Source organism: Tursiops truncatus, chromosome 2 (assembly GCF_011762595.2).
Source record: "Tursiops truncatus isolate mTurTru1 chromosome 2, mTurTru1.mat.Y, whole genome shotgun sequence".
Taxonomy (NCBI): Eukaryota; Metazoa; Chordata; class Mammalia; order Artiodactyla; family Delphinidae; genus Tursiops; species Tursiops truncatus.
In genome coordinates, this window is record NC_047035.1 from 62,398,100 (window position 1) to 62,957,984 (window position 559,885).

General features: G+C 38.0%; 2 protein-coding genes, 2 long non-coding RNA genes and 1 pseudogene across 11 annotated transcripts; 2 read left to right on the top strand and 3 right to left on the bottom strand.

The window, feature by feature from the left end:
• Positions 1-67,132: 67,132 nt before the first annotated feature.
• MBIP (MAP3K12 binding inhibitory protein 1) lies at positions 67,133-102,409 on the top strand. Of its 5 annotated transcripts, none has more exons than XM_019924013.3 (9): positions 67,136-67,308; positions 70,950-71,069; positions 72,800-73,024; positions 73,113-73,209; positions 75,677-75,742; positions 75,983-76,135; positions 79,703-79,800; positions 85,733-85,771; positions 101,882-102,409. In XM_019924013.3, the coding sequence occupies exons 1-9, from the start codon at positions 67,180-67,182 to the stop codon at positions 101,984-101,986; spliced, it is 1,032 nt and encodes a 343-aa protein (XP_019779572.1). In that variant the 5' UTR covers positions 67,136-67,179; the 3' UTR covers positions 101,987-102,409. The 5 variants fall into 5 exon arrangements, with proteins under 5 accessions (XP_073656647.1, XP_073656646.1, XP_019779572.1 ...); XM_019924014.3 differs by having other exon boundaries at positions 72,926-73,024; positions 101,879-102,409; XM_004318581.3 differs by having other exon boundaries at positions 67,137-67,308; positions 101,879-102,409.
• On the bottom strand, positions 67,728-368,189 carry LOC141277981 (uncharacterized). Its single transcript, XR_012329998.1, has 9 exons — positions 367,932-368,189; positions 238,842-238,936; positions 155,161-155,300; positions 138,849-138,954; positions 106,511-106,670; positions 104,670-104,833; positions 101,279-101,522; positions 82,335-82,440; positions 67,728-67,815 (listed from the first exon to the last, which is right to left on the bottom strand). It is a non-coding gene; the product is annotated as an uncharacterized lncRNA (long non-coding RNA).
• Positions 313,530-314,460, bottom strand: LOC117311201 (large ribosomal subunit protein uL15m pseudogene; annotated as a pseudogene).
• Positions 368,190-369,673: 1,484 nt separating the features above from the next.
• LOC141277840 (uncharacterized) lies at positions 369,674-380,491 on the top strand. The gene is made up of 3 exons (XR_012329698.1): positions 369,674-369,917; positions 370,792-370,971; positions 380,406-380,491. It is a non-coding gene; the product is annotated as an uncharacterized lncRNA (long non-coding RNA).
• Positions 380,492-501,978: 121,487 nt separating this feature from the next.
• On the bottom strand, positions 501,979-544,117 carry BRMS1L (BRMS1 like transcriptional repressor). 4 transcript variants are annotated; one of them, XM_073800547.1, is made up of 11 exons: positions 543,609-544,117; positions 537,356-537,446; positions 533,432-533,559; positions 531,566-531,645; positions 524,621-524,680; positions 512,339-512,435; positions 511,200-511,283; positions 510,229-510,293; positions 509,122-509,161; positions 506,897-507,044; positions 501,979-505,514 (listed from the first exon to the last, which is right to left on the bottom strand). In XM_073800547.1, exons 1-11 carry the CDS (start codon positions 543,748-543,750, stop codon positions 505,397-505,399), a joined length of 1,053 nt encoding a protein of 350 aa, XP_073656648.1. In that variant the 5' UTR covers positions 543,751-544,117; the 3' UTR covers positions 501,979-505,396. The 4 variants fall into 4 exon arrangements, with proteins under 4 accessions (XP_073656648.1, XP_073656649.1, XP_073656650.1 ...); XM_073800548.1 differs by having other exon boundaries at positions 506,897-507,023; positions 543,609-544,114; XM_073800549.1 differs by lacking the exon at positions 524,621-524,680 and having other exon boundaries at positions 543,609-544,114.
• Between the last annotated feature and the right edge of the window lie 15,768 nt (positions 544,118-559,885).

The following is a 559,885-nucleotide window of genomic DNA, read 5'->3' on the forward strand; positions in this document are numbered from 1 at the left end:
TTGCTTTACAATGGTGTGTTAGTTTCTGCTGTATAACAAAGTGAATCAGCTGTATGTATACATATATCCCCATATCTCCTCCCTCTTGCATCTCCCTCCCACCCTCCCTGTCCCACCCCTCTAGGCGGTCACAAAGCACCGAGCTGATCTCCCTGTGCTATGCAGCTGCTTCCCACTAGCTATCTATTTTACATTTGGTAGTGTATATATGTCCATGCCACTCTCTCACTTTGTCCCAGCTTACCCTTCCCCCTCCCCGTGTCCTCAAGTCCATTCTCTTATGTCTGCGTCTTTATTCCTGTCCAGCCCCTAGGTTCATCAGAACCTTTTTTTTTTTAGAGTCCATATATATGTGTTAGCATACGGTATTTGTTTTTCTCTTTCTGACTTACTTCACTCTGTATGACAGACTCTAGGTCCATCCACTTGAGGGGTATATTTTAATGGGTGCAGGTATGATATCGGGTCTTCTCTCCCTGACAGTGGCAAAAATGTCTGACCCATCCTCTATCTGCTTGCATTCTAAAGAGTTCAACTTCTTGCAAGGAGGACTGCTGGGAAAAGAAATTAACAAGGAAATGTTTCAGTTCAGTGAAAACAGGCATGAGTGAATGGTAGGCAAAGATTATATGGGAGCAAGGTATAGGAAAATACATAAAGCATGTCCTGACAGCCTCAAATAGCACTTTTCATCTATTCCAGAGTCTTTGGTCAATGACACTTCTTTATAGGAGATGGAGTTCTTTGGCTCAGGGCTTTTGTCCTCGTGAAAGGCATGGCTTTGCTCTCTAGGTTGCAAAGAAAGTGTTTTAAACTGGGATTTTTGTCATTAGTTTCCCAGGAAACCATTTTGGTTCTGATGCTAATTTGCGTACCTGACTGTTTTAATTGAAAATGGGGCCTAGGGGAGGGGGAGCAGAGGGAAAGACTGCTTTGGGTTACTGCCCGCTAAGAGGGTGCCAGGCTGAGGGTGCCAAGTCGACTTGGCTTCACCCTGTACTCGGTGCCAGCTGGCGCCAGGCTGCTCAACTGAGGTCACCAGAGTACGGGGCCAGGAGAAAGAGACTCGTTTTCTTTTCTTATTTCTGACCCAAGAGAGTAGAGGTTGGGCCCAGCAAACACTCACTGCTGTCTGAGTTAGAGGAAGCCAGCAGACAGGCCTAAGCAAGACAAACAGCTCATGTCTTGGAAGTGTTCTAAGTTTCCTGCTTAAGGCATTTTTAAAACATCTCCTCCCTCAGATGGAATGATGTCCCTGGAGGGTGTGGGTATCTGGAACTTACCTTTACCAAAGCATCTACAAATGAGCTGTATTTACTCTTCTGTGGCTTTTTCTTTTGGTGACCGGAGCCTCCATGATGATGGCATGGAAGGCGTGGCTTTGCATGCCAAAGAATGCAGCATTCTCACTTCAGACCTGTAACGTTCCCTAGAGAGGTAGCAGCACATCTGTGCATTTCAGCTCCAAACGCCTGGTAGCGAAGGTTTGTTAGCTGCCGACAGTCTTGAAGCCTCCTTGCTGGATGGGCACAGCTCACAGGCAGGACCCTCACAGACAGACCTGGCCTCACAGCTCTGTGCAGAGCACAGGGAGACCAAGGGTAACAAGGTCTTGGTGAAAGCCATTCCAGGGCCATGTAACCATGAAGGATGAACCCTGGACTAGACTGTAGCTTTCTTTATGTGCAAAGGTTCCCATGTAGACCTGGATAAGCATCCTGTCTAGTCTAGAACCGTGCTACGCGATATGGTAACCGCTGGCCACATGTGCTATGGAATGCTTGAAATGTGGCTAGACTGGTTTGAGACGTGTAAGTGTAAAATACACACTGACGTTTCAAAGACACAGTATGAGAAAAAAGTGTAAACTATCTCAATAGTTTTTTATATGGGTTACATGTTAACATGGTAATTTTAAATAGATTGAGTTAAATGAATTAATTTCACTTGCTTCTTTTAAATCTTTTTTTTTACTATGGTTACTAGAAAATTAAAAATTATATACATGCCCACACGTATATTTCGATTGGACAGCACTTGTCTGGAGTGAGTATCATCCTACTCTGTGAGCAGCTAACGTGCTGAAATAGATAAGACCGAGACTCTGCTCTCAGACACTCCCAGTCTAGGGGAGAGGCAGGTATTTATAGAGTTATAGCCTGGGGTGAGTGCTGGAAGAGGAGAGTATGCACAGTGCTGTGGGAACCCCAAGGAAAGAAAGACACCCAGGTGGAGAGCATCATCAGGGAAGGCTTCACGGAGGAGGGAGTGGGATACACAGGGCTTTTAGCAATCAGAGGAAAAGAAGGCAATGATGTGAAGAGGCACAGATGGGGGGCATGCCTGCCCTGTTTCAACACAACACATAAGATTCAGTTGTGTGTAGCTGTAACAAAAAATGGGTGAGTGGAGGAGAGGAAGCTGTGAAGACAGGCCAAGCCGTCAGGTTCTGATAGGTCTCTCCTGCCCTGAGGAGTCTACACTTAGACTGTGGCTCAGGAATTCTCTCATCGTGATGCGCTGAAGAATTACTTCTGGAGTTTTGAAAATGTCACACACACAGAGACTTTGATTCTGCTGGGTTAGGCCTTGGAATCAGCATTTAAAAATCAGCACCCCCTGATGACTAATGCAGACCCCACTCTGGAAAATGCTACTGCAGGTAAGTGGGGAGGTGTTTGTTAAGCGGTGATGTGATCATGCCTTCATTTAAGGAAGATACTCAGAGAACACAAGGCAGGTGGACAGGGAAAGTTCTCCTAAGCCTGTAGAGTATTGGCTGTTCAACTATTAAGGTGAGAAGTGAGGAGGGTCTGAAGTAGAGTGGTGGAAATTCAAATGGGAAGCGGAGATGATTGCCAGAGATATTTAGAGAGTCAAACTATCAGGCCTTGCTGACTGACTTGGTCCTTCCATGTGCCCTTGTTTCTTGCACCAGTATCACATCTGAGCACTGGTTTTGTTATTTGCTTATTATCCCTCACTTTAGAACACAAAAGTCTTCTTAGTGAGAACTTCCAAAAAGGAGTTGATAGAGGGTTCAGTTTCTGAGAGGCTTCAGTTTCCTATTATAAAGGCATTTTTAGGGGATCTAAAGCATACCTACCTCTAACACCTTTTCTAAGTTCCCTCTTGTACTCCTGACCACAGCTGCATAAAATGAACAGAACTAAGTGGAGGTGTCCCAGCCTTCCCAGAGCTTCCTGGCTGCCTTGACGCCTCACCAAGGGAAGAAAAGACCAGGCTGGCTTACATTTTTTTTTAAATTGGAGTATAGTTGATTTACAATGTTGTGCTAGTTTCAGGTGTACAGCAAAATGAATCAGTTATACATACGGTAAGTCCCCTACATATGAACCTTCAAGTTGCGAACTTTTAAAGATGCAAGTGTGCGTTCACATGTCCAATCAAGTAAGTTAGTTCACGTATCTGGTGTACATTGTCACATGCGTGCATCCTCTACAAGTGGTTGTGCTTTTGTGCACTTTACAGTACTGTACAGAGTACAGTAGTACAGTATCTTTATTTCAAGCCCAGGATATGCAGAAGCAAGTGTAAAAGCAGCGGTGACGTAGCTGGTACTGCTAAGAAGCGGCAGGAATTGGAGGCCCAGAGAAAGGATGAAGAGAGACAAGGGGAAGAAGAAGTAACTAAAGAACTGAAGAGATTCACGATGCAGGAAATGGCAAGGGGATTTTCTTTATTTGAGAAGGCACTGTGAGTTTTTGAGGCACAGGACCCGAGTGTAGAACTGTACAGGAAGGTTGCAGCAGCCTTTCAGAATGCAATCCAGTGCTACTGTGTCATCTATGATAAGAAAAAAAGAGCTACAACCCAGACATCCCTGGATCATTTTTTCAAGAGGGTAGATAGAATTGAATCCAGCAAGGAACCAGAACCTGTGCCATCACCATCAGGCGTGAGTGAGATTGCAGCTTGCCCTCCATCTCCTATTGCTGACTGTCCTTCAGCTCTACCATCTCCCACCTCCTCTCCCTCCTCCGGTCAGTAACTCTTCTTGCCTGTTCACTCGATGCCAGCCCCTGTATGCCAGCTGCTGTACTGTACTACTGTACTTTTCAAGGTACTGTACTGTAAGGTTAAAAATGTTTATTTTTTGTGTTTGTTTTTATGTATTATTTATGTGAAAAGTATTATAAACCTATTATAGTACAGTACTGTGTAGCCGATTGTGTTAGTTGGGTACCTAGGCTAATTTTGTTGGACTTAAGAACAAATTGGACTTACGAATGTGCTCTCAGAACGGAACTCGTTCTTATGTAGGGGACTTACTGTATACATATATCCATTCTTTTTTAGATTCTTTTCCCATACAGGTTATTACAGAATATTGAGTAGAGTTCCTTGTGCTATACAGTAGGTTCTTATTAGTTATCTATTTTATACATAGTAGTGTGTATATGTTAATACCAGTCTCCTAATTTATCCCTCACACCCCCTCGCCTTTGGTAACCATGAGTTTGTTTTCTACATCTGTGACTTGATTTCTATTTTGTAAATAACTTCGTTTGTACTATTTTTTTTTAGATTCCTCATATAAGTGATATCATATGATATTTGTCTTTCTGACTTGCTTCACTTAGTATGGTAATCTTTAGGTCCATCCATGTTGCTGCAGATAACATTATTTTGTTCTTTTTTATGGCTGAGTAATAGTCCATTGTATATATGTACCACATCTTCTTTATCCATTCCTCTGTTGATGGACATTTAGGTTGCTTCCATGTTTTGGCTATTGTAAATAGTGCTGCAATGAACATTGAGTGCATGCATCTTTTTGAATTATGGTTTTCTCTGGATATATGCCCAGGAGTGGGATTGCTGTGTCACATGGTTGTTCTATTTTTAGTTTTTTAAGGAACGTCCATACTGTTCTCTATAATGGTTGTACCAATTTACATTCCCATCAACAGAGTAGGAGGGTTCCTTTTTCTCCACACCCTCTCCAGCATTTATTATTTGTAGATTTTTTGATGATGGCCATTCTGACTGGTGTGAGCGGATACCTCATTGTAGTTTTGATTTGCATTTCTCTAATGATTAGTGATGTTGAGCATCTTTTCATGTGCCTATTGGCTATCTGTATGTCTTCTTTGGAGAAATGTCTATTTAGATCTTTCACCAATTTTTTAATTGGGTTGGTTTTTTTTTTTTTGATATTGAGCTGCATGAGCTATTTGTATATTTTGGAGATTAATCCCTGTTGGTCACTTTGTTTGCAAATGTTTTCTCCCATTCTGTGGGTTGTCTTTTTATCTTGTTTATGGTTTCCTTTGCTGTGCCAAAGCTTTTAAGTTTAATTAGGTCCCATTTTTTGGTTTGTTTTTATTTTCATTACTCTAAGAGGTAGATCAAAAAAGATATTGTTGAGATTGGTTCAAGACGGTGGAGTAGAAGGACGTGCTCTCACTCCCTCTTGCGAGAACACCAGAATCACAACTAACTGCTGAACATTCATCGACAGGAAGACACTGGAACTCACCAAAAAAGATACCCCATATCCAAAGACAAAGGAGAAGCCACAATGAGATGGTAGGATGGGCACAATCACAATAAAATCAAATCCTGTAACTGCTGAATGGGTGACTCACAAACTGTAGAACACTTATACCACAGAAGTCCACCCACTGGAGTGAAGTTTCTGAGCCCCATGTTAGGCTTCCCAACCCGGGGGTCTGGCAAAGAGAGGAGGAATTCCTAGAGAATCAGACTTTGGAGGCTAGCGGGACTTGATTGCAGGACTTCGACAGGACTCGGGAAAACAGAGACTCCACTCCTGGTGGGCACACACAAAGTAGTGAGCACACTGGGACCTAGGGGAAGGAGCAGTGACCCCATAGGAGACTGAACCTGGCCTACCTGCTAGTGTCGGAGGGTCTCCTGCAGAGGCGGGGGTGGCTCTGTCTCACCGTGAAGACAGGGACACTGGCAGCAGAAGTTCTGGGAAGTACTCCTTGGCCTGAGCCCTCCCAGAGTCCACCATTAGCCCCACAAAAGAGCCCAGGTAGGCTCCAGTGTTGGGTCACCTCAGGCCAAACAACCAACAGAGAGGGAACCCAGTCCCACCCATCAGCAGACAAGTAGATTAAAGTTCTACTGAGCCCTGCCCACCAGAGCAACATCCAGCTCTACCCACCACCAGTCCCTCCCATCAGGAAACTTGCACAAGCCTCTTATATAGCCTCATCCACCAGAGGGCAGACAGCAGAAGCAAGAAGAAATACAGCCCTGCAGCATGTGGAACAAAAACCACATTCACAGAAAGACAAGATGAAAAGGCAGAGGGCTATGTACCAGATGAAGGAACGAGATAAAACCCCTGAAAAACAACTAAATGAAGTGGATATAGGCAACCTTCCAGAAAAAGAATTCAGAATAATGATAGTGAAGATGATCCAGGACCTTGGAAAAGAATGGAGGCAAAGGTCAAGAAGATGCAAGAAATGTTTAACAAAGATCTAGAAGAATTAAAGAACTGAACAATAAGGAATTAAAGAGATGAACAATACAATAACTGAAATGAAAACTGCACTAGAAGGAATCAGTAGCAGAATAACTGAGGCAGAAGAACGGATAAGTGACCTGGAAGACAGAATGGTGAAATTCACAGCTGCGGAACAAATAAAGAAAAAAGAATGAAAAGAAATGAAGACAGCCTAAGAGACCTCTGGGACAACATTAAACGCAACAACATTCACATTATAGGGGTCCTAGAAGGAGAAGAGAGAGAGAAAGGACCTGAGAAAATATTGAAGAGATTATAGTTGAAAACTTCCCTAACATGAGAATGGAAATAGCCACCCAAGTCCAGGAAGCGAAGAGAGTCCCATACGGGATAAACCCAGGGAGAAATATGCTGAGACACATAGTAATCAAATTGGCAAAAATTAAAGACAAAGAAAAATTATTGAAAGCAGTAAGGGAAAAATGACAAATAACATACAAGGGAACTCCCATAAGGTTAACAGCTGATTTTTTCAGCAGAAACTCTACAAGCCAGAAGGGAGTGGCATGATATACTTAAAGTGATGAAAGGGAAGAACCTACAACCAAGATTACTCTATCCAGCAAGGATGTCATTCAGATTCGATGGAGAAATCAATAGCTCTACAGCCAAGCAAAACCTAAGAGAATTCAGCACCACCAAACCAGCTCTACAACAAATGCTAAAGGAACTTCTCTAAGTGGGAAACACAAGAGAAGAAAAAGACCTACAAAACCAAACCCAAAACAATTAATTGTAATAGGAACATACATATCGATAATTCCCTTAAACGTGAATGGATTGAATGCTCCAACCAAAAGACACAGGCTTGCTGAATGGATACAAAAACAAGACTCATATATATGCTGTCTACAAGAGACCCACGTAAGACCTAGGGGGATTGAAAAAGATATTCCATGCAAATGGAAATCAAAAGAAAGCTGGAGTAGCAATACTCATATCAGATAAAATAGACTTTAAAATAAAGAATGTTACAAGAGACAAGGAAGGACACTACATAATGATCAAGGGATCAATCCAAAAAGAAGATATAACAATTATAAATATATATGCACCCAACATAGGAGCACGTCAATACATAAGGCAACTGCTAACAGCTATAAAAGAGGAAATTGACAGTAACACAATAATAGTGGGGGACTTTAACACCTCACTTACACCAAAGGACAGATCATCCAAACAGAAAATTAATAAGGAAACACAAGCTTTAAATGACGCAATAGACCAGATAGACTTAATTGATATTTATAGGACATTCCATCCAAAAAGAGCAGATTACACTTTCTTCTCAAGTGCGCACGGAGCATTCTCCAGGATAGATCACATCTTGGGTCACAAATCAAGCCTCAGTAAATTTAAGAAAATTGAAATCATATCAAGCAACTTTTCTGACCACAATGCTATGAGATTAGAAATGAATTACAAGGAAAAAGTGTAAAAAACAGAAACACATGGAGGGTAAACAATACGTTACTAAATAACCAAGAGATCACTGAAGAAATCAAAGAGGAAAGCAAAAAATACCTAGAGACAAATGACAAGGAAAACACGAAGATCCAGAACCTATGGGATGCAGCCAAAGCAGTTCTAAGAGGGAAGTTTATAGCTATACAAGCCTATCTCAAGAAACAAGAAAAATCTCAAATAATCAATCTAACCTTACACCTAAAGGAACTAGAGAAAGAAGAACAAACAAAACCCAAAGTTAACAGAAGGAGAGAAATCATAAAGATCAGAGCATAAATAAATGAAATAGAAACAAAGAAAACAATAGCAAAGATCAATAAAACTAAAAGCTGGTTCTTTGAGAAGATAAACAAATTGATAAACCATTAGCCAGACTCACCAAGGAAAAGAGGGAGAGGAGTCAAATCAATAAAATTAGAAATGAAAAAGGAGAAGTTACAACAGACACTGCAGAAATACAAAGCATCCTAAGAGACTACTACAAGCTACTCTATGCCAGTAAAATGGACAACCTGGAAGAAATGGACAAATTTGTAGAGAGGTATAACCTTCCAAGACTGAACCAGGAAGAAATAGAAAATATGAACAGACCAATCACAAGTAATGAAATTGAAACTGTGATTAAAAACCTTCCAACAAACAAAAGTCAAGGACCAGATGGCTTCACAGGTGAATTCTATCAAACATTTAGAGAAGAGCTAACACCCATCCTTCTCAAATGCTTCCAGAAAATTGCAGAGGAGGGAACACTCCCAAACTCATTCTATGAGGCCACCATCACCCTGATACCAAAACCAGACAAAGATACTACAAAAAACGAATATTATAGACCAATATCATTGATGAATATAGATGCAAAAATCCTCACCAAAATGCTAGCAAACAGAATCCAACAACACATTAAGAGGATCATACAGCATGATCAAGTGGGATTTATCCCAGGGATGCAAGGATTCTTCAGTATACGTGAATCAATCAATTTGATACACCATATTAACAAATTGAAGAAGAAAAACCATATGATCATCTCAATAGATGCAGGAAAAGCTTTTGACAAAATTCAACACCCATTTATGATAAAAACTCTACAGAAAGTGGGCATAAAGGGAAACTACCTCAACATAATGAAGGCCATATACGACAAACCCGCAGCAAATATCATTCTCAATTGTGAAAACCTGAAAGCATTTCCTCTAAGATCAGGAACAAGACAAGGTTGTCCACTCTCACCACTATTACTCTACATAGTACTGGAAGTTTAGCCACAGCAATCAGAGAAGAAAAACAAATAAAAGGGATACAAATTGGAAAAGAAGAAATAAAACCGTCACTGTTTGCAGATGACATGATACTATATGTAGAGAATCCTAAAGATGCCACCAGAAAACTATTAGAGCTAATCAATGAATTAGGTAAAGTTGCAGGATACACAATTAATGCACAGAAATCTCTTGCGTTCCTATACACTAATGATGAAAAATCTGAAAGAGAAATTAAGGAAACACTCCCACTTACCATTGCAACAAAAAGAATAAAATACCTAGGAATAAACCTACCTAGGGAGAAAAAAGATCTGTATGTAGAAAACTATAAGACACTGATGAAAGAAATTAAAGATGATACAAAGAGACAGAGAGATATACCATGTTCTTGGATTGGAAGAATCAATATTGTGAAAATGACTATACTACCCAAAGCAATCTACAGATTCAGTGCAATCCCTATCAAATTATCAATGACATTTTTTACAGACCTAGAACAAAAAATCTTAAAATTTGTATGGAGAAAAAAAAGACTCTGAATAGCCAAAGCAGTCTTGAGGGAAGAAAACGGAGCTGGAGGAATCAGACTCCCTGACTTCAGACTATACTTCAAAACTACAGTAATCAAGACAATATGGTACTGGCACAAAAACAAAAGTATAGATCAATGGAACAAGATAGAAAGCGCAGAGATAAACCCACGCACCTATGGTCAACTAATCTATAACAAAGGAGGCAAGGATATACAATGGAGAAAAGACAGTCTCTTCAATAAGTGGTGCTTGGAAAACTGGACAGCTACATGTAGAAGAAAAAAATTAGAACATTCCCTAACACCATACAGGAAAATAAACTCAAAATGGATTAGAGACCTAAATGTAAGACTGGACACTATAAAACTCTTAGAGGAAAACATAGGAAGAACACTCTGACATAAATCACAGCAAGGTCTTTTTTTTTTTTTTGCGGTATGCGGGCCTCTCACTGTTGTGGCCTCTCCCGTTGCGGAGCACAGGCTCCGGATACACAGGCTCTGCGGCCATGGCTCACGGGCCCAGTTGCTCCGTGGCATGTGGGATCTTCCCGGACCAGGGCACGAACCTGTGTCCCCTGCATCGGCAGGCGGACTCTCAACCACTGCGCCACCAGGGAAGCCCAGCAAGGTCTTTTTTGATCCACCTCCTAGAGTAATGGAAATAAAAACAAAAATAAACAAATGGGACCTAATGAAACTTAAAAGCTTTTGCACAGCAAAGGAAACCATAAACAAGCTGAAAAGACAACCTTTAGAATGGGAGAAAATATTTGCAAACAAATCAACGGACAAAGAATTAATGTCCAAAATATATAAACAGCTCAATATTAAAAAAAAGAAACAACCCAATCCAAAAATGGGAAGACCTAAATAGGCTTTTCTCCAAAGAAGACATACAGATGGCCAAGAAGCACATGAAAAGCTGTTCAGCATCACTAATTATTAGAGAAATGCAAATCAAAATACAATGAGGTATCACCTCACACCAGTCAGAATGGGCATCATTAGAAAATCTGCAGACAGCAAATGCTGGAGAGGGTGTGGAGAAAAGGGAACCCTCTTGCATTGTTGGTGGGAATGTAAATTGATAGAGCCACTATGGAGAACAGTATGGAGGTTCCTTAAGAAACTAAAAATAGAATTGCCATATGACCCAGCCAACCCACCACTGGGCATATACCCAGAGAAAACCATAATTCAAAAAGACACATGCACTCCAGTGTTCATTGCAGCACTATTTACAATAGCCAGGTCATGGAAGCAACCTAAATGCCCATCGACAGACGAATGGATAAAGAAGATGTGGATAAAGAAGATATATGCAGTGGAATATTACTCAGCTATAAAAAGGAACGAAATTGGGTCATTTGTAGAGACTTGGATGGATCTAGAGACTGTCATACAGAGTGAAGTAAGTCAGAAAGAGAAAAACAAATATCGTATATTAACGCATATATGTGGAACCTAGAAAAATGGTACAGATGAACCAGTTTGCAGGGCAGAAATTGAGACACAGATGTAGAGAACAAATGTATGGACACCAAGGGGGGAAAGCGGTGGGGTGGTGGGGGTGGTCGTGTGATGAATTGGGAGATTGAGATTGACATGTATACACTGATGTGTATAAAATTGATGACTAATAAGAACCTGCCACATAAAAAAATAAAGAAAAAAAAGTAACATGACTGCTTAAAAAAAAAGATATTGCTGTGATTTATGTCAGAGTGTTTTCCCTATGTTTTTCTCTAAGAGTTTTATAGTATCTGGCCTTACACTTAGGTCTTTAATCCATTTTGAGTTTATTTTTGTGTATGGTGTTAGGGAGTGTTCTAATTTCATTCTTTTACATGTAGCTGTCCAGTTTTCCCAGCACCACTTATTGAAGATACTTTTATTCTCCACTGTGTATTCTCACCTCCTTTGTCATAGATTAGGTGACCATAGGTGTGTGGGTTTATCTCTGGGCTTTCAATCCTGTTCCATTGATCTACATTTTGTTTCTGTACCAGTACCCTATCATTTTGATTACTGTAGCTTTGTAGTATAATCTGAAGTCAGGGAGCTTGATTCCTCCAGCTCTGGTTTTCTTTCTCAAGATTACTTTGGCTATTCAGGGTCTTTTGTGTTTGCATACGAATTGTAACTTTTTGTTCTAATGTTGTGAAAAATGCCACTGGTAATTTAATGGGGATTGCACTGAATCTATAGACTGCTTTGGGTAGTATAGGGCTTATATTTTTAATAGAAGAGGGAATAAAGTTATTTGCTCACCCTGCACACATAACAGCTTTTATTTATTTATTTAGTGGAAATTTATATGACTGCATAACCTAGTCATAGAAGGATACAAACTTATTAAGTACTGACACATGATATAAACAGTAAATGGAAATGTTAGCAAGATAATAAAGACCTGAGTTTCAAATGGACTTCAACCAAGAATACTTTAATCATGCCCACATATATTTTATTTACTTTGTTTTCTTGAAAGTTCACTTTCTATTTGCTATTTCCTTGGGAGGGATGTCTTTGATCTCAATTTCTAAGTTTGTTTTTTCCAGGCAGTGGACTCTGAGACTAAGGAGGGGAACTGAAGTTTTGAAACTTACCAGTTATTTGGGGACTTGCTCTGTATGTTGCTGCCATGGTTACATCTAATACCATGATAAATGCACGCAGGTTCTCTCCCCACTAGTCCCAGAGCCCTTTCTCTGGCCAGGCACCCAGTGTACTTACAAAAGAATATTCTTGCAACTTGGCCCTTTTTCTTCATCTTGGGCTGCTGCCATTGTTGCCTGTACCTCTTGGGGTTCCTTTGCCCTCAGACAGGGCTGTGGTTGCACAGTGGATTTTCTCCAACCTTCCCAAGTGTGTTCCTTAAAAGTTTGTTCCCACTAGCATTCAAGTTGGAGTACATGTCCTTTCATATTTGGGGGTTTATATCTGGTAGGCATTTGAGAAAGACAGAGATAATTCCTTTCCCAATGCAATGCTCAGTATACTTCTTCCCCCAGATGAGTGGCACTCTGCCAGCCACCTTCTAGGTCAATAATGAATTTATTCATATCCCAATGGCAATTGATCAAATTTAACATGCATTTTAATTAAAACCCCTAATAAACTAGAAAGAGAAGAAAATGTTGATCAAATGATGCAGCGTATTTATCAGAAAGGGACTACAAACATCAAACTTAACGATAGAAAACGTGAGAGGCCTTCCTTTTAAAGTCAGGAAGGTGGCGCTCTTCCGGAGAGTCCAGGCAACACACAAGAAAAAAATTTAAAAAGATGCATAAAGTTTGCAAAGGGAAGGATGATATTTTTATTTAGTCTAAAAGAATCATCTAAAAGTAATTAAACTAATAAATTCAGTAAGAGGAGAAAACAATAAAAGCATAAAAATCAATCATTTTCTGGTAAAACATCAAAAATGTCAAAATGTCCAAAAATACGTGGGGGGCTATTGTACATGAGAGAAAAACTCACACACAATAGCCCCCATACACGTGCAAAAATGGACTTCAGAATCTGTACTGAAGAAACAACTACAGAACTTTACTAAAGTATATAAAATAAAAATTGAATAATTGGAGAGAAATACCAGGTTCCTAGAAGGAAAAACTTCATATTGTGAATATATCAACACTCTCTGAAATAGTCTGTAAATGTAACATAATTTTAATAAACATCCAAATCATTGTTTTTGGAGATTAGGGGATTTATTAGTTAATGTTAAGTTTCATCTGTAAGAGTAAATGGGTGATAACAGTCAGGAAATTCTGAGGAAGAAAAATACATTGAAAAGAAAAATAACTTCAAAATTTCAGAATAGCAGGGTATTGGTATCCAAATAGATACATGGATCTTCAGAACTGAATGAGAAGTCCAAAAACAGACCCATGTGTATATTGGAAATTACAGTATCATGAGAGGCATTTCATACTATCAAGGAAACAATATTTAATTAAAAATATTACACAATGAATTGTAGTTTTTGATAAAAATGAAATTAGTGTCCTACCTCACATCACACCCAAAACAAATTCCAAAAGGATTAAAAATTTAAGTATTAAAGTATTGAAACCTTACATTATTTGAAATATATATTTTCCTCTTACATTTATTGATTGATTGATTTAGCTTGGGGCATGTAGTGGATGCCAGGATGCAGGCACTGTTCCTCCGGCTTCCGGGGCTGTTGACTGCTAATGGCTCACAGCTGCATTCCTTGTGTGAAATGCCCTCAGCTCAGTGGCTCTCAGCTGGGGGCAGTTATACTCCCAGGAGCCACTGGCAATATCTGGAGGCATTTTGATTAGCTGGTGGTGAGGAGGGGAGTGCTACTGGCATTTAGTAAGTGGAGGCCAGAGATCTTGCTAACCATCCTATAATGCACAGGACAGCTCTTCGCCCCAACAAGAAATTATCTGGTCCAAAATGACAATAGTGCCACTATGGAGAAATCCTGACCTAGCCAAGGGAAGCTGTCTTGCCTAATGTTATACCCCCTGCCCAGTGCCAGTCCACATCCAGTGCAGTGCTACAAAACCCTGGCCCCTTTGCCTCACTTTGGGATGACTGTGGACTGAAGTCTCTGTGGCACCTGCATTGCAGTTCAATTTTTCTTCTGCCCAATCCTGCTTCCCTCACTTTCTTACAGGTGTTGTTTCAATAAATTCCCCAATAAACATCCTGCAAGCAAATCTCTATCTCAGGGTTTATTTCTTAGGAACCTAAGACAGTTGGTACCAGGAATGGTCCAGGAAACTGTCCAATAGGATTTTGAGGCTGGTTTATGCAGTGTCCAGCTGGTAATTAGGACCCCATGACTGGTGCTAAGTGAAGGACTGATAAGCCTGGCATGCTATATCAGTGCAATTGTTCGAACTTTTACCGGAAGTGAACTGGAGAAGGTGCCAGTAGAAGGGAATGTACTGACAGGTACAAACTCTCAGGTTGTTTGCGAGGAACAGGAAAAGTACTCCTTTAAGGACTGTGGAATCTGTTGACTATTGCTGGCTGTTATCAATATTTTTGAGAAAGACAATGAAAGGTAGAGGGATAATTAATCACCAGTTAAGGGCGAAATGTGAACGTCGGAGGGCCTCCTTGGCTGTTCCTACAGCTGCAGGGCAGACAGTGCTGAGGGTTAAAAAAAAAAAAGCTATTGCTGTGATTTATGTCAGAGTGTTTCCCCTATGTCTTTCTCTAAGAGTTTTATAGTATCTGGCCTTACACTTAGGTCTTTAATCCATTTTGAGTTTACTTTTGTGTATGGTGTTAGGGAGTGTTCTGATTTCATTCTTTTACATGTAGCTGTCCAGTTTTCCCAGCACCACTTATTGAAGAGACTGTTTTTCTCCACTGTATATTCTTGCCTCCTTTGTCATAGATTAGGTGACCATAGGTGTGTGGGTTTATCTCTGGGCTTTCAATCCTGTTCCTTTTACAGTTAATTTTAAGTGTAAAAGATGAAGGCTGACTTCTCAACCCCAGCAAGTCTCCTACACCAAGATCAGGGCCCTGATTGAGAAGGAGAGGGATCCTGGGACTTGAGATGGGGACACCTGGGTCACTGCACTCAAGAACTTTCAAAACACAAATCTGAACCCTTTAGACCTGCATAAGAGAGCCACTCCTCCCTGCTAAAGGCTAGTGTCCCTTCCCACCCCCCAAAGATGACTCAGAGGTCTCTGCTCAGTAGATCACACAGGTCCTGCTCAGGATCTATGCTCACCTTCCCTCCTGGCCATCAGACCAATCACTAGGATCAAGTCACGAACATAACCCAGCTGGGGAAGTAAGTGCTGGGCCTATAAGGGAGGAAAGGAATTAGATGCAGAAGGATCTTTGGGACCTAGCCAAAATGTATTGACAGAAGCCAGTATGGTATTATGAGACTGGAGCCTAAAGATTCTGGATAAAATGGGGGTGGAATGTAAAGTTGGATAAAGAAGAGTTTCTCAGTAGAAGAACACTTGCCTGGGGCACAGATTATTTTCTTCCTGGCAAGGACCCCAGGAGACAGTGTTAGTGGGCTCTAGGAAGCTTGGAAAAAGCAAGAGCCCACATTTAAATGAGAAGTCCAGGACAGGTGGAAACAAAACACACAGAGAAATGGGCATTCCAGAACAGATATGCTCTGTAAGACTGGAAATAAGCACTGATGGATAGGGTCTGGAGGACACTCTATTTACCAAAATGATAAGGAATGTGCTGGTGGGGAGGCCATTAGCATTACTGAGAAGCTCAGGGATGACCGTCCTCTGTAGGCCACAGCTCACAGTAGAAAATTTCTTACAAAACCGGTCATAGTAGAATGCAGCTGATAGTATCCTGCCAACGTAGAGGCAAGATATTGGCACTTAACTGTCAGAAGCAAGATGAACACAGTTCTTGTAATGAGCAGGCAGATTGGAGTGGCAGCCAGCATGGTCTGACATTCAGAGAGTGATAGAGGTGGTTCATAGAACGTGGTGGTCCCAGGGGCTGGCTGGCTGGACAGCTGACAAAGATACTTCTTAATTTATACACTCAAAAGAAATCAAGGATAAATAATCAAGATGGTAAGAGCAGCCACCCCAATAAAAAAAACAAAAGACAGTGATTCTCTGCCTATTTTCTGGACCTGAGCCGGTTCTCAGATCCTGAATCCATTCACTGAATTCGAGGTGATGACCCTGTATCATCATGGCTAGTGTATAGAGTAATGATCCCCCTAGGCCTTCCCCAGTGGGACCTGTGGCCATTTATGAAGGTAAATGTAGTGTGGATAATGCAGGACACCCAGACATTTTGATGACAGTTGGACACGGGGTTTCAATTGATACCAATACCTGGCGACCTGAAGTGTTTGAATAACCCTCTTATTAGTGGGGAATGTGTAAAAACCAGACGAAGAATGGGGTCCTGAGCAGGAACTGAGATCTAACCAGTGGTCATTTTGCTAGTCACTGAATGTTTATTTGTAATGAACATCTCTGGGAGTTGGAAGAACCTTCTTTTTGGTTCATTCTTCTGTGGAATAAGATATATCATAGTTGGAAAGGCCAAGTGGAAGCCTCTGAACCTGCTTCCTCCCTTACCAAGCTATTAATCAACAGCATTATCACATCCTGGGGTGAATGGCAGAGATTAATGTCACCCTTAGAGATGTAAAGGATGCAGGGGCAGTGGCCCTCATCATTTCTCCATTTAATTCCCAAGTCTGGCTCAATACAAAAAGTAGGTGAATTCTAGAGTATGACTATGACAAACTCAATCAAATAGTAGTATCAACTGCAGCTGCTACGTCTGGTGTAGTATCCTTGCTAGGGGAAATTAGCACAGCCTTGTACATGGTATGAAGCCAGTGATCTGGCGAGTGGGATCAAAGTGGTGCGCATTTTTGTGGGACAGATAATGGCATACATTTACCTTCTTGGCCAAGACTTATGCTAACTCTCCCACCCTCTGTCATAATATAATCCGAAGGTACGTAGAAAATGAGGATATTCCACAGAACATCATGTGGATTCACTGTATTGATGGCATCATATTAACCAGGCAATTTGAGAAAAAATTAGCAAATTGTTGGAGGATTAGTTAAGACAAACGCAAATTTGACAGGCATATCCCTCCAAAACTTATTTCGATCTGTAATCAAGCCCATAATTAAGTTTCCTTACAGACATGGTCTTGTGCTGTTATACTACTTGTGGGTTATGCTAAAGGCGTCAAGCAAGTGTGAATGTAGTTACGGTGAAATCCGAAGGGGAAAAGTGCAGTCAATGAAAATACCTGCCTTCCTATTGGCTCAGACCAGACCTGCCTCTAGGCTAGAGTCTGGACAGGCATCTCATACTGGCCCTGCCAAACGCCAGTGGCTGGCCCTACCGCTGCCCTCACCGAATCTGCAAATAAGCAACAGGTGATCTCCACAGGGTTCCAATAGGCTATCAGGTCACACACAGTACTTTGCTTGGAAAAACTCACTTATGTATCTCATCACCGATCAAATTCAAGTACTTCATATTTACAGTTTAAAAGCTTGAAATGGGTTAAGTTATCATAGCCCAGCTTCATGACACTGATGCATGTGCTTGTAGCGAGTGGCTATGAGCTTGGTGCTCTTTGATTTAAGTGCAGGAAGCTTTTATTTTTGAATTTCTACTTACTCATGGCAATACATGAAACAATCAGTTTTAATATCTTTAGGGTTAAGTGCACTCATGTCATTTAGAATTAAATGATTTTTATTAAGCACTTTTAAAAACTATCTACATGCCATACAACTCCACTGATTAAGGATCATGGTGACTGGTAAAACAGCAGCCCCCATGAATTAGGGAAGCATTAGTGAAAAGCATTCTCTGAGTACATCACAGAATGCATTCAGTACTAAGTAACTCAAATGTCACAAGAGAGTCCCAATGAAAATTTCTCTCTACAAAGCAAATACAAAGCAAAGATAACCCTGTGGGCTATATTGGATTCTAATAGTGACATATCCCTGGTGTGTGGTCTTTCTGCTTCTCCTGGCCTATATCATCCCCCACTCCACTCTAACCTCAGTCCCGCCCTCCTCATCTTCTAAGGTTAGCAGGTTATTTCTCTTTGAGGCTGCTGGGAAATGGGGCTGGGAATGGGGCAGTAGTCAGCCTACCCAGGCCCTGTTCCCCTGTAAAAGCTTTGCAGTAGAGCTGCTCACCAGCAGAGGGCAGCATAAATCTGTTGCCTTGCACATGCTCAGAGAGGCTTTGGGTTTCCCCCACCTCTAAAGACAGACTGGGGCTTCTGGGTGTGGCTCTCCCCACCTACCCAGGCAGGTATCACTGTGACAACACATGATTCTGTGTGCTGTGGAAACTGATCATATCTCCAGTTCGTACTACTTGATCAAAACGAGTGACAGTCTCTCTTGTTTCAGCTGGACATGGTTATAGACATCAGGCGGAGACCCCTGAGCTTACTCTAGGATTCTCTGGGGAGTCACAGTTTCATTTTTGGCTCAGAGGTGGGTTTTTTTGTTTACTTTTTATCTTTGGTGTGTGTCTGTTTGACTTTCCCTCAAAGGAAAAAAAAAAGCAAAAAAAAAAAAGGCAAACCAAAATTAAATTCTTGAAAGAGATATTATTCAACTTGTGGCTGTGTGAACTGGCAAACCTTTCTCTCTACCTCCATCAGAAAGATATCTAGAGTCAAAAGGATCTTATTGGCTTTTATTGGAACTAGCATCCATACTTCCAACTAGTTCAAGTGGTTGCTTTCGTACAGCTGTCAGGCCTCAGTTGTAAGAATATGTTTCTCAGCATAATGATAGCCGGGGTTGACTGTAGTGGTGGTCCTTGAAGATCAAAGCCAAAACCTGGCTGATAGGAGAAATATTATTTCCTTTATGGAGAATTAGCCTAAGAAAGTGAGTGATTGTTATTACAAGCTGCACCTGACTCCATCGATGACACATCTCGCACCAGTGGGGAGACTACACTGACATTCCGTTTTCTTCAGGGAACAAAAATACTCCTCTAAATGCTACGGACTGAGTGGTGAACTTCAACTCACACCTGGGTCACGCCTGAGGCCTTGCTTGATGAGTTTCAAGTGCCGTAAGGAGCCAGAGGAAGAAGCTTCTTCCTGAAAGGTAAGGGAGGATTGGCCCCAGAGGGAGCAGTGGGGATCACGCAGCTGAAAGACTTGAAGAGAGGTTGGAGATGGGGTTGTGGCGGGGTGACCAGAGCGGGGAGAGAGAACTCAGGCGGGGAGCGCACCTCTGGCAGGGGCGGCCGCTGGGAAGGGTGGGAGGCACTACCCTTTGGCACTCTTAATTCTGGAAGCCAGTGTCCCTTGGTGGTGACAAGGGAAGCTCTAAATTAAGCTTTTATTTCTTCCTGCGGCACCATTTGGAGAACTGCCTGATTCTTCAGTTAAGAACTTAATTTTTCTGTATTGTGGTCTGGAGGGCTTGGTTTCGTGGAGGCTGGTAGGCTTGGGGCAGCAGGAAGACTATTTACTTGAGAGTTCAGGGCTAAGGGCAGAGAGGAACACTGTCTCCAGTCTGTGGATTGTTTTCGATTACCAAAAGCATAGAGACCAATGACCCAAGACGGTCACAAACATGAGCGGTGCCAAGACTAATCTTTCTAAATTCTCTGCTTCTCCCTGCTTATAACTTCTTTTGGGTCGCTCAAAGTTAAAAGAAGATTTTGTTTCCGACTTTCCTTCCAACTGAACTCTTTCTTCCCCGAGGATTTGTCTTTCTCGGATAGGTACCCCTCCTCTGTACTTTCACACCCTGGGCCATAGCATCTATCAAGAGTGGAAATTTCCCTTCTAGACTGTGAGCTTCATGAGGGCAGAGATATTGTCAGTTTTTTCCTGGTTCTAACCCTAAAGCATATCACAGCGCCTGCACAAAATAGGTGATCAAGAACTAGATGTTGGATAAATGCATGAGTAGATTTACTTGTCTTATCACATTTAATCCTTACAGTTTCTATGGTTACCTTCCATTTAACAGATGTGAAAACCGAGGCTTAAGCAGTTACATAAATTTCTCAAGATTATACAGCTATTATATAATTCAGGAGGAGGCAGTATTTGAATTGGGCCTTGAAGGGTAAGTAGAATTTCAACAAGTGCACAAGGGAACTTCAAAGAGGAGGTAAGCACATGAATTTAAGGATGGAAATAGCAAAGCATGGGGCATATTTGGGGGTTATTGTCGACTTTGGTATTGTAAAAAGGTACGTGCCATGGTGTAGTGGAAGGCCTGAAATGGAGGCTGGAGTAACAGTGAACAATAATAAGAGTAGATAACATTTATTGAGCATTCAGTACATGCCAACACAGTTCTAAACACTTAAATGTGAAAAATACATCTATAAATAGCTAGTACATGCCCATGGTAACAAAGTTTAAAGAAACAGAAGGGTATACAGTGAAGAGTAGGACTCTTTCCCCTGCCTGTATTTTCCTCTACCTCGTTTCCCTCTCCTGAAGCAACCATTGCTACTGGTTTTTTGTATATCCTTCTAGAGAGTCCTATTCTATGTATATGGAAGTATATATATATATATATATATATATATATATATATGTTATATATACTTATTTTACACCAATGGTCATGTACTAATATACTGTTCTACTCCTGGATTTTTTTTCCATTTTCAATGTGTTAGAGACCAACTCATATTCTGGAGCTGCCTCATTCTTTTAAACTGCTTCTTAGTGTTCCATCATATGGATGTGCTATAATCTATTTAACCAGTTCCTTCCCAATAGACATTTAGGGTGTTGTAAATCTTTTGCCATTACAGTCACCTATATTTAATATCCTTACATGTTTGCTTTCAACTCATGTGTGAATGTATCTGTAAGCCAATTTCTAGAAGTAGAATTGATGGATTAAATGGAATGTGCATTTTAACTTTTCACAGATTTTGTAAAATTGCTCTCCAAAGAAGTTATTCTACTTTATATTTTTACCCACAATGTATTATCAAACTTTCTGACCTTTGCCAATTTGATAGGTCAAAAATGGATTTTCACTGTTGTTTTAATTTATAATTCTCCTATTATGAGTGAAATGAGCATTACTTGATATATTTTAAATATAATCCAATTTTATTTCATAAAATATAAATAAAATGTATAACATTTAAATTAGTTAAAATTTAAAGTTTAAATATAGTTTAAAATAAATAATATAAAATATTTTATAAAGATAAAATAATATATTTTATATATTATTATTATATATAGTTTTCCTTTTTTCTATAATTGTGCTTATTTTCTGTTCTGGTTCTATTTCTATGTTGGTTTTTCTTGACTTTTTAAATCAATTTGTTTGACCTCTTTATATATTAGGGGAATTAGCCCATTAGTATTATATGTCTTACAAACATTTTTCCCTTAATTCATCATCATTTTTCTGATATGGTATTTTTATGTTTTTATTTTTTTAATGTTTTATCTCAGAAAATTTCAAACATATACAAAAATAGAATAGATTAGCAAATTTTTATGGGTCAAATACCCAGCATTATCAATATATAGACAAACAATTCATTTACTGTCACCCCTCCCTGCCTTACTTCTATCCCTGTGCCCTGCTGGATTATTATTTTTAAATTTATTTATTTATTTATTTTTGGCTGTGTTGGGTCTTCGTTTCTGTGCGAGGGCTTTCTCTAGTTGCGGCGAGCGGGGGCCACTCTTCATCGCGGTGCGCGGGCCTCGCTGTCGCGGCCTCTCTTGTTGCGGAGCACAGGCTCCAGACGCGCAGGCTCAGTAATTGTGGCTCATGGGCCCAGTTGCTCCACGGCATGTGGGATCTTCCCAGACCAGGGCTCGAACCCGTGTCCCCTGCATTGGCAGGCGGATTCTCAACCCCTGCGCCACCAGGGAAGCCCCTTGATGGATTATTTTTAAATAAATATGTCATTTTATGTTATTTTTGGTTTTAATAATTTAGTCCTGCAGTGACTTTAATGTTTGCATAGGCAAATTTATCAGTCTTTCATTTTATGGTTTCTGTTGTGTAGATCACCAGAAACTCCCTGAGAATATATATAATCACAGCAAACTTTTGAGGTGAGTAATATTTTAAAGATGAGCAAAATTGAGCCACAGAGAAGTTCGGGTACTTTATCTAAGGGGATACAGCTTGTAAAGGGTAGGACTTGGGACCAAACCCTGGCAACCTAATCCAGGGCCCCCTCTCCTGACCACTACACCATACCCCTGCCCAGCGGAACTACACTGTGTAACGGCCATGCTGATCAAGGCTGAGGCCTCACGTCGGCACTCAGGTTCATTCATGGCTGCTAAACAGTGCAGTCGTGCACAACTCCTCTGCTCCACAGTGACTGCACGTGAGCCTTCCAACGCCGTGCACTTTGGAGGGGGAGGGGGAGGGGGTTCTGTCACAGATGGCCTGAGAATCTCATGAAAGTTCCTGGACCCTGGTCATAGGAAGCATGCATATTCACACACATGGACACACACACACACGCACACGTACACGGGATCCAGGGACTTGCTTATCTTCATTCTGTCATCTCTGTATTAGTCAAGGAAACAGGCTCTCAGTTATCATGAATCTGGATTGGATATTTATCAGGGATTTTTACCATTCAGTTCCCTAGAGAACAGTACAGTTGGATTATATTTGTATTTGTAGGCAGGTGAGGATGACCCATTTAATCAATACATCTGAAGGCTAAGAGGTAAGTTACATTATTCAGGCTCAGTAACAAAGCTTATGTTAATTTAACCTGACGTGGAGCGTGTTAGGTTAATATGATTTGGACTACATGTATCATTTTTAGAAATTGATGTTTTTGTTGCTGGTTTCTCCCGACATTTTTGAACTATAATATGGAATGCAGTACTTCTTCAACAAAGAAGGTAATTCTCACTAGTGAAGGTAATTAATGGTTATTTGATCATATTACAGCCTAGACATGATGTTTTTGCTACACAATAGGTTTCCTAATTGGTGATCCAAGGATGACCATGTTCATTTTCTGCCGATAGAGATTTCCTACTGTGCATGGCATTATCTCTTAATACTGTGATAGCAGCAAATGATGGTCATAGCCAGTAAGAAAATTAATTTACAGTGCTTCGACAATCATTATAAAAGACCTAATAATGCTAATTTAGGTGTAGTCATTTAATTAGTTAATTAAATAGGACCTTGCTGCCAATCTCCTACAGTGGAGCATACTGTGTGGTAGGTGTTTGCTAAAGCTGAACAATGCCAAGGGAAGGTAGATGAGTACACGCTGACCCCCCACTAATGCATGTGATGTTTATAGTTACGAAAGCACAAGCAGAAGCAATTGCTTTCCTCAAAATCGGAAACAAACAACCAACTTTCTTTTAAAATTGTTATTTTCCTCCTATTTTATGAGGGAAAAACTTTGCCGGCTTGTTAGCTAGTTTTACAAACTCCCCCAAAAATGTCATTAAATTTTGATTTGATTTCTGAAGTTCAAAACACTCTCCCAAGTTTATTACCCCTTGGTTTTTCTTAAAGAAAATAATAAAATCACTGCCATCTGGTTGAAAACTCCCAATATCTCCATCTATTAAACGACTCTTAGTTGCAGCACTTGTATCTAACTTATAAAACTTGTATACACACGTAGGCCATAAACAAAAATGGGGTTTCTAATTTTAATTAGCTCATCAAGCCGGTGGTCCCGCATAGCTGGGAATTCAGCAGAGGTCCCAGTTACTTCTCTCCTTTCAGCTTTTGTTATTTCACACTAATAGGTTTTTGTATTTTTAGTCTGTCTGCATGTGAGAAGTACCCTGTCCCTTCAGTGAGTTTAGCTGCTTTTCCTTGGGCTTTGCCAGATGTCCTAATTCTTTTTTTTTTTTTTTTGACCTGTGGCGGGGTGCAGAGGGCAAGCATCGGGACATCCAGAACATCACGTATTTCTCATTTGAATGCAACGTAATTCCTCAGAAAGATCTATCTTTACCAATAAGGTGAAATACTCCTTTTCTGTCAGCCTGAAATAAGTAATTTTAAATGTTTTTGTATTATAAAGTAGGAAATGGTTTCTTTCCTTAAAAAAAAAAAGTGGTATTGAACATGATTACAATAAAAACTATCTGACTGGATGGAAGTTCACATCGTCTTCGAGTTTACAAAACAACAATAGATTTTCTTTCTGTTAATTCAGATATTCATAGGTTGTCTGGTCTGGCCTTCTGCCACAGTACACCTATAATTCCTATTTTAAAATATTAATTAACTTTTAAACATAAGTCCTTTAGCTCTGGATACAGTACTGTCTATGTGAAGGAAATAACATGACTGAGGTGAAGAATGGTGTTTCTTGGAATAGGTATTGTTTGCCAAGCTGTATCCAAGAGCCCTACAGAAAGTAGAAAAAGACATTTTAGAAGAGTGAGCAGACATTTTCACAAGGTCACTTCATTCAGACTGGAAAGTGGCCAGCACAATGTCATTATTTACAACAGGATCTGGGAACACTTGAGGAAATTACAGACCATTTAGTTTTGATTCCATTGTAGGGGACAAAGTCTTAGGAAGTATTTTAGGAGATTAAATGGGGAACACTGAGAAAAGCACAGCTTGATTAAGGATAGCCAATAGAGTCTCTGGAATGAAAAAGTCATGCTTCAATAATTTCTTGACTTCTTTAAGGAAGTAAATGCCAAGAAAAGCAAATGAATGCCTCAAAATTGTGTTCTAAATTTCCAGGAGACGTTTGTTACAGTTTTGCTTGACAAATTAGCACACACAAAGTTCTTAAAATTGGAGAAATGCAGAGACAAAGATTGTGCATTAAATTGTTTTTAAAGTGAAAAGGAATCAGGCAAATATACTTTAGGATCAAGAGAATTTTACTGAGACAAAGACAATATCATAGTCTAAGTCAACTCCAACTCCATGTCTCCAACATCAGATCATATTTTTTGTGCATTTAATATGCAGCTGTGTGGCATTTTTCCATAAGACAATGTGAAAAAATGAAAATTCCTGACTTCCAGGAATATACAGTCTAATAGAGACAACATTGATTTAGACGAATAGACAGAAAACTAGGCAAACATATAACAAAAGTTTATTGACGTTGACTCTCACATTACCAGTAATGAGGAAAATGTGTTGGTTTAAAGTTCAGGACACGTGTCTTTTTGGGCAGGGGAGGCAAAGCTACCATGAAAAGATGTTAGTGGAGGGGCAAACCCTATAACCATAAAAGGAACAAGCAGATCGAGACATTTTCTGGGTGTGGAGGTCACCCAGGTCTCCCAGTCTAAGTGGAAGGTAGGCGGGAGATGTCCCTAGGAGGGTAATTTACAGCAACACATAAATAGGCAGTTCACTGAAAATGATTAAGGAATGGATGAGAAATAAGCAAATGATATTAGGGTATAAGATAGTACATCTCTAAGTCCTTTCCAATTCTAAAATACCATGGTCTCCTAGGAGAGACACTGCAGGTTTAGTAAGGATGGAACTTGACAGAGTATCTTCTAATTAGACAGGAAAGATTTCCTGGATAAAGTGACCTAGGGATGTACAACATCCTCTAGAAAGCAAGATTGCCTATAATAAGAATGGAATATTATTAAACCATGAAAAGAAGGAAATCCTGCTATTTGCAACAACATGAGTGAACCTCGAGGACATTGTGCTAAGTGAAATAAATCACGTAGAGAAAGACAATACTGTACAATCTCATTTATATGTGAAAACTAAAAAACAAAATTCATAGGAAAAGTAATAAGATTTGTGGTTACAATAGGCAGGGAATGAGGGGGAGGGGAAATTGCATGAATATGGTCAAAAGGTATCTTCCAGTTATAAGATAGATAAGTACTAGAGATTTCATGTACAACATGATGAAATATAATTAGCACTGCTGTATGAAATATTTGAAAATTGTTGAGAGTAGATCCTAACAGTTCTCATCATAAGGAAAAAAATTAAAAAAAAATTTGTGTGTGTCTATATGAGATGATGGGTGTAAACTAAAGTTATTTTGGTAATTATTTCACAATATACTTAAGTCATTATGCTGTACACCATAAACTTGTACAGTGTTGTATGTCAGTCATATGTCAATAAAACTGGAAAAATGAAAAAAAAAGATTGCCTATAATAAAAGGGGAGAAAGGTTTACTACATAGCTGACATTTATTGGGTACTTACTATGTCCCAGATACTATGCTAAGCCTTTAACATACATTATCATTTATTTTAATCATCTCTAATAATAGGTAGATACTATAATTATCCCCATTTTACAGTTGAGGAAACCAAATCAGAGAGGAAGAGTATCTTCCTTAAGAGTCACATAGCCAGTAAGTGAAAGCTACTAGAGCCAGTTATTTTCAGTCACTACATGAAAGTGTCCCAATTTGCTTGATCACAAGATTAAATCTGAGGTATTTGGTTAAAAAACAGATATTCCAGGCTCCTCCTCTGAAGCTTCTAGGAAGTAGATTGGAGGATGGAGCCTGAGAATGCAATTTTTTACAAGCACTCTTAAGTCAGTCTTCTGATCAGCCTTGTTTGAGAAACAGTGCCCTAACACCACAATGCCTTTTAGGAAACCAGTTTTACTGTATCCCAAAGCCTAGAAAATTCTGGCAGCTGGAAGGCCGTATGATGGAAGGTACAGAAGATCTACCCTTAAAGAGGGCTGGGAGCCTAGAGCCCGAACAGCAACATCAGTCCATGAGGCTGCAGCTGCACTATTGTCTGCAAGACACACTCCCCCTCCTGGCTCCATCCCACATAAATAAACTCTCCTTGGCTTAAAACAGATCTTCTTGATAAACCATGGTCCAGAGAATCAGACCCAAGCATTAAAAAAAAATTCTTACACAAAATATAAGCAACAAAAAAAATAGAATCATGTGGAATTACCTAGGAAGGGATCCTTTCTGACCAAAAGGGGGGAAAAAGGGAATATGAAATAGATCAGAGAAGATCTTAAAATATCTAATTTTAGGGAGACTGGAATTGGTTAATACTTTGAAGCTCAGTTATTTCTCATCTTTATTGTCTTTGTTAACTGAATACTTAAATAAATGCACGGGTCTTTTTTGGAATGAACAGTGAATACATTATAATATACAATCTATCTTCTTGGTATAAGGACTCTAAAAATATTACACATTTAATTAAATGCACCAGAACTTCAAAGAGCTGCTAGGTATCAACATGCTCTTGAAGGGATCCATGGGGAAGCTACCAATTACACATTCAAATAAACATACCCATAGCAGACAAGGCCTGATTAGTGTTCATACTTCAATCAATTCAACAAACATTTATTGAGCATCCTACTATGTGTCAGACACTAGGACTATGCTCTACGGGGAATACAGAGATGAAGACAATAGCCTCTATCTTAAAGAAACTTATGATCCAAAAAATGAGATCAAACATGTACACAAATGAATCTAATACAAACTCTAAATATCATGAAAGACTCTAAACAAGTGTTTTGGAGTTCAGATTGCTTCTCAGCTCTGAAAAGTCCTCAGGGAGAGATGACATTCAAGCTAAGACTGGAAGGATGGACAGGATTCATAAAAATTCTCATTTTGTGCCTTTATGTTCTCATCTGTGAAACAGGGATAATAATACTTCTCACAGGCAACTCTGCAGTAATGGTTACAGGGTCAATCTAACTTCATGGATAGTTCAGAAGTAGTAGTTACTTCTCAAGGAATGTGTACACGTGCCACTATCTATTATTAACTCACTGTTTATGTTTCTGGGTCACCTTTCAAAGCACTTCAGAATGATAAAGCATCAGCCTTATAGTGGAAAGGTGACCTTTTGCAAACCCCACAAAAGTGTACCATAGGGATAAATGTACTGCATAGCTGTGTACAAATCTCTGGTTATTTGTATATTGGTTGCTATGTGTTGAGGTGATTCAGGTAGGTAAGCTCTTTCCTACGAGTAAAAGGTAAAGGACACCTAACCCTCTTGTTCCACAAAGTGCCTCTCACATCTGTCTTGACTTTTCTGGTTCCACTGCTCTGCTTTGATTCAGGCCCTTACCACTTCACTACTGGAGTGCCGCACTTTTCTTCCCAATGATGTCTTGGTATCTAAGCCTGCTCACTGTTGTTCTTTTACACAAACCACCACCAAATTAATTTCCCTAACATGGTGCTCTGTTCACATCACTTTTCTCAGAAGTCCTTCAGTGGCTCTCTCCAGAGAGAATCCAGACCCTAGGGCCTGCCACCCTAGGGACTCTTCACAACCTGAACCCAACACGTTAGTCTAGCCTTAAATCCCACGACACTCCCACATCTGTGGCTTTGCTTATATACCTCTCACTGACTAAAACACTCAGCCCCCCATCTCATATACCAAGATAGTAACCACCCCTCAATGCCCGCCCAGTTCAACTCTAGCCCTCCACCAACATTCTATACATACTGTTTGGTATCGTGCATATCTGAGTACATGGCTGTATTCATCAGGATATGTAACATTAGCTGCTTATAATATAATACAGTAACACAATATTGTTTCCTGTGCAGAGCTTTGCTTATTTTAGACACTTAGTAACTCGTTTAATTATACAAGTATCTAGTAATAACAATACTAATATTTAACATTTATTAACTACTGTGATTCAGGTGCTGCTTTAATTCTTTACATTGCGTCACCTCATTTTATCTTCTCAAGAACCCTCTGGAGTAGGTATTGTTATTATCCCCATTAAGAGATGAGTAATCTGAGGCGCAAAGAGTCATTTGCACAAACTTACACAACTAGTAAGTTGGACTCAGGTAGTTTTACTCCTATTACTCTTAATGAATATACTATGCCAGCTTCAGTGTTTTCTTTTTTTTTAAGTCTTTTACAATCTATAAAGCACTTTTACTTACATGACGTTCATCTTGTCTTTAAATAAATTAATGAGGTTGGAATTATTATCCTCTCTTGCCAGATGTGGAAACTGAGGCTTCGTGGCAGGTCCAAAGTTATCTAGTGAGTCACAGACTGAGGATTTGAGCACTAGAGGTCATTCCTCCTTAGTACTGTAAGGGGTCATAGCCGTGTGTCCACACAATAAAAACAGAGGCAAGTAGGTGCCAATAAGTGGAAATGTAGCCAGGGAGCTTTTCAAGATCAGTGTGTGAAATTAGTGAATTCTCGGTGCCAACTGGCCATCTGGTAACGTGACCCAAGTAACAAAATAGGGGAGTCGCACCCACTGAGCTCTAATCTTGCCCTTCTAATCTCCCCTGCCATATGCAAACTCATACTGGTTTGGGGGAGGAGTATTTGATCCTTAGTTTCTGGGAAATGCCTTTGTTTTAGTTTGGGTTCCCCCCAGATAAGACAAGAATTTTGGTGCAGGTAGTTTACTTGGGAGATGATTCTAGGAAAGAGTAAAGGCATGGTGAGAGTGGGACTGAGGAGAAGATGGTAGTAAAAGGTGTGTTATCAAGATGGTTGCTGGGCAAAGGTAGATCCATTACACCTGGATACTTGAGAAATATACAGAATGCTTTCCAGAATTTTCCATCCCGAAGACAGAAGGCTAGAGCATTTATCCACTCTCCTTGCCCCCATTGGTTGAGAGTGCCCTGGAGGAATTAGCTCCCCCCACTTCTGGACTGCCTTTGCAGATCAGTCCAGGAACCTCCTGTATTTTTGGAGAAGACAATGGGGCAGAAAGATGAAACACAGTGCATGCTGAAATGAGAAATATGAGTCTGAACTTGCATCTATTGTCCGCCATAGCCATGGTTATAACCAGAGGTAGGCTGAGGGTATGCAACACAGGGCACCAGAGGCTTCTCTTCTACCTATTGAAATTTACCTGAAGAATTTTTAAATCCCCACAGACCACCTGAAGATTTAATTCTTTGAGTCATAACTCTTTGGCACTATCCTAAAATATCTTAACTAATCTAAATATATATCCTAATCATAATATACTTTCAACAGTATAGATTCTAATCATTTAAAAACTTCCCATTTAAGAATTGTGACCAATATAGTCTATACCAAGATAGCTCAGTCCTAAAGTTATCACTTTAGATATATCAAGTTTATTCGACTTTGTGACAAATACCCATGGACACTATTAAAAGATGATGGTTAAAAAGTATACATTTGTAATGTAGGAAGCAAAAATAAGTTTATGAAGACACTTTGAAAAGATTTCAATTAACACTAGTAGGTTGTTTTTTTTCCCCCACAAATATATTATTAGTTGAGTTGTAGTAATATAGTAAGTAATAAAGAGGATAGGTTTTAGAATCAGACAAACCCATTAACTGAGAGTTTGAATTTGAGCCGGTGCGTCAGTCAGCTATTGCTGCAATAGTGTTATGTAACAAATAGCCCCCAAATTTCAATGGTTTACACATATATTTCTTGTTCACAAAGTCTTTGGACAGATTATGATTCTACTGGGCTCAACCAGGATTGGCTTGGTTTGGCTTCAGACTTCAAGTTAGGTTCAGGTCTACTTTAGTTTCTCCTTATTTTCCTTGTAATAGTAGCAGGTTCTTTTCATGGTGAATAGCAGAAGCACAAGAAAGAAACCAACTCACACAAAGCACATGTAATCCTTGGTTCACTTCTGCCCACATATCCTTGGTCAAAGTAAGTTGCATCAACTAATCTTCATGTGAATGGGGTGAGGAAATATACCCTGCCTACTTTTGTGGGAGGTCTTGAAAAGTCACATGGCAGAGGGAGGCAGTGAAGAATTAAGAATGATAATCCAATCTACCTGTTATATAAAGTAGGGATAGTGATATTTACTGATATTTAATGTCATAAGGATTAAATTAGAGAATTTGTGTGAAGTGAATATTACCCTTGTGGTACCTAGTAATTGATCACCAAATATTAATTCCCTCTATTTTATCCCCTTCCCTAACCATTGGGAGAAAGGTAGAAGGACACAATCCTTCCTTTCTTTAATTAAGGAGAAAAAATGGTCAATCTTGTTAGGCAAAGTGAAGAAAAAACACCTTCATTAACTAATTTTTTTCACACTTCAGTACTTTAATGTTTATTTCCTACCATGTTTCCTCCTACTTAACTGCAAAATAGCCATCAAAATCAGGAAAATAACATTGATATACCACTACTGTCTAATTCTCAGTTGCCTTTAAAGTTTTCCCAATTGTCTGAAGAGTCCAGGTCAGAATCATGCAATGCTTTTAGTTGTCTATTACCTTAGTCCCCCTTAATCTGGAACAGTTTCTCAGTCTTTAATTGACTTTCATAACTATATTAGTTTTCTACACTGTGTAGCAATTGCCACAAACTTAGCAGCTTGAAACTCTACACATTTAAAATTTCAAAGTTATGTGGATCCCGTCCAGTTTAACTGAGTTCTATGCTTAAGGGTCTCACCAGGCTGGATTCTATGTGTCAGCCAGTGCTATGGTCCGATCAGAGAAATATCTGCTTCCAAGCTCCCTCAGGTTGTTAGCAGAATTCGTTTCCTTGCTGCTTCAGGATTGAGGCTTTAGTTTCTTTCTGGAAGCCACTCTTAGCTCCTAGAGGCTGTCCACAGTTCCAGCCATGTGAGCTTCTCCAACATGGCCACTTGCTTCACAGCAACTTACTTCAGGGACAATAAGAGGAAATGTCTCCAGCACCTCTGCTAATAAGATGGAATCTTATATACATCATATGTAATTGTGGAGTGACATCCATTACCTTTGCCATATCCTATTGGTTAAAAGCAAGTCATAGCCCTTTCAAACTGAAAGGGAGGAGATTACACAAAAGTGTGAACACCAAAGGAGGGGGATCATGGAGGGGGGGTCACCTTAGGTTGTGTCCATGACAATGACCTTGACACTTTTGAAAATTACTTTATGGAATATTCCTCAGGTTGGGTTTTTATAAAATATTCCTCAGTTTGGATTTGTCCTATGTTCCCTTATGATTCAATCATGATCAGGTAAGGAATCTTCTTCCAGAATAATAGAGATGTTGAACTCTTCACATTGCTTGGTGTCTCATGATTTCTGTTTGCCCTATTATTGATATTCACATTGATCACTTGAATTAAGTAATATCTGCCAGGGCTTCTTCACTGTAAAGTTACTCTTTTCCGTTGTGGAATTAATAAGTGTTTTGTAGAGAGATGCTTTAAAACTATGTAAATATCCCATTCCTCATCTCACTTTCAATCAATCAACTTATTTAATAACTAAATTTAATAATTTAGTTATTTAGTCACTATGGACTCATGGTTTACTATTTAATTCAATATGTTATAAATAATTACTAAAATTATTTGTTCTGGTACTCAAATTGCCCCAGATTTATCCAGTGGAAGTTCCTTCAAGTTGGCTTGTGTGTTCTTTTAATATGTCTCCATCATTCTTTGAGCACTTTCTTCCTTTCTGACACAATAAGATATCAAGACTCATGTACTTTCTTTGGCACAAATGCTGAAATCAGCCATTACTCCAAGGAGTCCTTTACCAATGCTCTCTGTGTGGATTCAGATAACTGTCTGGGGTCACTTGCTCTCAACCTGAAGAACTGCCTTTAGTATTTCTTGTAAGGTGGGTCTGCTGGCAGCAAATTCTCTCAGTTTTTATTTGAGAAAGTCTTTATTTTACCTTCATTTTTGAAAGGTAGCATTGCTAGATATAGGCATCTTGGTTAATATATATATATTTTTTTAATCTTTTAGTACTTTACCTATTTATCTCACTTGCTTCTGGCCTCCTTTCTTTCTGCTGAGAAGTTAGCAATAATGTTATTGATGTTCCCTTATAACTGACTCGTCTCTTTTATCTTGCTGCTTTCAAGATTTTCTCCTTGTCTTTGACTTTAAGCATTTTTACTGTACTGTATCTGTGGGTCTCTTTGAGTTTATCCTACTTGGAGTTTGTTGAGCTTCCTGGATGTGTAGGTTATTGTTTTCCAATAAATTTGGGAAGTTTTCGGTCATTATTTTTTGAATTTTTTTCTTCTCTTTTCTCTCCTCTCGTTCTGATAATCCCATTACTTGTATGTTGGCACATCTAATGGTGTCCCACATCTTGGAGGTTCTATTCATTTCTCTTCATGCATTTTTCTCTCTGTTCTTCAGCTTCCATAATCTCTATCAGTCTATCCTCAAGGTCACTAATTCTTACTTCTGCCAATTCAATTCTTTACAGCCCCTTTAGTGAATATTTTATTTCATTTATTTTAGTTTTCAACTTCAGAATTTCCATTTGGTTCTTGTTTTATAATTTCGCTTATTGCTATTTCATATTTGATACCATATTGGTATCAAATATGAAATATTTGGTATCAAATATGAAATAGCAATAAGCACTGTCATCATACCTTCCTTTACTTCTTTAGTCATTCTTTCCTTTAGTTCTGTGAACGTATATGTAATGGCTACTTTGAAATATTTTTCTATTAAGTCTGATATCTGGTCACTTTTACACATGGTTTATGGCTCCTGCTTCTTTTTCCTGGTGTATGAGTTATATTTTCCTGTATCTCTGCCTGCCTCACAATTTTTTGTTGGAAACTGTAAATTTTAGATAACATATTGCAGCAACTCTGGGTACTGTTCATCCCCCCTTCCCCCACCCAGTGGGCTTGTTATTTGCTTATTTCTTTGTTTATTGGTAGGCTGATTATTTTAGTGAAATCTGTTTTTATCCCACGGTGTTAAGCTGCTGATGTTGCTTCTCAAGGAAGTACAACTTTGGGGATGCTCACAGCCCCTCTTTCTCTGAGTACACCCAGCTGTTATACTTCACTAATTGCTGGCTGATTACTCTATTGTTTTCAACAATGCCCTGGGGAATTAATTCCTGTACAAATGAATACAATCAAATTGTGGCTCCTTTGAAGGAGTAGTTTCTGATGTCAGTGTTTGATATTTGTTCTGACTCCAGGAGGGCTCCTTCCAGCTGTTTTATTCTCCTTTCTCCCCTGCACACTAGCCAGCCTCAGTCTTGGCTGTATCTTCATTAGATTCATAAATCAGATCTCCTCGCAATTGCCTTCCATTACCCCTCTACTATTCCTAAGAGCACCCTTAGGCTTAACTTTTCCACTTTCTGTGGCAAATGAATTCTGTTCCTTTGGGAAGAGATTAGGAGCTATCTGGTTCATGGCCTGCCTCTCCCCCTCCACCCCCTGAGGCAAACTCTCTGAGCCAGGGCTCTGGACCTGGGCATAGGGACAATGAGGTCCTCTTAACTTGCTTCTTCTGGTATGGAACCATCACCTCAGGAACTGGGGGAAGAGTTATGAGGACCCTAGTATTTCCAGCGTGCCACTCTGAAGGTAGAGTCTGTGTTCCACAGCTGCGGTTTGGGCAGAAGGGATCCCTCACCTCTTGACTGCACAGACTCAGGACTTAGCCTCAGCAACAGGCAGTTAGGGGCAGAGTGAAAAATGCTGAAGTCCTGCTAGTCCCAGGAAGAAAGTCCTCCATCTGGGAGCTGGGGGGAGAGGAAGCCCTGTCCTCTGGGCTGGAGTGGAGTCTTTGCCTCACTGATTTGGGAGGAGAGAGGAAGGGTGTGGTCTCCTTCAAATACTGCAGACTTGTCTTTCTTATCTAATTTTTTTTAACCTAGATTTTCTTGAATAGATGATTTCTTCATTTGCCATTTGCCCTTAAGACCATTTCCAGAGGCTTTGAATGGTCTATTTTTGTTTGTTTCTTTGTTGTTTGTAATTTTGACCAGTTTTAAATAATAATTTTGACCAGTGTTGACCATTTTACTGGGGAGCAAGTCAACAGAGCTTCTCATGTTGTCACGCCAGAAATTAATCTCACAAAATTTTAAACTAAAATTTTAACTTCTTAACTGCTTAGCTGCATTGTTTTTGTATAAGCATGACCCATAGCCCATATACATTTCTGAGTTTCTACATATCAGAGTTCTTTTACATTATCCATAATTGCAACTTTTCCCAGGACCTTTGTACTATCTGTTCCCTCTGCCTAGAAAGAACTCCCTTTCCCCAGATATTTGCATGGTTTACTCCCTCTCCTCATTCAGATGATTGCTCAAGAATCATCTTTTTAGCAAGGCTTTCTTTCACACCCTATTTAACACTGACTTTTCCACCCCCAAACTTATCCACCTTTTGCATTATTTTTTTGATCAGCGACTTTAAAAAAAAATCTTCGTTCACTGCTGAATCCTCAGCACCTTAAGTGTCCTGCACTAAAAAATTTTGTTAAAATAATATTCTTGGCACCTTACCTGTGTTAAATCATCTAATGTAGATCTATGATCAAAAATAGTAATAATAATTAATAACTAGTAACAATGCTTCCTACTCTCTAGACATGGAAACTAGGTAGAGAAGTTGAATGCAATCAGGATAGTAGAGGCTGAATTTGAACCCAAGCCACTTGACTGTTAGATTAAATTTCCATTCTTCTCACTGCCAAATACTGGTTTCCTTTCCAGAGCACTAACTCAACTAATTCCAGTTAACATGTTAAAAAGACATTTGTTGACACTAGTTAGGATTATTAAGATTCTGTAATACTCACGTTTTAATAATGAAATCTTAAAAATCAAATGCCTTCAGGCTTTTAAAAAAGTAATATTTCTAACAAGAGGTAGAGGGAATTATTTCTCAAAGAAATTTGGTGCTTCTCAAATAAGGAGTGGCCTCTTTGCCTTGCTTATGGGCAACATGCACTGAATTAAATGAGGTATAATAGCTGTGAAATGTACAGTTAGTGCACACTCTTAATTTCTAGGAAGTATGTTAATGCAGCTGGGTGTTACATCAACCAGTCTCAATGCAAATTATCAAAAAAACGTATACTGAAAAGCATCCCTTTAAAGCCAACTTGGAATAGAAACTTCATGATATGTATTAGAACCAACATTCTCATACTCGGTGAAATAGGGAAATAGCACTCACTAGTATTACTGTCCTACCTAACAGAAATAAAAATTATAAGATTATACCATGAACTAAATAATAAATGTTATCATTGGGTATATATTGGTGGTGAAATTCTGGGTGATTTTTAAGATTTTCTGTATTTTCTATATATTTAAAATAAATGCATCCTTTTTGGAATCAGAAGAAAAGTGGTTAAATGTTAGAAAACACTAGAGAAGCTTGTGTTCATAAGGAGAAGCTTTAATTGCTAAACATGTAAATAAAGCTGTTTATCTACATGTTATGGATGTTTCTGCATATGTAAACACTTTAACTTATACATTCATTTTATACCAGCACAATTAAGATCTGCTGCAGCTGAAACTTACTATATAAAGAATATGACTGGATGACTCGACCTTACTTTCTTATGTAAAGACTTCTTGTTATAAAGTTTTAGTCTTTACTACTAGAAGAGGTGGCAGAGTAGAGATTAAGAGCTTGGGCTCAGGCTGTACAGCTCAGGTTCAAACCCCAGCTCTATCACTTAGTAGCTGTGAGACAGTGGACAAGCTACTCATAGCCTCTGTGATTCAGCCTCCTTATCCATAAAACCGAGGCAATAATAACTTCTGTTTCATAGGGTTATGGTGTGGATTAAATGTGTCAACACCTTAGAACACTTCCCAGTTATGTAAGTATTTGCTATCATGATTATTACCAAGTTGGAAGCTTCTTCAAGGTAGGGGAGCTATAGTACTTATGACTACCTTGTGCACATAGAAAAACATCAATAAATGATTATAGAATGAATAACAGGATGAATTAATCTGAGAACTAAAATTTAAATGAGGACTATATAGTGACTAAAACAAAAACTAGAAGGTTTTGTGGACTGTCAAGTGTAAACTTTTTGTCAATATTTCTCTTCAGTTCCTTACTAAGAGTTCTGGGGAGAGGAATCCACTTCTAATTTTTCATTGTAAACTCTAGAGATTTTACTGAGGGTACACAAGTAAGAAACAAATTTAGAATGTGTATTAGCGAGGACTCTGTATCAAAGTGTTATGGACTTAGGTTAAGCTGCTTGCCGCTGGAAAGCCAATACTCAAGAGAGAAGTGTTGGTAGGAAAGGAAAGGTTGTTTTATTCAGGAGGCCGGGAACCTGGGGAGAAGGCAGACTCATGTCCAAAAGCCAACTCCCCACTGCCGGCCAGCAGACCAGAGCTTTTAGGGACATATAGGCAGATGGAGGGGACCACATGTAGAATGGCACAGTCAGCTCTGACAGTCATCTTGAAATTGGTCATGCAGTGGTCTGATCAGTGTCATCTTGATTTTTTTTAGTACAATTAATCTTCATTTCCAGGCTTGGTGTGTTCCTATGTCTTTGAGGACAGTTCTTGGAATTGTGTAAGATGGAGCAGCGTAGGTCATAGCTACAATCTGGTCATCATGTAGTTAAAGTCTTCCACCTTGTGAGGGTTTCAGTATCTGCAAAACTGCTCAACAGATATGCCTCAGAATACCCTTGAGGAGGAACTAAAGGTCCTTGATTTTGTTTAATGGCTAAACTATTATTGTTTTGTCTTGTTTGACTGCTTTTCTTTGCTGCTGCATTTTCTCACTTCTCTGATTAAATTTATTCTTTAGCTAAAATTTTTCTACAGACAGGAGGCAGGCAGAGGACATGGGGAGGGTGTTTCTGCCCTGGGAAGGCCCCATAGGGTCCTGCTCTGTTACAAAAGTAATAGAACCCCAATTCTAATTAGTTCATGTAAAAGAAAAAAAAGGAGACGTTAAGTGCTTATATAAATATACCACAAGAGGAGAGGCACTAAAGCTGGCCTTCAGAATACCTAGAATCAGGTGAGTCAGTCTGTCTGCCCAGCTGTTTCTCATATGCATTCTCTCTCCTGATCTTACCCCTTACTCTTTGCCCTTGTTCTCTTTCTCTCTTCCATGTTGGCTTTGTTCTCTCCCATTGCAGGCAGTTTCTGTGTAGGATAGGGGGCATGGCTGCCAGCAGCCTAAGGTCACATCTTCAGATCTTCACAGAGATGAGAGAAATCTTATCCAATATCTCCCATTATAAAACATACAAGGGATGGCTTTCTGGGGTCCTGCTTGGGTATTTTTCCCTGAATCAATCATGATGTCTGGGAAGGAGGATTACATAATACAGGTAATGGTCTCCCTCTCTGGAGTCTGTTATTGTTATTTGCTTGTTTATTTGGACTGGCTGGATTATTTTAGTAAACTTTATATTCCCTGACAGTGTGAAGCCTCTGATGCTACTCCTTAGGGAGCGTATCTCAGGGTATGCCCACAGTTACTCTTTCCATGACTACACCCAGCTATTAAAATCCACTAATGTCTGGGAGTGGAAGAGAACTGGTCCCCCCAAAGCAGGTGGACAGGTAGCCCAGACAGACTGCTGTAGCAATGCCAAATATTAGGCAACTATACCAATTGTGTCTACCATGTGAAAACACTTAAGGGACTTAAGAGACTATTAAATTATGGAATGCACCACTAAGGTAGGACATAGACACTTAACAAAATATTCCAAAGCAGGAATACTCTCAGCTCTCAGTGAGGATTAGATGAAGGATTAATATGATCATCTAACTTCTCTCACTTCTTTAGGTTCAATGATTACAGTTACAGTACTCTACTTGGAAAACAGTTAAAGCCTAACAGTGTTTCCAAGATCACTAACTGTCCCTAATTTTCTATTAAAGTAAAATTTACATTATTTTGCTATCAATGCAAAACATACAATTTAGTGCCTTTAGTCTTTCTCTGGTTCTTCTGAGTTTTCTTGGATTAGCCTGGGGGAGAATGAAGGCTTGGAATAATCATTATGTGAAGCATGGTAAACATTGATGTACCAAAAGATTTCTAAGCCACTGTGAAGGCCAATTAAAATTGGATGGCTTAAATTGGAAGCAGTGCAAGAGTAATGGCCTTTTAACTCCTTATTTAAATTCATGCTACTATAGCCACACTACCAATTAATGTATATATACATAATATTTCAGTGTGCACCAAAACTCTCTTTCTATGTATATATAATGTTTAAATATATAGCAGAACTCTTTCCACATAAAAGTGTAAGTAATGGCCCCAGTACCTTGGCTATTCACACTGTGCTGCCAGGCGCTGCGTATTTATGGTTCATTGTATAGATCCTGTTTATACTGAAAATCTCATGGCTTACAGAAGCTACCCATGGCTACTTGTTTCTTAATCGGATAATAGCTGATCAATTTCCTAGTTAGATGGAAATATCTTGTTTTATTCACAATTTAGTGTTTTAAACTAAGCTCTTGCTTTTTTTTTTACTTTAAATTCTCTCAATTAAAATGTCATACCTAGATGGAAAGCAATAAAGAATTTCCTATGAAATATATTTTTCGTTTTTATGACAAGTGTCTTAAAATCTATATCTTTAATTAAAACTGCACTTGATCCAGCATTTCCACTACCAGGAGTAAGCAAATTATCATGGATTTAGAAAAAAAATCTGGCTATAAGAGTGTTCATTAGAGCATGGTTTATACTAGCAAAAAATTGGAAATAAGCTAAAGGTACAAAAATAGAAAATTTAAAAATAAAGTATGGCATATCCATGTACTAGACTATTATATAATCAGTAAAAATTACGTTTTGGAAAAATATATTATAATACAAAAAGATATTCTAAATATATCATAAGGTTTGCTTTAAAAGATATCTACCAAATAGTATAATCCCGTAATTTAAAATGGACATATACATTTTACATGTATATAAATGAAGAATGAAGAATAAACTTTATACACACCAAAATATTAATAATGTTGTCTAGGAGGCAGTAGAATTGTGGATTCTTTTCTTTTTTGTATCTTATATGTGTTTCCTAAATTTTCTGTAATAAAAAAACACTACATTTATTGTAAGAAAAAAAGAAATTAATTGAGACTTTATTGAGTACTATAAGAAAACAATTGTCATTAACAGATTACTTGTGTTCCTTTTAGTGATTTCTGTGTGACTTTTCACACTACTTCACAATTTTGTCCTGGACTGTATCAAAATCCATGGACATATCTGATCTAAACAGAAATTAGCAGAAATCTTCAAAAGAGCCTGGAGAGATGTTGTTTTTGTGAGTAGATGGTCAGCACTCTGGGGACAGACTCTGTGTCCTCTTTCCCATTGTAGATTTCAATGCTGGGCTTAACAGTGCTTTGCTCACACCAGTGCTCAATTTTTGATTGAATCAATGTTGAATGAATGTTAAACTCCCTGAAGTCCTGCCTAATTTCCGACAGCACCCTACAGGGTTTGCTATGAGATGTACATAAACCGTAACATGCCAAAATGAGAACCCAGAGCTGATTTGGGGGATTATAATTAAGGACACTGCCTTTGCTTTGTTAGCTCTGAATTAGATTTAAAGTAAACACTGTTGATTCCGGAGTGGAATGCGTGTAAAGAGTTCACATTTGTCATATTCCACTTGGTATTTCATAATAAGATTTTAATAGGTCCTCCATTTTGATCTCATTTGCTCTGATCCAATATGACAACAAAAGGTTGGATGAACTCTAAATCTCCTAGAAGAATGGAAAAGTGCAGGACAATTGTCATGATTTTAAAGTGACATCCCTTTGGCCTATCCTATTGTCCAATTATATTTCAAAGGTGGACATATTTTCTAAATTAAAATTATTTTTTATCTGTTGGATATGTACAGGAGTCCTTATCCTCAGGCATGCTCTTGCCCTCTCTATCAGTTCAGTAATTTGAATCACCCACATGAATTCAAGGAAAGTACTGTGAACATAACAAGTCCTTATCCAAGCCCAGTGTATTTTGTTCACCTAGTTTACTGCCTTACCATCTGCCCTTCACTTCTGGAGGACTTGCAATAAAGCAGGAGCCAAAGTAAATGCAGATACCCCACTGCTATCTATTTAACTTTCATTAAGTGAGTTGGTGCGGTGCTCTGGCGCTTTCTCAAAACCAGCCCATCATCTGAGAGTATTTACATAAGACTCTTTGCATTATATTCCGACCTCTGCAACATAAGTATTAACTACTGACATCTGCCAAGTCTGACTGGTAAGTGCTTTACAATATCAATTCATCCCAAGCAAAGAGCATTTCTGAGTGCTGCAGTGCTCTTATTAATGCCAAGAAGTATCAAGGCTCATATGACACCTAGCAGAAATTAGTACCCACATTCAAAGAAAAGTCTTTGTTCTTTCCCAGAGTATTATGTGGACTTTATTGAGATGACTGCATCTGACACCTGCTGTAATATAAAATGCAGCTATAATTAGCCAACTGATGCTCACTGCAGTTTAGGTCGAATCCCTTCTGTGGGAATTATGCTTTAAAATATTCAGAACTCCAAGTGGCTCTCATTACATTTAATTTTAACTTAGAATTAGGTGGTCTAGAAAAAAAAATTTAGGATTGTAATAGCCCCCTGCTGAATGCCACACAGCAACGTGAAAACCCATAGGGTTTTCTCCCCCTCTAAAAAAAAAAAAAAAAAGAAAAAGAAAAAAACGAGAACAGCAGACTACACTAGAGCCTTCAATTGAAGTCTGGCTTTGCTTAATTGTACTTTTTGCACTCATCAGTCTCTCCTCTTCAGAGCAAGCGACAAAAATTGCCTGAATAGCCAAAGAAAAGTTTCCCACAGTCACTGGCCACAGAAAAACACTATTGTCCTTCCTCACAGTTTGATGGACAACATTTCTATAAATGGGTAGCCAGGCTGTCAATGGTACCCTGGCTGAAAAGGCAAAAGAAGAGAACAGATTCTGCCAATATCTGACAAAGCATGTTAACACAGAATCAGGCATTCACTAGTCAGGCAGCTGCCCCTGGGACCTTCATCACACAGGTGCCTTTAAGCCATTTCCTATTCATAGATAAAGGAAACAAGCAGGAGATACCTGGGAAAGGAGCAGTCTATTATGGCTTGCCAAATGTCCATCTTCTGGGCTGTGTAATAAAAGTAGAAAGAAGAAAAAGGAAACTGTAGTTTCAACGGAAAAATATAAAACAGCAGAACATTTACAAAACCTGTCATTTAAGCTGTGGTGTTTGTTCCCTTTCCTTTCCTCTTGATTCGTTTTTGGGGGGAGAAGTAGATTTTTTTGTTTGTGTGGCATAGCAGCATACAAACAAGGTCTTTTTGCATCAGTGGCTTATCATATATATTTGTGCGAAAACCCCTTCACACTTTAACATTGAAATACTTACCTGGTACAACCGAGTCACAAAGAATTTACTTTGTCACTGTAAGCAGATTTTTTCTGCACACACACACACACACACACACACACACACACACATTCCATTTTAAGATTTGTGATCAATAATGTGAAAATTGTTATTGGGTGATGATTCTCCAGTAAAGCAGAAACTCTAGACCATCTCCTGAGAAACCACTAAGATAAATACTTCAGGAGAATGATTACCATTGTTCATTTCTTCATAATTGGTAGACTAAGAACATTAATTTCACACTCTGCTGATCTACCCAGTCAGAGGAAGTATCAGACCTCAGTGTTCCAGTAGCCCCATTAGCATATATATAGGACATTTAAAAATTAAGTTAAAATTTAGTAAGACATTTTCAAATTAAAATTTTATGATTACTACATTAAAGTTGTTAACTATGAATTTCTATTTTATTTTCTCATTTCATTTTACTTATTTTCATACTCTCAGGTCTCCTATACTCAAAGTATGGAGCAGATATGAGGAAAGAACCAGGAACACAATTTGGCAAAGTAATTAAATCCTCAGGGACCTAAGATTGACTAAATATGGTCCTTGGGATACAGTTTGAAGATTGACACACTCATAGCCATAACTTTTCAGCCAAAAGGCCAGGTACTATAAAACTACTGGGAAACAACAGGATCTATAAAGAAAATGCCTTGAGTTAAAGTACTAATTTTTCAACTAACTTCTTGAGTGCTACTTCATTTTGTATAGCTTCCTCATCTGTAAAATAGAGTGCATTGCTCACCCCAGTTTAGGGAAGTAGTCATTGTTGAAAGTTTCTGCCCTTAAGGTAGGAAGAGAGAACATCTGCTAAGTGGAATAAAACCAACCAAGGATAATGAACACTTTAGAAATATAACACTGCATTCTCTGAATTAAAATTTATTTTCTTCTTTATTTCTTCTTTTTATTTCTAGAATAAAAATAAAATTATGAGGTTGACTTTAGTTAATAGTTAATGTATTGATTTATTAATTTTATAATCCTTACAATGTAAAGACAGGAAACTTTCCCTAAATTTAATTCAGTTCAGTATTTAGTAATTGCTTATATGTAATCATTGCCATTATTGCTATCATGCCTATAATGTGCTAGGGGCATTATATATGTTTTATTATTTAATTGTTTAATTTTCATAACAACTCTTGCTACAATAATTTTCACCATTTTACAGGTGAGGAAACTGAGGCTGCAAATACAATAGTTTACCTTCTGTACTTCTCTAAAAGTTGTAGAGCTGGAATTTGAACACAGATCTGTCTCTTTCTAAAGACCATGCTTTTCCTATGAAACCCTGATTCATGTTTTTAACTAATAGAACACAATACATTTTTATTTATTCATGATTTGAAAACACAATATTCTCTTTTATTCGGTAGTATATATACATATTTTAATTTTATTATATATGTATGTATGTGTTTAATCATTGTAATGTAAGTTAAATCCACCTCTTGTCTCCAGGTAGAAACACCAAAATTTTTTGGATAGTTGAATTAGAGTTTTATTTATTGTATTACTTAGGGAAAGAGTTTCCATCAGTGACCAAATTTATACTTGAAAAATTTAACCAAAGACTATTTTTACCGCATAGGCACAGTCTATCTCCCCAACCAGATGGAAATTCGTTAAGGTCTAAGAGGAACTCTGTCGATTATCAGCTTTCTCAAGATTTCTTTGTGACAAAACATAACCTCTTAGGAATTTCTTCTTTAGCTGTATCCTAAAAATTCCAACAACATAAAGCACTCTTTTATTCTTTGGTTGAAGCCACAGTTTCTCACTGCTGCCCATCAGGTCAAATATAAATGTTTTAGCTTGGTGTTCAAGTTCATAGAAAACTGCTCCTAACTGCTTCTTCAACCCCTAATCTCACCCTTCACTCCAGCTGAGCAAATCTCACCTCTCCTTCTTCCTTGCTCATTCCCATATCTGGCCTCTTAGTTGCTCTGTTTCTTACTAGACATACCCTCTTTCCTTCTTTCTGTCAATCTAAACCTAACATTGTATGTCCATCTAATGTTAGACATTCTCCAAAGAAATTTTCTTAACTCACTGCACTCAACACTGATTTTTAAGTTAATTTCATCTGCCTCTATTAATTTATTATGTGGACTATCACCATTCACTTGAATGATATGATAGTTTTTCTCGGTAGCTGTGCACTAAATATTTTTGGCTTTTCTCCTACTGGGCACATGAGAGGATTACCCATGACCCCATTTGAGGTTATATGATTTGCTTTAGTCAACATATGATTTGCTTTAGTCAACAAATTTAGTGATCAGAAGTGACAAATATCACTTCTAAGGAGAAGCTTTAATAGTTTTTGCTATTTGCCATTTTACTTTTTCTTTTCTGCAGTAATTGTGGAGGAATGGAGGTGGAGCCCTTTGCTCAGCCAAGGTCCCTAAATGAGGATAATATACAGCAGAGTCCCCAGCCAGCTCATGCTGTACATGTAACAAGAGACATAAACACACTTGTTTTAACCAACTAAGTTTTATTACTGCAGCATAGCCTATCCTATGCTGCCTGGTATAATAGCTTACTAAGGTCAAGATGGGGCTCAGAATGTCAAGTTATAAGAAGAAGACTGAAAGAACAGAATGAGTGGCTAAATTAAAGCAACTTCAAATAGGAACCAGAAGTATGTAAGATTAGTTATTTCATTTCTTAAACTGATGGGTGAAGAATCAAGCTCAATAGATCCTTCAAACATCTTGTTGTTGAGTTGTTTACAGTTTCTTTCCTTTCTCCTCTTTGGTATCCATTTCACCTTCAAACTCTGCACATTGTTTTGAAATTTTGTAGCGATCACAGACTCCACTAAAATTTTAATCACCTCAAAGTTTAGTGGTAGATTTCTATAATGTTTATGTATGTAATATTTCTGATTGAATATTAAAAGATCATTTGTGTCCTTGTAGGCCCAGCTGCAAAATGATATGCATATTTTGGCATTATTTTGCTGTTGGTCCTGTCCAGGGAGTCAAAATAAGAAATCACAGATCTGGCTTTACTAATCTACTTAAGAGTTGCTTTCACCTAGTTATGGCATAAATACACATTTTAAAATATTTATTGTTTTCTTATATTTGTTTCAAAAAGGAATATAAAGTTTCAAATATGAAATATGAGAACCTACTAAGTCTGCTTATTTTGTTTTCACTTTTATTCTTTTTTATATACCAGTATGCTGACAGATACATTCCCCTATGAATACATTCTTCACCACACATAAGGACTGTATAGTTATGAATAATGAAATGATTAAAAAGTATAATGAAAGAAGAGCACAACTGTTTTTTATTTCTCACTCTCGAGGACTCACTGCAATATTTCCTGCTCCATATTAAGTTTGAGAGCCTCTGAGAAGTATTCTTAGAATTCCGATCTTTTGGAAAGAATAATGATTCAATTAGAGTTTTTTTTTAATCATGATGATTACTTTATGATAATGATCTTATATGGCTAAGATGTTGCACTTAGATGCAGCATTTCATTTTAGCAAGTTCCAAGAACCATCCATGACTTTATTATATACCTGACTTTTACAAATTCTTTATCTAAAAACTTCATTTTCAGTTGAAATGGGGATGCTATTTGATAAAGTACAGTGATAACCAGTACCAGCTGAAAAACATGCAAAATGAAAAATATCAGAACCATTTAAAAGCAAACCAGAAATCCCCATTTGTAGTCTAAGTAATCTGCCTTGGAATTGGCTTAGAAACCAGTCTTTCAGAGGTGCCTTGCAATTCCCTTGATGTTTCATTGGAGAAATCGAGACTTTAGTAACACATATGATATTAAGGCATTACTTTCCTCCCATAGTAGAGGAAGGGATCTAAGGCTATATCACCATCACCATTTCTAACAATATCCTGCTAGCTAAATATTGAAGCTAGCCAAATTGCTGATCATTTCATTCACTTGAGTAGCAAGACATGAATAGAAACAGCATTTGAAATGAATTGTTTATTAAAATGATTATAGAAAAAGTTTCTTTTGTAAAAAGATAACTTTAACCATTTTTTTTCTTTTGCCATCTCCCTTTTAAGGTAGTCTATTTATCAATGCTCATTCAACCAATATTTATTGAACCCAGACTGTGTTAGGGAAATGAAACCCATGGCATTGCACAGAAATGGGGGGCAGGTTAGGATATATGTCATAGGATCAGCACAGACAATGCTGGCTTGCTCAAAGAAGCTACCAGTTACAGGGGCCAGAGAAGGTTTGATGGGAGAGGTGAGTCTTAAGCTGAGTCTTGAAAAGTAGGTGAGATTTCAGTTGGTATAGATAAAAGTAGTAAAACAGACAAAATGAATGCAAGAGAGCAATATGGGTGGCAAGGAAATGAGTATACTGTTGTAATTTCAGACCACTTCATTAAGTATGAAAATAGGATGTTTGTAGTCAGCAGAGTCAGAATTTAGTTTTTGTTAATGATGGTGATGAAGGTTTCGGCAGGGAGAGGTGTGTTTAGGTATAGTGAAGTTGTCTTCCTCTGAGAGAGTCGAATCAAGTTCACAGAGGAAGCAGAAAGCAATGGTGTGAGGAATTTAGACTTGGAAATAAAAAACACCTCTTCCTTTGAGATAGGAATCATCCTTCTTTACTAAGAAAGAATATCTAAGGTCATAATATCTATTCCGTACTTTCCCCCTCTTCTTGAATGGTATTTTCTTTAGGAAATACCTTCTAAAGTATCTTAGCCTTTAGACCTATCTTTTCATCAGTGCATACATTCATTTCAACATTTATTGAGCACCTACTGTGTGCCAGGAACTGTGCTGGGCATGGTGCATACAAAGATCCGCCAGCTACATCATTTTTGGCATACCATTGCCCAAGCACTGTGCCTGGCACATGGTTGATACTCAATAAAATTTTCCTGCTTTAAGGTAGAAATAAGGAAAAATGAGAAGGCACAACCAGTTATCTGTGAATTTCTCTGTAAAGTAGGATGGTTATTATCTGGTGATAATGGAAAGGGTAAGTAGTGAATTAGATGTGTGAGCAGAGAGATCTGAAGCACCTGCTATAAGGGAAGTGTGCTGGGGAATAAATGGGAGATCAATATAAAGACTGTCAAGCAGCAATGAGAACCCAGTTGGAGTAGGACAGATTGATTTTGCAGTGGGCCAGGGGTACACGTAGTGGTATGACTTTCTCCAAGAATACTATTTTAACAAAATTCTCTATAGTACAGGAAAAGGATCAGGGAAACACATAGAGGTAGGGTGGTGACTGAAGGTGAGGATTGGTGTGGCAGAGAGATAGAGGTTTAATGAACGCAAAGTAGAGTTTCTCATTTCGCTAAAGGCAAGCCCTCTGTCCCCCAAACAACTTCATTTGGTGTTATGTGATATTTCCCTTATGTTCTTAACCCATAAAAATTAATTACTTTATTCTAAACTGACTATTCTAAAATTGCATTCCAACATGACTTCTGAAATAGTTACACCATCAATAAACCTGTTTTAGAATTGTTTTATTTGTATCAGAATGTCCACAGAAGTGTCCTCTTATGATAGACTCCTATCTTAAAGTTTCATAAAACTTTACAAATGTTGAATGCAAGATGTTATAAAATTAATGTTAAATAAATATTTACTTTTCCATTGTGAGATTTTGGAAATCCCATACTATAAATCCTGTAAAATCTTTTTTTGAATAAATAGGAGACCCTTTCAGAGGACATTAAATCTGCACAAATTAAAGAACAGCCTCTACTGATTTAGCTACTATCATGTTCATTTATGCTGCTTGTCGTCTAGTCAAATTTACATATCCCATGTGTCTGCATATTTGAAACGACTATAAGAAAATATGACAAAATGGCATTAGCTTATTCAAAAATGATATGATTGAATACATCACTGTTCTAAACTCCATGGCAGAATTAGTATCTTGTATTTTAAACCAATTTTCTGACACCTGGATTTTCCTCAGTTTAGATGGGTTCCTAGTCTTAGATGGAAAGAAGCTGACTGACTCTGGTTGTTCTCAATTCCTCTCCTTAGAAAGCCAGGTAGGTGGTCAATATAAACTGTTAAGCAGTGGTCAAGAACATAACATTCAAGAGGATAAGAACTCAAGAACTCTTCGAGTATATGGAGTATCCTTCCATTGGGAACCCTCAAATTCTCAGGATAGGACTGGATTCATACCAGGCACTCAAATATTGTGTGACTAGGCTCCATGCAACCCAAGGATGGGTCTGTATCTGGCTTGTTCACAGCTGCATCTCCATTACCTACCAAAGTATCTGACATATAATTGGTGTTGAGAAGGAAGGAAGCCAGGAGATCCAGAAATAGTTACCTTCAATGTTAAGTAATAACATTCTCTTAGGCAGTATCTTAATGGATCAGGCACTGAACAAAACATCTGCACTTTAACAACTGTCTTAATAATAGCACATGTTATTAAACACCAAAGAACTTCTGGAACTACTCACATTAAAAAAATTTAGAAAATTGCATTCAAATTATAGGTAATCTACATATGAAATCACTTGCGGTTAATGTGTTGCTTAATAGGCATATATTTCTTCGTGTAAATTTTGGTATTTTCTTTGCCCATGATTTAACTAACTCATATTTCAGAGAAAGCTGTTGTAAAATTATATTTTAAATCTTAATAGTTTTAGCTTTTCTTTTTAGGGGGATAATGCTGCTGCCTGAGTGTAAGAACAGGAGGTAAAACCAGGTTAAAGGGTTTTGTTTATTATCATCACTGTAATAGTTTAAAGCAATAACTAAACAGGTAATACCATTTTTATTATCCTCAGGGAGATTTTCCAAGTGTTTTGGAACCCAATTTGTATTGATAAAAATAAATTAGATGAAATTGACTGAAAAGAGAGCTCTCCATATGAGAGTTCAAAAGATGAATTATATTACCCTTCAGTTATTGATAATAACAATAATTTACCTTACTACTTTAGTATTTAGTTTACAACATACTTTCACATACTTTCACTCTATTTCAACTGATTTGAGCGACTTAAGTCATGCAGCTAGTACTAGCCCATTGATTTTTTTCTATTTCCTTGATTATTCAAGCAATTCATAGTCATTGTAGAGAATTTAAATACAGGAAAATATATAGAAAAAGATCACTCTAAACAAATCACAGTCAATATTTTGGTGAATTTCCTTTCAGTCTTTTTTTCTATGTACTATTCCAGTATTTAAGCTAACACTCTATATAGTTTATTACACCATCTTTTTCTTTTGACATTATAACAGGCATTTTCCCATTTTGTTTGAGTCTTTAAATATCATTTGAATAACTGCATAAGATAATTCTAATTTTTAAACATGTATAAATAGAAATATATTTTGGATATCTTTATGCTCAAAACATTTTTTGTGTTTCAGAATACTTTCTTAGGGTAGATTACAAGATTATATTTACCAAATACTAGAAGCAGCCATAGGATCAGAAGGGATTTGATTTTCTGTAGTTAATCTTATTGCCTTTGAGAACAATTCTATTTATTTTTATAATCCTTAAAAACCTGTAGAAATTTTTCTTTGCATCTCTCTTAAGTGTTAGAGACAGAAACCCTCAAATCACTCTTCTCATTATGTTCTCTGGCGAAGAAAGAAAACATCTAGTTGTTATCTTAGTAGAATAAGATATTTAAAGAATATTGTTAATTTTAATGATCATTCTCTTTAAAAAGATAAAGATGTTAATAATGAGAGCAGCCAACTTTACTGAGAACTCACAATGTGCATGGCACCATGTTCTAGCATTTTACATGCATTAACTCAATAAAGATAATTGCATGATTGAGAAAGAAGGTGAAGAGTAATTCACCTCAACACCTAGGCATGGTGAGCCAATTTATCAACACAGGAAGTAGGTTTAGATTTCCCTTAAATAAATGTAGAATATAAGAAAAACTGCTACTAGTCAACCAGTAGATATAACAATAGACACTTCCTCATCTTGAGGAATGTTGTAGAATCTCTCAGAGGCCATTAAAAATGGGAGAGGAAAACAATTGGGAGAAGGAATGAGTGACATGTGTACTTTTCATTTCTTTATAAAGTAATAGATGGCTGAAAAATAGAAGGGTTAGGTTGGGAATACCAGTGAGAATCAAAGGAATATAGTCAAATAACTTGAGAAAAGTGTTTGAAAGAACATAGTAACCCGATTGTATGTGCTAGCCACTGATCTGAGAAAATTTTTAAATTACCTAATTTTATGCTCGCAACTCTATAAAGTGGGTGAAATTATCCCCACACAATCTAAGGGAGAAACTGACCAGCAAATGCTTGACAGAGTATAGAAGTCTGGGTTAGAAATATTAAATAAATACATTTAATATTTTCAAGAGAAAAAGGAGAAAATCAACAAAAACAAAAATAGGTGATGAGACACACGCATTAACCTAGTAGTTAAGAAAAGTAACCAATTAGACATCTTAGAAATAAAGACTATATTTGAAATTTAAAAACCTCAGCTGATGGGCTAAATAGCAGACAAAATACAGATGAAAAGCAAATTAATGAACAGGAAGATGGAACTGAGGAAAACTCCCAGAACCAAGCTATTAAAAGACATAAAATATAAAAGAAATTTTAAGAGACAGTTGGGATACATATTTTCAGGAGGAAAAAATAGAGAGAATGGTGGATGGGCAATATCTTAAGAGAAAGTGACTAACAATTTGGCAGAAAAAAAATTTTAAAGACCCATGTCTTCAGATTTTAAAAGCTTATCAAATGCTAATCAACATTAATTTTTTAAAACTCATGTCTAAACCCATGATGAAACTTGTGAAAAGTAAAATAAATCATTAAGCTTCTATAAAGAAGACACAAAACACTGTAAGGAATGAGAAAATATTGTCATTAGATTTCTCATCAGTAACAATAGTTCTAGAAAAAAAGTCAGAAAAATACTTTCAAAGTACTGCGGGAAAAAAACCAAAAAACAACCTTAGAACCTGACAAGGTTCTAAGAAAAAAGCTAACAAGTCAAACTATCAGTGAAGAGTGATGACAAACATTTTCAGATACATAAGAACATAGAAACTTTAATACCCACAGATCCTTGCTTTAAGATATTTGGAGAAGTGGATTTGCAATTGTAGTTCTTGAAGCAAACTTGCTTCAAAGTCAGGGAATGAACTTTTCAGAATAGTAGAAAATTAGAGGTAGAGTCATTGTCTGGGACATCTGTGCTTTGCCCAACACCCTCTTCCTGCCCTTGTGAAAATGTAGCCTGGCTGGTACTATTGGCTTAGCAGGAATTTAGCTTTCTCAGTTCCGGAGAATGTTACTTTGGAGAGTGTCACAACTACTGCATGACCCCTAAGAGAACCAAAAGGTCAATAAAAGCAGTGATAGATCTCTACTTCTGACCAAGATGGAGTAACAGGATTCAGATCTATCCTGCCAAGTAAACAACTAGAAAAAATAAAATAAAAAACAGATAAAATAAGCAAATGCTTTCAGACGTTGGACAATAGGAATCATAAGACTGTGATCCCTGAAAGGAAGCAAACAAGTTGAGCCCTACAATTGTGCCAGTTTACTAGCAGCTCAGGGAGGTGGAATGCGAATAAAGTCTGTTTGTCTCACTGTGTTGAAGAGACAGTGATCAGAGTTTGGGGAGGAAAGGCAGCTGAGTTTGTGGGACAGAGAACCAGAGAAAAGGGAGCTCTGCAGAGAAGGAGAGTTCTGGAGATCTGCAGATCTTTGGCTGAGTATTGATCCAGGTACATGTGAAAGAAAACTAAAGTAACAGGCAGTTTCTAAAGTAACAGGCAGTACAATTACCAGTGCTCACACAGGAATGTAAATAGTTTGTGTTCTCACCAACACGAGTGGAAAGCTCTTGCAGTATAAGGGGCATTGATTAGAATACTCAGGATGGGTATCACCTTAGTTGTGGGGCTAAATTAGCCCTGGCCTACGGCTGCTCTGGACATGCCAAGACAGAGCTTAAAGACAAGCCTCAAAAACATAAAACTTATTATATGTAACTTAACTGCATATCAAAATAAAACCCTAATTAATGAACGCTTCAAAATCCAGAAACCAGCAATGTAAAATTTAGTGTCTGGCAATCAAAAAATCAGGAAAATATGACCCATAAACATAACAAAAATCATTCAGTAGGAACAGACCCAGAAATGAGAGATGATGTAACTAACAGACAAAGATATTAAGATAATGTCAACCTTTAAAACAAAAAGGTAAGTGGTTTAGCTAGCAAAATCAACTTTATTTGGGAGTAACAGAGGAATTGCTATTTGGGACATGCAAACCATGCCAGTTCATAGGCAAGTCCAGAGAACAAAAAAAGGGGCGCTCTTTTATATAGGAAAGGAGGAAGATGGGAGGGGCTGTTTGAGTTAAAGTTCATTGGAGGAGAATGAGAGTTCAGGGTCGTGGCAGCTTCTTATTGGTTGAGTTGCAGGGGATTTTATTGGCTGGCTGTTGCTGGGCAACGAGAATATCTTCCTTTCTGCTAGGGTATGTAAAGTAAGCTTCCTGTTGAGGTATGCTGCAATGAGTGGTATGTGAGAGCTCCCCTTCAGGACTTCCTGACTCAATTTTGAATGAGGTTTCCCTTTATTCATTTTCACATTTCACCCTTTTGATCAAGATCTTTCCTCTAAAGCATCACTGATCAAGAGTCAGTTTTCCCATATTTAGTGGTTTTATCCCTTTGATGCCAGGAAGAACCTTTCCTGGTTGTCATGTCCCACACTGGAGGGAAAGTATACAGATTGGACACCATTGAAGCCACACTTGAGTAACAAGGAAGGGTAGGAGAGAGAACTGTCAGGCATTTCTCATCTAAAGCCTGTATCTTATCAAGGTCGTAAGTGTTGGAGATCGTCTTGAGGCATTGAGCTAGCATCACTTTATCAGTACATTGTTTCTACAAGGGTTTGACAGGCAATAGGTACAAAACTTAAAAATAATTATGCAAAGCAAAATTTAAAGTTATATGACAAATCCAGATTGTATGATGGTTCTAAACCAGGACTCTAGACTTGAAGGTAGCCAATTGAAAAAATCAAAGGACCATGGAGAGTCGGGTTATATTTGTGTTAACCAGTGCACTGTTCCCTGATCTTACATAATTGAGTTTCTGCCTCTCCAGGGGCATCTATACATGTGCAACGAATGTGTCCTTGTTCACAAAGCAGGTAATCCAGAGCTGTGTGACTGTCCAAAAATACTTTCACCAACAAGTCAAGTAATTTTTGTTGGGTCACTACTGCCTTGGCTGGGGAATTGGATAGCCCTCCTAATGGTAGGGAAAGATTTCTGATAATGTATTCACTGGCACATACTCCAACCCAAGGGAGAAATGCTCTCCCTATGGAGGCAAACCTGAAGTCATGTATGCCTCCTAGAAGTTTCCATTTAAGGCAGCCACAGAAGCTTAATGGGGCGGGCCAATGGGAGACTTCTGGTTTGTTATGTATGTTAACAGGAACAATCAAATGTCCCAATAAGCATTGACTTCCAATTCGCCAGCTATCTAAACATTCATATCCCCATGGGAAATGCTGTTCACTGAAGACAAAAATGAAAGCAGGTGGAGTGCAGAGAACTCTAGCTGAGATCTAGTTATTGATAGATCCATTAGCTGGAATTTCCTGGTTGACCTTTTTAAGCCAAAGATCAGAGGAATTGTGATGACATTCTGTAACGTGTCATTCCATCCTAAAAGGGTCCTTTCTGAAAGCCTTGCAAATAGGAGTTAGCCTGTTTGTATTTCCCTTGGATGCAGGGGACATATCATGTTTAGATAAGGAAAAGAATGTGGGGGAGTGATGGTCATATAATTAATGAGGATGGAGTTGAACTAGTACGGTTTTGACTGGGGAAAGATTGTGACAAGGTATGGTCATAACAGTCTAACCCAATAGCTAACATTCATAGGCTCACAGCAGTGGCATTTGGGACTAAAGAAAAATTGGCTACAGGTAAGACCAAGCAGTCTATGACATAGTGAACAGATTGGAGTTTCTGGTGACAGGTCTAACATTCAGAAAGTTTTCCCCCTTTTGCAGTAGATTGGGAAATGCGGATAAGAGCATTGCCTTTCCAAGAAAGATCGGGAGAAAATAAGCTAAGAAGCAACAGTGAGAAAAAGGTATACAGGTCTGGTTCAGTCATCTTGGAAAAGCCATCTCCTTCAGCTGTTGTCTGCTTTAATTTCTGGAAATCTTTATTTTCAGGTCAGCAGTTGGTGTACAGGCTCAGTCAGGGTTTGGTGCTTTCTTTAGATGTGACACATGAATCCAAGAGTCTACTCCTAGGAGTGTGGCAGCACAAGGATTGGTTAACAGTACCTGATAGGGGTCTTTTCAATGGGGTTGAAGAGAGCCTTTCTGGAGATATCTTTTCCAATAGATGAAATCTCTAGGCTGCAAAGTTTGGTGTTTGAGGTCTTCATCTTTTGGGAGCATGTTGTGAAAGGATTGTAATACTAAAGCATGGTTATTTTCACTGGATGTAATTAGACCTTTGCAATATTGAAGTATATCTCTTTTTATTATTTGTGGACCAAAAGAGACAGGAGCTAGACACATGGGGCACCCAGCAATTATCTCAAAGGGTGGTAGTTTATGAGTTACAAAGGGGGTGGATTTGAGATTTAGAAGGACCAACAGCAATGCCTTTGGCCAAGGTATTTGGAGGGTTTCCACAAATTTTGCCAGTTGGGTTTTGATGACATCATTAGTTCTTTCAACTAGTCCTAAAGATTAATTTCAGGATGATGATAAGCACAGTGAAAATGCTATAAGACTGGCCAAACAGTGCAGACTTTTAAATTTTTTTTAACATCTTTATTGGAGTATAACTACTTTACAATGTTGTGTTAGTTTCTGCTGTATAACAAAGTGAATCAGCTCTATGTATACATATATCCCCATATCTCCTCCCTCTTGTGTTTCCCTCCCACCCTCCCTATCCCACCCCTCTAGGTGGTCACAAAGCACCGAGCTGATCTCCCTGTGCTATGCGGCTGCTTCCCACTAGCTATCTGTTTTACGTTTGGTAGTGCATATATGTCAATGCCACTCTCTCACTTCGTCCCGGCTTACCCTTCGACTAGTAAAATGGGTTCCCCAGTCACTGTGGAGCTCAAGAGGGGTTCCCCAGGTAGGGATAACCTTTCATAATAGTATTTTAGCCACTGAAGTGGCAGCAGCTTATCTACATGGAAAGGTTTAGACCAAGTGGAAAAACAAAACAAACCATGGCTAAAACAAATATTTATATCCCTGAGACAAAGAAGCTGAGTAAAATCCATTTGCCAAACTTCAAATGGTCCATTTGGCAATTTAAAGTGTCCAGGAACAGTGGGGACTGGTTTCCCTGGATTATATTTTGGGCAGATAGGGCTAGCAAAGTAGGCACTTCTTTCAGCCTTATTAATGTTTCCCCACCAGTACTGATTCATAAACGTTATCACTTTGTCCACAGAATGGTTTAATGCATGTGCAGTGGTCGGTAATGGGAATTTTAGAGTCTCTGGAAGGACTGGATTAGTATTTGCTTCAAACCAGGGTTCTCTTTTATATAGATTTCCAATATTGCTTTTCCTTTCCTGGGGCTGATTTTTGGGCATATCTAGTCAAATTTTCTAGATTGTCTAGAAACATCCCTTTGGACCATAACAGAATTTGGTTGTTGGTTCCTTTGAGAGCAGTATTCTTGGTGGAAATACTAAGGTGAGGTGGTTTCTTTTCGCTTCTGGGGAGTCAAGTTTGGAATACCCAGAGATCTTAATAATAGTAGGAGTATGGCATCTAATAAATTTTGGACATAAGTGCATTTTTTCATTTTATCTCCATTAGAGATAAGGAAACGTCTTTGTTTCCATAACATTCTGAAGTCATGTCTACTCCAGAGGCATACTGACTACTGGTATAAATGTGGCTTTGCCCTGGGCTAGAGTACAAGCTCAAGTAAGAGCATATAATTCAGCCTGTTGGGCCAAGGTAGCCAAAGGTAAAGATACTGCCTCCATGACTTCAAAAGGAGTTGCACTGCATATCCAGGACAAAGTTTACCATTTTCATGCTTTAAATAAGAAGCATTGGTAAACCATGAGAACTCAGCATTGGTTAGCCAAGTTTCCTGTAAATCATTGTGAGTGGTCAAAAAGTGATCTTCCAGAGTCTAACAGTCATGAGGAATATCATTTTTATAGGAGGGAAGAAGGATGGCAGAGCTAAGGTTATTACAGTGAGAAAGAGCTATATAAGGAGCAGTTAGCAAGAGGTGAGACAACTGGCTGAAAGGTGTTGAGTGTGCTGAGAATTCAGGAGGGCTTCTACTGCATGGTGTACAAAGATGGTTAGAGGGGATCCCATGGCTATTTCTCCAGCGGCCTTAACTAAAAGGACAGTGGCAGGAATGGCTCTGAAGTGAGGGGGGTATCCTTGAACCAATGCTAAACCGTAGTACTTAACAGTGTACTTAACAGCAGTACTTAACTGCTGACTGTAGTACTCTATGGGGCAATAGTGATCCCCATGTTTTTGGGTAAGTACTCCAAGAGTGCTTCCATCCTCATATATGAAGAGGAAAAAGGGAAGTTGATAATTAAGGTGACCAAGGGCAGGGGAATTTATCAAGCTTTCCTTTCTGGTATTAAAGGCTAGGTCATCCTGATCTTTTCAAGCAATAGGGTCAGGTTTGGTGTTCTTTAGTAATGCATATAAAGACTGGGCCATGAGAGAAAAGTTCAGAATTCGGTTCTGCCAGTAGCCAGCCAATCTGAGAAAACTTGTAGTTGGGGTTTGATTTGGGGTTTGGGGAAGTTCAGGATCCCATGAAGCCTATCTGGATCTAGGTTCAGCCCTTGTTCTGAGAGCAGGACCCAAAAAACAAACTTGGGTCTGAAAAAACTGCAGTTTCTCCTTAGAAATTTTATGTTCCTTTGAGGCTAAAAGTTTTAACAGGTGAATGCTGTCTTCCTATAAGGAGACATGGAAAGCAGGGTAGAGAAGCAAATTGTCTACACATTGTAATAAAGTAAGAATCTCCAGGAAATTTTATATCATCTAAATCAGCATTTAAGGTTTGTGAGAAATAAGAAGGACTTTTGGTAAAACCCTGGGCATTACCGTCCAGGTGTATTGTTGTCATTCCCAAATACAGGCAAAGAGATACTGACTTTCTTTATCCACTGGGATGCTAAAGAAGGCACTACGTAAATGAATCACAGTGAAAAATTAGCTTTCAGTGGGGATGGAGTCTAGTAATGTATAGCGATTGAGAACAACAAGGTGATGAGGGGTAACAATATTGTGTATGGCTCAGAAGTCTTGGACAGATCTCCATCCCCAACCATTGGGTTCCTTGACAGGTAAAATAGGGGTGTTGCCAGGACTAGTGCGGGGGAAAATGAGGCCCAGGACCTTCTAGTATTCTGTTATTAACTTAATGGCCTGGAGGGCCTCCATATTTATAGGGTATTTATTAATTCTGGAGAAAGGCTTTGAGGAATCTCTTTGGGTCTTAATAGAAGGTGCACTGTGGATTGTGCCAGTGTCACTTGAGGATGTTGCCCTTAAGGAAGGTGGTAGCTGATCAGTAGAGACAAATAACTAGTTTCTTTAGAATTAGCTCTAGTGCCATAAGAGATGGAATAAATAAAAGATGTTGAAGCATCATTTGTTTTGCCTAGTTGTCCATTTTGCTTACTGCTATCAAATTCTAGAATTATTTCCCCGTTTTTGGAGAAAGAAATTCCAGCATGATATTTTTCTAAGAAATCTTGGCCCAGTAAATGCGTAGGAGAAGGAGAACTAAGGAGAAAATAGTGGGTGTCTCTTAGAGGGCCTAAGTAAAAGGAGATAGGTTTAGAAACAGGAACCTGTTGACAGATATTTGAGACAATTTTGATAACCAAAGTAGGAGCTGTTTAATAACAGTGGGGTTGAGAACCAAGAGTGTAGCTCCAGGGTCAATAAGAGCACAGAGAGATACATTCCCAATCTGGAGAGTGGTTTCTCCAAGTTGACTAAGGGGAAGGCTTGGGAAAACCTCTGTAGTTCCTCAGAGTCCTGTCACTGGGGGTTAGGAGGGCATTGGAAAGACTGACTAGAGGACAGAAGACACCTGGGGCACTTAACCTTGTAATAGGCTTTCTTCTAATGTCCTGGCTTTTTGCAATAATGGCAGAGACCAAGAGGGTTTTAATTTTGTTTAGGGGCCTCCATTTGCTAGAGTTGAAAATTTAGGATTTTCGTGGTCTTACTTTAGTTGAATCATCCAGGATGTGGGTGAGCTGGTTGGCTAAATTAACTAAATCTGGAGAGGGTGTAGTTTCCCATTCTGTCCTGATCCTTTTAACTAGAAGAGAAAGATCCTGGTTCAGCTCATTAATTAACATAGAATTAAAGGCTACCCAAGTGGATTCAACATTCAAAGGAAGACCAGAATTTTTCAAAGACAATTTGGAGTTGGCCATAATAATCATGCACAGCTCATTGGGCTTCTGGGGACAAGCCTGAATTTTGTTTCTATCAGCGGGGTTTGAGAAAGCCCTAGCAATTGCCAAATGGAGTTACCTGGCAATTCCCTGATCCTGATCATATAATAAAGCAATGGTGATTTTTCTCCAGATTGTAATTTTAAAGACTTCTTGAGATCATCCCAATTAGCAGTTTTCATTCAGTGTTGGGCCTGGCCTTCACTGACAAGCATACGAACTAGCTGATATAAGTCAGAGAAACCAAGTTGATATGTATGAATGACTATATTAAATTCCTTAGCAAATCTGTGGGGAACCTTAGATACTTTAGGAAAAATTTTGACTGTGGCTCATAGTTTTAGTTCAGGGAACATAAGAAATTAGGGGTTTAGCATTTGGATTCTTAGAGAGTCTGATTTCAAAGGGACAGGTTTTAATAGATTCAGGGGAGGAGGAAGTGGGGAGATCTTTGAAGAAAAATGGAAGTTCAATGAGACATTTAGAATGAGGAAGCAGAGGGTATAGAGGAGGTGAGGATGGCAGAGAATGGAAAGAGGAAGATGGCACCAGAGACAAAGAGGGTGGGGGAGAGGGAAAAGAAGCCTCAGAAGCTTTCTTGTTTTCTTTCAATAGTTTGCTTTCATTGGTTAATTTAGAAATGGTATTTTGTAAAGAGGAGATTCTATTTTTGAATGCATTTGGAAGCCTCCAGTTTCCGATTAAAATAGGGATCCCATTCGGTCTGTTTAATTCAATTTAATTTAATTTATTTAGCATCTTTATTGGAGTATAATTGCTTTACAATGGTGTGTTAGTTTCTACTTTATAACAACGTGAATCAGTTATACATATATATATGTTCCCATATCTCTTCCCTCTTACGTCTCCCTCCCTCCCACCCTCCCTATCCCACCCCTCTAGGTGGTCACAAAGCACCGAGCTGATCTCCCTGTGCTATGCGGCTGCTTCCCACTAGCTATCTATTTTACGTTTGGTAGTGTATATATGTCCATGCCACTCTCTCACTTTGTCACAGCTTACCCTTCCCCCTCCCTGTATCCTCAAGTCCATTCTCTAGTAGGTCTGTGTCTTTATTCCCATCTGTTTAATTTTAGAGCTGCAGTCTTCTAATTTAGTTCTGAGAAAAACAAGTTTTGGGATGTTGAAAGTTCCCCATAATGGCCACTGGAGTTGTAAATTACTTTTGGTTAAGTTGGCCCATTTAGCTAAAAATGTACATGAAGAGGGACTATAGTTTTTGAACATAAAACTAGCTGGGATCCCAGAAGGAGGATCCTCCTGGGAGAATTTAGAGAATTGGGATCCCATTTAAATTTAGAGAATTTAGAGAATTTAGAGAATTTAGAACCTGAGGTTCAGAAAACAAATGTGGACTCACCAAAAGGATGATGCCTTAACAAAAACAAAAACAGGTACTGAATTAAAGTTGGAGCACTTAAACAAAAGGAGGTAGCTCAAATATTAGAGGAAACTTACTTACTGAACCAAAAGGAAAAAAAAAAGACTCAATGAAATGAAGAGTGCAAAGGGCTCAAGTGGGTAATCCACATGATTCTGGATAGTTTCTATTGCTATGTTGTTAGTTCCTTAGGGATTCATTGCCTACAGATCCCACTTCTGACACCAAGTAACATCAACCTTTTAAACAAAAAAGGTAAGTGGTTTATCCAGCAAAATCGAGTTTGTTAGTGAAAAACGGAGGAATTGCAATTTGGAACATGAAAACCATGGTGAACCATACGCAAGTATAGAGAACAAAGGAGAGGAGCATTCTTTATAGAGGAAGAGGAATTTGGAAGGGGCTGTTTTGAACAAAAGCTCATTGGAGGGAAGTGAGAGTTTGGGGTTGTGGCAGCCTCTCATTGGCTGCGTTGCTGCTGGGAAAGGAGAAAATCTTCCTTCTTTCTGCTAGGGTATGTCAAGTAAGCTGTGACAAGTGGTGTGTGAGAATTTCCCCTTCACGACTTCCCAACTCCCTTTGAATAAGGTTTTCCTTTATTCATTTTCATAATACCAAATACAAATATTCTCTTTGTGCTCCAGAAAATATGAGGAAACAGGACCATGATGAGGAGATATATGGAAGATATAATGAAGTGTCAAATGGAACTTCTAAAGTAGAGGAGTACAATATAAGAAATGAAAAATGCACTGGATGGGATTTAGAACAGATTAAACAGTTTAGAAGATAATACCAATGAACTTGAAGACATAGCAATAGAAACTATCCAAAAGAAAGCACCATGAGAAGAAGACTAGAAAGAAATGAATAGCCATCTGGGATATCAAGTGGCCTACCATATGTACAATTGGAGTCCCAAGAGGAAACTTCACTTCATTGAAGTGAAGTTTCACTGAAACTTCACTTCAGCCTACACTTCATTGCAGCGTGTAGGCTTCTCAGTGCGGTGGCTTCTCTTGTTGCGGAGCACGGCACTCGGACTTCAGTAGTTGTGGCACATGGGCTCAGTAGTTGTGGCTTACAGGCTCTAGAGTGCAGGCTTAGTAGTTGTGGCACACAAGCTTAGTTGCTCCACGGCATGTGGGATCTTCCCAGACCAGGGCTCGATCCTGTGTCCTCTGCATTGGCAGGCAGATTCTTAACCACTGTACCACCAGGGAAGTCCTCTTATAGTTTTCTTTAGATAGATTTTGTACATCTATTAGGAAACCTAAATCTTAAATATTAGGAGCTACTGACTTGTGAAAATGAATTAGAAATGTAGACTAACTACCTCTGAAATTAAAATACAAATCAAAGGGGAAGAGTGGGGTTGATACTGTAAAGCTTGATTTACATGATTTTCCAAAGAAAAATATTTTTAATATAAGGTGAGCATTTATAAAAATAAATGAAGTGATTAACAACTATAATAAAATGGGAGAAGAAATGTAAAACATGCCTTTGTACCCTTGAATGAGCCATTTTCCTTGTAGTTGGTCTATTTTCTACTAAAATTAGCAATTTAGGTACTGTTTTTCTACTTTTTCTACCAATTACTGAGAACGGTGTTGAAGTCTCCAAACATAATTGTGGTTTTGTTTCTTTTTCCTTTAAGTTCTATCAGTTTTTGCCTCAAATATTTTCAAGATCTGCTTTTGGTGCACAAACAATGCTGTTAAGTCTTTTTGGTGAACTGTCCCTTTTAACATTACATACTGCTCCTGTGATATTCAGTGTCTGATATTAAAATAGTCATTCTGGCTTTATTTTTATTGGTACTTGCATAGTATATATTTTTTCCATCTTTTAACTTTTAAGCTTTATATTTAAAGTGGGTTTCCTTTAGTCAGCACATAGATATTAATTTTTAATCAATCTTTAAATCTGTGTTTAGATCATTCGCATTTAATTTAATTATTGATATGGTTGGATTAAAATCTATTACCTTGTTATTTTCTCTTTGCCCCATCTCTTTTTTGTTTCTTATTTTCCTGACTTTGAATTAAATATTTTTATGATTCCTTCATATCTCCATTATTAGCTTATTATTTATACTTAAAAAAATATTTTAGTAGTTACCCTAGAGCTTATAATTTACATCTTTAACTTATCACAGTCTACCTTCAAATATTACACTGCTTCATGTGCATGTAAAAACCTTACAACTGAATACTTACAATTCCTCCCTCACAATTTTTGTGCTATTTTTGTCACACATTCCTTTATATGTGCTATAAACCCACAATAATTTGCCACTATTTCTATTTTAGACAGTTAATTATCTTTAGAACAAATAAAAATAAGAAAAAATGTCTCATATATCACTTTATTTTAATCATTTTGTAAGATCTTCATTTTGTTGTGTAGATACCAATTTCTTTCTGATGTCAGTCCTTTTGCCTGAAAAACTTCCTTTAAGATTTCTTATAGTGCAGGTCTGCTGGTAATGAATAATCTTCGTTTTGTTTACCTTTAAAAAAATCTTTATTTCTCCTTCATATTTGAAATGGAGATATAGAACCTAATTTCCCACCTCTTGGGTGTGGGCCAGACATAGTAACTTGCTACTAACAAGTAGAATCAGATGGAAATGACAACGTGTGACTTGAGAGACTAGTCCTAAAAGGCCCTGTGTCTTCTCTCTCACTGCTTTTCTCCACAGTGGGTGACAAAACTACCATGCAAAGTCACTCCTGAATTTCTCACCCACAGAAACTTGGTGATAATAAATATTTGTTGCTTTAAGCCACTAAATTTCAGGGTAATTTGTTACACAGCAGTATATAATATTGGAGTTCTCTGGGTTTCCTGGATCTGTGGTTTGATGCTTTCACTATATTTGGAAATTTCTCAGTCATCATCTTTTGAAATGTTTCTTCTGCCCCAATCTTTCTCTATTCTCCTTTAGAGGTTCCAATTATATGTATATTAGACTACATTATATTGTTCTACAGTGGTTGGATGCTTTATTTTCAGTTTTAAAAACTTGCAAAATCAGCCTCATCATGCCCCCCCGCTTAAGTCACCAATCCAATCTGAGCAGCAGCCCCTTCTCTAAGGGACTCCATGTTCCTCTAAGCTCCTGAATTTTAATAATTCCAAACTCTTCCCTTTGTTCCCGCAGCCCTAGAGGGGTTAGCTGCTTCCTGAATTTGCTAACACTGTGATAGATTATTGTTTTCTTGTTATCTCTTCAGTTAATTAACAACTTATCATAAGTAATAATTTATTTTAAATTTTTCTCTGTTCAAGTAACAGGTATGTTTTCTAAACCTTGAATGAATCACAAATCAGTATGGGAAGTCCCAATAAACCAATCCTCAAAGCTGGGATTTTGAAACTGGTTTATTGTGTCCTTGGACTTGATTGTAGTACTGAGCTCCTTGCTAATAGAAAGTGGAATGTTGTGATCCGTTGCACGACATGGCAACACAATTAGTCAGTTTTACTCCAACTTCTTTGATTGTGGAAACTTCTGTTGGAAGAAGCATCTTACAGAACTGGTATTCAGCAGAGCAAACTTTGGGAAATGCTGGCTTCACCATACTTCTCTATCCAATGATCCTCCCTAAACACATCACTGCATGTTCAAGTTCCTGCTCCTGTTTTATCTTAATTAGGAATTTGTACTCATCATTTGAGCCTCAAAATCAATGTTTTACATCAAGTGTTTAGAGCTTTTCCTGACACTGAATCCAAACACCTCCCCAAAGGAACTAATAGGTTGTATTGCTTTATACATATCTCTAATATGATCATTGTCACATTATATCATAGATGTTTGTTTACATATATGCCTCACCCATGAGAACTGGAGCTTTTTGAGAAATATCCTTGCCTGATTCATCTTTGTACCTTCAACATGGTCAGAGTGTCTGGCATATAGTAGGTACAATTAATTTGTATGGATATCATTCGTGAGAAGGTTATGGAGACTAGCTGTATTTATTCATTAAGAAAAATTTGAGCACTTTGAATTTGCTGTTCCAGAGGAGAATAAACGGACATGCTTCATTGTTTGAAATGAATTGTTTGTAGCATTCTTACTACATGTTACAATTTCCCCTCAAGTGTAGGAACTTCTTTTTTATTTTCCATTTTACAAATCTGTTCGACTTAGGCAAATAAATTCAGCTCCACAAGCATATACTGAGCAATTACTCTGTGCCAGAAACTATGCTAAGCCTTAAGTATACAAACATGATACATATAAATTCTCATAGCTCAGTGGGGAGACAGATTCGTAGTCAAGTAAATTTCAGTATCAATATGATAAGTACAATAATGGAAGCATATATGAGTTGTAGGAGTTGTTTAGCGGAGAAGATAAGGTCTTTATGACAAGGAGTATGAGGAAAAACTTCCCAGAGATTTCTGAACTGGAGTTTTTGAAGGAGGAATAGGAGTTTTCCAATCGGATAGGAGGCAGGGGCACAAATAAAAACATGGAGGCAAAAAAATAGTAAAGCTTTCAAGAAGTAAAAGCAGTTTTGAGAGCATTAAGCACCAGATGGTTTGTGGCAGAAAATGAGGCTGGAAATTTAGGCAAAGGCCAGATCATGAGAAGAGCCTTAGATGCCATTCTAAGGAACTTGGGCTTATCCATCAGGTGATGGGGAGCCAGAGAAGGCAAATTAAACTTTTCCTTTTCTACATTAGAAAAAAGGTGTATTATACCATCTATTGAGCACGTATATCTCAGGCACTTTGCTGGGCACTGGTTTATTTAATAGGGCTGTACCTTTAAAGCTCTTCATAAAGGACATTTTTGTTGATAAGGTAGATAGCCTAGATTTCATTTATCCTCCCAAGTGATTCTTAGGATGAATTTTCAGGACAGTTTTTCTAATTCTGTTGCTAATGCCAAGACCAACAGTTTGAATTATTTCCACCAGGCAGAAGATTTTTCAGCAACCCACTTTATAAACTGTAATTAGTTTTCTATAAAGGGTAAATTATTTCCTTTACTCTCTAAATTTCAGAGCTTTCATCATATTTTTCTTACACATTATTTTCTATATGTTTCTATATAAAGTTAGCCCAAGGAAATCCACATCTTTTCAGTCTACAAACTCTTCTATTTAAATAAGTTCCAAAATGAAGGTAATAGGCATCAGGAAGGAGTAAGAAAAGTCCCTGGAAAGAAGAAATAATGCACAAAAGAGTTAAATTGCAAGTATTAGCTAAGTAAGCAATACTATAAGTGGAAGTCTGCATATTGAAACAGAATCTCATAGAGAATTTATATAGAGATCAAATGGCCATCAATTAATTCTATATTAGATGTTCAAGGGAACAAGTAAAACTTGAAATTTCAAAATCAGTGATGGCAAAGGAAAGAATGAGCAGTACCTTATTAAAGATGGTATTCTTATAATATACAAAGCAAGTTCCCAAATGTGTCTCATACCACTGGCCTGAATATTTGGAAAAAAAAACAAAAACAAACCTCACACCTAGGTGAAAACAAATAATCTGAAACTAGTTGCTAATATGTTACAAAACAAAAACTTTTAGTTACCCCATTAGAATTATTCTCTAACAAGAGAACCAGAGGCAAAGAAAATTGCTAACATTGCAAAGAATCATGAATTTAGGTTAAATATGGGGAGGAGTGGCTTGAAGGAGAAGGTTGCTCAATTTGGTATTAGATATTGTGAAATCTTTCTATGGACATCTCTAGACATAGGCTGGATTATAAACTGTATATCCTGCTGTGAACAAGGGAGCAGACAAGATTACTCAAGATCCTGTCGCCTGGTGATCTTTGGAAATGAAAGCCTAATTAACAGGCTCCCTAGAGGCAGGTCAAAGGCGTTCTTTTATCCCTACTGCCCTTAATCCCAGTTCCTTGATGCCTTATTCCTCCCCCTTTCATTCAGCGTACTCTAAAACTGAATACACATTGTGCAAGTTTCCACCTCTGCTTCTTTTACTGTAAGAGCATTAGACGACTGGAATTAAGAATTTTAAATCCCTCATCTCTAAACTGATGATATTTATTTTTTTCAAGTGTTTTGGAATAAAGTTTAACACTAAAAACTTTCTAAACTTTTCAATTGCACAACAAAATTTTTAATGTTAGACTCTGTAATACTACAAAGTCTTTCAAATATCTTTTACCAAAGTTATCTGATAAGTAATACTTTGTCAAATTTCAATTCGGATTGATCTCTAATTTCAAAGATTGTGTTGCATGCGATTGCTTACTTAGTTAAATTCCTGTTAGAATCATATTGACAGTGTTTCCCTTCTTTGAAACAGTTTTAGGATGAGCGTCTCTACCGTAGTACGCAGGGAATAGCAACTGATTTACGAGTTTTTAAACTTGACAGAATTATTCTGCAGATTTAAAGTAATTAATATCATTCCCTTGATGGTAAATGAGGCATAAAAGTTTTTTCTTGTTTTATATCCTCTTCCTCGCATGAAAAATTAGTTATGATAACTAATTTATGTTAAATTAGCGATGTTAACTAACTAATGAGGGTTCAAGAAGCTAACCCTCATTAGATAACGACTCCAATCATTATCTGAAATACTGTAGCTAGCCTCACGCAGGTTCGCAGTCATCCGCTCAGGGTCCTCTGCGGAACCTTGTAGCTGCACCTGATTGGTGCACGTGCTTGTCAGTCACATAGAGGGGGCGGGTGCTCAAAGCCCCGCTCTAAAAGAGACGCAGTGCTTTTACATCATCGCGCAGCGACCAAAGCAGGGGAGGGTGGGGTGGGTTGTGAGGGCTTTTCGGTGCTGGCGGGGGCGGCCTACGAAAGTGTCATGGCTACTGCCGCTGAGCTTAGTCGCCCGACTATCGGTGACAGGAGCCTAGAGCGGAGCTGCAGCCCCAACCTCTCCCAAGAGGTGGTCTGCGAAGTCTTTCGCTCCTTGCATACCCTGGCTGGACAAGTGAGTGGTGGTCTGTGGGAGAAGGGGTCTGGGAACCGTCTAGCCCCTCCCCCCTTTTTTCCTCGAGCGGAGGCAGGGGGCAGCGGAGGCCTGCGGGGTGTGGGACCCGGCGCGAGTAGCCGAGGCCGGGGGAGGAGCTCGGGCCCAGCCGTCTGTGGTCTGAGTGAGGATGGCCGCGCGGGTTAGTTCACGGCCGGTTGCAGGCTAGATTTCCTTGCAACTCTTCTCCCCAAGAGTGAGTGAGGCTAGTGTAAGTGAAAACCCGGCTCGGAGATGAACAGGCTTGGAGAGAATGGATGCGGAGAAGCTTCTCTGAGGGTTTGGGAGGCGTCTGGCGCTCAGGCTCCTTTTACTTCCAGTTCATTCATTATAGAAATTGATAGGTTAGTACGGCCTGCGATTTCTGGAAAAGCTGTCTCTCCGCCTTTTTTGGGTGATTTCCTCTTATGAGTCACTTGCTTTTGTTTCTTTCTTTTTTCCTTCTGGCCGTTGCTTGCATCTCTTCCCCTTTAAAACGGGGAGGAAGAGAAAAGGAATTAATCTAAACTACTCATAGCGTAAAGTTGGCTGAGTTATCCATGGTCGATACTGCTTGTATCACAACTGTTGTTTAGTAATTTAGCTATTAACTAGTTTAACTGGCTGATAAATAGCTTTTGTAGAAATGTCATAATAAAATCGGGTTTAAATAAAGGTACTCCTTACACTCAAGTCACTATTTCGTTTCATGATGTAAAGTGCAAAGCAAATTTTAAATGAGAAACAACTTGAAAATATGTTTGTCTGCTTTTAAAAAACAGATGTTTTTAATCTTAAGGCGGAATTAGGCATTTATGTTGAAGATAATGGTAACTTCCTTTATGAAAATAGAGCGTTTGATTTGTGAAAATTATTTTTAAAAGCCTTGGGTGAATGGAGAATCAGTCTCTTAAAACGTTATTTAAATATTTTTTAAAATCCTAATATTTGTTCTAACTTAAAAAGAGCATTACTCTAAGTTAAACATTCAGTTTGGTTTAATAGAACGATTATTAATAGAGTCGGCTAAAAGTTTTAAACTCACTTGTTTGTCAAGGACTTAAACTTTTTTTTTTAAGACTTGGGGACACATTATTTCAGTCTCAAGACTCAAGACCTGTAAATGGTTTAAAAGTTTGAGAACTTTCTATGGCGTGGACATTGGAACTTTAAGGTTTTTTTTTTTAATACCCTAATATCAGGATGAAAAAAGTTTATACTCACCTATAGTTTACGCAAGTTTTTTTCCCCCCACTGATGAGATACTTTTTAAAAATAACTAAGAAATAAAACATTTCTTTTGAAATAGTTTGTATACTGAATTTTTAAAACTCATTAAAAAATTTTAAACATTCAGATATTCTGTAGGTAAAAGTAGAGATGTGATTAAAATTTACTTATGTCACCTGTCAAAAATGTTTAGAGTGAATATTTGGTGAGTTTTCATGACAGAGTGAAAGGACCATTTATACAAGTGTCAGAAAATAAGATCATCTCATCAATTAAATGCTAGCCAACTTGGTAATACTCTCTGTATTTCGAGATGTATTGTTTAAAGAATTAAAGCCCGAGTACTATACTTATAAAATTGCCCTTGGTGGAAATCACTATTTCCTTTCAAAACCAGTTTAAGGAATTTTTTAAAATGTATGTTGTAAAATGCCTACTTTATTCTGTATAGTATCGTGTTATTAGCTCTCCTCAATAGGAAACAAAGTTGAATGTTTAAAAAGTATTTTTTATCTCAGATTTCCAATTTTCTAATTTTAACTTTATTGCTTACCTCTGGTTGGTCCATTTTACCAAGCTGAAGAAATATTTATTGTTAGCTTGGATTTTCATATTAATTTAATAAAGTTTTTACTGAAATACATATTTTAAATAGGCCATATTAATGGCAGACTAATACATTTTTGACTGAATGGTTTACAAGTTCTACAGTGTAAAAATGCATAGAATTCATATTACTAACAGGGAATTTGTTGAATAATAGTTGGATGTATTGGGATAGTTTTAAAGTTAATTTGTGACATTATTATGTGATTTTCTTAAAAGACCAAATATCTTTAACTGCACTTGAAAGCTTACATAATTTTGCTGAATTGAAATGAGAATATGATCCAAACATTAAATTTAATTTCTATAAGTTATTATTTTCTCTAGAAAATTTGATGCTTTGCTTTGGTTGAGGATTTGCCTGCATTATCCCCAAACTGTATTCATAAATTTGTTATAGTAAACTATAGATCCCTTGAGAACTGTAAAAGTATAGTAATAGTTTACTTCCATGCATAAGTTGTTGTCTAAGGAAATCTTTATAGGCATTAAATAATGTAAATTAAGATTAATGTGGTTATCTTAATATAAAACCTTAGTTAAAATAATGTAAACTAATTTTTGCCAGTGCAGCCTACACAAAACTTATTTCTTTACACTTGTCTAATATGGACTTTCAATATTTCTGGTCAAAGGGTGGTAAACTTCTGTCATGTAGCATTCATTCATATAGTGCCTTTTTTGGGAACTTTGGATCTTTTCGGTTCTATGTACATTGGTTTATATTTTTGTTTTATTACAATTACAATTTATAAGATCTGTATTTGAACTAATGTAACAGTTGTCTTTATTTTGTAGAAAACATGACTAATTTTAAATAAATGATTTTTGAAAAAATAATAGTTAACTTGATTCTGCGATGTAGTATATCCTTATAAACACATGTCCCTAGAAAAGTTTACGGTGATTCACTTTTATTCACTCAAAAAGACTAGAGATGGAGGCTTTCCCTCTAAAATCTTCACTCATTTTGATATTAATTTTATATTCAGGTTCTTGGTAGTTTTCTATATATACTATTATTGTAATAGGTCACGGATAGCCAATTTATAAGAAATTTTCATACAATGAGCCCTCATACTTTACTAGAAAATACTGTTTAGCAGTAAGTCTGGCCTTTCCATCCAGTCTCTGGCCATTTATTTCACTACTGTGGAAAACTATTTGTTTTTCAATTTCAGATTTCCGCAGCTAAATAATAGTTTAATTTTTATTTGAAGTAGATAAACACATTGCCATGTATCACTAGACTTTATAATATGTATGAATATAAATGTATGAATTGATTTTTAAATTATTTTTAAAATTCGTTAAAATTGAAAACAATAAAAATGTGATTCAGAAGACATCAGAGGAATGATATGTTTGTTATGTATTTATGTGCATATTTAACAAAAAGAAATGTATATATCAGAACTTTCATAAAGGTACCTGCCCCCTCTGTTTAATGCTCTGAGCTAGAAGCAGTAGGATTCTGAGTAGGACAAGACTATTTTCACCCCTATCCAAAGTTTTTTAGATAATGATTATCGAAAAAGATGGTCCCGTTACACAGACCCAAGAATAGAATTAGAGTGAGGTGTCATTCTATTTTTTTATGAAAATTTCACGTTTTTTGGCTTTTTAAAGTGGTAACTAGGTGTAGAGCATTTTTATGTATGATTGAAAACTTGAGAACTTTGAGCTAAATGGTGTGTTATTCTATAGAAATCTTATTTTTGGACAATCCCATGTGTACAGCTTAATCTTGTAATTTTTTGTGATGTTGCTGGTTTGCCCCTTTGAAGCTTAACATCAGAGATGATGTGGTGAAAATTACAATCGATTGGAACAAGCTCCAGAGCCTCTCGGCATTCCAGCCTGCTTTGCTCTTTAGTGCACTTGAACAACACGTTTTATATTTACAGGTAAATTTCGTGTTAAAAATGTTAACTCGATATTGAGACTAGAAATTAATTGTAGTTAAATTGTAAGCTGTAGTATTTGTTAGCTCTATCTTAACACTGTATTAATAGTGGTATTAATAAAAGGTTACTTTGGCCAGATTGGATCCAAATCTGTTAATTTACATAGTGATCAGGACAATTACAGGAATATAGCCCAATAGGCTGATGTGGATGTGAAGATTGAAAATGCAGTTCTATTCAATTCTAGACTTGCACTGAAAATTCAATACAGTTGCATCTATGGTAGGTTATAATTAAGCAATAAGACACGGCAGGTGTGTGTCATGCTATGATAATGATTCCATGCCTTGGGTGAGTTTGGAGGCTCATGGAGTGCTTTCAGTGGTTCAAGAAGTGGCATTATCCCAGCATGACACATCCTGGAGTGTCTATTGCAATTAAACAGTTTCAGCATAGTTTTTAAAAAGAAAGTAATTTCTGTGACATTAATGTCTCATATTAGTAAGTAGCCAGTCACTATTTTATCGTCTTTTTCTTGAGTTTGAAATAATTCATCCTTTATATTAAGTCAACACTGAATTAATTTATAATAGTATTGTTATATTTTTTTAGTATTTCAGTTCAATAACTGAACAGTATTATGACCTTGCTAGTTTCCAATTGAACATCTTTGCAGTTACAATTGATGCAAGTTTGCAGTTTATCTCTAATCAAAGTATAAAATATGAAGTGTCGAAAAGTTTACTTCTATTAAGATGTTACAAGGATTCAGAAGAGTATTTGGTATAGCAAATAATGGAAGCAAAATTGTAGGTATGAAATAATTGGAACACTGACAAGTGTTGGTGTGTTTTGATTAATGGAGTAGACATTTAATTTTCAGTCCTCTATTCAGTGACTTTATGGGAAATTTTAACTCTGTTTCATGTTAAAAGTAATAGTTAACCCTAGTTTTAAAGGGCGGAAGCAATGAGCTATAGGACTCAATTGAGGCCTAATTGTGGATGGGTCTGGGCGGGGGGAATGGGTAGTATAATTTACATTATACAACAGGGTTTTTTCCCCCTCTAGTATGGTGATAGGCATCTACCTCTTTTCAGCTATGGCTCTTGTTCGTTTTCTTTTTAAAAATTTAATTTCATGACCCAAGAAGATATCTTGCCATGTCAGGAGAAGCTTGAGTGTTCACTCAGCATAACACCTATATATTTCATGTCTATGCTCTCTCATTTACTTCGGCCAACTGCAGTTTCAAGTGGAGAATCTCCAGTGATATAGTGATAATACAGGGCTTTGCTTAGTGAGAGCACTGGCTCTCGTGTTAAGGAGGAAAAATACTAAGCCTTAGTATTCTGAGGAGGCATTTGAATGACATGTTAATTAAGTGGCATTGGTGCCAGAGGCTGAGGCTTTGATTTGGCACAAAATAAAAGATGAGTGACAGAATGATTCCCTCAAAGAAAATTTTAAATTTCCTCAGGTTTTCTTTTTCTTCTTTCCTTTCCTTTTTTTTTTTAAAACAGATTTATAGCAAATGATATTGGTCACAATAGCAGAGGACAGCACAAACACTTACATGTGCTCAGATCTATGTATGATGTGCCAACCTTTTAAATTTAGTTAATTGATATTGAATATTGCCTCTACTTAGCAGGAATTTATATAAATATGGTAAATATGTGATTAATTTTGATCAGTTTGAACCTCAGCAGATGGAATTGTGTTCTCAGCCTTTTTTAGCAAAACTTCAGCCTCTGATTAAAGAGGAGAATACAACTGTTGTTGAAGAAATAGGAAAAACAGAAACAGGGAACAAGAATGAAGTAAATGCCAAATTTCCCATTGGCGACCTACAGGAGGAAGAAAAGCACAAAGATTGTGATTTGGGAGATGTGAAAAAGACACAGATCCATTTTGATCCAGAAGTAGTTCAAATAAAGGCTGGAAAAGCAGAAGTAAGAAGTTGGGTTTTGGGGGGTGGGTGGAGTATTTTTTTTAATCTTACTGTGTTTGAATTAAGACACACATGCTTATTGTTTGTAGATTGACAGACGAATATCTGCATTTATTGAAAGAAAGCAAGCTGAAATCAATGAAAACAACGTCAGGGAATTTTGCAATGTTATTGATTGTAATCAAGGTAACTACCTAGAAGAAGTTAATTTTTGTAGGATTTTAATGATCTGTCATTTGTTTTTTAAAATGAATAACATTAAGAACACAGTTTTTAATTATTTCACAGGTTTATTTGGAAACTAAGACAGCAGTATTTCCTTCTGTTTAATAATACAAAATGGTTTTCATCTTGGTTATCCAAAAATCAAATAAATGCTAACGTGAAAAGGCAAATGTTTACCACAGGTGTAAAGATTGTTTTAAAGTTCCTTCAGGAAATGAAGATAAAGTGTGGGTGGTAGGGTGTCTCAGTCTCATTAGTAAGAAGGTCTAAGCTATATAAATTTCAAGTCTCTAAAGGTATTTATGAAATTATGATACTAATACATGAAGTGAACTTAGTAAAGTTAATACTCCTCAAGAGGGAGCAGTTTTCTCACTACTCCTTAGCTGTTTGAAATGTTTTATGTCATGATAAAACCAATTTGTCAACAAGACTATGGTGTCTTATGCTTTTTTCCTTTCTCTCATAGTGCATACATTTGCTGTTTTTCATCAGATTCTCCTTTCCTCTCCACATGATTTTATAGTATATTTACAGATCTGCAGGTATGCTGCAGAATACAAAATTGCAAAGCACTAGCATAGATCATAGTCAGGCATCATAGTAATAATCAGAACAAGTAGTTCTTAGAAAAAATTATGGAGAAGAGTTCCTAATTGGAATGAACATTTTTCTTGTTGCCTCTAATATCTTGTGGCTAATTATTATGAACACAATTTTCAGATGAACCTAGAATTGACTCGTATCACATTGGTACACTGATTCTCTTAATAATGAAATAATACAGGCTCAAGGTGGGTCCTAAATGCAGCCTTTTCTACTATTAACATTATACATACGTATCTCTAGATTTGGTATATTTTACTGTTAGCTTTTCAGGACAGGTTCAGCAGTGGCAAAATCTCAGGTACTACAATCCAACTGCAAGCTACCCATGAGAAAGCGTTTGTTGAAGGAGCAAGCACATGTATCACTAATGTTATTCCTCTGTTCTCCCTGCTAACTCTATTATTATAAACCACCAGGGGATAGAAATTGACAAGAATTGAAATGCTCAGCAGGATTCCTTAGCCCATTCAATCCCTTGCTGGCTCCAAACAGTGTTGGGAAGAATTGCTGTGGAGAGTGACTAGCACTTATACATTCACTATCTTCACACCATGCTGAATTTTTCTCTAATGGGTCAGTTAATCTATATATTTGGAATATAGTTCTGGAATGGATGATAGCTTCTTTTTTTAACCCTTAGCCCCATGAAATGGTAGAAAGAGAATGGAGAGGTGATGGCCATTTAAACATATTTTCAGGTGTTTCAAAAAGAAAAGAAAAAGAAAATGACTCTAGTATCTATATATAAAAGATAGGTGGGTTTGGAATTTTATTCACAGTTTGATGTGTCAGCAGAACTATCTTAAGGAAACAGAGTGAAAAAAATCAGATGTATTGTAATGTGTTAGTGAGTTCCTTTTAATACCTCTCAATTGACCAAAATATAAACAATGGGTTTTTTAAAAAATCAAATTCCCTAGGGAAAAAAAGAATTTTCCTTCATTATCTTTTACCATCCATTTTTATTACAAAATAATTAAGGGGAGTCTTTTAGGAAATTTACTGCAATGCATGGTTTTACTTAATGTCATTTTAAAGATTATTTTATAATATTTGAATTGTTTATATATTATGTTAATATCATTCCAACTTTCTCCCTTGGTTTATGATTTATTTGTTGATATATAACTTGAAAGAAACTATACTTTTCAGCTTAGAAAAAATTTGGAACAAAATTTCACATGGTATTATTTTTAAAATTGCGTTTTTTGAAAGGGGCAGTCTGGAACGAGATAGATAGCTTTTGTGATAAGGGATTTTTTTTAGATGAGCACTGGAAATCTAGGAAAAGTATAAAAGTATGTGTTGTAGGTTTCAAGGTCTTTTTTGTGTGGCGTTCTGAAATAAAAATGTGTTAAAGGCATAATACTTTATATTACATGTTCACTAATATGATCAGTAATATGAAAAATGCTGTATTTTTTAAAAAGATATTTTAGTAAAAATACTGAGTTTTGTTTATTTCTATGTCTCTTTAGCTTAGAAATTTTAACTCTCTATAATATATAAATCATTTTCTCCCAAGGCCCAGATGGTTTTTAGGGATATTGGTATTCATTAAAAATTAAATTATGCCACCAAATGTTGAGGACTTTTCTATATATAAATCTGGAAATAGGTAACATTAGATATAAGTTTTAGAGAGTAAAGATAACTAAATTTTATCCTGTGCATGATAGTAATTTAATTACTGTTATTTAAAATGATATTCTCTGATTATGAGTAATATGTTAATATGTATTACTGAAGGGTTATCAAAATATCATACATTTGAAGTTAAGAATATATTTAAACTTATACTCATCTGAATTCTCCTTAGAAAATAGTTGTGCGAGAACCGATGCCGTTTTTACTCCTTACCCTGGGTTTAAAAGTCATGTAAAAGGTAAGTATCCATTATATAATATCTTCATCACTGTCAGAAACTTATTCTAGATTATAAGCAAAATGGAATAGAAATCACTTTCCTATCTAAATTTTATTTATTTTAAAACAAATCAAAAACTCTTGCCTTTCTTTGTACTTGGGTTTGTGGTTATGAAAAGAACATCAAATACTGTTAAGGAGAGAGACTTTCTGATTTTTGAAATGTAAATTTAATAGGCTCAAAAGTTTCTTAATTTAGTTTCTAGAGTTGTGAATACATATGGACCACAGACTAGACCTGAAGGAATTCAAGGGTCAGGTCATAAACCTAACAGCATGCTCCGCGATTGTGGTAATCAGGCTGTAGAAGAACGACTACAAAACATTGAGGCTCACTTGCGATTGCAGACAGGTAAGCAGAGTGCTGGGCAGTGTCCTGTAATGTATCTTTGCAAGTGTTTAAAGAAATTCCGATTCACTTAGTCGCCAGGTTTTCATTGAGCAGCTGTCATGTACGAAAAACATTGTTCTGATTGGTACAAAAATGAAGAAAGCCTAGTCCCTGCTTTCAAGGAATTTACAGTTCATGTGTTTATGCCCTTCTTCCTCCTCTTACACTTCTCAACAATATCCTGACTCTCTCAGTTTATTAAAGTCATAGCTGAAAACTAATGTAGTTTTTTTCCTGCCATTAACTTCATAACCATGACCATCTCTCACTCATATCCCCCACTGTGCTGGTAAAAAGTATTAATAAGTGTAACCCTAGCTCTTTAAGATCTTCCAGTGAGGATAAGCATATAAATAAATAAGTGCCATTGGGGACTAACATTTATTAAGTGACTGACTAAATCCTAAGTGCCAGTCACTCTGAAAGTATTATACATATATCAACTCACTATTTAACAGCACCCTTGTGAGATGTTGGTGCTGTAATCATTGTCAGATAAAGGAACTGAAGTTTTCAGAGCAGCATGCCCAAGGTGGTAAGTGGCAACTAGAAATCAAACTTAGATCTTAACTGGCTGCAAAGCCTCAGTCTCCCTCCCGATTTAGTCACCAGATCCTGTTGATTTTATCTTCTAAATATCTGCAAAAAGCACAGAGGCATAAAATATGGTTCAGGGAATTTCTGAGTCCAGTCTATCTGGTGTATTTGTGGATGAAGGGAGAAGATGATAAGAGAATGAGTAAATCTTTGAGGATAGTAAGAGATTAGCATTAAAATTAACTCCCTTTCTCAGAACTAGATGCATTTACAGTACAAACTGTATAACAGGATTGACTGGTTTATTAAATCTAATAGTGTCAAGTAGTTAATTTTGAAAAGTATCTGTTGAATGCCTACTATACACCAAGCACTGTTTTAGACAGGAGGGACACTGAGATGTCGTCACAGTTTCTGGCGTCAAGGACTTCATAATCTGTTTGGGAGAAAGATTAATAGCAAAGGGGGATGTTAAAGGGGCTGTGAAGGAAGGGTATGGTGGGGCACAAGGAGCCTCCATGTGAAGAGATTCAGGCAGTGCTTTGTTGACCCAGGGAAGCTTGAAATGGTTCTTGAAAGGTAGGGAGGTGAGGCAGAGGATGTTCTAGGTAAAGGGAGCAGCAAGAGCAAAGTCAGGTGAGTAAGTTATTCATTTTACTTTATTCGAAAGCAAGAACAACCAAGATCCTAAACTTTAAAAATTCTCAAAAAAATCCCCCCATATTTCTAGAGTTTTTATATTTAACAAGTTGATACTTTTGATATGAAAATTTATCCATATTCTTTAATTGCGTAACGATTGTTTAATCATGTATTTGTTCATTCAGTAAATATTGAGCACCTGTTCAGTCTATGCACTGATGCTTCCTAGGTTTGTGTAGTGTACAACCTGCACAGCCATACCCAATGAACAAAACATAAAGTTCTGCCCTCTAAGAGCTTACATTAGAGTGGAGAAACAGGCCATAAATAAGCAAAATACACAGAATGTTGGGGTAGTAATGGTTTGGAGAAAAATAAGGGAAAAAAGATAGGGAGGGAGTGCTAGGTAGGGGGAAGTGGTAGTACTGGTATTTTTTAAAGTGTGGTCAGAGAAGGCCTTACCGATATGGTAACTTTTGAGCCAAGACCTGAAGTTGGCAAGTGCAAGCCTTGTGAATACAGAGGTAGAGAGAATCACAAGTGCTAAAGTTGTAAGAGTACTTGGCCTAGTTGAATAACAGAAAAAGGGCTGAAATGGTATGAATGTGGGGAGAATGTCCAAATTGTATAGGATCTTGTAGACTATTGTAAAGGCTTTGGTTTTTAATCTGAGTGAAATGTGAAGGTGTTGGAAGGTTTTGAGCAGAGAACTAACACTATATGAATTGCATTTTAGAAGGGTTGCTGGCAGCTGTGTTGCGAACAGACTTTATGTGTGCAAGGCAGAAACAAGAAGACCAGTTTGGAGGTTGTGATAATCCAGGGAGAGGTGATGGTGGTCTAGACCAGAATGTTTACATTGGAGGTGCTAAGAAATGGAAGGATTTGGGATATAATCATAATCTTGAAATTTGAGTAACCTTAATTTTACCATACCCCTGCCTAGAAAGTTTGTTAGTTAAGAATTATGGTATTTTAAAGGAACCTCCGTACTGTTCTCCATAGTGGCTGTATCAATTTACATTCCCACCAACAGTGCAAGAGGGTTCCCTTTTCTCCACACCCTCTCCAGCATTTATTGTTTGTAGATTTTTTGATGATGGCCATTCTGACTGGTGTGAGGTGATACCTCATTGCAGTTTTGATTTGCATTTCTCTAAAGATTAGTGATGTTGAGCATCCTTTCTACCATATGACCCAGCAATCCCACTACTGGGCATAAACCCTGAGAAAACCATAATTCAAAAAGAGTCATGTACCACAATGTTCATGGCAGCACTATTTACAATAGCCAGGACATGGAAGCAACCTAAGTGTTCATCGACAGATGAATGGATAAAGAAAATGTGGCACATATATACAATGGAATATTAGCCATAAAAAGAAATGAAATTGAGTTATTTGTAGTGAGGTAGATGGACCTAGAGTCTGTCATACAGAGTGAAGTAAGTCAGAAAGAGAAATACAAATACTGTATGCTAACACATATATACGGAATCTAAAAAAAAAAATGGTTCTGATGAACCTAGGGGCAGGACAGGAATAAAGACGCAGACATAGAGAATGGACTTGAGGACACGGAGAGGGGGAAGGGTAAGCTGGGACGAAGTGAGAGAGTGGCATGGACTTATATACACTACCAAATGTGAAATGGATAGCTAGTGGGAAGCAGCCACAGAGCGCAGGGAGATGAGCTCGGTGCTTTGTGTCCACCTGGAGGGGTGGGATAGGGAGGGTGGGAGGGAGACGCAAGAGGGAGGAGATATGGGGATATATGTATACGTATAGGTGATTCATTTTGTTATACAGCAGAAACTAACACAACATTTTAAAGCAGTTATACTCCAATAAAGATGTTAAAAAAAATTATGGTAAAGCTCCTTTTAAATGGTCTTCTGGGTTAAAGGAGAAAATATGGCATGTAAGGAGAAGTATAAATTGAAGAAAATGATATGACATATTACAGCCACTGAATTGAATTGTCAGTTGTCACTATGCATTTTCCTCCTCCTAAACAACTGTCAGAGTCTGTCAGAGATACAAGTTGTTCTATACAGGAACTATTCAATGTCTTGTAAAATGAATTTAACATAAAACAAAATGCCTAGCAACATAGGAAGCATAAATGGGGCTTGGGGAGAAGTGTAGTATAATAATATATCCCATAGAGTATATTATGAAAATGTTTGCTAAAGATTTCATTCTGTCTTACTCTTGTTAACTTATTTTCTTAAGTTTAAATAATTCCCATTCTTTTGCATAAGTGTCTTTGAATGGTATTTTAAGAATAAAAATTGTAAGAAGAAAGAATTATCCATAGTATCTCAGAATTTTTTTAAATGTATTTAGGTGGTCCGGTGCCAAGAGACATTTATCAGAGAATTAAAAAACTTGAGGACAGAATCCTTGAATTGGAAGGCATTTCTCCTGAATATTTTCAATCTGTAGTAAGTATAAGTGTCTGTAAGAAATAAATGTTATTTTAGGATTCATTATCACATAATTCACTCATCTATCTGCTGTGTGCAAAACACTGTTTTAATAGTTCAGTGATGAATGAACGTAGTTCTGAGTAAAGAGTTACCTCGTTCTTTAAAGATTGTGATTTTGAATATTGTATTATAGACTCAATTTTTTTTAAAGGGTTACTTTTATGGTACATTACCCAAATTCTCAAACTTAAGCCATTTTTGTGGCATAATAAATCAGCCTGAATAGTGGTGAGTCCTGTCACTCTGAACTTTCTATCTTGTAAAACAAAGACTCCCTCTGAAACCTTGTTCTCTGTTGTCCCTTCTGTCTCTCTAATCTCTCACTCTCTACAGACTCCTTCCCTCAGCTCATACACGTTTACATTTCTCCCCCATACGAAACAAACACACACCTCAATCTGCCACCCTACCTTTTTCTTTACCCTAACCACTAGACTTTCTGAAAGACTAGTCTATATTTGTTTAATTTCTCAATTCTAGCATTTATTTATTCATTCATTCTTATCCCTTTTACCAAGGACAGTAGAAAACAATTTGTGCTGATAAGCATCTTCTTTGTCATATCAGCATGTTTCAGACCAGCCATTCTGAGCTCCTTGTGTTAATTTCCTCAGTCTTCTGGGGTGATTGTACATAACAACTGCCTTTTCTGGGGCTTAGTGTTTGTTTGTTTGTTTTAAAGCAATGCCATATTAGAAAGAACTAAAGTAAAAGTGAACAAAATTTTTAAATTTACTAAATTTTTAATAAAATTTACTGAAACTCCTGTTTCTGAAATATTATGTAAGATAGCTCAGTTAGCATGGATCATTATAAGTCACTGGTGAAAGTGCGCTTAGAATTATTTTAGGAATAACAGCAATCTTTCCAGTTTCAAATTGGTATTAGAGTAAGGTACAAAGGTAGGAATATTTCCAGATGAAGAAGGCAAGTTGAATAACCAAAGTGAGTAGTGAATCTTAAAGCTCAATAATTTAGAGACGTTTAGTGATTTACTTCCCTCAAATATAAAATGATGTCTATTAAAGTACTGAGGGGTGAAGCAAGGATTAAATGAGATAATACCAGTCAAGCACCTAGGCTGCTGTCTAGCACATGATAAAACCTCAGTAAATATTGGCATTTATTTAATTTTAGAAACCATCTATGAAGTAGCTGTATAAACATGGATAAGTCATACAATTACAATATATCTTTAATTTTAGAAGACTTGTTGGTTGTTTTACATAATTACAAAGGTCTTTCCACTTTTAGAATTATTCATAGTATCTTCCTAGAAAACTTCATAGAGATTGTATGCCTTTTCCTACAACAACATACCATAAGTTTTTCCCATTCAAGGTGCCTTCATTAAGAAATCCCTAGGCAGGTTATTTTTTCTCGTTCAATTTCATACCTTGTTAATATAATTCTTGTTAACAGTAGAACTGACCTTATAAGAGAGTATCGTAGTATTAGATGCCTCAAGTGAGATCTTGCCCCATCATTTATCTTTTCTCTCTGATTCTGATTTTAAAAGCTTAACATACACCTATTACTAAATTTAGTTAACAAAAGAACAAGCCCTTTAAATCATAATCTTATTTTGGGGGATCCTTTTTACACAGGATAGAATGTTTAGAATGTTTGATTAAGGAGGTAGAAGTAGATTGTAGAGGACCTTAAATGCTGTGCCCAGAAGTTTAAAGTTTAAATGCTATTGAAATCATTTGAGCAGGGAAGGGACTTGTGCAAGTGATACCTAAAGATTTATCTATTACTGTTCTGGGAAATATATGAAAAGGGAGAGACTGAAAATAAGGAGACAGTATTATACTAGTTTAGATGTGAACTGAGATCCTGAAACAAGGACATGAGAGTGAGAATAGAAAGGATTAGTGCCATAGACAGTAGGAAAGAAAGGTTGGCAAATATTGATAATTGATTGAATATGGAAAGAGACATGGAGCAAGAATGAGTCCAGTTTCTGGTTGGAAAAATGATACCATCATTGGTAGAAATAAAATCTGGAGAGAGAGATTTTTGGGTGAAATGTGAACTTAGAGTCATAGCAGGCTATGCAGATAGAAATATCGGGTAAGCTTTTCAAAATGTAGGACTTACACTTGAGATAGTTGGGAGAGACAGTGTAGAGGTGAGAACATAGAATTGGTAAGAACACTGAGACTTTCAGAGGCCTAAGGTCTGAAACTAACTTCAGGGGCAGGAAGTGTGATAAATGTAAACAGGATTGGCATGGATGTGTTGGGTTGTCGTATCTGTAACAAAACTAGTGCTTTAAAAGAATAGTTCCAAATATATTAAACAATCTATATTTGATTAGAAGGATCACTTCTGGATTAGTATCGGAAATGACATACACAAATTAATACTAAGCAACAAGCACAAAACACTGACAATGGTTTAAACATTCAGATTGACTCTGTCCTTAAGGCCTATGAATATGTATGGTACATATTCAGACCCAAAGGCAAAGATTTCATACCCACCCTTCCATAACAGATGAATGTGCCATCTCTAGGAGCTGCGCTTCTCGCTCAGAATGGAGCCAGCTCTAGGATTGTCCTTGCGCGTGAGAGGAGATGAACACACACCCTGCAGACGACATAGCACATTATTCACCGCTCTTACCTTTCTCTTGCTGGGAGTACATGCATGGCAATTGCATAGTTTTACGTATCTATTCCTCAGAAGTCTACGGAAAAGACTAGATATGTAGCTTCTAAAGTTAGAAAGTAAGGGAAGATTGAGCCTATTAAATTTCCTAAGGATTGAACTTTTGTTAGAAATTGAATTTATGAAAGTTTTTAACTGAAATGTGTCTAATCCAGGTTCACATGTAGATGAATTCTAAACACAGTTGGATAGAGATTATCTTGGGTAACCTTGAAGCACAGCATATGAAAAGAGAAACATTAACAGAGAAAAGATATAAATTGTATTTTGTTCCTAAAAAAAACCTAGATTATGTAAAGTTCTTTTCATTTATGAAACAGACATAAAATTCAAAAAAAAGTTAATGTATGTAAAGCACGAATTACAACAAAGTTAGTATTTGTTGCACGTTTTAAGATCTTTACCCATCACATTCAACATGGAAAAATTTGAATGTGGTAATGTTTTAAAAATTTTAAGGGCATTGCTTAACATACCATTTAAAAGATACAATTTTATGAGTATTTCCAGAGAATTACTTACTGATTTTAAATTATGATCCTTGAAAACAGTAAGTGTAATGTTCTTCACAGGTATATTTCCACAGCACTTTGTTCATTTTATAGCACTTATGACTTATATGTTTACACATCTATTTTTCACACTATGTTTTCAGCCTCTGAAGGGCAGGAACTGTGTCTTGTTCATCTTTGAACACAGAGTGTAGTAGGCATGGAATAAATGTGCGAATGAATGGATAGGACCTGGCTGATAGTTAATTACTGGACTTTTAAAGTATGTTAACTTTGTTCGAAAGCACTGACTAGGTGGAATCTTAACTCTAGTCTGTAATGGTTAAGTCCCGGTTCTAAAGGGAAGCGTGGGAAGAAGGAGCCCTGAAGGCCACGTGAGCTTCATGCATGCAGGCCGTTTACACGTGAAGGTCATGGTGGGCCTGTAGCGTGAGGTGAACAAGTGGGTCTGGCTGGAAAATTAAATTGCAAACACATTTTGGAGGGCCTTGAAGGTCACATTAACCTGTTTGTAATTCCAATGTCATTGGGGCACAGTTAAGTCTTTGTGAAAGAAACCTAGAATGGGTTTCTGTCTGGTGACATTGTGAAGTTGTGAGTTGGAGAGAGTTCGGAGTCAAAGAAAGTAGTTTAGGAAACATGTCATTGTCCATACCAGGGAGAAATGAAGGTCTAATCAGGGCAGTGGGACTAGAAGGGAAGAAACATTTAAGGCACTCCATCTGTAACCCTTAGCAATTGGTTACCCTTTAAAACTGATTAGAAGTAAGGAAGGGGGTTGGTCATGAAAAAGGCCTCCTTACCACTGAGTTTTCTTAGAGCATGGGTTTTCTGAACCTCATGTATGTGTTTAATCACCTTCTCTTTGGGACACAGGCATTATAAATGTAGCTATAAATTACCTGCTAACTTAAAATAGTGGGAGAGTAGAGACAATTTTTAATTATCTCTGTCCAGCTGTTTAGTGTGTTGTGCTCTCAAATATTTTCTCTCAGGTACCAAGACTTGTTAAAATTTCTGCCTTTTACATTGAGATTTCCTTGTACCCAAACAGAATAAATGTTAAAGCTGGTCCAGTGTATCCACAACAGATATGTTTCTAAGTGTTCAGCGTGTTGAAATATTCTGCTCAGACCTAAAATAAGCCCCCAAAGGCAGCACTGTACTGTTTTTAAGTCATTGAACCACTGATGTCCTTGTTGTGATACTTTTCACTTTGGTTTCATGATATATTAATAATCTGATTGCTCAATGACATGGAAACTGTCCATATTTTACAGATTAAGCTGTTAGGAAAACAAGGGGAAGTATATTTTCATCAGGGTGTAAAAAACCACCTTGTGGGAAGGTAGGCGACTGAGTAGTGACCAAATTAATCATTAAGCCCTTACCTGCCCATAGGCCCCACCACAGGTATCCAGCTCAGTTTGGCACAGGAAGGAGCATGTTTATATAGGCACTTTCTTCCCCATATTTAATAATTCCAACACTTAACTGATTTCCCACTTATTATAAACTACTGATAAGAGGCATACCTCAGTATTCTTTGAAAATAGCTTTTGACACAAAGGAAAATCAGGATTTTTACTTTCTCTTGTAAATCACAGTGGTCACAAATGTTCAAGAGAAAATTTTGCCACCTATGTTGACAGTTTCTTTGTCAGATGTACTAATACACTAATTTGCCATTCAAGAGCTTGTGGTTCTGTGAAACTAAGAACAAAGTCTAGAAATAATTCATTAGGTCAGGGTTTAAAAAACACACAGCAGTGTGTTGGTGAGAATGTTATCAGCTTCAAGTAATAGAAGTTTATACTCAAACTGGTTCTAACAGTATGGAAATAATCTTATAAAATGTGAAGTTCAGCAGAATGCAGTCTTCAGGGTAAATTGATTTACTGGGCTAAATCATGATTGTCAAAGAACTGAGCTCTTTCCCCTCTCAGCTCTGTTTGGTGTTGGCTCTTTCCCCAGGCAGATGGCAAGATAGCTACAGTGCTTTCTGGTGTCCTAACCAGATAACAGCAGTGTCCAGAAGAACTGCCTCCTTTGAGGGCTTTCTCTTAGAAGTGAGGAAGTTTCTTCCAGAAGTTCTCCCCCTAATCCCCAGCTGACTCTCCTTAATTATTGGCCAGAATTGGGCCCATGCCCATTTTGGTCACTGACAAGACCAGTGGGGTGGAATCAGTATTCCTCTGAGTCACATAGAGGAACAGTAGACAGCTGCTCACTTAGACAACCACAGTGTCCCTAATAGTCAATCAAGGGTGTGTGTGTATGTGTGTGTTTTCACCCCTTTGCCTGGTATTCTAAATTCTGTTTCCCTCTGTCTATTGCTGCTTCACTTGTTCAATATCCTGGGATAGAAATGTTAAAGAAAGGAAACTAAGTAGGAAATCCACAGAGCACCTCTTTCCACAATCACTCAGCCTCATTAGAAGCTGGGAATTAATGGGTAAGTGTGTGTAGTCAGGGACAAGCATGTTGCTGTGATGTTACTATTGTATACTTTTAATACCATCTCTGGAGGGTAACTTCCAAAGTAGAAAAAGGCAGATATTAGTTACAGATAGTGCTAGGTGACTTTGTGGGCTTTATTTCTGCCAGGGTTCTCCTTATTTTGTTCACTATTCTATAATGGAAAATTGTTTAGATTTTCTAAGCATTGATTACTTATTATTTTTTTACTTTTAATCTAGCACTTTTCTGGAAAAAGAAGAAAAGTTCAACCACCTCAAGTAAGTTACTACATTTTTATTTTGTTTCTGAAATAGTTTGATTGGTTTTATACCTTTCTTATTAATAAAAGTTTCTACTGTGGTTGTGGACTTGTTTGTGGATTTAAGGACTGAAAAAAAAAAGAGCAACATAAATTAATGTGTTGAATTAGAGAAATAATTTTAAGCGTGTGGAATGACTCAGATGGGCCAAATAAGTATTAAAATCTATCCAGATGTTAATTGTAGAAGAAAATATCAGTTACAAAATGCTGAAAAATAATAAATGCTCAAGTAATTTAAATCTCATCCCTTCCCTTCTGCCCCATTTTTTGATTGGGATGTTTGTTTTTTGCTGTTGAGTTGTGAGAGCTGTTTTTGTATTTTGAATATTAATCCCTTATCAGTCATATCATTTGCAAATATTTTCTCCCATTCAGTAGGTCTTTTCATTTAGTTGATGGTTTCCTTTTCTGTGCAAAAGCTTTTAAGTTTAATAGAGCCTTATTTGTTTATTTTTGCTTTTATTTCCTTTGTTTTAGGAGACAGATCCAAAAAATTATTGCTGTGATTTATATCAGAATGTTCCACCTATGTTTTCCTCTAAAAGTTGTATGGTTTCCAGTCTTACATTTAGGTCTTTAATACATTTGGAGTTTATTTTTGTATATGGTGTTAGAGAATGTCCTAATTTCATTCTTTTACATGTATCTGTCCAATTTTCCCAGCACTACTTATCAAAGAGGCTGTCTTTTCTCCATTGTATAATCTTGCCTCCTTTGTTGTAGATTAATTGACCATAGGTGTGTGGGTTTATTTCTGGGCTTTCTATTCTGTTCCACTGATCTATGTGTCTGTTTTTTGCGCCAGTACTATACTGTTTTGATTACTGTAGCTTTGTAGTACAGTCTGAAGTCATAGAGCCTGATTTCTCCAGCTTTGTTGTTTGGCTGTTCAGTCTTTTGTGGTTTCATACAAATTTTAAGATTATTCATTTTAGTTCTGTGAAAAATGCCATTGGTATTTTGATAGGGATTGCATTGAATCTGTAGATTGCCTTGTAATATGGTCTTTTAGCAATATTAATTCTTTCAATCCATGAACACAGTATATCTTTCCATCTATGTTGTTTTCAGTTCCTTTCATCAGTGTCTTATAGTTTTCTTAAGTACAAGTCTTTTACCTCCTTAGGTAGGTTTATTCCTAGGTATTTTCTTCTTTTTGATGGAATTGTTTCCTTAATTTCTTTCTAATAATTCATTGTTAATATGTAGAATTCAACAGATTTATATATATTAGTTTTGTATCCTGCAACTTTACCAAATTCATTGATTAGCTCTACTAGTTTTTTGGTGGCACCCATAGGATTTTCTGTGTATAGTGTCATGTCATCTGCAAACAGTGACAATTTTACTTCTTCCTTTCCACTTTGGATTCCTTTTCTTTCTTTCTTTTTTCTTTTTTCTTTTTTTTTTGCTGTGACTAGGAGTTACAATACTATGTTGAATAAAAGTGGTGAGAGTGGACATCCTTTTATCTTAGAGGAAATGCTTTCAGCTTTTCACCATTGAGTATGATGTTAGTTGCAGGCTTGTCATATATGACCTTCATTATGTTGAGGTATGTTCCCTTTATGCCCACTTTCTGGAGAGTTTTTATCATAAATGTTGAATTTTGTCAAAAGGTTTTTCTGCATCTATTGAGATGTTCATATGGTTTTTATTCAGTTTGTTAATGTGTATCACATTGATTTGCAGATATTGACAAATGCTTGCATCTCTAGGATAAATCCCACTTGATCATGGTATATGATCCTTTTAATATATTGTTGAATTTGGTTTGCCAGTATTTTGTTCAGGATTTTTGTATCTGTGTTCATCAGTGATATTAGCCTGTAATTTTCTTTTTTTGTAGTATCTTTGTCTGGTTTTGGTATCAGGGTGATGATGGCCTTGTAGAATGAGTTTGGAAGCTCTGCAGTTATTTGGAGTAGTTTAAGAAGGATAGGTGTTAATTCTCTAAATGTTTAGTAAAATTCACCTCTGAGGCCATCTTGTCCTGGATTTTTGTTGTTGGGGATTTTTAAAATTACTGATTCAATTTCATTACTGGTAATTGGTCTGTTGATATTGGTACTATTTCTTCTGGGTTCAGTATTGGGAAATTGTACATTTCTAGGAATTTGTCCATTTTGGCATATAGTTTTTCATAGTAGTCTCTTATGATTCTTTGTATTTCTGTGGCGTTGGCTGTAACTTCTCCTTTTCCATTTCTGATTTTATTGATTGGGCCCTCTTTTCTCTTGATGAGTCTAGCTAAAGGTTTACCTATTTTATTGATTTTTTTGGTTTGTTTCTATTTTATTTATTTCTACTCTGATCTTTATGATTTATTTCCTTCTACTAACTTTGAGTTTTGTTTGTTCTTTTTCTAGTTGCTATAGATGTAAGGTTTAGGTTGTTTATTTGAGGTTTTTGTTTCCTGAGATAACCTTGTATTGCTGTAGATTTCCCTCTTAGAACTGATTTTGCTGTATTCCACAGATTTTGGAATGTTGTATTTTCGTTATCATTTGTCGGCAGGTATTTTTTTTTATTTCCTCTTTGATTTCTTCAGTGATCCATTGGTTATTTAGTAGCATATTGTTTTTTTAGTAGGCTCCATGTGTTTGTGTCTTTTGCAGGTGATTTTTTTGTTTGGTTGTTGATTTCTAGTCTCATAGTGTTGTGGTTGGAAAAGATACTTGATATGATTTCAATTTTCTTAAATTTACCAAGGCTTGTTTTGTAGCTTAGCTGTGATCTATCCTGGAGTCTGTTCATGTGCACTTAAAAAGAATGTGTGTTCTGCTGCTTTCAGAAGGAATGTTCTCTGTATATGAATAAGTTCTTCTGGTCCAATGTGTCATTTAAGGCCAGTGATTCCTTATTGATTTTCTATCTGGGTGATCTGTCTGTTGATATAAGTGGGGTGTTAAAGTCCCCTACTATTATCGTGTTACTGTCAATTTCTCCTTTTATGTCTGTTAATATTTGCTTTATGTATTTAGGTGCTCCTATGCTGGGGTGCATATGTATTTACAATTGTTAAATCTTTTTCTTGGATCGATCCCTTGATCATTATGTAATGTCCTTCTTTGTCTCTTGGAACAGTCTTTATTTTAAAGTCTATTTTGTATGATATAAATATTGCTACTCCAGCTTTCTTTTGATTTCCATGTGCATGGACTACCTTTTCCCATCCTTTCAATTTCAGTCTGTGTGAGTCTTTAGATATGAAGTGAGTCTCTTGTAGGCAGCATATATAGAGGTCTTGCTTTTTATCCATTTAGCCATTGTCATTTGATTGTGGCATTTAGTCCATTTATATTTAAAGTAATTATTGATATGTACTTGTTGACATTTTGTTAATTGTTTTGGGGTTGTTTTTTGTAGGTAATTTTTGTTTGCTTTTTTTTTTCTTGTGACTTGATGACTGTCTTTAGTGTTATATTTGGATTTGTCTTTCTTCTCTGTGTATATATCTATTACAGATTTTTGGTTTGTGGTTACCATGAGGTTTTTATATAGCAGACTATATATATATATATATATATACACACACACACACACACACACACACACATATATATACATGATTGTTTTAAGTTGTTGATCTCTTATTTCAAATGCATTTTAACAACCCTGCCTTTGTCCTCTCTTTCCCTCATGATTACTGTTTTTGATGTCATATTGTTACATCTGATTTTTTTGTGTATCCCTTAATTGTTTATTGTGGATGTTAGATGATTTTACTACTTTTGTCTTTTAACCTTCTTACTGTCTTTGTGCATGGATGATTTACTACCTTTACTGTATGTTTCCCTTTATTGATGAGCCTTTTCCTTTTGTAATTTTCACATTTCTATTTGTGGCCTTTTGTTTTTGCTTCTAGACACTCCTTTAACATTTCTTGTAAAGCTTATTTGGTGCTGCTGAACTCTTAGCTTTTGCTTGTCTGTAAAGCTTTTGATCTCTCCATCAAATCTGAACAAGAGCGTTGCTGCATAGAGTATTCTTGGTTGTAGGTTTTTCCCTTTTATCTCTTTAAATATATCATGCAACTCCTTTCTGATCTACAGACTTTCTGCTGAAAAATCACTTGAAAGCCATAAGGGAATTCCCTTTTATGTAACTTGTTGCTTTTTCCTTGCTACTTTTAACTTTAATTTTTGCCATTTTAATTACAGTATGTTTTGGTGTGTTCCTCTTTGGGTTAATCCTGAGTGGCATTCTCTGTGCTTCCTAGACTTGGATGTCTGTTTCCTTTCCCAGATTAGGGAAGTTTTCAGCTATTATGTCTTCAAATATGTTCTCGGCCCTTTTCTCTCTTTTCTTCTAGGACCCCTATAATGCAAACATTAGTGTGCTCAGTGTTGTCCCAGAGGTCTCCTGAGCTGTCCTCATTTCTTTTCATTCATTTTTCTTTTGTTTGTTCAGCATCAATGATTTCCACTACTCTGTATTCCAGCTCACTTGATCCATTCCTCTCTTTCATTTAGTCTACTGTTGATTCCTTCTAGTGTATTTTTCATTTCAGATATTGTATTCTTCATCTCTGTTTGGTTGTTCTTTATGTTTTCTAACTCTTTGTTAATAACTTCTAACTTCTCTCTCTGTGCATCCATTCTTCTCCTGAGCTCTTTGGTCATATTTACAATCACTACCTGAACTCTTTCTCAGGTAGATTTCCTGTCTCCACTTCACTTAGTTCTTCTCGTGTTTTATCTTGTTCTTTTGTCTGGAACATGTTCCTTTGTTGTCTCATTTTGCCTGAGTTGCTGTTTTTACTTTTATGTATCTGGTGGTTGGTTATGTTTCCCAACAATGGAGAATTGGCCTTTTGTTACCTGAGCTATGTGCTCTAGGGGTTCCCCCTATGAGGGCTGCATGGGTCCTTCTGTTGCGGCTGGCTATGTGGGTGGACTAGTAGGCTTGGTTGGCCCCTAGTCTGGTTGGCTGCCAGGCCCTGCCTTGTGTGGAGGCTGCCAACCACAGGTTGGTGGGACTGGGTCACACGGTGGCTGACTGCAGAACCCCAGGTAACCCTGGAGCTAATTTTGCCCCACTGGTGGCTGGAGTCAAGTTCCAGGACACTCCAGGGCTGTTGCCTGCACATGGTGGGTGAATCCAGGTCCTGCAGCTAGTGCTGACCTACTGGCAGGCAGAGCCAGGTCCTGGAGTCTTAATTCTATGGCCAAGGTGACCCAGAGCTAGTGTTGCATCACTGGTGGGTGGGGCCAGTTCCTGACACAGTTGAGTGTGGCATCCAGGACATCCTGAAGCTTGTGTTGGCCTGCTACTGGGCAGGGCCAAGCTGGTCCCAGTTTAAAGTGTGGCCTACTGGTAGGCAGTCTGGGTATGCAGGCTGTGGAGCTGTGGTTTTCTTGTGGTTGGTGTCTGTCCCTTGGTGGGTGAGACTGGTTCAGAGGTTAAAGCGGGCTTCCAGGGCAGGGCCGGGGCCCAGGGGTTTCTGGGACTGGTGCCTGCCCACTTGTGGGTGGAGCTGGGTCCTGGATCCTCTGGTTGCCAGGGCTGTGTCCAGAGGTAGCCATTGGCTGAGGAGGTCTTAAGGCAGCCTGTCTGCTGGTGAGTGGGGCTGTGTCCCGGCCCATTTAGTTGCTTTGGCCTGAGGCATCCCAGCACTGGTGCCTACAGGCTGCTGAGCTAGAACGGGGCTGGGTCCTGCGGCTAATAATCTAGAGGGAGGATTCCACAATACCACTTGCTAGCACCAGTGTTGTCCACATGTTAGAACAGGCTTCTAAAAATGGCTGGCCCACCAGCCAGTGGCTGTGTAACCAGGGTGAGCTACAACTAATTTCTGTCTCTCTGGATGACTCTGCAAGATCAGAAGGTTGGTCTGACCCAGGCTCCTGTCAAATTTCTGATTCTGCTCTGGATCCTAGAGTGTGTGAAATTTTGTGTGTGCCCTTTAAGAGTGAAGTCTTTATTTCCCCAACCCTGTGGGATTCCCAAAAGCCATCCCTGCTGGGCTTCAAAGCCAAATGCTCTGGGCTGGTCTTCTCTCTGCAGTATATGTTGGTTGTCTTATAATTTGTTGATGATTTCCTTTGCTATGCAAAAGCTTTTAAGTTTGATTAGGTCTTGTTTATTTTTACTATTACTTCTTTTGCTTTGAGAGACTGATCTAAGAAATTGCTGTGATTTATGGCTGAAAAATGTTTTGCCTGTGTTTTTCTTCCAGGAGTTTTATTGGTGTCATGTCCTATATTTACGGCTTTAAACTATTTTCGGTTTACTTTTCTATATGGTGTGGGGGAGTGACTTGATATACATAGAGCTGTGCAGCTTTCCCGCACCACATGCTGAAGAGACTGTCTTTTTTCTTTTTCTTTTTTTTTAACATCTTTATTGGAGTATAAGTGCTTTACAATGGTGTGTTAGTTTCTGCTTTATAACAAAGTGAATCAGCTATACACATACATATATCCCCATATCTCCTCCCTCTTGCGTCTCCCTCCCACCCTCCCTATCCCACCTCTCTGGTCACAAAGCACTGAGCTGATCTCCCTATGCTATGTGACTGCTTCCCACTAGCTATCTATTTTACATTTGGTAGTGTATATAAGTCCATGCCACTCTCTAACTTCGTATCAGCTTAACCTTCCGCACCGTGTGTCCTCTAGTTCATTCTCTACATCTGCATCTTTATTCCTGTCCTGCCCCTAGGATCTTCATCATGATTTTTTTTTCCTTTAGATTCCGTATATATGTGTTAGCATACGGTATTTGTTTTTGTCTGACTTACTTCACTTTGTATGACAGACTAGGTCCATCCACCTCACTACAAATAACTCAATTTCATTTCTTTTTATGGCTGAGTAATATTCCATTGTATATATGTGCCACATCTTTATCCATTCATCTGTCGATGAACACTTAGGTTGCTTCCATGTCCTGGCTATTGTAAATAGAGCTCCCATAAACATTGTGGTACATGACCCCTTTTGAATTATGGTTTTCTCAGGGTATATGCCCAGTAGGGGGATTGCTGGGTAGTTCTATTTTTAGTTTTCTAAGGAACCTCCATACTGTTCTCCATAGTAGCTGTATCAGTTTACCTTCCCACCAACAGTGCAAGAGTGTTCACTTTTCTCCACACCCTCTCCAGCATTTATTGTTTGTAGATTTTTTGATGCTGGCCATTCTGACTGGTGTGAGGTGATACCTTATTGTTGTTTTCATTTGCATTTCCTTAATGATTAATGATGTTGAGCATTCTTTCATGTGTTTGTTGACTATCTGTATATCTTCTTTGGAGAAATGTCTGTTTAGGTCTTCTGCCCATTTTTGGATTGGGTTGTTTGTTCTTTTGATATTGAGCTGCATGAGCTGCTTGTAAATTTTGGGGATTAATCCTTTGTCAGTTGCTTCATTTGCAAATATTTTCTCCCATTCTGAGAGTTGTCTTTTCCTCTTGTTTATGGTTTCCTCTCCTGTGCAAAAGCTTTAAGTTTCATTAGGTGCCATTTGTTTATTTTTGTTTTTATTTCCATTTCTCTAGGAGGTGGGTCAAAAAGGATCTTGCTGTGATTTATGTCATAGAGTGTTCTGCCTATGTTTTCCTCTAAGAGTTTTATAGTGTCTGACCTTAGATTTAGGTCTTTAATCCATTTTGAGCTTATTTTTGTGTATGGTGTTAGGGAGTGATCTAATCTCATACTTTTACATGTACCTGTCCAGTTTTCCCAGCACCACTTATTGAAGAGGCTGTCCTTTCTCCACTGTACATTCCTGCCTCCTTTATCAAAGATAAGGTGACCATATGTGCGGGGGTTTATCTCTGGGCTTTCTATCCTGTTCCATTGATCTATCTTTCTGTTTTTGTGCCAGTACCATACTCTCTTGATTACTGTAGCTTTGTAGTATAGTCTGAAGTCAGGGAGCCTGATTCCTCCAGCTCCATTTTTCGTTCTCAAGATTGCTATGGCTATTCAGGGTCTTCTGTGTTTCCATACAAATTGTGAAATTTTTTGTTCTAGTTCTGTGAAAAATGCCAGTGGTAGTTTGGTAGGGATTGCATTGAATCTGTAGATTGCTTTGGGTAGTAGAGTCATTTTCACAATGTTGATTCTTCCAATCCAAGAACATGGTATATCTCTCCATATCTCTCCATCTATTTGTATCATCTTTAATTTCTTTCATCAGTGTCTTATAATTTTCTGCATACAGGTCTTTTGTCTCCTTCGGTAGGTTTATTCCTAGATATTTTATTCTTTTTGTTGCAGTGGTAAATGGGAGTGTTTCTTGATTTCACTTTCAGATTTTTCATCATTAGTGTATAGGAATGCAAGAGATTTCTGTGCATTAATATTGTATCCTGCAACTTTACCAAATTCATTGATTAGCTCTAGTAGTTTTCTGGTAGCATCTTTAGGACTCTCTATGTATAGTATCATGTCATCTGCAAATAGTGACAGCTTTACTTCTTCTTTTTCGATTTGGATTCCTTTTATTTCCTTTTCTTCTCTGATTGCTGTGGCTAAAACTTCCAAAACTATATTGAATAAGAGTGGTGAGAGTGGGCAACCTTGTCTTGTTCGTGATCTTAGTGGAAATGTTTTCAGTTTTTCACCATTGAGGATGATGTTGGCTGTGGGTTTGTCATATATGGCCTTTATTATGTTGAGGAAAGTTCCCTCTATGCCTACTTTCTGCAGGGTTTTTCTCATAAATGGGTGTTGAATTTTGTCAAAAGCTTTCTCTGCATCTATTGAGATGATCATATGGTTTTTATCCTTCAATTTGTTAATATGGTTTATCACATTGATTGATTTGCGTACATTGAAGAATCCTTGCATTCCTGGAATAAACCCCACTTGATCATGGTGTATGATCCTTTTAATGTGCTGTTGGATTCTGTTTGCTAGTATTTTGTTGAGGATTTTTGCATCTATGTTCATCAGTGATATTGGCCTGTAGTTTTCTTTCTTTGTGACATTCTTATCTGGTTTTGGTATCAAGGTGATGGTGGCCTTGTAGAATGAATTTGGGAGTGTTCCTCCCTCTGCTATATTTTGGAAGAGTTTGAGAAGGATAGGTGTTCACTCTTCTCTAAATGTTTGATAGAATTCGCCTGTGAATCCATCTGGTCCTGGGCTTTTGTTTGTTGGTAGATTTTTAATCACAGTTTCAACTTCAGTGGTTGTGATTGGTCTGTTCATATATTCTATTTCTTCCTGATTGAGCCTTGGCAGGTTGTGAACTTCTAAGAATTTGTCCATTTCTTCCAGGTTGTCCATTTTATTGGCATATAGTTGCTTGTAGTAATCTCTGATGATCTTTTGTATTTCTGCAGTGTCATTTGTTACTTCTCCTTTTTCATTTCTAATTCTATTGATTTGAGTCTTCTCCCTTTTTTTCTTGATGAGCCTGGCTAATGGTTTATCAATTTTGTTTATATTCTCAAAGAACCAGCTTTTAGTTTTATTGATCTTTGCTATCATTTCCTTCATTTCTTTTTCATTTATTTGTGATCTGATCTCAATGATTTCTTTCCTTCTGCTAATTTGGGGGTTTTTTGTTCTTCTTTCTCTAGTTGCTCTAGGTGTAAGGTTAGGTTGTTTGAGTTGTTTCTTGTTTCTTGAGGTAGGATTGTATTGCTATAAACTTCCCTCTTAGAACTGCTTTTGCTGCATCCCATAGGTTTTGGGTTGTCGTGTTTTCATTGTCATTTGTTTCTGGGTGTTTTTTGATTTTGTCTTTGATTTCTTCAGTGATTTCTTGGTTATTTAGTAGTGTATTGTTTAGCCTCCATGTGTTTGTATTTTTTACAGAATTCTTTCTGTAATTTATATCTATTCTTATAGCATGGTGGTCAGGTATGATACTTGATATGATTTCAAATTTCTTAAATTTACCAAGGCTTGATTTGTGACCCAAGATATGATCTATCCTGGAGAATGTTCCATGAGCACTTGAGAAGAAAGTGTATTCTGTTGTTTTTGGGTGGAATGTCCTAGAAATATCAATTAAGTCCATCTTGTTTAATGTATCATTTAAAGCTTGTGTTTCCTTATTTATTTTCATTTTGGATGATCTGTCCATTGGTAAAAATTGGGTGTTAAAGTTCCCTACTATTATTTTGTTACCATCGATTTCCCCTTTTTGGCTGTTAGCATTTGTCTTATGTATTGAGGTGCTCCTATGTTGGGTGCATAAATATGTACAATTTTTATATTTTCTTCTTGGATCGATCCCTTGATCATTATGTAGTGTCCTTCTTTGTCTCTTGTAATAGTCTTTATTTTAAAGTCTATTTTGTCTGATATGAGAATTGCTACTCCAGCTCTGTTTGTTTTCCATTTGCATGGAATATCTTTTTCCATCCCCTCACTTTCAGTCTGTATGTGTCCCTAGGTCTGAAGTGGGTCTCTTGTAGACAGCATATGTACGGGTCTTGTTTTTTTATCCATTTACCCAGTGTATGTCTTTTGGCTGGAGTATTTAATCCATTTACATTTAAGGTTATTATCAATATGTATGTTCCTATGACCATTTTCTTAATTGCTTTGAGTTTATTATTGTAGGTCTTTTCCTTCTCTTTTGTTTCCTGCCTAGAGAAGTTCCTTTAGCATTTGTTGTAGAGATGGGTTGGTGGTGCTGAATTCTCTTAACTTTTGCTTGTCTGTAAAGCCTTCGATTTCCCCTTCAAATCTGAATGAGATCCTTGCTGGGTAGAGTAATCTTGGTTGTAGGTTTTTCCCTTTCATCACTTTAAATATGTCCTGCCACACCCTTTTGGCTTGCAGAGTTTCTCCTGAAAGATCAGTTGTTAACCTTATGGGGATCCCCTTGTATGTTATTTGTTGTTTTTTTCATTGCTGCTTTTAATATTTTTCCTTTGTAGTTAATTTTTGATAGTTTGATTAATATGTGTCTTGGCATCTTTCTCCTTGGATTTATCCTGTATGAGACTCTGCGCTTCCTGGACTTGACTGGCTATTTCCTTTCCCATATTAGGGAAGTTTTCAACTATAATCTCTTCAAATATTTTCTCAGTGTCTTTCTTTTTCTCTTTTTCTTCTGGGACCCCTATAATTCGAGTGTTGGTGTGTTTAATGTTGTCCCAGAGGTCTCTGAGACTGTCCTCAATTCTTTTCATTCTTTTTTCTTTATTCTGCTCTGCACTAGTTATTTCCACTCTTTTATCTTCCAGGTCACTTACCTGTTTTGCCTCAGTTAACCTGCTATTGATTCCTTCTAGAGAATTTTAAATTTCATTTATTCTGCTGTTCATCATTGTTTGCTCTTTAGTTCTTCTAGTTCCTTGTTAAACGTTTCTTGTATTTTCTCCATTCTATTTCCAAGATTTTGAATCATCTTTGCTATCATTATGCTGAATTCTTTTTCAGGTAGATTTCCTCATCGTTTGTTTGGTTTGGTGGGTTTTTACCTTGCTCCTTCATCTGCTCTGCGTTTCTCTGTCTTCTCATTTTGCTCAATTTACTGTGTTTGGGGTCTCCTTTTCACAGGCTGCAGGTTTGTAGTTTCCGTTGTTTTTGGTCTCTGCCCCCCTTCAGTAAGTTTGGTTCAGTGGGTTGTGTAAGCTTCCTGGTGGAGGGGACTGGTGCCTGTGTTCTGTTGGATGAGGCTGGATCTTGTCTTTCTGATGGGCAGAAGTACATCTGGTGATGTGTTTTGGGGTGTCTGTGAACTTATTATGATTTTAGGCAGCCTCTCTGCTAATGGGTGGTGTTTTCCTGTCTTGCTAGTTGTTTGGCATGGGTTGTCCAGCACTGGAGCTTGCTAGTCGTTGAGTGGAGCTGGGTCTTAGTGTTGAGATGGAGATCTCTGGGAGAGCTCTCGCTGATTTATATTATGTGGGACCAGGGTGTCTCTGATGGACCAATGTCTTGAACTCGGCTCTCCCACCTTAGAGGCACAGGCCTGACACCTGCTCAGAGCACCAAGACTGTGTCAGCCTCATGGCTGCTAGTTTTGGAGGGTCTCCTGCATGGGTGGGGGGCAGTTGTTGCTCACCACAGGGACACGGACACTGGCAGCAGAAGTACTGGGAAGTAGTCCTTGGCTTTAGCCTTCCTGGAGTCTGTCATTTTCCCCACCAAAAAAAACCTGTCTTTTTTCCATTGTGTATTCTTACCTCCCTGGTCTGTAGATCAATTGACCATAGGTGCATTGGTTTATTTCTGAGTTCTCTGTTCTGTTCCATTGATCTATTTGTCTGTTTTTTTGCCAATACAGAGCTGTGTTGGTTATTGTAGCTTTTTAGTATAGTTTGAAGTCTGGAAGTATTATACCTCCAGCTTTGTTCTTTTCCTTCAGGAGAGCTTTGGCAATTCTGGATCTTTTGTGTTTCCATGTAACTTTTAGGTTTATGTGTTAGGTCTGTGAAAAGTGTCATAGGTATTTTGATGGAGATTGCATTAAGTCTGTAGATTGCTTGGGAAGTATGGCCATTTTATCAGCATATAGGTCTTTCACCTCCTTGGTTAAGTTATTCCTAGGTTTTTTTTGTTTTGGTTTTTTGTTTTCGACATGGTTTTATATGGGCCTTTAAAAATTTTTTTCTGATATTTCATTATTAGTGTAAAGACATGCAATAGATTTCTTTATATTAATCTCATATCCTGCTACCTTACTGAATTCATTATCAGTTCTAATAGTTTTTGTGTGGAGACTTCAGGGTTCTCTACGTAGAGTACCATGTCATCTGCAAATAGTGACAGTTCTAATTTTCACTTCCAATCTGGATACCTTTTATTTCTTTTTCTTGTCTGATTGCTGTGGTAGGACTTCTAATAGTATGTTAAACGGAGGTGGTAAGAGTAGGCATCAGTGGCTCGTTCCTGAATTTAGCTGGAAGGCTTTGAGATTTTCACCCTTGAATATTCTGTTGGCTGTGGGTTTGTCATAAATGCCGTTTGTTATGGTGAGATATTTTCACTTTGTGAGTTTTTATCATGAATAGATGTTGAATTTTTTCAAATGCTTTTTCTGCATCTATTGAGATGATCATGTGTTGTCTTTCCTTTTGTTAATGTGGTGTATCACATTGATTTGCATATGTTGAACCATCCTTGTGACTGTGGTATGAACCCCACTTGATCATGGTGCATGATCCTTTGAAGGTATTGTTGGATTCGGTTTGCTAATATTTTGTTGAGGCTTTTGCATCTATATTTGTTAGAAATATTGGCCAGTAATTTTCTTATTTTATAGTGTCTTTTTCTGGTTTTGGCATCAGGGTGATGGTGGCCTCATAGAATGAATTTGGGAGCGTTCCCTCCTCTTTGAGAAGGATAGGTATGAGTTCTTCTTTCTATGTTTGGTAGAATTCCCCAGTGAATCCGTTTGGTCCTGGACTTCTGTTTGCAGGGAGTTTTGTGTTTTTTTTTTTTAATTCGAGATTCTATTTCACTTTTAGTGATTGGTCTGTTCAAATTATCTGTTTCCTCTTGACTCAGTTTTGGCAGCTGTGTTTCTAGAACCTTGTCCGTTTCTTCTAGTTTGTCCAATTTGTTGGCATATAACTGTTCGTAGTATTTGGTATCAGTTGTTATATCTCTTCATTTTGTATTTTGTTTGGGTCCTCTTTTTCTTGGGGAACCTGGCTTGAGGTTTGTCAATTTTGTTTGTCTTTTAAAAAAACCACCTCTTGGTTTTATTGATATTTTGTATTTTTGTTTGACCTCTTTTATTTATTTCCTCTCATCTTGATTATTTCCTGTCTTCTGTTGACTTTGGGTTTTGTTTGTTCTTTTCCTAATTATTTTAGCTGGTAGGTTAGGTTGTTTAGGATTTTTCTTTCTTGAGGAAGGCCTATATCCCTATGAACTTCCCTCTTAGAACTGCTTTTGTTGCATCCCATAGGTCTTGTAAAGTTGTGTTTTTCATTTCTGTTTGTTTGTCTTGGTATTTTTTGATTTCTTCTTTGATTTCATCATTCATCCACTGGTTTTTTAGTGCATGTTTTTTATTCTCCTTTTCCTGTTTTTGTCTCTGTGGTTGATTTCTAGTTTCATACCATTTTCAGTAAAAAAGATACTTGAAATAATTTCTGTCCTCTTAAATTTGTTGTGGCTTGTTTTGTGGCCTTATGGTCTATCCTAGAGAACATTCCATGCGTGCTTGAAAAGAATGTGTATTCTGGGTTTGTTGGATGTAGCATCCTGTAGAAATCAATTAAGTCCAACTGGTATATTGTGTCATTTAGTACCTCTGTTGCCTTACTGATTTCCGGTCTGGATGAGCTGTCCTTTGATGTCAGTGGGCTGTTAAAGTCTCCTAGCATTATAGTCAACTTCTCCTTTTATGTCTGTTAGTATTTGTTTTATATATTTTACTTAACTTTCTTCTAAATTCATAGAGGCAGAAAGTTATCTACTGTGGTCTTCTTGAAGGATTGTTTCCTTGAAGGATTGTTTCTACGTGGGGACATTTCTGTGTAAACTGTATCCAGTGTCTTTGGTGCAAGGGATGGTTTTAGTATGGACGACAGCCATGTCTTTCCTCTGGGTGTGCTGGCCATTATCCCCTTAATAGGGGATGTGGTTGGTGTTGGAGTATCTAAAGCCTGTGCAGGGTGTGAGGCAGGGCTTTCTCTCTGCTGTTGCTGTCACTGCCCTGTCAAGGGTGGGGTCTATTTCACAGTTGTTGTAGAAGCCGAGAGGGTTGGGTTAGATCAGGCTTCTTTGCCCTTGAGTGTGTGCCCTGCCCCAAGGAGGTGATTGCTGAAGCAAGTGAGGCCCAGTGCAGTCAGAGAGAACCTATGCACTGCCTGTGTAGGTGTTTGTGGTTCTGCTTAGAAGCAGCCCAAGGCTACGTGTTTTCCTCTACTGTATTCGTCCCGGATCTAGTGCAAAGGTATGGCATGGAGGAGTGTTGTGACTGCAGGAATTGAGGTGGCTGCACTGCTGCCTGAGATCTGGGCTGCCTCTGTGGCAGTCTTCTCTTAGAATCTAGCACTAAGCTGCAGTGTGGACTGGACATTCCAGGGCACTCTCGCTAGGAGATGAACCACTGTGTTCCTGAGTGCTCTGACAATGGCTGCCCCTGCCCCACCCGGATCATACTCTAGGCACCCTGTTCTGTCTCTGCATCACTAGACCAAGTCTTTTTCCCAGTGTTCAGTTGGCCCAGACCTCTCAGTCTGTGGTGTGGAGTGAACAGGGCCGGGGGTGTACACCCCTTCAGATTGGGAAGTGTAATGAGGCAGCATCCACCAGTGCAAGGCTCTCTCCACCCTGATTATTGGGAAGCCAGCACACGTACTCCTCCTGGGTAGAGTCTAGGTTTCTCCAGTCCTTCTCTCTGTCCCAGTGGATTTCCCAGCAGGCAAGGGCACTTCTCACCCCTGTGCAGGACCCCAGGACCGGAATTCAGGATTGTGGCCTAACCTGCTTGCTCCCCAATGCCAGGGTCCACCCATGCAAACCTTCTCTTCCTTACATATTCCTCCCAGGGGCACAGGTCCTGACCTGATGTGTTTTATTTTCTGTCGTACCTGGTTTTGTAGAGATCTTCCTTGCAGCTTTGGTTGTACAGTTCTTCTGCCAGGTTCCAGTTAGTTTTCCATGAGAACTGTTCCACATGTAGATGTATGTTTGATGTGTTTGTGTGGGGAGGTGAGCTCCACATCCTCCTCCTCTGCCATCTTGATCCCCCTCTCCTTATTTTTTGATTGTGAAATTTTGAGTATATTTGAGAGTATCCATTTTTTCCAGGAGAGGTAGTTGATTGCAGTTAATCTATCAAAAGAGAATTTCTAGTTATTTTAAGCAGTTAAACTAGTCCTAAATACTTTTTTTTTTAACTATTGATTATGAGAATAGTCAGTCAGTTGAAAAAATGTTTTTACAATCCTTTCAAAAAGTATAAAAGTTCCAGGAGAGCTTAGTCATTAGAAAAGCAAAAGTAAGAAATATTTAAGCCTTGTTATTTTATGCCTTTAAATTTATAGTATAGTCAACATTAATATATAGTTCAGTTTTTAAATTCTCATGAGAAAAAGGTATTTACCATGCTTTTGGATTTTTATATATTTATAGTACATTTAGAACTTCATCTGCATTAAGATACTTCAGCAATTTGTTATTGTTTACAGCAGAACTATTCACTGGCTGAACTTGATGAGAAAATTAGTGCCCTCAAGCAAGCTCTGCTCAGAAAATCAAGAGAAGCAGAATCTATGGTGACGCATCACCTTCCATGAAAAACTCCTCTGTTGTCATTTTACTTTTTTAGATATGTGTGTATAACTTACTTACATAGCCATTTAATTAATTGCAGTGTATTAATGTAGACGTCCCTCTGAAAGCAAGGTTTATTTTCATGTGAGTCCACTTTGCAGCAAGCAATCTTCAAATATTCCAGTGTACTTTAAAATAGTTAATGCATTGAAAATAGCAATGTTGGAATTTATTCCCTTCTGTTTTAAAGGAGGTATTTTGGAAATTGAAAAACTTAATTTGAAAGTACATCTTCATGTGTATGTGTGTGTTTACCACAGAAAGGAAGATTTATTTTGAATAGTGTTATTTAAGAAGACTTTATATTTGTAACATTGATACTAACCAGTTTTAGTTTAAACCAGTACTTTGTACATAATAGGCATTCAATAAAAATTTGAAGTGAGTTTTAAATGAATGCATATATTCTTTTCCAAGTGTCAATTTAATCTAAATAGTAGACCATACCTTTTATCCCTTTAGACTGTGTGACCTTAATCTATTTCCTTAGCTGTAAAATGTAGGATAATATATCCTACATTTGTTATGAACAGTAGTTGAAATCATACATGTACAGCTTTTGAAACTGGCCTAAAAGAAGTGCTTAGTAAATGTTAGCTATTATTACTATTGACTAAAACCAAGTGTGTCTTTGGAAAGTAGTTAAGATGTTACAACTTATATAGTTCCTCTCCCTTGAGAGCCTCACCTTTTTGGAGTGCCCCAGTTTTATATTAGGCAGCACATATATTTCCATAGTTGCAAACTAAACATTTAAAAGATGCAGCTACTACTCACACACTTATGATCAATTAATCTATGACATAGGAGGCAAGAATATACAACAGAGAAAACACAGTCTCTTCAACAAGTGGTGCTGGGAAAACTGGACAGCTACATGGAAAAGAATGAAATTAGAACATTCCCTCACACAATATACAAAAGTAAACTCAAAATGGTTAAAAGGCCTAAATATAAGACATGAAACCATAAAAAGAGCTGAGAACATAGGTGAAACAGTCTTTGACATAAATTGTAGCAATATTTTCTTGGATCAGTCTCCCAATACAGAAGAAATAAAAGCGAAAATAAACACATGGGACCTAATTAAACTTGTAAGTTTTGCGTAGCAAAGAAAGCCATCAACAAAAAGACAACATACAGAATGGGAGAAGATACTTGCAAACGATGCGACTGACAAGGGGTTAATATTCAGACTATTTAAACAGCTCATAGAACTCTATCAAAAAAACCCAATCCAATCAAAAAATGGGCAGAAGACTTGAATAGACATTTTTCTGAAGGCAGAGATGGGTAACAGGCACATGAAAAGATACTCAACATCATTTCTCAGCTAACTACCAGAGAAATGCAAATCAAAACTACAATGAGGTATCACTTTACACCAGTCAGAATGGCCAGCATCAAAAAATCTACAAACAATAAATGATGGAGAGGGTGTGGAGAAAAGGGAACCCTCATACACTGTTGGTTGGGATGTGAATTGGTGCAGCACTGGGGAGGTTCCTTAAAAAACTAAAAATAGAACTGCCATATGATCCAGTAATTCCTCTCCTGGGTATATATCCAGAGGAAACAAAAACACTAATTTAAAAAGATTCATGCATCCTAATGTTTATAGCAGCACTATTTACAATAGCCAAGAAATGGAACCAACCTAAGTGCCCATCAACAGATGATTGGCTTAAGAAGATGTGGTAGATACACACAGTGGAATATTACCTGGCCATAAAAATGAAATAACTGCCATTTGGAACAACACGGTGGACCTAGAGAATATCATGCTTAGTGAAGTCCAACAGAGAAAGACAAATACTTATGACATCACTTACATGTGGAATCTAAAAAATTACAAATGAATGTAATATGCAAAACACAAACAGACAGACCTAGAAAACAAACCTGCCGTCATCAAAGGTGAGGGGGAAGTGAGGAGGGACAAATTAGGGGTATGGCATTAACAGAAACTATGTGTAAAATAGATAAGCAACAAGGATTTACTGTATAGCACAGGGAATTATACCCATTATCTTGTAATAATCTATATTGGAATATAATCTGCAAAAATAATCACTTCTGTACACCTGGAACACAATATTATAAATCCACTATACTGCAGTAAAAAAGTTTTTTTTAAAGCAGGTATAATCAAGGAGCAGATGTTTAGCTCAATAATTGGTTGCAAGAATCAGAAATCTACCTAAAATAGCTTGTAAAGCAGAATTGTTAAAAAGCATCAGAAATCTGGAATTTAATTGCAGGAAGTATAGCTTGACAGTGTGGCATCCAGAAGGTTACCAGTGGTTTGGTTCATCTCTTTCTCTGTGTCTATAGCTGCCTCTGGCTCTCTGCTTCTGTCTCTGTCCCCTACCCTCCTTTTTTTCTGCTCTCCCTCTCCCTCTGTGTCTCTTTCCCTCTGTCTTCCTCATTCTTTTTCTCTTACACATAAGCATCTATGCATCTGCTTTATTCTCTCTCTGTGAACTGGTTTCTCTGAAGGCCTCTTCATTTCTGCTTCCTCACATGGGTGACATGTTAGCCCTGTCTCCATCACCTTGGCTTGTTCATGCCTTTGAACTTCCATGGTGCACACTCTGAGCCCAGCTCTATAGAGCCTCGCAACTCCATTGACCCTTGCCTGCTTACCTGTCTTTGTATCTTAGTTCAGGTCCTTCAGAAACTGAATCTCAATGTCATCAGGGGTCTCAGTCAGTTGTGGCCAGGATGATGGGGCAGGACCTCTTCATAGGAATATGCACCGTACACACAGTCTTGTACCATGTTTGTGGAATCCTTGAAAATGGGGTCACCTGGTAAAAAAAAAAAAATGGGACTTTAAAATCATTCCCAAGAACTGCATGTGGACAAGTTGTTTCCACTAATGTCTTACCACTATATTTCTTCTCGGCAGAACAAACTTATCCTTCAAGATAATCTTGCCTAATGTCATCCAGTATTATAGGTACAGCAACAAATGTCTGCCCTTCAGTCTCTATCCAGTGCTTGTAACCACCATCCTGACAGAATGACCTCTGGGTTTATTGGCACATGGTACTACGATCACATCAGCAATACAGTAGGAAAAACCTCAGCAAAAATTATCGATTAGAAAAGGAGGATGACTTAGATAGAGGTGGGGAAGAAACCTAGAAAACAGGATCACATACTGGTCACTAGTCTGCCCCTAAATAAATACCACAAATCTGTTTCTTGGCTGTTAGCAGTAGAATATGTTCCTAAGTCATGTCTGACAGTCCTAGGATCTGGCCATTAGAAGGATTTCCTTTTTCTGTTATCCTTCAGACTTACTCTTCTGAAGGACATTAGAGAGTCCTCCTGTCTACAGTAAGTAATGTCTGGTGCCAGCATCCTTTTCTGCTTGAGTCGGAGCCTCCAGAAGAGGCCGTTGGCGTGAGTTGGTGTAGTTGCTTGTTTAAGACCCGTTCTTCTGGTGATAACTACCCAGTATTTCAGTGGGCTTTCAATCGTTGTCTTTCTTGAGTGCATCACTGACTAAAAGGTGATGCCAAGAATTTCTGGGGTGGACCGGGGAGCGAGTAAGCTTGCTCTCTTAATCACCAGGCCACCTAATGACCATTCCTTCAGGACTTTTTGTTATTCAGCTCTTCTTAGACCCCATTATTCTTAATGGCTCTGTTCTCAAGAGAATAAAGGAGGAAAAGTGACTTGAAAGAGGATTGGATTGTAGGACAGGAAGCACTTCTTCCCTAGTCTGCCCTTAAAAATCCCTCCCCTCCACAGGTTACATTCCAATCTAGGGACGTGTTTTACTAGGGTTTGGAAATTGGGGGCTGGGGGTTCATCCTGTGGAAAAGGGCTGAGCTTCCCCAACTAGTCTAGCTATCCTCCTTTCAACTGCTAGGCTCCTGAGCCCTGAGCTTTTCTAAATTCATGAATAATATCCGGATCTTACCTTCAACAATCTCAGCAGAAAAGAATTCCCTTTATGAAACACAGATATGTAATTTCCTGCTTTTTCCTATTTACTTTTAGCCCGACAACCTGGTACAGAAAACTCGTTGCCACTGACTTTTTAAATTATGTCCAAAGGGAATTAACACATTCCTCCATTTCAACATTTGATTACTTAAATCTGAAGCTGTGGCTTTAGTGACATGTGGCTTGGGCCCAAGAGATTTGGGGCAGTTGTTTAGGTATTTTGCCACCTCTTACCTCTATGCCACCCGTTTTCTATGGAATTGGGAATTCTCTCTCTCACCCCTGCCTTCACCCCATCCCTCTGCCTGGACTCCACAGCTAGTTCTACACAGAGCCTATTACAATCCTATTCCTGGCACTGATTTCCGTTTTAGGGATTTCTTGTTTCCAAGAAACAGAAAACCAATTCTGACTTAAGTAAAGGGGTGTTGTAATAAAGAACGTGAATAATTCAAATTGCAGGAAGTTCAGCCAGGATTGGTTACCCTCTTGCCCGCACTGGGGCATGTTGTCTGGATTCTGCATACCTGCTTCACTCTGTTTGTAGCTTGGCTTCTCTGAAAGATGTCTTCTTTCCTGCCTCTTTGCAGTTTGATTTTGCTCAAGACTTTGGGCTCCATGGTGCTGTTAGCTTAGACGTAGCCCTTTGGTTCCGGTGTCCCGTGTTTGTTTCATATGATTCGAAACCTGGAAAAAGAGGAACTCATATTCTCAACTTGGGTCAGCTGTCCACACTTGGGCCAGTTATCTTTGGCTTGAGTGTTAGGATCTAGAAGAACAAAAATAGCCACACTTGCCCAGCCCTATGGGGAAAGAAAGCATGGGCTGGGAACTCTGCCCCTGTGATCTCTGCCGCTTTATAAAGTTTTTAGTTCTTTAAGAAGTACCTTTTTGCCTGTTACTTTAACTGAAAACGTTTTATGATTGTTAACCCTAGAGACACCATCTGGGTCCACTGGACAAAATTTTAGTTTTTGTTTTGAGCAACTAACTATAAGGATTGATTTCATGACTTACTTTTTCTTAATATTCTCCCAGGGATAAAGAGAAAATCTACTTTTTTTTTTTTTTTTTTTTTTTGGTGGTACGTGGGCCTCTCACTGTTGGGGCCTCTCCCGTTGCAGAGCACAGGCTCCGGATGCACAGGCTCAGTGGCCATGGCTCACGGGCCTAGCCGCTCCGCGGCATGTGGGATCTTCCCAGACCGGGGCATGAACCCATGTCCCCTGCATCGGCAGGCAGACTCTCAACCACTGCGCCACCAGGGAAGCCCGAGAAAATCTACTTTTTAAAAATATAATAAAATTCATTATATCTTTCAATCCCTATGCATGTCCATTGGACCCTTTTATAACTCTAAGATACATTATGGAATCTCAGTGACTTAATTTTATTCAATTTTTCCTACATCTTTTGAGATATTTCATTAGCTCAGGAATTATTTAATCATTACTAATTAATTATACCCATGTAATTATTTTACAATAAATGATCACTATTACTTCATCCTTAGTTTTCATATCGCATTGCCCCCAGTATTAACATCATCTTTTGAGAAGGTATAAAATTCTGGAAAGACACCAGCTTTTGAGTCTTTCTTTTTTTTTAAAAGGCTTTCAATGAGTAGTACAGTTGAGAATTTAGAATTTTTCATTTTGACCATAATGGCAAGTAGGAGAACATTAACAGAGGAATTTTCACAATTATTAAGAGAATCAGAAGGTGAATGCAAAGAGAGGACAGTCTAGATCCTAATGATGTGATGAAACTGATCATGTAGGGAAAACCTCAGACCATGAGTCTTCAGGTGCATATTCTAAATGAGTTTTCTCAAACTCAAGAATGGATGAGTGAACCATACATTTCTAAGGACAACAAGCAAATATGGTGTTCTCATCCACTTACTCAACAGGAAGCGCTTCATCATGCAATATTTTACGACAAGGACCTGGACCATCTAATTTTGCTAAGTAGATAGTTTGGCAGTATTCTTTCACCTTTTATGATGTTTAGGCACCAAAATTTACTTGACATAGTTCCTAAGTGAAATATGCTGAAGACAGGTATGTACACAAATGTGATTGAAAGTAAATAAATGATGTAGAAATGAAAAAATTACTGGACTTATTCTAATTTGTACTTTTAAATCAAAAATGTTTTCCAATCATTGCCATCCTTCAAAAAATTATGTCAAAGTTTTTTAAAGTATTGCATTTTGGTAATGCACATGCAAGAAGAACCAGAGTAATGATAACCCAGAACCTAAGAGAAACGTATTTGAAATCTGGAGTCACAATTAACAAGATGGATATATTCCAGGTTCATGCATGGCAGGTAATGAGCCGTTAGTTACCTTCAACTGACATTACTCATTTCAAGTATATATAACTTCAAAGCCAAAAAAAAAAAATGAAATAAAAATTGTGTTTACTGTGTTAAAATTCTTTTTAAAGTTTTAAATTAGGCTATCCCTTTATACTTCTGTAAATTATTCATAATATGACTTAAAATATATAGTTTTAAATTTTAAGATTAATGGACACAGATGGTAATGGTATTTTTCCTGGTATATTGAGAATTAAGATATATTTTTAAAATATGAAGAGCTTTATAAAATTCATATGCCAATATTAATTTTATAATAGTAGCAAAGTAAAAAAATTATCATGTATTTAGACAAGATAAAATCACTTTCCAAGATTTTTTTTTAATGGTTTCAAGAAATTTAAAGACATGAGGTCACTTCCCCATGCAGTTTCTCTAGGAAACTTTAGTCAAGAGGAATGAATAAAATTGTGAGAAAATCCTTGGGTTGCAAAATATTCACATGCTTATGCTTTTTAAAAAAGTAAACATTTAAGTTGCTTTCTCTACGTAAAAAGTTGGTACACTTTCAAAAACAACCCATCGTTGTAGGACAAAATGCTTCAAATGTTCTTTACTCATTTTTTATAACTTGTAGTCTTGGTAAGCACAGAACTGTCTGAGAAATTTATTTTATTATAAGTACTATTTTCTTGTCTAAATGGCCTTCCTGGGATGACCTTAATCTACACTGCTATAAATCACTAGGAAATAGAAAAATTTTCCAAGTTATTAAAATTAAAAGTTTGAATATTAATATAAGTTTAGACTATCATACAGGAGTTAAGTTAATAATAGATCTTTGCCATTCCAGAACTGTGAAATTAGCCCCCTTTTAAAAAAGTATGAACTATTTCAAACATACAGAAAAGTACAGACAATAATATATCAAACAATCATTTCCCATCATCCCGCATTAACAGGTGTTAACATTTGCCATTCTTACTTCAAGTTTTTACTTTTAAAGAAATAGGCCAAGTGGAGATACAGTGAAAATCAATCAATCTCCCTCTCTCAGAGGGAACCACAATCCTGAAGTTGGTATGCATCATTTTCATGCACTTTTTTTAGTACTGTTTTGTTTTTAACATGTTATTTTAATTATATCCTACTTAAAGCTTGCTACTTTTCACTGAACATTGTTTTTGAGTTTTAACCATATTGACTTATGTATATCTACTTTACCTATTTTAACTGTTACTTAGTATTTCAAATATATGAATAAACTAGAGTTTCTATGTTCATTTCCCAACGAGGGACATCTAAGTTATTTCCACTCTTTTTACTTCTTGGCTGGTACCCTGAAGTACAGGTGGTAGCCTCTGGAGTGGGTAGATTTCCAAAACACATAGCTTCCAACCTTGGAAAACAAGCTACCCTAGAGATTTTCTGGAATGTAATTTTAAAACAGGGATGCAAATTAACCAGTCATTTAATACAGATAGAACCAGATATTTCAAACGTTAGATAGGAAAGCTTAACCAAGCATAAAATGTATGCTCAATTTTTAACTGTGAAAATTCTGTTTCTTTCCTGTATCATCTCAGTTGATTTAAATATTTAAGGCTTAATAGCATGGGAAGTATGCTTTAAAATTCACTGTTGCTAAAGAACTTCAGCCTTCACGTGGCAGCCTATTAAATAGCTGCTATTCACCACCCTTTATTCCCCCTTGTTCTTGGAACTGTGATCTCATTTTTCTGTCTCAATAGATAGACAAGCATAGATGACCTCTCATGCCAGTTAACAAATGTGGAGGAAAAAATGTGACTGATGCTTGAAAAGTCATGGCCTCTGACCTTTATTTGCCTTTATAAACAAAATTGGGGAAAAAAAAGAATGGAATTGAAAAGGCATTCTGTTAACCTTAGTCTGCTGCCTAAGGCTATCATCCTAATGTAACACTATGGTAAAAAAGGCATTATGGAAAATTCATTTATTCACTCAACTTATATTAAATAACAAGCACAATAAAGGGGCTGGGTATACAATGATACGCAAAACAGATGCAATTGCTGCCCTCAGAAGCCTGAAGCAGTATATGTCCTTATCCACAGCATTGACAACAGCCCTAGTTACTTCTTTTCAAGAAAACTAGGGGGATCTGGAAATGCCAGGAAGCATAACTAACATGACCAAGAGAATGTATGAATGAAAATAACCAGAAAAGCTCACCATTAGGATTTGTTTATCTGTAATATTATGCTGCTTTTGTATGCAAATTACAGAAAACTCTTACTCAACTGGCTTAAACAATGAGAAGTTTGTTATTACACATAAAGAGAAGTCCAAGATAGGTTAATCCACTAGTTTCATTAAAGACCCAGGTTCTTCCCATCTTTCTGCTCTGTCACCTATAAGCCTTCACGGTGGCAAGATGGCTGCCACACTTCCAGGCATCACATCCAGATAAAACAATGTAAGTAGGACAGCAGAAGAAGCTGTCTTGTGATACTTCTTCTCAAGTGTCTCTTTTTTTATGAGACTTCCTCTTTTTACATCTCATTGGCCAGAACTGCATCCCATGTGCCTTCCCAAACCAATGACTGTCCAGAGGAATTACATTTCCATGACTGGCTTAGACTAATTTAGTTCAGTTTAAATTATTGAACACCTACATGCCAAATGTCCTCTACTTTTAACTGAAAAAATAAGTAAATGAACAAACCAAATAGAGGACAGGTATTGTGTAAAGCTCAGGGATATACAGACAGTGATGTAAATGGGAAATTAAAATCCCTGTGTTAAATAAATTGATCAACTAATTTGCTTTTAATGTTTCCATGTGACTATGTTTTGCAACATGGGAAGAAGGTCAATGTTGGGAGATGCCTATTTCCCCATTAAGTCTTTCTCATAATTTCTTGGTCTCAGAAAAATAATTACAAACCTGAAACTTCAAGTGGGAAATAATAGAAATTAGGCATCGCTCAATATTTAAACTCTTGTTCATTTCATCAATGAAACACCATTACTGAACGAACATTTTCGTCCCTCAAGAAATAAAAATATGTCTCTGACTCTGTTTTATATTGTGCCAACAAGTCAAATTTTATGTTTTATGTCAGTGACGGAGTAGAAGGAATTCTTCTTGTATTAAATAATACTGCTGACAATAGGGAAGTAATCCCTTTGGTTTATGTTTTCAAGTTACCTTCTCATACAGTAATCTGAATTGTACCACGTTCTTACTCTAGGAAGGGGTAACCTGCTGCATTGATTCCTCATTTTTTTAGATGTGAGAACTGGGATGTGTTGAAAGGTAAAAGCTTTGCCCAAGGGCCTCATGGCTAAGTAGTTACAGAATCAGGATTAAAACCTAATTACTTCTCCTAACCCAAAGCTTTTGGATCAGTTTAGCAAAGTTTCATGTAACTTAAAATTATTTGACCCTCTAAAACCTTTTAAAAGAGTAAAAAAATAATTCAGAATCTCTCTTCTGAATAAATTCAAATATAATGTCTTCTTTTAGACCTTATCCTTTCCAGTGTAGCCCCAGCTTTTAGGTCCCTGAAATCTAGGAACTTCAGATATATTAGATTCAAAATATTTCTGTTTCAAATGTTGCTATCACCTTTCCCTTATTAGAAACTGCGACATATTCCACATGAACCCAGAACGTGGCAAGCCTTGGCCTAGACACTTGTATGAATTTAAATCCTATTTACATCTTGATTCAGAAACAGCCAAAAGTCAAATTTAAAAAAAGAACCAGATTACCTAGAATGGGATCCTCAAGGACAAATTTGAGAAGCATCTCACTAAAAGGATCATTGTATAGGAAGAATGACTCTTCCCACTTTCCTGGACTTCAGGAGGGTTAAAAGTGAAGATATTTTAAATCTGTCACACTTCTTTTTTTCAAAAGTGAAGGATAGGTGACAGGAAACTAAACACAGCAACGGGTTCAAAGACAGATATTTTCTAAGTAAAACTAGAAGGAAGGAGCAACAATTTCCTTAAGAGGATGGTGAGAAATCGTTTCTCCTTGGGAATGCTGATTTACGTGGAGATTACAAAAAGCACAAAACTGACATCTCCTGCTCAGACCAGACTCCTCTCCCCATGGCGCACTCGGATCACCCCTGAGCCGTCCTGAGTCCCAGCAAACTCAGCACTTCCGAAACTGGACTCCTGATCTTTTCCTCTGACCCCTTCCCGTCACATCTTTCCCATCTCAGAGATGGCCACTCCCGTCTTTCTAGGCCCTCAGATCAAAACCCACCTTTAACCCTTACCTTTCTTTTATCCCCCGCATTTAATCTGTCAGAAAATTCTGTTGTCTCTTCAAAATATATTCAAGATACAACCATTTCTGTTCACTTCTCCGCTACCACCCCAGTCTGAGCCACCATCACGCCAGTCCCCTGGGTAACTGCGAAATCCCCTGTGCGTCTCCCTCCCTCTGCCCTGGCTCCTTCGTCTCTGTTTTCAACCCAGCAGCCAGAGTGATCCCTTAAAGTCGGGAGTCAGTTCACATCAATTCTTTGCTGAGAGCGCTACAATGGATCCTTAGTTCACCCAAGAGAGAAAACAAAATGCTTCCAGAAGTCTACAGGGCCCTGCAGAACCCGCCTGCCCCCATCCTTCTGTGACGGTGTCCTCTCCACTCCTCGGCCTCAGACACACTGGCTGCCTTGATGCCCCAGTGTGCTCACCATATGCCCACCTCTTGGCCGGGAATGCCTTCTTCAGATTGTCCCACATGCCCTGCACCTCCTTTGCTCAAACATCACTCTCGATGACATCGACGTGCCAAAAAAAACACCGGGCACCATTTAAATTTTCATTTCAGATAAGCAATAAACGGCCACCTACATCCCACAAATACTGCATGGAACACATGGACACTAAAAAAAAATTACCCAGTGTTTATCTGAAATTCACATTTAACTGGGTGCCCTTTTGTTTTGTTTTCTTCTAAATCTGGCAACCCTACAGTGGATTCTGTCCCCACCCAAGTACATCCTGCCTTCCCTCTACCCTCACATTCCAGATTCCTCTCACCTGCCCTATTTTTGTTCCTTTCCTCCCAACAGTTTCTTCTAACAAGCTACATAATTACTTAAATATCACATTTATTGTCTGCTCCCTCTTCTGGAAAGTCATCTCCATGTGAGCTGTTCCAGCGTAAAAGCAAATTTAATTTGTGATCGAAGAATTTCATTTTTCACCATATTTGTTTTCCACCGTGTTGAAGGGTTGAAAGCTTTTTTTTATGAAAACACTTGGAAAAACACGGGCACTGCTATCTCTCCCTCCTTGCTATTTGCACAATTTAATACATATGCACGTATGTTAATATAATTGATTTCCACTTAAAGCTAACCGGCTGCTGTAAACTGGAGAAAAGAGGTTTGTCTTCCAAAAAATACACCAGACACACAGCTGACAAGATAGAAAATTCCCATGGGGGAAAATTACCTTAAAAAAGAAATCCAAACACTGTGATTGAATTTCCCAATTATGCCTTTCTTTGATAGCCACCAATTACAGATATATATTTTAAATTAATAAATGAACTTTTTTTCTGCAGCTAGGCGGCCATCTGTTGAATTCTATAGCTTAATAAAAGCTATAAAATATGTGACCACCTTGTTCTTTGTTGATTCCTTCATGTACTTATTCATTCAACTTACAGCTGTTGTTCGGCTGCTGTATGCAGAGCACTGTGTCAGGCGGGGGGATGGGGGGGTGGGAGAAAGACCCTTGAGAGGGAAGAAGGACCCAAGTCCAAAGGGCCCAGTAAATCAGCTTAAGGAGCCGATGGAAGGAGCAGGGGAATGGCCCTGTCAGACTTGCTCCTTAGAAAAATTACTCTGGCTTCTAGCTAGAACATGGGGAATAGATTACTATTGTTCCCTACATTACACTTAAGAAGTTATTATTATAAACAGGGTCTTAACCTTAACCCTCTGGGCCTTCAAGTAAAAATTTCAGAAAAGGGCCCCTTTGAAGAAACCACAGTAGATCTATTTTAAATATCTTACTACGGTCTATCTAAACGTAGTTTTTAAAGTTATTATATAAATAGGAAACATCTGCAATTGTATTCGATTCTGTGAATTCTGACTAATGGAGAAGAGTTTAAAATGGAGAAAAAGGAAGAAAGACCTGACACGAACTAACAATTGGATTTACTCAAGCCAGACAGAGGATGAAGACCTCATGCATTATCTCGTTTAACCCTTACAGTCGGCTGAGAGGTTCTTGTATCATTATCCTCCTTTGCAGATAATGGATCTGAGATTCAGAAAGGTGAGTACGGCCCTCTGCAAGGGGCAGGGTTGGCTAACCGGCCCTCACCCTCTCTAAGCCCATGTTTTTTCTCTACAAAAAGCTGCAAATACATTTATGGTGCAGCTAAGTTAGGCAGCAGATGGATTGGGGAAAGGCTGAGGTAACCTTGATTAACAACAGAATAAAAGGGGGAAAATGGTCAGCTAAAGCAAAGGCAAACATTTAATTGGAAAAATAAAATATGAGGAATTATCCTTTTGATAAGAGAAAGAAAGGCAAATTTTCTTCTCAAATGAAGAGATATGGAATAATGGAGAGTATCAACTTTGAATTCTGGGGAATATGACAAGTACAATCATAAGTATAGTTTCTATTGAATTACAAAATTCAAGAGACGGTCTTCTTGCTGAGGTACTAATATTAAAGATAAAATGCTACAGAGAAGAAATCCACTTATTAAATCATTTAACACAACCCCTCTCATATAGACTGTTTGTCATTGGCCAAAGAGGTTTGATCAGCACCATATCCTCTGAAAGCCAGCTGCTTTAGTGTATTTGGCTACCTGGCAAGGTAACATGCCTTGCTACAAGGAACGGTGGGTCTCCCGTCTCCAAAAGGAGCGTTCATCCAGGCTTGTGACAAAAATTCTAGAATACAGACTCTCTTTGGAGGGAGATCCCGTCACTCTGAAAAAATCACTTCATGCGTTTTCAAAGACACAGGCTAATCCAGGGCCAGGGGGCCACCAATGGTTACAGACATATTGAGATTCCAGGAGCACAGGAAATGTCTCCTTCGTGAAACCAGCCTCCCTACTACCTTGTGGAGGTCTTGGTTAACCTGCATGGTTGCGTCACGACCCACTCACCTCATGAACTGGCCAGTCAGCTACCAAAACTCCAAGGAGTGGAACACAGATTTGGTGAACTTCGACGGGGTGGGTGCGAGGAGAAAATGCTGGCCCAGGGTAACCTGCCTCAAAGAGAAGGCCAGCTCTCCAGGAAGCAGGTGAGTCCATTTAGGTAAAGAGGACAGGGCTGCATATCCAACAGACCATGGACTCTTGTGACCACAGTCACTGCTCAGTGTTTCTTGAAGAATTGTTGAGGTGTTATGAAAAGTAGGGATTAGGAGTCAGGCCCCAAACTAATGCCTATTGAACAAGTTTTCCACTGGCTATATCTGAACAGGCTAAAAACTGCTCAGTTGAACAAAGTGATTATTTATATATTTATATATCCTTTGTATACATTGATATAGTATATATATATATATATATATATATACACACACACACACATATATGTACACCCTTTCCACGGGGCATAGTGTGAGCCATGTGTGAGCTTTTCTAAATATGGGTGGATGTTTTTGTGCCTTTCTACTTATTAGTAAAGCAGCAAAGAAAAAAGATGAAAAAAGGAGTGGGCGGGGAGAGAGGCAAGGCCAAATTTAGTAATTCTCTTCACCCCTATCTGGCCTCTTGCAGACAGCATCACTTAGGCAGGCAGGCCAACCATAAATCAGTACACCTGTGTCCTGGAGGTGGCCTTTATCGAGGAGTTTGTTTTTGTTGAGACAAAGTCTAACTGGCGTTCTCTCCCTGGAAATGGAAGTGGGGGAGTCTTTGAAAATTCCGATGCAGTAAAGCAGCCACAAGTACACTGGATGAGGACAGGAGGGAAGAGAAACATTCCAACTGTCAGAGTGTTTTGCGGATAATTAAAGCGAGGACCGTGACTCGCAGCAGGGGGATTTGAACGTACCTGGCACGGGGCTTGACTAGAGCTCTCTCAATGTCTTTTCCTGTGCAGTTATGCTATTAGCTTTCAGAATATCCTACGTGGGGAGAAACACTTTTCTTCGAGCTATTCCAGTTTTCAATTATTAAAGAGCTTTGAGTTTAAAAGTTCACCCCCAAACCCATCACGTTCCCATCTCAGGCGACCCCCTTGTCTAATGGGTAGTAAGGAAATCACTCTTTCAGACACTACAGTCCACATTACTTAAACATCCACCTGCCCTATTTTACACAGGGAATAGGCTATGCAATAAACCTATCTGATCTTTTCTTTATTGTCTGCCTCAGGAATGTGTGCAGGGTTTTCTTCTTTGCTATAGGAACAGATTTCTTCTTTGCACTGTAGAAAGTGATTCACCTCTAGGAGGCTAATTTCTTATAGTTGAGTGCAGGATCTTAATAAATAAACCAAAAAGTGAAGTGCTATTCTGAACAGCCCTCACACCAGCAGGAAGAATCAGTGAATGAGGAACCATAGAAGACTGTTCACTACATACCCATTTACTCCAAAATGTTATTTGGATCAGCATTGGATTTTTTTTTTTTTTAAGTAAAGTATAAGTGATTCTTCTTTCTGTATTAATTAAGAATGTACACTACTCCTCAAGTGTTTTAACTCCTCCAGTGCCAAGCTTAAGTCCTCTGGATTAATCCTGATGCAGGAAGAGCTTTGAAAACAGCAATGGTAAGCAACAACCCAGAGTGATTAAGAAATCAAGATGTGTGTAGGTGCTGGTAAAAAAAAAAAAAATACGCCAAAAGATAGCAAATGGAAATTAGAAAGATAGCCCAGACATACTGTCAGAACAAGCTAAAAATTTACGGCTTCAATATGTTAGATTTGTATCACATCACGCTTCAGAAGACGCTGTGGGAAGGAGGGAGGTATGAAGGACATGAAAGATGCAGAGCTTTTAGCAGAGGGCCTAGCACAGAGTACGTCCTCAAAAAAAAAAAAAGTTGCCTGAAATAAATAAAAAACATTGACAAAAGATAGGGATGGAAAGAAAATATTTTTCCTGCAGTCATTTTAAGTAGTTTTGCAGCACAGAAAGGAGATTCAAGGTATCTTTTGTCCAGGCTGGTAACATCTGATGAGGTTCTTAGGTATACGTATTAGTCAGCGTTCTCCAGAGAAACAGAGCCAATAGGACAGACAGAGAGATAGGCAGGCAAAGAGGCAGGCAGATAGTTATGAGAGATTGGCTCACATGATTATGTAGACCGAAGTCCAGTGATCTGCCATCTGCAAGTTAGAGGCCTAGGACATGTGGTGGTATAGCTTCAGTTCAAACCCAAAGGACTGAAAACCAGGAGTCTCATGTCCAAGGGCAGGAGAAGATGAATGTTCCAGTTCAACAGAGCACAAATTTGCCCTTCCTACAGCTTTTTGTTCTATTCAGGTCCTCATCAGATCAAATGATGCCCACGTGCAATGGTGAAGGCAACCTTCTTTACTCAGTCCACTGATTCAAATGGTAATCTCCTCCAGAAACATCCTTACAGACACACCCAGAAATAACGTTTTACCAGATACCTTTAGCCCCGTCAAGTTGACACACAAAATTAACCGTCATATTATAACTCTCCACTTACACAGCCCATTTCATTGTAATCAAGCCATCAAATCATTCCTACGGCAAGGTAATGCTCCCTTTCTGTAACACAAGCCTGTTTATTCATGCACAGGCTTTTCTCATTTTGGAGAATTCATGGCCAATGGCTTTCTCCAAAGCCATTCTGAGAGGGTGCCACTGGGATTTTCAACCCCGATCCTGTAAATTGGAGGCTTCCCTGACAGGGGAGGGGACAACCCACATGCAGTGATGTTGAAGTATCTTATAGGAAACAGAACCAGAACCCAAAACCCATCTCTCAGGGATTACCAGTAATGATCTCCCCGACAGCCTCATGGCTGGAAAAGTAATCTCAATGAGTCTTCCTTTTATGGGAGAAGGACAGTCTCAGAAAAACTAGATGTTTCAGATATTGCCTTAACTTTATCCCAACATGCATGTTTTCTTCATTGATAGGTTTTTCATGGCAGTGATGCCTAGTTTAAGACTCTCTTGACAAACACCCATTAGAAAGCTTAAACACTGTTTCCTTTGGCCTCTCTCAAGGTAAGTCCCTGCCCACAGGTTCAGTACTGATTCCTTTAAACTAAACACATACTTACTTTGCTCCTAGGATAGTCAACGTTCACTTTTACCTAAGCATAACTGAGCAATTGGATTTTTTAGTTCGAGTTCGAGAGTGAAAAACAAATACATGCTAATTTTATGGAATAATCTCTCTAGAAAGGAGCAAACCATATCAAAACAATCCCCTTTGTAGACCTCCAATTAAACTATGCCTGTGCGGGACAAAATACTCATCACAACTGAGAGTAGAAAAGTATTGTTTCAAACCTATTATGTACAAATCATCTAATTTTTCAAGGTCAATGAGTGTAATTTACCCATCTTTGGTTACTAAAGGGGTTATATATGATGAACAAAACTGAAGAGTTCGTCCATTTCATTTCTGTTGTTGATTCACCCACATTTGTTTGGCTTTTATGTCCATGTAATTGATTTATATAATTCTGTCCAAAGCACATAGGCAACTGCTCATGACCACTTGGGAACCATTGAGATTATTATTGTACTGATGTTTATTCAAGGCCAAATGCAGAGAACATAAAAGGTGTGATGTTCAACTAAGCATAACAATATCATGAAAAATCTACTTGGTCTCAGCAGTAAAATAGAGTCTCCCTACCAATCAGTTTCATAAGTGCAAGTGAATTGCTTCTGTCCATGAGGCTGGACTAGCTACCCAAATTAATAACGGCACAGTGTTCTAGTTTCACAATATACTGCACACTCTCCAAGAGCACAATAAAAGGACAGTCATCTTCAATGCTACTTGATGATAAATTTCACACTGAAGACTTCTCACACTTTGAGTCAGAGGATAAAATATTATAATCGTCTGTTAAAAATAAATAAACAGATATACGTTTGATAACCCAGAGTGCCATAGTCCACTCAAATAGTTCATGGACAGCACTGATTCTAATTTTTTTCAATGAATAGATTTTTTTTCCACTTTAGTAATATACTATGTTGAACCTCACACCTTTATTGTCTTGCTTTGAATTATAATTAGTATCACTGAAATACCACAATGTCTATTCAGAACCTTTCAGTTTTCTTTTCTAGAACTTTACTATGCAAATATGTGTATATATATAGTTTTTTCTGTATTTAGATTTGACATTTGGATAAACCTAAACAAGTTTAAGGGCCAGAGTTTAGTAGGTAAATAACAAAACACTTTTTTTCTTTATGCCACCAGAAGCTAATTAAAGCTGTTTCCCTAAAATCCAGATCAGTTTAAAATGCTTTGGAAGGACTGGAAGGGCGTTTTAGTTTTTCTCCTAAGTGCTAATGATCAACTCAGTCTACAGTGCAGACCAGAGAGGTCAAGACACTTCAGATGTGTGCACAAGAAGGCCAAGCTTGGGAAATCTGGATACCTGAGTGACCGGGAGAAAAAGCAAATGATCTCTAACCCGGGGTAAAGATCAATGTGGATGAGATCTATTAGAGATTCACCAATACCATTTTCTTTCTCTGGACATAAAGGAACACTACACTTCTCAGACACCTTTGCAGTTAGATAGGGATCATGCAACCGATTCTGGCCAACAGAACGTGGGTGGGAGTGATATAAGCCAAAGACATGATGTAAGCCATTTTCTGGCCTGGCCCTAACCCACCTGGTCTCTTCTTGCCAGATCTTCTCTGAGGTCAGTCCACATTTACATGGAAAAACTTAGGTCTACCTTAAAAATCAGATAGAATTTTAGGCTGAAATTCTCTAAACCAGAAAGGCTTGGAATGCTTGAAGAATGAGAGCTGTTTAGGCCAGTCTCACAAAAGCTATGGGCATCACAATAAACTCCATTTTTAAAAGACTCTAAAACTGAAAGTCCCACTTATAACACACACAGTACTGAGTGCCAAGAATTAAGATACAATAATGCAAAGAGGTTTTAAAAAACTCTACCAGATGTAATGAAAGATGATGGTGCAGACAAGGCAGAGGTCCAAATGCTTCAGTTTCACCCTTCTGAACATCAGTGTTCTTTGAATAGTATGGTTGACGCAGAAGGTAAGGGTGACCTGGCTGAACCTGGAACAGCCCACAGTATTCCCTAGGTTGTATTTTTTAAATAAAACCCTAAAATGTAAGATGTTTTTATTGCTTCTTTCTATGACACTATCCAGACAAAACAATTTCAGTTATTTTAACCTCCCTATTTATTCATTGCAAATGAATGGTAATTTATTACATATACATTAACTTATTCGTATCATAAGATCTATACGTTCTTCTCACAAGCACCTATCACTAGCCTCTTTCTCTAAGTAGAGGATTATTTAGCTTTATGGAAATGTAAATAATGCCATGTTTTATATATATTAATATTTAAAGCCTCAATTTAAAAGGCTACAGATTTTACAATGAAGGGTAAGATATTCAACAGCTTACTCTAAAGTGTACTTTACGTCTTGCATTTAAGTATAGAAGTTATCTTCTTTACTTGAACATTTATAAACTCAAATCCTTTGAAATGTTTTCCTTCTTGTATTTAACGTAACCCGTTCTTTTGCTTAGAAAGATATATTGCCACATTTATCAATTTTCTGAGAAGTTTCTCAAACAACTTTACCTTATAAAATGCTACTATCACAGTGTAACAATAATGCTACAATGAAATTATATATTTTTGTAACCCTTCTCCCTTAAGTGAATAATTAATAGTTAAAGAATAGTTTCTTCCTACAGAAAGCTTTTGAATGGCATGGTCGGTCCATAATTCTACCCGATAACCTCAGAGAGTGAATAAGCCTGTCACTAGGGCATATAATCCTCCAGGCGAAGAAGAAGAAAATGTGTTAGGACATAATTAAATACTTTTGGGGAAAATAGAGGAAAAGAAACTTCATCTTTTGTCAAACACACTTTTGTTAACCCAGACTTTGCCAGATTTGCAGCATGTCAAAACTGGTCCTTTCCTTAGCCATTTAAGTACCAAGAATGCCCACTCATTGTTCACGACTAGTTTCCGCTTGCATGTGACAAAACAGCTAGTTGGAGAGTCAGCCTCGGTCAGTGTCTATTTAGGGCAAAATGTCAAAAAAGAATGTCCTGCATTTGGGACTCAACAATAATGAACATGGCTAAATCTGAAAATTAACAAAAGAAAGTGAACAGCTTTTTAAATTCTGAAGAACATTAGATTCTGGTGTCCTTTTTGTTCTGATTGTTGTGGCTTAACACTCTGAAAAGACCACCTGTTGGGCTGCCATTTTGTGACAGTATTAAATGCAGCGATTGCATAAAAGAACACTTTCCAAAATAACCCGGCATTATTATTCACTTATTTTATAGTAAATCTGCATTCAAAGCCTGCATTAAAATATGAGGCTTTTCCCCTAAGTGAAATTTAAAGCTATAAGTTTGACATAAATGCATACTCAACCGTAAATGCTTGATTTTATGGTCAAATGCATTATCCTTAAAAATGAGTACAAGGAAACCTTTGATATGGCAATCAGAGAGTACGTTGAATGAAGTGAAACACTCAAAAGTGGTGGATGACAGACAGGGAATCCCCAAGGAAATGACACAAAACTGATAGCATATAATTATTAGACTGACACAGAGAGGCATAATGTAGTTGGAGAAAATTACTGTTGCCTATTAAAAGAATATGATATCCCGAGCAATACTGAAAGCATATTTTACTAGAACAATACCTCTGAATTCATGAATAAAAGAAAAACCATGTATGTATACGTATAGCTGATTCACTTTGCTGTACAGCAGAAACTAACACAACATTGTAAAGCAACTATACCCCAATAAAAATTAATAATAGATAAATAAAAGACAAAAGAAAAGCCATGCCCCAAGCTCACTGGCTTTGCAATTCACTTCTACTAAAAAATCCCTTCTAGAACACAGTGGAAATAAAAATATTACTAAGTCCAACTGATGAAAATGAAAGTTTATGATGCAAGTGACAACTAAGAAAATACAGAAAGAGAATACGAAAGTGAAAAGAGAACCTCTTCCTAAGACAGAAAGACCATTTCCTGTCAAACTTTCTAATAACCTTTTTGAAATACACATTTTGCCATTGAACATGACTGCTTGTACTGAAAGACATCTGTGTCACGTGAACAAATATTTTGGACGCATGACTCTATTTTCAGTTTTGTGGCTACTTTAGAATAGTGTGGTGAGGAGCAATTCTGTGTTCCATGAGTTTTAATGGTACAGGAGCCTGTTAGAGTTAATGGATTTTCTGAATTTGGAAAGCATAGTATTTACAAAATTTTTTTAAAATACTACTTTAAAAAGTTTCTAAGATTTCCTAAATATTTCACATTTCAGGTTATTTCTGATTATAGTCTTTTCCTTGAGATGATTTATTTCATTTGTTTTAAATTTGCTCTACTTAATGACCTAGAGTAAGTTCCATGGAATGCACGAGTGTATTGTCACAAAAATAACACGTCTTTATCATTGAGGTACAGCCAAAAAGTCTTTCCCTAAGTTTTTCAAAGTTTCTATTTGCTCAAGGCTTGACTTCTATAAAATGTTTTAAAAAGTGAAAATTTATTTCTATGTTGTATTAAAAAAGAACTTTTCCTTCTAAAGGAAGAAAAGTAAAAGTACTTTCCGTAAGCCTTACTTCCAAAGTAGAAAAGACCACGAAAAAAGAAATTCCAAGTTGATTAAGTTTGTAAAAATTTCATTGTTGATTTATGCAAAATATATTGTCATATTAATCAATTTTCCAATAAGTTCCTTAACTTACAGAGACTCTTGTGAGGTGTAAATTCAGAATATTTAATCAAAGTGTGAGTTTAAAAAAATCCCTCTCTGAGTATATTTAAAGGAAGACTTATGTCTAATAAATAAGCACATTTGGATTTTATACCTTTCTGACTTTATATTAGATGATGGTATTTAAAGAAAAGCCTACATCTTCCACACTCACAAGCAAACATAATCCCTGTTTTCCGAAAATATTATTTTTTCCCGTATGTTTCAGAGTATTTTATTGGGGAATATAACATCAAAAAATAAACATGTGGAAGAATATAGCAAAATGCAAATATTCATGAATAGGGACGGTACTGTAATGAGATAACTCTCATTCATAAATTTGGGATTTTCGTGGTGAAAAATTATGAATGCACCCAAATGTCATGGGCGTTCATGTGTCTGGAAGAGCTCAAGATACTGAAATAATATGGCAATTTAAAATTTTAGTTGATCTCTTATAAGTTTAGCTTCCTAAAGATCCGTTTTCCTGACATGAATGTCATTCAGTGGAATACTCACCACCCTTCCATAAGAAAAATGATATGAAAAACTGACAGAAGACATCATGTCATGTCTAAGACATGTCAAAATCTAGTGTCAGAGACCCTTGGAAGTCAGTGACTTAGCAAATTAATGCAATATAAAGCTGTTTGTGGAGCTGTTCTACATCCAGACTAAAATATACTTTATTCTCCTAAGGAGAAAAGCATCTTATAAATACCTCAAAAAGTAGGTAAAATTATATAACATATAATAAATTAATATGAGTTCCTTGTCTGCTAAGACTGAGTTCATGGACCTAGTTAGACAGAATCATGGCTGGAAACTAGAGCTTATGTAGACAAATAGGTTAGGCTTGGGAAAAAAAAAAGAGAAGTGTATCATTATGAGAGTCACAATATACCTGGAATGTCAAGGGTTAATAAGAAGTAAAGGGAAAGTGAAGGGACAGGAGAGATGAGGAAATAAGAGAAACGGAGCAGATGAAAGAAAGGATTCAATGGAAGGTATTGTTGGGCACAGCTAGGTGTCAGAAACAAAACTAGAAAAATGGGAACCACTTCGGAAGGAAGATAAAAAATAAATAATGAATGTATACCACATAGTAAAAAGAGAAAGAAAATAAGAAATAATACAAAGGCTTTCAGGCATTCCACAGAGCATATCTGTGGAAAAAAAAAATAAAGCAAGCAAGCAAGAAAAGAAACAGTGAAATTGAAATTTTCTCCAAAGGTATCTCATCTAGAAGCCTTCATTGTGCCTTCCTTTTCACATCAAGAATTTAATTTTGCATTCCCTTTGTCTGTCTTGAGCCACATTTCTAGTTTATTCCATGGATTTCTTTTCTTTTCTTTTTTTTTAAAGTTCTCCTTATTGGCTAAAAGAGGGGAATAAAAATCAGATCCCTGCCTAGCCTCTTTGTCCCAAGTTTAGGAAAGATGGGAATGTGTTATTCATCGATGTTTGGGTATCTGCTCATTTTCTCTCCTGTACCATAACAGCTACTGTTTCCATTTTCTTTAAGAGGGTCTCCTTACAATGCTAATGCTAACAGACTCTACACTATGAATTTACCATTAATCAATAAAGCTCCTTCTGTATGTTCATGGAATGGAATATAATAAGTTGAACTCTTCAACTCCAGGATTGTGGTTCTCAGCTGAGGATACATTTTATTTCTGGCCCTCTGGGGTCTGTCTAGGCTTCTGCAGGAGGTTGGGACCTCCATCAGGAGAGGTGGCTTATTTGGACTACCCTAAACTTCTCCCTGAATAAATACAAACTCTATATTTGACTGGAAGGAACTAAGTCCTTTTCTGACGCTTTCTGCTGGTTTCGTTCCAGGGCCACACAAGCTTACCAAACTTCTGTCTGTATTTGCAGCGTGGGGTTAATTCCGACCTGAGCTAATCAGTTATCCAGAAGGATACCTGGCCAGTCACTTCCCTAAACTACAGCACACGGGAGCAAGGACTAGTACCTGGGCAACTGCATCAAGTTACCAACTGTTTCTCTAACCCTAGTCACATTCCCTGGGCAAGAAACTTCAGTCTCTCTGTCTATAAATTCCAGGGTATCAGTTAGTTCTCACTTAACAGGCGTGTCACAATTATACAGACCCATTCTCTTCCACTGACCAACAGTACGCGACATTTGTTGAGGCCCCATGGAATGACGACGCTCCCCTTCAGCTGCGGATGCCCAACCCTACATATTCGCCTCCCGCTTTTGTCCATCCCCGACAAGGAACTTCAGTCAGCAGTCCTTATCCCCAGCTTCTCTCTGGTGCCCATGGCAACCCCATCTATTAATGCTGAAATGTGACTGCAGGGTTTTTTTTTTCTGGAACCTTTTTGAAATGAACTGTTGATGCTGCAGTTTTTGCACATCTTTCAACTTGTGCAGAATTCACAGCCGGAACTTACCAGCCTGAGTCCAGTCAGGTTCACTAAGACATACTATCTAAAACCTGCCATTTAACAAAAGCCTTCTGCATTTCAGAATTCATTTTCCTCCTTTCACCATTTTCTCTTAATTGCTATAGCAGAGAACTACTTTTGAGAGGAAACTCTCTTGCAAACCCTTACTTTAAATTTAAGTCAACACACACATACATAGTAAGCGTGTGTGTGTGTACATGTGATACATGAAGGAATATGCATTTAAAAGCTCATACATATTCTGCATCTAGAAAGTTCTACGTAACTTCAACTTACTAGTTCTCTAAGCTATCATACTAACCGGATTGATATTAGTTAAGGACAGAGCCCTAAAAGCCTCTTTTGCAGCAATATATTTTAAAAATTGCTTATAATTTGCTTATTTGCAAATTCTTTAAAATCGGTTTTTGAAAAGAAATGACACAAACATCAGTTTCTACGTAGAAGTTTGCTAGCGTCCAGGTAACGCGTGATACCATTTCCTGGTTTAACTTTCTCTTTCACAGAGTATTCTCCTGATTTAGGGTACTCTCACTTCCACCGGGAACTGTGCATTTACTCAGTTTACCCATTTTTGCTTCTCTGATACAATTATCATTATTCTTTTAGCTTTTTAAAAATCCCGCTTTAAAATCGTATTCATTTAATGTGTCTGCCTTTAAGAGATTAGAACTCCTATTACTCCTTCATGTGTATATCACCTGTTAAGGAAACATCTTTTATAAACTGCAATAGAATGCCAAGTTAATGGGATGAGCCAGAACTCCATCCTGGAATCACCCACCTCTGAAATTCAGCCACTGTACCGCAGGCCTCTCACTGTTGCGGCCTCTCCCATTGCGGAGCACAGGCTCCGGACGCGCAGGCTCAGCGGCCATGGCTCACGGGCCCAGCCGCTCCGCGGCACGTGGGATCTTCCCGGACCCGGGGCACAAACCCGTGTCCCCTGCATCGGCAGGCGGACTCTCAACCACTGCGCCACCAGGGAAGCCCTCAGCCACTTCTTGGATAAAAAGCAACAGCTGTGAGAGAGCATAGCCTTGCTAACATTGCACACCTGGTTAAGTCAGGCAAGAACTGGAAAGAGTTTCTACCTGAATTTGCAGGGGTGAGGGGGAGAATTTTAAAAGCTGAAGTGTAATGACCCCTCATGGGAATTTGAGTCCCAACTCAGGGTTAAATCTTGCCTCATAATAAAAGATGGATAAGGTCATTATAATCAAAAAGAGGGTCTGCTGAGCACCAGGCTAGGGCATGTCTTTGGGCTGGAGAGAAGGGCTTCCTCCTATAGCATTACTGAGGGTCCCAAGCACAGGATAATTTCATTCTCATCTGTGCAGACCCAAGCTGAACCTACAGGAATATAGGCAAGACCCCGTGGGCTGCAGCAGTTGTGGGGAAGCGGTCAGTTACCCTATAGGGAGAAAAGCTTTCTGGCTGCTTTCAGGAAGGACTGGCACAGGCAGGAAGAGTGAACCCTGACAGGTTTGCGAAGCAAGGGCCAGGTAGTTACAGTAAGAGATGGTCTTCTCCCCTGAACTGCTCTATTAATTATCCATGTGGGCAGGAATTGTTTCTCTTGAGCAGTTACTGATACAGATATTCAAACAGTTAATGAAACTCCATCTGTATAGGGGCTTCCAAGTGGGAGTGCAGGCTGAATTCATTAGTTTCAGACGTGAGGCTTTTTTTTTTTTGTAAAGCCAGGAGAAAACCCACAGTCCAAACAAACAGCGTTTGTAAAGTTCTGAAAAGACACTGCTACTGGAAATGAGGAGGGAGAAAAAGGAATAAATGCTTTCCAGCAAAGCCTACTTTCTTTAAAATGAAAAACAATGGTAAAGGTTTCCATATGTAATTAAAACCTCATTCTGAAGTTACCATTGCCACTGGCTCCCAAAGGACTCAATTAACAGGAAACTGCAAAGAATATGGTATTTCTTTGAGATGCTTTAAGAAATACTACCAGGAAGACAATAGGTTGGATAGTAGCTTTTACCTCCAAATGATAAGCAATTATGGTTCCTTCCAGGGTAGAAGAAAAGGGAGTAACGCTAAGAAAAGTAGGTTTGTAACGTGAAATTAGATTTTCAAGGGTGCATATTTATCACCAGACCTACACTGAAATTCAGGCTGAAAATGATACGTTCGTACAAAGTCCAAACTTAAGAAAATTCTTTAAAAATAAACCACAATCCCTCCCGTCCCCCGCCGTTCAGAATATTTCACCTGAGAAAGGAAAAGCGCTCACTCCACGCACACTTGACTGAGGTCTCCTTACCCAGACAGAGGCTTCCTTACAACTGAAGATGGTACCCAGTTCTGGTGACCATCTCGCCCCCGGAAGGCGGTTTCCAGGTGTCCCGGATACTATCAGGTTTAATTTCAAAGTACTGAATGAGGCTTCCATATGTGTGTAGCGATGGTAAAAAGAAGAGACAACTTGTGTCACTCTGCATGTTAGTGAAGTTGACAACCAAGCCAGGCAGCCATCTGTGACTTGCTTAAGCCCTGCTTCAGGTGGCTGCCTCTTTGAGTTGCTAAAAATTGGATCTTAGAAATTCAGTATCTGAAACAAGCCGCTGCATAGCCAGGGTACGGACAGACTGGAGGCTCGCCTACCCTGCCGAAACTGGACCACCATCCACACCTGGGAAGAGGCAACAGCAGCATTGCTGTTAGAGCTAATGAGCAAAAGCCGGGACACCTGGGATGAAAAAAATTAAATTATAAATAAATAAATACCAGCAAACTACCTGTTCGTCTCTACCTGGGAGGACCTTAGGAAGGCTAAACAGCGCCTTCATTTCTGGGCTTTCCCTTTGAAAAGGGAAGCAGACACTGGGAATCATTCCTTCTTTTCTTACAGGCTTTTTTTTTTTTTTTTCTTGGTCCTTAATGGAGATCTTGAACTGCAGAGCCGCCGTGTCAGAACTCAGATGGTTAACATTCACTTCTTGCTGTTTTATTGCATATTACTGTGAGCGCCTGAGCAGCGGGAGCAGATTCGGGCAATTACAATCAAGTCAGGGCGCACGCCGCGGCGGAGCAACACGAGCATGATGAGGATACTGATGAGGCACTTATCGAAAACCCCACATCATCCACGCGCATCAGCCACAACATGTCACCCCAAATGAGGCATCAGCTGCCTTCAAAAGGCTCATTGCACAGTGTTTACCGCTTCCCTCGGACCCACTTTTGATTTTACGGTCAGAGCTGGGTTCAAACAGCAGCTGTCTGGCAAAGGCAGGTCTGCGGCTTCTAGCAGCTTCCCCGAGAGTCCTGGGGCTTTGTCTGGGGAGATTTGGGGAGCAGGTCCTGGAAGGGGACGTGGGAAGGCAGAGAAGTTTCCAGGTCCGTTTCTCTCGAAGAGGAATCCCTTTCCCAGAAGGGGCCCTTGATTAATTTCAAGCACTAGCACACAGTGCTGGCATAATGGGGGTGGGGGGAGGGAAGCCAAAGAAGGAGACTTTTACAGATCTCCTTAAAATAGTAACAGGGTGGGTGGGACCTCTCACGCAGACAGAAGTCCTAGAAAGGTCAATCAATCCATTTGGGAAAGACAGGTCCACCCAGGAGAACCGTTCAGGTGGTGACAATTTTTAATTTGTTCATTATCAACTCATTCTTGGGTGGTTTTGGGGGGAGGGGGCGTTTATTAGTAATTTATAGGGAAGACTTTATTTCAAAAACACTGTTTTCTGCTATGGAGGAAGTAGGTATATTCCTAGTAACACTCCTTAAACTATTCTTGGTCACTTTGGGTTAATGCAACTTGCAGCTAAATACTTGGGGGAATGTATTTGTTTACACTGGAAAAAAAAGAATATGAAAAAATCATTGCCATCTATTTTTCAATCTATGTCATTCCTGGTAGGGAGAGACATCAGGCTGATACATTTTTGTACATTTTTTAAACGGTTGCATGAGTCAATGTTGTTTATTTTGAAGCTAAATGCTCTTGACTTTGCAAATACTCCTCCTCCGGTAAAACATTTTCCAGTTAGAGCTAGATCAGTTGAACCAATACCAATAAAAGCCACCCAGACTTTCCATGTTTTACTCTTTCGGAGACTTTTCAGCACAACCGCACCTCCACACCCACTAGTGTGTGCCATCTCAGTCACCCAAAGCAGTGGGAAGAAACGGCAGCACATGGCTTCCAGCCTGGTATGGGGCAGGCATGGAACAAACGCGGGCTTCCTTTCCCCCAGACCAATGATCTGTCCTGGAGACAGCACCACGTGGAGAACAAGGTTCAGCAAGGTGCTGCAGGGACATTAGGTAGGTTCAGAAGGCAGTGTGGACATGGGGCAGGCCACCAGGCAGAGCCACCAGACAGAGCCACAGACTGACGAAGGTCCAGGGTCCTAGGACCCAAAAGCAACCCTAATGTACCTGACACTGGTCTAAAATATCCTTCTGTACTGGGTCCTGGGTGTCAGGAACTCTTCCTTTTCAGTTTAATCACAACCATTGCTACTTTCTTTTCACTGTTTTCGTCCGTGATTCTAAAGCAGTTGGCATTAGGTTTTGAAGGGGATTTTAACATCTTTATAAAGAGTGGGGAACCAAACTAAATACTGAGTTTGAAGAACTCTGATAATTATGAAAAATTAATCTACTTTTCCTGGTAAGCCATTTTACCCACTCTTCAAAGTTAACATAAACCAGAGTTCCCAGAAAGTTCAGGAAAGGGGCTCCTTAACCTCCACTCTGTCTCAGAGGTTGTGCTGGTTTTCTTTCCTTCTGGGTCCCTTTGTCTTCTAAACCTTCTGAAACTCCTTTTATGCCCCTCATCCAGTGATATTCCAATTTGGCCCTTTCTACCCGAGCTCTTTGCTAGTTTCTGGGGGTCGTAAGTTTAAGCCCACAGGTTTGGGTTCCAAACTTGTATTCAAGGGAAAACCCCATTAGACACCGTCAAGGTTGGTGACCACCAAGCTCGGAGCAGCGCTCAGCTTTGTTAGGGCCAGGGGAGCCAAGGTAAAAGAAGGCAAATGTGAGCCTCATTTCCCTTTATCGTCTCAGCCCCTCGGCCTCCAGCGGGAAAGAGGAGGCTTGATGTCCCAAGAACCTGTGTTTATTAGATGATGCTAAATGAGTACTAAAGGGAATACAAGCTCTAAATGCATAAAAGAAAACGGGTGGTTTCCATGGGATAATGGAGAATTTTGGAAGGTTAGATTTAAAATTAACTCAAGAATCTTAGGTTCATCTTAGTCCTTCCAGATTTCGCCTAGGACTGATTTTCACCCTGTCCTGTCTTACCAAACTTCCAGTTAGCCTTTCTTTTTAGAGTTCTTCTAGCAGGTGACGCATATCGATGATGTAGTGAGAAAATGAGTATCTAGAGGTCAGCAGTAGATTATGGAGAGGATTCATTAAGCCATCAGATGCATTTGTATGGACTTTAGCAACCTTCTCACCATCAACAATGCCTGCCTTGGTCTTTGGTTCTAGGGGTTGCAAACACTTAACAATTCTTCAGTAAATTTTAATATCATTGGTTGTATATATGTGTATGTTTTAAATTTTTATGTGTTGATACCTTTCTATGTCTAGAGGGGTAGGGGGAGGCAGGAGAAGGACTGCAAATTAAAATGCAGCATGATACATTCTAGGCTGTTATCCAAACCAAATGAAAAGGAATTACTCATGTAGCGAATTCAGAGGGACTCACTGGTCAGATGGCTATTGAGTCTCCTAGTTTTTGACCTCTGGTTTAGTAATCTAGAGAAAAACAGTCCTGCAGGATCCTTGCTGGGAGCTCCATAGAAGATCCAGGCAAGAAAGACGCGGTTTGCATGTGTGTATATGCATGCAGAGTGCACGTCTGGAATGTGTGTGTGTGTGTGTGTTATCTCTTTGTGGGGTCATCATCTAACGCTCTTTGTGATGCACATTCTAAATTAGGCAAAAGAGATGCATCTTTCAAATGCAGATCATGTTTGCATTAGAAGAGCAGTGAGAACACTTGTCAGTTTCAGAACATTTATGTGCTAGAAGTACTGTTAGCAGAAGAGCAGTTTAGATAAATTCAAGACTTTTTTTGCTGATCACAAACATTAAGCTTCACACCTGAAGCCCTCAACCCCCCGCTGTGCTCTAATCCTAGCACCATTCACCCTTAGAGACGCAGAGTGCTGTGCCTGGGCTCTCAAACCTTTGATTGCCCTTACTTCGAATGCCACCACCTGCAAAAATGCCTTTTGATTCCCTTTGAGCCTCTTGAGAAGGAAGTAAAAATGATAATTCATGACAAACATTAATTAATTGTTTACAAGATGATCTTTTCTTTTTCCAACTTCTGTTCAGCAGACATGTTGAACTGCAAGATTCCACTCCTGACGCCAGAATTTGTCAAGAGGCCTGCATTGTTGTTTCTCACTGAGGCATAGGACCGACTGCGGGCCATTGTTTCTCCAGCTCAAGAGGGCCTGCCTGGTTCTTGTTGGAAGAATGGGGGTGACATGCGTGAGTTCCCAAGTATAAAAGAACTCCCGGTTCTAGAAAGGAACAGGAGTTTAGCCACTAATGCAGAGTAAATAAACATTTTTCACCACCTCTTGCTCCATGTGATTTTTTTTTAAAGGTCAAGAGATGCCATTACAGTATTTTAAAAGCTTCAAATTATGTTTAAAGAACGTATCACTAAACTCACAGAAAACTTATCAGAATTTGGGAACCCACTGTGATTGTTTGGTCCTTGAGTTTTATCATTACTGGAAGGCGGATTGTAAAAGGAATGCAGATGCCCCATTGTTTCTAATATCCTGCAATTTGCACAAAGTGAATGTGGCTCAAGTTCTTCCCCATTTCCCTCAAAATATGGAAAATCTGGAGACCATTCAATTTCAAATTTTCCTGTGGTCCACATTGCAGGTCACACATTCTAGACAGATAAGAATAAGCCTTTGGGGACCTTTCATGATGAACATGTTCAAAATGCAAAGAATGGATCATGTTCCTCTGAAACCTCCAATTGTGTGTGTGAAAGAGAGAGAGAGAGAGTAAAAGGCAGGGGGAGATTCAAATGAAAGAATAAAAAGCTTACTTCAAGGAAGTATAGAGTAACAGCAGAAAGACTTCCTCAGCATCTGAGGTTTTCAGATTTCAAATTAGGAGCCCTTAGATCACGGCTGCTAGGCTAAAAATCAATTCTATATTTTCTGAGTTAATGCGAAGGATTGCACTTAACAGACACGGAGACTAATAAAGTATGCAGAAGGAGTAAAAGTCGCGCACACACACGCACAGATTCAGGCCTTAGTCTTGGCCATGATCCAGCACAATGATGTTTCAACCAGATTTGAAAAAAAATCAATAACATCTGTGGTATAATGGTTAATTAAAGCAGCTCTTCAGCGGAGCTCAGGAGGAGAGGCTCGGCCTGAAATTCAGACAGCTGAAGCCTGATTATCAGGAAAGAATGCTTTTTTAGCTCTGAGTGGGTAGGCCAAAAGCTGCAATGTGCCGAAATGGGGAGAGAAATTGCTTTTATTTTAACTTTCTTTAAGTAATCAATACATGCTTTTCACCTGTATTAGGACACCGCTCGGCTTCAAAGCCTGTTACTCCACTTCAGCATAAATTCTAGCTACTGTCTTTTGAACCTTAGGTTTAAAAAGGAGCCCCATCCCCTGTAAAGCAAAAGCAAAAGAAGCAAAAGAAAAGAATATGCAGGTGTGGTTATATGTCCTTGAGAGCAGCTAAAGCTCAGGCTCTAGGATGGTTCGAAGTGTTTAATCCATAAGCTATGAGCAAAGCTGACCTGACCTTGGGGTATACAGAGGTCATAGCCAAAGTACTAAGGTGGTACAGCAGAACGACTAAAAATCCTCAAGGCAATTGTGAAGGGCAGGGTCAAATTTCCCCCTTCTTTTTGTCTTCTTATTGTTTTGAGTTCTGTGCTAGGGATGTTTACCTTTTGAAGGACAAAGGTCAAAGAATCAACAATGATGCCTCCTGGCCATAGATGGCAAGGTCAGCAGGTGACTTCTCTAAAGAAAAAACATTAGTAACACCCCACCTACTATTTTCTTGGCCCCCTTGCTTTGCCTTCTATTTCGGATATTGTTCCTGGACAGCAGAATCTGCGTCTTCACATCACTGGCAAATTTTGAGAAGCACTTGGTGAAACCATATGGCTCTCTCTAGATGACGGAAATCCTCACACGAATACCAGTGAATAATACAATTTGTCAATCGGTCATTTATTTTTTCATTCAAGTTTTTATCAGTGCCAAGCATGTACCCACTACTGTGCAGGGTGTCAAGGTTCCGAAGACAAATAAGAGATGGTTCTTGACCTACAAAGCTCATTGCCTGTCTGAGGGATGTGTGCTTGTGAACAAATAATTGCAAACTCATTGGAAAAAGAGCTCGAATAGAAGGGTCAACAAGAGCTAAGAATTTTGAAACTCTCTGCTGTCAACTGAGCTCAGGAAGGGGCAGAGTGAGGGTTTGGGAGCTTCAGCGGGGAGTGACACTGGAGCAGAATCTTGGAGGATAAGGAAGAATTTCCAGGCAGACAAGGGAAAATGAAAGGCAGGGAAGGCATTCAGAATTATGGATACTTCTGTGAACTGTCAGGATTAGTTTGGAAGAACATATATAGAAGAAGTGATACAAATGTCTTATAAAATCTTCATAATTAATCTTTATATTTTACATTGGCTCTCCCCATGTTAAGAACTATCAGGACCAGAGATTCCAACACCATCCTTTAAAGCTATCACAACCTATTAGTTCTTTTTTTCTTTCATCTGACCATACTCCCTCAGGGGAGGTTGGGAAATTCATTGGTATCTTCTCTTCTCTAAATGCACTTAACCCCTTTGGCTTTTCCTCAGGGCTCCAGTTTTTCATCCTATGACTTTTCCTTTTAACCCTTCTCTGAGTCCTTTCCAGACTCCCTTTCTCCACAATTTCAAAATGTGAACTAGCTTTAAAGGCATCAAGGAGCTGCCCTGCCCATCAGTACACTGTATAGTAAAGTATGCTTGAGAAGAACTAGTAATAATGTCTACCACTTTTCATCTTTAAAATGTTGGTCTCTGGGGGCTTCCCTGGTGGCGCAGTGGTTGAGGGTCCGCCTGCCAATGCTGGGGACGTGGGTTCGTGCCCCGGTCCGGGAGGATCCCGAGTGCCGCGGAGCGGCTGGGCCCGTGGGCCATGGCTGCTGAGCCTGCGCGTCCGGAGCCTGTGCTCCGCAGCGGGAGAGCCCGCAGTGGCGAGAGGCCCGCATACCGCAAAAACAAAAACAAACAAAAAAATGTTGGTCGCTGGGTAAAATCTTGCTCCTCCATTTACCGTGTGATCTTGGGCAAGACACATGAATTCTTTGGGTTTCAGTTTCCCCATCTGAAACGTGGGTATAGGTCAATAACTATCTCATAAAATTGTTGTGTAGATTTAATGAACTAATAATCGTAAAGTGACTAGAATAGTGCCTGGCACAGAAGAATTGATAGATTAGTGATCGTTAAATAAATCAGTTCCCAGCACTTTAGCACATGGTTCTCTGACCAAGCTTATTTTTATCATAATTTTGCTTGTCCATTTTATTGTCTCAAATGCTCCTTACCAGGTATGCAATTCAAACCTTCTCTACTTTGATATGGATCAAATCTCCACTATCACTCTGAATTTGATTTTGGTCTTTTAATATATTATCAACTCATCTTTAGAGCCAGTTATTTACTCCTAATTTTTATTCTATTCTCCGTGTTTTAAAATAATTTTCAAATTATGTTGCCAGCTTTTCTTGCCAGCAAAGGAGTGATATTTGCCTTCACATTTCTCTGGATAACTTCTATGATTTTATTATCTGAGGACTGACTCTACCTTCTTGTATTTGTCTTTCTGATTTGGCTGTTATGCTATTCCTTGGTAAACTGGTATAATTTCCAACTTTTACAGCCATTTATTTAGCACCACATCTTTGTTTTTGGAATAAGGCAAGTGTAAGTAATTAAATACAATTTAAAGTGCATATGTCTCGAGCACCTATCAATTTAGACACCAGACTCTCTGTTGTGAATACAGAAATATGACGAGTGTTGGTTAGGATTTATTTCAGCTGCTAATAACAGAAACTTGACTATGTGTCTCAGCACTCCAATGTATTCTCCTGTGTAAAATACGGTGGGATTTAGGCAGCCCAGACAATGGGAACTCCAAAAAATCATCAGGGACCCAGAATCTTTCTTCCTCTATTTTGGTCTTCACCCTCAAGGTCATCTCATGGTCCAAGATAGTTGCTGAAACATTCGCTACTACATCTGTATCCCAGGCAGCAGGATGAAAAACGGAAGCAAAGACTCCTTCCGCTTAAGAAGTCTTCCCAGAACCCCCACTTAACAATCCTCGCATCTTTTGCCAGAGTCTAGTCACATAGCTAACCGCATGGAGGCTGGGAGACGTAGACTTTATTCTGGTGTCACTCGTTCAGCCAAAAATTCATGTTCAAGTAACCAGATGAGGCCCAAGACGAAGTCACGCGTGCTAAGACCCACGTCAGCAAACCAAAACTTAACTAAGTTTCTTTGCTCAGCTCTCCCAGAAAAGGAGGGCTCAGGTCAACAAATCAGTGCTCACCTCTCAGCACAAGTCACCAGGCTCAGCTCCAAGACTTCCCTTTGCTCCGTGTAAGGCGCCAACCTTGCAATAACCAGTCGTCTCTGCCTCCTATGACTTCCCTGTTCCTGTTCCCTTCTGCCTATAAAAGCCTTTCATTTTGTACAGCTCCTCCAAGCTCCTTTCCATGTGCTAGAGTGCACACTGCCCAATTCATGAATCACTGAATAAAGCCATTAAGACCCTTAGAATTTACTCAGTTGAATCTTGTTCTTTAGCAGTCAGGATTCTGATGCTAAGAAAGAAGGGGAGAATGAATTTTAGTGTTCAACGAGCAGCCTCTGTCACAAAATGGTCTCTGGCAATGAGGAGCTCAAAGTTCAGTGGCACTGATAAACACACAAATAAATTATTGTGAGACAGTGAAATGAGTGCTAATCCATTTTATGTGAAGTTATTTGTATCTTTTAATTTCCATTCACTGATAAGGGTTCACTCTAATAGAAAGTGTTCCTTACTTCTTCCCACCATCAGCTTTCTGCCAGCCCCTGCCTTCCTCCAGGCTGAGCCAGGCACAGTGAAATGTGGTTTGATCTGATTTCCCAAAGGACAGTCTCCATGGATTTGGGGGGCAGCTAAAGGGTAGGGAGCAGGCCTGGGTTATTTTTACAGAGAGTGATTGACTGGGGAGGCGCTCAACAGGTGCTGGTAGAATGATCTCTTGTACTTAAAAAAGTGATTTTCTAGCTCCTCCTGGCTTCTTTGCTACTGAAGAAAAATGTCCACCTCAGACCATTTCTACCAATGCAGAATGATTTTCCCAAAGTTCTCATCTCATGCCGTTGACCCAATAGCTTTGGGTCCTTTAACCTCTCTGGCCTGAATTCTCCTAATATTCCTATCTTGAAGTTTTGAGCATGGAGAAAAATAAGAATGCTATTACAAAAAGATTAATTTTATGTTTTTCTAAAGACTTCATAAATCATGAATTGATTCTAGGATTTCTTTTTCATTTGGCAAGGAAAAGTGATATAAATATGTGTAATGCAGATATTTTTAATACAAAAAATACACACACACACACACCAATGAAGATCAAATGAACCAAGAGATATGAAAAATGCCTTGAAAATGATATTAAGTAGTATTATATAAACATAAACATGAAGGGTTATATTAAGTTTGTTATATTAATAACATTTTCACTAGGATTTCCAAAGAGAATGAAGGTGATAACTTCTGTTCTTGTAGTTAGGGAGGAAACATATATGAAACCACTGGGGAATTTTCAATGCAGAATACAACGAATTTATATTGTGCAGAGAGGATGCTCATAAATGCTCAGGATGCATTTTAGTTGAAAATTCAAGCAATACCTATGATGGAGTACAATTCATTCATTCAATAATGGTTATTTGTAGGAAATAATGGGAAAACAGTAACAAGGAATATGAAGCTAGAATGAATTAAATAGTGTGACAAAAGTGTTACTGACACAGCACAAAATCTTGCTGCTTGAATATTCAAAGCCTGCAGATCAATTAAACTCTATCACTAAATTCAGTTCACTTCTAAGTGAAACTCATTTAACTTTTATTTTCTGGATTCATTTCATTTAGGAGAATACTAAAATAGACTCACAACCACTCAGCTAGCAACATCATCAGCTAAGTGCTACCTATTACAGAGAATTGCAACCTTTTATCAGGGTTTCTTTTTTTTGTTTTGTTTTTTTTGGCAGTACGCGGGCCTCTCACTGCTGTGGCCTCTCCCGTCGCAGAGCACGGGCTCTGGACAGGCAGGCCCAGCGGCCATGGCTCACGGGCCCAGCCGCTCCGCGGCACGTGGGATCCTCCCTGACCGGGGCACGAACCCGCGTCCCCTGCATCGGCAGACAGACTCCCAACCACTGTGCCACCAGGGAAGCCCCATCAGGGTTTTTTAATTTCATTGGTTTTGAGTTTTTTCTTTGTTTGGTTGGTTTTTGTTTTTGTCTTTGAGATTTAACCATCGTGCACTAAATATAGCATCAGAAGAACTAATATTGATGCCCAGCACTTTTCACCTTACAAAGTCTTTTATGCACGTTAAATTAATTCAATTAACATTTAGCAAGGCAGGTTCTATATAAAATAATTTCCATTTTACAGATAGGAGAACAAGATACAATTACTTAACTCAAAGCAATATTCACTCAAAAGAAAGGTGAGGGTTCAGGTGGTTATAGTCACAATGAGATGAAAGAAACTCTTCAATTCCCAAAATGTATTCTGGATGATGTGCCTCTTATTTCTGAAATGCTCTTTTACCATTAGACTACATAGAGAATCAAACTGAATAAAAAGGAATTTGTCTTACCTGGACTAAGGTGCTGCTGGGCTGTGTCTAACTCAACATTAGTTATCCTTGAGCATCATAAATATGTTCTCACTTAGGACCAACTGTCTTTTTTATCATTTCGTCTCTAGCTCTCTTTACATATCATCATATGTAAAATTTTCAGAATAGTTTCATACTTACTTTTTAACCATACATACTTACCTCCCATGCTTATATGAAATAAAGGATGTGAGTGTTTGAAAACTCAAGAGACTCCATTTCAATTGTCTTCTGCATAGTACACTCTGATGTATTCACTCCCAACCTCCTGAAAGACAGAGAAAGAAAAACTCACACTTGACTGAAAAACTAACAACTCATTGCCAGCATCTTGGAGAAATTTTTTACTAACTAGAAGACTGAGAAAGTTGTAATAATAATTAAAAAAATCAGCATATGATATTTCTCAAAAAGAGAACAGCCCCTTCCTACCGATGGCCAACATTTCTGACTGGCTTGTATGACAGCTATATTTCCAAGTTCCTTCTCCCTTGCCCCAGAAAGACTTGTTTTCCAGACACACCAATGCAGACTCCTCCTCCTGCCTCATGCCTTGAATGGGTAGGTGAGAGAGCTGCCATCTTAAGACCATGTGGGGACATGCATGTGGATAAAATGCCAACACTCAAAAAGGATGGCAGAGCAGAAAGTCAGAAAGTTGTTAACAGTTGAACTGCCAGGACAATCCTGAAACTGCCTACCTCTGAACATGATGGGTAAATGCATGTTGTTATAGTCTATTCACCTGTTAGATTTTCTGTTACTTGCAGCTGAAATCATTCCTAACTCAAGTACCAAACACAAAATGGTGAGGAAGTACATGGTCTCATCATGGCTCTCTCCTCTCTGGCTTGGGACAAAGACATAACTGGGCAGCTTTCCACTACTGTCTAGGTGCTGCATTTTAAAATAAATCATGTTTATTCTCTGATGACAAAAGTAATTAGTGTGTATTGTAGAAAATACATAAAGTCAAGAAATACACAAAGGAAAGATGAAATCATCTAAAATCTCACCACTTAGAGATAAATAATATTTTAATTTTTATAAATAATATTATTTTAAAAATAATATTTATAATTTTTAAAATATATAATTATTTTAATATTTTAGTATATATATTTATTTTTTAATTGTTAAAAATTAGAAGTATATATTTCTAGCTTGCCTCTATGAACTTACAGGTTTGTAAACCATACACAAATATGTACACAGGTTATTTTACAAAATGGAATCACTAGAATATAATCTATGCAATTGTATTTTTTCTTTTAATATATGTTGAATGTATTTCCATGCTAACAAACATCTGTCTGCATGGATATATATTTGGCTGTATAGAGTTTCATTGTATGCTGATACCAAAATTTATTTTATCATTTGAAATTTCAGATATTAAAAAATAGCTTTTAACATTTGATTATATATGTATGTTATAAATATACATTTGCTTATATATGTATTCCTTGGGACAAAAACATAAATATATGTTCCTTTCTATGCATAAGTACACATATATCCTTTTAAATTTTTTAACAAATTTGGGATAATGATGTACAGGTAGGTTTGATATCTTTCTCTACTTTTCTATATATAATTAATTATTCCTATTTAGTTAAATATTTACCTATTACATTATTTTAATGGCTATATGATATTTTACTATCTAGGGATATTAGCATTTATTTAATCAGCATCCTACTATTAGTCATGTGGACTATTTCCAAATTTTGTTATGAAACAATCATCAACTCAAAACAATATTATTTGTCCAAGATTATTTTCTTAAGGTACATTCCTGAAAGTAGAATTACTGGGGTCAAAAAAGACCATTTACATTTTTAAGCTTTTAATGTATATTTTGAAATGGTCTTCCAAAACCACTGGAATAATTTGTACTCCTGCTAACAGCATAAGAGAGTATTCATTTCCCCGAAACTAGAATGCATTCGGAAGAAGACAAAATATTGTCCCGCATTGAGCCCATATTTCCTCAACTATTTACATTTAGAAAGTTCCTTTGCAAAAAACCAATAAGAAAGAAACAAAGTGAGGGTTTTGAAAAGGATGAGCAGTGGTACACAGGGTCCTGGTAAGGGCACTCCCTACCTATAAGCAGTTAGGCTACAGCAGAGCTGGGGAAGTGGGTGTATCAGAACTTGCTGCAGAGTGTAGATTTCCGCAGGTTTCACAGGTTTGAAGCGTCAGCAAATCGGGCTACAGGGTGGTGGAAGATGCCATGTAAGTGTATCATGGCCAAAATAGGGCCACTACTTTGAATGATATCCAACACACTCTTCCCAGCCTGTGCATCCTCAAATTTAAAAAAAGACAGGATATTCTACAGAGATGAAAAAATAAGAGCAACCTCAGATTTCTGCTCTTCAAAGTAAATGCCAAAATTATACATAGTGAGAGGGGACAAGGTTATGGTCCAATTAGGTTATACTCAGTGAGAACCAAGTAGTTGTTCATATGTGAAACTGATAGCGATTATGATGTGGTATAATGCAGTGTTGCTCTAGTAGTAAACATCCCAAATTCTATGAGCATGCATTATACTTTATAATATATGCCTAGAATCATCTTTATCAATGAGAACTTCCTATATGAACTCTATCATGATTCCTACCAAACAAACAGATTTTTTAAAAAACCAATAAAATTATAAAATTCTAATTTAAAAAAGTCTGTTGAGGAACCAAGCTAGACATGATACCTGAAAGCAAGAGACATTACTGTAGTTCACCAGTGCTGGGGGCCACTGGAGGAACTGGAGCTGGTTCTTTGGAGGTTCAGTCTAATTCTCTTTATAAATCAAAGCTTCATGGGAGGAGTTTAGGCTGAGCCCCAAGACGCTGGATCCATGCTTCTGAGCTCTCGCCTGGTTGGCAGGGGTCCCTTTCCACCAGAAGGTTGTATATAGCTCCTAGCCAAGGCTGATTTACCCAGTCAGCACAGTAGGCAGCACAGTAGGGCCTTGGGCTCACCGTACTTTAGGGACCCGCAAAAATACTAATTTCTTTTAAAATTAGAAAAAAAAAAAACCCCAATTGGTTCATATTTATACCCATGGAGTCATAACATTTTTAATTTTTACTTTTTATAATGGAGAAAGCTACTCACAAAAGTGCAAGTGTATAAAGCCCACGACAGTCATCGTAAAGCTAGAGAAATAAGCCCTGGTCAGTCAGGCAAAAGCTGCAGCTCCCCAGGCTCAGCCTAGCTCCCAACCTCAGCAATCCTCCTCTTCCCTGAGTTGACAGCTGCAGGGTCAGTCCCACTCCTATTTCAAATACCAATTCCTCTTTCAGCCACAGGAAGTGCTGGGCCCTGAGTAGAGGACCCTAATAGGGAAGAACCTAAGGATACTGAAAACTCAGACCTCAACTGCCCTGTGAAGTACTTTAATGTTCCAAGTGAAAGCCAAGTCCTTCAACAGGTAGTGGCACTGCTATATAACACTGGTATTGAGGGCAAGTATTAGGTCTTGGGATTCTTCAGAACTTCATATAGTATAGACTTGATAAATATTAGATGGCTGGCAGTCTGGCTCACTGGCTGGATATATGGATGGATGGATGGATTGATGGGTGGATGGATGGATGGATGGATGGATGGTTGGATGGGAGTGATAAGGATTAGAAGCCATCTTCAGAGGCCTGAACTCTTAAAGACTTAAGACAGGGGTTAGCAAACATTTCCTGAATCACATAGTAAATATTTTAGGCTTTGTATTCTCTATGGTCTCTGTTGCAACCATGTAACTCTGCTGCTATAGCATGAAAGCAACCATAGACAATATGTAAATGAATGGTGTGACTCTTCCACTGAACGCTGAAAGTTGAATTTCATATAATTTTCACTTGTCACGAAATATTACTCTTTTGATTTTTTTCAACTATTTAAAGATAGAAGGACCATTCTTAGCTAACAGGCCACACAAAAAGAGGCAGTGGGCCAAAACTGGCCCACAGGCTGTAGCTTGTGGACCTCTGACCTGACCAATAGAACATGGCTGACCATGAAAGACTTGCTCCAAATGAAAAGGCCATAGTTGCTACTGAGGAACCAGTCATTGGAGCTGCCCTGTCCATCACTCTAACAGGGCTTGGGAATGTCATCCAAACCTGCCTAGGCCACTGAATTAAGCTTTACGCTCTCTTCATTACCAAGGTTAAAACTTTTATCCATCATTCTACAGAGGTTCCTGGCCTTTACACAAAGCTTCTGGCCTTTATCATTCTAAGAACCCTGAACCAAGCAGACCAAATTGATGTGATGTTCTATCATTTCAAACTCAACATGTTTAAAAATGATACCCATTACCTTTCCTTCAAAGTGAGCTCCCCATATTTTCTAAGAAACCCAGGTTCAAAGCCTTAGACATCTTTGAATCTTCCTTTTTCACCCCCCAGATCTGTTTTTGCCTCCAATCTACAAATTTGACCACCCCCTACCCCAGGACTAGGACAGGATCTGGAGGAAAAAGAACAGTCATGGGTTCTAGGTCCAAATCTTCAATGAACTGGCCAGTGAACTCTGAGCTCTCCCTGACTTCAAGCTCACTTTAAAGATGCTTTAGGAATGCAGAGAAGGGAGGGCTGCATCCTTGTGAACTAGGAGTGTTCAGGAAGCATGAACACTTGCATGGACCTTGAAGAAATGGTAAACATCTAAGTTGGTAGCTGCTGAATGGCATTCATCTATGGCAGCGGTCTCTAACTTTTTTGGCACCAGGGACTGGTTTTGTGGAAGACAGTTTTTTCATGGACTGGGGGTGGGGAGATAGGGGAAGGTTCAGGCAGTAATGGGAGCGATGGGGAGCGGCTGTAAACACAGATGAAGCTTCGCTTGCTTGCCTGCCACTCACCTCCTGCTGCGTGGCCGGATTCCTAACAGGCCTGGAGGCCTGAGAGTTGGGAACCCCTGATCTACGGGATGGTCAGCCTTCTAATTATCTGGTTTATTGCTCTTACTCATCTTCCTTTGTCAATACCTAGTCTTCCTACATTGGATCTTGACATTACCTATGACATTATCTATGTATCTATGTATTCTAAGAAAGGCACTTTAAAAATGAAGTCTTTCACCACCACTTATTCACTAAATACTAGACTTTAAGAATATCTCCTTTTCATTGAAAAGGAACATTCAGTTCTCTGGATATTGTAGCCTGTCTGAAATGAAGGAGAACAGACTGACAGCAAAAAGAGGTAATTTAGCCAGAATTCCTGTGCTCTGTACTTGAACTATAAGCAGGGTCTTCATAAGGACCTTGTGCACTTTTAAACTTTAATAACTCAGGTTGTGCGTGTTAGAGAAACAATCTGTAAACGGTACTCAAAAGTAAATGTATTAAAGTTTAGGACAACTATATTATGCAATTGCACGCAATATGTACTCATTTCAGATCCTGTGATAAATGAAATATAGTAGAATTGAAGTTCATGACAGCTCTAAGAAGAAAATGGAATTTGCCTTTAAATTCCATTTACAGTTTACTATCATGTCTACCTCATATGCTTTTGAAGTTAAAAGTTTAATAACGGCACAGAGACTTTATAAAGAGCCTACACTTGAATTCAGCGATAAGTATAGTTAGAGAGAACATCACACCATCTCTTAGCAAAGATAATATCCCTGCTTACTTTGGTGGCTTTTAAAACAGCTTCAGAAATAGAAAGTATGGTGAGTCTCTGCAGTTAGTACAACTCAGTAAACAAGAATAAAACAGAATCTCTGAAACCGGGGTCTAGTTCCAAGCTTTGCCAACAGCTCGGCCGAGTGATTCAGGAAAATTAGTTCTCTCTCCTGTCCTTCAAGGTTTTTCATCCTACGCTAAAAATAGGGTTACATGGGCCACCAATTCATGGTCACATGGCTTTTATAAGCCTGTGTGTGTGCGTGTGTGTGTGTACACAAGGAAAGGAGGTACCCTTTATATTTTCCCAGTTAAAATACTATTCCAATGTATCCCAGTAGAGGTCAAAACACTGTGAAAAAGCACAAAACAGATGGAGTGTTACTATTTTCTACTTGTTCCCCAAACTGGGGGTTGCAAAATCAAAGCCCGCAAGTCCACCCAAAAAATCTGGGCGTGTGTATTTGAGAGGGTGAACAGGAATGAGGTTTCTCTTGAAGTTCTTGCTGAATACATAGTGCCAAGAGCTGGGACAGAGTTACACAATTTGCAGATTGCTTTGGCTGGTCTCCATGTGCTTTGCAAAGTGATTCATTTCCTGTATTTGGTCAAGATAGAGAAAAATTGGGCACACACAAATTTGATGTGGTTTTTGATTGGGATATTTTATCGGATAAGTAGGTAAGATTTCATGATAGGGATGGAGAGCATTTTACCTCTTAAAGCCAGGGCTGGCTGGAGCAAACGGTGTAATCTAAGGGTGCCCATATTCCCAGCCTCCCCTTGGGGAAATGTTTTTTCTTCCTCGTTGCTTCCTAGCCTTCCCAGAGGGGCATCGAGGGTTGTTCTGCTCAATCACAACCTTCTTCATAAGGGAATCTGATAAACATCTTCACACTGAGTTGAAAGTTGCTATTAACTCCCCTAGGGGTACTGCATTTTAACAGAAGCCAAGTTCAAGAAATAAACCTCTAATTGAATGATTTCAGGCAACCCTGGAGTTGGAGAGGTATTTAGGGCAAGTGAATGCAAAGAGGCAGGCTGGCTTCCGCGGGCCCTGAGATTCTGGAATGGGCACCCTCCTCCCCGTCACCTCTGCCCTCAGCCGTCAGGCTTTCCCTCACGTCGGCCAAGGATTGCATGCAGAGTTTTCAAGATAATCTGGAAATGCAGATTTGGGGGTGACCTGATGGGCTTCAATATTTGGAAAAATGGGATGACATTGCTACTCTGGAGTTTTTTCTTGTCAGTATTTGGTGAAGGCTGAGGCAACCTGAAAAGTTGGAAAAGCACTTAATACTTAAATCACTGTTGACACCAGAACAGGCAGTGGGCTTGGCCTCTTAATTCCAAGGCTGAAACACAAGGGACCGTTGGCTCAGTAAAGACAGGATTTACGTCACTTAATAGAACTTAGTCAAACACAGAAGTATTCTAAAAAATTTTTTTAAATTTTATTTATTTTATTTATTTTTGGCTGCATTGGGTCTTCATTGCTGTGCGTGGGCCCTCTCTAGTTGCGGCGAGCGGGGCCACTCCTCGCTGTGGTGCGCAGGCCTCTCACCGTGGTCGCCTCTCCTGCTGCGGAGCACAGGGTCTAGGTGCACGGGCTTCAGTAGCTGTGGCACGCGGGCTTCAGTAGCTGTGGCATGTGGGTTCAGCAGCTCCGCAGCATGTGGGATCTTCCTGGACCAGGGCTCGAACCCGCATCCCCTGCATTGGCAGGCAGACTGTTAACCACTGCACCACCAGGGAAGCCCAGAAGTATTCTATATTGGACTATTTTGTTTGCTTATGAAAAACATACATTAGTTTATTCATTCAAAAATTGCTGATAGAGCATTTAGCCTACATCGTGCACTGTTCTTGGCTTTGGGCAGGACTGATCGTCAGCTGGAACCCACTGGTACAGCGTCCTGACAATCATGGGCTCTGACTGGCAGGGACTTGCTGTGCCATCCCAGCGGTGACACAGTTTGAAAATCATCCTTCATGTTCAACATACAGAGGTAAATGAAACAAACACGGTCCTTTCCTCATGGAAAATACAGGCTTGGTAGCAACAAGAAAGAGCTCTCAGATGCTTTCTTTTTCTCATTTCAATTCATTTTTCTCATTTCAACTTGGAAGGTATGAATTGGAAAAAGTCATGTCTGCTAGTCCTGGCTCTAAAAGATTTTGTCGAAGGTTCTCCAAGATTTGGTGTAGAATATCTTTTCAAAGTAGAGATTTTAGACTCCTGAAATACGTTGCTGCCTCCATCCCATTCTGGTTCTTCATTGGGAAAATGTTTCCAAAAATGTTATATAGGTTATTATATTGTTATTCAATTTGTGGTAATGGATTTGCACACTCACTCTGAACTCTCTTGCTTGGTCTATCTTCGATGTAATTGCCCCTCTTCATGAACAGGACAGGTAGCCAGAGTGTCTCAGACAAAAAAGTCCCAGTTTAAACACAGTGTCAATCAAAAGTGCAACAGCCAAAGCTCTTCTTCCAGTCCTCCACTGTCATTTGGGAGAAAGAGAACACCTAATGTATCACCTTGGACGCATGTGGTCTTGCCCTCACAGGGAAAAGCTTTCAGAATGCTCAGGGCAGCATTTACGGCATTCAGAAAAAAAATTTTTTTAATAAATTTATTTATTTTTGACTGCGTTGGGTCTTCATTGCTGCGCGCAGGCTTTCTCTAGTTGCGGCGAGTGGGGGCTGCTCTTCGTTGCAGTGCATGGGCTTCTCATCACGGTGGCGCCTCTTGTTGCAGAGCATGGGCTCTAGGCATGTGGGCTTCAGTAGTTGTGGTGCGCAGGCTCAGTAGTTGTGCCTCGCGGGCTGTAGAGCACAGGCTCAGTAGTTGTGGTGCATGGGCTTAGCTGCTCCATGGCATGTGGGATCTTCCCAGACCAGGGCTTAAAACTGTGTCCCCTGCATTGGCAGGCAGATTCTTAACCACTGTGCCACCAGGGAAGTTCCAGAAAATTTTTAAGTTTTAAATAAATTCAAGGTGCTAATTAGTAATTTTTTGGTTTATTTTTCATTTATGCTGGTAAACCTAAAGGCTTTTACAGGTTTGAGTGGGAAGGCGTTTGAGTAATGCTCAGAAAATGGAGATCTCATCTAGGCTCCCCCAACAACACTGGTGTCACACATTCTAATTCTTCTACCTAATGTCTCTGAACTTCAGTTTCTTTGTCTACAAAACAATAAAGACAGAAAAACAGAGACCATAGTAATAATGTGCATCACTGAAGATAAACTCCTAATCGACAGGAAAAGCCTCTCCACACCAACATGCCCAGCTGCTCTCATGAAGCCACGAAGGAGAGACTCACCCAGACAGGGGTGAGGGCAGCGCACCTCGGTTCAGCTTTTCCTCTTTTTCTGGATTCCTCCCGGGGCATTTAGCGGACATCATCACTCCTTCCACATAGTATGCAAAGGGATTAAGGAAGAAACCACATTGTGATTATGCTACTTAACTGGAAAAATATACTTGAACTAATTTGGTGTATCGCTTTAAGGAAATGTTTAGAAATACCAGGATCTCTTAGTTCTTAAACCAAATGCAGCACATCCACAAAAGAGGGAAGAAAGCAGAGTTCGTGCCCAGGTGCCCCTGAGCCATCTGGCTGCCTTCAGCTTTGGAAAGCCCATCTCCCCCCAACATGTCTCAGGGTATCATGGACTTGGATGAAATAACATATGCTGAAGTAGGCTGCTCACTCTCACTTTGCAAATACGAAGTATTCTTATGACTCCACCATACCTATAGCACAGCTAAGATCACAAAACAACTCTGATTTGGTGCCTAGAATGACTTTCCTGTTTTATATATATATATATATATATATATAAATTTTTTTTTTTTTTTTTTTTTTTTTTTTTGCTGTACACGGGCCTCTCACTGTTGTGGCCTCTCCCGTTGCGGAGCACAGGCTCAGTGGCCATGGCTCACGGGCCCAGCCGCTCTGCAGCATGTGGGCTCTTCCCGGACCGGGGCACAAACCTGTGTCCCCTGCATCGGCAGGCGGACTCTCAACCACTGCGCCACCAGGGAAGCCCTCCTGTTATATACTGAACCAGATGTATGTGTGCTGGTACAGGAAGTCTTGAATTAGCACTTTTATTTTCATGGAGTAGTACTGAGTTTGCAATAGATTAGGAAAACTCAAGAAATCTTTTCATTTCTCTAGTACTTTCAGTTTCACATATATGTCTCAGAATTTGAGGATGCCCTATAATCCCTCATACCTTGTTTACATGCTTTCTAAAATCTTTTTAGTTGTGGTCTTCCAGCCTGGATAGTGGTCCTTGGAAGATGGGAAATCATACCGTCTGAGAGGTCCATTCTATCTAAATGTAGTTCTGACTGTCAGAAAGCGTTCCTCTGTGCTCTAAGTTAAAACCTGCCTCCTTGAAACTATTTTTAAGAATGTTAGGTGGGGCTTCCCTGGTGGCGTAGTGGTTAAGAATCCGCCTGCCAATGCAGGGGACATGGGTTTGAGCCCTGGTCCGTGAAGATCCCACATGCCACAGAGCAGCTAAGCCCGTGCGCCACAACTACTGAGCCTGCGAGCCACAATTACTGAAGCCCGCGTGCCTAGAGCCCGTGCTCTGCAACAAGAGAAGCCACCACAATGAGAAGCCCTCACGCAGCAAAAGCACCAACGCAGCCAAATATAAATAAATAAAATTTATAAAAAAATAAAAAGGTTAGGTGATAAAATGTATTTTTTCTGATAATAGTCATTCACACTTCTTAAAAGTTTAGAAAATGTAAAGCAAATATAAAAAAGGAAATAAAAACTACTCATTATCCCAACGCTCCAAGATAACCACTATTCTTTTCTCTGTCTTAGTGCTCTCTTTCACACCCTCTCTGAATGACATCATCTCACATATGCAACGTTCAATCCTGCTTTTCAAAAAATGTGACAAGGTATCTTACGTAATTTCTTTGAAAACATGATTTTTTTCCCTTGTTACTACAAAAATTTTCACTGGAAATTTGAAAATTGAAAGAATTTTATGGTGGACAGCCATATACCCAGCACTAAGATCCCACCATTAACACTTTACTATGTTTGCTTTATCACATATTTAGTCACCTACTCACCCCTCTAACCATCCATTAATCCATTTTATCTTTTTGATGCATTTCAAACATTGCAGGTATCAATACACTTCCTTCAAAATACTTCAACATTCATATTTTAAACTAAAGTTCAATATTAGTTAATACTTTATTTCAAGGTAAAATTTACATACAATGACATACACAAACCTTAAGTGCACGTGCATTGAGTTTTGACAAAAGCAACACCTGTGTAACCCAAGCCCTTATCAAGGTATAGAACATCATCCATGCCCCAGAAAGTTCTTTGATGTTCCTTTCAATCACCCCCTCCCCTCACCCCCTCCGCGACCCTGTTTTGCTGAGTCTTATTGCCTTGTCTTGAACTTCATATCGTTGGAATCATACAGTATGTGCTCTTCTGTGTAAGGTTCATTTCTTTCAGCATAATGCTTTTGAAATTTACCCATTTTGCTACAAGTGTACACACACAAATAGACAATCAGTTGTTTGTACCTTTTTACTGTTAGTCACTGTTCCATTGTACAAATATACCCACTTATCCATTTTCCTATTGAGGGGCACCTGGGCTGAGACCCGTTTTTGACCACTATGAATAAATCTGCTATAAACATTCTTATACAACTCATTTTGCAAAAAGTTTTTATTTCTCAGGAGTAAATACCTAAGAGTGGAAGTTCTCCATCTAAGGTGGGGATATATTTAGTTTTTAAGAAACGGCCAAACTTTGTCCCAGCTGGTTGTACCATTTTATGTTTCTAGTAGCGACGTGTGAGAGTTCCAATTGTTCTACATCCTGTCAGCATTTAAGGTGTTTCCTCATGCTTTTAATTTTAATTGCTCTGATCACTTATGATAATGAGCATTTTTTCATATGCTTATTGGCTGTTCATATTTTTCTTTTTGTGAAGTGTCTTCTGAAATCTTTTACCCATTTTTAATTGAGTTATCTTTTTATTGTTGAGTTTAGTAGGAGTTCTTTGTATATCCTGGCTAGCAGTCTTTTGTCAGACATATGTTTTGTGAATATTTTTTCCTGGTGTCTGACTTCATTTTCTTAATGGAGTTGAAAACACAACTGTTTAATAGTTGCAAAAAATTCAATTCTATGAATTTGCATAATTCATTTCACCATTTCTCTACTGTTGTATAAATTTTTTTTCCATTTTGTTTTTAAATAATATTATGATAAACATTTTTGTACATCCTTATAGATTTCAAACATAAACTCTTTGTCACATTTGTTAAAAGTCTTTTCCCGTCATGTGCCAACTGTATTTCCATAATTTTAGAGTTTTGAACTCTAAAAATGCTGTGAGCAGAGGCTTTCCATTTAGACAAGTCTAAACCCAATAAATTGGCTAGCAACTTGAGCAAAATAACTTCTCTGAACCTGGATTTCCTCATCTTCATGGGATTGTTGTAAAGGTAAAATGAGTTATAGAATTATAGTGCTTGACATAATGTCTAGAATACAGTATGTGCTTAATAAATGTTAGATATCTTTATGATGATTTCTACTGTTGCTTTTGTAGTTTTTAGCATTTTGTTTTGTTTGTTTTACCAATTCCAAGATCAATGAAATATTCACTTATATCTTCTTCTAGTTTTTGGTTTCTTAAAAAATTTTAATTCATCAACCCACTTCATACAATCTTCAAAAATTATTGTTTTTGTCTTCTCCATTTCCATAGTCACAGATCATTTTATGAATCATTTAATTGATTTGATACTGATTGACTAGAACTATCTGAACAATGGCATATTAGTCAAGCACTGCTGTGTAACAAATTACCCCAGAACTTAGCAACTTAAAGCAACAAACATTTATTATCTCAGTTTCTGAGGGTCAGGAATCCAGGAGCAGATAGTTGGGTAGTTGTGACCCCGGGTGTCTCATGAGCTTGCAGTTGGGATGTCAGCTAGGGCTGCAAGTCATCCGAAGGCTTGACTGGACTGTAGAATCTGCTTCTAAGATGAGTCTCAAAGAATTTATGGACATATTTAAGACCATTAAAAGTGGTGGATAGTGTTAATAGTAAGCATTCTTTCTGACTCCTATCTTTTATAAATACTTCTAGAATTTTTGTCATGTCCTGTAGTTTGACAGAGATATTCTCTATCATGTTAAACACAAAATCTTCCATTCCTATATTTCTAATATTTTCCTTTTGTGAATGGATGATTTTATCAGGTTCTTTTTTGACACAATCATGCTGTTTTCTTCTTTAACCTGTGCATGTGACAAGTAGCACTGATCAGTTTCCTAATGTGACACCATTCATGTATTTTCAAAATAAACAGCACTGGATTAAACAATCCTTAAACATACTGCTGGCTTTGATTTGCTGGCATTTCAGTCACGAATTTTGATTTGACATTGATATGTGAATCCATACGGAGGGTCATCTATTTTGTTTTACATACATATCTTTTAAGCAGCATGTAATTAAAATTTGATATTTGTCATATTGTCAGTACAATATATGCTTTAGTTATTAATATTTTCTGTGGCTTTAGGCCAGGATTTATATTAAAAATCATTTTTTTGAAATATTTTTCTTTCCTAAAATATTTTCTGTATTTTGTTCATTTCAAAAAAAAAATCACATTTTCATTGATCATTTAAACTTAACTGTTTAAATGGTCCACATGTTTACCTCTTGTCATTTCATAGCACAATTTCTCCTATTTTTAAGCTATTTTTGATTCACATTTTGTTAGTTGTAGTTCATTTTCAAGCAAACTTTTCAAAAAGGATGATTCATGTCTAGACATTGCTTGGCAGCACGGTGAGGAGCCTCTGGGTCAGTGAGCTCTGAAGGGCCATAACAGCTTGGGGCCCATAACGCAAGGCTTTATCTTATCAATGGGTAACAACTGTCAAGTGAGGCTTTGTAGGGTATGTAGGAAGGTTCTAAATGGTTTAACTTTTGCTAGTTTGGGCAATTTTTAAAATAACTGGAGAGCATTATGCTAAATGAAATAAGTCAGACAGAGAAAGACAGATACTGTATGTTATCACTTATATAGAGAATCTAAAAAATACAAAAAACTAGTGAATATAACAAAAAAGAAGCAGAGTCACAGATATAGAGAACAGACTAGTGGTTGCCAATGGGGAAAGGGAAGGAGGGAGGGGAAATATAGGAGTGGGGAGTTAAAAGGTACAAACTACTACATATAAAATAAGCTACAAGGAGGTATTGTACAGCACGGAGAGTATGGCCAATATTTTGTAATAAGAAAAATGGTGTGTAACCTTTAAAAGTTATGAATTGCTGTACTGTACACCTGTAACTTGTATAATATTACTGTACATCCACTATACTTCAATTAAAAAATAAAAATAAAAGAAAATAAAATAACTGGATGTGTAAAAATCTGAGCTTGGTGCCAGCAAGCTTTTGAGCTAACAGGTCAAAATTTTGAAATAAACAACCTAGGGGCCAATATACAGAGACCATCTTCAGCTCATTTATGTAACATCTTTTAGTGATTTTTCTGAACTAATTTTGTAAAGTCTGTATTCTTCACCACGTGTGGCCACTGAAGTCTCTGCTCAGTTGCTTAGTGGTCGAGCTAATGACTGGACAGAGATTCCCTTAAGGGTCTGGAAAAAACAAATCTTCAGCTTTTGCTTTATTTATTTGCTTTATTTCTTTTGCTTTATTTCTTCTGGGTTGTTATTGTTGTTCATTATTGTGTTTTTGCTTCTACTTTCCCACTCTTGTCTCCTTTGGTGATTATGTTTCATCCCTCCAACCTCTATATACCACAGGGTGGGAGGGCTCAGTCCTTGGACTATTTCTCTATCCACACTCACTGTGTTAGTGATATCGACTTTTATGGCTTCACATATCACCTCCATGCTGACAACTTCCCAACTTACATCTCCAGCCTAGATTCCTCCCCTCCATTTGACATTTGTATATCCAACTGCTGACTTGACATGTCCACCTGGGTAACTAATAAGCAACTCGCACCAAACTCTCTCCCTTCTCCCCTCCTCTCACCCAGGCTTCCCCATTTCAGTGAATGTCAACTCTATTCTTCCAGTTACTCAGACCAAAAATTTGACATCATCCTCGGCTCCTCTCTTCCTCTTGTATCATAGTCAATATGTGAACTATCAGTTGACCCTGACCTTCAGGATTTATTCAGAATCCTGTCAGTTTTCACTACCTCCATTGATATTTCCCTGGTCCAGGCTACCACTATCTTTCATCTTGACTATTTCATCAACCTCCTACCTAATCTCCCTGGCTCTGCCCATGCTTTCTCCCTCCAAAATCTATTCTCAATAAAACAGCCAGAGCAACCCTTTAAAAATCATATCAAGGCACTCCTCTGTCCCAAACCTCTCAATGGTTTTCCATCCTTCTCAGTAAAGGCCAAAATTCTTTGAATGATCTGCAAGGTCTACATAGTCTAGTATTCCATTACACTGCTAACCTCATTTCCCAAATCCCCCTTTTCACACTCTGCTCCAGCCACACCTACCTCCTGGATGATCCTGGGACATCCCAGGCAGACCTGAACTTGCTGTTTCCTCCGCCTGGAAATGGTGCCCTGGATACCATCATGGCTACTTCCAATCTTAGCTTAATATTAACTTATCAGTGAGGCTTTCCCTGGCCATCTTTTGAGAAAGTGACCTTCTCCTTCCCTTTCCAGGTGCTCTTCATCCTTCGTCTCCTCTTTATTTTCCTTTGTTGTTCTTATCACCATCTAAAATACTACAGATTTTTGTGTTTATTTTCAGTCTCCTCAATCCAAAATTTAAGCTCCAAGAGAGCAAGGATCTCTATTTTGTTTACTGCTCTAGCTTTACTGTCTAGAAGAGTCCCATGTAAATATTACAGGTACTTAATAAATAACTGTTCTAAAACTGGCTTTCAAAGCACATATCTGTAAGAGAGTTGGATTTTAGAAAATAAAACCACCTCCTACCTCACCCTAACCCATGTCAGTCAGCCCCCTTTCTCTTCAGCTTGCCAGGCAACATAACTTATTTAATGTGTGCAGGTTAGTCTTTGATTTCAGCAAAAAGCAGGTGCCCAGCCTTTGTACTGCCTGGTCCCTGTTATGAGGATGTATTTAGATAGCTTGAAGATATACTATTTTGCTTGTATTTATATACATCTATACATATAATCATTTTTTAAGTTCACTGGCACTAATTTCCTACTTTTCAAATAACACCTTAAAATTTTTAAAAAGGCAAACTAATAAACATTTATTTTAGAAAATTTTGGAAATCAAAGAAAATATAAGAAAAAAATCACTCAATCTCGCTATGCAAGTACAACCATTGTTAGCATTTTATATTTCCTTATAGTCGTTTATCTACCCAAAGCATTTTTTTTCACGTAATCATACCTATAACTAATGTCTACATTTTTCACTTGAATATATCACAGGTGAAGGTTACATTTTCCAAGTACTGTGAAGTAACTACAACAATTTTGAGGGACTTAAACACTAGATTGGCAAACATGCAGCTAACCATTCTTTTGGAGGAAATCTGGATTGAGCAAAGTGTTTTCCCAGAAGCTGTCTCTCTAGGACAGCTGCTTAAGCCAAAGACGCTAATAATTACATTGAAATCCATACTGGATGGTCTTGTAAAAGGGTATCTGGTTTGCCATTAAATATTATAATTGCATTAACGTCATGTTTCCGGGAGTTGGAGCACTAAGGCTGACGGCTTCCCACTCTTTACCCATACCTACCTGTAACTGTGACTTTGCAGGGACGGGGGCCTGCCTCTTGAAGGTGAGTTAAGAGGGGACTCTCCAGCTGTCATGAGTGGAATTACAGGTTGTCTTCAAGGGGCCGGATGTTGTTAAAGTGAATCTGTCTGTCGTTTCTCCTGAAAGTTTGCGATCAGTTTAGTTAGTCCTGAGAATATTAATAGTCTCTTTCTTGATTCTAACTGAGTGACTAGTACCTAAGCAAAATAGCCATTAAGAGCTATGGAAATGTAATTGCTCCACCAACTGGTCAGCTATAATATTTTATGACAGCAATAGAAAGGAAAATAATGTTGTTTACCTATGGGAGAATTTATTAAAAAGTAACTACACCTAAAAATAGGATCTGGTTTTTAAAAGTAAGTTATTCTTTGAAACCCATAATTGTAAAATCAATTGCTTTTTTTCTTCATGCTGATGAATTATTTTATAAAACTTATTTTCCTTCGCAAGTTATATTCCAAATTCCAATGTTTATTAAATCCACATTCTTGCTCCTTGTGTGAGCTAGCGACTGAGGGACACTTCCCAAGATTATTTAATATTAAAAGGGAATGGTTCTGAAGAACCTAGGGGCAGGACAGGAATAAAGACCGCAGACGTAGAGAATGGACTTGAGGACATGGGGAGGGGTAAGGGTAAGCTGGGACGAAGTGAGAGATAGGCATAGACATATATACACTAACAAATGTAAAATAGATAGCTAGTGGGAAGCAGCCACATAGCACAGGGAGATCAGCTCAGTGCTTTGTGACCACCTAGAGGGGTGGGATAGGGAGGGTGCGAGGGAGACACAAGAGGGAGGAGATATGGGGATATATGTATATGTATAGCTGATTCACTTTGTTATAAAGCAGAAACTAACACACCATTGTAGAGCAATTATACTCCAATAAAGATGTTAAAAAAATAAAATTAAAAAAACATAAAAGGGAAGCCTTAATTAACCCCAAAGTATACCGAATTAATTAATTAATTAATCTAAAAATCAAAGCAAACTCCACCTAACAGTTTAGATACATGTGTAGTCTTTATAGACACTGCTCATGGCAAATGTTCTTCATTTACAATTTAAAAGAAGGCATATTTCTGATAATTGTCTTTTTATCTCTCTATTAATGTTTTTCTCAGCCCTTTAAGTCACTAAGCCTCTCGTGTGGGAAGGAAATAATCCGTAAGGTGTTTGTTTCCTGGAGCTCATCCCAAGACCTTGACCCGCTGTCAGCACTGTGACAATCCCCCATAAGGGGTGAGCTGCTCAAAGATGACTGCACTGGGATGCAGGAACCTGGGAGACTGGTTTCTCCTTTGCCATTGGCCTCCTGTGTGGATTTGGGAGCCTATGGAACTCTTCTAGGCCTGAGTTTCCTTATCCATAACTTGGGGCCCTACTACAAATCACCCTACTTCCTATACAAAACAGTCTATGACGTCGTCTTGTCCATGAGTTGCAATTACACTTATGAATGAAAAAGCATTCAATTCCACATGAAATGTGGATGCTTTAGAGCTATGTAATGAGCACTGATTATTAAAGAATTTATGTCAAATATCGTAGTAATGTGAGGAATGGTTATATTTATGTGTGAACGGTGGAATGCATAGTGCACGTGCGCACGTGCACACACACCCCCATTTACACAGGCCATCCTTCCCCCAACTCACTTCCCGCAATGCTGACAATGAATTACAGTATACTATTTTTTTTTTCCTGCAAATTTTTGGTTACAAGAGAGTGTGGCCGAAGGTGGTGGTGGTGTTTCAGGGTATCTAGGACACTATGATATTTGTCTGGAAAATAGAAGGCGATAAAATATCACTTAAATATGAGGCACTAAGTAAATTGCTATGTCTAGGAGTCAGATGGGAACAGTCACTAAAGAAGAATAAACCTGGATAAACCAAAAGTTAGAATAAAGGTAACTGTCCAAACACAAAGCGATTAGACCTTGAAGAATGTTATTTCGTAACAGTGGAGTGTCTTAGATAGCAGAGGAGAATTCAGGAAGGCCCAAGGCCCCAGTTTCTTCCTATCCTTTTGTTGCCCAACTTATTCCCCACAGAACATGAGTTTCACCTCTCCCCACCCACGCTCTCCCTCACGCCCTCTTGTAGTTTCAATGTACTGGCCCGGACTCATCCTACACCTCATTTTGCTCTCAAGTTTCCCTGCACAATGCACTCTTGGCACTCTTTCAGGCTTCAGCTGAACACATATAAATCAGGCTGCTTCCATTTTCCACATTTATCTCTCACCACCTGAGGACCCTCGCCTGCCTGCTCCTTGGCAGCCGCTGGCTCGGGGTGAATACCAGGGCCACGGCGTGAATGATTGCTTCGCTTTCTTGCTCAGTTCTGGGACATTTCTAATGTTCCCACAGGGCTCAGCTTGCCTTCTCTCAGTGTTCTGCCACAGGGTAAAATGTTAAGCAGACATATTTCAGGAACTGCCTTTGTAGAAACCAGCACTGAGGAAGGCATGAAGCCCACTGCAAACTGCCTCAGAAGCCCGCTTCTCAGGGGCCAGTGCGGTCTAGGTGTAGTTGCCCTGCTTCTCTCTGAGCCCACGCTGGCCAGTGGGAAGGTGTGCTTATGCTTTTTATGCTTCTAGGTGTGTCTGTATATTCTTATCTGAGCTTCGCCCTTCAAAGTAGTCACTCCAGAAGATTATACATGTATTCTCATGATGCTAAGCATATTTTTGAAATTCCTCTTTGGTAATTTTGGAGAACAGATTTATATCAAGAAAACCATGATCAGTTTACAGCTGTACCCCTTTTCAAAGCTAGTCTTACTCAACTGAGCTGGCCTCTGCATGAATTTCTTATTTCATAAAAAAATTCTAATTTCTCTGAAGATATTCAAAAGGAAGTGCTACAGGCTTTGAATACAATTCCAAGAAAGGGGTTCCAAAAGTTTGCCGACATTTACAGTACCTAGGTCTCCAGGGATATCGCTTAAAATCATTTGGCTGGGTTAAGTCTGGGATATTTATTTTAAGAAAATAAAGCAAACCGCAATATTTGGTTTCCTGGTAGAGGGTCTCTTTTCTCCAAGGAGTGTCACACATCTTGGAAAAACCTCCCAGTTTTTTCATTGTCTCAGAATTCCTTACACTGAAATTTGATCACCAAGTAAAATGGAAGTTTATTTCTAATCAGGTTGGTTCATTTTTTAATTTGTTCAGGAACTTGACCTTTGAACTTTTGCAACTTGAACTGAACATTCGTCTCGCGTTTACTCTGCCAGGTATTATGAGAGACACAGAAATGAAAGTGGCCATTCTCCTTCCTTCTTTTTGATGCTGGGTGAACTGCTATTCATCCTTTAGGACTCAGTTCAAATGTCACTTCCTTTCAATTTTTTCATACTACACAGGAGAAAATTACAGAAATATCTTAAAAGGATAAAATTAATATATGATTAATGTCACAGTGATTATAGGAAAATAATTAGTACTGTGGATGATTAAATGTTGCTTCCCCCCGACCCCACCTCAAAACCAGTGTTCTCTATCAATGCATGTACAGTGGAAGAAAGGCATTATTTCCATAAAGAACTATTTTATCCAGAGGCTACAGGGCCAGGTGATGTTTCTTAAATATAACATTTAAAATGTTTCTTAAATAAAACAGTAATGGGGGCTTCCCTGGTGGCGCAGTGGTTGAGAGTCCGCCTGCCGATGCAGGGGACACGGGTTGGTGCCCCGGTCCGGGAAGATCCCACGTGCCGTGGAGCGGCTGGGCCCGTGTGCCATGGCCGCTGAGCCTGCGCGTCCGGAGCCTGTGCTTCGCAACGGGAGAGGCCACAACAGTGAGAGGCCCGCGTACCGCAAAAAAAAAAAAAAAAAAAACCAAAAAAAACCCCCAAAAAAACCAAACAAAGAAACCCAGTAATGAGCTGTATAATAACGTTGGTTTTGTTCATTAGCCAGAATAAGTGGGATATTCCAAAATGACAGCAGTTGGCTGATAGTGTAAATTTATCTCAACAATAATTTTTCCAACATTTGATTACTAAAATTTTCAAACATAAAACAAAGTTTTAACATTTTTACAATGAACACCCATTTACCCACCATCTGGATTTTACCATTAACATATTTCTATACTTTCCTTATCATGTATCAATTTATTACCCATTCTTCAAACCATTTTACTTTTTTGAAGCATTTCAAAGTAAATTGCAGGCATTAGTACACTTGCCTCTAAATACTTCAGCATGCATATCATTAACTGAAGTTCAATATTTATGTTTTTTTCTTTTGAATTAAAATTTATACATGATCAAATGCATAGATCTTAAATGTACATGCACTGAATTTTGACAAATGCAGACACGTGCATAACCCAAACCCCTGTCAACATATAAAATACTGACCCTTCCTGCAGAAAGTTCCCTCATGTTCCTTCCTCCTTAACCTCTGCCTGCATCCCTAAAGATTAGTTTTCAACATGAAGTTTAAAAAGAAATTCAATGTAATTTTAATAGCAATATATGCCTCTCCTCTTAATAATAAGGTTCCTAAAATATTTACATCAAACATGATGGGTCTTGCTTGGAATTTATTCAAGTAAGAGACTTTAAAGTTTCACTTGGTATTTTTGGTGGTGTTTGTCAAGGAAGAACAAGATTAGCTTAGTGGTTTCTGTCATTTTCTTTGCAAGATTATCTACCAAGTAAAATATACTGTCCCCATACTGCATCATGTCTATTGACTTTATTTGTAAAAATGATTGAGGGAATTCCCTGGTGGTCCAGTAGTTAGGACTTCGTGCTTTCAATGCTGAGGGCCTGGGTTTGACCCCTGGTCCAGGATCTAAGATCCCACAAGCCGCATAGCACAGCCAAAAAAAAAAAAGATTGACCCTGGATCTTTGTGGTGTAGCTGTTTGGGGGCCTCCCATAGTTACCTCCCCGTTGCTTGGGGGCCACGAGGGGAAAGTGAAGCTATCATAACCCTTTTCCCGTTCTTCCTTGGGATGGCCCATGCACCTCTGTCAGCACCAGGATTTTTGCCTTCTTCCCTCATTCTTGGAAAGGAAGGAGAGGACAACACAAGGAGAATTGCCTCTCGGTTGGGTTATATGAAAGGTTCTAGGAAAGGGAAGGGCTAACGTCAAGAAAGCTTCTCTAGCTGAAATGGAATGAGGGAAGGAGAGGTGAGTGTGTGCCTTGGTGTGATTTGGGGCAGGTGAAACAAAGGTGAGGAAGGTGAAGGTGGCCACAGCAAAGGAGCAGAAAAGAAAAGGGAAAGAAAAAGATGAACGCTGAGAAAACATTTGGTGAGAATTCCTAGTTGTCTCTTTACAAAGTTATCTTTCGGTAGATGATGTTCAGCCCTGAGGGCTGCTAACTGCTGGGCTCTGACTCCTAAGATGCCTCCCAGGGATCTCTGTGTTCGTCCCCTTTGTGCAGGACAAACCCACTGAAGCCGGGAACTCTGGTTCCTCCTGCTACCCTCAGGGAGATGTGGTGACCTGACTGACTGAGACACAGAGCAGGACAGATAAACAAAGGAGTTGAAGCTTCCTAGCAGTGCTTGGAGCTCTAATACTGGAATGGTTTGCCTTTATGGTTGCAGGAAAAGTTGCTTAGAATGAGCAAAAATATAGAATTCTCTTATACCCCCATTTTCTATATCTTAGCTGTAACACGTATACCAGTTCTAATGCAGAAAAGCAATTTCTAACTGAGCTTTGAATTGCCTTTGTAACCATTCTGTATAGACGACACCATGGATACAGACACTCATAGAAAATGTCAACATCTGAATATACAATGGTATAACTCTTCAAGGAACTTATTCTTTATTTATAAATTGCTTAGGCTCATTCATGTGCCAATTCTAATTTCTACTTTTTCAAAGATGAGAGAGACTCAGGAACAGAGATGTTACTCGAAGTCATGAAACTCCCAAGCCAGACAAATTCAGAAACCCACTCTCTTGGATTTCCACTACTTACTCAACCTCTGCCTATTGAAAACACAATAGATCTGCCCCTGCCTGAGGCACAACCATTGAAAATGAACCCTTTCCTTTGATATTTGCCAAAATGATCCATGATAGGAAATGTTACACAGAGCTCAGCAAGGCTCGCCTCAGCTCACCATCTCCAACCCAGGCCCCGCTGCAAAAAAACCATGCCTTCCCAGCAAGCCTTCTCCTATCTCCTTTCCTGCTCTCTATTTCAGACTTCCCAACAAGTCATCGGAAGGAACTCACACCTCCCCACACCCAAGTCCAAAGCCCTAGAAGGCTCCTGAGCAGTGCAGGGCTTATGAAAGCAACCAAGCTTCTACTGAAAGCAGCAGGGTGGGCTCACTGCCTGGAATGGATGAAGAGCTCAATGAGAATATGAGGAATGAATGAATGAATAAATGAGATCCACTGGGCACGTAAAAAAGAAACACAGACAATCTCTGCTATCAAAGGGCTTATGGTCTGTTTGGGGAGATAGAAAACACTAACTGAATGGCTGAAGAATACTTACACAGAATAACTTTCTTTCCAACACGTATAAACTAATTTAGTACCAACTTGGTCCAGTAAGGCCAGTGAGCAATACCAGAGTTAGATGAAGTCGATCATGAAAGATGGTCTAGGGGAAGGGGATTTTGAGTTGGGTTTGAAGGTGGAGAGTTATAATAATTGGGAGCAGAAAGAGAGGAATAAAAGAAAGCAGGAGTAAAATGTTCAAAGGCTTAGGAAGAACATATTTGCTTACCGGAGCAAAAATTTCATTAAGGAATAATGAAAAGTGAGGGTGACAAGATGAGTGACAGAAAGAATAATGATGTATGTCTTGAAAAATCTTGAATATGCCTCTGACAGCTCATAAGTTGGGGAGAATCTTGTGGAAACATTGTCTGAGGAAAGAAAAAGTTGCTATTGTGTTGGTTATCAGTAAGGAGGCAAGCTTAGGGGTGGAAAACCAGGTGGCAGCCTCTGGGATAAGGTGAGTGGCAGGGGCGAGGTCCAGAGCAAAGAAATGGAGCTGGGAATGGAAAGGAGGTTCCGCTTCTAGTCGCTGAAGACAGATAGGGGTTTATTTAAACCAGACCTGAAAAATACCTTTGACCTCCGGTTTCTATCACTTTAAAACTTGAAGCTTCCAGGAGAATAGACACAGTGATGTGGAGTTTTTCTCTCTACTTACCAGACCTTTCTCAACCCATCAAGAAAAGGACTTGCATAGACTTGTGTCTGATTTTAACCAATCCACTTTCATCTTGCATGAGAAGTTTCCTTTTGGAGTCAACCTATACACATTCTTTTTGGAATCTTTTCTTTTTCTGTTTTTTCTTTCTGTTCCTTGATCAAGATTTTCAAACTGGCATTTAATAAACTCAGATAATTTTAGATTTTAACATACTGAAACTTACTGAAATAACCATTTAGAACAAGACCGTATGAGTAGTTACTTAAACCAAACCAGTGTGATCAGAAAGGTTTGAAGTTATCTTTGATTATGGGCTTGTAATAATGTTTGATTCTGGCAGTGTTACTTAGTAGTTTGGGGTCAACCAACTTGGACTTGAATCCTGGCTGTACCACCTACTGGCCATGTGACCCTACTCACCTCTCTAAGCCTCAGTTTCTTTGTCAGTAAAATGGAGAATAATAATGCTCACCTAATGGGGCGGTAGTTCTTCAAGTGTGGTCCCCAGACCAGCAGCAGTATATCTACACCTGGGAACTTGTTAGAAATTCAGATTCTCAGGCCACACACCAAATTTACTGAATCAGAACCTCTGCAGGCAGGGTCCAGCAATCTGTATTTTAATAGCCCTCCAGGTGATTCTGCTGCTAGTGAAAATTTGAGAACAACTATGATAGGGTAGTCATTACATACGTATAGCGGTTATAATAAGTAAACACAGTAACACACCTAAAGTGTTTGGTGCAGGTTTGGCATAGATTCAGTGCTCCGTCATTGCCAGAGATGATCACAGAGGTGGTGGGGTAACTACCTTCACGATGCAGGTGAAGAAGGTCCTTTGACGCTGGGCCACCAGTGGGAACACTGTTCTTGGAAAAGGGAACACTTATCCAGGCACCTCACAGGAAACCAAGCAAATGCTTGATTGTTTTCTAAAATTACTCAAACATGAATCTGGCCACAACTTCTGTATGAGACACAGTCATATCAACTTCTGTCTGTTGATGGTTTAGCATGTTCTCTGAACACAAGCTAATTCGAAATTCCAGAAAACAAAATTAAAATAAATCAGTTACACTGACTTTCACTGGTGATTCCAGGTCACCACTCTATCCTTGACCTCCTCTAACATCTATTGTCAATTTAGGTTGCTTATTATTGTTAGGACTTTGAGAAACCTTGATTTGCCTGTTTCCATGGTGGTGGATAAAAGCTTAGCTTCCCTCTTTTTTTTTTTCAATAAAACTTCCTTTAGTCCATTGTGGACAGCATTCCTGCAGGAAGGGTCGAAGGCAACCCTGGTTTCTGCATGAGGGATCAAGGCAACAAAGTATAGACAGCTTCTGTGGCTTCTCGGTCCACTTATTCAGAAAACAGTTTCGAGCTTCTACAATGTTCCAGGCCTGGTGCTGTGGCGAACAAAACAGCCCCTCATGAGACTGACAAGTGGGGGAGAGAGATATTAATCAAATAGTCATATAACTAGGTTAAAATTAGAACTGTGATCAATTCTGTGAAGAAGAGATGTATGGTATTATGAGAGCCTGCAGTTGGGATTAGTCCCAATTCTTGGGATGGGGAAGGTTTTCCTGAGGAAGTGAGTTAGAGTTGAGATCTAGGATAGTCAGGATTCAAAGATGGATACATGACCTTGGCTCCCTGGTGTTGTACTTTCATAAACTCCTCCCCTTCAGTGTGGGCAGAACCTATGACTCGCTTATAACCAATAGAATATGGCAAAGGTGATGGGAAGTTAGTCCTGTGATTAAGTTGTAGCATATATTAGAGAGGTAGCAGTGAAAATAAAGAGAAACATGAAACTGAGAAACATTCAGAAGGCAAAACTGATAGGACTATGTGAAGCTTTAGAGAGGAGGGTATGGAAGAGGGAAGTAGCAAAAATAACTCTTTGGTTTTTATGTTGGTCATTCTTGAGCATGGGTAACATTGAAAGATGGTCAGATCTGAAATTTGGGGTCAAAGATCATGATTTTTGTTTGGGTATGTTGAGTCTGAGACGTAAAAAAGATATCAATTGGTTGTATGTAGTAGTTCAGAGCTCAGAGAAAAGATCTGGGCAGAAGAGATATATTAGGGATCTCCTTAGTAACTAAAGCATTAGTGGATATGAACTTTCTTGCCCAGGGAGAGAGAGAAAGGAAGAAGAAAAGGGGCCTCTACTCAAACCTGGAGGGACTCCTCCAGTTAATAAACTGATGGAGAGACCTGGTAAATAAACCAAGAAGACTACTTATCCATTCTCCCTACTTGATTAACCTGGAAGCACTTGTACTCTTCGTCTTTCACTTTTGTTGTAACCCGCCCAGTTCTAATAGTGTCCAGGGCACATAGCAGGCACTGGTCAAATATTTCCTGAATTGGATTATTACCTTGCTGTTCAAGAAAGGGTGGAATGAATATATGAACCCGGTTCCTCCAAACACATAAACAAATGAGCAGAGTACAGGATACTGTTTCATTTCTTAGAAGGTAAACATACAGCTACGTGACTAAAATAGTTCAAAAGCCATTTCAGTAGTTTCTGTTGCTGAAATATGTTTAATCAAATGTTTAATCTCTTGGAGATTTGAGAACCGATAACAAAACGGGAGTTTTTGGCAGTACATCGCAATCAGGAGTTAATTATTGTCCATGGCTTTGGTGCTCCTAGCCTCAGGTTTTTCAAAAGGTGAACTCCCAGTGGAAAAGATGTCAGGGACTATTTGTTTACTTATTCAAAAAATGCATAAAGAACTTACTGCATTCCTAATCAGTTCTTTACCAAAAACTACCAGCTGCGTACTGGATTTTGGGTTAAAACATACTGCTGCCTCATCAGATGCCAACTGAATGATATAATCCTAACAAACCAACTAAATCCAGACGCCTCAGAAAGCAACCCTAGGTAACACACGCTCCCAAATCATTATGCCACCCTTTAGAGCACTTGTGGTCATGAACCTCCAAGAATGTGCTTACATTAGTTTCCTAGGGCTGCTGTAATCAATTACCACACACTGTGTGGCTTAATACAACAGAAATGTATTTACTCAACAATTGTGGAGTCCAGAAGTCTGAAATCAAGGACTGGGCTTGATGAGTATGGGCAGGACTGAGCTTCCTCTGAAGGATCTAGGGGAGAATCCCTCCCTGCCTCTTCCAGCTTCTAGTGGCCCCAGGTGTTCCTTGGCTTGTGGCAGCAAAATTCTGATCTCTGTCTCTGTCTTCACATGGCATTCTCCTCTGTGTCTTCTTTTCTGTCTTTTATAAGGTCACTTGTCACTGGGTTTAGGGCCCGCCTGGATAATCCAGGATGATCTCATCTGGAGATCCCATCTGTGAAGACCTTTATTCCAAGTAAGGTCACATTCTGAGGTTCTGCGGGGGAGGGTTTACCATTCAACTCACTATACCACTAAAACTTCCTAAGAGCCCATGAAGTAAGCAAGCTCAGTTATTCCCATATTGAAGGAAAAATACCAGGCTTTCCAGAATGTAGTTTAAAATTATCTAGAGTAATAATCCAGCAATCCCACTCCTGGGCACATATCCGGACAAAACTATAACTTGAAAAGATACATGCACCCCTATGTTCATAGAAGTACTGTTTGCAATAGCCAAGACAAGACATGGAAACAACCTAAATGTCCAACAACAGATGAATGGATAAAGAAGATGTGGTATAAATATACAATAGAATACTATTCAGCCCTTAAAAAAGAAGGAAATAATGCCATTTGCAGCAACATGGATGGACCTAGAGATTATCATACTAAGTAAAGAAAGTCAGAGAGAGACAAATACCATATGATATCACTTATATGTGGAATCTAAAATATGACACAAATGAACTTATCTACGAAACAGAAACAGACTCATAGATATAGAGAACAGACTTGAGGCTGCCAAGGGGGAGGGACGTGGGGGAAGAATGGATTGGGAGTTTGGGATTAGCAGATGCAAACTATTATATATAGAATGGATAAACAACAAGGTCCTACTGTATAGCACAGGGAACTATATTCAATATCCTGTAATAAACCACAATGGAAAAGAAAAAAATTATCTAAAGTAACAGGGAGCTTGGCTCTGGACTTTCTGAAAGACCTACCTGAAAATATAATTTTCTGATGTCAGGTAAGGAGCTATCATAGGAAGTCCCTTCAAGAGTGGGATCTGGTGCCTCCCAAGGGGCCTTCTGATCAAAGATATCTTCAGGGACTTGGAAGACCACCGTTACATTAGCATCACTCCTTAAGCGTCTCCTTAGACACAGGCACAGACTAACTAAGCCTGCAAAAATACATGCTTGTGAAAGATACTTTAGTTGGCTAATGCGGAGCCTAATTTAATTGATTAATTTATCTCCCCAAATCAGTTAACTTACTACCAAATAATAAACTATACATTTGGGACAATCTAGTTCATGCTATCACTAATAATTTTTTTTTTTTTTTTTTTTTGCAGTACGTGGGCCTCTCACTGCTGCAGCCTCTCCCGTTGCGGAGCACAGGCTCCGCACGCGCAGGCTCAGCAGCCATGGCTCACGGGCCCAGCCGCTCCACGGTATGTGGGATCTTCCCAGACGGGGGCACGAACCCGTGTCCCCTGCATCAGCAGGCGGACTCTCAACCACTGTGCCACCAGGGAAGCCCACTAATAATTTTTTAATGAGATGTAAAATCTAGTCAAGACTAGCTCCATTTATAAATTTCTCATGTCTTTGAGACCCACTCACTTCTTCCTACAGTACTGTCTCCTCAACGATTAGTTTTTGCCAGAGAAAGAGCTTTGTGGTGGCCTGAAGGGGTAAGCCTATGATCCCCATTACGAGCATAGGCTCATAGGGTGAGCCTATGCCTGTGATCCCTGAGAAGCCAAATTACCTACTGGCCTGCCATTGAACCTGCACTTGGGGCACACCTGTCATCCTGTGTAGACCAACTGACAGCATGATGACTTAGCAGGCAGCTTTCAAAATAACCTGTGGGGTCAGAGGGAGAAGAATTGGCCTGAACTTGTTCTTCAGTGACTCATAACCTTTACGGTAACATCACAGCCCAGTTTGGAAGCAACAAAGTTCAGGTCTACGAAACACACCTCCATGCCCCATCTAATTGTGAAGAAGAGATAAGAGTATGCAGATCATTGCTGAAAACACCAGTTATGGGACAGTTAGTTGCCGCAGAGGACAGGAGAAAGAATAAAACTTTCAAGCCATTATGAATGACATTGCTTGCAAACTAAGTATAATTAGGTGTCTTGGCTCCTGTGGATTGCACATATCAGTAAGCATTTACACCAGGGTTGGGGGGTGAGGGAAATAAGTCACCGCTCTGAGTGATGGTACAGAAGGTTAGATTACAGGAGAGCAGAGTGTGGGACCTTAAACGTGGGTTAAGAGCATAATCTTTTTGATCCCAGTCCAATGGGACTAGTCATGCCATCTGCCTACATGGAAGGCTGAATGCAATAATGGCTTCAATGAGCTGAGAGCTCCATGAAAGACTGACATAATTTGAACTGCAAAGGCATATTAACTGTGATCTGCTCAGTGCCTGGAGAGTGTAGGGCAGGGACGATGCTGCACTCCACCATCGTGTTGAACTTCCGGGGACTCCTGCTCTCATCATGTCACTCTTTGGTCAAGGAGTACCAAGCTCTTCCATTAATTCCTGTTAATGTTATTAATCCACAAAATTCTAAAAGCACAAAGAAAAAAATATCACCTCCAAATCCCAGCACCCAGAGAAAACCATTGATCCACATTACATTTTGGCAGATGTTTTTCTGCTCCTTTGAAAAGCAGAAATGTATCCATTTCAAAGCAACACACAAATAAATGGAAATTTGGGGTCACTTTTCATTCTTTCATTCATTCCACGATGCTTAATGAGCACTTACTGTATGCTAACCATAAAAGACACTAAGACGACAAAGATGAGTAAAACCGTGTCATTTCCTTGATGTATTCCCCAGTCTAAAGAGAAAGATGGGGGCTTCCCTGGTGGTGCAGTGGTTAAGAATCCACCTGCCAATGCAGGGGACACGGGTTTGAGCCCTGGTCCGGGAAGATCCCCCATGCCACAGAGCAACTAAGCCCATGCGCCACAACTACTGAGCCTGCGCTCTAGAGCCCGTGAGCCACAACCACTGAAGCCCGCATGCCTAGAGCCCATGCTCTGCAACAAGAGAAGCCACCGCGATGAGAAGCCCACGCGCCACAACGAAGAGCAGCCCCCGCTCGCCGCAACTAGAGAAAGCCCTCATGCAGCAACGAAGATCCAATGCAGCCCAAAATAAATAAATAAAATAAATTTTAAAAAAATAAAGAGAAAGACGGACACAGACAGAGGGTGATGGACTCCTATGTGAGTCTCAGGAATCAGAGATGCTAAAACTCAAGTCTTCAGAGTCCTTTTCTAGGGGCCTCTTTTCCTGATAACATTCTATAAGGTCATACATGTGCTCCTGAGCACAGGACATTACTCCATCTCTGTTCCTGCACACCCCTAGCGTGAACAGCTAAATTATGACAAATGTTACCTTAAGTCAGAGCAAAAACCCTGATGAGCCATGGGGCAAAGCCAGCCAGGGAAGGAGGGGAAGAGACTTTAATTTTAGGTGAAAGCAAACAGCCCCAGAGGTCCTTCAGGGTAAAAGAAAGCCTTAGAGAAGATGATAATCAAATTTTACACCTACTGAGCATTTACTATGTGCTGGGTGCAGTGCTAAAGGCTTTTGACACAAAATCTCATTTAAGCTTCAGAAGGTAAGGATGGGGTTGTTATTAGAATTCTTGCTTAGATGAAATTGTTGAGGTTAGAGAGGTTGAATAATTTTCCCAAGATCATCCAGCTAAGATGTGGCAAACTTTGCCTTGAGTCCCAAATCAGTGCTCTTAACCTCAGGAAACTCACAAATGTGAAGCTGGAAGCCAGTCGAGAGAAGCAGCCCCAGTGTGGAGGAAACAGCAGGAGCTTCAGAATTACACAAACGACTTCACATTCAGATTCTACTCCTTCCTTGGGGTGATCCCCTAGCCTCTTTGCGGATTAGTTTTCCCATTTCTGTGCAGAGAGCCATATCTTATTTATCACGGGACCTCAATATCTAGCACTATGTTAGCTGCCCTGTAGCATATGTCCTCCAAAACTGTGTTGAATGAATGCCAGATTAACACAGGAACTCAGGCAGGACAAGAATACTTATTTTCATTGGGCTGCAGTGAGGAGTGCCTAATGCGAATGAAGGAACTCACCTGGCGCCTGCTCAGGGTAAATACCCTATAAGTGTCGGCCTCGTTATCCTACAATGAAGGCTTGGCTTGGGGGAGGGTGAACGGAACCAGTGGGCTGCTTCTCCCCTTAATCTGAAACCTCAGTGAATTCCTCCCCTTAAGACATATTCCCGAATGTGTGAGCCACTGAGAGAAGTAAAAGAGAGGGAACTAGACAGGAACAAACTCCGTTTGGGAGCCTGGCATAAATTATCATACTGTGATGAATTTCCTAGACTATAAAGACTCTTGCTTTGATGCACGTGCATGGTGTCACTAGTTCCCTAAAGCATTTTCAGAGCTTTAGGGAAAATGACCTAGAGAAAGACCTTTCTGATTCTTGCTTCATCCATAGGAAAGGAAAAAAAATACATGCTAGAGAAATCCTCAGTGGAAACCGCATTTTCACCAAGCATAATAGAAACATTTTAAAGATAAATTTCTCCTGATTGCTGTGGTCTTTTATCTGGCAACTCAGAGAAGGGTGTTAACACTGATAAACAGATTTCTTTGCAGTTCAGTAAAATATCAGAGACAGTATAGAAAGAACGAGCACACTTATGTTGTCTAAAATAAGATCTGGCTTTTGTAAAGTGTGGTCTACTCAACATATCGCTGTTTATCTCCTACAAGGCTGATTTAGTTGTTTTCTCACCTGTTCACAATCATCTCATAGAAAACCCTCATTTTTCATTCGAATTTGGCCTGAAATCTGGCAGCAGCTCAACTGGACTTCAGGGCGGAGGCCCTCCCTGGCCTATGAGCCCCTTCTGATATCCAGTCACCGGCTGCTTTACCTTTAAAACAAGGTCATTGGTATAAACAACTACCACGGTAGCCAAATTCAAGTCCTCCTCTACATGGTGGTTTCCAAGTAAGCTGCTGTTAAGTCACTTTCAGAGGACCTGAATCTCTTCTTTATGCCCAGGAGAGTTTGTTCCTTTCTCCTTCCTCTTTCCTCATCCCTGCCTGATCACATAGAGGAAAAGAATGGCCCTCCTCTACTCCTCACTCAGAATGCGCATCAGACAAAGTCAGAAGGCCAAATCCTCCTCCCTCCTCTACTCCTCACTCAGAATGCGCATCAGACAAAGTCAGAAGGCCAAATCCTCCTCCGGGGGGCTGTCCCCAACTCTGCTGAAAGCCCACTTCTTGTGGCAATTCATTGGCTGTTTCCACACGCCACTCCCCAGGACAAATTCCACCTGGAGGACTTAGGGACAAAAAGGTTATTTCTCTTAAAGAACCAAAACAATGTTTACGATTAGCCAAGGAGGGCTGTGTACTTCATAGGGTTTCTCTCTCTTTGGCTGCTGGAAAGCTCAGAGCTGGAAACTGTATTTGGTTTTGGCCAGGTTTTCTTGATATAACTTTTTCTTCAACTACCACTTCATGTTTGTTTGTTGTCTTCTAGCTTCTATTAATGAGCCTCTGTTTTATTAGAACTCCATTTATTAGAACTCGAATTTCTTTTCGAGAAGCAGATGAACTATGAATAAACGAACATTTTAAAAGTGGCTGTCATCATTCTAATCATGCTGGTCCTCTCACCTGAGCAACAGGAAAAGTAACCCAGGAAAAATAATTTAGAATCATCTTCCCAATGAGCGATTTCTACCTAGAAATTTTGGCCTCACCAAGACCAAAATAAAGAGGATAACTCATTCATTGATACAGAAAAGTTCTCATCATTAATACCCATTTATTTATAGGCTCAAAACAAATTCATTATGCTGCCTCCTCTCCTTCCCTGCCCCCGCCACTTAAAAAAATAGTGGAGAGTAAAAAGCAGCCCATTTTAGATGGGTAAACCGAGTCACAGAAGTGAAAATAATCAGACTAAGAAAATATACTAAGTTATAGGACAGGTAACAACCGGAGATGCTATAGTCTATGAAATCTGTGGAGACAAAACTAGCTCAAAGTCTGCAGCCTGGAGCCTTACAACCACACCCAACACAAATAATTTAAACTGGGCGACTTACAAAGTTAGGTTTCATTCCTCCTCTATAGGGATTTCTCTATAAAAATGACAAGATTTCAAATCTTTTACATTTTTTCGGAGAGGAGGATATCTGTTCTTGTTTATGATTTAATAAAATAATCCTAATTAGAACTTTTCTGCTTAGGGGAGGGGAAGAAAATTTGCTTTTGATAAATCAAAACCAGATAATGTGATTCACTGAAAATATCCACCAAATTAATTAAGTTCAACACATAAAGAAGTACAAACAGTGTGAAAAAGTTTAATCAGAGAAATCAAGGCAGAGGTCAGCATATGCAAAATCGATTTACAACCCAATGACTGCATCTGCAATCCATAAGTGTTGCCAGTGTAAATGCCATTTAAAAGAAATACACATATACATTATACTAACCTCCTCAGGGATGGGGGGAATTCTGAAGTAGGTAAACTGAGGCAGTTTTGGAGGCAGTAGATGAGTAGGATACACTCCTCTACTCCTGTTATCTGACCTACAGAACCATCCTGCCCCTTTCAGCTTAACTTCCACCAGATATTAGAACTGACACAGCTAAAATCATGGTGCTTGAACTCACAGACAGGGAGAAGAGACTTGTGGTTGCGAACGTGTGGGGGAGGGATGGACTGGGAGTTTGGGATTAGCAGGTGCAAACTATTATATATAGAATGGATAAACAATAAGGGTCTACCGTATAGCACAGGGAACTATGTTCAATGTCCTGTGATAAACCATAACGGAAAAGAACATGAAAAAGAATGTATGTATAACTGAATCACTTTGCAGTACAGCAGAAATTAACACAACATTGTAAATCAATGATACTTCAATAAAACAATTTTTAAAAGTCATGGTGCTTGATTTCGTCAATAGGAATCAATATAGCCCAGAACCACGTTAGGGGAGGTGAACCATGTATGTTCCTGACGTAGAGCGGGGTTTAAGGCAGTGTCACCACCAACCCAGCAGCATTCTCCCTTTATTTGTGCCTACATATTTGAAAAAAGGGGTGGCGGGGGACATAGCCCAGTTTACTTTTTTAAAACTAAATAACATTGCCTTGTGGCTCTCATATTGTATCCATTACACATTTCACTTCAAAACCTCATCTGCCCTAAACCCTCTTCAATGCGCTTTAAGTAGCACAGCCAAAGGAAAGGAATTTTCTATTTAACTAGAGCACTGACATTCTGTTACACAATTCGATCTTGTCTATTTACCTGCTCTCAGAAACACAAGACACTAAACACAAAATGCTGAATGTGTTGAGTCTGCAGTGCCATAGGTGTCTGAATTCATCTGTAGCTTCCCTCTTGCTCATCAGTGTAATTGTTGCCATGTTATTCCATTTTTTGATTAGTCTAGTCCCTCAAGCTCAATGCTTTTTTCTGGCCCAATGTTCTTCTGCTGGTTGTCATGGTGACTGAATTGTTAGCGAGGAGAAAGGCTCTGTTGTCTGTCATTGTTCTGTTGTGGTTTAGGTAACACAGGAGGCAACACAAGTGAAGTGGATGGACCTTTTTTGCTCTGCATCATTTCATAGTATTGAAAAATCTCACATAAAAAAGGAGCAAATAGGCCCAACCAAAGAAATAACCAAGCTCCTTCTAAAGGAAAGTGCACATCATTATAAAGAGGCAAAATGGCACTAATGATGAACTGAGTAATCTGTGAAAAATGCTGCTGAATATTACATTTATTACTAGAACAATCACTGCAACTTAAACATCACATACAATACTTACCATTTTGCAATTTAGAGTAAATATAGTTTTTAACTATACAATTGTAGCATCAACTCTTTGATTCATTCTCAAGCCTCTGCTACTTTAACCTTATGTTCTGTTTAACCCAAAGATAGCATGTTGGAAGTTAGGACTGAAGCCAAATGAAGAGTTGGGCAAATTTTCTTTTGGTGGTAAGATAACATTAGGGTCAATTTCTACTTTGGGAATGTGGAAATAATTTTTTAAAGATTAGAGCTGACTACAAAGGAGAACTTTTAATTCAAATGGTAAAAAATGTTTTTGAAATTAACCAAAATGAATATAAACCTTCCTCAATTTAATTTTTAATTTTCCAGATTTTTCAACCAGTAAATGGAGAAATATAGCATAGATATATGATAAGTGAAAGGATATATCATAGACAATGACCAAATTAATAATAGTTCCTATAAAAAAACTGCTCTTAATCTTCTTTCATCATTGCGTTGGTAGACATATATCTGCCCTAATCAGCAATTATTTTCATTAGTACTGGTATAATTTTTTTCACTGTGAACTTTTTCATTTGTTTTATTTGATTTTGAAATGATCTAATTTAATTTTTATTTAACTATTTCATTTCATTTTTTTTTTTTTTTTTTTTTTTTTTTTTTTTGCAGTACGCGGGCCTCTCACTGTTGTGGCCTCTCCCGTTGCGGAGCACAGGCTCCGGACGCGCAGGCTCAGCGGCCATGGCTCAGGAGCCCAGCCGCTCCGCGGTATGTGGGATCTTCCCGGACAAGGGCACGAACCCGCGCCCTCTGCATCGGCAGGTGGATTCTCAACCACTGCACCACCAGGGAAGCCCTCATTTCATTTTTAATGATACAAAGTTTTAAGTAGGTAATATTTTGTAAAATATAACTTAAAAAAGATTAAAAGGTTTAGTATGACCAATCTCCCTCCCACCCCTGAAATCTATCTAGTTCTCTTTTAATCCTCCACAGCTGTTGTTGTTAGATTCTTTTGTAGTTTTCCAGAATTTCTTTATGCAAATATTAGAAAATACTGACGGAGATTCTTATTTTACCTCTTGCATACACAAATGGTAGCTTGTTATTCACACTGTTCTGCACTTTTCACTTAACACTATATCTGATTGTCTTTCTGTATCAGAACATAAGACATCTTCCCCCTTCTTCTTTTTACAATAGCATAGTATTCCATTGTATGGGTGTTCTATAATTTATTTAATCAGTCTCTATTGATGGACATTTACAGTATTCTCAATATTTTGCTTTTATAATAAATAACCTTGTGTATTTGTCATTTTATGTATGCAAATTTATGTGAAAGATAGAATCCCAGAAGTGAAATTTCTAGGTTAAAAAGTATAGTTCCATTTGTAACTTTGATGAATATTGTCAAATTGCCTCTGTAGGAGTTGTTCCAATGTACACTCCCATCAACACTGTACAAACGTACCTGTTTACTCATACCTTCCCAACAAAAGGTAATGTTAAACTTTTGAAATTCTGCCAATCTGATAGGCAAAAAATAGTGCCACTCTACAGTTTTAATTTAAATATCTGTTATTAGTGAGGTCAAATATCTTTTCATATGTTTCAGAACCAATTGTATTTATTTTCCTGTTAATCCTCTCTTGAGATACTTAGCCCATATTTATATCAGGGTATTGATATTTTTCTTATGGATTTCTAGGAGCTCTTTATATTTTTTTTTTTTTTTTTTTTTTTTTTTTTTTGGAGCTCTTTATATTTTTGTGAAATTTACGCTCTATTGTGTTATGAGTTACAAACATTTTCCCCAACTTGTTGTCTTTTGACTCTGCATATGGTGTTTCTTCCATTCAGAAGTTCTGGTTTATATGTGGTCATACAAATCTTTTATGGCTTCTGCTGGTCTTTTCTCTCCCATCCCCAAGTCAAGGCTGTAAAGAAACCCTCCCATGCATTTTTGTAGTACTTGTCTGGTCTCTTTCCTTTTTTCTTTTCTTTTCTTTTCTTTTTTTTTTTAATCTTCACCCTAACTTTATCCTTGATCATAGTATGAGGGACAGATCCAACTTTAGATATTTTCAGATGGCTATCCAGTTATCAACAATAAATCTCCGACCACCAACACACACTGATTTGAGATGTTTCCTTTACCAGATGTTTAAGTATATTGGGTTTTTGGTTCATTTCTGGACTTCGTTTTCTGTTACCTTGGTCTATGTGTCTGTTCATACACAGAGCCCTAGCACATTTAACATAACAAATATACAGTCAACAATATACTACAAGAACTGTACTTAGTCTGTAAATGCTCTTAATTATATCTGTATTTTTACACTGCAAAATGTATCTCTGTATTTAGAAACTGCTCAAACTCACTATCTAAACATAAATTCCTTCCTTGACTGCCCCAGGAACTAAATCCATTACTATGTTATACCAAACTTTGATTGTCACTCAAGTTCTGGGAAAATACAGCTGAAACATCATCGGTTTTTCAACAAAAACTAAAATTCAAGAATAGATGCGTGGTAAACACACTACTGTATATAGAATGGATAACCAACAAGGACCTACTGTAGAGCACAGGGAAGTCTACTCACTATTTATAATAACCTATAAGGGAAAAGAATCTGGAAAAAAATATGTGTGTGTATAACTGAATCACTTGGCTGTACACCTGAAACTAACACAACATTGTAAATCAACTATATTTCAATAATAATAATTAAAAAAAGAATAGATGTGGCAGAGGGCTGTTTTCCCTTTGTGAATATGCCTTTAAAGCACATTCTGTAGTGTGTGGGGTGTTCATAAATCTCGGCGCACTTTCATTCAGCACCTCATGGTGGTTTACAGCCACAGAAATCTGCAAAACATGCCGCTCTTGCTTTCTAAGGGTGCTCCACGACGACTTTAAAGCCTAGCCATTAAAGAGCGTTTGAAAGGGTACTTACTATTTAGTACGCTGTAAACATATATTTTGATTTTCTTTCATACTGTTTAATGATATAACATTCAGCAAGGATCTGTGGAAACCAGCTAGCAATCACAACAGACACACTCCAAGGAGGAGTACCAGCCCTTCCCAGACTGTGCTTCTCTGCCCGCCACAGCACGAGGGCTGCAGCCGATTTCATCATCGTGCCAAATATTCACAAGCTTGTCGTCTGTTATTGGTTTAATGTAGTGCATTCACACAGCAGACTGAAGTTGATTTTCAGTAAAGGTCTATAAATAATGCTCTTTGGCTGTGATCTTGAGGCTTTCGAGATCATTTTTCCCGCTTCCACCGCTCCTTCTTACAGAGCATTTCACCACTGGGGAGAAGATTAATGTCTTCCCAACAAAAGATGACTTTTGGAGAAGGATCTACCCAATAATCAGAAGTGGCAAGTGAAAGAGGGAAGGTGGTGACCTCTCTCAGTGACATGAACAAGAAGAAACTGGAGGGGCCTTTTCCTTTGCTTAGAAGGTGCCCAAACCACTCATGGCAGGAAGCGTTTGGCTACTGGTCACTTCTCCGAGGCCCACTATAAAAGGTGAGCAAATCTCAAAGTGCTCCCCGTCTCCTCCCCAGTTAGTTCAGATGGCGACTGACCTTCAAAGATATCCATTGTGGGGGTGTTTTCCTGGTGATGATGCTGTGAAAATCCTCTTCTTTTTGAAGGGCTTTCTTTCTATTCTCTCCCCACGGCAGTTTTTGAAAATTTGTTAAAACGCGCACACGCACATCAACCTCTCAGGCTATCCAGGAGCTCTCTAGGTGAGTGGGAACAAACGGCAGCCTATCCAAGACATGCACCCAGGACAACCACACCATTTTGATCACTTCAGGGTCTCACTGCACTGTTAGGATTTTTTTTTTTTTTTTTTTTTTAAGTACAGAACGAGAGAGTAGGCTGAGACCAAGTTATTTGTTTGTTTGTTTAAGCAAAAAGTTTTCGGTCCAACTGTTTTCCAAATTGGCAAGAGAGATTTCCTACTGAACCAGTAGCTGCAGAGAAATAGATGAAAAAAGCTAGAGTGTCTAGACCTTCAGGGCATCTGTGCATTGGTTACAGGCCTGAAGTGAATAGCGGATACTGGAAACCAACAGGAGAAGAAATTGGTGGAAAAGATAATCTCAAGGGTTTAAGAGAACCCTGGATGATTCAGGACTGTTAGACAGTCTGGTATTAGTCACAGCACCCAAGTCATGGAAAGACTCACCGTAACAACAGAAACCTCCCGCAGATAGACGCACATCTCATTGACCCCACGTGGTGAAAGAAATCAGGTACACCTCAGTTTTGGGTAAGCGCTTGCCCCATTTCAAGCATCTTAACTTCCCAATGATATCCTTTTTCTGGGGACTCTTATTTTAAAACGCTCTTTAAATTAGGTATAAATACAGAAGAAAACAAAAGCTACATTATACTTTAGTATAATTTCTGGCAGAGAAAAAATAAACAGCTGTTTCTATTGTATCTTTTCTGCCTCATCACAAGAGAGTCATGCCGAGAGTTATGCTGGGGCCAGGATTTAATGGCCATGCCAGGAATTGGAAGCAGCACCTGTGGACCAGAATTTAAATCCCACGGATGGTTTCTCTAGATGCTTTCATAGAGCATGAATGAGGATGTAATTTAAAAATAAGCCCTGCATTCTATTTAAAAAGATAAGAAGGAGCTGGATGTGTGTAAATGTTTGGATTAAATATGACCAAAGACTGAACTGTATTTAAATGGCTTGGCACTTTGAAAATGATGGAATCAGGCTTCATAATGGTACAAAATGGAACTAAATTTGCAATATAGGTGCATACTGGAAAAAAAGGGCAGACAAGTGGTGCTGAGAATCTAAGTGAGACGGCACCAAAGAATGAAGCATATTGAGTTTAATGATTGACCTTATCAGAGGCTTTCTGCTCTGACAGTGAAGATGTGAATTATCCTATTATTATTAGCAGACAGATCATCTTATTAATGCATCCTAGCCTTTCACAGTTTTATTTAACTTTAAATTAAATTGAATGATTTCAGTAACATTCTCCCATCCCTTAAAGGAAACAGAAGCTGATGCCCCCAAATATTTTCTGTGTAGCTTTATATATTTTTTCTTTCCAGAGACACACTTCCAGCGCCACACTCTAATGCTTTGGCTTTCATTTGGATATAGCTGAGGTGTCTGGAAGTTTCTCTGCAAATTCCTTCAAATCCGGAGAAGCTAAAGGAGACTTTAGGAGGCTGTGCTCCTCTTAATGACTCCACATGAACAGCATCTTTGGAATTCTGATGCTGACATCGTCAGCCACTTGATAGGCCCCGCTACAAGGAGCAGCAGATGAACCATCACCAAATGTTTTCTGAATTCATCCCTAGTACAACGGTCCCCTTAAACCAGAATTAGGCAGTGAAGTAATATTTGTTTAGAAACACTTACCAGGCACCTGCTTAATACTATAAATGCTATCCTGTCAGAGCCTTCACACACAAAGGAAATATTTCACTGGAAGGTCAATATCTGCAACCACTGAGAGGAACAGAGCTATTTCAAACTCACCGACAAAGGCTTCTGTCTCAGCCCCCATTCCACTCTTTTTTTTTTTTTCTTTTTGGTTTTGTTTCCTTTCAGCATATTTCAGGAACTAATCAGCTTTATAAAAGGTACCACTGTTAATCTACTGTTTGTCTTGGTCTTCATTGCAGCTCCTTAAAAGATAGAGTGCAAACAAAGCGAGAATTAAGGTCATTCCATTTAAATCCTTCAGAGAGGAAGACAAGGGCTAAGTTATTGCTGAGGACTGCAGAGAGGAGGGCTGGAGGAATCCAGGACAAAAAAAAAAAAACCCTCATTGTTTATTATTTGCCAGTCTCAGAGCAGCCCCCATTCCCATATTTGTGAAGGGATTACCCTTCCATCTTTAGAGATTAATGGGAAGCCCAGACAAGTCCCCAGCCCACAGTTACTGTGCTCCAAAGCACATTCTCCGGGAAGGTGGACCTCAAAGTGCACTCACTCGGGGCGGGGGGTGGGGGCATGAGTGAGACACGGCTCACACCCTAGAGCCTGATGTGATTCTTTCTCCACTTGCTAGAGATGCGTAAGCAAACATAACTGTCAAGGGGATTCCACGCTCATACAGACGCAAGCCCGCACCTTAGAAGGTGGTAGCTACGGACATGAAAATCTTAGCGTGTGTCAGATTTAAAACACAGAGGGAAACAAAAAATAAAAATCGTAATCTGTGCAAAAGCATCACAGAGGCGTGTGATACTGGCCCCTTTCTTTCTTCTACAATCCCAATTGCAACACTACTTACTACCCATGTTTTGAGACAAATCAGTTGAAGTGTACTTGAATTTCTTTATTTGTTGTTGCTGTAGCTGTTCATTAAGCGTAACTAAAATACATGAGTCTCAACATTTTTTAATGTGGCAATGGGTTGATCTGTAAAAGTGGATGGTGCACCATAAAGTGTTGCTTTAAAGTAAGATCAGGAAGCAGAAATTGACATCTGTGGCCAACAGAGATGCAGTCTTGATTCCCAGTCTCTAGTAAGGTTTCACATTAGTACTAATAATAATCATTATTAGTACTAATCATTAGTACTACTAATAATAGTACTAATGATTGTTAATGTTCATCAAGCATTTACAATGTGTCATGCAGTGTGCTAAGCACTTATATGATCTCACTTAATCCTAACATCAACATCACGAGGTTATTATCCCCATTTTACGGATGAGAAAAACCAAAGCTCATTGCAATTGAGTCACTCATAACTTCACTTAAGCCCAAGGTCACACAGGTAATCAGTAGCAAAGCCAGCCTTTAGGCTTATGTTGTCTGACTCCGGATCTTCTCTTCTTGTTGCTATCTTACTGCCCCGCTTCAAAGCAGCATTTCTTAGCTTGAGTTTAGAGAATACTCAGTGATTGTTCACGATACAAGGCCATTTTTTCAGATGAACAAATTCTCCTCAGAGAGAATAAGAGTGTCACCTTTAGTCAAGTATGAGATGAGAAGAGGCTGTCTTCATTTTGGCTTCAAACTTTGTCCTCAGCTCCCAGAAGAATTTAGCTACTCACACAATACGATGACAACTTTGGTGATGCTTTGTTGAAAGTCATATGAACAGATCTTCTGAAAGGAGTAATGATCCTTCCTTAAGGGATATCTTACCTCCCCCAGTTACCACACACACACACACACACACACACAGTGTCAGGCAGGACGAGATCTGTTTACAAAACCCTTGGCATATGGTGAGTCTGCCTGGTTTTCTGCAGTGTTTGATTATGACTGGCCTAGTTAATTCATTTCATTGTATGTTCACCCCTCTTTGGAAACTGAACAGGATTAAACTGCATTTTTAAAGCCTTAGCAAATCACCATGTGATTTAAATTAGAATAAAGATAAACATTCAGATCGCTTTTTTGAGGAAATTCTGACAGCATTCCCGGCCCAACAAGATTTTGTCCAAAGACTCTTACATTTTCTCTTGGTCATTGGGATGCCCAGTTCCAAGTATACTGAACACTCGGTAATAAATGTAGAAACCATAATCAAAAACTAACCAGAGTGAAATCCATATGTGAAAGTGTTATTTCCTCAAGCATAATCCTAAAACCCCATTTAGCAAATAATTCAACTTATTCTTCCTCCAAACTCTATCTCACAAGCTAGGCCAATGTGGACCGAGTCATATTCATGTATTTAATAACTTCCTTTCCTCTGAGGAAAGTGCTAGAAATATATTTTTAAGTCAGTAATAGTAAACGAATAGGTCCTGGAACTAAGGGATATTTGCAATATTTGCAACTAAGCTAAGGGATATTTGCAATTATTTTTAAGTCTGTTGTACCGAGCTATTCAATCATTTCTAGCCTGACTATTTTCTCAGTCTCATCTGCAACATAGGTTATAATACTACTGTCCCTTCCAAATAAAATAAATGAATAAAATAAGTAGAGAGAATTAAGAAGGTGTTCTCATTTGTGGAATCTTTGGCAATACTATATTTGAAAAGCTTTGAATCATAGATGCCATTTAACTTTACTAATTTCAGGGCATGCTGTTTTGTTTAGAACCTTTGGATGCTTGTTTCATGTGGCACAAGTTTTTAGCATTTTAATATGATGAGCATCAAGTTTTTGAGGATGAGAAACCAGAGCCCACCATTGAAACAAGCATGTTTCATCCCTTTTTATTTTCAAATATAACTCTACACATTCTGCCATGAGTTTATGGTGATGACAACTTGATCCAACATTCCACAGTCAACAAGGAAGTTAGTCCTCATTTTGCAGTGAAATTTATCAATCTAGTGATTAGATGAGCTTCCAGGGCTTTCTTGCTGGACAGGCAGTCACCTCTGGAAGTAAGCTGAACATAAAATAAAATATATTGCCATGATAATATAATAGCTTCCTTTAACGGACAATTTCATTGCTGAAGAAAACAAAAAAATTCTTCTACCCCCATCCGAAGAAAAGGAAAAGAAAGAACAACAAAATATAGTAAATTGAACTTCTTTCGATGATTCCCGGGCATCAATGTTATTTAAACATCACGTTTAGGAAATTTTGTATTGTCAGAAAATGCCTACTTAAAAAAAATTTTTTTTAAAGAAATTGTCCCCAAGGGGGAACAAACACACAGAATGCAGACAAACACCAATTTGGGGTGGGGGAAAACACTGAGAAATATTGAATTGGTGCTTTAAAGTATCAACATTTATTTCTTCGAAATAAAGCTTAAAAATGCATCATTATACATCAAGCTGACAGTCGTTTGGGGGTTGTTTTTGTTTCTTTGTGTGTTTTTTTTTTAAGAAAATTGGCTAAAAGCTGAATTTTAGAGGTGCGTGAGATCTAGATATAGAATACTGAAGATGAAGTTAGATTATTTTTTTTAATTGAAGTGCATTTACAATGCTGTGTTAGTTTCAGGTGTACAGCAAAGCAATTCAGTTATACATACATGTATATCTATTTTTTCAGATTCTCTTCCCTTATAGGTTATTACAAAATATTAAGTATAGTTCCCTGTGCTATACAGTAGGTCCTTGTTCATTATCTATTTTATATATAGTAGAGTGTATATGTTAATCCCAAATGAAACTGTTTTATTACTGAAAGATTTACAAAGTACAGAATGGTTACTTAACAATTAATCACCACACAGCTGTATTTTGTTTGCTTTGTGAAGGAGAGCCAATTGGCCACATGTAAATGATTTCCTAAGTATCTCTCCAGAGAAGTGTGGATCAAGATGGCAGACCAAACACATGCATCTACTCCTGGCTGCAACCCCTGAAATATCTAAAAAACAGATATTTTAACAGAATACATTCATTAGCATACTAAAATATAAAAGAAATTTTTGTCAGCAGACAAGATATTCTGAAGAATCCTAGAAAATAGAAAAGCAAAGGAGATGGATGGTATCGACTAAGAACAGGATCTGAGGGAAGAACCACAGCCCAAACCAGGAGTAGGAGAGAAGTACAAATTCAGAGAAGTCTCACTCTTAAGAGGAGGCCCTGGAGGGGACTTGAGGGTTCACTAAAGAACTGCCCTTGGAACAGCAGAGGTTGGCAGGTGTCCCTTTTCTCCTTGTTTATGCAGAGCTGTTGGCAGGAGCTGCTTTTAACCCCTGGCTAAACCCTCCGAACCTCTCTCTTAAGAAATATCCTGACTGTGGGCTTCCTGTGTGGGTGCAAGGCCCTGAAAATGGAGGAAGGTGGAATGTAAGCAACTCCAGACCTTTAGAACAGGCGGGGAAGGGGAAGGTGTAATGGGGAGGTAAATGCATCGCTTGCCTCAGCATCAGGACTTGGCCCTCCTCATTTTGGCCATGGGGAGTGGTTGAAGGGGCCGCCCATAGCCTGCTGCTCCAAGCCTGTGCACCTCAAACAAAGCTTGCCAGTCTTGGTCAGCCCCCCAGGCAGGGGAAACAGGTGGATACTTCTTCAGAGGAGACCTGTATTAGCTGCCTATATTAATGAACCTAGTCTTTCCATCATTATTTATGTTAAATAAACAACTGAGATTTACCAGATACTGAAGAAAAACTAATAGCATTTAACAACAGAAACAATGATGAAGAGATTCCCTGAGGATTAAAGATAATTAAAGGAATGAAAGAAAACAGAAAAAATCATTCTGATGAAAATCTTCAAAAAGACTTAAAAGGCGATTGCATCCATAAGACGAAAATCGGATACTACCCAGTACAATAAGAGCAAAAAGAAAAATATTTTTAACACAACGTTGTAAATCAACTATACTCCAATAAAAAAAATTTTTTTAATACAAAAAAAAAAAGAAAAGTATTTTTAAAAATGAGGTACAGCTCCTGAAAGGAAGAGACAGACTGTCAGTAGACATACAATCTTCTACCTGGACAATGTAAGGGAGTCAATTGAAATGTTCTTAAAATTAACAATAATGTTTAGTATAGCAGCTGATATAAGATCAACAAACACAAATCAATAGCTATAGAACAAGCCAGGTGTGGAGACACTGTTGTTTGGCCAACCTAACCCTCATTCTTACCCCCCTTGGCCCCTATAGCCTCCCTTGCCACCTGGAGGTGGTGGAGTGACACACCTGGCCAGTGAGAGCTGAGTCATGTCTCTAGAGGAGCTTATGCATTCCTGACACAGACTTCACAACTTTCCCTTCTCCTTCTTGTCAGAATGCTGACATGGGGCTAGCACTGCAGTGGGCATCTTTTGAAGATAAGGGCACAAGATGCAAAAGAGACAGATCCCCTGCTATCATCAAGCTGCTAAACCAACACTGGCAACCTTTTGGAGGGAGGCAATCAGCTATATCTCTCTATACCAAAAACAGACATGCGTTTTGACCCAGCTAAACCATAAATTCTCTATCACTCATCTTACCGTCACAGTCAGTGTCCTTGGAGGAACAGTCCATAGTCACTTTCTCATTTCCCATCCACTCTGTCTTTCAGTAGTGTGGCTTATTACCTTCACCCACCCCCAGTTCCACTGCAACTCTTCTGGCGGGAGTCATAAATACCTAATTGTCATCTACAATGAAATCTTTTAAATACTTGTCCTCTTTGTCCTCGAAATATTTGATGATGTGGACCATTTTTTCCTTATATTATTTATTCCTTTGGCTTCTAAGACTCTTCACTTTCACTTCTCATTCTACCTCTCAATCTCCTTTGCTCACTCCTCTTTCTTTGACTGATCCTTCAAAGTTGGTGTTCCCCAAGGATTATCACTTGGCCTCCTCTTCCTTATGCTACATGATCTCCTTGGGTGAGCTCAACTTATGGGTTTAATTTCTATTTACAGATCTGAGACTCTAAAATAATCAGTATCTTTAGTCTAAACCCCTTACTAAACTCTAGCTCCTTATTTATACCCACCTTCTAATATCTCCACCAGGATATTCCACAAGTATTCCAATACTCTCAAAAACATACTCCTCTCTCTGCTGTATATTATTTGTCTCCATCAAAGCTCTACTGTCCATCCAGTCACCATAGCTAGAATCCTGGGAGTCATGTGAGACTCTCTGCTGTCCCTTACTCTCATATTCAATCTGTCAAACAAGTTCTATAAATGCATAGTTATACCTCTCCCATCCACTTGCTTCTCTCTATCTTCATGCTACTGCATTAGTTTATTCCCTCGTTATCTATTCAAGAAGTTCTTAACATGGAATTCACGGACTCACATGAATCCATGGATGGATTTCAAGAGATCTGTGAGCCACTGATGTTATATGTAAAGTGTAGGTGTGTGTATACATATATGATTCTAAAAAGGGGTCTCAGGCCCCGGAATGTTAAGAACAATGAGCTCAGTCTAGTTGCTGTTATAATCTCCTAGTTATTCTTCCTGCTCCTAGTCTCACCCTTCTGGCCTATCCTCCATCCTGCTTCCATAATGTCTTTCCAGTGTATAAATCCAATCATGGCCCTGCTATACAAGTGTTATAATATCTTACCATTTTAAGATAAAACACAAACTCATTTGCAAGACCTTTCATGATCTGGTTCCTGCTGACTTCTGCAGCCTTTTGTATACCAATGTTCTTTCCTCCTTACATCCCAACTCCAACTCATGATAAAATTTTAAGACTTAAGTTGTCCCTAATGTCCTGTTGTTCTGTTTCTTCACCTTTGCTCATACTGCTTTCTTTGCCTGGATGGTCTTCTTCACAAAGCCTTTCCTGTGTTCCCTTTGCCTCCAAGCCCATTAGACCATCCAGCCCAGGTAGAAATGACCACTTCTTCCTCAACACCCATAGTCCATTATACAGAACTTTATCATAATCCCTATATTCCTTCATGCTACTTATTTGAGTTTACAGGTCAACTCATGTTCTGAACTGTGTATTCTCTGAGGGCAGGGACAGCATCTTGTTTTGGTCCCTTCCAGCAAATGGCACAGTGCCTGGCCCCTCAGGCTATTCCATAACTGTTAATTGAATGACTTAAAGGGAATACCAGTCTGGATGTTTTATCACCATTGACTCCCTTTCATGTATAAAAAAAACAAATGGAAAGAGGGATGGAAAGAGAAAGAACATCTTAGATGAAATCAGTAGAATGTGACTGGAAAAATTTGCTAGGTATAAACAGAATCTTATAATATCAAAACCTCCTTGCAAAGGCCAAGGATTCTAAAATAATGTGAAACAAAGGAGATGATAGAGAAATTTTCAACTTTTGCTGGGAGCTCAACATAACTTTCTCTTGCCTTCATTCAAATATCAATTTTATAAGATTTATTTCTCATATCCTTTGAGTAATGTTAAAATATATATGAGCTTGAGGCCCATACTAGAAAGTAGAATCAAGACACCAGTGTTTTGAGTTTACAAATCAACTAATTGAAGATTAGAGAACAGAAAATAGGAATAAAACAAGCAGCTTCTGTATTTAAGGTATAAAAATAAATCTGATTCTAAGATTTTGACATATTGCAGGCAAGATCCCAACTTCATCAAAATTCCTTTACATATAAATCTTGAAAAATAACGTGGACTCCTCAAGAATATGTATCATGTTGCATTTGTGTATGGTGAAATGTTGAAGGCAGGAAGGAAAAATGGAGAGATGAAAGAAAATATGCCATATATGTACCTGAAGGGGGGAGTGGAGAATTTCTAAAAACTACACTAAGTTCTTAAAAAGGAAGTTTCCTACTTGCTTCAGTGAAATAACAATCTAACATAAAGAAGGCATTATCATTGCATCATGCAAATATTGACTGACTTAGCTAATCAGGGCTGTATATCCACAGCCTCTTTTTTCCCTGGAGTCTGCAGCGACAGCTTTGTGTACTCTGTAGTCTCTTGTGCCTGAGCCAACAACTGATAGAGTAGTAGATCAAAGCCCTGATACACAGATGCCAAGCAATTTGGTATTAAACAAGCGATAAGAGTACAAAAGAAGTCTCAATGTACTTTCACCACAATTTGAACAGCAAATAGTTAATTAGGTTGATAACAGATGTCAACCTTTCATGTGATGTCATGGTTCTACAAGGTATAAACTTCTCCTGCCCCGAGACGGAAAGCTAAATTATTTTATTTTTTAAAAGAAGCAAAGATGAATTCCATTTCCTATTTATGATTTTTCTCACCTGAAACATTTGGTTAAACAAAGTTTTCATTGTTTATTTCAGGCTTTTTTATAAAGGGAGAGAATATAATTTTTATCTGCATGATTTAAGTGAGGTGTTTAAAAGGTATTATGATGAGCCAGTAAAGTTTGCATTCAATGCAAATAATCAAGGCCTGAATTCATCAAGGATTACGGAGATGATGCTATTTCCAGATTTTTTTGAGGTTTCTTAGGTGTGTGATTTATAAATTATCTTACCCACTCACTCTAAATAAAACAAAAAATGGTGTCATGAAATGTAAAACACATATCTTCATGATATTTTTATCTAAATGAAAACTACCAACTATCTAGTTATCTTAAATTAAAAATCAAATATTTAAACTAAATAAAACATCAGGAAAATTGAATACATTAAATTTTTTTTTCTATGTAAGCATCATATAAACAGGTCAAAGGTATGAAATGCTCTAAAGTATATTTCTTTAGCTAAGAAATATATAAAGGTTATGAGAGAGATCATATATGTTCCCAAGTCGCCAGTATCAAGTGTGAGGTAAATAGTAAAAGCCTCCCCAATGCCAAATGGATTACTAAACTCTTGGAGCAAAGTTTAAAAATTACATTATTTGTGGTGCCCAAACAAAACAAAACAAACAAACAAAAAACATCAAAACCTTCACAGTTAGATCATGTTAGAGAAGAATAAAATAAACATGAGAGAGATCATAGAATTGCTGGAACTTTACCAAGTAAGTGAAGTGTCACTAACTTTAGTTGGAACAACCACATAGTAAATCTCTGGAATACTACTTCCTTTTTCCAGATTTTATAATGAAATCAATGTATATTAACAGTGCCATCTACTGCTTGGCAGTAACAATACAGTGCCCCAAAGTGACCCAATGAATCCAAGGTAGTTATTTTAATTTTCATCAGGGACATCATCATTGGAACTGGTCCGTGGTGCTATTCTGAGTGCACTATGTAATATGTTATATAGTCATTGACTAACCACTTTCTTTCTTTCTTTCCTTCTTTTAAAGCCAGATGTGCTTCCAAATAGTGATTAATGGGAACAACAGTGTAGTGAAAAAATATTACAGTAAAGGTCAGGAGAGCTCAGTTCTTGTTCTTCTTCTTGTTCTACCATTGTATGACTTCAGTTTCTGGTTAGCCTTCACAATCCTGCCTGGCATAATGTTAGCGAGGTGATCTTGAGGACTCCTTTCCTTCAGGAAAATAAATACATCATGTGGGCTCCTGCATGAAGGCATCTGAATCATCTTCAAAACACTTTCCAAATACTTTTCAAACTTACTGAGATTTCTTTACTTGAGAATATAAATAGTTATTTTAAGGCTCTCTAACATGCAAATAAAATTATTTTGATGAAAACTAAAATATATAGGCAACCAACTTATTTAATCTAGAGAATTCCAGTATCTGGATAATTTAGTAAATATTTCTATTTGTTTATAGTCTTGTAGATAGATCCCAAAACCAATGAGAATGGAAAAACTACTCCACTCCATTAAATTTACATCTTAAAAATTTTTTGAACTTCATGGCATCATGTACCTCCTGATGTGATGCACTGAGAAGAACACAATATTACTGAATGTAGTATTCCTCCCAAAGAGACATAGCCTGAATCTAATCAGGAGGAAACATCAGAAAAAATAGATTAAAAGACTTTGTACAAAAAAAATTGTCCTGTAATTTTTGAAAATGTCAAAGCCATAAAAGGCAAAGAAAGGACTGTTCTAGATTCAAAGAGACTAAAGGACATGACAACTAAGTGCAATGTGTGATCCTGGATTGGGTCCTGGAGGAGGGGAAAAATTGACATAGAAAATATTATTGGACAATCGGCAAAATTTAAATATGGGCTATTTATTAGATCACAGTATTGAATAAAAGCTAACTCTCTTGAATTTGATAACTCTAGTGTGGTTATGTAAGAAAACATCATTGTACTTGGAAACTATTTCTGAAGGAAATTCTCAACGAATGCAAATGTTTCAAAACAATTTTACATATATATATATACACACATATATATGTATATATATAGATAGATAGATGTATGAATGGTGAAGCAAATGAGGCAAAATGTTAACAATTGGAGAATCTGAGTGAAGGGTAAACAGGAGTCATCTGGTACTATTCTTGCAACTTTTCTGTAAGTTTTAAATTATTTCAAAATAAAAAAAGTAAAAAAAGAAATAATGACAGATACATTTTAAAACATAAATTTTAAAGTCTGAAGAGACTGAAGAAAACCATTTAACCCAAGCATTTTACTTTATCTATTAGGGAATTGTAGCCTAAAGTGCTGAGGAGAACTTAAGATCCCAGAAGCAATGAAAGAACTCCTATCTCCTGACTCCCCATCCAGTATCCTTTTAGCAAACCACACTGACTCTAAAAAGATAGCACATCACAGGTGCAAAAGTTCCATTTCAACAATGTAAGACATTACTGCCCAAACCTCCCAAGTTCCTCATAGTACAAACAATTCATCCTCAGATACGCTGTGCCAGCAGCTTGCTGGGCATGAGGAGATGGTAATGAAAAAAACTGGTGCTTTCCTTAGGGAGCTCAGACGGTGGGGGAGGTCACTGTGCAGACACAACCCAAACTGTGGCCTTTGATCTTATTTTAAGCCTGAAATTACATGTAAAGGGGTCAACTCTTGGGTTAAAAAAACAATTATAGGTATTTTCTGTAGATAGTGCGTTCTGTTGGTTTTTATGTCTTTTGTTACATGATAAAAGATGATAGAGTCAAAAGTACAAATGCTGGGGCTCTTAGAATCCAACATTAACACTCCTCTCCAGACTACAGGTTTTCTTACACTGTACAATCAAAGCTCGTTAGAAGATAAGATGAATGAGTGTATTTTCTACATTAAAGTGCCAGCAGTTACAGAGAAAGAAAAGAGAGAAGGGAGAAAGAAAGAGTGGAAAGAAAACACATCAGGAAATAAGGGAGAAGTCTGAGAGTTTTTTTAAGTAATCCACATGCTTTAATTTTTAAAAAAGTTAAAGATTGAAAAGTGAACTGTAAATAAATTGGTAAAATCCTTTTTAATGTGTGAATCGGTCATTCTTTTTGTCTATACCATAATAGCATATGTATTTATGTTACCTATCGCAGCCTCTCGTGACGTCTCAGTTGTTACTTTCATATTAGTTTATCCATTTGGAGGGCAATAAGTAACTGTTAAAGGAAAATGACTGTTTTCATAATGCTCAAATGTCTGATTAATGTAGTCGGAATTCCATCAATCAACCAAAGTTTCATCTATATTTGTTTCAGCAGCACTAATGTTCAAAGCCAACTAGTTCAATTCCAAACAATCTGAACGATAACACCCCAGCCAAGTGACTTTTTTCCTCCTGAATTGGCTAAAACTTTAATCAATGTATAAATCAAAAAATGGAAAAGCAGTAGACTGGCTCATACCCATGTTTCCACCTGCTGGGGGTCAGCTTATAATCTAGAAGTGTGTGCTATGTTATGGCCCTGCCTGTTGGTGCCCCACAGGGCTCTAACACCACAACTCCATTTCACATTCTTTGAGGACTTTCCATCTGTATTTAAACCTGAATAATAACAGAGACGACAGTGCTAGGTAGAATTCCTGGAAGCATCAAGTTACCACTTCGTGAGTATCTACTGAAAGCTGAGTAGAAATGGGAGAGGCAGGATAACGTACGGTCAAGAGAGTGGACAGTGGATCAGACCACTTTGTGCTGAGTCCTGGCTCTGCTATCAACTCATCTCTCCATGTCTCAGTTTCCTCATCTGGAAAGTGGGGTAATAAGGTGACCTAAATCGTGAGTCTGGGGCAGAAGCTGCTCAATAACTGTCAGCTATTACTATGCAAAGTTTACTAACAATTAAAATTTTCTTTTTCACATGTTTTACAAGACTCACGCACCCAATGCTTCTTAAAGTAAGATCAATGGACCTTTTGCATCGAGCACTTGCGTTCGTTAAAATGCAGATTCCTGGGCATTAACCCAAGGCTGAATAAGAATCTTGGGTCAGGGGCAAGGAGATATAGGGCCCTGGACACTGCATTTAACATTTCACTCAGGAGTTGGAGAACCAGAATGTTATTCACTTATACATGTTTCACTTATTTTGCTCATTTATAATTTGAATTCACTGCCTCACAAACCATAATGCATAATGATATGAAGACAAAATGTAAATAAACCATCCTTGCCAAAGAATATCTGTAGTGAACCCAAACCTAAAACATGGTGCTCTGGGGCTGGCCAATATTTAGATGATAGACTGCTTAAAAAAAAATCAGATGAATCTGTTTCTGTGGAGCTCTGCACCAGGCTATAATAACAGTTGGTGTTTACTGCCCCAAATGAAATTCTTCCTCAAAGTAGTTGTGTGCTGCCTGCAAAGCAGCAAAGCTACTCTAAGGAATGTGACACTGCCAGTCCCCACCGGAAAGTAACAGAACTACGTGAACTACGGAAACCCAGAAGCCTGGTCTCTGGCTCCTTGGGGGCACATTTCATGTATCTTGCAAATAGGATCCATTCGTTCATTCACTGAATAAGTGTTTCTCGAGCATCACCTATATGTGAGGTACTGGTCTTACAGATGGTGGATTCCTAAATTTTTTGGTCCAGTCCTTCTGTCACCACGTTTGTAAATGCAACTTCAGTTCTATATGAGAAGTTTGGGGGCGTAGGGAGGCGGTGAGTAGAACAGTAGATAGAATATTATAAAAGAAAGCATTTGCAGAACTGAAATCCAGATTTGTTGTAATAACATGTACTCTCTGATGGGTTCTCGTCCTTTCTCCTTAACTGTGAAAGAAAGAGAACAGAGATACCTGGTGCTACATGGAGGGTACACACCTGCAACTTCAGAGAGGATATAGTAGGATTCTGCTGTTAGCATCCTCGGCCAGGAATGAGGACAGAACTCCAACGGGGATGTGTATCATGTCTGTCCTTCCCACATTTTGACCAGATTCTCCTGCTGGATTTCCTTCATTCAAACAAGGACTCATGAGACCATTCTTGTTAGTCAGAAACAATAGTCTATCCAGCCCCAAATTCTGACTCTGACAGTGGCACCAAGGGATGTTTGGAGGGACACCTGGAATTGACCTGGTATAGACCCCAAGTACTCTAAGTTCTTGTTAAGGGCAAGTTTAACTTGTTTTTAGAGAATAGTTTGCTCAGTCTACAAGAAACAAACAATATCAGGCTTTGACTGCTTGCTTGCGATTTTCCCTAGGTAAACTCATTTGTCTAAGCTTAGAGTGCATTGTCTTTGTTCCTTCAAAAACACGAAACTGTGGTGCTTTCATCGAAAGGATGATTTAGATTCCATTTACCACAAACATTAAGTACTTTTCCTATCTACTTTTTTCAGCTGTATTTTTAGCTGTCACTGCAAATCACCAGTGTTGCCCAAAACACTGACGTGCCTGCCCATAAAAACAGAAACCACAGTCCAGATAACTTAAGGTTCATGAATTTCAGAAAACACATTGGAGAGGTGACATTTCCCTCCTGTCTCAACTTCTGAACTCTTCTGACAAATTTGCTCTGGAATTCATAGGAAAATTCTAGAAGGGTATGCTGCACTAACTCTTGTTGGAAATAAGAGGGTTAAAGATTAGGTAAGAAAAGCCAGTCTCCGTATTTTGTGACCACATAATTCTGTCGGGGGGTATTTATAATCCAGACCATGAGCTCTGAATTAAGCTCATGGTTTTTTACCCCTTCCAAATTCATAGATTAGTCTTTATCTGACATCCACTTCATGCTTTCTTCTGTAAAAACTGGCAGCCAGTTCTTACTCTCATCACCATGTGGTGTGTCGCAGAATCACTGCTCGACACATGGCAGCTCCAGCTGTATTTGTTCCTCTTGTCTCATTATTCTTTAAGGGATAGATTTCACCTTCATTTCACCACCTCAGTTTGCTCATTTCTTTATTAACAACACTAAGGCATTTCGTCAAATCATGATTCATAGTAGACTATCTTGTTTTACAAAAAGAGTATAGGAGAACAGTAGGATTTTAGAGATAAGCCAATAAAATTATAGAATTGAATTTCCACATTTTAAAAGTGTTATTCTCTTTGTATTAACAAAATGAGATCTTCTAAAATTTATATTTGAAAAATAAAAGAAGTTGACAATTTAATTAACCTATTAAAGATATGATTAAATCCTTCACCAACAAACTGGTGGGATCTTCACATAGAAGGGGTCTTCCTTCACCTGTCTAGGAAGACATGACCTACAGTCTGTCTCTTATCGTTATTAGCTGATCATTAGCTGATCATTGCCAGTGCTCATGCAAGTCACCATCTTCCCCAGTATTCAACGGTCAAATCACATACCCATTTGCTTGGAGCCCAACTCAAACCTTTCTTTTCCATGAAACCTCCCTTGATTATCCCAAGCAACATGCCTTCTCCCTCCTTTGTAGTCAGATTTATTGGCACCTATTAGCAAAGTGTTCCCAGACTTGGTAAAGGCCTGCAGGAGACCAACATCAAAGAATCTGTGAGGAATCATTCCAGGAAGAAAGATGGCAGCAGAGAGGTCCCCACTCTCAGCAAAACTGCCTCAAAATATGCCATCATTTTAAATCCTAGGAGTCAAGCCTCCACTACGGAGAACAGAGGACTGTGGTACTGGGCGTATTCACATGGCACACATTTCTGAACCCACGATAACCAGGGTTTAGCTATGGATCTACGTAGCTGACTTGGTTTCTTTTCCTCTCTTCTAGCCTGTCAAAGATAGCTCTTTTTCTGGTCTACTTGGAAATCTTACTTTCTCCTTTATCATATCCCTCCCCTATTTCACGTCCAAGGAGGAAACAAAGAAAGGGCTCCAGCACCTATTCCTCCTCTCCTGATCCACAAAGAGTTCAAGGGTATTTTGTCATGTCCTGGCAGAGCACTGACTGACAGAAGGAACCTGGTCCTTCATACCTTCATGCATTTTTCTGTTGGGGACGGGATACAATAGGGGCATGCCCCACGGACTGTGAAAACAATGGGGGAAAAAATGTGAAAATGTCACCCATATGTACCCCAAGGAGCTGTAAGATCTCTGCTTTAACCTATTTCTATTCTTATTCCAAAACACTTGATGTTTGTTGAAGATGTTTTTCAGTTATACCTCAAAGGAAATGCAACAGTCAACCGCCCTGAACCAGTTCCAGCCTAACTGCAAGAGCAGTGCCTGGCAGAGGAAACCTAGAAGTGTCCAAAAGTTGCCTTTGCTTCATTACCATGCTAAGATCTCCACCCAAAGTGGGGACTTGCACCTTGCTAGGCACAATTAGTACCGTGTGCAAAGGAGCCTGAGGGACTGCGCATGCCCCAGCTGTTCTTGGAAATCTCCATACCTTTCCCCAGTTTCTGATGATGCACCTGCCTCTTACCCCTTAAGAGTCCCCCACTTTCCTCCCTTTGGGGAAAAGGTGTCTTTAGAGCACAAGCTCTCCCTTCTCCATTCCTTGATCAACGAATAAACTTTCTCCTCTGCTTTGCTGAACGTGGTCTTATTCAATTGACCTTAACAGCACCAGGCAAGGGAAGGACCCAGTTGGAGTCCACTGGATGCGAGAGTGTCAGTAACAAAAAGAGTGATAGAAACTGAGGTTTCCTAGCCTGGGGTATGGAAGATCAAAGAGTAATTGAAACATAAATTTTAAAAATTAAAAAGGTACATGTAGATCATTATTCTCCACCAATATTAAAGCTAGGTCAAAATGAAATAAGTTGAAACAGTGGAATAAGAAATTAAAGAAGTAATTTTCATAACTGGAATAGAAATAAATTACCCAAGAAGGTAGAACAACCTTCATTGTTGGTGCTCAACAGGCTGAGTTTTCATCTGCTGGAAACAGTTTAAATAGAGCAATGTGCATGACAAAATTTTGAGATTAAAATCTATGATTCTCTGATGACAGACTAATCAGAACTTTAATATCTAGTTCAACATATCATGCTCACAACATTAATTCTAAAGCTGAGATTAGGAATAAAAGCATAATTACTTCCCTGCCAAATGAAGTCAGTCTGTATATCACAGTTATGGCTTTGACATAAATGGGAGTGTCAACTGATTCTATCTTTATTAAGTTGAACACTAGTACCTTCTATTACCTGCTACCTAGTACCTCTATTTTTATTCTTTATACAGGATAGAAAGCAAAGGAGAATGCTTTTAAATATATTGATGCGAAGTCCTTTTGGACATCAACCAAATACCATTTTCAAATAAAAATGAAATTTATTGTAACATGGTCTTAATAAGCACATTTTATGAAACATAAGGAGTAAATCAGTATAGGAAAGAAATGATGGTTGCCATAAAACTAGTGTACAAAAAGTTCCAACTAATGGCTTCTGAATAAGCTTGCCCAACAAGTATATCTGACACTTTAAAAATGTACATCATTATGAGTTAGCAACTAGTTTATCTTAAAGTCCCTGACATTTATTATTTTTATTTCCTTCTGGCTACATAAGTAATAAGGCTTATTGTTAAACTTGGAGAATAGAAGAAAGTATAACAAATAAAATAAAAATCACCCATATTCCTATTACCCAGAGGTAACTACTGTTAGCATTTTGGAGTCAATTTCCTCCCAGTCTTTGAGATCATGTTTCATCAGCAGGTGTTTTTTTCCTTTTAATATCTCATTCCTCTATTTCTCCCATGGTATAAACATCCATATCATTACACTTCCTTTCAGAACATTATTTTTAATATCTGCAAGATGTTTTATCAGAGGCATGCACTGCAAGATATTTAACCTTTCATTATTACTGGAGATTTTAGTCAGTCCTAATCTTAAGAGTCAGGAGACAGAAGCCTCTGTTAGGCAAAAAGGCACTTGATACAGGGAATTAGGAGCCTGTAAAACTGCATAGATTTGAAAGAGTGGACTCTAGCCTGGATCCCAGGAATGATTCCTAGAACCACCAATGCATGTGGGAAAGCAGGAGACCCCCTGCTGGGACTGCTGACTTCACACTGCCCTGGCTGTGATCCAGGAAGCAGGACTATTGCCACCACTGCCACAGCCTCTCTTGATACTCCCCAAATGAGTGATGGACACTGGGTTCTTCTTCAGGAAAACCTGGTGTTTCCACCACCATGTTTGCCAAAAACAAAACCAAAAAACCAAAAAACCAAGCAACAACAACAAAACCCTGGGTCAACAGGAAAATGAACTCTGCTTCACTTTCACTCTCTATATATCATGTGAGTGTGTCTACCTGATTTGCATGTGGATCCTATATGTAAGGAATGCTAGGCTGTGTTGATTTTAGCTTTCCAGGCCCTGCAGAGCAGAGAGGCCAACAAAAATAAGCTTGGAAGGACGCTGAGCCTTAATCCACCACATCAACCACAACTTTTGTCAATAAGGTGGTGAGGAACATCTTTGACATCAACTTATGTCTGAATCACAGTTTGCCTCCTTAGGGTAGATTCCTGGAAATGAAATTACTAAGCCAAAGAACAGAAACTTTTTAGACTCTTGATAATATATATTGTCAAATGGATTTCCAGAAAAGTCCTATCACTATACAAGATGTGAAAGTGCCTGTCCCACCATACCATTTTTTTTTTAAGTGAAAGCGAGTTTATTTAAAGAGATACACATTCCATAGACAGAACGTGGACCATTTCAGAAGATGACAGCGGCCCCTGTCTCTCTGTACCTTTACCAATATTGACTGTTGAGTCTCTTTTTAAAATCTTCAAGATCACCATCAGTGGTGGAAATCTCCTTATGACAATCTGGTCATCCCTGTGTTAATAAGAAAAACTGAGAATATCCCTAGACTGACCAAGAGATTTATAAGATTATATCCATCCCTAAAGATCCATTACAAATGAGGTCCTCCATAGTAATGGGCTATTCATATTGTTTGTCTTCAGGAGAGGTACATCACAGAGAGCCTGTGCAGGGCCTCTGGAGTAGGAGGACCCCAGTGTGGGATGGCAGCAGATGCTCTGCAGGAACGGTAACTTCTGAGGTAAAAGGCAAGGGTAGATATTTGAAGCTGTTTTCCCTGCTAGAAACAAATGGCAGTGCCCAGGTGTCAACTGGGGCTTATTCTTTATCCATCCACCTGTAATTTCCATGAGCACTTCTAAGTCACACCTATTAGGCAAACAATCGAAATAAAAAGTCTCTTTCTAACCAAATACTTCATAGCAAACCCCTCTTGTTGTCCCAGTTCTATTCAGACTGTCACCCTGAAGCCCTTCCTATATACAAATTCTGTAGCTGGGCTCTTGGAACCCATGTTACCACTTCTACCCCTTTCACAGTAAGAGTGAAAAAGGAGATGTGAAAAAGATTCCTTAAAGAACCCACATCTCCAGCCCTGGGTGGGTTCCAATAGCAACAAATATACGCAGTGCAGAGAACTAACACCATTAACCTGAAAAACGATAATTATCATTTCTAGGTAGGGTGGGTTCATTTCATTTCATGAAAGCCCCTCAGGTGTGCTTGATCACTCTCTCTCTCTCACCTTTCTCTTGGTGTCCAGACCCTATTCTCCTCTTGCTAATCATTGGCTAATCCCCTCTCTTATATATCTACCTCTGGATCAATCAGAGGCCACTCCTTCCCAAAGGAAGGTCTACCACTGCTTCTGAGCTGAGAGCTTGTGGGGAGTCTGTTCAGGTAGAACAGTGGTTCTCAAAGTGTGGCCCTGGACCAGCAGCTGTGGCATCTGGGAACTTGTTAAAAAAGCAAATTCTCTGCCCCACAGCAGATCCACTGAATCAGAAGCTAGTTGTGGCCCAGCTCTCTGTGTTTTAACAAGCCGTCCAAGTAATTCTTATGCACACCAAAGTTTGAGAACTACTGGGCTAGAAGATATTGGGGTGGGTGGCACTGTACAGGTGCACCTGGTACAGTATCTCAGGGAGAAATAATTTAGCTTGGACTATATGATCAGGGAAATGGGCCCACGGAAAGTCATCTTAAAGAGAAGAATAACATGCAGCAAATTATATAGCTCTGTGGACTTCGGGTTCAGCACATTCTTCTCACCACAAAAGTAAAAAAGATTTTGACATTCAAGAGCCAATGCCAGTAGCAGTGCAAAAAGGGGAACAGAGTTCAGAATAAAATGTTAATGTGGGGCTTCCCTGATGGCGCAGTGGTTGAGAGTCCGCCTGCCGATGCAGGGGACGCGGGTTCATGCCCCGGTCCGGGAGGATCCCACATGTGGCGGAGCGGCTGGCCCGTGAGCCATGGCCGCTGAGCCTGCGCGTCCAGAGCCTGTGCTTCGCAAAGGGAGAGGCCACAACAGTGAGAGGCCCGCGTATCGCAAAAAAAAAAAAAAAAAAAAAAGTTAATGTGGAGTTCCATTTTTTTAATTTGTAAAAGGAGATGGTACTGGGATTTTTAAGGGACAATAGAAGCTGTCTTTAATGCTTTAACTACTGTCTGGTGTGGTAGAAAGAGGCCCAGATTGGGAACAGAGGACTGAGGTTCAAGTCTCAGCATTTTTGGTTGGTTATTTTATGACCTTGGGCAAGTCAGAACCTCAGTTTCTTCATTTATAAAATGAGTAGTAATTACGTCTTCTCCATGGTCACATCCAGTTCTAGAAATACTCTATCATCCTATGATACTCTTTGAAATGGACCTAAAACTACCCCGATGGTTTCCTCTACCCTTGAGATTTTGTGGTTTTAAATAGTGGATGGAGCGCATCATGTGGACATCAGGGCATGGACTGTGTGAAGCCATGTGTGAAGCCATGACTTTTGTGTGAAGCCATGACTCTCAGAGAGGAACATCTTTAGGAGACAAGACAAGGTGGTATTAGGAAAGGAAAGACCGGGGATAACCTGGGTTATTATATTAGGCAAGTCTGGGCAGGGCCCAAAGAAGAGACAAAAAGGAAATTGCAGACAGAAGGAATCCCAGTCTAGGCTTTACATCTAGAGCTTCAACTCACTAGTGACTAAGCCTGGGTGAAGATGCCCTCAAGCAAAGATCAAGGCACCAACAGAAGGTGGAAAGAGCAACAGAGCTAAGGGAAAAAACACAAAAAATCAAGCATTAACTATTTCAGTCCTAGCAAAGCAAATGGCTTCCTGCTGAGGAACCCTGAACAAGTCACATGTTCCCTGAGCCCATGTTTCTTCCTGTCAAAAAATGGGAAGTCAAGGTCAAAAGGAGATGACAGAGCTGAAGTTTCTAGCATGGTTCTTGGCACAAAGTATCCCCTTTCCCTGCTTCCCAACCAACCCTATAAAAAAAGTGACCTGTCCACAGCCATAGGCAGAACCAGGACCCAATGCCAGCCTCAGGACTCAGAGAACTCCTCTCCAACAGCACCAGCCTACACCCATCTTATCTTCCTTCCCATTATCCACTTGACTCAAAACATCAACCGTATCTGATCCCTGTTTTTGTACAGAAACAAAATGCACACAGATAAATTCAACCTTCTTAGTACCATATAAAACAGAAATGCATACATTGGCTTTTCCCAGTACCAACATGGCTCCTTAAGGAAAAATTCATATGCCTAATTTTCACCATTGTCCATTGTAGGAAGAAATAAATTTTATTAGTGTTTATTGTTTACATCAAGGTTTGAGATGACTTTTTAAAGGCTGAATTTTCTCTGAGGAGTTTGCCTGGGTTAGCAATTCTAAAAAGTTGTTATGCATTTATTTTAATCTCTTGCCTGAGAGAATAATTTCTGCAGAGATAAAAGTGTAAGTGAAAAGCAGCTATTGTGTATGCACAGTAGCATATTTTTAAACCCTGTCCTATTTAGAAAGAGAGGATAACAACAAAACGTGCCCTAACAATCAAGGTCCATACTTTAAATTACTGTGAGTTACACTGTTAAATCAGCGCATGCTGGGTGAAAAGTTTTCTCCTCATGTGTGTACAATTTTACAGGTTCCCCAACTACAGAGCAAAATGCACAAGTACTGTGAGGCTTCTTAAGTCTATAATTCTTTAATAGCTTTTGCTTTTAATGTTTCCCTCCCCATTTGTTCACTAAATGGTTCATTTTACATTGAAAGTCAAATATGATTGAACAAGAAAGCACTGACTCTATTCTTTCTTAAAGGGTTAATGACCAATAGGCAGCAAGTTGAAATTAAAGTAGGTGAGATGGAAGAGAAGGAGGTGCTGGGCTGTACCTTAAAAATGGCTTCCATTTTGGTGAATATTAATTGACTTGTGACTGGTAAACTCTGAACCAAAATCAATATTAATATTTAATGTTGGAAAACAGACCCTCGCAAGGGAGGCGTAATGTCTTTCTAGTCTCTATCTTAAGGGGGTCAAGGGGACCTGGGTAGAGGTTCAATATTGAGCAACAAAGATGATTTAAGCATAGAATAAAAGGAAGAACCCCAAAAGGCTGTATAATGAAGATGGAGATCAAATGTTCCTGTTTCTACCTAGGAAAGGAAATTGCATGGCCCAAAGCTAACATGATACTTCCTAAACTTGGTTGGAAAACTGGCTAAATTAAATCTGAAGCAAGAAAAGGAAAGAATAGTCAAGGTAGCAAAAATTATGGAGGTGAGGTAGAAAAAAGAGAGCTAGAGGTTCCTACTGGAAAAAGAGGTGCTGTCAAGGGTTTCAAACAGGAGAGATGTTCATCTTTAAACTGCACACACTTCCCCACCTGCTGAAAGGAATTTTCATAATAATGACAAACATTTCCACAGATGCCTGTAAATACAGCATATCTGTAAAATGATGTCTTGACAAATCAAACACCTAAAGGGGTTTCTCTTCTCAGAGAGCTAGGGAGAATTCTTCTTGGTGTATCTTCTTGGAATGTCTAGGTATAATGAATCCAGAGCCGCAGGTGTCTGAGAGTTGAGGAAGCTTCAAGAAGTAGGCTGAGTGCCTTTGCAAAGGCAGCTGTGATGTCTTGCATCCTTCAGTGGCCTGCTTCCCCACCAGGCCAGACAAATCCTTAAGGAGACAGACTCATGTTCATTTTTGGAGGAAGGGGAAGAAATCCCTCGAGGCAGAAATGGGGAGTTTGAGCTTTGTGTTCAATTAAGATACTTATCTGTAAACTCTGAGAACTAAAATGAGATTGCTTTTGCTTTACTCTCCTTACTCTCTAGTCAGAGTTTATTTAAAGAAAAAGAAAATTAACTAGATAATTCAAGAGAAGCAATCTGCCTGTCGACATTCTTCAAATGCAGACCAGTGCTATTGTTTTCTTATGTCCAGTTAAATCTAAGAATCCCATCTGTAAATGGGGAATTTGGGATTGACATATATACACTACTATATTTAAAATAGATAACCAACAAGGATCTACTGTATAGCACAGGGAACTTTGCTCAATATTCTATAATAACCTAAATGGGAAAAGAATTAGAAAAAGAATAGGTATATGTATATATATAACTGAATCACTATGCTGTACACCTGAAACTAACACAACATTGAAAATCAACTATACTCCAATATAAAATAAAAATTGAAAAAAAAAGAAGCCCCATCTGTGTGTTCAACATGGTACATGTTTTGCAACCCAAGATGTATTGTGGGAATGAATGAATCTACCAAGCAGGCCTTGGGAACTGGAACATAGTAGACAAAGTTATGAGCCTGGGGCCATCCTTAGTTCTATTCTTATCTTTGGTCTTGTCTTTATACTTATCCTTGCATGAAAGGCTCTATCCCTGGCTTTTGCCCCCTCTTGTCTGGGCAGGGAAAAAACTCCAGAGAGTGGCCTACATGCAGAGACGGGGCCAAAACCAAAGCTGAGCTCCAGGGGCAGTGCGACCAAAGAAGAGGAAGGGAATTCTCTTGGTGCAGCTGCAGGAGCAGTGGATTAAATCCCCGCAATTGGCTTGGTAAACACTGCATCTGTGGAATATCTGAATAGATAAGGAATGTTCCCACAATGAGGCTATGGATATTGGGGGCAACTGCGGACTTTGGACTTTTTAGGGTCAGTTTTCATTTTTGTGTTTGTTTATTGCTTTGGTCGCTCTCTTCTTTTTTGTTTTCTCTCTTTTTTATTTTCCTTTTTGTGAGTGTGTGTGTGTGTTTCTTTGTGTGTTTTTGTCTGTTTAGTTTTGCTTTTACCATTTGTCTTCAGGTTTTGTTTATCTGTTTGTTTTTTCTTTTTCTTTTTTCTTCCTTTTCCTCCATGCTGTGAGCCTTCTGGGGTCTTGGTGCTCTGGCCAGGCGTCGGGCCTGAGCCTCTGAGGTGGGAGAGCGGAGTCCAGGATGTTGGACCACCAGAGAACTCCTAACTGCATGGAATATGAATCGGTGAGAGTTCTCCCAAAAGTCCCCATTTCAACACTAAGACCTGGACCCACCAAACAGCCAGAAAGCTGCAGTGCTGGATGCCTCACACCAAACAACTAGCAACATAGGAACACAACCCCACCCATTAGCAGACAGGCTGCCTAAAGTCATACTGAGCTCCCAGACACCCCAAAACACACCACCAGACACAGGCACCAGTCCCCCCCACCAGGACGCCTGCACAAGCCACTGGACCAACCTCACCCACTGGGGGCAGACACGAGAAGTAAGAGGAACTACAACCCTGAAGCCCACAGAAAGGAGACAACAAACACAGTAAGTTAAACAAAATGAAAAGACAGAGAAATATGCAGCAGATGAAGGAGCAAAGTAAAAACCCACCAGACCAAACAAATGAAGAGGAAATAGGCAGTCTACCCGAAAAAGAATTCAGAGTAATGACAGAAAAGATGATCCAAAATCTCGGAAATAGAATGGAGAAAATACAAGAAACGTTTAACAATGACTTAGAAGTACTAAAGAGCAAACAAACAGAGATAAACAACACAATAACTGAAATTAAAAATACACTAGAAGAAATCAATAGCAGAATAACTGAGGCAGAAGAATGGATAAGTGAGCTGGGAGATAGGATGCTGGAAATAACTGCCACAGAGCAGAATAAAGAAAAAGAATGAAAAGAACCGATATAGTCTCAGAGACCACTGGGACAGCATTAAATACATAAACATTCCACTTATAGGGGTATCAGCAGATGAAGAGAAAGAGAAAGGGTCTGAGAAAGTATTTGAAGAGATTCCTTTCCCTAACGTGGGAAAGGAAAGAGTCAATCAAGTCCAGGAAGTGCAGGGTGTCCCATACAAGATAAACCCAAGAAGAAACACGCCAAGACACATATTAATCAAACTACCAAAAATTAAAAACAAAGAAAAAATATTAAAAAGAGCAAGGGAAAAGCAACAAATAGTATACAAGGGAATCCCCATAAGGTTATCAGTGGATTTTTCAGCAGAAACTCTGCAGGCCAGAAGGGAGTGGCAGGATATATTTAAAGTGATGAAAGGGAAAAACCTACAACCAAGATTACTCTACCCAGCAAGGATCTCATTCAGATTCGATGGAGAAATCAAAAGTTTTACAGACAAGCAAAAGCTAAGAGGATTCAGCATCACCAAACCAGCTCTAAAACAATTGCTAAAGGAACTTCTCTAGTGGGAAATACAAGAGAAGAAAAAGACCTACAAAAACAAACCCAAAACAATTAAGAAAATGGTTAACAGGAACATACATATGGTTAATTACCTTGAATGTGAATGGATTAAATGCTGCAACCAAAAGACACAGACTGGCTGAATGGCTACAAAAACAAGACCCATATATATGTTGTCTACAAGAGACCCACTTCAGGCCTAGGGACACATACAGACTGAAAGTGAGGAGATGGAAAAAGATACTCCATGCAAATGGAAATTAAAAGAAAGCTGGAGTAACAATACTCATATCCGATAAAAGAGACTTTAACATAAAGAATGTTACAAGAGACAAGGAAGGACACTAATTAATGATCAAGGGATCAATCAAAGAAGAAGATATAACAATTATAAATATATGTGCACCCAACATAGGAGCACCTCAATACATAAGGCAAATATTAACAGCTATAAAAGGGGCAATTGACAGTAACACAAAAATAGTAGGGGACATTAACACCTCACTTATGCCAATGGACAGATCATCTAGACAGAAAATCAATAAAGAAACACAAGTTTTAAATGACACAACAGACCAGATAGATTTAATTGATATTTATAGGACATTCCATCTGAAAACAGCAAATTACACTTTCTTCTCAAGTGCACATGGAACATTCTCCAGGATAGATCACATCTTGGGTCACAAATCAAGCCTTGGTAAATTTAAGAAAATTGAAATTGTATCAAGCATCTTTTCTGACAACAATGCTAGGAGATTAGAAATCAATTACAGGAAAAAAACTGTAAAAAACACAAACATATGGAGGCTAAACAATACGCTACTAAATAACAAAGAGATCACTGAAGAAATCAAAGAGAAAATTTAAAAATACCTAGAGACAAATGACAAAGAAAACACGACAACCCAAAACCTATGGGATGCAGCAAAAGCAGTTCTAACAGGGAAGTTTATAGCTATACAAGCCTACCTCAAGAAACAAGAAAAATCTCAAATAAACAATCTAACCTTATATCTAAAGGAACTAGAGAAAGAAGAAGAACAACAAAAAAAGCCCACAGTTAGTAAAAGGAAAATAATCACAAAGATCAGAGCAGAAATAAATGAAACAGAAACAAAGAAAACAATAGCAAAGATCAATAAAACTAAAAGCTGGTTCTTTGAGAAGATAAACAAAATTAATAAACGTTTAGCCAGACCCATCAAGAAAAAGAGGAGGCGGACTCAAATCAATAAAATTAGAATTAAAAAAGGAGAATTCCAATGGACACTGCAGAAATACAAAGCATCACAAGAGACTACTACAAGCAACACTCTGCCAATAAAATGGACAAATTCTTAGAAAGGTATAACCTTCCAAGATTGAACCAGGAAGAAATAGAAAATATGAACAGACCAATCACAAGTAATGAAATTGAAATTGTGATTAAAAATCTTCCAACAAACAAAAGTCCAGGACCAAATGGCTTCACAGGTGACTTCTATCAAACATTCAGAGAAGAGCTAACACCCATCATTCTCAAATTCTTCCAAAAAATTGCAGAGGAAAGAACACTCCCAAACTCATTCTACGAGGCCACCATCACCCTGATACCAAAACCAGACAAAGATATAACAACAACAAAAAAAAGAAAATTACAGACCAATATCACTGATGAATATAGATGCAAAAATCCTCAACAAAATACTAGCAAACAGAATCCAACAACACATTAAAAGGATCATACACCATGATCAAGTGGGATTTATCCAAGGGATGCAAGGATTCTTCAATATATACAAATCAATCAATGTGATACACCATATTAGCAAACTGAGGAATAAAAACCATATGATCATCTCAAAAGGTGCAGAAAAAGCTTTTGACAAAATTCAACATCCAATTATGATAAAAACTCTCCAGAAAATGGGCATAGAGGGAACCTTCCTCATCATAATAAAGGCCATATATGACAAACCCACAGCAAACATCATTCTCAATGGTGAAAAACTGAAAGCATTTCCTCTAAGATCAGGAACAAGACAAGGATGTCCACTCTCACCACTATTATTCAACATAGTTTTGGAAGTCCTAGCCATGGCAATCAGAGAAGAAAAAGAAATAAAAGGAATAAAAATTGGAAAAGAAGTAAAACTATCACTGCAGATGACATGATACTATACATAGAAAATCCTAAAGATGCCACGGGAAAACTACTGGAGCTAATCAATGAACCTGGTAATTTGGTTGCAGGATACAAAATTAGTGCACAGAAATTTCTTGCATTCCTATATACTACTAACAATGAAAGATCAGAAAGAGAAATTAAGGAAACAATCCCATTCACCATTGCAACAAAAAGAATAAAATACCTAGGAATAAACCTACCTAAGGAGGTAAAAGACGTGTACTCGGAAAAATATAAGACACTGATGAAAGTAATCAAAGATGACACAAAGAGATGGAGAGATATACCATGTTCTTGGATTGGAAGAATCAACATTGTGAAAATGACTCTATTACCCAAAGCAATCTACAGATTCAATGCAATCCCTATTAAACTACCACTGGCATTTTTCACAGAAATAGAAGAAAACATTTCACAATGTATATGGAAACACAAAAGACCCCAAATAGCCAATGCAATCTTGAGAACGAAAAACAGAGCTGGAGGAATCAGGCTCCCTGACTTCAGACTATACTACAAAGCTACAGTAATCAAGACAATATGGTACTGGTACAAAATCAGAAATACAGATCAGTGGAACAGGATAGATAGCCCAAAGATAAACCCATTCACCTATGGTCAACTAATCTGTGACAAAGGAGGCAAGAATATAGAGTGGAGAAAAACAGTATCTTCAATAAGTGGTGCTGGGAAAACTGGAAAGCTACATGTAAAAGAATGAAATTAGAACACTCCCTAACACCGTACACAAAAATAAACTCAAAAAGGATTACAGACCTAAATGTAAGACCAGACACTATAAAACTTAGAGGAAAACATAGGAAGAACACTCTTTGACATAAATCACAGCAAGATCTTTTTGACCCACCTCCTAGAGTAATGGAAATAAAAACAAAAATAAACAAATGGGACCTAATGAAACTTAAAAGCTTTTAACCAGCAAAGGAAACTATAAACAAGATGAAAAGACATCACTTGCAAACGAATGAACGGACAAAGGATTAATCTCCAAAATATACAAACAGCTCATGAAGGTCAATATCAAAAACACAAACAACCTAATCAAAAAATGGGCAGAAGACCTAAATAGACATTTCTCCAAAGAAGACATACAGATGGCCAAGAGGCACATGAAAAGCTGCTCGACATCACTAATTATTAGAGAAAAGTGAATCAAAACCACAATGAGTTATCACCACACAGCTTAGAATGGGCATCATCAAAAAATCTACAAACAATAAATGTTGGAGAGGGTGTGGAGAAAGGGGAACCCTCTTGCACTGTTGGTGGGAATGTAAATTGATACAGCCACTATGGAGAACAGTATGGAGGTTCCTTAGAAAACTAAAAATAGAATTACCATATGACCCAGCAATCCCACTACTGGGCATATACCCAGAGAAAACCATAATTCAAAAAGACAGATGCATCCCAATGTTCATTGCAGCACTATTTACAATAGCCAGGACATGGAAGCAACCTAAATGTCCATCGACAGACGAATCGATAAAGGAGTCAGAAAGAGAAAAACAAATATTGTATATTAACACATATATGTGATATTTAGAAAAATGATACAGATGAACTTGTTTACAAGGCAGAAATAGAGACACGGGTGTAGAGAACAAACATATGGACACCAAGGGGGAAAAGGGGTGGGGTGGTATGAATTGGGAGATTAGGATTGACATATATACACTAATATGCATAAAATAGAGAACTAATGAGAACCTGCTGTGTAACACAGGGAACTCCAATTTGCTGTACAGTAGAAACTAACACAACATTGTGAAACAACTATACCCCAATTGAAAAAAAAAAAGGCTCTATTCCTTAATTTCTTCACTGGAAAAAAAAAAATATATATGGTGTAATTTTCTTCCCTGCCTAACTACAGAGATGTTGCAAGATTATTAGAGCTATTATTCATGAAAGCCTTTCAGCTCTTGATAAAAAGGCACTAGATAAATTCAACATTACAGTTATTATTTTCATTATTCACATCTACCCTTTGGCCAAGGCCTATGTATAACACATTATTATTGTCTCTAGGTTAATAGGAGTTTTGTCCTTTTTTTCCCCACTCGCTCTTAGCACTCAATGCAGTAATGATAAAATGCTTATGTATTTTCAACATTTTTCCTTCCAAATGCCATTAGGCTATTTCAGGTGTATATTTCGTTCACTAGATCACATACAACAGTATTAGTATAACATAGAACTGGCAATTACATTAATCCACTAATGAAAATAAAACTATACTGCTTATTTTTTCCATCTCTGATCAAGAAGGTAATTTTTGAGAATAATATCCTGATTATAGATACCCGAAAATATGAATTTTTTCTCTTTTTGAGCAGTTTCTCAAATAATCTTTCTTTTGGAATTTGGTTCAGATCATCCAGATTTTCTTACTCTACATGAAACAATGTATTCATCACTGAATCATCAATTTTTTAAGATTAAAACTTTAGTAAATAGAATAAATGTTTTATTAAGCATGAAAAGTGCCCAAACACTTCCATTGGAAGAAATTATACCAGTTCTAGTTGCCATAGAGAAGTGAATGCACACTGATATCAGATATCAAACATCTGTTTGGCAGCTCCCAGAGGGCCAGCTCCTCAGAAATGGTCAATGAAGCACATTCACCAGAATCTCCAGGGAGCTTGTTAAGACGCAGATACCTCAGCACTACCCTAGACCTACTGAATTTGAAACTGTGGCGGGGCTTGGCTTGACAGATTTAACAAATAAAAATACAAGTACAAAATATACAAGTAAAAGTGCCCTAGTTGGAGCCCATGAGTCCATAGTTTAATAAGCATTCCAGATGTGTCTTAAGCACACCAAAGTTTGAAAGCCACTGACCTAGGAAATGCAGATTAGAATTCACAGTGAAATATCACTACACACCCTCCAAAATAGCTAAAATTGAAAAGGATTGACAACACTAAATGCTGCTGAGGATGTAGAGCAACTGGAATTCTTACACACTAGTTGTGAGAGTATAAATGGTGCAAGCACTTTGTTAAAAAGGTCTGACAGTGTCTTATAAAACTAAACATATACCTAGTCTATCACTCAGCAATTCCACTCAAGCACTCAGCCAAGAAAAATGCAAGTATTATGACCACATGAAGACTTGTACAAGAAAGTTTACAGCAACTTTACTCATACTAGCCAAAACTGCAAACAGCCCAGGTATTTGTCAATAGCAGAATGGGGACCAACAAACTGTCAAATACTTATTCAATGGCAATATAACTTGGCAATAAAAGGGGATGAGGTACTGATACATGCGACAACAGGATGAACCTCAAAAACATGCTCAGAGAAAGAAGACTTATATACAAGTGTACACACTGTATGATTTCATTTATTTGATGTTCCAGAACAAGCAGAACTGTTCTATGGTGAAAAAATTAAAACAATGCTTTCCTCTGGTAGAGAGGAGGTAGGGTTTGACTGGCAATGGGTATGAGAGAAATTTCTGGGGTGATGGTAATGTTCTGTATCTTGCTAAGCATTTGAGTTACTGAGATGAATGCAGTTGTCAAAGTTTGTTGAACAGTATACTTAAGAGTTGTGCATTTCATTCTTTGTAAATTTTACCTGAAAGGAAAAAACATAACGCAATATTCAATTCTAGTTTATGATGTATATGCTGAAGTATTTAAAAAGTATATTGATGTCTGAAGCTTACTTTGAAATGCATCCAAAAATTTTTAGGTGAATAGAAGGTTGGGCACACACACACAAACACACACACACGATAAAACAAACATAGTAAAATGTTAATGGTAGGACCTAGATGGCAGGTGTAAGAGAGTTTACTATAAAATTCTTTTAACTTTTCTACGTTTGATATTTTTCAAAATTAAATATTGGAGAAAAAAGTCACTGACCTAGAGGAACCACAGTTTTCTGACTGGGGACACCAGTTTTGAAGAGGTTTCTTCTATCTCCATCTTTAGGTACTTCTCACCAATACTGCTGAGGAGAAAGGAGTCATTCTGATCACCCTCAGCACCTCAAGGTGACAACACAGATCAGGGATGCTCAGACTCACCCTCTATGGGAAGAACTTGTCCTTGTTGTCACAGTTCTCCCTTCACCCTCTCCTGAACATTGATTTTGATTCTCCTTTTCCTTGTTGCCGTGGACTTCTGCACATCATTTTGTTTTCTACCAAGGAATGCTTTTTTTTCACTTGTCTAAGTCATGGTGTTCTTCAAACACTTGAATCTTCACCTTTAGCATGGTAACCAGCTTTTGTTTAGCACACATCTGAATGGTGCTTGCTTCAGAAGACACAAGGAATAGCTCACACTGCTTCTGCTCCCAAGGCTCTTAACTCTGGGTTCTCAGATAGCATCACACTCTTGGAGGTAGCTCCATGGCTGTCTCAGGGAATGGCTTTGGTGAACCATCGCTTGTACTGGTCACACTCTGACGAACACAGGAAATGAGAGTTTGCTTTTTAAGTTCTGTTCGTGATTTGCCTTACCTGGTTTCTCTCTTTCAGATCAGGCATAATTAGCGAGCAATTGCCAGCAAGATACTAACATGTATCAGACAGTCTGCTATCTTCTACTCTGTAAGAGCCACACTATGGTGATCCACTAAGCAAAGAGGTTTACTGAATTCCTAAAAGAATCACTTCTTCCTGAATGGAGACCCAGCTAGGTCTGTTGCTTACTTGAGATTCTGATCTATCATTCTGGGCTAAAAGATTATTCTAGTGGGTGGGAGCTAGAAGAGTGTAACTGTACAACAAGGACAGCTGAAGGTCAAGTTCATGCTTTTATATCTTTGGAAGATGCATCCCTGGTTTAAGACAGATTAGCACACAGGGAAGAGTAGTCTTATTTGAAAGGTTTCTCATTTTCTGCTTACATCTGCAACATTTACACTTTAGCTTTCCACCAAATTACAAAAGTATTACATACTCAGTGCAGAATATTTGGAAAACACAGAAAAGCATAGAACAAAAATAACAAAGTTTACCTATCATTCAACCAGTGGAGATAAGCACTACTGTCCTTTTGACATATGTCATTTTTTGTTTGTTTTGTTTCAACTACTGCTATCTAAAACCCATTTCTACATATAAGAATTATTAACTATTTGCATTTATTTTATATATTTATATATTATATTATTATATTACTGTTATGTTATCTTATCTTATGTTATGTTATGCTATGCTGTGCTGTGTTATATTCCTATTCCAGGAAGGATTCAAGGCAATATAAGTCTCTAACTACATTCATAATTTTTATTGAATATTATTTCTCAGTGATTATAAAATAATAAGAAGCTCTATAAAATATTCATATAATTAAAAGTATACTTAGCAGGAAAACATGTCTCCTACAGTCCCACTCTACAGCAATATCATCATTAGCAGACTGACATATCTTTTTAACTATCTCTTTCTGCTTATAAAACTATACAATTAATTTCCATAAAAAATGAGATTATGCTATACATGTTGTTCTACAATTAGCTTATTAGTAGACATTTAGATTATTTTTAATTGCTGGCTATTACATTTAATGCTGCAATGGCTATATTTCAACACAATTAAATTGCATGTATATCAGTCTGAGAAGGATAGCCATATAACAATCAACCTCAACATCTCAGCTTTTTTTTTTTTAAACATCTTTGAGTATAATTGCTTTACAATGGTGTGTTAGTTTCTGCTGTATAACAAAGTGATTCAGTTATACATATACATATGTTCCCATATCTCTTCCCTCTTGCGTCTCCCTCCCTCACACCCTCCCTATCCCACCCCTCTAGGTGGTCACAAAGCACTGAGCTGATCTCCCTGTGCTAGAGGCTGCTTCCCACTAGCTATCTATTTTACGTTTGGTAGTGTATATATATATATGTCCATGCCACTCTCTTACTTTGTCACAGCTTACCCTTCCCACTCCCCATATCCTCAAGTCGATTGTCTAGTAGGTCTGTGTCTTTATTCCTGTCTTGCCGCTAGGTTCTTCATGACCATTTCTTTTTTTTTCTTAGATTCCATATATATGTGTTAGCATACGGTATTTGTTTTTCTCTTTCTGACTTACTTCACTCTGTATGACAGACTCTAGGTCCAACCACCTCACTACAAATTACTCAATTTCGTTTCTTTTTGTGGCTGAGTAATATTCCATTGTATGTATGTGCCACATCTTCTTTATCCATGCATCTGTTGATGGACATTTAGGTTGTTTCCATGTCCTGCCTATTGTAAATAGAGCGGCAAAGAACATTTTGGTACATGTCTCTTTTTGAATTATGGTTTTCTCAGGGTATATGCCCAGCAGTGGGATTGCTGGGTTGTGTGGTAGTTCTATTTTTAGTTTTTTAAGGAACCTCCATACTGTTCTCCATAGTGGCTGTATCAATTTACATTCCCAACAATAGTGCAAGAGGGTTCCCTTTTCTCCACACCCTCTCCAGCATTTATTGCTTGTAGATTTTTTTTTTTTTTTGCAGTACGCGGGCCTCTCACTGTTGTGGCCTCCCGCTGTGGAGCACAGGGTCCGGATGCACAGGCCCAGTGGCCATGGTTCACGGGCCAGCTGGTCCGTGGCATGTGGGATCTTTCCAGACTGGGGCACGATCCCGTGTCCCCTCCATCGGTAGGCGGACTCTCAACCACTGCGCCACCAGGGAAGCCCGCTTGTAGATATTTTGATGATGGTCATTCTGACCAGTGTGAGATGATATCTCATTCTAGTTTTGATTTGCATTTCTCTAATGGTTAACGATGTTGAGCATTCTTTCATGTGTTTGTTGGCAATCTGTATATCTTCTTTGGAGAACTGTCTATTTAAGTCTTCTGCCCATTTTTGGATTGGGTTGTTTGTTTTTTTGGTATTGAGCTGCATGAGCTGCATGTAAATTTTGGAGATTAATCCTTTGTCAGTTGCTTCGTTTACAAATATTTTCTCCCATTCTGAGGGTTGTCTTTTCGTCTTGTGTATGGCTTCCTTTGCTGTGCCAAAGCTTTTAAGTTTCATTAGGTCCTATTAGTTTATTTTTGTTTTTATTTCCATTTCTCTAGGTGGGTCAGAAAGGATCTTGCTGTGATTTATGTCATAGAGTGTCCTTCCTATTTTTTCTTCTAAGAGTGTGATAGTGTCTGGCCTTACATTTAGGTCTTTAATCCATTTTGAGTTTATTTTTGTGTATGGTGTTAAGGAGTGTTCTAATTTCATACTTTTACATGTAGCTGTCCAGTTTTCCCAGCACCACTTATTGAAGAGGCTGTCTTTTCTCCACTGTATATTCTTGCCTCCTTTATCAAAAATAGGGTGACCATATGTGTGTGGGTTTATCTCTGGGCTTTCTATCCTGTTCCATTGATCTACCTTTCTGTTTTTGTGCCAGTACCATACTGTCTTGATTACTTTAGCTTTGTAGTATAGTCTGAAGTCAGGGAGCCTGATTCCTCCAGCTCCATTTTTCTTTCTCAAGATTGCTTTGGCTATTCGGGGTCTTTTGTGTTTCCATATACATTGTGAAATTTTTTCTTCTAGTTCTGTGAAAAATGCCAGTGGTAGTTTAATAGGGATTGCATTGAATCTGTAGATTGCTTTGGGTAGTAGAGTCATTTTCACGATGTTGATTCTTCCAATCCAAGAACATGGTATATCTCTCCATCTATTTGTATCATGTTTAATTTCTTTCATCAGTGTCTTATAATTTTCTGCATACAGGTCTTTTGTCTCCTTAGGTAGGTTTATTCCTAGGTATTTTATTCTTTTTGTTGCAATGGTGATGGGAGTGTTTCCTTAATTTCTCTTCCAGATTTTTCATCATTAGTGTATAGGAATGCAAGAGCTTTCTGTGCATCAATTTTGTATCCTGCTACTTTACCAAATTCATTGATTAGCTCTAGTAGTTTTCCAGTAGCATCTTTAGGATTCTCTATGTACAGTATCATGTCATCTGCAAACAATGACAGCTTTACTTCTTCTTTTCTGATTTGGATTCATTTTATTTCTTTTTCATCTCTGATTGCTGTGGCTAAAACTTCCAAAACTATGTTGAATAGTAGTGGTGAGAGTGGGCAACCTTGTGTTGTTCCTGATCTTAGTGGAAATGGTTTCAGTTTTTCACAATTGAGGACGATGTTGGTTGTGGGTTTGTCATATATGACCTTTATTATGTTGAGGAAAGTTCCCTCTATGCCTACTTTCTGGAGGGTTTTTATCATAAATGGGTGGTGAATTTTGTCAAAAGCTTTCTCTGCATCTATTGAGATGATCATATGGTTTTTATCCTTCAATTTGTTAATATGGTGTATCACATTGATTGATTTGCATATGTTGAAGAATCCTTGCATTCCTGGGATAAACCCCACTTGATCATGGTGTATGATCCTTTTAATGTGCTCGTGGATTCTGTTTGCTAGTATTTTGTTGAGGAGTTTTGCATCTCTATTCATCAGTGATATTGCCCTGTAGTTTTCTTTCTTTGTGACATCTTTGTCTGGTTTTGGTATCAGGGTGATGGTGGCCTCGTAGAATGAGTTTGGGGGTGTTCCTCCCTCTGCTATATTTTGGAAGAGTTTGAGAAAGATAGGTGTTAGCTCTTCTCTAAATATTTGATAGAATTCACCTGTGAAGCCATCTGGTCCTGGGTTTTTGTTTCTTGGAAAATTTTTAATCACAGTTTCAATTTCAGTGCTTGTGATTTATCTGTTCATATTTTCTATTTCTTCCTGGTTCAGTCTCGGAATGTTGTGCATTTCTAAGAATTTGTCCATTTCTTTCAGGTTGTCCATTTTATTGGCATCTAGTTTCTTGTAGTAATCTCTGATGATCCTTTGTATTTCTGTAGTGTCAGTTGTTACTTCTCCTTTTTCATTTCTAATTCTATTGGTTTGAGTCTTCTCCCTTTTTTTCTTGATGAGTCTGGCTAATGGTTTATCAATTTTGTTTATCTTCTCAAAGAACCAGCTTTTAGTTTTATTGATCTTTGCTTTCATTACCTTCATTTCTTTTTCATTTGTTTCTGCTCTGATCTTTATGATTTCTTTCCTTCTGCTAACTCTGGGGTTTTTTTTTTGTTCATCTTTCTCTAATTGCTTTAGGTGTAAGGTTAGGTTGTTTATTTGAGATGTTTCTTGTCTCTTCAGGTAGGATTGTATTGCTCTAAACTTCCCTCTTAGAACTGCTTTTGCTGCATCCCATAGGCTTTGGGTTGTCGTGTTTTCATAGTCATTTGTTCCTAGGTATTTTTTGATTTCCTTTTTGATTTCTTCAGTGATCTCTTGGTTATTAAGTAGTGTATTTTTTAGCCTCCATGTGTTTGTATTTTTTACAGATTTTTTCCTGTAATTGATACCTAGTCTCATAGCATTGTGGTCGGAAAAGATACTTGATATATTTCAATTTTCTTAAATTTACCAAGGCTTGATTTGTGACCCAAGATATGATCTATCCTGGAGAATGTTCCATGAGCACTTGACAAGAATGTGTATTCTGTTGTTTCTGGATGGAATGTCCTATAAATATCAATTAAGTCCATCTTGTTTAATATATCATTTAAAGCTTGTGTTTCCTTATTTATTTTCATTTTGGATGATCTGTCCATTGGTGAAAGTGGGGTGTTAACGTCCCCTACTATGATTGCATTACTGTCAATTTCCCCTTTTATGGCTGTTAGTATTTGCCTTATGTATTGAGGTGCTCCTATGTTGGGTGCATAAATATTTACAATTGTTATATCTTCTTCTTGGATTGATCCCTTGATCATTATGTATCAGGTTTTTTAAGTCAAAATAATGTATTGCTTGTTCACATCACAGCCTAATACAGGTTGGTGAACAATGGTGGTGATGGGCTCTGTTCCACAAAGGCATTCAGGAACTCAAGCTCCTTCATCTTATGACTCCAGTCTTCTGTTGATCCTTGCCCTTCTCTGAATTCTGCCCATGGTTGGGGAAATCAAGAGACCATTGAGAAGGCTCACACATCCCCTCCCAATCACTTCAGCCTGGAGGTGACCTACATCACTTCCATTCATATTCCATTGGAATAACTAGCCACATGGCTCTATCTATATGCAAGTCCAGGCACATAACAGGAAGGAAAGAAGAGCACAGGCACTGGTCAGCACTAATAGCTCTCATGGCACATTTATTAAACTTTCACCATAGGATAAATTCATAAACATGGAATTGCTGAGTCAAAGGTTAAGAACACTGTAATTTTTATGTCAAACTATTACCCATGAAAATCGAACCAATTTATACTCTACCAATAGTGGTGTTAAGAGTGTCTCATGCTACATATTTTGTCAACACAAAGCATTTTCATTATTTTAAGTATTTTTCAATTTGAAAAATGAAAAGTACTATCTTGGAGTTTCATTTTGCATTTATTTTTTTATCAGTGAGGGCATATATCTTTTCATAGGGTTTAAGTCATTTACATTTCTTTTGCTAAATGCCTGTTCCTGTCCTTTGGCATTTTTTTGGGGGGGGTTGTTCATCTTATTTGTTGCTGTATAGTAGCTGTTTATGAATTATGTCAATTTTTGTCATATATCTTGCAAATATTTCCACAACAGTTATTAGTTATGTTGACTTTATTGGATCACTCAGCATATTGAATTAATATTATACATGAAGTTTAATGTATGAGTTTTTCTATTTATGGTTTCTGACTTCACTGTCATATTTAGAAAGGCCTTCCCAAACAAAAGGTTACAAAAATACTCACTAGTGTTTTCTTCTAGTATTTTTATGGCTTTATTTTCTACACTTGAACCTTAGTCAGTGGTCAATGTGCAAAACTTGGAAAACAAAAACAAAGGACAATGGAACAAAGAAAAATCACTGGCAATGCACCACCAAAGATAATCACTGTAAACATCTGGTGTATGTCTCTTTGCCTATTTTTTTTTTTTTACCACTATGCAACACCATCTAGCTGAAAAAACAATATTCAAATACCAGGTTACATTGTGATATGTTATAGAAAAGGCAACTAGACTAAATATGCGTTATGAGTGGACTTTTGGAAAAGTTTGAGCTTTGCTTGGCTTTTTTTAAATCTAAAAAAATATTTATCACATTGTAGAAATACACAGAAAAGTAACTCAGCTGACAATATATATGAAAGTGAAGCTGTAAGTAGAAAGTTTTGTTATCAGTGATGTGAGAAATGGGAGAAAGTCAACTCAAAACAAGAACCATGCATATGACTTTACTGTTATTGAACAGCATATCTTCACTAAGACAAAAGTTTTTCTACTCTGATTCCAAAAGGCTTTTTACAAATCTTTTACTGTTACATTCTATTTTATATCTACTTTTAAACCAGGCAGTGTATACAAAACACATTGTTATTAAGGCAATGTTGAAATTTATTAGGAGACTATACCTAAAAGTACATACATACATTCTTTTTATATTTCTAACAGTTATATGTTTTGTGTAAGCATCACTGCAAATTTTCATAAGTTTCTGAAGGTAATTTATTTAATAGAATATTGCAGTGGGATATATTTCCCTTTCCCAACATTCCCAGGATCCCTAAAGTACAGAGCACTATTCACAGTTATTTAAATCGATGTAATAAACTGAATTTAGTATTTTTAGTAAATAACATTGAAGATGTAGATGACCTGCAGCCAAACCTCAGCCTGCAAAACCTACTCCCCTGCCCCCCCAGGGCCATCATTTTCCTGAGTGGAGTCCTAAGGTGACACTGGGAGTGTGCTTACCTCTGAGAGCAGCCTTTCAGCTCCCTAGGCCTCAACTGCATTCCTGGATATGAAAAGTCACCAGAAATTCCTTCTTATCCTCCCTATCCTCAGATGAAGCTTCATCTTTGCTTTGTAGACACTGATTCCACAGTGACAACTTTGAGATCACTTTATCTTCTGGGCTGAGAAGCTGCACGCTGGTAGACAACTGTTGCTGCCTGTCTAACCCATCGTCTTCCACGCATTACTGAGGTCACTGAAGGAAAGAAAGAAATCACAAACTCTCTTCTATGACTTTTCTTGCCTCAGTTAGAATCGCCTTCCTTGACAACTGGGCCATCCATCCTTATCTATCACTTTATTAAATCTCCCATCAAATCACTTTATTCAAAATATTATGCAAATTTATTTTCAGAGAAATGATCACTATCACTTAAAAAATTCTTTTAAGCTGATAGCTATTTTCATTGGTTGCCCTAGGAGAGCAACAGAATTCTTCTGGAAGAGAAAACTGCTGTTTTGTTTGGGAAAGCATCTAATGGGCTTTCTTAAGGACTCCAGGAGAATCTGGATGGAGAGGGTGAACCTAAGGGAGAGCCAAATTTCTACGCATCACAAAGTTTCAGGAATTTTGGAGTGGGTTCCTCCCACCACTGCAGGGCCAAGGAGTGTCAGACCATTAAAGAGGGATTGAAAATAAAAAGCTTTCTTAGAGTCTAGAGAGCAGGTCTCAGAAATGCAGAGTGAGAGGGCTGCCGATAAGGATTCCTCCAGGTAGAGATTTCAGGTAACTTTTGCAGTAGTGCTGCCCTGGTGTTCAACTTTAAATGACTCCCTGTCTTGTGCTAGAATTCCTCTGTATTATGCTTACAAAACAATAAAATGTAATGAAACCCTGCTATTCACAAAAGCATCATCATGAAGAAGAGAGTGGTGAGTCCAAATTTTGAGGCAAAGCAACTAGAATGGCCTGGAGCAGCATGTACAAGCCATGGCCGAGGGAGAGAAGAAATCAAGAAAAGTCAGAAGCAAGAGTTTGGAGGAAGGAAACTAGGAAAAACTAAGTCTCAACTCGAGAATCTGCAGAGGAATCAGAGAATGTGTTGGACTTCCCACAATATATAGAATGGTTATTAAATAAAAGGGTAGCCTCAGAAGGATAGAGAAATTAAGGAATTTGGGCTACATGGAAATTCATAATATGGAACATTATATTTTCTCACTGCTTAAAAACAATAGGCTTGAACATTTACTGGCAATGACCCATGCCAGAGAAATGGACACAGAAAGTGAGGAAGGGGCTTATCCTTGTAGCCTGTCCCATTATACTATGACAGTGAGCGCAGGAAGCCTTACATATATAATGTAAACGAAAAATATTGCCTGCCATATCAGTACACAAAGGATGTTGCAGCCATCAAGCCATCACATTACAGCCACCCCAATGGTGAGCGCTGAGGGAACTCAGGATAGAAACAGGATGCCCCCCATCTAGCAGTCAACTGCTACAGCTATCCCCCACAGTGCACCCTGAGGAGACTCAGGATGAGAAAGCACAGGATACTGGCTCCATATAGCTGAGGTGCATACCAAAGGAATGATTTTGGTGAGCCCAGACTCTTGCATCTGCCCATACATAGAAAATAACTAAATTCCTTAACTTGAGATATCTGGTTTTCTTTAATTAACAGTAATCTTTTGATGTTCCAACTACCTGGTCTTTGTTGCAAAAACTTCTATATATCCTGGCTCTCCCTTGGCCTCTTCGCAACAGTCTTTCAGAGTTATCTGAGCTGCTGTGTGTCCCAGGCTTAAGTCCTCAGTTTTGTCCGCAGAATGAAACATAACTCTCAACTTTTAGGTTGTGCATTTTTTTTCCAGTCAACAATAATGATGAGAAAATGCTCAACAGAAAGTAATTATGTAACATTCAGAACTTACGTAATGCCCAGTCTTTATTGAGTTGGTCCACTTTAACAGTATCATTTGCTCCTTTATTTCTTTGCAAGATATTTGTAGGCATAGCCACCCCACATCCCATTTCTGCATTAGTCTAGAACAGCCATGCAGGCAGTTCCAGGCCCAGTTTCAGAAATTTCTCAGGTGAAATCTATAATGTACATCCATCTTCAAGCATGAAGGAATAGTTTATTCAACAGAAATATCAGAGGTCAGGGCTCCAATACAAACGCCCTCTTCAGGCTTCTCAGTACCCAAGATATTTTAAATTTTGAGCACTGAAGCATAAAATACTTGGGGGGCAGGATGATTTGTAGTGACGACCGAGGAACAAAACAAGGGGATTGTATTTTTTCCAGATAAAAACAGGAATCATAACTAAAGAAGGAATGGGGAAAGAGAAAAAAAAATGATCTGGGACCTGAGGTTATTAATTTTCCTCCTACTTTACTCTGTCTATGAGAGAAGATTATTCTGGAAAAGTCAGCTGGAGGCACCAGGTCAAAGACTGAGCAGAGCAGGTGTCAGGCTTAAGGCTTTGCACTGAGGGAACACTCAACCAGGTTGGTAAGCATTCTCTTTTAATCTGCTGGGTCTCTTTTAGATAATGGCGTTTCATCTTGTGTGGTAGCCTACTTTGCATCCTTTTTTTTTTTTAACATCTTTATTGGAGTATAATTGCTTTACAATGGTATGTTAGTTTCTGCTTTATAACGAAGTGAATCAGCTATACGCATACATATATCCCCATATCTCCTCCCTCTTGTGTCTCCCTCCCACCTACTTTGCATCCTTGATGTTTCATCCAAAGGTATAATTATATTGCATCAGTATACCATTTTGGTCCATTGAGACCTTAACACTGTTCTCTAGAAATGTCACTCACATGACATTATGCGTATAAGTATGTATTTATATCATTTTCCTAATTGAAAGACTTCTTCCCACATCCTTGATACTACCAAACTGCCATTTGCTACCCAGATTTTTCTTCTATCATTGGTTTTTTTCTTTCTAGATGAATTCAATGTAATTATGAGAGTAAAGCTCCTTCTGAAATTAGGAAAGTCCTCCAAAGTTATCATCCCAGTTGCCAAATTTAAAACCTGTTTAATTCTGTAACAAAACCACAACAATATTGCTTGATCTCAGAAAGTATCTTTCAGAGGATATAATCAAGACAAATTAGAAATATAAATTTACTCCTAGGTTTCCTTAGTTTTAATGAGGTTTCTCCAGTGATTCCAAACAAAAACATGTTAAATATAGTTGTAGGCCCAAGATCATAGAATCAATTGGTAGATAAGCCATAACTCTAAGGAGTGAGTTCTTCCACTTTCTTTCTATTCTATCCAGGAAACAATTTAATAATTCATAAAAGACCATGTTTGTGCTAGGTACTCTGCTAGGCATGGTCTATGTGATTTTCAGTTTGAAATGATTTAATAGGAATCTTTACTTGAGTTTTTACAAATGGGGTGGAGATTATGTAATGACATCTCATAGCAAATGTCATGGTGCCTGTGTTTCTGCCCAATGTGGGAATGTGATTTTTTAGGTAGGATAGAAATTAAGAGATGACTCTTGAACTTCTATTTCCAACCTTCTTGGGATGACTGATACTGGACTAGCCCGCCAAGATTCTAAAACTGGACAAAATACATGAGGCAGCTGAATTCAGGCATTGGCTAACAAGCAATATTAAGTCTGTGATCTGTGAGAGAAGGGAAACATATGAGGTGAGCTGCACAATGCACTCAGCCTTCTACCTGGAGACAACTTCCTGACCACCTGGAGTCTGTCCTGTTGAGCTAAGGAAGCAGATATCAGTGTTCAGATTAGTAGACACAGTTAGAAACTGTGGAGGAGAGAGCAGTGCAGAGAAGGGACCCCAGAAACCTATGTAGGGATCTCCTGAAAATCCATGCCTGAGAGCTGGACTGTACACGTGCAGAATGAGGCAACCTGAGCCTTTAGATATAAGCTGCAGTGGAGTTTAAAGTAGAACCAAGATACTAGAAGTTGAACAGTGCTTGGGGAAGAGCAATGGCAGGGGATGTCAGAGCCCTGGTCCTGCCAGAGAGGAGAGATTTATTAACACCTCATCAAAACTCCTGACATCCAGATGACACACCACAAAGTCCACATCTTGGGAATAAGGGATATGCCCTAGAGAGATACCTACTCTAGTCTCACTCTAATAAAGCGTAAAAACAAACCTCAAAAGTATTTGTATGGAAGGTACAGTTTAGAGAGTGAGTACTTGGAAAACACCTTGGGCTTTCCACAGATCTACACCAACAATACAAAACACTAAGATTACTCAAATTAAAGTGATCAGCCAGTAAATGAACTGCCCGCTTAAATAAGAATCAAGGCTCTTCAGAGGAAGGTTACAGAATCTAGAATCTCCACAATGTGTTATCCACAATGTCTAACAATTAGTCAAAAATCACCAGAATACAAATAATTAAAGGATTGTTATGTTAAAAGAATCAAAGAATACAAATAATTAAAGGAATGTTATGTTAAAAAAAATCAAAGAAAAATTTATTTTCAATTGAGTGATCAAATAGGAAGTCTCAGCAGGGAAATGGAGACTATAAATACAATCAAATGAAAATTCTAGAACTGAAAAGTACAGCAACTGCAATAAAAACTGACGGGCTTAACAGCTGGTCACAGTCAGCAGAAAAAAAGTCAGTGAAATTAGACACAAATCAACAGAAATTATCTAATCTGAAGACTAGAGAGAAAAAACATCAAAGAAAAACAAACATTTAAAAAATGAGGTATCACTACACCTATTAGAATGGCCAAAATCCGGAACACTGACAACACCAAACACTGGCAAGGATGTGAAGCCACAGGAGCTCTCATTCATTGCTGGTAGGTATGCAGAATGGTACAGCCACTTTAGACAACAGTTTGGTAGTTTCTTACAACATGAAACCTCTTGTTACCATATGATCCAGCAATCATACCCAAAGTTGTTGAAAATTTATCTTCACAAAGTACCCTGCACATGGATGTTTATAGCATCTTTATTCATAATTGCCAAAACTTGGAAGCAACCAAGTTGTCCTTTATTACGTGAATGGATAAATAAACTGTGATACATCCAGACAATGGAATACTATTCAGCAACCTAAAAAATTAGGTATCAAGCCATGAAAAGACATGGAGGAAACTTAAATGCATATTACTAAATGAAAGAAACCAATCAGAAAAGACTCCATACTGTATGATTCCAACTACATGATGTTCTGGAAAAGGCAAAACTATGGAGGCAGTAAAAAGGTCAGTTGTTGCCAGGGGTTAGGATGGATAAGGAATAAATAGGCAGAACACAGAGGATTTTTTTAGGCAGTGAAACTACTCTGTATGATACTATAGTGGTGGATACCTGTCATTATACCTTTGTCCAAACCCATCAAACGTATAACACCAAGAGTGAGCCATAATGTAAACTATGGACTTTGGATGGTTATGATGTACCAGTGGAGGTTCATCAGTTGCAACAAATGTACCCTTTGGTGGCAGATATTGATAATTGGAAGACAGTGCATGGGAGCAGAGAGAATATGGGAAATCTTTGTACCGTCTGCTCAATTTTGAATGAACCTAAAATTGCTCTTAAAATAGTCTGTTGAAAAAATAAAATATAACTAGAAAGAGCCTCAGCGACCCATGAGACAACATAAAGCAGCCTAGAGAGAAAGTAATTGAGTCCCAGAAAAAGAGAATAATACAGGGACAAAAAATTGAAAATATAATGGCCCCAAACTTCCCACATTTGAAGAAAAACATTCACTTACAGATACAAGAACTTCAATGAATCCATACAGGATAAATATAAAGAAAATCACTCCAAGGCACATCACATCCAAACCACTGAAAACCAAAGATAAAGAGAAAATCTTGAAAGCAGCCAGAAAGAAAAAAAGTCACTTTCTATACAGGGGAACAAAAGTAGAAATGATCACTGCCTTCTTACCAGAAATAATAGAAGCCAGAGACAATGAAATGACTTCTTTAAAGTGCTGAAAGGAAAAAAAAAATTGTCAACCCAGAGTTTTATATGCAGCAAAAATAACCTTCACAAACAACAATGAAATAAAAACACTTATTGCAGATTGAAAGCTGAGAGGATTTGTTTAAAGCCTGCCTCTACTACCTAAAGGATGGCTTTCAGCCCAAAGAGAAACTTGGAATTATAAGAGAAAAATGAAGAACAACAGAAAGAGTAAATAAGAGAAGATGGGCATCTGAAATATGAAGAGATGGACACATTTCCTCAGGACCATGCTAAAGAAAGAGGTAATTATGTAATTGAAGTTCCCACAGATTTTAAATTTCATGTTACCTCTACCTAAGAGTTAACTGTCTTAATATCTGGCCCTTATAATCAGGATGATGCCAAAAGGTAGCTGGAATTTTTTTCTTTTTATAAAGCATTCTTTTCCATTCCAATGTTGTCTGCAAATTTACCATTTAAGTTAATTTCATTTAACATTGAATATGAAGAATTCAGAGTCCAGTTTCAGAGTTTCCATATATTTTCCTTTGGAACAGGGTCTCTAATTCAGATTTAAATTGTTGACTGCTTCCACAAATACTTAGTAAAAGAGTCTCACTCTTGTAATGCATGTACAGTTTTGCATTATCCATCTCAGTATAGTTTTGAAAATTCTTCTATAAGCTTGAAATAGTCATGAGATATTTTAACTTATAAAAAGAAATGTAGAGGGGAGACCTTCAAGATGGCGGAGGAGTAAGACGTGGAGATCACTTTCCTCTGTACAAATACATCAGAAATACATCTACATGTGGAACAACTCCTACAGAACACCTACTGAAAGTTGGCAGAAGACCTCAAACTTCCCAAAAGGCAAGAAACTCCCCATGTACCTGGGTAGGGCAAAAGAAAAAAGAAAAAACGAGACAAGAGAATAGGGACAGGACCTACACTTTTGGGAAGGAGCTGTGAAGGAGGAAAGGTTTCCACACACTAGGAAGCCCCTTCACTGGCAGAGACAGGAGGTGGTGGTGGGGAAGCTTTGGATCCATGGAGGAGAGAGCAGCAACAGGGGTGCAGAGGGCAAAGCTGAGAGATTCCCGCACAGCGGATCAGTGCCGACCAGCACTCACCAGCCTGAGAGGCTTGTCTGCTCACCCTCCAGGACGGGTGGAGGCTGGGAGCTGAGGGTAAGGCTTCGGAGGTCAGATCCCAGGGAGAGGACTGGGGTTGGCTGCGTGAACACAGCCTGAATGGGGCTAGTGCACCACAGCTAGGTGGGAGGGAGTCCGGGAAAAAGTCTGAACCTGTCTAAGAGGCAAGAGACCATTGTTTCTAGGTGCACAAGGAGAAGGGACTCAGAGCACCGCTTAAAAGAGGTCCAGAGATGGCCGCGAGCTGCAGCTACCAGCGCAGACCCCAGAGGTGGGCATGAGACACTAAGGCTGCTACTGCAGCCACCAAGAAGCCTGTGCACAAACACAGGTCACTATCCACACCTCCCCTCCCAGGAGCCTCTGCAGCCCACCACTGTCAGGGTCCCGTGATCCACGGACAACTTCCCCGGGAGAATACACGAAGCACCTCAGTCTGTTGCAACGTCATGCTGCCCTCTGCTGCCGCAGGCTCGCTCTGCACTCCATACCCCTCCCTCCCCTGGCCTGAGTGAGCCAGAGCCCCCTATCAGCTTCTCCTTTAACCCCGTCCTGTCTGAGTGGAAACAAACGCCCTCAGGTGACATACAAGCAGAGGCGGGGCCAATCCAAAGGTGAACCCCGGGAACTGTGAGAACAAAGAGGAAGGGAAATCTCTCCCAGCAGCCTCAGGAGCAGCAGATTAAATCTCCACAATCAATTTGATGTACCCTTCATCTGTGGAATACCTGAATAGATGACGAATCACCCCAAAATTGAGGTGGTGGACTTTGGCAGCAACTGTAGACTTGGGGTTTGCATTCTGCTTCTAACTTTTTTCTGGTTTTATGTTTATTGTAGTTTATTATTTAGAGTTTATTATCATTGGTAGATTTGTTTATTGATTTCGTTGCTCTCTTCCTTTTTTTCTTTTATATATAGATATATACATTTTTTCCTTTTTCTGAGTATGTATGTGTATGCTTCTTTGTGTGATTTTTGTCTGCATAGCTTTGCTTTTACCATTTGTCCTAGGGTTCTGCTGGTGGGATTTTTTTTTTTTAGTATAGTTTTTATCGCTTGTTATCATTGGTGGATTTGTTTTCTGTTCTGGTTGCTCTCCTCTTTCTTTTTTTAAATTACTTTTTAATTTTTTATTTTTAATAATTTTCTTTATTTTTTACTTTAATAACCTATTTTATTGTATTTTTCCTTTCTTTCATCTTTCTTCCTTTCTTCCTTCCTTCCTTCCTTTCTTTCTTTCTTTCTTTCTTTTCTTTCTCTCTCTCTCTCTCTCTCTCTCTCTCCCCCCTCCCTCCCTCCCTCCCTCCCTCTCTCTTTCTTTCTTTCCTTCTTTCCTCCTTTTTTTCTGAGTCGTGTGGCTGACAGGGTCTTTGTGCTCCGGCCCAGTGTCAGGCCTGTGCCTCTGAGGTGGGAGAGGAGAGTTCAGGACATTGGTCCACCAGAGACATCCCGGTCCCACATAATATCAATCAGCAAGAGCTCTCCCAGAGACCTCCATTTCAATGCCAAGACCCAGCTCCACCCAATGGCCAGCAAGCTCCAGTGCTGGACGCCCCATGCTAACCCCACCCATTAGCAGAGAGGCTTCCTAAAATCATACTAAGTTCACAGACACCTCAAAAGACACAACCAGACATGGACCTGCCCACCAGAAAAACAAGATACAGCCTCATCCACTAGAACAAAGGCACCAGCCCCCTCCACCAGGAAGCATACACAACCCACTGAACCAACCTGACCGACTGGGGGCAGACACCAAAAACAATGGGAACTACGAACCTGCAGCCTGCAAAAAGGAGACCCCAAACAGAGCAAGTTAAGCAAAACGAGAAGACAGAGAAATATGCAGCAGATGAAGGAGCAAGGTAAAAACCCACCAGACCAAACAAATGAAGAGGAAATAGGCAGTCTACCTGAAAAAGAATTCAGAGTAATGATGGTAAATGTGACCCAAAATCTTGGAAATAGAATGGAGAAAATATAAGAAATGTTTAACAAGGAAATAGAAGAACTAAAGAGAAAACAAACAATGATGAACAACATAATAAATAAATTAAAAATTCTCTAGAAGGAATCAATAGCAGAATAACTGAGGCAGAAGAACGGATGAGTGACCTGCAAGATAAAATAGTGGAAATAACTACTACAGAGCAGAATAAAGATAGAAGAATGAAAAGAATTGAGGACAGTCCCAGAGGCCTCTGGGACAACATTAAACACACCAACATTCGAATTATAGGGGCCCCAGAAGAAGAAGAGAAAAATAAAGGGACTGAGAAAATATTTGAAAGATTATAGTTGAAAACTTCACTAAATTGGGAAAGGAAATAGTCAATCAAGTCCAGGAAGCACAGAGAGTCCCATACAAGATAAATCCAAGGAGAAACACGCCAAGACACATATTAATCAAACTATCAAAAATTAAATACAAAGAAAAAACATTAAAAGCAGCAAGGAAAAAACAACAAATAACATACAAGGAAGTAAGGTTAACAGCTGATCTTTCAGCAGAAACTCTGCAAGCCAAAAGGGAGTGGCAGGACATATTTAAAGGGATGAAAGGGAAAAACATACAACAAAGATTACCCAGAAAGGATCGCATTTAGATTCCACAGAGAAATCAAAAGTTTTACAGACAAACAAAAGCTAAGATAATTCAGTACCACCAAACCAGCTTTACAACAAATGCTAAAGGAACTTCTCTAAGCATGAAACACAAGAGAAGAAAAAGACCCAGAAAAACAAACACAAAACAATTATGAAAATGGTAACAGGAACATACATATCAATAATCACCTTGAATGTGAATGGATTAAATGCTCCAACCAAAAGACACAGACTGGCTGAATGGATACAAAAACAAGACCCGTATATACGCTGTCTACAGGAAGCCCACTTCAGACATAGGAACACATACAGACTGAAAGTGAGGGGATGGAAAATGATATTCCAGGCAAATGGAAATCAAAAGAAAGCTGTAGGAGCAATTCCCATATCAGACAAAGTAGACTTTAAAATAAAGATTATTACAAAAGACAAAGAAGGAAACTACATAATGTACAAGGGATGAATCTAAGAAGAAGATATAACAATTGTAAATACTTATGCATCCAACATAGAAGCACCTCAATACATAAGACAAATTCTAACAGCCATAAAAGGGGAAATCAACAGTAACACAATCACAGTAGGGGACTTTAACACCCCACTTTCACCAATGGACAGATCATCCAATATGAAAATAAATAAGGAAACACAAGCTTTAAATGATACATTTAAAAAGATGGACTTAACTGATATTTATAGGACATTCCATCCAAAAACAACAGGATACACTTTCTTCTCAAGTGCTCATGGAACATTTTGCAGAACAGATCATATCTTGGGTCACAAAAAAAGCCTTGGTAAATTTTAGAAAATTGAAATCATATCAAGTATCTTTTCTGACCACAACACTATGTGAGTAGATATCAATTACAGGAAAAATCTGTAAAAAATACAAACACATGGAGGCTAAACAATACACTACTAAATAACCAAGAGATCACTGAAGAAATCAAAGAGGAAATCAAAATATACCTAGAAACAAATGACAATGAAAACACAACAACCCAAAACCTATGGGATGCAGCAAAAGCAGTTCTAAGAGGGAAATTTATAGCAATACAATCCTACCTCAAAAAACAAGAAACATCTCAAATAAACAACATAACCTTAAACCTAAAGCAATTAGAGAAAGAAGAACAAAAAAACCCCAAAGGTAGCAGAAGGAAAGAAATCATAAAGATCAGATCAGAAATAAATGAAAAGAAATGAAGGAAACAATAGCAAAGATCAATAAAACTAAAAGCTGGCTCTTTGAGAAGATAAAAAAAATTGATTAACCACTAGCCAGACTCATCATGAAATAAAGGGATAAGACTCAAATCAATAGAATTAGAAATGAAAAAGGAGAAGTAACAACTGACACTACAGAAATACAAAGGATCATGAGAGATTACTATAGGCAACTACATGACAATAAAATGGACAACCTGGAAAAAATTGACAAATTCTTAGAAAAGCACAACCTTCCGAGACTGAACCAAGAAGAAATAGGAAATATAAACTGACCAATCACCAGCACTGAAATTAAGACTGTGATTAAAAATCTTCCAACCAACAAAAGCCCAGGACCAGATGGCTTCACAGGCGAATTCTATCAAACATTTAGAGAACAGCTAACATCTATCCTTCTCAAACTCTTCCAAAATATAGCAGAGGGAGGAACATTCACACACTCATTCTACGAGGCCACCATAACCCTGATACCAAAACCAGACAAGGATGTCACAAAGAAAGAAAACTGCAGGCCAATGAACATAGATGCCAAAATCTTCAACAAAATACTAGCAAACAGAATCCAACAACCCATTAAAAGGATCATACACCATAATCAAGTGGGATTTATCTCAGGGATGCAAGGATTCTTCAATATATGCAAATCAATCAATGTGATATACATATTAGTAAAATGACGAATAAAAACCATATTATCATCTCAATCGATGCAGAAAAAGCTTTTAGCACAATTCTATACCCATTTATGATAAAAACTCTCCAAACGTGGGCATAGAGGGAACCGACCTCAACATAATAAAGGCCATATATGACAAAACCACAGCAAACATCATTCTCAATGGTGAACAACTGAAAGCATTTCCTTTAAGATCAGGAACAAGACAAGGTTGTCCACTCTCATCATTATTATTCAACATAGTTTTCGAAGTTTTAGGCACAGCAATCAGAGAAGAAAAAGAAATAAAAGGAATCCAAATCAGAATAGAAGAAGTAAAACTGTCACTGTTTGCAGATGAAATGATACTATATATAGAAAATCCTAAAGATGCTACCAGAAAACTACTAGAGTTAATCAATGAATTTGGTAAAGTAGCAGGATACAAAATTAACGCACAGAAATCTTTTGCATTCCTATACACTAATGATGAAAAATCTGGAAGAGAAATTAAGGAAACACTGTCATCTACCAATGCAACAAAAAGAATAAAATACCTAGGAATAAACCTACCTAAGGAGACAAAAGACCTGTATGCAGAAAACTGTAAGACACTGATGAAAGAAATTAAAGATGATACAAATAGGTGGAGAGATATACCATGTTCTTGGATTGGAGGAATCAATATTGTGAAAATGACTATATTACCCAAAGCAATCTACAGATTCAATGTAATCGCTATCAAATTACCACTGGCATTTTTTGCAGAACTAGAACAAAAAATATTAAAATTTGTATGGAGGCACAAAAGACCCTGAACAGTCAAAGCAGTCTTGAGAAAGAAAAACGGAGCTGGAGGAATCAGGCTCCCAGACTTCAGACTATACTACAAAGCTACAGTAATCAAGACAGTATGGCACTGGCACAACAACAGAATACAGATCAATGGAACAGGATAGAAACCCCAGACATAAACCCATGCACATTTGATCAACTTATTTTTGATAAAGGAGGCAAGAATATACAATGGAGAAAAGACAGCCTCTTCAATAAGTGGTGCTGGGAAAACTGGACAGCTACATGTAAAAGAATGAAATTAGAACACTCCTAACACCATACACAAAAATAAGCTCAAAATGGATTAAAGACCTAAATGTAAGGCCAGCCACTATAAAATTCTTAGAGGAAAACATAGGCAGAACACTCTATGACATAAATCACAGCAAGATCCTTTTTGACCCACCTCCTAGAGAAATGGAAATAAATACAAAAATAAACAAATGGCACCTAATGAAACTTAAATGCTTTTGCACAGCAAAGGAAACCATAAACAAGATGAAAATACAACCCACAGAACAGGAGAAAATATTTGCAAATGAAGCAACTGACAAATGATTAATCACTAAAATTTACAAATAGCTCATGTGGCTCAATATCAAAAAAAAAAAAAACCCAATCCAATAATGGGCAGAAGACCTAAACAGACATTCCTCCAAAGAAGATATACAGACTGCCAACAAACACATGAAAGGATGCTCAACATCATTAATCGTTAGAGAAATGCAAATCAAAACTCCAGTGAGGTATCCCCTCACACCATTCAGAATAGTCATCATCAAAAATCTACAAACAATAAGTGCTGGAGAGGGTGTGGAGAAAACAGAATCCTCCCGCACTGTTGGTGGGAATGTAAATTGACACAGCCACTATGGAGAACAGTATGGAGGTTCCTTAAAAAACTAAAAGTAGAACTACCATATGACCCAGAAATCCCACTACTGGGCATATACCCTGAGAAAACCATAATTCAAAGAGTCATGTACCACAATGTTCATTGCAGCTCTATTTACAATAGCCAGGACATGGAAGCAACCTAAGTGACCATCGACAGATGAATGGATGAAGAAGATGTGGCACATTTATACAGTGCAATATCACTCAGCCATAAAAAGAAATGAAATTGAGTTATTTGTAGTGAGGTGGATGGACCTAGAGTCTGTCATACAGAGTGAAGTAAGACAGAAAGAGAAAAACGAATACTGTATGCTAACACAAATATACGGAATCTAAAAAAAAAATGGTTCTGAAGAACCTAAGGGCAGGACAGGAATAAAGACACAGATGTAAAGAATGGACTTGAGGACACGGGGAGGGGGAAGGGTAAGCTGGGACAAAGTGAGACAGTGGTGTGGACATATATACACTACCAAACGTAAAATAGATAGCTAGTGGGAAGCAGTCACATAGCACAGGGAGATCAGCGTGAGGCTTTGTGACTACCTAGAGGGGTGGCATAGGGAAGGTGGGAGGGAGACGCAAGAGGGAGGAGATATGGGGATATATGTATATGTATAGCTGATTCACCTTGTTATACAGCAGAAACTAACACAACAATGTAAAGCAATTATACTCCAATAAAGATGTTTAAAAAAATGTAGGAACTAGTATAGAAACAGATTTTTCTCCAATGTATACTCAGAGTTGAGTTACCCCCTTTAAATACCTAATTTCACCTTAAATAGAAAACAAAATTCATCAAAGAATTTTGTTTTCTTTTTAAACAAAATTTTAATAGAATCAGTAGAATCTAATAAATTCAATAGAATCTAATAAAAAATCCCATTATAAGAGTTTAATATTTTTATTTCATTTTTTATAGCCCCTACAATTTCTTTTGTTTTCTTTATTCATCCTAGGAATTTCAGAATAATTTTTCTGTTCCGGCAAAAAGATTGGCAGAAGCCTAAGAACTACTTTATTAAGGATATAATCAGACTTAAACAAAAAAACTCAAAACACATCTTATGCTTTTTTTATATTAATGAGAGCTGATTATTTTATGACAAGCATAGAGGTATTTTGTAGCTAAGACAAATCAAAACCAAATGTCATAGATTCAGATATCTAGGAGGCTGCCTGAGATGGGAGAATGTAAGAATTGACAGGAATCTTAAGTTACTTGGTTAGTGTGATATTGAGGGCCCGGGAGGAGACTGCATAAGACCAAACAGATTGAGACATAAAAAAAATGAGCACCAGAAATGAATGGGGTACAGATGTCATAAATAAGGAAATCAAAACATATACTCTATGAGACACTATAAATGCAGTACTTACAATGCAGTACTTAAAATGTAGTTGGAAGTCTATCAGGAGGTCATTTGAAAACAAGGAACATTAAGCAAATGTTCAGAAATGGGGGAGGAGTGAGAAACCTCTTCAGATATTACCATAATTTTCTATAAATTTCTAGTGGTCCTGGTAGTTACAGACTTATTTACATATTTTTATGCTCTGGAAATTAAATGATACCATTTTTTAAATTTTCCTGTTAATTTAAGAAAAGAACTAATCAAAGATCATTAGAAATTTTTTGAGCTAGACACTGATACAAATTTTTAAAATTCTAATTACTAAAGATCAAAATCAAAATCCTCTATATTTTTGATTGGCAGAGTAGATGAGCACAATAAACAGCTTATACATTTTCATGGGTTTGTATCTTAACTAAAAAATATTTTAAAAAATGTCTAACCACCTATACTTTTAAATATATTTACACGTCCAATTCAACCCTGGAAACCCACTAAAACAAATTCAGATTGCAATCCAGTTACACTGCAAGCCAGGCACAAAAGCCTTCTAATGATCTTTGATTAGTTCTTTATTAAATTCATCAAGGGAGCAAAGAAAATTTAATAATCTTCACCAGTTGTCATCTTTCTGATTAGAGTTTTGATTAGAACTTTCAGCTTTTATTTTTCTCCTTGCTAGCCTTTGCCAGAGCTTTGCTATTGCTTCTAGTTAGCGAGGAAGAACGAGGCAGAGGGAACACGATGAATACCCCACACTTGTTCATATTACCTCGGTATGCATGTCAGGAGTTTACTGAGAGAGGAAGTCAGGAGTTCTCTGACCCTGCCCTCTCCACTACCTAGCCAGCCTCTTCATGTGACAAAACTTTTCTTTTTCTTTTCTTTTTTTTTTTGAGGTCAAGGGCTACATTGTATTCCTCTTTATACCCCCTTGGTACCTAGTACAGTGCCATGAACAGAACAAGAGCTTGTTAAAATATTTACTGAATCGAATAGCTTCTGAAATGGAAATCCATGTTAGTGTTTCTCTTCCTAAAATGTTGTTACTATTTTATTTCATGAGAAAGTGACCTCACAGAGCTTCTAAAATATGATCAAGTTTTCTCTACTAATATATGTTTTTTTCAGTGAAATCACAGCAAAGTAGCACGTTTTTAATGCTGGCTATTAAAATATCACTTGGTGATAGTTAACAGTCCTTGAACAGTGAACTTTCTGCTTTTACCAGCTTCTTGTCCAAGAATGCATTTTTCTTGCCTTTGAAAGTTAGTTCCCCTGGGAGGGGGAACTGATTTTTCCAGCCTGTTAAATTTACAAATAAAAATCACATTGGGGGTTGGTTGTGATACTATATATTTCATGTGTGAAAGCAATGGGATTACAGGAGCTGTCATCCATAGGTATTTGAGAAATGCCCATTAGATTGCTCAGAATAAAGGACTCTGAGAGGTCACTCAGTCTGGGATAAGAGGATTGAGATGAATAATAATGATGTTTACATTTTTATTCCTCATACAGCATGTGAGAGAATAATGACATTCAGATTTCTATATAGCACATTTCTTCCTAGTATTCACAAATATTGTCTCAATTATTTTTCTATCATTGCTGAAAAGTAGGAAATGTGTAGCTATTACCACCTCCGTTTTGTATTATATCACATCATGCTATTTTAGTATTCACTACCTGAAAAGAAAGGCAGCTAGGTAGTGAGTTTATAATCATACTCAATCACCTTTAGACCTCAGCAGTGGAGAGAGATGATAGGAATGAAGGTAAAGAGAAATAATAAAAATGCAAACATACAAAATTCCTAGCCTACAAAAAGTCTGTGTTCCAAAAGTTCATTTATTAGGATATTGTGTGAAACACAAAAATGTATATTTCCATAGAAGCAATATTATTATTGATGGTTAGGTTCCTAGTCTAGCCCATCACAGCCTATTTATTTAGGTAGTTGAAAACACAAGTGCTACAGAAATTATAGTACCAGAAAACTCTTCATTTGGAAATAAATGGTATTTTAACTGCATAGAAGGGTAAATAAACTGTTATAGAATAACCTATTAGCCAAATCTCTCTTTACAGCCCCAACTCCGTACTTTGGACACTGCTAACACTTAACGATGCTGTAGCAACTACTCCAAGATCTAGGAAACTCACAATCACAAACCTACAAATTCACAAGCACAGGACCCCTCAGAAGGAACTGACTGACAACCCATCAAATAGGCAATTTCCCCCTTTCTTTATTTCCTAAAGGCAAAATAGACATTGGGCAGCTTGGGAAAAGGCATCTTGGTATCAAAAATTCTTCAATCCAGGATCCCAGGGGAAGCTCTCTTCCACCTCATTTTAAACATGGGACAGGTTTCTGATTCCAATGGCCTCTTGCCAGTTGATTAAACTCAAAATTATTATAAAAATATACTGGGTGCTTATAACCTGACAGGCAACACTGTACTGAGCGGAATACTAAAAATATTAATTTTGAGACCTATCAGCTTATCATTTAAATGCAAAACATGTGAAATATATATATATATTACAGTACATAATATAGTAGGATTAGGGTGTATTTAAAGGGTATCAAAACTGATGTCTAGTTTCATCAACTCCAATGAACAAATGAAAATCTAATTAAAAGGAATTGGTTCAATCATTTGTGAGAATAATTGGAATTCTTGTTCAGAACACTGAACTGAGGCCATTCTTTGCTTGTTGCTGCTGAGAATTTGGTTTGAACTCAAAGCATCCGTCATTCAATATGTATTAAGAACCTTCTATTTGCAAACAACAATAGAAAAGATAACACATTTCCAAAATGAATAAGCATAAATAACACCCTCCCCAGCATCAGAAAATCTCTAGCATTTTGAAGATACAAACATAAAGCTAAGCATCTCAAAAGACACTTCCTATTCCCCAGCACACACATCATCATTTCCAGGAACAGTCAACATTCTAGACATTATGGTCCTAAATTTTGCACAATTCTCTTACAGCACTTAATGCATAATACCATAAATATTTATTATAAATCTAGTTCATCTACTTGCCTATGAGCTCTCAAAGGACAAGGACTGCGTTTTACTTATAGTTGTATCTTCAGTGCCTGGCATAGTGCCTGGACCATAGTAGGAGGTCAATTAAGTGGAGAAGAAGTGGCAACGCTTTTCCAAACTCTCTAAGTTTCCTGACATGGGTGTAGAGCTCCACCAGCTGTAATGCTCCTGGACACTGTTCCTCTCTCATCTGGCTCTTCTAGTTTATTTATTTTGTACAGTAACTGGAAGGACAAAGAGGTGCTGGTGCTATTTATTGCTCCCCCAAATACAAGCAGATCTGTAGGTAGAAAGATGACTAGAACAAATAGACCAATTAACCTGCCCCACATTCCTACTTCAGTTTAAATTGCTCATTGGATATATAATCACCAACTAGGGAAAGAGAGCAAACACTTCTAAACTTCAAAAAGCTATTCCGGTCAAAGCAAATGCCAGAAATAGACAAAAGAATTTGGGAGATTCTGATTGTATCTAAATCCATTTGCTCCACCGTTTCTCACAAAAGAATTTGTGTATTTACATACACACACACACACACACACACGCACAGCAGTTCTTATTATAGACCTAAGACACCATTAATAATGGTAATACATATTCAAAAATGTTTTTTAAAGTATGCCATTTGTGCAATCAGCATAAATAGACCTTTGGGTGCTTTTCTAAATTTATATTACAAGCATATATTTGGGACACATTACCCACAGATTTAAAAATTCAAAACAAAAAAAATTTAAAACACTGTGTTTGGCCCCCAGCTGAGTTTTAAAATGCTGCATCCCAAATTCAACATGTAAAATTGGAGGATATCTGACTAAATCAAACCACAGGTTCAGTCCCTCTACTACTCATCCAGGTATGGGATTTGGGACAGACCTCTTATTTCTCTGTGCCTCTGTCTATTAATGTGTAAAACAAGGGGTCAACTATAACAGATGATCTCTCAGGTCCCTGTTTTACCTCTAAAGTTTTATAATTCTAATATGGTTATGGTAATTGTACTTTTTTCTTACTGCTATCCTAAACAATTCTTAAAACCTTCCTCCTTCTTTTTTAAAAAAAATCTCTGGGTTTCTGCTAACATTTCATTCCGGTGGACAGTGCTGTTGTTATTCTATTTACAAAGTTTGGGGAGGGTTCTAACTCTAGCGTATGATGAGGATAATAGCAAAGAATTTCTGCAGCCACGTAAAAGGTAGAAAAAATTAATATAGTGAAATATCAGAATGAATAGCTTATTAAACTACCAATAATAGGTTTCAACGGAAGGAAAGTTAGGGCATGATGGTTTATTAAAGAAGAGGGGGCATCATGTTGTATGGGTAAAAATATTAGAAAAGGGACCAACAGGGGATTAGTCCCACTTTCCAGAACATAAACAACATAGATGAAACTGGCCTGACCAAAAGTGGTCTATTACACCAAAGCCGTACAGAGAAAATATCCTGATGGAAAACAAGCCTTTCAGAAGTAATAGTTCGGAGCATCGTGCCACAATATTACTGGCATGACCTTTACCTTCATGCTCCCAGCCTCAATGAAACTTCAAACTTATACAATTCACATGCCTGGGAATGTGCGGGCCATCAGCAGGGCAGGAGGGGGTGTCTGTTTGTGAGAAAGCATGACATGTTTTAAGGTACTTTATGAAATGGCTAGGCAGAAGCTTGGCATGTAAATACTAAGGTTAGTGTATTCTTTGTTGTAGCTCTACAGAACGTTAAGCACTACATTTTTTAAATCTTAACATTTTAGAGTGCTTAAAATGAGTACTCTTCCCATTTAATTGGGGCCTTTTTTTCCCTCTGATGGGCAGACTATGAGGTTTCCTAAGTGCTTTCCCTAAGTCTCAGAATCAAAGAGGTTTGATTGGTTCTTTCCTTCACCAGCTTATTTTATTGTGTCAGATGATGACTTGGCTTTTCATGTAACCCTGAGAGAGAGGGATTTGTTTACACTCCCCTGGGCTGTGGGAGGGGACTTAGGTCTCTGAGGAAGAAGGCAGCTTTGGCTAACACTGAGAAGCCAGGATTTGGTGTTGAAGTTGCATAATGAGACCACATTCTACCCAGGACTGAACACAACTGGCGAAGTAACCAACTCCGAGCATTTGATGCAAGAGTTAAAATTGCTTCAGTGTTCTTTGTGAATGAAAAGGAATTCATCTCCCTGTGGTTCCAGAGGCCCAGTTATAATATGCCATTTATAATGGCATAATTAATCAGGCCATCTAGAGACGTTATGCATCAACATCTTTTTACCAGAGTGCAAAGCAGGCAAGAGAACTAACAAAACAGAAGGATATGGGTCAGCTAGTTTTTCATTCTTGGAAATGTATTAGAAAATTATTAAGATTTCAATATAAAATATATCGGTGAAATAGTAATAGGATTAATCATCCTGAAAAGAGGAGGAAAAGTATTGAAATAACTGCACTCAGCACTGCTGAGTTCCGAACGGTCTCTTTTACTGAGGCACTTGCTCTGACATACGTGAGGTTAACCCTCTCAGCCACAGAGCTAATCAGCCCTGAAAGTCATTCCACGAGAGGGTCTGAATTGTCTGTCCTAACCCTATTTGTCAGTCATTATAAAGTTCAGACGGGGGTGTTCCCCCATGACAACTCTATCAGGAGAATTGCCATTTTAACCTTCCGGAGCAGACAACAAGGTTGACATTTTTGTCTAGGTTAACTCTTCCACTCTTCAGTAAAGGGGCAGAAACTTAGAAAACCACCAGAAAACTGGCAGTCCGTCCACGATTGCCTCACAATATTCACTATTAAAACAAGATGAATATTAAATAGTCTCTCTGCCTAACACATGAATATGACTATTAAACCAAAGATAAAAGTACATTCCCTAGTAACCACAGAGAGATTTGGGGAATGACTGCAATGATCAAGGAAATATCTCATGGATGTATTAAGTGCAAAAAGCTGGATACAGCACAATACACATATGATGAGTCTATTGACATAAAAACTATGAAAAGGTATATATTTCCATCTGGAAGAACAGGCATCAAACACTCAGGCTTGGGAAGGGTACTTCTGCTTTGTCGGGAATATTTAAACTTTTAACAACAATTAATGTAGTTACTGGCATTGAAACAAAAACAACTTCTAACATATAGCACTGAAAATTCAGACACAGTTGAGACTTAATAACTCATACATATTTTGCTGTGCTTTGGCAGGACTATGTTTAGTCATTATATTCTCTGTAGCATATTTTACTGAAAAGGCATCAAGGACTTGTGCCATCTTAAGTCAAAGGAAATTTGTGATCATGCAGTGACTACAATACTCTAGTATCCCATCAAGCATTAAATCATGCAGACAATAGACAGTGGCTGGATGAATGCATAGATGGGATGGATAAATAGAATGGATGGACAAAGCAATAACACTAAGACCTTTTGAACCTACCGTTCATCTTGGCTGACTGACAGAGAAACAAACATTTTGGGATAGCTGTTCTTTTGAGCAATTTTGATTTTGTTGTAGGTTTAGAATAGCAAGTTTTTAGAGGGCCTCTGACCGCCTTTGAAAGAGAATTTCTCATCCTGTTCACTGGGAACTTTTCAATATTTGATATGCTCCGTGAGTCATAAAACCACTAAGCAAATTTTTAAGAGTTTTCAAAAGCAGAAAGTCCTACAAAATTGTATTTGCCTCACCAAATGTGAAACTTCCTCCCATGGGTTTTCCTACTGCCACAATTCAAGAGTTTCATTATCTTCCTGCAGCAGCTATTGAAAGACTCCATCAGTTCCTACAAAAAAACCAAAGGAGGAAATAAATAGATCAGGGAACACTTGTCTAAATGTTTCATTAACCCCCTCAGCTCAAACCACGGTTGAGTTAATGGAAAGGTAATCAGTAAAATACCTAAAATGTTTTACTGATAACTTTTATTTAAATAATGGTGGTAACATTCTTTCTGACCCATCCTTAAATTTGAATGCTTTCTTTTGAGATTAGAAGCAAGGAATTTATTTATTTGTTTGTTTATTTGCTTTAAATTTTATTGCGGTAAGAACACTTAACATGAGACCTACCCTCTTACACAGACTTTTAAGTGTAAATTACAGTGTTGTAAACTATGAGCGCATGTTACACAGAACTCTAGAATTTATTCATCTTGCATGACGAACTTTATACCTATTGATTAGCAGTTTCCCATTTTCCCCTCTCCCAAGTTTCTAGAAACCACCATTCTACTCTGCTTCTATGAGTTTGACTATTTTAGATACCTCATAAAAGGGGAATCATGCAGTATTTGTCCTTCTGTGCCTGCCTTATTTCACTTAACATCATGTCCTCTAGGTTCATCCAAGTTGTCACATATTACAGGATTTCTTTTTTTTTTTTTTAACTCTCAATCTGTTGCCCTTACACTGGAGGTAAGTGAATGAGGGCAATGGTCAAAATGTAAGTAATCACACACACACACACACACACACACACACACACAGCCTTTAAGTCACCAGAGAGGTCCTAGAGCTAGAAAGACGGCAGGACTTGGGACGAAGGTGTAGCCTGGTGCTAATACTGGGGAGGGACAGCCAGGCACGACGTGGCGGGGCAGAGGCATGGACAGAAAAAAGGCCCACGCTCTGACTACCTCCTCTGAGTGCCACACCTTGTCGCTTTTTCACTGCTTCCTCTAATGCCCTTTCATCACAGTCTTAATAAAGTCTTGCGAACTGTCCCATCTACTTCTCACTCCCTCTTTCAGCCACGCTGCTTTTGACTTGGTATCCTAGAGACCATTCCCTCCCTGGCTGTGTGATCGTGGAGCAGTCAGTGAACAATTTTGGCTCCTTGGCTGTAAAATAAACATATTAGCCTGGATAGACCAAGGTTACTTCTAGCTCTAACATTCGATATTTTCATGCTTTTGTAGAAGAATTATTAAACAGCAAGACTTATCACTGTTTAGTGTCCTATTTCTTATCTTCCTGATGATCTCCCTGATAACTACTGGCAGACCTCAGACTGTCCCCACAAATCCTGTCTCAACACCTCAGAAGCTCTGGAGCGTCTAAGGATGATTGACTCCAATCAGAAAAACATGCCACTGGCTTATGGTCACAAAGATGAAAGCATAACATATGTGAGCATGCTATAACACACTGATGTTACTGATCAATGTTTATATTAGTTACATCACCATTAAAACAATAATAGCAGTAAAGGGTTGGTAAACATTATGTAGTCTCAGAATTGTGTGAATTCAACTAAGACAGCTTTAATTATAGATCTTTAAGGGTTGTGATTCAATGACAAGAGTGAGCTGCCTGGGACTGGCTTCCACATTTTGGTCAAAGGAAGATATGATGTTACTTGAAGAAATAACTTGTCCTGTGCCACTAACTTCATCAACATTAAATACCAACATGATGGGAATATCATCCTTCCAGTTATTTATGTTGTGAAAATACTGTCTGATGTCTCTGGCAGCAAAGCAGAACTACTGAGCAATTTAGTTAAAGGGGTGGGGACAGGGAGTACAGTGGGGAAATAAATTGTAGTCACCAGTGTCTTTTTTGGTACGCGGGCCTCTCACTGTTGTGGCCTCTCCCGTTGCGGAGCGCAGGCTCCGGACGCGCAGGCTCAGCGGCCATGGCTCACGGGCCCAGCCGCTCCGCGGCATGTGGGATCTTCCCGGACCGGGGCACGAACCCATCCCGGACCGGGGCACGAACCCGTGTCCCCTGCATCGGCAGGCAGACTCTCAACCACTGTGGCACCAGGGAAGCCCACCAGTGTTTTTTAATTATCTGTCTCGATCTGAAAACTGAGAACCAATAAATCTACAAATGTCTAAGTATGGATAGTTGTTGTATAAAAATACTTCTAATTTGAAACCTTTTACTGGAAAATGTTCTAATTTAACATGATGAAAAGAATGACTGTTTTTTAAAGTGCACTTGAACAGGCAAATTCTCTTTATAAGAAAATAACACACGAATGAAAGCCTAGTTCAGGATGGCGACTTGAAAATTGTTTGAAATCTTTTCTACCAATGAACATTGAAATTCATCCATAACTACTTACATTCCTCTTTTCAAACAAATGCTTTAACCTTAGTGCCTCTTTTTGTTAGTCCCTTCCTTTACATCTTCGCAAATAAAATCTCTACTTCCATGACAGACATTTAGTAAAAACACAATTCATCTCGCCTGTCTCATTCTATCTATACGGTCTCTGAGTCTTAAGCGTACAGGTGGAAATTGTCCATAGTAAATTGCTCCTGTCTATAGTTTCCCGAATATTTCAGTGTTCAATTAACCATAGTTTAAATTAATCAGAATATCCAGGAAATGAGCACTGGTGAGACTGAATGAGGCAGAAAATTTGATTGTGTTATACATGAAATTCAGCTCTTCAGTGAAATTCTCCAATTGTGGTAATTTCACTGTCCTGATTACAATTGTTTCATCTATGTGGTGCATATATATTTTAATCTTCTCCTGACACTGCCTATTGTTGTAAATGAATTTGTCTTCCCAGCTATTCACAAACACATTTGCATTATTGAGGCCATGTCTGACTATAAGGTTTGGTTCCATGATTTAAACAATACTTAATCTTAGCTCCTGGGATTGTTTTTGCATTAGACAGAAATTGATTGGAAATTCACTGACAAACAATAAAGATATTTTCCGTTAATGAGCTTGACAAAGGATTCATATCCTTATTTAAAAAACAAAACAAAACATTTTTTGACCTTGAATACATTGCTAAAACTCTTTTATATCATTAAACAGTCACAATAGAATGTTAACCTTTATAGTTTTTAGTCAAAATCCTCTCAAGGTATGGACAGAATTCCTCTAAAATCAGGGCCCAAATATATTTTCAGCCCATGTGACCTTGAACTCTGGAAGTTAGTCCACTTCTGTTATATTCTGTGTCCAGATTTTCCTTCCTATCTTCCCTCCCTTCCTTCTTTCCTTTTCTCCTTCCCTCCCCCTCTCCCCCATTTCCTTCCTTCCTCGTTTCTTTCTTAATTACTTAATTTCTTTGTTTATTCTTCCTTTCTTTCTTTACTGGGTATCAAAATTGCTTCTTCCACCAACCACCGTTGAGGCTGGATTCCATAGGAAAAAAGGGAAAAAGAAGTTGAAAACTGCAAGCTGAGTAGGAGAGCAGGAAAGATGTGGGGTTAGTGACATATTCTTTAGTATCCCCTTTAACTTCTCCCCACTTATGCTTATTTTTAATTTGTATTTCTCTCAATTTGTACAACAAATTGTGGACATGCACTCTTGCTCTACGTTTTAACCTTGTTTCATTTTAAAATTCTTAAACAACTATTTATGTAAAGGCTGTCAAAATTTTCTTCAAAAAGAAAAAGCCTGCCATCATTTCTACTTTATTGAAATTTTGGAAAGCTTAAAAACATTTCTCTTAGAGAATTGACATGGTCTTGAATCAACACCTAGATGGTCCCAGTACCAGTCCAAACTCCATTACTGATTAACTCACAACATAAAAACTTAACTCACAACATAAAAACTTAAAAAACTCAACTCACAACATAAAAACTTTATTAGCATTTTTGCCTAAAGCAGGGACAGTGATAACATCCTAAAAAAAAAGTACAAGGTGATCTGTTATGGATTGACTATCTAGGAATACAAAATGCTTTCATCAATTTGGTCATACATTCAAACTTAACAACCAAGCTCTAACTGATACAGCCATCATCCTGGTCATGCAAGTCTAGGGATTATTTTGTGAAATTGTGTGGGACACTGAGAAAGAGAGGAAGAGATTTTCAATCAAGCAAATCTAGCAATAAGATTTAGCAGACTCAACTGTGCAATGGGTTGATATTTGTACTTCTATTATTAATACATTCTTTATTCCTGTGTCATCTAAAGACAATGGTATATTCAGATTGCCTCTTATGCTGCAAATGATTGTGATTTAAAGACTAATAATGTGTGTGTTAAAGAGCCACTCGAACTCCTTGGGAATTGGGGTAGCAACCAGCTACTTATACATCTAAAGGAGTTCATATATCATCATCTTACTAAATAAAGAGAAGTTTATTTCTCTTGATAAAGAGAAGTTTTTACTGTGTAATCTCAGAATTGTTGTTAAGGCCTCTTTCTTCTATCTCAATATCTTTTTTCTTGATTCACATTGGGTGTACAGATAGATAAGGAGGGAAAATACTTCTTGGTCATATAATCACCTCTTAGTTCCAACTGTACAATTCTTTTGTTTTTGAACTCCAGACTCTTTAATGATGATGCACTTATAGCTATCAGCCAATTAATCTTCATCTTCTATAGTTCTATAGTTCTTGCAAGAATGTGTGCCTTTTTTCTGAGGGGTAATTTATGCCATGAAAATTAACCTTAACGGGGATAAAGCACCAGTAGAGAGCTCATTAAGGCACTTGATTCTCATTTATATGATATAAAAAAAAACTTGTTTGTAAATACATAGGGCCAGGAAGTGAAGGAAGGTGTTACAGGTAAAATTATTTCATTTGCTGACTCACTTTATTCAGTTAGATTGAGTAAACTATCAAATGATAAACGATTGGACATTTTAAGTAACAACTTGAACCGTTTACAAGGTATCTCTATCTGGATGTGCCAAAGCGAACCCAATCCCAACATGTTTCAAACTGAACCTCCTTACAGTTCGAACTGCTGCTGTTCCTCTTGAACTCTTGTTCACCACCCTACCTCAGTTCAAGCCCACTTCACCTGTCACTTGGCTATTGCTAACGCCTCCTGACCCTCCAGTCTTACCACTCCCCAACCCATCCTGCACACAGTTTCTACAGCAATCTTTATTTTGAGTAATATTTAATAATATTTTCTGATCACAAAAGGAATTTGGTTCATTGAAGTAAATTTGTCAAATGCACCACCACCAACAAAAAAGCCCACAAAAATGAAAATCCTACCGTGCATCAATACTTATTGTTAACATTTTGGTATGTATCTTTCCAGTGTGTCTGTGCTTGTGCGTATACTTTTGGAGAACACTTTACACATTATTATATAACCTGTTTTTTAAGTAAATTTCATATTGAAGTATGACACACATACAAATCATAAGTTAACATCTTGGTAAATTTTTACAAAGTGAATACATTTGTTTAACTACTACCCAGATCAAGGAATAGGTTATTCACTCACTAGAAACAATTCTTTTGTCCTCTCCTTCTCATTACCTCTGGTAATCACTATTCTAACATTATTATTTGTGCACACATTTCAGTTTAAATACATGGAATTATCCAGTGTGTTTTCTTTCTTTCCTATCTTCTTTCACTTAATATTATAGCAGTAGTTTGTTCATTTTCATAAGAGTATTCCATGTACAAATATAACAAAATGTATTTATCCATTATACTTTTATTGGAATATAGGTCTTTCTGTTATCAGCTATTACAAATAATCCTGCTATGAACATTCTTTTTTTTTTTTTTTTTTGAACATTCTTGTCTGTATCTTTGGTGCGCATGTAGATGCATTTATGTTGGGGGTATAGCTAGAAGTGGATTTACTGGGTCAAAGATTGCATATGTTAGCTTTAGTAGAGTTTGCAAAACAATGTTCCAAGGTGGTTGTACAAATAAACTCCTAATAGTAGCATATGAGAGTTTCCATTGCTCAACATCACTGTCAACACTGCAGGCTTTAGTTTTTATTTCTAAATTCGCAATTCTGATGGGTACACAGAGTTAGCTTATTGTGTTTTTAATATGTGATTCCCAAATGACTAGTGTTTTCACAGGCTAAATTGCTATCTGGATGTCCTCTTTGGGATATGACTGGTCAAGACTTTAGGATGTTTTTTTAAACTGAATTGTCTTTTTCCTTGTGATTTGTAAGAGTTCTTCTCACATTCTGAATACAAGTCTTTGATGTAGGATTTCTTTAAGCATACTGGATATTAATCCTTATTTGTACTGCAATATCTTTTCCTAATCTGTGGTTGTATTTCCACTATCTTAATGATGCATATTTATGGAAAGAAGTTTTTAATTTTAATGAAGTCCAATTTATCCATCTTTTTCTTTCTAGTTAGTGCTTTTTTTTCAAACTGTTTAAGAATATTTGTCAACCACAAGTTATTAGATATATTTGCATGTGACTATTATAGAAGTTCTATTATTTTACGTTTCATATTTAGGTCTAAAATCCATGTAGAATATGTATGGTTTTTGACTCCAACATGTTAGCTTTGAAGTCACTACTTCCTCACCAGAAGAAGAAATCTGAACAAACTGAAAATCAATAACTCTTCTTAGATCCATCAGAAAATTGTGGTCCCACAGCAAACCACTACATCGAATACTGAAGTCAGGCAAACATAGGGAATCACCCCTTGCCAGGAGCAGAAGCTACTCTCTGGATCCAGCACCCACAGGAACACTTAAAGTATAATTTATGAATTGCTGGAGACTCAGTGTGAACTAACTTTGAAAGTTAAAAATGCCAGGGGGGCGCTTCCCTGGTGGTGCAGTGGTTGAGGGTCCACCTGCCGGTGCAGGGGACACGGGTTCGTGCCCCGGTCCAGGGGGATCCCACGTGCCGCGGAGAGGCTGGGCCCGTGAGCCATGGCCGCTGAGCCTGCGCATCCGGAGCCTGTGCTCCGCAACGGGAGAGGCCGCAGCAGTAAGAGGCCCACGTACAGCAAAAAAAAAAAAAAAAAGAAGCCAGGGGTAGGACTTCCCTGGTGGCTCAGTGGGTAAGACTCCGAGCTCCCAATGCAGGGGGCCTGGGTTCGATCCCTGGTCAGGGAACTAGATCTCACATGCATGCCACAACTAAGGAACGTGTGAGCTACAACTAAGGAGCACACATGCCGCAACTAAGGAGCAGGTGAGCTGCAACTAAGGAGCACACCTGCCGCAACTAAGACCCAGCGCAACCAAATAAATAAATTAATTAAATAAATGAAAAAAATATGCTAGGGGGCCCAGATTTAGAGAGACCCTACACTTTCATGAATTTCACCTCCAAGAGACCGATCAGGTTGTTATGGTGAGGATCTGAGAAAAATCTCCTCCTGCTTCTAGCAAGGAGAGCAGGAAAAGTAATCATTTTGAAATATACACAGGGAAAAATTACCCCTTTTACAATATGCCTACGGCATTCTATTCTTCTTTCTATTCTTTGTAACGAAGGCCATCTCTCAAGGGAAACTACTTTATAAAAGCCTTATCTGACCTGGGGGAAGGACAATTAACCAATGCCAGCCTCTGATAGTCTTTCAGTCACAAAAGGGGAGGGGGAGAAAAGCTTAAGAAATTCTTCTGAAAGTTACAGCCCAGGGACTCTCACCCATTAAAAAAAATCAAAAAGATATCTAATCATAAGATAATAGAACACTTTCCCTTCCCAATATATTACCACCTATCAATGGAGCTCCAGGATGATAACAGGATTACAACTGAGAGAGCTGCAAAATACAGACAATTTAAGAAGTTTCTAGGAAAACCCAAATACATCAGAGGTGCAAAAACAAAGATACTAGAAGAACTTGAAGCTTCTGATACCTACAGCTACAGCAAACAGTAAACACAGCCTAACTTCTAGCCAGATAAACAAAATCTCACACTTAAAAGGCCTATTTATATCAGTTCCTATTTCCCAATACATTTTGTCTGTATTTGTCTGAAGAGACAAAGCAAGTTTCACAACCAGACTCAGATAGGACATGATTTTAGAATTATCAGGCCAGGAATTTAAAATAACTATGATTAGTATGCTAAGAGCTCTCACAGGAAAAGTGGACAACAAGCAAAAACTTATAGGTAATGTAAGCCAAGAGATGGAAACTCTAAGAAAAAAACAAAAGGAAATGCTAGAACCCCGAAATGCTGTAAAATACTTCATCCAATAACAAAAAACATTCTTCTTAAGCTCAAGTGGAACATTCACCAAGATAGACCACATTCTGGGCCATCAAATACATCTGTACAAATTTAAAAAAATAGAAATCATAGAAAGTAAGCTCTCAGCCACAACTGAATTAAAATAGAAATCAGTAATACAAAGATACCTGAAAAAAAATCCATATATTTGGAGATTAGACAACACACTTCTAAATAACATACTGGCCAAAGAACTCTCAAGAATATTTTAAAAATATTTTTAACTAAACAAAAATGAAAATACATTTATTAAAAGGTGCAGGGTGCAGTGAAAGCAGTGTTTAAAGAGAAATTTATAGCATTGAATGCATATAATAGAAAAGAAGAAAGTTCTAAAATCAGTCATTTCCACCTTAAGAAACTATAGAAAGAAGAGCCACATAACCCTAAAACAAGCAGAAGAAAATAACCAATAAAAATTAGTGCAAAAATCAATGAAACTGAAACTACAGAAATAACAAAGAAAACCAACAAAACTCAAAGTAGCTTCTTTGAAAAAAATCAATAAAATTGATAAAACTTTAGCCAAGACAACCAAGAGAAAAAAGAGGACACCAATTACTAATATCAGAAATTAAAGAAAAGACATCACTACTCATCCCATGGCCATCAAAAGGATAATAAGTGACTACTGTGAACAACTCTTTGCCTATACATTTAATAATTTAGATTAAATGGACTAATGCTTTGAAAAATACAATCTACCAAAACTCACCCAAGGAGAAATAGATCATCTGAATAGTCTCATGCCTATTTTAAAAATTGAGTCAACAACTGATAACCTTCCAAAACAGAAAGTACCTGGCCAAAATGGCTTCACTGGTGAATTCTTCCAAACATTTAAGGAAGAAATCGTAATGACTCACTCCTATCTCTTCTCAGAAATAGGAAGCAGAGGGAACACTTCCTAAGTCATTCTACTAGGCCATCATTACCCAAATACCAAAACCAGACAAAGGCATTACAAGACAGGAAAATTACAGGAGCAAAACCAATCCAATGGAGAAAGGATACTGTTTTCAACAAATGGTGCTGGAACACCTGGATATCCAGATGCAAAAAAATAATAGTAATAATAAAAACACAGCCCTACACCTTTCACAAAAATGAACTAAAATTGGATCATAGACCTAACTGTAAAATGCAAAACTATAAAACTTCTAGAAGATAACAAAGGAGAAAATCTAAGTGGCCTTGAGTTTGACAATGAGTTTTTAGATACAACTCCAAAAGCATAATTCATGAAGGAAATAATTGATAAGTTGAACTTCATTAAAATCAGAATTTTCTGCTCTGTGAATTTTCTGCCTGTGACACTGTTAAGAGAATGAAAAGATAAGCCACAAACTAGAAAAAAAAATATTTTCCAAGCACTTATTTGATAAAGGACTTGTATGTAGAATGTACTAAACTCTTAAAATTCAACAATAAGAAACAACTCAATGAAAGAATGGACAAAAGATATGAACAGACATCTTACCAAAGAAGATATATAGATGGCAAGTAAGCATTTGAAAAGATGTTCAATGTCATATATCACTAAGGAATTGCAAATTAAAACAACAGTGAGATATCATTACACACCTGTTGAATGGCCAAAATCCAAAACACTGACACCACCAAATGCTGAATGTGGAAAAATAGGAGCTCTCATTCATTACTGGTGGGAATGCAAAATGGTACAGCCATTTTGGAAGACATTTTGGCAGTTTTTTTACAAAGCAAAAGATAGACTTATCATACAAATACCAATGTGTTCCTAAGTATTTACCCTAAGGAGTTGAAAACTTATCTCCACACAAATGTTTATAGCAGCTTTATTCATAATTGCCCAAAACTGGAAGCAACCAAGGTGTCTCTCAATTGATAAATGGATAAACCAAACTATGGCACATCCATGCAGTGGACTGTTATTCAGCACTGAAAAGAAATGAATTATCAAGCCATAAAAAGGCAAGGAAGAACCTTAAAGGCATATAGCTAAATAAAAGTAGCCAGTCTTAAAAAGTTACACACTCATTTCAACTATACGACATTCTGGACAAGGCAAAACTATACAGACAATAAAAAGATCAGTGGTTGCCATGGATTCGTGGAGGGGAATGGGAGACATGAATAGGTGAAGCAAAGGGGAACTTCACGGCAGTGAAACTATTGTGTATGATATTGTAATGGTGGACAGGTGACATTATGCATTTGTTGAAACCATAGAACTGTACAGCACAAAGAGAACCCTAATGTAAACTATGGACTTTGGCTAATAATAATGTATCAGTTACGATTTATCAATTGTAACAAATTACCATACTAATACAAGATGCTAAAACTAGGGGAAACTGAGCAAGGAAGAGGGAGTGTGAAGTACTCTATACAATCTGTTCAGTTTTTCTGTAAACTTAAAGCTGCTCTAAAATATAAAGTCTATTAATTTTTTAATCCACATAGAATTGATTTGTATGTATGCTCCCAACTAGGGACCATGATTCCACATATACATGTTGAATATATATTTATATAAAGATTCTATACACACATGGCATGTATATATATGTGTATATTCTGTATATATTCATGTTACTCAGTACTACAGTAAGGGACATTTATAATGAAACAAGTGACAAGTGTCATATATATGTAACTCTGTACTCTTTATTCTGTTCCATCAGTCTATTTTATTTACTCTTTCCTTTTCTGTAATGTTTTTGGACATACTGGTTTTAAAGTAATGCTGAACACATAAAATAATTAGGAAGGATTCTCTCCCATTCTGTTCTCTGGAAGATTTGTATAAAAGTTTTTTTTTTTTCATAAATGTTTGGAACAATTAAGCATCTGGGCCTGTAGTTCTTTGTTGAAAAGCTTTTAATTATGAATTAAATTTCTCTAAAAGTATTTCTTAAAAGACTTTAAGAGTGTTTCTTAAGATGCTTTCAGATTTTGTTTCTTCTTATGTCAATTTCAGTGTTTTATAGAAATTTATCCATTCAAATCTGTTTTTCATAATTATTGGCACAAAGTTAATAACATTTTCCTATTTATGTCATTTTAATAGCTTTATTGAGACAACTTCCATTTGATGAAATGCACACTACTTAAGACTACATTTCAGTGAATTGTGACAAATGTATAGACTAACATTAACCACCACTACAATCAAGATATGGAACATTTTTATTATCCCAAATAATTTATTCATTTCCTTTCATAGTCAACCACTCTCAACCCTCATCCTCACCTCTATGTCACAAATAACCACTGATCTGCTTTCTGTTATTTTAGATTAATTTTGTCTGTATTAGAATTTTCTGGAAATGCAATCATGCAGTATATTCCATTTTATGTTTGGCTTTGTTCTTCCAGCATGTTTACTGAGCTCATCCATGTTGTTTCATGTATCAGTAGTTTGGTTTTTTTAATTGCTCAGTAGTGTTATATTACTTGGGTATTCCCCATGTAATTTGCTTTGGGTTATTTCCAGTTTTTAGCTATTATGCTATTATAATAAAGCTTCTATGATCATTCGCATACAAAGTTTTGTGTGAACATATATTCATTCCTTTTGGGTAAATATCTATAAGTGGGTTTTCTGGGTTGTACAGTAAGTGAATGTTTAACTTTATACTGAACTGTCAAACTATTTTTCAAAGTGATTGTACAATTTTACATTCCGAGGTGCAATGTATGAGAGTTTCATATTCTCACCATAGCTTGGTTGTGCCAATCTTTTCAATTTTAGCCAGTCTAGTGGGTGTGTAGTGTTAGCTCACTGTGGCTTTAATTTGCATATCTTTAATGGCTAACGATTTCTATCATCTTTCCGTGTGTCTATTGGTCATTCACATATCTTCTTTTGTAGACTGTCTAAAGTTTTGCCTAATTTTTAATTGGGTTGTTTGTCCCTTATTGATTTACATAGTTCTTATATATTTGGGGTATAAGACTGTTGTCAGTTATATGAACAGTAAATAATTTGACAGTCTGTGGCTTGCCCTTAACAGTGCCTTTGAAGAGTAAAAATTTTAAAAATTCTATGAAATCCAATTTATCAATTGTTTTATTTTACCCATTTTGTACTCTACCTAAGAAACCTTTGGCTACCCTAAGGACATGAAGATATTCTCCTGTTTTCTTCTAGAAGCTTTATAGTTTCAGATCTGATGTTTGGGTTCATTTTGAGTTAATTTCGTATATGGAGTGAGTCAAGGGTCAAGATTTGTTTTTTCTCCATGTGGATATTCAATTGGCCCAGCACCATTTATTGGAAAAACCGTCCTTTCCCAAATTGAATTATCTTGCCACCTTTGTCAAATAGCAATGGACCATATATATATATATATATATATGTAGGTCTATTCCTAAACGCTCTACTCTGTCCCATTACTCTTTATTCTATCTTAATACAAATTCCATGCTGTCTTGACTACTGTAGCTTTATAGAAAGTCTCAAAATCAGATATCCTAACTCCTCCACTTTTGTTCTTAATTTTCAAAATTGTTTGGCTGTTCTAGACAACTTTGCATGTTCATATACACTGTAGAATCAATCTGTCAATTTCCACAGAAGAGACTGCTGAAATTTTCATTGGAATTGCATTGGAAATATAAATCAATTTGAGAAGGACTGACATCTTAAAAATACTGATTTCTTTCAGTCCAAGAAAATAGTGTATCTATTTATTTAGGTCTTCTTTAATTTCTCTCAGTAGTGACTCTTCTGTGTACAAGTTTTTCACATATTTTTATTAAATTTATTCCCAAGTTTTTCATATTGTTTGTTGCTCTTGTAAATGATATTTATAAAAATTTCATTTTCCACTTTGGGGTGTGTGTGTGCACATGCATGTATTATATATGTATGTATTATGTATGTGTATATATTTATATACACATATGCAATTTTGTACATTGACTTGTTTTTCTGTACAGTCTTTAGTTCTAATAGCTTTTTTGTAATTCCTTACAATTTGATATGTACGTAATAATATCTATTGAGAATTCTTGTCTCTATGTTCATGAGGGTTACTGGTCTGTAGTTTTCTTTCCTTATAAGGTCTTTGCCTCATTTTGGTATTAGGACAGTGATGGCCTCATAAAATGATTTGGGAAGTGTTCCCTCCTCTCCTATTTTCTAGAAGACATTGTGTAGAACTGGTATTATTTTTTCCATAAATATTTGGTAGAATTTTCCAAAGGGCTATCTGAGCTGGTCAGAACTTGAACATCTCCCAGTCCTGTGTGAGCAATGGGAATTGTTCAGTTTACAGCACCCCGGTATTTTTTTGCCCTGCCCTGTGGAGTTTTACCTTATTCACGCATAGTTCAGCATTCAGAAACACACTCAAGAACCAGGCACCTGGTAACGTCTTCTTTGTGTAGTTCCCTTCTCCCTGATAACACTCTGCCCCATGGATTCCAGCTGCCTTAGAATTCCCAAACTTTAACCTCAGTCTCCTGGGTGGGATGTCCATGCTCCTTTCAGGTTGCCCCTCTCTATGCCACAGACTGGAAAGCTCCTCCAGTCAGAAGATGGGGGTGATCATGGGGCTCACCTTGTTTGATTTTCTTCACTCAAGGATCAGAGTCCTGTGCTATGTGTAGTTCAATGTCTAAACACAGCGGCTTCATAAATTGTATCCAAGTTGCTAATGGCAGGAGGACCAGTCCATCATCATTTATTCCCTGTGGGTAAATTCCTGTTATGCTTTTAATGTCTTTAGAATTTGTAGATAGCTCTTTTTTAGTCCTCATTTTGGTAATTCATGCCTTTTTTCTTTTGTTCATTATAATTTTTGCTAAGGGTTTATCAATTTTATTAGTCTTTTCAAAGAACTAACTTCTGGTTTTATTGATTTTCTCTGAAATCTGTTCCATTACTTACTGCTCTAGTCTTTATTTCCTTTCTTCTCTTTCCTAGGTTTAATTTGCTGCTTCTTTTCTAACTTCTTGAGATGGGTACATAGGTCATGGAATTTTAGCTTTTCTTCTTTTCTAATATATAAAAGCAAGACTATAATATTCCCTTGAAACGTTATCTAAGCTTCTTTGGATAAGTTTTAAAATGTAATGTTTTCAATATCATTCAGTTAAAATATTTTCTAACTTCTATTGTGGTTTATTCTTTGACCCATGGAATTTTCTACTTTATATTTCTGATTTCTTAATTACATCCACTATGGTCAGAGAACATGCTTTGTACTATTTTAATCCTTAAAATGTGTTGAGATTTGTTTTATGGCCAAGCACATGCTCAGTTTTGCTAAGTGTTCTATGTCATTTGGGAAGATATAGTCTACAGCTGCTGAGAGCAGGGTTCTACAGATGCCAATTAAGTCAAGTTTGCTGTGTCAAAATTTTCTTCCTTTTTTTTTTGTTGGTCACTTTTCCTATCAGTGTGTTAAAAATATTCTTTCATAATTGTGGATTTTCCTATTATTCTTTTTAGTTCTGTCAATGTGCGCTTTATGTATTTTGAGGTTGTACTATTAAATTTATACAGGTTTAGAAATACTGTTGGCCCTTGAAACTTGAACTGTGTGGGTCCACTTATATGTGGAATTTTTCAGTAATTACGTACCACAGTACAACACGATCCGTGGCTGGTTGAATCCGTGGATGCAGAACCAGATTTTCAACTGCACAAGGGCCAGGCGCTCCTAATCCCCACATTGTTCAAGTGTCAACTGTAGTATATATTTCTGTCTGATTAACACTTTCCTCAATGTGGAATTCCTCTTCTTTGCCTTTCATCACCCGGCAGGTGAGCTGGTGGCTGACCTCAGTTACATGACTGTTGGTTGTCAGGCTGCTGGCCAGATACTGGCTGATTCCTGGCTGGGGCATTTGGGTCTCCTCAACAGGGCCTCTCATCCTTCAGCACATGGCAAACTAAGAGCTTCCATACAGCAAAGCTCAAGCACTTTTCAAGCCACTGCTTAGTCATGTTTGCCAGTGTCCAATTGACCAAATAAAGTCATGTGGGCAACCCAGTTTCAAGATAGAGTAGATGTCACCTTCTGTTGGAGGAACTGCAAGGCCATATTGCAATGGGGCATATAACCAGAAATGGAAAGAATCTGTGGGCATTTTTGTAATCTACTACAACTTCTAACCCCAAACAACAGGATGAACCTGCATACACTCTCTGACTCCGCTTCTTCTTCCCTTCTCTCTCTCTCCATCCCTCCCTCTCTCTGTCAAACAGCAAATGTATTAGCCTTCTAATTTAATAAGAGGTAGAAGAGATAGGTTACTGAATTGCTATTGAATATATCTTGTTTTTTAAATATTACTATATACAAATCAGGAAATTGGCCTTTTTTTCTAGTATTTTATTTTTTATTTTTTAACATCTTTATTGGAATATAACTGTTCTACAATGGTGTGTTAGTTTCTGCTTTATAACAAAGTGAATCAGTTATACATATACATACGTCCCCATATCTCTTCCTTCTTACATCTCCCTCCCTCCCTCCCTCTATATCCCACCCCTCTAGGTGGTCACAAAGCACTGAGCTGATCTCCCGTGCTATGCAGCTGCTTCCCACTAGCTATCTATTCTATGTTTGGTAGTGTATATGTCCATGCCACTCTCTCACTTTGTCCCAGCTTACCCTTCCCCCTCCTCGTATCTCAAGTCCATTCTCTAGTAACTCTGCATCTGTATTCTCGCCTTGCCCCTAGGTCCTTGTGACCATTTTTTTTCTTTTTTTTTTTAGATTCCATATATATGTGTTAGCATACGGTATTTGCTTTTCTCTTTCTGACTTACTTCTCCCTGTATGAGAGTCTCTAGGTCCATCCACCTCACTACAAATAACTCAGTTTCGTTGCTTTTTATGGCTGAGTAATATTCCATTGTATATATGTGCCACATCTTCTTTATCCATTCATCTGTTGATGGACACCTCGGTTGCTTCCATGTCCTGGCTATTGTAAATAGAGCTGCAATGAACATTTTGGTACATGACTCTTTCTGAATTATGGTTTCCTCAGGGTATATGCCCAGTAGTGGGATTGCTGGGTCGCATGGTAGTTCTATTTTTAGTTTTTTTAAGGAAACTCCATACTGTTCTCCATAGTGGCTGTGTCAATTTACATTCACCAACAGTGCAGGAGGGTTCCCTTTTCTCCACACCCTGTCCAGCATTTACTGTTTGTAGATTTTTTTATGATGGCCATTCTGACTGGTGTGAGGTAATACCTCATTGTAGTTTTGATTTGCATTTCTCTAATGATTGGTGATGTTCAGCATTATTTCATGTGTTTGTTGGCAATCTGTATATCTTCTTTAGAGAAATGTCTATTTAGGTCTTCTGCCCATTTTTAGATTGGGTTGTTTTTTTGATATTGAGCTGCATGAGTTACTTGTATGTTTTGGAGGTTAATCCTTTGTCAGTTGCTTCATTTGCAACTATTTTCTCCCATTCTGAGGGTTGTCTTTTCGTCTTGTTTATGGTTCCCTTTGCTGTGCAAAAGCTTTTAAGTTTCATTAGGTCCCATTTGTTTATTCTTGTTTTTATTTCCATTTCTCTAGGAGGTGGGTCCAAAAGGATCTTGCTGTGATGTATGTCATAGAGTGTTCTGCCTGTGTTTTCTTCTACGACTTTGATGGTATCTGGCCTTACATTTAGGTCTTTATTCCATTTTGAGTTTATTTTTGTGTATGGTGTTAGGGAGTGTTCTTGCATTCCTATACACTAATGATGAAAAATCTGAAAGTGAAATTAAGAAAACACTCCCATTTACCATTGCAACAAAAAGAATAAAATACCTAGGAATAAACCTACCTAAGGAGACAAAAGACCTGTATGCAGAAAATTATAAGACACTGATGAAAGAAATTAAAGATGATACAAATAGATGGAAAGATATACCATGTTTTTGGATTGGAAGAATCAATATTGTGAAAATGACTCTACTACCCAAAGCAATCTACAGATTCAATGCAATCCCTATCAAACTACCACTGGCATTTTTCGCAGAACTAGAACAAAAATTTTCACAATTTGTATGGAAACACAAAAGACCCCGAATAGCCAAAGTAATCTTGAGAAAGAAAAACGGAGCTGGAGGAATCAGGCTCCTGGACTTCAGACTTTACTACAAAGCTACAGTATTCAAGACAGTATGGTACTGGCACAAAAACAGAAATATAGATCAATGGAACAGGATAGAAAGCCCAGACATAAACCCACGCACATATGGTCACCTTATCTTTGATAAAGGAGGCAAGAGTATACAGTGGAGAAAAGACAGCCTCCTCAATAAGTGGTGCTGGGAAAACTGGACAGCTACATGTAAAAGAATGAAATTAGGAAATTGCCCTTTTAAAAAGATGCTCTGTGTTCAGATATAACCTATTTCAAGAAGTCACATTTGTCAAAAGCCAGCATACTTCCCACTTTATATTTTGTACTTTTTTTTTTTTAAAAAAGAAGGAAATAAACTAGCAGATGTATTCAATAGTGGCAAAAGTAAGTGGCTATTTTGGGTCATATCTGCCTTTATAACATAATGAAATTTGTAATTAATACATGTTAATGCAGAAAAAAATATTTTCAAACATTATAATATAAAATTACCATTTTACAGGAGATAAAAATCATCCACTTACTAACTGAAACATTACTATGGCATTCTATATGTCATGTTATCTCCCTATGGACTGGGTCAGGGCAGATGAGCCCTGGAAGTAAAATGGTCACACATAGATTAAAAACCAAAACACTTTCTAAGGGTTAAAAATTAGTGATTCTTAAAAATAATTCTGGGAAGGAGACCTTCAAGATGGCAGAGGAATAAGATGTGGAGATCACCTTCCTCCCCACAAATATATCAGAAATACATCTACATGTGGAACAACTCCTACAGAACACCTACTGAACGCTGGCAGAAGCGTTCAGACTTCCCAAAAGGCAAGAAACTCCCCACATACCTGGGTAGGGCAAAAGAAAAAAGATACAAAAGAATAGGGACTGGACCTGCACCTCTCGGAGGGAGCTGTAAAGGAGGACAAGTTTCCACCCACTAGGAAGCCCCTTCACTGGCAGAGACAGGGTGTGGCAGGGGGGAAGCTTTGGAGCCACAGAGGAGAGTGCAGCAACAGGGGTGTGGAGGGCAAAGCAGAGAGATTCCCGTGCAGAGGATCAGTGCAGACCAGTACTCACCAGCCCGAGAGGCTTGTCTGCTCAAGTGCCGAGACAGGTGGGAGCTGGGAGTTAAGGCTTGGGCTTTGGAGGTCAGACCCCAGGGAGAGGACTGGGGTTGGCTGCATGAACACAGCCTGAAGGGCGGTAGTGCGTCACTGCTACCTGGGAGGGAGTCCAGGAAAAAGTATGGGACTGCCTAAGAGGCAAGAGACCATTGTTTTAGGTTGCGCGAGGAGAGGGAATTCAGAGCACCACCTAAACGAGCTCCAGAGACGGGCAGGAGCTGCGGCTATCAGCGCGGACCCCAGAGACGGGCATGAGACTCTGAGGCTGCTGCTAAAGCCACCAAGAAGCCTGTGCGCAACCACAGGTCACTGTCCACACCTCCCCTCCCAGGAGTCTGTGTAGCTCGCCACTGCCAGGGTCCCATGATGTAGGGACAACTTCCCCAGAAGAACATACGGTGCACCTCAGGCTGGTGGAACGTCACGCCAGCCTCTGCCACCGCAGGTTCGCCCCACATTCCGTACCCCTGCCTCCCCACCGGCCTGAGTGAGCCAGAGCGCTCGAATCAGCTGCTCCTTTAACCCCGTTGTGTCTGGGTGGGAACAGACACCCTCAGGCGACCTACACACAGAGGCAGGGCCAAATCTAAAGCTGAACCCCAGGAGCTGTGCGAACAAAGAAGAGAAAGGGAAATCTCTCCCAGCAGCCTCGCGAGCAGTGGATTAAATCTCCAAAATCAACTTGAGGTACCCTGCATCCCTGCAATACCTGAATAGACAATGAATTATCACAATATTGAGGCATTGGGAGCAACTGCAAAACTGGGGTTTGCTTTCTGCATCTAATTTGTTTCTGGTTTTATGTTTATCTTAGTTTAGGATTTAGAGTTTACTACCATTGGTAGATTTGTTTATTGATTTGGTTGCTCTCTTCCTTTATTATTTTTATATATATATTTTTTTTTCTTTTTTTCTTTTATGAGTGTGTATGTGAATGCTTCTTTGTGTGATTTTGTCTGTATAGCTTTGCTTTTACAATTTGTCCTAGGGTTCTCTCTGTCCCTTTTTTTTAGTATAGTTTTTAGCACTTGTTATCATTGGTGGATTTTTTTTTTTTGGTTTGGTTGCTTGCCTCTTTCTTATTACATTTTAATTTTTTTATTTTTAATAATTCTTTGTTTATTTTAATAACTGTATTTTATTTTACTGTATTTCTTTTTTTTCTCCGTTTTCTTCTGAGACATGTAGCTGACAGGATCATGGTGCTCCGTCTGGGTGTCAGGGCTGTGCCTCTGAGGTGGGAGAGACGAGTTCAGGACACGGGTCCACCAGAGACCTACAGGCACCACGTAATATCAAATGGTGAAAGCTCTCCAAGAGATCTCCATCTCAATGCTCAGACCCAGCTCCACACAACAGCCAATAAGCTGCAGTGCTAAACACCCTTTGCCAAACAACTAGCAAGACAGGAACACAACCCCACCCATTAGCAGAGAGGCTGCCTAAAATCATAATAAGATCACAGACACCCCAAAACACACCACTGAATGCAGTCCTGCCCACCAGAAAGACAAGATCCAGCCTCATCCACCAGAACACAGGCACCAGGTCGCTCCACCAGGAAGCCTACATAACCCAATGAACCAACCTTAGCCACTGGGGGTAGACACCGAAAACAATGGGAACTACAAACCTGCAGGCTGCAAAAAGGAGACTCCAAACACAGTAAGTTAAGCAAAATGAGAAGACAGAAAAATACACAGCACATGAAGGGACAAGGTAAAAACCCACCAGACCAAACAAATGAAGAGGAAATAGGCAGTCTACCTGAAAAAGAATTCAAAGTAATGATAGTGAAGATGATCCAAAATCTTAGAAACAGAATGGAGAAATGCAAGAAACATTTAGCAAGGAACTAGAAGAACTAAAGAGCAAACAAACAATGATGAACAACACAATAAATGAAATTAAAAATTCTCTAGAAGAAATCAATAGCAGAATAACTGAGGCAGAAGAACGGATAAGTGACCTGGAAGATAAAATAGTGGCAATAACTACGGCAGAACAGAATATAGAAAAAAGAATGAGAAGAATTAAGGACAGCCTCAGAGGCCTCTGGGACAACATTAAACACACCAATATTCGAATTACAGGGGTGCCAGAAGAAAAAGAGAAAAAGAAAGGGACTGAGAAAATATTTGAAGAGATTATAGTTGAAAACTTCCCTAATATGGGAAAGGAAGTAGTTAATCAAGCCCAGAAAATGCAGAGAGTCCCATACAGGATAAATCCAAGAAGAAACACAACCAGAGACATATTAATCAAACTATCAAAAATTAAATACAAAGAAAAAATATTAAAAGCAACAAGGGAAAAACAACAAATTAAAAAAAAGGGAATCCCCATAAGGTTAATAACTGATCTTTCAGCAGAAACTCTGCAAGCCAAAAAAGGTGTGGCAGGACATATTTAAAGTGATGAAAGGGAAGAACCTACAACCAAGATTACTCTACCCAGCAAGGATCTCATTCAGATTCGAAGGAGAAACCGAGCTTTACAGACAAGCAAAAGTTAAGAGAATTCAGCACCACCAAACCACCTCTACAACAAATGCTAAAGGAAATTCTCTAGGCAGGAAACACAAGAGAAGGAAAAGACTTACAATAACAAACCCAAAACAATTAAGAAAATTGTAATAGGAACATATATATCGATAACTACCTTAAATGCAAATAGATTAAATGCTCCAACCAAAAGACATAGACTAGCTAAATAGATACAAAAGCAAAACCCATATATATGCTGTCTACAAGAGACCCACTTCAGACCTAGAGACACATACAGACTGAAAGTGTGCAAATGGATAAAGATATTCCATGCAAATGGAAATCAAAAGAAAGCTGGAGTAGCAATTCTCATATCAGACAAAATAGACTTTAAAATAAAGACTATTATAAGAGACAGACAAGGACACTACATAATGATCAAGGGATCAATCCAAGAAGAAGACATAACGATTGTAAATATTTATGCACCCAACATAGGAGCACCTCAATACATAAGGCAAATGCTAACAGCCATAAAGGGGAAATTGACAGTAACACAATCATAGTAGGGGATTTTAACACCCCACTTTCACCAATGGACAGATCATCCAAAATGAAAATAAATAAGGAAACAGAAGTTTTAAAAGATACAATAAACAAGATGGACTTAATTGATATTTATAGGACATTCCACCCAAAAACAACAGAATACACTTTCTTCTCAAGTGCTCATGGAACATTCTCCAGGATAGATCATATCTTGGGTCACAAATCAAGCCTTGGTAAATTTAAGAAATTTGAAATCATATCAAGTATCATACCTGACCACCATGCTATAAGACTAGATATAAATTACAGAAAAAATTCTGTAAAAAATACAAACACATGGAGGCTAAACAATACACTACTAAATAACCAAGAGATCAATAAGGAAATCAAAAAATACCTAGAAACAAATGACAATGAAAACACGACAACCCAAAACGTATGGGATGCAGCAAAAGCAGTTCTAGGAGGGAAGTTTAGAGCAATACAATCCTACTTCAGGAAACAAGAAACATCTCAAATACACAACTTAACCCTACACCTAAAGCAATTAGAGAAAGAAGAACAAAAATACCCCAAAGTTAGCAGAAGGAAAGAAATCATAAAAATCAGATGAGAAATAAATGAAAAAGAAATGAAGGAAACAATAGCAAAGATCAATAAAACTAAAAGCTGGTTCTTTGAGAAGATAAACAAAATTGATAAACCATTAGCCAGACTCATCAAGAAAAAAAGGGAGAAGACTCAAATCAATAGAATTAGAAATGAAAAGGAGAAGTAACAACTGACATTGCAGAAATACAAAGGATCATGAGAGATTACTACAAGCAACTGTATGCCAATAAAATGGACAACCTGGAGAAATGGACAAATTCTTAGAAAAGCACAACCTTCTGAGACTGAACCAGGAAGAAATAGAAAATATGAACAGACCAATCGCAAGCACTGAAATTGAGACTGTGATTAAAAATCTTCCAACCAACAAAAGCCCAGGACCAGATGGCTTCACAGGTGAATTCTATCAAACACTGAGAGAACAGCTACACCTATCCTTCTCAAATTCTTCCAAAATATAGCAGAGGGAGGAACACTCACATTCTACGAGGCCACCATCACGCTGATACCAAAACAAGACAAAGATGTCACAAAGAAAACTACAGGCCAATATCACTGATGAACATAGATGCAAAAATTCTCAACAAAATACTAGCAAACAGAATGCAACAGCACATTAAAAGAATCACACAATATGATCAAGTGGGGTTTATCCCAGGAATTCAAGGATTCTTCAATATACGTAAATCAATCAATGTGATATACCATATTAACAAACTGAAGGAGAAAAACCATATGATCATCTCAATAGATGCAGAAAAAGCTTTTGACAAAATTCAACACCCATTTATGATAAAAATTCTCCAGAAAGTAGGCATAGATGGAGCTTATCTCAAAATAATAAAGGCCTTATGTGGCAAACCCACAGCCAACATTGTTCTTTTTTTTTTAAATTTATTTTTCTTATTAGTTATCCATTTTATACACATCCGTGTATACATGTCAATCCCAATCTCCCAATTCATCGCACCACAACCCCCACCCCTTGCCGTTTTCCCCCCTTCATGTCCATATGTTTTTTTCTCTACTTCAGTGTCTCAATTTCTGCTCTGCAAACCGGTTCATCTGTACCATTTTCTACGTTCCACACATATGCATTAATATACAATATTTGTTTTTCTCTTTCTGACTTACTTCACTCTGTATGACAGTCTCTAGATCCATCCATGTCTTTACAAATGACTCAATTTCATTCATTTTTATGGCTGAGTAATAATCCATTGTATATATGTACCACATCTTCTTTATCCATTCGGCTGTCAGTGGGCATTTACATTGCTTCCATGACCTGGCTATTGTAAATACTGCTGCAATGAATGTTGGGATGCATGTGTCTTTTTGAATTATGGTTTGCTCAGGGTATATGCCCAGTAGTGGGATTGCTGGGTCACATGGTAATTCTATTTTTAGTTCTTTAAGGAACCTCCATACTGTTCTCCATAGTGGCTGTATAAATTTACATTCCCACCAACAGTGCAAGAGGCTTCCCTTTTCTCCACACCCTCTCCAGCATATGCTGTTTGTAGATTTTCTGATGATGCCCATTCTAACTGGTGTGAGGTGACACCTCATTGTAGTTTTGATTTGCATTTCTCTAATAGTGATGTTGAGCAGCTTTTCATGTGCTTCTTGGCCATCTGTATGTCTTCTTTGGAGAAATGTCTATTTAGGTCTTCTGCCCATTTTTTGATTGGTATTTACTTTTCTTAATATTGAGCTGCATGAACTGTTTATATATTTTGAAGATTAATCCTTTGTCCGATGATTCATTTGCAAATATTTTCTCCCATTCTGAGGGTTGTCTTTTCGTCTTGTTTACGGTTTCCTTTGCTGTGCAAAAGCTTTTAAGTTTCATTAGGTCCCATTAGTTTAGTTTTGTTTTTATTTCCATTACTCTAGGAGGTGGATCAAAAAAGATCTTGCTGTGATTTATGTCAAAGAGTGTTCTTCCTACGTTTTCCTCTAAGAGTTTTATAGTGTCTGGTCTTACGTTTAGGTCTCTAATCCGTTTTGAGTTTATTTTTGTGTATGGTGTTAGGGAGTGTTCTAATTTCATTCTTTTACATGTAGCTGTCCAGTTTTCCAAGCACCACTTATTGAAGAGACTGTCTTTTCTCCATTGTGTATCTTTCCCTCCTTTGTCATAGATTAGTTGACCACAGGTGTGTGGGTTTCTCTCTGGGGTTTCTATCCTGTTCCATTGATCTATATTTCTGTTTTTGTGCCAGTATCATATTGTCTTGATTACTGTAGCTTTGTAGTACAGTCTGAAGCCAGGCAGTCTGATTCCTCCAGCTCTGTTTTCTTCCCTCAAGATTGCTTTGGCTATTCGGGGTCCTTTGTGTTTCCATATAAATTTTAAGATTTTTTGTTCTAGGTCTGTAAAAAATGCCATTGGTAATTTGATAGGGATTGCATTGAATCTGTAGATTGCTTTGGGTAGTATAGTCATTTTCACAATATTTATTCTTCCAATTCAAGAACATGGTATGTCTTTCCATCTGTTGGTAACATTTTTAATTTCTTTCAAGCGTCTTATAGTTTTCTGTATACAGGTCTTTTGTCTACCTAGGTAGGTTTATTCCTAGGTATTTTATTCTTTTTGTTGCAATGGTAAATGGGAGTGCTTCCTTAATTTCTCTGTCAGATTTTTCATCATTAATGTATAGGAATGCAACAGATTTCTGTGCATTAATTTTGTATCCTACAACTTTACCAAATGCATTGATTAGCTCTAGTAGTTTATGGTGGCATCTTTAGGATTCTCTATGTATAGTATCATGTCATCTGCAAACAGTGACAGTTTTACTTCTTCTTTTCCAATTTGTATTCCTTTTATTTCTTTTCCTTCTGATTGCCGTGGCTAGGACTTCCAAAACTATGTTGAATAATAGTGGTGAGAGTGGACATCCTTGTCTTGTTCCTGATCTTAGATGAAATGCTTTCAGTTTTTCATCATTGAGAATGATGTTTGCTGTGGGTTTCGTATATGGCCTTTATTATGTTGAGGTAGATTCCCTCTATGCCCACTTTCTGGAGTGTTTTTATCATAAATGGGTGTTGAATTTTGTCAAAAGCTTTTTCTGCATCTATTGAGATGATCATATGGTTTTTATTCTTCAATTTGTTAATATGGTGTACCACATTGATTGATTTGCATACATTGAAGAATCCTTGCATCTCTGGGATAAATCCCACTAGATCATGGTATATGATCCTTTTAATGTGCTGTTGGATTCTGTTTGCTAGTATTTTGTTGAGGATTTTTGCATCCATGTTCATCAGTGATATTGGCCCGTAGTTTTCTTTCTTAGTGACATCTTTGTCTTGTTTTGGTATCAGGGTTATAGTGGCCTCATAGAATGAACTTGGGAGTTTTCCTTCCTCTGCAATTTTTTGGAAGAGTTTGAGAAGGATGGGTTTTAGCTCTTCTCTAAATGTTTGATAGAATTCACCTGTGAAGCCATCTGGTCCTGGACTTTTGTTTGTTGGAAGGTTTTTAATCAGAGTCTCAATTTCAGTGCTTGCGATTGGTCTGTTCATATTTTCTATTTCTTCCTGGTTCAGTCTTGGAAGGTTATACCTCTCTAAGAATTTGTCCATTTATTCCAGGTTGTCCGTTTTTTTGGCATAGAGTTGCTTGTAGCAGTCTCTTAGGATACTTTGCGTTTCCATGGTGTCTGTTGTAACTTCTCCTTTTTCATTTCTAATTCTAATGCTTTGGGTCCTCTCCCTCTTTTTCTTGATGAGTCTGGCTCATGGTTTAACAGTTCTGTTTATCTTCTCAAAGAACCAGCTTTCAGTTTTATTGAACTTTGCTATTGTTTTCTTTGTTTCTATTTCATTTATTTCTGCTCTGCTCTTTGTGATTTCTTTCCTTCTGCTAACTTTGGGTGTTGTTTGTTCTTCTTTCTCTAGTTCCCTTAGGTGTAACGTTGATTGTTTATTTGAGATTTTTCTTGTTTCTTGAGGTAGGCTTGTATAGCTATAAACTTCCCTCTTAGAACTGCTTTTGCTGCATCCCATAGGTTTTCCATCATCGTGTTTCCATTGTCATTTGTCTCCAGGTATTTTTTGATTTCCTCTTTTATTTCTTCAGCGATCTCTTGGTTCTTTAGTAACGTTTGTTTACCCTCAATGTGTTTGTGTTTTTTCCCCTGTATTTCATTTCTAATCTCATAGCGTTGTGGTCAGAAAAGATGCTTGATATGATTTCACTGTTCCTAAATTTACTGAGGCTTTATTTGTGACCCAAGATGTGATCAATCCTGGAGAATGTTCTGTGTGCACATGAGAAGAAAGTTTAATCTGCTGTTTTCGGATGGAATGTCCTATAAATATCAATTAAATCTATCTGGCCTATTGTGTCATTTAAAGCTTGTGTTTCCTTATTAATTTTCTGTTTGGATCATCTGTCGATTGGTGTAAGTGAGGTGTTAAAAGTCCCCCACTATTATTGTGTTACTGTCAATTTCCTCTTTTAGAGCTGTTAGCAGTTGCCTTATGTATTGAGGTGCTTCTATGTTGGGTGCATATATATTTATAATTGTTATATCTTCTTCTTTGATTGATCCCTTGATCATTATGTACTGTCCTTCCTTGTCTCTTGTAACATTCTTTATGGTAAAGTCTATTTTATCTGATTTGAGTATTGCTACTCCAGCTTTCTTTTCATTTCCATTTGCATGGAATATCTTTTTCCATCTCCTCACTTTCAGTCTGTATGTGTCCCTTGGTCTGAAGTGGGTCTCTTGTAGACAGCATAAATATGGGTCTTGTTTTTGTATCCATTCAGCATGCCTGTGTTTTTTTTTTCTTTTTGGAGCATTTAATCGATTCACGTTTAAGGTAATTATTAATATGTATGTTCTTATGACCATTTCTTAATTGTTTTGGGTTTGTTTTTGTAGGTCCTTTTCTTCTCTTGTGTTTCCTACTTAGAGAAGTTTCTTTAGCATTTGTTGTAAAGCTGGTTTGGTGGTGCTGAATTCTTTTAGCTTTTGCATGGCTGCAAAGCTTTTGATTTCTCTATCGAATCTGAATGAGATTCTTGCCAGGTAAAGTAATCTTGGTTGTAGGTTCTTCCCTTTCATCACTTTAAGTATATCATGCCACTCCCTTCTGGCTTGTAGAGTTTCTGCTGAGAAATCAGCTGTTAACTTTATGGGAGTTCCCTTGTATGTTATTTGTCATTTTTCCCTTGCTGCTTTTAATAATTTTTGTGTCTTTAATTTTTGCCAATTTAATTACTATGTGTCTCGGGGTGTTTCTCCTTGGGTTTATCCTGTATGGGACTCTCTGCACTTCCTGGACTTGGGTGGCTGTTTCCTTTCCCATGTTAGGGAAGTTTTCGACTATAATCTCTTCAAATATTTTCTCAGGTCCTTTCTCTCTCTCTTCTCCTTCTGGGACCCCTATAATGCGAATGTTGTTGCGTTTAATGTTGTTCCAGAGGTCTCTTAGGCTGTTCTCATTTCTTTTCATTCTGTTTTCTTTATTCTGTTCCGCAGCTGTGAATTCCACCGTTCTGTCTTCCAGGTCACTTATCCATTCTTCTGCCTCAGTTATTCTTCTATTGATTCCTTCTAGTGTAGTTTTCATTTCAGTTATTGTATTGTTCATCTCTGTTTGTTCTTTTATTCTTCTGATCTTTGTTAAACATTTATTGCATCTTCTCGATCTTTGCCTCCATTCTTTTTCTGAGGTCCTGGATCATCTTCACTATCATTATTCTGAATTCTTTTTCTGGAAGGTTGCCTATCTCCATTTCATTTAGTTGTTTTTCAGGGTTTTATCTTGTTCCTTCATCTGGTACATAGCCCTCTGCCTCTTCATCTTGTCTATCTTTCTGTAAATGTGGTTTTTGTTCCACAGGCTGCGGGATTGTAGTTCTTCTTGCTTCTGCTGTCTGCCTCCTGGTGGATGAGGCTATATAAGAGGCTTGTGGAAGTTTCCTGATAGGAGGAAATTGTGGTGGGTAGAGCTGGCTGTTGCTGTGTTGGGCAGAGCTCAGTAAAACTTTAATCCGCTTGTCAACTGATGGGTGGGGCTGGGTTCCCTCCCTGGTGGTTGTTTGGCCTGCGCAACCCAACACTGGAGCCTACCCAGGCTCTTTGGTGGGGCTAATGGCAGAGTCTGGGAGGGCTCACGCCAAGCTGTACGTCCCAGAACTTCTGCTGCCAGTGTCCTTCTCCCTTGGTGAGCCACAGCTGCCCCCCACCTCTGCAGGAGACCCTCCAACTCTAGCAGGTTGGGCCGGTTCGGTCTCCTATGGGGTCACTGATCCTTCCCCTGGGTCCCGATGTGCACACTACTTTGTGTGTGCCCTCCAAGGGTAGAGTCTCTGTTTCCCCCAGTCCTGCCAAAGTACTGCAATCAAATCCTGCTAGCCTTCAAAGTCTGATTCTCTAGGAATTCCTCCTACCATTGCCAGAGCCCCAGGTTGGGAAGCCTAATGTGTTGCTCAGAACCTTCACTCCAGTGGGTGGACGTCTGTGGTATAAGTGTTCTCCAGTTTGTGAGTCACCCACCCAGCAGTCATGGGATTTGATTTTATTGTGATAGTGCCCTGCCTACCATCTCACTGCAGCTTCTCCTTTGTATTTGAATGTGGTGTATCTTTTTTGGTGAGTTCCAGTGTCTTCCTGTTGATGATTATTCAGCAGTTAGTTGTGATTCCGGTGTTCTCAAAAGAGGGAGTGAGAGCACGTCCTTCTACTCTGCCATCTTGAACCAATCTTCCAACTTCATTCTTAATGGTGAAAAATTGAAACCATTTCCTCTAAGATCAGGAACAAGACAAGGTTGTCCACTCTTACCATTATGATTCAACATAGTTTTGGAAGTTTTAGCCACAGCAATCAGAGAAGAAAAAGAAATAAAAGGAATCCAAATTGGAAAAGAAGTAAAGCTGTCATTGTTTGCAGATGATATGATGCTATACACAGAGAATCCTAAAGATGTTACCAGAAAACTACTAGAGCTAATAAATGCATTTTGTAAAGTAGCAAGACACAAAATTGATGCACAGAAATCTCTTGCATTCCTATACACTAATGATGAAAAATCTGAAAGAGATATTAAGGAAACACTCCCATTTACCACCACAACAAAAAGAAAAAAGTACCTAGGAATAAACCTACCTAAGGAGACAAAAGACCTGTACGCAGAAAACTATGACACTGATGAAAGAAATTAAAGATGATACAAACAGATGGAGAGATATACCATGTTCTTGGATTGCAGGAATCAACACTGTGAAAATACTATACTACCCAAAGCAATCTACAGGTTCAATACAATCCCTATTAAACTACCAGTGGCATTTGTCACAGAGCTAGAACAAAAAATTTCACAATTTGTATGGAAACACAAAAGACCCTGAATACTCAAAGCAATCTTGAGAAAGAAAAATGGAGCTGGAGGAATCAGGCTCCCAGACTTCAGTCTATACAGTCAAGCTACAGTAATCAAAACAGTATGGTACTGGCACAAAAACAGAAATATAGATCAATGGAACAGGATAGAAAGCCCAGAGATAAACCCATGCACCTATCGTCACCTTATTTTTGATAAAGGATGCAAGAATATACAATGGAGAAAAGATAGCCTATTCAATAAGTGGTGCTGGGTAAACTGGACAGCTACTTGTAAAAGAATGAAATTAGAACACTCCCTTACACTATACACAAAAATAAGCTCAAAATGGGTTAAAGACCGAAATGTAGGGCCCGACACTATAAAACTCTTAGAGGAAAACATAGGCAGAGGACTCCATGATGTAAATCACAGCAAGATCCTTTCTGACCCACCTCCTAGAGAAATGGAAATAAAAATAAACAAATGGGACCTAATGATACTTAAAAGCTTTTGCACAGCAAAGGAAACCATAAACAAGACCAAAAGACAACCCTCAGAATGGGAGAAAATATTTGCAAATGAAGCAACTGACAAAGGATTAATCTCCAAAATTTACAAGCAGCTCAATATCAAAAAACCAAACAACCCAATCCAAAAATGGGCAGAAGACCTTAACAGACATTTCTCCAAAGAAGATATATAGATTGCCAAAAAACACATGAAAGGAGGTTCAACATCACCAATCATTAGAGAAATGCAAATCAAAACTACAATGAGGTATTCTCTCACACCAATCAGAATGGCCATCATCAAAAAATGTACAAACAATAAATGCAGGAGAGGGTGTGGAGAAAAGGGAACCCTCCTGCACTGTTGGTGGGAATGTAAATTGATACAGCCACTATGGAGAACAGTATGGAGGTCCTTATAAAAATAAAACTAGAACTACCATACGACCCAGCAATCCCACTTCCGGGCATATACCCTGAGAAAACCATAACTTAAAAAGAGCCATGTACCACAATGTTCATTGCAGCTCTATTTACAATAGCCAGGACATGGAAGCAACCTAAGTGTCCAAAGACAGATGAATGGATAAAGAAGATGTGGCACATATATACAATGGAATATTACTCAGCCATAAAATGAAACGAAATTGAGTTATCTGTAATGAGGTGGATGGAACTAGAGTGTGTCATATGGAGTGAAATAAGTCAGAAAGAGAAAAACAAATACCATATACTAACACATATATATGGAATCTAAAAAAAAAAAAGGTTCTGAAGAACCTAAGGGCAGGGCAGGAATAAAGATGTAGACATAGAGAATGGACTTGAGGACACGGGGAGCGGGAAGGGTAAGCTGGGACAAAGTGAGAGAGTGGCATGGACATATATACACTACCAAATGTAAAATAGATAGCTAGTGGGAAGCAGCCGCATAGCACAGGGAGATCAGCTCGGTGCTTTGTGACCACCTATAGAGGTAGGATAGGGAGGGTGGGAGGGAGACGCAAGAGGGGCCAGATATGGTGATATATGTATATGGATAGCTGATTAATTTTGTTATAATAAAGCAGAAACTAACACACCATTGTAAAGCCATTATACTGCAATGAAGATGTTCAAAAAAAAAGAAATGAAACAAAATATTTAAGAAAGTAATCATCTCTGAGTAGGTAAAATATAGGTCATTTTTATTTTCTTTATTATATTTTTCTGTATTTTCCAATTTTCTATGTTTTTCATGTATTGCTATTATATATTATAACCAGAAGTTACCTATGCTATCTTTAAAAAGATTTGGAAATTACTAAAAATATTTTTAATTTTTAATATTTTTAATATTAAATTTTAATTAAATTAAAAATTAATTTTAATTAATCTTTAATATTTAATTAAAATATTAAAATATTTTTAATAGTAGAGCAATAAAGATGATAATCAAAGGTAAAAAATAATAATAATAATTTTGGGAGATTTAAAATATAAGCCCTTTCCCCAACTATCTTGTCAAATACTTAAAAGACATTTGGAAAGAAAGCATCAGTTTTAGGTAATATTTCATAATAAAGTAGAACTGGACATGGAGTTCCTTGTGGTTAAGCAGACACCATAGTGCAACTGTCATGTACAGTCCCTTAAGCAGAGCCCAACTGTCCCTTCTCCATTAAAAAAAAATTCTGTTTCTAATTTTTCATCTATTAGATCTCTAAATCTCAGTTTTTCTAATGGTTCTTCTGCCATTAACCACTTCTCTATTCGCCATGCCAAATATCCTTTTAATATATTTCTGTACAAACACTTCAAAATTCTGCTTAACCAAGCATTTTGTAAAATTTTCTTTAAGGACTTTACATTCTCCCAAGTTATTCCACAGGAAACTACCCTTGTCCAAGGGCTGCAGCTGGAATTTCTTGATCTCAAATCCATGGCCATTGGCGTGATGGCTGCAAAGACCTCCTATTCTCTCTTGGACCTAATCCAGTTTGGCTTTTGTCCCCATAATTCTACTAAAACTATTCTAGTCAGGGTCAAGAATCCAATGGAGAATCCTAAATACTCACATTGCTAGACAGATCTGAAGCGTTTGACATAGTGAATTCATTTTATTTTATTTTATTGGATTATAGTTGATTTACAATGTTGGGTTAGCTTTGGGTGTACAGCAAAGTGATTCAGTTATACATATACACATATATTCATCCTTTTTCAGATACTTTTCTCATATGGGTTGTCACAGAATATTGAGTAGGGTTCCCTGTGCTATATAGTAGAATTCATCTCTTGAAATACTTCTTTTTACCTGGCCTCTGTGACAAGATTCACTCTTAGTATTTCTAATTCAGTGGCTGATTTTCCTGATCTCACTTTTACCGTGTTTCCTCATTATCCCAGGCGCTAGATGTCAGAGTGATCCAGGGTTCATACTAAAGCCTTTTTTGCATCTTCACTTACTCCCTAGGAGGTCTCATCCCAACTCAGGACTTTAATGCCATCTCTACAGAGATGACTCCCAAATTCATTTCTTCGGTGCTAATTTGTACCCTGAACTCCAGGTTCATATGGCCAATTAACTACTCAACATCTCCACCTGGACGCTTAACAAATAGACATCTAAAATGTAATATATTGAGACACAAGTATTAATTCCTATACCTCCCCACCACACCTGCTCCTTCTGCAACCTTCACCGTAAGATTACACATCAACCTTACAGTTGCTCCATGTCAGAAACCTTGGATTCATCTTTGCATCTTCACTTTTTTTCACATCCTGTACCCACTCTAACAGCAAATCCCCAAGGCTCCAATTTTATGCTACATCCAAAATCCAACCACCTCTCATTATGTTTGCTGCTACCACTCAGATCCAAGCCATAATCAGCCTTCAACTGTATTATCGTGATAGCCTCCTAACAAGTGTCCCTGCTTCCATCATCACCTGTTCCTCTCTCCAGTGCACCCACAGTCTGTTCTTTACCCAGCAGTGTAATCACATCACTCTACTCAAAGCTTTCCAGTGATTTTTCATCTTGTTTAGAGTACAATCCGAAGTTCTTACATCAGTTACAAGACTCTCCATCATACAGACCCTGATATCACTATGATCTCATATTCTGTTGCTCTCCCTCATGCTTGTTTTGCTTCAGCCACACTGGCCTCCTTCATATACCTAAAACCTGGCAAGCATGCACCTTTTTCTGGGTCTTTGTGCTTGTTGTCTCCTCCACCTGCAGTGCTCACACCCCAGATATCCACACAGCTTAAACCCTCATCCTGTCATTTTTCTGCTCAAATGTCATCTTCTTTATGAAGCCATTCTTTTCTACATATATATATATAGAATAGCATCATCTATTATTTTTCAATTCTTGTTATTCTTCTTTATTTTTCTCTACAATACCTATGAAGGAAAAGGAAACACTGTATATGCTAGTTTCCTGTCTTCCTCTTCCAGAATGAAGTCTCCTCAAGAGCAAAATCTTTGGGTTGTTTAATGTCATATTCCCAGAACAAGAAGAAAGCCTGCGACGTAGTAAGTGCTCATTAAATATTTATTGTCTAATGAAAATCTTGTATGCATCCTTTAAAGACCTCTTTCCCAGAGTCTTCCCTGACATACTCCAGAATAACAAAGAACTTTCTTCTCACTCTGGACTCCCATAGAATTTTATTTTCATCTCTTCTAGAAAACCTATATGATCTCTTTCCACTATTTGATGATATCCTATTTGTATTTGATTCCTTGGCACCTAGCATAATATCATTTAACAAATATGTGATGAATAAATGAATGAATGACTTGACAAAAGTATGTATTAAGAATATAATTATTGGATAAACAGGGACTTCCCTGGTGGTCCAGTGGTAAAGAATCTGCTTTCCAATGCAGGGGACGAGGGTTCGATCCCTGGTTGGGGAACTAAGATCCCACATGCTGCAGGACAAATAAGGTCATCAAAGTTATTAAAATATTATTGACAGTTTTCTATGCTGTATATTACATCCCCATGACTTATTTATTTTATAACCGGAAGTTTGTACCTCTCAATCTCCCTCACCCATTTCATTAATCTCCCCACCCTCTACCCCTCTGGCATCCACCACTTTTTTCTCTGAATTTATGAGTCTGTTTCTGTTTTGTTATGTTTATTTATTTGTTTTGTTTTTTAGATTCCACATATAAGTGAAATCATACAGTACTTATCTTTCTCTGTCATTTCATTTAGCATAATACCCTCTAGGTCCATCTATGTTGCTGCAAATGGTAAGATTTAATTCTTTTTTATGGTTGAGTAATAGTCCATTGTACGTAGCACATCTTCTTTATCCATTCATCGATCAATGGACTCTTAGACTGCTTCCATACCTTGGCTATTGTAAATAATGCTGCAATGAACATAAGGGTACATATATCTCTTTGAATTAGTATTTTTTTCTTTGGAAAAGTAGCCAGAAGTAGAATTACTGGATTGTATGGTAGTTCTATTTTTAATTTTTTGAGGAACTTCCATATTGTCTTCCATAGTGGCTTACATTCCCACCAACAGTTCACAAAGGTTGCCTTTTCTCCACATCCTCACCAACACTTTTATTTGGTGTCTTTTTTTTTTTTTTTTTTTTTTTTGCGTTACGCGGGCCTCTCACTGTTGTGGCCTCTCCCGTTGCAGAGCACAGGCTCCGGACGCGCAGGCTCAGCAGCCATGGGTCACGGGCCCAGCCGCTCCGCGGCATGTGGGATCCTCCCGGACCGGGGCACGAACCCGTGTCCCCTGCATCGGCAGGCGGACTCTCAACCACTGCGCCACCAGGGAAGCCCTTATTTGGTGTCTTTTGATGATAGTCATTCTAACAGGGGTGAGATGATATCTCATTGTGATTTTGATTTGCATTTCCCTGATAATGATGTTGAACATATTTTCATGTAGCTATTGGCCACCTGTATATCTCTTTGGGAAAGTGTTTATTCATGTCCTCTGCCTATTTTTAAACAGGCTGTTTGGTTTTTATGTTGTTGAGTTGTATGAGTTATTTGTATATTTTGGATATTAACCCCTTATTAGAGATATTGTTTGCAAATATCTTCTCCCAGTAACAGTATTTCTTAAGACATTCTTAGAAGGCCTCCTAATAAAAGAGATTTCAAATACAACAAATATTCAAGCTCATGTACTCTCAACTTAACTATTAGCACTACTTTCATCACTAAAAATTATTATTAAAGCCTATGACACATCATGAGCAGCAGACAGAAAATTCTGAGGTCAGTGCCTCTGGGGATCACAGTTTAGAAGCAAACATCACAGCTGTCAAACATTTATCCACAAGTGAGACACTTCTCCAGTGGGAACTGATCACCCCACTTCTTTAAGCAAAGAGAGCTTGCAGAATTGTGGCATATTAGAGCACGAAGCCCAAGAGACAAACTGACTTGCCTAAGGTCACTCAACAAACAGCCAAACCAGAACTTGAATTCATACTTGAACCTAACTTCTGATTCCTTAAAATACATGCTTTCTACTATCAAGGTCTCTCTAAGGAAAATTACCCATTCTGTCCCCCAAACACACACACAAATGTAAATTCTATCCAAATCAAGGTGTGTTTCCTTTTTTCCCCATCCATGATGGTAATAACAAGAAGTAAAAGCTCTTTCATTATAAACTTCCATTTTTTCCTTCTTGACAGGTTTTCATATTTTTCTCTAAAAGTATTTAAAAGTACAACTCAAGTTGTTCTTAGTTGTCTAAAATGGCTTATACTGCCATTAGCTTCTATAGCACCATCATTAGAAAAATGGGCTGTACTTCTTCTTAACCTTCCACATGCAGCCAAAATTGGGTTGCTTGAAAGGGCAAGATGTCAAAAGCAGACAAAACCTTTGTACTGTAATGAGCATAATGATGAATAATGGTACTTATGTGCAATAAACGATGCCCTGCCCATAAACAGCCTTTCCACCCAGATAGTCTATTTAATTCAGTAATATATTCCAGGTAATTTGTGGAACTAGATGAGAAATTACCTTAACCAAGAAGACTAACTGTGGAATTTACTAAAATATACCACGTCAAAAATAATTGATGGAAGCAGAGTTTGCAGAAGTAAAATTATGGCATTAAAAATTCCCATTACATGAATTCACCTTCCAAGTGGCCTGACTCATAGCAGCTGTAGAGAAGAGAGTGCTGTGCCATGGATGATGTTGGCAATAGAAGACATGCTAATAATATCCATGTACCAAAGTATTCAGTGCTTTTATGTTTAAGAAGAGAGATGATAATCCATATAGTCTTCATCACATCCCACCCAGACCACTTCAAAACCCAACTGATCTCCCCACTATATCCCATAGAACAAACAGAGTAATCTTTGAAAAGTGTGCATCAAATCACATCCTTCCCCAATCAAAGTACTTTATGGTTTCCCACCAAAATTGGAATCATCCAAAATCCTTAAAATGCCCTGTAAGACTCTAACAAGACCTGCCTCCAGCCTCTCTCTCTGACGTTGTCTCCTACTATTCTTCTCCCTTGCTACTTCATGCTAGTTATACTTGCTGTATTGATAGTCCTTGAATACTCTAAGCTATTCCTGCCACAGAGCTTTTGTTCTTCCCTTGGAACTCATTTTTGCATAGATTGCTTCCTTACCACATTCAAGTATCTGCATATATATCACCTCCAACTTCTATTTCCAGCAATGTAGAACGCTGATATCTTGGGAAAAAAAAAACAAAAACTTCCCAGTTTAGCTAAAAATCCTAGATAATGTATTTTATTTTCTATTTTATAGACAGTATATTTAATATTTACATTAAATAGATAATATACATCTAATTTTAAATATTACCTTTATAATATTTTAAGAAAATATATTATCTAGCTAAAATGCTACAGAACATACAGTCAGCCCTCGGTATTTGCAGGGGATTAGTTCCAGGACCTGCCACGGATAACAAAATCTGCAGATTGTCAAGTCCCATAGTCTGCATGCTGTAGCCCTGGTTCCTCCATATTCCTGGTTCTGCATCTGAGGACTCAACAAACCTCGGAAGTTGTAGTAATGTAGTATGGATTGGAAAAAATCCATGTAAAAGTGGACCCACACAGTTCAAACCCATGTTGTTCAAAGGATCAACTTGAATTTAAAGTATTTTTAATCATAGTTTAATAGAGTTTTTTAAATTCCAGAAACCAAAAATTTAAGGCAAAAACATTCATCTCAAAAGGTTAAGAGAACACTGAAAACAGTGTCTAACTTGAGGGCCACTGCTGGTCCCTGATGGTCAAGATCTGCGCTGTCTTCTACAGTTGCCACTTGCCACATGTGTCTATTTAAATTTAAATTTTTAGATATTAAATAAAATTTAAAATTCAATCCTTCAGTTGCACAAGTCACATCCAAGTGTTCAGTAACCATAGTGGCAGTGGATACCATGTTGGACAGTATAGACACAGAACATCATGTAAGACAAAGTAAATTTGTCCAGAGTGATTTCAGCTATAGTCTAGCCTCAGCCCGATCCCCAGGGGAGTTCTGTAGTATGAAGACACTATGAGGTTGTTTCACCTTGAGACAAAAGGCTTAGATTGTTTTTATTTAAGACACAGACTGTATATATTAATTCTTTACACCAAGTATCTTTTCCATGAACACATTTTTAATTGGTGTTTTAGAGCCATGTTAACATAAATAATTTAGACATTCTTTATAAGCTTTATTATTTTCATTGTTCATTTTAATTTCTTCTATATCATAGTTTTAATGTTTGATTATATTTATGCCCAATAGAAAATTATAGGAAATATACCAGATATCAATATACTCTCTATTGCGATTAAATCTCTATTAACATTTCACTACATCCTTCAGATTATTTTCAAAGAAACAAAATGTTACAAAGACAGCTACAGAGCCATCTTCGATACCTTCCTCATCCCTATCTACCTTTTCTGAAATAACTGCTATTATACTCATACATGTTTTGCTCTTCCTTTGAGTAAACTTCCTCAATATTTGATCCTATATCTATACTCAACATTTTTTTTACCTACAACATTATGTTTATGAGACTTATCTGTGTTGATACATTCAAGTCTAGTTCATTCATTTTCATTCTTATGCTTTTCATGGGACCAACAAACCCCAATGTATTTTTTCATTCCCTTATTGTCTGCCAGGATTTCTTAGCCTTGCAACAAATAACAAACAATTCAGAAATGAACATCTTTGTATATGCTTACTTAAGCAAAACTTCTCCCTGATAAGCAAGGCCCAGAATTAAAATTGTTGAGCTATGGAGAGCACTCACTGTCAACTTTACGTGCTAATTCCAAACAGCTTTCCAAAGTCGTTGTGCCCATTTTCCCTCCCTTCAGCCAAGTATGAGAGTTCTTATTTCTCCACATTATCACTCAGTTGACATTATCATATTAATAAATTTGTTAATATAAAATGTTATGTCTGTTTTAACGTACATTTCTTAGTTACTAAAGAAGTTGGACATCTTTACATATCTTTATTAGACATCCATCTTTCTTCCTCTGTGAATTTACTATTATATCTTGTGACAATATTTCTCTTTCTGTATTATTGATTTCTAAAAATAATATGTTCTGGACATTAATTTTTTATTGGTAATATGAGCTGCAACTACCTTTTCTCAGTCTATAAACTTGTATTTTCATTTTTGTCATCTTTTATCCTACAGAAGTTTTGTGTCTTAATGTAGCAAAATGTATCAATATTTTTCTTCTTGCTTTGTGCTTTGTGTGTTTAAGAATTATCTTCAAAGGCATGAGGGATAGATTAGGAGACTGGGGCTGACATATACACACTACTATATATAAAATAGATAACTAATAAGAACCTACTGTATAGCACAGGGAACTCTACTCAGTACTCTGTAATGGCCTGTATGGGAAAAGAATCTTAAAAAAGAGTGGATATATGTATATGTATATTTGAATCACTTTGCTGTACAGCTGAAACTAGTGCAACACTGTAAATCAACTATACTCCAATAAAAATTTTAAAAAAAGAATTATCTTCTACTAATGACATAAAGATATACTCTTTTTTGGTTAAAAGTTTTAGTTTCACTTTTGATATTTAGATCGTTAACCTATCCAGAATATATTTTTTTGTGAATGATGTAATGTAGAGATCTAATTTTATTTTGTACTATATAAATAGCCAACATCCTCAGAATCATTTGTTAAATATCAATAATTCATCTTTTCCCTACTGATTTTATTATCACCACTTTCATATATAAAACACCCTAATATATATTGGTCTTATTTCAATTTCATTATTCTTTATCAGTCTAGCTGTCTATCTGGGCAAGTACCTCACAGCTTTAAATAGTGCAGCTTTATATTACTGCCGAGCATCTGGTAAAATGATTTATCACTTTTTTTTTCTTTTTTCTAGTCATCTAGGCTAAGGGCTTAGGTTTTTGTATCATGCCCCTTATATCAATCATTGGCTGCAGATTGCCCCCAGGATGGGAAGGCTAGCTTCCCAGACATTTCTGGCCAACTTGGCTCCTGAGCCCAAAGGCAACTCTCTGGAGAAGTGTGCAGTTATAAGCCATTAGCAGCAAACACTCACAGCAAAAGATGAGTGCACTGGCCTAGCAGAAGGCATCTGGGTGGGACACTAACAGTTTCCAGTACAGGGACCCATAAGGAAACAGATGGCACACTCAAATTAGGATACTTTAAAGACAGTGTATTTGCAAAGGGGCTATTTTTAAAGGTGTGCTTGGTGTTAGGTAAACTACAAGGGATGCAGCTGTTACTATTTCTAGAGCTGGGGGAATGAAGGAATAGAGTGGTTAATGGAACAAAGAAAGAAGGTCAAGTAGAAAAGCTGCCTTGAGAGAGCAATGTCCTTCATCAGCCTGAGGTGACTACTGATGGGGGCCGGGGGTCAGGGAAATAAATACCCCAATTTCACTCTCCTTCCTCCCTCTCATCTCCCGCTGGGATCCCCATTTGCTAAGCCCACAGGGAAGCCAGAGTAAGTTTCTAATACTGTGCGTACAGGACAGGCCCTAGAGAAGCGCTCAAATTGGAAGGACAGAGAAGGAATCTGGTAGAGCAAATGGACAATGCCCTGCACAAAAGCAAATCAAAGATGTTTCAAACAAAAATGAGTCACCCTCTCTGAGCCTTTCCAACCCTGCTATCTAAAATAATGCGCCTCCGACCTCTGTCCTTCGTCACTCCTCTAGCCACTAACTCTGCTATTTGTCTCCAAACTGCTGTATTTACATGAAATTACATTAAAACTTCCACAAAATGATGAAGAAAAGTAAACACATGAATAGAAAGATGGGCGAAGTACAAAACTAAGCAATTCACCAAAGAAAAGTATAAATGTTTAACTACACTAGTAATCAAAGAAATGAAATGTATTATAAAATACATATATAATTTTCACCTATCAAACTGACAAATACTTAATATGGTAATTTCCAGTGTTAGGGTTTGAGGAAAACACACTAAGGTGGGAATTGAAAATTGGTGTAACATTTCTGAAGAGTAATTTGAAAACATATACCCATAATTTTAAACACGCCATTTCCCTAAGAGATTAGGGAAATATTCTAGGAGATAATTCAATATGTTCTCAAAGATGAGAGTTATTCACAGTAGCTAAAAACTGCCAACAATCTATATGTCCAATAACAGGAAATAGCTTATTAATTTCCCAAACTGTGTTCCTTAGAGCACTAGTCTCATGAGATTCTGCTTAAAAAGAAGTCCACAGCCAACTAAATGTGAGAATTCCCTTGGGATGAAAGGGAAAATTTACAAGCTGGGCTAACATGACATGATCTGTGGTCAGGACAAAAGCAAGGCAACTACTTGGATTTATACGTGGGCTAAAAATTACAAATTTAGCCTCATTAGCTCTGTTCCAACCATCAGAACTCACAGAAGCAGGTTGCCTGTGAAAAGTTTAGCACCAGCTCACCATGAACTTGCATGTTTCCTGACAAGTGAGGGGGCGGCCACCTTTCCTGTTATCCCACTAATTCCGTTTCTGGAGGGCGGCTCTCCCAACTCACCCTGGACCTGGCATGGGGCAGCCACCTGGGGGAACAGTGCGGGCTTGGCTCTCTGAGGCCAACTGAGGCACTAGGAACTGCTGTATTCTTTGGGCCTGGGAGCGATGCTGGCTTAGAAGCATTCAGTCATAATCCCACCAATGCTTGCTTCGTTTCACTGGCTACTCAGCCAAGCACATACACATAGCTCATATTGCACTTTGCTCTACTGCACTTTGAAAATACTGGGGGTTTTTTTACCAGTTGAAGGTTTGTGGCAACCCCACATTGACCAACTCTACAGGCGTCATTTTTCCAATCGCCTTTTATCTCTGTGTCATATTTTGGTAATTCTTACAATATTTCAAACTTTTTCATTACTATTACATTTGTTACTGTGATCTGTGATGTTACTGTTGTAATCTTTGTTTTGTATTTTAAAATTAAAGTATGTATTTTTTAAGACATAATGCTATTGCACACTTAATAGACTACAGTAAATATGACTTTTATATGCACTGGGAAACCAAAAAAACTCATGTGACTCACTTTATTACAATATTCACTTTATTGCAGTGGTCTGGAACCAAACCTGCAATATCTCTGAGGTCTGCCTGTACACCAAAAGGTTGACTGGTGAGTTCTGATGGTTGGAAAACAGGACTCATTTATCCGATTTAACTAATTGGTTAACTAATTTAACCAACTTAACTAATTGGTTATCATTTTAACTGAAATTCATTTTTATGTTATATATGATTCATTGTTTATTAGTCATTGTGCAACAGATTACTCAATACTTAGGGGCTTTAAACTATGAGAAGTTATTATCTCAGTTTCTGTGAATCAGGAACCTGGGCACAGCTTAGTTGGATGCCTCTGGCTCCAGGTCTCTCCTGAGGTTGTGAGCAAGCTGTCAGCTAGGTCTGTATCCTCATCTGATGGCTTGACAGAGAAAGGATCTGCTGCCAACTTTACTCATGTCACTGAAGGATTCAGTGCCTCACTGGCTCTTAGCTGAAGCCCTCCTTCTGTTCCCATCCATGGGGCAGCTCCAACAGTGTGGCCAGCTCCTCTCAGAGGAAGCCAGAGAGAGTGCAAGAGAGAACTAGGAAGGAAGCCACAATGCTTTTGTAACCTGATCTCAGAAGTGACAGCTCATCATTTGCCCTATTCTATTTGTTAAAGGCGAGGCACTAGGTCCAGCTCACACTGGAGAGGAGGGATTCCATGCAGGCAGGAACACCAGGTGAGGCTCACTGGGGGCCATTTAGCTGCTGCCCACCACAGTCTCTAGTATGAAAGCCCTTGAAAGTCTTAAGTGACTGAGGCTTGCTAAGTAACTTCCCTAATCATAATGGAGGTCTGTCTGACAGAAGGGGTCAAGAAGGGGGCCACAAAGATATAAAATAGATGGGTAGACATGGGGAGGGGGAAGGGTAAGCTGGGACAAAGTGAAAGAGTGGCATGGACTTATATATACTGCCAAATGTAAAGTAGATAGCTAGTGGGAAGCTGCTGCATAGCACAGGGAGATCAGCTCGGTGCTTTGTGACCACCTAGAGGGGTGGGATAGGGAGGGTGGGCGGGAGACGCAAGAGGGAAGAGATATGGGGATATATGTATATGTATAACTGATCCACTTTGTTATAAAGCAGAAACTAACACACCATTGTAAAGCAATTATACGCCAATAAAGATGTTAAAAAAGAAAAGCTATAAACCAATCACAATATATTAGCCTTATTTGAACCAAAGAAATAAACTTTTTAAAAAGTTATGATACAATTGGAAATTTAAAAAAAATAGATGGGTAAATATCTAACATCAGTTTTTTTCCAATTTAATTTGGTGAAGAGTCTCACTAACTTGGGTAGGTTCTTGGGTCCCTGGGGAAGGAAAAGGGGAGTGGTGGGTACTGACAAGAGAGGGAAAGGGTGGAGGAAAGGACAGAAATGTCTCAGAAACCAAGAAAAGGGATAACCAGGACCACTTCATAATTTTGCAAAGGGGTAATTCAGCTTTATCACTGCAGTGTCACTTCAACCCTTGTCTGCTGAGGGCTCATTTGTGGTGTGAATTATCTAGGCGCCTTGTGTCTCATCTGCTTCTTCCTGCTTTTATGTACATTTTTGCCATTTCTTGCTCCTTTGTACCTTTGGAAAATTCAAAAGGGAAAAATGAAGTAGTAAAATTCAAACCAATCCAGTATTTAAGTACACTGTAGAGTGAAAAAAAAACATTCTCCACCATGTTTCCAATGCTGATGTACTTACACAGACAATTGGATAAGTGAACTGGGAAACTAAATGATTGTGTAATTCAGCACAATCAAGTTGATGAATTAAAAAAATTTCTTCTGACCTTAAAACCTTCCAGGGCTTCCCTGGTGGCGCAGTGGTTGAGAGTCCGCCTGCCGATGCAGGGGACACGGGTTTGTGCCCCGGTCCGGGAGGATCCCACATGCTGCGGAGCGGCTTGGCCTGTGAGCCATGGCCACTGAGCCTGCGCGTCCGGAGCCTGTGCTCCACAACGGGAGAGGCCACAACAGCGAGAGCCCCGTGTACTGCCAAAAAAAAAAAAAAAAAAAAAACCTTCCAATGTGGGACCCCAGTCAATAAATTTGTCAATAAATTGGTACCCCTCTTTCTCAACATCTGTAGGAATACAGTTTTCCTCCTGAATTGACACAAAAAAAATCCCATCCTGCTGCCTACAATTTACTCAGTGAGACATGCAAAGAGCATGATCTATTTTTGGCTTCCCTAGCAAAGCTGCTTTAGGGTATAATCTTTTTCTCTGCCCTGCCTGGGATGAGGTAGGTGACATAGGAGGTCTTTCTTATTTCTAATTTTACAATGTCTTTCAGCAAACAGCAGGTAAACAATTTTAATACAAGGCCATTTTCATTATATGTCTAGTAGAGAATATGTCCCTGAATTAAAATAAACAGTAATAATACAAAAAACCTTGCTCATACAATAATAGCAACCTTCCAAAATTACAGTGATTGTGATGCCCAGCAGTATAATACGAAATGTGGTTTTTATCTCAGAAGACACAGAATTTATTATTTTCCACCTACCTGGCATTTTAGAACAATTGTAACCAGGTTTCTGAAAGAACAATTCAGTACAGTAGCTCTCAAACACGAAAAATATTTTTTCAGTCATTTCATTGAAATGACCCATCTAAAATAGTGCTTCAACAAAATGCTGTCCACCCTGCCCTGGTAATTATGTCATGTCTGGTGTGTACTAATTTACACAGTTTATTGTTTTCCTACATAATTAAGGCTATTAAGCTGAATTCAGAGGCTGTGGTACACCTACAGTTCTTAATTAATTAAACAAACATGCAGAGAAGTTACTGCCAAAGTCAGAACCTTGCCTTCACTCTCCTGGTGGGCAAGATGCTGAAGAAATGGGCGAGAAGGGCTGTCACCTGGAGTTGTCCTTCAGTCACAGTTTTCTATTCATGGGGAAACACTGCAAAGTCATCTCCCAGAAAGTGGACACTTTAATTCAGTGTCCCATAATCTCTCACCATTGAATCACCAAACATGACACAGTATACATAGTTTTTTAAGCATATAATGGGATTGATTACCACTTCTCCATAGTTTCATCAAGGTGAAGAATTTTCCAAGATACTCACTCCAGGCTACCTTTGGATACCATCTTTTCATGGGTCATAAGCTAGGTAAGTCAGGGGAAGGTGTTTTCTCCAGACTTTTTATTCTCTTCACAGCCCCCCACACCCCATATTCATCCAACATAGTAGACCTAAGTATTCTGTGTGTCAGCCATGTGCACTCACTAACACATGTGAGAAAATACCCATTGGCCTGGGTTGCAAGGTCCTTAAAGAATTATAACATTTCTGGGACTTCCCTGGTTGTCCAGTGGGTAAGACTCCACGCCTCCAGTGCAAAGGCTGGGGTTCGATCCCTGGTCAGGGAACTATATCCCGCATGCATGCCACAACTAAGAAGCCCTCATGCTGCAACTAAGAAGCCCACATGCTGCAACTAAGAAGCCCGCATGCCGCAACTAAGAAGCCCGCATGCCCAACTAAAGATTCTTCATGCCGCAACGAAGATCCCGCGTGCTGCAACTAAGACCTGGAGTAGCCAAAAAATAAATTAAAAAAAAAAGAATTATAACATTTCTCCTTTCTTTCACAAGACACCAGTGCTGTGCTTTGCACCTAGCACACCAGTCCAGGGCACTTCCCCAAAGGCACTGAAGGAAAGTAGGATACCAGAAGGTCTGCTCTTACATAGCTTTACTTCATAGTTATAATGTAGTCTTTTCAAACACGTCCTCAAAACCTAAAAAATCTTTAGACATATCTATTAAAAGTTCTCTGTGGGCTTTTTAAAATTTTTCTATAAATGTAAATTTCTATTACAAAATAAAGATGTATTTGGTATTTCCCAATGACTTGATTTTGGGCAAATTTTACTTCTCTCTTTCACTACTCCTAGTGAATATTCCATTATTACTCCTGTACTAATTATTACTGGAGTAATAATCAAATCTGATTATTCAATTATCACTGCTGTACTAATCCTGTAACAATTAATATAGGAGTAATAATCGAATTAGACTGGTAAAACCTATGTTCCAAAACCCAGATTATATGTTAGGAGAAGAGGGGAGCCCACTGAATGGAGAAATGCTATAAACCAGACAAATGCCAGTATATGGTACTATTCTGTGTATGTTCCTGCAACATAATTAGGAGATCAAGTATAAGAAAATTCAGAACTCTTTAATGCATTTAAAATCACTGTCATGAAGCAATGGATGGCAAATTTGCATGTGAAAGGACTGTGAACAGCATGTAGGAAGAATTGTGAAATTACTATAGTATTTATTATTATAACTTGGTGGCATGCTAGTCTCATTTTACAATGAACTATAAGAATAGATTAAATTAGTGCCATTTTCTTTCCTTGTTAACATCTTTGTCACAAGAGCAAGCTGTCAAAATTTTAGTATCTAACATAGTCCACGGATTGTATGATAGTTGGCCATTTCTAAACTCTGGGCTTTGATTGGTTGCTCGCACCCCTGTCTTTGCAGACACGTGGGTTGAACACAGGGAAATAATATCTTTTAAGAAACTAATCAGATTGCAGACACCCTGAGAAAGGTAGGAAAGACAGTATAATGTTACAATTATGAAAAAGCATTTGATCATAAAACATTACCTCCTAGGAAAATTCTTTCGACCACTGCTGAAAAATACTGTTTGACACATGATTGTATTATAGAATAGGGACTACTCAGAGATGCATAATCTTATTAGCATCTCTCTGAGTTTTTTCATTATCATAAGGTAGGTAATGTACAATGAACATTTCCCTGGGGGGATCAGGAGAACCATGGTCTAGTCAACCTCGACACAAATGATCAGAATTTGATGATTTGTTACTTTCTTCTCGTGTCTTTTTCTTAGTCACTAGTTTCCTGGGCATCAGTTTTTACATCTAACATGGATGCTGAATCAGTCAGAGTTCTCCAGAGAAATAGAACCAATAGAATATAAAAGGAGATTTATTATGAAGTGCTCACACAATTATGGAGGCTGAGAAGTGTCATGATCTGCCTTCTGCAAGCTGGAGACTCAGGAAAGGCAGTGGTGGAATTCAGTCCAAGTCCAAAGACCTGAGAAACAGGGACACTGATGATATAAATCTCAGTTGAAGGGCAAGAGAAGATGACATGAGCCCCCCACCACCACCAATTAGTCCACTAATTCAAATGTTACTCTCATCCAGAAACACCTTCACAGACACACCCAGACATAATGTTTAACCAGATATGTAGGCATCTCCTGATCCAGTCAAGTTGACACAAAATTAACTATCCTAGATGTCCTTTTCCACTGTGACTTTCCTCTCCCACAATTCCCCATAATGATGATGATCGAAAGTTTTGGTTTGCCCGGGACTGTCCAACTTTGTCCCTGTTGTCTCAGTTTAATTGTTAGCAGAAGCTTCTTTCACTCTCAAAATCATCCCAGTTTGAAAAACACATTATATGATCACTCTACCCATAATGCTTTCTCACAGCCTCTCTGAGACTTTCACTATTTATATTATATTGTACTAACATATGAATATGTTTTTGCTCTCCTACTACACTATAAATTGAGGACAGAATCTCGCCTCACTTGTCTTTTTGACTATAACAGGGCTTTGAACAGGATAGGTACTCGAAAAATATTTTCTAAATTAATGAAAACAGTGCCCAAATCACATCAGTGCCCAAACTACACTCATTAACACTTGTGAAAAAATCTGTACTAGAACTATAATGTCTAGGAGAAGATAGTCATTTTATACTGACAAGATCAAACCCCACTTTGAGCATCTTGTATCATCTTGTATAGGTGATAGGGCTGCTATGCAGAATTTTCAATATGTACCTGTTTGAGGGCACCCAGCCAAGGGATGGGTGTAGCTGGAATTCAGCCTTAGTCCATCTGTCATTTGATGTGGTATTTGGGCTAGTGGAGACCTCCCCCCAACCAACCTGGTTTCCAGAGGCCAATCCAGGTTTTATACAGCCTGAAGCTTATACAAATGGGGGAGAAGCTCTTTCCAAAAAAAATACATAAAATTATGAACACAAAATTAGGTATGAAATTGAATGTTTCTTTGGAATATGAAATGACATCAAATTTAGAGAAGTTACCAAAGTATCACCTAATCCATAGGAATAACATAATATTTGTATTACTTAACTGTTTGACATACAACTATAATATTCTTTCTCCTATTTTTTGGCTGCTGAATACTTAAATAGTTCTTTGGTGTGTGGACATCCGATTTTCCCAGAACAATTTGTTGAAGAGACTCTTCTTCCCCCTTTGAATGGCCTCAGTGCCGTTGTTGAAAATCAATTGACCATATACATGAGGGTTTACTTCTGGGGCTCTCAATTCCATTCCATCGGTCTATATGTCTATCTTTATGCCAGTACCACACTGTTTGGGTCACTGTAGCTTTGTAGTAAGTTTTGAAATCAGGAAGTATGAGTCTTTCAACTTTGTTCTTCTTCTTCACAATTGTTTTGGCTATTAAGGTCCTTTGAAATTCCATGCGTTTCACTTCAAATTTCAAATCACGACTATAGCAGCTAGAATAATTTAACTATACACAGAAGTGATTGCAAACCACATATGGATCCCACTGAATCCAAATAATATGCATTCCAAATCGATTTTCAAGAACTGGTCAATACCACTATGACCCCACCTTACCTGAGGGGAAGTACGATGGGTGGGAAGTTGAAGTGGAAAGGGACAGACAATGGCAGTTAAAATATCTTCTTTCAGCAAATTTTACAAAGATATATGTCCATATGAACACATTTCTAGGGCTCCCTATGAGTGAGGTACACTGAAATTTAGCTTCACTATAAATTTGCCTCTTCCTGTTCTCATGCTTTTACAGTACCAGGAAATATGATTTAAAGCAGAAAGAACTCGAATAGAGAAGATTTTATGGGAACATAAGAACAACCCTCAAATACTTAAATGACATTATATAGAATCTGAATTAGTTGTGACCACCTAGAGGGGTGGGTTAGGGAGGGTGGGGGGAGGGAGACGCAAGAGGAAAGAGATATGGGGACATATATATATATGTATAACTGATTCTCTTTGTTATAAAGCAGAAACTAACATACCATTTTAAAGCAATTATACTCCAATAAAGATGTTTTTAAAAAAAAGAATTTGAATTAGGATTTAACTACTCTGAATGGGGCTACTATGAAGATACTGAATATATTTGTTTCCATCTGTGAGCATGATTGATTTCATAATCTATACCTTAGGGTATATTTGGGATTTACTTCTTACCTTCTAGCAGCTCTATGAAAGTAAGAAATAAATCCAGTCATTCATCTGACTATATCAACTACACAGTCTTGGACAGCTAGATGTGTAGATAAAGCTCTTGGCTCCTCAGTTAAGAACATTATCAGTGAGGAAGTTCCCTTTTGCATCTGTTTATGTGTCCATCTGCCCCCCATTATTCATAAGCTTCTTAAGAACAGGAGTTTTTCATCTTTATATCCCCAGCACTTAGCTCAGCACCAAGCCTATACTGGCTGTATACAGTAGGTGCAAACATATGCATTTAAAATATATATATATATTTATTTATTTATGTGGCTGCTTTGGGTCTTAGTTGCAGCACGCAGGCTCTTCATTGAGGCTCACGGGCTCAGTAGTTGCAACACAGGTTTAGTTGCTCCGTGTCACATGGGATCTTAGTTCCCTGACCGGGGATTGAACCTGTGTCCCCTGCATTGGAAGGCGGATTCTTAACCACTGGACCACCAGGGAAGTCCCACAAATATATGCATTTTTGAATCAGTCAAGGAATCAATAAATGTTTAGATTATTAATCCATAACTTTAATTTTGTGCTTACTGTACACAAAGCATTATATCAGAAAATGTATCTCTAGTCCCTCAGGAATCATATTTCATTTTAAGACAATAAGAGTTGTGAGAATGACAATGACAGTTAATTTAAAGGAATTGAATGGCTCTAAGCCAAATTAATAGACAATTAGAAGTTGCTTGCGCACCAGTTTCTGACCAATGTCACATTTGCTCAAGTGTGCCTGAAGCCTGCAGAGTGCAGATGCTCCAGGGCTCTTTCAGTTAAAGAAGAATCATTCCTTCAGTAATAACTTGTGTGCCTACTGCATGACAGCACCATGCTGTTCCCTTAGGAATACAGTAAGACTGACACATCCCTTCCAAGTGGAGTTACTGTCTAGCTGAACTAGATACACACAGTCACAATCACAAGGTGACAGTGAGATTCAGCTGCACCACTGAGCAGTTAATGTTCTTTCCCTGTTATGTTGCTTGGGTCCATGTCTCTTGCAATCTGCGGGTGGCAGCAGCTGCCCAGGTGATGTAATTCGAGATCCCATCCAGGAATGAGCTCCAGATAACAGCTAGCACCACCAGCCTGTTCAGCAGCACTTAGGTGCTGACCTGGGACTTCAAAGCAGAGAGAAATTGAGACTTGTACAAAAATATTTTTAGCTAAATTGTTATGGACTGAATGTTTGTGTCTCCCCAAAATTCATATGTTGAAACACTAATTCCAATATAATGGTATTTGGAGGTGGGGACTTTGGGAGATAATTAGGTCATTAGGGTGGAGCCCTCATGAATGGGATTAGTGCCCTTATAAGAAGCAGCCATAGAACTAGATAGCTCTCTTTCTCCCCTGTGAGGACACGGTGAGAAGGTAGCCATCTGTAATCAGGAAAAGGGCCCTCACCAGAACCTGACCAATGCTGGCAATCTGATCTCAGACTTCCCACCTCCAGAAGTGTGAGAAATAAATTTATGTTGTTGATAAGCCTCCTGGGTAATGGTATTTTTATTCTAGCAGCCCAAACTGCCTAAGGCAATTGTTCTTAAATTTTAATTTTCCTTTTTTGTGTGTGCCAACCTTTGACCTTCAAATATTAACCATGCTTAGTCAGTAGACATGCTCTTTATGAATGAGGGCAATAAAACATTAAAAACCAAAGCTCAACTGGCTAAAGCAACACCAATCTAAGTTTTAGATACACTAAGAGTGGGACTAAGAAAGATAAATGATAGGGGAATAAAGCAACATAGAAATGGGTGTTTATTATTTGGGTTAGACAGAAAAGAGACAGTAATGCTTTACTCCCTACAATCAGTTTGATACACTCAGTAAAATAGAAATTTATGTGCTTTAGTTGTATAAACTTCAATATTTTAAAGAGAAAAGTTTAACTGTAGCATCAAAAAATAGATGCATGAAACAAGAAGAGGAAGTTGTTACTAGAGTCTAGAATAAAATGTGCCCTAGGTGACAGACAGTATGGCCGAGGGGATGCTTGCAGGCCTGGGTGAAACATGGCCTTGGTTGGCATCCCAGCTCTGCCCCTTTCTAACTCTTTAAGTTTGAACGTGTAATTTAACCTCTCTGTGCCTCAGTTTCCTCAACTGGAGAAAGGAGGATAATAATATTTGTACTCTATTTTATCATATATAATTTCCTGTTTCTACTTTAATTATCTAATTTGGTGCCCTGAAGAGTGACTTAGTCAATTCATTTGATCCACCTGGCACAGTACCTGATACTTCAGAAACACTCAGTAAACTCTCAGAAGAAAATCTTTCAGATTGTGCTGACATTTTCACCTAGTTCTATATACTCAAAATTTCATTTTCTAAAATGAGTTTTAAAAGCCCACTATTATTACCATAAATATTGAGTGCCTATTACTACATCATAAAACCGGTAAGAGTATCCAAGTATACTGTATGGCAACATTAAGCATTTAATCCAAACAGGCAATCCTGGACCCTCTAGCAATTTTTCCCCTATAGTAATTTGTTATTAGGTTCTTCGGGAGGTGGCATTTGTGAGACCCCACACAACCAAACCATTCATCAGAATTAACCACGGAAGTAAGATAAAAGCCCACTGCCAGCCCTGGGGCAGGAGCAGCCTGTTACAATCAGAAAGCATTAAAACCGTGGACACAGCAATTTCTTGTAAAGGCTGTAAGGGAGGGGTGAGGCCATAGCAAACATGTTTTAAAGATCATAGACAATATGCTCTTCAAATGAACCTAACTTAATGCCTCTTGCAAGGTCAGATCAAGGGTGAAGAAATGAGAATTGGCCAAACACTAGAGCAATTTCCAGCTAAGTAAAAAGCCAGATATTCTTTTCTTCGCTGACAACAAAAAATACACTGAGAGACAAGAAGGGGTTGAGCATTGATGCCAAAAATGTATTTTCCATTCTTTGAGGCTTCTAAGTCTCTTCTTTTATCCATTTTCTATTTTTCCTCGTATTGCCACTCTCTGTTTTTTGTCAATGACCTTTCTTCAATCCAACTCAGCCTCCATCTAATGGCCTGAAGAGGACTTCTTCACATGATGGAAAGCTTTAGATTTAAGATCTCCCTCCTTCATTAGAGGGAAAAGTGAACAGCCTCTATGTGCTGGGTGTTAATGAATGTGAAGAAAGATTTTTTTGTATGTGTTTTACACATTATGTTCTTGACTCCTAGAGGTGCTACAATAAATTGCTGCGCTTCATTTACAAGGAGTCTTAACAGAAGCAAAATGAGAATCTGGCGACAAATTGCTTCTCAGTCACCCTGGGTCAGGCAGTTGGGACTAATGAGGGGCTCTAATTTTAAACTCCTCCTCAACCAAGCCATTCCTGCATTAATGTCCGCTGTTGTAAATTGTAAAGTCAAATGAAGGAGCACCGTTGAAAATTAACCAGTATTTTTATCCTTTGCGTATCCAATAGAGCATATTTTGGCTTCTGTAGCTGGTGGTTATCGAAGGTAGCTCAGCTTACACCAAGGGTGCCAGCCTCCACCGTGGATTCCCCCCTCCTCGACACAACACCACTCTCCTAATTCCTTCTCCTCTTACGCCCATGCCTTCCTTCCACCTTCACAAAGAAAAACCCACCAGCAGAACTAAGTAGTACAGGTTTTTAATAAGGTTATCATGCGGCCTGTAGGAGAAGTGTTTGAAGCCAGCCTCTTTGTGGGTCCATTTAGCAAAATACTGTATACAGGCGTTAAAAATTAGAGAATTATACTATCCATTTAGTCCTGCTGCATGCTTAATGATCTGTAATTGTGTATATGGAGGAAGAGCCAGTAAATCACTGACCCTGTGAGGGCTGGAAGCACTTTGTCACTGGAAGCCTAAAGCAGGATTTGAACAAATAATGAGAAACCCATGCAGCACCTGCCTCTCCAAAATACTTTTCTAAACCCACATTCTGTCAGTTTATAAAAGCAAACAGCAGGCAAAAAGATACACAGGAGAAAGGGAGATATTTTATTAAAGTATGCAGGATTTTGACCCTACATGGATGTCCAGGCAATGACTCAAAATTCATGGTTTGTTTTTTTGGGTTTTGGGTCATGTGTTTTAAGTGAGTATTAATGAAATGAAGTTCCTCTTGTGTGTAATGTGTCTGTCCGGGTGCATTCTTCCATGCAATGACTACATAAAATACAAATTAACCACACTACCCTAGTCTAATCATTGTAATCAGTTATGTTTTCATGTGTACATTACTGATATATAAGGCTGTTGTAGTTCTTGTGTGTGGTTTAATTGCTTGTTTTTGCATATCTTGTGTGATTGATGATGTTCTAGAAATCTTTTCCCCTAAAGGAGACTTTGTAAATTACTTTGTTTAGATGCTAATGATTGTATTTCATTAGTGGCCCTCTCATCCAGAATCATCTTTAAATGAATGAATATGCCATAATTAAAAATCTGAATTATGAATTACTTTGAAAGGAGACAACATTGTCCCGATTTCCCACTGCGACACAGTGTTATTTCAATTATGTAAATATGTTTAATCATTCCCCTTTTGTTTTTCTAATTATTTAATATTAATGTTGCTTTACCCCTTTATTGCTACAAGAAGGGATATGGCATCTTAAATGAGAGTACTTAGACAAGTGATACACAGATGACTAGATTAAAGCAGACATTTATCAAAATGCATAACCCATTTCAAAAACAAACATGCTATTAACGTTCATACTAATATAGCAACACTGGCTATAATTGCACTTCATGAATGTTTTGTCTGTACAAATCTAATGTATTCACAATGAACAATTTCCAATTATTGTTTTTTTTTCCTTATAGAAAGTCCAAAACCCCTTGTGAAAGTTTCAATTATCTTGAGGTGTACATCTGAAACAACCATAAGACCACCATTTTTCCTACAGTAGGAAATTTGTAGCTGCTCAAGTACTACTAGACTTGATGTATCCAACTTTCACCTACCCACCTTTGAACCTTCAAAAAAATGTGGGCAAAAAAGAATGAGTTTTGAAGCACCCCTTCCCCACCTTTTTTTAACTCTCTCCCTGAAGTAGGAGAAATATTAGGAAATGTACTCTTCCTCTCAACAGCTTTCACACAAGCCTTCAAGAAGCCACACTTAGGAGAGAAGCGTGAACCCAGCAGAGGAGCGCTCCAGAGGGGTCATCACGTATGACAGTCAACGTTATACATTCACACTTCAGACATCTTATTCAAACCAACTGCAGAAGCCTGATTTGTTCTTTACAAAACATTGCAAAACTAACTTCAGTTTAGACATTTCTATTTTAGTTCAGCTAGATTACACAGGAGCATGTTCCTCTACCATTTAGTAATTTAGATACTGTCAATATTATTGCTGACTCTCGAGGTATAAGAGCCTTAATTATGTTGATTTAATAGTTTGTGCTTAAATATTGTTATTTGTAAACTAAAAGTGGGAAATGCTACAACTTCCCCACTTTTCTTTCTTATTTCAATGTTACAATAAAATATGCCATTGTTGACTGACTGTGAAGTTTTATTAATTATATTTGTAATAGGAAGATTATAATTAAAATGTTTGGTCTTTCTCTACATTTTAAAATAGCAAGCAATCTTCACAGACCTCCTTTCCCAACCATTATTTTTTTCTAATCTAAACCCTTAACTTTAGCAACCATGAGACAAGGATTAGGAAAAAAACATATATATGTATATATGTATATACATATATATATTATATCTGGGTATAACTTGCACACAAACATACCAATTACTTTGCTTTATCATGGGCTACACCTAAAAACACTCAATGACAGCATTGTGTTTAGTATTATACACAGGCAAAAATAAAATGATATTTATTTGCAAGTTATAAAGCAAATTGTGTAAATTATTTTCCACATAATTTAACACACTTTATTTCTCATAGTTTTTTCTCTCATCAAGAAACAAATTATACTCAGGGAACTACTGATTTTCCCCTAACTAAGGGAAACTTTCTATTAAGACAATGTTTCATAATTAACAGGATAAAGTCACAGGTGATCAAGACCAAAGGAAGAAAATCCCAAAGTTTTGTGTAAATGACAAAAATGAAGAGTCTTTAACAGCAACACAATGATTTTAATGACCTTTTGAGTAACAATCCCTGTGGAATTTTTCAGATGGAAATTATTTTCTAATATTTTTAATTAGAAACTAATTTTAATTACATTTTCTACACATATAACTGGAAATCCTGAAGTCTCATAACACCAATATAGATAAAGTCCAAAGAATCCCTTAATTACTAATGTTTGACACCTAAAGATACATTTTGCTTCTGATCAGCTCAACGTTTTGTGAACTTGGAATCCACAGGAGGGAAATTCATGAGAAGGGAATGGGAGATGGGAATTCACAGGAATCTGTAGTTCAGGTTTTAATAATGATTCTACTTGATTTTTAAAGAACAGATTATTAGGATTTGGTCCAAATGCATTATCAAGAAGAAAGATGTAAGTGTTGGGAAATCCACATCTATATCACCACCTAAATTATTTGGATATTTCCTTTCAGGTAAAAATGAAGAGTGAAAAGGGACCTGAAAAACATATTCTCTGAGAGACCAGGGCTGCTGCTGCCCAAGACAGAAGATGATTGGACAGGCCATGGAATTGTGTGACGGTGGCATATCAGGGAAATCAGCCAAAGCAGACAAACTATGTCCCCTAATGCTTTCCACTGTTTGAAGAAGCTGTAGATACGCAAATGGCCATTCCACTCAAATCCTCCTCAGACCTAAGTATCCTAGTGGCTTGATATCAGTTGCTAGATGTAGTAAGGCAGTTGAAAACAGAAGTACACTTGCATTTATACAAGCCTGGCATTTCAGAGGGTTGATACTTGCTTATGTACTCTTACCAAACATGCTCTGAATACAAAACAGAGCCATAGAAAGGGTCCTAACCTCAGATCTCTAGAAAATTCCTCCCTTAGGAGTGCTAAACCCATGGAAAATGACTTAGGAAGATCCAAGTTCAGGCACCCAAAATATCCATCCCATTCCTACTCAAAAAGGTCAGCGTGGGGCAGTTACACCATGATTAATCATTACAGTTATGGGAAAGCAAGGTGGAAGGGAATCATTTTTCTCCCCTGAGTTCATTCATCAACAAATATTATTGAGTGCCTACAGTGAGCACTCAATAATATTTGTTGAGTGAATGAAGGAAACTCAAAGGAGAAAATTGCTCCACTCCACTTTGTATTCCCCACAACACTGTATGAAAGTTCTAGTTGCTCTGCATCCTGACTAGCACTTAGTATTGTCAGTATTTTTTTTTTATTTTAGTCATTCTAATAGATATATAGTGGTAACTTGTCATGGTTTTAATTTGTATTTCCCGAAATGGCTAATGATGTCAAACATCTTTTCATGTGCTTATTAGTTTTCATTATATCCTCTTGGTGAAGTGTCTTTTGTGCATTTTTATTTGAATTATTTGTTTTCTTATTGCTGTGTTTTGAATTCATTATATACTCTAGATACAAGTCCATTGTCAGATCTGTAATTTGCAAACATTCTCTCTCAATTTGTAGCACGTCTTTCCATTCTCATAAATGTCCTAATACAAGAAAACATTTTTAAAAATAAATTTATTTATTTATTTATTTTTGGCTGCATTGGGTCTTTGTTGCTGTGTACGGGCTTTCTCTAGTTGCAGCGAGCTGGGGCTACAATTCATTGCAGTGTGTGGGCTTCTCATTGTGGTGGTTTCTCTTGTTGTGGAGCATGGACTCTAGGCACGCGGGCTTCAGTAGTTGTGGCACACAGGCTTAGTTGCTCCACAGCATGTGGGATCTTCCCAGACCAGGGCTTGAACCCATGTCCCCTGCATTGGCAGGCAGATTCTTAACCACTGTGCCACCAGGGAAGCCCCAATGCAAGAAAACTTTCAAAAAATTAAATCCAATTTATCCATTTTTTCTTTTGTGGTTTGTGCTTCTGGTATGATGTCTACAGATTCATTACCAAACCCAAGGCCAACATAGATTTTTTTTCTTCTGTTGTCTCCTAAAATGTTTAGTTAGATTTTTTACATTTATATCTACCATCCATTCTGAGTTCGTTTTTGTATAAAGTATGAAGTTTACATCAAGAAGTTTTGTTTTCTTTTTCAATCTGACTGTGCAGTTGTTCCAACATCATTTGTTGAAAAGACTATCTCTTCTGCATTAAATTGCTTTTTCACCTTTGTCAAAAACCAATTAGCCATATTTGTGTGGGTGTATTTCTGGATTCACTATTCTGTTCAATTGATCTATATATCTACTGCTTTGCCAATAACACACTACCTTGAATACTGTAGATTTATAATAAGTTTTTAAATTGGGTAGTGTGATTCTTCAAACTTTATTCTTCATTTTCAAAATTGTTTTAGCTATTCAGGTGTCTTTACCTTTCCATATAAATTTTAGAATCAGTTTCTCTATATCTACCAGAAACTTTGCTGGGATTTTATTAGTACTACATTAAATCTACAGACTCATTTAGGAACAATTGATATCTTTACCATGGAGTTTTCTAATTAACAGGTAGGTCTTTCTATTTATTTAGGTTTTCTTTTATTTCTTTCATAGGGGTTTTGTAATTTTCAGTATACAAGTCCTGCACATGTTTTGTTAGATTCATACCAATATATCTCATTTTTTAAAATATTTTAAATTGTATTGATTTTAAAATCTTGGTTTACAGTTGTATATTGCTAGAATTTAGAAATAAGACTGATTTTGTGTGTGTGTGTGTGTGTGGTACACGGGCCTCTCACTGTTGTGGCCTCTCCTGTTGCGGAGCACAGGCTCCAGACGCGCAGGTCAGCAGCCATGGCTCATGGGCCTAGCCACTCCGCAGCATGTGGGATCTTCCCGGACCGGGGCACGAACCCGTGTCCCCTGCATCAGCAGGCGGACTCTCAACCACTGCGCCACCAGGGAAGCCCAAGACTGGTTTTTATGTATTGAGCTTATATCCTGTAACCTTGGTAAATGCATTTATTATTCTAAAAGTTTTTCACAGATTTTTCTGCATAGGCAATCATGTCTGGGAATAGGAACAATTTCTTTCTTCCTTGCCAATCCATATGCCTGTTATTTCTTTTTCTTGTCTTATTGCACTGGCTAAGACTTTCAGTATAATGTTAAATAGAAGTGAGGGGAGCATAAGTCCTTGCCTTTTCCCCCATCTTAGGTATAAAGCATTTGGTTTTCCACTATTAAGTATAATATTATTGGTAGAGTCTCTTGTAGATAACTTTTATCAGGTTAAGGAAGTTTCTTTTATTCTAGTTTGCTGAGGGTTATTATCATAAATAAATGTTATATTTTCCCAAATGTTTTACTTCCTCAATTGATATGATTTTGTGGATTTTCTTCTTGAGATTGTTAATAAGGTGAATTACATTGATTGATTTCCAAATATTGAACCAAACTTGCATTCTCAGGATTAATACCACTTGGCTCTGGAGTATGCTTCTTTTTGCATATTGCTGAATTCAACTTGCTAATTTTTTCTTAAGGATTTTTTGCAGGTATGCTCATGAGAGATATTGATCTGTAGGTTTTTTTAGTAATGTCTTTGTCTGATTTTGCTATTAGTATACTGTTGACCTAATAAAATAAGTTTGAAAGTATTCCATTTTCCTCTATTTTTCTGAAAGAGATTGTGAGAATTAGTGCAAATTCTTTTTTAAATGGTTCATAGAATTTGCCAGCTGCCAGTGAAACCAACTGGACTTGGAGATTTCTTTTTCAGAAGATTTAAACTACAAATTCAATTTCTTTAATATTTATGGAACTATAGAGGTTATCTATTTAGCTGGGGTAAGTTTGGGGAATTTGCTATTTTCAAGAATTGTTCCATTTCTTCTAATTTGTTGAATTTATGTGAGTATATTTGTTTGTTGTATTCCTTTATTTTCCTTTTAATGTTTGCAGGGTCCGTAGTGATGTCCCTTCTTTTATTCCTGATATTAGTAATTTGAGCCTTTTCTCTTTTTTGTTTGGCAGTCTTGCTAGCGTTTTGTGGATTCTACTGATCTTTTCAAAGAATCAGCTTTCAGTTTCCTTGATTTTCTCTATTATTTGTTGTTTTCAATTTTATTTTTTATCTGCTCTTGTCTTTATAATTTCCTTCCTTCTGATTTGAGTTTAATTTGCTCTTTCTCTAGTGTCTTAAGTTAGAAGCTTAAGTTCTTGATTTGAGACCTTTCTCTTTTTTTAATATGTATATACACATTTAATGTTATAATTTTCCCTCTAAGCACTGCTTTAGCTTCATCCCATAGTTTGTATTTTTACTTTTACTTGCCTCAAAATATTTCTTAATTTCCTCTGAGACTCCCTCTTTGACCTATTAATTATTTAGAAATTAGATTATTAAATTCCAAGTATTTAACAATTTTCCTAATTAGCTTTGTTATTAATTTCTAGTTTGATTCTATCATAGCCTCAGAACTTAATTTGTTTCATTTCAGTTCTTTTCAATTTGTTTTATGATCTAGGATATAGCCTATCTTGTTGAATGTTCCAGATGCACTTGAAAAGAATCTGTATTCTGCTGCTGTTGAGTGGCATGTTCTATAAATGTCAGTTAGAGCCAGTTGGGTGATAGCATTCCTCATTTCTTCCATACCCTTACTCATTTTCCATGTATTCATTATAACTATGACTGAAAGAGGAGTGTTAAATCTCCAAATATAATTGTGAATTTGTCTCTTTCTCCTTCCATTTCTGTCAGTTTTTGCTTCATGTATCATAGAATTCCACTATTAGTTACATATACACTTAGTATTTGTATGTATTCTTGGTAAATTGATCATTTTAACATATATAATATCCCTCTTTATCACTGGAAATTTCTTTTGCTCACTTTGATATTAATATAGCCATTCCAACTTTCTTTTTATAAGTGCTTTCATGGTGCATCTTTTCCCATCTTTTTACTTTTACCTTACCTGTATCATTATTAAATTAGAATTACCTAGGTGGACTAGGGAATAAAAGAATGAAGAAAAGAGGAAAAGATCAGAAAACAGGAATTATGGCATATCTATATTCTCACTGAGCATTAGAACTTTTCTTTTCCAGGCCTCAAGCCAAGACTTCTCCTGGAACTCCCTCTGTCTGAGCTATAGTGCTCAATTCTAGGTTTCCAGGCCTGAAACACTGAATTGAGGTCAGGGTATACCAGAGGGGGAAAATGTGGTAAATTCACCACCAATTGGATTGTACTTCAAATTCTATGTTGTTCCAGTTCACCTGCTGCTATATACTTTTCAGAATCTTTCATGCATTCTGCCCAGGTTTTAAAATTCTATTCAGTGGGAGAGAAAGGATGAAATAAGTTTACTCATCTCACTCATAACCATAACTACATCTTTGATCTTTTTGTAAAATGTCATACCTGAAAGTGGTCTATATAACTTCCGCCCTCATATCATTGGCCAGGACTCAGTTTATGTTCCCCAACCATTTGAAGAATGCCTCCCTTCTGCTGAGAAAAATGGAGACAGAGAAATGTAGACTTTGTTTGTCTCCAGAAAGAAAAAACAGTATGGTGAATGGGTAGAAATTTTCTGTACCTTTTTGTCACTGAAATATTTCATCCTTTTTTCCACACTTAAAACACCCCACCCAAGGAAGAAAATCAAAGTCCCAGCCCGTTGCTGAATCCAGCTCAACATTCAGGATCTCCAGGTGGTATTCAATCTTCCCCTTGGGCTGGTAACCTATGACTAAAAAGACAAGTTCTTTGCTTCCAGCACACCTAATATTCAAAAGGGGAGCAAAGACATGATACAAAAATGTTACCACTTTAAAATTGGAAATAAGAGGAGATACATAGCATTCTCTGGTCCATAGCAATTCTTAAAACCCTACAGGTAAAAAACTGTGAAACCATTCCCCACGCCCCTATGCCCTACATCCTGCAAGAAGGGGAGATTCCTTGATTAGGGCCTGATTTTAAACTCTGGGAGGAGATCCCTTATCCATTTTTCTTCACCTCTTGCCTAACTGCAACTTTGGTCAAGTATATTCTGCAACTTCAGCAGATGGGTATGAACCCACCAGCATACCAATGCTAGAAAGTGAATAGTACATTCTTAATTGGTACCAACTAATCTGAAATAAGACTTTCAAAGGGGAAGGAAACCTTTATTCTGATAAAGCATTTATCTCAACAACTTGGAAGAAGAGGAACAGTGGAGTTGGAAGAAGGTATACTGAATAAAACAAAACCCTAAAATGAGCCCAGGTCCTTTCATTTTAAGTGTGTGTGTGTGTGTGTGTGTGTGTGTGTGTGTGTGTGAGAGAGAGAGAGAGAGAGAGAGAGAGAGAGTGTGTGTGTGTATGTGTGTCTTCAAAAGAAGAAATACATTCGGTCTTAAAAACCTTTCCACACAATTTTGAGCTTATAGTTTTACATCAGCATTGAAAGGATTTGTTGAAAAAAACTTTTTTTTTTTTTGTCCGTGCTGCCCAGTATGTGGGATCTTAATTCCCCAACCAGGGATGAACCTGTGCCTCCTGCAGGGGAAGCATGGAGTCTTAACCACTGGACTGCCAGGGAAGTCCTGAAACAAACATTTAAGTGTTCATCTTGAAATCCAGGACATAAACATTTCTGCTTGAAAATGATTTTACAGTATAAAGTTCTCCAATGCTTTGGCTCAGTTTCATGAAGAGTATTCATATCTTTTATTCTTTTCTAAATATATGAAACTATTCCAAGTATGAGCATAAAAGAAAACTCATGGATTATCCATTTATTTTCATTTATTGCTCCTCATTTATCTTAATAGGTACTTGGAATAAATGTTTTGTATTTTGTGAATCATTTTTCTTGTATTTCACGTCTTTGGTACTGTTTATTATGTGCCACATCATATTAGGACTAAACACTAGTGACTGATTTGGTTTCACAAAATCCATCCCAAATGCAAAAGCAAAGCAATGTGTAGTGCTTATGGAAATGGTACTTTTTATATTATTTTCTTTTACTTTCTCCATGAAAAAACTAATGATTTAAATTCTTCATTTTTTTCCCATATGAGTACAATTTTGACTTTACATGCTACAATCAGGCTAAGTCACACATACTCAAGATAAAAAGAGAAACTAGAAGAAGCAGGATCTGTGAATTTTGGAATCCCCTATACACCAACCAATTGCTTTGCTGTTCAGAAGGGAATGTTGATTTGTCTGCTCATAGTCCCTTAGCTCGGGAGCTGGGGAATAGTGAGGAAGGGCATTGATAAAGAGGGGAAAAGAGAAAAGCCAATGACATTTTTGCAAGTGGTTGAAGTTTTCCTGGATATATTTTAAAAACTCATGAACAAGTTGCTTATTAATATTCATCAGCTGACCATTATTATCATTATCTGAATCAACTCATTAATGTAGTCAACAGTCAAAATTGAGTTGTTTGTATTAATGGAAAAGAAAACTAAATTCAAATATCTATATAATTATGTAGAAAAAATATTATGGTCTGAGAAAAGTATTCCTATAATCAAGGTTTAGTCCCATGCTGGAAATACTATGATTTTATCCTCTATCGATATAGAAAAAAGTCACATCTTGAATAGAAGATAATATCTTATACTTGCACAGCACTTAATACATTTTCTAGTATTTTCACATATCCTCAAAATAATCTTGTGAGGTCATAAAGAAGACTCTTGTGGCACACATTTTAGAATATGGAAATCTAAGGCTCAGAGAAGCTGAGCGTTATGCCCAGTCACAGGGGGTCCAAAGTTGTTTCTGAGTTCTACTCGGTGCTCTTTCCCCACACCTTGCTAACTGTCAACATTACTCTTCTACCATAATTGTCAGGCTTTATTTCTGAAAAATCCTATGATAAGTGTGGAAATAAATTTATTTCCTCTTAATAAATTCTATGTTTCTATTTGAATTCTCTCTTTTATATAGATTTGGATTTGTTTTCAAAATCAAATATGCTCAAAAATATCATTTATGCTTCAAGTTTATTTAAAAATCAACGTGTAGACTATTTTCAGCAACTGAAACTCTGTCTCATTCTCCAGCCCATTTACTTGATATAAGTGTGGTGTTGGACCAGCCACCTAACTCCTTTAAGCCTTGGTTTTCTCACCTGCAAACTGGTAATACTAATGCCTCTCACAGAACTGCCATGGGGTTTACACATGACACATAATTTGACACTCAGCTCAGTGCGTGGTAGCAAGTGGTACAACCAGGATTTGACCCAAGTTTTTCTTGCTCTAAACCACATGCTGAACCTCCACACTACAGCAGGTTTGTGGGGACATATTGAGGAATAAGAATAGAAGAGTAAATTGGAGTCAGATTGGGGAGAATATAGCATATTAAGATAAAATATTTGGGCTATAAACCATAGGCAGTAGGAGCCATTGGAGATTTTTAAGCAGAAAAAAAGTTAAAATCAGAGGTCTAGGAAAATTATTTTGGAGACATGCATGGATAGGATGGATTGAAGTGATAGTGTATGAAATTTGATTCATTGGAAAGACACTTTTTCACTTTTCTTAATGACTGATAATACAATCAAATGAATACAAATTTTTCATAGCATGACAATATTCTCCTAATTTCGTAAGAAGTCAAATTAATTCATAACCTCCCTTAATTATCAATTCTTACCTTTAGTAATTGGTCTCTGACTACTCCCTATACCAAAAGAAAGCTAAGAAGAGAATGAACAAACAACAACTGAAGTGATATCTCACAAAAGGAAAATCAAACACAATTTTGGAGCTAGCCTTGATTTAAAAAACCAATTTCCATGAGGAATGTAAAAATACAATATAAAACTGGAACACTGACACCTACATATAACTTCTGTTTTAATAACATTTAAAAACAGGTTTATAATAGCATTGGAAGATTTAGCTCTCTCTAATCTAGAAGTTTTCACCACTTAAGTGTGAAGGCCATTTTTTAATATTTAGAATGTTTACAATTATTATAGTGAAGGTAAGTTTAGTATCTGCTGATTAAAGAAAATAAATTATTATAAAAAGTTACTATGAATTTGTTAATGCTTTTAAATAAATTATATCATTTACAACAGCATCAACATATATCTTTTAAATAGCAGTGTATGTATGTAAAGGCATGTCATTTAATCAATCTACATACAATGCCCAATATTTTTATAAATTCAAGGACACTTTATAAATTCAGAGTCACCCAAGAGATTGAAAATCTCCAAATTATCTTATAAAATAATATTATCTTTAAAAATATCGAGTACCCATCGTTGCAAACTGTGAAAAGAATAAAAAAGCAAAATTCTCTTTTCAATACAATGAAACTGCTAATACTAGTAAGTAATATGCTTTTCATAGTTCTTTCCAAATAGCAATATTCTTCACTTACTCTTCTGCTCTCATCCCATCTTCTATCAATATTTGTTCTAGGGACTAATTTAAAATCTGAGGGTCATTCATTTTATTTGTTCTCTTAACATTTTCTGTGAGCTTACTATGTGCCCAGCAGAAATAATGAGCTAACCAGTCCTAGTCCTTGCCTCACAGAGATAACATTCCAAAAAAGATAGACAATATTCCAAGTATAATACAAATAAACATTTCTGATAGTGCCACGAGGGAAAAGCACAAAGTGCTAGGAGCATAGAGGGCAGGGGAACTTGACAGAATTTCAGATTGGGAGTTGGTCAGAGAAGAATTCCCCTAGTAAGTGACTTTTGAGCTAAAATTTGAAGGATGAGTAGATGGTACTAGTAAAAATAAAATAAAATACTAGTGTGGGGAAAAGCATTATACCACTGAAAAGTTAAAAGGAGATCAGTATATCTGGTTTCAGTAGTAGGGTGGGTCCACAGACCAGAACCAGATAATATAGGACTCTGTAAGGCACATCAAGGTATTTGGTCTTTACCTTAAAAGCAATGGGAACCCCTTCTGGTTCTTTTGTTTACCAGCTATGGGATCAAGACAATTCATTTACCCTCTCTGTGCCTTACTTTACTCTTATATTAAATAAAAATAATAATAGTAACTATCTTGTATGGGTATAGTGATGATTAAATGAGATGGTATGGGTCTAGCCTTTGGCACAGTGCCAGACACATGGTAAACACCATTTAATGTTAGCTATTTTATAACAGTGTTATGCTTTTTCTCACTCTTTTGCTTTTGAACTAGTTTGTATAGCTTTTTCCAAGTATACCAATGAGATCTTTTTCTTCCATTCCACTGTCACCCTATTGGATAGTCAGGGACCCATCTTCATGTTATTTGGTTTACGAAAGTTCAAGAACCTCATGTATATGGGAATGGAGGAAGGAAGAGAGAGGAATGAACTTGAGCTCTACAGGAACCAAGCGAAGTCTTCAAACAGAGACGAGTGTCAAGCCCAGTCAATAGGGGACTTACTGCCTACCGTGTAAAGAAAACCTTCATCCTATGCCAGTAGCACCAACAATAAACATCGCTCTTGGTGATGGGAAGGTGAAGTTCTCCTACAGGTAGAGGCTGGACTGACTCTGGACACAGACTTCTGCTCTTCCCATGCTATCTTCATGCCTAGTCCCCCATCTCTCAAGCACACCAATGTTTCTCTCTCACTTTATGTCCTCTCTCATCCCTCATCCCTTCCCCAGACTAGAAAGTCTTTCACTAGTGTCAGGAGGCATATTAGTCAGAATGATTAATGCTGGTCAATGGAAAAACAAGTGCAAAAATCTCAGTGGCTTAACACAACAAGGCTTATTTCTCATTCACAGTGCAGTTCAATGTGGGACATGTGGACCTCTTGGCCAACTACTCTTCAAGTTTGAGGATCCAGGCTGCTTCCATCTTGTGGCTACACAATTTGGAGCATGTGACTTCCAAGGCCACCAAAGAATAGGAAAAGAAGACTAGCAGTTGATGCAGGATGTTTTTAAAGATCAAGTCTAAAATAGTGTACATCATATTGACCAATATTCTATTTTACAAAACTTAGTCATATGGTCCCAAATCTACCTACAAAGGAGGCTAGAACATGTAACCTTTCTGGATGGTGAAAAAAGACAGTATAAAGAACATGAAACATTGTCTTTGCCAGTGGGTGAGGGTGTCTTACACTTTCTCAGGATGTTTTGTATGTGCCATGAGTGCCCTCATGTCCAGCAAAGCAGACTGGTAGAATCACGAAACACTCAAACCTATGCTTACTCTTACCATTCCTGGCTAATGAAAAATGTTTTCTCATCATTTTAAGAGAGGGGAAATGAAGATTCAGGGAGCAACGTGGGGTCAGCAACAGACACGTCTGAGGAACCTCAAGTCCTAAGAAGAAAATGAACTCAAGGCTTCCCCACGAATGGCTGTTATCATGTTTAGAGACCTTATTATATTCAAATCTTGATATTAACTGGATATTTGAATTTACTTCATCAACCATTTATGGTGCACCAACTCTAAAACCCCTATCATCAACCACAGTTTTACAAAGACAAAACATACATAGACCCTGCTCTCAAAGAATTTATGGTCTAATGGAAGGAACAACATTTAAACAACTAAATGTAAGAAATTTTGATTATTTTATCATTATTTAACTTAGATATTTATTTATGAGTTGTAATCAGCCAGAAGTTTGGGAAGTAGCTCTCATGTCCTAGGCCCCAAATTACTGTATAGTCTTCAGGGAATTTGGTTAACAGCTGAATGATAAGGAAATATTTTATTTAATTCATGTAATTAAATGAATTACATTTAAAATAAAAAAATTTTTAAAGCCATTTCTAACTGATACCTAAGATGGAAAGTTTAATTCCATATGACTAGGAGACGCAGAAGAAGCCCTAGAGAACCCATTAGACAACCACAAGAGGGGTCTGAGGGCCCAGAGATGAGCACCAGTTGAGAATTAATCTGTGGAGCTCAGCTTTTCTTCCCTTAAGAAAAGGGAGGTTGATCATTGTCAACTCATTGCTAAAATGGCAACTTTTATTATAACTTAAATCCTGCTAAATAAAGTTAACTTTGAGTTCTACTAACCAGTAGAATCATACAACTGGAACCAAAGAAACTAAAATGCAAATGTGTACGGCTGCTTTTGCTCTTCAAAGTGTCTGTGTTCCAGAAGCATCAGCAGCACCTGGGAGCTTGTTAGAAATATATAATCTTGGGCCCTGCCCAAGACTTACTGAATTAGAATTGCATTTTAACAAGCCCCCAGCTGATTTGTATGCACAGTAAACTTAGAGAAACACTGATATAAAAAAATTCGTCCCTACATAAGTTTGGAATAATACTTCCAAGCATCTACAGAGATTTATAATCTCCAAACATGTATACTTTGCTTCAATCTAGCATTTTGCTTTTGGTGTTTCCCATCTATTATGAAACAGATGAAAATTCCCTACACAAATAAGCAATATGCTTCAATTAAAATTGTCTGAATTTTAGCATTTCTAAAAACAGATGGCAAAATATTTCAATCCATGCAAATGGGTTCAAACAAAAACAAGAAGAAAAACATGAATGAAAATGGGGGAGAGCACTTCTTGGTAGACACAAGGTTTATGACCTCAAATATTGTGTATATGTCAGTGAGTGTAATTTTTTTCTTTTTGATGGTTTTCTTTCATTACTAAGGACACAGAATTTCCCACAAAGGCACAAATTAATAAATCTTAAGTATTCTAAATTTCATAGGAATTTGTGAGTGATGGCTGAAACAGACAAAAGTTGATTTTCAAAAATTAACGTCTTAAAGCAGCTCTCCTTATTGCAGCCAAGTACTCAGACAGGAGGATGAAAAGGAGAATGGAAGAGAAATTTTTCCAAGATTTCTATTCCTGGGAGAGGAGAATGAAAGGAGTAGGGAATGGCCAGAAGTGTTGGAAGCCACTGACCATCAATTTCCAATCCTTTTCATCATAACTCAAAACAGCATATTATTGTATAAACTGGATATTTATATATCCAATATATAGCAGATATTTCTATGGAGGCTTTTTACAACTTGCTTCTACCACCACATTACCAACTGAGCTACTCTTGCTAATGTGATGCATTTTTTTTAATTAGAGCAATTTGTTTTGTAGGATGAGCGATACCTTTCTGAAGATCCCATTCCTGCTGTTTCTGAGCCTCTTCGCCTTGAGAACCCTTCTGCACCAGTGAGTCTAAAGCTAGTCTTGCTTTGAACAGAAGCAGAGTGCTGCATTTCAATACTAAGACTACTTCAAAATCATGTTTTCATTTCCCAGAAAGAGTATTTTAAAATGCACTACACTTCAGTGGCTGCATCCTGCCTGAGCCCAGCACCATGGAGCCCTGAACAAGCTCTGGAAAGGACTCACTTTCCTCCTTTTGCTGAAAGATAAAGGTGGGTCAAGGGGTGAGCCCCAGGGCTCTCTTGGAGTCATATCCAATATGTCATGCCTGGTTCTTTACCATGTCCATGCTCTGGTTCAGCGGTAACTGCAGGAAAAGGCTAACCCCCATCCCAATATTCACAGCCAATGAGAGCAGAGCCAGGGGACAGCTGATCTGAGAACGCTCTCTGCACAACTTCTGAAAGAAACCCCAAAATTTTACCCCCTTGCCTCACCCCTTACACCTCTGCCCCAAGGGGAAAACCTTAAAATTTCTACCTCAGAGATTTGGCTCCACAAGGAATTAAGCAAACACTTCTAAATAATAACAGAAGAGTGAAATGTAACACTTCCATTCTGAAGAGTCTATAGTGCTTTCATATCTGCTTTTTCAATTACCCATAGAGATGTTTTAATTTAACATTTGGTGGCAGGAAATCTTGAAAGAAGAAAATGGTAAGTAGACAGATCTACATTTTAAAATTGAAGAAGTGGTGACTTCAGATTCCCCAGGCTGTTATGCTTGTTCTGTAGCATTTTATTTTAGATTCGTGCTTCTCTATTACTTTAGGAAGAGAGAAATTTACAAAGTACACAGTAGGCAAGGATTAATCAATTTTCACAAAAGGATTTTTCACGGGTTTCTTTAGTACATATTAACCTTGTTTTAGTTTACAAAATTATTGGGTATAAAGTGGACAAAGAGTATGATCACCCGTCACTAGCAACACCTAAACTAAATCAAATTTAACAAAGATTATCGAGAGGTATCTTTTACTTTCAGGTATTAGGCTAATAAATAACTATTAAGCAGCTATCACGCCAGTGTTAAACGCAAGATAAACCAAATCTAGTAAGATAGACGTTCTGCCTTAAGCTCCCACAGGGCCACACAGAAGTCCAGCACTGCAGCCCACTAGGTGTGGGTTCTCAGGGCAGAGCTTCTGTTCACAACTTCACCGGTATTGTATCTGCTCCAGGTGGTTTTGAGGGAGCAGCCAGACACAAGGACTCCCTTTCCTGCACCCTCTTCTTCAGCCCTCAGGCCTCCCCATCAAAACTGCAAGTAACCAGCTGGGACGCTAGGAAAATGCCCAGAAGTCCTCTGGGAGAGGAAATTAATCATTGTAGTACCAGTTCTCTTCACCTCTGACCCCAGTTGTCTACCATCTGTTCACTTTATTAGGAAGTTGAAAAAGGAGAAAAGATAATAAAACTCCCAGATGTATTCACTGGCATCTATTGTAAGAAATCTGAGTGTGGGTGTTAGAACTAAGCATGTAACTGGAAAGTTAGAAAGTTAAATTCTCAGTTTGGGGTTGTTTTCCTTTCATCTGTTCATGACAGCACACCCTGTCCTAACATGTACAATTGAGAACCCACTTTGAAGACCACAAGGCACTGAAAAAAAACATTCTTAAAGTGGGGAAATCTACAGTGTTCAAAGTGGTAAAACCAGACACCCAAAATAACTATTCGTTTTACCAAATAAATAAATAACCATTTTAAGCTTTAAAATGAGTGAGATGTAATATTTGTTGAACATTTATTATGTGCCAGACATTGGGTTAAGTACTTTACGTACCCTTTAGTTTTCACAAGAACCCTCTGAGGTAGGTACTATTATTATCTCTGTTTTACAAATGAAAAAACTCAAGAATGGAAAGGTTAACCAACTCACCCAAGTACACAGGTAGAGATTGATTTGTGGAGCTAGAATTTTTTTTAGCTCAACCACTAAGCCATACTGCCATATCATGAAAGAATATTTCTATGAAACATCAGAAAATGTGAGATTTGAAATCACCCACAGAAAAGATTGTGAAGGCTACTCTCATATAATATCTGAGCAAATGAGAAAAGCAGACAACCATCCCTAACACTTACTGAGCATTTGCCATATTCTAGGCACTATGGCAAGCACTTCATGTGCATTTTCTCATTTAATTCTCACAATCCTATTAAGAAGGTTGCTATTATTATTCCAACACCCATTTAACCAGTGAAGAAATGGAGGTATGAAAGAAGATCACACTGTGAACCAAGACCACAGGATAGATTTGAACTCAACTCTGAATCCAGAGCCAGAGGTTTCACTTTGGAATTAATATTTTAAACAAGATCATGCATGAGTAGGGTGGGGTTGAGCTTGAGGATATCTCAAACACTTAGGAGTTTACAATGTAAAGTACTTATCTTTTCTTGTTTTAAAACTACTGATACTTCTGTGGTGATTGTACAGGTTTTTCATGAGAAGATTAATAAACTAAGAACTTTAAAAAAAAAGAAATACTGACACAAGCAATATAACCCATCCATTTCTCTTTCACTTAACATTCTAATCACCAGATTATTGCCTTTGGAGAAGGCTCCTGTATCTAATAAATATTTGAAGATACATCTTTAAAACAAGGAAGTTACCTAACCCAAAGCACTAACTCTAACAAGAATTCACCATCTATTTGCAGTCCTGACTTGCGTGTCTGGTTATGCCATAGATTCAGGGGCACTGGAGCATATCAGAGGCATTTATGAGCTTAAGGTGCTCCAGGAACTTAAGATACAAAGCAAGGCAGTCTAAGAATGTCACATTTTTGTTAGGCAATGTCCTTTCCTTATGTGAGTTTAAGACAACACAATCCTTACTTTTAAAATAATAATATATAAATATGAGAAAATTCTAACGGAAGCATCAAAATATTGAGTGGGTAGAACAGACTCTTATTTCCCTTGAGTGGCTAGAACAGTCTCTCATGTGAGTATCTAAACACGTATTTAGATCATTCAAATGCCATACACGCCAAAACACTCCAACTTAACACTTCCTTTGAAGTCACGACAATCAGTTTTTTATTAGTGTCATTATTTAGCATTTCTATAGCACTTCACTTTTGACAGGTGCTTTATAATTATTTCTACTCTTGGTTAACTCCTACTCATTCATTAGCATGCAGTTACTTTCCCAATAAAATATATACATTCGTTGACAAAACTGAATCTAACCAAAACCAAGAGGTTCTTATATCAGAATTTCAGACAAACATGTATCCACAGGACAAATGAGGCAGATAGACAGATGATAGATTGATAGATGGATGATAGGTAGATAGGTAGGTAGGTAGATAGATAGATAGATAGATAGATACAGTGACATATAAGAAAATGATTCCAAGGATCAGTAACATTCTTGTATTCTTGTCTTGGTTCAACTGCAGCTTGGGATTATCAGTCATGTCCCTATGTTGCCAATGACAGCAATGAATAAAAGACCAGTGGTCACATATGAACTAAAATTGTTGAAAGAGTAAGTGAATATGGCAGAGACTGCTAATTATTAGCCAGTGTCCAGTCTCTCTTTCTTTACGTAATAGAATCTCCAGCCACTCATCTAGACATTTCCCAGCCTCCCTTACAGCTAGAAGTAGCAACATAACTAAGTTCAGGCCAATGAGATGTGAGAAGAATATGTGCAGCTTCTGAGTCATCTCCTTAATCATAAAGCTGCTTGCCATGGACCACAAGGAGGCTGGTTAACATCTGTCACCGTACATAATCACAAACTTTTTTTCTTGTCATGAGAACTTTTTAGATCAAATCTCTTAGCAACTATCAAATATGCAAAGCAGTATTATTAACTATAGTCACCATGCTGTACATTGCATCCCCATGACTTACTTATTTTGTAACTGGAAGTTTGTACCTTTTGACTGCCTTCACTCATTTCTCCCACTCCCCACACACTGCCTCTGCTAACTACCAATCTGTTCTCTGTATCTATTAGCTCAGTTTTTTCTTTTGATTCCACACATAAGTAAGATCATGTGGTACTTGTCCTTTTCTGTCTGACTTAATTCACTTAGCTTAATATCCTCAAAGTTCACCCACATAGTTGCAAATGGTAAGATTTCATTCCTTTTTAATGGCTGAATAATATTCTACTGTATATATATTCCATATTTTCTTTATCCATTCATTCATCAGTGGACACTTAGGTTGTTTCCATATCTTGGCTACTGTAAGCAATGCTGCAATGAACCTGGGGGTTTCACAAATCGTTTCAAGTTAGTGTTTTCATTCCTTCAGGTAAATACTCAAAAGTGGAAATTCTGGATCGTATGGTAGTTCTATTGTTAATTTTTTGAGGAAACTCTATGCTGTTTTCCATAGTGCTGCACCAATTTACATTCCCACCAATGGTGTAAAAGGGATCCCTTTTCTCCAAATTCTTGCCAACACTTCTTATCTCTTGTCTTGTTGATAATAGCTATTCTAACAGGTATGAGGCAATATCTTACTGTGGTTTTGACTTGTATTTCCCTGATGATTAGTGATGTTGAGATCTTTTCATGTACCTGTTGGCCATCTGTATGTCTTCTTTGGGAAAATGTCTATTCAGATATTCTGCCCATTTTTTAATTGAGTTGTTTGGGGTTTTTGTTATTGAGTTGTGTGAGTTCTTTATATGTTTTGGATATTAACCCCTTATCAGATATATGATTTGAAAATATTTTCTCCCATTCAGTAGGTTGTCTTTTCACTTTGTTGACAGTTTCCTTTACTGTGGCAAAACTTTTTAGTTTGGTATAGTCCCACTTGTTTATTTTTGCTTTTGTTGCCTTTGCTTTTGGAGTCAGATTCAAAAAACTCATCACCAAGATGAATATCAAGGAGCTTACCACCTATGTTTTCTTCTAGGAGACTTATGGTTTCATTTCCTACATCAATTCTTTAATCTATTTTGAGTTAATTTTTGTGTATGGTGTAAAGATAGGGGTCCAGTTTCATTCTTTTGCATGTGGCTGTCCAGTTTTCCCAATACCATTTATTGAAGAGACTGTCCTTTCCCATTTGTACATTCTTGGCTCCTTTGCTGTAAATTAGTTGACCACATATATACATAGGTTTATTTGGAAGCTCTCTGTTCTGTCCCTTTGATTTATGTGTCTGTCTTTACACCAATACCATACTGTTTTTATTACCATAGCTTCGTAATATAGTTCAATATTAACAATATAGGCAATGATGCCTCCAGCTTTATTCTTATTTTTCAAGATTGTTTTGGCTATTTGGGGCCTTTGGTGGCTCCATACAAACTTTAGGATTCTCTTTCCTATCTCTGTGACAAAGCCATGGGCATGGGTATTTTGATAGGGATCACACTGAATCTGTAGATTGCTTTGGGTAGTATGGACATTTTAGCAAAATTAACTTTTCCAATCCATGAACACAATATCTTTCCACTTGTTTATGTGTTCTTCAATTTTTAAATTAACATCTTATAATTTTCAGTATATATTTAAACTACCACAAATTCTAAATAAGTTTCAAACAATTTCAAATAAGTTAACAATTCTTACTGAAGCTGAGAAACTCAAATAGCATACAACTGATTCATCAATACAAAAGATTTCTTATTGTGCTAATGGTGGATCTGAGACTGTAAGTTCTCAGAAGGCAGGAATATGCCCTATTCATTTTTTCTTTTAATTTCATAAAATAAACAAGCAGGAATCATTTTATTTCTCCTGTTGAAGAATTATCATGAATTATTCAAGATTTAATTGCATCAGGATAAATTAAGCTTTCACTGTGGTTTCAATACAACAGATCTTTGCAAAGCTAAATGAGCTTACTGACTGCTGAACCTTTTAAATTAACTGAGTTTAATTTTCACATGACCAATTGTTTTTATGGCTTATATGATCATTGACCATTTTTTCAAAAGCATTTAAAATGACTGAAAAACAAAGGTTTCCAAAGTCTATGAAATAAGTAAAATCTTATCAATTAGAATTAGAACATTTACCTTCCTCAAGGAAAAAAAATGTTACTGGCTTGAACATTTTTATCTACTCTGAGTTGAGAAAATGAATTCCCTTGGAATTTTGGTCTCAATTTTACTAGCAAATATTGAACTACTTAGAAGCTACTCACCAGTCTTAAACCTTCAACTCACATCCCACATCTTAATCATCCCAAGCTGAAGGTTTACTGTCTTGACGCTGGGTAGCAGCGCTTCCTCGCGGCTACCAAGTAAGAAGCTCACCAGCTCATTAGCAGCCCTCTGACCTTGACCAGGCAGCTGACAAAGCAATCTCATCCCACCTGTGCGTTCATTCTGATTTGCAACAATAAGACAAGACCTGGATGGAAGGATGATGGAAAACTCAACTGGAAATTGTCTAAGAGTTACACTCTTCCTTGGGCAGAGAACCAGGGAGCTTAGATCTCTGAGACAGAAGCACACAGATCCACCAGATCCTCTACACAGTCCTTGCTTACTGTGTTTTTAATTTAGATAAAAAAGAGAGATATGATTACACAGAAAACATCAACATCTGCAGAATTACAAATTAAGCAAATGCCATGGGAAACACGTGTGTTTCAGTCCCTTTCTGGAGCTCTTTTACCATCTGTTATCTTGGAAGGAACTCAGGAGCTGTAGTACTTGAGGAGATTCTCATCCGTAGGTTTGAGGATTTCCTTATCTGCCATATTCACTACCCACCTGGGAGCAAGACCAAAGAAAATCTGCCTTGGATCTTTTTGAGTACTGAGCATTTTGAAGAGTTCATCTTTCCTGATATCAAGTAAAATATAACCGTACTTCTTGGCGAGCTCCAGTCTTGCTTCAGGAAATTCAGCAGGATCCGCCAAGTAACCACGATTCCTTGCATCAGTGTAGTAGGGTACCAGTGCCTTGGAGGTGAGCATTCGCTTGGGAATGGGCTGTCCACGGAGAAAGAATGCAATAGGTTTTCACAGAATTTCCAGGCTTCGTGGGTCGTAGAAGGCCGTCGTGACGACACCCCCATTCTTCTCGATTGCAACGATGGCCAGCTCTGAAGCCAGCTGTACTTCAATGTTAACTTTTACCTTAAAGGGGTCATCACCCTCCTCTACCAGCTGGACACCATAATCCCTTTTAGATGGCTGGAAGGTCACACCTCTCCCACTGACAAGTTGGGTTAAGTCAATAGGTTGTGTAGGATAAACTCGACCCAAATCAAAAAGATACTGCAGCCTGTTGAGAGTCAAAGGCTGATACTGGCATCTGAAGCTATGTCCTTCATTAAACCCATATTTTGAGATTCGAAGGTAAAATGGAGTGTGGCCTTTCTCAAAGCCCAGCCAGGGCCGGGTTCTTCTCTGTCGTTCTCCCTTGTGGCCCCTGCCACATTTTCTACCTCTTCTCTGACCTCTTGGTCATCTTTCCGGTTTCCTGGAGCCTGGGTTTGGCCTCAGGTTAGCCGGGCTCACACGGGGCAGGGCCCACAGCAGGTCCAGGGCCTGGGGCCCCCTCGCCCCGCACTGGGCCAGCCATGACCCACGCGCCCAACAAGCCTCAAGGGCGCTGGGCCACCAGAGCCTGCCTTATTCATTTTTTATCCTCTTCCTTCTTTGTACCGTAACTCTAATATGTAGATAAGCACCAATATCTTGGAACCGTCTAAGGATTAAAAACAAATGCCTCCTACAGAATTTATTGCTATTATCTTTATCCCAATGACCCTCATGTTCTGCCATTTGCTGGTTCTGAGAAATGCAACCATATTTTTAATTATTAGACTTATTGTAGAGCCTGTGAAAATTTAGACCTGCAGACATTAACTTTTTTGGATGTAGAATTTATTCAGCATCTCGTCTATGCCTGTTTCTGTGTAATACAACATTACCCATTTAAAGTAGACATAATCATCTCCACTTAAAAGGCGAAGAAACTGGGGCTTCCCTGGTGGCGCAGTGGTTGAGAGTCCACCTGCCGATGCTGGGGACACGGGTTCGTGCCCCGGTCCGGGAAGATCCCACATGCTGCGGAGCGGCTGGGCCCATGAGCCATGGCCGCTGAGCCTGCGCGTCTGGAGCCTGTGCTCTGCAACGGGAGAGGCCACAACAGTGAGAGGCCCGCGCAAAAAAAAAGACGAAGAAACTAAGACATAGATTAAGTAATCTGTCCAAGATCACATGGCTGGTAAATAATAGAGCTTAGATTAGAATACAGTCTTCCTGACCCACCGGACAGTCTTCTTTCTGAGAGCTCTACTCAACTGCCTCATCAATTTCTGATACACTTTTACATTTCAAACTTTGGACCCCCCCAAAAGGTGGGGGCATAATAATGGCCAGGTATTGATGGATAGGAAAATTAAAAGGTAATCCTACCCAGAATATAAAGATCAGGAAGGACCACGGGTAAACACATCAGAGCAATTCTTCCCTGAATAAAAACTGGGAAACTTTCCAAGAAGACATCACTATTAACATAATCATTTTTATTCACTTTTGAAAGTTATCATCTAATTCAACATAATTCTTCACCATATGTCTAATTGGAATCTGTCTGGATTCAAAGATGCTGATGAGAGTGAACATATCAAGGTCAGGAATTGTCTAGCTATACAAGACTCTAGGTGGTTGAATTGTACATCTTTTTCCCATAAAACTTTACGCTTACTTAATGAGATATCCCATATGCTCAGTCATAGATGTTTTGATCAGAGAGGTCCAAGAATAGGAAAAAGCAGTGTTTTCAATTTCCACTTTGATGTTGTTTTGTTTGTTCATTACTATTTGTAATTTAGTTGGCTCTAATTAAAGCTAAAGAGAGAAGATGAAATGAGTTATCTATGCAATTCTTAGCCCTCATAAAGGGAACATAAGAGTATCTAGGAATCTTGGGTGGCAAGTAAATATAAACTTGGTTTCACATCTCTGAAATTAAACTTCCCACTTTCCAGACAGATAAGTCTGGTATGAGACCATAGGCAAGTCTTTTTTTTTTTTTTGGTATGAGGGCCTCTCACTGTTGTGGCCTCTCCCATTGCGGAGCACAGTCTCCGGACGCGCAGGCTCAACGGCCATGGCTCACGGGCCTAGCCACTCCGCGGTATGTGGGATCTTCCCAGACCAGGGCACGAACCCGTGTCCCCTGCATCGGCAGGCGGACTCTCAACCACTGTGCCACCAGGGAAGCCCCATAGGCAAGTCTTTTTAAGAGGAGATTACAGTTGGAGATGGAGATATTAAAATTCATGATTCTAAAAAAGTGTTGTGACATAGTTTATGGCAATGTCTCTCACCCATTCCCAAAGAAAAGCATGATTCCAGGCAAGAGGTGACCCCATCCTCTTTACCCACTGATACACTGCAGGCAACTTTGTCTTCACAAAAGAGGGCTTTCAGAGTTTTAAATAAACAGGTAAGAGTTCCAAATAGTGAGTTAAGAAATGCTATATTACTGGCTTCCCTCCAACTGTGTACTAAATATGGGTGGGGCTAGGTAAATGCAGGGAACCAGCTAGATTGCATAGAAAGACCTATGTAGGAGGTACTTTGTTTGATGGACCCAGTGAGCACAGATAGTCCCCTCCCACTCGGCATGTCTAAAGCATACTCTTGATTCTTGGTGCTTCTGATGAAGTTTCCGCTTCAATGGAACAATGGCTTTCTATCAAAGAGTGTCATAACATCCGATCAAAGAGTGTCATAACACAGAACTTTTCTGATTGGTGTGGAGAGCTCTGCAAGAGCATATTAGTTGTAAGCCATAGCATCACCTCTCTTTAGGGAGAGAGAACAAAATTTAAACACACAGGGAGACAGAGAGATAATGAATTGCCTTCTTGGCAACCCACCACTCTACAGCCAATGGGATCGCTGTGACAAGTTATGAAATTCGAGCCAAAATATTTAACTCAGCCACTTATTCAAGTGGTAGACCCAATTTTAGGCACCCCACAGTTAGGGCACCAATAGAGAAAAGTCTTCTCTTCGTTTTCTGCAGTAGCACGTTTAACTTTTAGCATATCTATGGGTGTTCTGTTTCCTCTAATAAGGATATATCTGTCTGTAAAGTATACACATGTATTTCTACCAATGTAGCAATAACTGATGAATACAGGAAACTATAATAATCTGGATAGTTCCAGAAAAATATAGGAACTAGACTAAGAATAAGAGAAGATTACTACTGGAAGTCTTTCAGAATAATCTGATAGAAACAGCCTATCAATAGGGTATAAGAGGGTGAATTAGCCAATATGCGCCCAAAGAAATGCTGATTAGACCAAATTAATCCGTAGCTCCCAGAAGCTGAGATCTCTGGGTCACCCTAATGGAGCCTAATGATGTAAACTGTACAAGCAAGGCAGGAAATTCTGTGGCTCAAGAGTCAAGGGTCAGGTTAGAGAACAGAGTGAGCTCTAGGGAATGAGCTGGAAGTGGGAAAGGGGAGGAGAGGAGTTCGAAGATGAGCCTCTGAATTGACTACTCTGGGTCCCCACGTGCTCACTGAGTCAAGGCCTGACAGAACCTGGTTACAGGCTTTTGTGAGAGGTGAGGGCTCCTTAGTGGGAATATACTAACACATAAACAAAATGCACCCATTTTAAATATGCAATTTGATGAGCTTAGACAAATGTATATACCCATGTAATCATCACCCCAGACAAGATATAGAATATCTCCATTATCCCAAAAAGTTTCCTCAAAGAAGTTTCCTTTATACTCTCACCCTAAGCCGCAGGCAAGCACTGATCTCATTTCTGTCACGGTGAATTATTGTCTGTTCTTGAATTTCATATAAGTGGGGTCTTACATTATATATGCTCTTTTTGTCTGGCTTATTTGGTTAAGCCAATGTCTTTTGTATTCAACCATGCTATTTGTAGTGGTAGTTCATTCCTCTGTACTGCCAAGTAGCATTTCACTGAATGAATAACACCACAATTTCTTTATCCACTCACCTGTTGATGGATAGTTGAGTTGTCTCCAAGTTTTGGCTATTATGAATAAAGCTGCTATGAACATTCATGTACAAGTCTTTGTGTGGACGTATGCTTCCATTTCTCTTGGGTAAATATCTAAGTGCACATTCCTGAATCATATAGCAAAGTGAATGTTTAACTTTACAAGAAATTTCCAAAGAGCCTGTACCATTTTGTAGTCCCGTCAGCAACATACGAGAGTTCCAGTTACTTCACATCTTTACCAGTGCTCAATATTGTCAATCTTTAATCTTAGCCATTCTAGTCTGTGTGCAGGGATACCTCGCTATGACTTTAATTTGTATTTCCCTGAATAATGTTAAACATTTTTTATGTGTTTATTGGCCATTCATATATCTTCTCTTATGAAATGTCTGTTCACATCTTTTGCTCAGTTTTAAGTTGTGATGATTCCTGCTACGTTGACTTCAACTTTTGACTAAGGATGACAGCACATCTGGTCAATTTGATTTAGAGCGAGTAATTTGAAGCTCCCTAATGGCACTGCTAGGCTCAAAATTATTAGCCGGGGTTCAAGTGAAAGGGTCAACAACACATGGAATGCGTAAATCAGATCATATCACTCTCCTGTTTAAAATCTGCAAATGGCTTCCCTTGGCCATTCTATTCCAATTAGAGTAAAATCCAAACTCTTTACTTTGGCCCCCAAAGCCTCACGTGACATGACCTCTGTGTCCCTCTCCAACCTCACCTCTTGCCGCTTTTCCCTCACTCACTGTGCTCCTGACACTTCACTCTTCTTTCTGTCCCTCAAACACGCCATATTTGTTCTTGCCTCTGTCCCCTCTCCTTGGAATCATGTTCCCATAGAGCTCAGTGTGCTGCCTTCTTCTAATCACTCAAGTCTTAATATTAATGTCAAGACTTCCTTGCCTAATCCTGATAAACAGCACCCCTCAGTCCTTCTCTATCTAGCACTTGTCACTATCTGAAATTACTTTATATTTTATGCGTGTTTATTGCCTGTTTCACACCCACTGGAATTCATACTTTAAGAGTACAGAACTTTTCTTGGTCACTGATGCATCTCCGTGACCTATAAACAATGCCAGGAGCATAGCACCAGCTCATTAACTGTTTTTTGGAAGGGAGACAGGGGTTGAGAAGAGAGGAAAAGAAAGCAGGTTTTCAGAAAAGCAGAAGATAAGGCCCCTCACATCCAGACTCTTACTCTATATGCAAAGTGCTTAGCTCAGGGCTTGGCACAAAGGCTATTTCTCTTCCCCCTCAGCTGTTTGTCCCTTCAAAAGTCCTCAGCCTCTAGAATCAGAGTGGCCTTTGCCAGAGCCACGGAGGGCCATTGTTGGAGAATACACCATATGGATTCAATCTGAAGGCATCACCACCTTCCAGGCCCCCTAGTCACAACCAAGGGTGGTTTGATTTGTGACATGAGGTTGGTAAGAGAAACGGGGTAGCTTTGGGGGGTAGCTTTTGACCAGAGAGGGAAGAGGGACATTTCAGATATTCCTTTATAAACAACCAGTCTCTTTTAGGATAGCCTCAAGTTTCTGGAGCGTTCTCTCTTCCTCACCGTGGCTCAAAGCTTTCAGCTTTCGCTGTGTTTTTATCCTTTTCTCTGAGCCTCTTCAGTGGCAAAAAGCTTCAGCTTGCTTTCTCTGTCATATTCCCATCTGCCACTTTTAAACCTCATTTGTATTCCTTCTAGTTTGTAATCTGATCACTTTTATCCTTTATAACATATTTTAAACTCAGTTTTTTAATTCAAATTGGAAATTCAGTATAAGAAGTGGTTTTCTTTTTCTCTTCTCCTTCTAGTTTTCAAATATTTTGCTTCTGGTCACTTAAAAAATTATGACAGATGGATGGATGAGTGGGTGGATGGATATACAGAAAGATAGATAGATAGATAAATAGACAGGTATAATATTATCCATATTATATTTGTGTCCTTGTGGTTTGGGAGCATCTTTCAAGGGGCCCATGGCTGGTGACCACACAGAACTATTCCAATACTTGCTATGCGTTCTATATCCAATGCAAGTCTATGAAGCACCTGTTCTCTGCCCACATACCAACGAATAAACAAAGTCTCCCCCTCTTCTAATTAGTATACTCTCTATAGAGCCATAGACTTTCTCCTTATATTTAGTAACAAATCAAAAGAAAAAATTTTTAAAAACTACCCCCAAGGTCTGAGCCAATTATATATATATAACACTTCCTAATTTAAATGAACCCCTTTTCCTTTCAGACTCCCTCTACAGCATTCTTTTGTGCATTCAATCATTCATTTCATAAGCAGTTAGCAAAAATCTATCATGTGCCAGACACTGGATATAGGAAAGAGCTGAGGAGGTGGCTGATATGTACAGGAAACACTTAAAAGAATGCAGTTCCCACCTTTAAAGTCCTGTATTCTTAATGTAATACTAAAAAATTACACATCAAATGTTGTATTTATCAGGGTTCTCCAGAGAAACAGAATCAATAAAATGTGTATATATAGAGAGAGAGATTTATTTTAAGGAACTGGCTCATGGAATTGTGGAGGCTGCAAAGTCCGAGATTCTACAGGGTGAGCCAGCAGGCGGGAGACCCAGGAAGGAGTTGCAACTTGAGTCCAAAGACTGTCTGCTGGCAGAATTCCCTTTCCTCCTGGACAGGTCAGCCTTTTTAAAATTAAAGCCTTCAACAGATTGGATGAGGCTCACCACATTATGGAGGGTAATCTGCTTAATCAAAGCCTACTGATTTAAATGTTAATCTTATCTAAAAAATATCTTCACAGAACCATCTAGAATACTGTTTGACCAAATATCTGGTACTGTGGCCTAGCCAAGTGAACACATAAGATCAACCATTGCATATGTGAAACAATCAGAGAACAGTATAAGACAATCTATATTAAATACGATAAACTGAAGGGTCAAACCATAGGTGATAAGAGTGCTAACGTTTACTGAGCACTATTAGATGCCAGATCCTCGGAAGAAATTAGTTAATACTCACATTAAACCTTTGGTAGATTATATATAATATCTGCTTTTACAGGTGAAGAAGATGAAGCCCAGAGAGTTTGAATAACTTGTCCAAGATCACTTAGCGAGGATTCTAACCCAGATAAGTGTGGCAACAAAGTCCTTGGAAAGCTAGGCAATATAGTATTCCAGGTGCACAAGGAGGGTAGTGGGGGAAAGCTTGGCTTGGTAACATTAAAATTTCTTCCCCTAGAATGTAAATTGGTGCAGCCACTATGGAAAACAGTATGGAGGTTCCTTAAAAAACTACAAATAGAGCTACCATATGATCCAGAAATCCCATTCCTGGGCATATACCCGGAGAAAACTCTAATTCAAAAAGATACATGCATCCCCTATGTTCATAGCAGCACTATTTACAATAGCCAAGACACGGAAACCACCCAAGTGTGCATCAACAGATGACTGGCTTAAGATGTGGTCTATATATAAAATGGAATATTACTCAGCCATAAAAAATAATGAAACATTGCCATTTGCAGCAACATGGATAGACCTAGAGATTATCATACTAAGTAAGGTAAATCAGAGACAGACAAATACTATATGTTATCACTTATACGTAGAACCTAAAATATAATACAAATGAATCTATATACAAAACAGAAACAGACTCAGATGTAGAAAACAAACTTCTGGTTACCAAAGAAGAAAGAGAAGTGGGGAGGGATAAATTAGGAGTATGGGATTAACAGATATGAACTACTGTACATAAAATAGATACACAACAAGGATTTACTGTATAGCACAGGGAATTATATTCAATATCTTGTAATAAGCTACTATGGAAAATAATCTAAATATATATATATACATATACAGATATGTGTATATATGTATAACTGAATCACTTTGTGGTACACCTGAAACTAACACAATATTGTAAATCAACTATACTTCAATTGTTTTAAAAAAAATTTCTTCCCCTAGAGTGAGGAAACATCCTTTTTCTAACTCATGATGTTATAATCTAATTTTTCACTAACTGATTCTTTATGTGTGTATATCTTCCTTAGGAACAGAATTCCATGAATAAGCATGTAACCACATGTGCATGATAAATAAAAGTAAGATTTATTTACTATTCTAGAATGTTTCATTATATGTTTTAACCAATAGTCATGGACAGAGGTGTTTAAATTCCTTTTTTGAGGTGGGGAGAGGGAGGGAGACTAACCAAAAACATATCTTCTTAAATAGGACATCTTGATAGCTTTCAATTTTTTGAAATTATAATAATCTTATAATGAACATTCTCATGTGTATAGCTCATCATGTCGTTATGGTAAACATCTAGAAGTAGAAACATTTTATCAAAGTAGTATCTCAGTGTGATATTAATTTCCCTTTACCTGAGGTTAATTGAGTTAATACCTTTTCATATGTTTATTGGACATTTAGACATTCTTTTTATAAAGTGCCTGTTCAAGTCTTTTTGGCCCATTTTTCTATTTGGGTTAACAGTATTTTTAAATTAATTTGGATGAGTTCTTTACATATTTGGACGAGTTCTTTATATATTGCAAGTATATACTCCCACTCTCTGGCTTTCTTTTCACTCTCTTAATGTTAATTTTTGCTGAACAAAAGTCCTTAATTTTAACTTAAGCATTTTTATCCATCTTTTCATTTAGAGTTAGTGCTTTTTGTGTCCTGCTTAAAAATCCTTGCTTCCTCATGAAGATATTCTTCTTTGTTTTCTTCTAGAAGTTTTATTTTTTATGTCCTGTAGAAGGTTTTACACAACTACAACTACGATCAATCTGGAACTGACATTTGTGAATGATGTGAGGTATTTATTGTAAAATAAAACACAGATGCAGAAAAATCACACAAAAAATGTATAGCTTAGTCAATTATTGAGTTAAAGACCACCGAGGTCATGAAATAGAACTTTACCTACCACACCTGGAGCCCCTCCATGTCCCCCTTCCAGGTCTAAAACCTCTCTCAGATCCTGACTATTGCGTGCTTCTTATCTCTCTCTTTCTGTTTTTCATTTCTTTTTTATTAAAAAAATTTTTCCTTCATCTCACCTATTTCTCTTCAAGCATTGTCTGTTAGACTTATTTATCGTGTGTTCCTTCTAGCTTAGTGTTGTGTGAAATTATTTTTTCTTTTATTTCTAATTATTTCTTTTTTAACTACTTTATTGAGGTATGACTGACATAGAAAAATGCTGTATATATTTAATTTGTACAACTTGATGAGTTTAGAGGTAAGTATATATTCATGAAACAACTGTCACATTCTATGACATCAACATATCCAGCACCACCTAAAGTTTCCTCTTGTTCTTTATCACCATCATTATTATTATTTTGTGATAAGAACACTTAAGATCTACCCTCCCAACAAATTTTTAAGTATACAATACAGTATTATTAATTATAGGCAGTTTGCTTTACAGTAAATTTCTTGTGTCACTAAAACTTTGTACCCTTTGACTAATACCACCCCATTTCCCCCTCCCTCCAGCCCCTGGCACCACCAGTCTACTCTCTGCTTCTTTAAGTTTAGCTATTTTGTATTCCTCATATCAGTGGTATCGTGTTATTTGCCCTTCTGTGTCTGGCTTATTTCACTTACCCTAATGTCCTCCAGGTTCATCCATGTTGTCACAAATGGCAAGGTTTCCTTCTTTTTTAAGGCTAAATAATATTTTATTTAATTAAATATCACAGTTGCTTTATTCATTTGTCAATGGACATTTAGGTTGCTTCCATGTCTTGACTACTGTGAATAGTGCTGCAAAGAATATGAGAGTGCAGATATCTCTTTGAGATTCTGATTTCAGTTCCTTTGATGTATACCCAGATGTGGGATTGCTGGATCATATGGTAGTTCTAATTCTTTCTGAGTCTTGTCACCTCATTTCTATGTTTTTCTAATTCTGATTTGTGAAGTTGTTTTCTTTCTTCATGTCTTATAATTTCCATGTCTTTTAGCTCGCACTGAAATAGGAGTTTACAGATTTCATCTATTCTGTTCACATGTCTTTCTGACCTGGTTTAATTGTCTGTAAGGATGATTTTTTTTTCTTATCATTTTGCATGGGATTTTACCTCAATCATTTCTGTGGCTTATTGCTCATGTGAAGTTAGTTTTCCTAAACTTTGTTTTATTTTGTTTGTTTTAATTAATTTTTATTGGAGTATAGTTGCTTTACAGTGTTGTGTTAGTTTCTACTGTATAGCAAAGTGAATCCGCTATACGTATACATATATCCCCTTTTTTTTGGATTTCCTTCCCATTTAGGTCACCACAGAGCACTGAGTAGAGTTCCCTGAGCTATACAGTAGGTTCCCATTAGTTATCTATTTTATACATAGTACCAATCTCCCTGTTCATCCCACCCCCCACTTTCCCCCTTGGTATCCATACATTTGTTCTCCTATGTCTGTGTCTCTATTTATGCTTTGCAAATAAGATCATCTATACCATTTTTTCTAGATTCCACATATGTTCGTTAATATACAATATTTGTTTTTCTCTTTCTGACTTACTTCACTCTGTATGACAGTGTCTAGGTCCATCCACTTTTGTGTGGAGGCATAATTCAGGGCAGCTTTTCTAACTTCATAGAGCTCCCTCTTCTGTTGCTTTCTTGTAGTATTCAAAAACACAGCAGCTTACTTTCTGAGATTTCCAGTCTGTCCCCATCTCCCACTTCTATCTTGACCTTCTGTTTCCTTCATCTGTTATGTTATCTCTGTCCTGCTCATCTGGGTCGCAGTCGAGGAAGAGAATCCTGGATGATCAGTTTTGAGAATTCACAAAGGCTAGATTTTCCATCCTCTGCAGACCTTACCATTGTCCCCTTGGCCTGACCCATTATTAGAGTGAGCAAAACCCCTCCCAGATGGGATATGTCATTTTCATGGATTGCAACTTGGCCCATCAGGCTTTCCAGTAAATACCTATAAATGACTTTGAAGATCTCCTCTTCTCAAGTCAGTCAAACAATGCTTTGCTTCCCACTGCATTCCCCCCTGAAGATGCAGGTCCTATGCAGATACTATGACAGTTGGTATTTTTCCTACTTGCTTGTATTTTGAAATTCATAGGGATATGTTATATCTCAGGTTGAGATTGCCAGAAGCATCTGCTGAGATGGAGTTCAGAGGGCAAAATGTTTATTAGGAAACAACACAGATAAAAGGAATGAGAGGAAGTGGGACTGGGCAGAAGGAGATGAACAACTGCAAGGCAAGTCTGACAATGCTGCCAACAACCCAGCAGGGGGTGTCTGGAGCAAATACTGCCTGTCAGAATTGTCCCACGCTGCGTCAAAAGGGCCAAAAGTTTAAACCTCATCTCATCTGGTCACTGGATGTGGGCTACCCTGAAAATGTGTGATTACAGGCAAAGCAACTCTCTGCAGCTGAGGCAGATTCTGAAGTAGCTGAGAGCTCCCCATAGCTGGGCAGGAAGTCTTTCCTTGGACAGCATATCTCTGTGTCCCATACACTGTCACTTAGTTTTGTTGAAAATATTTTCTACTGCAATTTTATTTGGAATTGCACTGACTCTACAGATGAATTTAGGAGAATTTACAACTTTAAAATATTGGGGGCTTCCCTGGTGGCGCAGTGGTTGAGAGTCCGCCTGCCGATGCAGGGGACGCGGGTTTGTGCCCCGGTCCGGGAGGATCCCGCATGCCACGGAGCGGCTGGGCCCGTGAGCCGTGGCCACTGGGCCTGCACGTCCGGAGCCTGTGCTCCACAGCGGGAGAGGCCGCAGCAGTGAGAGGTCCGCGTACCGAAAAAAAAAAAAAAAAAAAATCGGGTTGTCTAATTCATGGAAATGATATATTTCTTTACTTGTTTAGTCTTACAGTTTTTATAAAGTCTTATAATTTTCTATATAAAAGTCTTGCATATCTTTTGTTAGGTTTTTCTCATAGTTATTTAATGGTTTTGGTGATATGATATAATTTTTAAATTTCATTTTCTAATTGCTGCCATATATATATATGTATATATAAGATTTTGTATATTGATCTTATACCTAGTGACCTTCCTAAATTCACTCATCAGTGTTTCTTCAGATTCATTTGGATTTTCTAGACACATAGTCATGTTACATGCAAATAATAATTTATCTGTTTGTTTCCTATCTTTACACATTGTATTTCTTTTATTTGCATTTTTCTCTGTCTAGGATTTCCAGGAAATGTTGAATAAAAGTGATGACAGAGGCATCTGTCTCTTTCCTGGTATCAAAGGGAAAGCTTTCAATACTTCACCATTAAATATCATTTTACTGTATGTTTTTTGAAGATACATATTTTCAGATTAAAGTTTTCCTCTATTCCTAAGTTTTTAAAATAATAATTGTAAGTATTAAATTTTATCAACTATGTGTTCTTCAACTTATGAGAAAATCATTTTATTTTTCTCCATCATACTATTGAGTTACATTGATTAATATTTTTAATATTGAAGCAACCTTATATTTGTAGCATAAAAGTTGATTGTGACATAGTATCTTTTTTATAAATTGCTAGATTCCATTTGCAACTATTTTGTTTAGAGCTTTTCCATCTGTGTTCACAGAAAGACTGGGTTTTCTTTCTTACAATGTCTTTATGTTTGCATATCAAGGTCATGTTAACCACATAAAATATGCTGAGAAAAGTTACTTTTCATTTTTTCTATTCTCTGGAAGAATATAAGAAGGATGTTATTTCTTAGAAAGCCCAGAGATAAACCCATGCACCTATGGTCACCTAATCTATGACAGAGGAGGCAAGAATATACAATGGAGAAAAGACAGCCTCTTCAATAAGTGGTGCTGAGAAAACTGGAGAGCTACATGTAAAAGAATGAAATTAGAACACTCCCTAATGCCATACACAAAAATAAACTCAAAATGGATTAAAGACCTAAATGTAAGGCCAGACACTATAAAACTCTTAGAGGAAAACATAGGCAGAATACTCTTTGACATAAATCGCAGCAAGATATTTTTTGACCCACCTCCTAGAGTAATGAGGATAAAAACAAAAATAAACAAATACGACCTAATGGAACTTAAAAGCTTTTGCACAGCAAAGGAAACCATAAACAAGATGAAAAGACAACCCTCAGAATGGGAGAAAATATTTGCAAATGAAGCAACTGACAAAGGATTAATCTCCAAAATATACAAGCAGCTCATGCAGCTCAATATCAACAAAACAAACAACCCAATCCAAAAATGGACAGAAGACCTAGACAGACATTTCTCCAAAGAAGATATACAGATTGCCAACAAACACATGAAAGGATGCTCAACATCACTAATCATTAGAGAAATGCAAATCAAAACTACAATGAGGTATCCCCTCACACCAGTCAGAATGGTCATCATCAAAAAATCTACAAACAATAAACGCTGGAGAGGGTGTGGAGAAAAGGGAACCCTCCTGCACTGTTGGTGGGAATATAAATTGATACAGCCACGATGGAGAACAGTATGGAGGTTCCTTAAAAAACTAAAATTAGAGCTACCATATGACCCAGCAATCCTACTACTGGGCATATACCTAGAAAAAAAACATAATTCAAAAATACACATGTACTCCAATGTTCATTGCAGCACTATTTACAATAGCCAGGACATGGAAGCTACCTAAATGCCCATCAACAGAGGAATGGATAAAGAAGATGTGGGGAATATTACTCAGCCATAAAAAGGAATGAAATTAGGTCATCTGTGGAGATATGGATGGACCTAGAGTCTGTCATACAGAGTGAAGTAAGTCAGAAAGAGAAAAACAAATATCATATATTAATGCATATATGTGGAATCTAGAAAACATGGTATAGATGATCTTATTGGCAAAGCAGAAATAGAGACAACAGATGTAGAGAACAAACGTAGGGACACCAAGCGGGGGGGCGTGAGATGAACTAGGAGATGTGGATTGACATATATACACTACTGATACTATGTATAAAATAGATTACCTACTGTATAGCTCAGGGAACTCTATTCAGTGCTCTGTGGTGACCTAAATGGGAAGGAAATCAAAAAAAGAGGGGTTATATGTATACGTATAGCTGATTCACTTTGTTGTACAGTAGAAACTAATACAACACTGTAAAGCAACTATACTCCAATAAATTTTTTTGTTTTAAAAAAAGAGAAATAAATAAATAGATAGATAACCAACAAGGACCTACTGTATAGCACAGGGAATGCTGCTCAATATTCTAACCTAAATGGGAAAAGAATTTGAAAAAGAATAGATACATGTATATGTATAACAGAATCACTTTGCTATACACCTGAAACTAACACAACATTGTTAATCAACTGTACTCCAATATTAAATAAAAATTTAGAAAAGAAAAGATTAGGGGAAGTTGAGCAATCTAGGCTTGCCAATATCTACATGGGAAGATGTTTCCTTTAATAACTGTAAAACTACTCAGATTCTCCATTTCTTGCTTTATCATTTTTGGTAAATTGATAAATTGTTGTTATTTTTCAGAATTTGGTGTCCATTTTATCTACATTTTCAAAATTATTCACATTAAGTTCTTTATAATACCCTCCTACTTTTTTTTTATAAATTTTGTAGGATGTGTAGTGCTGTCCTCTTTTTCATTCTGGATATTAGTAATTTTGTGCTTTCACTCTTCTATTTCCTTATCAGTCTTCCTAGAAGTTTATCAATTTGACTTATTTTCTCTAAGAACCAAATTTGGCATTTTTATTCTCTCTATTGTTTGTTTTTTACGTCTTTAATTTATGTTTTATCATCATAGTTTCCTTCCTTCTGCTTTCTTTGGCCTCAATTTTCAATAGTATTTCAGTTTCTTAAAATAGATACTGGTCATTGCTTTTTCAGCAGTATAAGCTTTTTTAAGGCTATTAATGTTCCTTTTTACATGGTTTTAGCTATATCCTACAATAAGTTGTGCTATGTCACATTTTCATTATCTTTCAGTTCAAAATATTTTCTAGTTTCCATTGTACTGTCTTCTTTGACCCTTGCATAATTAAGTACTTTATTTCCAAAAATTTCCACCTTTTCTTGTTATCTTTCTGTTCTTGTCTAGCTTAATTGCATTGAGGCCTGAGAACATAATCTGTACAAGTCTGCCTTTTAAAATTTGTTGAGAAATGTTTTATGGCTCGGCATCTGTTAAATTTTGGTAATGTTCCATGTTGCTTGAAAAAGAAAGCATACTCTGTTGATTGCAGTATTCTGTATCTGTTGATGGCACCAATTTTACTAGTTCCATTAATCATATCATTAAGATCTTCACTTATAGTTATTTTTGTGTGTGTGTGTCTTTTAGTTCTATCAATTACTGATTGATGTGTTTTGGAGTCTCCCACCATGATCACAGAGTTCTACATTTCTAATCTTAGTAATACCAAATTTTGTTTTGTATATTTTAAGCCTAGCTTATTAGATGCACACAAATTTATAATTGTGTTATCTTTAAGATTCTTAGCCTCTTCTATCATTTTGAAATGTCTTTTTCCATTTCTAGAAATGTTTCTTGTCTTCAAGTTTACTCTGATTGACAGCAGTATAGCTTTCTTTTGTTTAGGGTTTGTATAGTATATCTTTGTCTATTCTTTTAACTTTCAGTTTTTCTTTGTCTTCATATTCAAGGTGTGTCTCTTCTAAACTTTATATAGTTGGGTATAGTTATTTTTAAATATGGTTTGGTAACTTTTGTCTTTTGCCTGGAGAATTTATTCCATTAACATTGAATATACTTTCAGTTTAATTTGGGTTCGTATTTATCAACTGTTATTTTTCCTGTTTTACTTACCACTTTTTTTTGTTTGTTTTTGGCCATGGCCACGCAGCATGCAGGATCTTATTTCCCCAACCAGGGATTGAATCTGCACCCCCTGCCGTGGGAGCACAGAGTTTTAACCACTGGACCGCCAAGGAAGTCCCTCTTTACCATTTCTTCAACCTGTTTCATGTTACTATTTCTCTCCTTGTCTTTAATCAATAAAGTATATTTTTGTTCCATTTCCCCTCCGTTAACTTGTTAATTATGTATTATTTTACTAATCTTTTAGTTGTCACCCTCATTTACAGAATGCATTCTTGGTTTCTTAGAATATATGTTAATTATTTTATCAATTCCCAGACAATGTTAGGTCCTTAGAATAGTTTAACTCCATTTACTTCACCATCACCTTTTAAATTATTTTTATTTTCATGCCTTTTAGTTATACATATATTTTAAAATCTATAAGCCATTATTATTATTATTCTGTATAGCATATATTCCATTATATTTTCCCACCTATTCACCTCTTCTGTGGCTCTTCAATTATTCCTGTGTTTTTGTGTTTCCATCTGAGATCATTTTGCTTTTGCCTAAGTACCTATCTTTGGTATTTTGTTTAGTGCAAGTCTGTTTATTGAATAATCTTCTCATTTTTTGCCTGGAAATATTTTCATTTCACCTTCTGTTTAAAGGATATTTTTACTGGATATAGAATTCTATGTTGGCAGATATTTTCTTTCAGATCTGGAAATTCTGAATGTTACCTAATAGCATTAGCTAATTTAATCACAAGTGAGCTTATTGAAGTGGGTTTTTATGTCTGCAACTATGAACCTTGACGACTACAGGGTTGCAAATCACTAGTCAGGTGTCCTGTTGAATAATAATGATGAATTTTAATTATACCTTTATCATACTCTGATTTCTTATTCATACTTAACATTGCTTCTAGATTATGTATCATATTTTACTGACTACTCCATCTATTCTCAGTACAGGAACAAGCTCCTTATTTTTTCTCTCTCTTACGTTAAATATCTCATAATGCATGTCCCTCTCACTTCACTACTTTTCTTTTTCCAAATTTTACTGATATATTCCCTTCCATTTATTCTTCTGGGTAATCTTAAGAATTGTTTTATAAAGTTCCCACATAAGTGTCATTAGGGTTTTGATTTGAAAACAACATATTTATAAATTAATTTATATTATATTTACAATATTGTCTTTACTCCAGCAATATTATGGCTTCTCAGTTATGGAAGTTTCATGTCTCTGAGAAGATGTGAGTGAGACTGTATATCCTATACATTGCAACTTACTTTTGTTCATAGGCATACAAGCTTTTGTTGATATTTTAAATGAAATACTTTTCCATAGTATCTGTTAACTGGCTTTATACAGAAAAATCCATGCAGAGTTCTCTAATTAGTTATAATCACTTTTCCTTAATCCTTTTGGCTTTCAAGCTGGACAATCATATAACCAGAAAATAGGGATAATTTTGTCTTTTACTTCCCAAAACTTATGCCAATTTTCACACTAAATTAGTTATAACTTAAAAGAAAATATTAAATGAGTTATGAAATATGGCATATTCATAAAATGTAATGAACTACTGATCCATACTATGACATGGATGAACCTGAAAACATGCTAAGTGTAAGACGTCTGTCATAAAAGACCAAATATTATACCATTACATTTATATGGAAGTCCACAATAGGGAAATTTATATAGAGAGAAAACACATTAATAGTTGCTTAGGGTTGGAGGTGGGGAAGGAATGTGGGGATACAGGGGTAATAGCTAAAGGGTACAGGATTTCTTCTTGAGGTGAGTCTCAAATTAACCGTGGTGTCGGTTGCACATATATGTGAATATACTGAAAACCACTGAATTGTACACTTTAAAAGGATGAATTGTATGGCATGTGTATTAGATCTCAAAAAAAGCTTTAAAAAAAAAAGAGTTTGACAACTTGCTTCTTTGTCTTGTCCTGACTTTAAAAGAAAAAATTCCAAGCTGGTATTTCAGTCCTATATAATTTTGCTTACAGTTTTATATAGCAAATCATTTTGCTCCAAGGTCTCATTCCCAACCTTCTGTGCTTTGATATATAGTGAAGAAGCTGGAATTCAAAAACTGCATTTCCTAGACACTCTTGCCAGCTGACTTCTGGGAGATTCTGCCAATGGAAGGCACTAGTGGAAGACTGGAGGACAGAAGAAACAACACTCTTCCTCCTTCTGGTTTCTGATGACATTTCTGGCAGTAGAAGCAGCAGCGAGGACGATGTCAGCTTGCAGCAGCGGCAATGGCTCAAAGCAGCAGCGGTGGTGGTAAGTGCAGGCTCCTGGGTCCTGCAAAGCAGCTGCCTCCAAACACCTTGAGCCCTTGTGGCTTAGTGCCCTTGACTGCCGGGAAGCGTTGTCCCTCAAGCCCCAAGGGTACTGTCGTTTACTGCAATTACTGGTTTTAGTAACCTCACCTTCCTCCAGTCCTTCCATTACGTCTGTAATCAATTCCCATATTAAACTTCTGTTTTACATATACAGAGTGGTTTCTATTTCCTTGAGTGAGCCCTAACTGATAGACAGAGTAAGGAATTTTTCTATTCAAATGCGAACAGTTCTCATCAGAATGGATGTTGAATTATGTCAAGTGCTCTTTTTGAATCGGTTAAGAGGACTGTATTGCTTTTCTCTATTGATATTAATGAAATTAATTATATTAAAAGATTTCCTAATATGGAATCATTTTCATACCTTAGGTTTAGGTTCCCCCAAAAGCAGAGCCCAATATAGGTACCTAGGTACAGGGTGTCTACTTGAGAGGTGATCCGAGGAAACTGGAGGGAGCGGGGAGAGCGAGACAGAGAAGGAGGAAAAGAAAATAAAAGGTGCATTGATGAGCTGATGACTACTGAGGGCAACTGGGGCTTAATTTCTTTGGGGGACCCTCAGAGGAATTGGGTATGATGCACCTTGGAATGCCTCCTCATTGTCTTTTTTTTTTTTTTTTTTTTTGCGGTACGAGGGCCTCTCACTGTTGTGGCCTCTCCCGTTGCGGAGCACAGGCTCCGGACGCGCAGGCTCAGTGGCCATGGCTCACGGGCCCAGCCGCTCCGCGGCATTTGGGATCTTCCCGGACTGGAGCACGAACCCGTGTCCCCTGCATTGGCAGGCGGACTCCCAACCACTGAGCCACCAGGGAAGCCCCTCATTGACTTTCAATCCCAATGATAGAAGGTTGTCTCTGGGGACATAAATTCCTCTGCACCTCTGGGCCACATCTCTGGCTGTACCTCTGCATGTAGACTGAGCAAGCACCCAAGGCTTGGAGAAGTCCCGACACAGATGAGCTGAGAGACCAGCTGTGGTGGAAGGCAGAGGCGGACCAAGGGATGTGAGTGGAGCACCAAGGCATCTGCAACACCTGTGTTACAGAATAAACCTTAGTCCAGCTCATTTATTTTTTTTTAATCTGATACTTTTGTATTCAAGTTAGTTTTATATGTGGTTTACTTTGATCATTAGAGTTATTATAAAATGAATTGCGAAGCTTTGAAATATCTAAAATAGTGTCTCTTTCATGAAAGTTTTCAAGAACTGCTTGTAAAACTATCTGGATCCACTGCTTTTCCAGAGCAAAGTCTCAGGTGGCCATTTTTTTGCATTTCAAGATGTGCCTTTCTTTGCTTCATTTAAACCAGCTATGAAAATAAGATGTGATGGGTCTACTTATGGGAACCAGCATAATTGGCCAAGTGACCGGAGCTCTACTTTTACAATTCATGTAAAAAAGAACTCACAAAGCAAAAATTTCTGTTCCATTTAGATATAGATATAGATGTCGATCATTGACATAGATATGGATTTTTAACTGTGTTCATTTCTGTCAAGAAAAATAATATTGAGAAAGTACCCAGAGATCTTGCCCACCAAAAAGGCCACAAAGAATTGCTGAATTTCTCAGTTTATAATATTCACTAAAAACAACTGAATTCTTCACACTCAGCACTTGTATTATAGTACATCAAGGCATGTAGAATATTCTTTATATAATAAAAAAAAGAAATATACCTGAGGAAAGAGGCAGCAATGCAAAGGTGGAGGGGTCCCTGGGGCACTAGCAAAAGATGTTTACATTTGGAGAAAGTTCATTTTTTTCTTGTCATAAAAAACAAATTACTTTTAGATTTTGCCTGAGATGTTTTGACTTTCCCTTCAGGGCAAAACCATTTTTCCTCGAATAATTTACCTAATAGACATGAAGAACTGCTATTAAGCCTTTTCTCCTCCAGTTACAGCAGAGAGAAAATTATTTTACATCAGCTGCTGACAACCAGTATCCCTCTCAGGGGCACATAATGAGAGAACTGTCAGGCAGAATGAGTGTCCAGTACAGAAATATTTAATTACTGCTCTCATCATGCCTCTAGGTAACTCTTCACAGAACTAAGGATATATAGAGAACACCCTCTGATCAGTCCAGGGAATTGCTTAAAAAGTTGCTGCTGAGAGAATTTCAGTTTTCATGTTTTTGAAATCCAAGTTACCTATAAAATTCTATGGACCTATTTTTAATATGCTTAAAATTTTTTTGTAATTCAGAAATATTACATAACTTTTTTATTGTGGTAAAACATACACAACACAAAATTTATCATTTTAAGTGACATTACATTTACAATATTGCACAACCACCAACCCACTTCCAGAACTTTTTATCATCCCAAACAGAATGTACCCCTTAGACAACATCCCCCCATTTTTCCCTCCCCCAAGCCTCTATTCTACTTTCTGTCTCTGTGAATTTGCCTATTCCAGGTCCCTGTATAAGTGGAATCGTACAACATTTGTCCTTTTCTGACTGGCTTATTTCAACTGGCATAATGTTTTCAAGTTTCATCCATGTCATAGCATGCATCAGAACTTCAATCTTTTTTTTTAATTGAAGTATAGTTGATTTACAACGTTGTGTTAGTTTCAGGTGCACAGCTAAGTGATTCAGTTATACATATATATAAATCTATATTCTTTTTCAGATTCTTTTCCATTATAGGTTGTTACAAGATATTGAATATAGTTCCCTGTGCTATACAGTAGGTCCTTGTCCTTCATCTATTTTATATATAGTAGTGTGTATCTGCTAATCTCACACTCCCAGTTTACCCCTCCCACCCCCCGCTATCCGCTTTGGTAACCGTAAGTTTGTTTTCTATGTCTGTGAGTCATTTCTGTTTTATAAATAAGTTCATTTGTATCACCTTTTTAGATACCACATATAAATGAAATCATATGATATTTGTCTTTGTCTGTCTGTCTTCCTTCACTTAGTATAACATGTTTAAAATTTTAAAGGAGTCAAATGCCATAGGATCGAGACTTAGTATCTTATATTTTAGATCTTATATTTATATTAAGAAAAATACAGCAGAAAGCAACAGTGAATTCATTTCCACATCACTTTGTGGGAATTACTTGGTAATGAAAACATCACCTCCATATATTGGAAAACAGTAGTGCAATATGTGTGAGGTACTTATTCAGTATATTCACAAGGCTGGATGCTTGTTCAGGATTCACAGACCCCTGGTAATATTTCCATGGTCCCCAACGTGGGAACCACCCATACTCTGGACAAGAACAAAGCCAGGCTGCTCTGTCTTAAATCAAGGCCTTTTTACTTTCTTGGAGAATCTTAGTCTCCACTCATAAGTTTGCTTATTGTTCACTGTAAAAACCATGTATAGCACCTCATTCCGAGGAAGAGCTTCTTCCCTCTGCTGTGCTCTACAAAATGCTGTCTACAAAAAACTGGGGCTCAGGGGTGGGAACTGAGAAAGAGGAGGTGGAGGTATAGAGTAGAAATGCCAAAAAGGTGTTAAACTAAAACCCAGATCTTCGGACGTCTAATGCAATGCTCTTGCCTTTCAAATAAATAAACAAAGAAAGCATTAAAGAAGTGACTAGCCTTGAATAAGTTAGAAGTCTCCACAATTTTCCCATCACCATCACTAATGGACAAGAATTTCTTCTATTCCTGGTGAAATAAACAGTACATCTAAAGAAAAGAGTCCACCATGGTTGTAACTCCTGAAAACTGACTCTCCTTGGGCTTCTTTTGGTAGATTTTTATCATGTTTAATAAAACCAAATTATAATATCACTCTTGACTTCATCTAACATTCTAAAAATCCAAAAGATTAACAATATTACAAAACTGGAAACCTTTAATCAATGACCCATTAGTTTTATAGGAGAAAATTCTGAAGATTATTCTAGAAAACCTAAAGATGATCACTTGGCATGGCAGTGAATACACCCTGCATAAAAATATTGAGGGAAATAGATGTTTTTAATTTACAAACAGTAAAAGAACATTGTATTTATAAACATTATTAAAAATCTCTTTTGAAAAACTATATGCCTAGAGAATTCAGTACTAATACAAAAATACTGCAGATCCTGTACCTACTACAAAGGGCATCCAGGAGACCATGGCTGGTGTTCAACTAACGCTCCCTGGAATGTCACCATGACTGGTATTTGTTTTCACTGGTCAGTGTCCATGCCATACAAGTACTTTAACATTACTCCTGCGAGTCCCTCCAAAATAACCTCCACTCTCTGCCTCAGGCTCCATTCCCTAACCCTCCTAGTCAACACTAGGTGCAATCACGAAAGTCTTAGTGGCCCAAAGGAAAGATGCAGTCATGGTGGATTCAGGGCACTGTCACAGGTCCAGGTAGAGACGCTTGATACAGGGACCCAGCCTGCAGGTTATGACCGACACCTGCTTTCTGGGCCTTCAGCGCGTTAGCAGGGTGATCTCATGATCTGGCCCGCTGTTAGGTCATCTTCCCGCAACAACGCGTCACCTTTTCTCAGCACAGATCTCTGGCTCATTCTCCCGTGAACTGACAGCAGCCTCTGATGAGGCCAGTCCTTCTAAGATCTTCAGTAAGAGTTGCAGCCACCCTCCTGCCACAGTAAAGAATTCTCCTTTATATCAAGTCTAAATCGCTCCTGTATTGTGCAGAGCCCTTTTAATTGCAAATAACAGAAATTACTCAAATTGGCTTAAGCAAAAAAGGGAATTCATTGGCTGTGTGACTGAGATGTTCCAGGATAGGGCATCCAGGACTCAAGGCATGTCATCTGCCCTCTCTCCTGTTCTCTCTCCCCTCTGCTTTTCTCTTCCTCTCAGAATCTCTCAATTAATGGGCCTCATGGCCTCCACCTGAGGCCAGGCTTCTCTGAGGCATGTGAGTTGGGGACAGGAGAACAAAATTCCAGGTAGGAACTTTATCTGGCCCAGTCTGGACCTCATGAGTGCAGAGTGGAGGGAGCGTGATGTGCCAGCTGCCCTGGTTGGCAGCCCCCCTCCCAGACCACACGGGGAGGGCAGGAGTAGTGCCGCTCAGCTCTGGGCAGTCCCGCAGCATCAACAGCTCGTTAGAAACTGAGGCTCTCAAGCCCCACTCCAGACCTACCAAATCAGAATCTGGATTTTTATCAAGATCCTCAGGTGATTCACATGCACATAAATATTGGAGAGGCTTTTCTCCTAGGAAGGGTGCCGTGGGGGAATGACTTCATTACAGTAGCGGGAGAACAACGAGACATTCACTCAAACACAAGTGAGATGGACTGCAACTTCTCTGTTTAGTCTTCAGGAAAAACGAAGGACTAGTCTTTGCTCTAAATATCACAAACTTTAATACTCATTTAAAAAAACATTTGTAGGGCTTCCCTCGTGGCGCAGTGGTTTAGAGTCCGCCTGCCGATGCAGGGGACACAGGTTCGTACCCCTGTCCGGGAAGATCCCACATGCCGCGGAGCAGCTAAGCCCGTGAGCCATGGCCGCTGAGCATGCGCGTCCGGAGCCTGTGCTCCGCAACGGGAGAGGCCACAACAGTGAGAGGCCCTCGTACAGCAAAAAAAAAAAAAAAAAAAATTTGTAGAATTCCCTGAAGTTTCCTGTTCTTTATAGTTCTTATTCTCCTTTATCAAGGCTAATAGATAATTTAACTATTTTTACTCTTGCTTGTATTTTAGAAGTTACTTGCTATATCAGGATTTTTGTTAGGTGAGAGGAAGTCAACTTTATAAGTGTTTCTGTCGCTGACTCTGGTTAAACTGTTCTACTCCCACCTACATATCTGCTTCCTCCCACTAGAGGTAGCCTAGTGGTTATCAGCGTGGACCAGAAGCCAGGAGCTGGTTTGAACTCTAACTCTGCCACTTAATAGCTGTGTCACTTAAACTCTCTTAGCCTTGGTTTCCTCATCTGTAAAATGGGGCTCAGCACAGTTGTGGTGAGGATTACATGAACCAATGCTTGCACCCGGCATACAGTAGCACTCTGTATACTTTTGTAACAAATAAATGTTGTTTATTTATTACACATCCCTAGTGCTGCTTGGTGGCTAATGTATAAAGTGAGCACTTGGAAAATATTTATCACTTGAGCGATTAAACTGCCAGACAAACTTCCTCATTTCATTCACATCTTCCTTCCCATTTCTGCTGAACCATTCCTTCTAAGCATGAGGCTGGGGAAGGAACTCTTCTAAACTAACAATAGCCCCACAAGCTGGTATCACCAAGGCTGACATGATATAACCAAAGGTCCCATAAAGTTCCCGTAACTTAAAAATCCATCCATGATCTATTAGCTAGAAAATATTTGTGGTCAAAAGTAGTTACCACCAAAAACTAGTTTGTTGTCCTTATCACTTTAATTCAGAGCCTAGAAAGTACAGATTTGTTCCTGTAGGAAGGTTACCCACTCTGCTTCCCTTATGAGGTTGTTGGAAGGATTAAATGATTAATATATGAGAACTGCTCAGATAATCGCTGGCTTAAAGTAAGTAATCAATAAATGCCAGGTATTATCACCACAAGAGTCTTCCACATATAAGATGAGGAGGTAAGGAGTTACAATGACTGTGGCAGGCAGCAAAACCCCAAGGTGCAGAAGGGCTCAATGCCTCCTCCCACATCCCTAGCCAATACAACCAGTCCACCACACACCCACCCCCACACACACACTCCTCTCCACAACCAAGAGAAGCGGGTGTTAAAGGAAGGAGAACAATTTTAAAAGATCACCAAGGTGTATGGTCTGAATTATTTGGACTAGCTCTGCTGCGATCTTAGCTAACTTATGCTCTGCCCTAATTTCTCTACCAGAAAAAAAGAAGAAAAAATAAAAAGCCAATGTATTAAAGGCTTTTTGATGCTCACGTGAAAGATGCTGTAGACTGGAAAGTGTTCTACAGATTAACAACCTTCCTAACCATTTTAAATATTAGCAAATGTGCCAGCTCACACAGTGCCATGGTTTTAGTAACCTGGGAACTACCCCAATTTGTTCAAACAGTAGCTATTACTTTTGGATGCTAATCAGTACCATTTACCTTGGGAGCCTGGAAAATGTGTGGATTGTGCAACTGCGCCATCTGCTGGCCCTAGAGACTCCAACTTGGCCGAGGGGCAAGGATGTTTGTCCAGCGCAGCTGGTCCATGAGCCAACTAGAGAATCAAAGAGACCAAAGCTGTTTCCACCACCACGTAACCTGGTGTTAAATTATCACAGTGAACACATTGCTTTTTGAAAGGAAAATGATTTAAGTGTGTGTGTATGATATAAAAATAGTTAAATTATTCTTTGTGCTTACATTATCACCTAGGGAGAAAAAGATCATTTATTGCATCTCAGAAATGAAATGGCCCTAAGAAATCATCTATTCCAAAGGTCTCATTTTACACATGAGAAAAATGAGGTTTCAGAAGCCACACAACTTTCCCAAGGTACTCAGCCAGTAGCAGCAGGACATGACCCCAAGGCTCCTGCCTGGACACTTAGTCCTGCTACCCTGCGGAAAGCGAAGGAGGGCCAAAACAAAGAAAACTTCCCAACCAGTTTCCTGAGACTCCTGCATACATCTTACTGACATGGGGACTTTAAGCATCCTTTGCAAAGAACCATAACTTCTCATCTTATAGCCACTTTTCACTTTTTATAAAAAAAACTTTCACCTCTGGTCGTAGCCAAAAGCAAAAGCCCTTTTAATGGTTTTATTAAACTTATCAAAAACAGAAAAAAATAACACTTTTTCTTATGATTATTTTCACTTCTTGAAAAGGCAAAGAAGTTTAATGACAACATCTGTCATGCCATTCAACAGCAAGATGCCACTCCCTCACTGGGCAGACACCAGAACGGAAGCAAGGACATTCAGGACAGAAACCCTAAACTCTTACTGATCTGGCCAGAGGGAGATCTCTTTTAGCTTATATAGGCCAACTATTTTTAAAAAATCAGCCTTAGTTCAACACTACTTATTTGCCTGGGTCACCTGCCACCCGACCAGGAGCACACACCCAATTTGGGCACAGGTACGGGGAAACGCTAGTGCCATCCGATAGAGGGCAGTAGTGCACAGATACTCGTAACCACCCTGCTCTGTTCTCCCTATTCAGGGAGAAAAGGGGGCACGTGTATATATTCTTGCAGCTCTGAGATTTTTCTTCTGAGAGTGGAGCCAATCATTTATCAGATGCCAAAATTAATCTTAAAAGCCAATGATCTGACAAGGACAACTACTGATCATTAAATTTTCTTATTTCCCCCAGCTCATGACTCCAGTTCCATATTCTGCCCCAAGCCACCCAAATCAAAGTTCTTTTACAACAAGACACAGACGAGACTTGGATCCATATGTACACAAGGCTGACGATTTTCTCGCCACCGAGCAAAACAAAAAACACTAAACACAATCCAAAAAATCCCCAAGGGGAATAGCTTCAAGAATCTTGAAAATCATACCCATTTTTGTTTGTAATGTGTGAAATTATTACAAGTATGTTCACGAAGAGGACTATTGATGGATGACTCACAATTTAGCTAAATCCAATGAACCACACACTCTGCCTATCCCAGTAGGTGACTCATGCATTTTTTATTTCAAGTATCAAGTGTTCGCCAAAAACAGTATTTTAAAAGAGTAATGAGAATTGTTCTGAAAAAGCTCATGAATAGGGTAGGACTACCCACCGACAGCCTCATTTGTGCTCCGACCACTTACATGGGATTTGGTGGGTCTGCTCTCCTACGGCAACGCTGGCAGGCAGAGAGCACGTTTCTTACTCACTGGGCAGGGTTATCTGCCCACTGCCCATGTCTCAGCAAAGACTGGATATCTGCGGGTTCCTTAATAATGTACTTATGTGTTTGGGGGTACACGCAGGTTTTGCTAAAATATATTGAAAATACATACATTCAATTCCTATTTGTCTTCTATTGAGCTTTCCTTTCTTTTTCCTACATTTTTAGTTTTTAAAACCTAATTATCAGAAAAAATGGAGGGATGACAGGTCACCCAGAGGAAATAATGAAAATAACTGCTGGTAAAGAACGGTTAAGGGTCAGAGACTTTATTCTGACTATGAATCTTTCCCTGTGCACACGTTACTAGGCTATTCCCAAAGCCCTCAGTAAGATTCACTTTCTCAGCCTGCCTCTCTGATCAACCAAAGGAAAAGTTTATAGCCTCCACTGACCTTTCGATTGTCCCTCCCAAAAAATACACTGAATCTGCTCATCATTTAAGAATATGCTTGTAAAGCTCAGAAAGGCATTATTGCATATTAGTTTGGGTGTTTTAATAGATTTTTAAAGCTTTGAGGTATTTCAAGGGAAAAGATTTTAACCCTTACAAAGTTCCCAATACTGCTACTATTTATTCCTAAAGGTTATCATGCTTTTAAATCACTAACAATGACTGTTTTTTAAGGTCATGTGTTGGCACTTCACTTCACTCATGATTTTGCTCATCATTTCAGGCAAATAGTAAGGATGTCCTTTCCAAGTCCCTAGAGACCTTTCTCCCCACACATTCTGTGGACATCCCTTCTTCCTTTAACCAGGTTTTCAAAAACGAAGTGCAGCAGGAACTTATTAGGCTGACCAAATGCTTTGCATTTTATGGGCACTCCTTTATGGGGTTTTGATCTGTTGTTGCTTAGCAACATCTACACAGATATAATTTCCATCTAGTGGTGAAATCAATATTTTTGGCCTCTGTTAATATCAAGATATGCTGATCTCTCAATATGCTACACAGCAAAGGATACTTGGGCTCTATTTTAACCTTAGAAGGAGAAAGAAAAAAAAAGAGCCTCTCTGAGAAGCTCTTTCCTTCTTACATGTATCTCCTCTGTTCTGTATTATCAATTGCATAACAAACCAATCCAAAACTTAGTAGCCAAAAACAACTCTCTTAGAGTTCCGTGGTTTGACTAGGTTCAACCTGATGGCTGTGGCTTTTGATCTGTCATGCAATTTCAGTCAGATGACAGCAAGGGGCTGGAGTCTTCTGAAAGCCAGCCTGGGCTGGACATCCACAATGGCGTCTTTTCTCATGTGCCTGGTGCTTGGGCTGGGAGGGCTGGAGAGCTGGAGGCTGACCCAACCTCTCTTTCCACACAGCTAGCTTGGCTTCACAGCACTGGCTTGTAGCAATAGGATGGGTGAGAGAGAAAGTGGGAGTGAGCCATTCATGGGAAGGAATGTTTTATCACTGACAGTTTTTCAGAATTGCCCGTGCATGGTAATAATAAAAAGCAGACTGACGTTTCGTTGGTTTTAATATTGTTTCTAAATTCTCTACAGACGATGCGCCCTCTTTTTTCTACACTCTAGGTGGACCACTCCCACTGTCTCAGTACACCCACTGTTTTCCAACATGGCTGTCTCTGGACAGTTGGAGTTCTTGTCTGGCTTCCTTTAGAGATGGCATTCCAGGAGGACAGGTGAAAACTCTGAGCCTTCTTATGACCTAGACTCGGAGCGTCCCATCCACTCCATTCTATGGGCCAAAAGCAAGTCTCACAGCCATTCTAGAGGCCTGGGGAGAAGACTGAATAAGTGTGAGTACTGGAAAGCAGACTTCACGGGGGCCATCTTTGGAGACAAGCCACCACATTCTCCATTACCGTTTGTAGTTCAGAACCACGCGATTATTTAACCAAAAACTGGAGGTGACTGGATTTCAACTAAGGAACCTACAACAACTTGAAAAGAACTTGGCTAAAAGGGATTTTAAATCCAAGATTGTACTGATCTTTGGGATCCTCTGATGGATTTTCTTTAATTATTTCTTGCTGAAATAACAGAACTTTGAGTACATGGTGCCAACCTGTTGCCACAACTTCTGAGTCAAATTTATTTCACCTTAATCTTGAGCCAAAATTCTTCCAAACAAAGGGTTGTAGTGATAGCTCAACTCCATTTATCATTTATGTTCATCTGAACAATTGGGAACCTTCCAGAACCATATCACTCCATTATGACCCAAAATTGCTCACAGAGGTTCCAGGCCAGCTGTGAATAGAATCTTCAGGTTTCCCAAACTCATAAATTATGACCAATGTAAAGGTCAAGACCCTAGAGGCTTAGGTATTTCTGAAAAATAGCAATAGTGAACCCGTTTTCTTCTCCAGGCACTGTTTTCTGTGCTTCACATATGTTAACTCATCTAAAGCTCTTATCAACCCTACAAGGTAGGAGCCATTATTATTCTCATTTACAGATGAGGAAACTCATCTCTCATTTACAGATGAGGCCCAAAGAGGTTAAGGAATTTGTCTCAGATCCCACAGGTAACAATCAGAAGAACCAATGCAGTCTGATTCTAGAACCCAAGCTCTTAATAGCCATGCTGTGACGCTCCATAAATCACAGAGTAGGTATCACTGGGCAAGAAGGGACATGTCTATGATTATACACCAAATCCTTAGGAAAAGTTTCTGCAGCCAGTCTTAAAGCAGCCATTGAGGGGTACTAACAACATGACTTGCTCCCCACTTACAAACAGGTCAATATTTACTGAAGGAGACAAGATGAATAGCCTAGTAGTAAGTGATGTTACCAGACGGTACTCTGTATAAGTCCCGAAATATGTGCTGATTTAGATTGTGAGTGCTGGAGGAATCCAGGTGGGGTCAGAGAAGACATCATGACACTGGACAGAGCACTTTCTCATTCAGCAAAATCTCAAAACTTGTATGTTCTTTTCACACATGCATTGCCATCTGTGACTTTCAGTCCCTCTATAACTACATGATTAATATGGAGGGAGCCTGGCTCTATAAAACCAGATGCCTGGCTTTATAGAGCAGCCTGATTTCGGTACACCTCCCTCACAAAGATGCTATCAGTCTGCACTGTTAGGATACATGAAACAATAATAAAGATGAACAGTTTTTGAGGTAACATTGGTTTATAACATTACATAATTTCATGGGTACAATATTACATTTTGACTTCTGTATACACTACAGTGTGCTCACCACTGAAAGTTTTTTTTTCCATCTGTCACCCTACCGTTGACCCCCTTTATCCATTTTGCCCTCCCCCACCCCCTTCCAAGGGAGTGACTTACTGTCTCAAAGTACAGTTATCTCAAAGAGGGAAAGCTGAGCCCTCACCTGATTCCTTCACTAAAAAAGAAGCCTGGCTTGGCTCAGGGAATAAATCACCCTCATGGCTGTCAGATTCAAAGCTCCAAATCTGGTTCTGACCTTGTGCTGGTCAGTTAATTTGCAGAAAGAACAGAAAATAAAGGCAAAGAACTTACAGGTGAGTAACAACACTGAAAATGCATTAAATCTATTATTCTGTGGCACAAAAACACTAAGCAGACACTGCATTTGGGTGAAAGCAATCCTTCAAGAGCACTGACCTACTCAAATGTAGCTCCTTTAAGAATATTCTGAGTGTGTTTTAAATTAGGATCCATTCATATTTTTACCAATGAGTCACAAACTGAAAAACAACATTGAGGGGGGAAAAAAAGGTAAGATATGTAACAAGGAACAACGCTGCTTTGCTGCCTCTGTGGGGAGAATAAAGTATGGGCATCATTATGAAATTAAGTTGATTTATTCCTATCATATCTAATAGGACTACTTGAAGAAAAATCATAAAGTGTCAGCAAATAATGATTCCTACTTCAATGGTAAATAAATACCTGTCACAATGATATTAAATTGTTCAAGACTAGACTCTAAAAGCATAATAAATTACTGCAGATCTTAAACTTTGAGCCCAGATCATATTGCAATGAAATGCCTTCTTTTAGGAGATTTAAAAGAATCTGTTATATTAATTGAGACTTCCTTAAAAATAGATTCAGCAAATGCTTCTTATTGTTTTCTAAGCCCCTCATTAGCATGGACATTTAACAGTCAAATTCAAAATTCATCAACATAACAGCTATCATAAGACCACATCTTTTTATATCTTTTATGATCTTTATGAAAATCTTCAGTTATTGAAAAGTATACTTTTTCATTAGGAAATGAACTTAACAAAAGTATCAAATTTTTTAAGCACTAAACGTATCTCACAAAGAAGAAATCAAGATAAAGCCGATGCAAAAAACAGATAAAAGATTAGGCAGATCACTTAACCTATTAAAACAATTATGTAATTACATCATTATAAGAAACATAATTATGTTCTTGATGCTATTAATTGCATCAGTGCCACTTAATTAACACTAGATGTTATAAGGAAAACAATCCATTTATCTTTAAAGTTTATAGAAGAGCAAAAATCTTTTTATTTCAAATTCCCAACAAACACCAAACATTCTAAGTCACAGAGTTCCAATGGTCTCAATGATCTAGTTTTAGTTAAAAGTAAAAATTCCATTTAAATCCAACCACAGGAAAGAAAACGGGGGCGGGGGGATTGCCAACTTTGGCTCTAGGTTTATTACTATGCTTTGATTATCTAGAAATTTTTAGTTTAGCTGTCATAATTCTAGGAAAGATTTTCATCACCATGTCACAGAAAACTTAAATTATGTTCTGGTGCAAGCTTAGAACTGTCTTATTGTTCTTTCCATACTTTTGAAAACTGCATTCAAGACTTGTCTTGATGATCTGCTGCCCGGGATCCAGCATTCTATACTTTCCAGAGGACCATGGGTCTGGATAAATATATTATGGTCTTCTAGCTGGCACTCTGGAGTCACCATGTCTGGCTTCTGCTCGTGGATTCACTGAGTGACTCCCTCTATGACTCTGGAAGTCTTTTAAAAGCTTAACATGATAGGGAGTGTGGGAGGGAGCCACAAGAGGGAGGAGATATGGGGATATATGTATATGTAGAGCTGATTCACTTTGTTATAAAGCAGAAACTAACACACCATTGTAAAGCAATTATACTCCAATAAAGATGTTAAAAAAAAAACTTAATGTGATTCTTTCATCTATAAAGTAAAAATAAATTCATCTATCTTCTTGCCCAGAATTATGTAAGGCTCTGGGAAAATACAGAAATCATAGCTTCTTACCTCATTTATGATTCTTTGTAGAAGGAAGTAAGGTTCTCTGGAAAAATTAAGGTTGAGTTTTGCATAATTTTTAAAATACCAATAATAATGGCCTCAGCAATCTTTTTTCAGTTACATTTAAAACACTATAAGAATTTATATAGGCCTAAATTGGAAATGACCCAAACGTCCATCAACAGGAAAGTAGATAAACAAATTGTAGCATATACCTACAATGAAATAGTACTCAAACATGAAAGAATGAACTACTGATACACAAAACAACATGGACAAATCTCAAAAACATTATGCTAATTAAAAGAAGCCAGACCCAAAAGAATACATACTATGTAATTCAAATTATATGAAGGCCAAATACAGGTAAAACCAATCTATAGAGACAGAAATGAGATAGTGGTTGCAAAGCGGGTAGAATGACTGACTAGAAAAGAGCACAGGGGAAGGGGGTTATAAATGTTCTATACCTTGTTTGGATGTATACAGTTATCAAAATTCATCAGTGTGAGCACTGAAAATCTGTGTTTTATTATATGTTACTTACATGTCAACAAAATAATCCTATATGAGTTATAATTTGCTGAGAACTTTTCCCCAGACCATAAAGAATTGATTTGGAGCTAATAACAGTATTTACCTCTAAGGAAAAGAAATGAGAACCAGAATTAGAGTTATTGGTCAAAGAGGACTCTAGCTTTATCTGTAATATTTTTCATCAGTTTAGCACCTTGTTCTTTTCACTTAATATATATGGGAGATCAATTCGTGTCAGTATATAGCGCTGCCTCATTGCTTTTAAAGATTATGTAGTGTGTCAGTCAGTGTTCGATCAAGGAAGCAAAACCATTTAGAGTTATGGTATTAGAGATGTATTAGAGGAATCAGACCTTATACAAGTGTGGGAGGAGCTGGGGAAGTAAAGATCTGAAAGAGGGAGTTCACAGCGCAGAGGGGTCACCAACCAGTCAATCTAAGAAGCTAGGCAGGTCTCACTGCCAAAGCAGGACCACAAAGGGAACTGGGGGAAAAGGACATGGTGAGCTGTTCCCTCTGAGGGTCTGCAGCAAAGCACCAGTCAGGAGGAAAAGCTGAACACGGAGCAAAGAATGAGGGCTGGTTGGAAGCCACCAGCGCTGCTGAGTCTGTCTGTCACCACATCTTGCCCCCAGGACCTTAAGAGACTAATGGTGCTGTTCACTACCACCTCCAAGTCTCCTACCAACGCCTCTTGTGGCCAATTCTAACTCAGAATCTTAAGGAAAGGGGATTCTGGGAAATACAGATCTAGCTTTACTCGGTTAACCCAGTACAAACTACTATATGGCATTTTTTTGGTATGACTTGACCATCCTTTAATCAGTCACCTACTGCTGAACACTTGGATGGTTACAGATCTTTGTTATTATAAACAACGCTGCATGAACATCCTGGTCAATCCCCGTGCACACATGCAGGAGTGCATCTGTAGGATACATTCCTAGGCAAGGATTGGTCCAGATTGATCCAAATGTCCATTCCTGGTCATATGGCCATGGAGTTAGGGCTCCAGAATGAGACTTAGCCTGGCAAGGGACTCGACATTAGTCAGAGAGTAGGTACCATGGTGCCACCAAGACTGCATCATCCAAGTGAAGGAAAACAATCCCCAAAAGGAAGGTAGACACTTTTGTACACCAGGGTTTCTCAGCCTCAGCACTACTGACATTTGGAGCTGGGTAATTCTTTGTTGTCACACAAGGAAGTATTCTGGAGGTTGAAATTCCCCCCACCCCAGTCACCAGCACCACTGAGAAATGCTGGGAAAACAACAAGTTTCCACCATAAAATATTTTTGCTGTGCAAAATAGAGCTTGCTGGGCATGAAAAGGAAAGATAAATTTAGAAGTAGAACTAAATCGCTCTGCATTATAAGGGAAGAACAATCTGGTGTTTGGGGGTGACAGCCTGGATAATAAGGGGGCAAGGATTTCAGAGAGAGAAGAAAATCATCAAGCAAAAGCATCTGAAAGAAAGTATGTAGTTCACCAGACCGGACGGTAGTATCGGGAGTTGGAGTGCGCCCAAAGAGGGGTTACTTTGAAATTTTTCACATTTCAATTTTCCCTCAGGCTTTGAGAACAATCACTGTAAGCCTTGTGTTAACTTTTTTTCTAATTCATAATTCTCTCTTTTACCCTCAAGTTTTCAGAAAAAGTTCTCTACACATAACTGTCTTATTTATGTTAGTGGTACTTTGGGGAAAAGGAGAAAGAGGGCGGTGACCAGAGATGAAGACAGAGGAAAGCAAATGCATAGACAGGATGCTGCAAAGGAGTAGGATTCAGAAAACCATGTTCCCGGAGCATGAACACCTCCTGCTGCAAAGGAGTAGGATTCAGAAAACCATGTCCTGGAGCATGAACACCTCCGGGAAGTCACAGAAAGGTTGAGGAGGGGCACACTGGACTTCCCACTTCATGTGGAATGGAATCTTGAGCCATTTTAAGTAGGTATTAAAGAAAAGGTTGACTGCAGGAGATGAATGACCTTGGAAACACATTGCATATATTTGTATTATATGCATAAATAGCTATCCAGAAGGGTATAGAAAGGCCTGATATATAATTATGAGCATGGACTCTGGAGTCAGACTGTGTTTGAATCTGGACTCTGCCACTTATAACTATGTATCTTTTTCCAAGTTACTAATGCCTCGGAGACTCCTTTCCCTCCTCTGTAAATAGGGAAATAATACCTATCTCATAGGGTTGTCATGAGGATTAAATGAGGAACAATTAAAAGTGCTTAGGTAGGTGCTTGTCCTATACTAATTGCTACACAAGGGCTTGCTAAGCAAAATGAATAAATATATATCAAATTGTTAATAGTTATTATTTCCAGGGAATAGAATTATGCTGAATTTAAATTGTTTATGTTAATATCCATTTCTGAATTGTTTAAATTTTCTACAATGAGAATGTTACTTGTAAAATCATGAGAAAATAGTTTTAAAATTTCCATTTAGGAAAAACTGCAACGTATCTCTGAGAATCTTCACAGTAAGCATCAGGAACACATTCTTTTCTACAACAAATGGTAACAATCTATTTATTGTCAAGATTTCTGTTAAAATATAATTTCTATGTTTTAAAAAACTTCAAATTGGGACATGGGTCCAGCTCAAGATTCAACTTATCTATCCTCAGAAGGTAAGTGAGGCTAATAAACACATTTGTTTGGATTCTGCTTCTATTTCTAGAGTCTATTACCTTCATGGGACTCATTAGTGTCTGCCTGTAAGAGATAATATGCTTGCATCATACAAATCTTGCATGGGACTTAAGATCTTAAGCAGGGACTCAGATTTATTCATTACTGGTGAATAATTAAAATTGCTATAGATACATAATATTCTTCCTAAAAATACATTATGTAGTTGACAAAAAGAATTACAGATAGGACAGTGCCCTGTTCTTTTCATCTGGACACAATAGCAATATGTGTATTAGATGTAAACTGCTCACATTTGAGGATATTTACAAATCATCATATAGCTCCAACTACACCTCTGACTTTTTTATACAGATTAAACTTGGTTCAAACATCTAATCCACAGATATTTGTTACACTTTTGCCCTGTGTAAGGACTGTATGTAGAGCTTCCCAGGATTTAAAGACACACATGCTATTGTTCCTGCCTGCTGGGAGGTTTGCAGTCTACTTGTGAGGACCACACAGGTTCCTCGGCTGGTAGGAGCAGAGTGGAGGGAGGAGGAGGAAGATTTGTACTAGGAGACTCTCAAATCCTCTTCTGCACCTATTGCAAATACCACCTGTCAGCCTATCTTTTCCTTTTCCTTTTGCAATTCAAGTGAATCAATTACAGAAGAAAAATAGCCCCACCATCTAGCCAAGTGTGGGACCCAGGAAACACTCAGGCAATTTTATTTTCTAAGATGTAGAGAATCCAAGGTCCCTGCAACTTATGTGATGATGACTACAGAACATCTAGCACAGAATTCCCTACCTTGAATTTAAAACCAAAAGTGGGCACAAAGAGTATTAAATAAAGCAAGGATAAGATGAACATCATATTAGGAGCCCTCACCCAGACATTTACCTCCATCTTCTGGCAAATGCATTCCCTCCCTTATTTTGGAAATTACTGCTCTCCTCCCAGCTCTAACCATGTGGTTATGATGGGAGCTGACCTGTTCTTACATCATCCCACCCTCCTTGTCACAGCTGATTGGACCAAGGCTGAGCAACCACCTGAAACAGCCAGTCACAGTTCTTCCCCAGTATTTTTTGAAATGGATCTGGGAAAAAGAGTCAGTTTTGTCTCCCTGATGGAAGAAGTTGTAAAATGGGAACCTCCTAAGCAAGGTGTCAACAGCTCCATTAACTGCCAAGTGGAGAAAGCTGGTATGTAGTGGGAGAAAATAAAACCAGCCCCAAGAGGGACTTCCCTGGTGGCACAGTGGTTAAGACTCCATGCTCGCAATGCAGGGGGCCTGGGTTCGATCCCTGGTCAGGGAACTAGATCCCACATGCACGCCACAATTAAGAGTTCGCATGCTACAACTAAGGAGCCCAGGTGCCGCAACTAAAGAGCCCACCTGTCACAACTAAGGAGCCTGCCTGCCGCAACTAAGGAGCCCACGTGCCGCAACCATGGAGCCAGTGAGCCGCAACTAAGAAGCCCACCTGCCACAACTAAGGAGCTGGCAAACTGCACCTAAGGAGCCAATAAGCCGCAACTAAGGAGTCTGCCTGCCACAACTAAGACCCAGCACAACCAAATAAATAAATAAATAAATAACCAGTACCAAGAGAAGTAGAAACCGAAGTAGAAACCAAAAGAGATAGATGAAGTCCTGGAAAGTTGGGAGTTTCTTTTTCAAGGATTCCTGGCCTCCCTGCATTCCTCCCTGCCCTCCTTGTGATGTGGTCGTCCTACTCTTTTTTCAGTTATGTCAGCTACCCTGAGATCTTTCCATTAAATACTGCTTTTTTGTAAACTAGTTAAATATGGATCTCAGACACCTGTCTAAAGCCCACTGACTCAAATAAGTTTTTCCCAACCCAAATAAATTATGGAGTAATCCTTAAATATGGATTGGTACAGCCAGCCTATTTCTTTACAGAACTAATTCAGCATTATATTGATATTCTATTAGATCAACTGCTGTAATGGATTTCTCTAATAGGCAGACATTTCATACCAAATTTGTGTGATAGATTTTAATCATTGGGCTATTAGATTATTTTGATTGAAAGACCTTTGTATCTGATATTTCCCCTTCTTTCTTCTTTTTCATCAGCTTTGCCTTATACTAGGCGACAAGCAGTAAACCTCAGGAATCCTTTGGTCAACCTCATTTTCCCAGTGTAAATTATTCTGTATGTAAATTACTCTTAGATTTCATGGGGTCATAGGACTGGAAGGAATCTTATTATTTTTATAGACCTTTTGTTGGAAGCCATCTTAAGTCTGATAAAAATCTCGAATACTCAAATACGTATATATGCAATTAACACAACCTCTTTAGAACACTTCTAGATTACCACTGTCAATTCAAAAAAGCAATATAATACTATTTTCAATATCAATATTCTCAGATTCAGATTGGGAACTCTAAAGTCTCCTCTATCTCAATTCTTTTTTTTTTTAATTTTTGAAATTTATTTATTATTTATTTTTGGCTGCATTGGGTCTTCGTTGCTGTGCAGGGGCTTTCTCTAGTTGTGGTGCGTGGGCTTCTCATTGTGGTGGCTTCTCTTACTATGTAGCACAGGCTCTAGGCACTCTGGCTTCAGTAGTTGTGGCACGCGGGTTCTAGAGCACAGGCTCAGTAGTTGTGGCGCACGGGGTTAGTTGCTCTGTGGCATGTGTGATCTTCCCAGACCAGGACTTGAACCTGTGTTCCTGGCATTGGCAGGTGGATTCTTAACCACTGTGCCACCAGAGAAGTTGCTCAATTCCTTAGGAGACCAACATGCCTTATTATAAAAATGAATGATAACAATATTAAAACAAAATGGTAAAACAAATAAAAGAAACAATGCAACCTCAATTTCTTTGTGAAATAAGTGATTACAGTATTGCTGATTACTTGCAGAGGCAAAATGCTACCAGTGGCAGTTGTGGTACATTAACTGGGTTTCATTGGCATACTTTCAAGAATTTAGAATGACTCATGGAATGAGTGTTAATGGAATGAAAAACCTCCATTCCATCTACTGTGCACACGGCAAGATTATCTAATTGTTTTTCCCTAAAGCAACACAACAAGGTATTTAAGCACCCCATAATTTTCTTTCATCCTCAAAGAAGCAGGAGTCTCTTTTTAAAATATGCAATTTTTCTTTATTTTTATTTATTTATTGATTTTTTGACTTTATTTTTTTAATATAGCAGGTTCTTATTAGTTATCCATTTTATACATATTAGTATATACATGTCAATCCCAATCTCCCAATTCATCCCACCACAACCACCCCCGCCACTTTCCCCCCTTGGTGCCATATGTTTGTTCTCTGCATCTGTGTCTCAATTTCTGCCCTGCAAACTGGTTCATCTGTACCATTTTTCTAGGTTCCACGTATATGCATTAATATATGATATTTGTTTTTCTCTTTCTGACTTACTCCACTCTGTACGACAGTCTCTAGATCCATCCATGTCTCTACAAATGACCCAATTTCATTCCTTTTTATGGCTGAGTAATATTGCATTGTATATATGTACCACATCTTCTTTATCGATTCATCTGTCGTTGGGCATTTAGGTTGCTTCCATGCCCTGGCTGTTGTAAATAGTGCTGCAATGAATATTGGGGTGCATGTGTTTTTCTGAATTATGGATTTCTCTGGGTATATGCCCAGTAGTGGGACTTCTGGGTCGTATGGTAATTCTATTTTTAGTTTTTTAAGGAACCTCCATACTGTTCTCCATAGTGGCTGTATCAATTTACATCCCCACCAACAGTGCAAGAGGGTTCCCTTTTCTCCACACCCTCTCCAGCATTTATTGTTTGTAGATTTTCTGATGATGCCCATTCTAACTGGTGTGAGGTGACACCTCATTGTAGTTTTGATTTGCATTTCTCTAATAATTAGTAATGTTGGGCAGCTTTCCATATGCTTCTTGGTCATCTGTATGTCTTCTTTGGAGAAATGTCTATTTAGGTCTTCTGCCCATTTTTGGATAGGGTTGTTTGTTTTTTAATATTGACCATCATGAGCTGTTTATATATTTTGGAGATTAATCCTTTGTCCATTGATTCGTTTTGCAAATATTTTCTCCCATTCTGAGGGTTGTCTTTTCATCTTGTTTGTAGTTTCCTTTGTTGTGCAAAAACTTTTAAGTTTCATTAGGTCCCATTTGTTTATTTTTGTTTTTATTTCCTTTACCCTAGGAGGTGGATCAAAAAAGATCTTGCTGTGATTTATGTCAGAGTGCTCTTCCTATGTTTTCCTCTAAGAGTTTTATAGTGTCAGGTCTTACATTTAGGTCTCTAATCCATTTTGAGTTTATTTTTGTGTATGGTGTTAGGCAGTGTTCTAATTTCATTCTTTTACATGTAGCTGTCCAGTTTTCCCAGCACCACTTATTGAAGAGACTTTTCTCCATTGTATACCCTTGCCCCCTTTGTCATAGATTAGTTGAGCATAGGTGTGTGGGTTTATCTCTGGGCTTTCAATCCTGTTCCATTGATCTATATTTCTGTTTTTGTGCCAGTACCATATTGTTTTGATTACTATAGGTTTGTAGTATAGTCTGAAGTCTGGAAGCCTGATTCCTCCAGCTCCGTTTTTTTCCCCTCAAGACTGCTTTGGCTGTTCGGGGTCTTTTTTGTCACCATACAAATTTTAAGATTTTTTGTTCTACTTCTGTAAAAAATGCCATTGGTAATTTGATAGGGATTGCACTGAATCTGTAGATTGGTTTGGGTAGTATAGTCATTTTCACAATATTGATTCTTCCAATCCAAGAACTTGGTATATCTCTCCATCTCTTTGTATTATCTTTAATTTCTTTCATCAGTGAAAGACCTGCATACAGGTCTTTTGTCTCCCTAGCTAGGTTTATTCCTAGGTATTTTATTCTTTTTGTTGCAGTAGTAATGGGAGTGTTTCCTTAATTTCTCTTTCACATTTTTCATCATTAGTGTACAGGAATGCAAGAGACTTCTGTGCATTAATTTTGTACCCTGCAACTTTACCAAATGCATTGATTAGCTCTAGTAGCTTTCTGGTGGCATCTTTAGGATTCTCTATGTATTGTATCATGTCATCTGCAAACAGTGACAGTTTTACTTCTTCTTTTCCAATTTGTATTCCTTTTATTTCTTTTCCTTCTGATTGCCATGGCTAGGACTTCCAAAACTATGTTGAATAATAGTGGTGAGAGTAGACATCCTTGTCTTGTTCCTGATCTTAGAGGAAATGCTTTCAGTTTTTCACCATTGAGAATGATGTTTGCTGTGGGTTTGTCATATATGGCCTTTATTATGTTGAGATAGGTTTCCTCTATGCCCACTTTCTGGAGAGTTTTTATCATAAATGGGTGTTGAATTTTGTCAAAAGCTCTTTCTGCATCTATTGAGATGATCATATGGTTTTCCTTCTTCAGTTTGTTAATGTGGTGTATCACATTGATTTGCGTATATTGAAGAATCCTTGCATCCCTGGGATAAATCCCACTGGGTCATGGTGTATGATCCCTTTAATGTGTTGTTGGATTCTGTTTGCTAGTATTTTGTTGAGGAGTTTTGCATCTATATTCATCAGTGATATTGGTCTGTAATTTTCTTATTTTGTAGTATCTTCGTCTGGTTTTGATATCAGGGTGACGGTGGCCTCGTAGAATGAGTTTGGGAGTGCTCCTTCCTCTGCAATTTTTTTGGAAGAATTTGAGAAGGATGGGTGTTAGCTATTCTCTAAATGTTTGATAGAATTCACCTGTAAAGCCATCTTGTCCTGGGCTTTTGTTTGTTGGAAGATTTTTAATCACAGTTTCAATTTCATTACTTTTGATTGGTCTGTTCATATTTTCTATTTCTTCCTGGTTCAGTCTTGGAAGGTTATACCTCTCTAACAATTTATCCGTTTCTTCCAGTTGTCCATTTTATCAGCATAGAGTTGCTTGTAGTAGTCTCTTAGGATGCTTTGCATTTCTGTGATATCTGTTGTAACTTGTCCTTTTTCATTTCTAATTTTAATGATTTGAGTCCTCTCCCTCTCTTTTTTTTTTTTTTTTTTTTTTTTTTGCGGTACACGGGCCTCTCACTGTTGTGGCCTCTCCCGTTGCGGAGCACAGGCTCCGGACGCGCAGGCTCAGTGGCCACGGCTCACGGGCCTAGCCGCTCCGCGGCATGTGGGATCTTCCCGGACCGGGGCATGAACCCGCATCCCCTGCATTGGCAGGCGGACTCTCAACCACTGCGCCACCAGGGAAGCCCTCTCTCCCTCTCTTTCTTGATGAGTCTGGCTAATGGTTTATCAATTTTGTTTATCTTCTCAAAGAACCAGCTTTTAGTTTTACTGATCTTTGCTATTGTTTTGTTTCTATTTCATTTATTTCTGCTTTGATCTTTATGATTTCTTTCCCTCTACTAACTTTGGGTTTTGTTTGTTCTTCTTTCTCTAGTTCTTTTAGGTGTAAGATTAGACTGTTTATTTGAGATGTTTCTTGTTTCTCAAGGTAGGATTGTATTGCTATAAACTTCCCTCTTAGAACTGCTTATGCTGCATCCCATAGGTTTTGGATTGTCGTGTTTTCATTGTCACTTGTTTCCAGGTATTTTTTTATTTCCTCTTTGATTTCTTCAGTGATCTCTTGGTTATTTAGTAACGTATTGTTTAGCCTCCATGTGTTTGAGTTTTTTACGTTTTTTCCCCCTGTAATTGATTTCTAATCTCATAGCGTTGTGGTCAGAAAAGATGCTTGATATGATTTCAGTTTTCTTAAATTTACTGAGGCTTGATTTGTGACCCAAGATGTGATCAATCCTGGAGAATGTTCCACATGCACTTGAGAAGAAAGTGTAATCTGCTGGTTTTGGATGGAATGTCTGATAAATATCAATTAAATCTCTCTGGTTTATTGTGTCATCTAAAGCTTGTGTTTCCTTATTAATTTTCTGTTTGGATGATCTGTCCATTGGTTTAAGTGAGGTGTTAAAGTCCCCCGCTATCCTTGTTTTACTGTCTATTTCCTCTTTTATAGCTGTTAGCAGTTGCCTTATGTATTGAGGTGCTCCTATGTTGGGTGCATATATATTTATAATTTTTATATTTCTTCTTGGATTGATTCCTTGATCATTATGCAGGGCACACATAGGAACTGGTGAGCCCAATCACTCAGCTTCCTCCCCGCACTTGCCACAGGTCAGGCTCTGGCATCCTCCTCCGGCTGGTCCTCAAGCCTCAGCTCTCACCAGAGGGACATCCCCCTTCACAGGTCCTCATTCCAACCTTTTCCTGCAGCCCAGTTAATCAACCAACCACTTCATGAAGCCTTTCCCAATGACTCAAGTCCTCTTCAATCTCTTCCTGCTTAATTCAGGTTGGTTCCTGCATTCTGCATAGCACATCTTAAATAGTTTCTTAAGTTTAAATAGTTTTCTGCACTACACATACTGGCAAATGATATAATGATGATATGGATGCAATCTTTTTCTCTATTTCCCTTTTCAGAAATGGTATCTAAGTAACCTTTCCCAAATATATTGCTTTTATTTTATTGTATTGGACTATCACACAATACCACACACAAAAATAATTCTAAACCTTTAGTAGTAGAAAAAACCAAGCTCTTTCCCAATGCATGGACCCGCTCTAAAACAACCCTGAGACACAGTCATTCAGTTTTTATCTGCATACTTTCTGGGTTAAGAAGCTCTCTAGTGCTTTTAACACAGCACTTCTTAAATTCCGAATAACTTCAGTCGTTAGAAAATTCTCTGCTGAAATCTGCTTCTTTCTCACTTCTACCTCGTGTCCTTAGTTCTGCACTTTGAGGTTCTTTAGAACAGTTCAAATCCATCTTCCATAGGGAAGTGCTGCAAGTTATCGGAACGAATTTGCCAAAAGTAATTTTGCAACACAAGTCAGGCCTAGTAGTTAGAAGCGAAGACAACCTTTTCATTTCAAGCCTATATCCTGCATTTCCTGCCACTATACGTCTTAATTCATGCTATCAATAAACTTGCTAAACACCTACTATGTGCCAGGCTCCGTGGAGGACATGCATTTCTGGGAGTTTATAGGACAGAAGGCATATGACAAGATCACACACATCCTGATACACTGCAGGATGGAAACAATTTCACAATGGAAGCTTGAGGCCATTTTATCCCACTTACATTTCATCCAGGTCTTCCTAAACTGCCAAAGTATAAACCCCCTCTGTCAAGTCACTGCCCCTCTCCCACACTCCTATCCTGATTTAGTTCTATATTTCTTCCTGAGAAAATCATCTTCTCATGGCTGCACTCCTGGATAATCCCTTCCCCAGTGCCTTCATTCCAACTTCAAAGTAAATAAACTCCCCTAAACCCTCAACCTTTTCCCAGAATGCTGTCTCTGCCTGTATGCTAGAATTTCCACTGAAGATGCTACCTCCCCTACTAAAGTGAAGGCTGCTCATTTTCCCAATGTCAACACACCACAAAGCCACGGAAGGAAGGCTTGCCATCTTGATGCTCCCGATGGCCTTTCAGATTCCTCGCTTCTGCATTTGTTCACTTATTCATTCAATAAATAATGAGCACCTCCAATGTTTCAGACACACACTAAGGCCCTTCACTCCGTATATAAACACCTTAAAAGGTTAATAAAATCTAGTTACAGGAATAACTAGAGAATCATGCGACAGTCCCTCTGCTATTAAGACAATTTGTTCTTTCTGGACAACTTTTACAATGAGGCAAAAACTGCTGAGTTGAAGACAGATTTTTCAGTTGTATTTCTGAGTTTCATTTGCCTTCCTAGGGGAGTGAGGCTTTTTCTGTCTCATTGTCATATCACAATTTGAAGAGAAACATTCTACTTTCACGAATTCAAGAAAATGAAAGGTAAACAAAGAAAATTAGTAATGCTAAAGGCTTGTAGAGTTCTATCATGATTTAGAAGTAGATACCTGAAAGCAAATACTATTTTGAACATGTATAAATTTCTGCTTTCTCTTTAATAATCTTAGTCCCAGTGAAGCTGGTGTTTACACATTTTCCCTCATTTCTTTGGACTGTATGAACCTAAGGACTAAATGGACAGGATGGAAATATGCACAATTATTATTGTGGCTTTCTGTGGATTCTGCAAAGAAGCAAGAGTCACCTGTCTGTTGAGAACCCCACAGGTTGACACCCAGGCCATGTCAATCGCTCTCTCTCACCAATATTTTGCCACTTGAAGGAATCTTCTAACCTAACCTCACTGACCAACCTACACTAAAAAGTCTCCACTACAGCTAAGCAATTTGTTTATCACATTTGATTTCATATTTGTTTGCCTTTTCACACCCAAGTAAAGCTGTCTGAGCAAAAAGGCACAAAATCAACACATGTCGAGTGAGGCCCTGCATACTGTTTTCATCAGAATATATAGCGTTTCAGGAGCAGAGTACAAAATCTGTTAGTGGAGAAACTAACAACTAACTAATATCCAGGAAGTCCCCTTTGGACTCGCCTAAGATAGGGGTACATAAACAAGCACTTCATAAACTCTTATTAATGACAATATACTAAAAAATATTATAGCATTTAACAGTTGTTTGTTGCATATACAATACATAGTTTTAAAACAGGAAGTACAAAATACAAGGGTTCTGATATTTTACCCAGGTTGAAAACTGACTTTCAAATAGCTGCAGCATGCTCGTTGGTATCATCTAGATGAATCTGAATTTCCAAGTAGCAATGTTTCACATTTCTGAATATATGAATAAATGAGTTGTTCTATGGTATTCGCTACACACACACACACACACACACACACACACACACACACACACTTTCAGGTTTGAGTCAAGTATGTTCACCCACTCTGCCTTTCACTGGTGCCTTCTCTTCACACACCCATAACTATCCGGCACAGGGTGAAATCATGATTTAGCAAAGGGGCAAGTAGAAGGTGAAATGGAGTGCTATCTCCCCTAATTGCTATTTAAGTGAGACAATAAAAAAGATGAAACAAATTAAATTAGCTAAGAAGAGCATCCCAACGAACTAACCAAGATAATCAACTTGGAAAATTAGCTATTAAACCTCACACATGCTCATTTTCATAATTTTGTGTGTTTGCTTATGAAACACAACCCACCCCCACTGAAACTGCTGGGATGAAGGTCCTCTTCATTTCTCTGAGATAAGTCATTTGCCCTTGGCCTTGATGAAGTTCGAAGTGAGATTTTTTTTTAATGCCCTAGTTCATCAGTTCGCGTTTCAGTACTAGAGGGTTTTGATTGGAATTGGAAAAGTATGTAAAAGAGAAGTTTACTAGTCACCTTTCTGAATTCCTCCACCTGATTTTATTCTCACTTCCAAAAGTGTGCTCCAGAATGTGGGTTTTGGCTTTTATTATTATTACCTTTATGTATAATCATCATCATCAAGTACCTGATCTTTACTGATTTTTGGACTACCTTCCATAGATTTTTATGAGATTTAATAATTCCTACTTTTTAAAAATCTTTTCTATCTCATCATCGCATGTCTCTCATTGTTAGCCCCTCTTACACATAGGTCTTCATACTTATAAACAGCTAATTCTTTATTGCTCAGATAGTCATTGAAAAGACCACAATCATTAATATAATCTGCAGGCAATAAATATCCATGCTTAATTTTACCCAGTAATGCTAATTTTATAGTCCATGGAGCTGTTACTAGAACACAAAGTAAGTAGCCAAATGAGTTTATGTGAGTCTCCTTTTGCACTCCCTTTATACACACTGCTTTGCTAAATCATAATTGCTACCCAGGGCAAGACAGGTACTGGAGCACACAATTTACATGGAAAAAATTTTTAAAGGAAGAGAAATAATGAATTTGGACGATTCACAATCAAGAAATGTGAGAGCCACTGTCCTGAAGATTAGCTATTCAGATAAGAATGTTTTAATTGAAAATTATGATGGATAATTTTATGTGTCAACTTGACTGGGCTAAGGGATGCCCAGATAGCTGGTAAAACATAATTTCTGGAAGCATCTGTGAGGATGTTTCTGGAAGAGATTAGCATTTGAATCGTTTGAGTAAAGAAGATTGCCCACACCACTGCAGGTGGACATCATCCAATCCATTGAGGGCCTGAATAGAACAAAAAGACAAAGGAAGCATGAATTTGCTCTCTGCTTGAGTTGCAACAGCCATTTTCTCCTGCCCGCCAACATCGACACTCCTGCTTCTCAGGCATTCGAACTTGGACCACGACTGTACACCCTCAGCCCCCAGTGCTCAGGCCTTCAGACTCAGACTGGAACTTAAACCGTTGGCTCCCCTGGTTCTCAGGCCTTTGGGTTTGGACTGGAACTACACCACCAGATTTCCTGTGCCTCCAGATTATAGAGGGCAGATCATGGGAACTCTCAGCCTCCATAATAATGTAAGCCAATTCCTCATAATAAATCTCTTTCTATTTATCTATACACAAACATATCCTCTTGGTTCTCAGGAGAACCCTGACTAATACAAAGATTAAGAACACATCTTTTCTTAGTGGATTATTAGTATGGCCTCCCCATCTTTTTCTTGAATTATCTTCATGGAGCTATTTGTTTTACCAAATATTTGAATCTACCCCCAAAGAAAACAGCTTCTAGAATCCTTCTTCTCTATAGGTGCATAAGCTGCATTCTGAACTTAGAGCAAGAGTGAATGATCTCAGAACTCTCAGACCAGAATCCTGGAGATCCCGACTGTGTTATGGGGTGGCTTAACAGTAGCGGTTCCACTGGCCCTGGGTTGCAGAAAGAAACCCAAACTTATGCCTGGCACTGAGAAAGCCAATGTTCAAACTAAGCGCTACAGTCTTGTTTATACTTTATCATTTCTGAAAAGAAAAAAAAAAAAGGAAGACCAAATGAAGAGGGAAACTCAAAATCAAAACGAGTAGGTAATGCTTCAGTCCAAGTGCCTGATATTAGTATTAATTTTAACTAAATAGAAAATGCCTAATAGCATGCAATTATATTAAAATATATTTTCACTAGAAATACAAAGAGGTCTTACCTTTTGAGGTAGAGGTAGATACACAATTGTGCATTAATATTAACTTGGTAGATACACAATTGTTCATTAATATTAACTTCTTTACACAGGTTGAATTTATCAGAAATAGAATGATATGTGTCCCCGGTTTGCAAATGTATGCAAACATTTAAAATGACAAACACATTTACTAAACTGTCATATCACCAGATGCATTTTTGCCTCATTAGGAGGCAACACATTAGATTCTCAATAAGACAAATTAGAGTTTTTGATGTTTTATCTTAGATACATTCAAATTGTTTTGTTGTCTGTTAAGTTTCATTCCCCAAATATTTACTGAGTACCTACTATTTCCTGGGATATTGTATTTATTCTGGGGATACCATATAACAGATGAATTAGACATAGCCCCTGCTCCAAAAGCACTCACAGGCAATGAGTTTGGTGACAGACCAGAAAAATATTACTATGCATCTTGAGAAGTAAGTATTTATCTTGTAAAAGATAAAGTAGAATACTGCACTTTAAAACAATCCATTTTGCTCCTCTGAGTTGTTAACTCTTAATTGTTTGTTAAATCTTATAGTTGCCTTCAAGTATTAAAAAGAAAATTAATAAATGATAAGCATATATAGAATCCCAACTATGCTGCAAGTATTTTACATTTAAAAATAATGCACCCTTCTCATAATCATAAACCGTAAGAGCTGAAAGAAAATTTATATTTTTAAAAAGTAAGAATTAAACTAACCTGTTAGAGGAAGAGAGGTCAAAGCTAAGTCTGAGTAACATTAATCTAGGTCACATGTTAAATAAATAGGCTTCCATGGTCTATTCTTTTTTTTTTTTTTTTTGTCTTTTTTTTTGTTTGTTTGTTTTGCGATACGCGGGCCTCTCACTGTTGTGGCCTCTCCCGTTGCAGAGCACAGGCTCCGGACGCGTAGGCTCAGCGGCCGTGTCTCACGGGCCCAGCCGCTCCACGGCATGTGGGATCTTCCCGGATCGGGGCACGAACCCGTGTCCCCTGCATCGGCAGGCGGACTCTCAACCACTGCGCCACCAGGGAAGCCCCATGGTCTATTCTTGATGCCTACGGTACATTAAAGATGGCTGCAAATTCTTTGCCACTTTTTCTATCAAGGGGTAGACCCCTCCTCCTTGAATTTGGGCAGTCACTATTTTTGACCAATAGAATAGAGCAGAAATGATGCTGTGCTAGTTTTCCAGGCCCAGACCAAAAGGAATTGGCAGTCTCTTAGAACACTCACTCCTGCAGTACAGCCACTGTCCTGGAAGGAAACCAAGGAAACCCCACGTGAAGAAGAACCAAGAACCCTGACCAAAAGCCCCAGTCACGCTCCCAGCTGACACAAATACCAAGTTGCCAGCCACCTAAGTGAGCCATGTTGAAAGTGAATCCCCTGGCCTCACTCTGGCTACCTCAGCTGCCACCACGTGGAGCAAATGTGAGCTTCCCAGAGGAGCCCTTCCTGAATTCCTGATCCACTAGATTGTGAGTCAAGTAAAATTGGGTTTTGGTAGGGGTTCATGGCTACATACTAACACACTATCAGAACAGAATTTAATCACCATTAATACCATCACCTCCCTGTGTGACATGATTAGGAGTACAGGTTCTAGATCAAACTCCTGGATCCAGCTGTGTGACCTCAGACAATTTAAGCTCTCTGTGCCTCAGATTCTACAAAATTAGGTTAATTTTAATCTATATCAGAGGAGTTTTGAAAGAATGAAATGAAATAATTCACATAAAGCACTTAGAGCCTAGCGCATAGCTAACATTATTGAGAATTCACTATTAGTATTGTGGGAAAATCTTCTGAATTAGAAACTACTGACTTTTAAATAGACTTTGAGAACACATCTATTCACAGCTTGGGATTTGTCTATATATTAGATTCTTCAGCTTTACTCTGCTGAGCTTCCCATATAAAATCATGAGCATTTCAATGACTGTCTCCCTCAGGGTTAATTTGGTGTTATCCCAAGCTCTTATATTTCATGTACTGTGAAAATATTGTTTCAAGAAATGGTCTGCTCATCAAAACCGTATATCTCAATTGTGGTAAGTTTATAATGACTTGCCATGTTAGCAAGATAAATCCAAGGTTAATTTAATGTGAGTATTTGAGATTTATTTTATTTCTCCTGGCTCTGTCAATTTAAACCTCTCCTGCACTTATTTTTTTTTTTCTGTTCAGTTAGAAACATTATTCCAGCCAGCAGATCCACAGGATAAATTTGCAAATACCAGTTTCCAAACTTTTGAATTGTTTAAACTGAGTAAGAGTTGCATCCCCATAAGCATTTTTAAATTGTTTACCCTGCTCTTAAACATTACTGAATTCTGCTACTACAAATTAGCCAGATAACCTACAGTTATCTTAGGGTCTAAAATTAATTTTGAGCAATTCTACTAGCCATATCCTGTAAGAGAGCTTGTGAGGAGAAAAATCAAGAAAAGCCTAAAAAAAACAAACAAACACAAGTTTGCAAATTGAGGTGTGAATAATAAACCGGTCCCATTAAATTAATGTTGTAATCCAAAAACAATTAGTCTTCCTGTGAGATGTGTATATAGGAGCATATTCTCAGTAGATTGTTGTCAGAAATTCAGAATAGTATCATATATCAATTCATAATAATCTCCGGACATATCATGAATAGCATTACTTAAAATATCTTAATTTGTGCATCAGGTTCTTCTAAATGGGAAAATTCCCTGAATATTTGTGCAAAATGGAGGCAAAGAACACTATAAATTGAAATGCAGTAAAAGGAGTTTATTTCCAAGCCACAGCTTGGAATCATGTCTCTTTAGAATGTTGTTGGCAAAGAATGCATTCTTGATTAGGCTTTGTTGATAGGCAGAATGTGGAGCACATTTTCAGTTTCCTAAGTCTCGGTGACTCTAGAAATCCAATTCTGAACTACATAAAATAGCTCATCACAGTTCCCCCTCCCCCCACTCAAAAAAGCAATACTCAACAAGGATAGAACTGACAGCATACAAGAGAGTTAATGATTTCTAGAGTGGTCTCTGGATATATACACAAAAACTACTTTTTTAAATAGATGTTTTTAAAACATCAGGAAGGAGAAAAAAGTTATAAGGTCTAAATGAGGAGTCAGCCAATGCCAATGACAAAAAAGAAAGAGGAAGAAGATGGAAGGAAGAGGGAAGGATGGAGAGACCAGCATATTTGGGGAGGGGAGCTCGGAGATATTCATGAGGGAATTATATCATGTGTAATCAGAACTGCTTCCAGAGCGGCTGTGCCAGAAGTTGTTGCCCCCCAAATCGGCAGATACTTACAGAACTAAGAATGAGAATGCCTGAAGTCAGTTCCCTAATTCCACCACTGGCCAACTGTATGATCTTAGAAATATCTTCTGCCTTTGTTTTGCCAGCTATATAATAACAGTAATTACCACATGCCGTTTACTAGTCCTATTGAAATCCATGAACTAAAATTCCTTGAAAGCCGTATGTAACTTGTTACATAAATGATGTAGCTTCACGGTTCTAGTTTTTGTCATCCTTGTTCCAAGAGCCCATCCCAGGTGTGAACCTTCATGAGCACTGAGGCCATGTCCTTTTTTAAACCTGATTCCTTAGCAGCTTGTTAGTTTCTGCTTCTTACATGGTAGGCAGGGTCAGAACCTTCACAGAACCAGAGAATATCCCTGGTGTCCTTATTTGTACTGTTATCATTGACCTTTACCTACAGGTCTCCCTCTTGGCAGCTCCCTCCTCTATGGCTCCATATCTCATGGGGCTATAACATTTCTGTCATCAGATTACCTCCAAATACCCAGTCCCCTGGCAAACATTAAGTCAAATAACACCATCACCAAAAGGTATTAAAACGTGAGGCTGCACGTTTTCCATTTCCCCTAGAGTCTCACTCTTGGTGATTTACATGACTGCTTCAGAATATCAAAATGCATTTTTAAATGTCACCATTTGCAGGGATTATTTGTATATTGCTCTCAATTAACTTCAACTTCAAAATCTGGTTGGTCAGAATCTTTTCTTTCTTTCTTTTTTTTTTTTTTTTGCATCATATCTCGTGGTCTCACTCAGCACTGGTTTAATTAGGTTCCCAGCTTGCTTTCACCTAGATCAAAAGCAGGAAGAAGGGACTTGAGGAGGATTATCATAATAAACAAAATATGCCTGCTCGTCCTTTGATTCTCCATTCTGTGTGTTTTTTCAGTTTGTACTGTAGAAATAATGAAGGCACAACATGCCTATGCTACATATGATTATGCAGCAAGGGTACTGCAGACACTTAAATATTAAAACAACAACTGTGCTATTTTAAAACTGAACCTAGTTTCAAGCTCAACATTTTGTCACAAGAGAATACAGAACAAATAAATCATACTCTGTGTTTAACAGTCTACACTCTTTCAGAAACCATACTATCAAGAGAGAAATGTCATCCAAACCATTTACTTGTAAAATTGTACTTATACTAATTTTTTAAATTGACAGAAAAATCATGAGATAGAATCATCTATAATAAGAAGCAAAGAGAAATGTGAGAGATCATTCAGGGAAAGTGATTTCATGGAAAAACAAAATCTAGGTGAAACACTAGCTAGGAAACCTCATGCACATCATTCAATCTTTGATACTCATTTGATAATTTTTCAAACAATGCAGAAGTATACAGTAAAAAAGTAAAAGTTTATCTTATTCCCTCACAACCCTTCAACTAACTCCCACTATGCTCTCATGGTAGCCACTGCTCAGAAATAAGATGTAAAGGTTTAAAAGCATTCTAATGCCATACACACTGCTATGTATATGTAACATTTATAAATGTAATCATACGAATAATATCTAAATGGATGTACACGCATTAATTTATTGATTTTTCTTTTGATATCCAGGTTGTTGAATATCCCAACAGATACATCTTCGGACATATGTTTAAATATTTTTGGAGTATATATTCCTAGGAGTATCACTGCTAGCTCAAAGGATATGTACATTTTTATTTTGGTATCTTCAGCCAAATTTGCCTTCCAAAAACTGACTAAGGCAATTAAACTCTCACTATGTATGAAAGCAAACACTTCCCTACATTCATCCACACTGGACACTATGTTACTTTTTGTGTTTCCCAGTACAATTATGAATTTATTCTCTGTTCTGTAATTTTAGTGGCATCTTGGAAAAGAGCAGAGGTAAAGTATGTGCTCAGTTCTCTACCTTTTACTAAAGACATCACTAAATATCTAAAACTGGGAACAAAATACATAAACCTTTTTTCTGAGCAAAATTTTTAAACACACACACATGGTTATCTCTAAAATATCCATATAGGGGTGGAGTGACAATCTAGAATTCTTTAAAAGTACAGAAGGGTCATTAGATTGCAAATATCAGAAAGCCACAGTGGCGTCTGAAATTTTGTATAGTTCAAACCATAAGCTCTAGGGAAATTGAGACTTTTTAAGATTAGAGATAGTTTGGTATTTAAGAACACCTCAAAAAACTGCCATGCGAGATTCTGGAAATTAAATATAATAGTTACATTTATCACTAGGTCTGGTTACAAACAAAAATCCTATTATTATAACAATTCAACATAGTGCTTTATGGCACTAACCGTGAACAATTTGTCCAGCCTTTGTTTGAATGGACAACAGAATAAGAAAGGCACACAACCAACCTCTGTAGTAGCTAATTAGAAAGCAAAAAGAATTAAAACAAGAGTAAATGTGCACATTCTGATCAATATAACAGAATGAAGAGATCAAAACTATACCAACTATACAGCTTAAACATGAGTATATCATAAAATAACATTATTAAATAGAGAGTAGGAAGGATTATCTAACAAATAGTTTAGGGATGATTAAATCAAGAATAAGTTAAAAACATGGATCTGCACTATACATCATTTAAGAAAATTAACTCCAGATAAATTAGAGAGATTAACATAGAAAATCAAATCCTTGAAAAATTAGCAGAATAGAATGATTGTCAGACCAATGGAGAAATGTTAACTTTCTTATCCTTGAAGTATAGAAGTCACAAAGGTAAAACTGACATTCAAATATGAAAAATTGTTTTATTTTGTTTAATAAAAAAGGAAATAATATAAGCGACAATAGCATTGCTATTTTCAAGAAAAATATCAAGGCCAAGGATATAAACAGACAATTGATAGAAAGAGGGTAAATACATATAAAGAAGCAAAGCTCACTCTTGCTGGTATTCATAACAAACTTGAGGCACTGACGCTGTTTAGATTGGCAACATGTTTTAAAAAGTGGCCAAAACGGTTGTTTAGACCTTTTGGAAAGCAGTATGATCCCACAAATAAAGAGCCAGTAAATTGTTTATACATTTTAATAAGAAATAAGAAATTTATTCTAGGAAATAAAACTATTTACTATGCCTGATACTTTACATATATTATCTTGTTTAATTCAACAAAAGAAAAAAAACCCATAAGCACAAATATACTCACTGCAGCACTTTCTACAAAAGCAAAAGCGTTTTAAATGCCAACCGCAGGAGAAAACATTAAGAAAAGAATGCTCTTCTGACATAGTATGCATCTGTTTAAAAACAACAACAGCAACCATTTTGAAGCCTGAGTAGATGTGATAAGAAATAAGATAAAAATTACTCACCTGAGACAACTAGACATCACGGTGATCGTTTTAAGATGTATAGAAATGTCAAATCACTATATTGTGTACCAGGAACTAGCACAGTGTTGTAGATCAGATTTGTGGCTAGCGGGGCGGGTAATTAGATGAAGGGGGTCAAAAGGTACAAACTTCCAGTTATAAGATAAATAAATACTAGGGATGCAATGTACCATGTGAAAGAGATAACGAACACTGCTGTAGATTATAAATGAAAGCTGTCAAGAGAGTAAATTCTAAGAGTTCTCATCGCAAGGGAAAACTTTTTTTAGAAAGAGGAGCAAACACCAGGCTTTAGCAGGATTTGTTGGTCTCTAAGGACATGCACCCTGTTTGAGAGAGACGTAAATCAACTTGAAATTCCTTTCTGGACTCTGCCCTTTTGAAAAAAGAGACCTAGGTTTGGCTCCATTTCTTTATTATCATTATTCAGTGATACAGAAAATGCTTATAATATAACCACGCATCACTTACTGGAAGGAATAGGAAATGACCAGCAGGAGCTGCTAGTGAGGAGAGTTACACAGGTGTGGGGGCTCCTGGTGCATGCCAGACAGGTGTGACCCCTGATTTTGAGGTCATAGATCACACCCCCATAGCAACCACCAAAGTTTAGGAACCAAGAAAATAGCCAATGCTTTTCAAGCTAGGAGGGCTAGTGACAAGTAGTGGCACATACTTGGTGGTCAACAATGGACACAATAAAAGCAAGGAGGTTTCCAAAGCTTGGGCACCCACTGAGGCCTTCCTTTTTCAAGGCCCAATCCACTACTCTAATCTAGAGGCAGACCATTAATGATGAAGAATGCAAATGTTAAATTTTAATTATAAAAAAAGCCAAAAAGAGGAGGTGAGATGAACATACCCCCAAATTAAAGGTTTGATTAAAGTGTGTAATTTAGCACTTCTTAAATTTTCATAAATATAATGGTTATTTTTTTAATTATTTAAAAAATCTTTTATACAATAAAAAAATAAATAAAAGTGCTGGCAGTGACCACACATTTCAATGAGTGAACACTCAATGACTTTGATTACATATTAATGAAATACAATAGAAAAATGGCATGGGGCAAGATACTTCCTTCACCAAAGGAACATAATATCTAAAAGTTAATCTTTCTATGTAATGGTTTTCCCACAGAGACATGGAATGTTCAGATATAGATTTTTCGCCTCCTATGGAACTAGTTGTTCTTATAATTTAATACTGTATTTTCAAACTACCTGGGCCGTTTGACACTGCACAGATGAAATGCAAAGATCTGTCTAATCCATCAACAAATTTTCATTGACCATCTCAGATGTACAGGTTTTGAACTAAGCTCTACAATAATTTTTGCATTAATTAAAATTACTGTAGCTAGAAGGGTTTTTACATTTTCAGATACTATACCATGACTGCAATTCAGTTGCAGATAATGTTTGCATTGCGGGGGTGTGAGAACAACACTCTACGGGGAGAGCCCCAGTATCCTTTGTCGAGTGAAATGAGTCTCTGTTAGTGGAGTTGTATCATAGTTGTAATTTAATACTATTTTTATTATCTTAAACCCCCTTACCTTCAACTTCTAAAATACAAATGGTACTTTTTCTTATTATATAATTAGAAAACATCCGATCGATTATTTGTGAATTACCTTGCCATTTTAAGTGATGAAATAATCAGTGGAGGTCATTAAATGACGTCATAATGTGCTAGAGCCTTTATCATACTGCAGAGTGTTACAACGTATACATCAAGTCTTATTTGAACATTAGCCCAGTGTATAATTACCTGTTAATGCTCTCAACACCAAGTGCCTTGTGGGGTCTTTTCCTCAACTAAACTCGTCAAAAACAGACTGTAAAACATCCCAAATCAAGGAAGTTTAAAAGCACTTATCTCAATGGGCAAAGAATTGTGTATGTATATATATGAGTTTTTACATAATTTTCCACCTAGCATTTTGGATCAAATAAAATAAGGTATGTTGTTTTATATATTATTGCAAAGCATAGTGTAATAATCTTCTTACACTGTATGCTATACTTTAGGTGATAATTAAGATTCTTGAAAATTAGCTAAAAATCAGTACCTAAGAATCAGATACACCTAATACATTTCATTGAGACGAAACATTTCCTGGACCAGAAATAGAAGACACTTAGAACCTGACTTTAGGCTAATCAATGGTATAACATCCTTAAAGAGAGAATTTGTTGGTTAGAGGAAGATCGGTTGGGATGGAATTTAGGGAAATGAATGTTTATCCACACATTTGTCCAAGGAAAAGTACGGCCTCACTTAGGGACCTGATCAGTGCTAGGAGAGGAATGTCCTTATTATGGCCATAGTTTCTTCAGGCTCTCATAAGCTAATATCCTGATGCCTTAAACATATGGAGTTTATAACTCCCCTTGACCTGATTCCAAGCTCATCAGGTCACCTTCTGACTCTAAACCTTTTGAGGTAGTTCTACAGGGATAGTACCCCATCCCTTATATTGCTTAGTGCAGATTAATAAAATATTCTATCTATACAACTGCCAAGAGTTTGGTTAACATGACTCTGTCCCTGAGAAACTAAACCACTCTTAGTGAACTGACTAAATCCTATAAATAGATCAAACCCTTACACACATGCACACATGCATAACATTCAGTTTTTTTGTAGGACTGATTTAAAATTTTATTTAAAGTCTACCATGATAGATAGGTCTTCAGCAACTTTTTAAGAACCCAGTTTGCCCCCTGTGGAGACAGGTTCAAGGCAAGTCTCATTTTCTTTACATATGTTTTATACCCAATTACTTATTTTGTTGAAGGTTTAGACACTAATTGTCTTCTATGACCTTTAAAGAAAATTTTGAAAACAGGAAATTTATCCTTGCTTCAAAGAAGGTTTTGAAGAGCACAGAGCCACTTCTTCAGGATGGAGACAGCAAGAAGTTACAAAGAAGAAAGCAGCGTGAAAAAATGCAAGAGAGAATCTTCAGTCTCCTAAGGCAGGTCTTTCAGAAAGGCTTGAAGAAAATATTAGGTATAACCATATAAGCACAAACACTTATTTCAAAGTACAATAATAATTATTTCAAAAGCTCATTTCTATACTTCTACTATTAAAATAATAAAGAACTGTCAATGGTCAGAATAGCAATAATGTTCCAAAGCAGGTTTCACAAAAGCCAGTATGAGGCCAGATATTTGAGTCCAAGACACACTAACCCACTACTGTACACTGACATACACTGCAAAGGTAGTGGGGCAGGACTGCATATTTCAGAAAACATGGAGAGACCACTTACATAAGAAACAATGCTTAGCGAATCAAATGTACTATCTGTACAGTAAGATTGGCAGGGTTTTTAGGAAGTACTTTAAACCTAAAGAATTTTTGGAAAACTCTAAAAAGAGAGTGGTGGAGGTAAGGCATTGCTGGGTGGGAGGGGAGGGAGAGAGGGAGAGAGAGAAACAGAGAGAGAGAAAGTAAAAAGAATAAAGGTTTAAAATAAGTTAAAATTAGAAGATATTTTAAAATATCAAGAATACAAAACAAGAAACTCAGAAATGTAGAAGATAAGGATAAGACTGTGCTAATATATTAAAAAGTTACAGATTTTAAAATGTAAAAGCATAAATCATTAAAGGTGGAACTAAAGCAAAGGTAGCTATAAAGAAGAATGTTAAAAGAAAAACATGATGCTTTAAAAATTTAAAAGAACAGGGAAAATTAAAATGGATCAAACATATCCAAACAATATTCTAAAAAACAGGGGTTTTTTTAAAAAGTATTTTGAGGCCAATATCTTTAACTTTTTTATTTAGAGCTCTTCAACCACACAAAAGAGTACAGAGAACAGCAGGGTTAGTGCTTGCAAACCTCACCTGGTCCTACAACTAACAACCTATATGCAATCTCATTTCTGCTCTCCCACCTCCCCTTCCTTTCCTCACTCTTCCTCCTCCCTCCAGATCCTTCCCCGGCTCCATATCACACCATTTTTTCCTGGGTGTTGCACTCATCTAACGATATTTCTGGCCAGTTCACTCACTTTAAATTATTAAAGCACTCTTACTCTGGTGCTCAAGACTCCTGTTCATGATAAAACTTTGTTCTCATTTCCATGTGAAGACCTTCCTCCTACCTCACACCGTTCCCCACCCCTTTCTGTCCCTTCCTCTCTAGTGTGTGCTAGACTTGGCTCCCAAAGCCTGGCGTGGGGAAGAATTGTGCTCCACGCTCTTATAGCCTGTAGTTTCAGATGTTTCTCTGGCTGAGTCTTGCAAGGAGAGGAAGAGGAAAATGACCCCCTCTCCTGTGTGTGGTGATTGTCACTGCTTCTGTCTAACCCTCACTGGATCACAGCTCTCTCTCTGTGGGTGGATTCCAATGCCAGCTGTCTCGTGGGGTGTGCTGGTGGCTCTTTAGGGGTCTTGATGTGGGAGATGTGTCTCAAGTCTGACTTTGAAATCCTCTGCAGTCCATCCATGGCCTTTTGTCCCCAGGGCCCCCTTGCTCAGCTAACAGCACCCTTGAGTGGTCGGGAACCAGCAAGACAGCTTATGCCCAGCCACCTTCCGCCGTGCCCAGGTGATCCAAGGGACACTCTCAAATCCTTGTGGCACTGCGTGGTGGAAATGCAGGATGCCCCCAGCCCAATCCACGGCCCTCCTCTCAGCTGTACCATTCTTCCTCCCTCTCAGTTATCCCTAGTGGCTTGGCAACAATCAAACAAAACAGATCACCACTCCCCAGCTTAGTGAGGCGGGGAGCCATTCCAGAACTGCCAGTTCTATTGGGATGGAGGATAACTGGACCAAGCCATGAACATCACCGCTGGGGATAGGGGAGCAAAGGGGAAAGGAGTGTCATTACTCCTCAAGCTGTGCCTTCCCTCAGAAGGCACGTCCTCCTTCCCCCTAGTTCTCCTGGCAGGGGGTTGGCTGTGCTTTTCTCTTTATTTTCTTCTTTATGATTTTATACATGTCCAAAACAATTTTAAAGAAGCTGTTATGATTGGATTTTTTAAATTAAATCTACCCATCCTTCTAGACTAATTGAAATATAACCCCTTTCATAACGCCTCCTTGATCACTCATGTAATCACATGGAAACCTCTCATTCTTCTGATTGCTTATTGTTCTTTTCTTTCATTCTTAAGCTATTTAGCACAGACTATCCTATACTATGGCTATTTTTTACATGTTTTATATCACTTATTATAAATGAAGCATTTTTCAGATAGAGTATGCCTCCCCTACAATGTGCCCTCCTGAGCACAGTGACACGCACAAATAAATCCCTCAATAAATATTAATAATTAAGAGTATTTTCAGTTTATAGAAAGGAATACTAAATAATTGTCAAGTTTTATTATATTACTAAATCTCTAACATTTATTTCTAACAGCATGTAAGTATGGAGTCAGACTCTAGCTGAATTTTCTCAAAAGCCAAATTTGACTGTATAAACTCGAATAGAACAGGTTTTCTTTTTATACTCAAAAGAAAATTTGTGTCTTATTAAATAACTGATAAAACTAGAGAAAAAAACACTAAAAAAAAAAGTCTAAACCAACACAGAAAGCAGGACTTCTTAAAATGGGAGTCAAATAATTATTGGTGTAATTGTTTATTGTATATTTTCCCACTAGACTGTAGGTCCCCCACAAGTGCAGAGATCATTTGCAGCTATATAACCAGCAACTAGCCCACTGACTGGTACATAGAGGTTGTTCTGTAAAAATCTGTGAATGAATGAAAGGAAACAACATTAAAACTAGAATTCCCATTGATGACAAAGATATAGAGATATACGTTCAAGGGGAAAACATTGTATATCAATAACTTTATAAAAAAAAATAATAGAGAACCTACGTTCTGTTGCTGAGAAGTCAAACCTCTTCCTTATGATCCAACATGGATCTCTTGACATGATCCCAGGTTTCATTTCCTGTTACTAGAGTACAGAGGTTGAATCCAAGTCTTGCTAAACTTGGAGTTATGTAAGGCTCTTAGAACTAAAAGAGGCTACTCCATCAGTTCTCTTACCAGTTCATTCTTTCAAAACAGTTTTGTGATTCTAGTTATCTGCACTGAACTGTCATTCGAGCATCACAGGAAATGAACTTGGAGCTTGAGATAACCCTACCAGTGGAGTGCCCCAGAAGCCCTTGCATTCCTACAGGCCACAAAAGGAAAGGGTCCCTCTCCTTTCAAGTTCAATTTACACCTATTAATCAACAAAGGGGAAAGCAGTTCATCCTAACATATCTTTGCATAGGCTTACAGATCACTGCTTACCACTTTTATAACAATAACAGAGTCATTCTACATCAGTTGTGTAGTTTAGCCAGGCCTTTTCAAGTAATAATAGCAAGGGGAATTCCTCATCATTTTCAAAGTAAAACTGTGAGTCAATTTTCACATATACAAACTAATGGAAGCACAAAAAACTAGACTTAGTCTCGTATGTACTGGCCTAGGCAACAAGGCCAAGAAAGGCATAAAAATGCACAGGCATCACAAAGTCACCAACCAAGTGCCATATCATTCTAAGATATGTCTAAGTTTAGAGTTACAGTTAGCACACCCCTAGGGCCAATCTAAATAACTATGTACTATATTTGGATTCCTTACTGGAATATTTTTTCCCTTTTCCCAGAATATCAGGCAAAACACAAGCTCCTTAGTTGGAGCCAGACATGGTCCCACCAGGTCAAATTTGGGGAAAAGTGTATGGGAAAGCTTGCTTATTGATGGCTTGACGAGACTGAGAAAATAGAAAACGTCACTTTCCAGTAGTGTATATTTAGCCACCCTCACCACCAGTAAAATCATTTCTTTTCTTTTTTCCAAGACCTAAAGGGATCAAGCAATATCCAAATAATTAGTACCATTTAAAGATGCTGGAAGCTTCAGCACGGCAGCAGGCAGCTCGTGAGTCAGACTAAGACACTGGGACACTGAGAAGCCAATTTGAGAGCAGTCAGCTCTGCCTTTTCCTCTGCAAATGCTGTCACACCCTGCTCCCAATTCACTAAAGTTCATCCCCAAGGTCAAAAGAGCTCAAAGAAAATCTAGGTCAGTGCTTTTTGTGATTTAGGAAATCCAGTTTACAGTCTGTAAAGAAAAAGACCTTCTCTCTGGAACACAACCTGGGCAAATCAGGAGACATAACTCTGTCAAATAGCTGAAATGTTAGCACTAATTTGGGAAAATATAATTGGATTTGCTCTGAAGCTACTCTGTTAGGTATCAAAAAAGGGTAGCCTTTGGCTCTCGTACAAGATTTAATACACTGTGCACTAACCGAGTAACTAACTTATGAGGCTATCTGGGAAAATTCCTGAGAGAAGGAGTCAAAAGTAACTCAATGCTCCGCCCACACTATGAAGGTACCATGCCTGGCTGGGTGGTTAACTGACTTGTCCCAGCATGCTCTGAAAGAGCTATTTTCTCTATCCATAGGCTAGATATCCAATTTTATGGGACTCTTAAAACAAACTGGAATCAAATTCCAGAAAGTATGCTGCAGAGAACAGCCTTAAATGACAACCCAGGAAATAACATAAGACGTTCATTTTCAGTGGCCATAGTTCAGACGTTGCCACCTCATCTCTTAGATGTGTAAGGTCCTCAGAAGGTAAGAGAAATGAAAGATCATGATCCAGACACACTCTCAGTAACCTGGGTAGAAAAAGGAAGGAAATGATGGGACATGATACAAATCTGTCTTAACCAAAATAGTGAGGACTCAAAAGGACCTAACAGAGAACAATAATAAAAGCTTAAAGAATCACAGGCAAAGAAAGACAAGTGTATTAATCTGCTCTTTACCTTGACACCATGAAGTCCAAAGTTGATATAAATGTCTCGTTGCTCCCATTCTAACCTTGGCACTGTGTTGAAAATAATGAAAGAAAACAGAAGTTGGCATGATTTTTTAGCAGCTTTATCGTCATCACTACATGACTAAGCCACTTAAGAGAAATGGGTGACCCAAGGAAAGGAGAGTAAGAAACTGTTTATCAGTAAAATGTTCATTCTATATAAATTCTGGATTATATTCCAACACAGAGAATCCTAATATATGGGCTAAAAGTCACACAACAAACTTGATCAAACTCTGCCTGACAAAAGAATGTCTATATTCTGCTAAGAGAATCAAAACCTTTATTCCTGAAGATTTCTCTAAGCGAGATTGGAAGAATCAGAGAATTTGCCACGAACAGATTTAGATTTTTAAAGAACTAGGGCTCCTCGTTACAGAATAGTCTTGAGGAACGGATTCACAGGATTTCCTTGATATCTGAAAGCAGAATGTTCCTTTGAAATCTTTCATAAGCCAAAATGGTGTGAAGTGAAGGAACAATTACCTTAGGGCACATCTTACTAACGGATGCACAAACTAAATCGAAATAAAGCACAGATGCTCACAGACACAGTTCAAATCGATAGTGGCTTGATGCTGAGATGCTGAGTGTAGTTCCCCAGGAAGGGGCTTGGCGGTGCCCCTCTCACTGCCAGGGTGTGCACTGCCTCTGTAACAACTCACTGCAAAACAAACGCTGAACGCTATTTTCTATTTTTGCCCCTTTTGGTATAAGTGAAAATCCTCTGCGGATCTCTTTCAGTTAGCCAAAACAGGTACTAATGTAAGTCTTTTGTAAAAGCAAAGTGGCATAAGGTGAACTTTCAAAAGAATGGGGATACCTGCAGTGGCAAGAGTAAAAGCAGGGAGACCAGTGGAGAGACTATTGGAATCATCCAGGAGAAAAATGGCGGCGGCTCAGACAGGGGTGCCAGAAGATGATCACAAGTGGTCAGTTTGGGGGTTTACTTTGAAGGTATTGATAGAACTGCCAGCAGGATTTGCCAATGGATTACATACAGGGTACAAAGGAAGAGGAGAATCAAGAATGATCCCAAGGCTTTTTGTCATGTGAAACCCAGTAAAGGGTTTTGCCATTTAGCGCAATGGTGAACAATGGGTGGAAAGCAGGATTAAGAGGAAAAAGTATGAAGCTTCGTTTGGATGTTAAATTTGACATGCTTATTGACATCTAGACAGAGATGTCATTAAAAAATATCTACATGAGTCTGGATGTCAGGGGAAAGGCAGGGGCTAGAGATATAAATGTAGGTCATCTGCATATAGATGATATTTAAAGTCATGAGACTGGATGAGATCACCTGAAGAGCACGTTTAGACAGACAGAGAAGAGGCCAACTCAAACATTTGGAATCAGGAAGATGAGGAGGATACAGCAAAGAGGACTGGGAAGGCATAGCCAGTGAGACAGGGGAAAAAAGAAACAACAAAACCGAAACACTGTGAAGCACCAGAAGCCCAGTAAAGACCATATTTCAGGAAAAGGGGAACATTATCTGTGTCAAATGATGCTCTAGGACCCAGAATGGTGAAAATTAAGAACTGATTGCTGGATTTGGCAACATAGAGGTCACTGGTAACCTTGACAATGAAAAAAAAATTTGTGATGAAATATACATGACATAAAATATATTAGAGTATAATATTGCTTGAACCGTCCAAACTGACCCATGATTAATGTTACTCTAAACAACTTCTCCAGAAGGAGATTAAAAGAAAAAAACGGCACTGCTACTGGTAAGACCCAGATAAGAGATAAGAGTTTTACTTTCCCTATCACAAATAAATGTCTTCTTCATAACAAAATCAAGGTTTTTAGCATAATATATTATGTAATAATAATATTACAATAACATTATAATATGTAATGATAATATTATAAACATTAATACGAAAGAAAATCAGCCAGTGTACCTCCTCATGACCATTTGAAAATTAAAGCTTTAAATTGGAAGTATTACCAATAAAATTCTTCCTATGTGTCCGTTCATTCACTGGCTCTCCTCCTCACAAAATCCAGCCTTTGCATAGCCCTGTGTAAATCAAGCTCTGTAATTCCCTTCCAAATAAAAGCACCTAAATATAAGGTTCTTATATTAAAAACAATATAACTTAACTGAAATATAATAAATTTGACTAAAATTTTAGAAAAACAGGCCCACATAGGATTCCTTTAAAAATTATCTGGGACTTTCTTAGCCCACATACACATTAAAAAATACTTTTAACTATTGTACTATGGAATCTTCTATAAAATAGTTCAAGTACTCCACATGTAAGTTATTATCTTATGCACTTGCCCCAAATTTCTCTTTTATATTAATTTCATAACTCAAAATTATAACGAAGATATTATAATCACAGACAGGTTAGAAACCCATTGCAATGTAAGATTTAAAACAAACCTCCATTATGAGCTCACTAGCATTTAGAGAATCACTGGTAAATTTGTCTAACTAATACAAACAGAAAAAAATCAATACAACTATATAAAGATTTTGTATACCGGCAAGGTGTTTAAGTAAACCTGAACAAATAAAATAGTTTGATATGTTAGGGTGATAGGACTCTGAGTGGGTTTTTTTTTCTAATTTTAGTGATTTTTTTTCCAGTGTATTACTTTATCATGTAATAACATTTATAAGTAAATAAATGTGGGGTAGTGGGTGATGAGAGTGCATGGTGGTCTTAAGGCTATTAACAGGTAGCAATGTCTTTCTTCTTCTTCCATTAAGTGGTAGAATTCTACTTCTCTGCTGCTTGAAGCTAGATTGGCCTGCTTTAGCCAATGGTGTTAGTGGAAGATTTAAGAGCTAATATGTGCTTCCTCGTGTTCTCTTTTTTCCCTGCCTTCACAATGGGCAATGCTACATATAGAGGCTACTCCATCAACATAGGTTATAGCATTAGACAATGACAGCAATGATGCAACACAACTCCCAACTCATTATTGATGAATATGTGAATGAGAACTAAACCTTTGTTATTTTAAGCTACTGAGATGTAGGGCTTATTTGTTACTGCAGCATAACCTAGCCTATTCTGACTGATGCAGCAGAAAATAAATAATTCAATATAAAGGAATTTTGAATAAAGAGAGTTTGTGTGACTTTCAAAATTACATAAATCATCAAGGTTAAAATTGGAGCCCAGTTACCAACCCACAGTCCTTCAAACTGAAACCTGAGTGATTTGCTTTACCTGAAAAAATCATACATTTTTCCAAATAGGAAACATGATTTCAAGTTTAAAAATCTCACTTTACTGTTGTGAAATAAAAGAATGCTATATGCATGAATAAGTCTTTTAAATTGCAGCAATAATAAAATTGTCACTTTTGAGTAAAAAATAATGCCACTATTAGTAACTTTCTTTCCACCAAGTAATTTTCCTAACTTTATGCTTAAAAATAAAGTTGCTTATACATTCGGGCATAAGTTTTGCTTTATTATATTATTATTAATTAGATATAATTTTACTAAGGCTATTTTTAAATGAAGATATAATTTTACTAAGGCTTCATATTTTTAAGTGAAAACACTTTCTGGCCAAAAGATTACTTTGATCTTCAAAATGCAAGCCAAAATCTGTATTAAAAAGACAATATATAATTAGATAAAGTGAGAATAAAAAGGCACAGGTTTGTGCTTCTCAAATACTTAAACTCTGCCCCAAGAGAAATGTCATCAAATCCATATAAGTCAGAGTTGCACTGTGAAATACTAGTATTTAAAATAATTTTGGACTAAGCATGAGTCTACAGAACCCATTTTAATTCAAGAACAAGTAAATGCATTGTTAAAAGCCTAAAATTCCTCATCCGCCACATATTTATAGTCCAGACGAAGGAATATGTTTTATTTTGAGATTTCCTTAGTGATCTTCATAGAGTATTTTCTCAAACTACCTATTAAATCACTGAAAAGTACAGCACGATTTATCACAAGTTGTGCCAGATCAGACAGTAGCAGGGAGAAAAATTAAGGGGGAAAGAAACAGACTAAGATGTTTCAGGTGCTGCAATGTTATTCATATTTAGGTCAAGAACAACCAAGTCCAAATCACTGTAAGGAAACAAAAACAGTGAATCCTAATAGAAATTTAAAGTTCAAAAACATTAGCGCTGGTCAGATGTGTTATCTCCTGCACTGGATCACAGTTTAATCTCTAGATTCTCTACAGCTTATATAAATGGAGTATTTAAGTTAGTTTTACTTTCCTCTGTTCTGATGAGGTTCTGCGCCCTAGGGTGTGAATATATTTATCGATCACAAAAGGTTTTTAAAGACAGCAGAATCAGATTCAAACCTAGTGGGCCCATCACACGCAAGGTACTAGATCTCATCTTAAATATCCCTCCACCATGCCCCACTTAAACACACAGCTTTACTTACAGTATATCTGAAAATACTTTCCAACTCAGTGCTGGTGAACACTGAGAATGAAAAATTGGCTATATATACATGCACAGCTGTATATATGCCCTTTATACTGAGCATAATTTGGAAGAAAAACCATCCTAGACAGATGTCTGCTCCATGGTTTATAAGAATATGTGATAACATCCGCACTTTTTACAGCTAAACCCTTGAAATCTGGGAGACAGACAAAGGAACCCAAACGTGAAGAGCATTCATTAAAAGATGTAAATAGCCAAGATCCGTGCTGTTTTGTTTCAATCTTCTTTATACTGTTGAAAACAGGAAAGCCTCCTGTCACGCAGGCTCCGGGATTCTCAGGGCCCAGTAAAGGTTAGTGACATTTTCAATTCATGTTTGTTTTCATTCTTCTAATCATGAACCCTGTGCTGGCCTGAGAAACCAGCTGAGCGTAATCCATAACCTTTTACAAGTGAAACATTAACTCACAGCCCGTTCTGATGTCTTTTTAATGAAATACAAAAGTAAAAGCAAAAACACCCACAATATACATGATAACACAGTAGCCAAATGAGAAAGTTGGTTGAAACTTTCACAGAACAAAGTTCTACCTAGTTTAATGGTCAAATATCATTCACTAACACTAACTCCAGCCTAAATTAAGGATGAATAGCAGTACAACAGCCAGAGTAACATCCAAATAGATAATCAAGAAGTTACTAAACTTTTTCAATTTTCCCATTAATTACCAATGCAATATCTGTAATAGGCACGTACCACAGAAAATACATTTTTTCTCAATCCTTTATTTGCATAGTTAAATGGATGAGTTTCTAAACTGATCAGAAATATATTGCTGCATCATCTTTTTAAATTCCCATACCCACTGCCTTATAAGGTGCTCAGCAATATGGACTATTAGGTTCAAAGATAAATTGCAACCCAGAATAAAGGTCCTAATCATTTCAGTGATGTCAATAATTTACCAGCTTGAAGTTGCATCTCCAAAACCATCTCCTGAGAGATAATGGGCATAATGTCTCCTGGAGAGTACATTATTAACCAAGTATCTAAGAATCTGGCTTTGCCATCTCAGTTGTAACTCTCTGAATCAGGGAATTAAATGGAATGAATGTCAAATCTTTAAGGACACCAGGGAAGCAACTAATAAGCAGAATCCAATTGAATTACACAATGGGAAGGCACTAGACCTGAAGAGGCAAGTCCAATATGTGGAGAATATAAGATCAACGTTTACACCAAAAAGTGCTAATTTCTATCCCAGATCAAGAAAAGACAGTATATGAAGCAAGTATGTGGAACAAGACATGATTTCTTCATCAGAGATTACTACCTTGGCCAAAGTATGCCAGGCCAAGAGGAGTCTTCTGAAAGTATAAGATCAAGAAACATGTTGGGAATTCCCTGGCGGTTCAATGGTTAGGGCTCCGCGCTTCCACTGCAAAGGGCACGGGTTCCATCCCCGGTCGGGGAACTAAGATGCCACAAGCCACGCGGTGCGGCCAGAAAAAACCGAAACATGCAGACTGTGAAGATTTATATTCTTCATCCCTACATCTTCAACACGCACAGACACAGCATCAATGGTTGAAAATACTCCAGTGAATATAACACAACCCAAAGTTTGAAGAAATCAGAAGAAGGGCAGAAATGGAATAGGGATCTTTGTCTCTATTAACACTGATTTCATTAGCTCTAATTGCCTCATTATTATAAACATTATTATATTCATATTTGTTTTATCTCAAACTAATTTAATTGATAGAATTCTGTGTCCTTGCTATTATATGATACAATTAGCTCTCATTAGTTCACATTTCACTCATCTTCTGACTGATTGCACTACATACTAATGCTCACTAATATCAATATGTAATGTAATCAGTCAGGAATAAAATGTGGCTACAGTGTCTCTAAAACGATCACACTTATCATTCTGATTGTCTTCAAGGTACCAATACCCTTTCTATAATTTCTGTCTTAATAATGTCAAATTTGGTGTTAATAATAAAAATTTTACTATACTTATTGACACACTGATTAACCATTTAAGTAATCCAAGAGAGCAGCTTATTAATAAATTTAAGAAGACAAACTGTCATTTGCTCATGTAGCCTTTAAATCACAGAAAATGAAACATCTATTATTTCTTTGGTCTTCTTCTGAATCATAAGGCTTTCCTTTCCTCTTACTAATCTTTCTGTTGTTGCTGTTTTTATGATCCTTCTGTCACCATGTGGAGAGCTTCAGGAAAGCAAGAGCCTGCAGCTGATGCTTTCCATGGGAGGTGAAGAGGTCCCTCGAATTGTGCTACTATTCATTTGCCCTTTGAGCATCTACAGCAGGGAGTCATGACAGAAGCAAAGCGCAGAGATTTGTCTATCTGATTATTCAGAAATGCTGAAGACTAAAAGGGAAGAAGAGGGCAAAAGGCTTTTTGTAATGAATTTTATAAAATCCATTGGCTTTCAGCGGAGCCCATTTGGAAATGCCCTGCTAGTTTACTCGGATAAAATACACAGAGAACCTACGTTCTCCTTCTGGACCATTTTAACGCTATTGCTTAGAATGCAAATTTGTACATACATTTATAAATAAAACACTTGCTGTCCTTTTTTTCCTCCACCAAGATTTATACCCTATGTTTTCCCACTAAACTACGAATCATTCTGAGAGAAATAATGGCACAACAAACTCAACTGTATCACTCCTCTGAGCAGAGCTCCTCAACAATACATGTATTTAACAGTCTTTTCAACTGGTCTTGAGCAAGATCATAAGTTTAAAAAAAATAAAAATAAATTTTAAAAACCACTGAATGTCAGAAAATTTAAAGCAGCAAATGGCTTAATTGGTTTGATTTTTGAAAAGTTCAAAACGAAAATCACTTTAAGTAAATAAAAAAAGAGGACGAATCTACATTACTTTTGCCAAGCTAAATCCTACCTCAAATAATGGCAAGAAGATATTTAAATACCAGAGTTGCTATAATAATCCCTGTTTGAATCGTGGTTTCCCTGAACTGAGTTAAGCCTTTAGACAGAAACTAATTGCTACAAACACTAATTTTCAAGTCCCTTTTGTTTCCCTTTGCAGGCACCTCTGGACGCAGAAGGTACCCAATTAGCAGAATTCATGGTCCTGATTGTGTATTGTGGGGCTAGTGTGTGAGCTGTATAAACACTGTTGATTACCATTCCTCTGTAATGGCTGATTTTTTGATTGCTTAATAAGGCCATCTATTCTGCATCAGGGCCTGGCAAAGCAGTTGGTAAAATCAGTTAGGTCACTTCTTTTCTGGTCCGAGGTGCAGGAGGAGTCTGTGATGGTAGCAGTTGACTAAAAACATAATTACAGGCTATTTAATTGCATCTGTTTCCCCACTTAACATTGTTTGTTCAAGTTAGACATAGTTAAGTAAATGAAAATGACAATAACGGCAAAAACACGAAAAAATTACTATTACATGGTTAAAACTCTAGGGTTTGGTATAATTACAGAAAACATAGCTTGCAATGATTTTTTTTAAGGTACTAATTTTTATTAGCTTCTATACACACATTTTGCTTATTTGATTGTTGCTAGTTTTTTAGGATCTTTTTTTAAGATTCCATGTTATGTAAATAACTATTTGTCTGGCTGGACTGATTTCATGTGAAGGGTCCTACAGGGATGATATTGTCTATTATGATGATTTTTATGTGCTCATCCAGTGTTATAATTAGGAGTCAAGTAACTCCTATCCTGTTTTGTGATTAATAACTAATCCCATAAACACACCTTCCACTACATAGCATTGTCTAATGGATGAGTCCAAGTGAGCGTCATACCCAAGGGCACCGCCATTCACTCTGAGCTGCCCCTTTCCTCCCTCTGAGTACCATACCTGTAATTTATCAATAATGCAAAACTGCTCTACAATCAAAGGGATGAAATTGAAAGGCACCCAGACAGCAGGAGCTGCCAACAGCCATCGAGCCCATGTTCCAATGCCACTAAGCAAGCCATTGAATCCAGCAAGGATGGTGAATCAGTATCGGGTCAGATGAAAAGAGAGGCAGCTGCTCTTTCAGAAAGGTACACTGTGCTCAGTACTATATATAGCATGTTTGTAAAATGACTTACAACCACATAAGGCAGTTACTTTATTAAGCAGTCCACAGGGTATGTTTTAGAATCACTGTCTTTTGTTAGCTGACACAACAGAGAAAGCTGCCCTGTGTAGCCACCCAACAAGATGGCTACAATCCAATGCTTAACAGAGGATTTATAATAGGGCCACCCTCAGTTCCCAGGTTGTCTGAAAAGGATCCAACAGAATGGCTCTGTGCAGGGCCCTTAGGAAAGGAGGGTCATCTCCCTCAAAGTGCAATTGTCTTTTTAAAGATCTTCCTCAGGACAAGGAGACCGCAGTTTCAATATGGATTTTAAATGAAGCAAGTGTGATAACACATTATGAATATGAGTTCTTGACATATACCACCTACCTGACAAGCCTAAATATATCCAATATGGCAGAATATACAACTTAAACTGATTTTAGGATTTTCCATAATTTTAACATTTCTAATAATCTTTTAATGTTTTTAATTGTATAAAAGTATCCTGAGGATAACTGGCACAGAGCACAATTACTATAAATACAATTAATAAAATCTTTCACTGATTCACCAGTTTATATAGAGTTACAGTGCCATCCTATGGGGTAGCATGCTCAGCTACTAGCCATTATGTGTTTCATGTTAAAATGTTTATTGAAGGCTTGCGGTATATCTGGTACTGTGCTGGGCAGGTATTGAGGTTACAAAGACAGAACATTGAAGAAGGCGCCATCCCTGACTTCAGAGAACTTACAGTCCAGTGATGGAGACAGATAATTAAATAACTAAGTAATCACTGCAATCTGTGATAAGGTCTTTGAAGGAAACATATAATGCCCTGCATTGGGATGACCAGGGAATTTGATTCAGAGAAGGCTGTAAGGAAACCCCTTTCTAGCTGAGACTTCAGAGAAAAGAAGGAGCCGGCCATGTGAAGACCAGAGCCTTGTGGATGGTGGCGAAACAGAGAATTCCAGGCAGACCAATGGCATGTGCACAGGTCCCGAAGTGGGAAAGATGTCTCAGGTCTGAGGGATCAGAAGAAGTTCTTTTACGGTTGGTAAGGGGAGAGGATCACGAGATGAGAAAGGAGAGGTGGGAAGAAGACCAAGCAGGTCCAGATAAGTCAAGGTTAGATGTCCGGCAAAAAGCAGTAGGAGAGCGTGATGGTCTGATTAAGATATTAGATTTTTAAAAGGTAATTATCCTGGGAGAGAATAGTCAGAAGGGGCAAGATTAGAGATGGTGGGAACAGGTGGGAAGTTGTGGTCATTCAGGCAGAGGGGGACAAAGTTGGGTGCAGAGTGTGGCTATGGAGAGAACTAGGGTGTGGATTGTGGGGATGGGAAGAAGTCGGCACATCTGAGAAATATTTTGGAGATAAAATGAAAGGACGTGTGTGCATTTTGTCTTTCCAACTAGATTAGAACCTCTTAGGGAACAGAAACCATCTTTAGACTTTCTATGTACCCCCATCTGTACATTATAGGCTCTTCAAAAGTATTTTTGAAGCAATTGATTTGAAGTGTCAGACATGCAGTTGGAACCGGGACTCTTGCCTTCTGATTTCCACCTCCCTAGCCTTTCCATTACTGCAACCAGCTGGTCTGTCCTGAAGAGAACTTAATGTTGTTATAACAGGAGTGTGCTAGGGCCTGAGGCATCTCAGCCACAAGTCCAATGGGAAGAAACAGACAGGGTCTTGGTGGGACAGAGCCTCAGTAAGGTGGTCAGCAATCCATCACTTCCCGTCCAGGGTCACACACAGACCAGCACCAACAGCTGGAGAGCACCCCCTCATATTAGGCAGGTCACTGTCAAGGGAGAGGTGCAGAGTCAGCCAGACTCCACACCAGGAGGATCAATGCCTAGTCCTGAGGACAACGCCATCAAGTTTCTGATTTACTTCCTTCTCTCGTCATAAGTAATCAGAAGCTGCGGTGACCCTAAGTAGCCAATGTGTAAAGAAGCATAAAGGGAAGGCAGAGAATTCACTCAACAAATAGTTATTAAACACTTTTTATGGCCAGGCACTAGTCTAAGTGCAGGGGTAGGGCAACGAACAAAAATTTCTGCTTTCAAGGAGCTTATATTCCAGTAAGGGATACCGAAGAAAAACAAAATAACATATTAGATTAGAAAAAAGTGTATGCTATGAAAAAATAACTAGGAAATGGTGGATGGTTCAGTATGGCTGGAACATAGGATTTAAGGTAGAAAAATAGAGGAGATAAGACTTAAGCAAAAGAGTGATGGAAGGCAAATTTGCCAAGAAGAGAGCTAGTGAGCTGTGAAAATACAGCAGAACTAAAGGTCACGGTGACAGCAATGAAGAGACTTGGTTGGGATTGAAGAGCAACAGAAGAACAGACTACTACAATTCTAGGGGCTTTGGAGCCTTAGAGATTGTCTATACTAATCCTTTGATTTTACAATGGGACGAGATGTAGTGACTAGCTCTCAGTGGCTTAGGACTCTGCCATCTCTTCTCTCTCCTCATTGTTGTGATTCTAGCATCCCCATGCCATCCTGCCTCCCCATGATATATGGTGGCTCTAGAGAGAGACTTCAGATTGAAGGCCTTAGCAGCAGTACAAATCTGAGGGACAGGTAAGACTCAGGTGTGACTAACTTTGTGAGTGGCTAAAGTATCCAGAGAGTAATGACTTCTCAGTAGCTAATCATCAGCTATGTGCAGATGTGCTAAGTGCTTTACATACATTATCTAATTTAACCCTCTCAACAACCCTGTAATGTGGCCCCACAAAACAGACGTAAAGACCCAAGTTTACACAGCTGGAAAGGATTTAAACCTGTGTGCCTCTAACTCCAAAGACCATGTCCTTTCTATTTTGCCACACAATGTCCTAGGGAAGCCTCAGCGTGAGTAAACAAAAAAGTGAGGGGAAGTTAGGGGGCAGGTTGGGAGTAGGGAGATGGAGAGACAAGTGCCACTGTCCACAGTCAAGAACCCTCATTGTGGACAAGAGGGTTGGGGGCAGTGCTTCCATATGATGTGCTGAACTCAGAGGGCTGGCAGAGTCAATAATGCATATGTTAAAGTTCCCAAGGATGATGTCATTGGATGGTAGCCTAAATTCCTATGCAGAGTCTGTGTGTGCGTATGGCTTGTATCTATGTGTATGCACATACATATTTACACACACATGCAAGTGAGGCAGAAGAGAGACATGTAGACTGACCAAGATTAACACTGCTGGAGCTGAAATGAGATCTGTGAGCTAGGTACTCAAGTTCTCCATGAGTGAGGATATAAAAGTGAATGTGAGGGGTTTATCATGCTTTGATTTTGAAAATTACTCAAGAAATTCCAGAGGGGTATGTGCAAAAACTCCAATTAAATAATACATGTTCTGGAAGAGGAAAGGAAGAATAAAGCCCATTTGCTACTGAAGACACCAGCAAAAGTGTGTGTTTTTAATATTCCCAACCCAACAGGTAGGAAAGCTGATTCTATTCTCTGATATTAGAAGCCATTAACCAAAGTCTAAACATGGCAGACCCCACAAGCACAGAGGCAGCTCTGGACACTGTCCCAGAGAGTCTCAAATCTTCTTGATTCTCTCTTTCTGGAGAATAATGGAGAATGATGATTTCCTCAGTGGCTGTCAAACTGTGGTTCCCAGACCGGAAGCAGCAGTATCTCCTATAATTTGTCAATACTCCAGAATCGCGGGGCCCAGCCCAGACCTACCTTATCTGACTCTAGGAGTGGACCTAACAAGACCTCCAGCTGAACCTGGTTTAGGCTGAAGCTTAAGAACCACTGACTATAATCATTTCACACTATATGTAAATCAAACCATTGTGCCGGACACCTTAAACTTATACAGTGATGTATGTCAATTATTTCTCAATAAAACTGGAAAAGAAAAAAAGCAAACACCAGCTAAGCCCAAAACTTCCCTCCAGATCAGGAGACGATCTGGAAGCAGGAAAGAAGCAGAGAGCCAGAAATCAGAAGTTACGTAGAGAAACAAGGGACCCCTGTGTAAGAGCCTTGTTTTCAACAAGTTCTACTAAGATGGTCTTTGGTGAAAACGTCAAATTAAGTTTTCTTAAATCACCAGACAACAGCTCCAAAGAATGCACAAGGTTACAGACATTATGAGTAGTGTTTAATTTTCTTGGACTCAGTTTTCAGGCAAAAAGAAAGTCAAAATCTTTAACCATATGATGATCACAAAATCTTGTATTTTGTTCCGCAGGAGAGGCTTCCAGTCACCTTCAGCTACAAGGAGCACCAGCAGCCTGGGAGAACATGTTGGCAAGTGGAGGGAGACGTGTGTACTAGATGGTGACGTGAGGACAAGAGACATGGATATAAGGGTCAGCGGATGCAACTGAATCACCACCATACAGCAGCAATCCTTTCAATTACTATACTATTACTACACAATTACTATACAATTACTATACACAATTACTATACACAACTATACAATTACTATACACAATTACTATACAATTACTACACAACTACAACAGCAATGGTCCTCAGTTACTCCAGAGGGCAACCGTGGGTTTGATTCAATCATGGTAAAATAATTAATGTTTATAATGATGACAACCACTTCCTCAAGAAAAAGCTAAGCTGTGTTCAGCATGTTCCTTAAAATGACCAGTTCCATTAAACACTTTTAAGTGATGCTTAAGGGATGAACTTTAGTTACCCAGAAAACTAACATATAAGACATTTAAATGTGTTTGTCAACAATGCCAGATAAATGAAGTCTTTCGTCATTTCTTTTTAATCCTAGAGAAAGAAGAGACGATGGAAAGAATGCTGGGAAGGAATCTGAGGCCCAGCAACTAGTTGTGACACCAACAGACTGTGACAAGGGGCAAGCTCCTAAGCACTTGGACTGTAATTTATCTGGGCAGTTTGTTTATTTCTTGAAGGAGGGGGAATAGGTAAGCTCTAATGTCATTTATAGCTTTAAAAATCCTAATTTATTATATGAGCTTACACTTTAGTCTCACCATCAGACCAGAAATGTCTTCCCTTAAAACCATCTCACTTAAGAATCTACAGACTCCCTCAGGAACCTGTCCCTGTCGTACTCTCTATCATCAGAAGTTAGAGGATTTAACAATTCACCTTAAGTGGTTACATTTCTGAACTTCAAGATTCTCGGAAAAGGAATGTCATATTACATTGTATTTTTTTCCAAGAAATTGTTTAATCTGTATAAGTTCTTTGACTCAGTCATTAGCAATCTTTGTGCCAAGATAGCTCCTAATCAAATTCTGGCAGAATATAAGTACCATTGAGAAGAAAGCATACAGATCTTTCTTCTGAGAAGTACGTATTTTTCTTTCTGGTTGAGCAATGTTATGCAACAAATGCTTCCAACTGGCTTTCTATCAAGAAAAATCATTAAAGATGAAATGCTCTGAGGGACATGATCATAGGAGCCTGAGATGCTTGTAAGTAATTACATTCATGCTGATAATTAGAAGAAATAGTCTGTGTAGTGGATATAGTACAATCACCTTTCACCAGTGGTCTTGGATTTGATTTCTCCAAGGAATGCCAAGAAAAGGCTTTATTTAGCAGCAGTTTATGCATCACTCAATCCACTTATTTTGTAATGTAAAAAGGAGAGCCTGAAAAGAGAGAATGGGCACCTTGACATTTTAACTGCTTTGTTTTTAATGAAAATTTTCTTCTTTGAAGTGAATATAAAGCAGGTATGGGCAACAAGCCAGAAAGGGCTTATTTATCACCTAACAGCCTCACATGCCCTAAAATGCCTCCACCTAGCCTCTAAAATGTCCTTATTAGATTCCTCCACTAGCGGGTATAACCACACTTATACAAGTTAAAGCATTTCTTAACAACCAAAACAGTGGCACATACACAGACGCAGGAAAGGGTTACTCACCCCCAACTTTGGTGCCAGGTCCCAAGGCTCAGAATAAAATTAGCCTCCAAAACCATCGTGAAGTAAATGGATATACATGGAGAGAGCAATTTATCAGAATTGCTGTTTCTCCCCCAACAGCACATTGACTGTGCTGAACTTGGAATAAAATTGACAGTAATTCTCTTTTTTATTTTACAGTGAATCTGTTGCCTGTAATCACTGTGGACGAAAATTTGTTCTAATTTCACTTCTTAATCAAATGGACGTTCAAAGAGCAGAGAGGGCACTAAACCAAAGAGACACTTCTAGGTCCTTAGCTTGTCTAAAATAGTCAACACCATGCCTCTCCCCCACTCCTTCAACCTCGAGTTTGGATTCCCATCGGCTTTCTTTCCTAGCTCTCATTTGCTCTATTCCCCTTCACTGGCTCCCCCTGCTGCCCTTACCCTTTCCTCTGAGCTCCTCCAGGGTTTTCTCCCCAGCCCTTTCCTTGTGCTAAGACTCTCTCCCCAGGAGCAGGCAGCATCTTTTAGTGACATCAAATAAACCTGGGAGCAAATCTCAGCTTTGCCATCCTCCTGTGGTGTGACCATGGGCTTCAGTTTCCACTCAACTCTTCCCTCACTGGGTCCGCCGTGAGGATGAAATGAGAGCAGCTGTCTACACACTGGACAGAAAGCCTGACTCATAAGGGGATACTCAGAGAAATGATGTTCCTCCTCTATCTCTTCTTCTCCAGGCAATTGCTTTCATTCCCGCAGCTATAAAACACTCCACAGAAAATTCTCTAGTATATGAGTGATCCCTATATGCAGTGATGACTAAATCTCTGCGGTCAGCTCATATCTGTTTCCACCAGCTTGCTGACATTGGGTCCACAGGAACCTAAAGCTTGTCATTATCACCTCACCTACTCTACTTTTGTGAATTGAATTGTGTTCCCCTGAAAATTCATATGTTGAAGTCCAAACCCCCGGTACATTGAATTTGACATTATTCACAGATGTTATGCCAGAAATAGGGTCATTGCAAATGTAATTAGTTAAGGTGAGGTCATACTGCAGTAGCACAGGCCCCTAGTCCAATATCACCGGTGCCCTTATAAAAAGGGGAAATTTGGACACAGATATGCACACAGGAACAATGCCATGTGAAGACTGGAGTAATGATGTCATAAGCCAAGGAACTTCCAAAAGCTAGAAGAGAGGCCTGGAACAGACCTAGAGGCTTCAGAAGGAACCAACGCTGTGAAACCTTGATCCTGGACTTCTGGCCTCTAGCACTGTAAGACATAATTTGGTTAAGCCACCCACTTTGTTGTATTCTATCAGCACTAGGAAACTAATACACCCACCCCAAGACCCCCGACCCCAGCACAGTCCTGCTCCCAAGTTCCCCATTTCAGTGATAAACCATGAAGTCATCTTCCCAGCCACCTGGGTTTGGGTCACCTTTGATTCGTCCTTTCCCCTTCAGCATCTCATCCGTCTTGCACCAAATCCTTTCAACTCTACCTAGGAAATAACTTTCTCATCCCTTCCCCCCTTCCTACTGACACGGCCTCATCCTCTTTCATCAGCCAACAACATAATTGATTTTCTGACCTTACTGTACTTCATCCTCTTTAATGCCGCTTCCACGTTGCCACCAGACTCACTTTTCGAAATCACAGATCACAGACCATCAATGGCCCTTGCAATTTGACCTCAATCTATCTTTTGCTTCTACCTTACAATGTTCTCTTTCTAACCTCGCCTCCACCCCTTATTCCCCACTAAAATATCACATCACATCTCCAGACACTCTGGGCAACTCGACCATCCCTGACACCTCTGTGCCTATGTGGCTTGGCTGGTGCTTTTTGATCTGCTTGGAATGCCCTGCGTCTTCATCCTTCAAAAGTCAAAATATTACCCAATCTATTAAGGATAGGGACAAGGTAAAAAGAAAAGGCTGGGTATTAGTGAGAATCAATCAATGAGTAACAGTTAGAAGGAAAAGATTTTTTCATTTCGATTGTAAGTGTCATTGAGTGTCTTTCAAACACCTAAATCTCTAGGTCTGGGAGATTGTTCTTGTATGTAACACTTTATAAACTAGCCAACTATGATAGTATGTCTTAGTTCACACTTGGATGACACCATCAGGTTTGAAACACTGAGTATAAAATACCTCTGCTCGTCCAATGCCAAAACCAGGTAGAAAAATTCTATCATGGCTAGAATTTAACAAATGCCTGGAATGAAATATGCCTTCAAGTTAGCAACCTATTTGCCTAATTACATTACAGCAAAAGTTACATTCTTTTGCAAGAATACTTCACTAACATGAAAAATATAAAATCCCTCTTGAAAATTTTCCATATTCCATACCGTAGGAGGCATTCCATTTTTAGATTTCATCCTCAGGTCTATGATTTTCCCAAAACTCTGCCAGCAATAAGGTTTTTAGCATCTCCTTCTCCAGGAATGTTGTAAGAAGTTTTGCCAAAGCATCTCACTCCTACCATCAGCCCCTTCATCCCTCTCTTGAACTTAATAAAAAGTACAAAAGTTGCTAAATCTAAAATCTAGACTATTATACCAGCCTAAGTCCCCATATATGCTGTAGAATGCAGCTGGACTTCTTCCGAACACTCTGACCAACTCCATGGCATGGATTTAAGTTATGTTGTTATTTCTGGGGCCCTTGGGAAAAAAATCTAACACATATATACCTCACATGAACACATAAAAAGGATTTGTCATTCACATTCCACAAGCAGTTCAGCTGAATCCCAGATTCAACCCTAAACCCTCCAAGTTGAAATCCTATCACTTTCCCATGGCAGGAAATGAAACCATCGATATTGTCTTACCCTTCGCTCACCCCCTTCCTGGATACGTGCACTGTGTGTGGCCTGTGCCCCATCCTCTACTGCATCCTCCCAGTTCCCTTCATGATTCAACACCAGTAATTCCCTTCTGCCACTCTGGCAAGGGGCAGGGGGGCACAGTGGGGGTGGGGACACAGAAGAAAAACTATTTTCAGAAGTAATTTTACAAAGTGCCACAGTCAAAGTGGTGAAATGTAACTATTTATAATAATTATGATAATAAAGAGCATTATTACACCGTTGACCTTTGAGGTTGTAAGAGAAGCTTTCAGCCTACTACATGAACTAATGAACAATGACTTTTAAAACCACATGCTCTTCTCACACTCCCATCCCTGGACCCCATGCCAACTGCTCGTTTTCCACTTATTTCTTCAAGTTCAAGTGGAGGGAACAATGTGAGCTTAAATTTGGTGCAAAATAAAGCAGACATTCTATTAATTGCAAAATTAAAAGCTCTTCATTGAAGAAGGGTCCACCATTTTCATGCTCACTGCCCCCCTCACTCACTGTAATGCAGAGCCTGCTTATGTGACTGTACATGTTCTCTTTCTCTTTTTTCATTTCTAATCATATAGTCATGAAGTTAGGAGGAATACATTTTCATTCAATGAATTTTAGTCATTTCATTTTTTAACTCAACTCGGGTGTTTTTACTTTTTACAAACTATGCTTCCACTGGTAATTTTTTTTTTTTTTTTTTTTGCAGTACGCGGGCCTCTCACTGTTGTGGCCTCTCCCGTTGCGGAGCACAGGCTCCGGACGCGCAGGCTCAGCGGCCATGGCTCACGGTCCGAGCCGCTCCGTGGCATGTGGGATCTTCCTGGACCAGGGCACGAACCCGTGTCCCCTGCATGCGCAGGCGGACTCTCAACCACTGCGCCACCAGGGAAGCCCTGTTGTTACTTTTTAATTTTAATAATTTTTTACATTTTTTTAATTTTAATTATTTTATTTTATTACTTATTTTCTTTCCTTTTTTCTCCCTTTTCTTCTGAGCTGTGTGGCTGACAGGGTTTTGGTGCTCCGGCCTGGTGTCAGGCCTAAGCCTCGGAGGTGGGAGAGCCGAGTTCAGGACTTTGGACCACCAGAGACTGCCTGGCCCCATGCAATATCAATCGGCGAGAGCTCTCCCAGAGATCTCCATCTCAATGATAATACCCAGCTCCACCCAACGGCCAGCAACATCCAGTGATGGACACCCCATGCCAAACAAGTAGCAAGACAGGAACACAATCCCACCCATTAGCAGAGAGGCTGCCTAAAATCATAATAAGGCCACAGACACCCCAAAACACACTACCAGATGTGGTCCTGCTCACCAGAAAGACAAGATCCAGCCTCATGCACCAGAACACAGGCACCAGGCCCCACCACCAGGAAGCCTACACAACCCAATGAACCAACATTAGCCACTGGGGGCAGACACCAAAAACAACAGGAACTACAAACCTGTAGCCTGCGAAAAGGAGACCCCAAACACAGTAAGTGAAACAAAATGAGAAGATAGAGAAATATGCAGCAGATGAAGGAGCAAGGTAAAAACCCACCAGAACTAACAAATGAAGAGGAAATAGGCAATCTACCTGAAAAAGAATTCAGAGTAATGAGTGTAAAGATAATCCAAAGTCTTGGAAAAGAATGAGAAAATACAAGAAATGTTTAACAAGGATCCAGAAGAATGAAAGAGTAAATGAACAATGTTGAACAACACAATAAATGAAATTAAAAATTCCCTAGAAGGAATCAATAGCAGAATAACTGAGGCAGAAGAACAGATAAGTGACCTGGAAGATAAGATAGTGGAAATAACTACTGCAGAGCAGAATAAAGAAAAAAGAATGAAAAGAATCAAGGACAGTCTCAGAGACCACTGGGACAACATTAAACTCACCAACATTTGAACTATAGGGGTCCAAGAAGAAGAAGAGAAAAAGAAAGGGTCTGAGAAAATGTTTGAAGAGATTATAGTTGAAAACTTCCCTAACGTAGGAAAGGAAATAGTCAAGGAAGCACATAGAGTCCCATAAAGGATAAATCCAAGGAGAAACATGCCAAGATACATATTAATCAAACTGTCAAAAATTAAATACAAAGAAAAAAAATATTAAAAGCAGCAAGGGAAAAGCAAAAAATAACATACAAGGGAATCCCAATAAGGTTAACAGCTGATCTCTCAGCAGAAACTCTGCAAGCCAGAAGGGAGTGGCAGGACATATTTAAAGTGATGAAAGGGAAAAACCTACAATCAAGATTACTCTACCCAGCAAGGATCTCATTCAGATTCAACAGAGAAATTAAAACCTTTACAGACAAGCAAAAGCTAAGAGAATTCATCACCGCCGAACCAGTTTTACAACAAATGCTAAAGGAACTTCTCTAGGCAGGAAACACAAGAGAAGGAAAAGACCTACAATAACAAACCCAAAACAATTAAGAAAATGGTAATAGGAACATACATATCGATAACTACCTTAAATGTAAATGGATTAAATGCTCCCACCAAAAGACACAGACTGGCTGAATGAACACAAAAAAGAGACCCATATACATGCTGTCTACAAGAGACCCACTTCAGACCGAGGGGCACATACAGACAAAGTGAGGGGATGGAAAACATATTCCACGCAAATGGAAATCAAAAGAAAGCTGGAGTAGCAATTCTCGTATCAGACAAAATAGACTTCAAAATAAAGACGACTACAAGAGACAAAGAAGGACACTACATAATGATCAAGGGATTAATCCAAGAAGAAGATATAATAATTGTAAATATGTATGCACCCAACATAGGAGCACCACAATACATAAGGCAAATGCTACCAGCCATAAAAGGGGAAATTGACAGTAACACAATAATACTAGGGGACTGTGACACCCCACTTTCACCAAGGCACAGATCATCCATAAAGAAAATAAGAAAACACAAGCTTCAAAGGACACATTAAACAAGATGGACTTAATTGATATATATAGGACATTCCATCCAAAAACTACAGGATACACTATCTACTCAGGTGCTCATGGAACATTCTCCAGGATAGATCACACCTTGGGTCACAAATCAAGCTTTGGTAAATTTAAGAAAATTGAAATCATATCAAGTACCTTTTCTGACCACAACGTTACAAGACTAGATATCAATTACAGGAAAGAAAACTGTAAAAAATACAAACACATGGAGGCTAAACCATACGCTACTAAATAACGAAAGAGATCACTGAAGAAATCAAAGAGGAAATCAAAAACTACCTAGAAACAACTGACAAATGAAAACAAGATGGCCCAAAACCTATGGAATGCAGCAAAAGCAGTTCTAAAAGGGAAGTGATTGTATATAGCAATACAATCCTACTTCAAGATACAAGAAAAATCTCAAATAAATAACCTGAACTTACACTTAAAGAAATTAGAGAAACAAGAACAAAAGAAACCTAAAGTTAGCAGAAGGAAAGAAATCATAAACATCAGATCAGAAAGAAATGAAAAAGAAATGAAGGAAACAATAGCAAAGATCAATAAAACTAAAAGCTGGTTCTTTGAGAAGATAAACAAAATTGATAAAACACTAGCCAGACTCATCAAGAAAAAAAGGGAGAAGACTAAAATAAATAGAATTAGAAATGAAAATGGAGAGTAACAACTGACACTGCAGAAATACAAAGAATCATGAGGGTTTACTACAAGCAACTATATGCCAATAAAATGGACAACTTGGAAGAAATGGACAAATTCTTAGAAAAGTACAACCTTCCAAGACTGAATCAGGAAGAAATAAAAAATATGAACAAACACTGAAACTGAAACTGTGATTAAAATCTTCCAACAAACAAAAGCCCATGACGAGATGGCTTCACAGGCAAATTCTATCAAACATTTAGAGAAGAGCTAACACCTATCCTTCTCAAACTCTTCCAAAATACAGCAGAGGGAGGAAAACTCCCAAACTCATTTTATGAGGCCACCGTCACCCTGATACCAAAACCAGACAAAGATGTCACATAAAAAGACAACTACAGGCCAATATCACTGATGAACATAGATGCAAAAATCCTCAACAAAATATTAGCAAACAGAATCCAACAGCACATTAAAAGGATCATACAGGAGATTGGGAAGATGGCAGAAGAGTAAGACGCGGAGATCACCTACCTCCCCACAGATACAGCAGAAATACATCTACACGTGGAACAACTCCTACAGAACACCTACTGAATGCAGGCAGAAGACCTCAGACCTCCCAAAAGGCAAGAAAGTCCCCACGTACCTGGGTAGGGCAAAAGAAAAAAGAATAAACAGAGACAAAAGGATACGGATGGGACCTGCACCAGTGGGAGGGAGTTGTGAAGGAGGAAAGGTTTCCACACACTAGGAAGCCCCTTCGCGGGCAGAGACTGTGGGTGGTGGAGGGGGAAAGCTTCGGAGCCGCGGAGGAGAGCGCAGCAACAGGGGTGCGGAGGGCAAAGCGGAGACATTCCCTCACAGAGGATTGGTGCCAACCAGCACTCATCAGCCCGAGAGGCTTGTCTGCTCACCCGCCGGGGCGGGCAGGGCTGGGAGCTGAGGCTCGGGCTTCGGTCGGAGCTCAGGGAGAGGACTGGGGTTGTCAGCGTGAACACAGCCTGCAGGGAGTTAGTGCACCACAGCTAGCCAAGAGGGAGTCCCGGGAAAAGTCTGGACGGCTGCTGCTGCTGCCACCAAGAAGCCTGTGTGGGAGCACAGGTCACTATCCACACCCCCCTTCCGGGGAGCCTGTGCAGCCCGCCACTGCCAGGGTCCCAAGATCCAGGGACAACTTCCCCGGGAGAACGCACAGCATGCCTCAGGCTGGCGCAACGTCACATCAGCCTCTGCCGCCGCAGGCTCGCCCCACACTCCGTACCCCTCCCTCCCCACAGCCTGAGTGAGCCAGAGTCGCCGAAGCAGCTGCTCCTTTAACCTCGTCCTGTCTGAGCGAAGAACAGACGCCCTCCGGCGACCTACATGCAGAGGCGGGGCCAAATCCAAAGCTGAACCCCTGTGAGCTGTGAGAACAAAGAAGAGAAAGGGAAATCTCTCCCAGCAGCCTCAGAAGCAGCGGATTAAAGCTCCACAATCAACTCGATGTACCCTGCATCTGTGGAATACATGAATAGACAACGAATCATCCCAAATTGAGGAGGTGGACTTTGACAGCAAGATTTATGATTTTTTCCCCTTTTCCTCTTTTGGTGAGTATGTATGTGTATGCTTCTGTGTGAGATTTTGTCTGTATAGCTTTGCTTCCACCATCTGTCCTAGGGTTCTATCCATCCGTGTTTTGTTTTTTTTCTTCAAAAAATTTTTTTTCTTAATTATTTTTTAGTTTAGTAACTTTATTTTATTTTATCACCTTTCTTTCTTTCTTCCTTTCTTCCTTTCCTTTTTTTCCCCTTTTATTCAGAGCCATGTGGATGAAAGGCTCTTGTTGCTGTAGCCAGGAGTCAGTGCTGTGCCTCTGAGGTGGGAGAGCCAACCTCAGGACACTGGTCAACAAGAGACCTCCCAGCTCCACATAATATCAAACAGCGAAAATCTCCCAGATATCTCCATCTCAACGCCAGCACCCAGCTTCACTCCGACAAGCAAGCTACAGTGCTGGACACCCTATGCTAAACAACTAACAGGACAGGAACACATCCCCACCAATTAGCAGAGAGGCTGCCTAAAATCATAATAAGTTCACAGACACCCCAAAACACACCACCAGACATGGACCTGCCCACCAGAAAGACAAGATCCAGCCTCATCCAACAGAACACAGGCACTACTCCCCTCCACCAGGAATCCTACAGAACAGAAACTACGAACCTGCAGCCTGCAAAAAGGAGACCCCAAACACAGTAAGATAAGCAAAATGAGAAGACAGAAAAACACACAGCAGATGAAGGAGAAAGATAAAAACCCACCAGAACTAACAAATGAAGAGGAAATAGGCAGTCTACCTGAAAAAGAATTCAGAATAATGACAGTAAAGATGATCCCAAATCTTGGAAACACAATAGACAAAATGCAAGAAACATTTAACAAGGACCTAGAAGAACTACAGATGAAACAAGCAACAATGAACAACACAATAAATGAAATTAAAAATACTCTAGATGGGATCAATAGCAGAATAACTGAGGCAGAAGAACAGATAAGTGACCTGGAAGATAAAATAGTGGAAAAAACTACTGCAGAGCAGAATGAAGAAAAAAGAATGAAAAGAACTGAGGACAGTCTCAGAGACCTCTGCGACATTAAACATACCAACATTTGAATTATAGGGGTTCCAGAAGAAGAAGAGAAAAAGAAAGGGACTGAGAAGATATTTGAAGAGATGATACTTGAAAACTTCCCTAATATGGGAAAGGAAATAGTTAATCAAGTCCAGGAAGCACAGAGAGTCCCATACAGAGTAAATCCAAGCAGAAATATGCCAAGAAACATATTAATCAAACTGTCAAAAATTAAATACAAAGAAAACATATTAAAAGCAGCAAGGGAAAAACAACAAATAACACACAAGGGAATTCCCATAAGGTTAACAGTTGATCTTTCAGCAGAAACTCTGCAAGACAGAAGAGACTGGCAGGACATATTTAAAGTGATGAAGGAGAAAAACCTGCAAGCAAGATTACTCTACCCAGCAAGGATCTCATTCAGATTTGATGAAGAAATTAAAACTTTACAGAGAAGCAAATGCTGAGAGAGTTCAGCACCACCAAACCAGCTTTACAACAAATGCTAAAGGAACTTCTCTAGCCAAGAAACATAAGAGAAGGAAAAGACCTACAATAACGAACCCAAAACAATTAAGAAAATGGGAATACGAAGATACATATCGATAATTACCTTAAATGTAAATGGACTAAATGCTCCCACCAAAAGACACAGATTGGCTGAATGGATACAAAAACGAGACCCATATATATGCTGTCTACAAGAGACCCATTTCAGACCTAGAGACACATACAGACTGAAAGTAAGGGGATGGCAAAAGATATTCCATGCAAATGGAAACCAAAAGAAAGCTGGAGTAGCAATTCTCATATCAGACAAAATAGATTTTAAAATAAAGACTATTAGAAGAGACAAAGAAGGACACTACATAATGATCAAGGGATTGATCCAAGAAGAAGATATAACAATGGTAAATACTTATGCACCCAACATAGGAGCACCTCAATACATAAGGCAAATACTAACAGCCATAAAAGAGGAAATCGACAGTAACACACTCATAGTAGGGGACATTAACACCCCACTTTCACCAATGGACAGATCACCCAAAATGAAAATAAATAAGGAAACACAAGCTTTAAATAATACATTTAACAAGATGGACTTAATTGATATTTATAGGACACTCCATCCAAAAACCACAGAATACACATTTTTCTCAAGTGCTCATGGAACATTCTCCAGGATAGATCATATCTTGGGTCACAAATCAAGCCTTGGTAAATTTAAGAAAACTGAAATTGTATCAAGTATCTTTTCCGACCACAATGCTATGAGACTAGATATCAATTACAGGAAAAGATCTGTAAAAAATACAAACACATAGAGGCTAAACAATACACTACTTAATAACGAAGTGATCACTGAAGAAATCAAAGAGGAAATAAAAAAATACCTAGAAAAAAATGACAATGGAGACACAACGACCCAAAACCTACGGGATGCAGCAAAAGCAGTTCTAAGAGGGAAGTTTATAGCAATAAAATCCTACCTTAAGAAACAGGAAACATCTCGAATAAACAACCTAAACTTGCACCTAAAACAATTAGAGAAAGAGGAACAAAAAAATCCCAAAGTTAGTAGAAGGAAAGAAATCATAAAAATCAGATCAGAAATAAATGAAAAAGAAATGAAGGAAACAATAGCAAAGATCAATAAAACTAAAAGCTGGTTCTTTGAGAAGATAAACAAAATTGATAAACCATTAGCCAGACTCATCAAGAAAAAAAGGGAGAAGACTCAAATCAATAGAATTAGAAATGAAAATGGAGAGTAACAACTGACACTGCAGAAATACAAAGAATCATGAGGGTTTACTACAAGCAACTATTTGCCAATAAAATGGACAACCTGGAAGAAATGGACAAATTCTTAGAAATGCACAACCTGCCAAGACTGCATCAGAAGAAATAGAAAATATGAACAGACCAATCACAAGCACTGAAATTGAAACTATGATTAAAAATCTTCCAACAAACAAAAGCCTAGGACCAGATGGCTTCACAGGTGACTTCTATCAAACTTTTAGAGAAGAGCTAACACCTATCTTTCTCAAACTCTTCCAAAATATAGCAGAGGGAGGAACACTCCCAAACTCATTCCACGATGCCACCATCACCTTGATACCAAAACCAGACAAGGATGTCACAAAGAAAGAAAACTACAGGCCAATATCACTGATGAACATAGATGCAAAGATTCTCAACAAAATACTAGCAAAGAGAATCCAACAGCACATTAAAAGGATCATACACCATGATCAAGTGGGGTTTATTCCAGGAATGCAAGGATTCTTCAATGTACGCAAATCAATCAACGTGATACACCATATTAACAAATTGAAGGATAAAAACCATATGATCATCTCAATAGATGCAGAGAAATCTTTCGACAAAATTCATCACCCATTTATGATAAAAACCCTGCCGGAAGTAGGCATATAGGGAACTTTCCTCAACATAATAAAGGCCAAATATGACATACCCACAGCAAACATCGTCCTCAATGGTGAAAACTGAAAGCATTTCCACTAAGATCAGGAACAAGACAAGGTGGCCCACTCTCACCACTATTATTCAACATACTTTTAGAAGTTTTAACCACAGCAATCAGAGAAGAAAAAGAAATGAATCAAAATTGGAAAAGAAGAAGTAAAGCTCTCACTGTTTGCAGATGACATGATACTATACATAGAGAATCCTAAAGATGCTACCAGAAAACTACTAGAGCTAATCAATGAATTTGGTAAAGTAGCAGGATACAAAATTAATGCACAGAAATCTCTGGCATTCCTATACACTAAGGATGAAAAATCTGAAAGTGAAATCAAGAAAATACTCCCATTTACCACTGCAACAAAAAGAATAAAATACCTAGGAATAAACCTACCTAGGTAGACAAAAGACCTGTATACAGAAAATTATAAGACACTGATGAAAGAAATTAAAGATGATACAAATAGATGGAGAGATATACCATGTTCTTGGATTGGTAGAATCAACATTGTGAAAATGACTCTACTACCCAAAGCAATCTACAGATTCAACGTAATCCCTATTAAACTACCACTGGCATTTTTCACAGAACTAGAACAAAAAACTTCACAATTTGTATGGAAACACCAAAGACCCCGGGTAGCCAAAGCAATCTTAAGAATGAAAAATGGAGCTGGAGGAATCAGGTTCCCTGACTTCAGAATATACTCCAAAGCTACAGTAATCAAGACAGTATGGTACTGGCACAAAAACAGAAAAATAGATCAAAGAAACAGTATAGAAAGCCCAGAGATAAACCCACGCACATATGGTCACCTTATCTTTGATAAAGGAGGCAGGAATGTACAGTGGAGAAAGGACAGCCTCTTCAATAAGTGGTGCTGGGAAACTTGACAGGTACATGTAAAAGTATGAGATTAGATCACTCCATAACACCATACACAAAAATAAGCTCAAAATGGATTAAAGACCTAAATTTAAGGCTAGAAACTACCAAACTCTTAGAGGAAAACATAGGCAGAACACTCTCTGACATAAATCAAAGCAAGATCCTTTTTGACCCATCTCCTAGAGAAATGGAAATAAAAACAAAAATAAACAATTGGAACTAATAAAACTTCAAAGCTTTTGCACAGCAAAGGGAACCATAAGCAAGACCAAAAGACAACCCTAAGAATGGGAGAAAAAATTTGCAAATGAAGCAACTAACAAAGGATTAATCTCCAAAATTTATAATCAGCTCATGCAGCTCTATAACAAAAAAACAAACAACCCAATCCAAAAATGGGCAGAAGACCTAAATAGACATTTCTCCAAAGAAGATATACAGATTGCCAACAAACACATGAAAAAATGCTCAACATCATTAATCATTAGAGAAATGCAAATCAAAACTACAATGAGATATCACCTCACACCAGTCAGAATGGCCATCATCAAAAAATCTATGAACAATAAATGCTGGAGAGGGTGTGGAGAAAAGGGAACACTCTTGCACTGCTGGTGGGAATGTGAATTGGTGGTACAGCCACTATGGAGATCAGTATGGAGATTCCTTAAAAAACTACAAATAGAACTACCGTATGACCTAGCAATCCCACTACTGGGCATATACCCTGAGAAAACCATAATTCAAAAAGAGTCATGTACCAAAATGTTCATTGCAGCTCTATTTACAATAGCCCGGTGATGGAAACAACCTAAGTGTCCATCATTGGATGAATGGATAAAGAAGATGTGGCACATATATACAATGGAATATTACTCAGCCATAGAAAGAAACGAAATTGAGCTATTTGTAATAAGGTGGATGGACCTAGAGTCTGTCATACAGAGTGAAATAAGTCAGAAAGAGAAAGAAAAATACCATATGCTAACATATATATATGGAATTTAAGAAAACAAAATGTCATGAAGAACCTAGGGGTATGACAGGAATAAAGACACAGACCTACTAGAGAATGGACTTGAGGATATGGGGAGGGGGAAGGGTAAGCTGTGACAAAGTGAGAGAGTGGCATGGACATATATACACTACCAAATGTAAAACAGGTATCTAGTGGGAAGCAGCCGCATAGCACAGGGAGATCAACTCGGAGCTTTGTGACCACCTAGAGGGGTGGGATAGGGAGGGTGGGAGGGAGGGAGATGCAAGAGGGAAGAGATATGGGAACAGATGTATATGTATAACTGATTCACTTTGTTATAAAGCAGAAAATAACACACCATTGTAAACCAATTATACTCCAATAAAGATGTAAAAAAAAAAAAAAGATTGTGGTTGACAATCCACCATTTCTGCCACAATAAAACATTACTTACTCGCAAAAAAAAAAAAAAAAATAGGATCATACACCATGATCAAGTGGGGTTTATCCCAGGAGTGCAAGGATTCTTCAGTATATGCAAATCAATGTGATACACCATAATAAAAAAACTGAAGGATAAAAACCATATGATCATCTCAATGGATGCAGGAAAAACTTGCAACAAAATTTGACAAAAGCTTTCAACAAAATTCAACACCCATTTATGATAAAAAACACTCCAGTAAGTAGGCATAGAGGGGACTTACCTCAACATAATAAAGGCCATATATGACAACAGCCAACATCATTCTTAATGGTGAAATACTGAAACCATTTTCTCTAAGATCAGGAAAAAGATAAGGACGCCCACTCTCACCACTATTATTCAACATAGTTTTGGAAGTTTTAGCCACAGCAATCAGAGAAGGAAGAGAAATTAAAGGAATCCAAATTGGAAAAGAAGGAAAGCTGTCACTGTTTGCAGCTGACATGAAACTATACGTAGAGAATCCTAAAGATGTTACCAGAAAACTACCAGAGCTAATCAATGCATTTGGTAAAGTAGCAGGATACAAAATTAATGCACAGAAACTCTTGCATTCCTATACATTAATGATGAAACATCTGAAAAAGAAATTAAGGAAACATTTCCATTTACCATAGCAACAAAAAGAATAAAATACCTAGGAATAAACCTACTTAAGGAGACAGAAGACCTGTATGCAGAAAACTATAAGACACTGATGAGAGAAATTAAAGATGATACAAACAGATGGAGAGATATACCATGTGCTTGGATTGGAAGCATCAACATTGTGAAAATGACTATACTACCTAAAGCAATCTACAGATTCCATGCAATCCTTATCAAACAACCAATGGCATTTGTCCCAGAACTAGAACAAAAAAATTCACAATTTGTATGGAAATACAAAAGACCCCAAATAGCCAAAGCAATCTTGAGAAAGAAAACTGGAGCTGGAGGAATCAGGCTCCCTGACTTCAGACTATACTACAAAGCTACAGTAATCAAGACAGTATGGTACTGCCACAAAAACAGAAATGTAGATCAATGGAACACGATAGAAAGCCCAGAGATAAGCCCATGCACATATGGCCACCTTATTTTTCATAAAGTAGGCAAGAATATACAATGGAGAAAAGACAGCCTCTTCAATAAGTGGTGCTGGGAAAACTGGACAGCTACATGTAAAAGAATGAAATTAGAACACTCCCTAACACCATACACAAAAAATAAGCTCCGAATGGATTAAAGACCTAAATGTAAGGCCAGACACTATCAAACTCTTAGAGGAAAACATAGGCAGAACTCTCTATGACATAAATCAAAGCAAGATCCTTTTTGACCCACCTCCTAGAGAAATGGAAATAAAAACAAAAATAAACAAATGGCACCTAATGAAACTTAAAAGCTTTTGCACAGCAAAGGAAAACATAAACAAGACCAAAAGACAACCCTCAGAATGGGAGAAAATATTTGCAAATGAAGCAACTGACAAAGGATTAATCTCCAAAATTTACAAGCAGCTCATGCAGCTCAATGTCAAAAAAAAAAAAAAAAAAAAAAAAAAAACCCAAACCACAAATGGGCAGACGAGCTAAATAGACATTTCTCCTAAGAAGATATACAGACTGCCAACAAACACATGATAGGATGCTCAGCATCACTAATCATTAGAGAGAAATATAAATCAAAACTACAGTGAGGTATCACTCATACCAGTCAGAATGGCCATCATCAAAAATCTACAAACAATAAATGCTGAAGAGGGTGTGGAGAAAAGGAACCCTCCTGCACTCTTGGTAGGAATGTAAATTGATACAGCCACTATGGAGAACAGTATGGAGGTTCCTTAAAAAACTAAAATTAGAACTACCATATGACCCAGCAATCCCACTACTGGGCATATACCCTGAGAAAACCATAATTCAAAAAGAGTCATGTACCACAATGTTCACTGCAGCACTATTTACAGTAGTCAGGTCATGGAAGCAACCTAAGTGTCCATCGACAGATGAATGGATAAAGAAGATGTGGCACATATATATACAATGGAATATTAGTCAGCCATAAAAAGAAAGAAAATTGAGTTATTTGCAGTGAGGTGGATGGACCTAGAGTCTGTCATACAGAGTGAAGTAAGTCAGAAATAGAAAAACAAATACCATATGCTAACACGTATATATGGAATCTAAAAAAAAAAAAATGGTGCTGATGAACCTAGGGGCAGGACAGGAATAAAGACGCAAATGTAGAGAATGGAGTAAACGTCGTGGGGAGGGGCAATGCTAAGCTGGGACGAAGTGAGAGAGTGGCATGGACATATGTACACTACCAAATGTAAAATCGATAGCTAGTGTGAAGCAGCTGCATCACACAGGGAGATCTGCTCAGTGTTTTGTGACCACCTAGAGGAGTGGGATAGGGAGGGTGGGAGGGAGACACAAGAGGGAGGGGATATGGGTATATATGTATACATATAGCTGATTCACTTTATTATACAGCAGAAACTAACACAACACTGTAAATCAATTATACTCCCATAAAGATGTTAAAAAAAAAAGACAACTATGCTATTGTGCTAGTAACACTCAGAAATGGTTTATTCCTTTTCAATCTTTCATTCAAATTTACTTTTTCCTGTATAGTGGGACATAGTTCTTTATTTCCCTCTGCCCTAGACGTCAGGCACCTAAATTGCAAGAATTATTTCTAAGAAGGCATTTAACAGGACTGTAGTTTGCTTTCATACCCTGCTCTACATCAAAGCACCAATCTTTAAGGGCCGACTATATTTCTCTTATACAAGTTTATGAATTGTTCTACATTTTGTTATATCTTCAGTTTTAAATGCAACAATTTCCTTATATAAATAAACACTGGGTCGTCTGTGAAAGATGTTGAAACATTCAGTGCTTGAGTATTCACTGTGAACTGTGAGACTGTGTATGCTTTGACTTACTAAGATATCACTTTCCCATAGGAAATGGAGTTGGCTTTCTTTCCATAAAATAAATGAAATGGACCCATATGAGCACAGTGTCATAATATTATATCTGAAAAGGAGATAAATGGAAAAGGATAAAAACTTTTAAACCAAGAGTTAAAAATGAGACCATTGAAAAATAATGTGGTATATATTATTATCTCCATTTTGCATGAGGACACTGAAGCTCAGAGACAGGACCAGCTAGATAATTTCCAGGGCCCTGTGCAAGATGAAAATGCAGGGCCCCTTGTTCAAAAATCATTAATAATTTCAAGGCTGCACCAGTAGCAGAGCACTAAACCAAGTGCAAGACCCATGTAACTGCCAGGCTGCACATTCATGAAGACATTCCGATTCAGAGAAGTTCAATAACGTATATAAGATCAAGAGCTAACAAGCAGCTAGAATTTGAACCCTGGAAGTTTAACTTCAGAATTCAGAACTCTCATTCTTAGACACAACAATAATCACCATTTATTGTTTTCTGTGTGCTGAGCATAAAGATCATCTCAGAGAATCTATACAACAGTCTAGACAGTCATTCTTAGCCCCATTTTACAGGAAACTGAAACTTAGAAAGATTGAGTCGTTTAAACACTGAAGTGGACAGTTGCTATTTTTTGGCTACCCAGCATCCATTACTCCTTTGTAAATACACATCAATACCTTTTTGAAGAATTACCTTTTCCTGTTCTTCAACATATCCCCAGGGCCCAGAGCAGTAGATGATAGATGATGAGTGTTTGCTGATTGAGATGTGTGCACTGTTTTCCCATAAGAGCAGTCAAAGGTCCTAGAGCTTTACACAGTCAGATCCATCCTCCCACCATCAGCACAGCAAGATGGCATGGGCAGCACATGCCCTAAGCTGGAATTCTCCTGGAACACTACTCATCAGTAGGGTGCCCAAAACACAAAAATAGTAGACCCTGATCATTCCAGTGGTCCTGGCCTGACAAGAAGTATAGTGAAGCATGCTCTTTGTGCAGGTTCTTTCATGATGCTAAGCCTCATTCTCTAGCCTTCTCATTACACACATGACATACACATGAGCTACTCACTACATGTATCTAAGCCAGGGGTCCCCAAGACCACCTTCAGTTTTGAAGATTTGCTAGAAGAACTCAGAAAATCTGTTATACTCATGGTTATGGTTTATTACAGCAAAAGGATACAGATTAAAATCAGCAAGGGAAAAAGACACCTGGGGTGAAGTCTAGGGTGAAGCAGGAGCAAGCTCCTAGTTCTTTTTTCCCAGGGGAGTTGCATGGACAGTGCTTAATTCTCCCCACAGTACACATGACAGTACCAACCAGGGAAGGTCACCAAGGGAAGCCTCAGTGTCTGGGGTTTTTATTGGGTTGGCTGAAAAGTTCGTTTGGTTTTTTCCATACAATGGCTCTAGTAGTGCTTAGTTGTCTTTAACTTCATTCAAAACAATTTTGTTAGATTGCATGTGACAGCTGTCATATCAGCGTGCATTTAAGAAAAAGTTATCAAAATTGGTGAATTTTTGTGTAGTCATTTTAATATTGAAGATGGAAGAAAAAAGCAACATTTTTGGCATATTACGCTTTATTATTTCAAGAAAGGTAAAAACACAACTGAAATGCAAAAAAAAAAAGATTTGTGCAGTGTATGGAGAAGGTGCTGTGACTGATCGAACATGTCAAAAGTGGTTTCTGAAGTTTCGTGCTGGAGATTTCTGACTAGACAATGCTCCATGGTCAGGTAGACCAGTTGAAGTTGATAGCCATCAAATAGAGACATTAATAGAGAACAGTCAACGTTTTAGCATGCGAGAGATAGCCAACACACTCAAAATATCCAAATCAAGCGTGGAAAATCATTTGCACCAGCTTGGTTATATTCATCGCTTTGATGTTTGGGTTCCATATAAGTTAAGTGAAAGAAACCTTCTTGACCGTATTTCCACATGCGATTGATTCTCTACTTAAACACAACAAAAACATTCCATTTTTAAAACAAATTGTGATGGGCGATGAAAAGTGGATACTGTACAATAACGTGGAATGGAAGTGATCATGGGGCAAGCGAAATGAACCACCAACAACCACACAAAAGGCCAGTCTTCATCCAAAGAAGGTGATGTTGTATCTATGGTGGGATTGGAGAGCAGTCCTCTATTATGAGCTCCTTCCGGAAAACCAAACGATTAATTCCAACAAGTACTGCTCCCAATTAGACCAACTGAAAGCAGCCCTCAACGAAAAGCGTCTGGAATTAGTCAACAGAAAATGCATAATCTTCCATCAGGATAACGCAAGACCGCATGTTTCTTTGATGACCAGGCAAAATCTGTTATAGCTTGGCTGGGAAGTTCTGATTCATCTGCTGTATTCACCAGACGTTGCACCTTCAGATTTCCATTTATTTCGGTCTTCACAAAATTCTCTTAATGGGAAAAAATTTCAATTCCCTGGAATACTGTAAAAGGCACCTGAACAGTTTTTTGCTCAAAAAGATAAAAAGTTTTGGGAAGATGGAATTATGTAGTTGCCTGAAAAATGGCAGAAGGTAGTGGAACAAAATGGCACATACGTTATTCAATAAAGCTCTTAGTGAAAATGAAAATTGTGTCTTTTATTTTTACTTAAAAATTGAAGGAACTTTTTGGCCCATCCTTGTGATACAAGGGTCAGTCACATAGGCATGTAGCACCTGTGTGAATGACAATAGCTACTCAGTCTCCAGGCCCCCAGAGGGTCAAACTAATACAATGCAGCCCAGGTCTTCAGGCAAACAAAAATGGTATTCACTATAAGTCACATTGTTGGCATTAATAACTATCTGGTTAAACTGATACAGTATGACCCAAGGCCTCAGAAATACAAAAATACTCTTTTCAGGCAGGATATTCCAAGGACTCAAGAGTTTATCTCCCAGGAGATCTGTCTTCTGAAGACCCATCTTTCTTGAAATGGGCAAGGCTTGAGCAGCCTCGGCCTACTGAGCTAACCTTTTACTGTACAACATCCAATAAATCTCTTTGCTTCAATTAACTGGACTTGATTTCTGTTGTTTGCGCTCAAAGAACCTATGCAATCACTCAGCTACCAACTGTAGAACCAAAATGTGCATTCAGGTCTGCCTGACTGTAAAATCTATGCCACTAAGAATCGGCTTTTACAGCGCACCACTTAGGATAGGAATGTGTTAACTAGAACTCAATTGTCTATAAAAGTTAGGGCATCACTCGGCAGTCCCTCTTCTTAGAATTCATCCTAAAGAAATAGTGAGTGAATACACAAAGATGGACTTACAAATACATTCATTACAGCATTATTTTTCATGGCGCAAAATGAGAAACAATCTACCACATCCAACTAATAGACGATTGGTTAAATCACAAGTTGGTAAACCTTTTCTGTAAAGGCCTGTTTAGTAAATACTTTCAGATTTGCAGGCAATACAGTCTCTGTTACAGCCACTCAACTCTGCCTTTGTAGTAGTAAAGGAGCCACAGATAGTACACAAACAAATGAGGATGGCTATGTTCCAGTACAACATGAACAGGTGGGAGAGGGGTCAGGATTTGGCCTGCAGGCCATAGTTTGTCAACCCCTGGGTTAAATTATAATAAATATGATTATGCACAACAGAATATTATTTGGTTATTTTTTTTAATTAAGAAGATCTGTATGTGCAGATATGAAAAGACGCCTGTGACATACAACTAAGTGAATAAAACATGTGGAATTATACCATTCATACAACTTAGGGGGAAAAAAAGATTTGTGTATACACAGGAAAAAATGTTGAAATGATATGCATGAGACTATCTATAGTTATTATCTCTGGAAGGCTGGAATTAGGTGGGACTTTCACTTACTACAGCATACATTTCTGTATTGTTTGAATTTTTTTTTTACTATAAACATGTATGATATTTGAAATCAGATAGAAAAATCCTTTTCAGAAACAGGAGTTTAAGGATCCAGCCAGAACACCTACTTAGTCCCATTCTAAATTATTCAGGCTTCTAATAAGTAAGAAACCCTGAATACAGGACGACTTCTGTATTCAGTAGGTTAGGAGAAGATTTCCCAGCATAGGCACTAAGATGTTGTGACTCCATAAAGTTCCTTCCAAGCCAAGGTTCTAGAGAACTCTTTTAGAATCTTAAGGTCAATGTTCTTTTCCCTTGCCCATCACAGTAAACAGCCCACCAGCAGTCTTCTCTCAAAAGGAATAGATTTTTTTAATTAAAAAAAGATGATTTTTTTAACTTTTTATTTTATATTGGAGTATAGCCAATTAACAATGTTGTGATAGTTTCAGGTGCACAGCAAAGCGACTCAGCCATACATATACATGTATCCATTGTCCACCAGACTCCCCTCCCATCCAGGCTGCCACGTAACATTGAGCAGAGTTCCCTGTGCTATACAGTTGGCCCTTGTCAAAAGGAATAGATTTTTAAACACCCCAAAATATACAAGCCCTGGGGGAAAGGTCTTAGATTGTGAGTTTGGAGCAATAATCCTCATTTACAGCTCTGCCACACTACAAATGCTTAGAAGTCCAGTTAAGTATCCATATTCCATTTCTAAAATATTTCCCAAATGCTCAAAACCAACCTGTCAGAATTAACAGAGCAATGGCACTAAGGCACTCAGAAGAAACTAAAAATATAATACCTTCTTGAATTGAGTTTATATGCTGCATAAACAATTCATATACCACAGACACAGAATAGCCAATGGTAAGTTTCTTAGGCTATACAAAAACAGATACAAACACATACAATCTTTTTAATTTCTCTTTTACTACTTTTTTTTTTTTTTTTGATGACTGCTAACTTCACTGATAGCTTACAGAGAAGACCAAAAACCAAGAACTGGACTCTTTTTCCCAGACCTCTGAGGTGTCAGTTTGCACCAGTAGCTGTCTGCCATAAGGAAAGCCCAACTGGCCTCTCTCCAGCCACTGCTCACTGGACGCCGGGTTTTCTCTCTCAACCAGTGTCATGTAATTTCAGAGTAATAACCCATGTTCTAGAATTACCAGCATTAGATATTCTATCTGGAAATGGTCTTAAAAGTGCTGTGTTAATGACTGTTTCTAACTTTTTTAAGGTATCAAAAAGATGACAGTTTAGTATCTCCATGTTATTAACATAAGAAGAATCATTTGTAGATAGCTCGCTCAGATCCAATCAAAGGAAGCCTTCTTTTCTGTTCATTGGATAATTAATGACATTTTTTAAACTAGCACTGATCCAAGTACCTTTTATGCTCATTGGCAGATTGATTATCCATGAAAAAGTTCTCTGTCATCTTTATTATCCTATTTGGATGAGAAGGAAGGCCTTGGGGAAGGGACAAAAGGATTAGCTTTGTTTACTCCCCACTCTACCCTTTCACATTCAGCCTCCTTTGTGAGTTGGCTGTGATCTGAGTCTTAAAGGAGAAGGGATGAATCTTGATAAGAATCTTTAATAGAATTAAAATCTATTTCAGGCATCAAAAATAGAATTTTGATTATGTCCTTGCATCCATAGTTTCTGAGGGGGAAGGGGGAGATAAACTCTTTGCCCACTTACCTGCATTTAACTGCCAAGCTTCTTTTCTGTCTCTCTTTCTCCCCGCCCCCGCCCCCATCGCTCTCATATTTCTATGACTAAAAAACAAAACCACGGGCTGGTTACTGCAACAGTATCATTTATTTGTGTTCTTCAAGCAGCCTGCAACACAGCCAGAAGATAAAGGACACCTCATTTATTCAAGCTCTGAATGATCATATTTAATTCCCTGTGACAGCTGTCTTCCCCACATTAGCATTGCAAATAAGTTCGGTTTTGTAATGGCGTTCTATTGAACATGATTCAATTATGTGGGGTCTGTATCGAGGCAGGATACAGTCTTAGTATCTATAGCAATATTTCTGCAAGCTGCTGCTCTTTACACTGCTCACATTTAAGCTGGCTGTTTACCATAATGCTTTCCTTGAACTATACTGAACTCCCTACACTTTCAAATAAAATAAAGAGGAATGAATGTAATTTGAAAAAGCAGTTACTGGGTGTATAGATATTACATACCTCCTCCCCTTTCCATATGTAATCAACCTGGAAGCACTCTGAAAAAATTGCCAATTGTCCCGTTTTAAAACCCAGATAATAAAATCATTATGGTCAATTAAACGATTAGATGATGCTAGACACACTGGGGTTCAAAGCCTAGTTTTGCATATCACTAACACACGGTTAGACATTAAGCAATCAGTCTGAGTTAGAGCCATTTTCGTGTAGTGGAGGTGAGACACCTACACATGGAAGAAAAGCAGCTTCATGGACTAAAGGAAGATTCCAAGGTGACCTGATCTTAGCAAGAGGTGAAATGCAGCCCTCTCTTCTCAAAAATGTGCGTACAGTTCACTAACTGGCTCCCGCCTCCAGAAGTTTATCTGCAGATGTAGCCACCACCTGGGTTTCCATGGGGTTCCCCAGCCTTGGCAGCTGTGCAAAACCAGCACGTAATGTGGAGACAGAAGAAAGAGGCAGCTGAGGAGGGGAGAGGGGCTGCCTGCCCGGACTCCACAAGGTGGCATTCAAGACCCTTTTCCACAGTGACTCTGAAGCCACCTGGCCAGACTGCTCAACGTGACTCATGGTCGCCCAAGGGACAAAAGCCCTCTGGGTCGCTTTTTACATCCTGATGTTAGAAGGAGCACCTGGTGGAGCAAGGTGGCTTTCCTCCCGGCAAGGAGGTGTGGGAACTGGCCGGAGGGCTGGGAAGTGGATACTTGGCAGTCCCGGCTGGATCCCTTCTCTCCTTTGCACTGTCTGCCTGCAAGGAGGGTGTGTGCTAGTCTGTTGCCCCCTCCATGGGGGAGCTTAGTCGGGCAGACCTGCTGGGGGAGGCCCGACTTTTGGGAGGTTACATTCAATACAGGAACAAGTCAATAAGCAAACTTGACTCCACCTAAGTCATGTGCCCCAACACAGCTTTTCTCATTAAAAAAGTTGGCATCCTGATGTCTCAGTTGGTTGAGAGCTTGGGGAAAAGGAGAGGGTTACCTACTGGGCCCAACACCTTACACCTGACAGGTAAATTCTTCCCCTGCTCTTTGACACTAACTTAACTTGGATCAGTGCTTCACAGACTTTAAAGTGCATGCCAGTGCCCTGGAGATCTTGTTAAATTGCACATTCTGATTCAGTAGGACTGGGATGGGGCCTCAGAGTCTAGAGTTCTAGCAAGTGCCCGGGTGATGCCAATGTTGCTGGTCCATAGTCCACACTTTTGAGCAGCAAGGATGTAAAATGTGGTCTCCAGAACAGAGAACTCAGGGCAGTAAGAAGGGCAAGGAAGGTGGTCTACACACTCTTTCTTCCCTTCTTGAGGCGGGATCTTCCAATTTTAGTGTGGATTAGAATCATCTGAAAACTTTTTAAAGTTCTACTTTAACCTTTTTTTTTTTTCAATTTAAACTTTTTAAAACTCAGATTACTGGGAGTTAACTCCCAGAAATGTTTGATCAGTAGGTCTGGAATGGAACCCAGGAATCTGCATTTTTAAGACGTATTTGAACATTTACTGTGTATTTTAACAGGTTCTTCTCATACAGATGGTCCTGGAACCACACTTTGGCACTGACTAAGGGGTCACACTGAGGACTCTGGTCTAGAACGACTCAACAATAATGCCACCTTGCTTTTGTTTGGCCGATGATATGTTGCAAAAACGACATTCATATCAACTGATTTGAATTTCATAATAACAGGTGCCCCTCTATTTTACAGACGAAGAAACAGATAAAACAAGTTTGAAACATGTCTAAGGTCACCTGGCTGCTGAGTAGGGTTGACCTGCTCAACACAGGGACCCGCCTACAAGTTATGTGTCCCAGGAACCCCCTCAGTCCTGGGCAAACCAGGACTGTTGGTCACCCTCTTATCTAGTCACAGAACTGAAAGAAAAACCTGGGTTCCTCAGTTCAGTGTGGTAAATCTACAAATGTAAAATGCAACAGTAAGTAACAGACAATGAATACCTGATTTAGGTAAAAGTGAGATTTATTGGAAGGACTTTGGGTAGCTCACAAAGTCACAGCAAAGACTAGAAGACCAAGATGAGAAAATGAGCAGGAAAAAGGAAAACCAGGCAGCCAGAACCACTGCTAAACAAACTTGTACCACTGAACTCACCAGTGACACACTACCAAGCATTCAATGCCCTACCACCCTTGGCACTGCTGTCCCTGCTGCCCCTGTGAAGTGATGGTTGCTGTCACTATTCCTGCTGCTGAAAAAGACTCCCCAATTTTCCTGCTTCTCTGTTATTCTCTACCAATTTGAAGTCCATGGTAGATGCATCTGATTGGCCATTTCTCAGTCACAAGTCTATATCATAGCTGCGTGGAAAGCTGGGAAATTAAGTATCAATCATTTTCAACTTTTAGAACCTCCAGTAACATAGGGAAGGGATTCAGATACTAGAAGCAAAACACACACACACACACACACACACACACACACAGAAACAAACCTAGGGACTTCCCTGGTGGTCCAGTGGTTAAGACTCTGAGTTTCCACTGCAGGGGGTATGGGTTCCATCCCTGGTTGCGGAACTAAGATCCCACATGCCCTGTGGCATGGCCAAAAAAACTTAGATGTTCCAGTATCTAGAATTTTCAAATTTTATTTAAAAGTATATCCTAAAAATAAGATGTCAGTATTGCCCTATAGCTATAGAAACTAGAAAGCAAGAGATATTAATAACTTTAACCTTATGGTACAGTAAAGTTGTTTTCATAATAACATAAAAAAGAAATACAGAAGCACCGGCCAGGTCCAGCCTCGGACTAGGTCTGACTGAAACTGGGCTGGGCCCGTGTGAGGCCTCGGGTGAATAAAATTTTATTTTAAGGCTGCACAGCAGGTAACCTGACCAAGGATGATCTTGAGTTATGGTGGCCACAGGGGAGAGCTTTTAACCAAGAAAAGTTCATCCATTTAGGAGGGGCCCTCGAGGAAAGGGGCCTCAGCTGGGCACTCTCTATAACGGGTAGAGGGAAAATTATTTTCCTCGCCTACAGTTTCCGGTGACCAAGTGAGACTCTCTGGGACACCCTGCTCACTCTGGAGCCTGTAGACAGTATCCCAGGAAAACTGGTGAAGCCGACAAAGGGGAGGAAACATTTATCCTGCTCCAGATGAAATATCAGCAAGCTCTGTGAATTTACAGCCCAATACAAGATAAACAGCCGTGTGGATGACAGGCTATTGGTGCTCCAGCCAGGCATCAGGGATGTACCTCTGAGGTGGGACAGCCAAGTTCAGGACATCGGTCCAGCAGACACCTCCCAGCTCCATGTAATATCAAACAGCGAAAATCTCCCAGAGATCTCCATCTCAACGCCAAGACCCAGCTCCACTCAACAACCAGCAAGCTCCAGTGCTGGACACCCCATGCCAAACAACTAGCAAGACAGGAACACAACCCCACCCATTAGCAGAGAGGCTGCCTAAAATCATAATAAGGTCACAGACACCCCCAAAACACACCACAAGACGTGGACCTGCCCATCAAAAAGACAAGATCCAGCCTCAACCACCAGAACACAGGCACTAGTCCCCTCCACCAGGAAGCCTACATAACCCACTGAAACAACCTTAGCCACTGGGGGCAGACACCAAAACAATGGGAATTACGAACCTGCAGCCTGCAAAAAGGAGACCCCAAACACAGTAAGTTAAGCAAAACGAGAAGACAAAGAAACACACAGCAGACGAAGGAGCAAGGTAAAAACCCAGCAGACCTAACAAATGAAGAGGAAACGGGCAGTTTACCTGAAAAAGAAATCAGAATAATGAGAGTAAAGATGATCCAAAATCTTGGAAATGGAATGGAGAAAATACAAGAAACTTTTAACAAGGATTGAGAAGAACTAAAGAGCAAACAAACAATGATGAACAACACAATAAATGAAAATAAAAATTCTCTAGAAGTGATCAATAGCAGAATAACTGAGGCAGAAGAACGGATAAGTGACCTGGAAGATAAAATAGTGGAAATAACTACTGCAGAGCAGAATACAGAAAAAAGAATGAAAAGAATTAAGGACAGTCTCAGAAACCTCTGGGACAATATTAAACACACCAACATTCGAATTATAGGGGTCCCAGAAAAAGAAGAGAAAAAGAAAGGGACTGAGAAAATATTTGAAGAGATTATAGTTAAAAACTTCCCTAATATGGGTAAGGAAATAGTTAATCAACTCCAGGAAGCGCATAGAGTCCCATACAGGATAAATCCAAGGAGAAACACGCCAAGACACATATTAATCAAACTATCAAAAATTAAATACAAAGAAAAAAATATTAAAAGCAGCAACAGAAAAACAACAAATAATATACAAGGGAATTCCAATAAGGTTGACAGCTGATCTTTCAGCAGAAACTCTGCAAGCCAGAAGGGAGTGGCAGGACATATTTAAAGTGATGAAAGGGAAAAACCTACAACCAAGATTACCCTATCCAGCAAGGATCTCATTCAGATTTCACGGAGAAATTAAAACCTTTACAGACAAGCAAAAGCTAAGGGAATTCAGCACCACCAAACTAGCTTTATAACAAATGCTAAAGGAACTTACCTAGGCAGGAAACACAAGAGGAGGAAAAGATCTACAATAACAAACCCAAAAACAATTAAGAAAATAGTAATAGGAACATACATATCGATAATTACCTTAAATGTAAATGGATTAAATGCTCCAACCAAAAGACATGAACTGGATGAATGGATACAAAAACAAGACCTGTATATATGTTGTCTACAAGAGACCCATTTCAGACCTAGGGACACATACAGGCTGAAAGTGAAGGGATGTAAAAAGATACTCCGTACAAATGGAAATCAAAACAAAGCCGCAGTAGCAATTCTCATATCAGACAAAATAGACTTTAAGAAAAAGACTATTACAAGAGACAAAGAAGGACACTACATAATGTTCAAGGGATCAATCCAAAAAGAAGATATAACAATTGTAAATATTTATGCACCCAACATAGGAGCACATCAATACATAAGGCAAATACTAACAGCCATAAAAGGGGAAATCAACAGTAACACAATCATAGTAGGGGACTTTAACACCCCACTTTCACCAATGGACAGATCAACCAAAATGAAAATAAATAAGGAAACACAGCTTTAAATGATACATTAAACAAGATAGACTTAATTGATATTTATAGGACATTCCATCCAAAAACAACAGAATACACTTTCTTCTCCAGTGCTCATGGAACTTTCTCCAGGATAGATCATATCTTGGGTCACAAGTCAAGCCGTGGTAAATTTAAGAAAACTGAAATCATATCAAGTACCTTTTCTGACCACAATGCTATGAGACCAGATATCAATTACAGGAAAAAAATTTGTAAAAAATACAAACACATGGAGGCTAAACAATACACTACTTACTAACCAAGAGATCACTGAAAAAATCAAAGAGGAAACCAAAAAATACCTAGAAACAAATGAAAATGAAAACACAATGACCTAAAACCTATGCGATGTAGCAAAAGCAGTGTTAAGAGGGAGTTTATAGCAATACAATCCTACCTTAAGAAACAAGAAACACCTCAAATAAACAACCTAACCTTACACCAAAAGCAATTAGAGAAAGAAGAACAAAAAACCCCCAAAGTTAGCAGAAGGAAAGAAATCATAAAGATCAGATCAGAAATAATGAAAAAGAAATGAAGGAAACGATAGCAAAGATCATAAAACTAAAAGTTGGTTCTTTGAGAAGATAAACAAACTTGATAAACCATTAGCCAGACTCATCAAGAAAAAAAGGGAGAAGACTCAAATCAATAGAATTAGAAATGAAAAAAGGGAAGTAACAACTAACAATGCAGAAATACAAAGGAACATGAAAGATTACTACAAGCAACTATATGCCAATAAAAGGGACAACCTGGGAGAAATGGACAAACTCTTAGAAATGCACAACCTTACAAGACTGAACCAGGAAGAAATAGAAAGTATGAACAGACCAATCACAAGCACTGAAATTGAGACTGTGATTAAAAATCTTCCAACCAACAAAAGCCCAGGACCAGATGACTTCACAGGGGAATTCTATCAAACATTTAGAGAAGAGCTAACAGCTATCCTTCTCAAACTCTCCAAAACACTCCCAAACTCATTCTACAAGGCCACCATCACCCTGATACCAAAACCAGACAAAGATGTCACACACACACAAAAAGCTACAGACCAATATCACTGAGGAACATAGATGCAAAAATCCTGAACAAAATACTAGCAAATAAAATCCAACACCACATTAAAAGGATCATACACCATGATCAAGTGGGGTTTATCCCAGGAATGCAAGGATTCTTCAATATATGCAAATCAATCAATGTGATATACTATATTAACAAATTGAAGGATAAAAACCATATGATCATCTCAATAGATGCAGAGAAAGCTACTGAAAAAATTCAACACCCATTTATGATAAAAACCCTCCAGAAAGTAGGCATAGAGGGAACTTACCTCAACATAATAAAGGCCATATATGACAAACCCACAGCCAACCTCATCCTCCATGGTGAAAAACTGAAACCATTTCCACTAAGATCAGGAAAAAGACAAGGTTGCCTACTCTCACCACTATTATTCAACATAGTTTTGGAAGTTTTAGCCACAGCAATCAGAGACGAAAAAGAAATAAAATGAACCCAAATCAGAAAAGAAGAATAAAGCTGTCACTGCTTGCAGATGACATGATACTATACATAGAGAATCCTAAAGATGCTACCAGAAAACTACTAGAGCTAATCAATGAATTTGGTAAAGTAGCAGGATACAAAATTAATGCACAGAAACTCTTGCATTCCTATACACTAATGATGAAAAATCTGAAAGTGAAATTAAGAAAACACTCCCATTTATCATTGCAACAGAAAGAATAAAATACCTAGGAATAAACCTACCTAAGGAGACAAAAGACCTATATGCAGAATATTATGACACTGATGAAAGAAATTAAAGATGATACAAACAGATGGAAAGATATACCATGTTCTTGGATTGGAAGAACAAACATTGTGAAAATGACTCTACTACCCAAAGCAATCTACAGATTCAATGCAATCCCTGTCAAATGACCACTGGCATTTTTCACAGAACTAGAACAAAAAAATTTCACAATTTGTATGGAAACACAAAAGACCCCGAATAGCCAAAACAATCTTGAGAAAGAAAAATGGAGCGGGAGCAATCAGGCTCCCGGACTTCAGACTATATATTACAAAGCTACAGTAATCAAGACAGTATGGTACTGCCACAAAAACAGAAATATAGATCAATGGAACAGGATAGAAAGCCCCAAGAAAAGCCCACGCACATATGGTCACCTTATCTTTGATAAAGGAGGCAAGACTATGCAATGGAGAAAAGACAGTCTCTTCAATAAGTGGTGCTGGGAAAACTGGACAGCTACATGTAAAAGAATGAAATTAGAACACTGCCTAACACCATACACACACAAAAAAACTCAAAATGGATCAAATACCTAAATGTAAGGCCAGACACTATCAAACTCTTATAGGAAAACATAGGAAGAACACTCTATGACATAGATCACAGTAAGATCCTTTTTGACCCAACTTCTAGAGAAATGGAAATAAAAACAAAAATAAACAAATGGCACCTAATGAAACTTAAAAGTTTTTGCACAGCAAAGGAAACCATAAACAAGACGAAAAGAAAACCCTCAGAATGGGAGAAAATATTTGCTAATGAAGCAACTGACAAAGGATTAATCTCCAAAATTTACAAGCAGCTCATGCAGCTCAATACCAAAGAAACAAACAACCCAATCCAAAAATGGGCAGGAGACCTAAATAGACATTTCTCCAAAGAAGATATACAGATTGCCAACAAACACATGAAAGGATGCTCAACATAACTAATCATTAGAGAAATGCAAATCAAAACTACAATGAGGTATCACCTCACACCAGTCAGAATGGCCATCATCAAAAAATCTATGAACAGTAAATGCTGGAGAGGGTCTGGAGAAAAGGAACCCCCTTGCACTGTTGGTGGGAATGTAAATTGATACAGCCACTATGGAGAACAGTATGGAGATGCCTTATAAAACTAAAAACAGAACTACCATACAACCCAGTAATCCCATTACTGGGCATATACCCTGAGAAAACCATAATTCAATTCAAAAAGAGTCATGTACCACAATGTTCATTGCAGCTCTATTTACAATACCCAGGACATGGAAGCAACCTAAGTGTCCATCGATAGATGAATGGATAAAGAAGATGTGGCACCTATATACAATGGAATATTACTCAGCCATAAAAAGAAATGAAATTGAGTTATTTGTAGTGAGGTGGGTGGACCTAGAGCCTGTCATACAGAATGAAGTAAGTCAGAAAGAGAAAAACAAATACCATATGCTAACACATATATATGGAATGTAAAAAAAAAACCATCATGAAGAATCTAGGGGCAAGATGGGAATAAAGACTCAGACCTACTAGAGAATGGACTTGAGGACACGGGGAGGAGGAAGGGTAAGCTGGGACAAAGTGAGAGAGTGGCATGGACATATATACACTACCAAACGTAAAATAGATAACTAGTGGGAAGCAGCCGCATAGCACAGGGAGATCAGCTTGGTGCTTTGTGACCACCTAGAGGGGTGGGATGGGGAGGGTGGAAGGGAAGGAGACGCAAGAGGGAAGAGATATGGGGATAGATGTATATGTATAACTGATTCACTTTGTTATAAAGCAGAAACTAACACACCATTGTAAAGCAATTATACTCCAACAAAAACGTTAAAAAAAAAAAAGAAATACGCATAGAAGAATACAATCAATTATATACAGAAGTATATATTGGAACTTCTCTTAGATAATCACCTATTATTTTTAAGTCTGTGAATTAGACACTACTGAAAGAATTCTAAGAATACTTTGCCCAAACTGTCATTTATACTCTCCAAACTATAGCCATAAGGTTGCCTTTTCATTCCTGCAAGCTAGGGAGGTTCATTAGGTGAGCAAGAATGCTCGTATCTTAAAAAAAAAAAAAGTCATTTTAACACAAAAAGTATTACCAAGACTAAAGCATCATAAAAAAAAAAGTGAGTGAGAATATGAGCCCCTTCTGTTTAACCACAGAGCATGTGCAAATAAGAAAATCATACAGAGTCACTGAAGTTTTACAGATCTGCTGCCTGTGGCTCACTCTACGATATACTATAGTATACTATATACTATATATCTGTAGCTCTAGTCACTCAGGGTGGAATTTCTCATTCTAAAACACCAGATTTGTCATAATAGAAGTAATAGCTTCCTCTGATGCCTCATGCGCTTGAAAGATCCTTTAAAAATGCCTCCCTATTCTATCCTGATTCCTCACTAGCCCCTTTATTGATTTTCTGCAGCTGTTTTTCTTAGGCATACGAAGTAAATTATTCTAGTTGGTTCTTCCAGACATCTGCCAATAAGATGTCTACTCTAACTTGTTCAATTTCATAGAGCTGTACCACAATCCTTAGGAAACTCTTTGACCTTTCCTTTTCTTCTTCTCTTTATCCTTATGACTTCAGTTGTGCTCTCAGGATTCTAATCACAATCCCTTTCGTGGACTCTAAAGACACCTCTGGTCTCAATTCGCCCTGTACTTTCATCTCAGAGTTCCCCACTTCCCAGGATGACATCACCCCAGTGCCTGAAGTGATACACAAACTAGTCTCCCCTTCCTTGAAAGGAAAATGTGAACTGTTCCAGAATCAACCCAAAGCATTCCTGCCATGTCCTTTACCAGGGGTGCGATACCCACACCTCTTTGACAGACAAGTTCTCCAGTCTGACCAAAGTCATCTTCCTGCACCCCTACTCCCCGTCCTGTCCCATTGCATTAAGCCGTTGGCCAATTTAGACACCACAGATAAACGCAGCCATTACTTGAGTGTCACTTATGAAATGCACATCCCCTCTGTCCATTACACTGGCAAAGAGAAAACACAAGAGCACAATGGGGCTTTGTTGAGTAAAAATGTGGAAGTCACCACAGAGAAGGTTCTAAAATCCAGTGTGTGGGGGTAACCACTCACCTCTGTAAATCCACAGGCATTTCGATGTTACGCCACCCCATCCCACCCCAGTCTGCCCTTCCGTCAGCTCACTGCGGCAAACCTCGCATCTCTACCTCATCTCCCGTTCCTCTCACTTCCTTACACTCACCTAAGATGCCTGAACTCAACTGCGTGCTCTCCGGCTCGGCATTACCCCTGACTCCAGCCTCTTCTGCCTTCAAAGTGCCCATGCCTATGCCCATGTCCGTGCTTCTTCTCCAAACTCATCTCCAGCCTTTGCACTTCCTTCACTTCATATCGTCCTCCGGGTCCTCTGCTCTCCCTTTCACATCCCTCTTGCCGCAATGGGAGGTGAGCTGTAGAGCTGAACTCCCTCCTCCACACAATGACACACAGAAGCTGTCTTAGCAACGGGGCCTGGCGTTAACACAGTCTCACTTCAGATACTTCCACTGAGGCCAAAGGAGCCCCTAACAGGAGTCACTGTACCATGCCGGGGAGTCTCTGGGGACACCCAAACCACTTCAGAATACTCCAAACCAGTCTTCCAGGCACTTTGCAGGAGGCTGGCTCCACTGCAGCAAAGTGCCCTCACTGAAAGATGTGTTTTCCATTGGTAACTAGTGTAGTTAATGAGAGCGCTGGCCACACAGGCACTAAGGAAATTAGCCAGAATTTAATTCTGCCAATAAATTGCCTTGGGCTGGATGTCTCACCACAGGCTTCCCTGAGGCCTGCTTTAATAGATTTATTTCATTTATTTATTTATTTATTTTTGGCTGCGTTGGGTCTTCGTTGCTGCACGTGGGCTTTCTCTAGTTGCGGAGAGCGGGGGCTACTCTTCGTTGCGGTGCGCGGGCTTCTCATTGCGGTGGCCTCTCTTGCTGCGGAGCACGGACTCTAGGCGCGCAGGCTTCAGTAGCTGTGGCACGTGGGCTTCAGAGTTGTGGCTCGCAGGCTCTAGAGTGCAGGTTCAGTAGCTGTGGCGCACGGGCTTAGTTGCTCCGCGGCATGTGGGATCTTCCCAGACCAGGGCTCGAACCCATGTCCCCTGCATTGGCAGGCAGATTCTTAACCGCTGCACCACCAGGGAAGCCCCCTGAGGCCTACTCTAAATTGTAGGTGTGTTTTAAGTCTTCAGAAATCAGACAGTGTTGGCTCCTAGGCTGCAATAAAATGTCTTTGCTATAATAATCTGTTATTTATGAATCTGTGCAGCCCTTGGCACCTCTTCTGTAATAATTTAACACACCCCAAAACATGCATGTTTGTGATGGGTATAAGATGAGACAAAGATACACAGTGACAATATGTGCTGTATGGTCGTTCTTCCCTGGGCATTTTCCATTTTTCTTTCCTAAACCACCATCTCATTAGAATACCTGTTAATGAAGTGGATGTGATTTGTTTGACTTCAAATCAAGTACATTTTCCACAGGTTCACAAATTGCTGTTTGTATTCATCACTTCGAAATTCCCTTTATTTTTAATAATTGTTTTCTGAATAAGTGAACTTTTATCCAAACCTCAAATCCAGAATGCTGACAATAAAACAATTGAGACTAAATAAATGTACAGAATATACATTTTATTTTTAGAGAAGCAATAGTGTTCAGTTATTTCAGGCTTCCAATTTTGCAGTATTATGCCCACCCTGGAAATACCGTGACACCTCTCAGCACTTCAACTTCATCAGGAGGCTTCAGCCCTCACCCTCACCTGAGAAGCATCATGTTCCTTAAGAGTCTACTCTCATCTGCCCACACACGAGAAGTAACTCCATTTAGGAAAACAGTAAATGCAAAAACAGAGTCAATGAAAAATGAAATTAAAACTCAGAATTCCTTCCAATTATTGACATACATACAAATATCTCTGTATTTGTGTATGCCTATACTACTTTTTTTTATAGGTTTGGGAGTCATACTATACATATTATAACTCGCTTTTTCCATTTAACAACATCTATGAACCTTTTTCATGCATGCTTCTTTTTGGATATGTCTGCCTATAACTAGCAAATTAAGTTTTCATAAGCAAAATAAACACACTATTTAGCCAGAAATGCAGGGAAAGCCTAAAGCAGTGGATTATCCCATTAACTAAGTTTTAATTCACTTTTTTCTATTTTTATAAACAATGAGATAATCAAGTTTGTCTTTTCTGTTAAAAAGAAACAGCTTTCAGAACAAGATAATTCCCCCAAAATGACCCAGTTATTTTGTTCCTGGAATTTTAAAAAAGGCTAAAAATTTATATAAAATTATTTACTGCACTCATGCCAAAAAATATTATATGACTAGATGCCTAGTAATTTGTGCTTTGTCTTATTTTATACTGGTATAAACCTTTTCTGATGCGAAACTTGTGAAAACATTAACCAATGCTTCTAAAATCATCCCATCCCTATTTACAACATGATATTTCAACATAAAAAGTTATTCAGAAATGGTTATATCCAGCAGGTACAAAGCAGAGCCCTTTTAACCTGTAGACTTAGAATCAGAAGTTACAGAGAGATTGAGAATTACGTGTCCTTGTTCACTTTCTTTTTTTTTTTAATTGGACAAACAATTCAGCAGTGGCAGAGAGAGCCCAAATCCATTCAAACATAGATGAAAAAGTCCATTGTCTTTATAAAAGAAATCCTTTTCTTAAAACCACTGCCAAAGAGAAGCCACCAGCTGGCCTGATGGTTTGGCCAGCAAAGCCAGCTAACATGGAGATGATTACAAAATGGCAACATCCCCCAGGCCCAAGCATCCCCGACCAGATTCTGCAGAGTAGGTGTTGGGCAACTTGAGTCCCCCGGGGCAAGTCTTCATCTCTCCAGGCCATCTGGCACATAATACACAGAACTGTTGGCCGCCAACTCTGGTTGTAGCACCTTCCAAACAATTTTCCCACATATGAATTCTGAACAGGGGCTCAAATGAGTGAGACTGAAGCAGCCGCTCTATTATAAATACATTGCCTCATTCTCTCCAAGCAACCAGGTGAGCACCTGGGCAGCTTCTGCCAATGGACAAAGAAACAACGATGAAATTTTAGTGCCTCAAATGTTACGTGATAGTTCAGGATAAGCTGTCACTGTCCAGGTTCTACTCTGAGGAAATTCTCTACCAAACTGTACCTAACAGAGACACTTCATCAGAAGCATAATTTCCTACTGGACCAGAGTGGTTCTCCAATTGAACCACTTTGTGCCCAGGAACAAAGCAGGGGGCTTACAGCAGGAGAGATTTTCAAACTAGACACAGCCTTCCCCCATGTGTTCACCATCTTCCCTCACCTGATTCGTACAAGATCTCCTTAACTTCTGCAAGAAATGCCCCCTTCTCTCTCTGCACGAGACCTCATCTCCTGCTCTGCAGAGAAGGGACGAGCTTCCTCAAGCCTAGTCACACACACACATCACAGACTGACTCATCCACACACATCTGTCCCTCCTTCCCTCCTGTCTCAGAGAAGTAACCATCCCTCTCCCATCAAGCCCTGCTTTTATTCTGGCCCCCCGCCTCCTTCAGGGCCCCATCAATCATCTCCTTTAACCTCAGTCTCTTCTCTTTCACTAGTTCCTTCCTCACTGCCCACAGGCTTGATTCCCAAACTATAACTTCTAGCTACCAGTTGGTTCCCTTCCCTTTACTGCCAAGTTTCTTGAAAGAGGACCCCACAGTAGCCCTCTATCCTTAACCCTGCCCACAACCCGTGTGATTAAAATCTCTTTATTCCAAACATCCAAGTTGAATCCTATCTCCTGTGAAGGGCCTGATGATACACTTTCTTTTTTATTTTTTTTAACATCTTTATGGGAGTATAATTGCTTTACAATGTTGTTAGTTTCTGCTGTATAACAAAGTGAATCAGCTATATGTATACATATATCCCCATATCCCCTCCCTCTTGCATCTCCCTCCCACCCTCCCTATCCCACCCCTCTAGGTGGTCACAAAGCACCCAGCTGATCTCCCTGTGCTATGCGGCTGCTTCCCACTAGCTATTTTACATCTGGTAGTGTATATACATCAATGCCACTCTCTCACTTCGTCCCAGCCTACCCTTCCCTCTCCCCGTGTCATCTTTATTCCTGTCCTGCCCCTAGGTTCATGAGAACCTTTTTTTTTTTTTTAGACTCCTTATATATGCATTAGCATACGGTATTTGTTTTTCTCTTTCTGACTTACTTCACTCTGTATGACAGACTCTAGGTCCATCTACCTCACTACAAATAACTCCATTTCATTTCTTTTTATGGCTGAGTAATATTCCATTGTATATATGTGCCACACCTGATGATACACTTTCTAAATCTCAGTTTCCTCAACATTAAAATCAGTATAAAAACACTGCATTACTTAGGATGAAGGCTAAGCCACTGCAACAAAGAGACCTCAGATTATGGTGGGTTACCATAGATGCTTATTCTTTATCACATAACAGTCCCGAGATGAGAGGACCAGTTATCAGGGCAGCCACGGTCCATGTGATCACTCAGAGAACCAGGATATTTCTATGTTGTTGGTTTACCAGATTTTAATGTGTGTGTGAACCTGCTGGGGCCCTTGTCAAAAATGTAGATTCTGGTTTCCAGTCTGGGTTATGGCCTGCGAGTCTGCATTTCCAACAAGCTCCCAGATGATGCCAGGCTGACAGACTGTGGACCACGTCCTGAATAGGAAGACTCCAGCGTGTCATCCATGCCTGCTTGATCAAAGCTGGGTCACAGGTGCTGCCGTATTCTAGCTCTCAGGAAGGGAAAGAGGATGTGTAGGAGCGCGTGCCCAGTGTCTTAAGACCCAGACTCGGAAGTGGCCCCCACCTGCTCACATTCCACTGGCAAGTACTTGTCATAGGGCCACATCAGGAGGCTAACAAGTGTGCGGAATCTAGGCATTATTTTTATTGATTATGGTATTTTCTAAGGGGGACAGAGAGCAGATATATTTGAGTTTGAAGTTCTCCCTAAAACCAAGACAATTATTGGAATGTGGGTGGACATTCCATCTACACTGGAGTTAAAGTGCATGGGATGGTGATGTTTCATTTCAACAGGAGCTGAAAGCAGTTGGTTGAGAAGTAGTAGAGTGAGGCTGCTGGTTTGAATCACTGTAGTGATGTCCCTGGGAAGGCAAGTATGTCCCTAACAGAAATATAGGGTGACACTCTAGGGTACTCCAGGTTCAGAAGTAGCCTTGTCCTTGCTGGGTCTATTTTGGCTCTGGTGGAGGTCCATACACTCCTGTATAATTTGGGGTATTGTTCAAGATGCAGGGCTCCTACAACACCCGGTTCCATGTTGCCTGAGCTGAGGACAATGAGACTGTGCCATATATGTAAGTTTTATCTGTACTAAGGCACAGGATCTGGAGCAAGACCTTCTGAATTTAAATCCCAGTTTTACCATCTACTGTGTGACCTTGGGCAAATTACTCAATCTCTCTGTGCCTCATTTTCTTCATCCGTAAGATGAGGATAAATGTAGCACTTACCTCACGGGGTATTTTGACAATTAAGTGAGGTGATGCATTTAAAGGGCTTATACAGTCCCTGATAGGTCTTTCTTTAAATATTATTTTATATATATCTAAATAACAACTTTATTTCCTTAAAATGCTGACATCACCAGACCCAGCCCAAAGTTCATGTCTCACCATTCTGGTTCCTTTTTCTTCTCTCAACCCTGCTTCATTAAGTGAATCGTTCCTGTTGATTTTCACTAGAAGAACAAGGGAGCTCAGGGTCTATAGATGATGATCCTGGCAACCTCACACACACTAGTATGATGGACGTGGGAGAAACAGATCTCTCACATATTTGGGAGACCCATATTTGGGTTAAAATATCAAGGCAATCTTGAAGAAAGAAAAAAAGAAAGGAATTACCGAATAATCCAAATAAACATATAAAGCAAAGTTTGAGAGGACTTATTCCTAGCTAAAGAGAATAATAAGAATATAAAACAGGCCCATGGTTTGGGGGAGATGAAAGTATAGGGCTGATTGTCTATCAAAGTTCTTTTCATAGCATCTTCTGACAAAACCATCTATCTATCCCTCTGTAGCTACTTTCTTAAGCCACTGCCATTCCCATAAGCACAACATCACCCCAAACTGTTGCCCATGTCAATCGAACCAACTGGAAGTGGCACAAATTCATAGAGTCAGAAAATACCTTGGTAGATGCCAGGGGCCGGGGTGGGTTGGGGGTGGGGAGGGGAAATGGGGAGTTGGTGTTTCATGGGGACAGAGTTTCAGTTTAGGAAGGTGAAAACTTTGGGAGATGGATGATGGTGAGAGTTGCACAACAGTGTGAATGTACTTAGTGCCACTGAACTGTACAGTTAAATATGATTAAAATACTATGTTTTATATTACGTGACTTTTACCACAATGAAAAAAAAAACATTAAAAAAAAAGTCCATTTGGCAGAGTTAGAGCAGATGTCCTGTCATTGAGGAACTTTCTCCATTAGGAATGGGAGCCCTGAAAGAGGATTTGGATTCAATCGTTCCATCCAATCACTTCACTTTACAGATTCATTCCTTAATCTAGACAAATACTTCCAGGTTGCTATGCACTGGATAGGTGAGGAATTAAGTGCAGAGAATCTAAAGTCACACCGTTAGCTTCTAACCCTGAACCAGAGGCTGTCTTCTGAGCCCCGCCAAGGCATCCTCCATCACACCCTGCTGCTGCTTGGGCCCCCTGGCTCTGAGAACATGAGCTAATATCTGCCACAGCTTTTATCTTCAAGCAAACAAATTCCTTATTGAAAGGGCACGACAAGCACATTTACAAAGAAGGTCTTCTTCCCCAGAGCCAGGGAGGCAGGTAAGAGGCTGACAGGAGCAGCCCTGTGTGCCAGGTCCCATTCTAAGTGCTTTATCTAGACTGTTCCATTTAATCCTCACACCTGCCCTCTTCGATGGGTCCTCTTGTTATCCCCGTGTCACAGATGAGGCAACAAAAGCACAGAGAAGTCAAAGAAAAGCAAAAAAGGACGTGTCCAGGATCTCACAGCTAGTGAGTGGTAAGTCCATGCCTTAGACTGCTCTTTCCAACCCAAAGCCTGAGCTGCAGAACTGTTTTCCACAGCTTACTGCCCAGTGATGCCATAAAGAAACAACTGATTGTGCTGGGGTTTCTGAGATCATAATTTCTAAGAGTATACAAGAGCTTTGGCATATAGAGTCATGAAGGATTATTAAACACTCTGTAATTATGATACTGTCAGATAGAGGTCATTTATCCTTATGCCTTGTGGACCCCCTAGGCTCTGTCCACTAAATCACTTTTTGGGGGTTTTGTAAAATAGGAAACAAAAGTGACAATATTTTCAATCAAACAGGGTCCATGTGTCACACTGTGCCTACATCTCTATGTAAATGTTCAGAGGTTTCTGCTGATACACACAGCCACCTTCTATGCCAGTTTCTCTCTAAAGTGGAGAAACCATGCCTGAAGCATATCAGGCATGGCAAAATAGTGAACCCTACCTCAAGAGGATTTCCTGTGTGTCTGTAATGTCCCGCTAATGAAGTCTTAGAAGCATTTAAGGCCATCACCGCTGTGCACACCTGCAGCATAGCCTTAAAGAAAAGCATCCATGTCCACGAATCATGCAGAAACAAGAGGGAGCAAATGGATTTGAATTGTTAGGGTCCATAATCATACAAAATACAGTTTCCTCTCTATGAAAAAGATTAGCTGTTCAGACATGCAGCTTACAGAAGCCAACTTTAGCGAAATACTTTTTTTCCTTACAGTGTATCAAATAACTTAACACACGTATCATTTTGCTGCTTATGACTTTCCATCAGAGAGCCCCAGAAGCTAAGGGGGCAAATTTCTTGGCAGTGTGCTAGAAGAGAGAAGATTTTATTTTTCCAGTAATAAGAAAGGAAACATAACACGTTCATGACACTGCAGAGCTACATTTTTGCCTTCCCATATCTAGATCTACCCTCAAACAAATCTCATTACCGGATAAAATCAAAGAAATTAAAACAAGTCACCTCTATGACATTTCACCACCTGTGATGATTCTATTCCCATCAAAGACGCATAAAGTGCTTTTAAGATACAGGTCCACACAGGCCTTAGTGTGGTAAACCTAAGGTATAGGCCCCGCTTAATACCTATCTAATTAATTAAAAAGCCTACTCTGCAAAACGATCCTGCGACTTGGCATGGCCAATAAGATGTGATTTAAGGAAAATATTAAGAACCACAGAGCCTGTCATTTGGTTTAATCTACAACAATTTTGCAAAGCAAAAATAATAATAATAGTAATTGAAAAGTACTTTTATTCAGGGAACAAAAACTGTGCTGTTTAACAGAGTCTGAGGCTTGACCACTGCCAGGAATCACCAAGTACCCAGGATGTCCAAGCTTCACAGCCTCTCTAAAAAGAGTTCATTTAAACTCCACCTCCCAGCCTCTCCCTTAATCCTACGGGGGTCTAATACTTCTGAGTCAACCCTCCTACCACCGCAATGGAAAGGTTGTGCAGCAAAACGCCTAGCTTGCAGGGGGAAAATATATATATTCAAAAACTACAATTGATACAAGAAGCCAGATCACAAAAGAATAAAGTGCTGATGGTCAAGTAAGAGTTAGAAGCTCATTGAACATAAAAATAGATTGGAGAATTTCCAGGGATTCTTCAGAACTAGAGTGAGGTATCCAAACCACCTTCCTCTACTCAAGCACACTACTGCCCCAGGCATTGGGAAGTTTCGCACTGACTGTGAGAACATTCTACCACCCCCGCATCCCACTTTCTAGTTGGTCAGACTGACCGTTTGCTCCACGAGGACAGAGCCTGTATCTGCCTGGTTCACTCAACCTTCTGGCACCTTGCTTGGCACATGGTTTGTACTCACAAATGTTTGCTGAATCCATGAAGTAACTACTTCAGGCATTGGCTATAGCTTTGCTTTCCAGAGTTATGTGGAAAACTTGACCTCAAAATACAGATACTTCTAGCCCTAATTTCCATTTCCCAAATGCACTGAGTTTTCCTAATTAATTTCCAAATTAATACAAACCCAACTCACAAGATGAGTAGATATTACAGGATTCTGCCCTTGTTTCTATTTCCCTTTCAGTTGGCTTTCCTGGAGCCTGGGTTTGTGAGGACGCTACGAATGTGTTTGATGCATGGAGGCTCTTCCCCAGTTCAGTGAAATGGGAGAGGCTTCTGTCTCCCTCACCGCCAGGGGAAGTAGACTACTACCTGTGGTTTTAAATTCTAAATAGTATATTCATATGTGACTATGAGTTTACTTCAGAAGGCATATTACAATGTGACAGAATAAAAACTATCTGGAACGTACATCTAGAAGGGGCTAAATTATAGTACATTTACTAACATTCATATATTTAACAAGTTTTCACTGTAGCATTTTGTAATCATCTGCTTTCAAATCTAATTATTTTTCTTCTCATCAAACACATTAAGTCCTTTCTAAACTAAAATTCTCAACAAGTGAATTCCCTGCTTATACTACTCTATATGCTAGTCCAGTGACCTTGTGTACTAGGCCTTGCTCTGGCACCTGCTTGCCTCCCGAGCCGCATGACTCACCACTCCTCCACTAATTCTGTACCCCATGCAGTTCTGAAAAAGTGCCCGGCTCACCCTCTCTCTCCTCTGAGAGTTCATGTGTGCTGGCCTCTGCCGCGACCTTTCTCTACCTCCTTACTCCCTCTGCCTTGTTAAGTCTTACTCACCTTTTAGATCTTAGTTGAGGTATCACTTCCTCAAGAAAGCCTTTTCTGAGCACCACCAGCACCCACAAGATGAAGCTAAGGAGCCTCCTCTATGCCTCTTATAATACCTAGATCCCACCTCTGTGCTGTCATGTTCTCCAAAGCAACTTCTTATTATCTATATCTATTCCTAGATAGTAGCTGCTCGATAAGTATTATTGAATGAATGCATGCCAGAAGTGAATGCATCCAGGCTAAAAGATGTGAGACAGATTACAGAGTGGTCTTTTCCCTCTAAGTTTATACTTTTTATCTCGATCATATGAATGAATAAGAAAAGGCCACCTTACGTCATGGCCTCTCCTACACAGCAAGTAGTTCCTATGAAACTAAGGCCCAAATTATGGCTTCCATTTGAAGATCCTTTCTAGTCCCTTAGGCAACTTTAAATAATAAAGATAGGAAGATTCTAGAAGGATTTTCTTTAACCTCACACTAACAGTCATGAGCCACTGTTGCCATTGCTTATGTGAGAACTACAATATTTTATCATATATAGACCCGTCGCATGATTATATAAAACTATATAAAGGGAGTCCTTAATTTTCACGTTGTTTTAAATGTATAGTTTCTGTGGGGTTTTTTAAAAATCTCTGCACATGACAATCAATAAATATTTAATGATGACAGTGATGATCACGATGATAATGGTGATGGAAATAAATAATATAAAAGGATGACATATCACCATGAGCTTCGAGTTGTCCTCCAAAGGCTCTAAATGTGTTTTATGCGAGGCTCGTTCTCATAGCTGGACAACATCATGAAAGCAACTCCCAGTTTTAAAAAGAAAACCAATTCTGAAAGATGCTGTTGACATTTGTGACCCCATGGAAATTATTTCAATCTGTGGGCAATTTGCTTTCAGTCTTTGTGTACAGCACAGAAAATTCAGTCGGCTCGCTATCACACACCGCCCATCTCGGCATTCGGTCTCTTTTCTTAGCTCATCAAGACACAAAATAATCTAAACAAAATGACTACATTGACATTTTCCTCAAATACCGTAATAATTGCTAAATTGGACTCACCAGAGACAAAAGGAAATTTTATTTTCTGTTGATCACATGCATCTTTTTATACATGAGAACCCACGATACTATCATTCCCCACCACGCTGCTTCTGCCAACAACTGTGACTGACTGGGATGCACATAAAGCCCCCAGCCTCACATGCAGCGCGACAAGAGTCAAATTAGGTGGGCTGGGAGCAAAACAAAGAGCTCCAGAAAAGGAATTATCTCAAACTCAGCATTTTGACATACCAGCGTGCATGCTGCCTCATTAAGTGATGTGTAAAGGTCAGAGGTTAATCAACTTCAATTTGGCAAGCATACTGAGTAGTTTTTAGTCATCACCTTATATTTCCAAATGAGAAGAGGCAAGAAACACTCCAAGTTAGTGGAGTGTTTTCTAATGACAACTTTTAACTCGTCAGAGACAGCATTTCTCATTTAATTTGGGGTTTTTTCCCCCTCAAAACCACTAAAAGGGAGCCCTCATACACTCCTGGTGGGAATGTAAACTGGTGCAGCCACTGTGGAAAACAGTATGGATGTTTCTCAAAAAACTGAAAACAGAACTACCACATGACCCAGCAATTCCACTCCTGGGTATATATTCAAAAGAACCCCCAAAAACACTAATTTGAAAAGATACATGCATCCCAATGTTCATAGCAGCATTATTTACAATTGCCAAGATATGGGAGCAACCTAAGTGTCCATCAACAAATGAATGGATAAAGAAGATGTGGTGTATATATAAAATGGAATACTACTCAGCCATAAGAAGAATGAAATTTTGCCATTTGCAACAACATGGATGGACTTGGAGAGTATTATGCTAAGTGAAATAAGGCAGACAGAGAAAGACAAATACTGTGATAGCATTTATATGTGGAATCTAAAAATATAACAAACTAGTGAATATAACAAAAAAGAAAGACTCACAGATATTGAGAACAAACTAGTGGTTACCAGTGGGGAGAGGGAAGGGGGAGGGGCAATATAGGGGTAGAGGATTAAGAGGTATAAACCATTATGTATAAAATAAGCTACAGGGACCAGTGGTGAAGAATCTGCCTTACAATGCAGGGGATGCAGGTTCAATCCCTGGTCAGGGAACTAGGATCCCACATGCCACAGAGAAACTAAGCCCGCACGCCACAACTACTGAGTTCGCTCACCTCAACTAGAAAGCCCGCGCCACAACTACAGAGCCCACACACCCTGGAGCCTGGGCGCCACAACTAGAGAGAAGTCTGCGCGCCACAATGATAGATCCTGCGTGCCTCAGTGAAGCTCCTGTGTGCTGCAACTAAGACCCAACGCAGCCAAAAACAGATAAAATAAATATTTAAATAAATCTTAAAAAAAAAATTACCACTCTGGTAAGGGAGACTGTGTATGTGTGTGGGGTCTGTCAGTGAGTATATGGGAAAATCTCTGTACTTTCTACTCAATTTTCCTGTGAACCTAAAACTGCTTGAAAAAATAAAGTATATTAAAAAAAAATAAAAATAAACTACAAGGATATATAGTAAACACATGAATACAGCCAATATTTTATAACTATAAATGGAGTATAACCTTTACAAATAAAATAAATAAAAATTTTAATAAATGCAAAATACTCAAAGATATACAAGACATAAATGGTTGCCCTTTTTTGACAGTTTTACTGAGGTATAATTAACATTAAAACAACTGCATATGGTTAAAGTGTACAATTTGGTAAGCCTTAACATATGTATGCACAAGTAAAACCATCACCCACAATCAAGGTAACAAACATAGCCATCATCCCTTTTAGGGGATCGCTCTTGTTTCCTCCTGCCCCATTATAATCTCTCCTTCCTACTCCTGCCACACCTTATTCTCAGGCAACCATTAGCATTACAGATTAGCTTACATATTCTAGAATTTTATATGAATGAAATCATACAGTACGTACTTTTTTTAGTCTGGCTTCTTTAATTCAGCCTAATGATTTTCAGTTTTATTCGTGTTGCTCATGTAATAGCCCAGAAATAAACCCACACACCTACAGTCAATTAATCTTCAACAAAGGAAGTAAGGATATACAGTGGAAGAAAGACAGTCTCTTCAGCAAGTGACGCTGGGAAAGTTGGACAGCTGCATGTAAATCAATGAAGTTAGAACACACTTTCACGCCATGCACAAAAACTAAACTCAAAATGGCTTAAAGACTTAAATATAAGACATTACACCATAAAACTCCTAGAAGAGAACATAGGCAAAACATTCTCTGACATAAATCTCACCAATGTTTTCTTAGGTCAGTCTCCCAAGGCAATAGAAATAAGAGCAAAAATAAACAAATGGGACCTAATTAAACTTACAAGCTTTTGTACAGCAAAGTAAATCATAAACCAAATGAAAAGACAACTTACAGAATGGGAGAGAATATTTGCAAATGATACAACTGACAAGGGCTTTACTTCCAAAATATACATACAGCTCATACAGCTCAACAACAAAAAAAACAAACAACCCATTGAAAAATGGGCAGAAGACCTAAATAGACATTTCTCCAAAGAAGACATACAGGTGGCCAACAGGCACATGAAAAGATGCTCAACATCACTAATTATGAGAGAAATGCAAATCAAAACTACAATGAGGTATCACCTCATACTGGTCGGAATGACCATTATTAAAAAATCTACAAATAACAAATACTGGAGAGGGTGTGGAGAAAAGGGAACCCTCCTACACTGTTGTTGGAAATGTGGATGGAAAACAGTATGGAGGTTCCTCAAGAAAACTAAAAATGGTTGCCACATGTTGCTCATGTAACAATAGTTAACTTCTGTTTACTGCTAAGTAGTATTCCGTTGTTTGCCTGTGCAACAGTTCATCCATTCACCTGTCAGCAGACGTCTGGACTGTTTGCCAGTGCTTATGATTATTGCAAACAAAGCTGCTATGAACATTTGTGTACACTTTTTTATATGGACATATGCTTTCACTTTAAGTAAATACATCAGAGTGGAAAGACTGTGACATAGGGTAAGCGTATGTTTGACTGCTTTCCCAAAATGTTTATATAATTTTACATTCCCACCAGCAACGTATGAGTGTTCCACTTGCTCCATATCCTCACCAACACTTAGTGTGGTCAACCCTTTTAATGTATTGCATTCCAATAAATATGTGGGAGTATTCATTGTAGTTTTTATTTGCATTTCCCTAAAAACTAAAGATGGTAAGGATTTTTTCATATGCTTCTTTGTCATAATATATCTTCTTCGATGAAGTGTGTTTAAATACTTTACCCACTTTTAAAAACTGAGTTATTTGTTTTTTTATTGTTGAGTTTTGAGAGCTCTTAGTATATTCTGAATACAAGTCCGTCATCAGACATGTGGTTTGCAAATATTTTCTCCCAGTCTGTGGCTTGTCTTTTCATGCTGTGTCTCTTGAAGAGCAGAAGTTCTTAATTTTGATGAAGACCAACTTACCAATTTTTATTTTTGGTGTTGTATCTAAGAAATCTTTGTTTAACCCAAGGTCATACCCGTTTTCTTCTATACATTTTACAGATTAGGTTTTATATTTAGGTCTATGATCCATTTTGAATTCATATTTGTTTATGGTACAAGTATAGATAGAAGGGTTTTTGGGGTTTTGTTTGTTTGTATACAAGTATCCAACTGTTCCAGTGCTGTTGGTTGAAAAGGATATCCTTCCTCTACTGCATTACCTTTGTACCTTTATAAAAAAAAAAAAAATCTATCTGATCTTTCCATTCGGGTTTTCTGTAAACCTAAAACTACTTAAAAAAACAAAGTCTATGGGACTTCCCTGGCAGTCCAGTGGTTAAGACTCCACACTTCCACTGCAGGGGGCATGGGTTCGATCCCTGGTCAGGGAACTAGGATCCTGCATGCTGTGTGGAGTGACCAAAAAAAAAAAAACAACCAAACAAACAAACAAAAACCCCCACAAAAAAAACCCCACAAAAAAAACCCCACAAAGTCTATTAATTATTTTAAAGTAAAAGTAAGTCAACTGATAATATATGTGTGGGAGATTATCTTTTAATTCCCATTTGTTTCTCCATGGGCTACTAAAACAAAGCACCCAACAGTGTATCATAGCATCATAGCAAATACCTGACCCTGCAGAAAGTTTTAGTGGTCATTATAGTCCAAACTCTCAAAGATTATGCAGAAGGTCAAAGAAGAAAATGGACTTGTAATATAAAATTTAGAAAGGGAAAGAGGACACTTCCAATTAAACATGGAGGGTGGAATATACGCATTTATCTCTGCTTCATTCTCAACACTATTAAACAAAATAAGAGGAATAAAAAGACATGAAGCCCCAAGGATAAAGAACACAGGAGAGAAGACAATAGCAAATGAGAGATAAAAACAAAATTTTGGAATCTGAAAAACAGAAGGATGGATGACCATTAACTCAAAGGACCAGGGAAAGCAACTAAGTGCCTAGGGTAAGGAAAGCCAACAAGAAGTCAGTCCATTCTACAGAAGACCCAAGAATTGGATATACCCATTAACTCTGAAGGCAGGCTACAGGGTGAAGCTGAAACAGGAAAAACAGTTTCTCTGCATGTGGATCTCTCTCCATCTGGTCTCTCTACAAGGGCTGATTTGGGCTTCCTCGCAGCTGGGTTGTTGAGTTCCAAGAGCAAGTATCCCAAAAGAGAAAGAGGCAAACGGAAGCTGTATCTTTTATATGATCTAGCCTCAGAAGTAACACAGCATCAGTTCTACCATACCCTATTGTTTGGAATAGTTAAAAGTTCCTGCCCAGATTAAAGTAGGGGGTGGGGAGAGGACAACATAGACCCCACATCTCAACAAGCAGAATTTCAGTTATGCTGTAAGAACACATGAGATCGGATAGAGTGATTTGTGAAGCCATCTTTGGAAAATAAAATCTGCCACAGCCACTGACTACTTTAACTGCTTTATTTTACAGATTAGGAAACAGAGGTCCAGAAAAGTCTGTATGATCCAAATCAAATAATCACTAGCAGAGCAAGACTAGAAACTGGGTATCTGAACTCCTCGTCTATGTTCTTTTCCACTAAGTCACATTGCCTCTCAATTTTTATAAAATTCACACTGGTGAGATTATAGACTTATTGAATAGAGAGTACTTAGTATAGGTAAAGTCTGATCTGACTCCTAGATAAGGTTTTCTTGAGTCAGTAAATTCAGGCCATAAAGAAACTGCTCTTAGCCAGTGGAGCAATAAAAATTAGGGAATTTTTAATAATTCCCAGAGCAAAAAATGTTAATGAAGTTAATGGAGAAACATTTTACAAATTAATCTTCCTCATTGCTGAGTTTCAATGACATTATGAATTCTATAAATATTTTTTCCAAAATAGTTTCATCCTTTCTTCAGAGAAATGGAGTAATACAAATAATTCTAGTGTGATTTAAAACTTTAACCACAGGAATCAGGCATAGTTCTTTGACCATACTAAATTCTAACAGTATTACTCATTTTGATAAGTTTTACTCTGCTAATGTAGACATTATCAGTAATGAATCAATTAGAGTTCAGCTACTATAATGAATCAAAGTGTCATTTTAAAACAGATATAAGTCATCAGCAACAGAAAAGAACAACTGATAAAAGAGATTAGGAATTTCTGGTAGAGTAGCTTGATAAGACCAACCCTCATGCTAGGAATAACTAGAAAATCTCAATAAGCTACCCCAAAAAATGTCATTTTCTAAGGCACTGGACAGCAATCAAGACTTCGAGAACTTAAGGGCTAATCCTTGAGAGAAGGGAGATGCATTGGACTGACCACGACTCCTCCTATCACCTTTTCTTTCAAGGCATTTACCAATTCCCAAAAGGCTCAGGGTTAAGCAGTCAAGAAGAAAACAGTGGCTCAGAGATTTTTGTCAATCTTACAGGGATAGAAAGATAAAAATTGACATTTAGGACAGCCAGGAATTAGAAGAACCAGGATCCAGGAGAAAAGGGAATCACAGAGAAGTGAGCTGAAAATTCTCCACCACTTTCCCCTTGAGTGATTTGTTAATTCCTGAATCACAAATGAGCTAAGCTGTTGGCTGTCTTTTGGTACCAGAGAGATAAAAATTGAAATCCAAGGCCCATGAAGGAAGAGATGATCTGACAAATAACTCAGGCTTTCAGTTCAGACTCCCCAAAGTCTACGTCTTTGCAGTAAAGCAAAACAGACATAGACCAGCCACCACAGAGGCTTAAATTCAGCCTTGAATCAGCCTCCTCCCTGATTGGATCAAGATGACTACTCTACCATTAAAAAAACTAACTCCTATCTGGAATAGGATAACATTATCCAGAGCCTTTACAGTTTTTATTATACAGTGTCTACATTCATTTTTTTAAACTATTTAGCATGCCAGGATATAGAAAAAAATGACCAAAAGCAAAGTGGGAAAAAAAAAAAATACAGAAAATAAATAGACCAAAAGGCAATCCAGATACTGGAGCTATCAGACATAGATTTTAAAATAATTTGAATTAAAAATTTCAGCAATATATATGACAAGATGGAGACTTTCATCATGGTAATGGAATCTGTAAAATACAATAGCTGAAAATAAGAACTCAGTAAACAGAGTTAAAGGCATATTAGGTACAGAAGAAGAAGAAATTAGGAAACTGAAAGATAGGTTAATAGAAAACATCAAGACTAGAACACGGAGGGGAAAAAAGAAAAGTACAAAAAGAGCACAACAGATATGTAGGATGTGGTAAAATTGCAAACATCTCTATAACTGAAGTTTCAGAGAAGAGGTAAGAAACAATGATTCAGAAACCGGATGAGAATTTTCAAAAACTGACAAAAGATCTCAAGTCATAGATTAGAGAAACTCTCTAAATACAAGCAGGATAAATATCAAGAAAATCACACTTACATGCATCAGGCAAAGCTGTTTAAAGCTAAAGTCAAAGAGAACATCTTAAAAGTAGCCAGAGAAGGGCTTCCCTGGTGGCGCAGTGGTTGGGAGTCCGCCTGCCGATGCAGGGGACATGGGTTCGTGCCCCGGTCCGGGAAGATCCCACATGCCACGGAGCGGCTGGGCCCGTGAGCCATGGCCGCTGAGCCTGCGCGTCCGGAGCCTGTGCTCCGCAACGGGAGAGGCCACAGCAGTGAGAGGCCCGCGTACCGAAAAAAAAAAAAAAAAAAAGTAGCCAGAGAAGACAGACACATTTCCTTTAAAGAAAAAATAATAAGACTAGTCAAGAGAAAAAAAAAAAAGAAACCAAAGAAAATGGAATGATACCATTAAAGTGCAGAAAGAAAATAACTTCCAATTTGGCATTACACACCAAACAAAAGTATCTTTCAAATTAGAAATTATAACAAAGATATTTTCAGGCAAATAAAAACTGAAAACCTATTGCCAAAAAACCCACACTAAAAATAAAATATTCAAATGAGTTCTTCAGGCAAAAGTACAAAGATTCCAGATGTAAGCACAGAAATATAGGACAGAATGAAGAGCAAGAGAAGGTAAATATGTGGTTAAATTCAAATGATTATTGACTTTATAAAATTATAATGTAGGTTTAAAATTATATGTAGAGATAAAATAAATGATAACAATAGCATAAAAGGCAATGGGGTTAAATAGGATAAAGTATTCTACAGACCTTGTATTGACTGGGGAGAGTAAGAGTACTAATTTTTAATAGATCTATTTAGTCAAGGATATCTGTTGTAATCTCAAGAATAACCACTAAAAGAATAGCATTAAGAGGGAGAAACTAATGATAATAAGGGGGGAAATAAAATAATTTAAAATATTTTATTCATGAAAGTCAAAAAAGGAGAAAAAAAGGAAGAACATGAAACAAATACAAAATAAATAAACAGCGTATATATAACCCAAATATCAGTAATTACATTAAATATGTGAATATACAATAATGCATTGTTATGGTCTCAATGTTTGTATCCCTCCAAATTTTATATTTTGAAACCCTAACGTCCAGCGTGATGGTATTGGAAGGTGGGGCCTGTAGGAGGTGCTTAGGCCACAAGGGTGGAGCTCTCATGAATGGAATTATTAGTGTCCTATAAAAAAGGTTCCAGAGAGATCCCTAGCCCCTTTCACAACATGAGGTCAAAGGGAGAAGGTGCCAGCTATGAACCAGGAAGAAGGCCCACACCAAAAGGTGACCATGCTGACGCCCTGATCTTGGGATTCCAGCTTCCAGAGCAGTGAGAAATAAATTTCTGTTGTCTATAAGCTACTCTTATAGTAGTCTTATACAATATACCCTTACACAGTCTGTGGTGTTTTGTTACAGCAGCCAAACAGACTAAGACATGCATTTACCCAGTCCAAACTTCCTTGAGAAAGGAATGTATAAATTTCTTTTTACATATTTCCTCAAGGAAGTTTCAGATGTTACAAATTTTTGCCATTACAACAATGCAACAATGTTATGAGAGGTTTTTTTTAAAATAAATTTATTTATTTTTGGCTGCTTTGGTTCTTCATTTCTCTGTGGGGCTTTCTCTAGTTGCGGCAAGTGGGGGCTACTCTTTGTGAGGGGCGCGGGCTTCTCATTGCAGTGGCTTCTCATGTTGCAGAGCACGGGCTCTAGGCGGGTGGGCTTCAGTAGTTGTGGCACGTGGGCTCACAGTTGTGGCTTGCAGGCTCTAGAGCGTAGGCTCAGTAGTTGTGGCGCACGGGCTTAGTTGCTGCACGACATGTGGGATCTTCCCGGACCAGGGCTCGAACCCATGTCCCCTGCATTGGCAGGCAGATTCTTAACCACTGCTCCACCAGGGAACCGCTAAAGGCTGTACATCTTCCACTTTATCAGGTCTTACCAAATTACTTCCATCATATGACAGGCCCTCTTTCACCACATTCTTGCCAATTCTTAGTACTACCAGCATTTTGTAAAATTTTTGTAAAAATTTGCCAGTCTGATGTGCATGAACAGTACCTTATTGTTTTAATTGCATTTACTTTATCATTGGTGAAGCTGAAATGTCTTTCGTATATTAACTATTAGGGTTTCTTCTATGATTTGGCTTTTTGTATCATTTGCCCTTTTTTGTGAAGTTGTTTTTATTTTTCATATTGACTTGTCCCTTAATTTATTCCATATACTAGTTATAAGCTTGGGATACTAGGTACATAGTGATGTTCTTCATCCAGACAGGAAATAAATTCAGGCACATTTTTCAGTAACAGTGAGTTCAGTGTCAGATAATGTATTGCAGATATTTACTCAAAATGGCTAACTTTTAACTTTATAATGCCTTTTGCATACAAATTTTAATATGGTTAATATATTCATTTTCCTACCTGATGTGCTTTTAATGTAAGAAATTCTTTCTTAGCCTATAGATTAAAGATATTCTCATGTTTTAAAGTTTTATTTTCTCTCTAGATCTTTAATTCTCTTTAGGAATTTAATTCTGCATGTGATGTGAAATAAAAATCCAATTCTTTTCCCATACAGATAGCCAATTGTCTCAGTATCATTTATAAAAAAAATCTGTACTTTCCTTATTGATTTATCCTACCATCTCTGTTACACACAATATCACACATGTATTGATGTATGTGGTCTAACTGCCTGTCCTGTGCCAATATCACACTGCTTCAATTGCTATTACTTCCCATTAAATCTTATTATCCAACAGAGTATACCTCCCCCAATTTATTCTTTGAATTATTTTAGCTCTTCTTGGCACTTTATAATTCCATATGAATTTTGGTTTCAACTTGTCAAATTTCAAGATTTAAAAAAACTTGGAATTTTTATGAGAATAAATTGACTTTATGGATTAATTTGGAGAGAAATGACATCAATATTGAGTCTTCTCATTCATAATCTTGTTCATATCGCCATTTATTTAATTCTATTTTATAGCTTTAGTAAAGTTTCACGATTAAGGTCTTACACATCTTTTGCCAAATATGTTCTCAGTACCTTGAAGTTTTTGTTGCTCTTACAAATGACATCGCTTCTTATATTTTCTAATTTTTTTGTATATTGAACATGCATCCAATAACATTGATGAAATCTCTTATTTGTTCTAATAATTTATCTGCAAATCCTCTTTCATTTTTAAGAGCGTGCTTAACAAAGGACAAAGGAACTTCCAAATCAAGTACCTGAATCCATTATTTTCTAAGCCAAGGAACTGAATACAAAATTTTAAAATGGAGAGAGAAAGAAATATATTTTCTTTCCATATCTTTTTAATAAATACAGATTGCCTCATGATTTTACCCTTCTACGAGGTCTGGTATAAAATAAGGAGACTAATTTTCAGCAGTGGCTTTGGAAGATGGGTCACTCTTTAGTCACTCTTTGTGCTATGATAGTGAAAAAATGATCCTGAAGACAGAGGCAGGAGCCAGGTCATGAGTGACTTGTGTGCCAAGCTGAGGAGTGTGTATTTTATCCCAAAAGCAATTAATTTAAATCGGATTTGCATTTTTGCATTTGAATTTTAGAAAAGAGCTCAAGCTCATGGACTGAGCATGTATTCTAAAGGCAGGGACACCAGTTGAGATATATTGCAGTAACTCCCTATACTATAAGCTTCATGAGAGCAGGAACTGTTGGGTTTGCTCACCACTGAATCCTCAGAGCCTAGCACGTGCTTGACACGTGACATATGCTCAATAAATACTGGTCGAATTAATTAATCAATCAATCCTATGAGAAATAATTAGCACAGAACCAAAAACAGAGGTTGTGGAGATGCAGAGGAGAAGACAAAATCTATAAATATCTAAGAGAGGGGCAATTGTATATTGGCAGTGACAGACAGGGAAAAATCTAGAATGGCTCCCAGATTACCAGCTTGGGTGACTAGATAGAGGTACCCTAAAACTAGAGAGGTAATAAAGAAATACAGACACGTTATCAGGAATATACACTGAGTTCAATTACAGACATATTGACTTTGAAGTACTTCCAGACAGATTAGTCCAAAAAGCAGGTGGATCTCTGTATCTACAGCTGCTCGAGGGGAACCCAGAACTAGGATGTTGCTAAGGTTGTACGTGTCAGTGAGTCATACTGGGCAAGTGTAAACTAGTTCAAGTCTCTCTCCCCTGTGACGTGCTGCATCCATCTTAAGCTACCCTAAGAGCTCAGTAAAGTACTTACAAGGATTCGAGCAGATCTGAAGTTGCCTCTTGAAGAAAATTTGGCCTCACCTTCAGGGACCTCTGTGACCCACCTCCATTTGCAAGTGAGGTGACCTTTTATTTAGGTAAAAACACAATTGAGCATTATCTTCATCTTTCATAAAATAATGTCACCCCCACCATCTGCTCCTCTACAATCCAAAGCATATCACTGTGTCTTCGACAGTATATGCACACTTAACTTCTCATCACAGAAGTTCACCTGGAATAGTCAAAGGCCCTTAGGTTGATAGGCTGACAGCCTGAGATTTGTTCTCTGTCCACTCCTCAGCTTAGGAATGTAGAATGCTTTTTTACAGGCTATTCTAGTATTAATGGAGAGCACCACATTAGCTTAGTTCCTTCACCGAGTACCACTTCAGTGTTATTCTCAGCCTGCAGCAAAGCTCAACGTAAGAAATACACATGAATAAAGGCCCAGTGCATTTGCTTTTCTGGAGATATTGTCCTCTGTATTGTATAATGTCCCTTATATGAATTTTTTCATGATAACATTTTTCTTGTTTTTATTTCTATTTGTATTTTTATTATAAATATAATATGCGCTTATTGTTTAAAAAAATCTTTTTTCAAGCAATATAAAGGCTCCCATATCCTTCTTTTTCTGCCCACACAATTCCAGCTCAAGTAGTCAAGATTCTTTCCATTGCAAGCAACAGACCTGTAGTTTGAAGGAAGTTAAATGCAGGAGAGGAACTGAAGGCCACTAGGGTAGGGCAAGGAATCAAAACAACCACTGCTGAAACCAGGGTGGTACCAAGGGCCCCAGGGAATGAACCTGGTGTGTGAACTTCTAGTCTCTGCTTCTGCATGGATGTTAGAGTTATTCTCTTAGTTTTCTCGAGTGGTGGAGGACAGAGCTTCGGGTGACTGGAGGAACATAGCCTTGCATCACAGTCATCCAACAGGAAAAGGGATTTTTTTTTCTCCCTTAGAAAAATCCCAGGGACATGCTCTGATTAGCTTGGTTTGGGTCAAGAGAGTACTGCGGTTGGTAGCACCCAGAAACTCATGACTGAAATAGAAGAGGAGCAGTTCCCTTAAGGAAGAGGGACACTGTTATCAAAATAAGGGGAAAGTGTGCTAGGCAGCAAAAGTGTCTGACAACTTTATATTACCATCAATAGTTTCCTGCGTAGCTTCCAGACATTTTCTCTATATTTACAAGCATATAAAAATATTCTTTTTATGTTTTATACAAATAGAACATACTATGAAAAGTTCCTTTTAGGAGTTTAACAAGGAAAAAAATGTTCTTTTACTAAGTATACTTAGCTGGTACACTTTCTTTTGATCAGATAATGAGAATTTTCTAATCCACTATTTTTCTCTTGGCTGTAAGGAAGCTCAGAGCTAAATTTAATGTTCAGTTACCGTAACTATACTAAATCTCACGGCTAGAGTATTTACTTCCTTCTTCTTTTTGTGCTTTTAGATTTCTAATTCCCAGTTTGTTTAGCTTTATTGTATAAATGTCTTTTATTGTAAACCACCTAAAATTCTTCTTGAAAGAAGACAGGATTTTTACAAGCTCTTCTAACACCTAGTATTTTTCAACTTTATTATTTTCCATGATGAAAGTAATGAGTGCTTAATATACAAACTTTAGAAAATAAGTGGGAAAGTTAAGGAGAAAAAAAAATCATCTGTGTTCTCACCACCCATTATTAACATTTTAGCACACTGCTTAGCTTTAATACCAGGAGAAACAACCAAGTCATATAACCAGGTCAATCGAATAGACTCCTTGCTAATCAAAAAAAAAAAAAAATTCCTGGAGCTTTTGAATTATGGGGAGAAACAAGGAGAAGAAAACACTGAACAAGAAAAAAGATCTCTGAAATTTTGACAATGGTTATCCAGAATTTACTCTCATTAGTACTGATATAGAGTCTATTAATCCATCCTTCCCAAATGCAGTCTATCCATACCTAAATTAAGATAGAGTTGAAAAACAAAATGCTACCCTTTTGTTAAGCTTCTACAATTGTATCTATTCATAAAATCCGTGGGAAAATTATTTCAACTAAAACAAAAAGTCTTATTTTCTAGGTTTCATAGCCAAAATAGTGTTTTTTAAAGACACAGTTAATAACTGTATTAGAAACTTTCATATCCCCAATTGTGTAAAGTTGCCAAGGTGACAGTATCAAAAAACCAGTCCTAGAAAAACTTTGAGAATCATGTGCATACCTGTTCCCCCTTAAACTTTGACTCTGAAAGAAAATTAAGTAATCATACCGAATGTTTTAAAACCTGTATCTGTCAGCTTGGGCTTCCATAACAAAATGCCATAGACTAAGTAGCTTACACTTATTTTGTCACAGTTCTAGAGGTGGGAAGTCTGATATCAGGGTGCCAACATAGTTAGTTCCTGGTGAGGCCTCTCTTCCTGACTCTTAGAGGGCTGCTTTCTCACTGTGTGATCACACGGCCTTTCCTCAGTGCGTGTACAGAGAGATAGAAAGCTCTTGTCTCTCCTTCTCTTCTTACAAGGACACTAATCCTATTGGATCAAGGTCCTACCATTATGACCTCATTTAACCTTAACCACTTCCATAAAGGTCTTGTCTCCAAATAGAGTCACATTCAGGGTTAGGGCTTCAAGATATGAATTTGGGGGTTGGGGGGACAGAATTTAGTCCATAGCTATCCCTTTGCTCTGATAGTCATATCTCTGGCAACAGTTTAATTTAGCTCTTAACATATTGAAAATAAGCACTTACAGAGGGGTGAGTTCTTTACCTCTTTTCAGAATAACAGTTCACCCACCAATAACTTTACACAATAAAAAATACGTTTCTTAAAAACTAAGTAAGATATAAAGATAGATGTGAAAAGATATACACATATACATATGTATATTGTGTGTGAGTGTGAGTGTGTGTGTGTGTGTGTGTGTGTGTGTGGAGAGAGAGAGAGATTCAAAGTTCATTCATTTCTGCGTCATCTGAAACCTTTAGCCATCACCCTAAGATTTGGGTCCTAAAATACCCAGTATCATAAAACATAGCTAGGTTGGTAGGTAGATAGGCAGCTATGGTGAAGCCACTAGGAGCTGGAACTCAATGACCAAAGTGGGTACACATGAAAATAATTGGATACAGAATAGACAATGCAAGCTGAAATTACAGCACTTTGTTTTGCCATATATTTTATGTAAAGTGTGCTTATATTTAAATATAGAACCAGAAGACTATGTTGGGTCAAATTTAAAATAGTCCCATTTTGTGTGTCTGAGTAACATGCTTGTCTTTGAATTCTTTCATCCAAATTAAAAAAACTAAACAACAAAAAAACCCCATAAATCAAATATTTTGGTCCCTCCCTGGTCTTCCTACCGTGGGCTGACTCTATTCAGAAAGTGTGTATTTTTCCCCATGACATCTGAAGTACAATATAGAAATTCATCCCTCTAGTGAACTGAGCCTTTTCCCAAGAGTTTTATTTTGCATTTAACAAAATAACAGCAAATTTCAGGTATTAGAAGGATCGAAACAGCCTCTTCTATTCTGTTGTCCTTAGAGCACCATCTTTTATTCATAGCTTCTCTTGTGGTGCTGGGAGGCAGATTTTGTTGCTATAGCAACGCCCTGCACATCCTTGGGGATAGCTTACAGTTTTACTTTTTTTTTTAACAACAAAGAGCCATTGATACTACATGTTGCCAAAGGTTACAAAAGTTGAATTCTAAAATGAAAATATTTCTTCTATAGAAGTGGTACACCATATGCGTCCCACAAATTCAAAGAGATATGTAAGGATATGACCTTTGTGTGAACACTGATGAATCTAGTATAATACTGTTTGGCTTCAATGGATTATTCACAGCAGAAGTAGTTGAAGTGTATGCCTTGTTTTCTAAGACCACTGTCGGGGATAAGGGGTTTATTCCCAGTATCTGTAAAGATCCAGGAGGAGGAAACAAAATCAAAGGTACCATTGCTTACATTTTGTTTGTTATTTTGTAATCACCTTCCCTTCCCCACCCCCACCAAAATGAACTGCTATATCAAAATCCAATTACACTTTGACAGTAAATAGATCCTCAAAGAGTGGTTGTGACTGAATCCTTGTTCCTCAGAATAGATATTAAATATATGAGAATCTCAAGAGCTCTGAAATCTGTATTGCTAGCTTCGTTTTAACTGGATTCTCTTCATCTGTGAAAAAATTATATTCCTTAGCTAGCTGTTTTGTAAAACCAGGAAAAATATTTCTTTTTCAAGTATTCTTTTCAGCATAAGTTATCTCATTCCGCAAGTCTGAAGGGATGCACTGAGAACCACAAATGAGAAGTTAAAGGCTCCATGGAACACTTCCTGGGAAAACAGCCATAAGAGTTTATAGAAGGTCTGGAGGTGGGAATCTGGATTTTTCTCAATAACAGGAGAGAGAGCTACAGACTGAAAATGTAGATAAAATACATATATAAATACACATATAAGGACTGACCCCAATCTCCCCCACTCCCTACAACCTGGGCAAATTCTCCTCCTAGCAAACCAAGCAAACCCCATAATCAAGGCCATTTATTCATTCGTTTATCAATATTTACTAGGTACATGTTACATTCCAAGCCACTCAAAAGCTTTTCAAATGCTTACTAAATGCCTGATTGTACTCTTGAAGAGTTAATCTCTAATTCAATAAAGTCTTCATTGGTACAGTTTTTATAGCTATAACATGGACAAATCTATTAAAAATAACAGATTCTCAAGGTAATCATAGCTAGCAATAACAAGCTCAAAGACAGTGTTTCTAAATACCATCTCCCACCAAAAGGAACCAGGTTTCCTTGGAGAAATGACTGATTCCAGAAACGGTTGGGATAGGGAAAACACAAGGTAGACTAGAACATCTTGTTCAAGAAAGGAAGGAAGTGCTTAAACACTGATAGAGTCATATCGAAAGAATACTGGAGCTGGTTTGAAGGAGCTCCCACTGCCACATCTTGGACAATTTGACCATCAACATGAATAGTGACAGAATAGGTCATAATACATTCAATGAAAAATAAATCCATGAGTCCATAGTAAAACTCAGAAGAAGGAGAAAAGGTGGCAGGGGTGGAGAAGAAAGAAGAGGAAAGAAAGTGGGGGAAAGAAGAGGAAAGCTCAACTTTACAGAAGAACACCAGCTGTTATGAATTGAATTGTGTCCCACCTAAAGTCCATATGTTGAAGCCCTAATCCCAATGTGACTGAATTTGGAGATGGGACCTAGAGGGAGGTAATTAAGGTTAAATAAGGTCATAAGGGTAGAGCTTAAATCCTATAAGACTAGGGTCCTTATAAGAAGAGGAAAAGATACCAAAGGGTTCTCTCCCTCTCCAGCCACAGAGAAGAGTCCAGGGAGGACACCATGAGAAGGCAGCTGCCTACAAGCCAGGAAGAGAGGATTCACCAGAAACAAACCCTGACAACAATTTGGTCTTGGGCTTCTAGCATCCAGAACTATGCAAAAATACATTTCTGTTGTTTAAGCCACCCAGTCTGTGGTGTTTTGTTGTGGCAGCCTGAGGCAACTAACACACCAACTAATAAATGTCAAGAAAATGACAGAATTCAAAAATCACTATTTTCAACCCACAATGTAAAAATCATCAATGGATGCTAAAACCAATGGGTAAAAAACTATTGGTTTTAAAATATCACCCCACAGGTTAACTTTACAATGGGAAATTTAGGCATGACATCGTCACCTTAACCAGGTGATCAAACTTAACATCACCAATAGTGGGACAACCTGATATGCACCTCTTGATGGATCCAATAAGAAATATACTATCCGCTAGTATATTAGAAATATATAAGAAATAAATATATAAGATAAGTATATAAGAAATAAATAAGTATATAAGAAATAAGTATATAAGAAATAAAATATCCGCTATCCAGTATCCTTGCTAAGAATATTTAACCTGAATCTAATCATGAGAAAACAATCAAATAAAAGCCAGAAAGGGAAACACTGGCAAGGCAATTACCTACATCTTCAAAATAAAGTCAATGTCATGAAAAGAAGAGACCCCTTCTAGAGTAAAAGCCTCTAAATATTACCACCAAACAAAATTCATAAACCTTGATTGGATCTTGGGTCAACAAAACAGCTAAATAGACCTATTGGGTGTAATTGAGGAATGACAAAATGGAATTAGTGTTAATTTTCTTAGATGTGACTAGTATAGTTGTTATATAGGAGATTGTCCTTATTCTTTAACAATTCTTACTGAGGTATTCATGGGAGAACTATAGTGATGTCTGCATTTCAAATGGTTCAGTGACAACCACGATACATATATACGTACGTAAATAGCAAAATAAAGGATGTATATTAGTAAAATGTTAACAGTTGATTAATGTAGATAAAGGGTATACAGCATTCAGTGTACTATTCTTTCAACTTTTCTGTGGTTTGGAATTTTTCAAAATATGCAGTTTAAAAAATAAGAAATGTAAACGTATAAAATGTTAAACATTTTATGGCACGCAGCTCACCCTAACTGCTACTGACCATGTACCTACCAAGACCAAACAGCACAACTTAACGATTAGAGAGCATGGACACTGGTTCCCAAAGACCTATGTTCAAAGCCTATTTCTCAGAACTTCCACAAGTAACAGTATCACCAAGCTTTAGCTTTCTGCGGTAAAATAAGATTACTATCTAACTGATAAGCAGTCAAGAAGATTAAGTGAGGCAGATAAACTCTCTGGCACACAGGAGGCAGCGACTATTATCACTTGGCAGGATGAAGATAGGAATTGGAGCTTTTTTTTTTTTTTTTTTTTTGCGGTACGCGGACCTCTCACTGTTGTGGCCTCTCCCGTTGCGGAGCACAGGCTCCGGACGCGCAGGCTCAGCGGCCATGGCTCACGGGCCCAGCCGCTCCGCGGCACGTGGGATCCTCCCAGACCGGGGCACGAACCCGCATCCCCTGCATCGGCAGGCGGACTCTCAACCACTGCGCTACCAGGGAAGCCCATGGAGGTTCTTTAGTCACCATTACATGCTTCCCGCTCTCTGGTAAGCTCTCTCCACTGAAACTATGACATCACTTACTAACAATGAGTGACTGCATTACATTATTAGTAACCATTTTTGTGGCAAGAATGTTTTGAACCAAATTAAAAGGCAAGGACCATGTCTTAACTCTAATTTCTGTATCTCCCAAAGAACCTTGTACAATGTTATACGTGGTAATATTTCAACCATGTGCTGTGATAGACCAGTCCTTCTCAAACCCTGGTCGCATATTGGAATCACCCAGGGAGCTTTTTAAAAAGTCTGATGCCTGGACTCCACCCCAGAATATTTTTATTTAGCTGTTCTGGGGTAGGACCCTAGCCTGCAGATTTTTTTAAATTCCCAAGGTGATTGTCAAAAGTGTCTGGTTTGTGTTTCTCCTTAGAAAAGTGGCACCAGCTGTTGCTGCCACACTTCTACCCTCTTTGGAGTAAGCTGGAGTGTAAGGTGTAGGTGGGTTTGCATTTTGACATGTCAGCCTTCTATGGGCAGTGGTTGTCCTCCTATCTCTTGAGAGAGGGTAGAAGCCAATTTCAGACAATTCGTAAGACTTTCATGTAGGCTGTATAGGGGAGGAAAAGCATCTTTCCCTTCTACCCTTCTAAGTTCTTGACTGCACTCCCGCAACCAAAGACAGATTAACAAGAGAAAAGCATACAAATTTATTTAATATACTTTTCACATGTCGTGGGAACCTTCATAAGGAAGACCCTGAGAAATGGTTAAACATGAGAACTTTTACATTAGGTTTCCTGAAGAGTAGAAAGTCATGAGAAAATATGAGAGGACAAAGGACGTGAAGTAAGTGGAGTAAACAGGGAAACTTAGCAATGCCTGTTCATTCAGAATCTTCTCTGTGTCCCTGTGTCTGCAGAGATAAGGATGCTCCTTTCCTCCGGGTATAGCGAGGGCATCTCTCACATGAGGGTTTTATATCTGCTTCAGGGGAAGGTCAGAAAGTCCTTCTTGCACATACTGTCTATCAAATTCCTTCAGCTTAAAATATTCAACATGCCAAAAACCATATTTGGGGGTAATGTGTCCTGACCCCCATCTGTTGTTAACATGAAATGTGGCATATTTGTGCTTCACTTTATCAAAATTTATAATTACACTTAATGCTGCTCTTTTTCAGTTGACGAAAACTGTAAAGGTGACTCTTCCTAAACCAGAAGTTTGGGTGAGGTTTCACAGCAGAATATTTATCCAAACAGCAGAAATGTAACCGTTACAATACATTATTTGATAGCTTGGACTTTCACAATTCAGAAAATATTTTCATTTGTTTCCTAGAGAAACTGAATCAGAAAGCAGACCACTTGAATGATAAAAGAAATGGAGAGGTGTGGGACCAGAAATCAGAATCAGCAAGTATCAGAATATGAGAATAAGAGCATGTTAGCACATTCATCTAGCCAGCTGCCCATGTTGAAGAACAAATTCACATAAAAATGTACCCAGGCATTGGTTAGAATGATGAGTACGCCGCTTCCCACAATCCTCCAGCCACGATGGCCCCTGTGGCTATGGGTCTTAGCTACAACCCTGATAATCTGACTCATCCAAGCACCATTTCCCTGCCCTTGGCTGTGCTCTTACAGACCTTAAACTGCTGCGAAAACACCTTGTGTCATTAATAAAGTATAAAAGGAAAGGACGCTCACAGTGCATAATAAGATACAATTACTAATGATGCTCTTGTTTCTTCAAAGGAACCAGCTCTAGACCACTTCCAAAAACTATCCAGTGCCCCACTGAATAGCCAGGTAACCATGGGCAAGTCACTTACCCTCTCAAAGCTCAAGTTTCCTTGTCTGTCAAACAGGGATAATAAAGTGCTTACTTTATAGGATTGTTATGAGGATTCAATGCATTGAAGAATGTATGTCAAATGCTTAACACTGTTCTTCATAGATAGCATCACTGGTTAAATGGAAATTATTATATTATTAATATTGTAATAAATCCAAACCCCGCAGTGTCTTGTGCGAAAAAATAAAGATATGGAAACCGAGATTAACCCCTATTCCCATTAATTTATATACAAGAAAGCTTTGATATTTCCACAGACAGTAATCAACTGATTTATGCTTTGACAGTATCTTCAAACAAAATTTAGATATTTAAAATCATTGTCCTTTAAAATAGAACCCAAAGACTTAATTACTTGTCAAAAAGATAGCTTCAAATTTTACAAACAAATTCCCATCTCTTTTAACCCTAAGACATGCCCTCCAAAAATAATAATAAAGGTGATGTGATAGTGGGACCATTTCCAGGACATTTCTAACTAACAGAAAGGCATTTGAGACTTTAAATTTTTAACTGAAAAGGATGATGCAAATGAGAGAAAAAACATGTTAGGAAAGACAACATGGACAAACAATGCACTAAAGAGTGGGAAACTGGACGAGAAAAAGCAATATGACAGGCTTGATTGGAGCAGAAGGAGAGAAAATTTAGTGATTACCTAGCATACGGGAAGAAAAAGCTTTTCCTCCATCCTTTCAGATTCTGAACATGGGGCCCTGTGAATTAAACAGAAAAAAATACAGGTAACAGGAGAAAAGGCATACAAACTTTATTGATGTTAATATTTTACATGCATGGGGGCTTCACAGAAAAGTGAAAACTGAAAGGAGTATCCTCAGGGGAGGGGTCCTTATCCATCATTTTAACAAAGAATGATAAATTGTGGAGGAGTGACTAGACACAGAAAAGGGGGTTGGGGCTGCTAAGAGTGGTAAGTTGTGGAAGGTGGCTGTTTAATAAGGTTTATTGTGAAGACCCATCTCAGTGCTGTTTCCCAGGTCTTCCTGGCACAGGAGAGAGAACACCTCTTCAAATGGAAATTTATGTCACCTTTACAAAGGGAAATGTATGCCCTGTTTTTAGGCAGAAAGGGACATGGCACAGAACTTTTTCTGTGACTTTCTCAATTGCCTCAAAATACTCTTTATGCCAAAGATGATTTATGCATATTTATGCATAAATATGCATATTTGGGGGTGGCGTATTCTGGACCCCTCTCTAGAAAGCAACTGAGGACTCAAATTGAAGAGTTTCCAGAGGCAAGTTGTTCTGAATAACACAGATAGATAACACTATTTTACCACACATTTTGAAGTAGCCTAAAGGAGAAACAGTAGAAGTAGACTAGACAGGATATACTTAAAAAGGAAGTTAAAGACTTCTTAAGAGGAAGGTGGAAAGAAAGGGAATTGATTTTAGAAATGCTAAAAAAAAAAAAAAAAAAGGCAAAACTAGACTGTTTCAAAAGTTTTCTTTGGGGGGAGTCAGGTTTTTATATTGTTCTTGTTATCTTTTTCTAGAGCTTTAAAAAGTTTGGGAAACATGTAATGGAATATCATAACCAACATAGATAGACAGACGGCATGTAAATGAATTTTACCTTTAGTAAACTCAACAGGAGGTAAAACATCTCCTAAATTTAAGGATTCTAGTCCTTAACAAAGAAAGATTTATTACTGTCCTAAGGAAACAATTCCCATAATGAGATAAAGTGCTGCTTTTAAGTCCAGGTACTACATGGGTCTTTGGCAAACTACTAAACCTCTGTAGGTCTCAATCATACTATGGATACAATAGACTAAATGGACCCCGAAGTCCCCTCCCTCATAAAATTCTGTTTCAGTATAAATGGATATGACTCTTCTCAAGATATGACTCCTTTTCCTTCAGTCACACTTTTTAATATTGAATACTTTCCTCATAAAAATAGTTGCGTTACTTATGATAGGATTAAACAAAACAAAAACAATTTCTTCTCAGTTCCTTTTATGGAACAAGATTACAGGTATTTTTGGGTTCCCCAAATCTCATAAAACCAAAATTCTGAATATTTTAAAATATATTGTTGGACTTCCCTGGTGGCGCAGTGGTTGAGAGTCCGCCTGCCAACGCAGGGGACACGGGTTCGTGCCCCGGTCCGGGAAGATGCCACATGCCGCGGAGCGGCTGGGCCCGTGAGCCATGGCCGCTGAGCCTACGCGTCCGGAGCTTGTGCTCCGCAACGGGAGAGGCCACAGCAGTGAGAGGCCCACGTACCACAAAATATATATATATATATATATATATATATTGCTATCTCAAAAAGTTGTAAAATTTTTAATCAAGTTTTACTAAATAAAGTTGGTTTGGAATTAAGTGTTCATATAGTTATTAAAATGCCATTTTGAAAAATCACAGAACACTTTTCAAACTTCATGTTCATCTGAGTATTAGCTCTCTATAGACATTTACATAGATCACATATCTAAGAGTAAGGGACCAATGTCTCTCCCACAGAAACTTATTACAGAGAGAAGCTACAGTGCAGGGTTAATCAGAATTAAGCATGTTATTATAATTAACAATGTTGATAGATCCAAAATGATTCTTTAACCTTTTTCAGTTATTCTTTTCCTTTATCTTTTTGCAAAGTTTTGAAAACCTGTATTTTTTTATCCTATATCTTAGAGTAAAAAGGTCTTGAAATTATACTCATGTATTAAAATTATAATCCTAAACATGCACAAGTTCTGGTTCCCAAAGCACATTTTCTGGTCCCTTCAGAGCCTGAAAATAACTCTGAGCACCAGCGACATGGGCAATGCTGCCCAAGATCACCTTTCATTTTTAAGCATACTTTTTCCAGTTCAATTTTGCGACCCTTTCTTTTCATTCTAGTTATTGGAGGCCTTTTCTAAGTACTGCCAAATAGGAAATTACCACAAAGACAAGTAGAAGGAAAAAATATTTTTAAAATAACTTCACACACCGCCTGTAATTTTGGTAAATGCCTTCCTCTCAGAGTGTGCGGGCATTTCTGAGATTTCTGTCAACTCAGTCGTGCGGGCCCCCCACAGGGATCCGTGTTCCCTTTTCAGCTCAGTAATCAAACAGCTGTGACTGGTCCATGTCTGCCTTTGTCCACTTCTGACCTACATGTTCCTGTGAGGGACATCTTTGTCTCACTTTTCTTTGGTCACCGAGTTCATGTACCTCAATAGGCTAAGTCTCACAGTCCATTAACGAGAATTCTCAGCTCAGCCCTAGGCCACCCAGAATCCCTGGTTGTATGTTGTCGCTGAATGGCTTCACTGGTGGCCCATTCAAATGTGCTAATGTCAGAAAAAAGGGTTGAATGGGGCACCAATGTACACCATTGCCGAGGCAAAGTGACTGGGCTTCCAATAAAGCCTCCCCCGGGGTGATGTTAAGCAGAGTTATCAATGGTGCTGAGGCTGAGCCAGGACTAATGCTCCAATCATGCCGTCGACAGGTGGCACAGATGCAGCCACTTCAATATGAAATCACAGTGCAAAGTTCACTGGCAATTCAATCCTCTCTCCAGCTTCCAACCTCCAGATAAAAGTGTAGTTAGGCCTCCTTCCCTTTCTGGTTCTGGGGCAAGCTCACAGAAGACATTCTGGGTGGGAGAGGAAATGGGTACTGTTTGTTTCCAATTGTTCTGAGGTTTACACCTTCGTTTGAGAAGCTTTCTTAAAGGCCTTTTATTTTCTCATAGATGTACAGAAGCAGATAAAGCATTGCTCAGGGATCACCCCCAAAGCACTAAAAGGGCATTTCAGCTCAGCAAAGGAATATTTTGATTATGCAAAATAGATGCTACATTATGGTCCCATGGTGCTAATTCTCAGAACATCCTGAATTACAACTAAATTTTGAAGGTACGATGACCAAACCAATTCTGCAGCTCTTCCTCCCCTAATCAGGGCAAATGAAAGAGGGGAAAAAAAGTTGGAGTAGCTCTCAATTTTTCCTTGTAACTAGATATGTCTGAGAAGAAACATAAAGAGAACCAACAAGTCAGGATTTTTTTTTTTTTTTTTTTTTTTTTTTGCGGTATGCGGGCCTCTCACCGCTGTGGCCTCTCCCGTTGCGGAGCACTGGCTCTGGACGCGCAGGCTCAGCGGCCATGGCTCACGGGCCCAGCCGCTCCGCGGCATGTGGGATCCTCCCGGACCGGGGCACGAACCCGTGTGCCCTGCATCGGCAGGCGGACTCTCAACCACTGCGTCACCAGGGAAGCCCCCACAATTTTTTTAAATTCACTTGTAAACTCCCGGATTTCTGAATTATTCACAAATATACAGGATCCCCACCCATTAACCAGAAGAATAGTCCAAAATTATAGTCCCCCTATCACTCAAACTTGACACCAAGATGAACCATTACCACTGTAACGGAGCCCAATAGAGTTATCAGAAACTGATAGCTATAGAAATTCTTGAGCTTGTCTTACAGAACAGCAGATAAGGGAACAGCCTGTTAAAACCTCTTTGCTTATAAACTACCTTCATGGATTAAGCTCGCTTTAGTTAGGTTGCTTTTCTTTCTTTCTTTCTCTTTAATTGCATACCTTCTTACCTTCACACAGCTCAGCTGGTGTACAGAAACTTGGAGTCAGCTCTCATCCAGTGCAGGCCGGCTGGGACAGGTTAGAACCACCGACCCTGAAACTGGGCCTGTGCAGGCGTCCCCCGACTGGCCTGGTGACGTCAGAGGACCAGAAAACTCCACCCTCCAATCACGCTCAGCGCCTCCATTTTGACTACGCACAAACACGTAACCGGATGCACCTGTGCAGAACACCAATTACCTCACCTTTTCCCACCCCTAAGACCACCCTACTCATCCATGAATATTCCAGCCCCGCCCCTCGCTTCCAGCAGGCAGATCTCAGACTTGTTTTCCAGTCTCCTCGCTTGGCTGCCTTGTCAATAAACTCCTTCTCAGCTGTAAACCTCAGCATTTCAGCTTTTAGTTTGGTGCCCGTGGGCCAGATGGACCTAATAATGGTAACACCACTGCCTCCCAGATTCCTAATCCTTAAATACTTATGACAGTCTGCTGAGCCAGGTCATGATCAAGTCAACCTCAATCCTCCAGGAAGGCCCAACATTCTGCTTGGCCCCTCACTAGGAGTCAAACATCTATAAAAACTACTTCAGTTCTTCAGCTCCCTCAAAACCATTTTTCCACTCCTAAAAAATGAATAGGATATCTCACCATCACATCTTTTCCCTAATTTCTTATAATGGACATGGATTATTTTTATACTTGGAAAAAGTTATTTTTTGAATAGTAAAGTTACTTAATCCTCAGTCTTCTCTTCCTCAGAAGTGGAATTTTGTCCTCAATTCCCTAAGAAAACAAAATATTTGCATGACATGTTGGTAAGAGAAGCAGCTGGCTGAGTTTTAGGAATGAAGTACAAATTAGTCCACTAAGAAAAAATTTTCTGCCTTCTCTCTTCAAAATTTCCCTCCTCCTTAATCACATTTAACCCAAAGCTATTTAAGGTGTAAACTTAAATATTTTTAAAAATCTATGGCTTCTTGTCAGAACGGATGTCCATAGAGCCCACACTCCTTCAATTGGGATAGCCTTTGAGAGTACCTATTTAGATCTTGGTCCAGGACCACAACCACGTGATGCCGTAGCTTTCCCATTTTGGTTCCTCTGGTATATTGCCAGATAGAGGATGTAATGGTCCCTTTACAAAATAACGAATGTAAGTGAAAATTGGGTTGGGTTCATACCTGGCCAGCTGGCTGGCATTATTTCTCTTATCTTTATTCCTAATGTAGATCAGCTTAAGAAGTCAGAACCTTTACAGCATTTTTAAAAAGACGCCTCTGGATTTTACTTTCTTCACTGCCTCTAAAGAGACTCCACAGAATGCCTGGGAAGAATGGGCCAATCCCCAGCTGTCCCTTTGCTTACAATTCCTTCCCTCCTCCCCGTTGTCCCCTCCTCTGCTTCCCCTCCCCCAACTGCCCAAACTTTGCTTTTGAAGGCATCCTTGACTTCAGAGAAGTTAGACCATGTCTCGGATGTCTTTTCTTTCTCTAAGGCAGGCTAATAGAGATAATGGGCCCTGTGGGAGAGAGGAAGCCAAAGAGAGAGATTCCTTTGGACACTTAAGGGAATTACTGACAAGGCTCACCAGACTCGGGTTAACAAATGGAAAGCAGCTGAGGTCGTTCCACTAGACCCTTTATGCTCTCAAGGAAAGGCTGCGGGGTGGGGGAGGGGGGTGGGGAGAGGGGCAAGTTGTTGTTTTGGGGGAGAGCAATTTTTTAAATTATCCTTAGGCCATTTATTGAAGACTCTAAATAAATGTTTCACATAATTGAGACTATTAATTAAGGCTACACCCAGGAACAGCGGTTAGCGTTTTGCTCACCGGACAGAAATGGAACAGTGAATGACTTCTGGTTAAGTGAGGAAAAGTCAATATCACTCATTTCATAAGTTAGAAAACCAAGTATTTAAATGCTGCTGCAGGACAAGTCAGAAAAGATTTAGCATAAATCCTTTCTTTTTTCCCACGAGTCTACATTTTTCACTGGAGATAGACAAAGGACGTAGTTACTCTCCCAATCTCCCTAACTTCAGTAAAGAGCTCTTTACAACATTCTTTTGATGTTAAAGCCTGGCCTTTTCTTGCATGTACTAGATATCATATGCAGGGACTTTAACATGGGAATGTATCTACCAACCCACCTCCTCAGAGCAAAATCTGCTTCCATTATTAACCTTTAGGCTGGAGCTCAGTGACGATTGTTCTTATTGGACCTTAACTCCAAAAATTCACTCAAATCTGCCCCCTCCTTTCCAAAGAATGACTGAATTGAGGTTGCAATACAGAAACATTCCAAATAGGCATTAGACTTCACATTGGCTCTAATTCTTGCTCTATGGCTACAAGGTAGCCAGATGTTGTTGATACTGGTGAAGGCTGCATGCATTACCATCCTTCACATAAACAGCCCAATTCAGAAGGCAGAGGGATTAGATATTCATCCTAAAGTACAAAAATAGCCTAGATCAGATTTAAGGTGTTAATACAGATACATAATGAACATTCTTCTGTGTGTTTTGTTATTGTTACTGTTGTTACGAGCAAGTGGTCTTTATATGGGAAAAAATTGTATTTCTTTTTTTACCTTTTTTTCCTTGTGACCCTAGGGCAGAATTAGCTTGGCCTTGTGTTGACTCTACTCCTAAGAGACAAATCCCTTCATTGAAAGAAAATCTTCCTCCAAGAATCCCACGCTCAGCTGCTAAATTAAGAGAACTAGCCTAGAAAGATGCAAAGTAGGTATTTTAGTTCAATACAGCAAATTCCAAATATGCATGTGGGTGGGTCTACATCACAGACCAGCAACATTCCATAGAAGATCTATTCCTCTATAAAATAAACGTTTTCCTTCCCGCTGACCAAGTTTCCAAACAAACATCCAGCTTTGTCTTCTGCTCCTACTAATGCCATTTATGTTGTAAAATCACTTTTTTGCAAGATACAAAGAGTGTGATTTCTAAAAACAAGTGTCAGATAAAGCAATTTATTGTATGTAGATTTTAATTGTCTCTTTAAAAAAAGAAGAGTCAATTATGCCAACATCCCTAGCAAAACTACCACCTAGTGACATGTTGTATATTTGTCTACACTTCCAGAGCTGGCCATAAGCTGCAGATGCCATCTTTCTGGACTGCCTTTGAAGTTCTAACATTTCTGTACTTCAAAGCGGTACCAAGACAATATTAGGAATGACGAGAGTGGGTCCTATTCCCCAATTCAGAAAATGTTAGACATATTTTATAAGCCTAAATGACTTTCTATTTCATTGTCAAAATCTTCCTTCACCAAAGGATTAAAACTAGCTAGAAGACAGTAGATTGTACTAATTATGTAGTCTATGAAAGACTTTGTACATAAAATAATTAGCAAGGAAGTCTCTATCCCAACTGGTTAGTGAACACCTTTATTACCGATGTGGCAAAATAAATGTGAGGGTCTTTAACAAAATTATTTCAAATCTTCAGTCACCTCCCTTTCTTGTAGCATTCTTAAAAGACTTTACCATCATCTAATGAGCCTTCTGTTCCCTTTAATTCCATTGGCAAGAGTTGCAAGCTCCTGGGTTAGTTCTGTGTAATAAATCAACATTTCTAAATAAGATTTATATACTTATAAAATCAATATTTGTGACTTCACTGCTCACTACAATTTTCTATATAAAAAGGCCAAATAAAGTTTTTAATCTGTTAACGGCTTAAAAAATAAGCGGAGACTGGCATCCAAACCTAAAAGAAAGGCAGCAACAGGTCTCATGAAAATCGTGCAGAGAGCCCATCAGACATTAAGTAAATACTTTGCTTCTGTTTTCCAGTCCCTTTTTGTTTGGTTACCACGGCAACCTGTTTTGTGGGGGTCACTTGGAATGTATAAGAATTTGCTGCAATTAGATGCTTGCATCCTATTGGCCAGTATGAGTAGTAGTAAAACTAAAAAGAAATAAAAGAGAGGGAAAGGCCCTCCGTGATGAATGTGGACAAAGCCAACATGCACTTTGGGAACCAAAGAAAATATTTGTAAGCCTAATTATCTTTCAGAGCTATTTTCAAAATTGCTCTTAATAAAAATGTCCATATCCTCTAGCCTGTGATTTCTCACCTTGTTGACCTTCTAAACTACTCTTTAGCTATAACACGCGTATTGCACTTGCTTTTACTTTTGTTATTCTCTAATTGTTTTATGAATATGCCGTATGCCTTTATGAGATTACAAAAGTCCTTCATGGTAGGGACCACATCTTAAACTTTTAAGGCAGTGTAGTACAATGGAGAAACCATGGAAGTGGAATTAGATGTGATGGGTTGTGGTCTAGGTTCTGAAACCAATATATTGTACAACATTTAGCCATGTCCCTTTAACTTCACTGAGTCTTGGTTTCTTTTATTTCTTTTAAAATTTATTTTATTGAAGTATAGTTGATTTCCAGTGTTGTGTTACTTTCTACTGTACAGCACAGTGATTCAGTTATACATATATATGCATTCTTTTTCACATTCTTTTCCATTATGGTTTATCACAGGATATTGACTATAGTTCCCTGTGCTATACAGTAGGACCTTGTTGTTTATCCATCCTATATATAATAGTTTACATCTGCTAATCCCTCAGTCTCTATATTATAAGATTCATGCCATTTAAGGGTGTTACAGATTATTTTTTACTGTCTACAGTGTTATGCCTATGATATACTATTTATTTCCTGAATTAAGTTTAACTGACAATATTTTATTTTAAAATTCTGTCCCAGGCAGCCCTAAATATATAGATAACTGCCTCTTCTCCAGTACTCAAGAGGCACTATCTCTTTGTTATGGACTGTTAGACTGTAAATTTTAAATCCATGTTTGGATGGAGTGAAGGTGCCCTACTTCTAAGATGAAAAGAGGAAGGAGATTAGATGTCTCATTATCTTCACAAAGAAAAATAACAGCATCAGTACATGCTCAGAACCTTGCTTAGCCTGACTCAAGAGAGGCAAAGCTGCATTACTGTTGTAGCACCTAGATCCAGGCATTCTGAATAACAGAGAAATTGTTTACTTAAAATAGTCTCGCTGTTCGTTTTTTTTTGAAGCGGTATCTACTAAAGTTTAGACCTACCACTAGACATATCAAATGATTTCAAATCTCAGCTTGATTGTTTACAATCCAAAGGTTATCTAAATTCTCCTCCACTCACTATGATCACTCCAGATGCTTTAAGCCCTTGTTGAGCCTGCTCAAGGAGGCTATCCATTCAGGCTTTATTTCAACACCTCCAATAGCAAGAAACTCACCGTGTCCCAAAGCCATTCATCCCATGTTCAAGCAGCTCTAATTGTTAGATAATTCTTCCTTATGTTAAAACCAAATCCCTCTTCCCTGTTATTCTATACATTCGTCCCAGGCTAGAATTGTTCTCATGACATTGTTTGAAATTCTTTTCCTCTGAGTACATATCAGTTTTCCAAGGTCTTCTTGCAGAGACACCCAGAGCTACACACAATCCTCTAGGCTGACTGACGAATACAGTGTATATAATAGGACCATCACCTTCAGAGGTTAAATCAATAAGCATGATTATGTGCCTGTTTGGGGCTATGCGCTCGAGATACAAACATAAATTAGACGTCTGCGATTTCAGAGAGACAATGATCTATAGGAAAAGCCAAGAATGTTAGCAAATATATTCACCAGAAGGGATGAGGGCTAAGGTTGAGAATACAGTAGTGTTCCAAAAAAGTATGTTTTCAGTGTTCCCTGGGGAGTGGGAAAGGGCCAGGAAAAGTTTCATAGAAGAGATGTTACCAGGGAATCCAAAGAGAAAGAGCATTCTGGGAAGAAGCAATAGTATAAGGAAAAGCTCTGACGTAAGACTCAACATGATAAAGTCAGGGAACTCCAAAAAGTTCATTATAATTGAAATGCTGGGTATGAAGTATGACAAGGCAAGAGCTCAGGTTGGAGTAGTAGGCAAGGGTCAAATGGTAGAGGGCTGTGTATGCCATGCTAAGGCATCTGAACACTGTCCTCTGGTCTAGTGATCTCCAAACTGGGGTGCAGATACCAAAAAGATGCACCAGATGATCCTCTGGGATAAAATATGAGAACTTCCATTTTATTTGATTTTTACCTCAAGAACTAGTCAAATATTAAGCTTTACTAATATTTCATTCGTATTGACACTGGCACCCTCAGTAGGTTTAAACGTCAAACTGTCACCTATCACATACAGTGACGTGTAAGCAAAGCATCTTGAAGGAAAGATGGGAATCCCACAATGTGGCGACCTGGACAGTTGGCCATCACCATTTTTTATTTAAAATGCTGCATATATTAGCTACTTTAAAGTAAATAACCCTCATAAAATAGAAAGGTGACTTTTAAAAGATCTCATCAGGGCTTACCTGGTGGCGCAGTGGTTGAGAGTCCACCTGTCGATGCAGGGGACAGGGGTTCGTGCCCCGGTCCGGGAGGATCCCACATGCCACGGAGCGACTGGGCCCATGAGCCATGGCCGCTGGGCCTGCGCGTCCAGAGCCTGTGCTCCGCAACGGGAGAGGCCACAACAGTGAGAGGCCCGCGTACTGCAAAAAACAAAACAAAACAAAACAAAACAAAAAAACACTATGTTAAGGAAATACTGAGTATAAATACAAACTTGACTAAAAGAAAAGAAAAGATATCCTAAGATAAAGGGAAAAGGTTAGCACCATAGTAAAATTCATTACCTGCATCATTAAAGGCAAATTTGGGTGCAAAAATGGTGACTTCAGGTGAACATTTTGCTGATGGCATTAATTTTACAAAAACAAAGCCTTTAAAATGTAGTCCATATCTTTATAATATTTTTAAATCACCTTTTAATGAGGTGAAAAAATATCATGCAAATCTGCGGTATTGCAGAAATTTGTTATCTCACAGCAAAGAACTTAAAAAGAACTTTCACATATAAAATGAGTAGCATGATTTTATCTTACAAATAGACAAATGTCCAAAATTTGCTTACCTTTTCTATAATGAGAATAGCTTGTCATTAGCATACTACCTAGAAGATTTTTTTAAGTAAATAAACACCAATCAAAATCCCAGCAAGTTATTTCATGGATATTGACAAACTAATTCTAAAGTTTTTATGGAGAGGCAAAAGACACAGAATAGCCAACACAATATTGAAGGAGAAGAACAGAGTTGAAGGACTGATGATACTCGCCTTCAAGACTTGCTATAAAACTACAGTAATCAAGACAGTGTGGTACTGGCAAAAGAATAAACAAATAGATCAGTGAACAATAGAGAACCCAGAAATAGACCCACATATATATAGGCAACTGATCTTTGACAAAGGAGCAAAGGCAACACAATGGAGTAAAGACAATCTTTTAAACCAATTGTGCTGTAACAATTGGACATCTGAACGCAAAAAGAGTAACCTAGACACAGACCTATACCTTTCACAAAAAGTAACTCAAAATAGATCATAGACCTAAATGTAAAACACAAAACTATAAAACTCCTAGAAGATAACAGGAGAAAACCTAGATGACCTTGGGTATGGTGATGCCTTTTCAGATACAACACCAGAGACATGATCCATGAAAGAAATAACTGATAAGCTGGACTTCTTTAAAATCTGAAACTTCTGCTCTGCAAAAAAACAACATCAAGAGAATTAGAAAACAAGCCACAGACTGGGAGAAAATACTTACCAAAGACACAATCTGATAAAGGACCGTTATCCAAAATATACAAAGAACTTTTAAAACTCACCAAGAAGAAAACAAACAACTCGATTGAAAAATGGGCAGGGCTTCCCTGGTGGCGCAGTGGTTGAGAGTCTGCCTGCCGATGCAGGGGACATAGGTTCGTGCCCTGGTCCAGGAAGATCCCACATGCCACGGAGCGGCTGGGCCCATGAGCCATAGCCGCTGGGCTTGCGCGTCCGGAGCCTGTGCTCTGCAACGGGAGAGGCCACAACAGTGAGAGGCCCGCCTACCGCAAAAAAAAAAAAAAAAAAAAAAGAGAGAGAGAGAAAAATGGGCAAAAGATCTGAACACACACCTCACCAAAGAAGATATATAGATGGAAAATGAGCATAAGAAAAGATGTTCCCCATCATATATCATCACAAAATGCAAATTAAAACAACAATAAGATAACACTATACACCTATTAGAATGGCCAAAATTTGAAACACTGACAACACCAAATGCTGGCGAGAATGTGGGGGTAATAGGAATTCTCATTCATTGCTGGTGGGAAGGCAAAATGGTACACCCACTTTGGAAGACAGTTTAGTGGTTTCCTATAAAACTAAACATCCTCTTACCATACAACCCAGCAATCGTACTCCTTGGTATTTACCCAAAGGAGTTGAAAACTTATGTCCACACAAAAATCTGCACAGGGATATTTACATCAGCTTTATTCATAATTGCCAAAACTTGGAAAAACCAAGATGTCATTCAGTAGGTGAATATCCATTCACCAATACACGGTGGTACATCCAGACAATGGAATTATTATTCATTGCTAAAAAGAAATGAGCTATCAAGCCATGAAAAGATATGGAGGAAACTTAAATGCATATTACAAAGTGAAAGAAGCCAAACTGAAAAAGCTACATACTGTATGATTCCAACTACATGACATTCTGGAAAAGATAAAACTGTGGAGACAATAAAAGGATCAGTGTTTGCCCGGGGTGGAGGATGGGCAGAACAAAGAGGATTTTTAGAGCAGTGAAAATACTCTGTATGACATTAGAATGATGGATATATATTATTATACATTTGTCAAAACCCATAGCCTGTACAGCATCAAGAGGGAACCATAAGGTAAACTATGGACTTTGGGGGATGATGATGTATCAGAGTAGGTTTGTTTTTGGTAAAAAGTGTACCGTCTGGAGAATGATGTTGATAATGAAGGCAGCACGCGTAGAGGGTATATGGGGACTCTCTATACCTTCCTCTCAATTTTGTTATAAACCTAAAACTGATGCAGAAAAATTGTCTTTAATAAATAGACTTAATCTGTCCTTTCAGAATAAAGATGAGAGTTTAACCATGAGTGAGAAAGCAACTGTTTTTCGAAAGAAACATGCATGGACAGAGCATATTTGAAATGGCACTGTTTCCATTATTATGCAATTTCAAAAAACAATGTAAAAGTGTCGTTCTCACACCTGCACACTTAAAAGCACAAAAATGATTTTCTAACATTATCAAATTTTGTAAATAAAGGGTTTCAGTGGGGCTCTTTCTGTTAAAAAAATATTAAAATGTAATGCATTTAGTTAGTGCACAAGAACAACTGATTGAAATTATGGAAGATGGAAATGTATTATCTGAATTTCAGAAAAAAAGATTGGATAGTTGTTGGATGGGATTGAAAAATAAAAACTGTGTTTTAATTATAGCCAGTGATGCACTTCTATTTGTTTTTGAAGTATCCTGTGTTTAGCCACTGCAGCAATCAAAAGCAAGTATCAAAATAAACTGAACTATGAATCACTATATCAAAACAATGTTAAGTCAAGCTTTTAAAAAGTAATGAAGCCTATTTAACCACATCACAAAAATAGATTAGATGTTCTATTAATGATTGATATTTTGAATGAGTTAAATTCTTATTGTACCTCATTGCTTTTAAATTTCTGTTTTGTGTATGTTTTATCATGTACAAAATAAATAAATATTTATATGTATATACATTTATATTGGATATACATGCTCTAAATATTCTTATGGATAGGGCACATAGATAGCAGGAAGACTGAATGAAAACCTATTGAAGGGTTTAGAGTTGGGAAATAACAAGATCAGATTTGAGTTTTAGAATGCATACTCTAGAAATGTCTAGATAGTCATGCAAGTTTGGAGACAATCTAGGAAACTATGTGACAGTTGAGTAGAGTAGTTAGGCCTAAAACAACACAATAGCAATGGAGAGGGATGAACAATGGCTAACGTGAAAAAAAAAAAACCATGGAAAACCAAATGTATGTAAGGATCAGGGAAAGACCTGAAATAAGGATGACTTGATTCCCTAGTTTGGGGCATAAATAACTCCATTGGTAGTAAAGTACTTACCAAGACAGGACCTTCCAGACAAGAAATACCAGGAGAACAGCAGATTTAAGAGAGAAAGCTAATATACCTGCTGAATCTGAAATGCTATGAGAGATAAGCATTGATCTCAGAAGGCTGGGCTCACAGAGTTAAGAGTCATCAGCTTATATGATTACACTTTATTACTTGATTAATACAGCCTAAAAATGATTGTTTTTCTTTATTTGGCGGAGGAGAAGGGTCAGTTACATCATACTGAGCTTAAAATTAACTGAACTCTTAAATCTTATACATGTGGTACTGTTAAGCCATTTCTCTTACACTGTGTTTTTGCCATTGAGTCTTTAGACAAGAACAAGACTTTCTCCTGTGCTTAGCTCTCCTTGGATGAGCCAACATGGATAACAAGCCCATCTGCCAGAGTCTCCAACTTTATTTCATCACTTGCTATCTTCTGTTAACTGAAAATTTTGTCATTCCATTTTGCCTCTCCTGGCTCTCAGGCACCCGTTACTGAGTTTATTGTTTCATGGTATCCTAACATCATCGGTATCTGCAAGGCTAACTAGTTTATTTTATTTTGTTGTTGTTGTGGGATCTTCCCGGAACAGGGCCCGAACCGGTGTGCCCTGCATTGGCAGGCGGATTCTTAACCACTGCGCCACCAGGGAGGTCCCTCCCCAATAGCTTTTTTAAAAATCTCAGTCCATATTGTACTGCATATGTGAAAGTTGCTAAGAGAGTATGTCTTAAGAATTCTCATCACGAGAAAAAAAATTCTGTAATTAAATATGGTGACAGATGTTAAACAGATATACTGTGGTGATCATTTCACAATATATACAAATATCGAATCATTATGTTGTACATCTGAAACTAATACAATGTTGTGTACCAATCATACCTCAACAAAAAGAAGTCTCAGTCCAGATTTTAATAATTTTCTAAATGAGATTGTGTATACGTTCCATGAGGCCATTTTACCTGCTAAATGCCATGTTTCAACTTGTCTTATAAGAGAGATTCAGGTAAGGTCCTGCAAGATTCTCGGGAAAGGTAACTAGTGAGGTATTATTTGAGCCTCAAGACTTTATCTAATAGCAGCTATAAATGTAGGTTAAATATATTTAATTCATTTCTAACAAAGATGTATTCCTATCACACCATCATCTTCAGAGTTGGTCCCTCCAAAAATGAGTGAAAAAGAATGGAATGTATCATAAGGGCTATAGAGGTAACCACAAATTTTAATAAGACACCAAATAATTTTATAAAAGGATGAAGAGCTCTGAAGCTGAAGTTAATTTAGTATGTCATGGTTAGTATTTAGTGCCTGATTTGTACCTGTTGAGATATCTTAACTACATGGTCATTTTGTTACTTTCAAAAGCACTAAATTTCCGTTCAGTTGAAAACATTTCCAGAATAAACCTATTTGGTCGTTTCATGGACATTATGCATTTGTTTATGAATCAATTATTGTAAATGACTGCATGTGCTTCTTTTCATTATGCAAATTCTGTGTATCATTACACTTTTTGCTTTTCTTGGCTGTATTTTAGTGTCTAGTAAGCTGGTGATATTGACAGTAAAACAAATATTTGGCACATACTTGAAGTGAACTATAACTCAGAATCAAATGTAAATGGTTTGTTGTGAAGTCAGGGAAATACATGTTACTATCCATTGCTTGAGTAAAGAAATTTACTAAGAAAAAAATATATTAAAAAAAATTTGAGCAGAGTTCAAGGTAACAATTACAGAAAAACTGCCATATTAATAGGAATCAATAAACTCACCAGCTTTTTTCTCTCTCTACTTTCTGCCAGAGAGAGCATTGATAGGCAAAATGACAGAAATGGAGAAGGGGAGAAATGCATACGCTACACTTAAAGTGTATTCTACAAGATCATAGTTCATTTTTTAAGTGATGGTATTGTACTCTTTTCTCCTTCACAAGTTTTATTCACCACCTTCTGTGATAAAGTTTATTTATTATCCTCACCTACCACTTCCATACTCAGTCAAAGATAATAATAATTACATCAAGAAAATAGCAAGTGATACTACTGATTTTAGTGTTTTCATCCAGAAAGGTGTAAACTATTCATTAAATTTTTTTCTGCCATAATCAATTTAATTAATAATTTGGACCATTCAATATTTCCATGAAAAACCACAATGTGACTATAAGTATAAAAAGAACTCATATTAAAAGGAGAGGAGAGCAGCAGACATACAGCAATAAGAACAGAGCTGGTTAAAAGCACTAAAAGCCGAAATATTTACAGATCACTCTTCAGCTTTTCCTAGAGCAACAAATCCAAACAGTGCTATGCCTTCTGTTGCTTTCTTTCACTTTACAGATGCTGAAAACTTTCAAGTTTCTATCTCCTAGAAGTGGGGTGGGAAAAAAAGCTGGTTATTATTCCTAAACCCATTGAAATTGCATTTGTGGCATCAAAATGGATTTTTTTTTAAGCAGGATGTTGGATTGACAGTAAAGCAGCTGCTCTGTAGCAAACGAAAGCAAAAATTAATAAGAGACCTTAGCAAAAGAAAGACTATTGGTTTTGCACACCCAGAGCAAATTGGCTGGATTTAGAAGAGCACACTTTGATCTTTTCCAGACTAATTACTGCTCTGTGGTTTGACTGTTTTGTGCATTAGTTGCCCTTCATACAAAACCGAAACTGCTGTGGTACACAGCTGTAATACAAATGAAAATTTGACATTCAGTAAACAAAGCATGGTAAGGGTCATTCTTTTAGCACAATAACTGCGTAATACAATTTTAGAATGCCTTTTGTATACAAAAAATTACACATTTAAGGCAGTTTTGAACTCAGAGTAGGCAGTCAAGGCTGTTTGTAAGGATAGAGAAATTGCTCCCAACTCTGATCTATAAATACAGATTGAAAACAGTTTATTCCAACATTGTACAAATGCTGAGGAATTTACATATTACAGAAATAAATGTGTCCGTTTTTAGAAGACGGTTTTTCATTTGTCTATAAGGTTAATTGGGAGCAGATTTCTTAAGTAGCTGTTTGCAGTGGCAATAATGGTGTTTATTCACGAGTATGATTCTCGATTTGCTTCTGGGAAAGATTTCAGGTTATTTTATGGAAATATATTTAGCTTATAAATGAGTTATCCTTCTAAAGGGCACGACTTTATGTCATTTGTATTTTTAATGTGTTTTTGACAGTCACTCTAACAAGCTGTACAATAAATTATCATCAAATGACTAAAACATAGATCAAATACATTGAAAGGCTTTTATATTATAATATGACTCAGTTTGTATTTAAACCAAGTTAACCTCCGGAGCTACACAAACATTACCTAGTTCCTTCCAACGCACACAGTTGTACAACTTCAGGTATACCTACGCTTAGTCAGAGAACTTACAATAATTCCACTATCTAATGCTGAAATCTTTCAAATATAGAGAAATATTTGATTAAAGAATTGATCTATCAAAAACATTTCTAGCTAGACAGAACCAAAAATGCCAACACTTTATGCTTTATTTCTACTTCAAACATTTGAAAAGAGGTGATTTAGAGAAGATTATGATATAGCTCATTCAATTAATTGTTTATCAGAAACTGAAAAAAATATTTATCCAGGATTGATTAATAACCAACAACCATAACCAAGACAGTATATCATGGGTGTGAAAGATTGGAAGTACTGATTCTTCCATTCAACCATTTAAGAATACTACACATTAGATGTTGAGCAAGTTTTCTTTCAGTCATTATTTCTTCAATAGCTAGATGACTTCTATAACTTTTATGACCTTCAGTGCCTCCCCTTTTTGCTTTCAAACTTTAGCTGGTTACACCCTTCATATACACACAATGCTGTTTTCTAAATGCCTGTTTCTGTTTGGTTCATTTACCTTTACCTCACAGAACAGCTCTCTTGCGGCTGGGGCTGTGTAGGTGGGGGTGGGTAGTTACCTATTCACAGCAAGAGACTTGAGAGTTCAGCACAATAGATTTCACAATATGTTAGGTGAGGCCCAGAGCTCCCGCGCTAAGCACCATGTGGAAAGGTAGATAAATACATAGAGATAGAGCCGTAGACCTCAGCCAAGTGGCTTGAAGAATAACAGAGAATCTATAATGATTTCTGCTTCAGCAGCAATCAAACTCAACCTCTGCAAATTAATCAGCCTGCAAAACACCAAGAATGGAGAAAAGAGGATATTGATTCCTGGAGAAGTCACCTATATTTTATTTTCCCATTAAAAATAATCACAGAATGCTATTCTAAAGTGTGAACATTTTCCCCCCAAAGTATAAAACAGACCAGTTCCTTTTTGCTATTTCAAAGATTATCTCAGAATGACTCCATGAAACACTGGTTTTATCTGGGGAGAAAACTGCCAAGTATACCCATAAAGCATTATTTGCCATGCACTTTTTTTTCTCCAAGGGTGTTAAAGAAAATGGGGGGAAGGAGGTCCAAGAGGGAGGGGATATATGTATATGTATAGCTGATTCACTTTGTTGTACAGCAGAAACTAACACAACATTGTAAAACAGCTATACCCCAACTGAAAAAAACCCAGGATATTCATTTTTAACTTTTATCCAAAATAAAACAAATGATGACATTTTCAAAAAAAAGGGGGTGTTAGAGTCTTGGGGTTATAGTAATTTCTCTTTCCTATGACCATTAATTACTTAATGTCCCTTTCCATTTACTTTTTCTTTTTTAATATATCTTTATTGGAGTATAACTGCTTCACAATACTGCGCTAGCCTCTGTTGCACAACAAAGTGTATCAGCCATATACATACATACATCCCCATATCCCCTCCCTCCTGCGTCTCCCTCCCACCCTCCCTATCCCACCCCTCTATGTGGTCACAAAGCACCGAGCTGATCTCCCTGTGCTATGTGGCTGCTTCCCACTATCTATCTATTTTACATTTGATAGTGTATATATGTCCATGCTACTCTTTTGTCCTAAGTCATGCCTTCAGGTTTGGAAACTATCTGCAAAGGAACAAGAAATTTAAAATTACTTTTATTTTTGCCTTTTCAGAATAAGTTCTCTGGTTAAACCGCCAAATGAAAGACCCCCCCTTCTAACTTACCTTAATCATAAATTTAAAAGAAATATGTTCATTGAGTTAAAAATTTTTACAACAAAAATTGTAATTCTGAAAAATGAAAGTTAGGTTTTACTTAGCAGTGGAAGCTGCTTTTCATGTTTTCATAATTATCCTGTAAAATAATAAAGAATTCTTTCATTTCTTATACAATCAATTACAGCCTTGTTATTGAAAGACTTTTTGAATTCAACCCCCCCTGCAAATGGTTAATGTTCCAAGTTTGCGCTTTGGGGGTTATTAGAATCACAAGTTCTGTTTTCAATTAAACACCTAATTAAAAGAAAACCATTCATAAATACCAATGTGCATAAATCGGAATGAAATAATAGTAGCTCCACGTCTGTCCCCTTTTCCCACAAGGCTCTTAGAACATTTTTTTGTCCCCAGGAAAAAACTGAAATTTGTCAATTAGCACAGTTGCCACCCAGACATCTTTGCTGAATATTCAAATTGGCCTCCACTGTCATAGCGTGTTTGGGTGTAAAAGAATGGCAGCAACAGCCTCTAGAAACACTCCTTAAAGCAGGGTGCCCTCCTAGGCCATTCCGAGACTACTATCAATACCACCCTGCTTCCTTCTGGCAAGAACCTAACTCTATCCAGATCGAGAGAAAAAAAAAAACACCTCTCAACCTTTGGGTGAAATGTGGGCTTTCAGCAACTCTTGTAAAAAAAAAAAAAAAAAAAAATTCTCAACATATAATGGGGCTTTTAACTGCTCCCCAAACCATTCTTCATCTTCTTAAGGTTGGAGGTTACAGGGTACTTTTTAAAATGGATTTAACACTTGCTGATCACTGAGAAGATTAAAGGCAGAAACGGCCAAGACTGGATGGCGGGGCCCTACCAAAGGCTTGACACCATCACTCTCTTAGCTGGCTTTTCACTTCTGTGCATTCAAACGCTTCTGAACTAGGTTTGGAAATTTCAGGATTCATCAAGAGCCAGACCAGAAGATAGCATATTCCAAGCATTTCATCATCAAGTGAAGTTCGGTTACAGAGCTCATTGCCCTCTGACCTTAGGGAAGCTATTTCGCATTTCTCTTCCCCATCCATAATGGGGATAAAAGGTAGTTTTGTGGGATAAAGCTTGACAAGGGTGAATGAATGAAATTATGCCTTTAAATGGTTTGAAGTCAGGTACAATTTAAATAAAAAACTAGTACTTTTCACACATTGTGATCTTAACATCAAAGCAAGGGGAATGTAATCTGCTGCTTTTTCATCTGAACAAATCCAGTAGCAATCATGCTTATTAAATACTTGTACATAGTTCTATGATAAAAGCTGTGCTGTCATCCAGGAGCTAACTATCTCAAAGGAGAGACTGTATGTAAAAATACTCTGTAAAATGTTTAAAGTATAAAGTGTAAAAAATGTAAAGTACTACACTTGTAAATATTAATAATAGTAATAGGTAGTCAGTGCTTACCCGGTACCAAGCAGTATGTTCTACAAGGGTTTATTTAACCCTCACAGCAACCTCGGGAGATAAATACTTTTTATCACCATTTAAAAAATGATACACCCAAGACTGAGGGACACTGAGTCACTTGCCTATTCCACACAGCAAGAGGGAGAAACCAGGGAAAAAGCCATGGTCTGTCCTATTTCCAAACCCCAGCACATCATACTCCATACTATGTACGGGAGTTCTATGGCAATGATGTTTACCTTTTCCCCATATTAGAATTCAGTGGTTTCATCATGACTGACAATTTATACCTCTGAAAATGCAGATGTTGTTATGAGTTACAAAGTTGAAACATGGCATGTTTTGTTCATAAAAGACTTTTTCTAAATTAATAATGTACCCCAGAAGAAATTGCTTTTGTTCTCATTTTGTTTTTCATATGAGTACAATAAGTGCTAGAAACACAAACCAATCACATCATTACTTGTTAACAGTTAGATTTTTAAATATTTGGTGGTAACTATTATGGTACGAGAAAATATTGCTGACAGCAGCACTATCATAAAATGTCACTATGTAGTCATATAAATATATAATTGCCAATTCTACACATGAACTTTCTAATCTGAAAATTTCCTGGCAGGGTGGTATTGAAAATAATGGCTCCAACAGTATTTCCCTAAGTCATTTTAGTTAACAGTTTATAAGAATCATATTTTTCAAATATCCTTCCTATCACTTTTGATTATGATAGCAACAAACTGTATTCCCACTTTACAACAGGAGAAACTGTGACAAAGAAAAGTTATAATAGATGGTGAAACAAAGTATTTTAGTTTCTTCTAAAAGTCATGTACATCTAAAACTGGCCCAACCATTTAAGGCTACTTCTAACTTTTAAAATATTTTACAAGAAAAAATCAATTCCAAGTACTCATTCACCACAATTTATATTTCAGAATACTGTAATTAATTTTGGTACATGGTATATGAAAGAAAATAGGACTAAAAGTTCATCTACAGTAATATAAATCTTGCTAAAATAGTGAATTGTGATCATTGGGAGTTTCATTAAAATGCAGAAGAAATACCTTCTAACATCAAAATATTTTCCTTATTCTACCTTTAGAGATCTATGAAAAGTTTGGGGAAACATTAGGAGATACGTTTTCAAGTAATTTGGTGTGAACTTTGCTAGCAATGATCCAAATAAGTTTTTAGATTACTCTTTCAAGAAATTGCAGTATTTCATGTAAAATGGTATCCACTTTACTACTAAGGTAATTTTTTACTCACCATGAAATCAAAATCTATATTCCGCTCTTCCTTGCATGTCTCTTTAAAACCTCAAACCAGAGGAATGAGTCACATTTTAGACCATTTTCTTTTTTAATCTTCTTCACTCTTCTAATCTGTTTCTAAAGGGATACTTAGTTTTAACTAGATTGCAATTTCATTTGAAAAGAATTGAACAGGGTTTCTAGAATGAGTTAAAGATTACCCATTGAGAGTATTTTTGGCAGCTACCTTTAAAAATGCAAGGATCTGTAAACAATGGTACATCTAGATTTAATACAGATAATATTTGGTTCTTTGAGATAGAAACAATGTAATTATGATATTGGCAGGAAAGATATATAAGATGTACTTTTCACTTCTAATATCTCTTTGGATGAGCACAGTGTTCTTTGTAGAATTTTATAATACTGAGAATGATAAATACATTAGTGAATTTCTCATACAATGACAACAGAAACGTCTGGTATTGTTTTTAATTCAAATAGTTAGATATACACAATATCATTTCATGTTACTTACAATGAGAGTATGAAACTCAACGCATGTGGTAAAAATCATTTTTTGACTTCTATTTATTTATTGTTTTATACAGCAAGTTCTTATTAGTCATCCATTTTATACACTGATGTCAATCCCAATCTCCCAATTCATCACACCACCACCACCACCCACCCTTCGCCACTTTCCCCCCTTGGTGTCCATACGTTTGTTCTCTACATCTGTGCCTCTATTTCTGCCCTGCAAACCGATTCATCTGTACCATTTTTCTAGGTTCCACACATACGCGTTAAAATACAATATTTGTTTTTCTCTTTCTGACATACTTCACTCTGCATGACAGTCTCTAGATCCATCCACATCTATACAAATGACACAATTTCATTCCTTTTTATGGCTGAGTAATATTCCATTGTATATATGGAATATATATATTCTTCTTCATCCATTCATCTGTCAATGGGCATTTAGGTTGCTTCCATGACCTGGCTATTGTAAATAGTGTTGCAATGAACATTGGGGTGCGTGTGTCTTTTTGAATCATGGTTTTCTCTGGGTATATGCCCAGTAGTGGGATTGCTGGGTCATATGGTAATTCTATTTTTAGTTTTTTTAAGGAACCTCCATACTGTTCTCCATAGTGGCTCTATCAGTTTAAGGTCCCGCCAACAGAGCAAGAGGGTTCCCTTTTCTCCACACCCTCTCCAGCATTTGTTGTTTGTAGATTTTCTGATGATGCCCATTCTAACTGGTGTGAGGTGATACCTCATTGTAGTTTTGATTTGCATTTCTCTAATAATTAGTTATATTGAGCAGCTTTTCATATGTTTGTTGGCAGTCTGTATGTCTTCTTTGGAGAAATGTCTATTTAGGTCTTCTGCCCATTTTTTGATTGGGTTGTTTGTTTTTTTTAATATTGAGTGACATGAGATGTCTAAATATTTCAGAGATTAAGCCCTTATCCATTGCTTCATTGGCAAATATTTTCTCCCATTCTGAGTGTTGTCTTTTCATCTTTTGTAGTTTCCTTTGCTTTGCAAAAGCTTTTAAGTTTCATTAGGTCCCATTTGTTTATTTTTGCTTTTCTTTCCAATACTCTATGAGGTGGATCAAAAAAGACCTTGCTGTGATTTACCTCAAAGAGTGTTCTTCCTATGTTTTCCTCTAAGAGTTTTATAGTGTCCAGTCTTACATTTCTCTAATTTATTTTGAGTTTATTTTTGTATATGGTGTTAGAGAGTGTTCTAATTTCATTCTTTTACATGTAGCTGTCCAGTTTCCCCAGCACCATTTATTGAAGAGACTGTCTTTTCTCCATTGTATATCCTTGCCTCCTTTGTCATAGATTACTTGACCATAGGTATGTGGGTTTATCTCTGGGCTTTCTATCCTGTTCCATTGATCTATATTTCTGTTTTTGTGCCAGTACCATACTGTCTTGATTACTGTAGCTTTGTAGTATAGTCTGAAGTCAGGGAGCCTTATTCTTCCAGCTCCATTTTTTTCCCTTAAGACTACATTGGTTATTCATCTCAATAGATGCAGAAAAAGCTTTTGATAAAATTAAACATCCATTTATGATAAAAACTCTCCAGATAGTGGGCATAGAGGGAACCTACTTCAACATAATAAAGGCCATATATGACAAACCCACAGCAAACATCATTTCAATGGGGAAAAACTAAAAGCATTTCCGCTAAGATCAGGAACAAGACAAGGATGTCCACTCTCGCCATCTAATTCAACATAGTTTTGGAAGTCCTAGTCACGGCAATCAGAGAAGAAAAAGAAATAAAAGGAACACAAATCGCAAAAGAAGAAGTGAAACTGTCACTGTTTGCAGATGACATGATACTAAACATAGAGAATCCTAAAGATGCCACCAGAAAACTACGAGAGCTAATTAATGCATTTGGTAAAGTTGCAGGATACAAAATTAATGCACAGAAATCTCTTGCATTCCTATAAACTAATGAAAAAAAATCTGCAAGAGAAATTAAGGAAACACTCCCATTTACCATTGCAACAAAAAGAATAAAATACCTAGGAATAAACCTACCTAGGGAGACAAAAGACCTGTATGCAGAAAACTATAGTACACTGATGAAAGAAATTAAAGATGATACAAACAGATCGAGAGATATACCATGTTCTTGGATTGGAAGAATCAATATTGTGAAAATGACTATAATTACCCAAAGCAATCTATGGATTCAATGCAATCCCTATCAAATTACCAATGGCCTTTTTTATGGAACTAGAACAAAAAATCTTAAAATTTGTATGAAGACACAAAAGACCCCGAATAGCCAAAGCTACAGTAATCAAGACAATATGGTACTGGCACAAAAACAGAAATATAGATCAATGGAACAGGATAGAAAGCCCAGAGATAAACCCACGCACCTATGATCAACTAATGTATGACACAGGCAGCAAGGATATACAATGGACAAAAGACAGCCTCTTCAATAAGTGGTGCTGGGAAAACTGGACAGCTACATGTAAAAGAATGAAATTAGAACACTCCCTAACACCATACAAAAAAATAAACTCAAAATGGATTAGAGACCTAAATGTAAGACCAGACACTGTAAAACTCTTAGAGAAAACATAGGAAGAACACTCTTTGACATAAATCACAGCAAGATCTTTTTTTATCCACCTCCTAGAGTAATGGAAATAAAAATAAACAAATGGGACGTAATGAAACTTAAAAGCTTTTGCAGAGCAAAGGAAACCATAAACAAGATGAAAAGGTAACTCTCAGAATGTGAGAAAATACTTACAAATGAATCACTGGACAAAGGATTAATCTTCAAAATATGTAAACAGCTCATGCAGCTCAATATTAAAAAAACAAAAAGCCAATCAAAACTTGGGCAGAAGACCCAAATAGATATTTCTCCAAAGAAGACATACAGACTGCCAACAAACACATGAAAGATGCTCAACATCACTAATTATTAGAGAAATGCAAATCAAAACTACAACGAGGTATCACCTCACACCAGTTAGTATGGGCATCATCAGAAAATCTACAAAGAACAAATGCTGGAGAGGGTGTGGAGAAAAGGGAACCCTCTTGCACTGTTGGTGGGGATGTAAATTGATAGAGCCACTATGGAGAACAGTATGGAGGTTCCTTAAAAAACTAAAAATAGAATTACCATATGACCCAGCAATCCCACTACTGGGTATATACCCAGAGAAAACCGTCATTCAAAAAGACACATGCACCCCAATGTTCATTGCAACACTATTTACCATAGCCTGGTCATGGACGCAACCTAAATGCCCATTGACAGACGAATGGATAAAGAAGATATGGTACATATATACAATGGAATATTACTCAGCCATAAAAAGGAATGAAACTGGGTCATTTGTAGAGACGTGGATGGATCTAGAGACTGTCATACAGAGTGAAGTAAGTCAGAAAGAGAAAAACAAATATTGTATATTACCACATATATGTGGAACCTAGGAAAATGGTACAGATGAACCAGTGTGTAGGGCAGAAATAGAGGCACAGATGTAGAGAACAAACGTATGGATGCCAAGTGGGGAAAGTGGTGGCGGGTGGGGTGGTGGGATGTTTGGGAGATTGGGACTGACATGTATACACTACTATGTATGTATAAAATGGATAACTAATAAGAACCTGGTATATAAAAAATAAGTTAAATAAAATTCAAAAAAAGAAAATTTTCATTCAGAAAAACCATGCTAGCTCAAGGGTGAAAGAAAAAATTAGAAGTGATTAGCGATATGGGGACTGCATGAGGTTTCTATTGCTGTGTTACTACAAGTTACCACAGACTTAGCAGCTAAATACAACACCCCTCACAGTTTCTGTAGGACCAAAGCTGAGCTGAGCTGAGTTCTCTGCTTTCATTCCTCACCAAGCTGCAATCCAAGTGTCAGCTGGGTCATCAGAGGCTTGACTGCAGAAAGCTCCACTTCCAAGCTCCCTCATATTGTCAGCAGAATTCACTTCCTTGCAGTATAGAAGGGTTTTAGTTTCTTCCTGAAGGCCACCCTCAGCTCCTTAAGAGTCACTCAAAGTTCTTTGCCACATGGGCTTCTCCATGTGACCACTTATTTTGTGACAGCTTTATTTATTCAAAGACAGCAAGAGAGGTTCTCACCTCAGAGAGGGCCCGGACCAGCCTTTAAAGGTTTCACCTTATTAAGCCAGGCCCACTCAGGATAATCTTGATGATCTATTGATTTTGAAGTCAATTGATTTGGGACCTTGAAAGGATATTTCAAGACTCCAGGTGAAAAGTATAAGATCCCAGACTAAGAGTCAAAAATATTTAAAAGATACACATACACCTTAAATATAATTTAACTTTTTATTAAACTTTAGTTAATTATCAGTTTGATACTTTTTCTCTTATCTGTAGAACTGAACTCTGATAATTCCTAAAGTAAATTTTTTAAAATATTTTGACCTTTAAAAGAAAAAGCCACATATATTTCAAATATCTGGATCATTCTAGCCAAGAGCAAAAGTAAAACACAATATATAAATATCAGATTACCAAGCATTGAGTCCTATACCACAACTCACACATGAAAACTATTAATTAGCTCATATTAACACCAATAGGGCATTTACGGGGTTGGCCAAAAAGTTCGTTTGGGAAAAACCCAAACGAACTTTTTTGGCCAACCCAATATATCATATATATGTCATTTATGACTTGAAAAATATGATAAAATTTATGTAGCATTTTTGTAGCCTTCTATCAAAACAATTGTTTAAATATATGTGTGTGTATATATATATATATATATATATATAGGCTAGCTTGTTACTCGTATTTGTATTGTTTTTAAAGGGTAAACTAATTTAATGAGTAGCGTGCAAAATCTTAACTTACGTAACCTGAATTACAATTTTGGAAAAAAATGAAAATCAAACAAATTAAAAGGTGTCAGCTGAGCCAAAGGCATTGCAGTCAGGGCTGAAATACAGAGACATTTAAAAGCTACCTTAGAAAGTGACAAACCACCTACTTTAACTGGCTCTAACTAGAAACATCAGCCATGTCTGCTCATTTTGAGCCATAAATATACATAACTGACTAAAGGGAGAGAAAAAGACTGGTAATGTCCATTGATGTCTATGTATCCACTACCCTGTTTCACCTTTAGAGACCTCTTTAATGCTTGCATTTTTGAAATGCAACAAAAATGATCAATTCAATTATTTTAGAGTCTATGTCGAATACCATATAGTTTAGCTGAAATTAGAGACAACCAGCAACTGAGGGAGACCAGTTGAGAATGCATGCAATACACATTATAAAGAGGTAGATTTCACTCATTTAGGACTGAAAAGCACTATTTAAGAAAGTTGTAGAATAATCTTTAAGTGAAGACTCTATCTCTGGACTAGCCTTTAACCCAAGAGTAGAACCAGGGGGGAAAAAACTCCCAAATTTTCAATCTGCTTCAAAGAGAAATTTCACAAGGAATCTCTGCTATCCAGAATTTCCAGAAATCCCAAACACTTACTGTTCAGAAATGAGTTTCGCATCTTGAGCTTTGGAAAATGTCATGTTATTTGCTCTAAAGAAAACAAATTATTTCACAGAAAACAAATATGCAGTTTCCTCTCTCTGAAAGCCCCCTTTGTGTTTGAATGAAAACTTCATGGGATTGCCAGGAACCTAACGAGCTCAGATACCATGTCGATGTGCTTGCTTTTTAGATTTCTGGGACATGCCTGCTGCCTGCCGAGGATGTGAAAGGAGACAATTCAGAAGATAACGAGCCAATTTCAGATGTCTTCACATTCTATCAAAGTGAACACTGGAAAGTGTTTATCACTATTATTTATATAACATTGAAAGAAAAAAGATTTTGAAATTTGTTGTTGGTCTAGAACACTTGACTAACATTCGACTAACACTCCATGGATAATAATCAGAAGGTAACTGCATAGTAACATTGCAGCATGTACACAGTATGCAGTAACACTGATTCTTAAAAGGAATCATTGAAAAACAATGGCTTCATGAACTTTTGTGTCTCCCAAAGTAACATTTTACATATAAAATTTAGCTCAAAAATATATTCTAAGAATTTAGCCAAACCAAATACTAAAGATAGGAGAGAGAGAGAGAGAGAGAGAGAGAGAGAGAGACAAGGGTGGGGGAAAGGAGAGAAAAATATCTAGAAGAGAGTAAGCTTCAGATAACCAGAAGAACCTGAAGACATCAGTGTAAGGATTTAGTCATGCATAGTAAATATGTACTTTTCTGGTAGACTAAGACAAAATAAGGGTTATAAAAATGTATTTTTTTGTATATAGAATTTTTCATCACAATCACAACCCATTACTAGCTAAACAATGAATATAGCATCTTTTAAAAATTTTATTGAGGTAGAATTGACATACAATAAACAGATTATACATAAGTGTATAATTTGGCAAGTTTTAACATATGTTGATAGCTATGCAATCACCACCACCATCTTTCATCATTCCTGTTTGTATTCCTGCCTCCTGTCCCTCCCCAGCACTCTCTCCCCCTCCTCTAGGCAACCATGGACCTGCATCGTATCACTTTAATTAATTTGCATTTCCTAGAATTTTATGTAAGTGGTGCTATTGGTGTCTTGCTTCTTTCACTCAGCATAATTATTTTGAGGTTCACTTGTGTTGTTGTATGTATCATTCCTTTTTATTTCCGAGTAGTATTCCATTTGCATAGATATAATACAATTTCTTTATTCACCTGTTGAGGGATATCTAGGTTATTTTCAGTTTGGGGCTGTTATAGATAAAGCTGCTATGAACACCCCTGTGATGTACAAGTTTCTGTATAGAGATAAGCCTTCCTTTCTCTAGGAGCAAAATGACCAGGTCATATATTAAGCGTATGTGTAACATTTTCAGAAACTAACAACTGCCAGCTGTTCTGATTTACATTCCCATTTTGTGTGTAAGAATCCTCCACATCCTTATCAATTTTTGATATGGTCAGACTTTTTCATTTTACCATTCTAAATTGTTTGGTGGTATTCATTACGGTTTTAAATTTTCATTTCTTTAATGAATAATGATGTTGAGCATCTTTTAATGTCTGTGTTTCCAGATTTGTGTTTCATTGACTTCATTGTTCCTGTTTTATAATTTCATTGATTTCTACAGTTCTCTTTATTATTTCTTTCCTCCTGTTTACAGTAGGTATCATCTGCTCTCCTTTTTCTAGTTTCCTAAGATGGAAGCTGAAATAATTTATTTGAAACTTTTCTTCTTTTCTAATATATGCACTTTAGCACAATAAATGTCCCACTAAGTACTGCTTTAGTAGCAATATCCTATAAGTTTTGATGTGTTGTGTTTTCTTTTTAATTCAGTTTAAAATACTTTGTAATTTTTCTTTTGATTTGTTCTTTGTCCCATGGGCTACTTAGAATTTAGAAGTGTGTTCTTTAGTTTCCAAATATTTGGGAATTTTCAGTGATCATTTTTTTTATTGATTTCTAATTTAATTCCATAGTGACCAGAGAAAATGTGTTTTGATGATGTGAATACCTTTAAACTTACTGAGACATGTTCTGTGCCCCAAGATATGATCAATCTTGTTAAATGTTCTCTGTGCATGTGAAAAGAATGTGCATTCTGTGGTTGTTGGATAGTTTTCTAAAAATGTCAATTAGTTCTAGTTTGTTAATGTTATTTATTGTTCAAGTCTTTTATATCCTTGCTTATTTTTTGTCTAGTAGTCTATCAATTATTGAGAGAAAGATTTTTAAATTTCTGACTGTAATTGTGGATTTCTGTACTCTTTGATGTTCGTGTATTTTGAATTTTGTTAGGTGCATAAATGTTTTGGATTGTTGTGTCCTCTTGATGAATTGACTCATCATTACAAAATAGCATTCTTCATCCCTGCTGATAGTGATTGTTCTGAAAACTTTGTTTGCTATTAATAACCAGCCCAGCTTTTATATGGTTAGTATTAGTATGGAATACCTTTTCCCATCTGTTACTTTTTAACCTATTTGTGTCTTTATATTTAAACTGTGTTTCTTATAAGCAGCATATAATTGACTTTTGCTTTTTTAATCCAATCTGGTCATCTATGCCTTGTAATTAGGGTGTTCAAACCATTTACATTTCATGCCATCATTGGTGTAGTTAAAGTCTATCATATTAATATGTTTTCTGTATATCCCATCTGCTCTTTTTTCTTCTCTTTTTCTGCCTTCTTTTAGATTGAGTAAAATACATATATTTTTGATGGGTATAGAATTCTAGATTAACAGATTTTTCCCTCAGTACTTGAAAGAGGTTGCTCAATGGTTTTCTCACTTGTATTGCTTCAGATGAGAAATCTACTGTCATTTACTTATCTTAATCTGCTTATCTTTATGCCTCTGTATGTAACAGGTATGTGGTAGGCAGAAAAATCACTGATTTAGATGATGGATGAGACTGGGATTTTTGACCTAATGAGATTTAGATGAATTTTTTTATTTTGTCTTGATGACATAATTGGAGCTCTTGGGATGAGGTGAATGTATTTTACATGTGGGACATGTATAGTCATAGGACCCATGTATACTTAGGGTCCAGGAGACAGACTATGCTAGGCCTAATAATGACTCCCAGACATGTTCATGTTCTAATTCCTGGAACTTATGAATATGTTATATTACATCAAAGGGTAATTAAGCTTGCAGACAGAATAATAGGGAGATTACCCTGGATTATCTGGATGGATCCAATTTAATCACAAGGGTCTCTAAAAGTGAAAGAGAGAAGTAGAAGAGAGTTAGAAAAAGAAACATAATTGTGGAAGCAGAATCAAAGAGATGCTATTTGCTGGTTTTGAAGATGGTAGAAGGAGCCACGAGCCAAGAAATGTGGGTGGCCTCTAGAAGCTAGAAGACACAAGGAAGCATTCTTTCTTAGAACTTCTAGAAAGGAAGGCAGCCCTGTTGATAACTTGATTTTAGCCCAGTGAGACTCATGTCAGACTGCTGACGACAGTACTGTAAGATAGTAAATTTGGGTTGTTTTAGGCCTCTAAGCTTGAGGTAATTTGTTACATCAGCTATAGGAAACTAATATAATACCTTTTTTCTTCTCTGGCTGCATTTAAGATTTTCTTTTTATCACTGGTTTGATAGATAGCATTTTTAAATGCCATACACATATTCTCAGTTTCCCCCCAGAAAAGACATTAATAGAAAATGCAATTTTAAAAATGTTTCTGTGCTGTTAAAGCAAAAAGCAATAGCTGATAAAAAGAGGAAGAGAAAATAGAACAATGTATGATTGTCTTACTTATACAAAATTTTCTATTGAAAGTTTACCTTAAAAAACATTGCTTCTGGGCTTCGCTGGTGGTGCAGTTGTTGAGAGTCCGCCTGCCAATGCAGGGGACGCAGGTTCGTTCCCCCGTCCGGGAAGATCCCACATGCCGCAGAGCAGCTGGGCTCGTGAGCCATGGCCGCTGAGCCTGCGCGTCCGGAGCCTGTGCCTCACAACAGGAGAGGCCACAACAGTGAGAGGCCCGTGTAACGCAAAAAAAAGAAAAAAAAAAAAAAAACATTGCTCCTATCTTAGTAAACTGCAGGTGATATCAACAACATTTTTAGAATGATTATACATTATGATCAAAGTCCTAAGACCTCAAAATAAATAAAGAAAAAGAAGTAAACATGAAGGCTCCTCCATGGGGGGGGGGGGAGCAGTGCTCAAACATCAATAATATAAATGTTTCTATATGTACCACTGAAGGACATAAAGTAGGCTATTTTATCTTAATCTGGTCTATTAAATTCATTTCAAGAGTAATGCTTTACAGTTCTAAGAGGGAAGTTTATAGCAATACAATCCTACCTCAAGAAACAAGAAACAGCTAAAATAAACCACCTAACCTTACACCTAAAGCAATTAGAGAAAGAAGAACAAAAAATCCCCAAAGTTAGAAGAAGGAAAGAAATCATAAAGATCAGATCAGAAATAAATGAAAAAGGAAGAAGGAAAAAATAGCAAAGATCAATAAAACTAAAAGCTGGTTCTTTGAGAAGGTAAACAAAATTGATAAACCATTAGCCAGACTCATCAAGAAAAAAAGTGTGAGGACTCAAATCAATAGAATTAGAAATGAAAAAGAAGTAACAGCTGAGACTGCAGAAATACAAAGGATCAAGAGAGATTACCACAAGCAATTATATGCCAGTAAAAGGGACAACCTGGTAGAAATGGACACATTCTTAGAAAAGCACAATCTTCCAAGACTGAAGGAGGAAGAAATAGAGAATATGAACAGACCAATCACAAGCACTGAAATTGAGACTGTGATTAAAAATCTTCCAACCAACAAAAGCTCAGGACCAGATGGCTTCACAGGCAAATTCTATCAAACACTTAGAGAAGAGCTAACACCTGTGCTTCTCAAACTCTTCCAAAATATAGCAGAGGGAGGAACACTCCCAAACTCATTCTACAAGACCACCTTCACCCTTATACCAAAAGTAGACAAAGATGTCACAAAGAAAGAAAACTACAAGCCAATATCACTGATGAACATAGATGAAAAAATCCTCAACAAAATACTACCAAACAGAATCCAACAGCACATTAAAAGGATCATACACCATGATAAAGGGGGGTTTATCTCAGTAATGCAAGCATTCTTCAATATACGCAAATCAATCAATGTGATAAACCACATAACAAATTGAAAGAGAAAAACCATATGATCATCTCAATAGATGCAGAAAAAGCTTTTGACAAAATTCAACACCCATTTATGATAAAAACCCTCCAGAGAGTAGGCATCAAGGGAACTTACCACAACATAATAAAGGTCAGATATGACAAACCCACAGCAAACATCGTTCTCAATGGTGAAAAACAAACCATTTTCCCTAAGATCAGGAACAAGACAAGGTTTTCCACTCTCACCACTATTATTCAACATACTTTTGGAAGTTTTAACCACAGCAATCAGAGAAGAAAAAGAAATAAAAGGAATCCAAATCGGAAAAGAAGAAGTAAAGATGTCACTGTTTGCAGCTGACATGATACTATATATAGAGAATCCTAAAGATGCTACTAGAAAACTACTAGAGCTAATCAATGCATTTGGTAAAGTTGCAGGATACAAAATTAATGCACAGAAATCTCTTGCATTCCTATACACTAATGATGATAAATCTGAAAGAGAAATTAAGGAAACACTCCCATTTACCATTGCAACAAAAAGAAAAAAATACCAAGGAATAAACCTACCTAAGGAGACAAAAGACCTATATGCAGAAAACTATAAGACACTGATGAAAGAAATTACAGATGATACAAACAGATGGAGAGATATACCATGTTCATGGACTGGAAGAATCAACATTGCGAAAATGACTCTACTACCCAAAGCAATCTACAGATTCAAGGCAATCCCTATCAAACTACGATTGGCATTTTTCACAGAACTAGAACAAAAAATTTCACAATTTGCATGGAAACACAAAAGACTCCGAATAGTCAAAGCAATCTTGAGAACGAAAAACGGAGCTGGAGGAATCAGGCTCCCTGACTTCAAACTATACTACAAAGCTATAGTAACCATGACAGTACAGTAGTGGCACAAAAACAGAAATATTGATCAATGCAACAGGATAGAAAGCCCAGAGATAAACCCACACACATATCGTCACCCTATTTTTGATAAAGGAGGCAAGAATATGCAATGGAGAAAAGACAGCCTCTTCAATAAGTAGTGCTGGGAAAACTGGACAGCTACGTGTAAAAGAATGAAATTAGAACACTCCCTAACACCATACGCACAAAAATAAACTCAAAATGGATTAAAGACCTAAATGTACAGCAGACACTATAAAACTCTTAGAGGAAAACATAGGCAGAACATTCTTTGACATAAATCAAAGCAAGATCCTTTTTGACCCACCTCCTAGAGAAATGGAAATGAAAACAAAAATAAACAAATGGGACCTAATGAAACTTAAAAGCTTTTGCACAGCAAAGGAAAACATAAACAAGACCAAAAGACAACCCTCAGAATGGGAGAAAATATTTGCAAATGAAGCAACTGACAAAGGATTAATCTCCAAAATTTACAAGCAGCTCATGCAGCTCAATATCAAAAAAAAACACAACCGAATCCAAAAATGGGCAGAAGACCTAAACAGACATTTCTCCAAAGAAGATATACAGATTGCCAACAAACACATGAAAGGATGCTCAACATAACTAATCATTAGAGAAATATAAATCAAAACAACAATGAGGTATCACCTCACACCAGTCAGAAATGCCATCATCAAAAAATCTATGAACAATAAATGCTGGAGAGGGTGTGTAGAAAAGGAACCCTCTTGCACTGCTGGTGGGAACGTAAATTGATACAGCCACTATGGAGAACAGTATGGAGGTTCCTTAAAAAACTAAAAATAGAACTACCATATGACCCAGCAATCCCACTACTGGGCATATACCCTGAGAAAACCATAATTCAAAAAGAGTCATGTACCAAAATGTTCATTGCAGCTCTATTTACAATAACCAGGACATGGAGACAACCTAAGTGTCCATCGACAGATGAATGGATAAAGAAGATGTGGCACCTATATACAGTGGAATATTATTCAGCCATAAAAAGAAATGAAATGGAGTTATTTGTAGTGAGGACGATGGACCTAGAGTCTGTCATACAGAGTGAAATCAGAAAGAGAAAAACAAATAATGGATGCTAATACATATATATGGAATCTAAAAAAAAAAAAAAATGGTTCTGAAGAACCTAGGGGCAGGATAGGAATAAAGACGCAGAGGTAGAGAATGGACTTGAGGACACAAGGAGTGGGAAGGGTAAGCTGGGAAGAAGTGAGAGAGTGGCATGGACATATATACACTACCGAATGTAAAATAGATAGCTAGTGGGAAGCAGCCACACAGCACAGGGAGATCAGTTCGGTGCTTTGTGTCCACCTACAGCGGTGGGATAGGGTGAGTGGGAGGGAGACACAAGAGGGAAGAGATATGGGGACATATGTATATTTATAGTTGATTCACTTTGATATAAAGCAGAAACTAACACACCATTGTAAAGTAATTATACTCCAATAATGATGTTTAAAAAAATAGAATAATGCTTTAATAATGCTACCTACTAATCCAACTAAATTCTATAGTCTATCAGGCTTAAAGAATTATATTGGGCTTTTAAAGCTCCTTTCTGCTGAGAAACTCAGACTGCTTTTTTTATAAAAAATAAATTTATTTATTTATTTATTATTTATTTGTGGCTGCGTTGGGTCTTTGTTGCCGCACATGGGCTTCCCTAGTTGCACCGAACAGGGGATACTCTTCGTTGTGGTGTGCGAGCTTCTCACTGCGGTGGCTTTTTTTGTTGCAGAGCATGGTCTCTAGGCATGCAGACTTCAGTAATTGTGGCTCGTGGGCTCAGTAGTTGTGGTGCAAGGGCTGAGTTGCTCCGCGGCACGTGGGATCTTCCTGGACCAGGGCTCTAACCCACGTCCCCTGCGTTGACAGGCAGATTCTTAACCACTGCACCACCTGGGAAATCACCTCAGACTGCTTTTATATATAATGGCTTTAAATGTCACAATGGTGCCATAAATTTCATCAAAAGACCGTAGTATTCCCAAATAAAGCCAATTCCCCACCCCCCACCCCCAAATGTTAACATCTACTGGAATCAGGCAAACTCCTTGCTTTGTAACTAAAGAAACCCTGTGGATATTTTTTCAGTAAATAAGGTTTAAAGGTTAAGAGAGGGTGTTCAGCTGTGCAGATATAAAACAACTGAATTTTGGCAGAGGAGGTTCATAATTTCCAGATAATTTAAGGTAAACTATTTCCACAAAAAACACACAACTTTTTAAACTTTTAAAAACTCTCGTGTTCATTTTCAAAAAATTAAAAGAAATAGACAAGAATATGAACCCATAATCCCACTGTCCAGGATAACCTCTGTTAACATATTGCTGTACACCTGTTGATCTGGGTATTTTCTGATTGCCCCTCAGGATCCATTCTCAATCCTGCCCACCCTGCTCTGTGCTATATAGGCTGATCTACATGGACTGCATCAAAGGACCCCTTTGCAGTCTGACTTCTGGTTGAGCTCAGTGAATGAAGGACACTAGTAAGAGAGTAGAGGGAGGAAGGAAAAAGAGGCCAAGATATTCATTTTCCAGGAACCACACTGTCGAGTTGCTATGGGAAGACTACATCCCTTTAGGAAAAGTCACAAATCCTGTCAAAAGGCCATCTCCACCGAACAGCCCCTTCCTCTGGCTCTTTTAGGCAGGCCTGGAGGTGGTAAGAACATCCCACCTCCATACCCTTATAAGTTCCAGGTTCTGTACTATTGTTCATTGTTTCTCTATGTTCTGCCTACACCTTGTAAATAACCCCTATACTGAACTCTGCTCAAATTACTCAAATTCAGTGTGCCATCTGTGTCCTGCTGCTACCTTAACTAAAACCCCTGTCCAGGTTTTTAGGTATCAATTATATACAAACACACACATACAAATACACATTCATGTTTTTATAAAATACCTGCATAATTCGCCAGTGACAGTATAGCTCTATCAAAATCTATATGAATTACTATTATTCAAATTTTACATTGTTTCCATTTTTCTATCTGAACATTGATGCAATAAATATCTATGTACTTACATATATCTTGACCCTTTATTATCCTAAGATACATTCTTAGCAGCAGTATTTCTGGGACAAAGGGTATGTGCATATTTAAGGCTTTTGATATTACCAAATAGTCCATCATACAGGCCATAATGATATTCACCTGCCCATGCAGCATACAAGAAGCCCAAATGCCCATTATCTCACCCACTCACTAACACTCTACCAAAACATTCTTGCAGAAAGAAAATTAACCTCTTCAATTCTATTGTATTCATACCACTTAGTACTGTGCGATGAAGCTATACCAAAGCCACCAAGTTGCTAGCTGGATAACAATTCAAACATCGGCTCTAAATTCCAATTTCAGAAATCATAAAATACTGTTTTCTGACTTCTCCTCTTTTTCCTGCATGCCCCTCCATCACCCAGGTTTAAATCTTTTTTATTGTAAAGTAAAATGTGAAGACAGAAAAAGCACATATACACAATATACAATACACATATATAACTCAAGAAATTATTATAAGGCAAACATACCTTAGTCGAGAAGTAGAATCTTTCCAGCAGCTCCAGAAGCTTCTTCCACGTGTCCCATCCCAGTCACCACTCTTCTTCGTCCCACATGAATAACGACCATTTAGCTTTTATAATAATCACTTCTTTGCTTTTTAAATATAGTTTTGTCAACACACCATCAGTTATTCTTGCCTAGTTTTAATAAAATTGTATGTCTTTTAAGTATGTCTTATTCGATAAGTTCTCCCTCTATCCCTTTCATTTCCTTACACTTTTTCAGTTGAAGAAACTGGGCCATTTGGCTGGAGAGTCTCCCACAGACTGAATTTTGCTGATTGCATATTCTTGGTACAATCCAAAATTTTCTTCTGTTCTCTGAATTTCTGCAAATTGTCAGTTGCATCCAGAAACTGGATCAGACTCAGGTTCAAGACTATAAGAGGCATGTGATTTCTGATTATCTCATTATTTTGTGATCTTAGCAGCCAATGATGTTTAATGCTTATAGCCATTCATTAGAAATTGCCAAATGGCAATATTCAAATTCTATTACTTTAATTTAATTGTTAGATTACCTTTATAATAATCTACTCTGTTGTTACCAAGTAGTGCAGTTCATACAGGAAAGGCAAGGTAAATGTTGTTGTCTTTCTCTTTATTCACCAGTTTTCAAGATAATGAATTGCTTCCTTATTCTCCAAAGGTTAAACACACACATGCACACACAAAATCATTATGAGCTTTTCAATGTAAACATTTTTATGGGCTTCAGTCCATTGTAATTATTATCATATTTGAGCTCAAATTGTCCCATTTTTTACCACTAGGAGCCCTTTAAAGCCAGCCCCTGAATCCTTTTGATGTGACTCTAGCAGTATTTGATAGTTTTCTCTCTCTGGTAATATAGGATGTTCTAGGCTTCTCTTGTTTATTTCTTGCCCTCGATTTGACCATTTCTCCCAAAAGCCCTGGTTTCTTTTAATGAGAAACTGTAATGAGAATTATACATTGTATCACAATCTAAGCACAAAGGATGCACCCTGTTTCTGGGTTGATCATTGTTTTTAGGCTGTTCGGTGGACAGAACTAGGAAATATATGTGAAATATTTGTTGCATCCATATTGATAATTCCAATTCCACCTCAAGGTTTTATGTAACCTCTTTCCTATTGTATCTCCTTTCTTCCAGATGAGAATTCTGGTTCTCAAGAATGCAGAGGATGATAGAATTAATATATTCCCCAATTACTCAGTTTATCTCATACTACACACACAACAGTCTCAGAATAATAATATTAATATTACCACCAATATAACTACTTGAAAACATTTTAAAAATTCATATACTCTTCTTATTCTTAAAACAGTTATACTCTACTTTGTCAGGCCATTACATACTACACACACTCTCTCCCTCTTATCCAGTGCTGGGGACACCTCATATCAGCTCAGCAGAGCCAGTTGTTAAATTTTCAGGAACTTTGTAAGCTGGATGTTAAACATATCCATTATTAAAAATTAAACTATATAAACTTACAATTAAATCATACTGAGAGAAAAGGTAGAAAATAAACAAAACTCATCATCTCCTAATTATTTTACTACATGTCATTACTACCTATGCTTTTAAGGTTATTTACATGGATTACATCTGCATGGTGGAAACACCATATTACTCTATCATGGTGAGAGGCTGCACAACTCTTCTCAACCCCGCCTTCAGTGACATCACATTTGGTAGCCTGAAGTCGACCATGGTGGGAGTATGTACGTCACAGAGATTGACAAATCCTATAAACTAGGGCTTTATTGTTTTTTACAATTGTCTAGACTTAAGAAACTGAAGGAGGAAATGGTAATAATGCAAATTAAACTTAAAAGTGTATTGCGTCTATAGCCATTACGTTTTTGAATAGCACCCCAAAAATGAGAAAATACTTGAAAACTATTATCCAGTTCATCGAAGAGGTCACTTGCATCATTGACAAATGAGTGAACTCATGATACACATCTTCATTGTTTCACATTTGTCTTACTCCTTAATATAAAATTTTACAGAGTTCCCTCTTGAGTTGTTTCCATGTGATGCTCAAAAATATGGTGGCTTGTTTTCTGAGATTTTCTTGGTTTTGTTACCACACACCACCTCGGTCTGAACCTTCTCTTTCCTTCATCTCTATCGTTTCCATGCTGCTCATCTTTGATTATATTCCCAGAAGTTTCTCCTCAGTGGGATCCCTGACCCAAAAGGGCTCCTGTCAGGTCTGTTTGGAGAGTTCATGGGGCGGGGCTTCTCCAGCTCCTTCAGTCCGTCTTCCTTCAGGGCCCTTGGTATTGGAGAGAGCAGAACCTCAGCAAGTGCCAGCTGCTCTCCTCAAAGTGGCCCACGTTGCTTTCCAGTGAATACCTGTTGGCTACTTTAAGGGTCTCCTCTTCCCTGTTGCTTCCTTCTTCCTCCTACACAGATGCTGTTTGTGTTTTGTGGCTGATGGTGGTTTGGCCTCACCTACCTATAGTTTGGGGTCCGTAAGGAAACTTCTCCATTTAGTTTTGTCGTAAATGGAGTCCATGAGTTTTTAGTTTTGCTATCTGGTTCCTCTGAACGCTTTTATGTGGAGAATAAAAGACATTGAAAAACCATGCTGCTGTCATCATCATCTCTCCAGAATTTTCCATCTAAAATTAATTTTTGTATTAATGTAGAAGTTCAACTTCCATATTTTCCCATATGGGTAACTATTTTTCCACAGCCACTATTGAAAAGTCCACCCTTTCTTCATGGCTCTGCAATCCTCCCTCAGTCATGTATTAAGCATTCATAGATGTCCAAGTGGGATGAGTGTGCTCCTACACTCTGCGTTTTGTTCCCCTGATCTCATCGTCTATTCCTGTGCTGATACCTCACTGTTTAATGACAAAATCTTTATTAAAATTCTAGTATCTGGTGAGAAGATAACTCAGCTTATTCTTCTTTGGAAGTGTTTTGGGTGCTATTGTCCTTTGTTCTTCCATATCCATTTCCAAATCAAGTTTGTCAGGTTCCTTGAAAAACCCCGTTATTTTCTACATTTCATTTAAGTATTTAAAAATTTAAATGCCTCTTTCATACATTATAAGGGTAAATGTTGCTTCAAGATACTTTTGTTTTAGGTGCATGTGTGTGGTATGTGTGTGCATACACGTGTATGTATTAGGACATGTGTCCCTGTCAAAAGGAAAGCCACTGCCCTGGGTCATCCAGAAGGTTACCTTGGCACTGGTTCCCGCTCAGGCTTCCTCTTTTCCATTAGGTGTTGATGGCCTTCTTATCCCTTGCCAGACAGTCTGGGAGTTTTTAAATTGAGACAGGAAATCATAGGAAATAAAGAAATGTTAGTAATGTCTTTACTCTTAGGAAAACAGTTTGAAGACAAACAGTCTGAACTCTTGGGCCGCCCAAATCTTGGAATTCTAACAGGGACACCTCAAAGCGCCCTCTGCTGGCAGCCAGTATTAATCACCGCTACAGTCAATAATTACAAATAATTACTAATGCAGACTTTACTTGTACATAACTACATTTTAAACTCGTGATCACATATAGGGAGTTATATTTATATTTACTATGATGTTCTCCAACTGACAAAATGGAATTCAAGCACATAAGCTAAAATAGCTCTAACTTATACAGAATCTACAGTTAAAAGACATTCTTTTTGAATGACACAGATAGATCCTTAAAAATAATGTCCTTAAAGACAATACACACACACACACACACACACACACATATACACACACACACACATACACACACACACAGAGCACAATTAGTGCCTCTCTCTGAGGGGTAAGGTTACAGGTATCTCACTATCTAAGTTAGATATATTCTATAATGGAAGTGCAAAAAAGAGACATTTTTTTCTTTACAAGTTTTCAAGTATTACAAACAAATCTAAATGCTACTTGAAAATGAAATGAACTAGTCATCTAAAATTATTGAGAATAACTGTTAAAAATGACTATTTTTGAAATTCTCTATTATGAACAGCTATCAGGAATAAATGTATACGTCAGAAATCTGTGCTTCTAACTTTACATTTTTCCCTGGTCAAAAATAAACAACCCATGACTAACCTCTTTCATTCTTCATGTAAAATTTCTGAGTGCCTAAGAGAGATGGCCATAACAAATGATAAAAATAAATTCTATGTAATTATGAAAATTAAAGTTGTATTTACTGTGGTTGATAAAGTCATTTATTAGTATACTACAATCTTAAAAATAGAGTTGAATAGTTTAAAATAGTTAATAAAATTAAGTGGAGAGATAAAATTATATCTTAAAATTCAGATCATCCATATTAATAATTTCTAAACTGATAATTACTCCTGTGTCAGCATGGTATTGGAAGATATTTAAAATATCATTTATCTTGCTCAAAAAACTTAACTATTTTGTGTATTTACCCACTAATACATACAGTACCTGTTTATTTTAACTTTAATCTAGAAAGATTATAGAAAGTCTATGCTTCCCAATTTTCAAAGCTCTAATAATCGTATGCCTATATACTGAGGTCACTAAAACATCACCCTAACTTTGGGTATAACTCAATGTTTCAATGACAATGTTTATACCCTAAGAGAAGGAACTATGAAGCAATCTAGTTCTAGATCTTTATATAAAAGATCAGTGAAGTAATTCATTTTCCAGTGTGAATATTTATTAATTTGCTATTTATAAATATTCTTTATTGAATTATCAGCTAGGTCATTCCTGATTAATAACAGTCTAGAGATTCTATTGATTATAAGTAGATTATTGGGTAAAACACAACCATACAAAACTATTTTAAGAATGCTGAGGATAAAATTGGAGAAGTGGGGAGCAAAGCTTACAACAGGGTTATTGATTTAACAGACAAACTATTTACTGCCACATCCCTTCAGAGCACTTCGATCTGTACAAAAAGTTCTGTTTCCTTTTTTTAATTCCACACTCTGTTTCTGTAGTAACTCTAAAGCATATAATCCGTTGCAATGTTCCTAAGCCTTTTACATGGTGAATTCTTTTCAGTCAATAAACAGTAATAACAATATAATGCTTGTTTCGAACTTTATCTTCTTCCTGAATATCCCTTAATTAGTACGCAACAGAATTAAATGTGACTGCAGTCTCACTATACGATTTTGAATAATTAAAAGAAAAAATACAAATTCCAAACTAAGCACCTAAGTCTTGTAAGAATTTACTGCCACCTTCAGGTTTTAATCAAAATGCAATCGTAGTACAGCTTTTACATTTCCAGGAGACAGTCCCTGGTTAATGTAGTTAAAATATTAACATTATTTTCTGGTTTGGGAAGCAAAGTGCTATCTAAGTTAGACTGCAGTACAAATGTCTTTCATGAAATACCCTTTCACCTTGTCTTTCATGATTCTTCTACAATGTAATTGAAAATGAAAGCCTACAGTATTTTATCAGTCACTATAATTACATACAGGGAGCTCCCAGAACACTGTCCAGAATATACCTAGGTATCTTCAGACTAAATCTAATTTAAAAAGCGCTTCAAGCAAAACAGTTTTAAAGGTTCCATGTGTCAGTGCCCTCCAGCCAAAGACGACCAGGAACACACCTACAGTTAAACAAGTTGGGTTTCTTGCTCACTGCAACGAGGGAGCGCACACACCATGGGGGCTGTGGGTGTCTGAGAAAGAAGGTGTGAGAAAGGACTTAGAAGATTTGGACTTATAGTGGGAGATGTGGGGTTGTGTTCATGGAAGTGGGGCTTGGCTCTGGATGGGATACTGTCAGGAAGTGGGGGCACTTCTGTGATTGGGCACTTTAATAAATCTTATTTATAAGGCAGGAGGAATGAAACAAGGCCAAAGCCACCATGGATAAAACAGCAGCAGCTGTTCATATTAGCCAGGATAGGGGAAGCTTTCAGATTTTTGTGGTTGGCAGGCTGACCTTGGTTTTGTCTATACTTACACAAGATTATGAGGGGGAGCAGGGTCTTGGTTTTTTCGTCTCACTTCATCGCGGGCACAGAGTGGCCTTGTTTGATGTTGATGTTCTATGCGATTGTTTATGCTCAACAGAACACAAAGGCCAGTGCCAGACAGTTCCCAGTTGTCAGGGACTGCTTTTCTTTCTCAGGGGAACGTTTGCAATTCTACCAATACCTTTAGTGTTATTCCTTGAATTTGTGGTGAAACCATAAAAGTTTATTATGTTTTTTTAAGATGGAAATCAATAGAATTTGAAGCCCTGGTGTTCATGATACATGTTGTAAGCTAAAAAAAAAAAAATTAGAAGGAGGGTATTTATTAGAAGACTCATGTAACATGAGGAAGATTGGGTGCAGGTGGACTGTGGGTTAGCTGGAAGCAGGAAGTTAAATGCCAAGAACAGTCTCTCATCTCTTCAGCTCTCCATGTCATCTTTCTCCACAGGGCAGGAAACTTAATTGCCTATTGCTTAATTGTCTTCCCACTTACATTTAAAAAGGGAGACTGACTCTCTTTCCACAGATATAATTTGAAAGATCCCAGGGGAGGGTTCCAGCTGGGGCAGCCTGAGTTACAGACCCACCTAATCTAAACAACTGTGACCAAGAACGGCAGAGCATGAGAGAGATGGATGCTCCCATTGGAACCACATGGTTGGGGAAGAAACAGTTTCTGGAAAAAGTAGAACTGGAGTGCTGGGCAAAAGAGCTGAAGTTCAGCCAGGAGTGAAAAAATCAGTTCTGGGTTTTAGAAATAAAATACCTGCTATAGGCAGTACTCTTTACAATAGTCAAGACACGGAAGCAACCTAAATGTCCATCGACAGATGACTGTATAAAGAAGATATGGTACATATATACAATGGAATATTACTCAGCCATAAAAAAGAACAAAATAATGCCATTTGCAGCAACATGGATGGACCCAGAGAGTATCATACTAAGTGAAGTAAGTCAGACAGAGAAAGACAAATATCATATATCACTTATATGTGAAATCTTAAAAAAAAAAGATACAAATGAACTCATTTACAAAACAGAAATAGACTCACAGACATAGAAAACAAACTTATGGTTACCAAAGGGGAAAATGGGGAGAGGGGGATAAATTAGGAGTTTGGGATTAACAGATACACACTACTATGTATAAAATAAACAACAAGGACCTACTGTATAGCACAGAGAACAATACTCAGTATCTTGTAATAACCTGTAATGGAAAAGAATCTGAAAAAGAATATATATATATTTTTTAATTTTTAAAGGTGATTAATAAAAAGTCTTGACATTAAAGAAAAAGACAAGCACAGAAGAGTACGTATAATATTCCTTTAATGTAAATAATGGGTCCTGCTTTGCCCTATTTTATTTACCTAGCAGAAAAACAACCAATATAAGTCATGGAATCTTCTAAAGCTCAAAATGGAGAGAGAAAAAGAGGAAGTCCAGAGAACTAGGAGAGGACACAGGAGGCATCTTGCAGGCAGTGGACAGACCAGCATCCTCTCCTTCTTTGGTCTTCCTTCACCTCGGCAGCCTCGCAGAGAGTGGACTTGGGCCATGACCATGACTGGTGCTAAGAACTCCCTTGAGCAGTCACACCAGGAGGAGGGAGAGGAGAGCTCTACAGGAGGGGAAGGGGAACGAGCAGACACAACCCTTGGGCTCCCCTGACTATGAGAAGCCTGAAACCTCCCAAAAGACCCTTGGGCATGAGGGACGGTACAGCTCAAGGGTGTATAGGAAAGGCCCAAACCAATTTGGCCCTGACATAGTGGGTACTGTCATTATTTATACATATATAAGTATATTGATAAAATACGTATAGGTTAACACCATGGAGGGTAAGCTTCAAATCAAAAACTGCTATAGTGGTGGGGGAGTTGGGGGGGGAAGAACTGGGAGATTGGGACTGATATATACACACTACTATGTACAAAATAGAGAACTAATGAGAACCTGCTGTACAGCACAGGGAACTCCACTTCGCTGTACAGTAGAAACTAACACAACATTGCAAAACAACTATACCCCAATAAAAAAAAATTGCTGTAGCCAATGAATAATTTAAACAGTACCTGAAGTTTTTTTTAAATCGTCTTTCCTTAATAAGTGCAATTACCCATAAATGTACTTAAACATAATACACTGAAATCATAAATTTATCTTCAAAGAAGTGAAAACACTTCACTATTTTTGCCATTACCAATAACATTTTCATATTTGCTCAATAATAAGCGAAATATATTTCTTTCAATATCCCACTAATAGCAGGTATCATTTAGCCTCTGCCTGAGGATCTGGTTTCCTAAGCCGTTTAACATAAATTATAATCTTTACTAGCAGAGATGAAATGCTACCATGTGGCCTGCTTCTGGACTAGAATTATAGCTCTTCTCTCTTCAAGAGAATGCAACAGTCTCCTGGCAAGTTCACCCACTTCAGACTTCTATTAGATACAGAAAAATGGAAAAGGAAAGGAAAAATGAACTCTAAAGATTGTTACTACATAACTTTTCCCCTTGACCTTCTTTAATAAATTGTGTCTTTGAAAGAGAATATATTAACTTCAAGTTTAGGAACAAAGAAATTTTAGACTTATAGTTGCTTTCTAGTTATAGATAGATGATAGATAGAAAGAAGATAGATGATAGATAACATATATAACATATATACATTTTTCAGGAAGATCAGCAACTTGAGATAATCAACTAAGTTTAAGACCATTCAAAATATAAGTTCTGCCACAATCTTTTGCCTTGCATACCTTGAGGAAAAAAACCCCAGAAATTCCTAATATATGGTAAATTTATAAAGTAAGCATATCAGAATTCTGACATTTATGTTCATTTTGTTTCCAACATGAAAAATATTAAATAATGACTTTCTGTTTATATACTAAACATAGTTCCTCGCACATGGCAGGCATTCGAATTACCAGTATTATTATCACTGGCTGTCCATGAGCCAGGGGCCACACTGGTCCAATAAACTGGGCAGAGTAGCAAAGTACATAATATAGAAAGAACTTAGAGGGGGGCTGTGGACCAGGCCTGCACAGTGAGATCCTGGTCAGCAGAGCACCAGGAAAAAATAAAATCAAAAATAAGATACTAAAAATAGAGTTGCCATGATCCAGCAATCCCATTCCTGGGCATATATCCAGACAAAACTATAATTCAAAAAGATACATGCACCCCTATGTTCATAGCAGCACTATTCACAATAGCCAAGGCATGGAAACAACCTAAATGTACATCAACAGACGAATGGATAAAGAAGATATGGCATACGTATGCAATGGAATATTAACCATAAAAAAGAATGAAATAATGCCATTTGCAGCAACGTGGATGGACCTAGAGATTAACATACTAAGCGAAGTAAGTCAGAGAGAGAAATACAGATACCATATGATATCACTTATACGTGAAATCTAAAATATGACACAAATGAACATATCTACAAACCAGAAACAGACTCACAGACACAGAAAACAGACTTGGGGTTGCCAAGGGGGAAGTGGGGCTGGGGAAGCATGCGTTCAAAGTTTGGGACTAGCAGATGCAAACTATTATATATAGAATGGATAAACAACAAGGTCCTACTGTATAGTACAGGGAACTATATACAATATCCTGAGATAACCCATAATGGAAAAGAATATAAATATATATATGTATAACAATCATTTTGCTGTATATCAGAAATTAACATGACACTGTAAATCAACTATACTTCAATAAAATTTTTTTAAAAATAAGATGATAACAATGTGTCTGGCACAATACCAGGAAGGGGCTATCTCACAAGAGGACAGGTGACCCCTTCAAGTTTCGACAAAACCATCTTTTGATTCCAAGTTTGCTTTCACACAGATTTTCCTAGAAGGAAAAAATATGCCAAGTAGTTGACTTGAGGAGTCTGGTCTCCTTCTCAGTGAAAATTATTAAACTGACACTCGGCTGTCACTTCAATCCACTGTGAATGGGTCGGTCTAACTCCCCCAGAGCTGTCAACTCAGGCATGTTATTAGTTTGATAGAGCTGCCATAACAAAATACCACAGACTGCGTGGCTTAAACAACAGAAATGTATTTTCTCACAGTTCTGGAGGTTAAAAGTCCAAGATTGAGGTGTTGGCAGGTTCGGTTTCTCCTGAAGCCTCTCTCCTTGGCTTGCAAGTGGTGGACTTCTCACTGTCTTCACATGGTCCTTCCTCTGTGTTCACGTATCTGCTGTCCAAATTTCTCTGTGTCCAAATTTCCTTTTATAAGGACATCAGTCAGACTGGACGAGGGCCCAACCTAACACCCATTTTAACTTAATCACCTCTTTAAATGCCCCATCTCCAAATACAGTCACATTCTGAGGTAATGGGTGTGATGGCTTCAAAATATGCATTGGAGGGGCGGGGGAGATACAATTCAGCCCACAACAGGGCATATGAATAAAGTTTAAGTTTCTGGGCCTATGAAGTAAGGGGCAAGACTCTGAGCCACAGTGACCAATGAGGGAAACCGCCTCAATTAATCCCACCTGACATATCAGGCACACTTCCAGTAGTTCATCTATGAAGACAATAGAAGGAACATACATTTTCCCTAACCTCCTTCTGAGCTTTTGTGTTCTTTGAAAAATACTTTACATTTCCTTACATTTAGCAATTAAAATCATTTATATTCCAACTTGGCAAGAGATACATAAATCCTAACTAGTGTATTCATTCATCCTACAACCATTTTCCTTATCAATTCATTTTAGTTCAGTTTTAGTGTACTGGACTTACTGGATCCAAAAACAAAATCAGAAATAACCAACGTCCCTGTTCTTCTTTTTAAATAATTATCAAGTATTTAAGATTGTACATGGTTCTGTCAGTGGTGTTTGAGTTCTGAGTAACAACACACATATCAAAACAACTTTTACGTGAAGAAGTTTGCAATGAAAAGTACTCAGTGTCCACTGAGAAGAAGGGACAGAATGAGGAATGTACATTAGTGTTTGCTAATAATTATTAGTGATGAATTGGATTACTGATGATTAGATTCTTTTAATGGGAAATGTCGAGAAGGGATAGACCAAACATGAAATCCTGGAAGCTGTGACAGTTAAGGTCCATATATTGATACTAAGACAGAGTCTGACCGTAAACAAAGTACCAGCAGCTGCTAGATCACATTTTGCAGATTCTAACAGTTCCCCTAAACTAGACCGTTTTTGACCAGAGTCAAATGGCAAACTGCCAACAACGAAATATATTTTATAGTATTTCAATCATAGACAAGCATACACTTACCTGAATCAGTATCAATATTATGGAAAAGTTACATATGATATAAACATTGAAGTTCTGAAAGTAAATGTACTAAATCATAGTCAGTTTTTAAAATAAAGACTTTCTACTTAAAATTTCAGAACTTACACGGTACAGTTTTATTAAAGTAGAACATATATGCATATATTTAAATTAAATATAACTTAGCTGCCTTAAATATCTAAATATACGCCAATAGAGGTTGAATTGTGGTTTAGGGATGCAGAAACATTTGTTCAACACTCCGACACTCCATATCTATTAATGTAAATTGCCTTAAATCCTTCTTAGAAGTAGACAGGTTATAAATAATAAAAGTGCACAAGTCATTCAAGACACTACGAATGACACGCAAACACATCTTTTTATTATATACTAAATTTAAAAATCCAAATATTATTAAAAATGCTTATGAAACATTGTATACATAAGTACTGTCAAATACTATCAGATTATGACATTATGTACATTTGCTAAGGTTAATTAGAAACAGAACAACGTACATAACTGCTGATAATTAATTTCAGAAGTCAAATATTTTAACATTTGGCAACTGTGAAGTAGTGATCTGCACAGGAAGATGTTTGCAGAGGTAAAATAGCGAGAAAACAAATGGAACAATGCAGATATTCCTGCCCTAAGTGTTAATAAGTAGATCTCTTCCTCATCCTCTTAAGTCTCAATATAACAGAAATTAAAGTGCACAAGACCACCAGGAATACCTGATTTGGTTGTACCCTAATATATACTACAGCCAATTGTGCTGCCATATTGAGGGTTTCAATTCCCTGTACTGTTCCTGAGGTTTTAGAAGTTAATTTTGAATGTGACTAGGGGAAGAGAGGCCAATGCTTTCTAAATTGCACCAAGTGGCCTTAAAGTGTAGAAACACCAAAGATAAAAATATTAATTTGGGAATAGATTCAAGGAGATCATCCCTGTCTATTTTGCCCTAGGAATAAAATTAGGATACGAATCTAGTTTTACCTCTGGAAAATGCTTACTAAAAATCTGTTTCAAAAGATCAGACATGTACAGCAAGCACCACAATACTGTCAGTTACTGTCCACCACTTACATACTGCATCATAAATACCAGGCATATATACCTGCCCTCGAAAGGTTCACAAGAAATAAAGGTAGAAGCATGTTATTACTTGACACTAATATTTCTAATCAACATGAAGTATAATTTGTAAAAATAGGTCACCTCCATACAATCAAGGAAAAGGAGAAGGAAAGCTCCTAGTCTACAAAAGTGCTCCTTTTAGCTTTCAAACCCAATAGCTTAATTTCGGGTAAAACAAGATTGCAAAGTAAGGCCATCAGTTCTAAATAAGCTGATGATGCCATCTATACATACTCACGTATATATGTTTAAATTTCAATTCTGATTTGACACAAATGTACTATTACAAACCATTTATAGGAAACATTTTATAGGGCTTATTTACAAATATATGATCAGTGACAAAGACACTGAAAATCAAGAAAACTGCAGATAAATGTAGCCATTGCTAACATAGTTCGCTAAAGGTAAGACAGATTTACATAAAAACCAAAGAAAAAAGTTTAGTAAGAAACCCCTACCATATATACCTATTGGTCACTGGGCCAAAAAGGCAAATAAATGTAATGATCATGATTAAACTTTTATCACTGTCTCTTTCAATAACATATCAACATGAGGTCTATTTAGAGTACTACCTACAAATACACAGTCTCTCATGATTCGATGAGAATATTAAGTTACTGAATATATTTTTTTATTCCCATGGCACATCATACTTGGTAACACTAATAAGGTAGATTTAGATAACACTTAAATCATGATTACGAATGTTTAATTGAATATTTTCCTTTCTGTAGCTGTGAAATGTAAAGCTTAGATTTGCTTCCATCAGGCCTCTTAAACCAAACTTCATCATGGTTAATTGTTGTAATTACAGCACTAAAAAGAAAAAAAATACGAATGAGTGAATTACAATATGCCTTCTCCACTCATTTTAGAGCACAAACTATAAAACCAAAATAGCTGGACTATAAGAGTAGATTCAGGTATGTAATTGTCATTTATCGGAATGCTATCAGCAGGGCATGCTGTCAAAAATATCACATTCAGCAACACTTAATAGATAATCTCCTTTCTTTTCTTAGTAGAGTTGGTAAAACTTACTACTAGAACTATTAAAAGCACATTGTCCCTAACTCCATTCCCACCCCACCTCCAAAAGAAGAAAAAGTGGAGCTAACACCACTCCTTATGTAGTATTACACCTCCAACTCATATCAGCCTTGGCAGTAGGAAATCTTTCAAATGCCAAACTTAATTCCCAGTGTCAAGCATCTGTGGTACTTGTACAGATTTTTTTTAACACTACTAATCTTTACATAGACATCTTTCTAAAAATATATGTGTTTAATCCTCTTTTATGCTATTTCATCTCCTTTTTAACCACATTTATGCTAAGTAGTAGTAGTTAAATGTCTCAAAAGCAATAAGATAAAGCAAAGAATCCATGGGTATCATGTATAACCTAGTAATTAATTAGCTCAATGAGCTTCTATGAGAAAAGTTACTATACACACTGATCCTGAAATGAGTATTCTATACTAAACGCAAACACTTTATTTACTACTGATGCCTAGAAAAAGATAGTTTCTTACTGTAGAAGGTTACTACTCTGAGGATTAAATCCTAAACTACTAAAGGAATTAAAGCAGCAATGGGCAATAATATTTTCCAAAGGCCACACCAGATAAAACTTATAAGGCTCTATAAATAATTATATAAACTTTATTTAAGCCTAGACAGATTGAGTTTTTTAAAAGGCAATTTTCAGTTTTCAAGTTATACTTTAATTCCCACTACTCTAAGTTTTTGTTAATTTTCAATTCCTTTCCCATTCTAATTGAAGCAAATTTTTAATCTAAAATACTGTAATAGACCCCCAAAAGTTAAGGATTAATAGAGCCACACTGTGGCAGCATACTGTCAAATTCATAACAGTCTGGATTAAAGGTCATAATATTAGGATCATAGCAAGTCATCTATTATAAGAATTAATAAATGGGATTTCTTACCTGGCTAAATAATTCCAACATTTCCATTTGTGTTAATGCTTGTGTCCATGAATTTAATATGTAACTCTGGTGTATAAAATTAATACTGGTGTGTAAACATGCTAATCAAATCATATGTCAAGAGAAAAAAAGAATCCATAGGGAATTAATAATGTATTATGAATGCACTATGGAAGCAGCAAATATTTACTGACAACAATGTGGTAAACTCTAATACTGAGTAGCACTGAAATGATAAAGGCTTTTTACCTTGTAGGACATTCATCTTTTTTGTCAATACATATTGTCTGTCCACGTATATACCATTCACCATCATAATACAATCTTCCCTCTTCGGATCTAGCACTGTGCAGGTGTTTTTCCAGTTTCACAGGTGCTAAAGGGATCAGTTCAAAAACTGTTATATTAATGAGACATTGTCAGAAGAAAAGTGCAGAACATTAAGTATTAACACCAACCCATGCATATATGTGAAAAAACACTAACAATATTTCTTAGATAACAAACCTAAATCTAATGAAAACAAGAGAATTTCATTTCTTACATTTTTATATAATTCATTCAGTTTTTAATATAGCTATTTAATAAAGCTAAACAATATATAATAAATCAATTAACTAGACAAGTGTAAGAAGGAGAAGCAGATATATTATCAATTACTAGTGCCAACTTCAAGTGAGATTTAAAATCTGAATTGTCATATTTCTACTGAAAATTATATTTTTCATATTTTCTCCCCTGCAGCTGACACTTCCAAAAAAGCAAAGTTTAATAAATATTCCAAGAGTTCCCCAGGACTTTGATTCTAAAAAGGAAATGTCCTCAAGTAGAACTTCCATTTTGAAATCCTAGAAATGGTTTGAGATTCACCAGATAAACTCATGCAGAGAAAAAAAATGTTCTTTATAGAAACACACTGTCAAAAGCATACCATGAAATACACACCTCTGCATCATTCAAATGTCACCACCTCAGAAAGGTCTTCCCCAACCACTCTACCCACTCCTCAGTTAATCTTCATCACAGCTTTATATTTCCTTCATAGCAATTATTACAATTTGTCAGTATCTGTTAGTTATCTATTTACATATACATTATTATTCTGCTTCCCCCCAAGGAAGTTCTAGGAGGTCCATCTGTTGCACCATTGTATTCCCAGAACCTCAAATAGTGCCTCCTATATAGAAGGTGTTCAATAAGTATTCACTCATTCATTCGTTCAACAAATGTTTTCTGAGCACTGCGACTAAAAGAGAGATGTTTCTGACCTTTGTGGAGCTTACGATTCTCTCAGGAGACAGGTAAACATGTAAACGATCAATAAAAAATTACAAATTGTGTTAAGTGCCATGAAGAAAACAAATAGTACACATGCTAAAGATAACATAACAGGGGTCGGGGAGGAGACCCACTCAACCGTGTAGTGAGACTCTTAAAGGAATCCATGACTCAAAAATGTTCAGAATATAGGTAGTTGCCCTTCCACCTAATTCCCAAGGGAAGCAGTTTAGTACAATATTGCTAACAATTTCCTGACATCATATAACGTTTAAAAGAATCCTTGGGTTAAATATAAAATAGAAATTGATCTCTTATAGATTATCTGTTGGGATACGACTCTTCGTATTTAAAACATGTTTTATTTAAAATTCTTGCTTCATTGTTCTTAGGATTAGGAAACCTCATATACAGTGAAAGTAGGCAGAAACAGAGAAAGTTACCCTAGACAATAATGCCCATCACTATCTTGGCAGTGATTTCAGACTTTCCAAAAAATTGTGAATAGTATAATTTGATATAAATTTTACTAAGGCATATCAGAATGTGTAAATCTTAGTGGTGTGTAAATTTTCTTGATGAATCCCACTGCCAGCACTCTAATCTCTCGCCTAGAAAACACAGGCACAGAAGAAATTTTGCCCACAATTCCAGAGGATTCACAGGCTCCCTGAAGGCCATCCACGGACTCCTAAAACCTCCCCTACACAATTACTGAACCCATAAAAAACACTAAGTACATACTTTTAAAATTACTGATCCATTATCAGCAATTGAAATGTAGTTGAAACACTAAAAGAAGAAATACATTCCATTCAGAAATCTTGAAACTTTTACATGAGACAAAGACTCCAGAAGAATTCCTCATAATTCTGGGGATAGTGTTCACTGATGAAGTGAAACCAGTGATAGGGGACTGACTTAAAAAGTCTCCACAGGGCTTCCCTGGTGGCGCAGTGGTTGAGAGTCCGCCTGCTGATGCAGGGGACACGGGTTCGTGCCCCGGTCCGGGAAGATCCCACATGCCGCAGAGCGGCTGGGCCCGTGAGCCATGGCCACTGAGCCTGCGCGTCCGGAGCCTGTGCTCCACAATGGGAGAGGCTGCAACAATGAGAGGCCCGCGTACCGCAAAAAAAAAAAAAAAAAAAAAAAAGTCTCCATAGCGAAGATTTCTGAACTCAGACTAAATGACTTACGTTCTGTTTTCACTCTGTGTGGACCCAGTGTAGCCATTGCCTTAATTTAAAAAAAAAAAAAGAAGAAGAAAGATGTCTGAGTTCATAGGCAAAGTATATTTTAGTTTCTATTTAATATATACAACACTACTGATAAGCCCAATAACAAAAACAGTGAAATACGATCTTTAGCTGCTTCAATAAATTGGTAATATCTAAGACCATAGGAATATATAAAAAGAATAACAATTTCTCCTAGAGGTGTTATCAATATCCGAAATAATCTCAAATTCTCAACTAAGAAGCTTCTGAAAATAGAAAAATTTAATAAGAAAACAAGTCTCCACTTTCAAACAAGCACAGAAAATCCTATAATGCTTGAATGTTTACAGACAGGATGCAAGACATATGATAAGGGTTCAAATATTCACTTTCGTTTATTCAACAAATATTTATTGAGTGTATTCCATGAGCCATTATCAGGCTAAGAACTAGGCACAGAATGGTAATTTATTATTATTTTGGGGTAACCTAAATAAATGGTTTTCTGCACTTTTGCATGAATTATTAATTACATTATCACAGGAAAATACAGTCAAACAGCTGACATGCATCTCTTAAGATACTCTTGCAGGGACTTCCCTGGTGGCTCAGTGGTTAAGAATCCTCCTGCCAATGCAGGGGACACAGATTTGAGCCCTGGTCTGGGAAGATCCCACATGCCGCGGAGCAACTAAGCCCGTGCACCACAACTACTGAGCCTGCATGCCACAACTACTGAAGCCCGTGCGCCTAGAGCCCATGGTCCGCAACAAGAGAAGCTAATGCAGTGAGAAGCTTGTGCACCGCAACAAAGAGTAGCCCCCTGCTCGCCATAACTAGGGAAAGCCCACGCGCAGCAACGAGCACCTAACGCAGCCAAAGATAAACAAACAAATAAATAAATAAATTTATTTTAAAAACTCTTGCAATTCACTATTATCTGTATTAGTATTAACTGTCTTAGAGAGACTGTTGCAAAGTAAAGCATATTTACAATAATATTTTGATGTATTAGTGAAAAATCATAGACTCTTAAAAAGTAGACTATAAAAAATATACTTGCATTCCACTGCTCTTTAATCATACCTTCCTTATTGTTGTCCAGTCTTCAAGAATATCAAGATCTTGTAGCATATAAACTATATACGGACGTTGAAAAGTCAAGGTCAATTTAGCTGTAAGAATTTCACATTTTGAATTATACTTCCAAACTTCTGTTTTTCAGAGAATGGAACAATGACCTCTGGACAAAAACCTTCAGCATGCTGAATTCTGACTTCAAATTATTCTTCAAAAAACTTAGTACCAGGATAAATATGTTCCAGTACTTCAGATGTTATAACCATATTCCCTTAGTCCTATGGTATCAAGGATAGCAAGATATACCACCAACCTAATCACTGGTTTGAGGTGGGGGGAAAAAGGCAGGAGAGAGAGGAGGGTACCAAAGGGAATGCCAAGACTGAATGCACATACTAATTTAATTTAAAGACACTCCACTTTCAGAGACATTAAAAATGTTAAAAAGTACACATGAGGGCTTCCCTGGTGGCACAGTGGTTGAGAGTCCGCCTGCCGATGCAGGGGACGCGGGTTCGTGCCCCAGTCCGGGAAGATCCCACATGCCGCGGAGCAGCTGGGCCCGTGAGCCATGGCCGCTGAGCCAGCACGTCCAGAGCCTGTGCTCTGCAACGGAAGAGGCCGCAACAGTGAGAGGCCCGCGTACCGCAAAAAAAAAAAAAAAAAGTACACATGAGAATTAAGCAATCATGCTACATACTAAACAGCTGCTTCATATCAAAGCCCTTGTGATCTACAAAGCCATATTAATTTCAAAGTTGGGATCGTTACTAAATTTCTACTCCTTCTGTACTCCTCTTAATCTAAACTATACCCTTGTGCCTTCAATCGGTTTTATAAATCATCTTTCGCTTATTACAGGATCTTGCAAATAAAGACAATGTATACTAACAAAAGTTACAAAGATATGCACAATGCAAAAATGTACATTAAAACAAAACAAAACAAAAAAACCCAGAAAATTTGAAAAAGGATATCTGAAACCACAACTGGCTTCTTTTTGTCAGGACTGAAAGGGTCCTTCCTCTTTTTTCTTGACTGAAGCTCATCATTCCACAGCTCTGGCAAGTAAATAAAAATTAAGTATTAGCTGATTTCTAGAGATCAAAGGAGGAAAGAAAGACTATATAATTTCATAGTAGCAAAATTTCATTGGTGTCTATGTTTATATACTGCATGTGTATACTATACATATATATATGACTATATATAATTTCATGAGCAGTTATATATTTTGAATTTTCCTCTGCTTTTATTAGAGCAAAATTCAACTTGGCACTTAGTGACTAATAACTGATAAACATATGTCAGGCACTGTGGTAAATATACATCACATGAATGGTCTCGACTAATCCTCAAAGCTACCTCTGAGGCAGATAGTCTCACTACTTCAATTATAGGAGGAGACTGATTTAGAAAAGCTAAAGTGACTGTCACTTGTAGTCACCCAACTACAAGTAATGCGTCATTAGAGCTCAGCTTGTCCACTCTGTCTACTCCATATCAGAGAAATAGAATTTAGAACAAGTAAAATAATACATATGCAAGAACAATAGGATAACCCAGTAAATCTTCCATCCAGTGTAGAAAGCCTTTCCACGGTACCTCTGAAAAAGCCATTTCACCTTGGACTGATCTAATTAGTAGTAAGTATTTCCTTTTCCTGAGACAAAAATCTGCCTCCCTGGAAAGTCCATCCATTTGTCCTAGTTTGTGTGGGACCAAACAGAAAAGGGTTTTATTCCTTCTTCCACATGACAATCTTTCAAGGCTTAGAGGAAAGAACATATACTACAGCTGTCTTCCAATACTATTCTTATGTTTTAATAATATTCTTACTATTCTTGTAGTATACTATCTTATGCCTATAGTTCCTGTCTCGCTTCTGTTTTGTTCCCTTTCATGTGCTCCATTCTCTACGTCTTTCTGAAGTGTGAGTCCAAATCAAAGCAACGATCACAATCATATCAGATTCTTTAGCAGTCTTGCCCCTTCCTCTCTCATTAGGACACTTCATTTACATAACATATGTAAAGGAGACTACATACAGCGAGACACCTCAGTAAACCAAAGGTTTAGTGTCACTTAAACATGACAGTCACAGCATTCCCCTCACCTGAGGTAATATCAATGCTATGCCTGTCCTCTTCAAGCCTTCTTATCTTCTCCTCTAGTTCACTCTGCACTGTATCATATAACAAAAGCTTTTCACTCTGAAAAAAAAAAAGAAAGCAGATCACACATAAGTAGAAAGAACAAATCAGTCTATCTTAACTAAAAGTACCAAATAACTCACTCTTAAAGTATTTTAACATATGGCGCTTTTGTTTAATTTCAACTTAAAAATTTTAATGATAAAATGTCAAATATATGAATAAACTAACACTAGAAAATACAGAATCTAAATATAGGGACAACTATATACAATTAAATTGTTTAAGAACATCTAAATGTATATATGATAAATAAAGAGGCAAATATTTACTTTACAAAAAAACTCATAGTAAGCTCCCATGGCCCCTTTTAAATATAAGCAGGTCCCACCTGTACCACAATGGAGACCTTGTCCTATAAAGTATATCATTATAAAATGGATCACTTTTTCTCATCAGAACAATTCCCTGTTAATATCGCAGAATCATATTAAAATAGACTAATATATCACCAGGAGAAAAATTCAAATCTAAACTTTACAATTATTTTAAACAATTCAATTATAGTCAAAATCCTAAAATTACAGATTAATTATATCCAAATCTTTCAACAAACCTACAGAAAGATTGAGTCACTTGCTAAGAGACAAGACTGTTCACTAGTAAATCAGACTAGAATCCAGGTCTACTACTTCTAGCCCACTGTATCCCTTATTTTAAAAGCCATAGAACACACATCAGTATAATATATAGATTTATTATATAAAAAGCTATGATAGATTTCCACCCATCCACCACACCCTTATCTCTAGTAAGGATATTAGCCTATTGGGCCAGATATATAGCTAGATGTGACTGTCTCATAGAGGCCACTGGAATGCAGTTAGTTATGATTTCTTGTGGATGGCATTAGCCATGCCCATTTTCAGCATTCCCAGTGTCACTTATGAAGTCCTCTCTTTTGGGTTTGAAATTTAGAGTCTACACATGCTTGAAGGTTCTCCTGAGTGGTAGAGAAAAGATGGCTTTTGTCAGGTTGAAGCAATCCAGGAGCTAGAGAGAAAGCAAAGCTGAAGAAGACTAAAACTAGATCTCATATGAAAAATTACCTCATTACATGCTACTCTCTATGCTTACTTCCTTTTACTTACCCCTCTGCCTTTGGCGAAGTCTAACAGATATTCTAGCCTTATCTACATTGTATTACAAGAATTGGGAAATGTTATGTAGCAGAGAAAAAGGGAGAGCAGGCTGTGGCCACAGTCAAGATCGTGTGACAGCTATAAATAGAGCCGGATTCTCCAACCAAAGATGACTCCGAATGCTAAGCAGGAGTGATAAGGCTTTTGCTTTTAAGAATATTTCAATTTAAAAAAAACTTTTAAGTAAAAATTAACATTAAAAAAAAGAATATGGAAGTTTAACTGCTGCATTCTCTTTGCTTTCCATTGATAAATTTGCCCTAGGCCAAGCAGAAATTCTAAAATAAATCTACCAATCATTCTTTACAATTTAAAAAAAAAAAGCCACAATGGGACTAAAATGTTTGAAGCTATCTCTAAAAATATAATAGGTATATTTTAAAGTATACAAATAGAAGTATCTTGATTCTATCCTCACTGTTATTTCTTTGATCTTCTCTCCCTTATCCCCAACCCCTCAACAACTTTCCCTGAGAAGGAAAGTCATAATGAAGCAGCTAAAAGACACCTAGAAAAGAAAGAGGCATCCAAACTCCCTTGCTTTGGTGCCTGGAGAGGCCTCTATAGTCAATAGGTAACTTAACTTTTTTAAAGTATTACTAATTATAATTACATGTTTGGCTTCAAAATCCCACAACCCTCCAATCTCCACACCTATACTTAGTGAAGGGCTCACTGAGCCCTTTTGCAGGCTGACTGAGCCCTTTTGCAGGCTGACACCTATGCTCCTTCTCATCAGGGCAATGCCAGGGAGCCCCAGGAAAGTGGCTCCAAGGTTCCATGTTTGTACTCGTCTCCCGCTGGCCTGGGTTCAGAACCAGCTCCCTTTCGGCAGTTCCCTGACTTAGGCACCTCACAGTTCCCAACCTGGAATGGAGTCCTCGGAGATTTTCAAAGACTAGCATTACCAGAGAGTAAACCATATTAAAAAGCTACAATCATTTTTTTTTAACGTGGGATACACTGGAATGAAAAGATAAGCAGAACAGAATTTAAAAGCCAAGAAATAGACCCATTGGTTATGGGAAATTTTATGAAAAGGGTGACTTTTCAAATCATTTGGAAACCTGATGACAATAAATGACAACAGAAAAATAAGTTTAACTATATAGAGAAAAACTCAGGTTCTTTGCCTCATGTTATACAAAAAAATTAATGGACTAAAGAGTTAAATTTACGAAATGAAATCCAAAAGAACTAAGGGGGACGCGGGTTCAATCCCTGGTCAGGGAACTAAGATCCCACATGCCATGGGGCAACTAAGCCCACGGGCCACAACGACTGAGCTCCCGTGCCTTGACGAGAGAGCCCGCGTGCCACAAACTACAGAGCCCACGCACTCTGGAACCCACGCACCACAACTAGAGAGAGAAGACCCAGCCGCCACAACAAGAGAGAAGCCCGTACGCTGCAACGAAGAGCCCGCGCAGCACAACAAAAAGATCCTGCATGCCTCAATGAAGATCCCATGTGCCGCAACTAAGATCTGATGCAGCCAAAAAATAAAGAAAAATATCAGCTTCAAAGAACTAAAGGAAGGATGGGGACTCTTTATTTGATGTTGGGGTGAGAGAAGTCTTTCAAAGCACAAAAATTAGAAGGACAAGTTATTTTTTTAAAACTATGCACACAGAAATTAAAAACACATTAAAAAGCAAATAAAAGTAAGAGGAAGGCAATAAAAAAATATTTACAACATGACAAAGGCCTAATAACCATAAGATGGAATTAAACAAGCATGGATAAGTCAGTAAGAAAAATCTAAATACTATCTATACTCACTGCCAAAATCAGCCAAAAAGAGAGACAGAAAACACAAGTGCAAATTAAAATGTGCATTATGTGATATTATTTTTCACTTGACAAAGTTGTTTCATTCTTTTCAAGTATAATAAACAATGCCAACCGATACTGAGAATATAAACCAACTCAACAATTTGGAAAGTAATTTAGAAACAAGTATTGAGGACTTCACTGATTGTATCCTTTGATCTAGTAATTACACTGAAGATTCCATCCTAAGGAAATAACAACCTCGACCAATGTTGTATGGAAAAGGATGCTCACAACAGCAATACTTGTAATGCCAAAAACTAGGAACAAAGTAAAATCCAGTAATAGAGTATTGGCTACATAAATTATTGTACATCCATACTACTACTCTGCAGACACCAAAAATTCAGAATTCAAAAAGTAGGGAGAAACTGCTAGAGTAAGATTACAAATGAACCCAGATCATAAACTCTCTCTTCCCTAAGACATAATGAAATAAACAAAAATATGTACAAAATAAATCAACAAACCACACTTGTAGTTCTCAGACAAAGGAAGGGGCACAATGTCATGCCATAATCTCTGAATGTGGTGACTAAACTGAGACAGAACCCCAAGACCTGCATTATGTACACTACACACATGCGTGCACTTCATAAAGAAAGAATGAGAGAAGGGGGAATATTCTGAAAAGTCTGAGTTATACTTCCAAATCTAGAAAGAAATGAAGGAGGGTCTGGATGAGGGAAAATACATGAAAAGCCCTAGAGACAGAAAGCCCTCTTCATCATGGTAGGCTCACCAGTGAGAAGAAAACTTCCACAGCTCAGCAGCTGACAAGCTCTGCACATAGGCAGACTGTACTGACTCACTCTTAACTATGAATGATGGCCAAAGGACTAGTTATTTGTGAAAAGCATCGAAATGAAAGACACAGAGACAAACAAACAAAAAAGAAGTATAAAGAAACAGACACAAGTCAAGACACAGAAAAAAAATTCAAAACAACTACATTTAATACCCATAGAGGAAAGCGATTACACCCATAAGGAAAGAACAGGAGTTAGAAAAAATATTTAAAAATGAGTAATCAGAGGGCATAAGTGCTCTTGGAAATTAAACACATAATAGAAATAAAATATTTAGTAAAAGGAGTGGATGAGAAAGTTGAATATGCTCTAAAAAAGAATAAAATAAGAATAAAGGGAGGGAGGGGTAGGGACTTCCCTGGTGGCATAGTGGTTAGGAATCCACCTGCCAATGCAGGGGACACGGGTTCAAGCCCTGGTCTGGGAAGATCCCACATGCTGTGGAGCAACTAAGCCCATGTGCCACAACTACTGAGCTCACGTGCCACAACTACTGAAGCCCACGCACCTAGAGCCCGTGCTCCACAACAAGATAAGCCACTGCAATGAGCAGCCCGCGCGCTGCAACGAAGAGTAGCCCTCACTTGCCACAACTAGAGAAAGCCCGCACACAGCAATGAAGATCCAATGCAGCCAAAAATAAATAAATTTTTAAAAAAATGAAGGGAGAGGGGTGGAGGGAGGTACAATAAAAATATATAAGATCTATATAATATATAATAATTATATGAAATATAAGAAAATTCAAAGATCAATCTTGAAGGTCCAGCAGCCAACCAATAACAGTTTCAAAAAGAGAAAACAGAAAATAATGGAGAAGAACAATATAAGGAACTTCCCAGAACTAAAGATATGAGTTTCCTGATTTAAAGGTTCCTTTGAGTATTCATAATGAATGAAAAGAGACACACAACAAGGCACATCATCTTGCTGTTCCACAGCACCAAGGATAAAGAAAAATAGGTATTCAGGAAGAAAACAGGTCACGTACAAAGGATCAGGAATCAAAATAAGAGGCTTCTCATAAGCAATACTGGGAGCTAGAAGACAATGGAAAAATCCCTTCAAAATTCTGAGGAAACATGATTACTTACCATCTAGAATTCCATACTCTGAATTGGGAGTTAAGATGTTTTTGGACACGAAAGATCTAGGGTTTTAAAACATGTCCAATAAATGTTTGACATGCCTCCCTTCAAAAGGTAGAGTCTAATTCCTCTTCCCTTGAATGTGGGTAGGACTTAGTGACTCATCTCTAATGAACAGAATGTGGCAGAAATCTAAGTTATTAAAAACCCTGTCACTTCTGTCTTGCTCTCGTGACCCGTTCACTCTGGGAGAAGACAGTCACCAGGTCATGGGGGCCCTCAGTCAGCCTGTGGAGAGGCCCATGGGACTAAGGCTTCCAACCAACAACCAGCAACAGCTTGCCAGCCTTGGAAGTCAGTCACTTGGGAAGCAGATCCTACAGCCCCCCCTCAAGCCTTCAGACAACTGCTTCCCTGGCTGACCTCTTCACTGCAACTTCATGTGATTCCCTGAGTCGGAACCACCCAACTAAGTGGCTCCCAAATTCCTGACAATGGAGACTGCGAAATAATAAATGTTGATTATTGTTTTAAGCGACTAAATTTTGGAGTAATTTATTACAAAGCAATAGATAACCAATACAAGAGGTCTCAAACAACTAACTTCTGTACACTTTTTCCCAAGAAGCTACTCTATGAAACTGAAAAAAGAAAACAAGATCTAGCAGGAAAGATGTAAAGGGAATTTCCAGGGTGATGGTGAAGAGATACACCTTAAGACAGAGATGCAGCTGGCCTAGAAAGCATCTGAAGGATGTAGCAGGAAGGAACAGGTGAACAAGGGGTCCAGGGGTGGAGAAGTTGCGCCCAGGAGGGAGGACTCCAGAAGGAAATGGGTCTCATGGATTACCTGATGCATTTGATCACGTGGAAAATGGCATTGGGGGTTTTCATAAATCTGCTGGAGTCTCTGGGAAGAATTGGTAAATGAGAGAAAACTAACAAACAATAAATGAAGCAATTAATCCCAAGGTTAAAAAAATAGTTGTACAAAAAGGGAAGTTTAAGCAAAGTATAACTCTTGGATCAGTAAATAATATTTATAGTTACAATAAGAACAAAAATTGTGACACAACAATATTGGAAGAATGAGATGAGGGGAACTATTATGGAATCCTCAGCTTTCATAACAGGAAACCAAAAGGTAATATCTAAAACTGATATTATTTAGAAATATGAAGGTAAACTCCAGAAGCAGTAGATAAAAGATTTTGATAGACAATTGCTGCTGGGATGTAAAATGTGGAGATGGGAGAGGGACTGCTGTTTTTCATTACAAGCCTGTGCCTTCAGAAATATGTACACACATTATCCCGTAAAAACTGACTTTTAAAAGGGTATTCAGGGAGGGGGAATTGGATGAAGACAATCAAAAGGTACAAACTTCCAGTTATAAGATAAACAAGTAATAGGGATGTGATGTACAACATGATTAATATAATGAACACTGCTGTATGTTATATATGAAAGCTGTTAAGAGAGCAAATCCTAAGAGTTCTCATCTCGAGGAAAAATACTTTTTTCTCTTTCTTTAATTTTGTATCTATATGAGATGATGAATGTCCATTAAACTTATTATGATGATCATTTCACGATGTATGTAAATTAAATCATTATGCTGTACACTTTAAACTTACACAGTGCTATGTCAATTATATCTCAATAAAACTAGAAGAAAAATTAATTTTTCAAAATAAAACACAAAATGACCCCCCCCAAAAAAGTATTTAGAGCCATAAGGAAACGCTCAGGAAATGCTGCTTATAAAAAAGTTAGGATACAAAATACTATACATAGAGTCATATCAGCTATGTGAAAAACAATTATACAAACACACATACTTATTAACAGTAATTACTTATGCTTGGTAGATTACGGTTGCTTCTATTGTCTTCTTTAGACTTACTTCTCAAGTTTTCTCAATAGACAGTTATTAATGTTATAATCAGAAAACAAAAAATAATTAAATGAATAGACAACCAAAAAATCAGAGCTCTGAAGAGCTCTCACCAATCTTCTCAAGAACTGAAATCCTAACCCTGAACCCTAAGGGCCTGGCTGAGACCTTGCTACCACCTGCTGTCGCATCTGAAAACGCATTTGCAGCTCTGTGGGGAGGCTTAAATGAGATAACCTAAATAAAGCATCTCCACCCATCTTAGTGCCTGGCACACTGTAGTATTCTATAAATATGACTTTCTCCCTTAATTTGACACAAACCATCTGCTGCCTAATTGTCTCTGTGGTTTTTGGCACACTCTCTATGTGCATACCTGTGTGAACCTGTCTAGTCTCTGGTCCCGGCCCCTCCTTCCTATCTGCTGCTAATCAAACTTTTATTCTGACAACTGTCAGTGTGTCTTCCTTCTTCCCACTTCCCTTGCCTCTCAGGTTATTTCTATATGAGTCAAATGTAGAACTAAGGAACAAGAAGATACAAAGCCCTGAACAACAAGTTCAGATTTAATGGTAAACTGCATGAATGACTAGAAAGATCAAAGGATTTCAATCCTGGTCTGCTGCTTATTAATTGTGTGACCCCCAAGCAAACTATTTAACCTCTCTGAGCCTTAGTTAACCCATTCATGAAAATCAAGATAATTCCTATGCTATAAAGTTGTAAGTACTAAAATGAGAGAAAGAATGTAAAACACATAACACTCTAAATGTAAGTTCCCATTCACCCTTTATTTCCTATCTAAAATGCCCTTGAACTACTAGTATTTTCAGATTAATTATATAATTAAACAGAGTAATTATAATATTAATTATGTATTAAACATACAAAACAGCAACCCATAACTAAACCACAAGAAATTTAGGTAAATATTTAGCATCTCTATGGAGGAGGGAGGACTGTCAAAGCTGAAAAATGATGAGAGAAAGAATATCAATATAATTGTCTAAGTAAAAAACATTACTTGAAGATATCTTATTGACTTGTATTTATGGCAATATAGTAGACTAGATATCCACAAAAAACAAAACAAAATAAAACTTTCACCACACCTAGACAGACATTCTAGATAAAATACCACAAAACTCTTTTTATAAGGTATAGCTAATCCCTTAAGAAAATAAGAGATTACCCCCAAAGACCAAATATAAACAAGGAGTTAAAAACCAGTATGCTAACCTGATATTAAAGCTGGGGTTTTCCAAAATATAGCAGAGGGAGGAACACTCCCAAACTCATTCTACAAGGCCACCATCACACTGATATCAAAACCAGACAAAGATGTCACAAAGAAAGAAAACTACAAGCCAACAACACTGTTGAACATAGATGCAAAAATCCTCAACAAAATATTAGCAAACAGAATTCAACAGCAAATTAAAAGGATCATACACCATGATCAAGTGGGGTTTATCCCAGGAATGCAAGAATTCTTCAATATATGCAAATCAATCAATCAATGTGATACACCAAATTAACAAATTAAAGGAGAAAAACCATATGACCATCTCAATCGATGCAGAGAAAGCTTTTGACAAAATTCAACACCGATATATGATAAAAACCCTGCAGAAAGTAGGCATAGAGGAAAATTTCCTCAACATAATAAAGGCCATATACGACAAACCCACAGCCAACATCATTCTCAATGGTGAAAAACTGAAACCATTTCCACTAAGATCAGGAACAAGACAAGGTTGCCCACTCTAACCACTATTATCCAACATAGTTTTGGAAATCCTAGCCACAGCAATCAGAGAAGAAAAAGAAATAAAAGGAATCCAAATTGGAAAAGAAGTAAAGCTGTCACTGTTTGCAGATGACATGATACTCTACATAGAGAATCCTAAAGATGCTAGCAGAAAACTATTAGAGCTAATCAATGAATTTGGTAAAGTAGCAGGATACAAAATTAATGCACAGAAACCTCTGGCATTCCTATACACTAATGATGAAAAATCAGAAAGAGAAATTAAGAAAACACTCCCAGTTATGATTACAACAAAAAGAATAAAATATCTAGGAATAAACCTACCTAAGGACACAAAAGACCTGTATGCAGAAAATTATAAGACACTGATGAAAGAAATTACAGATGATACAAACAGATGGAGAGATATACCATGTTCTTCGATTGGAAGAATCAACATTGTGAAAAGGACTCTACTACCCAAAGTAATCTACAGATTCAATGCAATCCCTATCAAACTACCACTGGCATTTTTCACAGAACTAAAACAAAAAATTTCACAATTTGTATGGAAACACAAAAGACCCCGAACAGCCAAAGCAATCTTGAGAACGAAAAACGGAGCTGGAGGAATTAGGCTCCCTGACTTCAGACTATACTACAAAGCTACAGTAATCAAGACAGTATGAGGCTTCCCTGGTGGCGCAGTGGTTGAGAGTCTGCCTGCCGATGCAGGGGACATGGGTTTGTGCCCTGGTCCGGGAAGATCCCACAAGCCGCGGAGAGGCTAGGCCCATGAGCCGTGGCCGCTGAGCCTGCGCGTCCAGAGCCTGTGCTCCGCGACGTGAGAGGCCACAACAGTGAGAGGCCCACGTACCGCAAAAACAAAAACAAAAACAAAAACAAAACAAAACAAAAAAAGACAGTATGGTACTGGCACAAAAACAGAAATATAGATCAATGGAACAGGATTAAAAGCCCAGAGATAAACCCACACACATATGGTCACCTTATCTTTGATAAAGGAGGCAAGAATATACAGTGGAGAAAAGACAGCCTCTTCAATAAGTGATGCTGGGAAAACTGGACAGGTACATGTAAAAGTATGAAATTAGAACACTCCCTAACACCATACACAAAAATAAACTCAAAATGGATTAAAGACCTAAATGTAAGGCCAGACACTACCAAACTCTTAGAGGAAAACATAGGTAGAACACTCTATGACATAAATCACAGCAAGATCCTTTTTGACCCATCTCCTAGAGAAATGGAAATGAAAACAAAAATAAACAAATGGGACCTAATGAAACTTAAAAGCTTTTGCACAGCAAAGGAAACCATAAACAAGACCAAAAGACAACCCTCAGAATGGGAGAAAATATTTGCAAATGAAACAACTGACAAAGGATTAATCTCCAAAATATATAAGCAGCTCATGCAGCTCAATATCAAGAAAACAAACAATCCAATCCAAAAATGGGCAGAAGACCTAAATAGACATTTCGCCAAAGAAGATATACAGATTGCCAACAAAAACATGAAAGAATGCTCAACATCATTAATCATTAGAGAAATGCAAATCAAAACTATAATGAGATATCACCTCAAACCCGTCAGAATGGCCATCATCAAAAAAATCTACAGGGCTTCCCTGGTGGCGCAGTGGTTGGGAGTCCGCCTGCCGACGCAGCGGACACGGGTTCGTGCCCCGGTCCGGGAAGATCCCACATGCCGCGGAGCAGCTGGGCCCGTGAGCCACGGCCGCTGGGCCTGCCCATCCGGAGCCTGTGCTCCGCAGCGGGAGAGGCCACAACAGTGATAGGCCCGCATACCGCAAAAAAAAAAAAAAAAAAAATCTACAAACAATAAATGCTGGAAAGGGTGCGGAGAAAAGGGAACCCTCTTGCACTGTTGGTGGGAATGTAAATTGATACAGCCACTATGGAGAGCAGTATGGAGGTTCCTTAAAAAACTAAAACTAGAACTACCATACAACCCAGCAATCCCACTACTGGGCATATACCCTGAGAAAACCATAATTCAAAAAGAGTCATATACCAAAATGTTCATTGCAGCTCTGTTTACAATAGCCAGGACATGGAAGCAACCTAAGTGTCCATCAACAGATGAATGGATAAAGATGTGGCACATATATACAATGGAATATTACTCAGCCATAAAAGGAAATGAAATTGAGTTATTTGTAGTGGGGTGGATGGATCTACAGTCTATCATACAGAGTAAAGAAAGTCAGAAAGAGAAAAACAAACACCGTATGCTAACACATATATATGGAATCTAAGGAAAAAAAAAAAGGTCATGAAGAACCTAGGGGCAAGACGGGAATAAAGACACAGACCTACCAGAGAATGGACTTGAGGATATGGGGAGGGAGAAGAGTAAGCTGTGACAAAGTGAGAGAGTGGCATGGACATACATACACTACCAAATGTAAAATAGATAGCTAGTAGGAAGCAGCCGCATAGCACAGGGAGATCAGCTTGGTGCTCTGTGACCACCTAGAGGGGTGGGATAGGGAATGTGGGAGGGAGGGAGACGCAAGAGGGAAGAGATATGGGAACATATGTATATATATAACTGATTCACTTTGTTATAAAGCAGAAACTAACACACCATTGTAAAGCAATTATACTCCAATGAAGATGTTTAAAAAATAAATAAAAATAAAGCGGGGGTTTCCTTGAGGGTATTTGCTGGTTATTGAATGGAGAGGCATCACTTTTAATGGCTATTTGGTTAAAAGAGAAAGATCTTGGGGGAAACTGGGATCCCTGCATGGTCGTCAAGGGTTACTACCTTTAGTGAAAAGGGCGACTGAAAAAATCCACCTGAGGGAAATCTATCTGTCTCAGCCTAGGCAATAAGTGGGGAAAAAAGTTTTCCCTGAAAATATGTTATCTTGGGCCTGATTTCTACATCTTTGGGATTCAAATATAGACCCTGCATCTTCCAGAAAATCCAAAGCCAGAAAGCAGTCATGTGGTGCTGGCATACCAGGATGCCTGGCTGAAACAACTCAGCGGAAATAAAAGCAGACACTATCTGAAGAGCTACAGCCTGTGTCCAAGGCTCACAGAATTGCTACCAATAAAACCTCCAGCATCAGAAAATAAGGAAATAAGGTGTGAGGTTTGGCAGAAATAAAAAACAGCAGAATTAGGCTCTGAAGGATGTCAGATAATGACTTATTGAATAAAAGTATGAATTAATTATTGCAATATGGAAAACCGAATAAGGCCTTACAGATGACTAATCACAGTTCCAGAAGACAGAAGGAAAGAAAATGGAAGACAGACAATACCAGAAAAGTTAACAACTGAGAAATTTCCAGAATTAACAGAGAACAAATTCTGAGATTCAGAAAGCACAACCAATCCAAGTCAGGAGAGAAAAATAACCTCTATGGAGACACACAGTAGAGAAACTGAAGAACAACAAAGAGAAGAGTTTTTGCAGCCAGTGAGGGGAAGGAAAAATTTATCTACAAATGACTGTAACCTTCTAGCACAGACTATGGAAAGTAAGATCTTAAAAACATTAACAGGAAATAACTGTCATCCTGGAATGTTATAACCCCCTAAACTGTCCTTTCACAATTTTTACAAATAAAGCTATTTTTGAACAAATAAAAACTGAGCTTACCACTAACAGACTCTCAGTGAAGGAATGCCTAGGATGTTCTTCAAGAAGCAGAAAATAGACCTGCAAGGAAGGGTTGCAATTCGAAAACAGTGAACAAGAAACTAGTAAACTGTGGATAAACCTAAAAAGAACTAAATTTACGAGATCAAAATAACGTCTCATCTAAAGTATGAAGAACAAGATGGAACTAAAATAGTAAACAACTATACCTTGTAATTTGAGAGGGAGTAACTGGAGTTAGAGTTCTAAGGTCCTTTATAGGAGTTCTAAGGAGGAGGACAGAGTTATTAATTAATATTTAGATTCTACTAATGTAGGTATGCATGTTAAAAATTTAAGGTAATCATTAAAATATAGAAATGGAAGGTATGGAGATAATCATTAAAATAGAAATAGAGGGTATAACTTTATGATGTATTTTTAAAACTCAATAAATCACACATACCTCCCAAAAAAGGTCAGGAAAGAATAAAAAAAGGATCAAGCAGAACAAACTGAAAACACAAAACAGGTTGGAATTAAATATCAAAATACTTACCATCAATATAATTGGACTAAATTTATCAGTTAAAAGACAGAGATTGTTAAAATAGATTTTATTTTAATTCAAGGTTTACGCTATTTACGAGTAATACACCCAAAATACAAGGTCAGAAAAAAGTGAGAGGAAAAAAAAAAGGATGAAAAAACCTTTTATCAGGAAAATTCCAAGCCAAGTAAAACTAGGGTAGCTGTTTTAACTATCAGACAAAATAGACTTTAAGGCAAAAATCACTGTTACAGAGATAGAAGGGTAAAAAAAAGGATAAAATGTTACATTTATTAAAAAATAAAAATTCTAAAATATGTGAGTCTGCTAATACAGACTCTCTCTCTCTCTCTCTCTCTTTCTCTCTCTCTCTCTCTCTCTCTCTCTCTATATATATATATATAAAGCAGAAACTGATAGAATGAAAGATATGGAAAATTAAAAATCCCATTTACAAGAGTATCAAAAATAATAGAATAATTAGGAATAAACTAAAGTGAAAGACTTGTATACTGACAACGTAAAATGCTGATGAAAGAAATTAAAGAAAACACAAATAAGTGGAAAGCCCACGTTCATGGATTGAAAGACTTAATATTGTTATTAAGACTTAATATTGTTAAAATGTCCATACTACCCAAAGCAATTTACAAATTCAATGTAACCTCTATCAAAATTCCAATGACTTTTTTTTTACAGAAATAGGAAAAACAATCCTAAAATTCATATGGAAACACAAAGGACCCCAAACAGCCAAAACAATCTTGAGAAAGAACAAAGCTGGAGGCCTCACATTTCCTAATTTTAAAATATATTACAAAGCTATACAAAATATATTACAAAGCTATTGTAATTTTAAAAATATGGTACTGGCATAAACATTTAGACGAATGGAACAGAATAAAGAACCCTGAGATAAACCCATGCATATATGGTCAACTGAACTTCAATAACGGTACCAAGACTACATAATGGGGAAAGGATAGACCTTCAACAAATGGTGTTGGGAAAACTGGAAAGCCACATGCAAAAGAATAAAACTTGACCCTTATCTTACACCATACACAAAAATCAACTCAAAATGGATTAAAGATTTAAATGTAGGACCTGAAACTGTAAAACCAATAGAAGAAAATAAGGAGGATAAGCTTTATGACATTGGTCTTGGCAATGATTTATTGGATATGACACCAAAAGCACAAACAAGACAACAAAAACGAAAAGATAAGTGGGACTATATCAAAACAAGAAAGCTTCTGCACAGCAAAGGAACAACTAGAGTGAAAAAGCAACCTAACAGAATGGGAGAAAATATTTGCAAATCATGTATCTAATAGGGGGTTAATATCCAAAATATGTAAGGAACTTGATTTAAAAAATGGGCAAAGGATTTGAATAGCCATTTCTGCAAAAAAAAAACATAAAAGTGGCTGATAGGTACGTGAAAAGATGCTCAACATTACTAATCATAAGAAAATGCAAATCAAAATGACAATGAGGTATCACTTAATATCTGTTAGGATGCCTATATTCAAAAACCAAAAGATAATAAGTGTTGGTGAGGATATAGAAAAATTGGAACCTTTGTGCACAGTTTGTGGAAATGTAAAATGGTGTGGTCACTGTGAAAAACAGTATGGAGGTTCCCCAAAAACACTAAAAATAGAACTACCATATGGTCCAGCAATCCTACTTCTGAGTATATACCTAAAAGAACTGAAATCGGGGTCTTGAAAAGATATTTGCACTCCTATGTTCATTGCAGCATTATTCACAATAACCAAAATGTGAAAAACAACCTAAATGTACACTGAGGATGAATGGATAAAGAAAATGTGATATATACATACAATGAAGTATTATTCATCTTTAAAAAAAAGAAGGAAACCCTGCCATATGCTACAACATGGAAGAACCTTGAGGACATTATGCTAAGTGAAATAAGCCAGTCACTTAAGGACAAAGATTGCATGATATCAATTATATGAGATATATAAACTAGTCAAACACATAGAAGCAGAGAGTAGAATGGTGGTTGCCAGGGGCTATGGGGAAGGGGAAACAGGGAGTTGCTGTTCAATGGGTATAAAGTTTCAGTTATCTGTGATGGTTAAGTTCTAGAGATCTGTTGTACAACAAATGTGCCTAGAGCTAACAATACTATATTACACATTAAAATTTGTTAAGAAGGTAGAGCTCATGTTAAGTGTTCTTACCCTAATTTTAAAAAGAGAGAAAAGGGCTTCCCTGGTGGCGCAGTGGTTGAGGGTCCGCCTGCCTATGCAGGGGACGCGGGTTCGTGCCCCGGTCTGGGAGGATCCCACGTGCCGCGGAGTGGCTGGGCCCGTGAGCCATGGCCGCTGGGCCTGCGCGTCCGGAGCCTGTGTTCCGCAACGGGAGAGGCCACACCGGTGAGAGGCCCGCGTACCGCAAAAAAAAAAAAAAAAAAAAAAGAGAGAAAGAAAGAGAGAGAGCGGGTTGGGGGGAGGGAGGGAGGGAGGGAGGAAGGGAGGAAGGGAAGAAGGAAGGAAAGAAGGAAGGGAGGAAGGAAGACAGAGGAAAAAAGGAAAAAAATAAAACAAAACAAAGAAAAAGATGAAAGAAATTCCATGAGAGATGTTTCAACTGGGTGCTCTGGAATCATGAGCATTACAGCGTCTCTGGGACTGTACAATCCTTTTTGACCAAAGGAACTTGAGACAGTGGACATGCATTGTGAAGCATCTCATCATTAGCACCTTTGGTCTCCAGATCTCAAATTATGAATGACTTTACTATATTGAAAAGAACAGTATGTGAATTTTCTTAGGAAATGAAAGAAAACTAATATCAAAAATAAAAGAAATAAATACAAGGAGGTATTAACAAATCCACCATCACAGAGAGAAATTCTGCTCACCTTCCTCAGTAATTGAAAGATGAAGCAGACAAAAAAAAAAAGAGTGAGGAAACAATGCATATACTTATATAAATAAATAAATGAATAAATTGAAAGTGTTATGAGGAATGAGATATTTGCAGTTTCAAAGTACTTCTCCACTAAATACTTACTAATCACAATGAGAAAAAGTTAAGTATACTTAGAAAAACCTAGAAGACATCACTTAAACCAAGTGATCAGAGTGTACATAACCTATCATGGTACATATCAAAATTGTGCACTGCCTATTAGAATTCAATGAGAAGAACACAGCATCATTGCTGTGATACTCCTACCAAAGATACAAAACCTGGTTCTAATCATGAAGAAACAGCAGACCAACTCAAAATTGAGGAACATTCTATAATATAACTGGCCTGAAATTTTCAAAAATGTAAAGATCATTAAAAAACCAAGGGAAGACTGAGGTATTGTTCCACACTGAAGGAGACTAAAAAGACAAGACAATTAAATGCAGTGACAAAGATAACATGTGATTCTGAACTGCATCTCTTTGCTATAAAGACTGCTATAGGGAAAACTGCTAAAACTTAAATGGAGTCAGAAGATTAGATGGTAGTAACAATATCAATGTACATTTCCTGATTTTGATGATTTTAGTCTGGTTATGTAAGAGAACATCCCTCATTTGTTTGAAATATTCATTATAGTATTCAGGGGTTATGGAGCATCATGTTGCCAACTCATTCTCATGTTCACCAAACAAGTTCTTTTGTACCTTCTTTCAACCCTACTATGAGATTGTTTTCAAAAATGCATCATAAAGACAAGATGTACTAAGCACTCATGGAACTGAAGATTGCAATGTTAAATATATGCTTCTATAGAAGAGAAAAATATGGAATATTCCTAACTTATTTTATGCATCTTGGAATCAAACAAAGATAATATAAGAATTAAAAATTAAATCTCACTTATTAACATAGAAATGAAGCTTCTAAACAAAATATCAGCAAACTGAATCTTGTAATGCACAAGAAAAATAATCATTCCAGGAATCCAAGGACAGTTTAACATTAGAAAATACATTAATAATTTAAGTGCAAAAAAATGACTAATTCAACAGATGCAGACAAAAGTATTTAATAAACTCTAACAATATTTATGGGAAAATTCTTAGAAAAAAAGAAATAAATTTCCTTAACTTGATAAAAAGAGTATTTATTAAAACCAAACATCAAGTATCATACTAACTGGAAAACCATTAGAAGCATTCCCTTAAAGTCAAGAACACAGTAATGACCAGCTTTCACTGCTTCTATTCCAACATGTACTAGAGGTGCTATCAGTGCCATTAAGACAAGTGAAACAAATAAGAAGAGATCAGAGGACTTCCCTGGTGGCACAGTGGTTAAGAATCCACCTGCCATTGCAGGGGACATGGGTTTGATCCCTGGTCTGGGAAGATCCCAGACCCAGATCAACTAAGCCCGTGTGCCATAACTACTAACGCTGCACTCTAGAGCCCGAGAGCCACAACTACCGCAGCCTGTGTGCCCTAGAGTCCACACGTTGCAACTACTGAGCCCACCGTGCTGCAACTACTGAAGCCTTCATGCCTATAGCCCGTGCTCCATAAGAGAGGCCACCACAATGAGAAGCCCGCACACTGCAACAAAGAGTAGCCCCCGCTTGCCACAACTAGAGAAAGCCTGTGCGCAACAACGTAGACCCAACACAGCCAAAAATAAATAAAATTAAAAAAAAAAGAGAGATCAGAAAGGAAGAAAAAAGTTGCTATTATTCACAAATGACATTAGTATCTACATGGACAATCTAAGAATCTGTAATTAAATTATTAGAATTAAGAGAGGTAGATAAGATTGGATATAATATCCATATATAAATTACTTTTCTATGCAGCAGCAGAAAATAAAAAGCAATTTTTTAAAAGTTGTTACTAAAAAAAACAAAAAAAATTAACAATAACAACTGTAAGAAGGAAAAGAGCAAGATAAAATTATTAGGGTATTGATTTACTAAGAATTACTAGACTGAAAGCTGTAAAAAATGATGCTGTGACACTGGTGCAGAAAGAACCAAACAGACCAATGGAACAAATGAAAAAAAGCTAAAAACAAGCCAACACATATGTGGATATTTGATATAAAAAAGATGGGAGGGCTTCCCTGGTGGCACAGTGGTTGAGAGTCCGCCTGCCGATGCAGGGGACACGGGTTCGTGCCCCGGTCTGGGAGGATCCCACATGCCGCGGAGCGGATGGGCCCGTGAGCCATGGCCGCTGAGCCTGCCGGAGCCTGTGCTCCGCAACGGGAGAGGCCACAACAGTGAGAGGCCCGCGTACCGTAAAAAAAAAAAAAAAAAAAAAAGAGATGGGATTGCTGATTAGTGGGAAAACAATGAAGAATATAATAGTGTCGAGAATTACCTATCCATATGCAAAAAAGTAAAATTAGAGCCATACTTTAACCACACATAAAAATTAATTAAAGGCAGTTTAGCAATCTGTTAAAAAGCAAAATTTCAACTTTTAAAAGAAAATACATCATTTTACCTCAAAGTGCGGAAGACACAAAAAGCATCTATCATAAAGGAAAGATGATAAATTCAACTACATTAAAATGTAAAATTTTGTTCATAAGGTCATCAGAAAAAGTGAAAAGATATTCCATTGCCTGGGTAAAAATATTTGCAAAGCAAATAACCAGCAATGCATTTGTATCCAGAGTATATAAAGAACTTCTACAGTCAACGAGGAAAAGACTAAAAGCCCAAAGTAAAGGCAAAAGATATGAACAGGCACTTCTTAGGAAAGAAAATCCAAGCAGCCAGTACACACCGAAAGACGTTTCACCTCAATTATAACCAAGAAAATGAAATAACAAGCTCCATCATTTTTATACCTATATATTCTTAGTATTTTAATGATTTATGAAGATATGGTACATTAAAGTAAGATAAGAATCATCATAGAACGCGTCCTCTTATTTTCACTAGTATATTTATGATCTTGTCTAGGTTTTATGAAAAGTTATCTGCAAAATCAGCACTATGTTTTCAAACGCTATTCAAAATAAACACAACATACAGAATTTATTTTTCCCCGTAGAGAATTTTGCCCTAAGATGTGGAAACAGATCTAGAGATTGAGAAATTAATATAGCCCAACAATCTAACTGTACTACTGGATATACATTTTTTGAGCCTTGAATATTATACTAATTATACTATTTTCAGTGATGCCAGATGACATAATCATTAAAGTCTTTTTAAGGTAACAGTTGCAAAACTTCTAAAATTATTTCACTTAGTTCTTTTCTATGGTCCCTTGTTTGTGTCCTATTTCCAATACAGCTTCCAGTGCAACTGTATTAAAAAAAAAACAAAACGTACAAGTGCTGAGCTAAAGTACTATTTAATTTTGTTTCATTTAGTTTATTTACTATTTTAACTGCTGTACTCATAAGACTTGAAGAGTTGAAATCAGCTTAAAAGTTAAGCAAAATAACAGTACCTCACAATGCTGGCGAGAAGCTTGAATTTCACATTCATATTTGTTCTTTACAGATTCTAAGCAGAGCTCTCTATAGATTCCTGCAACCAAACACAATTACTCTGATTATGTTAGCAATAAGGAGTTTCAATATCACTTCCCTACAGGAATTCTGTCCTAACTATTTTATAAGATGAATCAAGAAGAAACTGGCAAGTGAGTCTAACTTTACCTTTAAAAACTAAAAATAAAAGGCTCAGTTAAAATATATATCAAAGAAGACTAGAAAACTAATAAGAGTTTAAGTGCTAGAAAAAAACTACACTGCAATTTTTAGTTCTTACCCATTTTTCTAAAGAATACTCCTAAATGTTTGATAGAGAATGATTAAAATGAAAATAAAATTCTTCACCTATGAAAAACAATCTCTTGGGATTCATAAGGGAAACAGAGTCAATAAGCTCTGGTTTCTTAATCATACATACTCAAAGGAACAACTGGATACCATAACCATCAAAACCACTAGTTTTTAACTATTATTTATCTTCAGAGTCCAAAGCTTCCAAGAGGATTAAATGTAGAAACTAATATAACAAAATTTATAAACTGATACGAGGTTTGAGTGCTCCTAACAGGGCTTTACCTAGAGAATGGATGCTCAAGTGAGTTTAACTTAGAGGTACCAAGACAACAGCATAAAATAGGCACCATGGTCATGCAAACATGCCATCACAAAAATGGCAAATAAAGAGGTCGAGATGTATATGCTTAACTGTATGCCATAGTTGCCCCTAGAAATGTAATTCTGTTTCTTGTATAGAAAAGGCAAGGGACAGATATCTGGAACTATGCCATCAGCAACACATTCACACACACTACTTTTTGTACAATCAAAAAGTAAAGGAGGCTGCCTAACAGAAAAGTGAATAATTGACTGAAGTAATATTTCCTAAACATCCACTAAGTCTCACTTAGTGCTTTTAGAATGTCCAGGAAAATTAAGGACATGTTTACTTTTAAGGGTGTGCTAAGCCAATATGCAAAGACAGCAGATTAAGCATCACATCATCTACATACTTAATACTAAGCACTCAAGAATAAAATTTGGTTTAAGGTGGATTTAGTACAAAGATAACCTATTATCAACAATGCCTTAGGTATTATACAACAGGTACATGAGGATCAATTAGTGTCCCTCAAAAAGAAAACAATCGGCATCTCCATTAATTAAATTTCAGTTTTTAGTTTGACTATGAAAAATCATTAAGTGACCTTCAAATAGATATATCCCTTGTTATGCGTGGTAGGACACAATTCTGAGGCCAGATCCCAGTTACAAACAGAAGGCTGAAATTTAACCACACAAATATAGTACATCTTCATTTAGTCACAGCCACAAATGAGTCATCAAACTTATCAAAATAAAAACTCATGTCTAAACTGTAGGTTTGAAGGCGAATTCTCTGTTCTTTAATATCCTGATCAAACATTTAAAAAATGTTTTTACAAATAAAAAATCCTTATCACTCTTACAGATGAAAAATACTGAGGACTTAAATTGAACCTTAATAGGAAATTAAACTGCGATAGTAATAGTATCTCTTAATGAAAGTATCATGGTTTCTAATTGTTTCACATGTGTTTCACCCTCTCAACAACACTGTGAGCAATTTGAGGGCTTTTTTTCTTTTTTCAAGCCCCTACAGTAGCAGAGAAAAGCATGAGGCATTTAATAAATAACTGTGGGCTGACTGACAGTGAAATACTCTGGTCAACGTAAATACAGTTGTACTTTCATTAACAACAACCGCTCACTTGATAAACACCTTTTAAGTCTATTGAAGAGTTCATTTTCTACTATATGGAAAAGATGTTTCACTTTCCTACCTGCTACCTTTGTACGAATTTGCATATTTTCTTGTAAAGTTGCCAGTGGTTCCAAATATTCTGGTGCTTTTCCAGCTATGACTTCTTGTAGTTTTGCATCCACCTGACTTAATCGTTCTTTATAAAGTCTTAACAAAGCAAAAATTAAGATATTAATTTTAAAAGCCCAACAAAGGCTAACAATTTACCATTTCTATACATTCTCTTCTTAATATCATTCATATTCTAATAGCCTACCAAATGTATTTTTGCCTTGCTCTCAAGTGAAGAGAAGAATGCAGTTACATTATTTGGCTTTATGCACATAATCACAAAGAAATGTCTTTCTATTTTTTAGATATATCACTCTTTAATAGTTAACTTACAATACAAAAAATACAACTGAAATAACCACTTTTGGTCACTCTAGATGTTTTTGTTTTAACTGCAGAATAAATCAATTCTAAGAGAAAAGGTCAAATAAACACTGAGTTTAAAAAAAAATCATTTTGAATAATTTAGATACAGGCATTACTAGTTTTCAAAAATAAATAATTCCCTGTCTCCTCTCCGAGTTTCCTGAAAAGCAGTCAGTATTACAATATTCAGCCTACTTGATTTTTAAAAGAACAAAGAAGAAGTAGAGTGATGAAGGTAAAACCAATGGCTAGAGAACTTGTGATCTGGTATACTCAGTTCTTCTAGACTGCAAATGAAGAAGATATAACAATGAGTTGCTCAATAGATGGGGGAGTGAAAAGTGGGGCAAGGAATCCCTGTTGCTCTATTTATGAGTCCACATACAAATACTCCTAATTTACCAGCTGTCATCCCAATACCTTTAGCTTGATTATCAAAGACAGTATGTGAGACAACTCAATGTTTATTTTTAGCAATAATCCTGCAGGACAGAACTAACTCTTTTTTAACAGGAAAATGTTTAAATTGTCATTCTTTATGAAAGGCACTTCTAACCCTGGCTTTGTGGCATTTCAAGGGCATCCTAAAATTTCAAAGCAAACAATTTAAGGTCATTTTGTAAAATTTTTTTGCCATTTATTACTTCATCATAGGTGAAGAATATGTCATATACATCACAAGGATGGCATCTAGTAACTTCCAAAAGAAACCACTGCTTATGCTTGTAGGTGTTCGTATAAATAGCAGTTGGCTATTGAAAACATGATGATACCTGGCTTTCATATAAAATTCCACTCTTTCCTCTTGAAAATATAAACCAATACAATTAAGGCAACTAATATTAATTGTCTACTATTGGCCATTATAATTAGCATAGAGATTTATACAATGATTCTAAAGGAATAAAGCAAATTTGAGTGTTAATACAATAACTATTCTTTTTTTTAAACAAAAAGGGAAAAATTATCTGAACTAACTGCCAAAATAATACGTTATCACATCTGGGTTAAATTTTTCTAAAACGCAACATACAATGTGTAAAGTCAGAAAAGTACAACATGATACTTATAGTTTTTGAAGTTATAAATACAACTTTAGGCAAAATGCTAAAAATCTGATAAAAAAGATGACTGCCCCTGAAAATCAAACTCATACAAAATACTGATAAGGTATCCTGAATAGGTGAACATCTTGAATGAAGAGGACATGTGAATGAACGATATTCAATTAGCTCACTTTTAAAAGAATAGATTCCTCAAAATCAGTATAATTTCTACAGCCTTGGAATCCAAGTATAAACTCATCAAAGGCAAGGATCATGAGTCCCTCAGCAGCAACCACAATACTATTCGCAGAATAGAAGCTCAATTAACGTTTGTTGGATGTTGAACGCTGAAATGAATGGAAACTTGGATGGCACAAGTTCCTCTATCTTTTTAAGGAGGTGGAAGAACTCACCTTCCACCACTTTACAAACTGCAAATTGTGGATTTTCTGCCTTAGGAATGGAGTGCTACTGTGCCCTGTAGTAGCAGAACAGGCAAAGCAGGGTATTTATTACTACTATTATTATTATTACTATTATTATTATTATATTTCCCACCTCTGCCAAAGAGGATTTGAGACAGCTTACAGAGATACACAGTGTGACAAAATAAAAATAAAACACAAAGCAATGGGGCAAGACAAAAAAAATAATTATAAACCTGGTGCCAAGATTTTTCTTTTCTAAAACATATTTCTAGATTCCAATTCCTTGAGAAAGAATCCTATTAAATAGTGGTAATGGGTCTACTTTTAACACTTTCAGAAATGAATAAAGCTGGTAGGGGGAACTGGCTGGTGGTCATAGTGAGCCATGAGAAAGTAATAATCAAGACAATTGCCTGCCCCAAGGTGAACAAGATTAGTCCAAATGACTCACTAGATGCAAAGTTCTCCTACGTAATATATTATACTAGCGCTTTACAGCAATTTTCATGTCTTGGATAACCATAAAAGGCACTTTAAAAGCTCAATAGGTGTATCTTAAATAATTGTTTAAGAATTATTCACTCACGGATTACTTGTGCTAAAATACAAAAATACAAATTTGCTTCCTCTTTTCCAGAATGATCCCAAATGAACTGAATGAACTCTCCATGTTGCCCAAATAATGGATTCCTGGGGATCCAAACTAATTTTAATTTCAAATTAATAATGTAAATCTTTAGAATAAGAAAATATCATGTTTTTTAAAGCCACAATTTTAAACTTTGGATTATTCTGGATTGCTTATATTAATTTGTTGCACTAGCAGGGAACATTATCTATATATTCATCTCTAATACCAGTGAAAGTTAAGACCAGAAATGGCATAAATCCAGCAGGATTCATATGGTAACCAAACCTGTCTTATTTTAGTCTGGCAATTTCAGATATTAAATGGGCTTTCATCTCTTCTTTGGGCCTCTCTAGGGAAGAAGTAGAAGAAAAGGAATAAGCAGCAAAATCACGAAGGATTCATAAACTGAAGAGCCAGCTTCTGAATAAGTTAAGGTGTCTTTCTCTCTTTCATTTACAATTCCTAAAATGTAGCTTGCCCCATAACCTTGCCAGCAAGTTCCAAACTGAAAGCTCACCTTTAAGATTTTTTTTTCATCTGCATCTGCATCTATTCTGTTCTCTCAAATCACTGGGGCCCATTCTTGCGTTACCAACTTTACATAAGAGTTCTGGCATTATAAGCAGGGGGAAAAAAATAATATCTAATAAACATGCACTACATGCCAGACAAATGGCTGAGAATTTTACAGACTGCTCATTCAATCTTTACAGTAGATAATAACGAATCTCTTATTATACCTTTGAAATCTGTCCAGAAAGCCTGGATTCAGAGCCTATGCTCTTTCTATTCCACTACAGTTCCTCCAAAGTAATGTGCCTTAGTGGAAGGGACACCACAGCACTTTCTGCACTAGGAGGCAGAAAGCCTGGCTTAATTTATCACTTTCTGAAGAACTATGAACAAATCACTTAACCTCTCTGAGCATCAATCTTCTCATGGGTAAATTAGAGATAAGACTATCTATCTCCCAACCTTACAGAGAAGCAAACTAAATAATGCGTGTGAAAACACGTAATGTATATATTACCCAATGTTAAGATATAAACAAAAATCACTATGCCATCTTTGGGAAATATCTCTTATTCTCACAATTTTAAAATGCTATCTTTATCCAATTATTTAACAAAGGAATAAATGAAGCAGATTAGAATCAAGGGTGCAACAACCCAGGAAAACATTTTCATTACCAACCCCACATAAAAATCTTATTATATCCCCCCCAAAAACAGCCTCAAAACCCTTGATTAGTTAATGAGGCCTTCAGCAGGCAAACAATAGCCAAAGCCTTTTTCAAATCAGTCGGTCCCATAAAACACGAAAAGGAAAATAGTTTAGAGTGAATATAATTTCTCTTATGCTACTGTACACATGACAAGGTTAAGATTCGGTGACAATGACCTTCTGAAGTCACTACTTACTGATCCTTGAGATCGGTAAACTGTTTTTCAAGATTGGACATTTCATCTAAACATTCCATTCTTCTTCTTTCACAGTCTTCATCATCCATTTCTGTTAGTAAAAGGCAAATATCAAAGATAAAATTAATTTTATGTTCCAAATATATCTGAATGTTAATTCAAATGGTAAAAAAAAAAAAAGAAAAACACTGAAATATGAAGTTAGATATGCAAGGCCTACATTCAGCCTTAAAATACATATTTACCAAAAATAATTTCCACTATAGATTTTAACCTAAAATACAGATGAATTAAAACTATAACAGTCTCTAGACCTTCTTATTTTTATTCATTTTTAAATCATTTTAAAGGGCCGACATTAAACTGTGACTATGAAGTAATTAACCCACTTTTGGTCTGTTTTCCACCAAATCACGAGAACTTAAGCACCAAGATGATTATGTCCTTTAAAGGTTAATATTGCTCAAAAACACTTATGGAATTCTTCTTTCAGCACTGCTCACAAAGATGATTTGCGATTCAAATAAAAAAGAAGACTAATCTCATTATGTTTACCACAGAATATCTTGGTCTCCTACTCTTATATTCCCATTGATCCCTCTCCCCAAATTACTGTCAGTCAGTGCGAAAGAGGAAAATGAGGAGAAAAACAAGCAAACTTTTCAAGGAAAGCAACTGTTAGTTACCAGCTCTGTCCTATATTTCATATCTTCTATTTTTACATCACATACAGTTGACAATAACAGAAGCTCAAAATGATGTGCATATTGATCATCATCAAATAAAAGTCAAACTATGAGAAAGAGTTAAATTATGTTCAGTTATCTTCCAATAGTAAGGAAGTATACAATTTTTTTTAACTCTTCTGAAACAGATTAAAATTATTTCTGGCTCCTAATAGCTTATTCCTTGGCTATTTAAAACGTGGTCCCTCAAGACGACTCACTCTCCAATATCTCTGGATAGTTTTTCTGTAGTCTTAGGACCGGCCCAGTACCAAGGCTGGAGAAGAATAAAACTGTGGAAATTTAACATGCAAGACATATGGTAGAAAAGAAATGCTTTCACAACATGCAAAACTGCAAAGTTTATTTAAATAATTTCTTTGCACTTAAAAAATTTGACTTGTAGTTCAAATTATTGTTACATTTTTCACAAATTAAGTTGTTCATTATTTTCTGGGATAGAATAAAAAACAGTGAAAAATCACAAGGGTCAACATAAAAATTAGAGAGGCAGAATTTTAGTAAATAGATGTCATATTGCGAGATCCTAGCTCCCATAAAAATTAAAATTACAAAAAAAAACAAAGAACACTTGAAGATAAAATGTTTTACAGATCTAGGAAATGTATTCACATATAGTATAGATGTTCTTTCTCTGTATTCCTCACTTTTGAAATCTCACCTATTTTCATGACTAGGAAGATGACTTCCAAATTATGCTTCCCATACCAGGCAGGTCCCAACGCCACATTTCTACCTGTCAGTTGGGCACTCTGACTTAAATACACCAACAGGACCTCAAAAACAACATGTCTGTAATACTCTATCTTCCACCTTCATCTCAAATCTTTTACTTTTCTATTTCTGTTCATGCTACCACCATTCTCCTTGTATCTGGGTTTTTCTTCTTACCTTGACTCTTAAACTTGTAGTGATCAATCCCACTTTCTGCTTTTTTTGAAATCTTTCACATCTATATCTTTTCCTTTTCTAGCTCAAATCCTTCTCCCAACCAAACTGGTTTTCTCACTTTTTTGAATAAGACTTAAGATCTGGCCTTTGCACTTTTTCTTATATTCCTCCTTCTATAGCAGGGGTCCCCAACCCCCAGGGCCATGGACTGGTACCACGTTAGGAACCGGTCCCCACAGCAGGAGGTGGGCAGCAGGCGAGCAAGCAGAACTTCATCTGTCTTTATAGCCACTCCCCATCGCTCGCATTACCACCTGAGCTCCACCTCCTGTAAGATCAGCAGCAGCATTAGATTCTCATAGGACCACAAACCCTACTGTGAACTGCGCATGCAAGGGATCTAGATTACGCACTCCTTATGAGAATCTAATGCCTGATGATCTGAGGTGGAGCTGAGGCAGTGATGCTAGCACTGGGGAGCAGCTGCAAATACAGATTATCATTAGCAGATAAGTTTGCACAGAGACGATAATAAATCAATTGCTTGCAGACTCATATCAAAACCCTGTCAGTGGGACTTCCCTGGTGGCACAGTGGTTAAGAACCCACCTGTCAATGCAGGGGACATGGGTTCTATCCCTGGTCCAGGAAGATCCCACATGCTGCAGAGCAACTAAGCCCATGCACCACAACTAATGAGCCTGCACGCCACAACTACTGAGCCCACACATCGCAACTACTGAAGCCCGCATGCTCTAGGTCCCACATGCCACAACTACTGAGGCCGAGTGCTGCAACTACTGAAGCCCACATGCCTGGAGCCCGTGCTCAGCAACAAGAGAAGCCACTGCAATGAGAAGCCCGTGCACTGCAATAAAGAATAGCCCCCACTTGCCGCAACTAGAGAAAGCCTGCATGCAGCAACGAAGACCCAACACAGCCAAAAAGTAAGTAAAATTTAAAATTTTTTTTTAAAAAACCCTATCAGTGAGTGGCAAGTGACAATTAAGCTGCATCTGATGGAGGCTTTATAGTGGCAAGTGAGTTGATGTACTTCAATTGTACAGCTGCATCTTGTGGCAGGCTTTAAGTCAGAATCCGACACTTATTTTAGTCTGCGCCTGGCCCACCCATTATTTTATTTACCACTTCCATCCGTGCTTCTTTCCCCCACTGTGCACTTGTCTCAGTCACAGTTTTGGTAAGCCCACAAGCTAACCCTAGCCAAAATGAGTAAAAAACAAATATCGCTGAAGAGCTTCTTTGAAAAGGGGGAAAGACCCAATGATGAGACAGCAGAAGACTCTAAGACTACCAACAAAAAGAAAGCTGGGTTTAAAAGAAAATACCAAGAGTCCTACTTAAATTACAGGTTCGTTGCAACAGGTGATTTACATTTTCCAAGCCCACTTTGTATAACATGTGGCGACCAGCTATCCAACGAAGCCATAAAACCTTCAAAACTGCTTCACAACATGGACACCAAGCACCCTGCATTAAAAGACAAGCCTTTGGAGTTTTTCAAAAGAAAACGACGTGAACACGAAGAACAGAAGCAATTACTGAAGGCCACCACTTCATCAAATGTGCCTGCACTGAGAGCATCATTCTTAGTGGCTAAACGTATTGCTAAAACTAAGAAGCCTTTTACTATTGATGAAGAGTTGATCCTGCTTGCTGCTAAGGACGTTTGTCGTGAACTTTTAGGAGAGAATGCAGTTCAAAAGGTGGCACGTAAAAAAAAAAAAAAAAAAAAAGGTGGCACGTGTTCCTCTTCCGGCTAGCACCGTAACTAGATGAACTGATGAAATAGCACAGGATATCAAGGCACAATTATTAGAGAGGATTAATGAGTCACCGTGGTACACAATCCAGGTTGATGAATCTACCAATATTGACAACAAGGCAACAATGCTTGTTTTTGTGCGATACATTTTTCAGGAGGATGTGCATGAGGATATGTTATGTGCACTTTTGTTGCCAACCAATACCACAGCTGCAGAACTATTCAAGTCTTTGAATGATAACAGGAAAACTGAATTGGCCATTTTGTGTCAGTATATGCATAGACAGAGCGGCTGCCATGACTGGACGGCTTTCTGGTTTCACTACTCGGGTCAAAGAGGTTGCTTTTGAATGTGAGTCTACGCACTGTGTCATCCATAGAGAAATGCTGGCTAGCCAAAAAATGTCACCTGAACTTAACAACATTTTTCAGGATATGATTAAAATTATCAACCAAATTAAAGTACATGTCCTTAACTCATGTCTGTTCACGCAGCTCTGTGAGGAGACGGACACACGTCTTCTCTTACACACAGAAGTGAGATGGCTTTCTAAAGGTAGATCACTGGCCAGAGTTTTTGAGTTATGAGAGCCGCTCCAGAGATTTCTTTTAGGAAAACATTCACCAATGGCAGCACATTTCAGTGACACAGAATGGGTCGCAAAACTTACTTGGTGTGACATATTCAACCTGCTCAACGAACTCAACCTGTCACTTCAGGGGAGAACGACAACTGTGTTCGAGTCAGCAGATAAAGTGGCTGCATTCAGAGCCAAACTGGAATTATGGGGGCGACGAGTGAACACTGGGATTTCTGACATGTTTCAAACATTAGCAGAGATTTTGAAAGAGACTGAGCCAGGGCCTTCTTTCTCCCAGCTGGTGCATGATCACCTATCTCAGCTTTCTAAAGAGTTGAACATTACTTTCCAACCACAAAAGACCCCAAAACTGGGAAGAAATGGATCCGCGACCCATTTGTGAATAAGCCAGGTGAAATCGACTTTGTCAATGCTAGAAGAGGATCAACTGCTTGAGATCGCAAATGACGGTGGCCTTAAAAGTATGTTTGAGACAACTTCAAATCTCCATAGGTTCTGGATTGAAGTCAAGGCGGAATATCCTGAAATTGTCACAAAAGCACTGAAAAGCCTGCTTCCATTTCCAACTCTTATCTTCATGAAGCAGGGTTTTCTGCAGTGACAGCAGCCAAAACGAGATCACGGAGTAGACTGGACATAAGCAACACATTACAGGTGTCACTGTCTCCCATCACCCCCAGGTGGGACCATCTAGTTGCAGGAAAACAAGCTCAGGGCTCCCAGTGACTCTGCATTACGGTGAGTTGTATAATTATTTCATTATATATTACAATGTAATAATAACAGAAATAAAGTGCACAATAAATGTAATGGGCTTGAATCATCCCTAAACCATCCCCCCCTCCCCGGTCCGTGGAAAAATTATCTTCCACGAAACCAGTCCCTAGTTCCAAAAAGCTTGGGGACCGCTGTTCTATAGAAACACCTGAACATTACCACTCCAGTCCAAGTTCTACCCATTCTTTGAGGTAATTTAGGTAACCCCACCTTCTTCATCTAGCCTTTGCTGACCACCCTATACTGAAAAGATTTCCTCTGCCTCAATTCCTACAGTATTGTTTATAGTTAAGCATTTGTTTGGCAACTTAATCAAGTGGTGACCTATGACAGCTCTTTAATTGCAGTCAGATTATAACTATTTATAGCTCACAATGAGTAGAACCCAGTACTGCACAAGGAAGTCACTCAGAAATACTTATTTTGGGGTGGTTGATTTATTGACTGAAATTACATACTTCCATGGAGGTTTCCTTTGAAAGGCAAACCTGAAAAGAGGGTGTCAGGGTGCTGACAGACTGTCATCAACTTGTCATCAATCCTTGCTTCACATGGCCAAAATCAGGACAAGACAAAGAAATAAGTCTCATCTTCATCATATGGATAAAAGGAAAAGAATCCAGGTAATCACAAATTCCATGTTTTTTAAATAACCATTACTAAAAGTTTGCAAAAATTCACTTGTGGTGTTAACCTGCCCTCCTCTACCCCACCCCACCTTCCCCCCCGAAAAAACAAAACTAAAATAGCCCAAAGTTAGAAAAGATTGCAGGAAAGAAAAGATTTGGAGAATTTCAAAGTTGCCAAAAATCAGCCAATTTATAAGCATATGAAGATCCCCAATCACCCCTGATGTTAGGCTCTTCTTAGTCTTGACAAGTGCAGAGAGATGCTGTAAACGGTCCAGCTCCCACGTCAGCCCCTCGAAAGAGCACTAATATCAAGTGCTGACACGCTGACTTGGAAGCTGAGATTAAAAAATTCTAAGCCAGCCAAGAACCAATACAAATCTACCCTCGGCTCCGACAACCCACCCACGTTGACAAGTAAGGGTTGCAAAGGTGCAAAATAAGAAGTCGGTGGTCTGGGAAGAGGAGGCATTTGCAGGGTCTCCCAGACAAGATGCGGCACATTCCTGGCTCCGGATAGCCCCGGGCACTACCCAGAGATTCCCAAGGGCGGGGCGGACCGCGAGCAGGACCGCGCAGCGTACGGGAGCTGGGCGAGTCCAGGCCCGGGCCCTGCCCCGCCCCGCCAACCGGGACCCGCCAGGAGCCGGGCAGCGCCCAGCGAACAGTCCGGGTGCCAGGGAGAGCTGGGAGCCAGTCTCCGCCCCTTCCCTCTCTCTCCTCCCCGTTCTCCCAGCAGGACGCAGCTGCCCGGCGTGCGGAGAGCGGCCTGTCGCTAGCCTGGCGCGAGGACTCGGGGTCCCAGCCCGCTGGGTCGCGTACCTGAGCTATCTCCATCCTCGGAGACCGACGAGCTCTCGGTGTCCTCGTCCTCGGAGCTGCTCCCCTCGTTTTCGGCGTAGTCCACCTCCATCTCATCGTGATGGTTCGTCTCCTTCTTATCCCCTCGGGAATGGACTGGCATTTTCCAGCCGCGCCGTCGCTTCCCACTCCCGGCGCCCAGCCCGGCCACCGCCGCTTCAGAGAAGGGCGCGCCGAACGCCCCGACCCACCCAGCGGCCGAGCTTTTTCTGACCCCCCTCGGCTCCTCCCCGCCCCCGCCGGAGCCTCACAACCTAACCCACAGGCTTTGCGCTGGGAGCTCTGCCATTGGTGGAGGCAGTCCTCCGAGCCTGGGGCTGGAGCTTGTCCTGCTCGGGTCCGGTTGGTTGCCGGTAATTACGGCGCGGCCTCGCGGTATGTGTCGGGAGTTGTAGTCCTTACTGCTCAGACCTGTAGGGGCCGCCAGCTTCCAAGCTTCAACAGTCCTGATCACTTCTCCCCTCTGGACTTCAAGTCCCACAAGGCACGAAAGCTGCCAGAGTCGATCGCAGTTTATAAACTAAACAGAAACAGATTGTGAGAATTTGGTCTGTATTGATTCTTTTCCCGCCAAGTGATTGAGCTCCCAGGCCGTCCAAGATGTTTCTGTCAGACGAAAATATCTTTTGCCTGAGGATTTTTCCTCCTCTTTGAGGATACGGGAACTGGAGAAATGTCTCTTTACCTAAGCACTTTTATTTACTACTAATAAACTATTATTTAATTAATTTCTGCAGGCAACTTGCACTTTCTATGTTGCACAAAAGTCTTTAAATTGTTATTGAAACTTTTGCAATCCATAATATGGAAGGAAAGGAAGTTTTATCTTGGCACTTTTCTCTAGTATGTTTTGCATTATTTTTTACCATTTGCAGCCTGAAAATGCTACCAATCTTAACTTCAGTTTTCAAAGAAAAATACATATTTGACTTAATGAAATGTTATATTTTATCAATGGTAGGGATGATAGACAAGGAAAACTCATTAAATATAATCATAATAACATACTAATTGACCACTTTTACTCTATATCAGGTACCCTGGTAAGTTCTTTAAATGAGTTATATTGAGTTAAATTCTCAATTTAATAGCCCTGAGGTAGTTGCTATTATTATACCCATTTTACAGATGAGGAAACTTTACTTGCAGACAAACCTAAAAACGTTATTTTATCAATTATAAAGACAGGGCTTCTTCCTGAAGTGGCAATTTGCTATTGACAGAGATTTCATAGAATATTGTGGGTTGTACAGCATTTCTCAAACACAAGGCCCAAAGACATTTGACAGAGAATGATAAGAGTATCCAAGCATAAATTTATTAAAGTTAGATTTGGAATTTAATGACAGAAAACATTTCAAGGGCTATCCATCTCTTGGCTTAGATCCAAATTATGGGGCTTTTATTATCTAGTGTCAGCCTACTTGTCAGCCTACTCTTCTTACTGTAGTCTCCAAAACTGAACTCCTCAATTGATAAACACACAAATTGTTTCCCATTTCAATGTTTCTGCATATCCTATTCTCTCTGCAACCCTCTTCCACTCCTTTTTTTCAAAGCCACTTTCCTGACAACGTTCATCACCAGCAGCACCTCCACCATTCAGTACACACTCCTGTGCCTTCAGGTTGCTACTGTACTTTGTACTTTGCAACTTTGTACTTGTTTCTGTCCAACTGTATTGTGAATTGTTTAGCAGATGCATCTCACCTATTGGATTGTGAATTCCTTGAGAACAGGGACTGTCTTATTCTGGGATGCAATTTCGGAGGCAAGCATGTGAGTACATGCACGTACATTATGTGAGTGGTGTGGACTAAAGTGGGGCAGCTGCTTTTAGCTCCAGCCAATTGTTGCTACATCAGAATTCTGGCCTAGATGTCAAATCTTCCAGTTTTCAAGAGAAACTGGAAATTTAGATCTCTATGTGAAATAACCAGATTTGTAAACATTATCTCAAGTGCATTTTTTTTTTTTTGCTGTTGTTTTGGTTTGGTTTGGTTTATTAAACTCCAGACCAAACAAAAACAGCTGTGGATAAATCCCTGGCCTCTGTTAATCTCTGTTATATCAGCAGCTATCAGAGTATGTGCTAAATAGTAACAATCACTTAGATTTCTGGTCACTATGTGCCAAGCACTGTTACATGCTTTAAGTACATTAATTCATTTAATCCTTATAACAACTCTATGAAGTAGATATAAAATTATGCCTTCTATTTTGTAGATATGGAAACTGAAGCTCAGAGCAGTTAGGTTACTTGGCCAAGGCCACACAGCTAATAAATAGCAGATTTAAGATTTGAATTTGAGTAGTCTGACATCAGAGCCTGCACTCAACTACCAGTATACAGTGCCCCTGTAACAGGTGCTTTCTATGTTTCTGCTGTTTAAAGGAAAACAGAAGGAAGTTGGGAGAGGAGGCATAGATTCTAGCCCTGGTTCTGCTAGTAATCAACAATTCAATTTGGCAAATCACACGATCTCTGGTCACTTGTAAAATGAGAAGTTTGTATTAACGTTATCTTTAAGTTCTCTTCTGGGGCTTCCCTGGTGGTGCAGTGGTTAAGAATCCGCCTGCCAATTCAGGGGACACAGGTTCTAGCCCTGGTCCGGGAAGATCCCACATGCCTTGGAGCAACTAAGCCTGTGCGCCACAACTACTGAGCCCACACGCCACAACTATTGAAGCCCACCTGCTCTAGGGCCTGCATGCTGCAACTACTGAGTCTGCAAGCCACAACTACTGAAGCCCACATGCCTAGAGCCTGTGCTCTGCTCCACAACAAGAGAAGCCACCGCAATGAGAAGCCCGCGCACCACAACAAAGAGTAACCCCCACTTGCCTCAACTAAAGAAAGCCCGCATGCAGAAACAAAGACCCAATGCAGCCATAAATAAATAAATAAATAAATAAAATAATAAGTTATCTTCCAGCTCTAAAATTCCTGTCACCATTATATTTATGTTTAAGGCAGACAAAATAATGGAAGATTATACAATTAGAGTTGCATGATGGTGTTTTGCTTAAAAGGGTAATTTCTCTCTCCTCTCCCCAAACAGATTTTAGAAAAGATGCCTAGGGAGTGTAAGAGGAACCATAAGGGGAAAAAAATGAATAAGGCTGGAAAAGAATGTTGCCAATTTAGAAAGTACAAATTAATGTGAAGAAAACCATGAACACAGAATGAAGTTTCCTCAATCGAGGCATATTAATAGATAGGAATGATGCCTTCCATTTATGTAGCACTTTACATTTCATGTAGGGCTTACACAATCATTAGATACATTTTAAATCTCACTTTTCATTGATCCATCCATACGCACTCATTTATTGAAAGCCTTCTAAAACTCATGGTCGGTCATCAGCAAAATCTACTATATCATCACCTCTTCTCTGAAATGTTCCCTTAACTTTCTTGTTCTAAAGGGAACATTGCTCTCCCCTAGGACTCTGCTTCCTTTGCACCCCTACTCCCACTGAGCCTTGTCATGGAGTAGGTATGTTCCATGTCCCCCTTGTTCCTTCTAGATGATCATTCCCCCCCCCCAAAAAACCCAGCTTGTCATCAGCGTATACCACATAGTATCTCTACTTGTGGCTGTCATGTACATACTGCCCAGACTCATTCCCCCTCATTTTTTGAAGGTTTTAGCTCTTGGTTCATTCTCTCCTGTGGTATGCCTATCATAATCCTTGGTCATTTTAGTATTCATGTAAATAATCCTATACCACTCCATTTCCTACTCGGTTTGCTCTGGTACAGAGTAGACATAAAATAATTCTGGCTTTTTCTTTCTAGTTTTCCTCCCATACCTTCTTTGGGGTAACTTTTTTTCAATCTGTCTTATTAAATATTTTAATATTACATGATAATTTAAACACATAGAAAGGTATTCAGAATATTTTATATATATATATATATATATATATATATATATATATATATATAAACAGTATTGCTCTCTAAGCTTTGTCAAATCTTAGAATTTTACCACATTTGCTCCAGACCCCTCTTCAGTCCCAGTTTTTTCCTTCCCTCTCCAGAGTAACCATTATTCTGACTTCAGTGTTTTTGATTGCCGTGCATGTGTACATACCATTTTTGTATATTATGTATCCATAAATAATAGAAAGGATTGTCTAACATGTTTTAAAGTAGTCTCATACACTACATATCATGCTACAACTTCCTTTTTCCTCAACAATTTTTTAATATGTATTTATTTATTTATTTGGCTGCACTGGGTCTTAGTTGCAGCACGCAGGATCTTTAGTTGCAGCATGCCGGATCTAGTTCCCTGACCAGGGGTCAAATCCGGGCCCCCTGTGTTGGGAGCGTGGAGTCTTAACTACTGAACCACCAGTCCCTCAGCAATGTTTTTGAGATGTATCTATTATGATACAGGTAGCTCTAAATCCAGTTATTTTAACCTGCTCTAAGGTAGTCCCTTGAGTACATATATTCCATTGAATGAATATTAAAAACTTTACTCACTTACCTGTTAATGGACAGTTAGGTTGCTTCCAATTTTTTCATTATTAAAAACAGTTGCCTCAATGAATATTCTTGTATTTATCTTTTGGGGCATGTGTGTGAGGATTTCTCTAGGTTAGTGGTCTCCAAAGTGGGGCATGTGAATCCAGGGAGTATATCCTAGGGGACAGGAAGAAAAGATTAAAATTTCTGTGTATATAATTTTCAATTTCATCTTTGTCTGGAATAAAGTAGATGTAGGAAGGAAGCTGTACGCCCATTTTTTACTCTGAGTTACACTCATTATATATCCTGTGCTTACTTGTTTTTAATCAGCAGATCCTGCCCTTAAAGGGAAGCAAACTTAATTTCAACCACTACCACGTGGTGGAGCTGAGACATCAGCTCTACAGCCACAAACCTTGCTGCTGATTGACCCAGGCCAGATGCTGATAACTTGAAAAACAAACGCAGGAGACCAGAGGCAGCGACTAATGGCTAATATTCAAATCAGTGTAAACATTTTAATCATTCAAACTAAATCTAGGTCTTTAGAGATCTACATTGACAACTAAATGAGACCAATTTATTATCAATGCTATGAGACCATGATTTCAATTGCTTAAGAACGAAACCATCTAAAGGTGCTTGAAATAGCCTGTTGACTGGTACAGGGCCCAGCCTTGTATTAATTGTCTATTTGCAGAAATTAGTTCTTGGATTAGTTCAACTATAAATTTTATAACATTCCTATTAGCATGTTTATATTATTATTCCACTGTCTCATAGCTCAAATTATGTGCTTTTCTGTAGTCAATATCTGATTTTTTTTTTTTAGTAGAGAAATTTTCCTTTTCTCTTAAGATTTTTCTCAAGGGCAAGTATTTTATATGCAGTTTTATTTTTAATGTGTATTTTTCCTCTTCAGATAATTTTTCTGTATAGTTAAAGTGGGTATCTTTTATCCTCCTCAGTATCTATCCCCTTTTTGAAGCAATAGCTCCTTGATTTTCCCTTCAAGAGCCCCCTCTGCTCCATTCATCCCATATGGTTCAGGTGACCAATCAGAATATTATATTCTCCTGGTTCAGGGATGGAGATGTGGACTAACCTAGGCCATGATGCGCATTGCCAGAACTTTTATTGGCTCTATCAGGAAGAAGTTTCCGTCTTTTGAAATTAAAATTTCGATTAAGCCTATGAGCCTAGCTTTACTAGGGCCATTTCTCCCTCCATATATGACTGGGGGAAACAGGGAGGCAGGCATGGGAACCAACAGAAAGAAGAAACAAAGCTAAAATAGAAGATTCCTGATGACATTGTTTAAGCACCTGCATCCACGTGTGTTCAATGTTAATCCTTAGACTTTCAGTTACATGAACCAATGAATTCCTTTTCTTTGTTGAGTCTTAACCATTGGACCTCCAGGGAAGTCCCTGAATTCCTCTTCTTATTGAAGAGGTTTTGATTGGTTATTTGTTCCTTTCGGTTGAAAGAGTTCTGACTACAACAGACAGTTAATTTTCTTGTCTTTAAAATGTGTGTGTTTTTTTAAAGGAAGCAGTGAATGAAATATTTTTAAATCTCCCATCATAATTTCTTATCTATTCTTGTCAAAAGTCCCCTTCATATTCACTTATATATTACTATATTCACTTATATATTCACTTATATATTACTATATTCACTTATATATTCACTTATATATTACTATATATATTCACTTATATATTCACTTATATATTATTCACTTATATATTCACTTATATATTCACTTATATATTACTATAATATTTATTGAATGTATATTATATGTCAGGTACTGTGGTTTCAAGAGATTCATCGACGAACAAAACAGATACAGCCTCTGCTTTTACAGAGTTTAGAGAAACGTAAAGAGATAAATATTAAAAAGTTAACTATACAAGTTAAGGTGTGCTCTCTGCTGGTGTTATGAGAGTATAACACAGAGACCTGTAGGAGTGGGTGTCAGGTAAGACCTCTCCAAAGTAGTAATATTTCAGCTAATACCTGAGAGATAGGTTGGAATTAGCCCATCTAGAAGGGAGGGAAGGGGGAATATTATAAACTGAGGGAACGGCATATGTAAAAGTCCTGATGTAGAAAAGAGCTTTCTCATGTTCATGTTTGAGGAATTAAGAGATCACTATGGACAGTCAGCATATAAGGGTGAAAGGGGTACAAGGTGAGGTTGGTAAGTTAGGGAAAGGCCACATCTCACAGGGCCTGGTAGATTACAATAAGGATATATGGTTTTTATTTATTTTTGATCCTAAATGCAGTGGGTTTCCCTTAGGAAGTTTATAGGACTGGATTATATGATTAGACTAGTGGTAAGATTACATTAATTTAAGATCAGATCTTCAGAAAAAAAAAAAGTTTGTAAGAAGGGATTATACGATTAGACTAGTGGTAAGATTACATTAATTTAAGATCAGATCTTTAGGAAAAAAAAGTTTGTAAGAAGGGATTATACGATTGGACTAGTGGTAAGATTACATTAATTTAAGATCAGATCACTGGTTGCTTATTGGAAAATGGACTGGATAGGAACAGGGAAAGGAATAAGTCAATCAGATGTTGAGGTAAGATAATGGTGGCTTGGACAGGAGTAGAGGCTGTGTGGAGAAAAGTAATGGACAAATTTGAGATACTGGGAGATAAAAATCAACAAAACTTAATAGTGGATTAAATATGGGGCATGAGAAAGAGGATATACAACATAGTTTGCTTATCTCCCTTCTCTTTGAATTCGATTTATTTCCTTATGCTAATAAATAATGTCAGCAGCCTTTGCGTCAACAAATCTCATGAAAAATATATTTCACTTAAGAAGTTCTATACTCACTGTATATTATTTTCAGTGCTCTCTGTCCTTAACCAATCACAAAATTTCTTCCAGTGCTTCTTTTTTTCTTCCAGTTTCATTGAGATATACTTGACAACACTGCAAAAGTTTAAGGTATACATCATAATGATTTGATTTACAAGAAGTGATTATCACAATAAGTTTAGGGAACATCCATCATCTCATATAGGTACAAAATTAAAGAAATACAAAAATATATTTTTCCTTGCGATGAGAACTCTTTAGAATTTACACTCAACTTTCATACATAACATACAGCAGTGTTAATTATATTTATCACGTTGTGTATTACATTCTTAGTTCTTCTAATGCTTCTTGACTTGTGTGTGAATGTTACCTGTTTTCTCTAAAAATTCAATCATAATCTGTGAAATTAAACAGAAAGAAATTACAAAATGTTTTGACATTGGAACCGATGATGCAAACGCAATGATAGGTAAAATGGTTGGCACAATAGCGTGAAGGCAGTGGTACCAAACCATACTAATATTCATTGTATTCTTCATTGCCGGTTTCACTTATGAATGTCCTTGATGAAGCAGGAAAAGTTACTCTTTATGAGATCCCAGGCACTGAGTACATCTTTTAAATATTTTCTCTGGCAAAACCTACATACTGAAGTACAATGGTGGTCTTCAGGAAAAGCACTTGTGCGATTGAGTTGTGAGCTAACCTAGCAACTTGATTCAAGGAATGGCAGTTTTACTTGAAAGAGCTGACAAACCAGTTATTCAGACTTGGTTATCTGACAAATATTTTCACAAAAAATCAAATAAACAAAGTGAGCCTGTCACTTTTAGTAAAACAAGTGATGGTATTTGTTACGAAAGATAAAATTCAAGCTTCCAAATGATAATTAGGAATTTGGAAAACTTTTATTCACCATAGTGATCATGACAACCTTTTAATACTTAAAGGATTTTCTGATGTATATGCTTTTTAAAATACTTATATTGTTTAATGAAATGTATTAACATTTGGAATATCTGTATATCAGTGAACAATTATTTTCCAAATGGCAAATGTATAATGTTACAAAATTATGCATGGGTAAAAGATCCATTTAAAGTGCAAGATTTTAATGTAAAGAATACAAAAAGTTTACCGATATGCTTTCATAATCCACATTACAACTAATCTTTAAGAAAGCACCAATCGTTGAGTTTTAGTTTAGGTTAGTTTTAGCATAGTGACCACAATTATCCGAAAAAAAAAAATTAAAATATTCCCCCTTTGGGGACTTCCCTGGTGGTCCAGCGGTTAAGACTCCGCACTCCCGATGCAGGGGACCCGGGTTTGATCCCTGGTCAGGGAGCTACATCCCGCATGCCGCGACTAAAAAAAAGAAAAAAGGTCCCGCATGCCGCGAATAAAAACATCCCGTGTGCCGCAATGAAGATCCCGCGTGCCTCAAATAAGACCCTGGGCAGCCAAATAAATAAATAAGAGTGCAATAGAGTTTTAAAAAAAAAATTTCCCTTTCTCCACTGTAAAGTTACTCCCCCTGCCCCTTCCATACTGTACTCTTTGGAAGAAACTCGTTATGTGCAGACCAGACCTAAGAAGTAGGGAGTTATTCTCCATCTCCTTGGGTATCTACATAAATTCTTTGGAATTCTTTTTGCATGGGAGATTTGTCTCTTCTCCCTCATTTATTTTTTATTCAGTCATTATTTATATCAGTATGGACTCATGGATGTTTATTTTATATTTTGTGTTATAATCTAATACTACTTTATTTATTTTGTTGTTCACATTGTCTCAACTTTGACCATTAGGTGCTCTTTCAGTTGATGTACTCCTATAATTTGTGCGTGTGTGTGTATATGTGTGTGTGTGTAGCATTTCCTTATTTCTGTCACTACAAAATGTTCCAGGCTCATCTTGTATATGAGACCTAGAATCAGCTCCAGGCCTAGAACCATACATTATTCCAAAGAGCCTTGTTTCTTTTTTTTTTTCCATTGGAAAATGGTACTAAAAAAACCAGCATCTGGGTGTTAGGTGTGCTTGCTGCTACTAGGGTGTCATTGCTTCTAAGCCCTCTCAGCTGATGAGCAAGGAAATATACATGTGTTTACTAATCCATCTATATTCCTGTCTATAAATATTTCTATATGTAACTATCTACATTAAGCTAAACATGAGTTCCTGATGATGTCTCCAACTCAAATCCACTACCACATGGATGAATCTACCCTCCTCCCTGGGCTTATCTGAAAAATTCCCACTCCAACAAGAAGAAGCTTGGGTCCTGCCATCGGCCATCCACTTACATAATTATTTAATTCCAATATACATGTATACCAGTATCAAAATTCTTAAGCCATACCCCCATGGGGGTAAAGACTTAATCAACTAGGGTACAGTGTTTATGTACATTTTCTTTAGTCCTCAGTCTTACAGATTCCTCTCATTTTCAAATGAGTATGTTTTCCCTACCTTCTTCAGTGAAGCTGTTGCATACATTGTAATACAGTTACTTTGTCACATTCTGTGTTCCAACCTGGGATCCTCTGACCTTCTAATTGATTTTTTAAATTTGCATACATTACGGTTCATTCTATGTTCTATAAGGTTCTACGAGTACTGATAAATGCACAGAGTCAAGTATCCACAATTACAATATCATATAGAATTATTTCACCACTCTAAAAAATCCCCACTTCTTCACCTATTCACCCCTCTTTCCTCTTCTCCAAGCCTCTGGCAACCACTGATTTTTACTGTTGCTATAATATTGTCTTTTCCAGAATGTCATATAATTAAAATCATAAAGTATGTGGCCTTTTCAGACTGGCTTCTTTCACTTAGTAATAAGCACTTAAGATTCATTCCTGTGTTTTCATGGCTTGATTTTTTTTCGTTGATGAATAGTATCCCATTGTATGGGTGTAACAGTTTTTTTATTCACTCACCTATTAAAGGACATCTTGGTTCTTCCAATTTTTGGAGTTATGAATAAAGATAATACAAATATTTGTGTGCAAATTTTGGTGAGGTCATATTTTCAAATCAATTGGGTAAATATCTTGGAGTGTAATTGCTGGATCATATTGTAAGAATATGTTTAACTTTACAAGAAACTGCCAATCTGTCTTCCAAAGCAGGCTGTACCGTTTTACAGTCCCACAAGCAATGAATAAGAGTTCCTGGGCTTCCCTGGTGGCGCAGTGGTTGAGAATCTGCCTGCTAATGCAGGGGACACGGGTTTGAGCCCTGGTCTGGGAAGATCCTACATGCCGCGGAGCAACTAGGCCCGTGAGCCACAACTACTGAGCCTGCGCATCTGGAGCCTGTGCTCCGCAACAAGAGAGGCCACGATAGTGAGAGGCCCGCACACCGTGATGAAGAGTGGCCCCCGCTTGCCACAACTGGAGGAAGCCCTTGCACAGAAACAAAGACCCAACACAGCAAAAATAAATAAATAAAATTAATTTTAAAAAGGGCAGAATGGGTGATAGTGTGCCCCAAGCACACTATTTAAAAAAAAAAAAAAAAAAGAGTTCCTGTGCTCTGCATTCCCACCAGCATTTGATGCAGCATTTGTTTTGAATTTTGGTCATTCTAATATGTGTGCAATAGTATCTTACTGTTGCTTTAATTTGTGATTCCCTAATGATAAATGATATTGAGGATCTTTTCATATGCTTATTTGCCATCTGTATATCTTCTTTGGTAAGGTGTCTATCCAGTCTTTTGCCCATTTTTTAATTGGGTCACTTGTTTTCTTGATAGTTCGCTGTATTGGGTTGGCCAAAATATTCCTTCAGTTTTTAGGTAAAAACAAAAGACACATTTTTCATTTTCACCAAGAACTTTATTGAACAACATAGTCACCCTTTTGTTCCACTACCTTCTGCCATTTTTCTGGCAACTTCATAATTCCATCTTCCCAAAATTTTTTATCTTTTTGAGCAAAGAACTGTTCCAGGTACCTTTGACGGTCTTCCAGGGAATTGAACTTTTTTGCATTAAGAGAATTTTGTAAAGACCTAAATAAATGGAAATCCAAAGGTGCAATGTCTAGTGAATACAGCAGATGAATCAGAACTTCCCAGCCAAGCTGTAACAATTTTTGCCTGGTCATCAAAGAAACATGCTGTCTTCCATTATCCTGATGGAAGATTATGCATTTTCTGTTGACTAATTCTGGAGGCTTTTCGTCAAGGGCTGCTTTCAGTTGGTCTAATTGGGAGCAGTACTTGTTGGAATTAATCGTTTGGTTTTCCAGAAGGAGCTCATAATAGAGGACTCCCTTCCAATCCCACCATATACACAACATCACCTTCTTTGGATGAAGACCAGCTTTTGGTGTGGTTGGTGGTGGTTCATTTCGCTTGCACCCATGATCTTTTCCATTCGACATTATTGTACAGTAGCCACTTTTCATCACCCATCACATTTTGTTTTAAAAACGGAACATTTTCATTATGTTTCAGTAGAGACTTGCACGTGGAAATATGGTCAAGAAGGTTTTTTTTGCTTAACTTATGTGGAACCCAAACATCAAAGCAATGAACATAACCAAGCTGGTGCAAATGATTTTCTATGCTTGATTTGGATATTTTGGGTATAACGGCTATCTCCCGCATGGTATAACGTTGATTGTTCTCAGTTAACGTCTCAATTTGATCACTATCAACTTCAACTGTTCTAAACGAGCCTGGAGCATTGTCCAGCGAGAAATCTCCAGCATGAAACTTCACAAATCACTTTTGACATGTTCGATCAGTCACAGCACCTTATCCATACACTGAACAAATCTTTTTTGTGTTTCAGTTGCTTTTTTACCTTTCTCAAAAGGCATAATATGCCAAAAATGTTGCTTTTTTCTTCCATCTTCAATATTAAAATGATTACACAAAAATTCACCAATTTCGATAAGTTTTTTTTAAATGCACACTGATATAACAGCTGTCACAATACAATCTAACAAAATTGTTTCGAATGAAGTTAAAGACAGCTAAGTGCTACTAGAGCCATCTTGCAGAAAAAAACGAACGAAACTTTTGGCCAACCCAACATGTTTTAAACAAGTCTTTTTTTAGATATGAGTTTTGGAAAGATTTGTGTTTGCAAGGCTATGGCTTTTTTGCAAAGATTTGTGTTCTGCAAGTCTATGGCTTATCTTGTGATTCCCTTAACCGTGTCTTTCCCACAGCAGAAACTTTAATTTTAATAAAATCTAACATCAATTTTTTTCTGTCATGGGTTATGCTTTTGGTGCTATACCTAAAACCTCATCACCAAATGAAAGCTCACCTAGATTTTCTGTTTTCTTTTAGTAGTTTTACAGTTTTGCACTTTACTTTTATGTATCCTCCGTTTTGAGTTAACTTTTGTGAAAGGTGTAAGGTCTGTGTCTAGGCTTATTTTTTTGCATGTGGATGTCACTCGTTTCAGCACATTTGTTGAAAAGATTATCTTTTCTCCATTGAATTGCCTTTGCTCCTTTGTCAAATGCCAGTTGACTATATTTGTGTGGTCTATTTCTGGGCTCCGTATTCTGTTCCATTGATTGCTGTGTCTATTCTTTCACCAGTACCACACTCTCTTGATTACTATAGTTGTATAGTGAGTTTTGAAATCAGGTTGTAGCAACTTTATTCTTTTTCAGTGTTGTGTTATCTATTCTGGATCTTTTGCCTTTCCACATAAACTTTAATTTTTTTATTATTTATTTATCTGGCCACACTGCACGGCATGCGGGATCTTAGTTCCCCGACCAGGGATTGAACACGCCCCCTGCAATGGAAGCTCGGAATCTTAACCACTCGACCACCAGGGAAGTCCCTCCACATAAATTTTAGAATCAGTGTGTTGATACCTACAAAATAGCTTCCTGGAATTTTGATTTGTATTGTGTTTACTCTATAGATCAAGTTGGGAAGAATTGACATCTTTAAAAAATTGAATGCTCCGTTCCATGAACATGAAATATCTCTCCACTTATTTATATAGTTGATTTCTTTCATCCGGATTTTGTAGTTTCCTCAGGTTTAATTTTTAATAATGTAATAAATTAACAAAAGCTCTTTGGGGGTCGTCAATAATTTCGATCCTGAGACAAAGAGCTTTGAGAACTGCTGGTCTCTCTCTTGATCACTTCTTTTGGTTCTTAATTTTCTAACTGCTAACTTCAGTTCCTTGCCATTCGTGTCTCATTAGGATTCAGTTGGTAAGCATTCTCCTGTTACTATTGCAACACAGTTGGAATTTCAACCTTCTCATTCACAAGTAATGAAACTAAAGCAGATACCATGTCTAAAGTACTGGAAGTAAATGTACAGCTTTTATAATAAATGTAATCAGCTAATAATGACTGCACACAGTGATTTCCCTCCAAAGAGTATGGTATGGAAAAGCCAAAAACAAAACAAAACAAAACACTTTACATTAAAGAAACCTGACAATACTTCCGTCAGGTGATCTAGGTCAACATCAACAGTGGAGGTCAGGATGATAGCATGTACCATTGATATGATGTGAGGAAAATGGTACTTTACCTCCATGATCTTCCTCCCCCAAAACCAAAACCTTAGTCTAATCATGAGAAAAACACCTGACAAATTTCAGTAGAAGGGCATCCTTCAATAAACCTGACCAGTACTCCTCAGAACTCTTAAGGTCATCAAAACCAAGGAAAATATGAGAAATTATCACAGCCAAAGGGAGCCTAAGGAGAAATAATAACTAAATGTAATAAGGTATCCTAGATAAGATCATGGAACAGAAAAAGGACATTAGATAAAAATAAAACTATGGAATTTAATTAATAATAACATATCATTACTGGTTTTTTAAATGTAATAAATATACCATACTAATATCAGATGTTAATAACAGGGGAAACTGCAGCAGTTGGGCAAATGGGCACTCTTCATACTATTGACCCAATTTTCCTGTACATTTTAAATTGTTTTAAAAAATAAGTCTGTTCAGTAAAAAGATCAGTGGTTGCCAGGGGTTAGAGGGAGGGATGAATAGGTGGAGCACAAAGGATATTTAGGGCTATGAAAATACTCTGCATGATGCTATAATAGTGGACACATGTCATTATACATTTGTCCAAACCCATAAAATGGGTATCACCAAAAGCAAACCCTAATGTAAACTATGGTTTTTGGGTGACAATGATATGTCAATGTAGGTTCACCAACTGTAACAAATGTACCACTCTCGTGGGGAATGTTGCTAAGTGAGGGAGGCTGTGTATGTGTGGGGGGAGGGAGCATACAGGAAATCTCTGCATCTTCCTCTCACTGTGAACCTAAAACTAAACTACAGAAATAAAGTCTATTTAAAAATCTATTCATTTTTAAAAATCTCTTAAATTTGAATAAACCTGACTTTATAATAAATAGTAATGTAACACTCACATTTGGGAGATTGATGATGACATATTTTTCTTGGGATGTTCATGATTGTAAACTTAAGTTTGAATTCTAGTTTCCACAAGCAATATTTCAAAGAGAATTTTCTGAGTTTTTCTTTTCAAAATAAATATGTCTCCAGTGGGGAGAGCTTATACTTTTATAGAGAAAATCAGGCAGTGGGCTGGGCATGCTATCTCTAAATTACATTAATACCACTTTGTTTTGCAATAGTGTTGCCTTTTTTCCTCAGGTGAGCCAGCCATATAATTATTATTAATGATATGTTACAATTTTTATTTTCTAAAATTATTTCATTCATTTACTAAACATTTACTGAGTGCCTTGCAAGAGAAAGGGAGGGGAACTGACAATCATTCTTCCATACAACAGATATTTATTGAGGGCTTTTTTTTTTCTTTAAATAAATAAATTTATTTATTTTTCGCTGCACTGGGTCTTCGTTGCTGCGTACGGGCTTTCTCTAGTTGTGGTGAGTGGGGGCTACTCTTCATTGTGGTGCCTGGGCTTCGCATTGCAGTGCTTGTTGCAGAGCACGGGCTCTAGGTGCACACGTTTCAGTAGTTGTGGCACACAGGCTCAATACTTGTGGAGCACAGGCTTAGTTGCTCCGCAGCATGTGGGATCTTCCTGGACCAGGGTTCGAACCCGTGTCCCCTGCACTGGCAGGCGGATTCTTAACCACTGTGCCACCAGGGAAGCCCTACTGAGGGCATTTTGTACAGAGTATTTTGCAAGAAGATGGGATACAAGATAGTGGGAGAGCAAATTTTTAAACAATTACACAAACTGCTCCGTTAAAATTCTATGAAGGGAGTTTCCACAATGGAAGCTACTTCAAGTAGGCAGCCCTGAGAGAGCACTGTGGTGTTGAAACCATCAAAACACAGTACACATGACTCAAGGCAGCTGTGTGACTGACAGGGTCTTGGTGCTCCGGCCCGGTGTCAGACCTGAGCCTCTGAGGTGGGAGAGCTGAGTTCAGGACATTGGACCACCAGAGACCTCCTGGCCCCACGTAATATCAGTCGGCGAGAGCTCTCCCAGAGATCTCTGTCTCAATGCTAAGACCCAGCTCCACCCAAAGCCAGCAAGCTCCAGTGCTGGACGCCCCATGCCAAACAACTAGCAAGACAGGAACACAACCCCACCCATTAGCAGAGAGGATGCCTAAAATCATACTAAGTTCACAGACACCCAAAAACACACCAATGGACGCAGCCCTGCCCACCAGAAAGACAAAATCCAGCCCCACCCACCAGAACACAGGCAGCAGTCCCCTCCACCAGGAAGCCTGCACAAGCCACTGAGCCAACCTTGCCCACTGGGGGCAGACACCAAAAACAAGTACAAACCTGCAGCCTGCGAAAAGGAGACCCCAAACACAGTAAATAAGTTAAGCAAAATGAGAAGATAGAGCAATATGCAGCAGATGAAGGAACAAGGTAAAAACGCACCACACCAAACAAATGAA

What these genes read in the sequence shown, in the direction of transcription:
- BRMS1L (XM_073800547.1), bottom strand. Translation starts at nt 543,750, where the DNA reads ATGCCAGTCCATTCCCGAGGGGATAAGAAGGAGACGAACCATCACGAT. An exon ending in TAGCATTGATATTACCTCAG is followed by an intron (nt 511,284 to 512,338) that starts GTGAGGGGAATG and finishes TTTACTTGCCAG; the next exon opens with AGCTGTGGAATGATGAGCTT. An exon ending in ACTGGACAACAATAAGGAAG is followed by an intron (nt 509,162 to 510,228) that starts GTATGATTAAAG and finishes TTTTAAATTAAG; the next exon opens with GCAATGGCTACACTGGGTCC.
- MBIP (XM_004318581.3), top strand. Translation starts at nt 67,180, where the DNA reads ATGGCTACTGCCGCTGAGCTTAGTCGCCCGACTATCGGTGACAGGAGC. An exon ending in AACACGTTTTATATTTACAG is followed by an intron (nt 71,070 to 72,799) that starts GTAAATTTCGTG and finishes TTGTGTTCTCAG; the next exon opens with CCTTTTTTAGCAAAACTTCA. An exon ending in CTGAATATTTTCAATCTGTA is followed by an intron (nt 79,801 to 85,732) that starts GTAAGTATAAGT and finishes CTTTTAATCTAG; the next exon opens with CACTTTTCTGGAAAAAGAAG.